The sequence below is a fragment of the Podarcis liolepis genome, assembly GCF_965112155.1.
Source record: "Podarcis liolepis genome assembly, chromosome: 17".
NCBI classification, from domain to species: domain Eukaryota; kingdom Metazoa; phylum Chordata; class Lepidosauria; order Squamata; family Lacertidae; genus Podarcis; species Podarcis liolepis.
The window spans coordinates 30,611,427-31,188,142 of NC_139571.1; the positions used below are offsets into that span (position 1 = coordinate 30,611,427).

General features: G+C 43.4%; 3 protein-coding genes and 4 long non-coding RNA genes across 25 annotated transcripts; 1 reads left to right on the forward strand and 6 right to left on the reverse strand.

The window, feature by feature from the left end:
* Positions 1 to 12,510: 12,510 nt before the first annotated feature.
* LOC310696295 lies at positions 12,511 to 39,164 on the reverse strand. Its single transcript, XR_014520534.1, has 3 exons — positions 39,040 to 39,164; positions 22,762 to 22,849; positions 12,511 to 12,672 (listed from the first exon to the last, which is right to left on the reverse strand). It is a non-coding gene; the product is annotated as an uncharacterized lncRNA (long non-coding RNA).
* A 56,105-nt stretch (positions 39,165 to 95,269) lies between these two features.
* On the reverse strand, positions 95,270 to 365,339 carry LOC310696297. Its single transcript, XR_014520536.1, has 3 exons — positions 365,169 to 365,339; positions 364,987 to 365,071; positions 95,270 to 95,503 (listed from the first exon to the last, which is right to left on the reverse strand). It is a non-coding gene; the product is annotated as an uncharacterized lncRNA (long non-coding RNA).
* Positions 208,799 to 305,678, reverse strand: LOC310696294. Its single transcript, XR_014520533.1, has 2 exons — positions 305,399 to 305,678; positions 208,799 to 209,051 (listed from the first exon to the last, which is right to left on the reverse strand). It is a non-coding gene; the product is annotated as an uncharacterized lncRNA (long non-coding RNA).
* On the reverse strand, positions 258,099 to 270,048 carry LOC310696281. Its single transcript, XR_014520514.1, has 4 exons — positions 263,364 to 270,048; positions 260,635 to 260,726; positions 259,128 to 259,226; positions 258,099 to 258,341 (listed from the first exon to the last, which is right to left on the reverse strand). It is a non-coding gene; the product is annotated as an uncharacterized lncRNA (long non-coding RNA).
* KLF4 (KLF transcription factor 4) lies at positions 270,616 to 279,165 on the forward strand. Of its 8 annotated transcripts, none has more exons than XM_083481514.1 (5): positions 270,616 to 271,147; positions 271,335 to 271,455; positions 273,398 to 274,349; positions 274,443 to 274,607; positions 277,517 to 279,165. In XM_083481514.1, the coding sequence occupies exons 1-5, from the start codon at positions 271,143 to 271,145 to the stop codon at positions 277,690 to 277,692; spliced, it is 1,419 nt and encodes a 472-aa protein (XP_083337640.1). In that variant the 5' UTR covers positions 270,616 to 271,142; the 3' UTR covers positions 277,693 to 279,165. The 8 variants fall into 8 exon arrangements, with proteins under 8 accessions (XP_083337640.1, XP_083337641.1, XP_083337638.1 ...); XM_083481515.1 differs by having other exon boundaries at positions 273,401 to 274,349; XM_083481519.1 differs by having other exon boundaries at positions 270,625 to 271,147; positions 273,450 to 274,349.
* RAD23B (RAD23 homolog B, nucleotide excision repair protein) lies at positions 323,580 to 347,299 on the reverse strand. 3 transcript variants are annotated; one of them, XM_083482384.1, is made up of 10 exons: positions 346,793 to 347,299; positions 339,437 to 339,518; positions 337,151 to 337,230; positions 334,505 to 334,782; positions 333,404 to 333,459; positions 332,108 to 332,235; positions 328,674 to 328,830; positions 327,333 to 327,460; positions 326,879 to 327,049; positions 323,580 to 324,914 (listed from the first exon to the last, which is right to left on the reverse strand). In XM_083482384.1, exons 1-10 carry the CDS (start codon positions 346,856 to 346,858, stop codon positions 324,801 to 324,803), a joined length of 1,260 nt encoding a protein of 419 aa, XP_083338510.1. In that variant the 5' UTR covers positions 346,859 to 347,299; the 3' UTR covers positions 323,580 to 324,800. The 3 variants fall into 3 exon arrangements, with proteins under 3 accessions (XP_083338510.1, XP_083338511.1, XP_083338509.1); XM_083482385.1 differs by having other exon boundaries at positions 332,108 to 332,229; positions 346,793 to 347,214; XM_083482383.1 differs by having other exon boundaries at positions 326,879 to 327,067; positions 346,793 to 347,214.
* Positions 365,340 to 389,089: 23,750 nt separating the features above from the next.
* On the reverse strand, positions 389,090 to 526,562 carry ZNF462 (zinc finger protein 462). 10 transcript variants are annotated; one of them, XM_083481350.1, is made up of 13 exons: positions 525,527 to 526,562; positions 467,565 to 467,817; positions 459,237 to 464,698; positions 457,613 to 457,777; positions 454,887 to 454,990; positions 445,626 to 445,744; positions 439,708 to 439,899; positions 412,681 to 412,936; positions 408,964 to 409,100; positions 401,871 to 402,094; positions 399,964 to 400,096; positions 395,450 to 395,564; positions 389,090 to 392,029 (listed from the first exon to the last, which is right to left on the reverse strand). In XM_083481350.1, exons 2-13 carry the CDS (start codon positions 467,782 to 467,784, stop codon positions 391,816 to 391,818), a joined length of 7,341 nt encoding a protein of 2,446 aa, XP_083337476.1. In that variant the 5' UTR covers positions 467,785 to 467,817; positions 525,527 to 526,562; the 3' UTR covers positions 389,090 to 391,815. The 10 variants fall into 10 exon arrangements, with proteins under 10 accessions (XP_083337476.1, XP_083337475.1, XP_083337470.1 ...); XM_083481349.1 differs by having other exon boundaries at positions 454,887 to 455,167; positions 525,527 to 526,400; XM_083481344.1 differs by having other exon boundaries at positions 454,887 to 455,170; positions 525,527 to 526,400.
* Positions 526,563 to 576,716: the final 50,154 nt, after the last annotated feature.

Sequence of the window (576,716 nt, forward strand, 5' to 3'; positions counted from 1 at the left end):
CAGTGCTGAAAATACCATATTTGTATTCTTTTTCACTCAGTTGTGGTCTGAGCTTCCTTTGCCCAATTAAATCAAACATTCAGCGATTCAAGAATTCTAGAACACATTGAAGCCTGACTTGTGGTGGCTTAGATTACACCGTTTTAATTATCCATATTGGTTCATCTAGCATGGAAAACAACAGTATTGGAGAAGAACAATCAAATGTGAAACCCAAGGTAGAATTGAAACCCAAGAGGTGAGAGGGGGTTGTACAGTCCTAAATTGGTAAAAGAAGAAGTTGTGTGTGCAATCTGTTTATGAAAAATATGGGCACAAGGGTTTTATTTCATTTGTCAAAGGAGGTTTCATTACCCAAAGGAGCGCTTCTCCTCTTTCTTCTTTGACTAAGGCTGTGTGCACACTAAAATACACGCTATGTAATTTTTCTCAGTCTGGAAACATTTTGGCTTGTCCTCAACATGCTGCTTTCGATCTAGATTGATTCTAGAACCTTCTGTCCACAAGAGAGGGGTTGGGTAATTAATTGGGTTAGCCATATCTTTTCCTCCCTGCAAACACTCCAGGTGAATGAAGAAGTAAGTTGCAATTGCCATATTGATGTACGCCCATGCACAACATCTCTGGACAAGAGTGGATACCCATTCCCTGGGCTGTGTACATCTGTCTAGAAAAGGAGACACTGCAAGGTAATGCAAAACCATTCGGGAATGAGCTTATATTTTCAGAATGAAAACAGCAGATGACACTTAATCCATATAACTGATGGTGTGGAGATCTGCTAGAGGGTCTGGATCCCCTTGCTACTCATCTGAGGAGACCTCAGGTTTGTGATCTGGGAAGAGTTGAACTCTGATACAGGCATAATCTGCTGGCTCACTGAAGTAATTAACGTAACTATTAATAATGATTTCCAAACATTCCATTTGCAGCCCTGAACTCAAGGCGAGTTATATCTTACCCTTTTCTATCCATCAAATTCCCTTTGTTGCATTGTCCATCCTGCGAGGTATTTATGTTTTTTCACCCTGGGGTTCAGAGATATAGCTTGGTGTTTGCAACTGTTAGGCTGTAAGGATATTGATTTCTTTAAAATAAGCAATAAGATGCTTTCAAACGGCCATGGCGAAGCACTTTCTCCTTAGGGTCAAATCCCTATGGCCACTTACAGAGCTCTAAAAGCTTTTAGACGGCTGAGAAATTGGCAGCTTTTTCCATGGACTATTCCACCATTTTCAACTAATGGCATACAAGGTTTTGGATTCCTCTCTCCTCTCAGTACTCACATAATGGCGCTTTTCTTTACCTCACTAGACCTTCTCTTTCTCGGCCTTCCATTAAAAACGAACAAATTTATAATTTTCATTTAGATATATCCCATAAATTTGACTTTAAAAGGTGGTGCAAAACAGATCTAAAAATGCTGGTCCATGCATTGGGGTGGGGGGTGAGGATATGTTGATTGCAATTCCAAATTTACTTACCTGGAAGAAGACTTCATTGGACACAGTCAGACCTAATTCAGAGTAAACATGCACAGAATTCTCTGCTAGCATTCAACTTTAACACACCCTCCATATGTCCCTATTTATATATATATTTTAATCATTTTTTAAAAATATAATGAATTTATATTAAATTCAGAAATTTTAAGAAAGCAACATTAATGCATATTTACCTTAACAGTTGGACTCCCCACCCTTACCTCTATGATGTTTTTATTCCCACCTTGTTTCTGCTGCATTATGTAGCATATTTATATCTCGTATTCATTTCCTCTATTACAATTGCTGTCATTTCCCTTCTGCTGCTGAAATTTTGATGCATATTCCTTTTTCATCTCTTCATTGGATAAACAAAACCCATTCAAAAGAAGAGAGGATAAATTCACCTGAAATTTTCAAGGAGGGCACACTATTTACTTTATGAATAACAAAAAAATAAACGTTGTGGCTGAGGGTTCACTATGTTTCACTCACTTTTATAGAAAATGTCCCATGCCAGTAGCTATGGCACACAGCTCTCTCCACAGTTTCCTGCTGGATTCATTTCCTGGAATGCCTTTGGCATGATGCCACATCACATCAGATCACTCCCAAGGCATTCTAGGAAGTATAGTCGTGTGGGAAGTGGCACAAGACTCTCACCACAGTTTCCCACTAGCTGCACTTCTCAAAAGGCCTTCAGAATGTCACATCCCATCTAAGGTGCTCCAGGAAGCACAGCCAGTGGGAAGCTGGGGAGAGAGACTTACAGCAAGTTAAGTACAGTCATACCTCGGGTTAAATTTGCTTCAAGTTGAGCACGTTCGAGTTGTGCTCTGTGGCAACCCGGAAGTACCGGAAAGGGTTACTTCCAGGTTTCGATGCTTGCGCATGCGCAGACGCACAAAATGACGTCACGCGCATGCGCAGAAGCGGCAAAAAGTGACGCGCACGTAGACGTGCCATCGCTAGATACATTTACCTCTAGATGTGAACGGGGCTCCGGAACGGATCCCGTTCGTATCTAGAGGCACCACTATACCGTATAAGATGAGGTATTTATACTATAGAAAAATGATAAAAATTGGGGGTCTTCTTATACACAGATAGTGCAGAGGGGGGAGGGGCGATTGGTGTCAGCAGGAGATTATCAGCAGTGATTGGGCTGGTGATTGGTGTCTGAGGCAAGGACTGCCGTGGATCGGCTCCTACGGTGACTATTGGGTGGGCAAATGGCGGCTGCTGGTGGTGAGAGGGCAGGCGATTGGTGTCATCGGCGAGGCATGTGATTGTCGGCGATCCCTCCCCCCCAAAGCTTTAGAATTCTGGGCAACCCCCCCCCCCCCAAGGCTGAACAACTCTGGGCAATCTCCCCCCATTTCCTTAATTTTGAGTCCCCCAAAATAGGGGTTGTCTTTATACATGGGGGTGTGTTATACACGGAAAACTATGGTAAGTGGCAATGCCTTGCTCAAAAATGCCAGAGAAATGTATTCCTCCTTTTAGGAAAGCAACATAAACTTGCCTCCCCTCTCCATTTTCACAGAAGTTCTTTCTTTTTTCTCCTGAAATCTGGGAGGGGTGAATTTCTGGCCCGGAATGGCTTAGCTGCTGAACAAATCGGCTCCTGCACGCCGCAAGCCTGGAAGTATGTGTTCCACTTTGCGAATGTTTTTCAGGAGCCGAACGTCCAACGTGGCTTCCGCTTGAGTGCAGGAAGCTCCTGCAGCCAATCAGAAGCCGCGCCTTGGTTTCCAAACGGTTTTGGGAGTCGAACGGACTAAGAACGGATTAAGTCTGAGAACCAAGGCACCGCTGTATCTCTCTCCATATTGTGTCACTGTGAGATATCATGGTCACAACCACACCACACATTCAAAGCAAATTTAAAGTACATAGCTTCCCCTAAAGAATGCTGGGAACTGTAGTTCGTTAAGGATGCTGTAAATCAAACCTCTGTGAGAGGAAAACTGTAGTTCTCAGGATTCTTTGTGAGGAAGCCATGTTTTCAATGTCTTTTAAATACCTGATGTGGCTGTGACTCATAAGGACATACAGAAGAATCCTACAGTTTTGTTATATCCCTTTAAACTGGCATTCTGTATAGATTTGGAGACGTTTAAATTCTGTTTCCTTCACCTCCCCTAGAAGTCATGAGCAAAATGTGTGCCTGAGTGGCACATAATTGTCTATTGCCTTGTTTTGTACATATCTTCTGAACTAGAAAGGAGATGCTTAGTATTGTGCAACTTTCTCTAACACTGGAGTACTCTTATGATACAAACATCCCATGCTGAAATCTCTCACCGTGTACCCAGGAAACATTTTGGTCCAGGAGATGCCAGGACTATTAGTTAGCTTGTTTGTCCTAGAAGGCAAGCGGCCACAGAGTAAGTTTGTCCACTGTGACCACAGGTTCAGTTCAGATTTTTACTTGTGAGTAACTCAGCTATGTGTCATATCCTTCTGTTTAATTTGAAACATAAGAATATGAACCAGCCACAGTTAAGCATTTTATGGACCATTTTACAGCATGGATAGCTTCAACTCTCCTATTTCTGGAGTTTACAGGGGACCTGTAAACATAGCTGGACCAACGAGGGAGCAAGCACTGAGGCATTGGAAACCAAGCTGGGAACAGTATATGAAAAGTGGGCATAGATGAGGGTTGTTGGAAAATTCAGGTGAAAAAGGAACTGGAAGCAGAACTGATATTCACATATTCATTCCATGTCTGGAAGGGAAATCAATCCAGTGAGTGCCATCAGTATTTTAGCCCACAAACAGTATGTAATTGGTAACATTCCCCTCCCTCGTTCGCAATGAAATGAATGCAATGGAATGACATGATGACATTTATATGATTTACACCAGTGCATTTTTCCCCCTTTAAAAATGTTTAGGGATACTCTCATTTTGACTCAAGAAAATCACTATTTTATCATTCAGATTGGGGAAAATAAATACAGTAAATGGACAAAAGTACAAAGATTTACAAAATGTTTAGGGATATGCATACCACTGCGTACCCCGGGGGGGGGGGGAGCACTGATTTACACAGTTAATGAGATAAATTATGAAAGTTACATAATTTCACCACAGCGGAACTAATAACATAGTTTTGGGTGGAAGATGAACTGCAGTGGAACAGAAACCACGCTGCTTGCAGTAAATGCAAGGCAGAATAGAAAGTGATACCTTCTTACATCTTTAGTCTACATCCCATTATTTTCCGTGGTAGTTTTAAGCACATAAGTCACTTTTCTACTGAAAACTGTTCTTAACTTTATTTTATTTTAACAATTTGTATACCACTCAATCATAGTGTCTCTAAGCAGGGTGAAGGAGACGAAATACAAGAAGGCTAAAAATTAGTCATTTTAGCTGGACTGTGCTGAGTGACCTGGGAAAACAAGCCTTTCAACTCACAATATACTTCCAATCATTCAAAGGATATATTGAGCACAAAAGGCATTGGACACTGTAGACATTACTTGCCACATTAATCTGTCTTTATGGATCAAATGCTACAGCTATGAGGACCAAGGCATACAAGAAGGGAAAATATAACACAGAGATATGGTTCACTGCCTTGTTTTATAAGCACAAGTTGGTAGAGGTTGGCGGGGAGCAGAGAAGGGAAGAGGAAGAACAAAAGGCAAATATGTACAGTGCCATATCTACACACACACAAAAATCAGCCAGCGGGATATAAAATTCCTCCATGGTATGTGACTAGGGTGAGGCCAGAATCAATATTGACATTAAAAAGGAACTGAATTAGCAGTCCACAGAAATGTATTTTAATCAGTTTTGGTACTGACAAATGGCACAGAGAGTCTACGAAACACATTGTTGGTACTATGTAAGTTCTCTCCTTCCTGCCTTAAAATTGCAGCCCCTTTCCTAGAAGGTTATACATGGCACACACAGAAACATTAGACGATTTCCCCTTCTCAGTCCTCCTTCTGCCCACAATGAGTGAAAGGCTTTATACAAATTTAATTAATAAGAATAATAAGCAAGCACAATTTGTGATTTGTGCTTGCACAACACAATTACTGATAACAGAGCATGTATGTTAAAACATCAGCCTTGGGTTCCATTGTCCCGGCTTTGTGGAGGCTGAGCCAACATGAACCTTAACTCTGGTCTTAAACCAGCAGAGTTCTTAAATCATTAAATATACCTATACATTCACTCCAGCAATAATTACCAGGTGGAGTTTATCCTACTGTATTTACCTGCTACTGTAAACACTATCCTGTCACTGTAATGCGCGATGTTGTCTCCTTGGAAATTCAAAGCAGACCTTCCCCATTCTGGCAGCTTATGACAGAATCTGCTCTTCTCTGTGTCGGCACTGCAGTTTATCCAAGTGAAGCAAACTGAACATAACTGGAATGTAAGGAAGAGTAGGGAACCTTTGGCCCTCCAGAAGTTGCTGAACTAAAACTCCCATCAGCCCTAGCAAGTATGCCCATTGGCCAGGGGTGATTGGAGTTCACCAACATCTGGAGAAACCAAGGTTCCCCACACCTGATGTAGAAGAAGAAGAGAAGAAGAGTTTGGATTTGATATCCCGCTTTATCACTACCCAAAGGAGTCTCAGAGAGGCTAACATTCTCCTTTCCCTTCCTCCCCCGCAACAAACACTCTGTGAGGTGAGTGGGGCTGAGAGACTTCAAAGAAGTGTGACTGGCCCAAGGTCACCCAGCAGCTGCATGTGGAGGAGCGGAGACGTGAACCTGGTTCACCAGATTAGGAGTCTACCACTCTTAACCACTACACCACACTGTAGGGTATAAGTTTTTACTCTAATACAGCCTTTGCCAACCTAGTGTCAAACTTCATTTGTTTCAGACTGCAACTCCCATCAGCCTGAGTTTGCATGGTTGTGCTGACATGGTCAAAGGGAATTTTCATCCAAAACCTCTAAAGGACACCAGGTTGGTGAAGATGGCTCTAATACAACCAGGGGGATATGTGAGAAAACTTTCTATGTGGAACACCTTTGCAGAAGCATTATGCCAGATTCCACTATGTCAAAAGTGTAGTGCCTATTTTTATTTTTACAGTTCCAAAGGGAGAGTTAAAGCTGAAAGCCACTATTTTTTCCCAGTTAAAAATTATTATGCATACATACATACATAAATTTATTTGTATGCTGCCTATCCATAGTTAAAGGGACGTGGGTGGCGCTGTGGGTTAAACCACAGAGCCTAGGACTTGCCGATCAGAAGGTCGGCGGTTTGAATCCCCGTGACAGGGTGAGCTCCCGTCGCTCGGTCCCTGCTCCTGCCAACCTAGCAGTTCAAAAGCACATCAAAGTGCAAGTACATAAATAGGTACTGCTCCGGTGGGAAGGTAAACAGCGTTTCCGTGCGCTGCTCTGGTTCGCCAGAAGTGGCTTAGTCATGCTGGCCACATGAGCCGGAAGCTGTATGCCGGCTCCCTCGGCCAATAAAGCGAGATGAGCGCTGCAACCCCAGAGTCGGCCATGACTGGACCTAATGGTCAGGGGTCCCTTTACCTTACATCCATAGTTGAAACCATGCTCAAGGCAGCTTACAACATTAAAAAAAATAACTAAAAACAAAGCAAAACTAGTCATTTACAATAAATAAAACATCAAAATGTACACAACCAAATTAAGCCATTTCCACATAAATAATAAGATCTAAAATAAAGATACAAAAAAATATCAAAAACAGCAACAATTCCCCTCTCAACGAAAACCCCTAAACAATGTCCCAACTGAAGAGTCTGTTCAGCAGCCTCATGCAGCCTTTTGTAGCTGGAGTCAGTCTGAGCCCTGCCTTTCCAGGCCACGTGGGAAAAGACCTGCAAGTCAGGGAGCAGGTCTTTCCGGACTCACAACCAAAATGACAAAAGTTATTTTCTCTGTTTTCATAAATTTCCCCAAGAGAATGTGTGTTGCCATTTAAACAAAACAGCTGAATGAAACAGGCGCAGTATACTGTGTGACTGAAGTGGGGAGGCCAGGCATAAAATATACAATCTGTAATTGGTTGATCTTATCACATGTCCAGGTCGCTTTCCAAATTCTCATGATCAAAGTAGGGGAAGCAAAGTAAGACGGACGACTTGAGCTCCTTGCCTAAATGGAAAGAAACAACATATACTCCTCAAAGCAATCCTACGCTCACTGAGCTCAACTTACTTAGGAGCTGTGCGTAAGATTGCACTGTCAATTTCAGCAATTCCACACAATTAAAATTGCAGCACTGTAAGCATGTGAAAAAGAAAACAATAAGCAAGAGGTTGTCAGTCGGTGTTTCTAAAATGTTACTTCCCTCAAGGCTTTGAACACCTTTCTTGAAGCTTTGATATTTTTTCTCTTCCATTGCTGCCTCTAAGCTCCTGTTAACATTGATTCATTCGCATGAATATTTCATAAGAAGCAATAAAGCTTTTCCAAGCCTCACCAGAAATGGATATTTGCTTTTTTCTATTTCTTAAAGAACATCCATTATTTCTGAACTTGGGTGATCTATTGAACAGCTTTTAAATTACATCTCTCACTCTCTCGCTTCATGTTTGTTCGATCTCCCGCGCCCTTCGTTCTTTGAGAAAGTTTAGAAGCCTTTAGTAACGGTTCGAGCAGAACAGGTTTGCTCACAAAACTTAATTCTATTCCTGTTTAAACTCTGAGTAACTCCTGTGATAGAGGTGGTGATAATCTGTCTAACTCTATTGTTTTGCTCATTGCCCGAGTTAAAAATGCCCCAGATGTTCAAACAAATATACATGCCAAGCTTCATAGCTCGGGGGGGGGGGGGAGATCTTATCACATATGCCACAAATGTTTAAGTAGTAAGTCAACATAAATACATTCCTTGTTTTCTCAAACTTGCTTTTCACAGCTTCTGGCCCCTTCTGTAGCAGAGTGCAAACAGAAAACCTATTTGCTTGCTGTAGCTTATCATAATATACTCATTCATGGGAGAAACCATTTATAACAACTGTTGAAAGTACATGAAATAGCCTTTTATTATTGAATGCATCCATGGGGATACATGCCTCTCGCTACCAAAAATATCCGTTGGGCAGAGCTATGTGTTGACGGCAGCGGTATAGGTGCCTTCGACTTACCAATGAACTCTTGGTAAGGAATCTTCTATCAACTTGAATGGGGAGGGAGGAGAGTAACCAAGGAAGGCAAACACAATTTCCTGCTCCTGTTTTTTTGGTAGGATGAAGAGGGGAACGGCAAAAAATGGAAATGTGCATGTCTCAAGGATCAGAGAAAGAGGACAAATAACTGCTTCATATATGGCAGTTAACCTTTATCGTACCTTTTTAGCCACGCTAACATGATAGTTTAAAACATGGCATTCACTTTATACAGAAATCCTATCATTGCCCCTGTATTTGAGATAGCATCTATATGTAAACATTGTGAATTATCTCAAGTTTATGACAGGCAGGGAAATTATCTTGTAGAATTATGGAACAATTCCCCAGCCTGTCACCTCCATGCCACGGCGTAATTAAACAGCCCGTGGCCACGCCCCTCCGGCAGCAGCTTGGTTGGGGTTGTCCCCAGGACCATTGATGCAGCCGGCAGTGATGTAAGAAGGAAGGCAAGTACCTCGCTTTACACTGGAAGGCTGTTGAGGCTCAGCTGATTGGCTGCAACTCTGTAACCAGGTAAAAGGTGAATGGTCTTCTTTCAATGGCAAACTCAGGCACTGAGTGCTGAGGGAATAGCCCCAATCAAGCCACTAGAAATTGAGAGGGAGATATTGGCATGACCAGTAAATCTGAAGTTTGCAAAAAGGCCAAACAAATCTTAAACAGAGAAAAAATAAAAATTGAAGGCGGCAAGTCTCCCAGAAAAAGAGAAAGAAAACACAGATCAATAAGAGGTGTAGCCACCGAATGTAGAACGACAGCTGAAAAAGAAAAGCATAACTTGGATATGACAGAGAAGACGACCCTGTCTGGAGTGAACAGTTGGATGGAATCCTGCAAAACAGCACTCCTTTTAGGAAGAAGGATACATTGCAATATTTTGGTCCAGGTTCCACTGTTACCTGCACATAAGGCCCATTTGTTTGTAGCTATCTTGCTTTTAACAGCTGCTTATAATATTAGAAACCCCTTTACTATTAATGCTTCAGCACTTTTTTCAAGCAAATAGCTGGGTGCAGCTTCCATCAGTAATTGTTCTTTCCACTGCGCTCTCTCTCTCTCTCTCTCTCTCTCTCTCTCTCGCTCTCTCTCTCTCTCTCTCTCACACACACACACACACACACACTTACTTTCTGCAGTGACCTTAGATTTATCCACAACCATGGTAAAAACCCATCCACTTTGCATCCTAACTTCTTATTTGACCATCCAAGTATGGGGTGGGGGCTAAAAATAAGACAATGGCAGCACCACAGCTGTAACATGCATGCTATATCAGGTCATAAGCTATTGTTTGAAGAAGACCAATGGTAAATAAAGAGATTCCATAGATCACAGTGTTGGGTCATTGTTAAACATTGAACTGTTTCCTGGGTAGCTTTAAGCAGGTTCTGGGCAGTGTCAAGAGGCCCTGTTTATTTTTTAAAACATTTGCTTTCGTGAACGTATGAAAAAGGTGAAGATGTTAGTGTTTCTCTCTTTTCATCCAAAATGGAAATGTATAGTACTTAGGGCCTTGAGTCAGTGTTGCTGATTTATACCAGGTATCTTTAAGACCAAAGGTTGACTGAGGTTGGTGTAGTTAAGGCCCACCGATTATCTAACTGGGGATTTGGCTCAATAAAACACATTGCACTCAATTTTTTCCTATCCAAGTGTGATTAAGGAATGAGTCAACCATGCCAGGACTTGGATTGTGGTTCTATGGAATCTCAGTATTTTGACTGTGATGGGAGACCACTAAGCTGGTCTTTCTTCCTAATGGCTTCTTAAATTTCATTTTATTAAAAATGTGGCTTATGCACTCTAGTAAACAATTCTGTGCTAGAAGGAAGAATTCTAGCACAGCCCATGTTGCTGTAGTTATCACTGATGACACTTTATAGCGAGTAGAGAGGGCAGGAGTGCGGTACAAACTGTAGCTCTTAAGCCCCAGAGAAAACACATAATCAGTAAATGTTCCCCTTCAAGCAACTTTATACTAGCATATAAGTCTCCAAAAATAGGGAGATGTATAAGACAGATGTTGATAGTAGGCTTCTGGGACCAACAATTCTGAACATAGGCTTCATTTTGCTAACATGTCAGCTTCGTTAAGAAGAGAGGAAATACTGATGCAATTTATATAGGGATAACAACTAGGATAGATGGGTACTGGGAATGAAGATTGGGAAATCTTGCACAATGCAAATTCTTGTTATTGAAAACAGTGATTTGCAGCCTAATAATTTACGATGCATAATAGGCACATGGTCTTACGCCTTCTGAGATATCGTTCTATTATTGTCAACTGTATTAATCGCAAGTGCTATGTTTTAATATTTAGGGCTGATGCAACAGTTCATAGAATCATCAAATTGTAGAGATGGAAGGGACCCCAAGGGTCATCGAGTCCAACCCCCTGCAATGCAGGAAACTCAGTTGAAGCATCCATGACAGATGGCCACCCAACCTCCAAGGAATAATAAATAATAAATAATTTTTTATTTATACCCCGCCCTTCCCAGTTCAGAAAACTGGGCTCAGGGTGGCTAACAACAAATTTAAAACACTTAATTGATGCAACAAAAAACAGCATAAAATACAGTATAAAACGTGAATAACAATAAATTCAGAATTCAAAAATCAATTTAGGGGGGAAATCCATCCAATAAACATTAGATGATCACCAGGGCTAGCTGGCTAAATTAGTCCTATTTGGGCCAGCGAGGAGACCAGGGGAGAGTTAGCTGTGGGATCCCAGAGTGGGTAATCTTCATAAAAAGGGGAGGGGAGGGGAGGGGAAGGAAGGGGAATAAAAGATCAGTTCAAATTGAAAGCCAGGCGGAATAGCTCTGTCTTACAGGGCCCTGCGGAAGGAAGTTAAATCCTGGAAGGAGAGTCCACAACCACCTGAGGGAGACCATTCCACTGTCAAACTGCTCTTACTGTCAGAAAGTTTTTCCTGATGTTTAGTCGGAATCTCCTTTCTTGTAACTTTTGTGAAGTACAAAATATGAAGTACAAAATAACAGCCTCAGTAAAACCAATTTTTTGTTAATGGTGACAGGCTAGAAATTAACAATAACAGTAAGTCTAGAGATGCTACAACATTCAGATATATTGCTGCCTTTACTAGACCCCCCAAAGGAAGACATTCAAAAGGATCTCTTGACCAAGAAACAGCCTCATAAGGAGATAAATTATCCATCCTCCAACCATTTGATAGACTGTACAGTAGAAAAACACATAAAATGCTGCTTCCAGCTCTAATTGGGATCATCTTAATAGATGGTCCTGGTTGTGGGCAGGCTCTCAACCTGGTTCCCCCCACACTGGCGTGGGTGGAGCTATCGCCCTCACACCGGGGTGGCACCACAATCACCCAGGGCTATTGCCCAATCATGTCAAAGGGTGAAAAAAGTGGGGGAAAGTATAAAAGTGGCAGCGCGATGTGTGCCTGGCTCCTGCTTTGCGCTGCCGAACACCCGCCCACCCTCCCTTTAATTTAGATCATTTGGCCTTGCTGTGGACCTTGGTTGGTTGCCCAGCTTGAGTCTGGGGCTGGGTAGGAATTTTTTCCATTTGGCAAATTGGCACGGGCCACTTGGTTTTTGCCTACCGCTTAGTAATCGTCACAACTTTGTACGGTTAGGCGGTTAGGCATTGGCTTATGGTGAATGGGGGAGGGGAGGTCGGCCATCGTCTACCCTTCCAGTTTCCAGTTTTCCCTTTTTGAGCACCTCTTCTTGAACGCCTACAACAATCTTATTTCTAAGAGTAGCCAGCCATATGTATCTAGGAAGCCCACAGTGAGGCATTAGACAAACATTTATTTCCTTCAGGACAATAGCTGCAGGCACTTAATGTCTCGTCGAGCGGCTTCTCTCGATGCTTTGCACAAATTTGCTTGAAATGTGCACAAAGCCACATACCCCTTTGGGGCCAGGTAGAAACTGGACACTTGACTAGATGTGGGTCCTGGATCTGACCCAGCAGGGCTCATCTTCTGCTTTCATTCCAGACTAAAATGCCCAGTGTAAAACTTCCCCTAAAAAAACAAAAAAACAAGAAGCATATGGTAGCTTTTTAACATAGCCAGAGACAGTCTTTGCTGTCATCACATCAATCTTTTCCATCATCGGTAAACACCAAGTCCCCCCCAAACACACATAAAATTCATCTCATATTGCAGATAGGCTTCCTGTGCACATATCCTTTTCCAAACCAAACATGCAATTATGGTTGCAGAACTTTAAATATTGCTGCTTTCATCTCCTCGCGCAAGCGATTGAGGGAGAGTGTTCTGACAGAAGCATGCAAAGGCTGGATGCTATTCAAAGAGGCCCTCTTATTGATTTTATCTCATCCCCATTAAGATAGAATAAGGGGGAGCAGGGAAACCTGAGGTAACCACTGGATTTTTTAGCAGCTCCCTTCCTTAGCCTCACGTCCAACAAGCAGCTGTGGCAAAGCAACCTTCCGTTAGCAAGTTATGGCTTAAAATTGACATACGTTCAGGCAATTTCTTGAGAATCCAGATGAAGAAGCTCTGAAAACCATCATAAGAAACTGATTGAGCCCTAGTCCTAAAGTAGGGTTGGAGAACCACTGGCCTTCTAGATCAGGGTTTCCCAAACTTGGGTCTCCCTAGCTGCTTTTGGACTGCAACTCCCATTATCCCTAGCTAGCAGGACCAGCGATCAGGGATGATGGGAACTGTAGTCCAAAAAGAGCTTGGGAAACCCTGCTCTAGATGGTGCTGAACTACAACTTCCATTATTTCCAGCAAGTATGGCCAATACTCACCATGAAGTTGTTACGGCAGGCATAGGCAAACTCGGCCCTCCAGATGTTTTGAGACTACAATTCCCATCATCTCTGACCACTGGTCCTTCTAGCTAGGGTTGATGGGAGTTGTAGTCCCAAAACATCTGGAGGACTGAGTTTGCCTATGCCTGTGTTACAGTAAGTGCCACACTCTGTAGCAACAAAAAAGAGGTGCCGGTACTGCATACATTTGAGTAGCCCCTGAAAAAGAAAAGGTTGTAGTTCAGCAAAATCTGGAGAGTCAAAAATTCCTCCCACCAGCCATAAAGGAAAGCTTTATTTAGGGTCCCCTGCAGCATCTCTATTCAACAACTTTCTCAAGACCACAATACCTCAAGGACCGCCTCTTTCCATATAAACCTCCCCAGACTCTGAGATCATCTTCTGAGGCCCTTCCTCATCTGCCTCCTCCTCGAGAGGTCTGGAGGGTGGCAATATGAGAACGGGGTCTTCTCTGCAGTGGCTCCCCATCTGTGGAATGCTCTCCCTACAGACGTTCACCTGGTGCCTTCATTATACCACCCCCATCATTCTGCCCAGACACTGAGGTCCAGCACTGAGAGCCTTCTGACAGTTCCCTCACTGCGAGAAGCAAAGCTACAGGGAACCAGGCAGAGGGCCTTCTCGGTAGTGGCGCCCACCCTGTGGAACACCCTCCCATCAGATGTCAAAGAGATAAACAACTACCTGACATTTAGAAGACATCTGAAGGCAGCCCTGTTCAGGGAAGTTTTTAATGTGTGACATTTTAATGTATTTTTAGTCTTTGTTGGAGGCCACCCAGAGTGGCTGGGGAGGCCCGGCCAGATGGGCGGGGTACAAATGGTAGATGATGATTATGATTATGATTATTATTATTATTCACCTTTAGGCACCAGGCAAAAATGTTCCTTTTTAACCAGGACTTTGGTTTATTTGATTGACCTCCTATGCCCTTTTAAAATGTGGGTTTTTTGGGGGGAGTGGGGGTGATCGAGTTGTATTTATGCTGATTGTGTATTTTGTGGTTTTGTGTTTTGATTTTGTTCTGTGAGCTGCCCTGAGACCTCCGGGTATAGGGCGGTATATTTATTAAATAAATTAAATAAATAAATAAATAAATAGGTATTAAAATATTCCAGAAGAAAGATCAACATCAGGAATGGGCAGATCAGCTTCTCTCTAGTCCCTGTAAGTTTCATGTATGCATTCATAAGTCCGTTCCACCCACTTTTGACATTAATTACATTGCACAATTAAGCCTGTAAATGTCTAGAGCCTCCTCTCAAGGACACTGCCTGCCCCTGCTCCCTGTGACCCTTTCCCTTCTCCAAAAGCATACCTTGCAAAAGGTAAAGAGTAAGAAAGCCCTCTCAGGGGTGTTGAGATTGAGATAGCTTCCAATAGGTGCTAGAATGCCAAAGCTATATAATCTGGAACGCCTGAGCTAATAACTGCAGAGATTTGTACTTTGAATTCCCCAGTCCCAAAATTCAGCAGAGTCTCTAGATAAAGAGCTGAAATGTTGGGAAGAACTCAAGCATCCACTTTCACCCCCTTCCCCCCGCCTTACAGGTATGGAACATGCATTTCTGTCAGGAACAGTTTATTCTGCCTGTTTGTGAGTCACCAGAGAGAGGGAGAGAAAATATGTGTGGAGTCATGGTTACTCTTAGTTCTTAGCATCAGATTTGTCATCAGTCAATCAGCCCCTCAACATTTTTTAAATAATAAGTTTTGTTTAGTCATGGATGAGGCTCAAAATGTTCAGTGATTCATTCTGAACAATTATCCCAAAGATCAAATGCATAAGATGGCCTAAAAACCACAGTGTTCCCTGGCACATTTCAGACTGTGTGGCATTAAGGACACATGTGTAAAGTGTGTTACACTTTAAGGTTTTTTTTGGGGGGGGGGTTATTTTTAAAATAGTTGTGTCAACTTTAACCTTTCTAACCAACACAAAATCTGTTCTTTCTCATAACTTTGCTCTCTTGGTGAATCAGACAGGGATGCTTCTATGGTGTGAGGGCGACCTTTGTTAGTGGTTCCCAAAAGGCCCAAATGTGTGGCTCTTACCCAGTGCTTTTTCTGGGGGTACTTGAGGGTATGCAGTCCCGGCACCATTTTTTTCTAGAAGAAAAGCATTGCTTCTGCCCACCAGAGGCCATGCATTCAATATTGTGGGCCTGACTTTGTGGAACTCCTTCCCGGCTGAGATTCACTCCCCACTGACTGAACTTCAAGCAGCTGACACAGACTGCAAGCATTTTAAGCAAGCTGCGCTATGCCTATTTATTGAGCTCAATATTTTTTTAACCTGTGTTTTTAGCTTGTTTGAAACACCATTTTTTTATTGATTATTTTACTGATAGCTGTGTAACCCACTTTGTGATACTCTACAGTGAACATCACTCTATAAAAATTGGCAATAAATATATACCACATTGGCCCGAATATTGGCTTTTGTACGATATCGCTGCTGAAACATGCATACAGTAAAACGGAACAGGTGTGAGTGCCTGTGGAATTTTAAGGGAGCAGCTCATATTTGGGTATTGTCTTTTTCTCTCTCTCCCCTCCCCCATAAATTGGGCCAATACGGTACTTTAAAAAGGGGGGGGTTGGCCCTCCATTGAGCTTTTTTCTTAAAACAAACAAACCTAAAATGAAGTTAACGCAAGTTTGGAGGGAAAAACAGATGAAAGGACTTAGAGGGAGACTGTAATGCTGTACACTTTCTGGCCAGACTGAGTACTGTTTCTTTCCAGACAACAGCTAGAGATCAAGGCTTGCGCTCCTGGTTTTCAGCAGAACTGAGGGGTTTGTGCTTCTGCCATTGCTACTGCTACTGATCTTACAGAAGTGTTGCAAAATTGCAGCAGTCAGATATCTGGCACAAAGACAGACCAACATCCTTTGATCGAATACTTTTCAGAAAGAGAGAATTATATTTCTGCTCTATGCTGGGGTGATGCAGCAGCAACAAAAATAAAAAATGGGAAGGGGTTGGGGGGAACCCATTGTTTTGGAGATTTCATTCCCCTCCCCAAAATGAAAGAAAAAGATTGTCCCCTGCTACGTCATATGCACTTCTTTTCAACACACAACACCAAGCCTTTCCCCCTTTCCATTTAACTTTGAGAGAGGAAACATCTTGGCAGAATATGTTCATACTGGATGCCGCAAGACATTCTTTATCATTCCTATGAAAAATGCTTCTCCATGGCAGCCACAGATTGTTTGATTTGGCCGTCGACTTTACCCACATAAACCAGCCCACAGGGGAATTTCAACATGCGCGCAACACTGCTCACAGTGAATATAATAAAAATCTGCAGCACAGAAGACTTTGCCAGATAGAGGATGATAAAGGAACATCTGTTTTGTTAGATGTTGCTGCATGGAGCACCTTGAAACTGGAATTTCAAATATACAGTGGTGCCCCGCAAGACGTATGCCTCGCAAGACGGAAAACTCGCTAGACGAAAGAGTTTTCCATTTTGGAGGTGCTTCGCAAAACGAATCTCCTATGGGCTTGCTTCGCAAGATGAAAATGTCTTGCGAGTTCCTGCGGGGTTTTTTCCCCTCCCCCCTTTTTCTAAGCCGCTAAGCCGCTTATCAGCTGATCCGATAAGCCGCTAAGCCGCTAAAAGCCCCTAATAGCGCTAATAGCGCTAATCCGCTAATCCATCAATGCGCTTGCTTCGCAAGACGAAAAAACCGCTAGACGAAGAGAATCACAGAACGGATTCTTTTTGTCTTGCGAGGCACCACTGTACTCCAGCCTTGATGAATGAGACAAAGAGGAAATGCTTTGCAATGAAGATACAGGGAGAAATGCTAGGGACTTGGGTAGCCAAGAGGAATGGCACCATTTAGCATTCACATATGCACGGTTGAAATGTGAGCTAACATTTGTACATGTTCATGTGGGATGGGTGGGAGGGGAAGGGGAAGACCCATCCGCCCCTTGATAAATCATGTGATGATGCACCAAAGATGTTGGCTGTTTACTCTCAGTGGTTGTACAGACATTCTTTTAATCTTCTGATAATGAGACGGTGGTTTGCCACCAAGGCTGTTTCCAACCACAGAAGTGTTCCTGGAGGTTATTTGAGAACGCAATTGGGCAGTCGCCCAAGGATACCCATGTGTTTTGGCAGGTCTCGCCATTTCTCCGTGATGACTTGGGAGGACGAGACATTAGAAGTGTGGCCAAAAAACAAGCACACAGAGACATGTGCTAGTGGTTCACCATGTAGCTGCAAAGTGAGATGCGTGCTTCTTTCAAATATTGATTTGTCAACCCATCTGCAAAGAAATTCCCCTGGTCTTACCAAAGCTTTCTCCTCCTCCTCTTTCTTCTCTCAGTTACATTGCATATTTTCCCAAAGTGTGACAGTGAATGCTATATTAGGTTCAATATTAAAGATCCACAAGTGGATCTCCTAATATCTTTTACTGGAAAACAGTTGGGGGGTGGGAGCTTTGATGTGGGACTGTGGTAGAGGGATCTATCTGTGTTCTCCATCCCCCGTGTGAATTCCCTGACCCAGTCCAATCCTGGCCTCTTTTAGCATGCAAAAATGTGGCCTGGAGATCAAATCTCCTGACCTTCTGTATCTCATAGTCTTGCCTTGAATTCCATGTTGTCAGAATAACTCCTTAATTTTGCCCTGAATTTACTGTTTCAGGATTACACTGAATTCCACGTGAGAAGAAGGGGACGACGACGACCTTCTCACCATTAATAACATTATAGCTTTCATCAGACCCCAGCTGTCTTTTTGTTATAACTTGTTCAGTTGCATATGCCCCAAGTCTTTTATTTCAGAACAGCTCTTCTTCATCTCAGTATCTCTTATTTTAATTTTTGAAACTCTATTGCCATTATTCCAAAGATTCCAGAGTGGACAGGTGAAATCAGGGTTCCTGTAGCTTTAATAGGTGTGGAGCAGCCTCTGAAAATCTATATTCTACCCAGATGTTAAAGATGCAGAAGGACTGTCCTCTTTTTCACCCAACTACCCTACTTATACGATATTGGGCTTGCTATGGTAGCAGCAGCAAGGAATTCTGCATTCCACTTGCAAGAGCATGAATAATATCATGTTGAAGAGTCAAAAGCTACCTGATACCAGAGCCACAGGTTAGGCGGTTACACTAAACTATTTTGAACAGATTGGCTTACTTGTTTTTAATGTTAATTAATTTATAGTTTAAGATTTTCAAGACTGGAGTACAATAATTGACAGCTCAAAAAACAACAACAACACACAACCAAATGCTTTTGGCAGAAAATGAACTTGAAACCAAGAAATTGTGCAGACTGTTTACAACCATGTCATGAAGACTTAACATTGGCACAAGGAGCAGTCTTAATTAAAATTTACTTACTAATTAGTGGTTTTGAGAAACAGCAGGTTGGAGCCAGAGGTTTGCTTCTGTATGTAAGAAGTGTCTTCTGCTTACAGAAAGAGTTTTTTAAAAAATAAAATAAAATATTTTGCACTACAAGAAAAGTGAAACTAAGTCCAGGGGTGTTCTTTTACTTGAACAAGAATTTATTTTGCCTCTGACTGAAGCATGAGAACTAACTTATTATAGCACTGCACAACTCCTGTTGTTGTCTCATCAACAAAGCAGCGTCTTCTGTTTCCTGCACTTTAAGCTCTAACTTTTCCAACTCCCAATTAAGCCACTTAGTTCAGTGATCTTGAACTGGAGACACACATGAACCAACCTAGATTAGGGTCCATCCATCTAGAGGCCCAGCTTGGCTCTGAGCAGTGAAAGGTCTTATAGTTTTCACATGCTGCAGATGACTAGACTTTTGACCTCTCCCCAGTATGGCTGTAGGAAATGCAGTGCATCCAAAACCCAGAGCAAATATTTTGATGAATGTGCTTATTCAGTGCTTCCAATGCAATATTTTCAGGAACTATCAGCTGGTACCCAATGTACATAAATCAGTAGGCCAGATTGTCACTGGAAGCTGGAATCCAATAAAAAACAATCACTGTAGTGTAGCCCTTCTCCATTGACAATTCATAGTCTTACTTCTACCTGACAAATCAGAGGTAGATGAGCTATTTTCTCTTGACGGTCAGTTGTTATATTAATACAGCAGGCACTCACGTGTAACAAAACATTTGCAGACAGATTGTATACATACAGTAATGGGAAAATCCATGAATCTTTGTACCTTACTTGTTTCATTGTTGAGGCCTCAGCCCTGCTCTTAATATCAGATTCCAATGTTAATACAGTGGTACCTCAGTTTTCGAACGTCTCAAAAGTCGAACGTTTTGGTTTCGGAATGCCAAAAACCTGGAAGTAACTGCTTTGGTTTTTGAATGGTTTTTGGAAGTGGAACATGCCATGCAGCTTCCGTTTTGAGTTTTCCATAAGTAAATGCTTCCGGAAATGCATGCTTCGGTTTTGAACGCTTTGGAAGTCGAACAGTCTTCCGGAACGGATTACGTTCGAAAACCGAGGTACCACTGTACCTAACTGAACACGCCACAAATTGAGCCATGGCTCTGCCTCATCACTAGTCCAGTGTAGAGATGAGGTGCAGAGTTCACTAGAAGTGAACGGCTGACAGAGTTCACTAGAAGAAGAGCGGCTGACAGAGTGGTGCAGAGCTAACAACTTGCTCATAAATACAAGGAAGACAAAGGAGCTTGTGGTGGACTTCAGGAGACAGAAGAGCAACGTCCAGCCACTTTTGATTGAGGGGGTCTGTGTGGAGAGGGTAACAACGTTCAGATTTTTGGGCATTGAATTACAAGAGGATCTGTCCTGGAGTGTCAACACAAGGGGGCTTGTGAAGAAGGCGCAGCAGAGACTGTACTTTTTGAGAATACTAAGGAAAAACCATCTTCCGCAGAAACTGTTGCTTGCCTTCTATCACTGTGCCATTGAGAGCGTGCTCACTTATGGCTTATGTGTGTGGTACGGAAGCTGTACTACCCAGGACAGGATGGGGTTGCGCAGGGTTGTTAAGGCAGCAGAGAGCATTGTTGGCTGCCCACTCTCCACCTTAGAGCAGATTTATGCCACAAGGTGCCATAGGAAGGCACTGGACATAGTAAAAGATCCATCGCATCCTGGTCACTGTCTCTTCGAGCTCTTGCCGTCGGGACGGAGATACAAGTCGATGAAGACAAGAATGAGCCGTCTTAAGAACAGCTTCTTCAACAGAGCGATCTCGGCCCTGAATGGGAAGCCCGGACTTTGAAAGTCATCTAATCTCCCTTGCTGTATTATACTGTATTGTTTAATTAGTGTTTTTATGGAGCAGTCAAGTAATTTCGTTGTCCCCAAAGGGGGCAATGACAATAAAGATATTATTATTATTATTATTATTATTATTATTATTATTATTATTATTATTAACTTATGTAGCAATGGGGGCAGAAGAAAAACTCAAATCAAATGTTATCCAACAAAACAGTTACAGAAGGTGAACATTTCACCAATTGTGAACATTACAGTAATTGCAGATCACCAAGACCTCAAAACACTTTATGTATGTTACTGTGTGTGCATGAATAACTGGAGTATGTACTTCATTTGTCATAGGTTGTGGCAACACAACATCAAATGGCTTTAGGAGTTCATAGCCTAAACAGAGGACTTCTCAGCGCCTTCATGGTCCTTGCTCCGTAATGCAAAAAAGAAAAGAAAAATGCAGGTCATTTGTGGGACACTGCAGTAAAAGGAGAGTTGAGCACTCATGCTAAACTCAATTCCTAAGTGCGGCCAAAGTTCTGCAGCTATGCTGAATATTTGTCCTGAGATCATCATTATAGTAAACAGAGTGTAAAAGCTGAACAAAGGGCATCATTCCTTTCCTATTCAATAGGCAATTAATCCTTGCCAGTGAATGTGTTCTATCTCTCATAACCATCACTGTTCACTACCCTGGAAATTTTATGTTTACTTTTTTCTTTTTTTTTTAAGCATGACAATTATAAATCAGCTACTTCCAAGAGCTGGGGCAAATTAGAGGGAATTCACAGCTTCATGGCTGAATGCAAAAAGGTCTTTGCGGCATCACCTTCTGAATCATTATTTCAGAGCTGGACTATGCAGACAGCAGGTCATGTGGCACCACTGTTTCTGTATTATACATCAGACAGTAGGGGGAGTCATGTATTCAAAGCCCATCTCCCCCTCCTCAATCCTTGCAAAGGGTAAATTAGGTGGGTTGTTTAGATATGCATAGGGAAATGGTTTGGAGGCTGAAATGACACAGTTCACAGACCGTGTGCAAACTGCAGTCATATGACCTGCTGTGTATATAGACTAGCTCCGAGAATTTCGAACCGGTGAGAATATTATGGGAATGCATTAGCTGGCACATGTTATATCCCTCCCACACCATAAGCCTTTTGCACAAATGAGATCAGATGCAATTATCAACACAACATCGCTGAGTGTTCAGTATTTCTCAGGTGGAAACAAGGTAATTTGTACTTGTTTATCTAAAAGCTGCTCCTCGTGATAGGGAAATATTTGGTAATGACAAGATGCTTGACAACTGAAGTGCCCTGCTAAAAGATCTGAATCGTTTGGTTGCATCCAGCACTGTTACTACTCAGAATATTTCCACTGACATTAATAGACGTGAATAACTTAGGTCCATTACTTTCAGTGGGTTTGCACTGAGTAAAACTTAGCTATAACTTATTATCTTCAAAACATGCATCTGCTACCTCCTAGAAAGATTTCATGTTTAGCTTCATAAAGATGTAGATGTTTGCTTTTATCACACTCGGTTATGGCTGTGATCCAAAGGCCTACCAGAGATAGCGAGAAATAGCAGGGCTTCTGATCCACCATTTCAATAGCAGCCAAGGAAGGTCATTTGGACCTCTGATGGGCTCAGCTGCTAACTGCCCTTAATCCTCTAGACTGGACTTGCAAGCTTCCAGATCAATTTGTCTTGGACCTCTCATCCTGGCATTCACCAGTCATGGCCAAACTTGGCCCTCCAGCTGTTTTGGGATTACAATTCCCATCATCCTTGACCACTGGTCCTGTTAGCTAGGGATGATGGGAGTTGTAGTCCAAAAACAGCTGGAGGGCCAGGTTTGGTCATCACTGATTGGTCCTTCGGTCTTCACAGATACATTGACCCCTATCCCTGTAGGCAGTTCTTGCAGCTAGTTTCCAACTTTGTGGTCTCTTGCCTAAGCTGAAAGCTAAGCAACCCCTGTTACTATTTAATCAAGCTTCTTATTTGATTGAAATAAAAAGCATACTTGTGATACGAGATGAGAGAGAGATGTGATTCAGTTTGAAATAAAGGTGAACCTACCTAATCCAAGCTTTCTGAAATATTAGCAATTCGAATCGGTGATCCTTTGAAATTCACGCTCCTCTGAATTTTTTCCAATGCAGTTCTCCTATACAGAAAAGGCAAATTTTGCATATAAATGCACATATTAATGAAAATAATATTTTAAATGCATTATATAAGGGGAAAATAAGCAAAAATGCATTAAATGGGCACATTTAGCAGCTGTTAAATAAATAAACAAAGAAATAAATGCTAACTAATGTGGAAACATGGAGAACTGAGAATAGGAAAAAAATGAGAAACCAAAATGGACATATTCAGCCATTCCCTATCTGTAATCCATTATTTGGAAACCCTGGTAATGGGAACCCCAGATAGAATCACCTGGCTATTTGTCTCTCAGAGGTTCCAAACTTGGGCAGTAGTAACCTGCAAGTCTCAGGTTTTTGCTTTTCTGTTATTATTAATATTAATAAATTGCTCCCTGTGGGTCATCTCAAAGTCATTCCACAATAAAACAGATAAGAAATAACTGCAAAAAAATAAAAAACAGGGTTTTTTTTAATAAAAAATACATATATAAAGCCAAGGCCAACTAAAACTCGGAGTTTTAATTGGTTTTCAATGACACCGTGTCTGTGTTAACCTTCGGTCCATTTCAGAATCTCTTGAGTTGTGCAGAAAATGAGAACTTGCCAGAAAAGAGTGAAATGCAGAAGTATTCTCAGTTGCCCTTCTTGACTAAAATAATCGGAAGATTCTGGAGAGAGAGAACTGGTCATGACAACTGAAACCTGCACAGAGCTCCTCCAATAATAAGGCACACTGATCAGTTTAATATGGCAAAACCTCTCTTTTATATGTCAAGGAGGAAGAAAACAGACACAGATAACTAGACGCAAATGCATAAGAAATCGTTCCCGTGGCAATGCAAAGGTTAGGCCACACACCACTTCCTTCTCTTTTGAAAGTACAATTAGAGAAATAAATTAAGAATACAGCAACCCACATCTGACTACGATTTGACTCACAAATTATTACCTTTGCTGACTTGTCATTATACTTGGAGAAATGTCAGGTGAAGAGGCCAAATGGGCCTAATGCTGTTTCAGTTCAGGGTTTAAAAGCAACATAAAATGTCAAAGTATGATGGGGAAATCCTGGGCTTTTTGCTACAAGTCCCTTGGTTTGAGGCTTAGTGGTATCAAGATATGCCAAGCACAAAAGGTCTTCACATATTTAGGCAGTGCTTCATCCATTCGAACTTGTGGTTACATAATTAATTTTTCTTATTATGCTTCTGTTTATTCTCAGTTTCTCTAATTTTCTCCAGAAACTTCAGTCCCTCTTCTTTCTCCTCCTCTATTTTAATGTGAATTGTCATCTTCTTGGGGCAGGGAATTCTCTTTTTTGACTTAAGGCATTGTGTAAAATGCCATGTAAGAAAAAGAAAATGACAAAAAATATTTCACCCTAAGCAGAAATAACTTGTGTTTGCATTTACGGCAAGAAATGTCCAGCCATCACTCATACAGGTGTATGAATAAGAATAAATACATAAATACATAACCATGGATTATAGTGGGCAAAGAAATGCCTGTACAATATATTTATATAACAATTTGTCACATGATTCAGCACAACAATTAGGGAGGGTGTAGAGTGGTACCTTGGGTTACAGACGCTTTAGGTTACAGACGCGTCAGGTTACAGACTCCACTAACTCAGAAATAGCACCTCTGGTTAAGAACTTTGCTTCAGGGTGAGAACAGAAATCGTGCTCCGGTGGTGGGACAGCAGTAGGAGGCCCCATTAGCTAAAGTGGTGCTTCAGGTTAAGAACAGTTTCAGGTTAAGAATGAACCTCCAGAATGAATTAAGTTCTTAACCTGAGGTACCACTGTAATATATTTATTTTTGAGTCATATCACATATCACATTTGTAGGTGTATACCCAAGCTGTTTTAAAAGGTGCATCTTAAAAAAGTGTGAGTGTCACACACAAACTTGCAATCACAGATCCTCCAAGTCTCGATATTTCCCAGGGACACCCCTGATTTAGAGAACATATCCTGGTTTCTGATTTGATCCTGGAATATCCCACTTTTCCTTAGGATGTCCCTATTTTCATTGGAGAGATGTTGGAGGGTATGGAGTTATTCAACCCCCAAGCCGTCTGAAGGTAATCCTGTATAGAGGAGTTGTTTAATGTTTAATGTTGGAAGCTGCCCAGAGTGGCTGGGGCAACCCAGTAAGATGTGTGGGGTATAAATAGTAAAATTATCATTATGTAATGGGACGTCCCTATTTTCACTGGAGAAATGTTAGAGGGCATGCAATCACTTTGATTGAACAAGTAATTATTTGTGATTGACTGCAGTTTCCTGTTGTCAGCGCACTCATTTGGCAGACCTGGGCTTCTGTTTAATGTGTGAAATTGTGCTTCAACTGGGTGCTGCATTGCTTCAACATGGAGAGAAGGAACACACAAAGAGAAAACCTTTGCAAAGCCCTCCCTCTCACTCACTCCATTCCCAATGGTCAGTGGCGTAGAGATTTTCCACTGTCCGACCTTGTCTAAGTCCCAATCTCTTTATTTATTTTGCATTCATCACAGCAGACAAGTCTTGGAAAGCTCTTATGATATGATCATTTTTCATTGTTTGCAATAATAAACGGCAAAATATTAATCTGGTCATAAGATAAATATTTTTGAAGGGTCTCAGCTGAGCTGCTAAAAGGACCTCCACGTGTAATGAAAATGTTCTTGAACAGCGCCATGTGTTCGGTTTTAACTGCCTTGTCTGCTCGACCCGAAACCTGGGACATTTTGTGTAAGCGGCCCCCTCCCCGTTTTTCCTGATGACAATCATCAGATGTAACCAAGGCCGCTAGGGAGGGACACGTGCTAACCTTCTCTAAACACAGGGAGTTTAATTCCATATTACATTTGTTTAACCTCTGGCATTCAATGACACACTCGTTTGGCTGAGCAAAGCATGGAATCTTCAAAGATAGCTTTATGACTTGGATCTTCTGCTCACGTGAATTGGCCCTTCTTTGGGCTAACAGTGACCTTCATGTGGCATGTCTGGATTTTGCCACACCAGAGCAAAATGTGGATTTGCACCGGCCTCCCTCCTCATTAATGCTGAGGAATACACATGACTTCCTCCCCATCCCAGTGTTGTCCAGGGCCATCCTGGGATAGTGTCTACTTTTTGCTCCAGTGAGGACAGGCCTAAAGACACCTGAAACTAGTGTTGTGCACAAACGGCCTCTCAAAATTTCCCACTTTTATTTTTTGGGCAGAGAAACTGAGGGTGGGGAGAAGGAATAATTTCATCCAACTTCTCCAGGGAGGTGATAAATTCTCCAGCAGTTTCTTAGGGGTGGGGTTTACCATTAGCAGTGGCAGTAGAACAGCTTCTTTCTTTTCCACAAAGGTCCCAACTGTGCTTGTAGTCTGGCCACCATTTTGCAACTTCCACAATGCCTCTGACCTAGAGTCATTCCAGGGCATTCAGGTGTGGTGTGGGGAGAGGAATGACCTGTAAAAATGGATTAGGAATATTTGGAGATACATCTGCGAAGTTGTCATCTTTTTCATGGAGGCTTGAGAAAAAGAAAAGCATGTTGGAATTTTATTTATATACAGCAGGACCTTGGGTTACAAACACTTCGGGTTACAGGCTCCGCTCAGATTAAGAACTTTACCTCAGGATGAGAACAGAAATCGCACGGCGGCAGCAGGAGGCCCCATTAGCTAAAGTGGTACCTCAGCTTAAGAATGGTTTCAGGTTAAGAACGGATCTCCAGAACAAATTAAGTTCTTAACTCGAGGTACAACTGTATTTTCAAGCATGATGCCTCTTAAGAGATTCTAGCTCAGCTTTACCTAGCATCTCATTGTGAGAAACCATTATTCTTTTCACTCTCCAGGAAATGTTCAAGAAGCCAAAGGAAGGCAACCTATTGCAACCAGATGCCACACCCACTGACTAGGCTCTTGCATCATTGATACATAAACTCACCAAACAGGCTTTTGACATTATTCACGATGCATTTCTGAAGGTATCATAATTTTATTTTATTTTATTTAAATAATAATAATCTAGAAGTATAAAATGGTTCCAGAAGCACTGCCAATGGCAGGAATGGCAGAAACCAGGAACCGGCAATCTCTGAGAGCTGCTCTCCTCCCCCACCCCCAATTATTTTTATTAAATTATTACAAATCAAACAAAATTAATTTAATACAATTTCTTAAAATCAGATTTCATGTTCCTGTTGCAAGCATATGTTGATCATTTCCTCCCATAGCCGCATCATCTCTTATTTAATATCCAGTTATCATTCTTCACTTGCTGTTAGTCCATCTGAGAGCTGCTCTCTTTTCCAGTGGGCAGGCAGTTCCATGATCACCAGTAGGGAAGCGGGGTTTATTGCTTCAATTCTAAAAACAGAAACTTCTTTTTCAAACCAAGACAAAACCTCTTGGCAGTTGTCACCTCAACACCGTTCACAAATCGAAGTTTTTCAGCGAGTGCCACGCTTGGCTCTGTGTGGATGCTCTGGCCCACCAAGAAAATCATCTTGCTGGCATACTGGCATGGTGCTGGCACTCTGATTAGGCCAGGCCAGTTGTAGTACAGGTGGCACATCTTATACGTAAGATACTGCATGTGGTCTGGCTTGAATCTATCATAAACCACATTGTAGTATGTGGGATTGACAGTGCCCTGGTGAGCAAGTTGGCTACCTAAGAAGAAGTCGTACCTGTCAGGGGTTCAGGAGCAGAGGCGAGGGCAAGGGAGGAAACAGAGAGCGAGGGGGAGGAGTCCGAAGAAAAGATGAGTGACGACGACGACCCGAGATCTCTGAGTCTGTCCAGTGAATCAGAAGATTCACAGAAAGGAGCGCCAGTGGCCAGAGCAAGGGGGGAGCTTAGGGGGACACCCCAGGAAGAAGGGTCCAGAGAGGGTTCAGAGGGCAGCAGTTGGAAATCGGGGCCAGCGTCACCAACAGAGCGCAGTGGGAAGGAAAGGCGCCAGGTATCGAGTTCTGGCAGCTCGCAGCAGGGGGGAGGGCATGAGTCAGGAGTGGCCACACCTCCATCGGAGAGCGAAGAAACGGTCAAGCGGAAAGTGGAAGGTTGGGCGCGCGCGCCAAGTTCAAATGCACAGGAAGGCGGCGCAGTAAGCAGCCCGGAAAGGGAGCCAGGTCCTAAAGCCCAACGCAAGGAGACAGGAGGGTCCGGGGGGTCAGCGTCAGAAGAGTCCAGGAAGGAAGAGACCACGGGGGGCAGAGGGACCCAGAGAAGAACGGTCAGGCGGAAAAGGTGGAGTAAGGCTAGGATATTAAGTTGGTGTACAAGGGGCGGAGACTCAGACGGAGCTTCGCCGGTCTAGCTTATAAGACGTAGAGCTGCACGCAGCAGCTTGGAAATGGAAACTGTAACTCAATAAAGACTTTTATAAAGTGAACGCTGGCTAGCGTGATCCTCTGTGAGCTAGGATCTGGGAGCAGCTCTGACAGTACCATTCAGGTCGAGTAGCCTCTGTGTCAATAACTGTCCCAATGGGAGGGTTTTGCAGGTTTCTGTTGGTCTTGAAGAAAGAATGAAGGGATTTCTTCCTGACCACAACCACCTATAGTTTGGCTCTTCTGCAGCCACCATTGTACTCATCGGGGGCACTTAGTATCTGTGGGACTTCAAAGTTCACCACCATCTTCAGCTGTCCATCTCCAGTGCTGTCACGGTACGCTATTATGTGTGGAGGGAGCTGCCCATTACATGCTTGCAATTTACTTACAGAATCTTTCATGCAGACCTTTAAACAAACTGTGATGTTTGATCCTGAATTTTGCAGTGTGCAACGAGAATACCACCTAGTCAGTTGGAAATTAGAGCTGGCCACAAACCCAATGGTCAAAGCATCTTTGTTGACACCAGTGCCGACCACCATGACAGATTTCAGTGGTATCTCAACTGCCCACAGTGCCCCTCCAAGCTTAAACTATTAAAGCCTGGCACCTGCTTCCCAACACTTCTGCCCACCTTATGGAGGCGGCACAATGCTCTGACAGGGTCCAAGAGCCCTCCTTCCCAAAGCCCACCTGGCTTTGGGAAGGAGGAAGCAGGCCTGGTGCTTCTTCGCCAAAGCCTGGGAAGCTTCTGCCCAGCTTAGGCAATGGAGAAGAAAGCAATAGGAAGGTAAAGGGAAATGACTGGTGTGCATCACTGAACACTTGCAGTGAAAAGAGCAACTCAGACTGCAAAACAAATGAGCAACAGAAAATATGAAATGCTGGGATAATGCAAAGTATTATCAAACAGCTCCTTCCAGAATTTATATGAAACACAGATGCATTCTGCATTTCCTCTGGGTATTTCCACTCCTGTGTTAAGCACTGGGCTTAATCCAACCTGCCTCCCCTTTGTACCTGTTGCAATCAAACCACAAAGCAGCAGGAAAAGCCTATTAGGCAGCTTCAAACAGTAGTCAGGGAGGACTTATCAGCTTCTGTGTAATGATAGTCTGGCAGTATCGTATTCCAAACTTCTCAATGAACCATGACACCAAAACATAAACAAGGTCGAACAATCGGTTTAAACTCTTTGCGCAGTGATGCAGCAATGCATCCTTGCCTGAAATGGCTGGTATCCATATTCTAGCTTAGGGATTGCCAACACGGTGCTCATGGGCTCCAGGTTGGTGGCTCCTGCAAATTTTGTGGAGAGGTGAAAGAATAGGATTTTTTTAAAAAAAAACACCACAGCAACTGTGCAAACTTCCTTCACCTAGAAGCTGCCCAGAGTGACTAGGGAAACCCAGCCAGATGAGAGGTGTATAAATTGTTGTTGTTGTTAAATAGGATGTCCCTATTTTCATTGGAGAAATGTGGGAGGGTGTGCCATCTTGATTTGAATCAAGTGTGCAGGAGCTTTCCCCAATTCCCCAAGTAACATGCATTGGCAATGGTTACATGTAACCCCAAGCAGGAGGTTCCCTTGTTGTTTCAAACACAAGGTAACAGGGGGCAGTAGACAGGCATATGCTACCCTGCAGCCTGATTCTTAATATGCAGTTAACTTTACATCTGCACAGGCCACAATCTCCCTGGAAGCAATGTAGGAAGTTTCTTCTTCCCTCGAGGCAGAACATTCTGCTAAGAGGAACCACCGAGTTAAAGCTACGGCTGTCAGGAGGCATGGCCACAATATTTTCCATCTGCCTCATCTGTAAGCAACTGTCCTTAAAACAAAAAAGGAAACAAACAGATTTATAGAGGACTAATAAAAACGATTGCATTATGCATTCTCTCACTCCATCTTGAATCAGCAGTTCCAGAAGGTCCTCTGGGAGGAGAGTAAATAACAGCATACTCACAATGTTCCTTTTTCTCTCTCCCTGAGCTTGGCAAAACCAATGCATATAAACACAAATTAGAAGAGAAGTAGAAAACAAATCTAATGCATGGTAGCCAGGCAAACTCTGGTGTGGAATGATAGCCTGAAGTGTGACAGCAACAGATGCACATTTAGACATCTGTGGTGAGGATCATCTGCATACTTATCACCCTGTTACGTGCTTGTGCAAATGTACAAATGCAGAGAACATGATACAAACGCCACTAAACACATCTACTTGAAATGCATTATTTTTCTGTTTGTTTTTGGTGCAGTGGGTGCTTTTGCTGATGAGACTGAATTAAGTATCTCATGATACATGGTGCCTGTGAACACGGAAGAAAAATGCACCCACTTTAAGCCTGTGAATCAATGTGAAGAGGCTGAATAATCTGCTTCAACAACAATTAGACTTGGAATCAACAGGTACCTCTCAGCAATACGTTGTTCAGTGTCTCCCAAGATATTATAACTCAGACCTGCACACCTTGTGGCGGACCAAACTGACCAAACAGGTTCCTAGAGTCCTCCTGCCTCCTTCCCAAAGCCTAATTAGTGCTTTCCCAGCTTTGGGAAGGAAATGGGATATAGACCCTGTCAGCAGGTGACTGTAATCTGTTGAGAACTACCTGGACAAGAGCTTTCCCCACAGTACTCAGAAGGGAAATTCCATGGTAGTTGTTACAGTAAGATCTTTAGATATCTAAAGAACATTATCACTTCCTTCCCTTTTGCAGACCAAATATGCTCAATACTTTAAACTGTCCCTGATTGCAGACGGGTGAATCTGTCCGTTCTGCTTTCCCCCAGTTTCTTATTTTTCCAAACTTAAGTTCAGTCTTCCACATGAATTTGAGATTTCCTTTTTTAAAGCCCTCATTAAAAACCACCAGCATCTTAAATTTCTCCTGATATACACATTTGTATGCCATTTTGTATAATATAGACTCCCCCCCAAAGCTGTTTTATTGAAAATAATGCACCTTGTATGTTATTTTCACTAGTATTGACATTTTTAATTGACATTTTACTCCAGAATATGAATTTTTGTACACATCACTTGACTTTAGAACTCTACTGCAAAATTCAGAAAAGTGTGAATTTCAATGGATGGCTGTGTTTCAGTTCTTGCATTGTTTTAAAAAGTTTGAGTTAGTTCAGTTCACCTTTAGATGTGAACTGAATTGAATTTCTCCTCTCTCCATATTTCTTATCAACGTAAATCATAACTGACAGTGTGCTGCCTTTGGATTCTCTGAAAATCTAAGACATAGACATCTTAAGATACCACAATTATGATCCTGGAAAACACCTACATAACTGTGACCTCAACAAACAACAACTACTTATTTATAATCCAAGACACAACAAGCCTGCAGTTAAATACCATCCTTCTCATTGTTAAGATGCTCAGAGCACTATTAAATTGAGATGCTAGCTAGAGGCTTGCATTAGTGTTTAGATTAGAAGGGGGGAATAATAAGCGTCAGGATAATTACTGCCTATAATAATAGAAGTGGAACCTGAATCTTAATCGCTATGGCATGACTTCACTGACAAAGCATCCACACAAGCCCACAATCAGCAAAATAAAGACATTAATTAGTTATTGGCCCACTACAGTTAATCTTGTGGTTCTTTTGAAAAATGATTGGATTTTAAAATTCCAGGAGTGTCTTGGCTGATGCAAGTCAGCAATGCTTCAGTGAGAGCCTTTTGTTTTATATTTACCAAAGATCTTGGCTCTGTTTAATTAAGAAAAGCAAAGAAGTGAGAAGGGAATCATACTGGGATTCAAGATGCCATCTGTTTGTAAAATAGCTGAGAGTAGAGTTGTTTTCCCGGTTTAGAACTGCATTTGTGAACTGTCAAATATATATACAGAGAGAGAGAGAGAGTTCTACTCATTCAACGCATTCTGTTTAAAGCTGGTTCATGCACACTGTAAATTAATTCATGTGGTTTTAAACCGATCAGAAGGATGGCATCCACTGTTAACCACTATTACGGAGTCTACAGTAAAGTGAAACAAACATTATTTTGGTGGTGAAGTTTTACAACTGGGATATTTGTCAATGGAAGGAAATGCTCAAAAATGAAAATATGATAGATTTTAGCATCTACCCTATCTGCCTGCGGACTGTCTTGCCAGAGTGGTGCATGCTCTGGTTATCTCCCTCTTGCAATGCGCTTTATGTGGGGCTACCTTTGAAGGTGACCTGGAAACTACAACTAATCCAGAATGCGGTAGCTAGACTGCTGACTGGGAGCGGCCGCTGCGACCACATAACACCGGTCTTGAAAGACCTACAGTGGCTCCCAGTATGTTTCTGAGCACAATTCAAAGTGTTGGTGCTGACCTTTAAAGCCCTAACGGCCTCAAAGGCCCGTAGACCTGAAGGAGCATATCTACCCCCATCGTTCTGCCTGGACACTGAGGTCCAGCGCCAAAGGCCTTCTGGCGGTTCCCTCAATGCGAGAAGCCAAGTTACAGGGAACCAGGCAGAGGGCCTTCGCGGTAGTGGCACCTGCCCTGTGGAATGCCCTCCCACCAGATGTCAAAGAGAAAAACAACTACCAGACTTTTAGAAGACATCTGAAGGCAGCCCTGTTTAGGGAAGCTTTCAATGTTTAACAGACTATTTTATTTTAATATTCTGTTGGAATCCGCCCAGAGTGGCTGAGGAAACCCAGCCAGATGGGTGGGGTATAAATAATAAATAATACATTATTATTATTATTATTATTATTATTATTATTATTATTATTAGGTATGCTAATCTGACTAGGAAGTGAATAAGCAGTCAAAAGGTTGAGTGGGAATAGACTGTCAGAAGGCCAAAAATACCTGTTATATCAGATAATCTGAATTATTATTATTATTATTATTAATCAATCACCTTCTACACAATCATCTCAAAGTAATGTATAATAAAATATGATAAATGTTAGACATGTTTATAACCGAATTAATACAAATACATAATAAATATTCATGGAAATACAAAATAAGCACCTATTTGTCCTGCTGGGAAAGTCTATCAGAACAAAACTGTCTTCAGTTGTTTATGGAAACTGCGGCTAATGGGTGCCTGTTGTGTATTGGCAGGAATGCTGTTCCAAAGAATAGGGGCAACCACATGAAAAGCCCTGCTCCAAGTGACTGCAGAGTGGGTTTCTCAGATCAGCTGTGGCCATAAATCCCTCATTGTGCATCAGCGCCAAACTAAACTGGATAGCTGAGGTTTGTGTGGTCTTAGGCCTAAGCAACGCATTCACTGCACAATCAGAAACTTTATTGGACTAAGGGAGCAATCCTAAGTATGGGAAGCCGGCATAATTTCCCCCAGTTTAAGTTAAGGAACCATAAGGTATGTCAGATCCAAATTCTGTTCAAGAGCAGAGCTAAAGCAGACTGAGATACCCTAAGCCAGCAGAGAGAAAACAATAGCGTTTGACACCACCCTAAGTTCCACAAGACGCGGGTGGCGCTGTGGGTTAAACCACAGAGCCTAGGACTTGCCGATCAGAAGGTTGGCGGTTCGAATCCCCACAACGGGGTGAGCTCCCATTGCCTGGTCCCTGCTCCTGCCAAACCAGCAGTTCGAAAGCACGTCAAAGTGCAAGTAGATAAATAGGTACCATTGTGACAGGAAGGTAAACTGCATTTCCGTGCACTGCTCTGGTTCGTCAGAAGCGGCTTAGTCATGCTGGCCACATGCCCCGGAAGCTGTATGCCGGCTCCCTCGGCCAATAAAGCGAGATGAGTGCCACAACCCCAGAGTCGGCCACGACTGGACCTAATGGTCAGGGGTCCCTTTACCTTAAGTTCCACAAGGCTGCCAGGTCAACATAATCAAGCTGAACTGAGTTAGGATCCAGCATAAGCCCACCCACCAGTCCTCCCCCCACAACATATTGAGCAATATTCATATTGAGCAACTCCGACAAGCTCTGTACTATCACACAAGTGGATGATAACAAAAGCAGCAGAGGGATCAGGTGTTTCAGCCCAATTTACAGCATCTCAGAACGTGACTGGAAGTATTTAAAGAGGCACATTAAAGTGTTGGTACAGACACAGAAGTATCATTAAAATTTCTCAAATGCCACAGGATCAAAGGCCTTGTGGATGACTGCAAGTGATTTATTAGGCAGCAGAGGTATTTTAATCAATGTACTCCATTGGGAAGCTAGAGAAACTGCAATCCTATCATGGGAGGAGAGAAGAGTTTCCTAACTTATCTGCAAACTTTGCTGGGGGCCTATCAGTGTCAAACTCTCTACCTCTTTTCTTCTGCTCTGTTTGCTGCTCCTTCTGGCCTGGAGAAAGAAGCCACAACCACCCACCTATGTTTAACAGATACTGTAGTCGTCCGAAGTCCACAGAACTGAGGCAATGGAAACTTCGCCATTGCAAAGGCACTGGGTTGCATCTGGCTGGTCATTCAACCATGGCAGTTCCATTCCCAATTGCAGTCCGATGGATCGGCACTTCAGCTTAATGTAGTCATTTAGGTAATGATGAGTGCAAGAGGAAAATAAGGTCTCCAAGTAGTTTGTTCCATAGAAAGGTGGCAGACATACTCTTGCCATTCAAAGTGCTGCTTTGAAATAGGGACTAGAAGTGAGCCATTTGCCTTTTATGTCTTTTCCTCTGTCTTTAAGTACTCAAAGGTCCCTTTCTGGTAAGTAGTTAGGGTGCCCCCCCCAAAAAAAGAGAGGAAACACACCATCAAAGCAGAGACCAAAAGTGGACACTGATCCACATAAAATGCATAGCTGCAAATTTAGAAAGAATGACTCTAATTGAAATAGGAATGCTCTACATATCATCACAGTGGGGAGGACTGCTGTGGTGGCTGCATTTACCTGTTCACTACTGGGAACAGGTGTGCAGCCAATGCAGGGTTTAACTCTATCCTCCCACTCATCAGCTGTCATCATGAGTGATATGAGTTGATGGACAGGTGGGTGTAGTTTAAGGAAAATTACCTGGCGAGCCAAATTGTACCCCCTGGCCCACCAGCCAGAAGTTTCCTGCTAAGTTATACTTAGGGTAGACACACTGAAATTAAAGGTTCTAAGTTAGTTATATCCATTGATTTCAATAGGTCAGTGCTGAGTAGAGCCAATAATAGATACAACCATGTTGTTGTTTCCATCTGTTTCAAGAGACAATGGAGTGCACCTCTTGGGTGAAGTCTAACTGCTGCACTAGCAGCACTAAAGTGGTCTCTCCAGGGTACAAGCCTAGGAAGCATGTATGGAGGTCCTAGGAGCACCAGGTGACAAGGCCCTTCTCTTGGCCTTGCTGATGTGGTCCAAAGGAAAGCAGAGCAATATGCTTGGCACCAGCTTGACTCCACTCTGGATTTGTTGAGGGTTTACTCCTTAGCCCTTTCTTCACCCAAAGATATGTTGCAAGGCAGCAGAGGTTTAGGATCAGAGTTTTCCTTCTAGTTGGGCTTCCTTCCCAGGTAGACAACCATCTGCCCCTCACTTGCCTTTATAGCATGTGCAGAAACAACTTTCTTGACCGTTGGATCCACTACTGGTCTCGTCTACTCAATCTACCTGTCTTCACATGCAGGGGAAGTTCCTAACTCACCAGGGGTTTGAGACCCATCAGCTACTTTCACCTGGTTTTGCCATCCAGTCAAAGTCATTCCTGGGGTGTGGCCTCTGTCACATGCTGACAGCTTCCAGGAACCACAAGTGAGAGCTGAGTGCAGGGTGGGGACCAAAGGTGGACAAATATGTCCCCCACCAGAGGTACTACCCCTTCCCTAACACTCCATGCAACCATAAGCTTATTGTTATCACAATAGCTGTGCGAAACATTTCCGGGATACAATTAACCGGTGAGATTTGTGCAAGCAATTTGCCAGGCATGTGTAGGCACAGTCAAAATCACCTGAGATGGCAAGCTATAGCTTGTAAAATGGAGTATTAGGTAGACCTCAGATTTTAATCAGTGCCTACACCACTACCAGCTTCAAACATCAAAAGAAACACAGCAAACTGAGAGGCCCACAAGCCCACAGGAGGCCAGCCTGTGCCACTGGAAGTACAGGCAATGGTAGTTTGTGGCATAGAAAAACAGGTGCGAAAGAGCCTTAAAGCTGGTTATAACAATGAGCCAGACCTACACTCCTGCCAGCCTGGTGTTGCTCCTACTCACTGGTTCAGTAAACTAGAAGAAAACCACACCAGAAATGTTCAACTTGAATTAGTGGAACATTGGGCAAAAGGGTTTGCCACCATTCAAACAACTCATTACATAGTCCAACAGCCATTGGCCTGAACATGCTCAGCCTTGTCTGATCTCAGAAGCTAAGCAAGTTTGGGCATGGTTGGTCTATGGTCAAACTGTTCCCATGCTTCAGGGATGAAGAACTTTTTTTGGCTTGAGGACCACACTCCCTTCTGTGTGGTCCACATGCCAGTGGAGGATGGGGCCAGAGTCAAAAGTGAGCAGAACAATAGGTGTATATTTTAGGTTAGTTTCTTCACACGCATCACTGTCTATCCTCCATCCAGAGAAACAAGAGTTTTAAGGCACATTTCAGCAAGGCAAAAACATTCAAGGAAGGTGAGAAACAAGATTGGTGAGGGGTATGCCTTGGGGAGACGGGCCATACTGTTGAATATAAGGATAGCAAAAACACAGCTAAGAAGCTCAAATCATATATATGACTGAAACCCTTCTTTGGAAATTAACCCAGCATCCAGACCTTAACATTTAAAAACTTTACTTGCAGAAACTTATAGTTATAGATGAATTAAAATATGATATTTACAGTCACATGCTTCTCTAAGCATAGGCCTACAGTCTCTTATTCTAACTTCCAAACAACTATATTTTTCTCTTTCCAGAGCTCAGTACTTTCAGTCTTCTGTATCTCAGTAAGGCCATGCCTTGCAGCTCCTTTAACCTTCTCCTGAAGCTTTGTTCTTTCTTTCAAGCAGAGAAGCACTCCAAACACTCTATTTAACTTAGCAGTGTTCACAGTGGATTCAAAAACACAGTCATCTTGCTTCATGTAAAAATGGAGCCTATCCTTCACTAGATATCCCCATGTGACCAAACGTTAGCCAATCACATGAGAACTACTAGAGAATTCTCTATAATTCCAGTTACCAACCAATCAAATTTCAACACATAGTAATGTATGCCAGCGTTTACAATTTCAGTGAATTAAATTACTATACTTAACAGTAGCTGGGTATGAGCCTGAGCTGTATCTCAAGGGATAGGTAGAGAGCTCTGGAGAGATATACTTGCCCCCAAATCTGAAGTCCGTCCCCCCCCCACCATATTGTATCAGTTCTGAAAGGTGTGAGACTGTATGCTTCAAAACACAAACATACACACATCAAATTAGTCCATGAGGAGAAGGCATGGTGGCATCTAGTTCTCTATAATCAGGGTGATGATTGAATGTTCCACCCCACACACAGATCTTGAAGATTCTCCCCCTCACGGTCTGGCACAACACCTTCTAGAAACAGCCTGAACAAATGATGAAACTATCTATCACTCCCGAAAAGCTCTTAGTGGAGGACTAATACTGAATAGAAGTTTTTTGAGTGCAGAAAAAGAATGAAAATATATCACTGCTTAACCAGTAAAATGTGTTCTGCAGAACACTCAGTTGCAATCCAATACCAATGGGACTGTAAATGCTTTGCCTTGAAGTGAAGCACTCTGGCATGAAATAAAATTGCTATTATGGAAGAGTTATTTCATTGCATGACAATTGAAACGCATGTTGTGGAAGCATTTACATATGTTCTTTTGGATGCTACAATTCGCTTCACTTTGATAGAACACAGATAACATTTTTTGCAATCTTAAAAATTGCTTTTCACTTATTTTTTAATACTCCCCAAGAAAATTGAAAGTACACTCTCCACCCGAGAACATTTTTCCTACCAATACGTTCCCCTCCAGAGACAGAGTGTCGCCATTTGAGAATCACGCATCGTCCTAGTTCTCCCAAACATGGGATGAAGTGGTAAATTTGCTTCTGTCTGGATTCCTAAGAGCCAGTGTTTCTGCCTCACAATTATATACCCTGAACAGAGGAATTAGCATGTCGGGGAGACAGCAAAATTAGACATGGTGGTAACTACTGACTTCAGTCATTTTAAAGGAGGATTAAACTAGTTCATGGTCAGTCAACAGGGGACAGGACAGGAAGTTCTGTTGTGACAGGGACACTAGAGCTTTGGATCTAGCCCATTACTTTTTATAAGTGTTAAAGGTACAGTATGAAAAGAAGAAGAAGAAGAAGAAGAAGAAGAAGAAGAAGAAGAAGAAGAAGAAGAAGAAGAAGAAGAAGAAGAAGAAGAAGAAGAAATGGCTATATCCATTCTGCTATTCACACTTTACTTCAGGTGGTCAGAGAAGAATACTCAACTCCTTCAGTCATGTCATTCACACACACACACACACACACACAAAAAAAAACACCATTTTGCTAGTGCCATCATAACTTGTTAACATTTGTATCATGCTCTTTTTACATTTAACCTGTGCTCAGTGCTCACTGATCCCCAGTGAGCTTATCAATCTAGCAAGACCAGGAACCTACAATTCTCAGGCTAAATACTCTAGCCAAAGCACTCCATTTCCAATCCTGGTACAGTACCATTGCACAAACATTCAAAGTTGCCTCCGCCTAGCTTCCAATTATGGTAATATATTTCAAAACTGAAACAGTCGTCTTCTCTAATTATTCATCTGGCCAGAATAAATTGTTCACAATAATGTTTGTGGAAAAACAGAAAAGGTCAGGATATCTTAAAAATCAAATCCCTGTCATTAAACAACTGTGCGCACATTGTTTTGCCGAGTAGCTGTTCTGTTCTGTTTACCTCGATCTGGGCGTAAGTTCTGGCCAATCCAAAGCACACGGGCCAATTTAAATCAATGGGGAGACCTCCATTGACTTCACTTGAATATTGAACCAGAGCCTTAGGCATCTGGAGCTGGAAGAAGCCATCCGTCTTGCTTGCCAGTTCTGACAAAATCCATTTGAGTAAAGCACTTTTCATCCAAAGGGATAGCACATATCTGATAGAGAGGGGCGGGGAAGTGGGTGGGGGGACTGTGTGTTTCCATTTAAACTGTATTGCTTAGGTCGTCTCTCTTGATTTACGTCGCAGAGCAGGATGCCAAGTTGGCATTCACATTATTGGAATGGAGAAAGCATTCAGTTGCAAGTTCCGAAAGAATTAGAAACAGACTGCTCTTCAAAAAAATATTTGGGAATTTGAAAAACCCAAAGACGTCACTGACCGAACATTTGATCTCCTTTTCTCTTACTTATTTAACACCAGTTTTAACATTTTGTTTGATGACAATAACTCTGGCATTATTATTTTTTGTCCTGCAGTGGCATGTGGGAACTTGAGACTGGCTCACAAGAAGAAACGGGTGGAATATTAAAATACATGTTCCAGGAGATCAATGCCATTTATTTTTATTTGCTGAGGGCCTTTAACGGAGAAATTCACCGTCCAGGGTTGGGACCTAGCTTAGTAAGCTGCTGAGGACTGTGTGTGCAGTCAGGCCTCAGAGACCTTTTCAGTGTGCAGAAAGAAATAGATGTGTTCAACAACAGTGCACCATATTGGCCATGCCTAATATGAATACCAGAAGTCCTGACTGGCTATACCAAAGAAGAATGCTAAGAGACTGAGCTTGTTTTATCAACTTCAGGTTTCAGCAACTGCCTTTGTGGATTCCAAGCTAACCATAGCTTCCAAGACCATATTGGGGTATGGCCATCCCCCACTCCAACAAGGCCTGGGCTTAGTTTTCCTTTAACAACAAATTATAATACTCACAAAAGAAAGGAATTGTGGTGCTATTTTGCTTTCAAGATTAAAGCAGGTGAGGAAAGTAGGTTTCATACAGTGCTGAGCTTAGTTTTAAGCAGAAAACAAACAACAAAAAATGGCATACTAATCCCAACCTATATTTGCTGCTTGGATTTCAAATGTAAAAACTGGAAAGAATGAACATGGAAAAATTTGCTCTCACGAGGATGCAAAAACTTCCTGCTTTAGCTCGAGCCAGAAATAGTCTGAGGACAGAGTCACTCACAACAACTTTTGCGTCTTCTGAGCAAAATTCACTGAAAATATCTGGTTCATGTTCTGGGCACCAATTCAGAGAGAAAGAAGAAAGTCATGGGCTTGTTTGGTTTGTTTTTTTTTAAAAAAAGGATCCAAACTGAATTCCTCACACACACCCTCCCGAAAAAAAATTCTACAGGAATGTATGCTATTTAGGATTGCTAGTTCAAATTTAAACCTCAAAACTATATAAAAAAAACTCATGGGTTGCCAGCCTTGAAGAACTATAAAAATCTCATGAATTGCCAGCCTTGAAATTTTCAGGACACAAAGCAGTATACCGCACTCTTGAAACATTCTGGCAACACAGCAATCCAACTTGGACACCTTTTCCTTTTCCAACATGTGACTGTAAATCAAACACAGTTCTTTTCAAACACTGAAACTGATCTTCCAATAAAACATGTAGTCAAATCTATCCTGGAGGTATTGAAAAGATCTAGGGCACACTGACACCTCTTGCCATTGCTGACCAACCAAGTCAAAGGCAGTCTACCAACCTTATATGGCAGCCCAAAGGAGACTAAACAGCCCTCTTCTTTTTTTGCTGGTGCATGAGATTTCTGAGGACTGCACTGGATAATATTGCAAAAGTTATATCTGTGCTGGTAGAAGTGTGGTGCTGGAACTTCCCCTAGTGGGAGCCATTGCTTGATGTTGCAGTCATCACGTAATGAACCAGCCCACTTTCTGGAATTACATTTTCTTGTCTAAAACAGTTTCAGTCCTCTGATCTGAGGGGAAAGAGGCAGATTTAACTTTGGGCAGGGAGAAAAGTTGGGCAAATACTTTTGAGTATTAGAACCGTCTGGCAAGCAGCAGCCTTCTGGGCCTTCAGACATGACCTGTGGCTTTGGGAAGGTTTCCTTCTACTTTGGGAGTTAAGTTGTTCCTGCATTGGGTTTTCCACCTGCTCTAACAGTATATTAGTGGACAAATACCAGAAGTCTTCGGCAATCTTTCTGCACAACAAAATGATCTTGAAAATTCATCCGGAGACTTCTAAATAGGGCTGAATGAAAATGGCCTCCGATGCTATTTGCACATAGCAAAATTGGGGAGGGGTTTCATGGGGGAGGGACATAAGAAGGAATTTCTCCAGCAGATTTCCTCAAAAATTATCTTTGGAGGAATTTCAGCTCAGTGTTGAGTGGAACTCTGTTGTTGATATTGGTGGATGGAGGAAGTGTTGGGGCTAAAAGAGATGGGCTGGAAGGCACAGTAGCCATGCCCATTTCTACTTCAATCATATTAAAATAATATTAAATGATATAACAACTAGATATCATTTAACTTCTGCCCAATGTTTAGGATTGCTGAAATTGGGAAGGCAATTCCACTGAACATGGAACAAAACATGGAACTCCAGGGAACAAAAGAAGTTCTCCAACACTTCAAGGGCAGCATGAAAGGCCATAAAATTACTTTTAGAAATTTCAGCACATATCTACTACCTACTTTGGGGTGAAGTGTACAAATCTAATTTCTATAGGTAAGTGAAGGAGAAGAAAAATTGGAGTTCAGAAAAGCTTTCCTTATGCCACTATCCTAGATTAGGGGTAGAGAACCTGTGGCCCTACAGATGTGTCTGGAATCAGAACTCAAATCATTGGCCACAACCATTGGCCATGCTGGCTGGGGCCAATGGGAGTTGGGGTCCAGGAATATCTGGAGACCCCCAGGTTCTCCACCCCAGTCCAAAGCAGATATGGGCTTGCAGGAGCTAAATCTGAACTCTCAAAATGCTGGAGGAACGGATACAGGTCCAAATGTTGTACTGCGTTAACCATCTTTGTGGAACTCTGCACTTGTGAAGTCCCAGCAGATGAACTGCCACTGACATAGGAATGATATCATAAAAACTCCTTTGCTAAGTGTGATTCAAATTCTAGATCACATTGGACAGCTGAACTTTGGCATCTGAGTGACAGCTGGCATGAGGTCTCTGCATAAATAGGGGTGGCTAATTCTAACCATAAACACATGCCGGCTGCATTGCATGAATGAACAAGCGTTAAACAAGAATTTTTCTTTTCCATCACAAAAGCCAAAGCTAGCTCCACCTTCTTACCAAAGAGGGGAGTTTATGTTTCCTTGGCTAAGATGCATTTGTGTGGTAGTAAAAAGACTACCATCGTCAGAAGGATGGTTGGCAGCCTTTCTCTCTCAGTTTGTACTCCGTTCAGCTATGTCTACTGCTAGGGAGAGTTTGATGGCTGAGAGTAACCCATGCTGGAAACGTATTCAGCAAATAGCAGGAATCTAATGAGCGTGATGGCATTAGCTGCTGTGAAACAGTGCGAGACAGCACGTTTCCTTCCATAGCATCAGCAGGAGAACTGCAAAATCTCCAAGGGTGAGCAGCAGCACAATTGATCTACCACGTCCCCATACTTTGAGCTTCTGCAGCCAATGAGGTTAAGCATTACCCAGCTTGATTACTATAATGTGCTAAGTATGGAGCAATCCTTGGATACAGGTTGAAGAATGCAGTGGGCCGGGGATGCAACTGTCTAGCTGTTGGCTAGGATTAATTGCAGAGAGCACATTATTGCTGTATCAAAGGTGCTCATCCGACAAGGTTCCTGCCAAACTGCATTGGCCTTTAGAACTCTGAAAGATCCAAGGCGCAAAGGAGCTCAGAGAATGCTCTCTTCCACGTGAAGATTCACTTGTGCTGCCATCATCCAAGAAGGAACAGAAATTATATGACATGAGATAAGCCTTTAATATCCCACATGGAGAAAAGTAAATTTAGATATTCCAGGTCCTCTATGGAACCTGTTGCCCGGACTTTCTGAAAAGAACACAGGAGTGATAAATTCATGCCTTTGGTGGTGAAAAAGAAATTGAGACTAAATTCAATTTGTACTAAATTGTGTAGTTTGATGGATGCATTCTGCGTCTTATTTATATGCTATCACGCTTTGGATACAATTATACTGATAGTTGGATAATTTTTAAAGTTGTTATTATTGTGAGATGCTTTGTCAAAGGAAGAATGGATACAAAAACATATGGAATACGCAGAAATAGTGAAACTTACTGGAAGAATAAAAAATCAAGATAACAAACTTTTTATAAAAGAATGGAAATGGTTTATTGAATATTTACAGATAAATTGCAAACAGATAGAAACATTGGGAGGATTATTGTGATAACTTGCAGTTTCATAAGAGTATGTAGTCAAAGTAGATAATTAAATGAGCAAATTTAATGAATTTGGATATACAGAAGATATTAAAAAATAAATTTAAGGAACCACAGAAAGAGGGGGAAGGAAGTCAAACCTTGAAATGTTAAAATGATTGTAAAATTAATGAAATGTATAAATTTGAAAAGTATAAATAAAAACTTTGCTTTGAGCTCAACAACAACCTAGAACCCAGACTGTGTTCTAGGAAATCCCTTAGCTGTTGTGTGGACATCCCATATTTGTTGCATGAGACTTTACCCTCTGTGATAGTAGCAATCTGTGGGGAACAAGCTACTGTTGGACTACAACTCCCATCATCATTAGCTAGCAGGATCAGTGGCCAGGGATGATGGGAACTGTAGTCTAAAAACAGCTGGAGACCCAAGTTTGGGAAATCATGGTCTACAGTGACTGACAGAGGCTCCTCGGGGTTTCAGGTTGGAGTCTCTCCCAGCTGTACCTGGAAATACTGGGGATTGAACCTGGAACATCTTGCATGCAAAGCAGATCCTTTACCACTAAGCTATGACCCTGCCCCCTGTTTTTTAAGTGAGAAATGCACACATGGAGGCAATAATAATAATAATAATTTATATCCCGCCTGCCCTGGCCAGAGCCAGGCTCAGGGCAGCTAACACCAGGAAAAATTACAATAAAAACATAATGGAGGGGGGACCAATTTAAAATACAGGTTAAAAATACAGTTTAAAATGCAGCCTCATTTTAATAGAAGCCCATAGATCAAACCCATAAGGGGAGGGAAACATAAGAGTCAGACTGAGTCCAAACCAAAGGCCAGGCGGAGCAGCTCTGTCTTACAGGCCCTGTGGAAAGATGTCAAGTCCCGCAGGGCCCTAGTCTCTTGTGACAGAGCGTTCCACCAAGTTGGGGCCAGTACTGAAAAGGCCCTGGCCCTAAGTGAGACCAATCTAACCACCTTGCGACTTGGGACTTCCAAAGTGTTGTCATTTGTGGACCTTAAGGTCCTCTGCGGGGCATACCAGGAGAAGCAGTCCTGTAGGTGCGTGGGTCCTAGGCCGCATTTAAAGGATAGGCCTCTAGGCCTAAGATCGAGTGAAAGTAGCCTTCAGACCCAGTATCTTCTGGGGGTCCACTGAGAGCTCTGAATTATTTGGAGATGGGTCCTGAAGATCATATGGAAGTTCCATGGAATCTAAAGCCATGTTGGGCTCAGTATGTGCTGGGCAGTTAGTGGCGGTGGCAGGCGATCAAATACCACCCATGCTTTCCAATGGCCCACCCTGCTGTCCCAAGTGCAATCGCACGAAAACAAAAAATGTGCACTGAACATCAAATAACAAGAATGTTGTAAAGCGTTTGAGCCAAAACTGCACTAGATATTATCAGGAAACGCTACAGCTACAGTCCCAGCTCCCATTTGGGTTGAATGTCACACACATCATTGCTTCTTTTCATGCCCTCATTCTTTCATCTGTTCTTCCTCACATACACATCAGTTCTCTATGGCATGTGTGCCACAGCACAGCAACACAATGAAGGCTTAGGTTGGCCATGTAAAAATGCAATTCATAGAGAAAGCAGAGGGCTGGTGGGGGCGGGTGGTGGACAAGAAAGCCCAACATTTCTTGGCAAGTCCTGCCTCGGGTTGCCTAGAAACTTGCTTTGAAAACAAACACTGTATTTGTTTCTTTTTAAGCCGACAATGTAAAGTGAACCATACAGAAATGGCTATGAGACACGTCCCTTGGCCACTCACCAGGGTGAAATATTCCTTCTTGTGAAGCTGGAAATATTAATGCCAGGTGTTCCAAGTGCTGAAATACGAGAAAGTTAGCAAAGCATTTCATTTTTCTGCAGAGATAATAAAGGATAGTTCCCCATATTTCCTTGAAGCACCTTGAAGCTCCTCTTTCACACTATACACATCCACACTGTATATTTAAAGCACTATTATACCACCATAACAGTCATGGCTTCCCTCAAAGAATGCTGGGATCTGTAGTTTGTTAATAATTTTTAGCTCTTTGGTTTACTAAGAGTTGCTAAGAACCTCCTTTTCCACTCCTAGTGATACAATTCTCAGAGGTGTTTAACTGTCAGTCCCTTTTCCCAGGGAACTCTGGGAATTGTAGCTCCGTGAGGTGAGCGGGGGTCTCCTTAACAACCCTCAGCAAACCAAATATCTTGTCATGTCAGGCTCTAATTTGGAAATACAAAAAAAGCCACAGCTAAAAGGTTATAGAGCGATACAGTTTACTAATACCGAATATTGCAATATCATAGTTAACAATCACCCACAAGGATTCATGATCAAAATTTCTACACATCCAAACATGGAAGGTTATTTATTTATTTTGCAAAACTTTCAGGCTAATTTCCCCCAGTGTTTAACAACAAATTAAAATGAGTCAGGTCACTTAAGATAAAGAATAGAAGGTATTCCCAATGAGAGAAACTTTGACTGGTTGCAGACATAGGATCCTCGCTGGTAACTTTTAGTAAATTCTTATTTTTGTTATTTTATTTCTTACCCTGTGTTTAAAATTTTATACTTGTATGCTTTTATCATTGCAAGTTGCTTTGAGACATTCAACAGGTGGAATGAACAATAAGTGTGATCCACTCATTTCAATAACCATTTTAAATAACCATGTTTGCCATTATACACAATGCATCTTGGCAATGATACTACAGAGCTGGAAAATATATCCAAAAAGAGGCAACTAAAATGACTAGGAGAAAGGTGAATTTGTTTGCATAATGACGTGTGTGTGTTATGGCGTATCCAGATTATTCGGCAAAATATATCACAAAAGGTTACGGTGCTCTCCCTGTTCTGGTTGAAGGTATTCTACTGAGTTTTCCATTGATGCAAAATAAACACATAAAAATTAAACTCTCAGCTATAGAATCATAGAATTGTTGAGTTGGAAGGAACCCGGACTTCATCTAGTCCAGCCCTCTGCACTGCACAGCCTAAATTGAGATTTATGACTTAATCCATGCGTGCACATAGAAATTACCCCAAAGATTTAGGGTTGCCATGTGTTGAAGAGCAAAAAAGAGGCTTCTGCTTTTAACTATGCATCGCTGTGACAACTCTACCCATGAAAAGGAGGACATGTCCTGGAAAAAGAGGACACATGGCAACCCATTCCTCCAGTGCAAATATCTGACCCCTGTACAGACACATAAATGCAGAGAGAATGTATTTGGAGGAGAGGGAAAGGGCTTTGGCAGTGGTTGCCTCTATTGCAGAAGTGAGGAAACTGACATTCTTTTGTGGGGAACCTTCCGGGGGGTGGGGCATTCAAATGGTAGGTGGAGTCAGAAGCAAGCATAGGTGCAGCAATAGATGTGGTTCTTCCTTTGTGCAGCAGGCAACTTTGAAGCCATGCAAAATCCCATGGTTTCTATGCAGACAGACATTTCTCTCTATCCAGGCAACCAGAAGGTATTGTCACAGTTCAAGGACCCATTCCAGCCAGGAAAAAGTACTTTGGGAAGACACAGATCAGGGCTGGTGACAGATGGTTGCTCTGGGACAGCCCAACATTCCCCACCTCTGCTCTACTCTAATCTAAGTGCATTAATGTCAGTATCTGAAATGATGCTACATAAGTCAGGGGCAGAGCATGCCTTTGCAACGTTGCTCTACCACCTGATACTCACTTTCCAAACAAATATAATATTTGTACAGAGTTCTGACAGTGCAATCCTATACACGTCTACTCAGAAGCCCAGCTGAGTTACAAGTATGTATAGGATTGCAGCCTAAATTACTTAGGTGCTTTGGATACCAAGAGCTCATATAAAAGATGGTTTCCTAGGAAATAGCAGGCCTTGTAAACAGCAGACCAAATTTACTCAACGGAGCTGTTATCCATTTCTTTTAGGAAAAGCTGACCCTGTGTTGGACGGATACCAGAAGTTGCATCCAGACTAATCAATAAACTCTAGCCTGTTGTTTGTTGCAACATCTTCCTTGGAAACTACTTGGCAAAATTAAGTCAGTATGTTCAATTAAAAAGGAAAAGAAGAAGCCAACCAGTGCTGCCAATATCCTGGATATCAACCACTTGTAATTTACTACACTTAAAATCTTAAAAAACTTAAAAAAACACACCATAACTTTTAACTTACTTGTGTTCCACAAAGGACTATGCAGTTTTCAGATCCAATCTTGCAACAGTTCAGAGCAGTAAGTGGATAACTTCTTTAATTTGACAGTTTTAATCTGAGAACTGCTATCAGTGTTACAAAGCAATAATTTTTCTACAAAAAGAAATGCTGTAACGAAGAAGTAATGGGACAGAGGTAGCCAACTTTTTTAACAATTATGGCATGAGACAAGTTCAAAAACATGAAGAGCTGTACTTCGCTGATAAAGGACAAGTTTTGCATGCAGAGGGACCCAGATTCAGTTACTGACATCACTAAATGAGGGGCTGATTTATTTCAGAGTGTGAGCTTGCAGACTGGACCTGTGGGGGTTTTTTTTCTGTTTAAAGCACAGTGTGTCTCTGTTGTTTTGTTTTTTTTAAAAAAAAATGTTTTATTCAATTTTCAAACATAGAATAGAAAGTCACATACCAAACACATAAAATCCCTTCACCAAAGAAATAACAAACAAGAAAACATACAATTACACCAACAAACAATATAAAAAAGGAAAAAAAACACAACTGTCTATAACACTTTTTTTGTGTAACTAACTGGACTTCCTCACATCTCCCTACCCTGCATTCTCTGTGATAAAAATAACAGCAATTTATTACCTTGTTTCATTTCTTATTTTATACCTCTCAAATGTTATATTTCTAAACTTCAAGTATTTTTTGTCGATTAGTTGTAACTTAGATTAAGGATAATATTACTTTAAGTTTCGATCTTTTCTTACATATCACTTAATGTTTTTAAACCCACTGTATTTCACACCATTTTTATTTCCTGGACAGCAGCTTATTTCTTGGAATTCAGAAGGAAACCTCCAATTCTCTCTCCCCAACCCAGAAGTGATAGTGTCCAAATGTGGACAATTACAATTAAATTTGCCTCTCCGTGAAACATGGGTCCCTTTTTTTAAAAAAATCCCAGAACGATAACTCCAATCCTCAATCCTCCATCACTGTCATGTTGGCTTGCCAAAAACCCTCAATCGACACCCAGCTACCAATCAGGTACATTAGACATTTTCAATCACTATTCTAGTGTAACTCTTGATTTTGTGGGAAATGTATTGTTATGATTTGTTTTAATATTAAATAAATGTGTTTATTTAAAAAAATAATCATAGAAATATTTTTTGGTTCAGTTTTAAACTGAATTTTAAAAAGAACTCAGTATTCTCAGATAAAGCCAACATAGTTGCAAAATCATTCAAACAGATCGTAGGAAAGGGAAAACAACAACACCACTATTACTAAATTCCAGTTTACAGACCCCCTGTTGGCTCTGGCCCCCTATGTGTGTTCCCTCCCTTTAGTTGGCCCTCCTTATTGCCAGAAAAGCTGGTGAAAAATCTTTTTCATCGAATAAAAGCTTCCAGCGCTGCCCCTGGAACATCCAGCTCTGTGATGGGTGCCCTAAGAATTCTCATCACCCTTAAAAAGGCCTGTAATTCCCAGGATTCTTTGGGGCAAGTCGTGATCATTAAAGGGGTATAAGAGTGTTTCTACATACAAGGTGTGGCTGTGACTACAGTCTCTCTCTCTTTCACCAGCAGCTGAGCTAGCACTCTAAGAATACATACTGGAATTCCTAAAACAACAACAACAACTCCTGAGATTTAGACAGTTTGAAAAACAGAGTCAAAGCCATCAGCCGAAACCATCCCTCCTCTGCATTGACATATATTGTGAAACCTTGATCCTTGACTTAAGATACCAAAAAAGAATCAGATTAAATTCAATGAGACCTTAGTGAAGCAATAAGCATTCTTAGATAGTTTCTCAACTACATTATTTATTCCACTTACCATGGACTGAACATGTTCAATGGGTACCGCTTCCGAGAAACTAATATGCTAAAGCTTCTTTTAGAAAACCACACAGTCATAAACAAATCGAAAAAGATGTAGGGCAAAAGACTCAGGTCTGAAGTGAAGCTATGCTGGGAAAAGAAAAAGAAGATCAAAACTTGCTGCAAGTGTTTATTCAAATCATTTTTTAAGCTGTTAGCATGGACGTGGGTTACTTCTGAGCATGACTAATTAAAGCGAGTTTTCTGATAAAGCAAGAACAGAGCCAGGGAGATAATGCTGGCTGTTAAGAGTACTGACTGAGGGACATGAAGTGTCAGAAGGAAACCCCTGAAGAGAAATCTGATTGGCAACTGTCACAACCAAATTCTGGACTAGATGGGCTTTTGGCCTGAACCGAAATGCTTTGCTCAGGTTCTTATACTCTGGTATCCTTAAAGCAGGGCTGAAGAACACGTGGACCTCCAGATATTGCTCCCATAATCCATGGCCATTGGCCAAGCTGGCTGGAGCTGATGGAAGTTGGAGTCCCACAACATCAGTAGGGCCACAGATTCCCCACCCCTGCCCTAAAGCAACATCAGGGGAAAACACTCTCCAAAGTACATGATGAGGAGCTTGGTTCCACAGCTCAAGTGAGTGGAAAGAGTGGAAATAAGACATCCTATGTCACCAGCCACTTACAATGTTTTTTTAAATAATGCTGGCCTGTTGAATAGGAAACCCTACATCTGTAAGGTTTCAACTCATCTTGCATGTCTTGTACCCAGTGGAGCAGCATAAGGATACTGGAACTGAAGTTTAAGGTTTATGGTCAGATGGAAACTCCAGTTAAAAGCGATTGGTTAGATGCTAATGGTTCCACTGACACATCTCCTAAAAAATGTAGGCGGGAGGAGGAAGGGAATGGATAGTCAAAACTAGATCAATGCCAGGCACACTTGGATGGCTATCTTCTGGAAACAATGAGAGCCCAATAAAAGCCAGCTGGACAGTTTATAAGGAATCCTCAAATCCCCTAACAGGAATCAAGTTTAGCTTAAACAAGTATCAATTTCCAAGCAATAATTCTCCGATTAGATAAATACATGGAAAATAGGCCTATAAGCACCTAGTAGCCATAGTAGCCAAGTGAAACACTCCCGTGGTCAAGGTTGTATGATATACCGCCAACTACAACACACCAGTGAGAGAAACTGCAAGGTGATTGTGTCATTTGCCCCACAAATGTTATCCAGTACAATAATTTGAAAATTGATCAGTCTTGTCATCAATATTCTTCTTGCCCCGAGCTCCAGTAGTAACATTTGCAGACTTTGCAATAATATGTGCTAGCTTGTCCAAGAAGCAGAATGGATTAATACTCAGTCCTTAGATGAGCTATTTGTTGTTTTCACTATAGGATTGTAGGCAGTGCTTTTTTTCTAGAGGTACCAGAACTTACCATGAGTGTCTCTCTTGTTCTCTTATAATGGCAATGGCACCCACCTGAGGTTCTGGAACTGAGTTCCGATGAGTTCCAGCTGAAAAAAGCCCTGCTTATATGTCACCTGAGGGATGGTCTCAACAGGAAAGGCTTGCCTTATCAGTTAAGAAAAAAAAATCAGCTGTGGCCTTCTTGTCTTTAACTCTCTCTCTACCACACTCCACAAAGTTTTTCTGCTGTCTGAAAAGATCCTAATTTCCTTTTGCTGACAGCAACCTTCCCCCAGTACCTGTGCAAATCTCCCAAATTTAATCCCTCTTCAAATTTCTCTTCTCAGCCTGTTGCTCCACAACCTTCTCCAGAAGGTTTAATATTTCAGATCCTCAGAGAGGCATTCCATTTATTTATTTATTTTTTTAAAAAACAACCTTTCACTCCAGGTTTCTTTTCATATAATTGATTTAAGAAGGAAGTGTCAGTTTCTAATTTGGGTTATTTGTAGGAACCTCAGCTTCCAGTCAGCTTGACTTCCACCCCCGCCCCACACTGCCCCAAAGTAACTCTAGTCATTAAATTTACGGAATAAATGGAGCTTGTCTGTGCAATTTGTAAACCCATCCCAACCATGAAAGTTAGCCTCTGTACTGCCCCTCCTGCTTTGTTAGCATTCATTTTATATCTTTTCATTACCAGAGGGAAAAAGCTAGATTTACTGTGGCATCATGAAGAAAACTGACCCTGGTCTGACTTCAGTGTTTACTTGGAGGCCTGCCACCTGTGATTTGGGTGGCTATTCCAAATTAATATGTCAACGTCAGCTGTCATCCCCTCTCCAGATTCTGGTTATGTTGTGTGCCTCTCCCTTCCCTGCCCATTCTTTTGCTCCCAGTTTCCCTTCCTTGGCTTCTTTTCTTCTCTGGATTCCTTCCTTCAGTTCATTCTTTCCCCCTTCCTTTCCTACATCCCTGTGCTTCTCTTGTCCTGATGCTTCTTGAAGACCTTTCCTCCATCTTATTCTCATCTGCCTGCTTAGCTCCTTTATTCAGGCAATGGTAACCGCGGCCACTGGCATGTTTTGGTCGTAGTCAGGGACCTGGGCAAAGAAATCCTCTCCCAGGATCTCTGCAATCACTGCAACAAAATCCTTTATGGACGATTGCCATGTAGGTTGTGAAAATATCTAAATGAGGTCTGGCACTTCTAGACGAAACGTGTGTGCAATCCTATCGTTGCCATGCAAATATTTGCATGCAATTAACCAGCCACTGCCTGGTCCTCCTCTTCCATTGATTTCAATGTGGCACTTGTGCAGGGACTGCCTGCAAGACCCATTGTAAACAAACAGAGTTTGCCCTTCAGCTGCGCCTGGCAGATTGTTCCAGTTGTTTCTCTCTTTCCTTCTCTCCCCCCTCCCTGCCTTACTCCATTTGGTCATTTCAGCAGCAGCTGCAAACATTAGCTGAGGTCAACAGTTAAGTACAGCATGCAATATTTTACATGACTTGCTCTTATAAATAACTGAAGAATTCACTCCCTCTGTCTAATACTAAGTGGAGCAGGGACAAAGAGAGAAAATCCACCAAAGAAGCCATAACATGGTATAACAATGCTTTGAAAATCCATTTGGAGAGAGTTCTAGTGGACTTTTCCTTCCTTTCTCAAAAGCGTTGCTATCACTCAAGAGTATTGGGCAGCAGCCCAGAGATTACCAAAGAGACACCAGCTTGTTCCAATCAAAAACACACACAAGCAGCGCAAAAGACAATCTCATACCTCTTGCACACTCTCGGGTTGGCTGGCGATCAAATGCTGTGATTAGGAGCTTTTTAGGTGCGAGCCTGTTGCCAACAGAGCGACACCCTCAACACAAATGGCAATTCTGACGCTTTAGGTGCATGCGGCCTGAAGTATGTGTATTGTTGACTACTCCCACAAACGATACTCACAAGACTGATAAAATTCAATCGCCTTGGCAAAAAGACAAAAAAAGGGGGAAGGGGGACACTTGGTCATGTGCCAAAAATAAACTGGCTCTCGTGTATTGAAATTATGCAGTTCACTGGGGGAGGGGGGAGGAATCTAGGATACACACCCAAAAGATATTTATCAGGGCCAAGCTGGATGTGTCAAAGGAGATACATGACTGTATCTCCATCTCTTTAACTTTTTAGTGGCATCCCAGTAGTGATGTATGGAAGTGAGAGCTGGACCATAAAGAAGGCTGATCGTCAAAGAATTGATGCTTTTGAATTATGGTGCTGGAGGAGACTCTTGAGCGTCCCATGGACTGCAAGAAGATCAAATGTATCCATTCTTAAGGAAATCAGCCCTGAGTGCTCACTGGAAGGACAGATCCTGAAGCTGAGGCTCCAATACTTTGGCCACCTCATGAGAAGAGAAGACTCTCTGGAAAAGACCCTGGTGTTGGGAAAGATGGAGGGCACAAGGAGAAGGGGATGACAGAGGACGAGATGGTTGGACAGTGTTCTCGAAGCAACCAACATGAGTTTGACTAAATTGCAGGAGGCAGTGGAAGACAGAAGTGCCTGGCGTGCTCTAGTCCATGGGGTCACGAAGAGTCAGACACGACTAAATAACTAAACAACAACAACAGTAGAGGTTGCTCCATTAGGGCATGTGGGATGCTGCCCCACCAGCAGAGGGCAGGGATGAGAGCCAGAAGCAGCCGGTGCCAAAGCCCAAAGAGGGTGGAGTTTGTGGCATTGCACAGCTCATTCATTCTCTCCTACCGTGTAGTAATTGTGTCTCATTTCTGCCGAGAAAGGTGGTTCAGAGACAGGGCCGGATTTAGGTTTGATGAGGCCCTAAGCTACTGAAGGTTATGGGGCCCTTTATATGTCCAGCTGTCCTTTGTCAACAACAAATTGTCACTGTTTTTTGTGTTGGATATATGGTAATTTATGGACCTAATAGGTATCTAAAGCCATTTGCACATGCATAATATAGGGACCCTATATATAGAAACGAGCAAACCAGTGATATTTTAGGGAGCAGGCTAGCAGGCGGGGCCCATTACTTACACCATAGGAGCCTACACAACACAAAACACTATTGCTGTATGTAGGTTTTATTTTATTTATCTTTTATTTTGTAAATGTACATACAGATTTTTTTCCTTTAAATTTTTTGGAGCCCCCCCAAGAGAGTGGGACCCTAAGCTGTAGCTTGTTTAGCTTATACATAAATCTGGCACTAGCCCTAGGCCACAGCTTCTCCCTCCCCACTGCTGCAATGTGTTCTATAATGCTTCTTTTGAATACAGTTGCTTCTGAAACAGCACAGTGTGTAGGGGCATAGCATTGGGAGGGCCAGGGGAGAAGTAGCCCCAGGCACATGATTTTGAGGAGATGCCAGGGATCCTCGCCCTGCCCACCGCCGGGGGTCTATGGGCCCTGGAGCCCAGCCCGGCCTTGCAGCTGTGGCCCCGGCTTCCTCGTTGAATGGCCCCCTGGCCAGCATTGGGGGTGGATGCACCCACCAAGGGCTGTGTTGGCTGGCTGGGCTCCTCCCTGCAAGGGCAGGCAGGCAGACAGGCAGACAGGCAGGCACAGCACAGTCCTGTGAATATCCTCTATGCCCTGTGGCCAACTGGCGATGGTGAGATTTTGGCTGGCATGGCAGGTTTCGTTCACCCTCCATGCAACATTTCCAGCATTATATCTTCATTATCAATCTGTATTAGAAAGAGTCTTCCTGTAAAATAAGCATATACCAGAAATGTGTCACAATGTTCCGAGGCAAGTTCTGCCACACCTCCAGAAAACACATGGGATTGTGGAAGTCTGTTGAAATATGCCTCGTGGCATAGTTGGTCACCTGGGGCAACCAATTCTACGAATAACAATTCTATGCATATGCAGAGGGCAGGACAACTTCCCGAACCCTCTGCATTCAATCTGATCTCTAGGTTTCGGAATTCCAAATTGTCTTGCTTCCAAGGTGGAAACTGACTCACTAAGAATTCTCTGTTGCTTTGTTTTATATTTCCTAGTTTTCTAGAGAGAGCTGTGCAGGTGCACTCAGGGCCGTCTTACCCACAGGCACTAGTGGTGCGGGGCACCTGGGCACCTGGCTCTCAGGGGTGCCAGGCTGAGAGTCCGGGGCCCAAGAGTTGGAGTCCGGGGAAGAGCCCACCCATCGGTCGGAGCACCATGGTGGGCTCTTCTACTGTGGCGTGAGTTTGGGGAGTGACCGAGCCAGTGAGACACTGAGGTGGCCGGCCAGCTCTGCCCTCCTGCATGCCTGGGACTGGGCAACCTGGGGGGGGGGGGGGCGCCAGGCGAATCTTTGCACCTCGGCGCCACATATGCTTAGGACAGCCCTGGGTGCACTGCTTAGTTCATACATGCATTTTCCTCATAGCTTTACATGTGTGCACAGATAAAACAATGGGGACAATCTGAATGGGATTGTATGTGTGACTGCATCGACACATTCTTTTGTACACTGTTTTACCATTTTGAAGAAGTGCATGTGTGGATCAATGAAACGCTTGCACACAAAAAAGAATCTTGCTGCTATTCCACATTCCACCTTCAGAGGTTACGATGTTTTAACAGGTTAAAAGACAGGGACATTGGTCACATAAATGGAAGCAGCAGGGAATGAAACAGAAGAGCCAATTCAGATGATTTCATGCTTCAGTTCAGTTCAGTTTTGAGCAATTAATTTCCTTGTGAAAATGGGAATTTAGTAGGCAAGGAACATAGGACAGGCAAGAGGGAATACCAAACTTGTCATAGTGTAAACAGGCTTCCTATACAACGTAGACACACCATATGTGTAAGGTCTATGTGCTTTGTCCTCAATGCAGACCACCGAGGTACACAAAAAATGTAAATCCATCTAGGTTTGCATGAAGTCATTTGCCTGTAAACAAAGCAGCGTTAGAGGCATCAACACAGTTAACTTGTAACCTATATTGAAAGAAGAGAGGGATGTTTGAGTTATTATCATTTAAACCAGGGGTCACCAACCTTTTGGGACATGTGGGCATATTCACAATCTGTAGAAACTGTTGTGGGCACCACACACAAAAACACACAACCTTCCCCGCTGTATCCTCCCTGAAGCCCTCTCTCTCACATACATACATACACTGTAATGGACTTCAAATAAGCTGTCCATTTACTGTAGCAGAAGGCTTTCTTTCAAGCCTAATTTCAGCTCAGAGAGGAACAGGGAATGAGGGTAGTTGCAGACACCAGGAATGGCCTTTGTATATGTGCCCACATATGACAATGCATGGTTTAAGCATAGCAAGGGAATAGGCTGATATGTTAATAGCTTATTCTTTAAAGATCAAAACTTTTCTTTGAAAGTCAATGGCTTTGCCTTACAAATAGCAGCAAACAAAGTTATGAACAAGTAGGGAAGGGAAGAAATTCGATTCAGTTTGCATTTAAAGGCAAATCTACCCAACTCACACTTTCTAAAACAATACATAGACCGAAACAGTCATCATCCGAAATTCGCTCTTCTCTAAATTTCACAATGAAGTTCTTCAGCCAAGTAATATGCATATTCTAGGGCAAAGTGTGCATATTGTGCATATTCTAGGGCAAAGTGAAAATATTGTGTGTGGCGGGGGAGAATGTGTTATATTTGGGGAAAGTGCTCGGCAAAACTGTATGCAAAAATGAGTATATGGGGAGAAATTTGCACTAAAACGCCAGTGAATTTTCATGATGCTCTTAAAAATAAATCACAAACTGTTGTGAAAATGTGGAGAACTTGAGATTGGAAAAATGAGAAACTGGAAGAAGATGAAACAAACATATTCCTTCCCTACCTGGTAGGACAAGTTTAATACTCTTTGGTTGCATTCATGTGTAGTGTTTTACAACATTCCACACAATCTTAGGGCCAAGTCCCATGCCAACCAATGTTAGCTCATTCATGCTGCTTTTTCCAACACCTGTTGAATTTCTCTACTCTGGCCTGTTGCTAGAAGCATAAGAACAGGGCTGGGGAATAGGTGGCAACCTCATCTTCCATTAAGAAGAGTAATCCTTTATTATTTTTAGCAAGGCACCAATGTATGAGAAGTATGCCCAGATTCTTGGGAGTTCTTGGCAGCTCTTCGCTATTGGGATGATGGATAAGTCTTAGATGCTGCAAGAGCATTTTACTTACTCAACTGGTTCGCCCTGCTGGAAAAGGATTTCTTCACTTTCTAGAAATAGCCAAAGCCTGCCCTTTTGTTGTGTAATAATAATTAACTAGCAAAATGGATCTGCAGCAAACCCTGACTCATTCAGCTAACTACACCGGAAGAACTCTCCCTCAAATGAAATGTGGCTTTGCACGCTTCACTGAAAGACCCACTTTGTAAAAGGTGACTGATGGCAGATAGAGATGACAACAAACAAATGATGGGGTAGTCACTCTAAAATGTAACTTGCTAACCAGGTCTGGCTCCAGAGGGTGGCAAGGTTGTGAATCTGCAACGACCCAAGGCCAGCAGAAGATTCATTACCCCAACAATGCTACTGTTCCCATGTTGCAGCAAATATTCAAGGAGATCAGATGCAGCCTCAGAAAAGCCTCGGTTTGCATGTCCCATCTCTTCCAGTTTAGGAGATCCCACTGAGGCTACTGTGCCCAAAGGCTCCCCAAATCCTGCACTGTATCCAACAATGTGGAGAAGTGGTCATTAAAAAATAATAATCAAGCTCCTGGGTAAGCTGAATTAACTGTTAACATTTGTGGAAGCAAGGGCACCAACTTGCCCCTGCAATTGAGGGGGCCAGGGCTGCACGACATCAGCATGGAACATGTGCGTGGCATGGGGCATGCTCAAAGGGCATCAGCACACCCTGGGGGCATGCTTGTGCCATATGTACACACCGCATGGTATGCTGACATTACATGCACATGTCCCATGGCTTGCACGCAGGATGCAAACACACCTTGTGGCATGTGTGCACAGCTGCCTGAGAATTTAGAGGGGGCTGGAACCTTCCTTGATTTTTTGGGAGGGGGACTGCGCCCCCCCCCCCGATGACACACCTTGTGGAAGACTGATGAGGTCCCAAGTAAAACAAATTCTGGACAAAGCAGTGCACCTTGCAGTCGGTGCCAAATTTAAATAGTGCTAATGCAAGCTGTGCTTGCAAATGAAGGATCAGGGGCACACTCTATGGCTCCTCTTTGTTCCTTTACAGATGGGGCTAAGCTGCAGTGTGCCCGACGTCACATGATGTCAAGTGAGAGACAAGTGGGCGTGGCCTAGGCAAAATGGCCAAACTAGGCCCATGGGCTGGAGGTAGCCATGCTTTGCAAAATGACTGAGCACCACAGAAGATAACGTCTTTGAACCCTTTGAAGTAGCCCACAATGTGCTTTGAACACTTCTATGTCATCCAATGTGTATGTCCAAAGGCATGTTCAAATGTGACTCAGAGACTATATGGCTTAGAGAATATTAATTTGCTGCTGGGAGAGAATCTTGGTGTTTTGCCTAAAAGAAAGCTGAAGTGCATACAATTTCATCCCCACACGCCCAAGGTTAAGATTTTCCAGAACTCAGGTGAAAGCCAAAAGATTTTTTGCCAGATTGTCAGAAACATGCAGGTAATTAAATTGCTGGATTATTACATGGGAAGAAGAAGAAGGAGAAATGTTGGATTGTAGCCTAATCATGAACCTAAGCAGGTTTCCTTAGATGTTAAGTTCTAATACTCTCAGTGGGGGTTACTGCCACATCAAAACACACAGGATTCCAGCCTCTGTTATAAGCCATGTGTTGTGTAACATTTTGAACTGCAAAGTCCTCCCTCGCAAGGATGCAGTGGGAAACCTCACAGCACTAAGGGTGTTTTCATTTAACATGAGAAGCTAAACCCTTTCACCATCCAAGATGAAAGTAAGTAGGTGGAAGATGCGAGTGAAAACAAAACAAAACGCAAGCCTTGCAGAAGTACGGAACATCTTGGAAAGCAAAACTCAAAGGGGGTGGGGCACCCTGAAAGCAGCCCACTAAGGACTGAGCATGCTCAGTAGGCATGGGATGCTGGCCTGTCTGTTGGGAGAGGAAATGGAATGTGCTCTTAGAATCATAGAAGAGTTGGAAGGGACACCAAATCTAGCCCAACCCCCTGTGATGCGATGCTGGTCCAAAATAACAACACTTTACATTGAAACTATTTTCACGAAAGGCGGTTAAGAAATATTTTAAACAAATTCATCCCTCTTAAAAAAAAAAATTGTGAAAATGTGATAAGTGGCTACTTTCCCCCTTCTTTGTTCCATGTGATTTCCTCAGTGACCTTGCCTTAAAACTAGAGCATTGCAAGTCCCTGGGGAGGCGTTCTCACAGCAGATGCCACAGTTTCACTGTTGCTGGTGTGAAGAGGTTTGTGGTGTCTACTTGGAAAAATGTGCGTGTCGAACACACAGCTGTGCGAGAAAGGTTGCCAAATGGCATTGCTACCTTTATCCACACAGGGAACAGCAAATATCCTCCTAAGGTAGTCTAAACGTGGCCTTTGTACTGCGTCTCAGAACACAAAGGTCACATGGGATTTACTTATTTCAATGATATGTCAAACTAATCTGGTTGACTGTAGCTAATGCTTTTTTTAATATTTAGTCAACCCTTGTTCTGTTTGAGCGTTGGCAAAAGGCAATTTCCCTGTGACAGAGGTGAGACCAAGAGGAGAGGGAAGGTGGATGTAACAAGCAAAATGTTATAGGGAACTGGTCACTCGCCAAAAATGTGTCAACTCTGCAAGCCTGAAGGGAAATTGCTTTTAGTTCTTGGCTGCCATGTTGCAGCCCACTGAACTTTTGGCGAGGTCTTACAGACAGGCATTCCTATGGAGTGGGAACTGGGGCGTAATTCAGTCAGGGATGTGAAGCAGTGACAAGTGTGGCCCAGGAAGCATTCCGGGAGCCAGATAAAAACCCCTGGAGGGCCAATTTTTCCTCCCAGGCCTAAGGTTCCCCACTCCTATTATAAAGCTCATTGGAGTCACGTATTATATAAGTTGGCAGTGGCGACATTTGCCAAGCCTGCCGTATGTCAAATCCAAAGTACAAGATTTAGTGATACTCCAGTGTGTGTACATAAGTACAGAAACAGCACCCTGGGACCTGGTGTGCTTGCCACTAGGAACTGAGCCGGTAAGCAGGCAGCATATGAGCGTGGGAGAAGTAGGTAAGAGAAGAAGAAGAAGAAGAAGAGTTTGGATTTGATATCCCGCCTTACACTCCCCTTCAGGAGTCTCAAAGCGGCTAACATTCTCCTTTCCCTTCCTCCCCCACAACAAACACTCTGTGAGGTGAGTGGGGCTGAGAGACTTCAGAGAAGTGTGACTGGCCCAAGGTCACCCAGCAGCTGCATGTGGAGGAGCGGAGACACGAACCCGGTTACCCAGATTACGTGACTACCGCTCTTAACCACTACACCACACTTGGTGCCACAAGCCAGGCACACAGCCCCTTGGGTTAGACACTTGGTGTACAACCAATTACGTGGCACAATTCGACCACACTATTAAACAAGTTGTTACTGGGCAGAGGAGTGCAAAACTTCAAATCAGCTTCAAAAAAGGCACAATTGAAGCAGGGGTTGCCATTTTTATTGTTATTTTGCTCTGATCCTATACTTTGCCTTATACATTACACAATAATTTATTACACAATAAAGTACTTCTACTTCTATTATTTCTATTATTTCTATTATTTCTATTTCTGTTCTCCAACATTTCTCCAATGAAAATAATGATTTCCATTATTATTATTATTATTATTATTATTATTATTACCCACCCAGCGTAGGTCTCTTGGATTGGATGGAAGTGTCCTTCATCCAGTTCTCCTGGCGAAACCAGCTGGCCATTGCCAAATGTATGATGTAAGCCTCATTCCATCATCCCGTCAGCTCCAGTGTTGGAAGTGTTGGTGCGCACCTCAAATCTGCTCAGGAGTGTTGCGGGGGAAACTCAGAACAGTCTTGGAGAGGAGAGAGGGAGAGAGAGGAAGTTCCACTGCACAGGCAGATGTCCTTGTACTTAACAGGACAGTAGCATGTACAATTGTGGAGGCACATCAAGGGGGTTAAAGGTGGGTTTTAAGGAGGGGTAGAGATGCGGGTGGCACTGTGGTCTAAATCATTGAGCCTTTTGGGCTTGCCAGTTGGAAGGTCGGTGGTTCAAATCCCCACAACGGAGTGAGATCCCTTGCTTTGTCCCAGCTCCTGCCAACCTAGCAGTTCGAAAGGACACCAGTGCAAGTAGATAAATAGGTACCGCTGCGGCTGGAATATAAACGCCGTTTCCGTGCACTGCTCTGGTTCGCCAGAAGCGGCTTAGTCATGCTGGCCACATGACCCAGAAAGCTGTCTGCAGACAAACACTGGCTCCCTTGGCCTGAAGCAAGATGTGCACCGCAACCCCATAGTTGCCTTTGACGGGACTTAATTGTCCAGGGGTCCTTTACCTTTAGTTTACCTTTACCTTAAGGAGGGGTGCTAAGGAAGAGGGAGTTTTTAATTGCAACTTGAAGAAGAAATTCAGCAGATGAAGCCCCTCTTGTCACTATGTCTCCATATTGGGTAAAGGTTCAGCTGCTGGATTTCTATATATCATATTGATGCTAAAGGCACAGAGACAGACCTTGTAAGGAAGAAGAAGAAGAAACACACACACACACATACCTACCTAAGGCTCAGTTGGCCTTCAGTTGGACCTCTTCTTGAACATCCTCTGCCTTGTGGAATTCTCTACCTGCAGAGTTTCGGCCCTGCCTTCTTTCAGACATCTCTTGAAAACTGCACCTTTTAGACAGGCCTTCACAATATGAATGTCTCTTTATAACCAGTGTCTACTGAAGTTTTAGATCACATTGTATAGATATTTATAGATCAATGGTATTGCATTTGTAAGCCACCTTGACATATTTTATGATAGTGCGTCTCATAAATATTCCAATAAAGAAATAAAATTACCAGCTAAGTGTTATAGCAGGTTATTAGTCAATGGTACTAGGTTTTGTCATTTGTCCCCGTCCCTCAGCTGGAATCTTCAGTGCGAGCTTTTCTCTGTCGGCTTCCTTGTGTGATGCTACGTGCCTGGCTAGGTGAGGTTAAATAAAGCCCACTGTGGCGATGACTCAAGAGCTTGCAAACCATCTCTGGAACTTTAATATTTTAATTACTCCTTTTGCTTTAAGCCAACTTCCATAAGCATGGCATGCTGACAGGCAAGGGGGATTGTTTTATGAGCCTCCACTTGTTACAGTAGGCTTCAGACTCAGGACATCAGCCATCAGCACAATTGTCACTGAAGTGAAATCCCCACTCCTGACGTACTGGAAGGTAGCTGAGTAAGTCATGACTGCACCCTTTTGATTCCTGCTATGCAAAAGGCATACAAGAAGAAGAAAAGACAACAACACACAAACCGCAAGGTTTAAAAGTAGTGGCGATTGGGAATGGCTCGAAAATCTGGCCTCTTGGCATTTCAAAACAAGCCTGCTTTGAAAGGACAATATGCACCAGATTAATTGCATAGGTGTCACAAACCATTTGTCATTTGCATAGCACAGTTGAAAGCCCATTACAATTAACGGCTTTATGATAAGATAGCAAATTAAAACCACACATTTTGAGCCAAGCGTTTGGTTGTACATCAGTACACCCAAAGTGACTGGGTCAACCCAGTCAGATGAGCAGTGAATGAATGAATGAATGAATGAATATCATCATCATCAGCATGCATTCCCCAGCATCCCTAAAAGTAAGCTCTCATTTTCTCAAGAAGCCCCTGCCTGATAGTTGAACTTCTCATACATTACATGACATATATGAGTCAGTTTCAGCATTAGAACAATATGTTATACCCTGAATAGACAGTCAATTAGCAGGGGTGATTTGTGTGTTCTTTAAGTTTGGGCCATTGCCATGCCATTCTGTCTGCTGCTAATAAATCATTTCCAGATCCTCATGCTGCAAATATCCAGACAGCGCTACTAAATTATCTAAGGGTATGCTATACCCTGTGATTTCCTCTACACACTGCAGAGCCAATACTACATAATATACGAGGACAGTTCCAAAACACAAGCAACACATTAGCTCTTGTGCCACTGCACTGCCAGCGCTCATCTCAGGAAAATCTATATACACCTCACCTACAGAGCAACCTTAACCTCCAGATCTGTGCCAGAGGTGCCTCTACTCCACAGACCACAGTTACATCCACAGAAAGCTCCATGAGGGTAGCACTAGTAGAGGATCCTGAAACGCCCCTAAAACAAACAACAGATGTGGTGATAAACTGTTTCTTTACACCACCGCTTTCTGAGTGGGCATGGAGTGGGGTGTCACCAGACTGAATTATCCATCTTCCTGAAAAAATGGCTTCTGTAAATCTGGGAATGTCCCTGGAAAATAGGGGCACTTGAAGGGTCTGGAAGCCATCTTAGTTTCTGATTTGAGCCCGGAATGTCCCGCTTTTCCTTAGGACGTCCCTATTTTGATCGCAGGAAAGTTGCAGGGTATGGAGTTATGCGTCCCACAGAGCCAAGGAGATAAGTAACTATACAACCTTTAGAAGACACCTGAAGGCAGCCTCGTACAGGGAAGTTTCTTAATGTTTAATGTTCTATTTTGTTTTATTATATGTTGGTAGCTGCCCTGTGGATGAGGCAACCCAGTCTGATGGATGGCGTATAAATGTTGTTGCTGTTGTTTTGTTGTTATATAAAGGTAAGGGACCCCTGACAGTTAAGTCCAGTTACAATGACTCTGGGGTTGTGGTGCTCATCTTGCTTTACAGGCTGAGGGAGCCGGCGTTTGTCCGCAGACAGTTTTTCCAGGTCATGTGGCCAGCATGACTAAGCCACTTCTGGTGAAACCAGAGCAGCGCATGGAAACGCCATTTACCTTCCCGCCGGAGCGGTACCTATTTATCTACTTGCATTTTTGGCAGGCTTTCAAACTGCTAGGTTGGCAGAAGCTGGGACCAAGCAATGGGAGCTCACCCCGTTGCGGGGATTCGAACCACTGACCTTTTGATCAGCAAGCCCAAGAGGCTCAGTGGTTTAGACCACAGCACCACCCGCGTCCCTTGTTGTTATATAGGAGGTCCCTATTTTCATTGGATAAATGTCTTCTGAAGTCTAACATCGGCTGGTGGGCCCCCCTGTTGGCATCTCTATTTTCCTGGATTGACTCAACGGGTCTACTTCCAGATGGCTGGACAGAGGCAATAGTTATTCCAATCTATAAAAAAGGACCTACGCCAGACCCGGCGAGCTATAGACCAATCAGCCTTCTGCCCATACCCAGCAAACTATATGCCAAACATCTTTATATTAAGCTAACCAGCTGGCTGGAAACTGAAGCTATTTTAGCGGAAGAGCAGGCGGGTTTTAGGCAAGGCAGATCCACCATAGACCATTGCTTCAGCCTAGCCCACCTAATTGACAAATATGCCAAAAAATCCCGTGGGGTGCTATACGCAGCCTTTATCGATCTAAAGGCTGCCTTCGATTCAATTCCACGTGCAAGACTCTGGGACAAATTGAGCGCATCAAGTATAGACAAAAGACTATTATTTTTGATCAGCTGTTTATATAAAGACACGGTGTTGTATGTAAGAACTTCGTTAAATGGCCATCTTATAGGACCAGTTCCTGTCAGCAAGGGGGTCAAGCAAGGTTGCATCCTGGCCCCAGTTCTATTCAACTTTTACATCAATGATATGGTTAACTGCTTGTCATCTCCGGACTTCCATGCCCCCAAACTGGCTGACAAATCAATATCCGTGCTTTTGTATGCTGATGATGCGATACTTCTATCTCGAACAAGAATAGGCTTAAATAGGCTCATAGGTGAATTTTCAGCATACTGTAGGAGAGAGCAACTGGTAATAAACTATCAGAAAACCAAAATCATGGTTTTTGGAAGGAAATGCAGACAGTATAGCTGGAGGATGGATAACCAGACAATCGAACAGGTTAAAGCCTTTAAATATCTGGGTATTGTCTTCCAGTCGACCGGGTCCTGGGATGTCCATCAAAAATATGCCAAAGAAAAAGCAGCTCAAAGCATTAAGATGCTGTCGAGCTTCTTTTACACGAAGGGGGGCAGATATATCCCAGCAGCCTTTGAAGTCTTTCAGGCAAAACCTCTGGCGCAGTTACTGTATGGGGCACAAATATGGACGGGGAACCACTGCTCAAGTCTTGAAACTGTTCAGTCTAAATTCCTAAGGCAAATATTCGGTGTCCCCTCCTGTGTCCCAAACGCAGCTTTACGACTCGAGGCCTGCCTTCCATCTGTAGAAACTCAGACCTGGCAAAGAACACTCAACTATTGGCTTCGCCTTAATCTAAATCCACCCGGTCTACTGCCTCTAGTAATGCAAGACCCCCATAAAAGCACGTGGTTCAAAACTGTGCATCAAAAACTCCTTACATGCGGTCTGCATTCGCAATCCCTACTATCAATGGGCCTTAGTAAAGCAAAGAGCCTAATAGGCCAGCGCCTGAAAGACATTGAACGGCAAAACAACCTGACTATTCTAAAGAAAATGTGTCCATGGTATACTTACTTTCCCCCTGCCCACTTTGACTTCCCAGCTTCATATCTGTCTAAATTAACCATCCCAAAATACAGACGCGCCTTTACATTGGCTAGATGGGATGTTCTTCCCTCTGCCGTACTCGAAGGTCGTTACCAAAAGACTCCATTTGAAAAACGACTCTGCCCATGCAGAGATGGCAACACGGAAACAGTGTCCCACGTCCTCCTATCCTGCCCCCTTTATAAAGACCTAAGGAATGAGATTATCACTCCACTCATTCTCTCCAACCCCGGCCGTCCACAAGACATTATACTGTTCTTTCTCTTATCTGATACGGACAGTCAGACAACAGAGAAGGTCGCAAGGTACATCGAGAGAGCTGTGAAATTGAGGGCCACCATCTGAGTGACAGACGTGTTCATCTGACGGACCTCCTTTTGTTTGTTTTTATCCCCTCTTTATGTTTATTTTATTTTATTTTTAATTCTTGTATAGCTGTGGCCTGTTGGCTTTGCTAATAAAGTTCTGATTGATTGGATAAATGTTGGAAGGTATGAGCTTTGCAGAGCCAGAAATACTATCAGGCAGAGTGAGGTGGCAGTCTCGGCTTGCCAGTGCTGGAGTGTGCAGAGCAGCAGCAAGGTTTTGGACAAAACACATTGTAGATGTTATACTATCAAAAAGAGTTATAGACAAATGCATTGAGACCAAGGCTATCAGTGGCTGCTAACCATGGTGGCTTGGCAGCATTCCAGTATCAGAGGTAGTACACCTCTGAATACTAGCGGCTGGTAATTGCAGGTGGGGAAAGTACTTTTGTGCTCAGGTTCTGCTTGAGAGTTTCCCATAGGCATCTGGTGGGCAACCAAGATGATCAAGGGTCTGGAAACCAAGCCTTATGAGGAACGGTTGAAGGAGCTGGGTATGTTTAGCCTGGAAAAGATGAGACTAGGAAATACGACAGCCATCTTCAAGTATCTCAAGGGTTGTTGCATGGCAAATGGAACAAGCTTGTTTTCTCTTGCTCTGGAGGGTATGACTTGAACCAATGGCTTCAAGTTACAAGAAATGAAATTCTGACTAAACATCAGGAAAATGTTTAGCCTGGAGGAGAAGAAGAGACTGAAAGGAGATATGATAGCCCTCTTCAAATACGTCAAGGGCTGTCACATGGAAGAGGGGACAAGCTTGTCTTCTCCTGCTCTGGAGGGTGGAACTCGGCCCAATGGCTTCAAGTTACAAGGAAGGAGATTCCAACTAAACACCAGGAAGAACTTTCTGACAGTAAGAGCTGTTTGACAGTAGAACGGTCTCCAACAGGAGGTTGTGGGCTCTGCTTCCTTGGAGGTTTTAAACAGAGGTTGGATGGCCATCAGTCATGGATGCTTTAGCTGAGATTCCTGCATTGCAGAGGCTGGCCTAAATGGCCATTGGGTCCCTTCCAACTCTATGGTTCTATAATCCTATGTGAGAACAGGATGCTGTTCTAGACGGACCATTGGTCAGATTCAGCAGGGCTTTGTGTTCTCATGTTATGCTAGTGTTGAAGCAACATTCAACTGTCTCATTGGCTTTTGTACATAGAATACATGCACTCAGATATTTACTTTCTGAATCACGCCCTAGATGAAAACTTTTGAGCTTACCATCAGGCATTTTACATTTCACAAACTGGACTTTACCCCTATAAAGCAAGTTATTTTGTACGATCATCTGACAAACGAGTAGCTTTTCACCTGGTGTGTATAGTAAAGTCACAAACCTACAGCCACTAAAGCAATAAAGAAAGAGGCCTTGCGGCTGTTTCCCCAACATTTAGATACACAGCAGCGCTCTACGATCATTCTATAACAGGCTAGAATTGGCTAGGAATCAGCCTGAATTGACCCAGGAAAATGTTTGCTGCTAAAGGAGTGCCACCAAGAATACGAGAAGTGAGGGACGGTCAATGCAACCCTTGCAAGGACACATTTGAAAGCAGAGATACAAATTTATTTGCCAGCAATCAAGAAGTCCTGCTTATTTGTCCCATTTTTATTACTTTAAGCTGACATTTTAATACTTTCTGTTTCTGGGAAATGTTCAGCGCAATAGATATAAATGTTTTTTCCAGGTAATGTTGCATTGCCGTTGCTCTCTATGGTGATAGGAAAGAACTGACATTTGGCACCAGTCCTAAATACCTACATGGCCAATCCTATGTGTGTTTAAAATCAGAAATAAATTCTGCTGAGTTCAATGGGGCAAGTGTGCCTAGGATCAGAGTCATCCCATTCTTTTGATTTCAGTGGACCATAAAACCTATTCATAGCATGCCCAAAGTCCATCTTGGGGGCCTAATCCGGGCCCCTGGCCAGTTTTATCTGGCCCCTGTAGCAGTTTATTTATTGGGGTCAAATCTGTAAAAAAGCTCAACAACTTTGGGGTAAAATCATAAAAAAGGTCAGCCCTCACACATGTTCACTTCATCAAATCTGGCCCTCTTTGAAGTCATGTGCATTAAAGCCACTCTCCTTCCAGCAGACTTCTCTTTACTGCTTCTTTGCAAGAACATCAGCTTCCATGCTTCTTTCTGTCACATACATTCACACAGAAACATTAGCACTCCTCTCACTGTGTTTAGAGAGAGTTACCCAGCACTGTCTCTTCTTCAGTGTTCATTGAGATGCAGCCATTACAGTCAAGTCGCTCATACACAAGACCAAAATGGAGAATGTAATAAGATACCTCCCATGTGACCAGAGTTAACCAATCACACGGCGGTTACTGGGGAACATTCCAGAATTAAACACACAGGAATGCATTTAAGCATTCCCGATTTCAGTAAATTAAATTACTGTACTTAGCATAGCACAACCAATCAGCTTCCTCCTTTGTCTCAGTGTTGCTCGTGCAGAACTCAGCAGAGAGGAGGATGGGGACAAATCTAGACTGAGTTGGCTCTCCTGTCATTGGCTCTGATTCCACCTAGTGTTGCTCTCCCTGCCATCTGCTCTACCAGACCCAGTGGGCACCAGCCGCCATTGAATATAAACATATAAAGCTGCCAAACATGAGGAGGAGGTTGCATTTCTTGAGAAAAAGTGGTGGAAATTAAGCTTTACCTCTCTCCCTTGCCAAAAAACCCAGTTCCTTCCACTACCAGCAGTAACTCAGATCCATCTGCTTTTTTTCTTTTCCTCTTGGTCCTTTCTGATGAGTCAGAGACTTGGCTGTTCTCAGAGAAAATAACTGCTCCATTGACACCAGAGGAGGGTCAACAAGGCTAATACAATCTGACCTGCTTGTTGACAATGTGCCTATAAACCACTTGTTTGTTTTGGAGCCGCTCTCGCATTTGGCAAGTTTGCTTTAAAAGTATACACGAAATCCAAATATTTAGCCCGGTGGGAAGGTAACATATGGGAGGAATATATTGGAGGGGACAGGCAGCTTGAGAGAGACAACTTCAAGACAGATTGCGAGTGTATGTGTGTGTTTTATTTCTCCTTCGGAGAAAATTTCAACTGAAGAGAGACAGAGACAGAGAGAGAGAGATGACAGACTGATTGCTCAGACTGCTTTCTGTGAGTTATGACTCCGTCCTTGGGCAAGGCATGAGATGCTAATGGATGTGCTGAGGTTTCCTTGCCTAGGAAGCAAGTGTGACTGTGATTGACTCCTCCCTATGTGGAAGCTCCATGATCCTTGTTGCAGATAAGTGTTTCGATCAAGCAGCAACCTTGAGAAGACCGCTGGCAAATCTGCAGGAAACAGCAGCGCGAGCAAACTGCTGCACGTTTAGGCCAATTGCACGAGGTCCACTGCAGCTGTGGGGAGGCCCTGTCCCAATATATATTTTTGAGTTGGCGCCTGTGCTTCTACCTATCAATGTATCTTGTAAAATATTAAGGGGTTTTGTGCAGTGGCAGCAAAATGTCTCTGCCTTGACTGACTCTACTGCCTAGTTGTCACAGTTGGGCTGGGCAGTCAATTTATTACCTAAAACCTTAATCAAAACTCAAGACATAACTGATAACAGAGGCAAGCAGTATCAGAATATAGTCACACAGAACATTAGGCCAAATACTTTCTTATTTAGAGGAAACGAAACTTTGCAAGGGCTCTTAGACCAATTGCATGCTTTGGCCCAGTGATTAGTATCTCAATAACCAGATTGCGCTAAATAAAGCTGGGTTTTTTGTTGTTTTTTAAAGTGTACTCCCAGAAAGCCTGCTGCACAAACAGTAGGGTTTCTAACAACTCAAACATGAGCAAAGCTGCCAAGCCAAAGAGGATCATGTGAGCTCATTCTGATTTTTGCCCGTCTTGGAGGAACAGAACTGAGAGGTATAATGACCTCCAAATATTAGATAGCTCCCATTATTAAATAAAGGCGGGTCTCACCGCTCTGCTGTGATTCTGTTGTGAGCTGTGCATACTCACACTTATGCACTGGTGGGGTGTGTGCAGAGGCACAGGGTCCTTGGGTTTATGCCAGCAGTTCGGTAATTCACATCACAGGTTCCAGTTTGATTGAAGAACAAGGGCCTGGTTCAAGAATGACATCTTTTAAAATGGCTCCAAATGGGAAGAAACAAAAATCAGTGTGTGTCCGCAACACACACAAAGAGAGAATTTTTGATATTGTAATTAAGTCTTAAAACAGTTTAAATCCAGGTTTAGTGGACCTGTCAGTCTCCAAATGTTGCTAAACTACAACTCCTATCATCCCATGCTGATGAGGCATGCAACCATATCTGGAGAGTGATAGGCCCCTTCCCTAATTGAAGGACTAGGCTGAAATGACAATGGACTATATTTAAATGCATTAAGTCACATTATTTGACTTTGCTACCCTTTCATCCCATGGGTAAGACACCGTCCATGCTCCTCCTCAGCGCAGCTACTTCACTGCAGCTGGCATTTGTGGGGTCCCTACTGGGGTGTGGGCACTCAGCAGATGTCCCCAAAGGCCAGCTCTTTGAAGTCAGACCCACCTACATTTCTCCCTTCCCTTTCTTTTAAATGGAATGTAAGCTCTTCATGGCAGGTACTTTCTCCCCTTGTCATTTCTGTAAAGCACCATGTAATGTGGTCCACACTCATATACTCAGAAATCCCACAAGGATCTCAAATGTGTCTGTGTATATAAAATCACTGCACTCTCCATGGCCTTCTTAAACATCCTGCTCCTCGTAAGGTGGGCAGGATATCAGAGGCGCCATCTTCTCAAGAGGATTGAGGGCCCCTGATGTGAGGTCCTGATGTCACGAGCAACGTCGTGAGAAACCAGGGGGTGGAGCCAGGCACTCTCTGAACATTGAAGGGGCCCAGCCCCTTAAAAAAACACATTGAGGGGCTGAAAGTGCCTCAGCCCCAGGAGCCGGTGCCTATGCAGGATATAAAGCCTCCTCAGAAACGAGCTACTTCACGTCACATTTGAGTTAAGAGCTGTCGTTTTCAACTTTCTCCCGCAGCCTTTGGCCTGAGTTTTGATTTTGCAATGTGAAATCTAAGCATTGTGAAATTCTTACAGTTCATTTAAGAAAAGGGGGAAAAAACACCTATTATCTTAGTTCTAGCCATTATAAAAATGGAACCAGGAAGGAATGCTCTAGTGCTTCTGCCAAGTGAAAGTAGAACCATGCTAACGAAAGCTGACCATTTAATACAGTGACTCATGGTGATTAAGCCTCCAGAATGTTCCATGGGAAGCGAATAAAGGAAGCATTGTGTTGTTTAGGATAAGCATCAAGAACATGAAACCAGGACAGGTCAGATGCAGCAGGAACTCAGGAATGGATGCATGTTTAGAGAGGTCTGTCTGCAGACTTCCTTGTAAAGCACGGGCTTAGCAAACAACAAATTGTTTTTAAAACTGGTTGGTCTTCATACAGAATCCTGTATGTGAAACAAAGAGGAAAAATCAGGGCGGGGCAGCAGAAGACATTTTCGTTCAGAAGCAGAGCCTGGTTGGATCACGGATGAAGGAAACATGAGCTCAATAGCCAACCATTCTTACTGGTCCAACTTTAAGGTATATTGGCTCTTCAGACCCCAGAACCTACTGGAACATGGTTTTATGAGTGAACTGAATCAATAAAATAATCGTCAGTTGATGCTTCTAGTGGCAGATGAGAATGCCTCATTCTTGACTACCCTCCTCTGCTGACCACAGAATAGATGGTTCTGAAACTGAGTCACTATACGCTCACTTTGACTTTTAATCTTATCTGTGGCTACCTGTAGTGATTCAGCTATCAATAACCCTACCTAAAGGCCAAATATGGTGTGACATTAAGTGCACCTTTGCATTTAACTTTCACTTTAAAAAAAGAAGAAGAATGCAAATGGCAACTGGTGGAGGGGAGGAATGATAATTAAGAGGATAAAAGCAAATGGAGAGAGAAGATTTAACTCCTTTTTACCCTGCATCTGGAACAGGGACCCCCATTCCTCCACACCAGGCTCTCAATCTGGATCAGGGCCCCCATGCTGGCTATTTCTACAAGAAAAATTACACATTGAAGGGTATGCAGCAGGATTAATGTGTAGTTTGTCCCTGATGTTTATACAATTGTCATTTTGCTTTGCTAGTCATTTTACACTGGTCTACAGCTGTGCACTTATTCCATTGGGCAGGACTTGAGATGGCGATTTTTACTATTTTGATTTATTACCCACCCTTAAAATAAGATATTTAAAACAGTTTAAAACAAGTTAATTAGGCACTATAATGGCCAGATGTCCATTTCTCAGCCAGGCAGAAGTGGCGAGTCACTCGCTGCAAGTGTGTCAGAGGTTTCTTCCTATACGGAGAGAGCACAACCATGATATGCTCATTACAGATTCTTCATCTATCTTACAAATAATACAAAAGACAAATCAGGCTTGTGTTTCCATTTGGCCTGTTTTGGACCTCCCTTGTCATTTAATAAATGACAGCAAGCAAACCAGACCCCCTTTTTGATAAGCAAAATGTGCCAAGATAACTTGCACTACAAATAAATGTTGTATATGATAAAGCATCTCAGCAGAAAAGGCCTCTTGCCTCTGTGGTCTAAGGCCTTCCTAGGCAGACATCCTCCTTATTTCCAGAGGGCTTTGGAAGAGACCGCTGCCAAGCAACAAAGCCCAAGGAGATCTTATGTGCAGACAGCTGAGCCACAATGTTTGGGCAAGCTGTGTTTCAGTAACACTTTCAATTTCCTAGTGAAGCAATCATTTAATAAAGGCAAGCTTTAAAAAGGAAAGCAGGCTGTTGCACAATAGGCAGAGGATGTTACACTAGCAGTTACACATGTGGAGACAAAAAGCAGTCCAAAAGGAATCAGCTGACCAAATTCTTTGGCCCACCGAGCAGGAGCAGAAACCAAAATAAACAGGCCCCGCTCTACTCGCAGCAGTAACAGCTTCCCATTAGTTTTGTAACAAACCCATTCCAGCCAATCCTGCAAACATCCGTCCCTCTAATCTTATTTTGCTAGTTCCACCAGGAAGCTTCTGGGATGTGGCTTCAGGGCAACACTTTCCCTTGTGGCAATAATTGGCCCTGATCCGATACTAACACATAGGTTTCCCATTGCTCTTAACATTTTTATATAAGTCTGGATCCCAACGTTCCACCTGCTGTCCCAACATTCTGTCACATTCTGGTGTGACTTAAGAAACAGAACCCATGACAGAGCTGTGCAGGTAAGATGAAAAGAAAAGGGGGGGAACCACTCCTGAATGATACCAAGGGTCCATTAACTAGTTACAGTGGTACCTTGGTTCTCAAACTTAATCCATTCCAGGAGTCTGTTCAACTCCTGAAACCGTTCAAAAACCAAGACACAGCTTCTGATTGGCTGCAGGAGCTTCCTGCAATCGATCAGAAGCTGTGGAAGCCGCATTAGGAGCTTGGCTTCCGAAAAACATTCACAAACCATGACACTCACTTCCGGGTTTGTGGCGTTCAGGAGCCAATTTGTTCAGGACCTAAGCCATTCATCTACCAATGTACCATTTTACTGGTAACTGATTACAGTAGAAAACATCAGCGGGAAAGCACTGAGGACTTGGAGCAGAAGTCCAATAGGTGAAAGCACAATTTCTGCAGATAAATAACAGTATATTGCCATTTTGGCATCTCAGTGCTTTCCAACTACGGCAGCTCCTGTAAATGAGAAAACGTTTCTATTTTTATCTTGCTTCGGTAAATTTAAGAAGCCTTTGACACCAACCCTGTAGTCCCCACACCCTAGCAGAAGCAAGCCTGGGTACAAATCCGGAAGAGAGAGCCATCCTGAAGCCTCCCTCTGCTACATAGCAATGAAGTGCTCATATCTAGAGCTGCAGGGACAGAGCCACATTTTGTAGTGGTCCTCCAATTGTAACAACAAGCAAACAACAACAGTCTCCACATCCCCCCAAATGTACTTGGCTGCTTCTACGATCATTCTGTATTCTAGAAACAGTAACCCTAGCATGATTCAATTCAAGATTATAAAATATGCCCAAATTTATAAAATCCAGCTCAAGAACAGCCTTACATCTTCCCAACTGGTGTCCAGAACACACCATGTCTGTGTAGTTTCTATATTCTCATAAATACATTGTTTTTGAGATTATTCTTTCCCCACTATCTGGAGTGGTCTCTTCCGCTACATTTGCCTCCTACCCTTAATCTTTGATTATGGTTGACAGCAGTACTTGATTGCTATTGGGATCACAATGTGTTGGGGAAAGAGGGTTGTGTTTCACCTCCATCTCTGCTGATATAAACAATATCTTTCTCCTCACTTTGTTTTTCCGTGTTGTCAATTCCTTGTCTGAAACAGAGGCCCAAATCCTCAGCTGGGGTTAACTGAGTGATTTCCGCTGCTTTCAGTGGAGTCCTGCCAATTTATACCAAGACTGCTGCAGTCCTAAAAACCACTCATTTCATAGTAGGCCGACTGACGTCAAAGAGATCACTCCAGGATAATTTGAGGGAAAGATGTTTCTCCCTTGATTTAAGGAGTTTAGCTAAAGCAAGGATCTGGTCCCTGGATATGGGCGCCTTTGGGAAAGGATATAGTTTTCTTAATCTGTTGATTCATTATCTTCCACACTGTGATCTCATTTTTAAAATAATAATAATAATAATAATTCCTTAATAACTGCTGTATCATTGCTAAAGGTGAAATGAAGATTAAAAGAGAGCGTTGCTGGATCTACTCAGCAGGATGACATCTGGAATAAGAGGAGAGACCCAAAAAAAAAGGCATTTTACCAAAACCTAGCTGTCATTCCCTTGCCAAAACCTGAATGATATTATCTCTTTATCTCTGCAGAATAAAGGGTGTGTTTGTTTTGTCTCAGGATGGAACTCATGTACAGCTTTCCTGACAATAACAAAGCATTATCATTCTGTGCAGTTGCTGAAGGCCAGGTCCATACACCCAAGCAAAACAAGAGCTCCTGATAGGTTGGCCAGAGGTAGGAGTAACAAGCTACATCTGCTGACATTCCCTCTTCTACACAACTCCCAAAGGTACAGGAGTCCTGACATCTTCTTCTCCTGGCCACCTAATGGCAACCCAACAGAAGGTCTTGCTGGATCAGACCAAAGGCCAAATTCTAGTCCAGAATTCTGTTCTCAGTGGCCAATCCAATGCCTATGGGAAGCTTGCAAGCAAGGCTTGAGTACAGCAGCACACTTCACAGTGATTCTCAGCCACTGGTGTTCGGTGCTGGGCCTGGGGGTTAACCCAAGCAACGCAGTCCAGGTCCGGTCCCAAATGCAAGGATTCCACAAGGAGTCAGTCCAACAGGGCCTAGGCAGGTCACAAAGGTAGGAAACCAGGCTAGGTCAGGCACAGGGTCTCAGGCAGGTTCCAGCAAGCTGCAATATTGCTCCTGCAATATTATCTTTGTTGGGGTAGCAGCTGGTCCTGATCCCCCGGTGACTCACTTCCCTGTTTTGCCTGAAGGCAAGCACTCGTCCTGCGAGTACTCAGGTCTCTCCTTCTCTCAGATCTGAGTCTCTGCAGCTCGGGAGATGTCGGTGGGTTACTAGACCCAGGGGCCGCCTCAGCCTCTCCTGACCCAACTGGTAGTGGAGCAGCTGTACTTGATTGCCCAGTTGAAGGCAATGAGGTAATCCCCGCATCTGGAGCCAGGGCAGACTCAGGCCCCTGACTCGGCCCAGCTGTTGCTTGTTGCAGGGGAACCTGTGCAGACTGGGACTACAAACTCAGTTCAGATACCACCTGAGGCAGACGATCCGGTGCAGACTGAGACTTCTCCAGTTCCAAGTCTGAGCATGCTGCCTCCACCAGTAGAGGTAGAACTCAGCCATTGCAGTTAATAACTGCTAACTGGAGCTCCTCCCCCCTCCCTGCCACTAGGGAAGTGAGGAGAGGAGGTGGCGGCAGGACCCTGGCCATAGAGGGGAGAGAGGTGGAAACTTCCTGTTTCACCTTTTAATAGGTAGGGAAGTGGTTAAACATTTAATTCCCTCCTCCCCCAGCCAGTGGCGTAGCGTGGGGGGTGCAGGGGGGGCCGGCCGCACCGGCCGCAACATCTGGGGGTTAGGGTTAGGGGGCGCAAATCCACGGGTTAGGGGGCGCAAATTACTTGCCTTGCCCCGGGTGCTCACAACCCATGCTACGCCACTGCCCCCAGCCTGAAACTGAAGAATCCAGCAATGGTTACATTGTGCTGGGAACTAGCATCATGCAGGAACTAGGAAGCAGGAGTATCCTGACTGATTGATTGGCAGCAGATACGTCTGTGTTTCCTGCTTAGTGCAGCCACCACCTGCTCAAAACAGATGTGGAGAAGACCCAGTAGATATGACTGGCTTGGAAATCTTGGGTCCAGTAGTCCCCTGTTTGAGTAAAGCCACTGGCTTGCAGATCAGAAATAATCTAGTGAAGGAATGTTATGAGTTCTCTGTCCCATCGTAGGATCCAACTGACTCTTGGAGAACGTGTAGCAATACACACATAAGTGTGCACTTCTGAAGATCAGATGTGTTCATGGAATTCAAAACATCTGGTTGACATTACTGTACTAGCCTTATTGGAATAATTATTTAATTAGTCTTCTTTTCACTTTCTCCCTCCTCTCTCCTGTTTTCTTCACGATCCTCTTCCCTGGCTGTGAAAATACACATGCAACAGTAGCCAGAAACCATCCTTCATCACATGAGCTCTGTATGTAAAAAAACAAAATCTCAATACTGTCGAAAGAAACGCAAGAGATCTTTATGGGTTTTATAGCTGAGATTCATCAGTATCATTCCTGTACCTTTCTCTGTCTTTAATTAGCCATCCTCGCTTTATAAACAAACCAACTGGGAATAAACCTTTGCTGCATTTTACAAGTGTTCATCAGCAAAACATCCTGACAGCTGTTGTGCAGGTTCCTACCTCTCAGATCAATTCTAGTTCTTGATTTGGGGTCAGCTCTTGTTTCATCAGCCAAGTTCAGAGTTCCAGCAAGAATCCTTGACTCCTGCCAATTTCTCCTTCATGTTCTACTCTAAAGACCTTTCAGAGAATGCAGCGATTCTCTTCTTTGGCTGATCTGTCATCAGACCAACTGGGACAAAGACTCAGCCTGAGTGCTTTTCTAAAATGGGGGGGGGGGGGGAGAGAGAGAGAGATAATCAAGTTTTGAAACCCTGCACCTAAGTCCTAATACATATACACCCAGTATGTGGGGTGGGGGGGGGGGTTAGTGACCCTTTCTCCAGACATGCTAGTTTCCCAAGGTTGTTGTTTTACACAGGAAAGGATTCAAATATGTAAAATTGAATATGCAGTCAGTCAGATGTGCCACTGCAGGAAAGCTGTGTGATTCCACTGCAGGTGTCTAACAACTCTGATTTTTGGTCTATTACCCAGAATGTTAAGCCCGTTGAAAACAACAACAACAACAACAACAACCTGACAGATGTTCAATTAAGGGAAGGACAATAGGTCTTCACAAAGAGTCCTTGGGAAACCTACCACTTATAGAGAGTAAATTATTTTTATTTATTTTTAATAACATTTTATTCAAAATTAAAACAAAACATATTATCGAGAAATATATCATCCTTATCCCCCCCCCATTTCTCCTCCCTCCCCTCCCTCCCCCCACAGAACCCACCCATCCCCACCCCCCGACTTCCCTCAGTTCCAGTCTTTGATTTCTCTAAAAATGCTGTTTTCTGCATGTTACACAGTTGTATAGATCCTCAAACTATTTAGCTGATTTTTATCAATAAAAAGTTTGTGAATGTTTATTCAAAACCAGCCAAGGAGTTCAGTTCGCTTTGTTGCATCTTCAAATACTTTGTAAAGGGTTCCCATTCATCTTTAAAGTCACAGTTATCCTTGTCCCGTAGCTTGTATGTCAGTTTTGCCAGTTCTGCATAGTCCATCAATTTTTCTTGCCATGATTCTTTAGTTGGGGTTTCTTCAGTCTTCCATCCTTGTACTATTAAAACTCTTGCAGCCATTGTCGCTTACATGAAGATGTTTTTCAGCTTTTTTGGCAGATCTTTCCCTACAATCCCTAATAAAAATGCTTCAGGTTTTTTAACAAATGTTAAATGGAACATTTTCTTCAATTCGTTGTATATCATTTCCCCAAAAAATTTAATTACCTTACAATCCCACCACATATGATAAAATGTCCCCTCCTTTTCCTTACACTTCCAACATATATTTGAACTAGTTTTGTACATTTTCCCTAACTGCACTGGTGTTGTGTACCATCTGTACATCATCTTCATGTAATATAGAGAGTAAATTAAAACACAAACAGATAATGTTATGCAAGCCAATCTTGCAAGTCTAAGTGTGAAACATCTCACTGCAATCCATCACTATAAAATGTACAAAATACAGCAGACACCAGTTGTATTTGTACACGAGTACTTTCCCTTATAGTTCAGTGTTGGTGCAGATCTCTTCAAGATTTTTAACAAAAGCCCTGCAGCTGGGAAATCAATGGTGGAATGAAATTCAAATCCAGGGATGAGACTCTGGAGAGGAGTCTTACTTCCAGCTAATAACTGGTGTCCATTCAAAGCATCTTAAGTAATTCATATGGACATCAGATAATTTGGACATCAACTAACTTTCACAGGGGTAACATCTGTCCTTACTGCATATCTCAGTTCCTCTGCTCTGTGAACAAAGTAATAATCAGATGCACAGTTCCCTCATAATTTAAGTCCCCAGCTGGGCATTCGCAAATGAAAAAAATGGAGGAAGGATCTTTAGAGGAAAAATTCAACAGTCATTATACCTCAATTCCTTTGTTATCACTTTTCCTTCTTTCCTCCCATCCTTACTTTCCTTCCCTTTTACCTCAACCGATCAACCACCAAACCTGCCTTATAAATATCCCTCAGGATTCTCTCCCTTACCAAATTAATGATTTATTGGCTAATAAAAAAATACATTATCCAGATTCTTCTCAGAGGCTATAACCATTTCCATTAGCAATCTGAGAACCCATCAAGGTGTATTGAGTGTTTTACCTTGAAAGGCACTCAAATCATTAAAAAAAAAAGAAATAGAAAAATTAATAAATGAAGAAGAGCTTTCATGGGCAAAATTCTCCTTCAACCTCTGTTTGATGCTTCTGATGAGTAAAGTCCATTCTTCTTGAGAGGCAAACTTCTTTGCACAATGAGATTAAATGATGAATAACACAGAGTGCTGTGTGATACAATATATATGGAGTGAGACAATTCCTGTAGATAGTGATAGGCAGATTAACCCTATCCTGGTCTCTAGAATGATTTGCCTGGCAATTCAACTACTGCACCTGCAGCTCTGCCAACGAGGGTAAAAGTTAGTGACTCTATTGGTGCAGCAGTTTTGGGAAAAACTGGACTTTCTGTGCACAGTCTTGGAACAAACAGTTTCAGAGAATCAGAATCTATGGGCATTATAAACATTGAGTTTAGTTAGTGCAGAAAACCACAATATTTAATTTGGATTGATCTGAATTAACCTTTGATATTAGCCTTCTGTATTACCTTAATTTGAAACCGTATTTTTCAAAAACTAGAAAGATGTGCAAGTCACATTGAACAAGTTTATTAAAAGGGGAGGGAAGTACAAATTATAAAAATAAAAATAAAATTATATTCAGTTTATTGAAGGGTAAGGAATGAGCTTTTCCTCTGCCTTCAGTGTTTCCATATTTCTTATTTTTCATTCATTTCATTCAGCCTTTATTGGTATAATTTAGGCAATAAAATCATAAAAGAGACAGAGAGAAAACCACCCATAAAACATTGGTAATCCAGACAACACATAAATGTATAAAAGGGCTCAGTAGCCACCATTAAGTAAAATCAAGTAGTTTTAAATTTGATCTTAAAAATCTTGGCTAAGTACCCTGAAACAATCTCAGTAGTTTTGGGTATATAATTATTGTACAGTTATCATGTCCAGATAAAAGGCACATTTGATGGGGAAGTTCTCTTGTGCAAGTCCCATTGAAATGAATGGGGGTTGCATAGCAGCACTGTATGCAGCTCCTGTTCATTTGAGTTGGGAGTGGATGCTGGTTTTTGCGTGTCAAGGCCCCCAAGAAGAAATAAATTCACACATACACAGATTTTGGTTTAAGGTTAATGGGCAAAATTTAGGCCACAACTTTATTGATTACAGGAAATGTGAGCAGTATTGGCTTAGGCCTTGGCAATAAACTCTGACTCCTGCCTACCTTGCAGGGAGATAGGAAGGGTAAATCACCAATGAGGGAGCCATGTCAGTGGAACCGACCTGCAGCTCTCCTCAGTGTTCCCAGAGGCCTGGCATAGCCCTAGAGCCTCAAGCGGACTTCGGACAGGATCCAGGCCCTGGATTCCTTTAACGGAATACCCTTGAACATAGAGGGGCAGGCAATGGCTGACCTCCCCTCCCCACCCCACATCAATAAGCCAATGCCTAACTGCCAAACCTTACAAGTTGTGACGATTGCTAAGAGGTAGGCGAAAACCAAGTGGCCAGTGCCAATCTGCCAAGTGGGGAAAAATCCTACCCATCCCCTGTCCCAAGACAGGCAACCAACCAAAGTCCAGAGGGACCTAAAATGAAAGGGAGGGTGGGCAGCTGTTCAGCAGCACAAAGCAGGTCCTCAGCACACATTGCACTGCCACTTTTATAACCCCCACAACCACCCCACTCAATCGTGATTGGCCAAAAGAGGCCTGGGGTGATCGTGGTACCACCCTGGCGTAAAGGGCATCACTCCCCCCATGCCAGGGAAGGAGGGACTGTGTTGTGGGCCCGCCCGCAACCAGGACCATCCTTTAAGATGATCCAATTTCAACAGGATTTGCATTTAAGAACTTCCTGTGGCTTTAAGACATAAAAAACCCCAGTCCCAACATCATACATATGTTACCTTATCAAAGGATTCATACTGCATCAGAAAGATTCTTGCATCATGGATAACAATAGTTAAAGCGAGGGGAAACAAGGCAAAACTCGTCTGGTTTCAGGTTTCCATACAAACTCTAAAAATTCAGAACGCTCAGTGATTTCATCGGGAGTAACTTGCAGGATAATTGGACCCTGACTTGCTCTGAGAGGTTTGCCAAAGTTCATGATCCTGAGCTTAAATTCTGAGCCACTCAGAGACAAATTGTGGTTTTAGGTGAAATTAAGCCAAACTCAGTGGTTTAGACCCCAAAACAGACAAGCTGGGTTTTGCTTTGATTTTCTTTTCTTTTGCTTTTGCATTTAGAAAGCGGAACTGAAACCACACAAATGCTTCATATGTAATCATAGCTTGAAATGAGACACAGAATGTTTTTAACCTTTAGTTTTCCTAACTTCAAGATCTTGCCCAAAACTGGATGCTTTAGTTGATTCTCTTGCATTACCAGGGTTTCGATGAGAAGACCCTCAAGAGTGGCTTTCAATTCTACAATGCTATGATTCCATGAACCCATGTCTGATGTCACCAGAACCATACTTAGACCCTTATTATTATAGCCCAGGCATCCCCAAACTCAGCCCTCCAGATGTTTTGGGACTACAATTCCCATCATCCCTGACCACCGGTCCTGTTAGCTAGGGATGATGGGAGTTGTAGTCCCAAAACACCTGGAGGGCCAAGTTTGGGGATGCCTGTTATAGCCTAAAGGATGATTTCCTAGGGGCATACAGCAAGATTCAGTTTGGACCCTAATTCAGAAATGGCCTACCTCAATCTGGGACAATTCAGCTTGGGTTCAGCCTGCCCAATTCAGCTTGGGTTCCATCAAAGCTTGCTTCATCTCCTCCCCTCAAAAAGTCCATTTATTATGAGGAAATCAAATAACAAATTGCTATAACTTCCCCCCTTTTCACAGAAGTGGATGAAATTTGAAGGCAGAGTAGCTAAATTCTGCCAATAGGTCCAGGGACATTTTTGCTGAGAACACACACACACTGCAGCTTTTTATGTTATGGGGCAATTGGATAAAATTCATGTGCAAGGTTGTCCCTTCAGAGGATCTTGTCAAATTTCAGGAATAAAGCTGTTGTGATTTTCCTGCAAAGGCAGCCATTACAGTTTTAAGGTGAGGTTTTTTTAAAAAAAGGAATCACTTAATCTTCACTAGGGTTTGTGAGCAATTTGCCTTAGAATCCCAGACCTGAGGGAGGTAGTCTTGGATATGAAACCTGACAAGTTGTCATCCTCCTTATCTCCATCTGAAACTAGGCTGAAGTGTGAGCTTGCACTTAATCCTCTATTCTTTCCTTTACTCCCTTCCCTTCTGCTGTTGTTTCTCCTCTATTAAAATTTAGATTGTAAAGAACCACATAAGCCCACTGATGATTAAATGGTGATGTTGATGGTTAGAATCAGCATGGTAACATTATCTTGTCAAATGGTCCTCAATGGGCTGATTCTGCCTGTAGATCAGTTGATCACTGTACATTTTATGACTGGCAACTGAACATGTGAGCCAACTCTGTTGAGAAGCGTGGTGTTTAAGATTATGAGTAAGACTGCATGTGTGTGTCATCTCGGCCATTATCTCTGTGGTGTCATATTCACAAATGCATGTCAATGTGATGCTGTAGCCATCAAGAATTCAGCATGCTTCAGACGCCCACCCTCTGTAATGTTTATGCCGAAAAAGGCCTACACAGTTTAAATTTTCTTAAGATTAGCCTGTCATTTTAATGATAATCTTATACGGTTGTTGAGGTGTTTAATGTTTTGTTGTATTTGTATATATGGTTGCACACTGCCTTGATATTTTGCATACCAGGGGTATTAAAATACTTAAATAAATAAAATGTGAGAACAAGGCTGAAAGTCTCATTAGATTGGAAAGAATGCACATAACCTATGGGATGTTGAAAGCCAAACAGCTGTGGAGCCAGAGGCAACAGATTCAGTTTCTAGGATAGGAATAAAAGCCTCCCTCATAATGTTGCTGTAATAAGGCAAGAGAATAAGCACAGATGGACAAGGCTGATGACCTACAATGTCTCCCCAAGGGAGGGAGGCCTCAATGTAAACAACAGCACAAATCAGCTGAATTGTTGCATGTGCAACCACCAAGAGGAAGGTCTCTGAAACATCAGGACTGTTTTGTTGTTGTGCATGCTCGCATTCTCACAGGATTATTCCTGCTTAAAAGGATTTTAATTCTTATTAGTAGATAGGTAGCCGTGTTGGTCTGCCATAGTCAAAATAAAAAAAAATTCCTTCCAGTAGCACCTTAAAGACCAACTAAGTTAGTTCTTGGTATGAGCTTTCGTGTGCATGCACACTTCTTCAGATACACTGGTATCTGAAGAAGTGTGCATGCACACGAAAGCTCATACCAAGAACTAACTTAGTTGGTCTTTAAGGTGCTACTGGAAGGAATTTTTTTTTATTTTAATTCTTATTATTACACAAAGAGACTCAGCCAAGAGTACAGCCTTCTCTAATGTCATATGCAAGATACAGTGGACAATTTCAAACATCTTAATACGAAGGACTGCTCCTAGAAACATCTTAAGAAGAATGCATTTATCAACAGTTGGCACATTAGGATCAAATGAGGAAATCAGTCTCCAGTCATACACTTACCTGGGAATAAGCCCCTTTGAATCCAGTGGGGCTAACTTATGAATATCCATGCACAGAATCGCACTGTATGTTGCTTGAGATCCCTCCCACAGCATTTTAATAAATCAATATAAAGGCATTTGTTTCTCTGGTTCTGTTTCGTTTTTTAAAAATTGGAATACACTCCTGGGCCATAGAAGCTTTTCATCTGATTCTCCTTTGCAAATTGCTTAATTTAGACAGTGTTGCTTCTGCAGCATGGGATTCAAATCAGAAAGCACTGAGGCAGCCCAGAAAAGAGCTCTTTGCCTGCTTTGTCCTCACAACTGCAAGTGTGCCGCAGGACAGCTATTCCACAGATTGTTTGGAAGAACAGGGCAGGGAAAGGTTCACCCCTTGAGAGATCTTCTGTATTTGGGCTTTCAGTGCCTTCATCTACCTGGTATGCAGTTGTGCTGCACACTACTCCTTTTGGCAAACAGCCTGATAACATTTTTGAAATTCAGCTGAAAGTCTAATGAGAACATGATGTAATGGAGAGAGTCACTGACGCTATTGTTTCCCAAAAGTCCATTTCTCTTTCTCTCTCCTTCCTTGTAGATTCCAACAACATAGCAAATTTTTGTCTTTCAAAAGAAATTCATGGGGAGGGGGATCCAGGAATAAGTAAACATGCTGGGTAGTCATCATTTCTCCTGAAATTTATAGGCACATCTTGGACCGCTATGCAGAAGAGATTCTTTCTTTGCTTTTTTCCAAGGGATTTATGGTTGCTTACAATCCCTTTATTCTGAACCAAATATTTCCTATCAGTTTCAATGCATCCTACTTTGCTATAAACAGTATGAGTCTGGAACTGGAACCAACCAAGTTTTGGGTTTGGTTCCACACCATCCCAAACTCTTGAGTCGTGAGAGACTTCGGGGTTCAGTTTCCTTGGAATGAAGGTCAGTGAAGGCCAGTGCTATCTTTCTAGAAAAAGAGGTGCTGGAACTCACCATGAACGCCTCCCTTGTTCTCTTATAATGGCAATGGAACCCACCTGAGAGGTGCTGGAACTGAGTTCCAGTGAGTTCTGGCTGAAGAAAAGCCCTGGTGAAGTGTCTTTAGGATATATGGTTTTATTTACACATATATGCAACCTGATGGAGGAGCTCACTGCATTAACACCTCATTAGTTTCAGCTTTGGATCCAGCACAGAGCAAGCATGACTCTGTGTCTTCAGCTTCCAGTCTGCTTCCAGCTCAGTCACAACTCTATTGCAATGGTGGGAGGTCCACCCATTTGTGGACAAGCCAACTTCTTCATTGGTGCTTAACTACCCAGCCAAAGTCCTTACCTTAATATAGGAACTGGGTTGGCAAGGTTACTCTTATGCATTCTACATACACCCCACAGATACAGGATCCCAAGAATTGGAAGGAACTCAGGGAACTTTTTAGACTCACCCCCCAAATTCATAACAGTATTTAATTCCACTTATAACTTACAGCACATCAACATTCGTTACAGTGTTATGTCAAAGAACTAGGATAAGCCCCCATGGTAACGCCAAAACATTATGCCTAACCAGAGCAGTTTAGTGGTTAGAATACTGGGACTTGGCTAAGGAGGTCTGGTTTCAAATTTCCTGCTGAGCCTTGGGGAAATCAGTCTCTCATTTACCTAATTTAACTAGAGTCGTTGCTGAGGCTCAGATGAGATATGCCATTTAGATGTGGGTTATGCCATTCACACCCAGATGGGCAGTATGTTGGATTCTTTGCAAGATAACAAAAGGACATCCAAATCTTATAAGATATGGTTGAGAAAGCTGGGTATGTTTCACTTGGAGAAGATTAAAGGGAGGCATGGTAGCTGCCTTCAGATATCTGCAAGGCTTCACAAAGAAGATGGAGCAGATCTGTGTTTTGTTGTTGTTGTTGTTGTTCCGAAAGGAAGTTCGAGACTCAGTGGGTGGAAATGGCACAGAAGCAAATTTCAGCTAAACAGAACAGAAACATCCTAAAGATAAGAACCGCTGGTAAGTGAAACAGACTGTCTTGGGAGATGATGGGCTCTTCTCCAGTGAAAGTATTTAAAAGCAGGGAGTGCTATAGTTGCCAGATTCCTGAACCGAACAGGGGTCTATGCTAAATGACCTCAAAGACCCCTCCCAACTCTGAAATTCTATGGATGCGCATGTCTGCATGTATGTTAATCTGGAGACAATCTAGGCATAGAGTTCCTTGTCCAGCAAAAGAGTCTGCACGTGGAACCATTTACATATGCAGATATTTCCTGCTGGATCAGGATGAAGAAGGAGAGGGTCCCCAAATGCTAATTCCGAATGGCTGATATTATGCAGCGTATGTGCCAAGGGATGTTGCATTGCAGTTCGTCAAGAAAAAATAAAATAAATCAAGGCTGGCAAGATAAATCAAATGAAAAAGAAGTGCTCAGTTGGTCCAAGTTTTAAATTCAAGACAGAAATTGTCAACATGGTTTGCTTTTTTAGTGAAATGCTGATACAGACATTATTGGTGATATGCATTGATAGGCACGAGAGCTGAAATGATTCGCTCTTCATATTATTATTTTGTCCTCTCTGCAGAATTTGGTGCTGTTTTTATCCCCCCAGATGTCTCCAGAGGCTTCACTCTGTATTTGTGAATCTGTGTGTTTGACATCCCATCATATTTCATTTCAGTATTTGTGTTTGATATTTGATGGTTAAGGTACAATGACATTTAGTGTTTTACCGCAATTGTTAGTTGAAACACAATGGTATTTAGAGGCTGACAACACTTTATAGCTAACATGCAATGGGTTCAAATCTTACTTCAGTCATGAAACTCACTAGATGACATTGGAACACCCTCCCTTAGCTTTACCTTCCTCACCAGATTGTTGTGAAGATAACATGGATGGGGAAAACCTTGAGGTCCTGGCTGAAAAGGTAGGATAGGAGTATATAGATAAACAAATAGCATGCATCCATTTGACAATGAACAGGTTATACCATTCCTTGTTTAACAAGAAAATCATTACTATAGGAAGTTGGCAAGCTAGATGATATAGATAGATAGATAGATAGATAGATAGATAGATAGATAGATAGATAGATGATAGATAGATGATAGATAGATGATAGATAGATAGATAGATAGATAGATAGATAGATAGATAGATAGATATAGATGATATAAATAGACAGATAAATAGATAGATGATAGATAGATGATAGATAGATAGATAGATAGATGATAGATAGATAGATAGATAGATAGATAGATAGATAGATAGATAGATAGATGAAGGACTCAATTTTTGAGAGAAAACATTCAAAATGCAAAGCTGAGTGTTAAATTCAAAATGCTCCATTCCAAATGTGAATGGCAAACATGGGCATTTTGCTCTGCTTCAAACAGTCACAAATATTTATTTCAATACTAGTAAGTAAAATTCTTGCCTAGCTTCCAGATAGACTGTTCCATTTCAAACGTTCAGTTTCAAAAGAAGAAGAAAGTTATTCTTTCTCAAAACATTGGGGATGTGATCCAGCAGCTGAGTTCCATAAGAACAGCTGGGGCTTCCCTATTTTTGACTAAGGAATGGTTAACACCACTGGCTCTTTTCCTTCCATAATTAGTGATGGGACCCAGCTGCACATGTGGCTCCCTGAGTATTAGCCAAGGCGTTTCCTCCTTCCAGTGAAGATATGTATTATAGAAAAAGATTTGATCATATCACTTGGCAGATCAGAGCCCATGTCAATTACATATGTACTATTTTGTAAACCAAAAGGAACAAAAGACCTATGGAGAAATGCTATGGAACTGGGGTCTGCCACAGTTCTGTTGATTTGTGACAGAAAGAAAAAGTTATGCATCTGCTGTTTTTTGTATTAATAAAGAACAACTGAATAATTGAACAAGAGCCACTAACTTTTAATTTCCCAAGGGAAATCTGCCACACTGTTATATAGGTTCCAAGCCCAGATGTATGGCAAAGAGTTCAGGAAATTAAAAAATATAATGTGAAATTGCTGGAAATATGGAGAATTATTAGAGGGGTTTTTTCACATTTGATGAAATTAAAAAGTACAAGATGCAAGCAGGGAGACATAATTCATCGTCCTTCATATTGAACACAAGGAAGAAAAGCTTTGCTGAGGTAGAAGTGTTGCTGTTGATTTACCCCAATTTATTTACAAAATTCAAAGTATCATACAACAAGCAAAAACCATGGAAACATTTTTAATGTAATTTTCAGATAAAAACATTTCAACTTTTAAACCAAGTAAACAAAACCATTTGCTCCAGTCCAACTAAGATCTAGGTGTATGTGGAAATAGTTATCTGCATCTGTGGTTGGATGAGGAACTGGGCATGAAAACAGACATATAGCCCCTTTCTCAATGGTTTGGGGTGCATGTACACCCCAATTTAGTGGGGATTTGATGCCACCAAAATGTGCGTATTTTCTCCGTTCTTCACATGACATCGTCCATGTAAGCTCTAACCTTTCCCCAATAATGAGTATTTTCTTGACCCACAAATTAAGAAAGCCAGCGTAGTGATTAGAGTGTCAGACTGGGACCTGGGAGAACAGGGTTGAAATCCCCACCCAACCACTGAAGTTCACTGAGCAACCTTGGGCCAGTCATTGCCTCTCAGCCTAACCTACATCATAGGGTTGCTGCGGGGATTAATTGAGAAGGGGAAGAAACATATACACAACCTTCATCCCCTGGGAGAAAAAGGTGGGTTATCAATGCAGCCAACCAACCAACCAATATCAAATAAGCCTTTAAAGGAAGGGACTCCAACATACCATCCCAAACTACCTGAATGAGCGCGCACTGAAGTACACAGGGAGGGGTTTCTTCCTGTGTGTGGTAGCATTCCCAGTAGGTGTTGTCATCTGCAGAGGATGTTTATATGATGCTATCTTTATGGGAAGGAAGGAAGGAAGGAAGGAAGGAAGGAAGGAAGGAAGGAAGGAAGGAAGGACTTTGGTTGAATGCTGCCATAACTTAAACCACTGTTAGTGCCCAGAGTTTTCCAGAGTTTTCTCTGCAAATACAAACGTTAGCGCTGTGTGGAAGAGTTACTGTGCTGAAGCTAATAACTTGGCAGAGGGCATTCTCGGTAGTGGCACCCGCCCTGTGGAATGCCCTCCCATCAGATGTCAAGGGAATAAACAACTATCTGACTTTAAGAAAACATCTGAAGGCAGCCCTGTTTAGGGAAGTTTTTAAAGTTTGATGTTTTATCGTGTTTTTAATATTCTGTTGGGGGGCACCCCCAGTGGCTGGGGAAACCCAGCCAGATGAGCAGAATATAAATACATTTATTATTATTATTATTATTATTATTATTATTATTATTTTAAGGTATGCAAGAGAGATCACTGGGAACCCCATGTACTTCACCTTAAGTTCAATGATGGAAGAAAGATTGGATAGTTCTGGTGTTCTGAAAAAACGCTGGTGCTTATCTGCCCAAAACGACACCATTCACACACAAAGGAGGAATCATCTGGCTCAGGGAAGTTCCAAGATTTGCAGAAATCCTAAATAAATAAATAAATAAATAAAATAAAATAAAATAAAATAACCACCCTTTAGACAAAAATAAAATAAAGCCCTAACTGAGGTGTGGACCCAAAGAGCCCAAGGAGATCTGAGCATGTTCCGTAGCCCCGTAATACTGACTGGTTGTTGGGAAGATGATAGGAAACCTGAGGGAAGGGTTATGAAATGAAGTTTTGTGGAGAACAGAATGGCTGGCTGGTTGAAATAGTGAGCAGGTACACTCTGCTCTGCATGGTTTTGGGCAGATCTTGCCTCTCAGATTCTCAAACCTTTATTGGCATATGTACAAGATTCCAGTAGGGTTCAATAGGTGGGAGGAACCAAGATCTTGCTTGTAAATGGATTAAAATAATTAAATAGATGGAAATGTACTCTTTGGAAAACACACACAAAGGATATGTTTGAACAACTGATACACTGAACTCCTTCTACAGATGAGGCTTTGCTATGCCCATGAGAGCACATGCTATTTTATTTTTATTTGATCAGGAAGAAAGGTTAAACAATTGTGGGGGTTTTTGCATTCTAAAACTGCCCAATGAGAGCTCCCCACCACCACTGCTTCTGACATTTCTATTCCATCTTAGTTATCCATGATGATAAATTTGGAAGGTTTGTTTTGCTTCAGATTCTAATCTAGGAAAACACAAAGCACACAAACGTTGGCTGGAAGACAAAAAAAAAAGTCATTTGGTTGACTTTTTCACAAGTCCTTCATTTTTTAACGCCCCTGCACTTCCTGGTCTTAAAGGAGTAGAAATGAGCTAAGTGTGGAAGACCACAAGAAAAGCCACTGTGAATATTTCTAGCCTGCTTGAATCAGGGCAGCCCTCTGCATCTCATTAAATGGCTTGGCTTGGGGATATTTCTAGCTCAAAGACTACTAGTTGCCGTTTAGACAAACATTCAAAGCAAAGAGCCCTTCAGAATGTTTTTGCTGTAACAGCGCTGAGAGCTAATTCACAGAAGCTCAAATATCACTTCACAATGAAGTGGCCATCTATGATCAAGAAACACAGTCACACTTTGAAATTCACACTTCTCCCAATTTTTGTAGTTCAGTTCCCCAGCCACATAACATGCACAAAGATGCATACACAAGGGTAAAGTGTGCATTAAATGTTGCCCCTTTCTAAACAAAATTCTTTAAAATTGTTTATTGATATGTGGTTTTTCTACCGAGGGCCTTCTCGGTAGTGACACCCTCCCTGTGGAACGCCCTCCCTTCGGATATCAAGGAGATAAAGAACTGCACAACTTTTAGAAGATATCTGAAGGCAGCCCTATATAGGGAAGTTTTCAATGTTCAATTTTTTTATGTTTTTATATATGCATGTAACCAAGCCAGATGAGCGGGGTATGAATGTTGTTGTGGCTGTTGTTGTTGTAAACCTACCAAAGAACAAAATTAAAATAAACAAAAATGGGATTAAAGGGTTTTCCTAGTATGGTGGCGAGCTTGTCTGCAGGGTCCCCTCGGTGTGATGGTGGTGGAAATGGTTTGTGGAGGCAGGGACAAAAAAATGGGGGGTTGAGGATGGTCAGTTGGGTGGGGGGAATGAGCAATGTCCCTATCTTCACCTGTTGAATGTTGGAGGGTATGAATTACGGGTGAAAGTGTAGGATATTAAGAAACCCCTATAACTTGGTTTTCCACTGGGGCATGCTCTCATTTCACACCCGTTGGAAGCAGTAGCTGGCAGGGACCCACTTCCTGTACAAATTGAGAGGATGCAAAAAAACCAAAGGAAGATTGCATCTCAATTTTATTCAAGGCCTGCCAAGCATGGAAAAATGGAATTAATGTATGGGATGCCAAAAATCAGGAGAGGGGCCAGACCTGGCCTCCATGTTGCCAGCTGGCCATCTCCGCTACAATGCAAGGTGCATAGGAAATGTATTATTTCAACAGATTACTCAAGAAATCCCAACACATTAAAGGCTGTACAACTGTTTTCCAAGGGTCTATTTGCTGCCAGATATAGCTACATGAATCAAAATAAGTGATTCTGCTACCTTCGATTCAGAAAGGCCTGCTCTGGACTCATCCTACATTTGAACGTGATAATTTAAGGCTCAGAAAATTGAAAGTATTTTTGCTGTAGCTAAATTGGCAGAAAACATTCTCCTGGAGAAAGGGTTATGCTTGGAACAAAGTGGAACTTTGATTGCCGAATGAACATATTTTCTGTTTGTCTTAAAGTTTCATTACCAACAGGTTAATAGTGGCCGGTGCCCATCGAGACTTGTGGGGTGGAATGCCAATGATGGACGAGACCAACTAATTCTGGTTTTTTTCCTTATTATCCTCCCTGCTGAGTTCTACATGGCCAACACTGCGGCTAAGGAGGAGGAAGATGTCAGGCAGTGACACTCCCTGGGCAGGTGGTAAGAAAAAAAGAAGGCAGGAAGGTGAGGGCAGGATGAAGTTGGTGGGGCATTGCTCCATTATCCCCCATGGACCAAACTCTGCTGCATGAGGTTCATCTTAACTGGCACCACCCTCTTGGCATCGCTACAATCCTGCATAATAAGGCCAACCTGAGTTTAAGATTTCGGTGACCCTACAACTCACATTTCACATAACCATTTAAAAAACACTTATTAGTAAAGCACAAGTTCATTCTCCTTATCCAAGCAGTTACCATTTCAGGGCAGTTTCCTGTCGCCCAGTGAGCCTGATGCTACATTTATATGTTTGGAAATAAACCCGACTATCTTCAGTGGCCTAGACAGGATTAGACAGATCTCAAATCGTTGGACCTGAATTTAGCAAAAGTAGTCAAAAGAACAGATACCCCCCACATGCCCCAAAACAATATTCTCATAATCATTTTACAATCCTGGTGAGAATATATGTAGGGCACTTCATCACCCCTGCTCGCTAAAGACAGATTGTTGTCTTCACGCAACTTCCCCTATCCAATGCTCCTATATACAATATAGTAAAGGTAAAGCTAAAGGGACCCCTGACCATTAGGTCCAGTCATCACCGACTCTGGGGTTGCGGCGCTCATCTCGCTTTATTGGCCGAGGGAGCCGGTGTCACAGCTTCTGGGTCATGTGGCCAGCATGACTAAGCTTCTTTTGGCGAACCAGAGCAGTGCACGGAAACGCCATTTACCTTCCTGCCAGAGCAGTACCTATTTATCTACTTGAACTTTGACATGCTTTTGAACTGCTAGGTTGGCAGGAGCAGAGACCAAGCAACGGGAGCTCACCCCATCATGGGGATTCGAACCACGACCTTCTGATCAGCAAGTCCTAGGCTCTGTGGTTTAACCCACAGGGCCACCCACATAACTGGCTTGCCAATGTGACACAGGGTGCATTGGTACACTTGAGGTCTCGCCCTTATGCTTTCAGAGCCACTGAAGCAAACCCTCCACTACCCATTTGGTCAAGGAAGGTGGTGAAACATTTCCCCCTTGAAAAGTACATAGGGCTGAAAGAGGAAGTTAATAGACTGGGGCTCTTTCCCATTTCCTCTTTCAGCTCGATGCGCTTTTCAAAGCTGAGGAAAATTCTACTGAGGCTTTTTTTTTTTTTACCCATATCCCTTGAAACCACCAAGTGTGCATGTATTTCCTCTCTCTCTCTCTCTCTCTCTCTCTCTCTCTCTCTCTCTCTCTCGGGGAGAGGCTGGCACAGAGAACAGGGGAGAGAAGTGAGCAGAAATGGAGGTGCCCATGGCATTTGCTCAAAAATCCAAACGAGCCAATCCAAATTTGGCAACCTCTCCAACATTTCTATTGAGACAGGGGACTCTGTTAAAAGGCTGGAGCCTGAACCTGTGGGCCAGATTGCCTTCCTGGGCCACTGGTTGCCTACCCCCCACCTTATGATTTTGCTGTCAAGTATTTGCTTTCTATAAGGGACGCAGGTGGCGCTGTGGGTTAAACCACAGAGCCTAGGACTTGCCGATCAGAAGGTCAGCAGTTCGAATCCCTGCGACGGGGTGAGCTCCCGTTGCTCGGTCCCAGCTCCTGCCAACCTAGCAGTTCAAAAGCACAAAGTGCAAGTAGATAAATAGGTACCACTCCGGTGGGAAGGTAAACGGTGTTTCCGTGTGCTGCTCTGGTTCGCCAGAAGCGGCTTAGTCATGCTGGCCACGTGACCCGGAAGCTGTACGCCAGCTCCCTTGGCCAATAAAGCGAGATGAGCACCGCAACCCCAGAGTCGGTCATGACTGGACCTAATGGTCAGGGGTCCCTTTACCTTTACCTATTTGCTTTCTATATAGTAATTGCTGTAAAGAGAAAAGAACCAGCCCATGGGATTGCCTTTTGAAACCACGCCATTTTGTGTGTGTAGGTTTTCATGTTGTAAACAAAGTGAACCTTTCTTGAATGTGCCACGCTGTTTATAGCACTCCTTTGTGCATGTTTGCCTTCATGTTCAGAGTTATTCTAGTTCCTTATCCCATACATCGCCATCAGGTATTTCCCATTGTGTGGGCGATTTAGGGAGGATTATAATGTTACTGCCAGTAATACACCATGAAGAAATCTATAGAAATTAGATTCCCTGCTATCTTTTGGGCATGGTTCAGAGTAATGAAATACCTGTTGTTCTCGTCCTTTAGCTTCTGTGGCAAAAGACAAGCAGGAAAGAGGAAAGAAAACGATAGGCTTTACCTCACCGGGAAGTCTTCCTGTTTGGGAAAGAAAAAGAATTTGTTCGAAAGCAAAAATAAAAGAAGCTTCATAGATTGGAATTTTTAAAGCTCCATCAATAATATCAGCTTGTGCACTTTCCATGAGTCTACAGCATGATTGTATGTTTTGTTTGGGCAGCCTGTGAACCTCAGTTTTCCTACATAGAGTTTGATGACAAAAGTGTGGTAATAAATGAGGAGAAAATGCCCAAAGGGATGTCTCATTGATCATGATCAGCACCTTGAAGGGGGGGCCCTCCACGGCATGGGGGGCCCCTTCTTCTTCTAGCAGGCAGGTGCAGCAGACAACTGGTCTAGCTTTCAAACACTGCTACTTGCAGCAGAGATTTTAGTTCACCCAAAATGCCTCTGGGGCCCTGGCATAGCACCACTATCTCCAGAGTGTGAGGGAATTGTTGTTGTTGTTGTTGTTGTTTATATAAATAATTTTTATTAACCGACCAATCAAATCAAATCACATCACATAAATTCCAAATTACAAAGCCGAATTTTAAATTTTTGTTGGGGGTACCCATATTTCAAGTTCCGAAGGGGATCCAATCATCTTCTTGCTGCTGTGTTAATGTCCACAAATCTGTCCAAATAATGTTCATAATTCTATCCAATCCTATCTTGCTGTTTCCCACATCTCATCTTGTTATTTTCATATATTTTCCTTACTCTTTGTGACCTCTTCTGATAATCTCCATAAGCAGGTAAAAACCAATTGTAATCCTGTGTGAATTTTTCCATTCGTCCAAGAACCATATCGAGATGGTTTCCATATATCATCGCTTCCATAAATAAAAGCACTCTTTCCATCATTAATCTTCACAAATCTGTCGCCTTCTTTAGTCCTCTGAGGAGGTTCGCCCACAGTATGAAAACAAGTCCATTCCTCCTCCCGAGTCGTAAATCTTTCAACAGAACTTGCCAAAATGGCGATGCTGTTTTTTACTGCGTCATCCCAAAATCTCTTGTAGTTTCCTCGATCTCCTTAAAACATGCATTTTTATTCATTTCACACAGTCTTAAATCATCCAGCTTAGGTCATTTAAGCGACATTTCTGACTTGTGGGGGGGGATTATTGGTTAATCACATAGAAGAAAGAAAGAAAAAGTTTTCCCCCCATCCAGTCCCACTGCTGACATACCGAGCCTTGATGTGTCTTCTCATGATATATTCCTGTTGATCCGACCCGCTGCTCTTCTTTCACAGAGGTCCCTTCAATTAGCAGTCTTTACTCCCCATTCTTCACTTGAAATATGTGCATTTGCTTCTTCCTAATTGTTTATTATCAAGTTGCTGCAGCTAGTGGCGCGATCAGAGACAGCTTCCAGGAGAGCCGAAATCCACACAAGGGCTTTCTGCCTAGTGCCCCCCTCACCCCCTGGAATTGTTGTTGTTGTTGTTGTTGTTGTTGTTATACCCCGCCCATCTGGCTTGGTTTCCCCAGCCACTCTGCACAGCTTACAGAAAATATAAAACATAATAAAACATCAAACATTAAAAACTTCAGATGTCTTCTAAAAGTTGTACAGTGGTACCTCGGGTTACATAAGCTTCAGGTTACATATGCTTCAGGTTACACACTCCGCTAACCCAGAAATAGTGCTTCAGGTTAAGAACTTTGCTTCAGGATAAGAATAGAAATTGGGCTCCGGCGGAGCAGCGGCAGCAGCAGGAGGCCCCATTAGCTAAAGTGGTGCTTCAGGTTAAGAACAGTTTCAGGTTAAGAACAGACCTCCAGAACGAATTAAGTACTTAACCCGAGGTACCACTGTATATAGTTCTTTATCTCCTTGACATCTGATGGGAGGGTGTTCTTACTGGGGTGGGGGGGCACCACTACCGAGAAGGCCCTCTGCCTGGTTCCCTGTAAGTTCACTTCTCGCAGTGAGGGAATCAGCAGAAGACCCTCAGAGGAGGACCTCAGTGTCTGGGCTAAGCGATGGGGGTGGGGACGTTCCTTCAGGTATACTGGGCAGAGGCAGTTTAGGGCTTTAAAGGCCAGCACCAACACTTTAAATTGTACTCAGAAATGCACTGGGAGCCAGTGAAGATCCTTTAAGACCAGTGTTATATGGTCTCGGCAGCCACTCCCAGTCACCAGTCTAACTGCTGAAGTTGTAGTTTCCAAGTCACCTTCAAAGGTAGCCCCACATAGACTGCATTGCAGTAGTCCAAGTGAGAGATAACCAGGGCACGTACCACTCTGGTGAGACAGTCTGCAGGCAAGTAGATGGTAGATGCCCTGTATAAAAGCCTCAAATATTTTCTTCTTCTGGGCAGTACCTTTGGGTCTTGATCTGGAGATGCTGACCAGAGGTGCAGCAGTAATAAAAAGTGCCTATCTCTCGGCTGCCTTGCTTCAATTATTCCTTTGGTGGTTTTGTTTTGTTCCTTGGTTGTGTTTTTATTTAACTTTCCTGCCTAGGTATGAACTGGTGTAGGCAATCTCCTTGAAACTAATAAAACAAAATGACCCAAAACATGAAAGCATCTGTGCTTAGGATTGTTGCGGCTGGTGCTGGCTTGAAGGTCTCTATATGCATCAGTAGTAGTGCACCAACCACTCTGTCCTTTGCCAAATTGGTGGGGATTGGAAGATTATCATGTTGTGGGACCACAATGCTAGACATTTTAGAGGGCCTCAGGCAGCCCTGGGACTGTTCCACTGAACACAGTGGGATTTGCTTCAGAATAAACATGGCACAGAATTGCCCTGCTAGTGTGGAAAGGACCAGAATCAGTATTTTCCTCTCCTTTGTGGATTAAAATAAAATCATTGTTGACTGTGAATGTTCACTCATACACAAACGGTCCAAACCCTGAAGAATCTTTCTGGGGCTAATTGTTTGAGAAGAGCAGATGGCCAGTTCAATTTGAGACGAGTCCAGAACACAGAATTTTGTAGAGAATATGAAGAAGCAAAAGGAAACACTATTTCCAAGCCACAAAAGGGCTTGTGTTTGGGGATAGATTTACACAAGAGTTGATTCACCGAAGGATAAAAGTTTAAAAATACCTCAGAACCAAAAGTGAGTCAGAAGAACATAATGTTCATGCAACTTTGATGCCCATTTAGGCGCATAATATTTCTGCCCAGATCGCTGTGCCATCTTGCCGTAATGAGAAAGAGCTGCTCTCCAGAAAGAAATCCTTGTGTAAACAGTGGGAAATCCAGCATTGCCTAAATGCCTAAATGCCTCCCAGTGTCTGGGAGCCAAACCATTTCTTGCCATGTATGTGTGTGTGTGTGTGTGTGCATACACACACGCACACACACACACACAACCTTAGAAGAAAGAATGACTTCTGAAATGGTACTTCAAGCAGAGATGTATGCAAATATAGAGGCAATATACAGGATGGAACCACACATTATTCTGTTTGCATCCCTCCTTTTGAAGCGCAATATGAGGTACCAGTGGCATAGCATGGGGGTGCAGGGGGGCGGCCGCACCGGGCGCAACATCTGGGGGTTAGGGTTAGGGGGCGCAAATCCACGGGTTAGGGGGCGCAAATCCACGGGTTAGGGGGCGCAAATTACTTGCCTTGCCCCAGGTGCTGACAACCCACGCTACGCCACTGTGAGGTACATAGCTCTCCCCATTTCCATTTTTTTTCTTTATGAAGCAAACATCCCAACAAAGGGTATTACAAAAGTGAATCAGATGCTTGACAGCTTTAATTCATTTTAACAGTAGGTTTTCTTTCCGCAGATCACATGTTTGCATTCCAGTGCCCGCTTTTGCAGATGATACGCTTAACTAGCAGATCAAAACTCAAGGCCTTGCGTAGCCGGCATTCCCACAGAGAATGTACTAGATTGTCAACAAGACAACCCTCTCACCACAAAGAAACTGACCTATAACGTGCCCCGGAAACTCCGTACTACTTGGGAAAGCGATGTGCAGTGAGCAGGAAACACCTGCTTCTGTTACAAAGAATTTCCCATTCTCCCTATTATGTTTGTTGGAAACCTTGGCTTATATAATCCCACTGTATTTTTTTCCCCACCTTTAACTCCCATCAAACACAACTCATTTCCTAGCCGTGTTCCTGGTTTATTAACACTGTCATTAAGTCACTTTGCACATCGTGCTCTGCAGCGAGAATAATGCTTTAAAAAATAACAATTCCTAGATTGTAAGGGTTTTTTTAATCTCATAGTTTCTTATACGGCACTTTTCTGGTGCACATTGCCTTGTGGAGAGTTTGCGCCCTAAAAAGTAGGCTATAAATATATTAAATAAATACAGGTAAGGATCTCCTTCCCACGACACAAATAAATTGTCTGATAAAACTATCCTTGGACCATAGAATCTCAGATTGCAGGGGCGCTCCCCTCGGGGTGGTAGCGGGGCAGGGGGGGAGTGGCCCATGGCGCACAATTTTGAGGGGGCACAAACCAGGCACACACACACCCCATGCAGGGATCCCCATTCCGCCCTGCCTGCTGCCAGGGGTCTCTGGGCTTGGTCTCACCACTGCGTTCCTTGGCTCCTTTGCTGAATGGCTCTCCAGAAAGCGCTTCCTTGCTCCTCCCTCAGATGCTTAGCAGGCACAGATGGAGGGAGGCAAGCAAGAGGCTACCCAAGCTTGGCCTGGCCCAGTGCTCCTCTTCACAGGCATTGGGGAGAGTCACCTACTGAGGGTTGTGTGGGTCGGCTGGGCTCCCCCCTGTGCAGACAGACAGGTGCTGCTTGCTTTGGATGACAAGGGCGCAGTGGGTTCCATTCACCCCTTGTGCTACCTAAATACCTAAATACAGATAGTCATTTACCCCTGCTAGATTCAAAGTGCTGCCATTTGCCTTTATTGCAGGGCAGATTTGAGGGTAAACCATACGCGGAACGGGTCTGCCTTGGCAGCTTAATGGAGGTAGGAACTGTCTCTCATGCCTTGTTATGCTGCCGTTTCTATGGGGATATACGCTCAGTATGTATTACCCCTGCAATGCAAAAATCTTCAAGTGAATCCAAACTTCAATGTCTAAAATCCCTGGTAGAGGACAAGGATCCCGAGATGACATGAAGGGTAGCCAAATTCTGTGTGATTTCCATAAAACTTAGGGAGCAAGCTGTGCTATCATAATGATTAAGGGTTTAAATGATAATTTTAGGTAATATGTTAGTGACTAAGTTTTAATTTATAATTTTTTAAACTGTTGCTATATCTGTATTGTCCCTATTATGTTGTTGTTTAGTCGTTTGGTCGTGTCCGACTCTTTGTGACCCCATGGACCAGAGCACGCCAGGCACTCCTGTCTTCCACTGCCTCCCACAGTTTGGTCAAACTCATGCTGGTAGCTTCGAGGACACTATCCAACCATCTCGTCCTCTGTCGTCCCCTTCTCCTTGTGCCCTCCATCTTTCCCAACATCAGGGTCTTTTCCAGGGAGTCTTCTCTTCTCACGAGGTGGCCGAAGTATTGGAGCCTCAGCTTCATGATCTGTCCTTCCAGTGAGCACTCAGGGCTGATTTCCTTCAGAATGGATAGGTTTGATCTTCTTGCAGTCCATGGGACTCTCAAGAGTCTCCTCTAGCACCATAATTCAAAAGCATCAATTCTTCGGTGATCAGCCTTCTTTATGGTCCAGCTCTCACTTCAATACATCACTACTGGGAAAACCATGGCTTTAACTATATGGACCTTTGTTGGCAAGGTGATGTCTCTGCTTTTTAAGATGCTGTCTAGGTTTGTCACTGCCTTTCTCCCAAGAAGCAGGCGTCTTTTAATTTCGTGACTGCTGTCACCATCTGCAGTGATCATGGAGCCCAAGAAAGTAAAATCTCTCACTGCTTCCATTTCTTCCCCTTCTATTTGCCAGGAGATGATGAGCCCAGTGGCCATGATCTTTGGGGTTTTTTGATGTTGAGCTTCAGACCATATTTTGCACTCTCCTCTTTCACCCTCATTAAAAGGTTCTGTCCCTATTCTACCTAATTGCAAATTCAAATGTATCCCTATCGTGTTTTATGACTTCCTTGATATTGTATGTGGGCTGGAACTGGTCTGTGACAGAAATAATAAAATTCATTCATTCACCCCTTGTGCCCCGGACCCACGTGGTGCATGCCTGTGCGCACCCCTGCCCCCCCAAACAACACTGCACCACTGGCTCCCCCACATATATGTGCTTTAATTGATATGTGGGTACCTAGGGAGGCTGCAAAGTACAGACAACAGATGAGATGATTGTAGAATGGAAGAAAGGGCACATATCCATGGCACCTGGCCACCTCAAAAGGAAGGTAAGGAAGGTAACAAAAACCCTGCAAAAAGCAAAAAATTCTCTGCCTGCCTTTGGCTAATTTTTGAATGTCATTTCTTTTCTCATTAATTGATAGGAAATGGTCAAGAAAAGAGCAGAGGTTTTCAGCGCATTATTCAGTCTACAGTGGAGTACAATCTACTTGGCTGTGACACAAAACAGGGCCTTTGTAGTGGGGTCACCTTGGATGGTGGTCCTGTCTTTGATGTGTGTGTTTTTTAAGGTGGGTAGCAAAGGCATTATTTTATTTTATTTTTTGTGGCTGATCTTAGCATGATTAAAAAAAACCCTTCTCATTTGATGCTTTTAAAAAGTCGTGGATTTAAAGATTTTGATTGTTTCCACTTTTTACACTATTAAGATGTATGTTTTAAGTTTGTGAACCTCCAAAAGGCAGGATCTAAACATTTCCATAAATAAATAAATGGGAAGAGATTTATTTTTGCCACCATCCATGAGAATGGTTTGTATATGGGATCTTTTCACACAAACAGATAACTATGTGTGCTTACATCATATGAACTTTTATTTCTACACTAAGGCAACGTTTGTATATTTTTGTGGGCAAGTGTGTTTTTCTCTTGGATTACCTGTGACAATATTTATTTTGACTGATTTGAGAAGGAGAAGTCGCTGAGGCCTTGTGAAATATTATTTTAGTCGCATCTGTGTGCTCATCATCTTGGACCATTTGGAGCTTAAGCTTCAAAACTATTTCAATGATGTTTTTACAAGAGAGAGCAAAAGATTAAAAAATCCCGAGGCAGTGTCTGAAAAGTGCCTTCAAAAGCCACATTGTGCAAACAAGTTTATTATTATTTTTTTCCATTCCAGATGTTTATGGGATTTCAGTTTTCAAAGCGTTTCTTTTTGCAGTTACAAATGGAAATGGCGAAGGTCTGCTGTGCTCTCATCGTAAGCAGTCCGAGACCAGATTCTGAAGAGGGATTAATACAGAAAGGGCAAGGTTTAATTTTAGCCAGTTTTACGGAGGCTAACGTGTGATTTCAAAAATTCTGCTAACTGGCTGGGGCCAAGGGACAGGGTAACAATTCTGCACATGGAACTTGATGGAGCAAAGCTAACTGAGGATGTCGCAAGTCTTGGAATAGCGGCACTGAAAAAGGAGGGTGCCCCACTCTACTTCAAAAGCTGCAAACAGAAAACCTCTTTCCAGCAAGCTATGTGGAGTGTCATGGCTGAACCCAGAGGAATAGTGGGAGGAACCAACTGGAGAATCACCAAGGGGAAAAGGAGGGATGATGATAAGTGGTTAGGGGGGAAGAGGTAACAAGGCTTAGTGAGCTGAGAGACTCGGTGGCAGAGAGAAGCCTAGAATCAGAGGCAGAAGCTGATTCCTAACTCCAGCCAGCATGACTAATGGTCAGGGATGGTGGAGACTGTAGTTCAGCAACACCTGTAGGGCCCTCAGAGGCGTAGGAATGGGGGCAGTGGGGGGTGGTCCGCCCAGGGTGTCATCACTGAGGGGGTGATATTTGGCGCGCTGCCCACCAGTGACTCCCAAGCCTACCCCAAGCCGTAGGGGAAAGAGGGAGCTGCATCGCTTTGCCGGCAGCCTTCCCCCCCTTCCCCCTTCATTTTGACAGCTCAGGGGAGGCTTGGGAGCCGCAGGCGGGCAGCGGGCTGTTGCCCCATGCTCCCAGTCTGCTGGAAGAGGCAGGCGAGCAAACAAGCAGAATGGGGAAGGAAGGAAGGAGAGAAACCAAAGCTCCCTCAACTCAGGGCTAAAACCCGGGAATACACAGGAGGAGACGTGGGGTATGAGAACAAAGTTGGGGGGGTTAAGTGCTTATGCTCCCAATGTTAAGTAAATAACACTTGCAACTTTAAGTATCGTATTTTGCCTTATTTTAATAATTTCATTGTGGGGGGGGGGTGACAAAAAGAATTTTGCACTGGGTACATGCTGACCTTGCTCTGTCTCTGAGGGCCCTGGTTATAATATTGTTCCTGTTAGTCAGTGTGGATCCTGACTTGAACAGCCAGAGGGTTAGGAAGTAGAAACACTCCACCGGGATATTACAATGTTTTAATTTATTTGCAGAATTTCTAATCCAATCAAAAACCTACAATACAACTAAGTCATGAATGCCTGTGTGTGGTTGCCAGGCCATGGGGTGCTGGGGGGGGGGTCTTCTTCTTTAAGTCAATGATGGAGACAAAAGAGGTTCCCAAACCCTGAGACAGGTCTGGATTAACAAGAGGATCACTGCCCCCCCCCCCCCGCTCCCAAAAATGCATTGTCTTTTGCTCTGTTAGTTTGCTGTGTTGGGTCTTGAGTGCAGGAAAATAGGCTGATTTACCTCAAGGTTACTTGTTATATAAGAATATACTTAACCCCCAGGACTCAACTGCAATTCAAGGTGAACTTCCTTATTTTGAGAACGGCATTCAGCTTGCCATCTAAATCAAGAACATTACAAGTGGGTTTTACTTTCCCCCCCCCCACCTCCCCAAAAAATTAACTTTTAAATTCTTCAAGTGTATAAAAGTGTACCTGGAGGGGGGCGGGACACCCCAGAATGCATTTAAAAGTTTTTGATGAAGTGAAAGTGTTTTCAAGAAACAGCTCTCCGTTATTGCACAAGAGATATGCTGCAGCTGAGAACTCCGGATAAAATATCAAAACTTCTTGTGAAGCATTCCCAGATGCTAGTTGTAACTGGAAATCCACCGGCAACTGATGACATGGGGAGTTTCTCCGTCACTAGTAATTTATTATTTTTACATTGACACCCCCCCCCCCCGCTCTTCGTATACACTAGCAGGGCAAATTACAATAAAATATTTTAAGCTCCATAAAATATCTGTTAAAACATGGGCTTAAAAAATCATAATGCAGTGCTGTAAAAGCAGCATCCAAATGTAACAGATCAACAAAGGTTTAACAAGTTTAAAACCTGAAAAGCCTGGGAAGATCAAAAGGCCTTTCTTTGGCACTAGAAAGACATTGGAATGGAGAACATTGGAAAGCTGCAGTAGCTACATCAGAGAGGGCATGGGAACAATGACTGTCGGAATGTGCTTAAAATCAACCGGGCAAAAGCTGGATGCCTTAGTTTTCGTTACAGGTGCAAGAACTCTTTCAGCATAAAGATGGCCCTTTGATTGTAGCTAACATGAAGCACTAAACCATAGAGCCTAGGGCTTGCCAATCAGAAGGGTTGGAGGTTCAAATCCCTGCGATGGGGTGAGCTCCTGTTGTTCGGTCCCAGCTTCTGCCAACCTAACAGTTTGAAAGCACATCAAGTGCAAGTAGATAAATAGGTACCACTCCAGCAGGAAGGTAAACGGTGTTTCTGTGTACTGCTCTGGTTTGCCAGAAGCGGCCTAGTTATGCTGGCCACATGACTCGGAAGCTGTCTGCGGACAGACCCCAGCTCCCTCGGACTATAGAGTGAGATGAGCACCGTAACCCGAGTCGTCTGCGATTGGACCTAATGGCCAGGGGTACCTTTACCTTACATGAAGCACACATTCCTAGCCCTCCCTTCTCTTGGATCTTTCTTCCACCACCTCACAAGACAACAGGGCCAATGTTGAGAAGATGAGCCACTGAACTGAGGGAAGCAACAACTGGCCTATGCCTCATGGGGGGAGGGAGAGAACGGAGGGAAGGAACAGACTGGTTGGGTCGCTTTGTTCCTCCTGCATACTCTCCAACATTTCTCCAATGAAAATAGGGACATCCTATTCCATTTTATTATTATTATTATTATTATTATTATTATTATTATTATTATTATATAGCCCACCACACTATTTTCCTGCAAAATAAGAAGCCATGGTGGTTTAAGCATTTTGGGGGCAGTTGGAGACGATGATGTGCAAAGTATGGATTGGGGAACATTTTCAGGGAAGAAGCTTAAGGGTCCTAAACTCCCTGCGTGAACACTGGTTTTCCTCTGTCATGTTGCCATTCCAGTGGTGTCATTTTCAAGCACCATATTGCAGTTGCTTCTTGGGAACTGTAATTCCAGGACTACTCACCCCTCGGTTGGCATCCGTACTGACTCTTTGCACATTAAAGAAAAGCCTGAGATTAGGGATCTTGCTGACAAATTGTCTGTTTCCACACCTCAACTGATGCACCGGAGGCTGGAAACAGACCAAGAAAAGAATTTTAGTTTAAAGGTTAATGGACAAAATGTAGGCCACAACTTCACTGATTACAGAAATGTGAGTGGCATTCCCTTCGGCTTTGGCAATAACTATATCTGACTCCTGCCCACCTTGCAGGAAGTCTAGAAGGGTAAACCACCAAAAGAGGGAGCTCCGTCGATGGTGACCAACTGAAGCTCACCCTGGGGTTCCCGTAGGTTCCTGGCATGGCCCTAGCCCCTCAAGCAGACTTCAGACGAGATCCAGACTCACAGATTCCTTTAACAGAATACCCTTGTACCTAGAGGGGCAGGTGATGGCCACACCTCACCTCCCCCACATCTCACTAAGCCAGTGCCTAGCCTTACAAAGCTGTGATGATTTATAAGAGGTAGGTGAAAACCAGAAGGCCAGTGCCAATCTGCCAAATGGAAAAAATTCCTACCCAGCCCCTGTTAAAAAATGTCACGGTCTGGTCTATGGGCAATCAAAATCCCGGCTGAGGATGTCAGGACCAGGGGCAAGATGGTGGGGTGGGAACTGGAGCGAGAGTCCAGAAGCCACGGGTCCGAGGGTCAGGAAGTCAAGGGTCCGAGGGTTGAGAAGCAAGGAGTCCCAAAGTCAAGGGTCTGAGGGTCGAGAAGCGAGGAGTGCTGAAATCAAGGGTCCGAGGGTTGAGAAGCAAGGAGTCAAGAAGCCGAGATCCGAGGATCAGGAAGCAAGAAGCCAAACCCAGCAAGGCAGGAAACGAGTTGCTGTGGCAAAGAACCGAAGGGAAATACAGACCTTATATCCCTTCCCAACTCTTGCCACCAAGTGCAGTGAGTTACCAAGTGGCCTCACCTGTGTGGCCGCGCCTTGCCTCTCCAGAACAAACTTAGGAAGGCCCCAATCTTGCGACGCTCTACTGGTCACAGGGCCTGGCTCCTGCACGCACTCCTGACACAAAACAGGTGACTAACTGAAGTCCAGAGCAAGGCCAAAGCAGAGACCTAAAGCACTGGGGCAGGTGGGTGGGTGTTTGGTGGTGGGAAGCCAGGTAAAGCCCCAGCGCCACGCCGTCGCATTTTAAAGGCCCACATAATCATGCCACCACTCTCTGATTGGCCAAATAGGCTGTGGCGTGACCATGGGGCCATCACAAGGCTTGGGCTCATCCCCCACTTGCCACCATGGATGGGGGGGGAGGCCCTGGGCCAGCGTGCAGCGCAGACTCTCGAATAGGAGGGTCTGATTTCTCTTGTCCCACTGCTGTCTCTGGTCAAATAGGATGCAAAACCTTAGTACCCATGCAAGCATTCCTTGGGGGACTATTAGTAGCTGTGTTGGGAAAGCTGTTGCTTTTGTTGTTGTTTTGTTGTTGTTCCCCTAGTGGATGAAGAAAAGATTAACTCTTGCTCTCCTGAACACTGAGGTTCCAACTGAACATTGAGGCCCCCTGTGCCTGCTATTAATTTCTTTGTTAAAAAACAAAACAAAAACCCCAAACCTTGACATGATTGCAAACGACACATTTAGCATCACATCTACTTTGGACCTCAGTAGAAAGGTAGGGGGTGAGGCAATAAGAAAGGGCTTTGTGGATTTAATGCAATGTGGGTTTAATACGAGGCAACTGTCCCCTGCACATAAACCAATATATGGAATTTATCTTCAAGAGCTATGGGCAGCCTTCCTTGTAAAGGAAGGCTTTTCATGATTCGCTGATCAGGCTATCCTTATGAAGCACAGATAAAATCCAGATCCTTGCCATCGTTATTATGCTGCCAGTTCTAATATAGATTGATAAATTCAATGCACAAGGTCTTTTGGCACAACCCTATATACAATATCTCACGCTCAAGATGTTACTGTATACATCCCAGTACGTTTATAACCCATTAAGAAGCACGTTCTGAATAATTGCAAGCTACAACCAGCTGTCAGGCTTCTTAAGGCTCTCTAAACATTTGGGTTCAGGTTTAACTAGAAGAAGAAGAAGAAATCTGCTAATGCACAGCGCTGCTGGCCCTCCAGAAACTTAGCAAATATACTAATTCTTCTTGCTAGACAGAAACATAAAAACCCCAAATGGCTTCCATATGTTCCATTGTCCTATTGCTTCTTTAATTCCATCTGAAAGTACAACACTTAGCAACCTTCATATTGATGCTAAACACATTACGTCAGTCCCAGCATTGATCTGTTTTCTACTAATACAATTAAACTCGCTTCGGCGTAATCCCCATAAGATAAACATCATTGTTATTATCATCAACATTCCTGCTGTGTGTCTAGAGAAATATTATAGGCATCTGAACACCCTTTGGAAGACCAGGATAAAACATTGCCACTTCCCTCACTGATGTCTTCCTGGGATTTGAACACTGATGCTACCAATGTAAACAACACTGCAAAAAGAAAGGGGAGGGGGACAACGTGTGCCGTGACACACTTCCATGACACATAAAATCCCTCAGTAAAATCAATATTGCATTCTCCTTTCCAAGCCTATGATTCCAGACCCTCCAAGTGTCCTCCCCCCCCCCCCCCCGGGAGCTCTGGATTTACAGAAACTGCCCCAGTCTCAGATTTGATCCTGTAATGTCCTGCTTTTCCTTGTTGTTGTTGTTTAGTCATTTAAGCCGTGTCCAACTTCTCATGACCCCATGGACCAGAGCACGCCAGGCACTCCTGTCTTCCACTACCTCCCGCAGTTTGGTCAAACTCATGTTAGTAGCTTCGAGAACACTGTCCAACCATCTCATCCTCTGTTGTCCCCTTCTCCTTGTGCTCTCCATCTTTCCCAACATCAGGGTCTTTTCCAGGGAGTCTTCTCATGAAGTGGCCAAAGTATTGGAGCCTCAGCTTCAGAATTTGTCCTTCCAGTGAACACTCAAGGCTGATTTCCTTAAGAATGGATAGGTTTGATCTTCTTCCTTCATAGATTGCTACCTTGCCGTGGTGAAGGGGCTTGAATAACTCAGAGAAGCTATGAGCTATGCCATGCAGGGCTACCCAAGATGGACAGGTCATAGTGGAGAGTTTTGACCAGACGTGATCCACCTGGAGCAGGAACTGGCAAGCTTCTCCAGTATCCCTGCTAAGAAAACTCCATGGAGTCTATGATTACATTCCATTTCTTGTTTAAGCTAAAATGTGGCACGGAGATGGCAGTAAGATGTCAAAATATATAAAGGAATGGTACCCTCCTGCTCTCCTTTATGATGGACTCCCCTCACCTAGCTTCACATCTCTCTGGAAAGACATTAAAGAGGCTACTACAGGTATTGTAGTACGTGAAATAAGGGCTTAGGCTATGCAGAGCTCTTAGTCTGCCCCCAGACTGTATATGTTGGAAACATTATGTCCATCTGTCTTTTCTTCCTGATCCCCAATCTCAACTGCAGAATAGCAACTAAAAGAAAAAAAGCCACAGAATTCCAGGCTATAAGTAGCATACAGTGGTTGTTTGTCCCAAAATACCACCACGCTGACTACAGCAAACACAAATTACAAGCTTTACCTAATCACAGATACACTACCAAGTCATTTCTGGTTTTCACAAATGACAGTGAGCGGGTGCAGTCTTGCCACTGCCTGAATTTGGTCAGGTTTCTGTTCTGAGCATGATAGATATTTGAAGGACTCTGATTCAGATTTAGAATACAGTGGTACCTCAGGTTACATACGCTTCAGGTTACATACGCTTCAGGTTACAGACTCCACTAACCCAGAAATAGTGCTTCAGGTTAAGAACTTTGCTTCAGGATGAGAACAGAAATCATGCTCCGGCGGCACGGTGGCACCAGCAGGAGGCCCCATTAGCTAAAGTGGTCTTCAGGTTAAGAACAGTTTCAGGTTAAGAACGGACCTCTGGAGTGAATTAAGTACTTAACCCGAGGTGTAATGTTGTCCTGAGGTAAGTTTGGAGGGGGGAGGGGCAGAACAGATTGGAAGCGTTACTTAGTAAGCTACTGAGAACTTCTCACTTTACTGCTGATCCTTAAATATAGTCCAGGCTACCCAAAGCCTTCTTAGTTAACACAGTAGCTACATATAAGGATGGGAGGAGATATTCTATTCATTGTGCATTCAAAGGTGAACCTGCATTATCATCACTTTTGGAAATAATACATGAACCGAAGGCATCATCCTTTGAAATTCACACTTCTTCAAATTTCATAATGCAGTTCTCCAGCCAAGAAATGTGTCCCAAAATGCAGACAGCTGGAACATGTGCAGGGGAGGGCAACCAAGGTGATCAAGGGTCCGGAAACCAAGCCTTAGGAGGAATGGTTGAAGGAGTTGGGTATAATATCTCAAGAGCTGTCACATGGAAGATGGAGCAAGCTTGTGTTCTCCTGCTCCAGAGGGTAGGACTTGAACCAATGGCTTCAAGTTACAAGAAAGGAGAATCCAACTAAACATCTGGAAGATCTTTCTGGACTCTCCTTCCTTGGAGGTTTTCAAGCAGAGGCTGGATGGCCATCTGTCATGGATCCTTTAGCTGAGATTCCTGCATTGCAGGCGGTTGGCCTAGATGACCCTTGGGGTTCTTTCCAATTCTACAATTCTACGACTATTGAAAATAACAGAGAAAAATGTTGAAGGAGAGATGGCTTTAGAGGAAAAAAATTATAACTGGCAAAATTGCATACAAAATGTGTATATTAAGATATATTTCCACACTAAAGCTGATGAAATCTCATGACAACTCTTTAAAAAAAACAAAAAACAAATAAACCTGGAAACCGATGTGGAGCCTGGAAAAAATAAAAAACTGAAATCTACCAGGTCTCCCATCACCATACGATTTACAATCTATAAACACACACACACACACACACCAGTAATAACAACAACAACAACAACAACAACAACAACAACAACAACAACAACAATAATAATAATAATAATAATAATAATAATAATAATAATTTATTATTTATACCCCGCCCATCTGGCTGGGTTTCCCCAGCCACTCTGGGCGGCTTCCAACAAAACACTAAAATACAATAATCTATTAAACATTAAAAGCTTCCCTAAATAGGGCTGCCTTTAGATGTCTTCTAAAAGTCTGGTAGTTGTTTTTCTCTTTGACATCTGGTGGAAGGGCGTTCCACAGGGCGGGCGCCACTACCAAGAAGGCCCTCTGCCTGGTTCCCTGTAGCTTTGCTTCTCACAGCAAGAGAACCACCAGAAGGCCCTCGGCGCTGGACCTCAGCATCCGGGCAGAACGATGGGGGTGGAGACACTCCTTCAGGTATACTGGGTCGAGGCTGTTTAGGGCTTTAAAGGTCAGCACCAACACTTTGAATTGTGCTCAGAAATGTACTGAGTACACTTAACCACTTAAAATTCTTTTTCATCCACCCCTCTCCCCGGGAAACTCTTTAGAAATATATATATTTCTAGGCCTTTCCCCAAAGCGTCATTTTATTGAGTTAAGAATAAATGGACTAAGTAAACTCCAGCCACCTTCCATATTGCCTGGAATGAAGCGGCAGCGCAGTTCACGCTGCCCAGAAAAGAAGCGTGTTTTGCTTGACACGTGTCGCTGAAACACACACGTGTGTGGTCTTACAATCTTGGTGTTGTCGGTTGTTGTTGTTTTTAGCTTTCCAGACTTTATTTATTAAATTCATATTACACGTTAGTTACCGTACAATTTTAGCACTGTATATAACATAAAAGGTAAAGGGACGCCTGACCATTAGGTCCAGTCATAGCTGACTCTGGGGTTGCAGCGCTCATCTCGCTTTATTAGCCAAGGGAGCCGGCATACAGCTTTCAGGTCATGTGGCCAGCATGACTAAGCCGCTTCTGGCAAACCAGAGCAGCGCACGGAAAGCCATCTACCTTCCCGCCGGAGCGGTACCTATTTATCTACTTGCACTTTGACGCGCTTTCAAACTGCTAGGTTGGCAGGAGCAGGGACCAAGCAATGGGAGCTCACTCCGTCATTGGGATTCAAACCGCCGACCTTCTGATTGGCAAGTCCTAGGCTCTGTGGTTAACCCACAGTGCCACCCACATCCCTGTACATAACATATATTATATTAAATATACGTCCATGTATTTAGTATAATATATGTTATGTACAGTGCTAAATTTATTATATTTAATATAATATATGTTATGTTATGTACAGCGGGGGGGTTAGTCCCCACATCTAACCCTATATCCTATTCACCATTTACCCAAATACCTCACCCATTTGCATGATGTCCTTTCACTACATTAAAACTCTATCATGGTGTTCGTATTTACTCATCACATTAATCAATCCTCTATTCTAGAATCATTGCATCTTAGCTTAGTGAACTCAATCAGTACTTATCCAAAGACTTCCATTGAAGTAATATTGTACAATATATTTTTCAACACTCTTCCCTTCCTTTCTTAATTCATGTTTTGATTGCATTCTAATTGACACTGTTTCCCCTTGGAAACTCTTGAGAACTGTAGCTCTGATAGGTTGAATGCCAGGGATCTCTAGCAGAGAATTCCCAGCATATTCGGTAAACCGTTGTTTCCCAGGATTCTTTGGGGGAAACCATGAGAGCGAAACAGTATTATGATTCACAGAATGTGTTTGCCAGGAAAGTTACTACCTCTTCTTACTTTCCTGGCAGAGCTCGTCCATGCCTATAAAAGCTGTGCAATTGACAGGAATGTGAGAGTGCAGGTGTTCCCAGCATAGAGGTGCAGTGATGGCGAAACCTTTGCTCGTTCCATTTCTCCCAGGCCTGCAGCTCTTTAAAAAGAACAGTAACTCTTCCAGGGGGGCGGGAATGGTAAACCCACCCATCTACGCTTCTTCCTGGAAGCTAAGTCAAACATCAGGACTAAATGCCAGCCCTATTTGATTCCCCGATCCCACTCCCCCTTGCATCTATCTTATCTCTTGCATATTTTTCTTCATTCTTGTTTTCTTTTCAGCAGCAATTAATTTTGACAACGAGAAGGAAGAATGGCTACGTTTTCATGGCATTCCAGTTGGACTAGTGAGAGGATGTGTTTTAAACCGATGTCACCAGTGTTTGCTTATTTATAGTGTTTCAAAGAGATAGCCGGGATTAAATAGGATAAGAGATGTCCAAGTTTCACAAAGGTCTTTTGAAAAGAGAAGGAAACAATATAGCAAAAATTCCACATGCAGAGGAAAGTAAAGCAATATTTTTGAATGCAAAATAGCCAACGGAGCTAACAAGACAGGAAGATTGCTAAGGAGTTGGGAGATTAGTTTGAATGATTCTGCTGCTTTTATTCAAGTACAGGCACTTGTCTGAAAAAACACAGTTTCTACCATAGCTGCTTGTTGCTGTTGTTGTTTCCTTACTCTAAAAGAAAACAGCAGGAATAGCTTATCTCTTTTTTTCCCTCTCTCTGACACTGGAGAGTGAATCAGCCAATGAAGTCTCCTACAACCAATGACTGTTTTAAATGCTGGTGGTTGGGAACCTGGTTTGCAAATACTACATGCTTCCGAGCATAAGAAAAATCTATCAAGACAATCAACGTCATAAAAGCCTACTGAGTCTTCTTATCAGAATTGCAACAGCAAGGGGTACAGACTTTCCCAAGCATTTGAAGCAATCTATGAACCAGGCCCTGGTTCAAACACACACACACACACACACACACACACAGCAGTAAATGGTAGAGGCATAATTGTGTCATCAATAGTTCTAGCAGTTGTATAAACCTGCTGTCAGCAAGCGTTTTCGATTTTCGGGTTTTTGCCAGGCTTGAGTGAGTAGATATTATGTCGTCACCTTTCGTTGATTATATACCATTTTGGAGGTCATCACTCTTTTGACATTTCATTCATTGTAATTAGCCTCTTGACAAAATGGGTCAAGGAGATGTGACAGATGAACACACCCTAAATGTAGACATAAATCAGAGACTCAAATTGAGTCCTCATTTATTCCAGTGATTGCATCTGAGAGTGACTATTTGTAGGGGTGGATTGCGCATGCATGTACATACCACCTTGATTTTTTATTATTATTTAGACTGCAGTCTAACTGATACTACATTTTACAGTTATCTTATATCTTCATACCCTCGAAAATTTCTCTGATGAAAATGGGGACATCCTATTCCATGATAATAATAATTTTATACAGTGGTACCTCGGTTTTCGAACATAATCTGTTCCAGAAGACCGTTCGAGTTCCAAAACATTCAAAAACTGAAAACTCAACTGGAAGCCTCAAAAGGGAAAACTCAATACAGAAAACTCAGAACGGAAGCTGCATTTCCTGTTCAACTTCTGCAGCGCGTTCAAAAACCGAGACACTTACTTCCAGGTTTACGGCATTCGAAAACCAAAATGTTCGGCAATGGTGACATTCAAAAACCAAGGTACCCCTGTACTTCATACCTGTAATGGCCTGGGACTCGGGCTCAGACCAGAGGAACCAGAGGAGACGCAGTCTGCACCGGATCCTTTGCCTCAGGCATCATCTGAACCAAGTCTGGGGCCTGATGCTGAAGAGGTCTGCACAGGTTCCCCTGCAACAAACACCAGCTGGGCCGAGTCAGGGGCCTGAGTCTGCCCTGGCTCCAGATGAGGGGATTACCTCGTTGCCTCCATCTGGGCCATCACTTACAGCTGCTCCACTACTGGTTTGGTCAGGGGAGGCTGAGGTGGCCTCTGGGTCTAGTAACCCACCAACATCTCCCAAGCTGCAGAGACTGAGGTCTGAGAGAAGGAGAGACCTGAGTACTTGCAGGAGGAGTGCTCACCTTCGGGCGAAACAGGGAGGTGAGTTGCCAGGGGATCAGGACCAGCTGCTACCCCAACAAAGATGAAAGGCTGTCGGACCTCGCCCCAGGTTGTGGGAGAAATATTGCTGTATGCTAGATCCTGCCTGAGATCCTGTACCTGTCCTTGCCTGGTTTCCTGCCTTGACCCTGTCAGACTGACTCCCAGTGGAACCTTCAGATTCTGGACTGTTCCTGGACCGCGTTTCACAGGTTACCCCCGGGCCCAGCACAATACCCCACCCATCTGACTGGGTTGCCCCAGACACTCTGGGTGGCTTCCAACATATAAAAACATAATGAAATTTGAAAAGGAACTGCCTTGAGATGTCTTCTAAAGGTTGTATAGTTCCTTATCTCATTGGCTTGGGGGTCACATAAACCCACCCCCTCCAAAAACAATTTTCAGTGAAAATAGGAAAGCCCTAAGGAAAAACGGGAGATTCCAGGATCAAATCAGAAATCATGGTGGCTTTTGTAAATCTAGGACTATCCCTGGAAAACAGGGACACTTGGAGGGTATGTATCTTAGACTGAACCATATTATTCAATGGCAGGGCAGAGGAGCAGTCTAACAATATTCTGTCCATTTTGTGGCTTTCTGTTTCCTTTTGTTTTTTACAACACCATTTCCCCTCCCATTAGGAACAATGAGAAGTAAATATGAGGAAGAGACTTAGATCAGCTCTTCAGGGTTCTAAATCTCTGCCCGGTTTGCGGCTTTAAAGACTTGCATCTGAATGTAGGCACAAATTCCACTGGAAAGGATGAAGTTAGAGGTGACTCGAAAAGTCTAATGGGGTATTGGACCACTGATTCCCCATTCACGTCTGCAAGCCATCATTGTAGTATAGGGAAGAATATGTACATCCAGGAACAGTGTAGTTTAATTGCTTCCAACGACAGCCACTCAGATATAGAGACGCAGCTTAGGAATTAGAAATGGTGATCTAAAACACAGGTATGAGATCCAGTTCCCACTCTGCTGCCGCTAAATGGTGGTTGATTACAAAAAAAAGTACTAGATACTTGCTGCCACTTCCAACACTTGCAGGTGCGTGTTCACTCAGCACCTTTGACACACCTGTGATCTGTTGTTTCTTAAGTCTGGCAGAGGTACAGTTCTCAATCATATACCTGCATTAACTGAGACAAAGCATGAACCGACATTCAAGCAGAGCTGCCTCTTTCAGATGATGGATAAAGTTTTCCACGAACTACATGTCTTGGTGTCCAAAAAAAACCACACCAAAAAAACCCCCAAAGAGCATAAAAATAGCATCTCTACCCTGGGGCAAAGTTAACAGGTTTTTCTCAAATGGTTCCCATCCCTGAACTGTCGGTGTTAGGTAATATGTTATCTAATGTAGGGCTGATTGTGCATTAAGAGCTCCTCACACCAGTGAAGTAAACTGTTTTAGGCTCTGACATTTTCAAAAGATGCCTTGGAGGCTCAAATGCAAATTCAGAGACAATAGGCTCATTTTTTTTCAGGAAGCCTGAATACCTTCAGAAAAGGGTTTGCATTAGTTGTGCCCTGCCAAGCTGAAAGCAAGTCACTGAGCCATATATTGCCATTGCCCTGCTTTTGTAGGCAGAGGCAGAAAACGAAATCAGGACATTCACTGAGTCCTGGATGGGCCACCGTACTTTGCTAGCAAGCTGAATTCAGCTATAGAGTGGTCATGAGTTCTATTTACTGAGGACAGTCCTCTGTTTGAAGCTATCCTCTGTCTGAAGGGCTGTCTGGGCCAAGTCTGTTTTAAAAGCGCCCATGACAGTTTCTTAGATTTCCCAATGCGGTGCTGGGCCCCAAATTTGGAGGAACCCCTGTCTTCCTCCATAAGTGATTCTACGTTATGAGCCTAGGAGTGCAATTCCCCTCCAAATCTGGTTGCGATCTAGTTCGTTAGGTGAAACGTGTTGTGCGAAGTCCCTTAATGAAACCCTTCCTTGTGCTTCCCCTTGCGACAAAAATAGAACAGCAATATTAATGCTGTTTAGTTTATTGGGACTTATATTTATAGAGTGTGACAGAGCAGAGATTATGATGATAATCAGGCTTGACACAGCATGAGCAGAAAATGTGCAAGCTGTGGGGGGGGGAGAGGGGTGGACCTCAGTGGAGCACTGTCTCAAGTTCAGCTGCAGCTAGCGAATTCAGAACATAAGGTCTCCTTCTGTCTCAGAAACAACGGGATTCATTAGGAGAGGTCAGAGAGCTCTAAGGGAGGAGGAAAAGATGCATATTTAAAAAAGGTTCACTGAGGTAGATTTTCAGAGGCATACAAGCAAGGGGACCCACAAAAATAAGAAGCAAGATTTTTTTTCTTGTCATTCCTCTGTATTCTATCTATCTATCTGTCTATCTATCTATCTATTTCATTTATGAATAGCTTCCTGGGGGTGGGGCGTGGGAAATAAGCAAAGAAAGCACACATAATTGCAATTTCTCCTTCAATGAATATAAAGATAGGGATAAAAATCTCCACTGAAGTGGCTTGTTGGAAGAAGTTAGTTCTTTCCTCCCAGGAATCCTGGGGAACTGCAGTTCTTTAACGGGGAGGGATAGAGAACCAAACCAGAGAATTTCTGAATAACCAACGCTGCATGCTTCCTGACTGAACTGTGTTTGCTTAAAGTCAAAGAGTTTCCAGGGATTTTTCTGTTTGCACACACTGGTGTGGTCTTTAATATAGGTCAGGGAAATCCCCAGCGAAAACAGAGGAGAAGTTTTTAAAACAGAAATCTAAATTTAGACTTTAGAATTAATATTTGGCATTTTTTAAGAAAATGTAGCAGGCTTGGCATCTAACTGTATGTTATTGTTGATAACTTTGGCAAATGATTGTAATTCTCTCTGGCATGTTAAGATTTCTATTTTTCACAAAAAAGGGGGGGGGGAGAAAGCACCTCAAGAAAAGTGATACAGCCCAACAATACTAACACATCACAAATGAATATTATAATTGGCCCTCTGAAATGGATTCTTGAAATTACTCTTTATCGTTGTCCCATTGAAGACAATGTGTCTGCAACATAAGTCTTGCCACTCACCCTTATTTGAGATTTGATACCTTCATCTCAAATGGCAAAGCCTGATCATCTTAAAGTCAGTTATAGGAATTCTGCATCCCTCCAGAACATCTCCATTGACTAACATTTTGGTTTTCCAACACCGTAAACCCAGAAGTAAATGCTTCAGTTTGTGAACACCCCTCAGAAGTCGAACGTGCTACACAGCTTCCATTGAGCGCAAGATCCTGAGGCCTAGCTGTCAGCTGTTCAGTTTTATTTTCAAACATTTCAAAACTCAAACGTTCTTCTGGAACGGATTACGTTCAAAAACCGAGGTACCACTGTATATTTAAAATCTAGAGGTGTAAGTGGGTAACAACAGGGCAGACTATGTGCACACCTAGAAAGAGTACATATTAACGAACAGTTAATGTGATTATTTCTTATTTTCTGTATTTGTAAAGAATGGGAAAATAATGGAAACAAAACCTGTAGAAACCTACATTATCTATATATAATATTAATTATTAACAGGATTTATCAGACCCTCCAAGTGTCCCTATTTTCCAGGGACGGGCCCGGATTTACAGAAGCCATCCCAGTTTCTGATTTGGTCCTGGAATATCCATCTTTTCCTAAAGACACCCCTATTTTCATCGGAGAAAAGTTGGAGGGTGTGGAGTTATGCACCCCTGAGCCAAGGATATAAAGAACTTATACAACCTTTAGTAGACATCTGAAGGCAGCCCTGTATAGGGAAGTTTTTAATGTTTCATATTTTCTTACGTTTTATCTGTGTTGGAAGCCACCCAGAGTTTCTAGGGCAAACCAATCAGATGGACAGGATATAAATAATAAAATTGTTGTGGTTGAATAGCACACCTCTATTTCCATCAAAGAAATGTTGGAGGGTATGATTTATACACCACTTTTTCATTAAAGAAAAAAGAAAAAAATATGTATCAAGGAATGGCCCAATGTCAGAAGTATTATATTATATTAGGGGAGTGTCAGGGACTGGACTGAGGAGGAATGGTGGGTGCCCCCCCTTTCCCCCTAAACCTTCCCAAAGGCAGGAGGACAGTATTGATTTAGAACAGTGGTTTACAGAGGGACATAGTCCAGAGGTGGAAAGCTGGGAAATCGTGGGAGAGGAACAGCTAGAAGAGGAAACACCAGGTGAGAGACAGCTGGCAGATTCAGTGTTCTTGGAAAGCATTCCTGATCCCCCTTCGCCTAAGACTAGACTTGCTCTGAGAGTGATAGAACAGAAAGCGCAGAGGCAACAAGCTCAGATTATCCTACGTAGGAGTGGTGTAGATTAATGGGGACTGAGGGGGTAAACCTTTACTGGGAGCAACACCATTTTTTAGAGAGATGTGCATTTTTTAGAGAGATGTGCATTCCTTTGTCTCTTGCTGTGATTATTAAAGAAACTATCTGGTAAGAATGCTCCTTTTGTATGATTTGCTTGTTTACTGCTCCCGGGGGAGGGATCAAATTCCCCGAAGCCTGACAGGTAGTGTCAGGGGTTCAGGAGCAGAGGCAAGGGCAAGGGAGGAAACAGAGAGCGAGGGGGAGGAGGCAGAAGAAAAGATGAGTGATGACGACGACCCGAGATCTCCGAGTCTTTCCAGTGAATCAGAAGATTCACAGAAAGGAGCACCAGTGGCCAGGGCAAGGGGGGAGCCTAGGGGGACACCCCAGGAAGATAGAGCCAGAGGGGACTCAGAGGGGAGCAGTTGGAAATCGGGACCAGCGTCACCGCCAGAGAGCAGGGAAGAGGAAGGGCGCCAGGGATCAAGCACTGGCAGCTCACAACAGGAGGGAGGGCACGAGTCAGGAGTGGCCACACCTCCATCGGGGAGCGAAGAAACGGTCAGACGGAAAGTGGAAGGTTGGGCGCGCGCGCCAAGTTCAAATGCACAGGAAAGTGACGCAGTAGGCAGCCCGGAGAGGGAGCCAGGTCCTAAAGCCCGGCGCAAGGAGACAGGAGGGTCCGGGGGGTCGGCGTCAGAGGAATCCCGGAGGGAAGAGACCCCGGGGGGCAGAGGGACCCAGAGGAGAACAGTCAGGCGGAAAAGGTGGAGCAGGGCTAGGATATTAAGTTGGTGCACAAGGGGCGGAGACTCAGACGGAGCTTCGCCGATCTAACCATAAGACGTAGAGTTGCACGCAGCAGCTTGAGAATGGAAACTGTAACTCAATAAAGACTTTTACTTAATGATCGCTGGCTAGCGTGATCCTCTGTGAGCTAGGATCGGGGAGCAGCTCTGACAGGTAGCCAAAGTTGTGTCTTCCCAGTGTTTTGAATTACCATGCTGGCTTGAGCTGATGCAAATTGTAGTCCACAACCTCCAGAGGACAGCATGTTGGCGATACATGTCTTACATGGCAGGTGAGATGCACATGCCTTCTTTGCCAACACACAAAGAGGATCCTTGGTCTGCTAAATGTAAATAAGGGATGGGGAACTTGTAAGCTAAAGGTAAAGGACCCCTGGATAACCATTCAAAGTCCAGTCAAAGGTGACAATGGGGTTGCAGCGCTCATCTTGCTTTCAGGCCGTGGGAGCCAGCATTTGTCCACAGACAGCTTTCTGGGTCATGTGGCCAGCATGACTAAACCACTTCTGGAGCACAGAGGACCATGACAAGTGCCAGAGCACACGGAAACACCATTTACCTTCCTGCCACAGTGGTACCTATTTATCTACTTGCACTGGCGTGCTTTCGAACTGCAAGTTGGCAGGAGGTGGGACAGAGCAACGGGAGCTCACCCCATTGTGGGGATTCAAACCGCCAACCTTCTAATCGGCAGGCCCAAGAGGCTCAGTGGTTCAGACCACAGCGCCACCCTCATCCCTACGGAGAACTTGTAACTCCCATCAGTCCCAGCTAACATACCCAAAGCTCAGAGATGATAAGAGTTGTAGGCCAACAACAACTGAAGAACCACAGGTTCCTTGTCTATGGTGCAAGGAATTTCTTCTGCAGATGAGGGACTGACCATTAGTCTTCTGTGCTGGTCCCGGGGGGTTACCATGCAGCGTGGTCTGAGTCCGGTGCTGGATCAAGGGGCTGGAGGCTGTCCGTCAAAGGCAAAGTGGGGTCCAAGGCAAGGAGCCAGGCGTGGTCAGGAACCCCAGAAGAGCAGGTCAGGGTGCTGGCAGGAACAGGTTTCCAACGATGTTGCTCCCGCAACCTGGGACTGGGCTGACTGGCCTTTATCTCCTCTGATGCCAGGGGCGGTCCCGGCCCATAGGTGACTTGCCTGCCCTGGCCTTAAGGTGAGCACTCCTCCTGAGAGAACTTAGTTCCCTCCGCCTCTCTGCCCTGAGCCTCTGCAGCTCCGGAGAGGCTGGAGGGTTACTGGACCCAGAGGCAACCTCACCTTCCCCTGACAGGGCTAGGAGAGGAGCACCTGCAGGCAATGGGTCCTCAATCACCTCTGGAGCCAGAGTGGATTCAGCTGGTGCCTGCACCTGAGGATCCAGCACAGGTGGGGGCCCTTCAGATTCAAGCCCCTGCCCCAGCTCAGCCGGCCCTGGAGGTGGGGACTCCTGTGCAGGCTGGGATTCCTCTGAATCAGATTCCCATTCCATCACATCTTCTCATTCCTCAGTACTGGGGGAAGATGGTAGCAAATAGCTAAAAATCCATGTTCAACCCCAATAATGCACGTCTGTGTGTTTTTTCTTCTTTACACATTCTCTCTATGTGTTCAACTGAAAGTAATCATTCAACATATATTTTGTACATATACCTAAAGAAGGCCTCATATTCAACATCGCAGCAAATAAAAAAAAAATCCCCAAAAGAGGAGCGGGGTGATAATGAAAGGCAGAAGCCCCACCCAAGGTAGCAGTCATGTTTCATCAGTCCATCTAACTCAAAGAGACAAGCCGAGTGTGGTGGGGATAATGAGCCGCAAACACAGCATGCTTCATGGAGAAAGAATGGAATACAAAGAGCAGATAAGAGCAAAACAAACTGTGGAAACAGCTCTTAGGAAAAAATTTTTGGAGAAAGCCAAAAAGGCAGATGGTCAACAGGCATAACAAAATGCCGGTTTGCCATTGAGTTGAGAGATGCATACAGATATTGTGAATGGGAACCCAGCCCAGAAAAGCAAGTGCAGAGAAGGAAACTAGACAACTGGTTCTATCCACCAGCTGCGAAAGGAGAAAATCCAGGGATATGCTCTCTCAGCTCCACGATTTATGCCTTATTAAGGTATCTTCAAAACACCACTAAACATGAAACGAGCTATTATTGCTATTCTGATGTTAAATGTGCTTGTGTCAAATACAGTGGTACCTCAGGTTACATACACTTCAGGTTACATACGCCTCAGGTTACAGACTCTGCTAACCCAGAAATAGTACCTCGGGTTAAGAACTTTGCTTCAAGATGAGAACAGAAATCGTGCTCCGGCAGCGCAGCAGCAGCAGGAGGCCCCATTAGCTCAAGTGGTGCTTCAGGTTAAGAACAGTTTCAGGTTAAGAACGGACCTCCGGAACGAATTAAGTACTTAACCCGAGGTACCACTGTATGAGCCTGGTGCGGAATCTATTTATGTAATCAGAAGCCATCTTGCGCAGACAAATACCTGTGAGAATTGAGCAATGTATGATGAGAGCCTCAAACTCACCATATACATTCTCATCATATTAGAGCCATATTATCAGAACACTGTTCATATCAACATATTGACTGATTAACTTGTAACTCAATGGCATACTCTCCAACATTTCTCCGATGGAAATAGGGATGTCTATTATTATTATTATTATTATTATTATTATTATTATTATTATTACCCCTTCCATCTGACTGGGTTGTCCCAGCCACTCTGGGAGGCTTCCAATGTATATAACAACATATTAAAACATTAAACATTAAAAAAACCCTTCCCCATTCTGGGCTGCCTTCATATGTCTTCTAAAGGTTGTATAGTTACTTATCTCCTTGTCTTGGGGTTCACGTAACTCCATACACTACAAGATTTCTGCAATAAAAATAAGGACCCTACCATACCCTCCAAAATTTCTCCAATGAAAATAGGGACAGCCTAAGGAAAAGCAGGGCATTCCGGGATTAAATCAGAAAACAGAACAGCTTTTGTATATCTGGGACCATGCCTGGAAAGTAGGGACACTTGGAGGGTCTGCAGTGAAGCTCTGAACTATACCCATTAACAGTTTGGGGCGTTCAAGCACCACAGTAGACTGTGGCCCAAACTAGATATAACATGAAATGTGTCTTTTCAGTTACAGATAGGTAGCCGTGTTGGTCTGCCATAGTCAAAAAAAAAATAAAAATCCTTCCAGTAGCAGCTTAAAGACTATTGCAGTCGTTAAGAGTCGTCAACAGGCTCATCTCAGCTATCTGCCAATCTCCCATTCCCACCACCCTTCTGAGTAATACCCCTCCCCACCTTCTCACTATATAGAAGGATCTGGCAACTTCTGTTTCAGTGTATCTGAAGAAGTGTGCATGCACACAAAAGCTCATACCAAGAACTAACTTAGTTGGTCTTTAAGGTGCTACTGGAAGGAATTTTTTTATTGTGTCTTTTCATTTAATGTACTTTTTTATGCTAATACTTTCCACCAGAGATGGGGCAGATTGGGATTGCAGCAAGTGGAGAAGAGAATTTGACCTTTTCCTTCTTCTGTGGTCATTCTGAAGAAAGCTCAACCTCTGAAGATAATAACATTTCAAACCAATGGCAAATATTCATGTTTTGCCAATGATCCTTCCCCTTGCTTCAATGTTCTCAGGGCAGCACACATGCAGCCGTTCCATTTTATCCCCCAAAACAACCTAATGAAGTTGATTAGTCTGAGGGGGCGCTAATGGCTCACCCATCTAAATCTGGCACACTAGTTTCATGCTTAAATTCAAGGATTCCTTGTGAATTTTCCATAGCTGTTTTCTCCACTTCTGAACACAAGCACACACACAATTTACCAGACAAGACTAGTTTGCTCCTATTTAAAAAATAAAAATAACATATCTTACGAAAGTGCAACTTCAAAGAATTTTCTTACCCCCTTTTCTTTTATCTGAAACTGGCCAGGCGCCAAACTTTGGCGGTTTCACTATATACCAGAAACTTGTATACATCGTTCTCATTTTATATAGGTCCTACCCTGGGGCTGTAAGAAAGACTGGAAATATGCCAAGATCCTTAGTATGGAGCTCCTGAAGTTCTTGGGCTGGTTTTTTTTTTTTTAAAAAAAAAAATCTTTTAAAGCTGGCTACCTCCCATGAAGGGATGTTAACACCATAATGATATGCATATCTGTTCAAAGGTTCAATGGGACTGAGGGTTTATGCACCCTTTCTCTTGTCCCACTGCTTTTTCCAAGGGAAAACCGCTCTTTAGTGCTCAATCAGAGCAAATGGCAATTCGGGTTTTCTCCAGGTTCCCATTTGCTCTGATTTAAAGCTAAAGAGTGGGTTTTTATGGGAAAGTGGAAAACTGCTCAGGCCCCTGCTTTCTCTGCACCAACCAGATAATATTTTGTTTAACATTTTAGTTCAGATTCTACCCTTATAGGACTGCACACACCTACCACCCTCCGTTGAAAGCTCAGAAATTGTAACCTCATTTTGACTAATTAGGGGAGGGGGTGATACCTCTGTTGGAGGACACATCCTTCTTCTTCTGGGGTAGTTTGTCCACCTTTGGTCCCCACCCTGCACTCAGCTATCACCTGTGGCTCCTAGCAGCTGTCAGCATGCGACAGTGGCCACACCCCGGGAAACAACTTTGATCGACCAGCTAAACCACGTGAGGGTAGCCAATAAGTCTCAAAACCTCAATGAGTTAAGGACTTCCCCTGCATGTGTAGGCATGCCCTAGTGCAGGGATGTCCAACAGGTCGATCGCGATCTACTGGTAGATCCCCTGGAGGTTTTGGTAGATTGCGGTCAATCGCTGGCACCCTCTCCTCAGCACCGGTAAATTAGAAGCCTACCCCACCCCCCTCGTCCCGGCCTCCATTGTTACATGATCTGCAGAACAAAAGATGGAGTTTACTCAGTGAGGCTGTTTGCTTCCCCAGTGATCTGTTGGTCTACTGGTGAGTGGCTGTTCCTCTTCCTCCCCAAACCCTGCCACCAAAACATGGCTACCCTCCTCCCTCAAAAAAACTCAACTACTTTGACCTGAACCTCCCAAGAAATGGGGGTAGATCACTGCCAGTTTTTAATTCTGTGAGTAGATCGCAGTCTCTTGGGAGTTGGCCACCCCTGCAGTGGATTGAATGGACAAGACCAACAGTGGGTCCAATGGTCAAGAAGGAGGTGGTTCCTACATGTGCTGTGAGGGGCAGATGGGGCTGGAGTGGCCCCTCTAGGAGAAGGAACCTAGACCTCTGCTGCCTTGTTGCTATATTCACTTGGGCTTTGGAAGCAAAACCCAAGAAAAAGTCCATTCCTACTGCCTTGCAAGATGTCTTCGGGAGAAGAAAAGGCTAAACCCTACAAAATCCAAAGTGGAGTCCCTAAGACGGTTGGACGGCATTATGTACACCTCCTTATGGCAACTCCTTCAACCAAGCTGGTCCCAAACATATTGCTTTGCTTTCCTTTGGACCACATCAGTGAGGCTGAGGGAGGGTAGGAAGGTACTTCTCACTATTTAAACTTTGGCTCGAGAATACTGGAAAGCTTCAGAATAATGCTGAACCTTTCGTTACACTGAAAGAAGATGTTTCATTTAGCGTTGGCTCAGGAGTGGCTTGGCTGAATCTTAGATATAACATGGTCACTGGTTGTTAATAATTTGCATAATAAATCCCCCCCCCAATTCTCTTCTGTATGAAATTGGGATTGTACCTGTTTTGATGGGTATCCATGTAAATATCTTCAACTACTAGGTGAAAATTCTCTGTGTGAAAAATGGCAGGTTGTGTATACTGTGTTTCCACATTTCTAAAGAGCCCTGCAGTGGGGATTACATGGTATCACTTTTATGCAGTCTCCCAGTTCTTTGTTTTCCTTTCATTGGCATTAAACATTAATAGCTAAAGTTCTTTCTAAAAATAAATTGGTAAAAGTAACGAAATACACAAAAGTGAAAACATATGGAAAGGTGGCTTTTCTATGAAGTGTAAGATAAAATACATTTACCATAGGCAGAATATTACCCTCCGTGTGGAGTTTAACCAGGGATCATAACCCAGTGAAAGTCCTTAGAAAAAATACTACTAGACTTCACATTTCATTCACAGTCCTAAATGCATTTGAAGATTTAGCAAATGCCATATATTCTGACTAATAATAGATGGGCAAACAGTACCCCACAATTTGCCCATCCATTATTGTCTTGGTGGCATCTCTTTACATTACCAGGAAAAGGCAGAAAAGTCTGCCAGGCAAGATGCAATTTAACGATTCCTGGCAGAAGGCCCAAGTATCCCCACTGGCTGGTTTTGCCCGCTGCCAGGGAAACGCCCATCCAAGGGCTGTCGGCATTGGCCAATAGCTGGCAACCAGGCAATCCAGCCTGCGATTTGCCAGATCACTTGTGCGGGCCGGGGCCTGGCCACAACACCACCCACCAGTGAGGGTGAGCGTACTTACCAGTACCAAATAAAGTCAGCTCTCATCTTACACAGGGTTTCTGTTTTGGGGCAAGCACATCAAGCCAACATTGTGTATAGTCAACACAGCCCTCCAGTCATGGATGGGAATGCCAAATTTGTTATCCTGGACACCCCCCTCCTTTCGGTGATGTGCATAAAGTTGAATTAGGGACACGGATGGCACTGTGGGTTAAACCACAGAGCCTAGGGCCTGCCGGTCGGAAGGTCGGCGGTTCGAATCCCCGCAATGGGGTGAGCTCCTGTTCCCCTGCTAACCTAGCAGTTCGAAAGCACATCAAAGTGCAAGTAGATAAATAGGTACCATTCCGGCGGGAAGGTAAACAGCGTTTCCGTGCGCTGCTCTGGTTCGCCAGAAGTGGCTTAGTCATGCCGGCCACATGACCCGGAGGCTGTACGCCGGCTACTTCGGCCAGTAAAGCGAGATGAACACCGCAACCCCAGAATCATCTGCGACTGGACCTAATGGTCAGCGGTCCCTTTACCTTTACCTTTAAATTCACACAAGTTGTGAATCGACAAAAGTAAAAAATAAGAATCAATTGGATAGTTAAGCTGATGTGAAGGAAGAATGGTTGGAAGTTTTCCTATATGAGCAATGACATCCTGTTCTAGCAGATGACTACTGCAATCAATATAGGAAAACTAATTTCAATTTAAGAAAGTGATGTTACATTTATGTTATTTTTTAAAAAAAAACCTCACTAGAATATGACAACAACAACAATAAAGGAAGAGGAGGAGGAGGAGGAGGAGGAGGAGGAGGAAGAAATGACAAAAGTGAAAGCTGATACTTTAGGGATTTAAATAGTATCTCTCAGGACTCCGGTAAGCCATATAGCCCATTCATCTGCTGTAGTGAGATAGGATTGAAAGCAAAACCCCCACTGTGTCATTTGTTCAGCATCCCCAGGCAAAGGACGGGGGGGGGGGAGCTTTCTTGCAGAGTGATGTGTGTGACACTGGGGGGGGGGGGGATCCACTGCAAAGCTTGACAGAATCAAGCCTAAGCATTATCTTGGTGTGTGCTTTTAAAACTATTTCCCTTATTTCATAGAATGGTACAGTGGTACCTCGGGTTACAGACGCTTCAGGTTACAGACGCTTCAGGTTACAGACTCCGCTAACCCAGAAATAATACCTTGGGTTAAGAACTTTGCTTCAGGATGAGAACAGAAATCGCACTGTGGTGGCGCGGTGGCAGTGCTAGGCCCCATTAGCTAAAGTGGTACCTCAGGTTAAGAACAGCTTCAGGTTAAGAACGGACCTCCAGAACGCATTAAGGTACCTGAGGTACCACTGTAGTAGAATTGCAGAGTTGGAAGGGACCCTGAGGTTCATGGCTTGGTCTCCAGACCCTTTATCATCTCGGTCAAACTCCTCTGCACACATTCCAGCTTCTCCATATCCTTCTTAAATTGTGGTGACCAGAACTGGACACAGTGTTCCAGGTGTTGTCTGACCAAGGCAGAATAAAGCAGAATGGTTACTTCCCTTAGTTGGGACACTATGCTTTTGTTGATGCAACCTAGAATAACATTATCTTTTTAAAAACTTTTGCTGCTGCTGCTTGCTTGAGGTCTACTAAGACCCCTAGACCCCTTTCCATGTACTACTGGCAAGCCGGGTGTCCCTCTTATTATATTGGTACAGCAACAACAAAACAGTAAAGGTTAATTAATGAGATCGTCTGCTGTTGCTGTTTTCTGTCAGCAAGGTCTCAAATCTCCAAGCTATCTCAAGCATGAAGTGACCTTCTGCATATGTTCAGCCTTTCATTGCTACATTTAAAGCAAGATCTGATATACTATTTCCCTTTCAAGCGGTAGCAATGTGCATTACTTTCTCCGTCATCACATGCCAGTTCACAATAGCGATTACATCCGCTAGTCCTCCAGCTTCTATTCCCATCGTATTGTTATAGATTTGGGAGGGAACCACCAAAACCCTAGAAATTAATAAATGGTAGGATTTTGATGATTTGGGGCATTGAGGAAGAAATACAAGCTGCAGAGGGATTCCTGGGCTTCCCTACGCAAGGCAACCTGGCTAAGCTAGGGCCATTAATAAACAATACAGGGCCATTGAGGGCCTTTCGCAACACAAGAGAACTGTCCTCCCCCCTTGGCCTGAGGTGTGAACAGAGACTAGGGTCCCAGGAGGTGGGGTTGCGGGCTTCATGCCCACCCCACGTGAGCGGGGGCTGGTTTCAGCCCCCGCGAGAGCAGGGGAATCCCAGACACGTCGTCCACCCAGCCAGCCAATCGGGTGGCTGGGGGGCGTGGCCTGCTCTATTTTGGGTCGGCGTGGCCGGGGCTCGCCCTCTTTCACTGGCTAGCCCCCACGTTTTCCCACCCTCCCTCCCTTTAGGTAGGCAGGTTTCTGACTTTGCTATGGACTTCGGTCTGTCACCGCAAAGGGCATCATAGGAATTTTTCCCAATTGGCAATTTGCAGCCATTTGGTTTTTCGCCTACCTCGTAGCAACTCGTCACAACTCCTCGGCATTGGCGGTTAGGCATTGGTAAGAAGGGGTTAAGAGGATGTGGGGGGGAGAGGAACACCATCACCTCCCCCCAGAGAATGAAGGGTGGTCCGGTAAAGGACTCCAGGGGGTGTGGCCCTGTCCAAAGCCTATGGAGGTGTGGGCCTAAGGCACACCCCCAAGCGGTGACCCAGGGGAGCTTCTAGTTGACGTGCCTCAGCAGGAGACTCCCCCACTATGGTGTTAACCCTTCCCGTGTCTCCAGCAAATGGGCTGGAGCCGGATAGTCGATAGGACCAATGCCTAAGCCAATGCCTCTCATTCCTGAATTCAATAAAGTTGTGGACTAATTCGCCCATTTAACCTTAAATTCTGGTGTCTGGTGTCTTTATTTATCCTTGGTGGGGGGCGGGAACTCGCCACGCAATGCAATTTCATTGTGGCAACAATGAAACAGTAAATAGACAATCAAACTGATCTGTACCTTAAAATGTTGAATAAAGATGACAAGAGTGGTAGGTAAATGGCTGGGGTGAGGGACATTTGAGATGCTACATAGGAAACGGTTAATCCATTAAGCTAATCAATGAATCAAGGATGCCTATGTAGACTTCATGAGGCATTATGAGAAGATTAACCCCTCTTTTACAATATAAACGTAAAGGGTAAAGGGACCCCTGACCATTATGTCCAGTCGTGGCCGACTCTGGGGTTGCGGCACTCATCTCACTTTATTGACCGAGGGAGCCGGCGTACAACCTCCGGGTCATGTGGCCAGCATGACTAAGCCACTTCTGGCAAACCAGAGCAGCGTATGGAAACACCGTTTACCTTCTCGCCAGAGCGGTACCTATTTATCTACTTGCACTTTGACGCGCTTTCGAACTGCTAGGTTGGCAGGAGCAGGGACCGAGCAACGGGAGCTCACCCCGTCGTGGGGATTCGAACCGTCAACCTTCTGATTGGCAAGTCCTAGGCTCTGTGGTTTAACCCACAGCGCCACCCACTTCCCTTAAAGATGACAAGAGTGGTAGGTAAATGGTTGGGGTGAGGGACCTTTGAGATGCTACATAGGAAACGGTTAATCCATTAAGCCAGTCAATAAATCAAGGATGTCTATGTAGACTTCATGAGGCATGATGAGAAGATTAACGCCTCTTTTACAATATACTGTCACATGAAAACCTACACAGATGTGGAGTGTGGATTTAGAATGGACTGTAAGGGCACCATGTTTGCTAGATATTTGAAGTATGCTGAGAGGCACATCTCATGAAAAACAGCTGGTGCTCACAAGCCTCAATGCTCGTGACTGCTCTTAGGTCCTTAAAAAAAAAATGTTCCACAAGTTCTGTTTAATTTATTGGATATTCCAGCATCTAATTGAAGGGCTCCTACAATCAGACCATGATTAGGCATTCATGTGGCATGATGGGAAGTGTAGTATAACCACCGCACACGAAGATAAATGTGGCCACCACAAGCGTTTGGCTGCAAACTGAAAGAGTTCTTTGTTGTTGGCATTCAGTTCAGTTATCAAGGCCAAACCTCCAGTCTGGGTCCAGACATCCCTGAGGAAATTTGGGCACGTATCTTGATGGTTCTTTATTTCTTGTTCCCGTTTTCCATTTTAAAACGGGCCATTGTTTCATTCGTATTATGGGAAAGAAACTTGCCTGTTTGGTGGCTGGAGTGAGCATACAACTGCAGTGAACCTTCCAGACCCTAAGGGTAGCATTTACAAATTAGCTACCCAAGTCTATCCAAATATTAATTTGCCATGCTCGCCCCTTGTGGTTTTGGACAGGCCTGGTTTCTTTTGTGGTTTGTTCTCCATTATTGCTTGTCTTTTAAGATTATCTTTACTTTTAAACACACACAAAAACTTATTATATTTTCCCACATTTACGGCGGTTAGTGGAAGCATAATCCAACTCCCCCCCCCCCCCGGAACATTCAGGAAGCTTGTTCAATGCAGTCAGAAAGCCAAGATGGAAAGCAAATCTCAACCAAATATAGAACGTCTGGACAGCGACTGGTCAACCCCCCACCCCCCGGCCACGAAACAAACCCTCCTGTCTGTGCTATATATTTGTCTACAGCTGCTAGAGCAACACAGAGGCTGAATGAGAAAGTAATTGCTTTTATTTTTTGATTGGGTTCTGAGGCAGCCTAACCACAATGACATTTTTTATGGTTTTCCAAAAAGCAGGAGGGGAAATCTTTGAAAAGCTACTTAGTCATCTAGTTAGTGACTATATACTTCTGAGGGTTCGCACTCCGCCACTCTGCCTTTGACGTTCCCCTGGTTTTAATGGAGGTTTATCTTCCGCCTCCTACAACACAGAATAAAGCAATGACCGCAGGAAATGTTGAATACACTTTTCCCTTGATGCAACCCCATTACTGACGTCCATAGGTAAGTAGAATTTGGAGAGGTAAGCATTGCCAGTTAGCAGTGGCAGGGGAGATAGGTGCCGACTCCTTAGGGCTGAGGTGTCTTCAGCCCCCTTGATGTTGTCTTGCTGTGAGCTCAGCACACATACAGTGGTGCCTCGCAAGACGAAATTAATCCGTTCCGCGAGTCTCTTCGTCTAGCGGTTTTTTCGTCTTGCGAAGCAACCCTATTAGCGGCTTAGCAGATTAGCACTATTAGCGGTTTAGCGGCTATTAAAGGCTTAGCGGCTATTAAAGGATTAGCGGATTAGCAGCTAAAAGGCTATTAGCGGCTTAGCGGCTTAGAAAAAGGGGGGGAGCGGAAAAGAATCGGAACACTTGCAAGACGTTTTCGTCTTGCAAAGCAAGCCCATAGGGGAAATCGTCTTGCGAAGCAGCTCAAAAACAGAAAACCCTTTCGTCTAGCGGGTTTTCTGTCTTGCAAGGCATTCGTCTTGCGGGGCACCACTGCACACCCCAATACTGAGGGGTTGGAGGAGGCTGAGCGTCAAACGGATCACAGTGCTGGGCTAGGTAGAGTTTCTCCAGCTTCTTGGCATGAAGAGCAGAGTGGAGCTGTGCTTTCTGCCCTATGATGTGAGCCAAACCAGGGCCACCCTGGCTGCCACTGCTTTCTCCTCTTGCCACCTGTGGGGCTCTCAAAAGTAGCAGCTGTGGCGGTGTGGGTGCCATCACTGCCACAGCTCCAAGATGGGCAAGTTTATGAAGACAGGGAAAGTCGTCCTTGTCCTCGCTGGGCGTTACTCCGGACGCAAAGCTGTTATTGTTAAGAATATTGATGATGGCACCTCTGACTGCCCCTACAGCCACACTTTGGTGGCTGGTATTGATCACTACCCACACAAAGTGACAGCAAGCATGGGCAAGAAGGAGATTGCCAAGTGTTCCAAGATCAAGTCCTTTGTGAAGGTCTACAATTACAACCACTTGATGCCTACCAGGTACTCCGTTGATATTCCCCTTGACAAGATTGTTGTCAACAAGGATGTCTTTAGGGACCCTGCACTGAAACGTAAAGCCCGGCGGGAGGCCAAAGTCAAATTTGAGGACAGATACAAGACAGGAAAGAACAAGTAGAAGAAGAAGAAGAGTTTGGATTTGATATCCCGCCTTTCACTCCCTTTAAGGAGTCTCAAAGCGGCTAACATTCTCCTTTCCCTTCCACCCCCACAACAAACACTCTGTGAGGTGAGTGGGGCTGAGAGACTTCACAGAAGTGTGACTGGCCCAAGCAGCTGCATGTGGAGGAGCGGAGACGCGAACCCGGTTCCCCAGATTACGAGACTACCGCTCTTAACCACTACACCACAGTGGTTTTTCCAGAAGCTCAGATTCTGAGTGGCATGCATTTGAACCAATAAATATTTTTGAAAAGCTTTAAAAAAAAAGTAGCAGCTGTAGTGACCACAGCTTGGGTGGGTCTGCAAATGGCCAGCCCTCCCATGGCCAGAGTGCCCTGCTGCAGCGTCGAGAGAGGACAATGCAGAATGGAAAGGGCACACTTTGGGCCATTCTTTGCTTCTTGACAGACCTCACTAGAGCAGGGCTTCTCAAACTTGGGTCTCCAGCTGTTTTTGGACTACAGTTCCCATTATCCCTGACCACTGGTCCTGATAGCTAGGGATGATGGGCATTGTAGCTCCAAAACAGCTGGAGATCCAAGTATGGGAAACCCTGCTCTAGAGTTATATATGGCATATGTTCTCCATATCATTCCTGGCCTGTTCAGAATGTGGGCTGGCTAGCAAATGCAGGCACTTAACCTAATTCTGGTTAAGTCTGTTGTTAATATTTCCATCTTGTTACATAAAGGAGCTCAGAAAATGCATTTATCGGAAATTTCAATGCCCCATGACAAAAAGGAAGTTAATTTATCCAGTTTTATGAATCTCTTTACCCTTCCTGCTGCAGCTATATCGAAAAAAAGTGGGCATAAATTCTGAGTGATGATGAACAGCCATCTGGTGAAAGCATTGCCAAGCCAAAATTCCATTGGTGGGTCTCCTAATAAAGTTTGGAAACAACTGCTTTAGAGATAGAATATGTACTGCCAATTGGGGGGGGGATCTACCAAAGAGGGGAGGGCTCCTCACCAAGGGAAAAGAAAGATTTATCCAATAGATATAACTACAACTAATCACTTAAAACCAATGGGTGTGCCATCTGCTCCTGTCTAGCTGCTTTAGATTCCTTAACTAGCTGCCCCAATATTGGCACTTTCTAAATAAAAGAAAAAAACCAGCTCTGGATCCGAGAAGTAATTGGATCAAAATGTAAATGGTAACTGTTGTGAAGCATGGGGTAAGAGTTAATATTGAGAAATATTCAAACATGTAATTCCCTGCCTACAGACTGAAGTTAGGAAATAGATATGGCCCAATAGTCTATCAAGAAATAAATATTATTCTAGCTGAAAAAGGGGGACCTTACAGAAGTGGGTGTGAGGGGAGCCAACTATGTATATTTAAAAACAGCACATTTGAAAAATTCAACATGTTCTAAGATTGTTTTTAAAATAAAGACATACCTGGACATACTTCTTGCCTTCTGCCTTTACTGTACACTGAAACACAACTTCTAGCTTGTTGCCACAACAAACAGAGATATAATTACATTTTTTGTGGGGGGGACTTGTAATACTTAGAGAGTTTCCATATAATTTGTAAGATTTGGGAAAGCCCAGAATTGCAAGACATGTGGTACATTGCAAAAGTTAGCAATGCACACATGATCTAATATTGGTTTCTCTGGGACAACTTGCCTCTCAACACCAGCCCTGATCAAGCATTGATAGTTCCATAATGAAAAAAGGTGAGGCAGTTAGGGTGACTTACTGTGGCAGAAAAGGGGAGCTTCTGTAGCCGCAATAGATTCTGGTCTACTCAATTTCTCTTCTCACAGAAAGCTGGGAACAACTACAGACCTCCTCCCTCTCTTCTCCTAAAGGGCTGCATGAGGAAATAACCTGTTATGTGAAGAGACGTCTGCAACAGTCGTTCTGAAAGTGCTCCAGGCATTGTACATGATGCAGGGAAAGTGTGTGTTACTTGTCATGTACACTACACAGTAGGCCTTTCCCCCTCCTCACTTTTCCATGGCAAAATGAGAAGCACTACAAACCCCTACAAAAATATTTTTATTGGAGACAATGGCAGGACACAATGAGCACACTAGACCATCACCTCTATGTCTCTGGCAAGTTGTTGTAAGTACACGAGCAATGGCTTCTATTGTTGCACTTATTTATTTACTTTTTCTGTGACTTTGGGCCATTATAATCCTGCGAACTTCTGGCCTAGATCGAATCCAGGTTTGCCATCATCTATATGTGCATTCAACAGAGAGCTGTTGCTGTCTCTGGGCTGTGTTGGGCTTTGCTGTGGTCAAGGGCAGGGCAAAGTCTCTGCTTTGGGGTTGGAAAGAAATTGGCTGTGTACCCCATACCTTCCAACATTTCTCCGCTGAAAATAGGAACATCCTAAGGAAAAGCGGGGCATTCCAAGGTCAAATCAGAAATTGGAATGGCTTCTGTAAATCTGGGACTGTCCCTGGAAAATAGGGACACTTGGAGGGTCTGGTATCCTCCAAAAATGTAGAAATAAACTCTAATATTCTTACTGGAATTGCACTATTGATATTGTCCAACTGTACCTTACAGGAGTAGCCAGCATGGCGTATTCCAGATGCTGACTGAGAAGACACCATGTTCAATACCCTCATCAGAGCCACCACCATTATGGGTCTGGACACTTTTTAAAGTTCCTGTGGACAAGAGGGTAAATTCCTGTACTAAACTAACCAAGTCATGTGTGCTGCTCAGCAACTTGAACGAGGTATCCCGGAATGTTCAAAAGGACTTGCTATGAGAATGCCAAATAATACTGCTAGTACAAAAATAAAACCAGGAATCTTCAACTCTCCATGACTTAATCTGTGATATGGTCTACTACATCCTGAATAGTTTTGTAAGCAATAATAGAACCATGGAGGCTAAATTGATACACCCATAATATTGTTGTACCTCCTCTCTTCCAAGCAACACTCATATTACTTAATGATCTGCAGATATTTTGGCTCCGATGTGCTTCTGAAACGCACGCATGACCATTCAGAACCATCCTCTAGGAGTAAGTGTTGTGTAAATTCCTTCCCACCTTATTATTATTATTCCTATTCAGCCTTATAGAATGACGAAGGGCAAAGAACTTTGAACATTCTTAGGTCAACCCGGGGGATTTGAAGCTATGCCTGGGTGGAATCTAACCTTTGTGAATCAGAGAAAAGGCATTTGCAATATGTTAAGAGCTCCGTGTTGGGTTTTAAAAAATGGCAACAGCATGGAGATCAATATCAAGGACAAATTAAGAGCAGGAAAATACATACATGTTCAGTTTACAAAACTCGGCGGAATAGGTTCCTGCTTCCCTAGTTTTAGAGAAAGGTTTGGATTTGGATATCTTCCTTCGGCAATTGTTTCTATCCAGCGAGAAGCCCTACATGGATCAGAACATCTGGATAAGAAGACAGATTCATGTGGGTAGGAAGAGAAAAGGTCTAAGTATACCAGGGCATAAGAAGAGTCCTGGTGGATCAAGTCAAAGACCCATAAAGACCACCACACAAGTCTCACAGTGGCCAACCAAGTCTGCAATTAAAGCTTGAGTACAACATCACACTCCTCACTTGTGGTCCTCACCCTACTTCCTCTGACACTGGAGAGACTGCACAGCCATCACAGGAAGTAGCCATTGATGGCCTCATCATCTACAGTGGTACCTCGGGTTAAGTACTTAATTCGTTCCAGAGGTCCGTACTTAACCTGAAACTGTTCTTAACCTGAAGCACCACTTTAGCTAATGGGGCCTCCCGCTGCTACCGCGCCACCGGAGAACAATTTCTGTTCTCATCCTGAAGCAAAGTTCTTAACCCGAGGTACTATTTCTGGGTTAGCGGAGTCTGTAACCTGAAGCGTATGTAACCTGAAGCATATGTAACCCGAGGTACCACTGTATTAATATGTCAATTCATGGGAGGAGGATAGCTAGAAACTTTATTTGCCTAGCTACTAGCCATAGCAATAAAATAATATACACAGAGGATAAAACTAAATGCTCCCTTAGCCACTACAAAATACATTCAAAAGGTTTACAACCAATACAAATGACAGAACTGATACATGGTCCTTTAGCCACAGATAAAACATGTGAACCTATAGGCTTTCTTTTGATTAAAACAACAACAGTGGAGCAATATTAGAAAGCTAATCAAACAATAGATCTTATTCTCATTGTCACTTCTAAAAGTTGTGTCGTTTTTGCTGTCACCTGGTTATCTTTATCTGCTAGAAGAAAAGACACGGTAGCACAAGACTGAGCAGGATCCCAGAAAAGCAATATGCATGGTAAGAGAGAGAGAAGCAAACGGGCCAATTCAGGGATGGAGGTACGAGAGCAAACACCACCAAGGAACAGTTGGCCAACCTGCCAGCAGCCTCCTCCTACATCCTTCATATAGAAGCTGCAGGAAGGTTGGTGCCAGAGAGTGAGAGAAATACATTTAAAGTGACCTCAAGGCAGCATACGTTCCAAAGCTGAGGAGCTGTTCCTAGAAAGAAGAGAAAGGAGAGACTTTCCCCTATTGCATTCCTTTGTGGTTCCTCTGATTTGCATCGCCCCATATTCCAGTCTTCCTGAATTCTGGTTCAACTAGGATCATTCCTACAATTAGTTCTGAACATGAAACATGTGCAGTTTGCTGAAGCTTTCCATTCCTTCATTTCATTTGAATCTTTGATTTTTGTCTCTGTTAACTATGTGTACATGTCCATGAATAAATCATTGCAAAAAAAACCCCACCCACCCTACCTTTAAATGTGAACATATGAGGAATTCTTTCTGTCCAGTGATTTACTGATGCACTCATGCACTCTTCAGCAACAGCAAGACACCACTATAGTCTTAGTGTCAAAACAATCATAGCTGCAGTTGCATCAAATTCTCCTTTTTAGCAATGTTTCATCTGTGCACAAAGGGCTCGTGTCGATTGGTAAAAATGCCACCAATATTCTTTTCCATACATGGTTCGGCTTGCTATGCACTGAAATCTAGTATGAGGCAAGCTTCATAGACTGAGTTGTCAGTATGTTTATTTCTAGTGATCTTTTAATTATTTTATTTATGATTTTCAATTGTATACATTGCAATAATTGTACAATCATTTTAACATTTCAAAACTTGACTTCCTTCCCCGCTTCCTGAGGTTCCTGAAATTTATTTTTAATATTTTTGCCATATCCAAATTAACTTAATTTGCTCATTTGTTCATCTACTTTAAATATATACTCTTTTAAAACTGCAAGTTATTACAATAACCCTGCCAATGCTGTTATCTGTTTACAGTTTCTTTGTAAATATTTATTAAACCATTTCCATTCTTTTATAAAAAGTTTATTCTCTTGATTTCTTATTTTTCCAGTAAGTTTCACCATTTCTGCAAATTCCACAAGTTCATAAGTTTTTGTGTCCATTCTTCTTTTGCTGGGACTTCTTCTTTCCATTTTTGGGCAAGTAACATTCTGGCCACTGTAGTTGCATACATGAATAAATTTCTAGACAGTTTGGGTAGTTCCTTCCCTATAATTCCCCAAAGGAATTCCCAAAAGGAATTATAGTGACCTTTTAAGCACTTAGTGAGATCACACACACCCCTTTCAAAACAGTGACATGTAAGATGCCCATGTTCAAACGTTCCTGGTCATTGCTATGTCCTGTGCTATAGGTGCATTGGCCAAGAAGTCAGAAGGGTTCTCCAGGGTTTCAGACCTCACGCCCAGATAGCTCAGTTGGTTGGAGTGAAGTGCTGATAACGCCAAGGTTGCAGGTTTGATCGCTGTATGTTCCTGCTTTGCAGAGGGCTGGAGTAGATGATTCCTCAGGTCCCTTCCAGCTCTACAGTTCTATGATTCCATACTCAGCCCCATCTGGAGATCCCAGGAATTGAACCTGGAAGCATGCAAAGCCTGCCACCGAGCTATGGTCCACAACACACACTGCCCTGAATGCAGGGCATTTTTTCAGCTGGGGAAAACTCTGTTCTGGCATGGCTCAGGTGGGCACCATTGCCATTACAGTGGAACCTCAGGTTAAGAACTTAATTCGTTCTGGAGGTCCGTTCTTAACCTGAAACTGTTCCACTGTAATGGCAATGGTGCCCACCTGAGTGATTCACCGCTTCCGTGCATGCGAGGGATGTCATTTTGAACGTCTGCACATGCGCAAGCAGCGAAACCCAGAAGTAACCTCTTCTGTTACTTCCGGGTTGCAGTGGAACGCAACCTGAAAAGATTTAACCTGAAGCAAACGTAACAGGGGGATGACTGTATAAGAGAACAAGGGAGGCATTCGTGGTGAGTTCCCACACCTCTTTTTCTAGAAAAATAGCACTGCCTGAATGCATGGCTTCTGAGGTAAATTTGAAATGTACAATTCTGTGATATCAGAACTGAACAGCAATTAGCTGAAATCCACCGGATTACTGAAAGCTGCTCAGGAGATGCTGTTCCATGGGCTTACGTTGTCTTTCTGAGTTATTGGCTGGGATCCTAAACTCACTTGAAGAGGCAGAGTTCTACTGCTGCCAAGGTGAAGTACGAGAACTCCATTACTCTAAATAATGAGCAGGATGAACAATAAACAAAATGGTGCTTGCCTGAGGGGAACAAACCAAAGACATGCTTGCTGACATGTAGGTGCCTGACACCAGCACAAAGTAATGACAAATGGGCATGGCTTGCGGCCCACATCATGCAAAAACAATGCCAGAACTCTCTGTCCTTTTCCCAGTGTAATGACATTTTAATATCTTGATGTGCTAAGAAAGCATCACTGGATCATATCCACGGCTGATGCCATGGAAGTATTAAAAATTGGGAGTTTTATTAACAAAATGGCCACCAGATGGTGAGGAGAATTGCAGGTTGCTGCTCCCTTTCCGTCTGCTACATGCATTCTGCTTATTGTTGTTCCATTTAAAAAAAAAAAATCTTAGAAAAAGACTTAAAAATGCATACAAAAATCACCCAAACCCACAACTGTTTATAAGCAACATTGCACCAAAATAATAATAATAAGGGGGTACAAAACTCTGCTCTTCCATGATACAACAATACCAGTAACACTTAATTGTACAATTATAAGATTAGAATAAAAATAAAATGAACCTAGCTTTATCATTGATTAGTTCTTCAGCAATGGAATGGGGGAAAATATCAAATGCCATTCCAATCTAAGTAAGTTTCATTCTACCCACTCTGATTCGTAATATATATGTCTGTTTCAAACAATTAGTTAACAACCTACACCCTTGTGCAAATTAATTGAAACAAACAATGTAGTTTATTGTACAAAACTCACATATACATGTACAAAACTTACATATACGTACACTGGTAACAGATATGACCTCCGCTGTTTTTAAGCAGCATTTGAACACAGTTTGGCATGGAGTCTACTAGTTTCGAACAGTCACTGTTGATTTTCGGATCCCTGGACCACGCTTGAATCAGCGCCTAAATGAGCTTCTCCATAGTCGTACAGTCTGTAGCACAGAGGCAACTTTTGCATGTAGCCCACAAATTGTCAATGGGATTTATGTCCAGGGAATTCCCTGGCCAATCAAGTACCTGTATTTGCCGCTCTGTCATGAATTTCTTCACCACTTTCGATGTGTGACAGGGGGCTATGTCCTGCTGCAATATCCCAGTACCGTCAGGACACCTCTTTTCCAGCTCTGGAATAACTCTCTTTCATAGAACCTCAATATATTGTGGCGAGCACATCATTCCTTCTATTGGCTGTAGGCTTCCGACACCATAATGATCAACTGACTTTTCGTGTTTGTTTTGAGTACAGGATTACGAGTAAGATAGAAGACATGATTTGTTTCAATTAATTTGCACAAGGATGAACATTTCCATCCTCATACTGGACTAGTTCCCTCCGTTCACTGTTAGAGTCAGAGTAGCATTTTAATGTCTTTTTTTCTCATTTGTATTTGCTATGAATATTAATGCCACACAAAGACATTTGTCCCCCTATTGCATTCCTTGACTTGTCATTAAGCCTTTGGAAGAAGAGAACTGTTTCCTTCAGAGCCCGCTAAAGTTTGGCATAAGAAGTGCTAAACTAGCTTGAAAATTCACTGTTTCCATCAATATTTCCTTCAGTTTGTTTTATATACAGTACATATAAACATTAAATAGGTTTTGTTACTGGATGCCAAAGAACCCATTGTAGGAATTGTCCCATGACTTTAACCAATGCATTGATTTGAGTGTCCAGTTGCAACAAAATTGACTTATTCACTCTGGATTTTGTTTGGTTCTGTACTGGACACACCATGGAGACCAGCTCTGAATGGGGACTTTCCGAATATTTTTAGTAGAGTCTGTAAACAAAGAGGATCAAATGTCTGGACTTGAGATTTCTCCTAGCGAAAGATTTGCCTTCCTTATAGTATCATTTTCAGTTTTAAGTACAGCGTGATCCCTTCTGCTTTGTTAACCAAACTGAGTAGGACATACATACCATAAACACACTAATGCCTTTCCCCATTTTCCAAAGAGAGAAGAGAGGGGATTCTTTTCTTCTGATGCTTGTGGATGGAGAGAGTTATCAAGGTTTATGTTTCATTGTTTCATTGTCTTGCTTAGCATAGCAATGAAATTAAACTGTATGATGCAACAAAAGTCAGATTATATCTTAGATTCTGTATTCTACATAGGAGCCAACTCCTAGGGGCTGCAGGATCTTTCCCCTCCCCCCATTAAATATTTGAGGGGGTGGGGTGGGGCAGAGTTGATGGGCACTGCCATTCAAATGCTGTGTGTGCACTGCATTATGTGATCAATTTTGCACGGCAGGGGATTCCTCCCCCACCCAATATTTCATTCAAGTTGGCACCTACATTCTGTTTTTTCCACTCACAATACCTTCAGATTATTTATTTCTTCAACTGTTGTCCAGTGTTAGATTTAGATTCACTATTTCAAGCTAAGCAAGGCTGCGGTGTTAGGAAGACAAACACTGGTCTTCCAGTCCAACACTCTAACCCAAGGTTTCCCAAACTTGTTTCTGGACTTCAGCTCCCATCATCCCTAGCTAGCAGAACCAGTGGGTACAATACAGATCTCCTCATTGATTTGTAAAAAGGAAGCATGGATCCATGTGGAAAACTAGCAGTTTTTAATTCATTCCCCAAATCACTGTGGCTGGGGAAATTATTTACTGTGATGGAAAGTTAGACCTGTCCATTAAAATTAAAGATTCTACCTATTACCCTTTTTCTCTTGAGTTCTGGGTCCTTTCCCAGTCAGCCTGGTTTTGTGTCTCAGCAGAGAGCAGGAGGGAAAGGTTTGCATTTCTTGGGCAGCCAACGCACAGAGTGACTCAATACATCTTTGATGTCAACAAAAGCTGCTCCTTTTCCCTTATGGGGTATCCAAGAGCCCCTATAGAGTCCTTAAGTGGGTTCCCTATTGGCAGGAGAAAATAACAGAGGCCAACCAGAGAATATTGAGAAGCAAGGCAGCTAGTAAGCCTGATCTTTTTTGAACTGTTGCAACAGGGTCCTCATTCACTACATGCAGGAGAGAGGCGGGACCCAGAACAATGGTGAGCAAGTCCTTATATAGACTTTTGAAACTGCCTACCCTGTAGCTCAAGACCACCCCAAAAAACACCATACATACATCACAGAAGGAGGCGGTCCACAGCAGAAATCCTGTCTGCCAGGATACCTGACAATGGCCAGTGATTGCTTACTTGGGCAGCCTGGCCATTCTTTTGTGATGGCAAATACTTTAATTCCTGAATCCTGGTCACAAGCTCACCCTATTCATACACAAAGATGCCCTAAAGACAGGTAAGCAAAAGACAATGGAGAGGCTTTCCCATTTCCTTCCTCCTTGTAGAGAAACATTTGAGGTCAATTTGGGAGAGTCAAAATGGTTTCAGGGTTGTTCTCCTGTACTATTTCAAAACACGTGGTTTGCATACTTATGTATGCGTTTGCCTTGTAAATTTATGAACATTTAATTTATATATTTGAGACCTTGAATTCTTATAACGCCTTGTTAACAGCACGATGCAACTCAGAAACATGCAGGCCATCCCCAAGTCACTTTAGGAGTCAGGAAACATACTGGAATGATGCACATCCCCTGTACACAGCTTGCCGAATACAACTTTTCTTGTCACAGAACATGGATAATCTAAGTGAATGTGCTGGTTGTTTGGTGCAGATGGCTTGCCAGTGTGGTGTAGTGGTTAAGAGCGGTAGTCTCGTAATCTGGGGAACCGGGTTTGCGTCTCTGCTCCTCTCATGCAGCTGCTGGGTGACCTTGGGCTAGTCACACTTCTCTGAAGTCTCTCAGCCCCACTCACCTCACAGAGTGTTTGTTGTGGGGGAAGAAGGGAAAGGAGAATGTTAGCCGCTTTGAGACTCCTTAAAGGGAGTGAAAGGCGGGATATCAAATCCAAACTGTTCTTCTTCTACTACTTGTAAAATACGTCAAGTGTGAAGAGGCAGCTACCTCCATATAGGATTAAAACAAGTCTTGTTCAACAGCAAGTCCAAATTAGTACATGGCGATCCTCTGTTATTTCCTACTGATATCCTGTTCTGCTATAGCTGTAAAGGTCACATTTGCCAATATTTACCTTGTTATCTCTTATGTACATCTCTTGCCTTTGGTATTTGAACTTCTGTTTGCGTATTTGTACAGTAACTACCACTTGAGCCTCATGCGCAGCACTACGGGAAACATCACAGTACAAAACGTATGGGTTGGAAAATAAAATATTTGGGTTTTTACACAGAAATTTTAAACCCTATTCTGACCACCACCACCCAAAAAATATGGGGTTTTCAGTGCAATTATGCCCAGCTGGAAATCATTTCATTTACTTTTTTCATTCAGAATAATTTAAAGTACAGTGAGAAATATATTCTGATCCCAGTTATACTTCTGGTTGCCGGTGCTGGTATGTTTTTCAGTTTGGGGAAATAAAAAACGTTTAAGTATCAAATAGTCTAGTGTTTGTTTATTTTTTTGTAATCATGTATAGGGGGACTTAAACAGATTTCCAAAACTTCTGTTCCTACTGAATTTTGTTCTGATAGCCCAGATTATATGGCACGTGGTTGTGGAATGTCCATAGATGATTCTAAGAATCCCAATAATTTCAGGGGGGGTTGTTTTTTCATTTGGCACGGTCTGCATGCATTCTAGCATTATGGTTGCAGCCAAGTCTAACCTTAGGATCACAAATAAGCTGAAAGACAGAAGGGTGGAATGGTAGCATTTCGTTGCACTGAGTCATGGTTTCTGTTATTCTTCAAGGTTGGCTCCAGCTGCCCTCAAGTTGCTTACAATTTGTGAAAAAGTGAAACTGCTTTCTGCATGCTAACAACAACAACAACAACAACAACAACAACAACAACAATTTATTATTTATACCCAGCCCATCTGGCTGGGTTTCCCCAGCCACTCTGGGTGGCTTCTAACAGAATACAGTGGTGCCCCGCAAGACGAAATTAATTCGTTCCGCAATTTTTGTTGTCTAGCGAATTTTTCGTCTTGCGAAGCACGAAATCCCATAGGAATGCATTGAAAATCAATTAATGCGTTCCTATGGTCAAAAAAAGTCCAAACAAAGCCAAATTTGGTACAACAACAGTTTATTAACTGCTCTTTAAAGTCACACATACTGTAAAGAGCAGTTCAAAAATTTAAGGGAAAATAAATTAACTTTATAAACAAAACATGTCTTTGTTTTTAGTCAAAGAAAAAAAAGTCGCGAGACGTTTTCGTCTTGCGAAGCAAGCCCATAGGGGAAATTCGTCTTGCGAGGCAAATCGCGAACGGAAAAACCTTTTGTCTAGCGAGTTTTTTGTCTTGCGAGGCATTCTTCTTGCGGGGCACCACTGTATTAAAATACAATAGTCTATTAAATATTAAAAGCTTCTGTTATGTACTGAGTTGAATAGGATCCAAAAGGCAGCAGTCTGGTTGGTCCTAGAACAATAGGATTCAGAATGCAGCAGTCTGATTGGTCCTAGAACAATAGGGTCCAGAATGCAGCAGTCTGATTGGTCCTAGAACAATGCAGCAGTATGATTGGTCTGCAGGAGCCACTCAATCCAGCTCCAGGTGGAAGTGAATCCGCAACCTGATTGGCCTACAGGAGAATCCCAGAATTAGCCAATCACGTGCGCTCCATTGTGTAAATAATGTATATAAAGCAGATATCTTGGGGGAACTTTCATTCCTCACTACTATGAGCTGAATAAAGAGCATGAAATCCACACTTGACTCTGAGTATATTTCAGCTTTCCTAAACAGGGCTGCCTTCAGATGTCTTCTAAAAGTCTGGTAGTTGTTTTTCTCTTTGACATCTCCATCTCCAACTCTTCCCCATCACATACCAAGGCAGCAGTTGTATGGCAGATCCACGACTGAATCTTCTTTTTTCATGGAAATAAAGCCATGGCAAGAGGCTGCCAATTTCTTTGGAGCACAGTTTTCCCATAGAGGAAAACCGCTGGAAGGAAATGTAACTGAGGGAAAGGGGTTAAGCACTCCTTCTGCCCACTACTCCAGAGAAGTTGGCAGCCCTCCACATCTGTGTTTCATTGGGTGGGAGGAAGGTTTCAGCATATCCAATTCATGGATTTTCTATTTAATATAGAGCCAGGGCTTTTTCGGCTGTGGCTCCGATCTGGTGGAACACTCTGTCACAAGAGACCAGGGCCCTGCGGTACTTAACATCTTTCCGCAGGGCCTGCAAGACAGAGCTGTTCCACCAGGCCTTTGGCCAGGGCACAGCCTGACTCCCTCCCTCGGCAATCTTCGCGAAGCTCTGGCCCAATGGTTGCCAGTGGCTTGAATTAATTAATTTCATAATGAATGATTTGAGAGTGTTGTTTATGCTGTACTTTTGTACTGTTTTATTGTTGTTAGCCACCCTGAGCCCGGCTTCGGCTGGGGAGGGCAGGATATAAATAAAATTTATTATTATTATTATTATTATTATTATTATTATTATTATTATTATTTAGTTTAGCTCTTTGATTCATCCTAAGCATTCCAAACACTGAATTTAATTTTGCAAAAAATTTAGGACCTGTCTGTATAAAAAGCTTGCCATTTCTATGTGGGTGAATTTGCAGATATTAGGTGTGTACATTGGCTTTATGTGGGGGCTGAATAACAAGGCAATTTGTGGCAGTTTGGGGTTCTCCCCTCTCCCCTAAATCAAGGTGTGTTATTCGTGCAAGGTTCAATGTCCTTCCATCGAACCTGCTGAGCCACAGATTTTCCAGGGGTTTGGTGTCTCTGCTATGCGTGTGTGACGGGAAAACTGTTGAATCTCTTCCACATATAATGTTCAACTGTCCCCTCCATAGCATAGCCAGGACTAAATTCCTGGGTCCTGTTTTATTGCACTTGGTTGGCAGGCCTGTTGAGTCACACGCCGCACTACTTTTGCAGGATACAGATCCTTCTGTAACTCTGCAGGTGGCGAGATTCCTGAACACGGTTATCTCACACACAAAAACCACTAAAAAACAACAACAACATCAAAAACTAATCGGACAGTTATGATGAGAGTGCATGTCGGATCTCGTTTTCAGTTTTCCTTTTTCTGCGATCCGTCCCTTGGAGCTCTCCGGGCCCCAAGCTGTTATTTGGCTCGGCTCAATGTCCCACCCTTGCATCGTGGTGTTCTCTTTCTGGTGCCGAATATATCGGTCTTTATGCCTCTGACCTTTTACGTTTGTACATATTTTATGGGCTAATAGCCGTAAATAAAATTAAGTAAGTAAGTAAGGTGTGATGTCAGTACCCCTCCAAAAAAAAACCTCACAAAGCCACAAAACACTGTTTTTCTATTTCTGCGCTCTCTGTTTTCCTATATAATACCTCTATATTTCCCTATGTCTGCCAGGCTGTCCCAAATCTTACCTGCAGAGCACTGAAGAACTTTGGATTGTTTTTCAAGGATTGCAGCAGATAATTTAAAAAACAACAACACTTAAATGCTTCATTTAAGGTTTTTAAAAAGTCCTACACTACTCTGCTTTTACAAAAACGAAACAAATCCTAGAACTTTTCAGTATACTAGAAAAGTGCACATTATAGGGTCTTGCAGACCTGTAAGCCTCACAGGAACAACAAGAAAGAAAAGCCAGCATGAAGCTGCAAAGTGCTAAAATTGTACACACCACTTACCTAATTATTTTAAGGTAAGAACGTAACAAATTCCAGTTCTCCTGCTCCTCAATAAAGGATTGGGAAAGAAAGTGAATCCCTTATTTTGTCCCACAAAAAAAGTCCTTGGACTAGTTTGTTTGCAATTTGGCAGGCTTAATCTACTCTGAAAGTGCTCTTGTGCCTGTAAATTTCATCCACTTTGGCCCAAAGGGGGGAAGTTATACCTGATTTTTGGTCTTCTATTATAGTGAATGGAGGGAACAGAGAGCTTTGTTTTAAAACAGGAGTCAATTACATATCAAAGTAAGAGTGAACAGTGCTACTTTAGAAACAGATCGGATTTTTAAAAAATAATGCACAGACACAAATGCAAGGTGACTCCTGGTGCCCATGCACACTAGTAGCAGATATTTTTGGACAGAGCATGGAGGAAAACCACACTGCTATCTATAACTGAGAGGCATTAAATGTTCTCCGAAATCTCCTGTGAAGAACCTGCTTCTTCACTCCATTAGCTGCAGATGTGCAACAAGTAAATACAAATATCAAGTCTCAAAATACTTTTCAAATCATTGTTGTGTCACCAGAAACAGGTTTTTGCACTGCTATTAGAAACTGGCATGGCTGGCACTGGTTAGAAGTTCTCTTACATATTCTAGATGGTAAGAAAATAAGTTGGGTTATGACAACCAAAATGAAGGCCTTCTTAATTCCCATTGATCTCAATGGGCTACTTAATTGCATGTTCAAATCTCTCTTGTTGAAATTAAGCATGCTTAATTTTGGCTGGATTACGCCTTTGCTTTTTTACGTATGTCTGTTAAGTTGTGCTTTTGGAGATCGTCGGCTCTGTCTTCAATAAAAAGGGGGGAAGAAAAGTGGAACTACTAATTTAGTTCCTTTAAAAGGCATCTATTTTCATACACATTAAATCCATCTGTCTCTGAAATGGAGGCCTTGCTTCAGTATGTAATTTGATAAAACACGAAAGAAAAGCCTTGGAGCCCTAAGCAGAAATAGGGAGAGAGAAGCTGAGTATGGTTTAAAAGAAAAAGAAAAAACAACTAACTGAATATTTGGAATATACAAACTTTATAGTTTAAAAAAATCATCCACAACTGAGCTTGACTCAATCTGTCCTTTAGTCCTTGCAGATACCAAAACCAAGAAGGAAAAAAATGTGCAAAATAAACTGGCATGGAGTTGGCTATGGCAAATAATTGTTTCCAAATCACAGTGATGGTACACTCTTTGGGCCATCACAATGTTTTGCACCCATAGGAAATACTGGAGCATGACTCCTTTCTACATCCCTTGTTAAATCGCATGGTGTGTTCCGACGTGGCAGAACCAGTTCACTGATCTCAGACTTTTGGTATTGCTGTGTGTGGCACAGAAAATAGCAAGGCTGCAGTGGCTTCAACGCTTCTAAATAATATCATTTAGGGGTTGCCAATGTTGTTCACTCCATAAAAGTGGAATCACCACTGTCACTCCTGCTCCCAATCTGCAGAGGATATCATGGGCAATAGTATAAAAAATGTCAAAATATCGAGGAGAATCAATAGGCTTGCACTCCTCCAGGTCTCATTCCTAATAAAAGTAATCAGTCAGAACAATCAAGATGGTTTCCAGCCTGAAGCCAGATTGAAATGGGTCTAGTTCACCTGTTTCTTCCAACCATGCTTGAATTTTCAGGTTCTTCGTTTTTTAAAAAATAGCATAAAACCACCACAATCATTATAAAGCAGAAGCAAAAGTGTGATCATTGCATACTGCACTTTAATGAATTGCATTCATCTCAGAACATTCACCCCAATGTATCACCTGCCTCTGGTTTATGTTACTCAAGCAATGTCTTGATTCAGCTTCAGAGTAGCCATATTCTTCACACTCATAAAACCAAATCAACTTTAACCTAGCAAGATACAAGTGCACGAGATGGGAAGTTCCTGGTACGAGAGCTCTTTATTTTATTTTTTAAATAGTAATGGAGCAACTTGTTATAATTTATAGGTCTTAGCAAGTAGAGCGAAATATATGTTGCTGAGTGACCAGATAACTTTTCTCCCACTTATCAGTCACTGGTTGCTCAGAGATGGTTTTTCAAGTGCAAACTATGTAAACAAAGAGGAGAAACCGACTTGGCCTTCTCTGTGCATTTCCCCCCAATGACAACCCTGGTCTCCTCCACCTCTTAGACACAGAGCGGTGCAAAATCTACACTATAAGATTTGGATGTAAGAACCCCAAAGTCAAGGTGCTGTGCAGCTGTAAATCTCATTGGGGGGGCCCTGCTTCTTCCACACTAGCCCATTTCTCTGGAATCAGTCGTATTAATTCATTCAGTAATTACGGAAAATTCAGACCGCTGCAGACAAGTGTTTTCCTGTTGTTCTCTCGACTTTAAAGCCTGTTTTGTGGCCATTGCTCTGGCTTGAAATGTAATACTGCATGCACTGGCTAAACATGATTGATGCACACTGTGGGAGAAGTGGACTGTGGGGCTGGGGATGCCTTGCCATTTCCTGGCTGCATTGCCATGGCATGCCCTGCAATTGGGACCCATTACTTTTTAACAGCCGGGGGGGCAACAAGTGAGTAATTTCCTCTGTAATTTTAATTCCCTTTGTGCGCTCCATCACAAACATGGTCATAAAAATAACTTCTGAACCTTGCTTTTCCTTTGGTGCACTGATGCACAATTGCAGCTTTCAGGAAAGTCCTTAAACCTGCAATGTGGAACAAATAGCAATTAAACAGGCATTAAAAGCAGCGTACCCTGCACTCAGTGGCTGTATTAAGTCCAGCAGAGATGGAGTCAGTAAAAGGGAATAAAAAGAAGGAAGCAGAAACTGCCACCGCCAAGGAGCAAAAGCTTGACGGCTGCTGAAATGCTTCTCAAACCAAGACAAGACCTTGAGCTCAGCACCTCCTCCTTCCTGCCCCCAAAAATTGGGAGGTGAAGGCACCTCAGGGCAGGTAGAGAAAAAGAGTGGCCACATGTATAACTCAGTTGACAGAGCATGAGACTCTTAATCCCAAGGTCATGGGTTCGAGCGCTGTGTTGGGCAAAAAGATTACTGCATTACTGGGGGCTGGACTTAATGAGGACTTGTGGTGTCCCTTCTAACTCTCCAATTCTAAAGATCTATGATTCTACATACTACTTTACAGAAAACAGTCCACTATTTAAAATGTGGCCCAATTAAGTCTGGTTTAAAGGTAAAGAACTCTGAGGGAAAGCAGGGGGACTGGAACTATCCATCAACATTTTAGCACCTGACAGGGATGGATAAATCTGTCCATGTCGGTTTCTCATTTTTTCTCCAAGTCTCGAGTTCAGTTCACCACATTTGTACAGCATTGATTCAATGGAGCTTATTCCCAGGTAAATGTGCCTAGAATGTGCAACCTTAAGGAAGGAAGGGCACACACACGCAAGCACAAATGTCCCCTTCTGCCACATCCACTGAAAGGGTATTATTAGGAACATAGGAAGCATAGGAAGAGAGCCAGCGTGGTGTAGAGCGGTGGACTCGTAATCTGGTGAACCGGGTTTGCGTCCCCGCTCCTCCTAAGTTTGTTCTTGGTATAAGCTTTCGTGTGCATGCACACTTCTTGAGATACCTGTCTGATGCAGTCAATATATATATCCCCGCGACAGGGTGAGCTTCCGTGGCTTGGTCCCAGCTCCTGCCAACCTAGCAGTTTGAAAGCACATCAAAGTGCAAGTAGATAAATAGGTACAGCTCTGGCGGGAAGGTAAACAGTGTTCCCATGTGCTGCTCTGGTTCGCCAGAAGCCGTATAGTCATGCTGGCCACATGACCCAGAAGCTGTCTGCAGACAAACGCTGGCTCCCTCAGCCTATAGAGCGACATGAGTGCCACAGAGTCGTCCGTGACTGGACCTGATGGTCAGAGGTACCTTTACATATATATATATATATATATATATATATATATATATATATACACACACACACACACACACACACACACACACACACACTAGCACCTTGGAGACCAACTAAGTTAATTCTTGGTATAAGCTTTCGTGTGCATGCACACTTCTTCAGATACCTACCTGAATCACGGCTACCTACCTGAATCTATCACCTCACAGAGTGTTTGTTGTGGGGGAGGAAGGGAAAGGAGATTGTTAATCACTTTGAGACTCCTTAAGGGGAGTGAAAGGCAGGATATCAAGTCCAAATTCTTCTTCTTCTTCCTTAGACTGCAGCAGATTGTTGGTCCATCTACCTCAGTACTGTCTGTTACACTGACTGGTGGTGGTTCCCTGGAACGCTCAAGGCAAATGCAGATTAAGGCTACAATATTTATTTTAGAGTATCAGATTGCTGTCTTAATAATTACAGTCTGAGGAGGAAAAAACAGCTCCACATGGCAAGAAATCAAGGGCGCAAAGTTTACTTCACTGATTGGAAAATCCTTCCATCATAGCAATCAGCTTCCTTCTCAAGGCACGAACATGACTTGCAATTATATTATATTATTTATTTGTACTTTTAGGCAGATTCACGACTGATGATTACAGTCAGAAAGCCATTTTTGCAGCTGGCCAGTTTTGGGTTTTGTTTTGCCCCAAGCAAAAATGACAATAGAAAATTTAGATTTTTAGAGATCGCCCAATAGTCTCCTGAACTAATTCTGACTCCATTTGGGCTCAGAGCTAATAGTCCCATTGCCTTGTGAAATATACTCAGAGTCCTGCAGTGATTTCATGCTCTTGATGGCAGCTTGTAAAACAGTGATTGACTTTCCCCTCCCCAACCTCAGGCTTTTATATACATTATTTACACAATGAGTCCCGTCTGATTGGCTGATTCTGCTTCCCTCTTGGAGCCTGATTGGTCTTCTCCTGCAGGCCAATCAGTTGTTGCATTCTATGATCCTACCTGCCTATTGTTCTAGGATCCAAGCTTAGTACATAACACCTTGATTGGTAGAAGGATCATATAATTGTAGAGTTGGAAGAGACCACGAAAGTCATCTAGTCTAACCCCCTGCAATGCAGGAATCATTTGCCCAACATGGGGCTCAAACCCACGACCCTAGGATCAGCAGTCTCATGCTTTACCAGCTGAGCTATCCCAGCTTCAAACACAGAATAATCATGCTCTTACCAAGCATATTTTATTTAAACACCCTCCAAAGCATTTTCTCAGCGATTTTTCCCCAGCCAGACAATGCAGCATTTGTACATAAATATTAGAAATGCAGACAAAAGGAACTATCACTCAGAATTTATATTGCAAGTCCTAAGGTTTTGTGTGCTTTGCTGAGTTTGTAAGCTACAGTGTAATTTTTAATTGTGTTTTACCATGAGGCGGAAGCTACTTTTATTCTTTTAACAGTGTATACACACGGAAAAGAATTTCCTGCTACTCCATTTATAGGCAGATTTACACTGGCAATAAATCAGTCGATGTTGATCTTGATTAGCAAAATGCTCTTTGCCTTCAATTATTCCCTGACATTTTGAAAAGCCAAACATTCTTGTTTGGTTCTAAATGAGAAAGTTAATCTGCTCAATTGGATTCAAGAATGTGATCCCATCACACTTTTTAACAGAAAAGTTATAATTAGGGAACATTCCCCTGAAGTGCATGATGACCACAGAATTCAGCCAAAGAATCTCTGAGTCTTCATATCTTTTTAACAGCAGGTTTCTAGCCCTCATTGTTGAGCAAATAAGCTTAGGGCACTTCCAGATGACCCATTTTTTTTAGCATTCTTCCTGATTTGTTTGCAGGGGAAATGAGACAGCCTTGGCTATTTAATGACCATTCAGTCTGATATGTTTGGGGGGAGGCTAGACATTGCACTGAAACAAGTATTATCTCACATTCTCCATTGCTTTTGCAAGTCACTTTCCTTCTTGCCAGAAGTATGCTGTTTTTGGCAAAGCTGATTTGTTGTGCCCAGCCTCCCAGTCAACTGCAGTTGCACAACCTGAATTTGCCGGTATGTGACAGAATCGCACATGAAAATAATGACAGTCTGGAAATGCCCTTAGAAGACTATGAGCAACGCTTGCAATAAAACATGCTTATAAAAATGGGCAACAATGAGTCTGTCCTAAATCCGCTTACTGAGTTGATGGCAGATGCAGGATTTTGAAGTAGAGAATTCCCATCCAGGACTCAGAGGCTAACCACACATGATGCTAAACAATTAACATTTTTGTCCAGGTCTTTTTAAAAACTAGCTGTTAATGCCCCAAATAGGATTGGGTCCACTGCAGATGAGAAGAAGTGGTTCACACTTTCGTGCCACACTGCAGACCTAATGAAAATTCACCCTGGCTGTGATTTGGCTCCCATTATCTATCAAATCTGGGACGTGGGTGGCACTGTGGGTTAAACCACAGAGCCTAGGACTTGCCGATCAGAAGGTCGGCTGTTCGAATCCCCATGACGGGGTGAGCTCCCGTTGCTCGGTCCCTGCTCCTGCCCACCTAGCAGTTTGAAAGCACGTCAAAGTGCAAGTAGATAAATCAGTACCACTCTGGCAGGAAGGTAAACGGTGTTTCCGTGCGCTGCTCTGGTTCACCAGAAGCGGCTTAGTCATGCTGGCCACATGTACGCCGGCTCCCTCGGCCAATAAAGCGAGATGAGCACTGCAACCGCAGTTGGCCACGACTGGACCTAATGGTCAGAGGTTCCTTTACCTTTACCTTTATCTATCAAATATTTTTATATTACCAACTTATTATTATTAATTGCCTCGTACGTAAGTGTCTCAAGGCAATACACAATTTAAAAAGCAGCAAACAGTTAAAAACACCAAAAAGCAGATATATTTTTAAAACAAAACAATACAAAATAGATACCCATGGCAGAGATTCAGCCACGCAGCTGGAAAGACCCAACAGAACATAAATGTCTTCAATTATTTCCAGAAAGTGCATATGGTGGGTGTTTGTCATATCACAACAGGAATGCTTGTTCCACAGAACAGGAGCATCGCTCTGCTCTGAGTTACCATGGAGTGGGCTTTTGAGATCTGAGATCTCTTACAGACCACAATGACCTCTCTCAAGTAGCCTGGTCCTGAGCAGCACAGGGCCTAATAAGTTTTTAGTACCAAGACCTTGAACTTGGCCTGGTAGCAGATTAGCAGCCAGTGGAAATCCCACAAGCAAGGTGTTATGTGTTGTTGGCAGTAGTTTGCCCCCACAAGCGACCTAGTCACCATGTTCTGCACCAACAGCAGCCTGCAGACAGACCACAAGGGTGGCCTCATATAGAGTGCATTTGCAGCAATCCAAACGTGGGGAAAGAAAACTCTGCATAAAACCACTGATACAATTGCATTAATGGAATGAATGCAGAGTACATCATCAATTAATAGATCTGATTGGTACATCAATGCAGCTAAATCACCCTGCAAGGAAATGCACCTCATTGCCTCAGGAAAGGTACAAGTGCATTTCACAACTGAAGCACTAGCCAAGTACAATACCACTTGGAAAACTCCCACGTGTATCGTCACAAAGCAAAACGACAACAGCCTAGCTCTTTTTTATTTAGTTATTTGATGTATGAAGCACTTCCCACGAGGCACACTAAACGATTTACAATACAGTGGTACCTTGGTTTTCAAATGCCTTGGTACTCAAACAACTTGGAACCCAAACACTGCAAACCCGGAAATAAATGTTTCGGTTTGCGAACTTTTTTTGGAAGCCGAACATGCTCTGTTTTGAGTGCCACGCTTCTGTTTTGAGTATTACGCTTCCGATTTGAGTGTCATGATTCCGTTTTGAGTGTTCCGCTGAGGTCTGTCTGCTTTTACTATTTATTTTGCGTTTTTGTTTCTGAAGCTCTCTTTCTTTTTGATTTTCTGACTGACCTGAAATAGCACTTTAACTAATGGGGCCTCCCGCTGCCGCCATGCGATTTCTGTTCTCCTCCTGAAGCAAAGTTCTTAACCCAGGGTACTATTTCTCGGTTAGCGGAGTCTGTAACCTGAAGCGTCTGTAACCTGAGGTACCACTGTACTTTCTATGGGAAAGTGCACCTTGGTTTTGGAATGCTTTGGTTTTGGAACGGACTTATAGAACGGATTAAGTTTGAGAACCAAGGTACCACTGTATAATAAAAAACTTCATCACATTTGTATCCCATACAGTGGTACCTCGGTTTACAGACACTTCAGGTTATGCGTTTTCGGGTTGCGTACCGTGCCAAACCTGGAAGTACCAGAACGGGTTACTTCTGGGTTTCAGTGCTCGCGCATGCGCAGACATGGCGCTGCAGGTTGCGAACATGCCTCCCGCACGGATCACATTCGCAACCCGAGGTTCCACTGTATTTCCATCAAGCAATTCATGCACGAGGCAATGCCCTTTTCCACCTTACAAACTATATGCAGAGACATTTGGCTGCCCTCTCACCCCTGTTATGTGACAGACTCCTGTGGCTGCAGTGAAAATTATCTCCAAACCACCTGAGATCCTGAAAAGAACACATCCACGAACAATTTATTTCAACATTAACAAGGAACAAAAGGAAAAGAGGGGAAAGGGGAAAGACCTAAACTGTTCATCATAATAAGAGAGATTCCTAACAAGCAAGAGCATTCTATATAATTAAGTTTTCATCTCACAAGTTAATTACAACGCTACACATCTCACAAGGGTTGGCAGTATTATGCTGCCCTCTAATTGAACATGTCTGGAAAATGTTCTTTATATATATATATTAAAAATGTAGCAAATGTGAAATAATAGTAATAACAAGCCACAGAACCCATTGTTGATTGCAGCAGGCAAAAGGTCCGGTCACCATTTTTAATACAATTGCCATGGCATGCTTTTCCTATCCGCATCCGCATTCTGTGGCCTAACACATCTTCTGCTTCCACATGCACACACACATGCACACGCCCTTTCCTTGTCTCTCTAATCCCCAGGTAAGCAACTCATTGTCAGGTGTGCGTGCAGGAGCCAGGCCCTGTGACCAGTAGGACTCTGCAGGACTGGGGCCTTCCTAAGTTTGTTCTGAAGAGGCAAGGCGCGGCTGCACAGGTGAGGCTGATTGGTAACTCACAGCACCTGGTGACAAGAGCCAAGAAGGGATATAAGGTCAGCATTTCCTTTCGGCTCTTTGCCACAGCAACACGTTCCCTGCCTTGCTGCGTTTGGTTCCTTGCTTCTTGATCATCGGACCCCTGACTTCATGACTCCTTGCTTCTTGATCCTCGGACCCTTGGCTTCCTGACTACTGGCTTCTGGAATCCCATTCCTGCTCTCACCCCGCCATCTTGCCCCCGGTCCTGATGTCCCCAGCCAGGACTTTGACTGCCCATGAACCGGACCCTGACACTCATTTCAGGAGAGAGTGGTGGGCAAAGAACATCTCAGAGGCTCTTCTACCACCAACTGACAGGTCAAGAGGGTTGCAGGAGGGTGAAAAAGGCAAGTGATGAAGACCTCAGAGCTATCTCCTCCTGCACTTCTTCAGGGCCTTCTGTCATCAACACTGTGGAAAGAATCCTGCTATTTTTTCATATGTGTACCCTGAGAGGCGGATATAAGCAACACATCACATTAATACAACCCCTATACTTTTGTTTTGTTTTGTCTTCTACTTCTAAGTTGGCAACTGAAGGCTCAGCTCATTCAGTCATCTCTGGCAACAAATGAGGATACCAGCAGTCTCATGACCTGAACTGGTGCCTCCGTCTGAGTTGCTATATAGTCTGCACAATTGCTCAAAAGTGGCTTGAAAAAGCACCACCATTGGCCAAACAATGGTGGCAATGGTTCCTGCAAATGGTGCATCAGTGGAACTCTGCACTGGTGAAAAATGTGTGCATGGCCCAATGGGTGACGGTATTCATGACACCCAGCTTTCAGGGTGCGGATCCTAAAACGAAGCCGAAGGAAGCTATCAGAAAACCAACCAAATTTGCAAGGAAGCTACACCAGAGATAATTCTTATTCTTTAAATTTGCATACCTCCCTATACCCATAGGTCTCAGGGCAGTTCAACAACACAAAGTTGTGGCACAAAATACATAATACAGTGGTACTTCTGGCTATGTACTTAGTTCGTTCCGGAGGTCTGTTCTTAACCTGAGGTACCACTTTAGTTAATGGGGCCTCCTGCTGCCACCGCATGATTTCTGTTCTCATCCTGAAGCAAAGTTCTTAACCCGAGGTACTATTTCTGGGTTAGCAGAGTCTGTAACCTGAAGCGTATGTAACCTGAGGTACCACTGTAAAAATAATTTTAAAAATTAACAGTACTTATGTATACATACTAATAAAAAATACACTCCCCAACAAAATCCCGCTGCCCACAAATTCAATAACCCAAATTAACATATAACATTTAAAAAACTATTTAAAACAACCCCCCAAAAAATAAAATAGCACCCACCCAAGTTAAAACCCCATCCCCCATTAAAGCAATTTTAGCACAAAGGGGCTGCCCCATGTATTCATCCCCATCATGCTCGTCCATTGGTCTGCATGAGCAAAGGGTTCAGCTGTTGCCTTACTAATGATACATTGCCCCCCCCCCAACTCTGCCTACCTTGTTCCCCAGCCCCCACAGCAAGAGCTGGGTTTGGCCTTTACAAAATGGGAGTGCTACAAAACCGGAATGTCAATAGACTTTGAAAAGATATCTAAGCATTAACAAGGCAGCATGAAAAGAGGATGGATCAGTCAGTAGCAGGCATAAAGAGGCTGAAGCTATAAAGGAATCACGATAACACAGGCAAGAGAAGAGGGAAGCAGCCCGTGAGAGATCAAGAGGCCTCTGGGGAACAGGAGAAAGTGAGAAGAAAGATCAGAAGATTACAGGAAAAACAGTAAGCGCAGACCTGTTGGCTCTAGCTCATGATTGTTTATTTTTCTAATAAACACACTAACTCAAGGAAGCCTGGGGTTCACCAAAGACGACTGGAAATAATTAACCAGAAACGCTATATGAAAGACTCCTCCAGCTCCTTTATAAAGCACAGAAGCACAGACAGGCATAGAAGCACATAATGGATGGGCAGTCGATAGCTTCTTGGTTTTCTCATTCCGTTTACACACTGTCTATCGGACAACTTTACATCTGGCAAATACTGCGGCCGTATCAGTACTTCAAGGAGCGGAGGCAAAAGGGGGGAAGGAAGGAGGAAACACCCCCCTGTCTCCCCCCCCCCTCTCCACTTCCAGTAGCAGTGTAAGCTTAAACCGATCTGAGCACTTTCACTGCAAACCGCGATAATGGCCCAAGGTCTGTAATCATGTCGAAATATCATCAGTCACATATGGGGGCAATGACTTAGCAGGCCACACAGCTATCTGACTCTGCTACCATTAAACCAACTTTAAATCATGGCGAAGCTCTGAAGAAATCCAGCCAGAGGCAAGAAATTAAACATTTAAAGATGATGGCTGAACTAGATCCTCAGCTGGCAATCAATGTGAATGGCCACTGCTAATTTGAATACGGTGGTGCAGATTTTTTTAATATTAATCTCACCTTTTAGTGCTCTCTCTCTCTCTTCAGAAAATCAACCTTGACTGAGTAAAAAAGAAGACTAATAAATCCTTTATTCTTCTGAGGTTGGCATGACTCCTCATTCTCCTTTCTTCATTTTATATTACATTTCAGTGTTACTGTTTGTGATGCAAGGGCATTTAAGGCAATATGTTTCCTTTTTTCTTAAATGGTTTAATGACTGGATTAGACATCAGAAGTTGGGTTCTATGGAAAATTAATGGTCATCATATTAACAGAGTTGTTTAATATTTCTTAGAACTCTGCTTTTTCATACCACAAATAATTTTCTGCCTGAAATCAGACTTTGGGAGATGTATTAGTCAGAAACTGGTTGCTGAACACTTTATGGCAAGCCCTCTTAGATGTTCTACATGACCAGTGAATTTGCTTATTTGGAATGCCTAAGAAATGGAAATTACAGGGTATCCTTGTGCTAATTCCTTTATGAACACTGATTGGGCACAGATTAGCTGGTGTCAAAAATATATTAAAGCAGGCAGCATGCATGCCTCTCTGTGGAGCAATCCCACAATCAAGAGAGCACTGCTGAAAAGCTCCTTTCTTTTGTAGGCACCTACCATACCTCATTTAATAGTAGCACATAGAAAATGATATTTGCTGATATGGGAAGAGGGAATCCTTCAGATACCCAAAGCATAGGTCCCAAACCATGAAGAAAGTTGCTGTCTTTTAAAACAAGCACTTTGAATTGGGTCCAGAAATAGACCAGGAACCAGTGAAGATGGCAAAGCAGCCTAATACGTTCAGGACATCAAGTCCTAGCTAGAAGCCTCAGAGCCATATTCTGCTCCAACTCAATTTTCCAGGCTGTGTGAAAAGCAAATCCATTGACAACAGATTTCAGTAATCCAAACGGGTGATTAGCAGGACATGGATGACTGAAGAAGCCAGGATCTTTCTAAACACTGCTAGTGAAGACACCTAAGCTGGGAAAAGGCTCTCCAAGCCACAGAGCCATTGAACAACCCCAAACTATGAATCTTTTGGGAGAGTACAGTCCCTCCAGAACAGGTTGAGAATCACTCTTCTTAGTAGATGAACCACTTATCACGTGTTATTGGAACCATGGATAGGCAGGGATGGCTGCACCCAATTCAGACAGTCTCTCCAGAAGGATACCATAGTTGATGGTATTGAAAGGTCCAGGATAATCATCTGTCTCTGTCCTGGCAAAAGTCATCACACTGAGTTACCACGGCACTTTCAGTGCCTAAACCCACCCTAAACCCCAATTAAAATGGATCAATGAGTGACTATTCTAATACAGAGGGAAACAGTCACCGCAAGTATAAATCTCAGCAGGAAGCGATCCAACCATGTCAAGTGAGAAGGTATTTCGTGACTCCCTGCTTCCTGACCCTTGGACCCCTGGCTTCTGGACTCTCATTCCTGCTCCCACCCTGCCATCTTGCCCCCGGTCCTGACGTCCTCAGCCGGGACTTTGATTGCCCATAGACCGGACCATGACACATTCTGCCTATTATCATCACGGTAGGCATGAAGTCCTGAGTTGCCCTGAATATTGCAGCCTTGGCAGGAATGCTGGTGGTTCCTAAATCAATCGCCCTGGGAACCCTGAACCCCAAATCCAGTGCTACGTCCATCAGCTCAGGCAGAAAGATTCGTGCGCAGCGTGGTGGGTGGTAGGCCAGATGAAACCTTAATCTGCTCCAGGAATGTAGTGCAAGATCCAAACACTCCAAGCTGGTCTTTCAACCGACATCTACTTCCCATCTGTTTGTGGATTTTGTTAATAGTGGCGCCTCGGCATTCTAGCTGCTTTTCTACAAAATGAGTTTCTCACCAGAATGGGCAATGGAATGTGGATTCTTTGGAGTTTTTGTGGCTTACTGTCTTGTGAGCATCTCATCCTATATGGCATGTGAATTTTGTTTATTGGATTGCATCCTATATACAGCATGTGAATCTGTGAATTCTGTTGATCAGACTGCTTCAAAACTGGATATTCCTAGTGGCTGTTTTGTCGTTGTTGTGGCTTGTTTGCATTTTGCTGAATGGCTCATTCTCTAACACAGACACTGGAACATGGATATATATATATATATATATTAAGGTTTATTAGCTCACTCTATCATTCCCAATTAGTCCTATGTGTGATGTGGATTTGGTTGATTGGATTGCCTCATAATCAGATATTCCAGCCTGTTTTTTCTATTAAAAAATCAAGGACAGGCAATAGAACACGGACGGTTTCAAAGTGTTGCTGCCTGTTGCATCATCCTCATCTGTGCAACTTGCAAATGTCTTTGACTGCACTGCCTTGGAATCAGTTGTTGTGGGCTGTTTCACCACAAAGCCACTTATTCTTTGGAATAGGTACCAGGGTGTAAGTTGCAGCTGGGAAGTTTTATGTTTTGCTGCATCATTCCCATCTAGCCCTGTGGGGCACATGCACTGGGTTGATTTGGCTCTCTTGAACTGTAAGCTCCCTGGGAGCAGAAAGCTGTTTCTTTGGGTAGCAAATAAATATATGAATGAATGTGCCAAGGAAGTGGATGATCTGAGCAGTTTTTTCCACAAGACCACTTACACCCTTGTGCAAATTAATTGAAACAAACAATGTACAAAACTCACATATACATGTACAAAACTCACATATACGTACATTAGTAACGGATATGACCTCTGCTATTTTTAAGCAGCATTTGAAGACGGTTTGGCATGGAGTCTACTAGTTTCAAACAGTCACTGCTGATTTTTGGAACCCTGTACCACAGTTGAATCAGCACCTAAATGAGCTTCTCCATAGTCGTACAGTCTACAGCACGGAGGCGACTTTTGCATATAGCCCACAAATTGTCAATGGGATTTACATCCGGGGAATTCCCTGGCCAATCAAGTACCTGTATTTACTGCTCTGCACCACTTTTGATGTGTCACAGGGGGCTTGGTCCTGCTGCAATATCCCAGTACCATCAGGATACCTCTTTTCCAGCTCTGGAATAACTCTTACTTAGAACCTCAATATATTGTGGTGAGCACATCATTCCTTCTATTGGCTGCAGGCTTCCGACACCACAATGACCAACTGACTTTTCGTGTTTGTTCTGAGTACAGGATTACAAGTAATATAGAAGACATGCTTTGTTTCAATTAATTTGCACAATGGTGTATTACCCACAGTAGGCTGGCACTAGGACCATGTGTACATTAAATGCAATGGCTCCCATTCACATACTGTATATCTCAGGACAGCATTCTCCAGATCCCATCAAGTTCCCCTTTAGTCATTTCAGCGTGGATAAATAACTGCAGCCAAAGATGCCATGTACATGATTGGTCATTGGCTAAATGATGCATTTAGCCTCAAATGCTTAACGCAAGTTGGCAAGCTCCGCTTCACCATTCACTGCAAAATTCCTTCCTGCCCTCCACAAGCAACCCATTTATCCCCTATAATTTCAGCCTTGAAAGGAAGACTGCCATGTACTGTAAAAATAGCCTAACCACTCTAATTATGGAGAGGGTTAAAACAAACAGCAAGCACACGGCATGCCACCATCTTCACAGGGCTCAAGCGACTGCTGTAATCTGAGACCACTTGAACCAAGTACGGGGCTTTTGAAATGCTTTTACATCCTGGTGGCCAAAGAATCTTCAGTGGCAGCAGGCAGTTTGGCTAGTGGACTGCAGTTTAGCACAGCAATATCTTCAGTGTCTCTTGCATTTGTGTGGATGCATTCAAATGTTACACATTCCGTGCACAAAAGAGGCTGTGGCAATAATCTGCTATTAATTCTGAAAAGCTGTGCATTTGGAAACCCCTTAAGGTATCATAACCAAATTGTACATGGTAGTTCCTGAGATTAAGTCAGGGGCGGAGGAAGGTGGGGGGCAGTCCGCCCTGGGTGTCATCACTGAGGGGGGTGGCATTCGGCATGCCACCCGCCCATGACTCCTAAGCCTACCCCGAGCCGTTGGGGGAAGGGGCGGAGCTGCACTGCCTTGCCAGCGGCCTTCCCCCCTTCTCCCTTCGTTCTGACAGCTCGGGGGAGGCTTGGGAGTCGTGGGCGGGTGGTGCGCCATTGCCCCCTGCTCCCGGGCTGCTTCCTGGGGGGGGGAGCCTCTCCCGAGCTGTGAAAAGGAAGAGGGACGGGAGGAAGGCTGCTGGCAAAGCGGCGTGGCTCCCCACCCCTGCCCAGGAAGCAGCACCCTGGGATGCTCGCTCTACCCCCCTGGGATGCTCATCCCAGGCCATAACCCCACCCCTGTGCACCCCTGGGTGCACAGCATGTGCACAGCTCCAGGTGCCGGAGCAGCTAGCTCCGCCTCTGGATTAAGGTGCAGTTTTTCATGATGTTTGGATAGAGTTGGATGCCATTTTGAATCAAGATGGCAGACCGAACTTTTCAACTGAACTGATTTTAGCAGACCAAACTTTTCGACTGCGCTGCTTTTAGCCACCAATTTCAAAGCTGCGCTGAGTTTTTGTTTCTTAGAATTCCTGAGCAACGCAGCGTACAAGGCTGCTGGTAGTAAAATCATGCACAGCTCTGCTAACTAAAACTGATGGACCCAAATGTAGCTGATTAATCCATTGGCTAAGCTGATTAAAGCAAACATTCTGGGTGTAAGAGCTGCACATACCTTCGATTTTAACTCAAGTGTGCCTCACCTATTAGAAGTCTGGGAATCACCAGCCTAGATTCTGGTGCACTGTAGCTGAAGCAATGATGCCAAGAGCTGTCCCTTTGAAAGCACAAGCAAGGTCCTCTCAACAGTGTTACATTCAGAGTGGCCTTGCCTTCCTAGGGACAGCTCGATCAACATAAGAGGAGCCCTTCATCAGATCAAGGGCCCATCTAGTTGATCGTTCTGTTTCCACACCTATGGAAAGCCAAAAAGCAGGATATCTGGGTAATAGCACTTTCCCACTCATGTTCCCAAGGACAGGAATAGCCTTATCTCCCCTTAAATTTGTCTAATCACCAGGGGGCAGACCCAAGCAAGTCCCATTGGCTTGTTGGAACCACCCCCTGGGGAATCCCTGGACCCAGGCCTGCCTGACAAAGGCCGATCTGTAGGCAGGTCTGCAGTCCTCCCCTGCCGACTGCCGGATCGCTGGCCAGGCCCGTGGCCGGGCCGCAACACTCCTGACCGTTTAAGGGAAGCGGACGTAAAGCCATCAAAATCAGCAGCCACAAGCACATCATATGGTACAAATTCCATCTGTCCTGCTCTCCTATCATAGGGAGAGAACATTAGGGAATATTAAGCAAACCTTTCCACCAGGAACATATATTACCATATAGCAGGGGTGGCCAACTCCCAAGAGACTGCTATCTACTTTCAGAATTGAAATCTGGCAGTGATCTACTTTTTTGGGGGGGAGGAAAGACCCATTTTTCGGGGGTTAAGGTAAAGGCTTCTTGGGGGAGGGGAGTTCTGCTTTGGGGGTGGGAGCAAGGAAGGGGAAGTTGGGGTTAAGTCACTCACAAAAACATCGCTATGGATGAAAACAGCCACACAGAGGGAGCTCCATCTTCCCTTCCTGAGTTCAAACAAGAATGGAGGGCGGGACGAGGGCAGGAGTCAGATTTAACGACGCAGACAAACAGGGCCAGAGATCAATTGCAATCTACCAAAATGTCGCGGGGATCTAACAGTAGATCGCGATTGACCTGTTGGACATCCCTGCCAAATAGGGATGCAAAATGTGTGCTTGAAGAAAAGGTCCTGCCAGTCGCAGCATGTGAGGTGGCGAAGTGCTCCTGCGCCATGCTCCCAGCTGCACTGGCGCTGCCGGTCACCAGGAATGGGTGCGGCATCAGGAAGGGTGGAGGAAGAACATGGCTGGCAGCAGGGGAAGACAGAGATTGTGCCCACTGTTGCCACGCCAGTGCTTCCCTGGAGAGCCAGTGTGGTGTAGTGGTTAAGAGCGGTGGACTCGTAATCTGGTGAACCGGGTTCGCGTCTCCGCTCCTCCACATGAAGCTGCTGGGTGACCTTGGGCTAGTCACACTTCTCTGAAGTCTCTCAGCCCCACTCACCTCACAGAGTGTTTGTTGTGGGGGAGGAAGGGAAAGGAGATTGTTAGCCGCTTTGAGACTCCTTCAGGTAGTGATAAAGTGGGATATCAAATCCAAACTCTTCTACTTTTTCTTCTTCCCCAGTCTTTATGGCTGCCATGTCCAGTCCGGTCCCAGCAGCTGCCAGCGCTTTGTGATCCACATACCTAGTGCAACAACAGCGCCCCACCTAGCACACCCATGGCTGTATCCTGCACTAGCACAGGGGCTCAGGGTGGATGAAGACATGTCCTTGGTGCACCCATGGCATCTGTAGTAATGGATCTCCTCCCCCGCTTTCCTCATTTCTTAATAGGAGTGCCTATAGTTGCACTTCAGACAACAATGCTTAATATCCAAAAGTTAAACAGAATGTTGTGTTTCTCACCAGCAACTCTTTCTGAAAGCCTTTACATTTCTCCTTCCGAATGGTGGTTGCTCCTCCTTTCGCAGCCGGCGGGTTGAGCGTGCGGACGTGTTAGCTGTTGATGCAGAAGAAAATTGGCTAAATGGGGTTTGTAAAACAAAATACGTCACTCGAATGGAGCCCAACACCACAAACATGCACACTCTTAAATGCTGAGACAAAGACCTTGGCCCAAATCCACTTCTATTTTTCTTTGGGGGTGTTTTGTCATACCAAAGATAAAGCCCTTTCTATGTCTATTTTAGTGTTTGGAAAGCAGAGATGAATTCATAATTCCCTGGCAATTTCCTGAGGTACAGAAGTGCATAATTAAACCTAAGCACATTAGCCTCTAGCCTAACATACGATCCTTCTGGAAACTCCCTGTATCAGACACGAAACCCGTCCAACGCACATCACGCCAATCCTTTCTGAAGTGCCAAGTTGCTTTGGCTTCCTTCCTCGGTTTTTACCATTCACTACCAGCAGGTTTTCCCTAAACGTTTCCTTGAGTGTAGTGTTGTGAGATCCAGCAGTTTTCTCCTTGGCTGGATTCCTGGGCTTTCTGGCATCTTTGGAAGGCAAGCCACAGAACCTGCCGAACTTATGTGTACAGAAGAGAGAGGGCATTCCACGCAAACACGTGAAAAGATGGGGAGTGGAATCTATTGAGGGGGTTCCAGCCCTGTGCAAGATACCGAGTGTGTGAACAGTACCGTTAAAGGCTCAGAAACAAGCATAAAAGCAAAAGACTCTTTTACGGGTCTGGAAACCAAGCATTAAGAACATGGGTAGGCAAACTAAGGCAAGGGGGCCGGATCCGGCCCAATTGCCTTCTCAATCCGGCCTGTGGACGGTCCGGGAATCAGCATGAGCAGAATGTGTCCTTTTATTTAAAATGCATCTCTGGGTTATTTGTGGGGCCTGCCTGGTGTTTTTACATGAGTAGAATGTATGCTTTTATTGGAAATGCATCTCTGGGTTATTTGTGGGGCATAGGAATTCATTCATTTATTTATTTTTATTAATATAGTCTGGCCCCCCACAAGGTCTGAGGGACAGTGGACCGGGCCACGGCTGGAAAAGGTTGCTGAACCCCTCTGCTAAAAGGAACACTTGAAGGAGCTAGGCATGTTTAGCCTGGAAAAGAGGAGACTGAGAGGAAATAGGATAGCCACCTTAAAATATCTCAAGGGTCGCCACATGGAAGTTGGAACAAGCTTGTTCTGGAGGGTAGGACTCGAAGCAATGGCTTCAAGTTACAAGAAAGGAGATTCTGAGTAGACAACAGGAAGAACTTTCGGACTGTAAGAGCCTTTCAACAGTGGAACGGTCTTCCTCAGAAGGTGGTGGACTCTCCTTCCTTGGAGGCTTTTAAGCAGAGGTTGGATGGCCATCTGTCATGTATGATTTAGTTGAGATTCCTGCATTGCAGGGGGTTGGACTAGAACAGATGACCCTTTGGGTCCCTTCCACCTCTACAGTTCTATGGTTCTACGATTCGGATATTCTTGTTGAGCATAAGCTCTATCCATGTGACCTTCTCAAATTGTCACAGGCATAGTTTCATCAGTTTATATAATGATATAACAATACTTGTGTGAAACAGCAAATATGCTCCTAACCTGCCAGGATTCTGCATGCAGTCCTGTTGACGGGATAAACGGACCCAGAGTTTTGGATATTGGAATAAAGGTTCACAATATACATACAGGTTTCTGAATACTATATAGCTTCTCCCAAAGCATAAAAGATGCAGACGAGAGTACAGTCAAATTCCAAAGGACTGAGAATGAATTCAGGGACTAAGCTTGTATTATTCTGTTTTTTTAATTTTTATTTTAGAATTTTAAATAATAAATCTAAACTGGTGGGGAAGATTTGAGGACATCTTCTCCATTCAGCATAGAAATACAGTGGTACCTCGGGTTACATATGCTTCAGGTTATATACGCTTCAGGTTACAGACTCCACTAACCCAGAAATAGTGCTTCAGGTTAAGAACTTTGCTTCAGGATGAGAACAGAAATCGTGCTCCAGCAGCGCAGCAGCAGTGGGAGGCCCCATTAGCTAAAGTGGTGCTTCAGGTTAAGAACAGTTTCAGGTTAAGTATGGACCTCCGGAACGAATTAAGTACTTAACCTGAGGTACCACTGTATCAGAGCAGCCATTCCACTAAGCTATGTTACTAGAACAGGAGAGAGGAAATAGCCAGTGCAATTCTGAGGCAACACATCACTTTCAAGCGCTGAATCACTTTGAGTAAGGCTTACTCATTCCAAGATACTTTCCACATATACACACACAGAGAGAGAGATGCATGCACCGTATTCTATTACTAAGTCAATGGCTCCGAGTTGTTCCGCTGTGCGTTAAAACAAAATATTGTTGTAACCTTTTGTGGGGGTGGGGGCGGGGGTAGAAAAATAATCACTTTGTCTTTTATGGAGAGCACCATTTGGCAGAAGCAATTTGCGAAGTTGTTCTTGGTTATGCAAGAGCTCAGCTATGTGTGAAGAAAGTGAGATTCAAGGAACATGGCAAGGCTCCAGTGCAAAAGTGTTTTAGCATATCATGAAGCAGAAACGATACCATTGTCTGGGTACAATTTGAAAAGATAAGAGTCCCTGATTCGACTTCCAATCACGCAGAACTTTGACACCAATAGGCATCAATCTCATTGTCTTGATTCAACAGGTCTTTCCTAATGGCATATCCACAACTGCCCCCCCCCCACCACCACAGCAGCTACTACTGCCCATCCCACCCCAAAACTGGACCCCCTAGCCTAGTCAATAAAAATAAATATATACATAAACAAAGGACCCGTTGACATGATGCTAACACAAACCCCTACACTAACACTATGCAACAGAACGAAAGAACAACACCCCCATTTCTCTCCCTCCCCTCTCTCCCCCCCATCGCAAACATGTCTCTCACTACATGTAAACAAACTGTGAAAAAGACTCTGTGAATTGAAAGTGGAGACAAAAGATGCACTTTCCCCCGTTTGTTTGTTTTCTAGCACAAGAAAATCGTTAATAAAAACAATTTTTTAAAAGGAAGGGAAAGTGACAGGGAAAGTTACATATGCTTCAGGTTACAGACTCTGCTAACCCAGAAATAGTGCTTCAGGTTAAGAACTTTGCTTCAGGATGAGAACAGAAATCCTGCTCCGGAGGCGCGGTGGCAGCAGGAGGCCCCTTTAGCTAAAGCGGTGCTTCAGGTTAAGAACAGTTTCAGGTTAAGAACGGACCTCCCTTAAGTACGTAACCAGAGGTACCACTGTAAGTCAATCCACATAGTGAGAATCACAGACTTGCAGAATTGAGAAGGAGCCAAGATTTATCTAGCCCAGGCTTCCTCAAACTTGGCCCTCCAGATGTTTTTGGCCTACAGCTCCCATGATCCCTAGCTAGCAGGACCAATGGTCAGGGATCATGGGAATTGTAGTCTCAAAACATCTGAAGGGCCAAGTTTGAGGAAGCCTGATCTAGCCCAATTCTCTTCAAGGCAGGAATGTGTGTGGCCTGTCAGCTGGCATACCGGTTGATGAAGACTGTGTAAGCAGCAACTACCACTTATGAGGACAAGCATTAGGAATAGCACTAAGGGATGAGCTACATGTGACTCATCAACAAAGCCCAGACAGTTGCCTTTTGGAGGAAGAATTACAAGGGGGGGGGTGGCCTTGCAAATATGGAAGCCCTCCTCCTCTCTGTCTGAACCTGTTCTGACCAATCTTCCCAAAACAGCATCAATCAGGAAATGGTGAGTTGCAGTTTGAACACATGCCAAGGAACTTACTTAAAAGACCATTCTTACACACAAAAATACGAACGAGCCAGTTCAGGTCAACTGTGCCTTTTGCCACAGACAAAACGGTATAACTCTGGCATAACGGCTTGCAAGTCAAGGTGATCTCGACTCCTTCTCCTTCCTCCACTTTGACATTCATTGCTTGTAATCTCGTTTGTGCTGTCATACCTTGAAAATGCTTCCATAAAATGCATTTTCTCAGAACAAAATGGTCACATGACTCATGGTGAATGTCATTTCTGAGCCCTTCTCCCCATCCTTTCAGAAAAGAATGGAAGGTTTCTTTCATAAAACCCACCCTTTGGAAACTTGGGTGTTGCCAGGGGGCGGGGGGGACAGTTGCCTTCCCTTAAATCAAGTAAATAAATATATTCAAGTAAATAAAAATAACTAAAAGTAGAAATCGTAGAAAGATTTTGACAGATTTTTCTGAGCACTTGGGGTCAAAAGAAAGTAATTTAAAACAACTGTTGTGGAGACATTTCATTCCAAATTTATATTAAATAATAATAATTTATTATTTATACCCCGCCCATCTGGCTGAGTTTCCCCAGCCACTCTGGGCGGCTCCCAATCAGTGTTAAAAACAGTACAGCGTTACATATTAAAAACTTCCCTGAACAGGGCTGCCTTAAGATGTCTTCTGAATGTCAGGTAATTATTTATCTCTTATATATGCCTCTATATTACTCCCACTTCTGATTGTCTCACCTGGTACATGACTTTCATTATCTTCCTGCTTTGGGCACTATATTCCTGCCTGTACCCTACCTGCTATCCAACACTGAACCCATATCTTAACTATAACATCAGCTCCAGGCCCTTTTGACCCCAGTCTGCCTTTATAAGAATCGGACCCTAGCTACAAATTGCCACAAGATTTAGCCATAGGCCTAACACCTAGTTTGGGACATCCCATTCCATAATGACAATCTTATTGGGTTGCCCCAACACTCTGGACAGCTTCCACAATATATAAAAACATAATAAAACAATAAACATTTTTTTAAAAAAAAAACAACTTCCCTATACAGGATTGCCTTCAGATGGCTCAGGGGTTGGATAACTCCATACCTTCCAACATTTCTCCAATGAAAATAGGGACATCCTAAGGAAAATAGGGACATTCTGGGATCAAATCAGATACTGGGACAGCTTCTCTAAATCAAGGATGTTCCTGGAAAATAGGGAGACTTGGAGGGTCTGGTAGACCCAGAATTCTGGAGAAATGTTTATATCTGGATGATTCCAGTTAAGTTGAGGGTTCATACCAGGGACTTCTGGGATGTGTGAATTATGACCTTCCATTAGATAAATTCTGTCTTATGACCTATGGGGTTTCGAAATGATACACACACACACACACACACACACACACACACAAAATCACACATATGGAGCAGCACTGAACAGAAACGTTTGGAGATGTAATATTATTTGAACTGACCCTCAGAACCTATATGGGGTATGAGCCAAGTACAAAGACTTTAATCTAATTAAAAATAAGAATAATCTGCCTCTCTCAGGCAATGTTCCGACTGCTGGCCACTCTCCTCGGACTCCCCACACTGTTCTGGCTCATTTCTGATGTCACTGCAAGCGTCAACGCTTCTCAGCTTGGCAGAGGATGAAGCCAACAAAGTAAGCAAGAGCTCATTTCAAACATGATCCTGTCCCTCTGCGACTGTAGTGCGAGGAAAACCGGGCAGCCAGCAATTCTGTGCGTGGGGAAATGGGAAGGCAGTTAACATTTACGTTTAACTGGCACCTAAAAGTTGGCTGCTCGGAGCATCCAGCTATTTGATTTGCTGTTTAATTTTTATATTAACAGAGAGGATTTAAGAGGGAATGGTTTTCACTTTGTCTGTTTCTAGTCAATCACAATGCATTCCTTCTTCCTTGCAGCTGTAAATCTGGCACTGAGATCATTGTTATAAATTGGTTTCTTTACACCCATTTTGCAAGGATCTATTGGCCTATCCTCCTCCTCCTTATTTGCGCCAATGGTTGCCCCTACCCAGCCTCAAAACAGGCCTCCTTTTTGTCTCTTAAAAACAAGAAGGACATCCATACCTTAAAATCATGGTCATGTGGTATCCTGGTGGGATCTCCCTGGCTGTAACAGAAAACTGCTACATCAATTGCCACTGAAGCTGTAAAGAAAACTGATATATGTCTAATCAGTTTTCTCTGGAACTGTAGATTTTTCTGACAGAGGCGCAGTCAAAAGTATGAGGCAAAACCTTGTTGAAAACAGTTACTCATTGCAGCCTCTCCCTACATTGGAAAGTTCGTCGCTAATAAATCAAAATAGCTTTCAATTAGACTTTCATTCATGGTAGGGCAAGATGTTTGCTTTTTTTGCCCTTTTCACAGTTTTATTCTCTCTTCACTTTCTTGTGAATTGGGGCAAGCCTTTCAAGGTGATTAAGAATGGATCCTAAAGCTGACCTCTTAGCCTTTCTGATGACTCCTGCTCATATGGATATAACCAAATGTTGGACCATGAGTGATGGGCTGAACATTGGTTCTTGGTATAACAGAGTATGGTCAATAGCATTGGCTGAGAAACTAACAGGCCAAGTGAGAGCGGCAAAGGGCAAACACCTTTCATAACATATGGCAAATGTTTATTGAATACATAAATTGTTCAGACTGTGGCAGGAATCCATGCAGCACTCATGGGAAAATGTGGCATGATCTCTTAGAGTAATCAAATGAAACTTCAACACATGGCATGATAAAACTCTGTGATGTTATCAGGATGAGTTACTTGTCGAAACAATTGTTTCCTCAAAATTCATCTTCTAAAAAAAGAATGTAGACAAAGTAGCTTTTGCGAGAAATTTCACTTCCTAGGGCAAAACCATGGATGAATTTTCGTGAAAGATTTTACCAGCTGAAAAAAAGCAGAAAGTCAACGGCCCCTCCTTGGCAGTTTTGGGGGGGAGCTGTTAAGGCTGAATGAAATTCCGACTCTCCTCCCTATCCCCTCCCCCCCCACAAAAAAAATTATTGACCCTTTTGAAGTAAGTGGATTTGGGAAAAGCAATTTTTCATGGGGAGGGGGCTTACCATTGATGGCGGGGCAGTGGTGTTCCACCACACTTTAGATTTTTTTAAAAAAAAACAGGGCTCATCTTGACATCCAATTTCTGGTGGTTTTTATTCTCCTTACCACCACCGAAACAAAGAGTGCTCCAGACACGGCAATTCCAGGACCAAAATTCTAACAAATTTAATTAATAATAACAACAACACCAAGATTCTGTGCTTGTAGCAAATCACAGAGTACAAAGCAACCACTTCTATAGCATTTGTATGTCCAGTGCAAAAGTATATTGTTCGACGCTGCTTCTCTTCTTATGGTTCAAAAAAAGCCCCATGTATTTCTGCAGCTCTTCGACAACATGTTTGTCCTTTTATTATGCCTCTTAAATGAAGGGCTTGCGCAGAGAGACAGTGCCTTTGCTCCTTGATTACCCTACACTTTCCTAGCCTCCCCTGGAGTCACAGGCCCAGTAATAATTCATGTAAATGACAGGTTTGTCCCTTGTGGTTTTATGCATCTCTCTGCATTTGTCTGGTTAGCATACACAAACTCTGACATTTCATTAGCTTTGTGGTGTCTTCCCCCTCCCTCTCCTCCCCTCCCCTGCTTGTTGCCTTTTATTACACTGCTGCGTTGAGCTGAATAAATAGCAAGCAGACCTGGAAATTCCCATCCTGCCTTCATTTCAGAAGGCGTTCCACATCTCAGCTGCCGCAGCGTATCCTGGCTGAGTGCATTTCTGACAATACTCTGGGACTCACCAGCACTTAAGGAAAAGCACCTGCTAAGAGAAGTAGCCTTTGGGAGCTATGAGTTCATGCATGATCATGGGTCCTGCTAGTTCCCTGTTTAATTATGACAGCCCTGTGTGAGAGAGGGAAGGAGGCAGGCAAGTGAAGACACTATCACATGTCTGCTCTCTCAAATCACACTAGCACTGCCTGTTCCACTGGTGTCTTCACCCATGTTCAGGAACAGAATGTTCTTCACACGTGGAAGATAGGGTTCTTCCACACCTCCACTTGTCCCATGCCTACAAAGCAAGGGTGCGAGTGGTTTTCCACTTGGCCTGCAGTGTGGTGTAGTGGTTAAGAGCGGTGGACTCGTAATCTGGGGAACCGGGTTCACTTCCCCGCTCCTCCACATGCAGCTGCTGGGTGACCTTAGGCTAGTCACACTTCTCTGAAGTCTCTCAGCCTCACTCACCTCACAGAGTGTTTGTTGTGGGGGAGGAAGGGAAAGGAGAATGTGAGCCGCTTTGAGACTCCTTTGGGTAGTGATAAAGCGGGATATCAAATCCAAACTCTTCTTCTTCTTCTTCTTCCTAGGCACAGGTTTGAGAAGTTCTCCCCTTGACTGAGGTCTTTTTCCCCCAGCTAGAACTCACCGGAACTCGGTTTCGGCACCTCTCAGATGGCCGCCATTGCCAGTCTAAGAGAACGAGGGAGGCGTTCATGGTGAGTTCCGGCACCTATTTTTCTAGAAAAATTGTACTGCCTTGACCCAGGGGCAGAGGAAGGGGGTGTGGGCCGCCCTGGGTGTCACCACTGAGGGGGGTGGCAAAATGCTGGGCGGAACTCACCGCGGGGCCTGCAACGCACCCGAGCCAAACGTCTCTCCTGGGAGTGACGCGGTGGCTTGCGCGCCTGCGGGCTCTGCGCTGCCCCAAATGGTCCACCCACCGCCTCCCCCTCAGTTGTAGGGTAGCAGAGTGGGAGGAGGCCCCACAGAGCATCCTGCCCCAGCTTGCCCCACCCCGCAGGCGGCTGGCCCCACCCCTGGGTGCAGGGCACGCGTACCGCCCCAGGCGCCCAATTGGCTTGCTCCGCCACTGCTTGACCCACCCCTTTTGCAGGGAAAACCCACTCTTTTGTGATAGATCGGAAAAAATGTCAATCTAGAAAACCCCCAGATTGCTGTTTGCTCTGATTTAGCACTAAAGAGTGCTTTTCCCCAAGGGGGACGAAAGGAAGTATAGATAAGCCCTTAATGTTGTTGTTGTTGTTGTTGTTTATTTTGGAGGGTTCTAATTTGTGTAAGTTATTAATTCGGCGTTTTAAAATAACCCTGCTTCTTAACACGCTCTCTCTTTCTGCCCCTCTCCTCAGTCACTCATTTTAGCAGTTTAATTTTTACATTTTACAAGGTTTTTAACGGAGCAGTTGCATTTCACAAATATGGTGAGCTGTTCTGGAGACTCCAATCAAAGAGCGATAAGGAAACTATGAAGTAAATAAATTCAGGAAGCACAGTTACAAAACAGCACTTACAATGGGGGTGGTAGCAGCAAATATATCAGATGCTGCAAACTGGGGAGAAGATTTCTGGCTCAATCAATTTTTAAGTGGTTTAAAAGAATGTTATAATTGGGTGGGGGGAGAAGGGAAGAGAAAGGTTTCTTCAGTGTCTCCCTCCCTAAGCCAGACCGAAGTTTCCTTGTACCTACGGGACCGCCTCTCCTGTTATGTCCCACAGAGGAACTTACGGTCTTCAACTAAAAACATCCTGAAGGTCCCAGGCCACAGAGAGGTTAGGCTGGCCTCAACTACAGCAAGGGCTTTTTCGGCTGTGGCTCCGATCTGGTGGAACGCTCTGTCACAAGAGACTAGGGCGCTGCGGGACTTGACATCAGAGCTGTTCCACCAGGCCTTTGGTCAGGGCGCAGCCTGACTCCCTCCTTTGGCAATCTCCACAGAACTTTAGCTTAATGGTTGCCATCAATTTGATTTTAATTAATTTTTATAATGAAATATTTTTATAATGTTGTACTATTTTATTGTTGTTAGCCAGCCACCCTAAGCCCGGCTTCGGCTGGGGAGGGCAGGATATAAATAAAATTTATTATTATTATTTGGGAAGGAGATGCTAGGGGAACATTTAGGGGACTAGCCTAGTCCCTTAGTCTACTGACCACACACTGCTGTCTACAAGTACGGTAAATATGACATTCAGGCTGAGAAAGGTCTTGAAATGAGGAGAAGCATATTCAGATGGAATTGGCAAGTGTGCAGTTTTAAAATGTTCTAAAGTTAAATACACAAAGAAACTTTGAAAGATCAATTGCATTTAAAAATCAAGGATCCTGCCACATTTACATAATTTACAGCACAATCCTATACATGTCTGCTCAGAAGTCCCTTTGAAGATAGTGAACTAATTGGAGCTCGCTTCTGAGTGGGCATGCAATTGGATTCCACCGCTAAAAATTGCATTAGTAATTATATTGTCGGGACAATCAAGGCTGTGCTAAAAATGTTTTTCATTGAAATCAATAGGATTTAAAAGTGGCTGGATTGTGTCCAATGGGAACAAATACTTGAGTAGGAAAACGGGACGTAAATGAGACAAAAAAAATGCTTTATTTTTCAGATCAAATGATCATCTCTAACACAATAAATTCATCTGTTTCAAAGGCTGTTTCAAGTTTTAATTTCAACACTGCATTTAATTAGGTGGTGTTCTTTTCATAAACATTGCCACAGAATCTGAATGACTGAACAACAGGAATCAATTCTGCTTCCCAGACCATTGCAGACGTGTGTGTGTGTGTGTGTGTGTGTGTGTGTGTGTGTGTGTGTTTTATGAGACAGCTGGGAAATACTTTAGGGAAACACTTGTTGGAGAACAAACAAAAACAAAGAAATAAAAGGGAGAGCTTCAACGGCAAAAACAAAAACTGATTATTAGCATAAAAAAAAAATACGGTGGATAAGGAAACCAGATGCAATGGAAGACAAAGTCCTGTATTTTAAATACTTGTGTGGAAAAGGGAACTTGAGCATGCACAACTTTTCTCATGCTAACGTTACAAGCTGCACCTGCCATTCTTCACAATTGTCAAAAATACAGGAACCCTGCCCTAATAATGTTCAACTGGGGATATATCAAGACTGCAAGCTTACATTGGTTGTATGCCAGTCTAACCGGCTTTCCGCAAAGAGATCCTGGGAAAACTGCAATTTTGGAAGTGTGCTGAAAGTTCTCTTCTTAAGAGATCAGCGCATCACAGAACTCCTGTTGCTTGTGAAGAGGGGAAAAGTATTAACCCTGTTTAAGTTGTGGTTGCTCAGAAGTGCCCAGATAAGGCTCCCAACCACAGTCCTAGCCATTCAGAAAGGAAAAGCGGCCTAATGATTTGTTCCCATGGAAATAACTGCCATACTATTAATACTCTCTTTTCAAGTCAGAGAGTTTGCCCAGGGATTGCCTCAGGGCAGCCTGCACCGATAGTCCTACTATCTCTGTTAGGAAACCCGTAACAATACAGAATGTTAAACTGACAGCAAGCATTGTTAGTGCAGGGAGTTGATTAATTCTCATCAGGGTTCTGTTCAATTCATTTCAGCGATGAAGATAAAAAATGGCTGAAGTCTCTCGGTGAAAGGAAGTTTAACTTATGGGAGTTCTGTCAGAAAAGTATTTATTGTCTGTTTAGCATAGCCAAATGCTGGGATTATTATAGGAATTAATCAAGGGAAGAAGCATGTTATTAAGTCATAATGCAATCGTTAACCCTTAGGGTAGCAACATGATATGACTGGCAAAAGGAGGCAGATTCTGGCTCTGGTTAGTGCATTTAATAAAAAAAACAAGACAAAAGGTAAATCACTTCATTCAAACATGCAGACAAAGATATAGAACATGGGCCTTCAAAGGAAGATTTATAAGAAATATCTCAGATATGGCAGAGGGAGGGAAGAAAGAAGATAAAGTGTATGCATTCTGAGATACCACTGATGCTGTTCCTTAGATTTTGAGTCTAACCTCGTAAGATCCAGTAACTCTTATCATTACCAGCAGTTTGATCTGGAAACAAAGATGACTCAGACTTTTTTTTCACTGGTCCTGCTAGCAATTTGGTAAAGTTCATAGGGCCGGTTTTAGGTCTGTTGAGGCCCTAAGCTACCGAAGGTAATGGTAATATATCCAGCTGTCCTTTGTCAACAACAAACTGTCGCTGTTCTTTGTGTTGAATATATGCTATGTGGTAATTTATGGACCTAATAGGTATCTAAAGCCATTGGCACATGTTGCCATGCAACTAGTCTATGCAGAATGTCGGCACCTTATATATAGAAATGAGCAAATCAGTGGTATTTTAGGGAACAGGCTAGCAGGTGGGGCCCATTGCTTACACCACAGGAGCCTACACAACACAAATCACTGTTACTGTATGTAGGTTTTATTTTATTTGTTTTTTATCTTATATTTTGGAAATGTACATCCAGTTATTTTTTCCCTTTAAATTTTTTTGGGGCCCCCAAGAGAGTGGGGCCCTAAGCTATAGCTTGTTTAGCTTATATGTAAATCCGTCACTGCTTCTCTCCATGCCTTACAAAGCATTACCGGCTGACTGAATACATATCAAGTTGCTGTTTGTGGCACAGGAGCAGGTCCAATTGCCAAGCCAAGCAGTGACTATGCGCTACAGAAGAAAAGGTACTCCACACCTGCTCATGAGTATGCTTGTCAGTGCTTCACATGCTCACGAAACATAGCATTAAAAAGAGGTTCTGAGGTTTTGCTCTGTCGCAGAGCAACTTGCTGCCCTTCCTTACCCGCTGAGCAGGTGAAATTCTTACTCCCTTCGCAAAGGAAATTTCTCTTGGCAGATCGTGACAACAAAAATCTCTGCCAAAGCCTCCACTATAAAATGAAGCTGGCATGTTTTGGCTGTCAACCCAATGGGATAGCCAATGGGGTGTCAGCGATGCTCTCTCACTGCACTGAGCACTTGAGCCCCATTGTCATCAGGGCATTAGTGCTTTTTGAATATGGTTCTATTCTTACAAGAGTGTTGAGCTATCAGGCTGATCTGATTAAGTCCCATTCACTTAGATTTAGGGATTCTGGATCACTCCCTCATTTAAAAGCATTTCTTAGAAATCCAGATCAGTGTTCAAAATCTACCCAGGCAGCATCCCATGACTGATTGATAATGAATTGTAAACTCTAAGGTAGATGCGTACAAAGCTCATTTTTCTTCTTGACTTTTCGAACCTTGTTGGAAAGGTTTAATTTAGGCTATGTTGCAAGTTTCCATAGCTTCATACAACTGTGTCTTCCATTGTATTATATGTGGGGGTTTTAATTGATGTGAATTGCTTTGATACAGTTGTCTGAAAAGGAGGGTGAAATATAATAAATGGATAAACGGTGAATAGTGAATAATGTGATCAATGGATTCTCATACAGAAGTCATGGCCACTATATTAACTAACATATTCAGCAAGTGAAACCTTTGTAATGACTTAATGCAATTTTTGAAACAGCCTCTAATTTCAAGAAATTTCAATGCTGAAGCTTAACTTTAAGCGGTTCTGAAATGTGAAGCTGGATCCTAATAATGTCGAGTAAGACACTAACACCATTGATTTCTTTTAAAGCGTTTATTAATTTTCCAATAAGAACATCTAATTAACATATCAAATCAAATCCAATAAAAATAAAAAACTAAAATAAAAAGTCCAATTGTCTTCCAAACTGTAATCTTAATTTTTTGACTTCCCACGGTCTGACTTCCAAAGCGTTTTCAACATCATAGTCCACTGATTTCAATAGGATTCAATAGGATTTACTCACAGCAAAGTACATTTTGGACTGCATCCTTATATCTCAGCTTTCAAAAACCACCACGATGGAACTGAATAGCTGATAAAACATTATTTCAAAATAGACTTAAAAGCGCCAGTGCTTTCCAGACTGTTTTCACTACGCAAGAGACATGGTGAATGTCATAGTGTAGCTGTGTTTTAAAATCTATTCAAGATGAATCAATGGCTCATCAAAGTGCACATTCTTGAGATCTACTCATATCTCTCTCTCTACCTTAGGCCATTTCCACATGCCAACCTGATTGATCTGAATTTCCCAATCTGTTCAATGAGAATGGCTACTTTGCAAAACTTGCTGAAGCATGGAAACTGCTTCCCCATGGGTGAGATCAAATAGGTTGCGTGGCAAGTTCCCGCCCCCCACCAGGATAAATAAAGACACGAGACACCATAGTTTAAGGTTAAATGGGTGAATTAGGCCACAACTTTATTGAATTCAGGAATGAGAGGCATTGGCTTAGGCATTGGTCCTAACGACTATCCGGCTCCAGCCCATTTGCTGGAGACACGGGGAAGGGTTAACACTATATTGGGGGAGTCTCCCACCGAGGCACGTCGACTAGGAGCTCCCCCGGGTCACCGCTCTGGGGCGTGCCTTTGGCCCTCACCTCCATAGGCTTCGGACAGGGCCACGCCCCCCGGAGTCCTTTAACGGACCACCCTTCGCTCACTGGGGGGAGGTGATGGCGTTCCTCCCCCCCACACACACACACATCCTCTTAACCCCTTCTTACCAATGCCTACCGCCAATGCCGAAGAGTTGTGACGAGTTGCTACGAGGTAGGCCGAAAACCAAATGGCTGTAAATTGCCAATTGGGAAAAATTCCTACCATGCCCCTTGCGGCGACAAACCGAAGTCCATAGCAAAGTCAGAGACCTACCTAAAGCCTACCTAAAGGGAGGGAGGGTGGGAAAACGTGGGGGCTACCCGGCGAAAAGAGGGCAAGCCCCCTCTGCGCCGGCCCTAAATAGGGCAGACACGGCCAGGATTCCCCTGCTCTCGCGGGGGCTGAAACCAGCCCCCACTCACGTGGGGGGTGGGCGTGAAGCCCGCAACACGACCCCCTGGACAGGCCGGAAGTGGCTATTTTACCAACTGATTGTGCTTTTTCCCTCTGCCCCAATTGATCAAGGGTACACCTTATTTTCTAATCAGTGTTCCTGGCAAATCATTGTCACCTTCTGCCTGTTTTGCCTTTTGAGTAGATTACATTAATTTATGTTAAATTACATTTCTCTGCGCTTCTTCAGATTTCAGCCTACTCCTCCTGAGCCTCTACACTTTAAATCTCACGAGTGAAGGGTGGCTACATCTTGACTCTAGTGCACATTAAGGGAAATGACTCCACAAGGATATAAAACACCAGACCACTGTTTTCCCCTTTTATCTCCTTCATAACTATCGGATAGTAAACATTTCGGAATGTGACTGTGTTGCAGTTCTTCTATAATACATGCAACCAGATGTATCCACTGTGAGTTGAAGCATTGTAGTAGACAGTTTTTATTAAAATAAAACAAAAAAAAGCAAAAACACTTGTGATTGGCTTACTTGCACACCCTGCTAAAAAAAAAATAAAACATAAACCCAGGCTAGGCCTGGTAAATGAATGCAGAGTAGCATGCAAGGAGGCAGAGAAAAGCTTTCAGCAATATATAATGGTCATATGAAGTGGGAAGAGGCAGAAAAAGTGTTAAATAGGCAGAAATATTCTCTCTTTTTTAAACTGTGAAATACTGGAACTTAAGTGGTCATCATTAATCTGGTAGGAGGAAGGTGTTCAGGTGATAAGGTACCACATTATTGTCCTACATCCTGGATGTGAATGTCATCGGATGGAAGGCATATATCTTCAGTGCTGCGCTCAGTAACATAGGACCAGCTTTAAAAGATGCTCATTTATGAAAAAATATTGTTTGATGTACTGCTTCCAGATGAGGAAGTTGGGAAAGGGCAGACTTTTAGCATGACACAATACCTTTTGGTCAGGATGGCTAGGCTGCCTGCAAGCTCTCATCTCATTCACCTACGCTAGAAGTCTGTCTTAGGTCTTTATCTTGTGTTTGAATGTCACCAACTGCAATCGTTTTCCCAGCTGTGTGTCGCTGGTGAGCTAAGGCTTCAGGTTTCCCATCTTTGTTTGATGCACCTGAGCAAATCCTTTAGAACGGCTTGGTACACGTTAGATGTGCCAACGTGGTCCGCCAGTTGTTTGTGTTTTTGCCCGCTTGCCTCCTTTCTAACCGGTTTCTCATTAGGGGGGAGCTCCACATTTATTTCATGATGTTCTTCTGTTCTATTCTTCTCTGCTCTTTGAAGTACTCTTCTGTTGGAGGGGGGGAATCCACAATATAAATAAAATGATGGCACTCGTTATTAGCATGACAAAAGACATTTTGTTCCAATTATGTTTGCCTTCTCTCTCTCTGTCACCCTGCCTCGGCTCCTCCACTTGGAACAATAAGAATCGCGGGTAAACAAAGAAAGGGACCATTTCGAAAACTTGAGAACATTACCGTGAAAAGTGGGGAGCTACATAGAAGTCATCTTCTATCTGATATTATTATGCAGGCGTGTTCTTGCCGGCAGCAAAAAGCAATTCCATTGAAGTTTACAGTCTACTCCAGTGTTAACTTTACATGTGCAGGTTGCTCAAAATACTCTGTTCTGCAGTGCTCCTTACAGGGCCCATAACGTTTGAAGTCTGCTCAGAGCAGCAGTTAAATCAATAGAGGCAAACCAAATGTAGAACATAAGCACAAGTGGAATCAGTTAACTGAAACAGAAGACATTGCTTTATGGTAGCAAATTCTCATAGCAGGGGAGGCGAACCTGTGGACCTCTGGATGTTGCCGAACTACAACCCTCAGCTCTTAGGACATGGGTGGCGCTGTGGTCTGAACCACTGAGCCACTTGGGCTTGCCGATCAGAAGGTCAGCAGTTCGAATCCCCGCGACGGAGTGAGCTCCCGTTTCTCTGTCCCGGCTCCTGCCAACCTAGCAGTTCGAAAGCACACCAGTGCAAGTAGATAAATAGGTATTGCTGTGGCAGTAAGGTTAAACAGTGTTTCCGTACACTCTGGTTTCCATCATGGTCTTCCGTTGCACCAGAAGCAGTTTAGTCATGCTGGCCACATGACCTGGAAAGCTGTCTGTGGACAAACGCCGGCTCCCTCGGCCTGAAAGTGAGACGAGTGCCAGAACCCCATAGTTGCCTTTGACTGGACTTAACCGCCCAGGGGTCCTTTACCTTTTTTATTTTTTATTTTTTTCCCTTTACAATCCTCATCAACACCAGCCAGCATGGCCAAAGATCAAGTTGGGGTTCAGAATATCTGGAGGGCCACAGGACAGCCACCCCAGTCTTATATATGGAATCTGATATAAGGCCCAATGAGAGGGCAGATTGGAAATCTCTGAAGACTGGAGATCTCTGAAGGATATCACCAGTTTAAATTCTTCAAAGTTCCCTGTGATCAAGCAACTTATTGGGTCACAGTACTTAGGAATATCACAGGTAGATTCTGATCTTATTAGTCAACATTAAGAGCTAACTTTCTTTCTACTAACAGCTGCATGCAGTGCTGTTTTTCTAGAACAGCCCCCTCATTCTCCTAGAATGGCAATGGCACTGAGTTCTGCCTGGAAAAAAAAACCCTGGCTACACATTTGGCGATAGCATATTTTTTTGGAATTCCAGCCTTGAGGTATGGTTCTACAATACCTTGGACGTGGCTATTTCAGAGTGAATAACTGGGCAAAGGATAGCAAAGGGTGTTATAAAGAGAGACACCTTTGATGAAACCTGCTCCCCCTTCTTTTCTTATGTAAGGGACGTAGATAGCAAATTTCTCCCACCAATTTCACAAACGTTTCTGCGGAGAGCCTATATTGACCATTCATGCCCTAAGATTATGTAAAATGGTGTTGCAATCTTCATGCTACGTTTATTTTTTCCACAGACTGTTTTAATAAAATAAAATAAAATAAAATAAAATAAAAGTTTCCTGCAATCAAGCAACGTGTTAGGTCACAGCACTTAATAATATCACAGGTAGAGTTTAACGTAGTCTTAAAGAGGCACAGCAACCAACTCTTCTTGCTCCGTTGTCATCTACGCTACTTTCTTCCGCGCTGCTCTGAGTGAGTGGCAGAGATGCAGTTTTAAAATGCAAAAACAGAGAAATAATGAGGTGAACTGTCATTCCTCATCTATCAAAGTCAAGGATTGCTTTAAAGTAGCAATGTGTTTGGAGGAGTTGAAAAAGAAATCTGACACTTAGTGTTATTGTCTTCAAATGTATCAGTAAGATTTATGGCCAGGATCCAAAATAGTGGGGAGGGGCATAGATCACAGAAAAGTGGTAAATCACATGTCTTGCATGCAGCCTGTGCCAAGTTTGATTCCCAGCATCCCATATCAAAAGGATCAGATAACAAGTGCGGGAAAGGTGCTTGTCCGAAATCCAGAAAAGCTGCCACCAATCAATATTGGGCTAGATTGCAAATTTTTTAATTTTTTTTATTTTACAATCTCACCAGAAGTTTTATTGAAAACTTTAAATACTTTGCAGACATGTTACACGACTTCCCAGTTGGGAACCTGCACAATATGAACCAATGGAGAGTTCGATGCAGAACAATTCCCCCCTCAGCCACAGACTCATTAGAGCACTTCAGCCAGCTTCTCAGCCTTTGCCACAGCTTCCTCAATAGGCCCCACCAAGTAGAAAGCCTGCTCAGGGAAGTGGTCTACTGTCCTGCCAGGATTGCTTGGAAGCCCTTGATGGTTTCCTTTAGGGGTACCAGCTTGCCTGCATGGCCAGTGAAAACTTCAGCAACCTGGAAAGGCTGGGACAGAAACCTCTGAATTTTACGGGCATGAGCCACGGTAAGCTTATCCTCTTCAGACAACTCATCCATACCCAAAATAGCAATGATGTCCTAGAGGGACTTGTTGTTGTTTAGTCGTTTAGTCGTGTCCAACTCTTCGTGACCCCATGGACCAGAGCACACCAGGCACTCCTGTCTTCCACTGCCTCCCGCAGTTTGGTCAGACTCATGTTTGTAGCTTCGAGAACACTGTCCAACCATCTCGTCCTCTGTCGTCCCCTTCTCCTTGTGCCCTCCATCTTTCCCAACATCAGGGTCTTTTCCAGGGAGTCTTCTCTTCTCATGAGGTGGCCAAAGTATTGGAGCCTCAGCTTCACGATCTGTCCTTCCAGTGAGCACTCAGGGCTGATTTCCTTAAGAATTGATACGTCTGATCTTCTTGCAGTCCATGGGACTCTCAAGAGCCTCCTCCAGCAACATAATTCAAAAGCATCAATTCTTCGGCGATCAGCCTTCTTTATGGTCCAGCTCTCACTTCCATACATCACTACTGGGGAAACCATGGCTTTAACTATACAGACCTTTGTTGGCAAGGTGATGTCCCTGCTTTTTAAGATGCTGTCTAGGTTTGCCATCGCCTTTCTCCCAAGGTATAATTATTTATTTTTATTTTTATTATTATTATTATTATTATTATTATTATTATATTATTATTATTATTATTATATTATTGTTATTATTATTATTATTATTATTATTATTATTATTATTATTATTATTAGTGTGTTGTCTGAAAAAACAGGGAGGTATGGGTATTTGTGAGCCAATTGCACAATCCTCTCTGTCTCTGTCTCTCTCTCTCTCTCTCTCTCTCACACACACACACACACACACACACACACATGGATCTGAGCAACCTGTTTGCAAAATAATGCCTTCCTGAGGACAAAATCTAGGACCAGCTCTTAAAGAAAGTCATATAAGAATTGTTCTCAAAATTATTTCATGACCTTGACAGCCACTGTCCTTGTAGTCAGAGTGGGAAATGGCCTAACATCACACACATAGACTGAAATTGTTCCTTGGATAAAATTGGTATCAGTCACCTTGACACTGATTTTTTATTTATTTGTTTATTTGCTATCTGCTAGTCTGTTTGCTGTTTTGTCTGGCGCTCAGATTAAATTAATGCCATTTATCTTCAAATAAATCTAGTCATTGTTTCTTTAATTCTATTGAGAATAAATCCCATGGTTTTAAGGCAAATCATTGTAATTTATGGTATTGGTTAGAACTTGCATTCTTAACAATAAGCCCACACAGAGAGGGAGTGTCTGACAAAAATAAAACAAGCAAAGATGCAACCCCTTAACCTTTTCTGATATATTTCCCTGTTTATAAATACGAAACCAATTTATTCGCTCTTTCTCTCTCTCTCCTGTCAAGGGCATTACTCAACAATTTAGATTGTTGAGAAAAGATACAGAGATGCAATAAATCACTGCTTTATTTGTCTACATGTTCATCCCTAAAAAGTACAATGAACACAGTACACATTGTTACATACTGCAAAGCCTTCCCAAAACATGTTGCACCAGGTTTTCATGAAGAAATATTGTTTTACCCTCACAGCTTACCACTTAATGTGCACAACAGATTTTTTCCCCCTTTATCCCTTAGTTTCTGTTTACACTTCCTGCTTTTCAGTTTCCCATGAAAGCAGTGTGACACAATAGCAGGAAGAAATGAGTGGTGGTCGAGATTTTCACTGCTACCAATAGGATTTCTGTTCAGTCATTTGCTTCTCTGGTGACGGAGGCTTAGGAAACATCCGTAAGTGTCAAGTAAGAGAAACATTCTCACTAAAGTAAAGTGTAGGTGAAATATTGGCCAGTGGATCTAATACTGAAGACAGACAGGATACATTTTGGGAGAGCTGAAAGGAGTGGGAGCATATTCTTTAAAATAGGCATGTTGTGCATACATTTTTCCAGTGAAAATGGTTAATCAGAAAATTCACATTTTAAAAATTCTGGCCTTTGATACCTGAGACATGTGTTTCAGGACTCAGCCATTCTTGTGAAGGCAATATGTCTTTAACTGTTTTTAATTCTGAACTTTAAATTGTTGTAACCTGTCCTGGCACCTGTTGATGAAGGATAAGTTATAGCAGCAGTAGTAATATTTGTTTGCGGTGTTTTCTAGCACTTCAAAAAAAAAAACTGTGCAAAACCTACTTGACCAAAGATGACAATAGAATGCAAGAAATAAAGTGTGTTTATCTTGGAAGTCCTGTACTCATTGGGATCAAATCTATATCACAGATCAACACTCCTATAGTACAATCCTATATATCAGGGACATCCAACTCCCAAGAGACTGCGATCTACTCACAGGGGGGGAACTGGCAGTGATCTGGGGGGTTCAGGTCAAAGTTGTTGAGCTTGCTGTAGGGGAGGGAAGTCAAAGCTGTTGACCTTTTCTTAGAGGGGTAGGTCCAAAATGCTGGGTTTTCTTTAGGGGAAATAGGTAAAAGTCGCTCACCCAAAAATTGATCATGGGGGAAAAAGCCTCATGGCGAAAACTCCCATCTTCCGTTTTTGTTAGCATGCACGAATGGAGGACGGGGTGAGGACGGATCCTCCCCCCCCCCCCCGCAAAGGAAAAAGAGCCCGCAATCGACCGTGATCAGTTCAAAGCTCCCGGAGATCGACCAGTTCATCGCTGTCAACCAGTTGGACATCCCTGCTATATATGTTTACAGTGGTACCTCGGGTTACATATGCTTCAGGTTACAGACTCCGCTAACCCAGAAATAGTGATTCAGGTTAAGAACTTTGCTTCAGGATGAGAACAGAAATCGTGCTCCAGCAGCAGGAGGCCCCATTAGCCAAAGTGGTGCTTCAGGTTAAGAACAGTTTCAGGTTAAGAACGGACCTCCGGAACAAATTAAGTACTTAACCCGAGGTGCCACTGTAATTAGAAGAACATTCCACTGAGTTCAATGGGGATTCCTGCCAGGTATAGGACTGTAGGCCTAAAAACTAATATCTGCCACCAGCCTACTTTGACTTAGCACTGCTGAAATTAAGCTGGACAGAGGAAGGGAAGTTCTCAAACACATTTGCCTTACATTACTTACATCTTGATTTTAAAATTTGTGCTTTCTCTTTATCAATGATAAATCCCGAGCTTGAACGTTTCAGGGGAAATACAGTTATAAAAAGTGAATTTAAGTACAGTTCTATGAATGTTTTCGATAGTTGGTAAAAATTCTCAATTATGAATGTTGACGGTACAAGGACACTTCTAGCCCAATATATGACATTCTGAGGGAAAGAATAAATGATTCAAGTTTCTGGGGAATTATAATCATCTAATGTTTATGATAGGGGCGCGGGTTGCGCTGTGGGTAAAACCTCAGTGCCTAGGACTTGCCGATCGTAAGGTCGGCGGTTCAAATCCCCGTGGCGGGGTGAGCTCCCATCGTTCAGTCCCGGCTCCTGCCAACCTAGAAGTTCAAAAGCAACCCTAAGTGCAAGTAGATAAATAGGGACCATTTTATAGCGGGAAGGTAACGGCGTTCCGTGTGCAGCACTGGTGCTGGCTCGCCAGACACAGCTTCATCACACTGGCCACGTGACCCGGAAGTGTCTTCGGACAGCGCCGGCTCCCAGCCTCTTGAGCGAGATGAGCATGCAACCCTAGAGTCGGTCACGACTGGCCTTCGGGCAGGGGTACCTTTACCTTTAATGTTTATGATGCCCTACGTCCCTCTGTCTGATGACTATAACTACAGTAATAACCTTGGGCAGAAATGTCTGCACTATGCCAGGTAAGATGAAGTGGAGCTTCTGGAGGGTTGAAGATTGAGTCTTTGAGCCAAACTATTGGGTTCATCTGGAACACAGTGATGTTCACTACACTATTTTTTATCATTAGGCATTATTCTATCTCCTGTTTCAAGCTGTTAATTTAGTTCAGCTTCTTTGTATTGCTTTGGATCATTTTCAAAGGAATTGGCCCAACAGTTGAAATGAAATAGAACCCTAAGGAACTTTGATAGCGGGGCAGGATTTTCTATGGAAATTTCAGCTGCAGTATAATTCTACAGGCAGGTTCCACACCTTCCTACTTTTCAGAAATACCAATGGGCACCACCCATCCAATGCCTGTGGAATGCTCTCCCCATAGCAGCTCACCTGGCACCGTCCTTACATACCTTACATACCTTACATAGGCACCAGGCAAAAAGCCTTTGGCTAATGAAACAATCTAATGAAACAATCTATGGCCTTTAAAACTCTGGGAGGGGTAATTGTTTCTGTCTGTTATCATGGTGTGCATTTTTGTGTTTTTATATTGTAAGCTGGCCTGTGATCATTGGATGAAGGGTGATACAGAAATGTAATAAACAAACAGACAGACAGACAAACAAAAATAATACAAAATAGTTTTTTTCTAGAAAAATAGGTCCCAGTACTCACCATGAAATTGTTACAGTAAGTGCCACACATTTTTAATAACAAAAAAAGAGAGGTGCCGGTACTGTGCACCCTTAAGTACCCCCTTTTAAAAAAGCACTGGTAATAATAATGGTTATTGTCATATGGTTGTTGCGGTTGCTCGAGAGTAACCAGGCAGGACTCCAAACCTGTGTTTTACAGGTTTTTATTTTGGTGCAAACTATTTACAGTGAAGAGCCCCAAAGCTCATGTCTGGCTCAATCACTAGCAGAATCTGGGAGTGGTCCTTTTTTGGACCTCCCCCAACATAAGAGTTTCGTTACCCCAACCTTTTCCTTCCCTCTTTGCACCTTAGGCTACTGCGCAGGATGGGCGATGGCAAGGGCGTGTTTCCCTCCTGTCCGCCTTGCCCAGGAGTGGTGTTAAGGCTCCCACAAACATCCTCTGGTCCTTGCACCTCTTCCCCACTAGAGGTGGGGCTTTCCTCCTCCCCAGAAGAGGAACTGCTTCACGAGATTTTCGGAGGCTCCCTGTAACACAACTCCCCTTCTATTCCTCGCCTCTGAACCAATGGCAGTTCCCCGACAATTATGTTAAGAAGTTTTAAGCCAACCTGCTCCAGCAGAGGGGAATTGTTGTTGTTGTTTAGCCGTTTAGTCGTGTCCGACTCTTCATGACCCCATGGACCAGAGCACGCCAGGCACTTCTGTTTTCCACTGCCTCCCGCAGTTTGGTCAGACTCATGTTTGTAGCTTCGAGAACACTGTCCAACCATTTCATCCTCTGTCGTCCCCTTCTCCTTGTGCCCTCCATCTTCCCCAACATCAGGGTCTTTTCCAGGGAGTCTTCTCTTCTCATGAGGTGGCCAAAGTATTGGAGCCTCAGCTTCAGGATCTGTCCTTCCAGTGAGCACTCAGGGCTGATTTCCTTCAGAATGGAGAGGTTTGATCTTCTTGCAGTCCATGGGACTCTCAAGAGTCTCCTCCAGCACCATAATTCAAAAGCATCAATTCTTCGGCGATCAGCCCTCTTTATGTCCAGCTCTCACTTCCATACATCACTACTGGGAAAACCATAGCTTTTACTATATGGACCTTAGTAAGTCTATTTTCCCCTGCCTCTTTTGCAGGAGCAGTAGAATCTTTGGTGAAATTTTAGGAGGTGAGAAGTGAGGGTGGTTATATGCTTACCTTAATCATTTACATCCAAGGGGTGTGGGTGCAATCACTTTCTATATATTTTAATTGTGCCACTCTCCAGCACTCCGTATCCTTCCCCAGCTCAAATTCCCGTCAGGGAACATTACATCAGGATGTTCTTTCACAAGCATGCCAGGAAGTATGGGTAAGCCAAGGGGTGGCACATAAATGATTGTGTGTGTTTGAAAAAAGAAAAAGAAAGCAAGAACACCCACACAGCTGTCCAGATTTCCTGGTATGTTCATGGGATGATGTCATGGCCTAAGGTCCTCCACTGGCCATTCCAGGAAGTGCCTTCCAGGAGCCTTGCCAACCAGGAAGGCTGAAGAGCTGCAGGGAGCCATGCAAAGGAGGAAAGACGAGGAGGAGGAGGAGGGGATGAAAAAGCAAAACATGAACACTCACACCCCTTGGTCGCCATGTAAGCACAGACAATACTGGATCTTCAAATTTTGCTGCAGGCTTGTGTCATTGTCCCCCCTGCTACTGCCGTCTCCACCACCGAGAGAAGCATTGCAGGGGTTTGGATTAGATGATTATAGGGGTCCCTTCCAGCTCTATATTAATAATAATAATAAATTTTATTTATACCCCGCCCTCTCCGGCCAGAGCCGGGCTCAGGGCAGCTAACACCAGTAAAATTACAATAAAAACATAATAGGGGGAAAAACACCAATTTAAAATACAGGTTAAAATGCAGTTTAAAATGCAGCCTCATTTTAATCTTAGCCCATAAATCAAAACCATAAGGGCAGGGAAACAGAAGCGTCAGACTGAGTCCAAACCAAAGGCCAGGTGGAACAGCTCTGTCTTGCAGGCCCTGCGGAAAGATCTCAAGTCCCGCAGGGCCCTAGTCTCTTGTGACAGAGCATTCCACCAAGTCGGGGCCAGTACTGAAAAGGCCTGGCCCTTGTTGAGACCAATCTAACCACCTTGAGACCTAGGACCTCCAAAGTGTTGTCATTTGTGGACCTTAAGGTCCTCCGCAGGGCATACCAGGAGAGGTGGTCTCATAAGGTACGTGGGTCCTAGGCCGCATTCATGATTCCATGATCACCTTAACCTGCCACCTCCCTTAACCTGCAACCCAGGGCACGTGCCCCTCTGCCCCCAACCTCTTCAAGTCAGGGCCTGGGCACCCATTCTCCCCCTACCCTCCAAGTTTTGCTGATCATGAATGCCTCCTTCATGGTGCTATGGTGATGGGGAGGAAGTTTATGAAGACAGAATCATGGACCATGATGGTTATGTTATACCTTTGCTGTCCAACGCAGCATACCTCTAAATGCCAAACTACTGAGAATAGGGAGAGTGCTCTCATGCGCAGGTCCTGCTTTCGGGCATCCCATAGTCATCTGCTGGACCACCATGAGAACAAGTTGCTAAGCTAGGCCTGGCCTGATCCATCAGCCTATCCCTATGTTCTCACAGATACAGGTGAAATGGCCCTCAAGAAGGATATCATCCATGTGTGAACTGGTCTCATCTTCCTTTCTTCTAGGGTTGCCACCTTTGTTCTGGCAAAATACAGAATAGGGAGGGGAGGGGCATTTTGGCGAAAATTCATTACAATCTATTGCAGCCTCACAGGATGGCCCCTCTGGAATTTGTCACGCACACACACATACAAAGACATGAATTTATAAATATTGCTGTGCTTGGCTACCAAGAGCTTAAACACATGATCTTTCACACATCCTCTCAAACATATACATTTGGAGAAGGTCCCTAACTTGGCAGAGAGAGAGAGAGAGAGAGAGGGAAGACCTGAAATACAGGACAAAACTGCATCAATACAGAATGTAACATTTTACATGGAAATAAGGGACAATCCTGTATTATAAAAAAGGTAAAGGTAAAGGACCCCTAGATGGTTAAGCTCAGTCAAAGGCAACTATGGGGTTGCGGCACTCATCTCACTTTCAGGCCGAGGGAGCCGGCGTTTGTCCACAGACAGCTTTCCGGGACATGTGGCCAGCAAAACTAAACTGCGTCTGGTGCAACGGAACACAGTGACAGAAGCCAGAGCACACGGAAACTCCATTTACCTTCCCGTCACAGAGGTACCTATTTATCTACTTGCACTGCTGTGCTTTTGAACTGCTAGGTTGACAGGAGCCACGGGAGCTCACCCTGTCGTGGAGATTCGAACCTCCGACCTTCTGATCGGCAAGCCCAAGTGGCTCAGGAGTTTAGACCACAATGCCACCCTTTTAATCCTGTATTATACGGGATAGGTGGCAACCCTACGTTCCTTCCCAACGTGCTTCTTTTTTTAGCTATGCATGTCATTAGCTCTCTTCTACTCCGACTGAAGGGACGTGGGTGGCGCTGTGGGTTAAACCACAGAGCCTAAGACTTGCTGATCAGAAGGTTGGCGGTTCGAATCCCCGCAACGGGGTGAGCTCCCATTGCTCAGTCCCAGCTCCTGCCAACCTAGCAGTTCGAAAGCACGTCAAAGTGCAAGTAGATAAATAGGTACCACTCTGGCAGAAAGGTAAACGGCATTTCCGTGCGCTGCTCTGGTTTGCCAGAAGCGGCTTAGTCATGCTGGCCACGTGACCAGCTGTACGCCGGCCAATAACGCGAGATGAGCCCCGCAACCCCAGAGTCGGCCATGACTGGACTTAATGGCCAGGGGTCCCTTTACCTTTACTTTTTACTCTGAATGAAAAGATATTTCATATCCCACTTTTCACACCTTCCTTTCAGCTTTCTGCTGCACCTGAACATTAGGCAGTCCACACACAGAGCTGAGATTGGAGCATGCACGAGGAGACTACTTTTTTGCTGTCAAGATTACTCAGCGGAGAGGGTTGTGTGTCCTCTGAGTATGTGAAGTGAGCAGGGCAACATCCTTTGCAGAAAGCAGGTGGCAAAGCCCTCTGGGGGTCACAACCCTGCCACCTTCTCAGTATGACTCACCCAACAAATGCTCACATTAAGAAATCTGCCTGCTGCTTTTATTTTTTATTTTTTTTTAATGGCAAGCAATTAGACTTAAAGACTGGAAAATCCCTCGCCCGGCTGGACAGAGCAGCTCAGTTACAAAGCTCCCTGGTAATCCTGCCAGAAAGTGATTATTGAAGGATCTTTTTGCCAAATGCCATTTCACACTCCTGCAATGATGATGACTCTCTTGCCTTCCCTTGCCAATCCAGCAAGTTGTTTCCCTTGAATATAAACATTTATTGCAGGCTTTTTAATTACAAAGCCATGTCAGAGGCCCGGGGAAAACTTGTTGATCTGTCTGAGAATCGCCAGTGGAGCAGAAAGATCTGTGCTGTTGGTACACAGAGCCTGCTAAAAGGCATGGCTTGTTGCTCCAAAGTGAGGATAATTCCACGTGAAATGAGATGGGAACTGAGCCTGGGCTATAAGTAGCACATGACAATAATAAACAGTATTTAACCCAGTGCCAGGTCATTTGATTTTTTTATTGCTTCGCACATAGCAGCACCTACAGAAAGAAATAATTTATAGCTGTTTAGTGCTGACAGCAAGAACATGGAGAGAAAATGCCTACGTGACAGTTCAACCAATAGGCAGTAAGGTGCTTCCCCTCCCACAATGAACTTGAGTAATTAAGGCTGCAGTTGTATACCCAGGTACGTAACCAAAAAAACCCCCTTGAACTCAGTTGAATTTACTTCAGAGTAGACTGTAATGCCATAATATCCTGCACATTTTACTATATAACCTGCCTCAGGTCCAAATGATAGAAAAAGGCAGGGCAGAAATGTTTATAATTATGTTATAGATATAGATAAACCCTCAAAATTAATAAAAGTCAGGGTTTTGATTAATTGAGATATGGAACTGGGCAGAGCTGTGCCAGACAGGGAATTGAGGGAATTTCTGGGCTGGCTTATGCAAACCAGCCTGGCCAAGCTAGGGCCATTAATAATAATAATAATAATAATAATAATAATAATAATAATAATACCCCGCCCATCTGGCTGGGCCTCCCCAGCCACTCTGGGTGGCTCCCAACAGCATTAAAAACACAATAAAACATTAAACATTAAACCTCCCCTAAATAAAATGTCTTCTAAAAGTCAGATGGTTGTTTATTTCCTTGACATCTGGTGGGAGGGCGTTCCACAGGGTGGGCACCACTCCCAAGAAGGCCCTGTGCCTGGTTCCCTGTAGCTTCACTTCTCGCAAGGAGGGAACTGCCAGAAGGTCCTCGGTGCTGGACCTCAGTGTCCGGGCTAAACAATGGGGGTGGAGACAAGGGAGGTACCATAATGGGGCATGGAGGAGAGGAATCTTTTAGCCTGGGGGGTGAGATGTTACCAAGGAGATGGGGTGTTTGTTTGAGGGGGCAGGAAAAAGGAGCTTTGGAAGCAGGCATTCCTGGGATGAAGGAGGAGGAAGAAAGGGCTGAGCTCCATCTTTGGTGAGAGGGAGGGAAGGTTAACCGCAATGCTGAGGGCCATTGAGTAAGAGCTAAACTTCCTCCATGCAGACTAAAAGTGTAAATAGGTGAATAAGCCCTATCTCTTAAAGCACAACCGTCTCCGCCGTGTCTTCTGTTCTCCAAAGGGGCACAGACCCTGTGTGGATACCTGTGGCCCCATGCGCTTGGGCCACTGCTTGGCGGGTAGAGGGGCAAGCACCGGGCTTCTGTAACAATTATAGTGGTACCTCGGGTTACAAACACCTCAGGTTACAAACACTTCGGGTTACAGACTCCACTAACCCAGAAGTAGTGCCTCAAGTTAAGAACTTTACCTCAGGATGAGAACAGAAATCGTGTGGTAGCGGCAGGAGGCCCCATTAGCTAAAGTGGTACCTCAGGCTAAGAACAGTTTCAGGTTAAGAACGGACCTCCAGAACAAATTAAGTTCGTAACCAGAGGTACCTCTGTATTATAACAGAGGTGTTGCAAGTGCGTCGGTTTTTAAGGCTTCATCAAAAGCAATTTAATAACACGCATTATCATTAGTAATAACAAACATTATTATAATGCTTTTCTGAAGACTAGATGATGCGCTTGCCACAGCTCTGTTCTTGCTTGTGCCTCTAATTTCTCTCCTGATGGCATTTGCTCCTAGGAAATGCTATGCAGAATTACATCGTCTGCCCAGGGTGAGGGATTCAGACAATCCATTTGCTAGCGACGCACAGAGAGAGCGGGAGAGATGTCATAATAATTGGTTCTAACAGGGGCACAAGTGAAGGGGAAAATGCACTTATCGAACGCTTCATGCACTGTGATCGTTCCGGAGTTTAGCATTTTTGCTCCATCATTGTGGATGAATGCATCTTTGTCAAACAGGTATTCAGATGCGTTTGGCTTGCGCCAGTATCTTTTACCCTCATTTCATATTCTCTAGCTCAGCTCCATGCTTATTTGATGCCTGACATCGCGTTTCTGCTGAGATGTTTCCTTCTTTCGGTTTATTCGGGTGGCGTGAAACATCAGCGTATCCTTCTCTGCGTTTCTGGAGGGCAGCAAGTTCTCTGCCTCAGCCAAGGAAATCATTTCTCCTCTTCCAGGGCGCCACCCAGGAATCTTCAGCAATTGGAAGCACCTCGCTGAAGGATTCCCATGCCAAGTTAGAGTGCCAGTCTTGTAACGCATTTGATTCCTCTCCACCCCCTGCCTGGTCTTTCTTGTTTGCTTTCATTCATGTCGATAGAAATCCGTCCTTCAGACAAAGCATTTGCATGTTTTATAATGAATGCCTCTGATGCAAATGCCAGGAAAAGTATTATGGTCTGCTATTTTTGCAACTTGTTATTTACCTTCCAGCCAGGCTCGCTGCACTCTTCTTTTGTTTGTTATAAAGCCCCACGTGGTTTTTGGACGGATAAGTGGGGGTTTTTTTTGGAGGAGTGCAGCACATTATATTGCTGGATTTTTTGTCTACGAAGTGATTGTGTTTCACACACACACACACACACACACACACACACACACACACACACAGCATGCCTTGCTTTCCCTTTCCTTAAGAGATGCCATGCAATTCCACTGCATTTTAGGAACACACGAAGTTCCTTAAACAGAGTCAGGCCATTGTTTACACGGAGTGGTAGTGATTCTCTGGGTTTTCAGAAGGGATTTGTCCCAGCCCTCCTTATAGATGCTGGGGATTGGGACCTTCTCCTTTCAAGGCAGGTGCATCATAGATAAAAAGCATAGACTCACACATGATGGCCAGCTTCTATTTTGACTTGAAATGTTCGTTTTGGGCTTCTCAGAAGTACATAAAGGCAAAAAGTGGGCAGGGGGATTGTTGGCCCACAATGGCACCCACCTGAGAGGTGCCAGAAGTGCGCTCCAGTGCACTCCAGCTGGAAAAAAGCACTGCTTGAGTTGTCTTGAGATGAGAGATTGGGGTGATTGGAAGTCATGGTGGAATTTGTTATGTATGCATCTAAATCTTTATTTGGTAATATGTATTGATTTTGGGTTGTTTTTGTTGACTGTTTCTTTTTAATAAAAAAATTAAAAAGCACTGCTTAGAAGGATATCCCAGTACCTTGGTTGGCGAACGCCTTGGAACTCGTACGTTTTGGCTCCCAAACAATCGAAAACTGGAAGTGAGTGTTCTGGTTAATGAACGATTTTTGAAGCCGAACGTCTGGCTTGGCTTCTGCGGCTTCCAATTGGCTGCAGGATGCTCCTGCAGGCAATCAGAAGCCGCGCCTTGGTTTTCAAACAGTTCCGGGAGTCGAACGGACTCCTGGAACAAATTCTGTTCAAGAACCAAGGTATGACTGTATGTTCAATGAGGTTTATTCATTGAACCTAAGATTCTGATCCTATGCACACTTACCTGGGGGTAAGCCCCACTGACCGCAGTGATGTTTTCTTCCAAGGAAACACTGGACAGTGATGTGGTGTTTTATTCCCTTCAGAGCCTGAACTTAATTTTACAGACTCTCTTCCAGATTCCACAATCCAGACTGCAAGTTTTGGCAGACCCAAATTGTTTTATTCTAGGTTCTGCCAAAAGTTACCGGAATGGAACCCAGAGGTGCTGCCTATCCCTCATTTAGCTGACCTGCTGATTCTGCCTTGGGACAAATCACATCACTTTGAATTTGTCTGTTTAAACTAGGCTATTAATTCTGAAGCTCACAGGCTGCAATTTGGACTGCATCCAAATGGATAGCTGCCCAGGAGGAATGCCACTGATTTAGATAATAAAGTTGAAAGGAAAAATAATGTTTTTGAACTCATGTATTTACCTCCTTGGAGAAACCTTTTTGAGCTCAGTTAAAGTATAATCTGAATAGTTAGGAAGGGCCCGCCTGCTAGTTATAATTTGTGGATGTGCAGTTTAGGATCTCAGGCCTTTGTAAATTCACCCACCCATGCAGAGTTTATTTTTTGCATTAAAAGTTTTAATTCTTTGATGTTTGCTATACATAGAACTAGAAGTTCAGACGAAACGTTCTGTGGCATAGCACAAGAAAAATACAGATAAAATGCAGAAAACAATAGATGTTCAATTCATGAATGGGAAAAATACCAAATGAAAATGAATAATTCTAATTGTTTATGCAATTACTATCAATGGAGATTACATATACAGAGCATTTTTAAGAATCCGTTAATCAGGAGAAGAGGAGAGAAAATGAGAAGCGCAAGGAATAGATCATAGAGCATGGTTTTAGCATTGCTTCAGTAAAATATTTGGAAGAAACCAGTTCCTCAAGGAGCATAACATGATTTCACCCAAGTCTGGTGGTATATTCTAGTTCACCCATAGCATACTTTTGCTTATGCAATGATGTGATAACTGAACAAATTAACTCTAGCCACAGCACAGAATTTGACCGTCAAAAAGCAGCTCGTGTTGAACTAAAGCATGGGAGAAGTTTTCAAAGATCAAATCTGGTTCCTTCTGTGAGGAAAGGTCTGTTCTCAGGATGAGAGTCAGTTACAGGCCAACAATAGAAAATTGTGCAACATACCCAGCTGCGGTCGCAGATGGGTCCCTATCTAACCAAGTCACAAGTTTCATTTCCATAGCCCAGAACTGAACTTTTCTTCTGAAACCGGGGTCTTTCCACATCAAATTGCCAAAGCCTTTCCACCATTAGCATTCTAGATACTACTTACTTACAATAGGCTGACAAAGTACCAGGGCAGACACCAAAGGAGTCTGCTGGGGGCAGACTCTTCCAAGCGTTTCCAATCATTGTACATACCAACAAGTTTAGGGAGAATTTCACTGCTATGGGCAGTGAAAATTCAGTTATAGGGTTAGTCTTCCACTCGTATTCCATTTAATGTAGTACAGGAGCAAGGTACTTCCTTACAGTCAAGAATATTTATGATCATGTGTGTATCGATGTCTAAGTTGTTTGGGGAGAGTTGCTGTAACAATGATGACCAGTCATTTTAAATGAATTTAATAGGGATGAGACATTCCATAAGCCCATCCTGCCATAACTGTTATTGGAGCCTCAAGACGCTCGAAGGTTGTCTGAAGAGGTGCAGGCTATATTTTATATGCTTGATCCTTGCCATCCTGACTAATAACATCTAGCTAGGGGAAAATCATAGAATTGTGGAGTTGTAAGGGACCCTGGTGGTGCTGTGGGTTAAACGACAGAGCCTAGGGTTTGCCAATCAGAATGCTGGCACTTCAAATCCCCTTGTTGGGGTGAGCTCCCGTTGCTCGGTCCCTGCTCCTGCCAACCTAGCAGTTTGAAAGCACATCAAATTGCAAGTAGATAAATAGGTACCACTCCAGCAGGAAGGTAAATAGTGTTTCCATGCGCTGCTGCTCTGGTTCGCCAGAAGCGGCTTAGTCATGCAGGCCACATGACCCAGAAGCTGTATGCTGGCTCCCTCGGCCAATAAAGCGAGATGAGCGCCGCAACCCCAGAGTTAGTCATGACTGGACCTAGTGGTCAGGGGTCGCTTTACCTTTACTAAGGGACCCTGAGGATCATCTAGTCCAACCCCCTGCAATTCAGGACTTTGCAGCTGTCCCATATGGGGATCAAACCTGCAAAAATGATCATTTGGGTCCAGAAAGTGATACATGGAGGCAACAGCTTGGAGCAGAGAGATTTTAGCAGGGAATTGGCATGGAAATCCAATCTGGATGGGGAATATATTAGAGTCTACACTAGCTTTCTCTTTAAAATAAAAATGGACAGTTTAAGCACACTTTTTTAAAAAAAGCATTAATGATGTGCCCCCGTAGCTAATTATTTAATTTGTGACATTGTCGCCCCATAGTAGACTGGTTATTTTTCCAATCATTTAGTATCTTCTGGGCCACAAGTTAATTCTTAAAGGGAAGTCAGTAATAGGGCCTAATCTGAGTCAGTATAGTGGTACCTCGGGTTAAGAACTTAATTTGTTCCGAGGTTTGTTCTTAACCTGAAACTGTTCTTAACCTGAGACACCACTTTAGCTAATGAGGCCTCCTGCTGTGGCTGTGCTGCCGCCACACAATTTCTGTTCTCATCCTGAAACAAGGTTCTTAACCCAAGGTATTATTTCTGGGTTAGCAGAGTCTATAACCTGAAGCATCTGTAACCTGAAGCGTCTGTAACCTGAGGTACCACTGTAAGTCTTTCTTGCTGAGTTATCACCCTTGACCCGACTATACGGCAAGCTATTGGTCTGCCTGGAAACATGGGAGAGAGAAGAGGGAAATAGCTCATGAGCTACGTGTTGAATAAATGTGTGGGTCAGATAAGAACAAGAGTCTCTCTACAGAAGTCAATGGCCCATTGCTCCTCATTCTGGAGTTCCATTTTCACTTACTACAGTGGTACCTCGCAAGACGAATGCCTCGCAAGACAAAAAACTCGCTAGACGAAAGGTTTTTCCATTTTCGATTTGCCTCGCAAGACGAATTTCCCCTATGGGCTTGCTTCGCAAGACGAAAACGTCTCGTGACTTTGTTTTCTTTGTCTAAAAACAAAGACATGTTTTGTTTATAAAGTTAATTTATTTTCCCTTCAGTTTTTGAACTGCTCTTTACAGTATGTGTGACTTTAAAGAGCAGTTAATAAACTGTTGTTGTACCAAATTTGGCTTTGTTTGGACTTTTTTTGACCATAGGAACGCATTAATTGATTTTCAATGCATTCCTATGGGATTTCGTGCTTCGCAAGACGAAAAATTCGCTAGACGACAAAAATTGCGGAACGAATTAATTTCGTCTTGCGGGGCACCACTGTATTGTTAGTTCCTTGGAACGAAAATGAAATGTGAGATATTCTGCCTCGTGGCTCCTATATTTAGTAGCTTTGGGTGACAAAGTGCTCAAAGTGACAAAGCCTGTCCCCTGGGGTTTGAGGGGGGAGAATGCAGGGAGGGAGACATGTGAATTCTTTACCTGGCTCTCTCTGCCTAGGCTTTTCTTTAATAATAATTTAAAAAGTGATTGAAGTGGCTTTAGGCTGCCCAACAGTGATGCACCATCTGTATAAGTCTGTCCTAAGATAATCACTTTTGCATTTAATGATTTCCACTTTTATTGTTGTAATACTGCAAACTGCTTCAACCTTCCTTTAGCATGCTGCTCACATGCCAATCTTACAAGAGTCCATCATTTATCAACACTATTGTTCAGTGACACATTTCTTACTGGTAGTTTCTTATGATGCCTTCCCAACATACGGAATCTGGTGACGCAGGCAACAGTTTGAAACATATATTCCGATTTTCATGTATGCGACAACGGCCGTGAGAGTTCTCGTAACACAAGGATGAAAGGCTGAAGAAACCCCAACTAAAGAATCATGGCAAGAAAAATTGATGGACCATGCAGAACTGGCAAAACTGACATACAAGCTACGGGACAAGGATAACTGTGACTTTAAAGATGAATGGGAATCCTTTACAAAGTATGTGAAGACACAACAAAGCGAACTGGACTCCTTGGCTGGTTTTGAATAAACATTCACAAACTTTTTATTGATAATAATCAGCTAAATAGTTGGAGGATTTATACAACTGTATAACATGCAGAAATCAGCATTTTTAGAGAAAGACTGGAACTGAGGGAAGTCGGGGGGTGGGAATGGGTGGGTTCTGTGGGGGGAAAGAGGGGGAGGGAGGAAAAATGGGGGGGAATAAGGATGATATGTTTCTGGATAATGTTTTGTTTCAATTTTGAATAAAAGTTATTTTAAATAATAAAAAATGAAACATATATTCCCCTCACATTTCCTCAGGAAGCTGACAGGTGCCAATGGTGGTTTCTTTTTGGTGCCAACTGAGTCAGCCAAGCCTCAGCTAAGAAAGGCTGTGATTCTGCAACGTGCGTTATGTAAATCACTCCTTTCCATGTTGATATCCACCCCCCTCCCCTTACTTCTTTAGGATATGTGAGCAACAAACAAGTCCTTATTTCAGGTAAAGTAGTCAGGTACAGTAGCAAAGGTGACTTCCAAGACCGTTATTTCTTCAGATCCATTTGAAAATTCCTGTAAGATTGCAAAATTCCCATTGCAAAACTTCACAGTGTCTAAATGCTTTCATAATCGGTCAACACAACGTTTTGAAATTGAAGCTTTTTAAAAAGAAAGAGCCAGGAAGTGCCGGTTTAAAGTTAGCTCTGATCAGCACTGGAGACAATGGTGTAATGTAATAGGAAGGGCTGGCCTATGATAAGTTAAGATTTATGCATCATGGAGCAAAAGGACAACCCGCGTGTTCAATAAGTCCCATTCCCTCTTCCTCTGGCAAGACTGGGGCATTTATTCTGGAAGCTAAAGGCAAAGAGGATCCATTCAAATGACTGAGGTAATTTCCTGATATGAACATGAGGCAGATAAATAAAGCAAAAAATTATAATAGTTCTGGACTTTACAGTGGAACCTTGGTTCCCAAACTTAATCCATTCCAGAAGTCTGTCCCAAAACCAAAGTGTTCTAAAACCAAGGCATGCTTTCCCATAGAAAGTAATGAAAAATGGATTAATCCGTTCCAGACTTTTAAAAACAACCCCTAAAACAGCAATTTAACATGAATTTTACTATCTAATGAGACCATTGATCCCTAAAAATGAAAGCAATAATCAATGTATTGTACTATAAAATAAATAAGACAGTATTGTAGATGATAAAAATTGTAATTTTTTTTCCTTATGTGCACTGATGATAGTCATTGTTTGGATGGAGGGCTTTTATCCATTTCTGCAGTCACACAATCAATCAACCAGTAGCTGAACTGGGTTCCACACAGTCACAAAACAACTCACAAAAATGAAGTCACAAGCCACATTCACAAGTCAGTCCCATAAAACGAAGAACGAGTCACAGTAAAAAAAATATATGAAAAAGCCACACAAACAAAAACGCAAAAAAAGGAAAAACAAAAGCTCCAAATATCACCTCTGTGTTGCGTGGGTGCTCGGGACTCCATAGCCGACAGACTCAACAGGAAGCCTCTGATTAGCAGCGGAGGACTAAATTTACAAACAGAACACATTCAACAGGCAGCGGAACATGTTCAGCTTCCAAGGCAAAGTTCACAAACCGGAACACCTACTTCTGGGTTTGCAGCGTTCCGTTTCCAAGTTGTTCATAAACTAAGCTGCTCTAAAACCAAGGTACCACTGTACTAGAAATGCTGTTCTATCAAATCAAATACCTTTATTGGCATCACAGTATAAAACATTTCAAGTCCCTGGGATAATTAAAAGGACAAGGGTGAAGCTGTCGAGGGTCATAAGGTCACACTGTGATCATGTGCACTTAGATATTCTGCTTCATAGAATCATAGAATCATAGAGTTGGAAGAGACCACAAGGGCCATCGAGTCCAACCCCCTGCCAAGCAGGAAACACCATCAGAGCACTCCTGACATATGGTTGTCAAGCCTCTGCTTAAAGACCTCCAAAGAAGGAGACTCCACCACACTCCTTGGCAGCAAATTCCACTGTCGAACAGCTCTTACTGTCAGGAAGTTCTTCCTAATGTTTAGGTGGAATCTTCCCTAATCTTCCCTAATCTCACCCTGTCATGTTTCCCAAAAGGATGATTCGTTGTTGAACCCTTTCAGGTAAAATTGTGGCTAAAAAGGAAGCTACTAAAGCAGTGATATCTTTGTCCCGATCTGTCAGGAGAAACCTCATTTGACTTCTTCTCGGAGTTATGGTCCAGAGGTCCAACATCTTGCTCAATGCTGTTCTGTCACAATCAATGAGAACTCAATGAGAATTAAACAAAATAATTTTGTGGGTTTTTTTAAAAAAATAAAAAATCCTACCACTCTGTAGCTTTATAAAGTTTCTATTTCTGTCATGTGTTTGACTCATGTCACATGGTAAATCTTGGCCAACTGCAAAACTCTGGCGAACTGGAGACAATATTAAATGTGGAACACCAAGCAGGTGAATTCAGAGACTTTTGCGAGATCCATAAACATGAATCTGAGCATTTAGTTACTATAGAGACAGAAAAGAAAGGGGAAGAAATACAGCATTTTTTGTTATTGGGGAGTATATAGACTTAGTATATGTTAGTAAATTAACAACTAGAAGCACATAAGAATTTGCTCCTTGAGCTCAGGTCAAGGTTAGTCCAGATTTCTATCTCCTCAAATGGATAGCCAGTTTACAAGCTGATCACCCTTAGCTGTGAAACATCTCCACACACCCAGCATCTCAGACAGATATATTATCTGATACCAAGCCAATTGGGAGCTTCTCAGGGCAATGTGAATGTATGATTATGGTTATTTACAGTAGTAGCATTGTTTGATTCTGAATGTTGAATTTGGGTTTTTGGGAGGGTTTATGATTCAGCAGTTGCTTCTGCTAATAGAAAGAGAGGAGATATGTTATCATTCACCATTCCCCCTGCATGCCCTCCCCCATGTCACTTTCCACTCCATTTTGGATGAGACAATGAGTGGGGCACTGGGAACGGCAAGGTAAGGGGGGAGATAATAAGAAATCATTGACATCCATTGACTTCCACCCATTAACAGACTGTATAAAAAGTGGAGATGGCTTGTCCCAAACTCAAATGCGTGTGATGTTCTGCATGTATGCTGAATATCACCTGCCGGTCATGCCATTCACAGATCAGCTGTTCGAGTCAAGTAGCCAATTGAGAATCTCAAGATTTCTGGTGGCTACAGATTTTGCAGTCTTTTGTGGGAGTCCTACAAGGGATCCAAGTAAAAGTAATAGAATTTGCATGGCACAGCCTCTTTGTTCCTGTCTCTTTGTCACACTCTGGCATGTCAAAGAAACTGAGTCCAGGACAGGGCTGTGCCCATAAAGCATGGAGCTAGGCAGGCAGAGACAGGCTTGGTTCTGCTGAGTTCTACTGGGCACGGGTGGCGCTGTGGTCTAAACCACTGAGCCTCTTAGGCTCAATGATCAGAAGGTCGGCGGTTTGAATTCATGCAACAGGGTGAGCTCCCGTTGCTCTGTCCCAGCTCCTGCCAACTTAGCAGTTCACACCAGTGCAAGTAGATAAATAGGTACCACTGTGGCGGGAAGGTAAACGGCGTTTCCATGTGCTCGTTTCTGTCACAGTGTTCCGTTGTGCCAGAAGTGGTTTAGTCCTGCTGGCCACATGACCCGGAAAGCTGTCCATGGACAAACGTCAGCTCCCTCAGCCTGAAGCGAGATGAGCACCACAACCTCATAGTCACCTTTGACTGGACGTAACCATCAAGGAGTCCTTTACCTGGCTTTTACTGGGCAAAAGAAACTGACTGCAATGTGGGTCAAAGCCAGCTGAGGCTAACCAGTGTCTGAGGAAGTGGACAGCTCTTCTACTTTCTCCAATCGACTTGCAAATGATCATATGAACAGACACCAAATATCAAGACTGCTGAAGGAAGGAGTGTCCCACAAACCAGACACAAGAGTCATGAAAGGCAGCAGGTATCGTATCTGCCCCAGTGGTGTTCCCAAATACACTCTTATTTTTTTCCTATATAAGGAAGGAGTTTATGCACTTGGGAAGGCAACAGGGGTGGAGGCGAGAGGGGGATAATCTTTACCCTGACCCTAATATTGCATTACCTTTCCTTCCTCCACCGCTCCAGTCCATCAAAACAAAAGAGAACTTCATTAGAACATGTACTAATTTGTTTTTCACTTCTGCCTTTTCCTTCTTTGACTCTCCCAAGCTGATTGACTCAGAAGGCAACGATCTGGATATAAGAAAATGTGCTATATTATCCTATATACGCTAGACTCTTGGATTAGGCTAGATCATAACAAAACAAGAAATGTGTTTAACTGTGAGCAAAAATGGCCACCCTGGCTGGAGCAATTTTTCATGCAAACAAGCCCACACATCACTTCCCTCACAGGCCAGAAAGCAGAGCTCGGCATCTAGTCACTCCAGATGCTTGGCAAAGATTGGACTTTCCCCCCATAAACTCCTCTCAGTGGGGGGTATGTGACACTCCTATGCACATAACAAAATACCCTTTGCTGTCCAACATCTGTCCAATGAACCCACTCATTCTGGCAGGGCAAGGCTCTTAAGCAGCTGTTGCTCTAGGCAGAAAGTCTGCTTGCCATCCCGGCACTCGTGAGAGGGCAAGCTGAAGCTCTGCCAGTGGGTTTATGCATCTTTAGTCCCTGAGCTTCAAAACAATCCCACCCTGAACAGGCTGGTGCCCAAGCTGCATGATCAGTTGTGCTTTCTTATGTTAAACTTCATGATAAAGGTAAAGGTGAAGGGACCCCTGACCATTAGGTCCAGTTGTGACCGACTCTGGGGTTGCGGCGCTCATCTCGCTTTACTGGCCGAGGGAGCCGGCGTACAGCTTCCAGGTCATGTGGCCAGCATGACTAAGCCGCTTCTGGCGAACCAGAGCAGTGCACGGAAATGCCGTTTACCTTCCCGCCGCAGCAGTGCCTATTTATCTACTTGCACTTTGACATGCTTTCGAACTGCTAGGTTGGCAGGAGCAGGGACTGAGCAACGGGAGCTCACCCCATCGCGGGGATTCGAACCGCCGACCTTCTGATTGGCAAGTCCTAGACTCTGTGGTTTAACCCACAGCGCCACCCGCGACCCTTCAAAACTCATGATACCTGGACCTATTTTTTAAAAAAACTATTCTACAGCTTGATGGACAGCGTAGGAGAGTAATACAGTGTGTCATGTTTGCTTGTTTTTTACCCATGGATAGGAGCGTGGACTAGTAATTGACTGAAAAGACTGCTGAATGGGCCACCAAATCTGTGGTTGGAGAGGTCACCAATACTGAGTAAAGGTGGCACTGTGGTCTAAACCACTGAGCCTCTTGGGCTTGCCGATCAGGTGGTCGGCGGTTCGAATCCCTGTGATGGGGTGAGCTCCCGTTGCTCTGTCCCAGCTCCTGCCAACCTTGCAGTTCGAAAGCACACCAGTGCAGGTAACTAAACAGGTACCGCTGTGGCGGGAAGGTAAACGGTGTTTCCATGCACTCTGGTTTCTGTTGTTCCGTTGCGCCAGAAGCGGTTTAGTCATGCCGGCTGCATGACCCAAAAAGCTGTCTGTGTGACAAACGCCGGCTCCCTCGGCCTGAAAGCAAGATGAGCGCCGCAACCCCATAGTTGCCTTTGACTGGACTTAACCATCCAGGGGTCCTTTACCTTTTTACCTTTTTTACTGAGACGCTTCTGAGGTTTCCAGCAACTTGGTATAAAGGAATTGCGTAAGATGCACACGCAACTTGGAACCAGTAAAATGGAAATACCAACGGGCATCTTAAATAATTTCTTTATATCTTTATACCAGTTGCCGGAAACTGCTGGAGGGATGACTTCTCTTGTGTTCGAATTCTGCTTGCAGGTTTGCCACAGGCACCTGTGAGAACTGAGTGCTGGACTAGGCGGGCCATTGGCCTGATCCTGCAGGCTCTTCTCACGTTCTTGTCTTCTCTCTCTCTCTCTCTCACCCACACCTCTCCCTCCTGACTCTCTAGGCACCTCAGTATCCCCCCACTTTCTCCCCCAATTGTCTCCATTTCCACGATGCTGACTGGTGCCTACGTGAGTCATGGTCCCAAATATCTGTGAGGGATACCAAACTGGCGAAAGCTGGTGTAAAGTAATAATACGCCGTTTCCAAAAATTACCATGCAGTATTATAATACAGTGGTACCTCGGGTTAAGAACTTAATTCGTTCTGGAGGTCCCTTCTTAGCCTGAAACTGTTCTTAACCTGAAGCACCACTTTAGCTAATGGGGCCTCCTGCTGCCACCGGGCCACTGCTGCGTGATTTCTGTTCTCATCCTGAAGCAAAGTTCTTAACCTGAAGCAATATTTCTGGGTTAGCGGAGTCTGTAACCTGAAGCGTATGTAACCCGAGGTACCACTGTAATGAATTGAAGCATCGTTGAAGTGAAGCCTGTTTTTCACCCAGGGGAGGTTGTGGACTCTCCTTCCTTGGAGGTTTTTAAGCAGAGGTTGGGTGGTCATTTGTCATGGATGCTTTAGCTGAGATTCATGCCTTGCATGGGGTTGGACTAGATGATCCTCGCGGTCCCTCACAACTTTACGGTTCTATGATTCTATGATAAGTGTGCACATGCAGATAGAAGCCGACCCACTGCCCCTGACATGGAACACCATAATCCGTTGGCTGACTACAACACTGCCAAATTATAGAAATATACCCTGTAGGAGCCACATCTAATACACATTGAGAGTAATAACTAATTGCCTTAACTAATAATAAAAAGTGACCTGGCTTTAGGGGTTCTTTTGCCATTCGATCTGTGGCAGCAGAGTTTAGGACAACAACAAACACCGCCGGGCATTTGGAGCTGCCCAAGTCCTTCTCGCTCGTCTCCCCGCGCGCTTTTGCGCAGGGGCAGCCCCGAGCTGCGGAGCTTTTAAGGGTTTCTAATCCTGGAAGGCCGTGTGACATCACCCCACTTCTTGTCGGCTGATGTTTCGTACAAGCCTCGCATTTCCTTCGCCTTTTCCAAGCCACCAATTACTGCAGCGAGCTCGTGTTTATAGAGAGCGCTGGTCTCTCTCCCTCCCTCCCTCCCTGCTCTTTTCCACTGATGCTTTTCTGGCCGCTATCCCGCCCAGGCCGCCTTCCCCAAGACGCGCTCGGTGCCAAGGGTTAAGCCGGACCAGGCTATTAGAAAGGAATCTGGGAGGTGGGGCGCGCGCAAAAGCCAAGCAACCGGCAGGAAAACTCTCTCCCTCTCTCTCTCCCCCCCCCCTCCTTTTTTTCATTGACTTCAGCGCCATGTGATCAGGAAGCCTGGCCTTTTTCCACTTCCCCTCCCGACTAAAGGGAAACATTGTGTAGCTTTCGCTGCCGTGCCGCTGGTGGGATGGGCTTGCGCGGCGTTACGTAGGCGGATAAAAATAACCAGCATATTTAAGGCCGGCTGTGGAATCCCAGCACACGCAGTGCGCGCCTGGTCAGCTCGGAGCGCAGCAGCGGGTCCTGCTCCAGCGGAAGCACACACACACACACAAAAACACAAACCCTGCAAAGAGCAGAGCTTATGATGCAATTGTGAAACCCTTCAGACGTGTTTGGCAGGCAGCACTCTTTCAACAGCCCCCTGGGAAGGAAATCGAGAATACTGTTTTTCATCTTCTTCTCCCCCTAAGAACGCAGCCGTGCGCTCCAAACGAGGGCTCGTGCAAAGGAGACTGTTTTGCAAAGATTTATAAACCTTGCCTGTAAAAAGAAAAAAAGATGTTCGGAAGGAATTGCTCAATATGCAGAGCTTTTGGCGGGGGTGGGGGGTGGGGGCGGGAATCAGAATCTCAGCTCCTCTCTCCATTATCATACATATAGATAGCTATATTGTTCTGGGTCGGCATCAATGAACAGGTGTCCCAAGGCGATGAGGATGGAGGGATGTGTTTCCAAGTGATTTTTTCCCCTCCTGCTCCAGCGGACGCACACACACACACGGACAGAATTGCAAGAAAGGGAGATGTAATGTTTTGCATTAGTGTTAAGCTTGGGATTGGGTGCCAATCGGAAAACATACAGAGGAAGTTTCTTCTGCCCTTTTGGAATGCCAGGGGGAGGCACCAGTTTCTTGACCCAGGCACCTGCAGCGAAACAAATGGTGCCACACTTCATAACTGATTGAAGGTTTTTTTTAATAGGGTAATTATACGGACCAGTCAGTGGCTCTGTCAATGAGTGCTTGCTGTTGACGATAAGCAAGAGTGGCTTGATTTGTGCGAAGATGGGCAATAACTGGGAGCCCCTTTGTGCTGTTCTGGGCATTCTAAGGAAACATACATACAATAAATCAATTGATAAATTATACAAGTGTGTGTATCTACGTGTGTGTGTGTGTGTATAACCACACACAAACTTTAAATTCATTTCCTTCGCTACTCTTTGGATGTGCAGAAAACTGGACCAATACAGGAAATATTTGCATGGGAGGAAGTACCCTACCATGCTGTTTCAATTGTCACATTAGGGGGCTTGTTCATAAATCCATCTGGCACAGAGGGCTCCCGTTGAGAGTCAACTTCTTTCTTACAAACAGAGAACAGTGAGCTTTAAGAAATGGTATTCTTCCCTGTCTGCAAGGAAGGATTCTAAGATTAAAACAGCAGACTTGAGCTATAATGCATATCAATTAATGCTTAGGTCTGCAAGGTTGCTGGGGGGTGGGCAAAGTCTTTCACTCACAAGGTTTATTCACACTTCTAGAGAAACACTTCAGGGATATATATCTTGGAAACACTAGTAAGAGCCAGTGGCTAGATGCTGCTTGTTTCTCCAGGAATGGGCTCATCCTGCAACCACAGGGCGTCACTTGTAGTTCTGTCTTCTAACTGTGCCAGCAGTGTGTAGAGATACGGAGTTGTGTGTAGGGTCTAATGTCAGTCTCTGCCCCTCTGCCGTGATATTTCTACAGCTGCTCTGGAAGCTCTTGATGGTGACCTGCCCTCTTGAGAAACACCACTGGTCAGATGGCTGTTACCTGAGTTCCCACCTGTAGCAAGATGGTTCTCTTGCAGTGCTGAATATGACAAGGGAACTGCTGGACCAGACGAAGGGCCTTGCTTTCTAATCTCACAGTGGTCAACCAGCTACTGGGAGCAGGGTTCAGTCTCTGCTCCATTCACTGGATGATCCAGTCATCTCACTGTAGCTGAAGTTGGTCACAGCCAAACACCATCTCTTTAAAGCACTTTCAAAGCACACAGCTGCTGACAAAAGAATCTTGGGAAATGTAGTTTGTTAAAGGTGCTGGTGGAAACGGCAGCTCTGTGAGGCGTGAACTACAATTCCCAGGGTTGCTGTTGTTTTTATTGAACTCTATTGGAAACTTGTACATATGCTTATAAAGGTGGCCAGCATGACTAAACCGCTTCCAGCACAACAGGACACCGTGACGGAAACCAGAGCTCACGGAAACGCCATTTACCTTCCTGCCACAGCGGTAGCTATTTTTCTACTTGCACTGGTGTGCTTTCAAACTGCTAGGTTAGCAGGAGCTGGGACAGAGCAACGGGAGCTCACCATGTCACAGGGATTTGAACTGCCAACCTTCTGATTGGCAAGCCCAAGAGGCCCAGTGGTTTAGACTACAGCGCCACCCGCGTCCCTTAGGTTTTTTTATATAAAACTCTGAAGCAGGAGAGTGAGGCAGAGCAAGGTGGGGAAAGCTCAATATCCTGATGATACACACAACCCTCCCCTAATGAATATATACATTTATATAAAGTGTAGATTATAGAAATGGTCAGAGAGAGAGAAAGCAAATTATAACTTGATATGAACTTGAGATAACTTGCCACAGGGCACTGAAACATAGATCAAAATATTTTGAGACACTTTTTAGTAGGGGACAGATACTGGGTGTTGATGTCACTGCATTTTTTGAAAACCAGTGAGGGGATATCTAGAGGGGAAGGATAAAATCCTTTCAAAAGACAGTGAACCCAAGTAGTGTAAGACTAGGAGACAGAAGACCAGGGTTTGAATTCCCACTCAGCCATGAAGCTCACCTTGGACCAGTCCTGCCTCTCAGCCTAGCCTACCTCACTGTGTTGTTGTGAGGATAAAATGGGGAGGGGAGAGCCATAATAACAACAATAACAATTTATATGCCGCCCTTCTGACTGAGTTGCTCCAACAACTCAGCTTCCAACAAATTAAAAACACTGAGCACAGTAAAACATCGATAATAAAAATTTCCCTACACCACCTTGAGCTCCTTGGAGGAAAAGTGCTATATAAATGTAATAAAGCAACGGGGAAGTGAACAGGTAAATAATTTTAGTGTCTGAATCCTTTGTTTCCACATATCCCATGTTCTTATAAAATCACATTTTCCTCCAACTGAGGAAGTTGTAGATGATCTGTTTCAACCGTCCTTGGTTTTGAAACAGGCCTCGTGGTCATAGGATTCCCCTAGATGAGGTGTCAGGCATGACCTTTTAAATCCCTCTTTGTCAAGGGCTTTACCCTTGTTGTGGTGAAATACTTCGTGCTTCACAAAACTGACTCCCCATGTAGAGAGACACCCACGTAGCCTGGCTTACTGGCAGCAGCAGCCCCTCCAGAATGAGGCATGTGCAGGCCTACACAGGAGTAGAAGCATGTTCAGCCCTTCTTCCACGGAAGCAAGCGTTTGCTTGAATCCTGTCAACAATGCACAATCTTGCAAACAACTTCCTGCCCGAAAACGGTGCATGTATTTTGGAAGACCTATGGCATATTGTGTTATGATTCAACGGGACATTCTTTGGCTATCCGAAAGGACAGCTTGTATTTGTTTGCGTCTAGGAATATCTGTGCTGTGATTTTTGGCCTACAATATTCTGGAGGAAATGGAGATGTGTAGCGACGAAGATGCATACTTGGGGCTCCTCGTTTTCAGCCATTCAGAGGCAGGAAGGAGGCGGCTTTAGAGCAAAGCTGTGTGGGAAACGCTTTCCTGCATACATTCTGGCAGCCATGGGCTGGATTCTGACCAGAGTTTTTATTAAAACAGCCTCATAAGTTGCGGCGGTGCTCAAGAAAAAAAAGAATACAATAACTGATCGAATGTTAATGACTTCAATCTGTTTCCACTGTGAGATTCCCACCCCCTTTTTATAAGAAAGAAGGGGGAAATGAGAGTTGAGTATTCTCAGCTGCCTCAGACAGAGCTGCTATAGATGTTGGGAGAGTTGGTACTTGAGAGTAAACAAGCCAGCAGCGTTTGTGCTTGTTCACACATTTTAATTCAGCCCATGCTACGTTCCTATGAACTAGATTGGGATGAAACAATACAGTCTCAACATTACTTAGAAGGGATTTGTGAAGGCACCTAGAAGTCCATATTCCGTAGAGCAATTTGTTGTTGTTTAGTTGTTTAGTCATGTCCGACTCTTCGCGACCCCATGGACCAGAGCATACCAGGCACTCCTGTCTTCCACTGCCTCCCGCAGTTTGGTCAAACTCATGCTGGTAGCTTCGAGAACACTGTCCAACCATCTCGTCCTCTGTCGTCCCCTTCTCCTTCTGCCCTCCATCTTTCCCAACATCAGGGTCTTTTCCAGGGAGTCTTCTCTTTTCATGAGGTGGCCAAAGTATTGGAGCCTCAGCTTCAGGATCTGTCCTTCCAGTGAGCACTCAGGGCTGAGTTCCTTAAGAATGGATCGGTTTGATCTTCTTGCAGTCCATGGGACTCTCAAGAGTCTACTCCAGAACCATAATTCAAAAGTATCAATTCTTCGGCGATCAGCCTTCTTTATGGTCCAAAGCAATAACCATCCATAAACCAGGGTGCCATGCCATAGCCATGTTTTTCTCTGTTCCTGAAAGGCAAAACACATCTGCATGTGTCCCACGCAGACAGCAGGTTTGCAAAGATAATCACAGGGTTTATAGGGGAGTGGGGGTAGATGGATACTTAATTGTGCCAGTTGTTTCATAATTAAAGCAGCTGGACATACGATAGGGGGGGGCAGGACATAAAGCATAATTGTAGATGACAAGCAAATTGAATCGATAGCAATGAACTGTGTCTATGTTGTAAAGTGCACATGCAGATCTAGTGTTGCGGATAAGTCTCCCCAACACAGAATGCCCACATCTGGAAGGCAGCAAAATCCACAAAAGATAAAGGGAACCATTTCACACATTCCCTAATGAATATACAACTTGCTCTCTGATTATATATTTATTGGATTTGACAGTCTAATCAAGCAAGCAAGCTTCAAAGTACTGCAACCTGCATTGGTAAAAGCTGATGTACTGTTTCGGCAATTTTTATAACTACGAAGGTACACAACAGTATACCAATAAAAAATTAAAAATCATATTATAAATCAGTATTATGCCTCCCTAATTGGCATTATTGGGAAGGGCTGCCCGGCATGACTTAAAAAAAATACCGGCAATACATCTTTTAATTGGCTTACATTAGATTGTGACATTGTACTACAGCTCTAAAAATTGGGTGTCAAAAAACCTTTCCTGTTGCTCTCATTCCTGAGTAGGAGTTCTGGTTTACTTTTATTTATTTTATCCTGTTTCTGTGCCGCCTGATAACCAGGTTTCCAGGGCAGCTTACAATTACAGAGCGGCATTGCTTGCTGTCTTGCTATATATATAAGCTCTGATCCTATGCATGCTTAAGGACTTGGTGAGACTTACATCTGAAGAAATATGTATGGAGTAGATGTATTTGTGAGGGGATCTCCCTTTCTGTTATTCAAAACCTGTACTTGCATTTTCTACTGCATTAATAAACTGGCTGAGACTGAGGTGACTTGTAGGTCAGCAACATCTGCAGGGCACCATGTTGGCTACTGCTGCTCTGTTGTGTGCCTTTGGTTACTACTACTACAAATAAGAATAAGAATAAGAATAATAAATTTATATGCCACCCATGTGAATGGGTTGCCCCAGCCACTCTGGGCAGCTTCTAGCAAATTTTTTGTTTTGTTTTGTTGTTGTCTTAACATCTTTATTGAAAGTTCAAAAAGTACATAATTATATGTGCCCTAAACATGGTGAGACGTAAATAAAAGAGAGAGAAAGAAAAAGAGAAACAGAACCAGTGTAGAAAGGAAAATAAAGGGGGGAGGGGGAAACCCCCAAATTGTATAATTTAGAAGGTTGTTATTGTACTTCACCAGATCTTAAGAATGTATTCCAAATATCACTGAGTTTGTCCATGGCAAGTGTGCATTTATATGCAAGTTGTTCATATGTTGCGAGCTCGTATAAGTCTTCAATCCAATTGTTGAAGCTTCCAGCAAATTATAAAACCACAGCAAGACGTCACACGTTAAAAGATTTCCCTATGCAGGGCTGCCTTCAGACGTCTTCTAAATGTCAGATAGTTGTTTATTTCTTTGACATCTGACAGGAGGGCGTTCCACAGGGCGGGTGCCACCACCAAGAAGGCCCTCTGTCTGGTTCTCTGTAGCATCACTTCTCACAGAGAGGGAACTACCAGAAGACCCTCAGAATTGGATCTCCATGTCCAGGCTGAATGATGGAGGTGGGTGCACTCCTTCAGGTATACGACCCCCAAGTAAGACTGCTAATGAAATCCACTGAGCAATTTACATATACTTATCAATTCCTCTCTGTGCTGCTTTGAATCTCTGCCTCTCCATATTAGTTTTCTGCTGTTGCCCTCTTTTTCTCCTGATGATTTATACCCCAGCTTCAAGGTGGTGTCAATGTTTCTCCCCCTCATTTAATCCCCACAATCCTGTGAGGCAGGGACTGGCCCAAAGTCACCCAGTGAGCTTCAGGGCTGAGTGGGGATTCAAACCCCAGTCTCCCAGGTCCTAGTCCAGTGCTCTAACCACTACACCACGGTAGCTCTCCAATGCACAGAATTAGTGCAGAATTTGGGTCACCTTAGCACAGAAGGTTTAGTTACTTTTTTTAGCCACAGCCATTCGTACAGCTGTCCCCTAACTTCACCAGTCAAACAATGAGTGCTTAGCATTTGTTTCTAACCCCCCTCCCTTTTATTTAGAAAAAATGTGTTCTGTGTCGTCAATGCAATTTAGTTTTACCCAAATGCAAACCATTACATGTCTGCGCAAGTTACTTTTTTATGCTTTGTAGTCAGCACATTGCAATAATAAAAGTCATGCCAGTGTTGAGTCTTTTGCGGACTGGATCCTTAAACGACAACAACAACAAAAATCAGCTTCTTAATTTTATGGAGTCGCAAAAAAATAAATAAAAAGACTCTAGATCTCAAAGGTTCCTTGAGACGTTGACAGCAATTAACCGTCTATAAACAGAACCATGTGGAAGAGTCTGATGAGGATGATGTCAGCGCTGGCAGTATCCTTCCAGAACTACAAAGTCATTGTGAGTGATGGTTGGATTTGGTAATTATGCAGATATGATCCTCATTGAAGTCAATGGGAAGGACTTTATTTCCTTGGGCTTCAGTTGGAATTGTGGGTGGCTGGGATCAAATTCTGGCAAGAATTGCATGCCATTCATAGGCCACACACAAGCCCAGAGACGGAGACAGTTCTGTGATTATTAGGGCATCTCGGCACCACACATTTACACACATTAACTGCTAAGGTGTGACTAATCCACACCTAAAATCCATCTGCTCCTCCTGCAATGCATGCTGTACTTCTTTTTCACCGGGGATAAGGACACTATGAGTCTTCATGTGTCTGCGGCTCTCTTCATCCCTGAACATTGGCCAAACTGGCTGGAACTTTTGCTTCGAACAAAGAACCAGCAGCAACATGTTGCAGTGTGGAACGATCTGATTCAGAGTTTAAAAAATTCAAAAAACATTTATCCAAACGTTACAATGCAGTTACAATACAATATACTTTCAATCAATATATCCCCTCCACAGACACCTCTGTGATGATGGTGGCATTAAAATATCCTGTTCTTCTTCAATAAAAGAGAAAGGGGGGGACCAGAGAAAAAGGGGGATTATTCAGAGTTGTTGTTTTTAGATTACTTTGTCCTTTTTCAGAAAAGTGAAATTCAAAGCAACCCACAGAAATCTTGTTGTTGTTCTTGACTTCCATCTGTCTCGAGACACAATGGAGTGCATCTCTGGTGGGGGGGGGTCAAACTGCTGCATTAGCAGCACCTAAATGACCTACTCAGGGCACAAGCCTGGGCAGAGTATATGGAGGACCTGGGTTGCCTAGGTCAGTGTTCCCCAACCTTGGGCCTCCAGCTGTTTTTGGACTACAACTCCCATCATCCCTCGCTAGCAAGATCAGTGGTCAAGGATGATGGGGATTGTAGTCCAAAAACAGCTGGAGGCCCAAGGTTGGGGAACACTGGCCTAGGTGACAAGACCCCCCCCCCTCGGTCTCATTGTTCTAGTCCAAAGGAACGCACAGCAATACATTGGGCACCAGCTTGGCTACAGAAGTTAGTATCCAAACAAACCCCTGTGTTGCAAAGAGAATGCCAACAATGTCTTGGCAACATGATGACCATATACATACATAATAGACAATCTTTATAGAATTCCTTCAAATCATAAAAAGGACAAAATGAAATCTTTAGTCTCAAAGTCTCTGAAAATCTTTAAATGAAGTGAGGTACCAAGCTTTGTACGGTGGAAGACAAGCTGTGACTACATTATTACATGAGCACTGTTCCACAGCATTTGATATTTTCATTTATATACATTCATTTGAAATAAGATGGGTTTGTGAAGCATTCTATATCCACCCACCACGCTGATGAAGAATTCTACGGAACAGTAGTCAATATCCGGAACTACTGTTCAGTGTTGGACATCATTGTTGAATACACAAAGCTTCACAGCTTGTCTTCAACCGTACAAAGTTTGGTACCTCACTTCCTTTAAAGATTTTCAGAGACGTTGTTGGCCACAGAAGTTGCCAGAAGGAGACACCACCCAACCGTCCTTTGGGACTCCACTCAGGTTTTGTGTAGGATTTACTCCTCATCCTTCTTCTGAAGATATCCCACAAGGCAGGAGGTTTAGGATCAGAGCTTCCCTTCTCCTAGATGGGCTACCTTCCCAGGTTGACAAGTCTCATCTGCCCTTCACTTCACTCTTCATCATGTGCAGAACCAGCCTTCTTGAGCGTTGGACCCACTATTGGTCTCGCCCGTTCACAGGAATTTAGGAAGGTACCTTAAATCCAGTCAAATTGTAATAGGTCAGTATACACAGGCTGGCAGCTGGCACTCCATAAGTCTTCCTCAGCCCTACTACAAGACCCCAGGAGTTGAAACTGGGATATTTTGCATGAAAAAGCATGGGCTCTGCCTCTGAGCTAAGAGTTATCCCCTAACAAACTGCATATGCTGGATCAAGTTACTAGTGTAAGAGAATTATACATATTTCCCTTGTAAAAACATGACTATAGCTTTGTGCTCCCAAAGTAACATGCATGCCAGGTAAAACTGAGACACCTGTCTGTCTATTTCTGCAGCAAAACCAGAGAAGCCCAGTAAAAATAATGAAGTTTTTCAATGCAGAAATAAGTGCATTGAAATAAGTGATCATTTGTCGATGGGGGGCATGGAGGGGGGGGGGAGAGAGAAGCCGTGAGCTTCCATATGAATAAATTTACATGCAGCAAAGATCTCCTTGAAACCAATAAGACTGAAATGTGACGGATTTGGACTTTTTCCATGCACCAGATTACTTGTGTGCATAATTGCTTGCAGGAATTGGTCTTCTGGAAGGACTTTAAAAATACACTTGGTAAATTAAAAGCACAACTCTAATTGGAAGTTAGTATATAGTTACTCCCAATACGGCATTCTTCTAAACGTTTGAAAATTCGTATTTATATTAAGATGGACACTGCATATAAAGGCTGCCAGACAGTAAATGGGAACCATCAAATGAGTGACTTGGTGCCTTCTCCCCAAAACACTATATCCAATAAGCATCAACCACATTAATAATCTGAAGCTTTTTTCGAGCTGCTTTCCTTTAGCTTGCAGAAACAGACCACTCTTTGGCACTAAAGTACATGTTTTTTCTCAACGATTTATCTTTAAAAACTACAGTATAGACCATCCACTTTCCAGTATATAGGATGATACATCAGGTTTGTGAAGAACCAAGTTAGATAATTAAAGCAGACAGGAAACCAACAAGTGCTTTTAGGAAGACCATCTAGTCAGGCTCTTTAAAGAAATAATTATGGTTGCGTTTTACTCGTCACCTTTAATGGTGAAAATAAAATAAAATAAACCATAGGAAAGACATATCCGCTGCACAAGTTGCAGAGTTTTCACTGAAAATGTCAAAACAATTACCAAGTATAGTCTTTCACATTTCAAATCCATGTGTTTGCTACTGTACTTTCAACAGCCTGTTCGATTGTTGGGAAAACACCCTTTTAGATAAGTAAGCAATGACAGACCACTTCTTTTTCTTTCTTTCTTTTTAGGAAAAGGCTTTATGGTGGATGCTTTAGATCATACTGAACAGCTGCAAAAAACCTGTTTGTTGTGTGCAACATTTCTTTCCCTTGCCTTCCTTGAGCAATGTCTTATTATTGTGTCTTTTCTGTCTTACCCATGGAACACCCAGGTAGTCACTACAGATGAGGCTGTGTGTCTGAGCTCTTTTGAATTATGGTGCTGGAGGAGACTCCTGAGAGTCCCATGGACTGCAAGAAGATCAAACCTATCCATTCTTAAGGAAATCATCCCTGAGTGCTCACTGGAAGGACAGGTCCTGAAGCTGAGGCTCCAATACTTTGGCCACCTCATGAGAAGAGAAGATTCCCTGGGAAAGACCCTGATGTTGGGAAAGATGGAGGGCACAAGGAGAAGGGGACGGCAGAGGACAAGATGGTTGGACAGTGTTCTCGAAGCTACCAGCATGAGTCTGACCAAACTGCAGGAGGCAGTGGAAGAGAGAAGTGCCTGGCGTGCTCTGGTCCATGGGGTCACAAAGAGTCGGACACGACTAAACAACTAAACAACAACAATCTGAGCTCACCGCTCGCAGTGTGTTACAATTCCCAGGAACACTTAACAAACTGCAGCACCCATAATCATTACAACCTCACATGTTGGTGTGATCATATTGTTTGCTGTTTGAATTTATCTTTTTTTTATTGTAAAGGAAGTCCATTGCAATCGACTGCAATGTAGTATTACATATATTTGATAAGATGCAGTCTTAATTTTCATTTTAATTTGGTTTTCGTTTATATTGTTGTTATTGCAAACTGCCTTAAGAGCCTGGTTGGTTAGAAGATGGTTTATATCCATTCAGAAATGAATGGAACAAAATGAAATCAGTGCCATTAATGTCTAGCATGGGTTTCTAGCCCTGTGTTCCTAGCACCACATGCCTCATGGCACAATCCTAACCACATCTACTCAGAAGTACCATAAATCATACTGAATTCAATGAGTCTTACGATCTGGTAAATGAGAATTAGCTGTGACTTGCTTGTCCAATGGACGTCAACAGAACAGACATTATTCGTTTAATACTCAGGCCTCTGTCAGGTTTTTAAGCTGCAGACTAAATATGGCCAGGACATCACGCTGCAGTTTTTGTAAGCAAGTGAGTATGGCTGCTAAACTTGAACCCTTTATGTCATGAGGAGGACCTAACAGTCCAACTATTGTTTTCTAGCATTAAGACCAAGTGGCGATCAGCCTTGGATAATATGGAAATACAGAGATGTTTGCTTTTTGTAAAAGAGCAAATGAAGAACTTGTTGAACATAGCTTGCTCATTGTAGAAAGCTGCCCTCGGTTAGGAGATGATCCTCCCCGTGGCTGCTTTGATAAGGTCCTGTTTATCAGATATTTGTGATTTCTGGCGGGTCTTAGGTGGAGTCTCACCTTAAGACCGCTACCAGAGGCAACTAGGCTAGAGTCTCATCAAAATTTGGGGAGAATCTCCCAGTCTTTCTTCAGTGGAGCAATCTATGGTTACCCATAGCAATAGTTATAAGCATTCTGGAGCAAGCGCACTGCAGTTTTCGTATGGTGAGTATGCTGTTCATGCACATAGTGTTATATACTGAAGTTCTCACCCTGGGCCAGCAGGGGGATACTGTAGATAGTTATGCAAATGAAGGATCGAAAAGTGACGTTCAGTGATTGGATAGTTTTAGAATGTTGCAACAGTTACAATTGTTCTGGAGCTCTATATAAGCAGGCTGACTGAGCTCCTCAGTTAGTTCTGTTCCAGCTTACAAAATAAAGAGCTGCTTTGGAGAAATCGCTGTGTCGTCTGCTATGTCAACCCACAACTTAACACATACCACGTTGCAGCATGTGGGGGGATGGGTGGGGAAAGGTGGGTCTTCAATTTCAAGAGATTTCATTCTAAAATGGCACCCATGTAGGTGCTCTGTGGTGGAACTGTGTGGGTAGAGTTCTCACCGTAAGGTTTGTGACATGGAAATTAATCTTTCCTGACATTTAAATTTGCCTCTTACTTTGGGTGAAATAACTTTGCATCAATGTGCCCAATGTAACAGAAAACACAGCATTTTCATGGTGACTTGATCTATCTATCTATTTTTAATTAACCCTAGAAGTGCCAGAGACAGTAGAATACATGTAAATCTCTCCAGGATTTGGTTCTGCACTATTGTAGTCATCCGGCAGTAACCAATGAGATTACTTACCTAATAATATCATAAGAAGAATTTGGCCCAAATGTCTCATTGAGTGGCAGCCAAAGGAAAAAATTCTTCTGATATCTTGGGACCGTATCTTGTTGCAATTATTGGCAGGTCTCACCATGACATTTTGGCAATATTTTTTTTCTATCTTGTTGAAGCAAAAGCAAAGATGTTTTTATGTAACCCAGTGGAGTTGTTCATGCCTCTTCTGTGAATTTTGAAACTTTTGTTATTTGAACTATTATTTCCTTTCTTCCCTTAGTTTTATACACAATAATATTCACATTAAGACTACCTTTAATTAAAACTCTCAAACATTTAATTCTGCTAAACATGAGTTTTGGATGATAAAATAAGGAATGATCAGAAGGTATACTGAAGGAAAACGAATGCTAAAACCCCAAAGTATACTGTCTTGTTCCATTTAGGCCCCAGGATTTTATTAGGCGTGCTTTTTGTCGTGCATTTCTCACAGGATATTCACTTTTGATAACTTTTTTCTGCTTCTAAATCTTAAGTTCCCTTTCCACAGTGTCCTTAGACTATTTACATAAAATTCCAGGTGTTTTCAGTGCAAACACTGCAGTCAGGTATATGTTCATGCTATTTTATCATAGATTAGAGCCAGTCGAAACATAAGACCATATAGAAGAATCTACCAAATTGTGGTTCTGTTGTGGTATTTAACACAGAATTCTGAATATACTCAGCATTCAGCCATGATGGCACAGATAGAGGAAAGCCAATTTAGGGAGGATATTGGAGGGTTTGAATATCCAGAATACCATGGGAATTATATTCTGCACCCCTTCAAAGAACTCTAAATGACTGTACCCTGGAACAATTGGTCACAGAACCAACCAGAGGGGCAGCAACCTCTTGACTTAACATCAAGTGGTGCCCAGGACTTGGGGCAAGTTGTAAGTGTTGTTGAACCAACTGGGAGCAATGGGAATAGTGCTATTAAATATAAAGACAAATGGCCAACTGCTAAGAAAATCCAGCAGCCACATTTGACCTCAAAAGAGGAAACTTCCCCAAAGTGAGAGAATTGGTAAAAAGGAACTTGAAAGGCAAAGTTGAGAGGGTCAAATCACTGCGCTCATTTTGAAACATGTCTTTTACACAAGAGCTCCTATGACAGAGAGGCAAGGATATTCTGTTTTCCAAGTTCATGTTTACTTCTGGATTTCACTATTTCCTGTGTTGTTGCAGCTTGCCACAGAAATAATGTATACTTTAGGAGTATAACTTTTTAATACACCAGCTCAGCCCAGACATTATATCAGTTCAGCTATACTCCTTAAATATTGTCCCTTATTAAGTAGCAAAACAAGAAAGAGGGTTTTCAGCAGTCCATAAAAGAGATATCAATAATTGTTCTGATAAACCATTTTAAAGTCTCTCCTTTTCCATTGTAAAAACAGAAGGACAATACAGAAGTATTAATAAGTAATCCATAAACTGAATTACCAGCATCAAACTAAATTAAGCCTCCACAACAGCATAGTAGTTTCTAGGCAACCCAGATTATGTAACGGGAATCTATCACACCGGAAATTCTAAGTAATATTTTAGAACAGCAAACTGCCCACTCAATCTGATTAAGAAATGCTTTGATCAGTCACATCAATGGTTCATCTAGTCCAGCATTTTGTTTGCAGCTATAGCTTCCCGTGGAAACTGACAATCAGGCCTTCGCCCTGCTGTTTGCTCCTACATTCTGGTACTCTGGTACCTATCGTGGCTAATAGGTGCTGATAGAAGCTGTCTTCCATGAGTGGGGTTGTTTTAGGATGTTAAACCACAGTGTGATTTGTACCGAAAAGCTCTCCTGAACGGCAGACAGCTATAAGGACATGTGAAGAGTTCACCATATGGATTGGTACCATGGAAATTCTCCATAAGCTGCGCCAACAACGCATAGAAAAGAATTGCACCGGGGCCAGCCCATCTATGAGGCAGACTGAGGCAGCTGCCTCAGGCGGTGAAATCCAAGGTCCCTCTGTTACTGAAGAAGCAAAGAAAAGTGGCCATTTCCAGGGTTTGGAGAGATCACGTGAGAATCCCGCAGGGTGATCTCATGAGGTTCTTGCCAGATCTTGCCAGGACCTGGAAGCCGCAGCAGCACAGTTTGGGAAAGGAAGGCTTCGGCAGGGGTGGCAAGGAGGGTTGGTGGCACATGGAAGCATGAACACCGGGCAGCACCTTCGCATTTCGCCACAGGTGGCGAAGTGGGCTGGGCCGCCCCTGGTTCGCGCTACTGTGAAGACTACTTTTGCAATTCTGCTGATTCATATGGTGAGCCTGTGTGCGCATTATGGCAGATGTGTGCATTCTCTGCCACATAGGAAGAGGTTTGGCACCAATCCTGTCTCTTCCTTAGCCTTTATACTCCTTGAATAAGAATGGAAGTCTCTCGTTTGAGGCAGAGACTGTCCCTGCTGTGTGTTTACTTAGCTAAACTGGAGTTGCTCATATATATTACCTCAGTGAACACATCTCTCCCCCCCCCCCCTTTTTGCTCCCGGAATCTTAATGTGACTTTCTCTTTTCTGTTCCTCTTTCACCTAGCCTTCCTATCGCCCGATCTTTTTTTAGCTCGTTCCATTTTACTGCTGTGGGGAAGCTAATTCAAACAAGCGAGTCTGCACTTACTTTGTTTAAAAGCAATGTGGTTTGTGGTCATTCTGATCTTTGTGAATGCCACATTTATAGGACAACTACTGAGAAATCTGCGTCCCCCACGCTTACAAGTTTAGCCCTGGCCTGACAGTTAATTTGTTCCAATTGAATGTCACCACGGTGCTCTGTCATTGTAAATTCCGTCAGAATGAAACCTCAGTGTACTTTGTTCAAAGTAGTCCTATCGACTTCCATGGGATGGATTTGAAGTAATGGGCTTGAGGCTCCCAGGACATAAACTGGCCCCATTCCATTGAGGTTTCGGAACATATGTTATTAATCTTGACTTTTATTTCACAGTAGTTTGTGAAGGCCACAAAATAAGATCCAAATTAGTCCATTTTAGCAGTCTAAAAATACATATTGTGATCATATATGTATTGTGACTATGCATTGTGACTATCCAAATAACAGCTTCAACAAGCCTTTGAAATACTGCAAAAATACAAAAAGAATACCCTCAAGGTCAATGGCAAAATCTTACCTTGTGGTATCAAAAGTTGCCTAACCATGTCCAAAAAATATAGTTCTTACTAGGAGAGCTAGATGTGCACAGCTTTGCTGCACTGTGTTATATCAAGGCAGAGTTAACACAAAACACACAGTTAATCTGAAGTTTCAGATAATGTAGTTCTGGCTACAGAGATTGCATTTAACTTCTAATCTTCAAATATCCACTTGCTGAACAATGTGGTTGTTTGGAGCTGTGCCACTGGGAGGGTCTCTGTTGGTTCAGCCTGACAGGAAGTGTGCATAGTCAAGCCAGAGTTAACACAGGCACACCTGGACTGGAGTGGCAATGACCCAGCCCAACCTCAACTGCTGAATAAGGGAGAGAAGAGAACAGCGAGAGGCTGGAGGAAGCAGCAGATCTGGGAGCAGAGAGCAGCCGAGCTATGAAGGATGTGGCCGTTGCATACTCAAAAGCTTTGGAGCTTGTCCTCAGCAGTGGCATCTCCTTAGAGAGCCCTGCCATCCCATTCAAAGGGATGATACAGTGGTACCTCAGGTTAAAAACTTAATTCGTTCCAGAGGTCTGTTCTTAAACTGAAACCATTCTTAACCTGAGGTACCACTTTAGCTAATGGGCCTCCCTCTGCTGCTGCCATTCCGCCACCACATGATTTCTGTTCTCATCCTGAGGTAAAGTTCTTAACTTGAGGTACTACTTCCGGGTTAGCGGAGTCTGTAACCCAAAGTGTCTGTAACCCGAGGTGTCTGTAACCCGAGGTACCACTGTACTGAAAAGGGCCACAGCCTGGGCTCTCAAAAAGGGAAAAGGGAATCCATTCCATTCTGACTCATTAACACTGTAGAAGCTGGACATTCTTTAAATACACACACACACACACACACACACACACACATATATATACTTTTCAAATTTATACATTTCACTAATTTTATACATTCCACTAATTTTACAATCATTTTAACATTTCAAAACTTGACTTCCTTCCCCCTCTTTCTGCGGTTCCTTAAATTTATTTTTAATGTCTTCTGAATATCCAAATTAACCTAATTCGCTCAATTATTCATCTTCTTTAAATATATACTCTTATGAAACTGCAGGTTATTACTATAATCTTGCCGGTGTTCTTATCTGTTTACAATTTGTTTGTAAATATTCATTAAACCATTTCCATTCTTTTACAAAAAGTTTGTTATCTTGATTTCTTGTTCTTCTGGTAAGTTTCGCCATTTCTGCATTTTCCATGAAATATGAAGCTGGACATCCCTGTAGTCTGGGAAAGCACCTTTTCTGAGACAATCCATTTCCGCATAGCAATGATATTGTAAGATCTCGGTGGTCATCACCAACTGAACAATATTTATTTACGGTAAATGTGAAGATGAACTTTAAGGTTCCGAATCCACCAGAGCATGTCTCCTGGACTGAGGTGCATGTATTGTAAAAATGCAAAGTTCATGGGCTTTACTCGAGAGTTAGGGAGTGACTGTTACAAAAGTCCCTTAATGCTTTAAATAAGGCTGGGCTCAGCACTCAGATCGTTGATGGAATTCCCTCAATTCATTGCTATCAGGTTCACTACACATGTGAAAAGCTGAACTCCCCTTTTATTTATCCCAGGTCTCATCCCCTACTCATTTGCCTACTCCATGCAGCAAAAAAGGTGATCGCTTGTCTAGCTCATGGACGGGAGAAACGTTGTTTGAGATTCTGCAGCACGGAAGTTGTATATCAGTTTACGCAAGAATGAAGATGTTAGACAATAAACATACTGGTCAGTGGAGCCGAGGAAGCAAAATGTTACCGACAAAAGCTGGCTTCTTTTCCTTCCTTTTCCGTTAATTTATTGTTTCTCAGTTACAGGTGAAATGAACTAACATTACACACAATCAAAGAACTAAACATCCAAAGATCTCCCTGCCACACTCCTCAGGTAAGTAAAGAAGGAACCACAAAATGAACTTATGCATTAAGAAAACAAGCCATAAAAATATCATTGCAGCCATATACTGCAGAATGTAGGAGGGACTAGCTTTTTTATTTGTAAACTGAATGAGGAGACACCATTCTGCAGGCATTGTATCTTGCTTCTTTTCTCCCCTCGCAGCATGTTGTTTTTGTGTCAGTTTCTCAGTGAGTGCTACCTCCCAGATCGTGTTGTAATCCGAGCCTGTATTGTAAGCAGTCAATGTCCCTTCAGTGCTAGGACTTGCAGTGTGGGCAAGAATTGACCATGCAGACTCCAGCATTTTTGCACAAGTTTTCAATGGTTTGTGATTAGTTCCATCCTTCTACATACCCTGAGATTGTTGCAGCTGAGATTCCATTAGGTAAAGGTAAAGGGATCCCTGACTGTTAGGTCCAGTCGCAGACGACTCTGGGTTTGCGGCGCTCATCTCGCTTTACTGGCCGAGGGAACCGGCGTACAGCTTCCAGGTCATGTGGCCAGCATGACTAAGCTGCTTCTGACGAACCAGAGCAGCGCACGGAAACGCTATTTACCTTCCTGCTGGAGCGGAACCTATTTATCTACTTGCACTGGCGTGCTTTCGAACTGCTAGGTTGGATGGAGCAGGGACCGCGCAAAGGGAGGAATCCCCATCGAGGGGATTGGAACCGCCGACCTTCTGATCAGCAAGCCCAAGAAGCTCTGTGGTTTAACCCACAGCGCCACCCGTGCTGAATTAATTAATTCCATTAATTCTTAGTTAAAATTTAAAATGCACACTCTCCCCTTCTAAGTGAGAGTTTTCCTTTAACGAGGAGAGGGGTTTTTTTGTTTTGTTTTTTAAATCCTTTTAAAACAACCTCAGGCACCTCTCCCGAGCATTAATTTCCTGGAGCCTACACAAGGAAAGACCACACTTTGGCAGTTTCTGAAAATGGGTCTCAAGGAAAGAATAACTATGATGTTTTATCCTTCTTTTTTGGTGGATTTCTGCCATGTTTGGATATAAGATCAGTCCTCCCTGTGTTATTTCCTTCCACAAGCCAGCCCAACACCTCATCCCACATTTGGAAAGCCTTTATCGAAAATCAGGAAGGGCAGATTTTTCAGATTCTTGTCATGTTGGGTGTGGCTGAACATGAAGATTTAGCAGCGGGGAGGAGCAATTTTGGGGAATATGAGCCTATTAGAAAAGGGGGGGATTCTTCCTGCTCTGTAGTCTAAAGTCATGTGGACAAAGACAAATAGACAAGGACTAAGCAGATATAAGAGTGTAAGCAGGCCTCCTATAGTGCAGAATCCCAAATAGTGGCTCCATTAGGTGCAAACTTTGGAGCCAAATTCCAGTGCGCTGCAGCCTGGGTGGGGCGATGGTGATGGAGCAAGGAGCAGTTTATAAAGGGCAACATCAATCCAGAAGCATTCTGGAGAAGTGAACCAGCCGGGCTGGAAATAGACACTCCTAGCCACTGAGGTCACGCAGCATCAGGTGTCAGAAGATCTCACCCACCACAGTAGGTAGCCAGAAATGGATAAGACAAGGAAAGTTCTTACCAATGCTTTTTATTCAGGATTCACAGAGAGAGGCTTAGAAATGCAGCCTCTTGGAGTAATGGTGTTGCTCCGAGTGAAACCCCACCCCCTCAGTCTCTCCCATTTTGTGTCATTACTACGGTGGCTGAGCTGTGACTCTGAGCTCTCTACTCTCCTACTTTCAATGCCTGCCAGGTTCTGGGAGGGGGGGTCTGGAGTGCTTTCTAAAGACACTGTGTCCATTAGCTGTCCCCCCTCTGGTGCTGCTTCTTCCTCCTCTCCCATTATTTCCCAGCTTTCCCCCACATCAGCCTCTGAGCTGTAACCTTCCTCAAACTCCTGTTGTAATCTGTCCTTGGTATGCCTCCCCCCCCCCTTCTCAGTTTGATTCCCTGGCACCATATTTGTATAAATTAACTACCCCAAAATACAGGGCAGATTGGATGTGATGCCATCTGCTGTACTTGAGGGCAGATACCAAAAGATTCCAACTGAGAAGCGACTCTGCCCATGTGGAGGTGGCAATCTGGAAACAGTGGCTCGTGTTCTCCTGTCTTGTCCCCTTTATAAAGATCTGAGGAATGAGCTCATCACCCCACTCTTACTTACCATCCCAGGCCGCCCATCTGTGGCCACATTGTTCTTTCTTTTATCAGATCAAAATGATCAGACGACAGCAAAGGTTGCTAGGTTTATCTAGGGTGCAATGAGATTAAGGGCCACTATCTGAATGATAATCTTGGTCATCTGATTGTCCTTTTTACCCTTTGTTGTCTTTTTAATTCTATATATTGCTTGCTTTATGTTGCTATGGCCGTTGGCTAATGCGAATAAAGTTTATCTATCCTGTTGTAATTCTGAACTGTCTCCTTCTTCTTTGGAAGGGTCAGGCTGGGGAAGCAGTCTCCACCATTCCTCCTCTGGCCAGTCCCTGACACCCGATCTTCCAGTGACAATGTACAAACCCCACACTGCCTCCCAAGCTATAAACCTGTCCCTCCCCAGGGAGTTCACCCCAATAAAGACCGGGCCATCTTCCCACTTCCCAGACTCAAGAACTGGGAATACAAAACTCCTTTGTCTTTTCAGGTTTCAATTTACAGGCCCATCTCCAAGCATTGTTCTGGTACCTCAACTGCTTCTCCCAATTCAGATGGAAGAGAGAGAAAGAGGTAAATGTCATTCATATTTCCGGCACATCATTCCCAATCTCCTGATGACAATTAATAAAGACACACTTTTTAAATGAAAGTGAATTGCTGTTTTGGGGTCAATGGCTTCACCATTTGTGGAACTGACTGTATGTTCCCTAAGTACAGTGGTGCCTCGCAAGACGAAATTAATCCGTTCCGCGAGTCTCTTCGTCTAGCGGTTTTTTCGTCTTGCGAAGCAACCCTATTAGCGGTTTAGCGGATTAGCGCTATCAGCGGTTTAGCGGCTATTAAAGGCTTAACGGCTATTAAAGGATTAGCGGCTAAAAGCCTATTAGCAGCTTAGCGGCTTAGAAAAAGGGGGGGAAGCGGGGGGAAATCGGAACACTTGCAAGACGTTTTCGTCTTGCAAAGCAAGCCCATAGGGAAAATCGTCTTGCGAAGCAGCTCAAAAACGGAAAACCCTTTCGTCTAGTGGGTTTTCTGTCTTGCGAGGCATTCGTATTGCGGGGCACCACTGTAGTTGAAGAACTACAACTGAAGTTGAAGAAAAAAATTCCCTAGTAAGTGGCCTTCGGGTTGCAGACCATGCAAGATGATTTCAAGTTTACATTTTGATTTTAGTTTTTTTCCACAGCTACACCTTAAGGCTGGCCAGTGTTCTCTGGACGTCTGCATCATGCTAAATAATCATCCCCCCCACCCCCGTTTTATTCACACTGAATTACATTTGATGTGCTAACTTCCTGCTCATCTAGATACCGCATAAGCATCTGCCCAATTTGATTAGCAGGATTATGTGAAAAGCAGATCGTGCTAGAAATTACTAGTACGCATAATATAATGCCAGAGAGATTATGCATGCTTATGTATACACAAGCACACATGTGTACGTTCATATCTGTGAGGCAGAAATGTGAATTATTCATTTATTTGAATTAGGGCAGCCCTGCTCAGTGTCTAACCCAGAAAGACAAATGCGGCTCACGAGCCAATTACCAAGGAAGATTTAGTTCTCCTGAACTGCAGCAGAATCTGTTTCACACAGTATGTGGAGTTGTTTATTTTACTGAGTTTTACTGGCAGGGCTCATGCCTGTTGCATTCTTCTCAAGCCACTGGCCACCTCGAGGGCAGCATGAGAAGGACACAACAGCTCACGGGCCCTGCCAGTCTTGTGGGCTGGCAAGGTGTCGTGAAGAATGCATCCTCCCCAAAAACTGTGCCCGAGGCAACCCCCCCAACCCCGCCCCACCCTCTGCCTGTTGGCCCTAAAGTGTGGAGAATAAGATTCCTCTTCCACAAACGAGACAAAGAACAGCTGTACTTCTGATATCTCTTTTCATCAGCAAGCCCCACCCTTGCGGTGTGCTCCCTAGAGATGTCTATGTGGTCTCTGACAGTGACCTTCAGCAGAAACATCTTGGCAGCAACGACAGAGGTGTCGACGGCCAGATTATTAAGGGAATAGAAAGGGAGCAATTTGGAGCATGAGGCGGCATTAATTGTCTGGCGCTGCGCAGAAAAGGGCAAACTGGACTTGACTCACCCAGAGGGTGTGTTTCGGATCGGGGACATCATGACTGAATCCCAAGGAAAGTGGCAGATGGATGGGGAAAGGACCCTGAATGAGAGGAGGGGAAGTGGAGTTTTTATTATTTCGCTATGTACTTATTATTAGTATTAAAATTATATTTATATAACTGTTCTGACCAGGGCCAGATTTAGTTTGATGAGGCCCTAAGGTACTAAAGGTAATGGGGCCCTTTATATGTCCAGCTGTCCTTTGTCAACAACAATTTGTCACTGTTTTTTGTGTTGAATATATGCTATATGGTAATTTATGGACCTAATAGGTATCTAAAGCCATTTGCACATAACAAAATATGTATTTTATCAAAGTAATTGTTGAACTGAAACACAATTAAGAAGAAGTATATTAATAGTGAAGTACAATTAAGAAGTATATTAATAGTGAAATAATTATTAAGTTCTAACTGTATGTAGGTTTTATTTTAATTGTTTTTTGTCTTATAATTTGGAAATGTACATCCAGGGGTTTTTTTCTTTACATTTTTTGGGGGCCCCCAAGAGAGTGGAGCCCTAAGCTATAGCTTGTTTAGCTTATACGTAAATCCGGCACCAGTTTTGACTTTTATGCGGCAGCTAGAGTGGTGACTGAGAGTGGCCACTGGGACCTAAAGGATCTTCACAGGATCTCAGTATGTTTCTGAGCACAATTCAAAGTGTTGGTACTGACCTTTAAAGCAGTGTTTCCCAACCTTTTTTGGGCAAAGGCACACTTGTTTCATGAAAAAAATCTCGAGGCACACCACCACTACAGCCCTGTGACGTCAGCGCGCAGCGTCATGCCGGGAGGGACATGAATTGCTAGCAAATTACATAATCACCTCCTTGAGGGCTGGCTCATCTTCTCTGAAGGCAGAACCCCATTAATTAACAGCACAGACTCACACCATAGCCAAGACGAGGGGGGAAAACCTCAGTCATGCACATGTGGGGACTAAATGAGGACGAAGACCGGGCAGAGAGCAGGGTTCAAATCACCCCACCTGGCCAGGACAATCCCTGGGTGCTCCCTTGGGCCACTCGCCTGACCCACCTCGCAGGGCTGTTGTTGCGAGGATAACACGGGGAGAACCACGCGCGCCCCCGGGAGCTCCTTGGAGGAGAAAGCGGGCGATGAATGCAATGCACGAAATATATGAGAGGCGACCAGGTTTTGCAGGTGAGGGGCCCCCGCCAGCCTCCGCTTCCAACACCCGGCGCAACGACGCCGAAGTTTCCCCCCGGGCTCGGCTCGGGGAGCAGCGCTGCTCCCTCCCGGCTCTCTCTGCCGCCCACTGGGGACCCCCCTCACCTGCCAAGTCCGGAGCGCCGGTGGAAGTTGCATGCATGCATGCATGGCGCCGCGTTGCCATTGCATTGCACTGCACTTCATGCAACGCCTGCACGCATGCATTGCCTTGCACGCCCGCCAAGGGGTCTCCCCGCGGTCCGATGCGTCCCCTCCAGCGCGGATGCAGCATTGCAAAAATAACACCCCCCCCCGACGCAGCCCTACCTGGGGGGCAGCCTCCGCCTCCGCCGCTCTGCCTCCGCGGGGATCCCCAGGCTCCATCCTGCGGGGGCGCAGGCAGGCTGCGCGGGGTCTGCGCGGAAGAGCCCCTGCCCGCCCGGCCGCCGCCGCGCTCATTCCATGGCCGGGAGAAGAGCGCTTCAAACAAAACGCCCGGCCCGCCAGGCCACGCTGGAAAACGTAGTTCGTGCACCCCGCGCGGGCGCGGAGCCCAAGGGCGAGGGGACTACGGATCCCGGCAGCCCCCGCGCCGTGGACGGAGGGGGAGAGGCCGGGTGCAGGGATGGAGGGACGGGTGGGCGAGCGAGTGAGTGAGTGGCAGCCGCCAAGCCTTGGCCGAGAGCCAGGAAGGGCCTCCCCGGAGGAGGAGGAGGGAGGTGCAGAGCGGGAGGGAGGGAGGGAACCCCAGGGGTCATCTAGTGACGGCGCCCCAATCGAAAATTTGACTTTAAAAAAAAAATCTTTCGAATTTTTTAATTTTTCCCGCGGCACACCAGGCAACATCTCGCGGCACACTAGTGTGCCGCGGAACAGTGGTTGGGAAACACTGCTTTAAAGCCCTAAACAGCCTCAGCTCTGTATACATGAAGGAGTGTTTCCACCCCCATCGCTCATCCTGAACACTGAGGCCCATCTCCAGCGGTTTCCTCGCTGCAGGAAGTGACATTACAGGGAACCAGACAAGGGGCCTTCTCGGCAGTGGCTCCCTCCCTGTGGAATGCCCTCCCATCAGATTTCAAGGAGATAAAGAACTACACAACTTTTAGAAGACATCTGAAGGCAGTCCTGTATTGGGAACTGTTTAATGTTTGACATTTTATTGTTTGTTATATTTTGCTGGAAGCCACTCAGAGTGGCTGGGGAAACCCAGCAAAATGGGTAGGGTATAAATAAAATGATGATGGTGGTGGTGGTGTTGATGATGATGATGTATAGATATCCATGCTATGTATTGCCATTTGTGTTCTATGTTGTAAATTGTCCTGTAGTGTTTTGACAAAGGGCAGTACATAAATTTAATTATTGTTGCAACACCAATAGCAACAATTGGCTCTGTGCTTGCAAACCCCCAAAAGAAGCTGATAAGCTGTGGCAACTTCAACTATGTCAAGCATTGATTGTTTCCACCCTCTATTCCACTTCCAGTTATTTTTTTTATTCTGCATGTCGCACTATAATTTCCTCACTGCAAACAGAGAAGACCTTTTCAAAGTAGCTTGGGTGCAGAGGAAATGTTCCCAGTAAATGCAATCAAAATGCAATAAATGTATTCAAAACACTTTCGCAAAAATGCTGCACATTGATACGAAACAACTAATTGAAAGGCACAGAAGACTCAGAGAAGCTCTAATTAATGTTGCCGAGCCTTTTCAAACAAAGCAGCTAAGAGCAGAGTTTCACAATTTCCCTCTATGCAATCAGGCTTTATTTTGAGTGCTAGTGACACAATCATACTTCTATGAGAGCTCTATTATTTTACTATGTAGTGAGAGGAAAGAGCTGGCTTTCAGAGGCTTAAAATATTCCACTTTAAAATGAATCAGAGGCTGAGGAAACAGAAAAGGGAAGTGAGAGCGCTTCAGAACAGAACAGAACATGATAAAGCTGCCCAGAGGAAGACCTGGCACAAAGAGCTTGCTATAACAATAACTATGCATATTTCATTTTGCCTTTGCCGAGGAAGGTTAGATAGAATTAAACAGGGCTATTTTGCTAGAAGAAGAGTTGCCGGAACTCACCATGAACACCTCCCTAGTTCTCTTCGAATGGCAATTGCGCCCACCTGAGAGGTGCTGGAACTGAGTTCCAGCAAGTTCCGGCTGAAAAAAAGCACTGGAATTAAATATTATGCAGTGAGTGGCAAAAAGCAGCCAAGGGGGGGAGGGAATCAAAACTGCAAGGCATTGATCCAGATCATGAGGATGGATAGGTTTGATCAAATGGATAGGTTTGATCTTCTTGCAGTCCATGGGACTCTCAAGAATCTCCTATGGTGCTGGAGGAGACTCCCATGGACTTCAAGAAGATCAAACCTATCCATTCTTAAGGAAATCAACCCTGAGTGTTCACTGGAAGGACAGATCCTGAAGCTGAGGCTCCAGTACTTTGGCCACCTCATGAGAAGAGAAGACTCCCTGGAAAAGACCCTGATGTTGGGAAAGATCGAGGGCACAAGGAGAAGGGGACGACAGAGGACGAGATGGTTGGACAGTGTTCTTGAAGCTACCAGCATGAGTTTGACCAAACTGCGGGAGGCAGCGAAAGACAGGAGTGCCTGGTGTGCTCTGGTCCATGGGGTCACGAAGAGTTGGACACAACTAAACGACTAAACAACAACAACAACAACCTTGCAGATCCGTGAGACAAAAAGGGGTTCATGGAGAAGATTCTGTGGCCTAAGGAGTCACAAAAACATATACAACAGGCGAGGAGCAATTGTCCGGAGGACACAGAGAACAAGCATCTAATGCTTGGAGGACCAACTTTTTTGTCAGAGATCACTATAGTGCTTTAAAGGACCCAGCAAGACAGACCTTCAGTATTCAAATAGTACATGTGACTGGAAGGAAAAATATATGATATCACATTATTTACCTTCAAATACAGATTGGGATTTTTTCCTCCTCTCTGTTACCTTTGATATGTTGCTGTCCTCCTCCTACCTAACCCTGCCCCCAATAGCAAAGAAAACCCAGTACATGAGAGAAAAACTAAATTGTGACAGACACTTTCCTTGACCAAGGTTGATTCAGCAACTTGTAAGTATGCAGCAACTTTCTGCTCCCAGTAATTCCCCCCTCCCCTCCTCCTGCCGCCTCAAGTTAAATACAAATAATGCTGGTGGCCTGTAATTATGTTTTTAGGAGCCTGCCAGGTTGCAAAGATATCATGAGCTCTAATTGCAGAAGAGCATTTAAGGGAGACTTGTAATTGTACAATCATTAATCCAGTTAAACACAACACCAGCTCTTTCAGCTGAGCTGTGTCAGTTGGCAGTGCCCCAGCTTTGACACAGCGGAAGGATTAAGCTGGCAATTAGCAATCAGCACATCCCAGACAATGTTCGCTGGTTCCCACAAGTGAGAATCTCTGGGTTTGCTTGATCCAGGGTCAGGGCTTCCTCATCTATTGGGATTCACTAGACCCCTGTGCCAATGCAGAATTAAATACATACACACACACACTCGTTTTAAATTCTAAGAGAACAATCTCTGTTTATGTTCTAGTGACCATTAGCTTGAAACTCACATGCTTCAATGTTGCAGATTTGAGCATTTGTTTGGACAAGTTTACTATATTGGAACCACACACAGCTTTCCGTGTGGGAGCGGATATTGAGCTAATAACGGAAGACACAGTGTTATGTACTGAGTTGAATAGGATCCAAAATGCAGCAGTCTGATTGGTCCTAGAACAATAGAATCCAAAATGCAGCAGTCTGATTGGTCCTAGAACAATAGGATTCAGAATGCAGCAGTCTGATTGGTCCTAGAACAATGCAGCAATATGATTGGTCTGCAGGAGCCAACCAATCCAGCTCCAGATAGAAGTGAATTCACAAACTGATTGGCCTACAGGAGAATTCTGGAATTAGCCAATCACGTGCAGCCCATTGTGTAAATAATGTATATAAAGCAGATACTTTGGGGAAACTTTCATTCCTCCTCACCACTATGAGCTGACTAAAGAGCATGAAATCCACTCTCGACTCTGAGTATATTTCACACAGATACAAGGTGGTATTAACTATTGGGTGCTCCAACATAGTACCTAAGACTGTGGTCCTAAAGAATTACCTGAGAAGAAGCCCCAGTGAACTGACTAGAGAAGCAGGAGGCCCCATGGTTAAATCTTGTCTCTGCCATGCGAGGAATTCATTAAGTGCAGACTCCACAAGTGTCCCTATTTTCCAGGGTCGTCCCTGATTTAGAGAAGCCATCCCAGTTTCTGATTTGATCCCAGAATGTCCCGCTTTTCCTTAGGACATCACTATTTTCACTGGAGAAATGTTGGAGGGTATGGAGTTATCTGACGCCCCGAGCCGTCTGAGGGCAATCCTGTATAGGGAAGAGTTTTTAAAAAATGTTTAATGTTTTCTTATGTTTTTATCTATGTTGGAAGCCGCCCAGAGTGCCTGGGGCAACCCAGTAAGATGTGTGGGGTATAAATAGTAAAATTATCATTACGGAATGGGACATCCCTATTTTCATCGGAGAAATGTTGGAGGGTATGTAAGAGGCAATGTGAGAATAATAATACAGACCTAGCTTTCCAGTCAGTTGCAAAGCTTGCTGATATGCAGAGCAACACAAAGCCCCAGTGAGAAGCAGTGGGGCAGAACTGAGTGGCAAATTTACCATTGCACCCAAAGTCCTACTGCTCATGCCAGCCAGGGCAGAGGGGGGAAAGTATTTCCACTTTTGTTGTTGTTGTTGTTGTTTTGCTAGCTTCAGACTGGCATAGTAAAGAGACCTGGATCAAGATGCTCTCCAAGAAATGGACCAACTTTGGACCAGCAGATGCAATGTCACCTCTGTTCAACTTCTCCCCTGTCCCATAATGCCCAGTTTCAGGTTCTTACAATGGCTAGCACTGGTGTGGATACTGCCAGAGATACCATACTAAATTCCCAAACATTTGGTGGGCAAAGTGGAGGGCTGTGCTGTAGTGGCGCTCCCGTACCGGAAGAGAGATCCCACCACATGTTCCTAATCTCTTCCAGAAACTTGGATTGGATGTTAGGATTGCACTTGTAACATACATAGAGTGCTTGGTTTTGCTTGCTACCTGCTTTCAGAGGTTAGTGAAATTATTGGGTTCGGCCATAATTTGCAATCAGATGAAACGCTTGGGAGTCCATTGTCTTCAACACAAGAGTTAAGCATTTAATTAAAAGTTTAGTTTGTGTATTTCCATTTCATAACGGTATATTTATGTCATAGCCCATGACCAATATGGAAACGCAACAGAAATATAACAGTGCTTTGTGTTTTGTTTTGTTTAATCTTGTATTTTTATGTTGTGAACCAGGCTGAGATCTATGGGTGAAAAGTCGTATACAAATATAATTAAATAAATAAATAAACTGGACAAAAACATGCAGATTTATTTTTTAAAAAAAGTTACTTCCCAATCTGTGTCTCGTTGTTTGGGAATAATGGGGCAACACAGAGAACCATTTATCCTTGTGGTTTGTGCAACCAAGTTTCATTCTTGGGTTAATGGCTTGTGAAAGAGACACACATGAATGAATGAATGAATGAATGGATATTGGTTTTGGATGCCATGCTAAGCCAAACTATAGCTCAGCTCACAGCAGCACAACTGCAGGAGGAGCAGGGAAGAGCCACCATGTCTTCTCCAGAAAGCCACACACCAGCAGTGGTCAATGCTAGGCCTTCCAAATCTTGTTGAATAGCAACTCCCAGCATCCCCAACCATAGGCCATGCTAGCTAGCTAAGGGAGTTTTGGTCCAGCAAAAATCACATTGGGTGTGCCTGCGACATGCTCACAGAATCTCACCAACTCATCACTTGGTTTAGTGTTATGTTTGAACCAGCCAGCCCTTTATGTTGGAATTCAATGACTGGAAGTGCCAGATCAATTTTAGGAATTGTTTCAAGAAACAAAATTTCACCATGCTATTTTTCACATTATTTAAGCATTCTCTTTATTAAAAATGCTTTATACTGGCCAGATTGAGTCCATAATGTGGAATCCCATGCAGGTTGGCATGAACATGCCATTTCTCACCTGAGTCTGTTGTCCATCTCATTTCAGCAGTTGTCATCCTATACCATGAGCTGATCGAGTTGAACTGAGTGCTTTCAAGCATTACTACTTGTCAGCATGTGAATAGGTTTCTTGTACATTCAGCTCTCCCAAACAATGAAGGAGCCAAGGAAAACCTTCTAGCCCAGCACATTTTGATTTATTAATTTATTACCTAGATTAAGGCCAACATCGTAACCGTTTACCTTTATGCTATATATTAGAAACAGACTCCAAAAAGCCATTCAAGACTGAGAGAGAGAATTCTGCTGCGGCTGAAGAAAAAACTAGGAGTATAAAAGCTTCATGTAAACAAATTGGAATTATTAGCAGCATACAAGGCCCTTTCCACGGGCAGGTTTACTCCAAGAAACTTAATGTCTTATGCTTTCAGATGATAAAAGCTGCGGCACTCACATAATCAAGAAAAGATGGGGAAAGATCAACTCAAATGTCAAACCTGGCCCCAAACATTTGGTTTCAAAATGTTGCAGGCGAATTGTTGGCAGTCCGCTTCACATCCTAGAGGAAGGGAATACCTTGGCAGAGCACATTGCTAAGGATTCGATTTATGAGAGCCAACCTCCCATACTTTTTTTTTTTAAGCGTTTGCCATTTGTCTCCCAAACTAAATAGTCAAACAGAATGTGCCAAGATGAGATGGCTGGCATGTGTTAGGCAGATGACTTTCTCACTCATGAGTTCAGAGGGCAACCAGGATTCCCACGTTAAATTCTTAACACAAAGGGAAGATTATCTTCAGATCTGGTCGGTTTTGAAAACAGACCACTACAATGTGCACTGACAGGAATGTTCAGAGAGTAAGGGAAGGTTCAGACTCTTCCAAGGATCTGAGGAACTGAGGACCAAGCTTTCTTCCATTTTTCCCTTTGTGTTCCCTATCCCACTGTCTCTGTGACCATGTTTTTCTCTTCCATTGATTGGTCTTCTGTTTTTCATGGTACAGTGGTATCTCAGTTTTCGAACGTCTCCATTGACGAACATTTTGATTTTCAAACGCCATAAACCTGGAAGTAAATGCTTCAGTTTTTGAACACGCCTCAGAAGTCAAACCTGCTACATGGCTTCCGCTGAGCACAAGATCCTGAGGCCTAGCTGTCGGCTGTTGAGTTTTTGGTTTTCGAACGTTTCAGAACTCAAACGGTCTTCCAGAACAGATTACGTTCGAAAACCGAGGTACCACTGTATATTCTGACTCTTCTTAGTGGCATACAAAATGGAAGTCACACAGGGGTCTGTAAACGGTTCAACCTGCTGGTACTAACCTTGTGTGGCAGTTTACTGTATAAACTATAGTGAAAATGACCATTCATCAGGATGTACAGAACATCTGTTCATCTCCTCTCCCTTAATGCATGCATGTGTGGTTGTCCTAATTTGTCTGCAGAGGTTGTGGTCATGGATACATCTGTCAATCTCTCATTCTCTGTGCCTCTGTGCTGCCAGCTATAAAACGGGAATAGCCCCATGTCCCAATGAGACATTACACTTGCCAATTCTTGAATCATGATGAGATTTTACAGGTGGTTTTAAAGGGTTAATTTTTCTTAGGATTCTATTTACTTATTCATTTGGGAATTTGTATCTCACTCTCCAGTGCCACCACTCCCATCAGCTTACAGGTCTTATTTTAAGGCAAATAATAAAAGCCAACATTTCAATGACAAATTAAAACAGAAAAACAGACAGAGACAGAAGCAGACTTGAAATCAGTTCAACCAACATTTTAAAAAGCCTGGGAAGATAAATGACTTTGACTGTCACTGAAAAGAAAAAGCGTCAGAGACACCAGACAAGCTGCCTGTCATCAGCTATCAAACCTACAGGCAGGCTCATAGGAGCCTACTTTCCAATACCCAGGTCCCAAATTATATAGTTTCAAGGTAAGCACCAGCTGGCAGGCATGTTTAACATGCTGGGAATATATGTTACTTATGATTTGTGCCAGTCAGCAATGTAACAGTAGTATTTCTGAGGAATAGGAGTTGCTGAGAAATCTTCAGGGTCAGCACCACACACAACTGCAGAGGTCCAGGCTGGATGCGACCAGAGCATGCACACTGTTTGGCCACCTCCATCTAGGGGGTCGTAACTGGTGGATGGAGCTTTGTGCCACAAACATGCCACCTGGTCATTCAAATACAAGGCTAGCTATAACTTCAAACTTGAACTTAATCCATCTCTACAAGAGCCTGAACATCATCTTCCCAAACCACTGAACTACCCACTATCAGTGCTCCATCTTGTATGGATCGAGCTTCAGATTCTGTCCTTGTGCTAGCTCTGATCCCATGCTAGAACCGCAATATCCCATTCTCACATGCAGTATTGAATGGGGAGATTGCTGAACTGATTTGTTCCTGCTTAAAAATAACCACTGTAGTTGTGTGTTTCTGCAGGGGCTGGAGAAGAGTCACAAAGCCTTCAGTGAAGGAACTAAATAGCTAGTTAAGGCCAGGATTCAAAGGACTACCCAAACATTATGCTGAAATTGGTCGTTGGTTCCCAGGTTCCGATTTAAACAAGACAAATGTTGATCAGTAAACTTCATTTCACAAAGTGTTATGTCTCTGAGGCCTTCGAACTACACTCTTCCAACGCACCTTGCCCCAAAGTTGCACACCTGAGTACAAATACAGGTATATTACATCAGTCATGTAGGGTAACAGTGTATATAATTCACATATCTTCCCTTCAAAAAGCACACAAGCAGCAAAAAGGCAAAAGGCTCTAGCTTGGGAGTATTCTTGAGGGGAAAGCCATGAATTATTCTTGCATGCACCTTTCATTCATACATGATGGAATGCATTTTGTACTGTGGCAGTCAAAACAGGAGTACTTAATGGGCCTTTTCTCAGAGAACTACAAATAAAATATGGAGTGATTCATAAACTAAGACGATATATGAGGAAGGAGCAGGAAGGAAATCCAGCCTGTGCCAACGCAAAGGCCATAGTTAACGAGGAATATGTATCAATACTGTGTCAGGCAAACCTTTATGCCATGTTGCACTGTGGGCATAGATAAACACTATCAGGGAGAGATATTAGAAAACAAATTAAGATAAAACGGCATCCCCCTCTCTGCTTAGTCACGTAACCCTGTCAGCACAGAGAAATGTATATGACTCAGAAGAAAACAATTACTTTATCAGTAGTTCTAGACAGTTGGTTGCCATAAAAAAAACCCCCACCAGATATCAGGCTATATATCTTGGCACCATTTCACCTCCTTCACAGCAATTTTCTTCAGGACGTTCAGCATAAGGAGAATTTGCAAACCCTGCATCACAGACAGACTTATATAATTTAGCACACTAATATGCCAAATTAGACAAAGCCTTGTTCTGTGATGCAGGGTTTTTAATCAGTGATGAGCACTCAAGGACATTAACCACACTACATCCTCACTTCAATTCAAGGTGCATATTTTTGTGACTCCTCTCTCATCCAATTATTCTCCTCTTGCATGCCAAATCATCCCATAAATCAGTATAAGACATTTAGGGAATGGATCCAATCGGGGCAGATTGGCTATGAAACTAATGAAGCTTAACCTTCAGAACCCCTAATCCCAGAAGGGTCCCAGAAGCAACTTTGGTCCACATTGTTTTTTAAAAATTAGATCTAGTAGACCCAATTTAAGGGATGTGGGTGGCACTGTGGTCTAAACCACAGAGCCTCTTGGGCTTATTGATCAGAAGGTTGGCAGTTCAAATCCCCGTGACAGGGTGAGCTCCCGTTGCTTGGTCGCTGCTCCTGCCAACCTAGCAGTTCAAAAGCACGTCAAAGTGCAAGTAGATAAATAGGTACCACTCTGGCGGGAAGGAAACGCCGTTTCCATGTGCTGCTCTGGCTCACCAGAAGCCCCTTAGTCATGACGCAGAAGCTGTTGGCTCCCTCAGCCTAGAAAGCGAGATGAGTGTGCAACCCCAGAGTCGTCCACTACCCCTAACAGTCAGGGGTACCTTTACCTTTACCTAGACCCAATTTGAGTCACACAACTCAAATGGATTGATTTTGTTGCTGTATATATTTCAACAACCCCAGAGTTTGAGAGTCAGTAGCCCAGATGTTGTAAAGGTTGTTTCACCAAAAAAAAAACCTCCACTGAGGAAGATAGTTTGCAGTGGTTCTCCAGACTTTGTTGCTGGTTGCGAAGGAACCCCCATAACAGTTCAAGCTTCAGGGCGCCCCAAATGTAGGTCTGGCACTGGATCCAATCCTTCACCAGCTGGTCAATTCAATGGGCAAATGGGTGATGCATGGAACTGGTGGAAGGGATAGGCTGGAGTGGGAACGTGTGTCCCTCCAGCTGTTCTTGGGCTCCAGTTACCAAGCGCCTTGTTTAGCAAGGCTAATGGTCAAGGACAAGGAGAGTTGTAGTCCAGCAATACCTGGAAGGCTTTGGGTTCCTCATCCCTGCCATAGATGAACCATGAATGCTGAGGACAGCTGATGGGTCAGCCTTTATGCCAGGGTTTATGGCATGAAATGATGGGGATTAAACAGGGGAGGTTGGCTTCTAGGACAAGCCTGTGAAACATTTGTGGCATAGCAGTGAACTCAAGGGAGGACTGGCATCGGAAGTCAATGGGCTCACACAGTGAAAGCCTCACACAAACCATCCAATATCTTCAAAATTATTGAATGTATTGAACTGTTTAAATTTTAACACACAAAAACAAACATAAATACAAGTTGTCTTGAGTGCTTATCACTGTGTTATTCGAGGTACATGGACCAGCACAGTTGTTGCCAGAACAGAGGTCTATTTCTTAGGGGGAAACATAAGGATACTGCCTACACATTTATCCTTGCATGTCTGCAAGTAAGAGGACTGGAAACTCACTTTTAGTTTTAACTGTAAGTGGAATACTTTGGGGAAAGGCCTGGGATATATTGGAGGGAGTAAGCTCACGCCCCCAAGTACCACTGCCCCAGATTATGCATGTGTCTGAAATAGTGAAAAATGCTTTTCGTACGGACTGTATTTGGTTGGCATGCTAGATTGTTACAGATGCACCAGGTACAATAGTTTTTCTGTAAACTGTATGCAACTATAAAATATGAACCTCATTTATTTTATTATCTATAGAAGTATTTCTGCATCGCCATATCATAAAATACCAAGGTTTGCTGTGCAATGCTAAAACATTACATGCCATTTAAAAAAATAAAAATACAAACAACGATAAGGTGGCTGGCTAATAGAAAAAAATAAAAAATTGAACCACTTGCAAAGGCCTGTCTGCAATATATATATATATATTCAAGGGATGCCTCAAATTCAAAAGCAAGGATGCCTGCCAAATCTCTGCTAGAGGAGTGTTTCATAGCCTGAGAGCAGCAACATGAAATGCCCCATTTCTGTAACATGGGGGACGACTCCTCGGGGTGATCTCAGCTGCTCCCCATCCTAAGTGACAGTCTATTGGACAACTGTATCATGTGCCATAAAAGGTCTTGAACTTAAAACGCCGGACTCTCAGTCTTGCAGGAGCCACAGTATCACATCAAGGTCTTGCAGGAGCCACGGTATCGCATCAAGGCCTTGTTTGCATTTCTTGATAAACTTAATCAGCTCGTTGTGCTGTTTCCCAAGAGTCTTGACTGTGTGGGCACGATGGAACGCCAGGTGGCAAGAGGTAATACTGTATCATATTTTGCCCATTAGCTAAAAACAGGTGATAAGGAAGATTTGATTCACCATGGCATAACTACAGTTTTTCAGGCAGCATGACTCCATCACAGTCATAAGAATGCAACAGCAGACCCTCCAAGTGTCCCTATTTTCCAGGGACTGTCCTGGATTTACAGAAGCCATCCCAGTTTCTGATTTGATCCCAGAATGTCCCGCTTTTCCTTAGGACGTCACTATTTTCATTGAAGAAATGTTGGAGGGTATGGAGTTAACTGACCACCGAGCCGTCTGAAGGGAATTCTGTATAGGGAAGAGTTTTTTTTAAATGGAGGGTATGGAGTTATCCGACCCCCAAGCCAATGAGATAAGTAAATATACAGCCTTTAGAAGACATCTGAAGACAGCCCTGTATAGAAAAGTTTTTTTTAATGCTTAATGCTTTATTATGTTTTTATATATGCTTGAAGCCACCCAGAGTGGCTGGGGCAACCCAGTCAGATGGGCGGGGTATAAATATTATTATTATTATTATTATTATTATTATTATTATTATTATTATTGAATTTGTTGTTGTTGTTGTTTAGTCATTTAGTCGTGTCCGACTCTTCGTGACCCCATGGACCAGAGCACGCCAGGCACTTCTGTCTTCCACTGCCTCCCGTAGTTTGGTCAGACTCATGTTTGTAGCTTCGAGAACACTGTCCAACCATCTCGTCCTCTGTCATCCCCTTCTCCTTATGCCCTCAATCTTTCCCAACATCAGGGTCTTTTCCAGGGAGTCTTCTCTACTCATGAGGTGGCCAAAGTATTGGAGCCTCAGCTTCACGATCTGTCCTTCCAGTGAGCACTCAGGGCTAATTTCCTTAAGAATGGATGCGTTTGATCTTCTTGCAGTCCATGGGACTCTCAAGAGTCTCCTCCAGCACCATAATTCAAAAGCATCAATTCTTCAGCGATCAGCCTTCTTTATGGTCCAGCTCTCACTTCCATACATCACTACTGGGAATACCATGGCTTTAACTATACAGACCTTTGTTGGCAAGGTGATGTCTCTGCTTATTATGGAATAGGGCCTCCCTATTTTCATCAGAGAAATGTTGGAGGGTATGTAAGAGTGTTTTAAATGAATGGTGTGAGTCTGTGATTCAGAGAAAACAATGTTATATTTGACCGTTCTAGTTTTTCCTCTCAGATGGAGCATGAACTTAACTTTTACCCTATTGGCTCCATTCATATCTTTTTTTACTGCACAGCTCACCCACACAGAAAAGTACATGTGTGTGTCACCCATAAAATAAGCACAGGTGAAGATAGGGAAGGACTAAGAAACAAAACACTCTGGAGAGGGAAGAAGGAAGCCGGCCACCTACTATTACAATACAAAAGCAGATTTTGCTGTTTTCAGCCATTCTTCAGATTACACTGAAAGTCAGGACTTTAGCCCAACGAAGCAGTAGGAAGTCAAAGGCAGTGAACTTGAGACCCTGATTCTCCCGATAAGGAGAGTCACCACTACCAGTAAGCAAGAGCCTCGAAGCTACCTTTTACACACAGCAAATAATCCCAGCTCCGTGCAGCTATTGACGAGATCTTTGCCCTTTAGTTTCAACAGGAAATCTTAAAATGGAAAATATGCAGTGCAAAGGAAGGGGCGAGGCTGGCTTCAGTCATAAGAATGTACAGAGGGAGGGGGGGAAGCAGGTTGTTTAAAATATGCAACCTTTTTTTTAAAAAAAATTAAGCGTTCTTCATGCACGCACGCACATTGCAAAAAAACATCCTTTCTCAACCTTAAATGGAGCAGCCACTTATTCCCCCATTCATTGATTTTACAAGCAAACACATTCTTAGCTCTTTACCACATCTTCATCCCTGTCCTCTGTCATTCCTCCATTTGGCACTGCGTCTAATTTCTCAATGGAAACTAGAAAGTATCTCAAAATAAGAAGGGGCAAAAACATTCCTGGCCATGATACTAATAGCGCAGGGACATCCAACTTCCAAGAGACTGAGATCTACTCACAAAATTAAAAACTGGCAGTGATCTACCCCTTTTAGGGGGGGAGGGGAGTTCAGGTTAAAGTTGTTGTGCTTTTTTAGGGAGGGGGAGGGGAGAGAAAAAAATAGAACTTTATTTAAGGGGAATGGGGAAAATTCACTCACCAAAATACAGTGGTGCCTCACAAGACGAAAAGAATCCGTTCCGCAAGTCTCTTCGTCTTGCGTTTTTTTTGCCTTGCGAAGCAAGCCCACTAGCGCCTTAGCGGATTAGCGCTATTAGCAGATTAGCGCTATTAGCGGCTTAGCAGGCTTAGCAGATCAGCTGTTAAGTGGCTTAGCAGCTTGGGGAAAAGGGGGGGAGGGGAAAAACCCCACAGGAACTCGCAAGACATTGTCGTCTTGCGAAGCAAGCCCATAGGAAATTTGTTTTGCGAAGCACCTCCAAAACGGAAAACCCTTTCGTCTAGCTGGTTTTCCGTCTTGCGAGGCATTCGTCTTGCGGGGCACCACTGTATCCGTTCAAGCGATCCTGCGCAAATGGAGGACAGGGCAAGGGGCCTGGGCAGGGTGCTCTTTTGCAACTGCAAAGGAAAAGCAGGCCGTGATCGGCAGTGATCTACCTAAACCTCCCAGTCGATCCCTGTAATAGCATATTAACAACATTCACATTCTACACAAATCGTATAAAGCTACAGACCTGAGGTCACTTACTGCTAAAGTGACTCAGAGGGATTCCATAGGGAGAGTGTGATAAGTCTACACTTTCTCCCTGGAAAAGACCCTGATGTTGGGAAAGATGGAGGGCAGAAGGAGAAGGGGACGACAGAGGACGAGATGGCTGGACAGTGTTCTCGAAGCTACGAACATGAGTTTGACCAAGCTGCAGGAGGCAGTGGAAGACAGGAGTGCCTGGTGTGCTCTGGTCCATGGGGTCACAACTAAACGACTGAACAGCAACAACAAATGTGGGTTGTATCCAACTAGGTTCTACTCAAAGTGAAACATTGGAAATAATGAACCTAAAATAATCATGTCTGAGTAGAACTGAATTGGATATAACTGTTTCACACAAGCTGGTTATATTGCTGCTATTGCACCCAACATCTCTATATTTCGTGAAATTCCTGAGGTTTCACTTATGGTATTTATTTGCTGAACTGGTGAACCTGGTAAATACTTTGTCTCTGTAAAGGCAGAGACGAAGATGAGGGAAATGACTCCAGCTCATTAATACTATTTAATTGGCATTAGAAGCTATAAAAGGAGGGGGGGAAAACCAGCTGCAGAACAGCAAAAGCCAAGATATACAAAATTTGGAGCCAATTTGGAGCCCTCCCATCTACTTGGCCACGAGCTGCCTCTTAATGTCCTGTAACTAGAAACTCTAATATCTACACTCAGGAATGACAACACAAACTTACATGTATATGTTACACTTTTTTGGCTACCAATAAAGGTAAAGAGACCCCTGACCATTAGGTCCAGCCGTGACCGACTCTGGGGTTGCGGCGCTCATCTCGCTTTATTGGCCGAGGGAGCCGGCATACAGCTTCCGGGTCATGTGGCCAGCATGACTAAGCCGCTTCTGGCAAACCAGAGCAGTGCACGGAAACGCCGTTTACCTTCCCACCGGAGCGGTACCTATTTATCTTCCTGCACTTTGACATGCTTTCGAACTGCTAGGTTGGCAGGAGCAGGCACCAAGTAATGGGAGCTCACCCCACCACGGGGATTCGAACCACCGACCTTCTGATCGGCAAGTCCTAGGCTCTGTGGTTTAAACCACAGTGCCACCTGCGTGACTACCAATAGTGGGGTGCAAAATGCCTAGTCTGAGTCTACATGCACCTTAAGTGAAAAATCAGTGAAAAGAAGACAGCAAGCAACCATCTCAGGGTTTAGGGATTTAGGTTTGATGAGGCCCTAAGCTACTGAAGGTGATGGGGCCCTTTTGTATGTCCAGCTGTCCTTTGTCAACAACGAGTTGCCGCTGTTTTTTGTGTTCAATATTTGCTATATGGTAATTTGTGTACCTACACTGTTGCTGTACATAGGTTTTGTTTTATTTGTTTTTCATCCTATATTTTGGAAATGTACATCCAGAGGTGTTTTTGGGGTTTTTTTTAGATTTTTGGGAGAGCCCCAAGAGAGTGGGGCCCTAAGCTATAGCTTGTTTAGCTTATACGTAAATCCAGCGCTGAGTCAGCCACTCTTTTTCTTGGGTTTTTGTTTGACTTGTCTCTCATCAAATGCTGGCAATAAACACGAAACGTGCAGTCTTTATTTATCACCTAACATTGCGCTACAGAAAAAATTGCTCTCGGATGGCAGGAACAGTCCACAGGCAGATTTTGCTACAAAAACGAAGAGCTGTTTGGGTTTGGGTTTTTTTAAGAACTCAGTCCCAGTGAGAGAAAGGTATAAGCGTTTTGACAGTAGTTCCAAATCGATTTCATTGTTCTACAAATTTTGCACCTGTCTTCAGAGGGGAAATTCTATGCAGTGAAAAATTCTTCACAATAAAAATCTCACTGGAGGCAGGAAAGAAGCATAAAGATGACTGGGGGGGGGGAGAGATTTTCAGCTTTACAATGAAGTTTGGGCACTAGGGTTGGTACACATGGCAGCTGAAATTGCCAGGCAAGAAAATATATCTCATTATTGTGAAGGATCCAATATGTTTTGTCCTCAACCTCTTGCCAGGGAAAAATGCCCACCCCAGGTGAGCAGCTCATGCAGACTGGATTTCACCAACCTGTGTCATCCAGATGTTTTGAATGACATCAGCCCCAACCAACACAGACTATTCAGCACTAAAGAACCCCTGACCATTAGGTCCAGTCGTGACCGACTCTGGGGTTGTGGCGCTCATCTCGCTTTATTGGCCGAGGGAGCCAGTGTACAGCTTCCGGGTCATGTGGCCAGCATGACTAAGCCTCTTCTGGCGAACCAGAGCAGCACACGGAAACACCGTTTACCTTCCCGCCAGAGCAGTACCTATTTATCTACTTGCACTTTGACGTGCTTTCGAACTGCTAGGTTGGCAGGAGCAGGGACCGAGCAACGGGAGCTCACCCCGTCACGGGGATTCGAACTGCCGACCTTCTGATCGGCAAGCCCTAGGCTCCGTGGTTTAACCCACAGCACCACCCGCATCCCTCTTATTCAGCAGTAGGGATGGATTAATCATCCTATTTCTGATCTATGTCGAATTCACAGGTGTTCATTCAGAAGACCATTCTATCTCATTTCCCCACTTAAAAACAAATAAATACACATTCAAAAGTCAGATGAGTAAGTCATTAATTAATTTTTTCAGCCCCACAATGATTGCTTGTTGCTATGTTTTTAGCGGTTCTCGTTTTTACATGTGAGCCTCCTTGGGTCCTGTCAGAGAAATAAGGTGGGGTATAAATAAACATACAATAATAAATGAGGTGACCTTCTCATAACAGGGGCATCGCAGCTGAAGGTGCACTCTCATTTGTTTCACTTTATGATGGAAGCAGTGTTAGAAACTGAGATATGAAATTTAGGAGCTAAATGGCACCTTAAACCTAGGTTATGGGCACCACGACGGAATGTCTAGATGCGCTTTTTAATAACAAGAATACAAAGCTGAAAATGAATGAACTGCAGCTAAAATATTATGTTCATTTTTCACATGGTCTAATCCTTCCCCTGTCCACCTCCCTAATATTCTTAAGAGGGTCTCTTCTCCAGTCTTCAGAGGGTAGCTTCTAGTGGGGTTGCAGAAAAAAGTCCTCTTTTCCTTCTACTCTGCAGTTTTAATCTGAAATCTTAGGTGCGGTACTGCACACAGAGCTCAGAAACTGCTCACCCTAATGAAATTCTCTGTCCCAAAATGTGCCTGGAACAATGGGAGTTTCGAACACTGGGTGGAAATACTCTGGGAGAAGAAGGGAATCCAGAAAAAAAAAAATGCTAATCGCATCTCTGTTTTCTCAAGCCATAAAAATCTGGTGTTTATTTTAAACTACAGTTCACAAAAACATTTTATGTGGAATACACACAAAGAGAGAGAGAGAGAGAGAGAGAGAGAGAGAGAGAGAGAGAGAGAGAATGTCTCACAGAAAAAAAGACACTTTTGAAACAATCTGGTTCCAAACTGCTTGCCTCATGCAACTTCTGCAAAAGGGTGACACAGTCAGATCGTGGGCCACAGTAACTTCCCAGACACTGCCATAAGTTCTGAGTCATCCCACCATTTTCAATAGTGTGATATGTCAACAGTAGTATCAGTAGCCGGGAAGGGGGGGAGAGAATACAGGCTCTGAAAGGAAACAACCATTTTTTAAAAAATTGTGAAAGCAATGTGTCTGCTTAAGCAAACACCAGAATTTTTTTTAAAAAGCAACTCCTCCAACATTTGTAGAAATCAGTTATTTAATGTTCATTTATTTGTATATCAAAATGTGCGCATTAGGCAAAATTGTGTTTTTAAAATTAGCGTATTAGGAAGACAAACATTAAAATACTGACAATTTTTCATGAGAACATTTAAAAAAACTCAATCACAAAGCTCTTTTTTAAAAAGGTGGCATGTTACACTCACTTAGGGATCATCCACACTTCTGCTTGTCCTGCCCCTTTTGCCCAGGAAAGCCTGGTCTTTACCACTGAACTGTAGTAAATGCCAATCAAGTTTTCTGCAGATTGATGTTTGCTCCAATTCAGCTGCAAAGAATGGGTTTTCCCAGGAGAAAGCAGTGGGATAAATGGAAAACCACTTGCACCCATGCTTAGATATCATGGGGTAAGCAGAAGTGTGGATTTATTTATTTTTTCATTTGCTTGCATTACAAGGATACCTAAGAAGTCTAGTAGCTGTCCTACAATGCCCCCCACCTCCAGCCCAGAAAAAATACTGTGGTCAGCGGTATCAAAAGGCACTGAGGGATCCACTCTGCCTCCTATCTACCAGCGTGATCAAAGGCATTTCAGGCCCTAAAGGGACCCCTGATTGTTAAGTCCAGTCGTAGACGACTCTGGGGTTGCAGCACTCATTTCTCTTTCAGGCCGAGGGAGCCAGCGTTTGTCCGCAGACAGCTTTCCGGGTCATGTGGACAGCATGACTAAGCCTCTTCTGGTGAACCAGAGCAATGCACGGAAATGTCATTTACCTTCCCGCCGGAGGTGCTAGGTTGGCAGGAGCAGGGACCGAGCAACGGGAGCTCACCCCGTCATGGGGATTCGAACTGCCGACCTTCTGATCGGCAAGCCCTAGGCTCTGTGGTTTAGAGCACAGTCACCCACATCCCATTTCAGGCCCTAGCTGTGGTCTAAAGTCAGACTGTGATATGTCTAGATAACCAGCCTCCTTTGAGAGATTCTGAAGCTGACCAGCTGCCACCCTTTTGAACATCTTGCTGAAAAAGGGGAGACTGGCAACAGGTCAGCAGTTATGAAGTATGGGGAGGATTTCTTGAGAAATAGCCTTATCTTTGCCACCTCTGTTTTTATACTTCTTCCCTACTCTGACATAATATTCCAGGATCCAGCAGGATCTCTCTCACTCTTATCAGTCAGGATGGACAAGAGTTGAGGCAAGAACTTGCCTTGCCAGTTTTTTCAGGCCTCAGAAATGGAAACTGGTGCAAACATCTGCACAGGGACAGATCCCCAGCAGCGGTGTCAAGCTCTGAGTGAATGTGTGGGGTTTTATCCTTGAAGTTATTTGCAAAATTGTCACAGCAAGCTGCTGAAGGTTCCAGCGACCTCCTGGCTGGGCTAGATTTCAAGAAGGCTGTCACCACTTAGAACAGCACTGCTGTGTGGCTCTCAGAGGATGAAATGGAAGAATCAAAGTAAAGCCCCCCCCCCCCTTATTTTTTTGCTTCTGTTACTGCCACATGGGTATGGTAATGAACTCTCACTTCCAGTTACACTGAGAGGTGGTGATTGGTCATTCAATGAGCTTTATGGCTGAGCAAAGCACTGAACCCAGATTTCCTTGCTTTAAATTCAGTGCAATATTCACCACATCACACTGGCTCTCATCACCTTTTCCTGCTAAAATGGAGCTGTGAATTTGTTAGATTTTAGCACATACCTTAGAAGCAAATTCTGCCCAAGGTCATCTGAAATGTGTTATAAAAGGTAAAAAGGTAAAGGAGCCCTGGACGGCTAAGTCCAGTCAAAGGCGACTATGGAGTTGTGGCCCTCATCTCACTTTTCAGGCTGAGGGAGCCGGCGTTTGTCCACAGACAGCTTTCCGGGTCATGTGGCCAGCCTGACTAAACCACTTCTGGCGCAGCGGAACACTGTGAGGGAAGCCAGAGCACATGGAAATGTTGTTTACCTTCCTGCCACAGCAGTACCTATTTATCTACTTGCACTGGTGTGCTTTCATCAGCAAGCCCAAGAGGCTCAGTGGTTTAGACCACAGCACCACCCACGTCTGATTCTGTCCATCACAGACCTTGCCACCATCAAGGAGACGTGGCTAAAAGCAGTGTTTCTCAAATGGATTGGAAGTGGGGAGAAACAAAAGAGCGATGTCGCATGTCACAAAGCTATGGATCAGTATTTCTAATTTATGCATCAAAACACCGCTGGGATCATTGAGAGAAGTGGGGTCATATGTTTCTATGCATCCCTTGTAGCCCGGGTTGCTGGCCTTTTTTTACCAGGTATCTAACAACATGTTATGATGGCAAACTCATGCCTGTGGTTTGTGCTACAGCAAAGTGGATAGACATGAAGCAACAACCATCATTGTTTTGGCCAGACTTGTCCTGACCCCAAAGATTGGACCCTGGGCTGTATTCAACTAAGTTTTACTCACAGTAGACCCATTGAAAGTAATGGCACTGAATGTGGTATTGCCAACCTAAGGATCAATTGATTAAAGACAAAGAGTATTCTACAGTAAGTGCTTTTCAGCTAATGAGAGTTGAGTTCTTTGCATGGTGTAGGGTTGGCACTGGAGCTGAAGAGGACTCATTCTTTTAACAGCTGTGTGCTAGGCAGAAATTACCGTATTTTTCGTCCCATAGGATGCACCGGCCCATAGGACGCACCCAGTTTTTTGGGGGGTGGAATAAAGGGGGGGGATTCCTTTATTTCCCCCCCCCAACCAGGTCGGGGAATCCAAACCAGGTCGAGGAACAGTGGGATGGCGGTGCTGCGCCTCCCCACTGTCCCCCAAGCTTGTGGGGCTGCCCGATGTCTGCCCGAAGCGTGGGGCGCTTTGCTTTAGCGCTCCCCATGATCCGTGCAGCAGGCTGCTATCCGCAACCTAGGGAGCCCTGCGGAAACTCCCGTGGGCTCCCCAGGCTTGCTGATAGCTTCCTGAAGCCTGGAGAGCGAGAGGGGTCGGTGTGCACCAACCCCTCTCGCTCTCCAAGCTTCAGCGGAAGCCTGCATTCACCCCATAGGACGCACACAGATTTCCCCTTCATTTTTGGAGGGGGGGGAAGTGCATCCTATAGGGCGAAAAATACGGTACTACAGTCAAACCTCGGTTCCCAAACACCTCCGTTTTGGAACATTTCAGCTCCCAAACGCCAAAACCCCAGAAGCAACTGCTCCAGTTTTTGAACGATTTTTGGAAGCCGAATGGCTTTTTCATTTTTTCCCATTGACTTTGCAGCCAGCCCACTGATTCTCAGTTTTTGAACTTTTCGGAAGCCAAATGGTCTTCCAGAACAGAATAAGTTTGAAAACCGAGGTTCCACTGTATGGGGAAAGCTTCACCTGTTTACATTCTGTCTGTCAGATATCTTATTACTTGCATATGGTCCCTGATTTATTTGGGGCCTCCATCCCACCTACCAGAGAAGATGCAAATTTGTATATGACACAGGGTACATGCAATCAAATAAAAAACTATACCCTATTTTGTGACTGAGGGCTGATGGTTTGATCCACATAGAGTGTCCTGGGCATGGATTATCCTGTCGGCACTCCTGCACCTTAGGATGAGTGTGGAATAATATAACTCCAATATTTGACATCATTACCATAATAATAGTTCCATGTTTTGCTTTTCAGTGTAAGGACATCATCGTTAGGCTCTATTTACACATTCTGTTCCCAAGGTTTTATTGCTTTTTTATTGTTTGGGGTGAAGTCAGTGCCCTCGCACTGTATATGCAATTGTCTCCTTCAATTTAAATGGGAAAAAAGCTATTCAAAGGACAGACAGCTGGGAGAATGCCCTTGCATGCATAGAAATGAACATGGCTGCATTCCCTTCCACAAGCCCCATTAATTGCTGTACAGAAACTCCTAACAAAAGAGAGGCACGTCCAGTCAGTGTTTCCTGTAACCATCTTCTTCTTTAAGGCAGTTTGTGATCTGATTTTTTTTATTAAAAAAATAATAATAATTACAGGGAGAAGTAGGATTACCTTTTGTACTGTCCTAAGCTTCTTTTTAAAAAATAAATGCACCTCTGCTTGTTTAACAGGCCCTATTGTTTAAGAAGAAACATTGTGGATCTGTTTTCACTGGGAATGTAGAGAAGTACCAGCCTATAGTTAACCAAGGGAATTAAACACAAAACTAAGCTAGATGGAAAGTAGGCGATGCAAATATTTTTATGAGGAAGTGGTGCATTATGAAAACATTCATTCACTTTAACAATCATTTTTTATTATTGATGTAGGTGTAGACATTTGCGTCCTCAGAACACAATGTAGGGATTGGTCCATTTCAGTGGCCATTTCTCAATCCCAGGTTAGATGTAATAACACGAGGGATGTTTGCTTAAAGCTCAAAAGAAGATTGCATTAATGCTGCAACAACGATATTGTAATCCCAAGAGAACATTAGACTTGAAGAAATGGAGAGTAAAACCCGGTTCAGGAACTGGGCAAGGAAATATGCAGTGCTCAGAGTATGTGCTGCAGGGACAATATGATTACTCATACCATTGTGTCTCTTGAACACATATTCTATTTTCTTTTCTGCTCAAACTTTCTATCAAGACGGCTTACTGCTGATTTGCAGAATGTGAATATGTGTTGCCACACAATACTCAGTTGCTGTGTGACACCCACTCAAAATCTAAGTACAGAATGACTCAACATTTCATCTCACCCTATATGAGTGGAGAGATATCCCAGAAGTCAAACAGCAGAGTCTATTATATCCTTATTCCTTTCCAAATGTCCACCCATTTCCTTGCCCGCTTTTCCATTCCAATATGCAAAGCGTACACTCTCTTTTCTGTAGTCAAAACTCTGAATATTCACAGGATTAATAGAAATTAATTTTATGAGTTTAGATATGCTCCATAATGGGAAATGACAAACATGGTGTGGTGGGGAGAGATTCACAGTATGAACATGGTATGAAGCATACACACAATTTGAGAGCCTTGTGAGAGGATGAAGAGTGGAACGAGCACAAGGAATCCATAAAAACAAGCAATTTGCTTCCCAGTGACCCAGACATGTTTTAAAGGAACATGTGTGACATACAAGCAGATGTGGACCAATCCTTTGTATTATAGATGAAGTTTTAATTCAATAATATGGCCAATATAAATATACATTGTAAGCAACATGAACAAACCGTACCCACAGAAAATCATAAATCAGAAAACCAACACTTCTATGGTATCTAGGTGAGAATCGAAGATTATGATTTGAAGTCACACAGGAGTGGACCAAGAGCTATCCTAAAACAGCAGACAGTACTGGAAAAATCCCAAGATCCTTTGTATCATTTCTTAGGCATTTCCAGACAATGTAGTTCTCTCTTGGGAAGACTTCAGAGCTAGGGCTGATTTAACACAGTAAATGGTTCCATGGAAAGGACATCACTGTTTCTTCGAATTAAGACAACACCATGGTTCTTCCTAAGGGAACAAAACTATTGCACCCCTTTTTTCTGTGGAGATAGCATGTGTGTTCGTGTCATGGGCAGGGCTGGATTTAGGTCTGATGAGGCCCTAAGCCACTGAAGGTAACGGGGCCCTTTATATGTCCAGCTGTCCACTGTCAACAACAAACGGTCTCTGTTTGTTGTGTTGACTATATGCTACATGGTAATTTATTGACCTAATAGGTATCTAAAGCCATTTGCACATACAAAATATGTAGTTTATTCAAGTAATTGTTGAACTGAAATACAATTAAGAAGAAGTTTATCTTATATTTTGGAAATGTACATCCAGGGTTTTTTCCTCCTTTAATTTTTTTGGGGTCCCCCAAGAGAGTGGGGCCCTAAGCTATAGCTTGTTTGGTTGAATATGTGCTTCAGCAATTTATCAATAAATAAAAACTGTTTTACAGAAGTACTTGAAATCATGTAAACATACACACACCAAATCCAGGGTCACTGATCTCCAACTCTGCCAGCCCAACTGCTCAGGGACATGACTGGCACAGGGAAATACAATTTCTGTACTGCCTTCACCGTCATGTGGTAAGCACAGCTATGTCTCCTAACACAGGTTCAATTAGCTTCAGCCATCGACCGCAGCTCCTCAGAGTACCAAGGAGCCATGTGATATCCACAGCACCAGAGAGGAACATTGGGAGTGATCCTGTTGATGTTCCACCATGAAACAACAAGAAGAAGAGTTTGGATTTGATATCCCGCCTTTCACTCCCCTTCAAGAGTCTCAAAGCGGCTAACAATCTCCTTTCCCTTCCTCCCCCACAACAAACACTCTGTGAGGTGAGTGGGGCTGAGAGACTTCAAAGAAGTGTGACTGGCCCAAGGTCACCCAGCAGCTGCATGTGGAGGAGCGGAGACGTGAACCCGGTTCCCCAGATTACGTGACTACCGCTCTTAACCACTACCCCACACAAGTGCCTTGACAGGATCACCTCCTCTATCCACTGAAAAAAAATCCCCCAAAGTCATCAGAAATCCATGAGAATCCATTAGCCACCAAGGGCAGACCATCTTTCTTCTCTGGCCCCCTGCCCCTGCAGGTGGGACTAACCATTACAAGACAACTTCACCAAGAAGTGGCCTAACTATGACAACAAGGCACTGCTTTTCTCCTTCCAGACTTGCTCCTTCCCCACTTAAAGCAATTCAAAGGTGCACCCTGTTTCATGTGTCAGACTGATCTGAGAGGATGCCTTGCTTGTCATGGAAGGCCAAAAAAGATTAGCCATCTATTTAAAATAGCAAACAAACAAACAAAACTGTTTCTTGTTTGTAAAGTGAATGATAAATCTTGATTGCCTAGAATACTCCATTTTCCATTAACTACATACAATAAGAGATTCATAGAGCAACAGAAGCTCAACATCTTCCTTGTGGAAATGGCAAGTGCCTTCTGTAAAGAGATTTCCCCCTTCATTTTCTCCCCTTTCAGTGTCAGTTGGATTTCTCTTTCTGCAGGTTGTGCAGGAGATGTTTCCAAAACGACAAAGCAACTTTCCGTTGGTGTCAAAGAGCACCAACAGCTATCTTGGCATACTCAAGTCTGCAAAAGAATGGCGAATCGCTTCAGCATACATTTTTGGTACAGTTATGTAGCCTTCCCTGGATGGCACAGGGAATTATGAATTAGACTGGCCAAGCCCTATTTTTAAGATTTTTACCTCACGCAAAAAAAACTCCCACCAAGTTCAGAAGGAGCATTGTGTGAGGAAACGCTGCAGGAACGGGCTTGTATTATTTTGCCACATTTTCCTTATGTTTAAAATGACATGCTGTACCTGGCAACGATTCACATTTTGACTTCAGCTCAGAGTCTCCTGAAATGCCCAGCAGCGATGAGGTGACTTGAGGACAAAGGAGCAGGCTGTGCTCTTAACATACAAACACATCCTGATCCCCATCTCACTCTGCTAGGCCTAATTATAAACCAAGTACTATTAAACTAGTTGGAGAGATGGATATAACTGAAAAGTTGTCTGTGCTTCCACCAGCAACAAAAACCTCATTCTTTTCTTGATGCTATTGTTTTGGTTTCACCGGGGAAAAGCATCCCCTAAAATTCCTGAGGGCCAGGCTCTCCTCATAATTTCTGAAATTACTAAATGTGGGTTTTGAGCAATGGATTCAGCAAGGCCTAAATAAAATAAGTCAAGCCAGCTTCCTCGTGAGCTTGGCTTATAGAGAGAACAAAGGCAGGTGATGATTTACCTGACAAAAGGTAAGACACTCGGCATCAGACAAGAAGGGGGCTGGGGTTCCTCCCCCAGCTGTGTATTAGTTTGCAAAAGACAATAGCAGAGTTGGGAGGGGGAGGTTGCCAGGGTAATGGGGTGTGATGTAATCACAGGAAAAATGTGTCCTTTTAAAAAACAGAGCTTTGCAGTAAGGGGGAGGGAGAACTCCATGCACTTCAGTTAGGAGAGGATGTACTGAGAGACACTCCTGGGGTGTAATGTCATATAAAAAATAATAATACAACATTTTTTTAAAAAAAAAAACTTCCCTATGCAGATGTCTTCTAAAGGTTGTATAGTTACTTATCTCCTTGGCTTGGGAATCTCATAACTCCATACCTTCCAACATTCCCCTGATGAGAATAGGGACATCCTAAGGATAAGCGGAACATTCTGGGATCACATCAGAAACTGCGATGGCTTCTGTAAATCTGGGACTGTCCCTGAAAAAAAGGGACACTTGGAGGGCTTGTAATGTTCTGCACTCCCTCCACCCAAACCCAGGTTGTAAATATGTGTAAAATAAACTAGTTTCTGCTGTGCCTCATTCCAAAGTAACATAAACCTTGGTTTATGTGCAAAGACCCCTGGAATCTTGCTACCAGTCAGCAGAGATTGGGGTAGCCTGTAACATTATAACAGCATTAGCCCGATTCTGTGGCAATTACATGTGGCAATTACATGTTGCCTAGTCCACAATTGCAAACAAAATAATGAAGGGGGTTGTTGTTGCTGTTGCTCTCGGAGGAAGATCTAGGTTGGAGTGCAATGAGGGAATCAATGGAGGGACACAGGAAGAGTTTTCAAATAAGACAACGGGAAGCCCTTTCTGTACAAATACAACTGTTCATTTCCATTTTCTTGCTGTTTACCTTTCTAGCTCTTTTAACAGTGGGCTTTATATCCACAGCATGGATTTTGTTTTGCTTTCCTGGCCTTAATATAGACATATTCCCTACTATGCTCACTCCTGGTTATATACGAGCGCGCAAGACTACATGCCTCTGTTAGATCCCATCCTTTTGTTTCAATTTGCACATCTATTTTAGTTTGCCAGGAAAATTATATTGCTCTCTATTGTATGATTAAAGCTAAGTATTAAGGGTCTTCCTGAGCAAAGAAAAATACTTTATAATGTCAACCATATGTCAAAGTGAAATGAAGACCCTTACTTGCACTGGGCATAGTACTGGCCAGCTGTTTTGTTAGAGAAAAATCTTGGTTTTTTATTCTCTCTGTGTGTGTGTCTCTCTGTGTGTGTACATACACACATACTAAAAATTTAAAAACTGCTGGCGGCACTACCCCAGGTGCTGTATATTGCCCGATCCACATTTTAAGAACTTGTTTAGTGAGGCAGCACCTGCACTTTGGGACTCCTTACCTATTGAGAACAAGCAGGCGCCTTCACTGTACATTCTTGTTTAGACAAGCCTAGCCAGATGCTTAGAATCTTTTTTTATTTTTAGTATTTTTAGTATTTTAACTTTTGTATGGTTGTGATTCTTCTTGATTCTTCTTGATTTTACTGTTTTATCTTTTTTGTAAACGTCTTTTAGGCTGGTTGTTTTTTTACAATCAAGGAGTGTACAGTATCCATTTATTTAGATAAATGCATACATAAATAGGAGTGTTAAGGGCCATTGTGTACATTCACTAGGCCCCGAGGAGAATGTGCACATACTACTTCCATAGGAAATGTGCATCTCTCTGCTGAATTCTGTACATTCTTGGCCGCATTTTGTACATTCGCTGGGCCATATGCACATTCTCCAGTCAGTATGTATAGTCTCCAAGAGACACGTCCTTTTTTCTAATTTTTGTTCAGAAGTGTGCAATTTGCACTCCCTAGGCCGCTTATGGGCCATAACTTCCCACTGGAGGAGCAGCTGCGGGGGGAAGAATTATTGATTTATTTAATCAATATCCCACCCTACCTATAAAGGAGCCTTTTTTCTGCATTTCAGCCCCCTTTTCACTACTCTCAGCTGCTTCCCAGTCATCTGAGGAAGAAACAAGCGGGACTGTAGGAAAAGGAAAATTTTACAACCTCCCTCGCCCTTCCACAATTCTGGTGGAACCCCCCCCCCCCACGCCCCTACTAATTTAGGAAAAGCTTAATGCAAGCATGGAGCCAATCACAGGGGAAGAGAAATTTAACCAACTGAGGAAGGGTTACCCAGCAGGGGAAAGAGGTCTGGGGGAGAAAAAGTGTGAAGTACATGCGATCCTGTATGTGATAAATGCCACTCTCTTGTTGAACAACCATTCATAACACAGATGGTTAAAAACATGACACAAACTTACATTAACAGTCTGCTCTGGAAGCAACCCATGAAGAAAGCTGAGGGACAGGAGGATATCAATACTGCAACAGTTTCTCACACCTAGAGTTGTCCCTTAAAATCATTCACAGAATATTTTATGGCTAGAGAATCCAGATACAAGTATTCCTGATCTATTTGAAATGAATTGTTCAAGAGGGAGTTTGATTTTTTTTAAAAAAAAAAAATTAATATGCACAGAGTGCCCAGCAGGATTGACACTAACCTTTTCGCTGCACAAGGTGAAAAGGCTAAGCTGCTCTTCTCCTCGTCTGATTTACAAGTAGTTGGTCCCTTTCTCATCTTTCAGAGGTGATAAACCATCTCTAAGGTGCATATAGGCCTTTTACAAGACATACCTGTACTCAATGTCATCTTAAAGGCACTTTCTCGTCAATATCACTTCCACCTGAGAGGGCTACCATTTTGGGCAAAGATGAGAACTCACCACATCCTTCATTTCCACATCTTTCCACATGCACACACAAGTCTCTTTAACTTTTAAAAGCGACATAAATTTGGGCTTCTTTCTCAAAACAAATATCTAAAATTGCAATGTCACCCAATTTGCAAGGAAAACGTGGCTATTAATCAATTACCATATAATAGTTGAGAATAACTTTTGTTGAACCAAGCTGCCTTTAAAATAATGTGAGCCAGCTTCGATAAATACCTCGTGTCCTGTACAAGTTCTATTTACAGTTGTCTGTCTCTTGATAACAAGGACTGAGTTAGATGTTCTAAATTTATTAGCATAACCAATCATGAAGGTGGGAAAGCAACCAAGATGTGGTCTGATCTAAAAGTCCTACTGGAAGAATGTCCTTGATTTACCGGACTTGATGAACTTTTTTAGCAAGCTTCTATAATTTTCAAATGTTGTTTTTCATCTATTGCAATGTCACTCAGCTGTGTTCTTGCTTCACTTAATACTTGCCTTGAATCATTAAGAATTGACAATCTGGCCTTCAGCATCTTAAATCCACATCCTTGGGGTTTTCTCTGAACAAAACTAGCAAACTACCTGTGACACTTGTCACCAACACATCCATGTGTCACACTTATGTGTAACCACTAGAATAAGCCAACAGTCAAGAAATCTCACTTCCATGTAATGTCAATGTACTGATGTGCTTTAAGAAGAAACAAGATATCAATGACAGTAATTTGGCAAAAATTGAAGCAGTGTGTGTGTATTTGTAAGGTCATACAATAAATGTAAATATGCCCCAAAGACATATTTAGTCCCCCAAAAATGAGCCAGTTCTAAGCAGTTGCCTAATAGAACTTCCTTACAGTATAGTGAATAAGCAAATCTTATTTACTTATCTGGGAAAACATCAGACTTTTACCTAATTTTTTACCGGATAGAGCAGTAGGAAGTATTATTCCCACAGAAACCCACTCCAGGCCCCATTGAATTTTAGAGTTTTATCAGTTACTACTATTTTTCCCTTTTCTCTTCAATCATGAAATATCTTGTTCCAAACTCCAGGCAGGTGCTGCTTTAATTACATTTTTGCTTTCTGACAAACTGCCATTTATGTCCATTCGCTATTTACAAAATCCAGTGTTTTGAAGTTTGCCCATCATTAAACATTACCTTCTAGCGTTGCTTTGCTTCTGTCATTAAGTACTGCTTAATCTTAAATGCCAACAGTCTATAACCTGCGTAGATGGTAATAATACGGCTTTGGCAGGTGCCCAATAAAAGGACTTAGGTGCACTTAGTAAAATGGGCTATCTCTGACAAATACAAAATGCTATATTCTCTGCCAGCATTCTCATATGTAATAGATTCACAAACAAAAAATCTGATATGACATCTACCTAGTTCTGTCTACCTTATTATTGTGATTGGTTCAGGAAAATGTTATGTATTGTTTATATTTTGGAAATTCTGTCCATAACCATTAGAAAATGTAAAACACAAAAGTAGAACTGAATTTGATTTTGTTTTGCTTTGCTTTGTCTTTTTTTTTTTTACTCTTAATGGTTATTTATTCGAAGAAATGAAACTGTATGAGAATACCACTTTGGCAGAACTGTTTGTCTGGAAAAGCTCACACAACCCTTCCTTCACTTTCAAACAACATGTGTTGAGAATCATAAAATCATAGAATTGTAGTCCAACCCCCCTGCAATGCAAGAATCACAATGAAACCATCCCCATGGCTTCTGCAGGTAACTAAAAACAGCACTGAGTTTCCCAGAAATAGTAAGGGTAAGTTGTTTAGTTATAATACAGCAACACTATAAGCTCTGCTCCGAGCTACTGCAGTGTGGACTTCTGAGATCTTTGGAACTTGCAGAAAGACTCTCCTACAGATTGCAGCAATCTACTGGGTGTATAAGGGATAAGGCGGTCTCTCAAGTAGCCTGGTCCTGAGCTGTATAGGGAGTTGGAGAGAAGGACAGCAAAGCAAACTCTTTCAATTGAGCCCAGGGAGTAAAAAGTTTGAAAATGTCTGCACTAATCTGAAATTTAATTTAAAATGTTGATTTTGCCAGAAAATAATCCATTTTCCAACAGCTTGTTAATCCTTAAAAAGCAGTCTATAGTATTTGTTCAGGTGGACCACAAGACCATGACTAAAATAGCAGAAGAACATGTTGCAGAGGCTTCTGTACAGAGTCCACTGCATCCTTTTGTACTGAAGTAACATGTCTATCTGGTAATGCATTTTGTCACAACAGAAACATCAGAATGCCCTTCCAGCTGCTTGCTTATTTCTTCAACCAAGAGGAACATGATAAGACAAGGAAAATTAAGAGAAATGGGAAGTCTGGATTGGCTTCACATGCTGTATGGCAAAAGACGCTGTGACTCTGGGTACTTTGGAAAATCTGGTGTTAAGATAGACTGATTCCAAGGTACTCTTCTGATAGAGTCAGATAATTCTAAAATGTGTGTCCAAGAAGTGAACTTCTTATGACTTTAATGAATCCTACACACCAACATTCTTAGCTGTTTATGAGTCTGTGAATTTTAAGCCAGGTTAGTCTATTAAATTAGGGAAGAGAAATTGAACTATGAACCTTTTTTTTAAAAAAAAAAAGTACCTGCAGGGAGGGGTGAATTGCAAAGGAAGCTAGCAGGCTAATTCAGAAAAAATGTATAATCAGTAGCTGGAAGCCATGCAGTTCCCTGTTTAAATTCAGGAAACCCAGATTACTTTTGTGCCTTTAATCAATAGATCTCCTACTGTCAAACTGAATGCGATGATCTGTGATGATGGTAGCCAAATCTGATTGATGAAATGTCATCTTTGCAGCTAAGATGGAAACATACAGGTTTTATATACTATAAGCAAAATTTGCCAGGCTGATGAACTTTATAACAGTATCTTTCCACAATAAGCAACATATTACTATGTGTTTACACAACACAGAGCACCAAGTTGTCAAACAATGATAAATCATTACTCTGGATACTTTCTGTAGGTTGCTGTGGGTTTTAAATGTCATTTATGAAGTCTACTAGCAGAAATCAGGATGTTGCCCTTGGAAGATGTGATTTTCATTGAAACCTCCCCTGAATTTCAACATATATAATTTACTCGTAACCATGTTGCTTATATTGGCAAGTCTATCCCTTTATGTTCTAGAGCTTTCAGCCTAATAATGTAACTTCGCTCTCAGAAAAATATCTTGATTTACATAGCCAGCAGGTTATTGACTCTGGAACCACAATGACAAAAGGGGCACCCTCAAAATTACTTAAGAGAGGAGCTTTTTAAGTTGAATACCTCGCTTCCCATCCCTTTCAGCTTCTCAGATGAGATATATTCACTGTAAGGTAGTATCCAAGTCTCCCAAAACCTGGAGCCAGCCCTGCGGAGTTGCTTTATTTGTTTAAACAAGTTTGCTTTGTCATATTAACAATTACAATAATATGGAAACCTCTACTATAATTTGATATGTCCTAGTTTTTCAACTGATCATTTATTTTTTGGTCACCATAGAATCTATTGTATATATATGGAAATTTGAGGCAGGAAGCAGTTTTCTAAAAGTTCCTCTATAGGCCTCCAAGCACATCACTGCAAACAGTATATTGAAATGAAATATTTCACAAACGGGAATTGGGCCATTTCACCACCTCAGTTTCTCATCTGTATTGATGAGGGGGTGGAGAGATAGATAGAGAACAAAAAGCAGTCACGTATACTAGCCATTGCTCAGACCTTGGCCAACAACATTTAACACACACTTTAACCACTGTTGTTGCTGAAGCCTGAAACTGCCAATTTCAAACACCCATACCCTGCAGAAAGAGTACTTGACCAGTACTTTCCAGACAAGCAGCTGTACAGATTTGTGTCTAAATGCATTTTAAAGCAAATGGAGAGAGAAAACACTGAATGCTGATCCCAGGAAGTTTAGAACCCACAGGGCAAAATTCATATAAAATTAAGCATATTTCAGCCCTATTGATTTTGACTGGGGGGAAATTAAGCATATACAGTACTTAATTAAAACATTAGGACTTAAAAGTGCATATTATGTTACATTCTTGAAACAGAATTACTTCTAGGACATTTTGTCCCACTAGATTTGTTATTTGGGTCTCTCCCCCTACCTTCATTCTTCCATACAATTTATCCAACAAGCTCCATACAATCTACTTAAATATTCCCCACACCTGTATGCAAAAATGTACTGTGAACACAGACTTTTTACCTTGACTGAATTGCTGTAATAGGAGCCCTGATGAAGGGACTGAAATATTGGTTCCGCTCACCAATTTGCTCCTGTACAAGCTGAGATTCAGACTAAGCAGAAACAAGTGTAAAGAAAAATAACTGTAGAGAAATGAAAAAGAAATGGCAGAAACTGAAATAATATTTCAAAGTAGGAAACAATAATAAATGCATTTGTAACATTATTTGATTCCTGTGTTTGAAACAAATGTAATTTAGTGATATTACACTAGTGAATGAGTAGCAGCAATTCTAAACACACAGACCTGGGAATATTTCTCTTTGAACTCAATAGGATTGACTTTAGAGTAGACATGCACTGAACTGCACTGTCAGTAAAATCAAAATAGAAAAATGCAACTTCTTATTGGCTGTATAACTCATGTTGAAGTCAGTTCACACCACATAACAGCAAGAGTCTGATACTGTTCAGTCATTTCTGTTGACCAAGCACTTCAACAGCCTTTAAAGGTCATAAGCATGAATATTAGTATAAGCAACAAATATAGAAATCATAATTTGAAAAATCCAATGTGTTCCTATAGTATCCAAAGATTTCATGCCTCCTCCCACAAGCCTTTAAAAAAAATTATCGCCTGACTTTGGAGTTTTAACATTATGGTTTTTCAAATTTTCTCTAAGCAAATCCACCTCACATTACTGAACATGTTCAAATTGGGTCAACTTAGAAGTGATCCCTCAAAACGCTACACCAGTAGAGGTTTCACTGAAGTGAAGATTTGCACTAGGGAAATACAGTTTTGAGGATGACAACATTAAACAAGAACTGAGTACCAACTTGCATCATTTTTAAGGTTTCTTGTACCAAAACAGCTATGGGGGGGATTAGCACCACTGATAATGAGATCAAAAAGAATCCTTCACCTTGTACCAGATCAACAAAGGATTAGTTCTTGTCACTAAATGTCAGCAGATAACACTTGGAATAAAACACAGAAAACAGATTTGTGGACAGAATAAAGTTGACATATTTGGATGATGGATTTACTTTGAAGTTTCCAGCCATTGCAAGTCTAACTCTTTTAGACAAACCTCTTGCCCAAAATACCAGTCTTAACAATTGTGTGACATATTGACAAGATGACATGTTGTGTAACACAATCAAGGGAGACTGTCAAATAAAATGGAAGAATTTATTTATGGATGAAAGCATTATTTGGCAATCAAAGTTGCTGTCTGAATGCAAAGTCACAGTTCCAGCTGATAATTGTTAGGTTGCTCATTAGAATCCTCCAATTTATTCCTGTGATAATTAATGAAAGCAAATGTTCTTTTATCTATTCTTCCTTTCCTTGTTATCCTTCAAGCATATGCTTGAATTGTACCCTGGAATACTGAGGGTGCTGGTTTATTTAAAAGAGCAATTTGGAGCTAACATTGTAACAGCATATCCACTTCCTATAGATTTATATCCAAAAACATACAGATTGAAAACATGGTTTTTGTTCACTATCCCTTTAAAATAATAAACTATGCTAGACATATTCATAGGTGACAATTTACCTGGCAGCCTTGGACTGCAATCCTAAACATACTTACTAGGAAAAAGAGACCATGGAAGCTGAGTGGATTTACTCCTGACTAAATAAACATTCTTTGTGACTTTCACATGTGCCTAGTGGACCTATCCTGAAAGTAGACAAACTGCAAAAGGGTGGAATACCATTCACCTATAGAACTCTTTATTACAGTTCTATAACATCAAAAAAGCTCATTCATTTTTTCACCAATTCATCCCTGAAGAAGTCATATTCAAGGCACAAGCACAGAATGCACATTTGCAGCATTTACTTAAAACATAAGAAGACTGTGCTTACCCTATCTCAACCCACACCAGTACATTCTCATATGCTTGGACTACTGCAATGTGTTCTACGTGGGGCTACCTTTGAAGGTGACCCGGAAACTGCAATTAATCCAGCTAGACTGGTGACTTGGAGTGGCCGCTGGGACCACATAACACCGGCTCCCCGTACGTTTCCGAGCACAATTCAAAGTGTTGGTGCTGACCTTTAAAGCCCTAAACGGCCTCGGTCCTGTATACCTGAAGGAGTGTCTCCACCCCCATTGTTCAGCCCAGACACTGAGATCCATTGCCAAGGACCTTCTGTCTGTTCCCTCATTGCGAGATTACAGGGAACCAGACAGAGGGCCTTCTCAGTAGTGGCCTGTGGAATGCCCTCCCTTCAGATGTGAAGGAAATAAGCAGCTATTTTATCTTTAAAAGACATCTGAAGGCAGCCCTGTTTAGGGAAGTTTTTAATATTTAATTCTGTATTGTTTTTAACACTTGATTGGAAGCTGCTCAGAGTGGCTGGGGAAACTCAGCCAGATGGGCAGGGTATAAATAAATTATTATTATTATTATTATTATTATTATTATTATTATTATTATTATTATGCTGCAAGTAAAGAAATACCCCTTACCGTTGCTTAGTGCCAGGCTGGCATCTACCAAAATGCAGTAACAACAATAATATGCTAGTAAAACAAATGGACACAATTAACCATTCTTTGTCAACCTACTGAAATAAATGAAACTTCCACAAGAGTACAGAACTCCTTTGCATGTTCTGTTTATTTCAGTGGTGCTGGCATAGAAGAAGTTTTGATGAATCATATCCACTCAGCATTACTGAATTAGAAGGACAAGCACCAACTAAGCACAAAGAGGTCATTTTTAAGTACCTTGGGGGAAATGCCAAGTTCCAGGAGTGTGGGAGTCCTCTGCAATGCACCTCCACTGAGCCTTAAACTAGGAAAGATGGGGCATACAAAGTGAGAATTCTATCACATTGCCTCCGACTTTTCTGAGCGTGCAATGCCAAGTGAGAATGATAATGTTACTTGGACATTCTTAGGGCCCTGGCAAATGCATGACCTTGCCACTCTGTGTAGCTGCCCCTGCCTGGAAGGCTGCCATTCAAGTGGAAGAGAATTTTATATTTCCAAATCTTTGTCCTACTGTACATTATGATGCCAAAAATCTGTCTTTAGTTATAGTATCAATGACTCACCATGTAGAGCCCATGTCAAAGATACTAAAGTTGTTTCCATATTGCTCTAATTAAACTATCATGTCTGTGCAAGAGAATGTTATCGTAGGATAATAGTATCCTGCTGCTACATAAATGCCAAAGCAAAGCTGGAGACATTTAAGGCAAACTCTTGAAGCAAAATATTTACTTTCAGAACAGGAAACATCAATTCACTCCTCCATCTTTTATTATGGAGACCAATGCCCCACTCCCAAACATACTTGCATGCACGAGAATTACATTTAAAAAGTCAGACTTGCCTGCATTTAAATATACCTTAAGACTGAGTTAATAATTCCTATTCAGTTTAATAAATAAATACAGTAAAATATGTGTAAGAGAATAAATATTTATCTCTTTGTGAGCTGGATATATACATGAAATATTGTAACAAATGTACACCAAACAGTTGCACCCTTACTGCCTAGCTTATGATCAGTTGAGAAAAAGCAGCATCGATTGCTGCTTGGGAGGAACTATTTTTGTTGGAAATGTTGTGCAGGAGAAAAGGGTTAAATCCCCACTTTCCATGTGCTATTGCCCCATTCTCTGTGGCTGCATTTTTAAGAATATATATATATAGGGACACGGGTGGCGCTGTGGTCTAAACCACTGAGCCTAGGGCTTGCCGATTGGAAGGCCGGCAGTTTGAATCCCCGTGACAGGGTGAGCTCCCATTACTTGGTCCCAGCTCCTGCCAAGCTTTGAAAGCACGTCAAAGTGCAAGAAGCTATTTACCGTTCCAGCGGGAAAGTAAACGGCGTTTCCGTGCGCTGCTCTGGTTTCGTCAGAAGCAGCTTAGTCATACTGACCCGGAAAAACTGTCTGCGGACAAATGTGGGCTCCCTTGGCCAGTAAAGCGAAATGAGCACCGCAACCCCAGAGTCATTCGTGACTGGACTTAACTGTCAGGGATCCTTTACCATATATATATATATATGGGATATATATATAGATATAGATAATATTATATTATATTTCTATACTGCCCATCATCTGGGGATCACAGGGCAGTATACAACATGAAAACACAAACATACATACCATAGTAACAAACTTTATATACTAATTGCAATCATTTAGTAACAAACAGCAAATATAATAAATGCAATCATAGATATATGCAGTTTGACCCTAAGAGTACATAAACCAAACATTGTAGTGACTTAATATGCAGTCATCCTTAAAAGCCATCCTCTGAACCCCTGTTTAGGTGGGTGGTGACTGAAGAGATGGCCAGCTTGATTCCTCTCCCCAGAGAGGCTTGTCGGATGGCAATTTTGACATAATTTTAGTGCCAATACTTTTTTCCCCCCTGACATTTTTGTCATTTGGTGTAAGCTGGCTGTAGTTTATTTATCTGTTCTGCTGAATTTAAACATTGCTTTTAGCTGTTGCTCTCTGTCATTTTATCTTTGATTGCTGTTAGTTTTATATTTATTGTTATTATGGTATTTTTTTGCTCCTATTAGCTTCGCTTTAAGATACCATGGAAGCTTTAGTGAGCAGCAGCATAAATATAAAATATAAAATAACGCACTGAGGTTGAATCTGGACAAAACAGAAGTACTGTTTCTGGGGGACAGGGGCTGCACAGGTATGGGAGATTTCCCTTGTCTTGAACAGGGCAATTGTGCCCCTGAAGGACCAGGTGCACATGGTCATGAGTATTTTATAGCGTAACTGCAATATAAATTATATACAGTTTTCCCTTTAGTTTACCGTGACCCAAAGTCAACTTCTTGTTGAGTCAAAGGTGCACAACAAGTTCTGACTTGAGCATATGAGTGGGTATTATAGGGAAAGGTTAGGGTGGCCCTGCGAGAGGACTGGAGAGAGGAGAGAAATGTCAACTTAAACCAACCCCCTGCAATGCAGAAATACTGCCCACAGCTGTCCCTGGGTGGCCTTGAACCATGAACCTTCTAACAGCCAACCACCAACAGCCAGACACACTGACCTAGTGGGCAACAGGTTCCATGTTTGGACCCATGCTCATCCCACCTGCTATTCCTTTTCATTGCATCCTGTTTTCACCATGTTGACCATGACACTCACTGTCAGCATCAAACCCAATCCACTTGTTGGTCCCAGCCGGGTGCAAACTACATTTACTTGCAAATGATATGAAGTTCTGTTCTGTCTTAAAGAAAAGCAGTCTCAGGAGGCTGTGGAGGAGAAACACCCTTAATTCTTTGCTTTCAGTCTTCTTGAACTATTTTCAGTAGCAGCTCCTGGAAAAATGTTGACCTGGATGCACCCTAAAACTAGAATATATAGTAAACAGTAAAAGCTATACATCTCAGACATGAAGGCAAACCCTTAATAAGGAGGAAAGCTTTTTTAAAAAATTATTTCTCATGTTTCCACATTAATCATTTACCTTCATGCTACTCATCATATCTTCTGTCAAGAAATGAACTTTCTACCGAAACATCTCCATTCTTGCGGACCAGAGATATTAACTATTAATATGGTGAAACATGAAATACCAGTTTGTAGAGAGAAAGGTGAGCATTTTATTCTTTCATGGTTTAATTTAGTCATCAAAGGTTACTCACTCTCATGTTTATAAATTATATAGAGCAGAACTTAACTCCCCCAGATTAACCTGTTTGGAAATAATAGATTATGAAAAGGGAGGTTCATAACCTTTAAATATCCAACCAGCCTCATTTATGAGGCCACCCCCCATTCTTTCCAGAATCTACAGCTCAGAAAAGAAAATATTTTTTTAGATGAAAGATGAAAAGCAAAAGAAGTTGGTACATTTACATTTTAGTTTGAAGCTACGTGTTTATACATCTAGTAATCTCATACTTCTTTTACGGGGTAGCCATATTCTGTAGGGATGTGGGAGGCGCTGTATTCTGTATTCTTTGGAGACTACCTTTTCCTCCACAAAATGGGGTAGAAGTGTATTTTTCAACTCAAACAGATCCTTCACGTGTATGGTGAAGAGTCACAATATTCACAAAGTTGATGTCATCCAGCAATAAAGGATGTAAGTTATGGAGCACATATACTCAGACATAGGTGAGACAAAATCAAAGAGATATTATTTCTGTATATAGGTGGGTGAAAAGGCAGCAAAATTCTACAGAAACAGGAAACTTCATTTCCATAAACAGAGTATAAAAGGGAAGCAATGGTTGAGAATCTCTCAGCCACCTTGTATTACTTTTATAATGTCAAGTATTTAGTTCCTCAGTGTAGTTAGTAATTCAAAATTATGACATTTCCAGGCACTCCAACATTTAACTAACAAAAAGAGCAGTTGCAATTTGGAGCAGCAAAAATATTAATATGGTTGTGTGAGGGAACCATTACTTCCTTCAGCATGATGCTGGTTATTGTACTTAATTTTGAGGAACCTGTAACATCCATTCCAACATTCTATGAAATTTACAATATCCAAAGATGTCTTACAAGTATTAATAAGGTCTAATGGTATAAACCTCAATGGAATTTACAGAGCACTGGCTGTTATACCAGTCTATTTGGAAGAAAGTCAGTTGTATGTATGTATAGAATTGCAACTTAGTTCCTTCTACATAAAAATTCTTAGATCATGCAAGAAGGCTACATAAACAAATATTATAATAATTCCTGTGACGTAAAGTGAAGCTAGTTATAAAGTAGTTAAATATTCTGGACAGTGTCACTCTTACAGTTCAGATCCTACTCAGTAATTATAGAATATAAAAATCATGTCAATCCAAGCTCTTAAGGACAGAAAAAGCACCACATTCCAGCACTACATATTACTGGAAGAACACATCAGTTTAGGAAGCAAAGAAGAATATTATTATTATTTTGTTTATTTATTGAATTTATATGCTGTCCTTCATCCAGAGATCACAGGGTGGTGTTCAACATAAAAACACAAAACATACTAATTTAAAAAAACTACAACCCCCTCTCCTCATGGAACAACTAAGTGGTTGTCTGCTGGAGACAAAACAAAATGTTCCTTATCCCTTTCAACAACTAAAGCAGGGGCAGGGCAATTAGTTGCAATTAAGTGACACATCCTAGCTTGTGACACAGATGAATGATCTGAAGCTTTTGTAACTTCACATAGGGAAAAAAATATTCTTCTTTCATCCCTCCTAACAGTGTTTTACTTCCTCTTCACTTTCAACCTCCTCTTACTTTTCTGCTCTGCTTTCCATCTTTTTCTCATGTCACCACTAGCAAAAATCTATACTGATCCTTACACAGGGAATTGTTGCTCTACTACACTATGTTGCCATAGTTAAATGTGCAAACATTAGGCAGACCCTTACCAATTTGTAGCTGGTGGTCAATGATTGAAAAATTCCAGATCCAGGGTATCTTATGTCCAAGATACAGCAATAACAGGGTTTCCAGAAGCCATCTAAAATTTTCTGAGCTGTGAAAAATTGTTTTGGAACTGCTATACTACTTGAAAAGCTAACTGAGCATAAGCTTTCATCAAGAACAGTTAGTCTGAAACAGTAATGGTGGACAAAGACTACTTAGCAGAACCACAATTTTTCCCTGTCACTAACTACATGTCCTGGGCCCACATTACTGGATTTCTCCAAGGCTGCATACACACAATACGTTAAAAGCACATTTTAAAAGTCCAGGAACCAGAAGTTCATTAAGAGTGTTGGGAATTGCAGTTCTGTGGGGATTCTTTGGGAAAGTGATGTGTTTTAAATGTATGGTGTGCATGCCACCCAATATGGCTCCTAAACCTAGCAGCACTTTATTCAAGGCAAATTATGGGGTCACTCACAATCTAGTATATTAAGATAAACATAATCTGAACCCTATTACTCGTGGTAATTACTGTTTGACCAAATCATGTGGGTATTGCTCAAACACAAGTTGGAAATGCATACAGAAGAGCAGTGAGGCGAGACCTGTTATACTTTAAGTATAGGCAGGTCCAAGCAGTACAAATGAAAAATGAAAAATCCTGCATTAACTGGGGCAGTATTGAACGGATTGGTTGGGCCTGAACACGGAAAGCCTGACTTCAAATCCTTGCATGGCTATGAACTGCCCTGGGCAAATGATTCAACTGAAACTCCCCTCGCCATTGTTGTCAGGGCAAAATGGGATACTTAGGAATTTGGGGGGGGGGAGAAGTGTAGGGAGGGGTTGCAATTCCAGAAAGCAGAGCAAGCAATATGTGACCCTCTCCCCCTCAGGCTAACGGCTGCCGGCTAATGTGACATTCGTTTGGTTCTTGTTCCTCTACACCAGGATGCAAAGGTGATGAATGAATGGCAAGGCATACTAGTGAATAGCCAGCCTGGCAATGGTGGAGAGGAAGGGCAGGTGCCAAGGCTTAAGCCTGCCTGCAAGCCCTGTCCTTTGGGCTGGAAGCATTTCCCTCTAATTCAAAATGAGCGGCGGGCAGCTCTGGCTGAGAGCATTACTCAGGGCCAAGCTAGACCCGAAACTGATTGTGGGACTAACAATTAAAAGCGTGTGTTTTATTTCTGTCCTGGAAATGGTAACCTGGGGACGGAGAGATGGGGGGGGGCAGGTGTTCTAAAATAAATGAACAAAATCCTTCTCTAAAGGTGCTATATGCATGTCAGATGACGACTCCAGACCTTCCAAGTGTCCCTTTTTCCAGTGACAGTCTGGGATTTACAGAAGCCGTCCCAGTTTCTGATTTTATCCTGGAATGTCCCGCTTTTCCTTAGGATGTACCTATTTTCGTCAGATAAATGTTGGCAGGTATGGAGTTATGTGACCCTGAAGCCAAGGAGATAAGTAACTATACAACCTTTAGAAGACTTCTGAAGGCAGCCCTGTATAGGGAAGTTTTTTTAATTTTCAATGTTTTTTTGTTTTTATATATGTTGGAAGCCACCCAGAATGGCTGGGGCAACCCAGTCAGATGGGTGAGGTGCTATTATTGTTGTTCTTGTTTTCATTATTTTTTAATGTTCAATGTTTTATTATGTTTATATATGCACTATACAGATGGCTGCAGTATAAATAATAAAATTATTATTATTATTATTATTATTATTATTATTTAGGATGTCCCTATTTTCATTAGAGAAATGTTGGAGGATATGGAGTTATGCAACTCCTGAGCCAAGGACATAAGTATATTTATATGTACAGGGAAGGAGATAAGTATATGGATACTATAGGGATGTTTCTTTTAAAAATGTTTAATGTTTTATTATGTTTTCATACATGTTGGCAGACTGGCTGGGGCGACCCAGTCAGCTGGGCAGAGTATAAAGAACGTTACTGTTTTGATTTTCATAATTGAATAAAACGTCCCTATTTTCATCGGAGAAATGTAATTTATTTATTGGGGGGGGGGGAATCACCACTTCCTTCCCTCTCCCCATATATATCTTTGTGTGTGTGTGTGTGTGTGTGTGTGTGTGTTTTATATACTATTCTCCCTTCACGCATAGCGACCCCCCCCCCTCTTTGAAGCCCTCAGGTGCGCGAGACGCTTGGGCGCTGCCCGCTGGCGCGCAACGGCTGAAACGATGCGCGCGCGGCGTGTGTGTGTGTGTGTGTGGCTGGAGGGGGGAGGGGGCAGCGCCTCTCTGAGGCGAGGGCGACGAGCAGAAACACAACGGGCGGCTCTCGGCTGCCTCGCGGGCTCCTCCTCGCTGGCGTCAGCGCCGGGCTCGAGCTGCCAACCAGCTGCTCTGCTGACGTCACGGCCCATCCCTTTGCTCTCTCTCTCCCTCCCTCCCTCCCTCCCGCCGCCCCCACGTGCTGGACGGGAGAGTAAAGTTTGTTGTTTTCTCCCGTCGCCCGTAGCGACGCGATGCCCCAGCCCCGCCTCTCGGGGGTGGAGGTGGTGGTGGGCGTGGCTCCCGCGGAGGTGGGCGGGGCGGGCGGGAGAGTTTATAAGTGAGCCTGAGGCGGGCGCGCGGCTTGACAGTTCGCAAAGGCCGCGGTCGGCAAAAGGAGCGGCGGCGGCGGGAGGAGCGGAGAAGCCTGAGCGCGTGACGGGGGGAAAGAGAGAGAGAGAGAGAGACCGAGGCAGCGCGCCGGCCCCGCCCGTCAGTTAGCCCAGCCAGCCAGCCAGGGACGTGCGGCGGTGGCTGCGGGAGACTCCCGGACTCCCCTCATGGCAGCGGCGCGAGCAGGGAATCCCCGGGAACCGTCTCGCGCCTTCTTCCAGCCGCTGCCCGCGCTGCAATCTGCTGGAGCAGCTCCGTGGCGGGGCTGCTCCTCATCGTAGGAGAAGCCACCAGCAAAAGCTCGCCCTTCGGCTTTTTAATTTTTATATATATATTATATTTTTTTAGTTTCTGGTTTGCTTTTTTTTTTGCAACCCAAAGGACAAAAGTTAAACAACATCCCGTTGCAGTATATATAAATACATATATCTATATATCTATATCACACTAATAATTCCATACTTCTGACCTCCGACCAAGCACCGGCCCTTGGCACGTTAATGAGGTGGGTGATGTTTCCCCTTTTTCCATTTTTTCTACCCCCCTTCTTCCCTTTGAGGATGCTTGGATCTGAACTTTGAGCATGCCAGAACCGAACTTGGATATTTTTTTCTTTGATTGCGTTCTGTCTGTGGATGAACCCAGGGCTTCGCCGGTTTATTTCACCCTTCTCCCTTCTGACGTTTCCGCAGGCAGCCGCCCCACGGCGAGTTTGACATGGCTCTCAGCGGCACCCTCCTCCCTTCCATCGCCACCTTCGCAGCGGGCACGGCCGGCAGGGAGAAAGCCTTGAGGCAAGCAGGTGCCAGTAACGTGAGTACACAACCGGGCAGGGCAGTTGCGTGTGAATGCTGACGATGGGGGGGGGGGGTTACTCAGGGGTCAAACTAGTCCTGGAGGAGCTCAGCTCCCCCCAGAACCTGCGTTTTTGCTTTCAATGGGACATGAGAATGACCTTCGGCACAGGTGTGGAGTGCATTTCTTCCACCAAAGGAACACTGAATCAAAGAATCCCTCAAGCTCCTGTACTGGTGGAATGGGATTCCACATTAGGGTGGTGCTTCTTGATGGGCTTAAGCCCCACTATCTTTTCTTTTTTTTTAAGCTAAAGCATTTGGTGCTGGGGTGGGATGTTAGAAGATAGAGGAGATTCCTATAATAGGATGGAACGTGGAAGTTGATCAGGTCTCAACAGAGTTTGAATGAGACATCTTTTTAAAAAAACAAAATCTCGGTGTTGTTCGACAAAACCACGGTGAGGGTTTATGAAAAGGGAGCTATTCCACCCTTTACAATTGTGAAAACATACACATGGGGGGGAGTGTTGCAATGTAAATGTATATTCTAACAGCTGCGGGGATATGACCCCCACCTTCTTCTTTTTTAAAAAAGCAGCACTTTCATCGGACTACGGTACTCTTTTGCTCTGTTGTTCCCTAGACCCTCAGAATGCGTGTAGGCACAATTTAGGAAAATGTTCTTACCTTCTGCAGGGGCGTAGCTGCTCCCTGAAGTTCAGTCTGTAATGTGGGATGGCAGGGGGAGACAGAAACTGGGATAGATAGATCTGCTTTACCAGATCTGTGCTGCAGTAAATAAGCTGAAATATGCAGTGTATCGCAACCCAGAATCATGGGTGTGGATACATATGTTTTAATACATGGGCAGCCTTGGGAAATATGCACACCTACTCATGTGCTTAGGTTAACTTTTTGTTCTCTTGTCTCAAGCTGATGGCTTGTACCTACAGCTGCTGTTGTATAATGCATGCTGCTTTAGAAAACGCCTACATGTGTTTAATATCAAATGCAGGCAATCTGATTAACACTGTGCGTGCAGTTTTTGTTGATTTGTATTAATTTTTGTGCTCCTTTACAACAGCAGAAAGCCACATGATACCTTCTCTTTTTTAAGTCATGTAAACTCATTGTTTCTCAGTAGTGTCTAAAACATTGCTTTATTAATAAGGTAAATGTAACTTGATTATGAGGGCATATATGTGACTATACATAAACTTAGGTATAGTCACATAAACACACATAAATTTGCTAACTGGTGCCTTTAATTTTATCACCACATGTAACTCTTTGCAGGCAAGTTTTTGAACAGAAAACTTGAAAGTTAAAGACTTTAAAAATTGTTCCATCTAAACCTTGCAACTTCAGGCTTTACAGTAAAAGTCCTGACAATCCTTTGAACCCGTAAATTAATATAACAGTGCCCCCCCCCAAAAAACCCCCACACACCATGTAGCACAGAATGGAGAGGGGAAATGAAAGTTATCTCCAACATGTCGTGACTTGACAATTGCCTAGTTTGCCTTAAAAGCACATATATCAGAAGTCAAGAGACTCCCAATTTATTTCCCCCTCCCGCAGTGTGTGTTATTTAAGTATTTTCAACACATGATAAAATAGGGGCTTGACTGACAATTTCCAGGGTTTCGTTTCACAGTCCTGCAATTCTGCAGCTGATTGCATTGGGCCATGCGACTACTGCTTTGAACAGACTGACAGGTTCACTTCAATCAGCAGAGGACTGTCCCTTGTTGTGTTGTGGCAACTCAGTTGTGTCCCAAAGAGTTGTCTGTGAAAGACTTCTCCCCCTGTTTTGGTGGTCGCCATGTTTTGCTCATGCCTAGGTTTTCCTATACCTTTCCTGCTTTGCAAAACTCGAAAGTTCAGTGTGCTTTCACCAGTACTGTTTTCTCCTTCTTTACCAACACCGGTTTTTTTTCTTCTTTTTCTGCCCACAGAAGTGGCGGGAGGAGCTCTCTCACCTCAAGCGGATTCCCTCTGTGTTCACAGGACGGCCTTACGACCTCTCTTCTGAGCTGGAAAGCAGCACCACAAACAGCAGCAGTGGGGCTATGTCAAGGCGGGAGACGGAGGAGTTGAACGAGCTTCTGGACTTTGACTTCATCCTCTCCAACTCCCTGATGCCCCAGGAGCAACCCACGGCTGCTGCCGCAGCAGTAGTAAGCACCGCTCCTGGCCCCTCACCCGCCGTCACGAGCAGCAACTGCCCAACAGTTACCACTTGCGACTTCACCTACCAACTGCAAAGGGGCGATCACACCGGAGGAGGAGGGGGAGCTATGCTGTACAACAGGGAGCAGGCCCCGGCTGCCCCGTTCAACCTGGCTGATATCAACGACGTCTCCCCTTCCGGTGGATTTGTAGCTGAGCTGATGAGGCCAGATCTGGACCCAGTTTATATGCAGCAGCAACAACAACAACAGCAGCAGCAGCAGCCATCCCCACTGGGCAGCCTGCATGGCAAATTTGTGGTGAAAGCCACCGTGAACCTGGGGGAATACAACAACCACATCAGTGTTAGCAGCAAGAACAACCCAGCTGCTGCAACCTCCCCTTGTTCAGATGGACCCGTGCAGCCTCCTATTTATAACCACGTGCCCAGGATGTGCCAAAAAATCAAGCAGGAGGCTGCCCCTTCTTGCACCATTGGCCAATCCCACGGGAATACTCAGAGGGCGCAGCAACACGATTTTCCCTTGGGGCGCCCACTGCCTAGCAGGACTAACCCTCCCTTGACTCCAGAGGAGCTGATGAACAGCAGAGACTGTCACCCCTCCCCGCAGGGCTTAAGTCACCCAGCTCTGCCGCTTCCTCCAGGCTACCACCCTGGCCCGGGATACCCTCCTTTTCTCCCAGAGCAGCTGCCACCAAGCGCGCTCCAGTATCAAGGTCAGTCTCACTATCTAAATGTTTTTGGAGAGCCTGTAAATATGCCTCGCTTGGTACAAGGGATGATGCTGACTCCGCCCTCTTCACCTCTAGAGCTGATGCCTTCTGGGAGCTGCCTCGCCGAAGAGACCAAGCCGAAGAGGGGGCGGCGGTCATGGCCCAGGAAAAGGACCGCCACACATACATGCGACTATGCGGGTTGCGGCAAAACGTACACAAAGAGCTCACACCTCAAAGCACACCTTCGGACCCATACAGGTAAGCCCTGCTCAACTGTGCTGCCAAGGTCCCAGGCATCCCTTATCTCATGCCCTTATCTCAAAAGCAAATCTCTATACCCCAACATCAGCTGTGTAAAGGGTTTTGTTTTGTTTTTGCACACCCCACCCCACCCAACCTAGTATGGTTGTTGTATGTGGCTGGAAAGAGGTTTTTCCAGAGAGTTGGCATTTGTATGAAAAAGGCATGTTTGCCTGTGGTGCCATATGCATTTGCCCCGCTGTAACTCTGTGCACCGGTTTTGCAAGTCTTCCAAAAGCTTGTGAAACTTGTTTGGTGATATGATGTTGGGACACACAAAAAAGGAGTCTGCATATTCTATATGCAGCGATGCCTTGTTCATTCCTCTTTTTAACTGCCTTGCTGTGCAATCCCATCCATGTTCGCTCAGAAGTATCCCACTGTGCCTTGTAAGTGAGCTGCTGTGCTAATTGCGCCCTTAAACTCCTGCATCTCCATCAGTCTGAGAGAATCATCATTCTCATGTACCCATGTATACATCTTTTCTCACACTCTAGTTAAATAGGTTTTGGTGGTTCTGGAAATACTAAAACCTGCCAGCCTGTCTAACAGAGGCAAAGGCAGGATGAGGATACACACCCTGAGCAACAACACCCCCCTCAACCATATTCTTTTTTTCCCCTTTTTTGGTGGGGTACCTTTGTGGTATCCATTTTAAATAGTTTCATTCCACCAGTGTATTAAAATATGCATATCTGTGGCTGCAACCAAGATAAGAATTTAAATAGCGGGAGCCATTAAATATATGGCTTTGCTTACAGATCGGAGGAGTTCGTTAAAATGTCTCTGAATGTTTCAGCCACAGCAAAGGAATTGTTTTGCAGACGTGCAAGATTTTCTTGCCTGACTCTGGCCATGTGGCTAGCTAATTACAAGGTAGCTAGAAGTCCAGAGTGAATTAAGCATGTTTATGCTGATAACGCCACTGAGGTGTTTCTTTTGGGGGAATGGAAATTGCAAATAGCCATAATTCATTTATTTTGTTGGACTTGTTGCTTCTGGTTAAAGAGCTTAGTCTCATTTCGATTTTCTTTAAATCAACAAATGTTAGCTGATTGGCTATGATCTTGGAGACCAATTTCTAATTTGAGACTGTTTTGACTTCAGGGGAAGCAGGGCAGCCCTCCCACAAACTGTTATATTTAATTTCTCCTCAATTCTGTTGTATAAAACGGCTGCCAGTTAGCAACAGACTTGGTTAATTAGCTTCGGAAAACATCCAGTTCTGGATTTTCCAGCCAGCCATATAAAGTGATAAAAATAACCAACAGACTTAGTTCTTGCTGCTGAAGTTTATACGTTCATCTTACTATGAAATAATTTTTTACTCACAATAATTTACCTTGCTGCTTAACACGTTCACTTGTTAATTGAGTCCCCCCAGTGGGACTCAATTAAGTCCCCCAATGGGACTTAATTGTGAGTAAATATTATTTGAATGACAGTATTTGTTTTTCAATTAAATTTGCCAGAACTTGAACATCTTTTCTAATTAATAATAATTACTCTCTTAAGAAAAAAAATGGGTGTTATGAGTAAAAGTATAGCAGGTAACCTGTTAGTTCATTGAAGACAGGCTTAGCTCTGAATAAGCAAGTTTAGGAGTGCCTTGTTACGTGTTAATAGTGCTAAAAGCCTAGTTTTTAACATGTATACCTGGAAACAGATTCACTGATTTAAGTGGCGCTTTCACTTGTGTACAAGTATTCTTATTATTATTAGCATCATTAACAACAATTATTAGTTGTACTACTCATAAAATTGACTCAAACTGACTTACAAACATGATTTAAAATACTAAAGCTAGGGCATAAAGAATAAAGTTAGGGCACTGTCAGCATGGTTAAAATACATTGAACAACACTGTTTCAGTATCTCCAAACTGCTTGAGAACATTGACTTTCAGAGAAACTTCTGATTGATGTCAATTTCCGCATAAGTTCTTGGTTTGATTATATATATAAAAAGGAGGGTGTTTGTTAAGTTTGACAGTGAAGGACTGCAAATAGCTTTCCGTCGTTTTCTTTAGTTCCCTGAAAAGTGTGGTTGTAACAACAGTTTGATTGCTAAGCTTACCTGAATGGGTGCAGGTTTTCTTTGTAGTCTGAATACTTACATGCAACATTAATTTTGGAAGCAGTCAAGGCTGAGATCGAGAAACAAAGTATTGTGATTTAACATAATGCCAAGCAATCATTGAAAAAAATGTCCCTTAGATGTTTATGCTTCTAGATATGTCCTCATTTTATGCAGGCTCGTGACAGATGTTAGTGTGCGAGAATTCGTGGTACAAGTGAGGCATTGTTACCTGTAGTGAACACCAGCTTTGCAAACTAGTTTAATAATACTAGTCCACAGATAATTTTGCTTGCCTAGTCATTTGTGATCAAAGGAAAAACAACAGCAAAGTTTTGCAAAGTTTTCCAGCTTCGTTACCCAGAGGCAATTCTTATTAGCCACAGGTGGCTAGGTATGTGGGCACATTATTTGCAAGCCTGTTTGTTTTATGCCACCGTTCATGGTCAAACGGGTTCTACAGGTTTTTAGAAAACCTGCAGAACTGTTGAAGAGGAATGATTGAGGGATAGGTGTACGCACACCACAGAAAATGCTTCTTATACCACCTTCAGCATTTTGAGAAGAAAACTATTGTCTCGCCAGCTGAATAAATATGCATAAGATTTTTCCCTTTTCTAATTTGTTCAGCTATAGCGGCTAATGTGAAGCTATAATGACAATAGTCTGATCCTAGGGAAAACTGTCTGTAACTGTGATTGCTGGAACAAACTTATATTTATTGAATCGTATGATGCACCTATATCTGTGAAGGATACAGAAGTAATTGATATGGTTCTTTATTTCTCAAGGTGAGAAGCCCTATCACTGTGACTGGGAAGGTTGTGGCTGGAAATTTGCCCGCTCTGATGAACTCACGCGTCACTACAGAAAACACACGGGGCACCGCCCATTCCAGTGCCAGAGGTGTGACAGAGCGTTTTCCAGGTCTGACCACCTTGCCTTGCATATGAAAAGACACTTTTAAACAGGACGTGGTGAACTTTTTCCTTTACTGCCATGAGAGATTCAGTATTTGACAGCACAAAAGACTGTCTTCCGCCAGAGGGGAGAACTCCACTTTAAAGCACTACAAAGAACCCCAGCGAGGTCTTTCCAAAAAGAAAGCGTGGAAATGAACGGACAATAAAGAAAAGACGAGACTATTGTGGAACTTTTATAGGGGGACAATGACTGGATCTTGTATCATTCCATTTTTTTTAATTGAAAAATCTGACTTGAATCTTTCTGGACTACAGATTGCCAAGGATTGACTGGAAGTCAAGGATATCAGGGTTAAAACGAAACTGTTGAGGGTGGGGAGAATGGGAGATTACGTAGGGAGATGATGGGTGAAGACAGGTGTAGCGTTGTAGAGCAGTGGGGGCTGTTCAGCTTTGGCAGTTCCTTCATCTCATTCAATCTAAATGACTCCCCCCCCCCCGCTACTTTGCCAAGGTTGAAGTCCAAAAAACATGTTTGTGCAAGGTTGCCACAAAAGCTAATGCTGTTCTGCTAATGCGCTTGTGACTTCAGAGACATCTCTCTCTCTCTCTCTTTTTTTTTTCCTTTGCCCACCACCACCCAAATTCCTCAAGCAATTTTGTAACAGTTCTAAAACTTTCATTTTTTTTTTTAAGAGAAGAGAGAATGTGTGAAGGTACAACTTGCACTTGCCTTTATTTTATTTTTAAAGCAAGGAATGTGGGGGGAAAGGGACAAAACTGACACCAAACCTCACCATTTAACTTCACAGAGGATGAATGTTGTGCAAAGTAGGGGGGAGAGGAGTTTTTTTTGGGGGGGAGGTTGGCTCACACCATGGCTGAAGAATCCACTGTGAGTTCTCTTTAAATGCTATGTCTGTCTTTGCCCTAAATTCCCTTAAGATTTATTTTCAATGCAATATTGTAAACATGTTGTAGTCTTGCAATTTCTTTTTCCTTAAAAAAAAAAAGAAAAAGCCATTACTAAACTATGTCAAACGAGGAAGAAGAAATTCAGGTACAGAGTTATGGTTAAAAGTCTATTTTCATGGTGCTGAATGACTTTTGGTTCTTAAGGTACCAAAAATGCCAAAGTTCTCAACTGCTGCATATTTGACAAGGAAATACGTTTGTCTTCCGATCTACAGTTAATGATGACCTAAGTCAGGTTGATAAACCTGGCTTATTTGTGTTTGTCTCTCTTTTAATCTTCTATGCAGACAGTCTGTAATGCACTGTGGTTTCAATGTGCAATAATTTGTACAATGGTTTATTCCCAAATATGCCTTAAGCAGAACAAATATTTTTTTTTCTATATGGTTCTTTACATAATAAATATGTAATATAAATTTAAGGAGACTTCTATTTTGTATATTTGTAAACTATGAAGTGAAAAATGAACATTTTGTCAGAGTTCGTATTTTGCATATTCTTTTTTGCTGAAAATAACTTTTAAATAAACCTATTTTATCTGAGTGCCTTTTCCTTCTTTCTGAATCACGTTGCATTTAAAGAGCTGCATTTAATCAGTGTTTTAAAGAACAGTAGTGCTTACTATCTAGCTCTATGCATGTTTATTCTTATACAACCCCTGTTGAGTTCAATGAAGCTTACTCCTAAAGGAAATTACTCTAGGTCGAAATTCAGTGGATAATTATTATGGATAATACTGGCTTCATTTTCCCCTATATTGTTGTTTCCTTAAAACAACCCTGACCATTAGTTTAACCCTGGAGAGCCAGAGATGCTTAACTGGGTATCTTTAATACTGATAATCCAACCAAATAATTAAAGCAGAGGCAGAAAATGAGCTCAATAGGCCTGTTGGCTGGTCAGTTCAATAGATCAAGTTGGCTAGTAGTTCCAAGGTAACAATATTGCTTAGCACTTTGAGTAAAGTGTTTGATTTGTGTACGCCATTCCTCAGCGATAACCCTGTAAAGCATATTGCTGATTGGGAGCTGAAGAAAATGCCTTGCTTGAGGCTACCGCCTATAATATGTGTTAGGGGAAAGATCTGAAGCAGGGATTTTCCTGCCTCCATTACTTGATCTCTTAGTCCCTATGTTGTACTACATCCTAAGCAAGATCTTGGCAAATTCAAGACTTATTTTCAGGATTCTAAGTGGGATCAGGCCCACACCATGTTGCCATTAAAAAGCCTTTTCTAACCTTTAAATCTGCTATAGGCTGCTGCCTTTCTACCTTACAAGTATATACAAGCGGCGATTCATTTCACTGCGAATTTCAGATCACATTTCCTAGTTGCTGATAAAGCAAGAATAAGTAGAAACTTAATATCAAGCATACCTCAGGAATGCCGTATTCACTGTTTGACATTTACATTTTATTTGAATATTATTCACTTGGCCGAATTTCACGGCACCTCCCTCCCCATAAGTAAATTTGGATTTGAAAATACTTCTTGTGTTCCCTTGTGCAGTGTCTTTTGCCTTGAATACATCTTTACATCAGAGGTTGGAGAAAAACTTTGGATATATATTTTTTTTTCTTAGAAATTGTTAGTCATCACAGTAAACAGGTAAGTGCATTAAAGTGAGCTTATTCAGGAAAACTCATTTCCCCCCCTAAGATTCATTTGAGTACTTGCTTCTGTGCCCTGCTCAGAAACTCGGGTTATCTCGTTTTATCCTTGTCTCACTAACTTGTGAAATAGGTTAGTATGAGAGAATGGTAGGCATAAGCTTTGTGGCTAAAGAAGGTGATTTGAAGCAGAGAGATTATTTGCAGAACAGTATGTCGGTTTGTAAGTATCTTAATATGTTTCATCCCAACCTATGTAGCTGGCTGTAGACTAAGGTGCATATTGGCTGGTGCCCATGGTGCAATCCTATGCATGTTTCCTTAGAAATGGGGCTTCCATCCTTATAAATGTGTTTGGAATTGGTGCCAGAGGTGGCAGCCCATCTGAAGCATGGTAACAGAAGGGGAAAGGGATTCCTCAACCTGTGCTACACCGCTATTGTCTATCAATAGGGACGCAGGTGGTGCTGTGGTCTAAACCACTGAGCCTCTTGGGCTTGCTGATCAGAAGGTCAGTGGTTCGAATCCCCATGACTAGGTGAGCTCCCGTTGCTGGAGCTCCGACGGGAAGGTAAATGGCGTTTCCATGCGCTCTGGGACTCGTCACGGTCCTCCGTTGTGCCAGAAGCAGTTTAGTCATGCTGGCCACATGATCCGGAAAGCTGTCTGCGGACAAATGCAGCTCCCTAGGCCTGAAAGGGAGATGAGCGCCGCAACCACATAGTCGCCTTTGACTGGACTTAACTGTCCAGGGGTCCTTTACTTTTTGTCTATCAGTCTGAAAGATTTGGGGTTCATACTGCAGTCGAAGGGTCCCAGTGGGCATGAGTTGTAAGTCTTTGCACCTTTTCTTCTTCCGATCCAATAAACACGCTCCTGCACCCCATTGGCTCTTGCAGTTATTGGTTACTTTGTGGGAAACCACTCAACTATCTACCTTAGCCCAAACTAAGGAGGACTCTCAGAGCTGCTTTCTCTTCCTGATAATTTGGACCCTGCCTTCTCCAGTTCAAAACATTTATACCTTCAGTTCCTCACCCGTTTCTGAACTTCTAGGGTTTCTATCTTCCCAAGAGTGAAAATTTGGACAGAGTTGTTGAGCTCCCCCCCGCAGTTGTTGTTGAGGATTGTTGCGCTCCCAAAAAGATTTGGGGCATTTTTTTATTTTAAAAAATATTTTTAAAAATAGCTCAACTTGCCAGACATCTGGGTTTTCGCAGGCATTTTGCTGATTTAGCAAAAATCTGCCTGGATGCCATTTTTCTGAGCAATTACCAGATGTGTCCAGAAAAAAAACCTGGATGTACGGCAGCCCTATCCATGGCCTTTTATCCTCGCAAAGGTTCTGTGGAATAGGTTGAACACAAAGAGTTACCCAAACACATTTAAATGAGCAGGGTTTTGAAGTCTGAACCCACTTTCTCCCTTGGTCAAGTTCGTGACAGGAAATGGAGCTTATGGTAGGTACCTTGCTGTCTCTCTGAAAACTTCATGCTGGGAGCTATCAAATCTGCAGACCCACTTCATTTACTGAAAGATAAACATGCCAGCATAGAATGCAGCAAGACATTTAAATAATTTCATGAAGCAAAGTAAGATGGAGGTCTCTTCAAATCCAGTTGGGTAGAGAAACTAGTTCGAATGCACTGTTAGGGAACAAGATACTTATCTCTGTGGCTGCTGTGAAGTGCTCATACATTGAAGTGGATTGTTTTCTTAGTCTTTTTTTAAAATAAATAAATAAATCTGAAGACAGATGTTTGTTAATGCAAACGATATGTGCATAATTTTCTGGCTGTTGTATTCTGCCGTAGCTTTGTATTTGACGAAAAGTATTTTTATTGCATTTCCCCCAATCTTAAAACAACGCTTCGCTGTGTTTTTGTTCCTCCCCCTCATGCCAAAAGCTACTTCCCACTTAAAGAGTGTGACTTTGTTAAAAATGAAACGCAAATCCAAGAAGTTCAATATTTTAATTATTTCATTGTGCCTTTAAACTTTGTTTTGTTGGGGTTTTTTAGGGGGGGAAAGCTGCAGCACATTGTTTTGGGCGAATGCCAGCTAACACTCCTTAATGCGTGTAAGACAACCCTTCGTAGGGAGAACTTGTTTTTTAGGAGGTCTTCAGGCACGGGAGAAGAATATCCACACAAGCAGTTGTAATTTGAAAAGGCAGGTGTAGCTAAAAATAACATACTGTGTTAGCCACCTGTTCTATTATGTGCTATGGCTCCTGGAGCTAAAAAGATCATCAATAGAACTAGGGGAACAAAACAGCTGCAGCAAATGCACCGTTTCAGAGCATGCTTTGGGAAAAGGGGTTTTTCTGCATGCAAATTTATAAAGCTAATTTAGAGCCCAGATGCAATAGGGGGCTCCTTTAATTAAGCAAGATCCTTAACTAAGGGCTGGTTCTCGCATGACCCCAACTGGAAGTATGAACAGACTTGATTTAAAAGCAACACACATTGTGTTGGGCGAGATAAACAACCTGCCTGCGGTGTTGGCTGGTCACTTGCAATTCCACTATTTTACAACCACAAGAAGGGGAAGGCAAAGCAGTGCCTGACCCCCACTAAGTAAGAAAAAGGGGCATGGCCTGTCTTCTCTCTCTTCGCCCTCATGCATCCCACAGCTGCAGCCTGTGAGTATTGCAAGTATGGCTCTCATGTAAATGCTGTACTAGATTCCTCAAAGAGTCTATGTAGACAGGTGTCGCAAGCAGTTGGATTGACTAATAAGCCAGAGCGATATATGGGAAATGAGCCATGTGCCACCCTTATAGTACTCCGGTGGCGCAATGGGCCGGTGCATCTGGTTCTTTGTGTGTGAAGACCCCCAACCCCCCAAATGAATCACACAGGAAACAGAATATTTGTTTAGGATTTCTGGCACTAATTTGGCCACAACTTTATTGTTTACAGCATGTGAGTGGTTGCTTAGGCATTGGTTCGGACTACCTGAACCTGCACCAGCAGGAACAGTCCTGACAGCTGGAACCTCCAGAGGTCAGTAAGGGAAAACATACTGGGGGGGAGCACAGAGGCTGATTTCCGCCTCTTAGTTCACTCCAGATGCTCCCAGGAGCTCTGTCATGGCCCTGCCCCTTAGAGGGGATCAGTGTTATGTACTGAAGTTCTCACCCTGGGCCAGCAGGGGGATAGTGTAGATAGTTATGCAAATAAGGGATCGAAAGTGACGTTCAGTGATTGGATAGTTTTAGAAAATTGTTACAGTTACGTTGTACTGGAGCTCTATATAAGCAGGCTGACTGAACCCTTCAGTCCAGTTCTGTTATGGCCTGTGAATAAACAAGAGGTGTTTGAAGAATCGCTGTGTTGTCTGATATGTTCACCCACAACTTAACAATCGGACAGAGCAAATCGAGCCCCTGGATTCCTTTAACGGAATTCCCTAGCAGCATCAACAAAATTGAGGGGCAGGCAGAGCCAACCCATAATCCCCTCCACCAAATGAATGAACCAATGCCTAACCGCCAACCTTACAAAGTTGTGACGATTTGCTACACGGGAGGCAAAAACCAAATGGCACCAGCCAATCAGCCAAGCGGCAAAATTCCTACCGGGCCCCTGCTCCAAAAACAGACGACCCCTAGACAGGCATAGCAAGGTCAAAAACACAACCTAAAATTATAGGGAGGGAGGGCGGGAGATCCGCTGCACGATGCGAAAGAGGAAGTACTTCACCACATGCAGCCCCTTAAATAGCCCCTCAGTTGCCAATCAAACCCCAACCAACAGAAATTTGCCCCAGTAACAAAGGGGAGACCAATGAGGCAAGGAGGTCATCCAAACGGGCCCGCCCCAGCAACAAGAAGGCAGTTTGGTGATCTCACCGCAACATGTGGCTCTCCATGATTTGGAGGACACGAGTAACCAGAAGGTTGATGGTTTGAGCCTACCCAGGGGTGGCTGTGAGGAGGATTCCTGTATTGCAGGCGATTGAACTAGAGAACCCTTGGGATCCCTCCCAAATCTATGATTTCATCTATCTGTTTTCTTGTTGCATTATTCCGCACCCTAGTAAAGGAAGTTTTGTAAGATTACAACTGGGAGGTAGGCAAACAAATTAGTCTCATTTGCATTACATGAGATTCCGTACTATCATTGTGGCTGCATGCAATTTGTCCCATTGAATCTAATAAGATTCATGGCTTGTCCTTAGGGATGGACAAATCTGTCAGTTTCATATTCTCAGTTAGTTCTCCGGTCTTTAATTTTCTGCAGCAGTTTTTTTGGGGGAGAATTAAAGTTCCCACAGAAATCCATCGGTATATTAGTGTGTTTTTCTCCTAATATACATGTTGTAGCTGATTTTACCCCCATGTGTCTTTTTTGGCAAGCAATTTATCCTAATGTGTGTGTAATAATATGTGTGTTTTTAATATGCATATTTCCCCCCTAATTTATGCATTTGTGTACATAGTGTTTGTTTTGGGAACTCCATCACAGAATTTGTCAAAGTGTGAATTTTGACAGATAGATGTAGTTTGATTTGTATAATGTTTTGGGAAGCTCAGATTTGGTAGGTTTGCACTAAAATGTAAAACAACCTGGATTTCTTCCCCATCACTGCTTGTCCTAGGACTTTTACAGACAAAACAGGTCCTTTGTTCTCTCTCATAACATTGAGGGGTGTCAACTACTACTGTATTTGGTTTATTAAAAAAAAAAGAATGGAACCAGGGCTGAAAGATGACTTTTTAAAAAGCGATAACTTTGTACTGTGTTTTTATTGTAATTAACTATGTTTTTAATAGTGCTTTTATATTATATATTGTTTTAATTCTATTAATGTTCATCTTTAATTTATTTCCCCCCTATGTTTTTAGCTGCTCCTGTTTCATCTGTAAATAATAATAATAATAATAATAATAATAATAATAATAATTGTACACAACCCATCTGATTGGGTTGCCCCAGCCACTCTGGGCCGCTTCCAACAAATATAAAAGCATAATAAAGCATCAAACATTGAAAACTTTCTCATATAGGACTGTCTTCAGATGTCATCTAAAAGTTGGGTAGTTCTCCTTGACATCTGGTGGGGGGGCATTCCACAGGATGGGTGCCACCACTGAGAAGGCCCTCTGCCTGGTTTCCCGTAACTTCACTTCTTGTAGTGAGGGAACTGCCAGAAGACCCTCAGAACCGGATTTCCATGTCTGGGCTGAACAGTAGAGGTGGAGATGCTCCTTCAGGTATACTGGGCTGAGACCATTTAGGGCTTTAAAGGTCAGCACCAACACTTTGAATTGTGCTCCGAAATCTACTGGGAGCCTTGAGTCCCTGTCAGGGAAAAAGACAGCAGGGAATAGATATAATGATGATGATATAAAATCAACCTGCATAGGCTGCAAAATTTTCAGATACCACCTGCTCTTCTTTGTTTATCACCCTGACTAGAGAAAGCACCTTCTCGATGGTACATATCTGAACAGTGAGAGCTTGCAGGAAGGGGCTCTCACTGACAGCCTTGCAGTTGTGAAAGTCCATTCATTGATGGCACAAATGAGGACATTGTGACCCTCTAGATGTTGCCGTGACTCACACCTTTTCTGATCACTGGCCATTCCAGCAGGGCTGGTGAGAGATGGGAGTCCACTATTTTCATTTATTTTCATTTATTAAATTTGGACACCACCCTTCATCCGTAGATCTCAGGGCAGTTCACAACATAACAATGCGAGATAAAAAACAAAAAAATGCATAGTAAAAACAAGAACAAGAAACCCCACAAACCAATAATTTCCCATCCCACAAACACATTTAAAAGGGTATTTGATACAGTATTAATCAGCCAAAGGGCTGTTTCTTTTCCACCTCTGCCTTAAAGGTCCAACAAAATTATTTATTGAAGTCTTCGAAACACGATCTCTGTGAATGGACTAGAATTATCAGCAAGCTGGGTTAAGCATGAACTAATTTTTACTTAGCTGGGTTTTGTTTCAACTGGATGTCTTCTGTTTTCAGCTGTTATTCCTTGATCAGGGGAGAGTTGGACCTGAAATTAAAGCTAAATAAAAGGAAGAGCTGTTCCTCAGTAAAATCAAATCTTAGCCACCAACCCTCTACCCTGGGTGTAAGCCCTAATGGAACTCAATAGGACTTACTTTTGAGTAGACGGATATAGGATCGTGTTAGTTAATACATGTATTAATTATCTGGCACATTAAAGTCAACTGATCTCAAGAGAAATTCATATTGTTTTATGTCTATGAGGGATTAGAGTAAGGTTACCAGATGTCCCCGTTTTCCGGGGACAGTCCCCGGATTTACAAATCAGTCCCCTGACAAAATCCATTAAAGTTGAAAAGTGTCCCCGGATTCAATGGGGAAAAAATCTGGTAACCTTAGATTAGAGCATGTTATCTTAGCAAACACTGAATCTGATGCAAAACAGAATGGGAAATGCCTCTTCTATAACATATCTTGTGCTTTTTATATATAGTTTATGCGTTTTTTGTTTTTTTTAAAAAAGAAAGTCACCAGGTTAATAAAATTAATAGAGATTAAGATACCAGATTATATTGATGGATATGTTTTTAATGGATTAACCAGCAAGGAATTGCAGTAATAAACTAAATAAATATCTGTTGGCGCCTCTTTTTAGTTTTAGTTTGCAATCCTGATTCATCTGCCCCATGCCTTAAATAACATCAAGGTTATAAAATGCTAACCTTATATACCAACCAGTCACTGGGAAGCCCAAAACACAGAGCACGTTTTTGCAAGGACAGATGAGCTGTTCCCTGCAGGATGACACATGCCTCTTTGGAAAGCGCCAACTTTTTAAATTCAAGGGGAAAGAAAGAAACCCAAGGCAATGAATAGCATTGTTCTTCATTAACCTTTCCTCTGTGTCTGCTACAAAGTCTGGAGAGGAACCCTGTGTGCATTAAAACAATTTAATTATTTGTAACTCAGCATAAATGCCTTTGGCACTCCCCCGCTAGGCAAAAACGCTCAGTCTTTTAATAAGATCAGCTTCTTTTCTAGTGGATCCATTACTCTTGTGAAGAGAGATTCCTGCTGCTATTGACGTGAACCGAAAAGACTCAATTAAGCCAGTGTGAATCACTCACTGTATCTCATTCTACTTCAATGAGTAAAGAACAAAGAAAAGCATCAGTACAAGACTCTGCTATGTAGGGAAACACTAGAGCTTGGGTGGATTAATTAGATAATAGGTCTAACTGACGGAAGAGTTTGTTTGTTTGCTTTAAACCCACAAAAGCTAGCTGTTGAAGAAGGGAGTCATTCAAGGGCGCCAAACCACCGGCCCACTCCCATTTCTCCAGCTCCACACAACTAGCACTTGTATTTGTTGCTAACACGCCAGTTCCAAACACCAAGTAACTGCTACCACAATCAAATGAGCCTATTTACAAGGGATAATGGCCAAAATACGGCAAGCACCTTTGGAACTCCCTGCCTATTGATATTAGGAAGGCACCGTCACTGCATGCTCACCAGAAACATTTGTTTCTGCAGGCCTGTGTGATTTGGTTCCTCCTGGATCAGTTTTCGATGTTTCCATTGGGTTTTGTTGCTTTAAGATATTTTTAAACATTTCAGGTATATATTTATTATATTATAATTATATATATATATATATATATATATATATATATATATATATATATATGGAAGAGCAGGAAATAAATCTAATGAATAAATGAAGTTCAGTAAAAAGGAACAGATCTCTTTGCTTTAAAAAAAGTGGGAGAAAGACGATGATGACCCTAGGCTGGTATCATTGCTGTAGTTGTAATTAGGTATAGATATATAAAAACCTAAAACAAAGGCTACTTAAATTGGCCACGTTCAGGAATCAGACTTTAAACTTAGCTGAGAATCACTCCCTTCCAAAAGAAACTCTCTATCCCATGCCCCCTCGTTGTCGTCCTCATTCCCAAAATCTGATGTGATGCCTCATTGAGTCATCTGCAGGCTTCCACTGCCACCATCAGGTCCTTACCACTTTCTTCACTCTCTGCAGCTGCATCCAACTACTACTACTACTACTACTACTACTAATAATAATAATAATAATAATAATAATAATAATAATTTTATTATTTATACCCCGCCCATCTGGCTGGGTTTCCCCAGCCACTCTGGGCAGCTCCCATCAGAGGACCAAAAACAGAATAAAACATCAGACATTAAAAAGGTGAAGACACCTTGGCCCCTTGGAGTTGGCTCCTACCTCTCTCACGCACACCTGCCAACCAAGCATTACAGCATGGGTCAGCAAACCTTTTCAGCAGGGGGCCAGTCCACTGTCCCTCAGACCTTGTGGGGTGCCAGACTATATTTTTTTTGGGGGGGATGAACAAATTCCTATGCCCCACAAATGACCCAGAGATGCATTTTAAATAAAAGCACACATTCTACTCATGTAAAAACATGCTGATTCCCGGACCATCCATGGGCCAGATTTAGAAGGCGATTGGGCCGGATCCGGCCCCTGGGACTTAGTTTGCCTACCCATGCATTACAGTTTACGTCCTGGTGACGAGAATTCTAGCCCTTAAAAGCTCATAGCATAATAAATTAATTAGTTTTAAAGGTGCCACAAGGTGATTATGTTATTATTCCTCAAAGTGTTTTTGTGAGGATGAAAGTTGGAGAATCACCTCCAACACTCGCTGTGCAGGTTTAGCAGCAAGTCCTGCCATATTGCCTTCATCGGCAAATGGCAGAAAACACCTTGGCCTGCCCATAACATATACCAGATTTCTAAAAACCTTTATAAAAGCCTCCCCCACCTCCCCACTCCCCCAATTTTTAACCAATGTCCTGTCACATGTTTTTTCAAAATGGCTGCCAATCCTCTAAACATATTCCTGTTATGAAAGGGTTCAAAGACATGTCAAGACAAGCTTCAGCAAGGTTAAAAAATAATATTTGGAGCACTCTGATGAAAATTAAGCATACTGACATCCCAGCAAATTTCATGGGACTTCAGAACAAACCCTGACCCATTTATTCCTGTGGTACTGAAGCATGCTTATCCAATGCTCATTTTTCTGCCGTCCACCGAGAATTATAAATCAGTGTGACATAAATACGCCATAAAATGCTCTCAAGTTGACCATGGTTATAAAACAAAAAGCGTCAAATTACAAACTGAATCTTGGCCACAGGCGACAGTCAACCAGGTCTTGAATTGCTGCATCAGCGATTTGTGTTTTCCATTTTCATGGGGTCTTTTCAGCAACAGACCCTTATAAACTTTCCCTTCCAAAGTAGTTGTTCCAAAGTTCAATGTTCAATGTTGTTGTTGTTACTTTTTAAGGTCCCAATCTTGGCATGCACACACACAGGACCAGCCCAAAACATACTGTTGCCTGAGGCGAAGGACAATATGGTGTCCCCCTCCTCATTCCACATGCAGGAACTGAGTGCATGAACTTCAACACTGGTAATGGGACAATATTTTCCACTTCCCCTGAGGAAGGAGTGATAGTTTAGGGAGGCCAGGGCAGGCTAGGCTGCGTAGCTTTATTTACATTTGCTTCCCAACAGAAGGGGGGATGCCCAGAAGGCTTAGGAAAAACAGCTATAGGGCTGTGGCTACTTCTCTCCAAAATCCACTGCCTGAGGTGGTCGCCACATTTTGCCCAATGACAGGGCCGGCCCTGTACATGTAAGAAACATATTTGGGGCAAGGGTGGGTGAATTGTGGCCGTAAAAGAAACCGTGACCAGATTCCTGAACAATAGGCCTAATGAAGCGATGAGCCTCTCTTTGTTGCAGAAACAGCAGTTTGCAGATGCATTTGTGTGGTTGTTAACAAGCAATTAAAGTTTAAGAAACCCCAAGCACATTTCACAGAAGAACTTATGTCAGATTGCGAGGCTGATAACGAGAAAATGTGCTGCATCGACTGAGCCATCGAGCTGCAGCTCAGAAACCTTTTTTGCATAATTTTGTTTTGGACTCGGCAGGCTTGATTTCGATGCATGCTAAGGCTTGCTAAATCCTGTTAGTCGGGTTCCGCGCTATTAAGGTTTCAGACATTCAATGAAAATGCAGTCTCTTTACATCGGCAGAGTCCCCTCCTCTCCTTGTGTTGTAAAAATGCAGTTACATGCATTGTGCGAGGTCACGGGCGACTCAGAAAACACACTTCCTTCTCATGAGATGGATTGCGACAGACTGGAAACTAGGGTATTAATATCTGAATTGATCACAAAACAAAATCACATTGCGTCCATGGATGAACAGAGGGCACCTTCCAGCTGATGTAATAAACAGTGTCAGCATTGCAGCCTGCTCACTTTACCTCCAGAGGAAGCAGAGAGGGGGAAAAAATATTTTTGTAGCTTGCAAAAAAAAAGTTATTCTGCGCATAGCTAAACTATGAAACTCCCTCCCACAAGACGCCACCAACTTGGAAGGATTGGACAAATTCGTGGAAGATAAAGCTATCAATGGCTACTAGCCAAGATGGCAATACTCTGCCATGGGTGTTTCACAGGATGGGTGCCACTGCCGACAAGGCCCTCTGCCTGGTTCCCTGTAACTTCACTTCTTGCAACAAGGGAACCACCAGAAGGCCCTCGGCGATGGACCTCAGTGTCCGGGGCTGAACGATAGGGTGGAGACACTCCTTCAGGTATACTGGGCTGAGGCCATTTAGGGCTTTAAAGGTCAGCACCAACACTTTGAATTGTGCTCGGAAACGTACTGGGAGCCAATGTAGGTCTTTCAGGACCAGAGTTATATGGCCCGGAGGCCGCTCCCAGTTGGCTGTCTAGCTACCACATTCTGGATTAGTGCAGTTTCTGAGTCACCTTCAAAGGCAGCCCCACATAGAGCACATTGCAGTAGTCCAAGCAGGAGATAACCAGAGCATGCACCACTCTGGCAAGACAGTCTGCAGGCAGGTAGGGTCTCAGCCTGCGTACCAGATGGAGCTGGTAGGCAGCTGCCCTGGACACAGAGTTGACCTGTGCCTCCATGGACAGTTTCTTATGCTTTAAGGTTCCCTTTGCTGTTAACTTCCTTGCTACTCTTTGGTGAAAGACATCAGTTACAGCTGGAGTGCAAGTCAGCCACCTATACAGTGGTACCTCGCAAGACGAATACCTCACAAGACGAAAAACTCGCAAGACGAAAGAGTTTTTCGTTTTTTGAATTGCTTCGCAGGACGAATTTCCCTATGGGCTTGCTTCGCAAGACGAAAACGTCTTGCAAGTTTTGTTTCCTTTTGGATTTTCAATGCATTCCTATGGGAAACTGTGCTTCGCAAGACGAAAAATTCGCAAGACGAAAAAACTCGCAGAACGAATTAATTTCGTCTTGCGAGGCACCACTGTATCACTAGATAGGAAAGCACCAAGAGCAGTTACAGGCACTTGAAGGCTTCTGAAGCCATGGAGAATTAATTACCTTGCACCATCTCACAGGCGAAAATGTGAACTCCCCCCCCCCATTTATGACACCTCTTCTCTCATATCATGAATCACTGAAGTAACTCTGTCCCCCTGCTATTGCAGATTTCTATTTCTAATGCCTGCTTGCTCTTCCATATTCTGTTTCTATTCAAAGTGTTTACATTTTGCTCTTCAGCTAGGAAAGTTCCTAGCAGTAGCACAGGGGTTGGCTGTCTAAAAGGTCAGGGCACAAAAGGAAAAAGAGATGAGGAGGAAAAAGGAAAACAAGCAAGCTCTTGACAAGCAAATTATTGGCGTTGCTTCTGATGACCAGCTTGGATATAAACAGAGGCTGAGGGGGTCATATTCACATTCATTAATGCTGCATTTATTTCCTCTACATTACAATAACCTATCCCTTGCTGATTTAAAAGTAACGAGGGTGTGTGTATTACTTTCATTAAAGATATACTACAAAAACATAACCATCCTAAAATGTATTATCAACAGTTTCAAAATAATCTTCCATCAGCTAAATTGTGTACCAACAATTGCTGAGCCCTGGCACAATTTAATCCCAAGTCAATATGCATTCTCTTTTACATACATTCAATTTAACTCGAAAATTGGAAGTACAACAAACAACGTTTCTAAGATTGCAGAGGTCCTCCCAAAATGGAGACATGGATTAACTTGTACCAGGAAATAGGGAATGTCCTGGATAAATAAGAGGACGCATGGGAGATTCGTTTGCAAAGCCACTGTCTCAACCAAGGTTCAACAACTGATGCCATTTGCCTGCTGTTTTAACTGTGAGCGCTATGCAACAGGATAATGGCCTAGAGCAGGGCCTTCTCCGTCGTTGCCCTTCAGTTTTGGAACTCCCAAGAAAAGCCTGAAACTTCAGACACTTAGGAGGAAGACAAAAACGTTCCTACACCAGCTAGGTTGAGTCAGGAGGCAATTATAATTAACAGAAGCTCTCGTTGCTGATGTTATGCCTATTATGTGGTTACTAGCGCTGCTTTCATGTAATCGCTTGTGCTAGCCTGTTTGGACCTTCATGGAGGAGGGAGAAAGAGGCAGATAAAATGTTATTAATAAGGAAATAAAATCGCAGTGTTGTAATTGGGAGTAAGAGATGCATCCTACAAGTCATTGGATGAGTTGAATGACTTCTGCTCAGCAAATCATTCTCCCTCTTTCCCTTTATCCCTCCCCTCATGCACCCCCCCATCTCCCAAATTCTTCTCAGAGGGAATGCTGCAACCATCCAGAACAGATTTGGGGTGTGGAGGTGGGAAGGTCAGGAGTTCTGTTATATGAGTGGAAACTGGAAGTTGGAGCCAACTCTGAGTAATAATAAAAACAGGGGAGAGAAAAAGAGGCTGTTTTCAGCTACTAGATTTTGATTGCACCTAGAATGGGCCTAAGGATGAAAAGGGAAATTCTAATGGGAGAAGGAGGCCATCTGAAAACACCCCTAGAAAACATTTTATCATGCTTGGTGGACATGTAAAAAAGCCAAGAAATATTGGATACAAATACATATACTGTTACGGAGAATTTTGAAAATTAACTTTTGACTGAAACCAGAACCCTTCCTACTGGGGCTTGTTGATATGCAATTAGAAAAGGACGATGGAACTTGGTTTCAATATACGATTACGGCGGTGGGACTTTTAGATGCACAAAGATGGAAAGACTCATCGTTACCAACAATGGAAGAATTGTTGTTAAAATTAACAGACTTAGTTGAGATGCAAAATTGGCATGTCTAATCAGAGAAAAGTCATTGTTAACGTTTACTAAAGATTGGGAACCTCTCGCAGAAGAAGAAAATGAAATAATGATAGTTGGATTTGAAGATTGAAGATGTTTGTTTATAAAAAGTGGTTTTGTTGGGTGTTATATTGGATTGGACAAAGTGAATACTGTTTCTATACAGCAGACAGATAAAGAATCGGAAGTTCTTTAGTTTCTGAACTTTATTCTTCTTTCTCATTTAAGCTCTTTTCTATCTCCTCTCCCTCTCTCCTTTTTTCTGCTTTTTTTTCTTATTTAGATTAATGTTGGATGAAAAATATATATTTGATAGTAAGTTTTGTATTTCTCCTTATAAACGCCAATAAAAATTATTTAAAAATAAAAAATAAGCAATGGGTATGGACACCAGCAAAAAAGAAATAAAAATAAAAATGGAAAGGCCTGTAGAAGAAAGTAGGAACTGTTTCCATGTTAGATCTACACAATCTGTACCTTGCTTCTTGAACGTTTTGGCTCCTGAACGCCACAAACCCAGAAGTGAGTGTTCCAGTTTGTGAACGTTTTTTGGAAGCTGAATGTCCGACGCAGCTTCTGCAGCTTCCGATTGAGCACAGGAAGCTCCTGCAGCCAATCAGGAGCTGCGCCTTGGTTTTCAAACATTTTTGGAAGTTGAACGGACTTCCAGAATGGATTACATTCAAGAACCAGAGTACGACTGTAATTGAGAAAGACACAGATGTTGTTCATTGCCCAAAACACATAATTAATCAGCAGTAGGAACCAGCATGCAGCTAGCAAGCCACACATTCTAGAAGCTGGAGCTTTAAGAATCTGGGAGCCTGTACCCAAATGTAATTGATCCTATTTGTACTGCAGATCAGAAAGCTCCTATGGGCCTCTGCATGGCTCACAGCATAATATGGCTTGTCGCAAGCAGCGCTAGGATGAATTTGGGCAAGTCAGTGGTAGGTCTATGGACAATCAAGATGGAATCTGGTGTATTAGATATGAAGTCCTTCACAACCTAGTGTTTATTGATTTTTCAGACTGTGGGTCGAACTGTGATTGTTTTCAAGACTGTTTCAGGGAGAACCTTAAAAAAGGAGGGATTTCCATGTTAAAGGTCACTCTTTAGTGGTATACTTAAAATAATATTTTAATTACTTTAATAGTGCACATGTCTCTTCTTTGACATTACATTTACTTAACAAAACAGTTTTACAGGTCAGACCAGTAAAATACTGTCTGGCTGGAAACCATAATTGACCTTGTGCTTAATATACTTTCTAATTAACATCTAGCTGTGCTAGTATAAGAACTGTATTATTATTATTTTTAAGTCTGCTCATGTGGCTTACAACTTTAAATCTGAGTTAAACACAGACTTGCCTGATTATGGGTAAATTGTTGTCCCTCTGTCCCAAGTTGGGACTCCCAACATCCCTTTGTGCAGTTGGGGACCTTAATATACAGCATTTTAAAAATCTAATTAAGCTGTAAGTTTAAAACAAACAAACCAACCTCCCTCCATTATTCTAAACTTAAAAGTAACACAAGTCTAAAACAGAGCTGGGAAACAATGTGGCCCTTAGAAGCTGTTGAGCAAGAGATGGTTAGAGTTGTCCACTGACTGTGTTGGTTGGAGCTGATAGGAACTCGAGTCCAGACCTCACCCATGAGGGGAACTGCACCCCCTCTATTTTCAAGGGACAGTCCTGGATTTACAGAAGCCATCTCAGTTTCTGATTTGATCCCAGAATGTCCTGCTTTTCCTTTGTTGTTGTTGTTGTTTAGTCGTTTAGTCGTGTTTGACTCTTCGTGACCCCATGGACCAGAGCACGCCAGGCACTCCTGTCTTCCACTGCCTCCCACAGTTTGGTCAAACTCATGCTGGTAGCTTCGAGAACACTGTCCAGTCATCTCGTCCTCTGTCGTCCCCTTCTCCTTGTGCCCTCCATCTTTCCCAACATCAGGGTCTTTTCCAGGGAGTCTTCTCTTCTCATGAGGTGGCCAAAGTTTTGGAGTCTCAGCTTCACAATCTGTCCTTCCAGTGAGCACTCAGGGCTGATTTCCTTAAGAATGGATAGGTTTGATCTTCTTGCAGTCCACTGGACTCAGGATGTCTCTATTTTCATTGGAGAAATGTTGGAGGGTATGGAGTGATGCAACCCCCCCTCCCAAGCTGAGGAGATGAGTAACTAGACAACCTTTAGAAAACATCTGAAGGCAGCACCATACAGGGAAGTTTTTTAATGTTTAATGTTTTATTACGTTTTTATTTAAACCCATTAAATTCCATGTATATCTATTACTAATACTAAAATTAATGAAGTTATAATAAATTTCAATTAAAATATAACTTGAGGTGTAAGGCAGTTTGAGCTAAAGTAATTAGCAGCAGATTCCCATCTCAACCTTCTGTGAGGATCTTTTCTTCCTACTCTACCACCCACAGCTCATCCCAACATCTCTCTTTCTCAAATGTCACTCACTTCTCTTTGGTATCTGCTTTGTCCTTCCTTCAACTTTGTCCTTCCTTCAACCAAGCCCAAGTGGCTGGGGCGGGTTTTATTATTGTTATTATTATTATTATTGAATAGGATGTCCCTATTTTCATCAGAGAAGCTCTGGAGGCTATGGAATTGAGGTAGCCATCTCAGGTGGCAGAATCCCAAGGTGCAGCAGTCTCATAGCTGATTTTCCCGCTCTGTTGCCCCTGCCATAGAAGCAAGGTGAACCAATGGCTTCCGCTGAGATCTCGTGAGATCTCACAGAACACTGACGTGATCTCGCCACTGCCGCCATGTCTCACTTCTCCCGTGGTAAGGCATGCCCTACCCATCCCCACTGGCGCCGCTAGAGAAGCAAGGAGAAGCAGCTGTGGCTTCTGGCAAGATCTCACAGACATCTTGAGGAATCTCACCGGAACCTGGAAGCCAGGTGGCACCTTCCAATTTTGCCTCACTGCCAACTGGAGGGCCACTGGTTCCTCAGCTGCAGCAGTAGAGCAAGCCAATCGGGTGGCTGGGGCGGTGCGTGCCCTGCGTCCAGGGGCAGGGCCTGTGGCCCATGGGGTGGGGCAAGCTGGGGCAGGACGCTCCGTGGGGCCTCTTAGGAGTCTGCCTGCCTCCTCCCACTCAGCCGCCCTACAGCTGAGGGGGAGGTGGTGGGTGGACCATTTGGGGCAGCATGGAGCCTGCAGGTGCCCAAGCCACCGCGTCACTCCCAGGAGAGAGGCGTGGCTCGGGCGTGCTGCAGGCATTTTGTCACCCCCCCAAGTGGTGACACCCAGGGTGGACCGCCCCCACCACACCCTCTTCCTCCACCCCTGCTCAGCTGGGGTCTAAAAGAATCAAATATCAACAACATTTCGAAACAGTTCACAGCAGACCCACTGATATAACTGAATTATAGAGTTGGAAAGGGACCTTGAGGGTGTTCAACGCCCTGCAGTGCAGGTATACACAGCTATCTCTTATAGGGATCAAACCTGCAATCTTGGCATTATCATTTTCCCCCTTGAACATTCGGCTGGATGTTGAGTCCTATGATGCTCAGCGGCTTGCACACTACACTGTGAACAAAGAGAGACTTTTCCCACCCCATAAGCCTTTTGCTAGAAAGCATACCGTGATTAGACCTGCAATGATTCAATTCAGTGGTTGCTTTGGAGAATAGGCCTGCAAATTTAGCACTAAAATAAAGTGTACATCAACAATGGCTTGCTTCTGTAACTGAGCAGATGTGCCTCATTTTCTTACCTTATTTATTCTGCATTTTTTAAAAACTGAGCAGAACTTACACCAATAAGTATAAGGAGAAGCATGGGGCTGCCCAAAGCATTGAAAACCCACCCCTCCCCTAACCACAGGAAATCTTATGTAGTAATCCTCCAATTTCTGAGGTTTCAGCAAGCATTATCAACATACTTGCATGTGTTTTGTTTCAATAAGGGTGAGAAACTTGCTTTTAAAAAAACAAAAATGAAGATTTCCAGGAATTCCAAGCACCATGCAACAGGCAATGCTTTTTCTGCACTCTCGCATAAATGTGGCATCAGTGCTTTTTTTCTAGAAAAATAGGTGCCGGTACTCATCATGAAGTACTTACAATAAGTGCCACATGTTGTAACAACAACATAAAGAGGTGCCTCTACTGCAGTGTTTCCCAACCACTGTTCCGCGGCACACTAGTGTGCCGCGAGATGTTGCCTGGTGTGCCGCGGGGAAAATTAAAAAATTCGAAAGATTTCTTTTTTTTTTAAGTCAAATTTTCGATTGGGGCGCCGTCACTAGATGACCCCTGGGGTTCCCTCCCTCCCTCCCGCTCTGCGCCTCCCTCCTCCTCCTCCTCCTCCGGGGAGGCCCTTCCTGGCTCTCGGCCAAGGCTTGGCGGCTGCCACTCACTCACTCGCTCGCCCACCCGTCCCTCCATCCCTGCACCCGGCCTCTCCCCCTCCGTCCCCGGCGCGGGGGCTGCCGGGATCCATAGTCCCCTCGCCCTTGGGCTCCGCGCCCGCGCGGGGTGCGCGAACTACGTTTCCCAGCGTGGCCTGGCGGGCCGGGCGTTTTGTTTGAAGCGCTCTTCCCCCGGCCATGGAATGAGCGCAGCGGCGGTGGCCGGGCGGGCAGGGGCTCTTCCGCGCAGACCCCGCACAGCCTGCCTGCGCCCCCGCAGAGATTGGGTGGCAGGATGGAGCCCGGGGATCCCCGCGGAGGCGGAGCGGCGAAGGCGGAGGCTGCCCCCCTGCGTCGGGGGGGGTTTTACTTTTGCAATGCTGCATCTGCGCCGCAGGGGACGCATCGGACCGCGGGGAGACCCCTTGGCGGGCGTGCAAGGCAATGCATGCGTGCAGGCGTTGCATGGAGTGCAGTGCAATGCAATGGCAACGCGGCGCCCTGCATGCATGCATGCAACTTCCACCGGCGCTCCGGACTTGGCAGGTGAGGGGGGTCCCCAGTGGGCGGCAGAGAGAGCCGGGAGGGCGAAGGGGAGCTGGGGGGGAGCAGCGCTGCTCCCCGAGCCAAGCCTGGGGGGAAACTTCAGCGTCGTTGCGCCGGGTGTTGGAAGCGGAGGCTGGCGGGGGCCCCTCACCTGCAAAACCTGGTCGCCTCTCATATATTTCGTGCATTGCATTCATCGCCCGCTTTCTCCTCCAAGGAGCTCCCGGGGGCGCGCGTGGTTCTCCCCGTGTTATCCTCGCAACAACAGCCCTGCGAGGTGGGTCAGGCGAGTGGCCCAAGGGAGCACCCAGGGATTGTCCTGGCCAGGTGGGGTGATTTGAACCCTGCTCTCTGCCCGGTCTTCGTCCTCATTTAGCCCCCACATGTGCATGACTGTGCATGACTGAGGTTTTCCCCCCTCGTCTTGGCTATGGTGTGAGTCTGTGCTGTTAATTAATGGGGTTCTGCCTTCGGAGAAGATGAGCCAGCCCTCAAGGAGGTGATTATGTAATTTGCTAGCAATTCATGTCCCTCCCGGCGTGACGCTGCGCGCTGACGTCACGGGGCTGTAATGGTGGTGTGCCTCGAGATTTTTTTCATGAAACAAGTGTGCCTTTGCCCAAAAAAGGTTGGGAAACACTGCTCTACTGCATAACCCAAGGGGAAAAAACGCTTTGTGTGACATGCATACAACTGCCTAACCCACAGTGTTGAAGTTAGGTCATTTTAAACTCTGGTCTTTATGATATTACGGCCTGCCCATTCCTCTTTAGATGCCCAGTCGTACCTTGGAAGTTGAACAGAATCTGTTTTGGAAGTCCGTTCGACTTCCAAAATGTTCGGAAACCAAAGCGCGGCTTCTGATTGGCTGCAGGAAGCTCCTGCAGCCAATCAGAAGCCGCGGAAGCCCTGTCGGATGTTTGGCTTCCAAAGAATGTTTGCAAACCGGAACAGTCACTTCCGCTTTTGCAGCGTTCAGGAGCCAAAACGTCTGAGTACCAAGGTGTTCGGGATCCAGGGTATGACTGTAATGTGTATTACTTTATTTATGTCAAAATATGACAAACCATCTCTACTGCATTTGAAAGCACTCCGAAGTGATGATCTGGGGTTCTGGCCCAAAGTCCTATTCTAACAGCACAATTGAACCTTAATATTGTTGTGGTACCATAAATTCACTGACAGGGAGAAAACCTTGCTTTTAGCTTTTTTTATGTATCGGAATGAATACAAGCAAATTTATTTCTTAATTTAGAAAAAAAACACACCTGTATCCCTCTGAACAGTTTAAATGAAGAAAATCTGTGTACAGTTATCTGCTGGTCAACTTCAACCCAATGTCAAGTTTTCCCCATTTCCTTTAAAGCTTGTTGGCAGAGGTCTGTCAGCTACCTCAATCCCTCTGTTCTCCTTTTCCTGTTTGACAAACATAGAATCATAGAGTTGGACTAGACCACAAGGGCCATCGAGTCCAACCCCCTGCCAAGCAGGAAACACCATCAGAGCACTCCTGACATATGGTTGTCAAGCCCCTGCTTAAAGACCTCCAAAAAAGGAGACTCCACCACACTCCTTGGCAGCAAATTCCACTGTCAAACAGCTCTTACTGTCAGGAAGTTCTTCCTAATGTTTAGGTGGAATCTTCTTTCTTGTCCTTTGGATCCATTGCTCCGTGTCCGCTTCTCTGGAGCAGCAGAAAACAACCTTTCTCCCTCCTCTATATGACATCCTTTTATATATTTGAACATGGCTATCATATCACCCCTTAACCTCCTCTTCTCCAGGCTAAACATGCCCAGCTCCCTTAGCCGTTCCTCATAAGGCATCGTTTCCAGGCCTTTGACCATTTTGGTTGCCCTCCTCTGGACACGTTCCAGTTTGTCAGTGTCCTTCTTGAACTGTGGTGCCCAGAACTGGACACAGTACTCCAGGTGAGGTCTGACCAGAGCAGAATACAGTGGCACTATTACTTCCCTTGATCTAGATGCTATACTCCTATTGATGCAGCCCAGAATTGCATTGGCTTTTTTAGCTGCCGCGTCACACTGTTGGCTCATGTCAAGTTTGTGGTCAACCAAGACTCCTAGTTCCTTGATTCCAGGAAACATAGTTCCAGCAAACATAGTTCCTTGATTCCAGGAGGGAACAGACAAATCTCCTGAATTAAAGCCTGTTCATTAAAAAACAAAAAAACCCTGTTGTAAGACCCTAATTGGTCTCGCAACAGTCTCACAATTACCAAGCCAATCGAGCTTTGGAAAATACTTGAAGAGGGGATTTTCTTCTCCCACTGGGAGTCTTTATAGCACAGATTTGTTAGCCAAAACTCCCTTGATGCGTAGAAAATCTGATTTGCCCTTTGGGACCTCTGTGAGTGGATTAGCCCACCCCTCCTCGTTTAATTTCTGGAGGTAAAAGGCATGACCTTGTCAGGATCATTTCCACCCCTGCCTGCGCCCTTAATGGAATATATCATAGAGCGTTAATGAATTGATTAACCACTTTACAGAAAGTTCGCTTTGATTAAGCGTGATTGTAAAATCCTCTCTGTCAGGAGTGAAAGCTTTCCTCCCCCCCCCCCCCGCCCAATGCGCAGAGTCATTCATCTTTCACTTATTTCCTGCACATTGCGGTAAACTGATCTTAACAGCTTTTTTCAATCTTAGCAGTCATTTTAATCACTTCCACTACTAGCTAGGTTTAATGAAAAGGGAAAAAAAACTACTGGGGAAAAACCAGGACTTCTAAAAATGGGAAATCATCAGAAGACAACTTGCATGAATGCTAACCCAAATGGTGACCTCTCTCAGGTGCTATTCATGTTTTGGTATTTACAGCTGCGCTGCCATCCATGTTCACCTCATTTTATTGATTTGGGATGACAATACAGCCTTCTGTGTATGATGTTTAACTACCTTTCCTTTGGTAAACAGCCTTTTTTTAACTAACATTTGCTTTGACAAAGTTCCCATGTTCGTAATGCAAAACCTACAGAAGAAGCTTTGTGCACTTGGAAACTGTCTCCTCGAAGGCCATTGTTCAGGCAATTTGTGCCCTTTTTATTTTAGTTTATTTCATTTATTTATTTTATTTTAAAAAAAACTTTTTTTTGTCGTCGTTTAAGAACAGAGATCAGAGAAGCAGCATCTTCATTTCATACAAATGTATAGTCAAAAAAGAAAGAAAATAGGAGGGAAGAGAGATCTCTTTGTTGTCTTATATTTACAGCGAAATATGTGTTCTTTTAAGCATGTGGCCTCACTGACCATCTGAAATTTCCAAATGGTTTTCATAGGCAGCCCCACATACAATGCATTATAGTAATCAAGCCTGGTTGGTATCAGATCATATTTGTTTGTGCCAGAAATGGAAACATTTGTCTTGGTCAATCAAAATTTGTTAAGAAGCTCCCTGGTGCCATAGGAGGACATGTTCCCACCACAGCAGTACCTATTTATCTACTTGCACTGGTGTGCTTACGAACTGCTAGGTTGGCAGGAGCTGGGACATAGCAACAGGAGCTCACCCCGTTGCAGGGATTCGAACCGCTGACCTTCTGATCAGCAAGCCCAAGAGGCTGAGTGGTTTAGACCACAGCGCCACCCGCTCCCTGGTAAACGGTGTTTCTGTGCTCTCTGTTTTCCGTCACAGTGTCCCGTTACACCAAAAGCAGTTTAGTCATGCTGGCCACATGACCTGGAAAGCTGTCTGTGGACAAACGCCAGCTCCCTTGGCCTGAAAGCAAGATGAGCACCACACCCCATAGTCGCCTTTGACTGGACTTAACCGTCCAGGAGTCTTTTACCTCTACCAGCCAATAGTACACCTTACTGAACCCAGCTTCATATAAATATGTTCAGAAAAGTGTAGTACCACACTTCTTTATCCAGACGGCTGATCTTTTTAAAAATCTTCATACAATTCAGTCATGGGTGGGGAACTTCATCCTTGCGTGTGTGTTTTCCTCTGAACCACATCCCTGGCCAAGTTGATTATTCCCCCGCAAAGGAAAAGCTTCAGATATTGCAAGACAAGTTGTAAAACCGGGTTTACTCCATCAGTCGAGAATCCACTGTGACCATTGTTTAATTGAGTAGTGGGACTTAAATCTAAGCCTTCTTAGATTAATTTATGAATTGTGTAGAGGGAGTGAATAGAAATGATTTTCTTGCTGCCCTCTTCTACAACATTGGAGGTAAAATAGGGGACGCGGGTGGCGCTGTGGTCTAAACCACCGAGCCTTTGGGGCTTGCCGATCGGAAGGTCAGCGGTTTGAATCACCGCAATGGGGTGAGCCCCCGTTGCTCTGTCCCAGCTCCTGCCAACCTAGCCGTTCGAAAGCACACCAGTGCAAGTAGATAAATAGGTACCGCTGCCGTGAGAAGATGAACAGCATTTCCATGCGCTCTGGTTTCCGTCACAGTGTCCCATTGCGCCAGAAGCGCAATGTTAAGTCCTGCTGACCACCTGACCCAGAAAGCTGTATGCGGACAAATGCTGGCTCCCTCGGCCTGAAAGTGAGATGAATGCCGCAACCCCATAGTCGCCTTTGACTGGACTTAACAGCCCAGGGGTTCTTTACCTACAACACTGGAAATTACAGGTGGAGTTGAAATTGACCAGTAATAGATTTAGGAGAGGCAAAAAAGAACTATTTCTTTACACAACATGTAATTAATTTATGTATTGCATTAATTCCTGGTAATATGAACTGCTCTGACAATGAAACAGATCCACTTGGAAGGTGGCGCACTCCCTTTGTGCTGGAGGCTTTTAAAGAGAAGCTGAGTCAGAGATCCTGTAGCAGAAATTTCCTGCATTGGCAAGGGGTTGGCCTCAGTGACCTCGGAGGTACCTTCTTGCTCTGTGATTTTATGACAGCTAAATGGACACCACCCCATGCTCAGAAGCAATGTAACTATCTATGCACTTAATCCCAAGTGCTGGGGACAAACAACAAGGGAGGGCTGTTTGTTGCCTTCATGCTGTGTTTATTAGTTCCCAGAGGTATCTAGCTGACCACTGCTGGAACCAGGATGCTTGGCTCAACAGATCCCTGATCTGATCTCCATCGAGGCTCTCCTGTTCTTAACTGGGTTTGTGGCTGTCAGCCTAGATCTAGATGACCAATTAACTTAAGAAGTGATGACTTTTTAACTCTCTTTGACTGTAGGCTATTTGAATAGTTCATTACCCAACTAAATTATGCTAGTCAGGTAAATCTGACATCTGAAATAAATTTAGAGATTAATGTTGATTTGCGCCTGGGAAAATGAAACTGCATGGAGCAAATCCAAATCATCCTAAATATAATTAGGCTGGGAATATTTTTTTTTCCTGAAGAAAAACAGTCTAAGGGCAAATCCCCTATCTCCATTAAAAGTTGTGGGAAAATTCTCCCCTGGCTTCGCTGCCATTAGGTTTTCTTTTTTGCTCTTCCCAATTTCAGATTGGAAAGTCAGCAAAGTGAGATGTGTCTCTCTCTCTCTCTCTCTGTGTGTGTGTGTGTGTGTGTGTGTGTGTGTGTGTGTGTGTCTGCATTATTGCGCGAAAGTGTGGAATTGTAAGTTCTCTCCTCCACTGCCACTGTGGAGGTTGTCCTTTTTTAAAAAAAGGGGGGGTGTTTACACTAAAAATGCAAGTGCTTAAGTTCTAAGCCAGTGTGAGAGCCAGTGTGGTGTAGTGGTTAAGAGCGGTAGTCTCGTAATCTGGGGAACGAGGTTCGCTTCCCCGCTCCTCCACATGCAGCTGCTGGGTGACCTTGGGCCAGTCACGCTTCTTTGAAGTCTTTCAGCCCCACTCACCTCACAGAGTGTTTGTTGTGGGGGAGGAAGGGAAAGGAGAATGTTAGCCGCTTTGAGACTCCTGAAGGGGAGTGATAAAGTGGGATATCAAATCCAGACTCTTCTTCTACTAGTTGTCCGTAAGAGACAACACACCAAGCTCAACAGCACAGAATCCAAAGGCCACTCTTGTGAACCCAACAGCCATTTTATAATTATTTTGGAGGCACTGGCATTAGAGCCAAACTAGATGCAAGGCTAAATGAAATGCATCATTAGAAACTACATCAGGTTTAAAATGGAACAAAATAACAAGTCTGGTTTTTAACTGGGACCATAGTGCATGGGGGGGGGAGTTTTAACAGCCATGAACCCCACCCTCACCCCAAATTCTAAGAGCACGGTGCTCTTAGCCTTAGGAGCATGGCAGGTGATCTTGTTTATGAGTGGAAAGGGACTTATTTGCCGTCCCATCTAGTTTGGACCCCAGCCAGCCCTATATTCTGCATATTAGGCCCTTAGGCAGGAAGCCTGTAAATGACTCTATAAAATGATGTTACAATCTTAATGCTATTTCTGTGGACACTGTATTAAATTTGATCTAATAATTTAAAAGGAAGGAAGGAAGGAAGGAAGGAAGGAAGGAAGGAAGGAAGGAAGGAAGGAGAAATGACCATGCTGTAAAATCTGGACTCCCTTCATCTGAATTCTGGTGTAAATATGTGAATAAATCACATTTCTTAAAGCTTATCACCGCTTCCACCAGGTCTCCAATTCTCCAAAGGAGCACAGACCTTGGTTGAGGGCCACAAATCGGCAGAGATTGGGGTAACCAGTAACAGTATGCATTCACATTAAGCGTATCTTGGCTTGGCAAAGACAAGCAGGCAGGAACTTGTGTTTACTACAGGAGAAGAAGATATCTGCCTATCTGAGATAGTTCCCCTGACCTACCACAAAATGCACCCAGCTGTTTGCTGATTGCAAAAGCCCAACTGCCCGATATTTCACTTCAACTTAAGTTGCAAGAGTTATCTGCTTGGATATATGAAACTCCAAGAACCCATGTCCCTTTAGACCTACATTTATAAACTACATTAGCCACAAAACTTATTTAGGTGCTGGATTGCAGCGATGGCAACCAGCTTGTTGTTGTTTAGTCATTTAGTCGTGTCTGACTCTTCATGACCCCATGGACCAGAGCACGCTAGGCACTCCTGTCTTCCACTGCCTCCTGCAGTTTGGTCAAACTCATGCTGGTAACTTCGAGAACACTGTCCAACCATCTTGTCCTCTGCCCTCCCCTTCTCCTTGTGCCCTCCGTCTTTCCCAACATCAGGGTCTTTTCCAGGGAGTCTTCTCTTCTCATGAGGTGGCCAAAGTATTGGAGCCTCAGCTTCACAATCTGTCCTTCCAGTGAGCACTCAGGGCTGATTTCCTTCAGAATGGATAGGTTTGATCTCCTTGCAGTCCATGGGACTCTCAAGAGTCTCCTCCAGCACCATAATTCAAAAGCATCAATTCTTCGGTGATCAGCCTTCTTTATGGTCCAGCTCTCACCTCCATACATCGGCAGCCAGCTTGGAAGTCTTTAAAGGGGGATTCGTGGAGAATAAGACTATCAATGGCAACTAGTAGCCACAATGGCTATGTTCCACGAGGGGCATTCATTAAAGATTTCCCCTGATGTACTTCCCGTGGACTGAGACAAACGAAACTGGGCACAGTTATTAGTCCTTCTCTACATAGCTCCCCGCAAGAGTCAAACACTTCTCCCATCGCTTTACGCAGCTGTGGAGACCTCATCTGTAGAAGTCGGCAGGTTGCGTCAGAAGCCATGATGAACTCAGAAATCAGCATTTCGTCGTCTGGAAAAAGCTTGCCTTTCAAAAATAACTTCATGGTTGGAAAGAGATGGAAGTCCGATGGTGCAAAGTTGGGAGACTAAGGAGGTTGAGGAAGGATTTCATAGCCACAGGAGCATGCTTCTGTCTGAGCAAATTGTGAGTTGTGAACCAGGGCATTATCCTGCAGGAGGCAGACACCTTTGGTCAGCATACCACGCTTTACGATTTTGATGGCCTTCCACAATTTCTGCAGCAGTGAAGCATAGTATGTCCCGGTAATTGTGGTACCCTTTGCCAGGGAATCCATCATCACTACTCCACACTGGTCCCTAAAGGCCATGAGCATGACCTTGCCCGCTGACTGTTGAACACGTGCCTACTTTGGAGGTGGTGAGGTAGAGTGCTTGCATTGTTTGGACTGGGATTTACGGTAGTCTCTGGGTCATAAAGATGGACCCATGTTTCGTCCTGAATTAGTCTGGCGAAGAAGTCATCATGGTTTTCGTGACACATGGCCAAAAGAGCCCGTGAGCATGTGACTCGTTCCTGCTTCTGGAAATGCATCAGCAGCCGGGGAACCCACCTTCCAGACACCTTTCCCATGTGCAAATGGTCATGGGTGATTTTTTCTACAGAGCCCACACTGATCTTGACATCTGCAGCTAGTTGGCGAACGGTTATGGGGCGATCCTCCGAAATGGCGGCCTCCACTTGGTGGATGGTGTCTTCTTCGGTGGTGGACTGGTTGCCCAGGAATGGGAGCCATTCCACTGAAGTCTGACCACTTAAACTGACAATGGCAGTGCTTGACTACGTCATACGGGGGTCCTCCTCCCCATAAGTCCCTTTCATCTCATCGAACGTCTCCCATGGTGTGCACCCCTTCAAGTACAGGAACCTGATGACCGCTCTGCATTCAACTGGTTCCAATATCAGACGTTACTCCATGTTAGCACACGTAACAGAGAAACTGTTAGGAGTTCAGAGCTACAAATTACCACGTTACCTATGGAGAGATGTGGAGAGATAAATGTGCAGTTTCATCCTCCTACAATAATTGGAAGTGGATCAGGGGAAATCTTTAATGAGCGACCCTCGTACCTCAGCAGCTGGAGGCAATGAACCTCTGTGCGCCAGTTGCTGTGTACACATGTGGAGAGAGAGGGGTGTTGGACTGAAGTCCTGCTTGCAAGTTTCCCACAATCCACTGTGACAGCAGGGTGCTGGTGTTGACCTATAAAGCTTCACACAGCTCAGGATCTCAATACCTTATTGACTGAACCAACCTGGACCCTGCTCCTGTCATCTAAGGCCCTTCTCTATGTCCCCCATCCCAGAGAGGTTCAGGGGTGGCAACAAGAGAACGGGCCTTTTCTGTGTTGGCTCCCCAATTGTGAAATGCAGACCCTCCAAGTGTCCCTATTTTCCAGGAACAATCCCAGATTTACAGAAACCATCCCAGTTTCTGATTTGATCCCAGAATGCCCCGCTTTTCCTTAGGATGTCCCTATTTTCATCAGAGAAATGTTGGAGGGTATGGAGTTATGCAACTCCTGAGCCAAGCAAATAAGTAACTATACTACCTTTAGAAGACTTCTGAATGCAGTCCTGTATAGGGAAGTTTTTTAATGTTTAACATTTTATTATGTTTTTATAGGTGTTGAAAGCCGCCCACAGTGCGAACCCAGTCAGATGGAGGTAGTATTACTATTATTATTATTATTATTATTATTATTATTATTATTATTATTATTATTGAATAGGACATCCCTATTTTCACCAGAGAGCATGGAAATGCTCCCCCAAGAGAGGCTAGCCTGGTGCCATCACTACATATCTTTAGGCAACAGGCGAAAACATTCCTCTTTACTCAGTCCTATGGCTATTAAATAATCTATGGCCTGTGAAAGTGAGGGAGAGGACAGTTATTATGATGACTATTTTATTATTAGGCTTATGCTTTGTATTATGTTTTTATCACTGATGTTCTGTAATGTGTTTTTAAATATATAAATTGAAATAATAATAATCATCATCAAAGATAGGCCTTGGGCCTGATCTAGAATGTCTCTTCTTATTAAGTGTTAGACAGAAGGTAGGAAAGGAACAAGACTTTCAGCTTTCCATGCATGTTCTTTGAACAAGACTTTCAGCTTTCCATGCATGTTCTTTGAATATCCATCTAAATCAGGTTTTAATAACTCCAATGAATGGGTGCAGTTCAGCCAAGAACATACTTTGCTATCTCCCCTTGGAAATCCATGGAACTTAAATTGCTTGACGAGATGCTACCTAATATTTACACCAATATTAACTGAGACATACTCCCCTCCTGGAGGGTCATTCTTTTGCAGGTGGGATCCAGCCACATACCAGCAAATTTAGTACAGCATTGTCGAGCTCCATTCAGTCACTTTTTGCAAGGCATTCACAATGCCACCATCCACTCTTTATCATCCTATATTTCTCTGTGGTTCTTTCAACTTTTCTCAGAAGAATTTTAAAGCACTGCAAGCTCCATAGGTATAGGTGCCTTTAGCACAGCACTTCTCTTAAAATAAAAAAGGTAGGTAAAAGGTTACATGAACAGTGATATACTGGAAAGAGAACCAGTGCACAGTCGTTCCATCATTTCATAGAACCATCGAATTGTAGAGTTGGAAGGGACCATGAAGAAGAAGAAGAAGAGTTTGGATTTGATATCCCACTTTATCTCTACCAGTAGGAGTCTCAAAGCAGCTAACATTCTCCTTTCCCTTCCTCCCCCACAACAAACACTCTGTGAGGTGAGTGGGGCTGAGACCATTCAGAGACGTGTGACTAGACCAAGGTGACCCAGCAGCTGCATGTGGAGGAGCGGAGACCCGAACTTGGTTTACCAGATTACGAGTCCACCGCTCTTAACCACTACACCACACTGGCTCTCGTGAGGGTCATCTAGTCCAACCCCCTACAACATAGGCATATTTAGCCCAACATGGGACTTGAATCCGCAACCCCGAGGTTAAGAGTCTCATGCTCTGCTGACTGAGCTGTCCCAGTGCTTTGATTCCTTTAAAAACAAAGACAGGGTCATAAAATGGTACCCCCTGCAAAGGTTTCAGAAAATGTGGAGACAGAACACAGAAAAAGCACAGTACCTCTAACAGTGTAGAAAGTGAATTGAAGCTTACATTGAAAGAACAATGACTAGGGATGGATCTACACAAAACACTATAAATAAGCCATAAATTAAATTGTTATAAGAAAAGCGGGGGAAACCCCTATGTAAAATCGCATAGAAAAGCGCTGTGCTCTACAGCGCTCTCTAGTGTTGCATGTTCATAACACATTTAAAAAACGCTGTTTTTTGACTAATGTAGCTGAGTCCTAGGAAACACTAGAGGTCACCCATCTGGAAGCCGTTGTCTTCCAATTGTTCCAAACAGAACCAGGCAATAATATTTAGAAGTGGGAATTGGCATAGCAGGTTGACAACAAATGGCAGTCCCTGGGAATTCTCTTGCTCAGATTTCACCTCATCCTTGAGAGTGGACTAAAGCGAGCCACTCTCTTTCCCTCCGTTGGAAGGATGGAAAATGAGAGCAATAAAGGATTGTGGTTTGTAATCCATGTTAGTCATATTCAGAGCAGGCCCAGTGGAATTAATGGACAGGACTGGTGTGTCAGAAACAGGGGAAGTAGGCAGGTAGGGACTGGCTGAAAGCAGGCTGAGGTAAAATGTACAAACCAAAGGACATCGTGTGAAAGAAGATGTTGAACACACAAAACAAGCATTTTTCCTACACAACACAGAACTAAACTCGTAAAACAAGACCAGAACGAGCGGTTGTCATGCTTTGCTCTCCACGCTCTTTATAGCATGGGGTAATTTAAAGCGATTGACATTTGCCTTCAGACGTATTCGATTCACGATAAAAATCTAGCGTCAAAACCTTCAGCGGTCACAATCAGATTGTTGCAACTTAAAAATAGAGCCAGGGTTGATTTGTATTAACTGTAAGGCCACTTAAGACTCTCATAGCCACTCTTAGGTGAAGCAATGGCGTCCGGCTCCTTTGCACGACGTGTGGTGGAAAGAAGCTTGGTAAAAATGAGTGGGTGGGTGTGATTTGGTTATCACCTCTTCTATATTATATTATACAGTGGTACCTCGGGTTAAGAATTTACCATATTTTTTGCTCTATAAGACTCACTTTTTCCCTCCTAAAAAGTAAGGGGAAATGTGTGTGCGTCTTATGGAGCGAATGCAGGCTGCGCAGCTATCCCAGAAGCCAGAACAGCAAGAGGAATTACTGCTTTCACTGCGCAGCGATCCCTCTTGATGTTCTGGCTTCTGAGATTAAGAATATTTTTTTTCTTGTTTTCCTCCTCCAAAAACTAGGTGTGTCTTGTGGTCTGGAGTGTCTTATAGAGCGAAAAATGCGATAATTCATTATGGAGGTCCATTCTTAACCTGAAACTGTTTTTAACCTGAGGTACCACTTTAGCTAATGGGGCCTCCCTCCTGCTGCCGCTGCGCGATTTCTGTTCTCATTCTGAGGTAAAGTTCTTAACCTGGGGTACTATTTCTGGGTTAGCGGAGTCTGTAACCTGAAATGTTTGTAAGCCGAGGTACCACTGTATATTTTTATATAAATACAGTGGTACCTTGGGTTACATACGCTTCAAGTTTCAGATGCTTCAGGTTACAGACTCCGCTAACCCAGAAATAGTACCTCGGGTTAAGAACTTTGCTTCAGGATGAGAACAGAAATTGTGCGGCAGTGGCATGGCGGCAGCAGGAGGCCCCATTAGCTAAAGTGGTGCTTCAAGTTAAGAACAGTTTCAGGTTAAGAATGGACCTCCAGAACGAATTAATTACGTAACCAGAGGTACCACTGTATATTATACCGTGTGTGTGTATTATTTTTTTAAAGGCATTAATCAGTGTACATAAAACACCATGAAACAATCTGCCCTACTGAAAGATTGGCTCCACACAGATGTGGAATGAATATTACATGGCAGTTTCACAAATTGAAGCCATTGAGTAGGCACCTATAGGGCAAGGTGACTCTCCAGGTTAACTGGTCTCAAGCTGTCAAGAGCTCTAAATAAAAAATAGTAAACAATGAACTTGACATAGTAAACCTCTGTCTTTTGTCATGAAACTGTATCTGATTGAGGACTATAGGCAAACAGGAGCTGAAGCACTTGCACAGGCCAGATGTTTAAATAACTCTGCACTGCCCTCTGGAGGGATGTCGCTGAGAATATTCCTGATGTCTTTAAATAGATGTGCATCTTCTGCATTGCTCTTCTGAAGTCAGGGCTTCTTCTTTCTTTCTTTCTTTTGGGCCAATTATTTTTATTGATTTTCCGTAATTTTTAACAAATTGTCACCCAATTAGTACCAATCAGCCAGGGCTCAGCTCTGTCACCTGTCAAGCGGGCGCCATTGTCATTTGTTCATGGTGAGATCCTGCACATCTTTTTCTAGAAAAATAACCCTCTAGAAATCAGTTCTGGCTGAAGCTTTAAAACAGCAGCAGCAGCAGCAATAGTAGTCGAATAATGATTTGTACAAAACCTTTGCCCTAAACCTAGTAACAGATTAATGCATGAATTTATTGATAATTTATTGATAAATAAATTCCCTTCGATAATTTTTATTGTTAATGGAAGCTTCTCAGATTATTATTTTTTACATAAGGGGACCCAGATTTTAAGTGACTTAAAATAATAATTTATTATTTATACCCTGCCCATCTGGCTGAGTTTCCCCAGCCACTCTGGGAAGCTTCCAATCAAGTGTTAAAAACAATACAGCATTAAATATTAAAAACTTCCCTAAACAGGTCTGCCTTTAAAAGACCAGATGTCTTTTAAAGAGAAGATTGCTGCTTATTTCCTTCACATCTGAAGGGAGGGCGTTCCACAGGGCAGGCGCCACTACCGAGAAGGCTCTCTGTCTAAAATCTCACTTTAGGTGAAATTGCAGAGGGAGAGAGGCAACTACAAAGCCATTGTGTCACTGCTTGTAACTACTGTCCCAAAGAAAGGGTGTGCAATATGACCACCTTAGAACCTAGGATTTGTTTCTAAAAAGCGAAAGTCCTTCTAGCCCGAGCCAGAAATCAGTGCCCTGAGTCTAGGTATGTTGTTTGTATTTGCACTTGCTCATGAAACGGGGGATGGGAACCAGTGGCGTAGCGTGGGTTGTCAGCACCCGGGGCAAAGCAAGTAATTTGCGCCCCTAACCCGTGGATTTGCGCCCCCTAACCCTAACCCCCAGATGTTGCACCCGGTGCGGCCGCCCCCCCCCTGCACCCCCACGCTACGCCACTGATGGGAACGACGACCCTGAATATGCACAGAGTCACTCTCAAACTGATCTTAAAGGTGACTGACAAATAAAAAGAAGCGTATAAAAAATCAAAGCAAACCACCATTTTTAAAAAAAGTCAGTAGATGGAAAATGTTGAGCATGAATGAATGAATGAATCTTTATTTGTGTCAGACATCGGCCTTAGCAATAAAACAACAATACTATATACAAAGAATAGAAATAAAAAGTCAATTATATAAAATACATTTTAGGGTTTTGAATCAATAGTCAAATAGTGGATCTTATTCTGATTGCCCCAGCTAAAAACCTTGCAACCTTTGCTGTCACCTGCTCATCTTGACCTGCCAAGAGAAAGGACACTGTGGCAGTGGTTGGGCGACCTGGAATGGACAATAAAAGAGGGGTGATAATCTCATTCCTCAAGTCTTTATAAAGAGTGCAAGCCAGAAGGGCATGCGCCACCGATTCGGTACTGCCATCTCCACAGGGACATAAGCGTTTTTCGTGTGGAATCTGTTGGAATCATCCCTCAAGTACAGCCAAGGGTAATACCACATGCTTTCTACTCATTCCACTCATCCTTGAGTAAGGACTATTGATATTCCCAAATATGCAGAATTAAGTGGCAAGAAGATTTCAAGAAGGGATGTCTCCAGTCCTGCCTATAGATGCTGAAGGTTCAATCTTGGGGTCTTTGTTGTGTGAACAGTCCTGAGATCTACAGATGAAGGGCAGTATACAAATTAATTAATTAATTAATTAATTAATTAAGAATATTGTATGCAAAACATATGCTGCACCAGCCGTTCAGGATGTTGATGGATTTCCTCCCATCCTCATTATTCCAAACAAATCGAAGAGCACTCTTGCCGGTTTGGTAGAGAGCATGTCTGAACCAAGTCCTAGAAATCCAGCTTCCATGGTAACAAACTACCAGATTATAAAGGCCAGCTGAGCCACTAATAATAATAATAATAATTTTTATTGAAGATTGGCTTGGTTTACAAAAGTATGTGCATTGCCTTTCTCTCTCTCTCTCTCTTTAGGTTGTACTTTCTGCAGATCAATTACATTTGTTGTGGAATGTTAGTCTTGTGTACCGTATAATTTTTTTAAAAAATTATTTTAAAAATGTAGTATAAACATCGACAACTGGGAAACACGGGCCTGCAAGCACTCCAATTGGAGAGCTGTCTTTACTAAAGGTATCATGGACTTTGAAGAAAGGGAGAAACATGCTAAGAGGAAGGCATGCTTGGCAAACCCTCACCATGATCAACTCCCACCCGAAAACCCATGTCCCCTCTGTGCAAGGACGTGTGGATCCAGAATTGGCCTCCACAGTCACTTACGGACTCACTGCTAAAACCCTGTTTTTGAAGACAATCTTACTCGTCTATGAGTGATCGCCAGGGTTGGGAGAGAAGGGGTGGGGAGAGGCGGTGGGGTGGTAAAATTTATGGTATATTCTTTTCCTTAGTGTATGTGTGAGGTTTTGTGTAGCTGAGCCACTTCTGAATGAATGGGTGACCTCACTGGAATATTGGTGGCTAGGTCAATATGCTTCTTAAAGAGCCAGGTGTCACATGATGTGGGGGGAAATTAGACTGTGCTTAAAAAAAATTGCATACACACTAAATTCAAATGTCTATAATCTGAGCCACTTGCAGTGTGGTCCACAAATGCATCAGAAAGTTATGCATGGCCTCTACATCAGCTTTGATTAATGGTCGATGCTGCCTTCTAACTGCTCTATTTGACTGAATGGGGGAGAGAGAGAGATAAAAGTGAAAAAGCAGTAGCGTATTCTGATGTGGCAATACACAAATGTTTTCATGCATCATGGCACCTTGGTAAAAGAAAGCTCTCCAAAACAGGATTTTCCTGTTGGCAAGGAGACACTATATTTGCTTAAAACAACAGTCGTATGTTTCTGCAGTATTCAACAGGTACAAACAAGGAAACATAGAAATAGAGGGGAGGGGGGGAGAGAACTATTGGGGAGGGTGGAATTATAGCCTGACATTTACAAAGATAGCTCAGAATGTTTCAGTGAGTGACAAATATAGTTGAAAGCTGCCCAGGTATTTTTACATAAACCTGATTGTTCCCATATGCTGATGTTTCCCAATACTGCAATAAGCCTGTAATTCTTGCTGGGTTTTATTTAGTAACATAATAAATTACTTTCCAACTGTCAGTAGCAGAAACTTTTACATCTTGGTTTTCTAGTGGGTTTTTTTCTCCTTCTTTTAAGTATCTTTGCGCTAAAGCCGCTTCATTCCATTTCTGACAGGAGTTGTAAGGTTGCCAATCCTTGTATTCGTATCGAAATCATCCAAGTGGCTTATGGGATGATTTTCTATGGTGGAAGTCAGTGTGGACAGTCAGAGGTGGGTGAGGTTACTAGCATGAGGTTTAGTTGGAGAACAAGAGGAATTGCTTATTGATGGGTGACTAGTCTCCCTTCTTCATTGGCTCTGAACTTGGGATTGCTTTTATTACCCCTCTTCTCCATGGGGAAGCAATGTATCTCTCCCCCTCATATTAATATTGAGGCTACAAGGCTTCTCCTAATGAGAACACTGGAGAACCCCTCCAGTGTCTCACTCTTCCTGTTTCCGTCTGTGCCCCATCCAGGAATCAACACAAGATTTAGCAGCTTCCTTCTCCCCACCTCTCTCGGCCTAGGTAGCAGCTGCCAGGACATTACACCCATTTGCTTCTACGTGGTTCCATGCTTATTTCAGACATCGTGGTATAACACAATGTTTAGCTGGTAATATATTGTGATGTTGACATCCAGATATTGCCCAGCCCTAGTCATTCATGGTGGCTGGAAGAGGCTGCACTAAGAGACCAGCAGCCATGGCTGACTGCTGCTTTGGAGCCAAGGTTCCTGAAGCTAAGAGAGAGGCAATGAGGTACAGTGGTACCTTGGAAGCCGAACGGAATCCATTCCAGAAGTCCGTTCAACTTCCAAAATGTTCAGAAACCAAATCACGGCTTCTGATTAGCTGCAGGAAGCTTCTGCAGCCAATCAGAAGCCGTGGAAGCCCCATCGGATGTTCTGCTTCCAAAAATAGTTCGCAAACCAGAACAGTCACTTCCGGGTTTGCAGCGTTCAGGAGCCAAAATGTTCGAGAACTAGCTATTCGAAAACCAAGGTACGACTGTACACACTTGGGTTATAATGTTCTGCAGTCCTTCCGTTGCAGACTTCCAGGTGTCAATGTGTGCTAATAAACCATATTACTTAATGACACCAGCTTCCACTTTGCCTCAATCCTCTCAACAGAAACACAACTCTGGGGAGGTGCCTGGACCCCTGGGAATTTTGCTACCACTCGGCAGAGATTGCAGTGGCGTGTAAGACCAGTAATAGACCCCAAGCTGGGAGAAGGCACTTTGGGCTGATAATGGCTCAGCAATAGAGTACAGGTCTTGTAGCATGCGTAAAATGTCTCATTTAATCCCAGGCATCCTGAAATAGTGAGTGGGGGCAAGAGGAACCCCCTCCAGACCCTGGAAAGCGATTGCTACCCTTGACTATTTTGAAGAAATATTGTATACACAACAGACAGATGGATAGCTGGAGGTCTATCAATCTATTTCTTTCACTCTTTTTCTCTCTTTACTTTTACTACGGTACCTCAGGTTAAGCACTTAATTCGTTCCGGAGGTCCATTCTTAACCTGAAACTGTTCTTAACCTGAAGCACCACTTTAGCTAATGGGGCCCCCTGCTGCTGCTGTGCCGCTGGAGCACAATTTCTGTTCTCATCCTGAAGCAAAGTTTTTAACCCGAGGTATTATTTCTGGGTTAGCAGAGTCTGTAACCTGAAGCGTATGTAACCTGAAGTGTACGTAACCCGAGGTACCACTGTATATTCCTCAATAGTTTATTTTTATTCCTGTATCATTACTCTCTCTCATTGTGCTTTGGTAAAAATTGTACACAGATGAAGGGGAAGGGGCGGGGAAGGGGAGATCTCACAGGGTGAGGGGCTGTGAGGAGAGAGGGGTGAGCCCAGGTGAGAGCTGGCAGGGCACATCTTCCTTTGTAGGGGATGGAAGTTTAGATATTGTGCTGAGGGAGGAACTTACAGGGTGTTTTTTCTGTTTCTTCTTTCTTTAGTTTCTTTCTTCTCTTTATTTCCTGTAGATTAATTTGTTTATTTTTATTGTATTGTGAAAACTTCAATAAAAAAAGTCAGAGAGAGAGAGAGAGAGAGAGAGAGAGAGAGAGAGAGAGAAAGAAAGAAAGAAAGAAAGAAAGAAAGAAAGAAAGAAAGAAAGAGGAATTGCTAGATGAACAAATAGATGAACAAATACTATTACTCAGTGATTTCTCCTGTAGCTTCCTATTTTTGCCCCACATGTCCCAATTAAAGTGCTTCCAAAACAAACTCATGCTTCAAAAGGGGGGGGGGGAATGGAGGGAAGGCTACATGCATTTTTTCATCCAGCTTATCCATAAAAAGGTTTCGGATTTCATTTCTAGCGAAGGACACTTTTGGGTGTGGTGGTTTCATGGGTTTTCTGATCCAGTTTAACTATCCCTAATTAAACCCTGTGTATTAAAATCTGTCCCTCATTAAAACAAATTCAGGAGACAGATAGTGCTGGAGATAACATATATGTCTCTGGCGATTATGTAATTTTAAAAAACCCCTTTGTATTGAAATACGATTGGGATCCTCTGAGCTGTCAGCTCCATCTCATACCTTGTTTCCTGGTACATGCCGGAATGTGTCACGTTCAAATAACTTGCACTCACTGTTCAATGTCTCATTGGTTCATACGGCTCTGGGTCATTCTTCTGCAGCACTGCTTTCCAAAGTTACCCGCACTCAATAATCTGGTTTAGCAATCCCCTGCGACCATTTCTATTACATTTGTTTGAAATATGAGAAGGGCCATTCATTTTTCGAATATTTCTGATGTTGTCAAAACACTGTTCGCTTGCAGTGTTCATTTTAGCAAGACAAGAAGTGTTCAGAACTTGACGACAAGTTCCCACTTTTCTTAAGTGCTATTCAATTTCAGTTTACTTGATCTACAGACCATCAACGTCAAATGCAATGCAGGATTAACAAAACAACTACAGCAGAGAGAGAAAGAAGTCACAACAGACATACATAGAAATTGTGCCTTTTAAAAGGTATAGCAAAATCCAAAAACAGTCAGAAATATTTTTAAAAATGCAAACGCGAAATGCATCTGACATTTTCATCATTGTGATCACAGCAATGAAACTGGTTATATTAATCTGTACCCTTAGGCTGGGAATGTGCCATCAAAACTGAAACACGGAATTTATCCAAGTTTCCTAAATGCAGAGGAAAATAAATCAGGATCTTATAACCTTTAAAAAAAATACATTGTAGAAGAACATGGGCTAATATGCTTTCCCAAGGATAAACTTTCGAATGCTGAGAGGCCGCCTCAAAAAACAACCTTCCCTGAATGCAGACACCAAAGTATTGAACTGAGCCATCGAAAACACTCTCCTATATCTAGGAATGTTCAATCGTTCTAGAGAGAAGATTGATAACTTTCTTAAGTTTACAAAAGAAGAGAAGAAGAGTTTGGATTTGATATCCCGCCTTTCACTCCCCTTCAGGAGTCTCAAAGCGGCTAACATTCTCCTTTCCCTTCCTCCCGCACAACAAACACTCTGTGAGGTGAGTGGGGCTGAGAGACTTCACAGAAGTGTGACTAGCCCAAGGTCACCCAGCAGCTGCATGTGGAGGAGCGGAGACACGAACCCGATTTCCCAGATTACGTGACTACCGCTCTTAACCACTACACCACACTGGCTTTTCCGACATCTACAGAATAGCCAAAAACTCAGGAGTGGGTTAACCATGGGCCAAGAACAGCCTTGAGGCATGTCACCCGAGTTCACCCAGTTGGCTTGCCCAAAAACATATGGAGCAAGTGGCAAGCCACTCTGAATGTGCCTGAATCAGTTTGTGCAGATCAGTTTGTGTTGGTAGAACATGCCCCCCCCCCAGCAGAACATTCTCCTAGCCTAGCATATGTCCATGACTGAGCTACTACTGCAGTTTCTTGACATTCATAGCTCTCTTCTTGACCTTTCAATTTAAGTAACAACCGAAAAGTGCAGGAAGAATAGGATGCATATAACATACCTTTGGCTGAATCCCTCTGGGAATTCGTCCTTCTCCCCCACCTCTCAACATAATTACATGCTTTTAAAGGAAAGAAGACTCCGACTTGGTTTTGAAGTCAACCAGTCCTCTATGCAAGGCTTTAAAATGTTGTGTTATAGTGCCCCCCAAAGGAATAGGACTATTGGTACAGCTGTCAACTCCCCGGCGTTTAAAAAGTATTCCAGAGGATAGTAATTGATCCATGTGTGAGAGATCATTTTATGTTTCAAGAAAGAGGGGCAAAGGGCAGGGCTGAGAGCCCTGGAAGTTAGCAGTGTGAGAGTGGCAAATAACATTTGGAGGATACCGGCTTAGAATCATAGAATCAAAGAATCATAGAGTTGGAATAGACCACAAGGGCCATCGAGTCCAACCCCCTGCCAAGCAGGAAACACCATCACAGCACTCCTGACATATGGTTGTCAAGCCTCTGCTTAAAGACCTCCAAAGTAGGAGACTCCACCACATTCCTTGGCAGCAAATTCCACTGTCGAACAGCTCTTGCTGTCAGGAAGTTCTTCCTAATGTTTAGGTGGAATCTTCTTTCTTGTAGTTTGGATCCATTGCTCCGTGTCCGCTTCTCTGGAGCAGCAGAAAACAACCTTTCTCCCTCCTCTATGTGACATCCTTTTATATATTTGAACATGGCTATCATATCACCCCTTAACCTCCTCTTCTCCAGGCTAAACATGCCCAGCTCCCTTAGCCCAGCTCCCTTAGGCTTGGGGAGGGCTGCCCCTTACCATACATTTCCAGAGCATCCCCTGGATAATAATCTGCGCCTGCCTCTCACTTTAAAGGACCCAATGTTTTCCTGCTGCAAATATGCAGAATGTGCCATTTAAAAGTTGAAAGGGAAGTCTCTCCCTCTCTAGACTGCAGCCAAACCAAGAACAAAGGGCAGCATAGCCACTATTACTAAAAGGTTATAATTAGCTCATTATTTAATTTTTTTAAAAAACTTCCCTCCAAATTTAATGTGATTTTCTTTTGTCGGGCCCTGCATGCAATGGATTTTTAGTGCCAAAAACCAACATTTAAAGGAAACACACACACAAATGCTGAACCTGCAAGGCAAGCTGATGAAAGCCGGCAAATGTACGTTTAATGGGCCATTGTTTCGCCATATGTCTTCTGATGCAAGGACAAATGCTCTGTATTAAATAACAGTTAAAATCAGGCAGGGAGCCACAGTGGGGGGCTGAATGGGACACAGCTGTTCTCTGTTTTAAGAGAGCAACCTAGACAGCAGGGCAGGGCAGGGCAGGGGGTGATGACAATGTGGGTCTCACAACTCATCCCTTTCCCATTTGGACTGGTGGCTTTTGCACCTGATAGCTAGAGCACAAGTTACTTCTGAACACCAGGTGCCAACAAGGGAAGCCTTCATGCCTTGCTTGGGATTCTCTATTCTCATGCTGTGTTTTTCCTGTTGTGAACCACCCTGGGGTCTTTGGATGAAGGGTGCTATACAAATTTATTAAATCAAAACAAAATAAAACCAAGTGCTGCTAGTTGTTGTTTCTTTTGGTTTTCCAGTGCATTTCTTATCAATAAAAAAATTGGAGAAGAGGCAGTGGAAGAGGATTGGAAAAAATTTAAGGACTATCTACAAAAACATTATAAGTTACATGAATGTTGAGAATTTGCTAAGTTTTGGGAAAAACATGCTTCAGTATTGAGATTTGAAAATGATGGAAATTAAGTTATGACCGTGAAAAGTTTAAATTTTAGAGTATATAATTAGATGAAAGTACAAAAACACATGAAACAAGGTATCAATTTGCTGTTTATTTTTTATTGTAAAGAATGCAGGGGATGGAAGATGTGGGGAAGTCCAGTTGATTATGAAAAAAGATCTGGAAAAGTAAATTTTCTTTTATTTAATTTCTTCTTTCTTTTTGTAAAATCGCTTTTGTTGTGTTATTGATGATGTATTCTGACCTTGGAAAAAAAGCAATAAAAATATTATTAAAAAAATTAAAAAAATAAAAATAAAAAAATTGGTGTGGCACAAGCAAATTTTAATTCTTAAAAGTGTTGCCCAGAAGAAGAAGAAGAAGAAGAAGAAGAGTTTGGATTTGATATCCCGCCTTTCACTCCCCTTAAGGAGTCTCAAAGCAGCTAAGAATCTCCTTTCCCTTCCTCCCCCACAACAAACACTCTGTGAGGTGAGTGGGGCTGAGAGACTTCAAAGAAGTGTGACTGGCCCAAGGTCACCCAGCAGCTGCCTGTGGAGGAGCGGAGACACGAACCTGGTTCCCCAGATTACGAGACTACCGCTCTTAACCACTACACCACACTGGCTCTTTTCTCCCAGAGAAAACGGTTTGAGAACGACTAGAATGTGGTACGCAATACTTGAAATCTTCCCCTGCTTTAGGAAGCAGGCCAGCCACCACCTTATGCCAAGCTGGGGTGTGTGTGTGGATTGAGCAGTAGTATCCTTCCACTCGCATCTGCAAGCACAGGCCTCCCCTTGCGATTGCTCCAACATTGCTCCGATGAAAATAGGGACATCCTTAATAATAATAATAATCTTTATACCCCACCCATTTGACTGGGTTGTCCCAGCCACTCTGGGCAGCTCCAACATATATAAAAATATAATTAAACATTAATCATTTATAAAAACTCCCCTATACAGGGCTGCCTTCAGATGTCTTCTAAAGGTTACTTATCTCCTTGGCTCAAAGGTCACATAACTCCATACCCTCCTTTTCTCTGAAAAGCGGGACATTCCAGGATCAAATCACAAATCGGGACGGCTTCTGTAAATCCGGGGCTGTGCCTGGAAAATAGGGACACGTAGAGGATCTGTAGTGCTTGCAGAGCCTGGTAAAGGTAAAGGGACCCCTGACCGTTAGGTCCAGTTGTGGCTGACTCTGGGGTTGCGGCGCTCATCTCGCTTTATTGGCCGAGGGAGCCGGTGTACAGCTTCCGGGTCAAGTGGCCAGCATGACTAAGCCGCTTCTGGCGAACCAGAGCAGCGCACGGAAATGCTGTTTACCTTCCCGCCAGAGCGGTACCTATTTATCTACTTGTACTTTGACATGCTTTCAAACTGCTAGGTTGGCATGAGAAGGGACCGAGCAAAGGGAGCTCACCCTGTCGCGGGGATTCGAACCGCCAACCTTCTGATCAGCAAGTCCTGTGTTCTGGTGGTGGGGCTGAGCCTGAAAATGTAGGGTGCCTGAAAATGCTTAGTCCCTTGGCAAGAGCATACAGTGTGCACGTTTAAAATATTAGCAGCACCTACAAGAAAACATTATTAAAGGCAAAAGTTCCCAATTTTTAAAAAATGGGATGCAGAAGGGGAGGAAAACCCCTGCCAAATATATAGCTGTAAGATCTTTAGCTGCATTCTTGGAACACATATCTAAAGGAAGTTCTTTTAAATTAAACGTACTTAGGATCACTGTGTTAAGTCTAGACAGAGAAAACTGAAACAAATGTGATGGGGGCGCTGTAGTCTCAACTATGCTTCTTGTGTCTCGCTGTTATCCCTGCTAAAACTGGTTTCTCGGGTGTCTTAGGGGGCCTGTGAACTGGGATCAAAGTCTTCATCTGTTCTGTGTGGCTGCAGGATGGAACCCAGCACCATCCATACAAGGACATGTTATCTATGGGGCCAGGGACATACCCCGCTCCCTCACCCCCAAAAAAGCACAGACTCATGGGAACTGAGCACACTCAACATTCGTGGAAAACTGGCTGCTTTTTTTTTCCCAAGCGGAAGGGGTTGGAATTGCTGGAAGAGAGCATAGCTGGCTAGAACTCTAAACAGGAACACGCAAACATTTCGTGGAGGCTCCACACATATCAAACAAGAGACGTTTTTTTTAACAAACAGGTATCTGAAAGCATGCAACGCAAGTAACACCTTACAGTGCAAGGAAACTGCCTTTTTTTGCTGTGCACCTGTGACTGAGAGGAGTGTGTTCTTGCGCAATGATAAGTGAAATAGACCTTAATTTATTTCTGCTTTACAGGTGGTGGGCAATCCAAATCTTTAAATCAGAGGCTGATTGCCCGCACAATATGCTCAAATATATCACGGAACTGGCCAGTAGAGGGCTCTCTTAGCTCTATAAAATATACAAAAAAGAGTTTTCTCAAGAGCATGAAGATATCAGTTGTTTTTTATTCCCTTAAGAGAAACTGCTACAGAAGTAACATTGTATTGTTTGATATAACAAGCTTTAAAAATAAAGCCAAATGCATTTTTGCAGAGCTTTCAGAAACAGTGGTACAGTCCAGAGCTTGAGCATGTCTACTGCTTGTAAATTAGGCTGGGGTTATGCAGAATAAATGTGGCAGAATGCATGCTTTTGAAAAATCCAGCTCATGGCGTTCCATGCACTTACTTCACATTGAAATAAGCCCTAATATGTGTACATGACCACCCTAATGTAATGCCTGCCACTCTTTTCTATAGACAGTGGACCCTTGGGTTACGTACTGCTCTGGATACGTAATATTCAGGTTGCGAAAGTGGCAAACCCAGAAGTGTATTCTTCCGGGTTTTGCCACTTGTGCATGCGCAGAAGCGCTCTGCGCATCACGCGCATGCACAGAAGCGCTCGATCACACTGAGCACATGCGCAGAAGCGATGCCTCTAGTTATGGATTTTTCGGCCCCCAAAATGAATTAAATTCATCACAAGAGGGTCCACTGTATCTGATTTTAGAACTGAGGAACCAGGCATCCTGATTTGGCCCAGGGACTGATCCTTATTGACATAATCAGTACAGTGGTACCTTGGGTTAAGTACTTAACTTGTTCCTGAGGTCCATTCTTAACCTGAAACTGCTCTTAACCTGAAGCACCACTTTAGTTAATGTGGCCTCTGGCTGCCGCCACGCTGCCGGAGCACGATTTCTGTTCTCATCCTGAAGCAAAGTTCTTAACCCGAGGTACTATTTCTGGGTTAGTGGCGTCTGTAACCTGAAGCGTATGTAACCCGAGGTACCACTGTATTTTCAAGCAGTAATTCGGGGGGGGGGGGGATGACTATACAAAACCACTTCAGGATAATCAAACATACAGAAAGTATCTTTTTGTCAGTAAGAAAAACACTCAAAATCATACAATTAGATGTTACTTTTAATAGGAAGTAAAGGGTGTGTGTGCATAATCTTTAGGGATCCAATAACTTGATTGTTCATCTATTTTCCCATGTTCTGAACATCTCTTCAAGAGCAAAATATTTTCACAATGCTTTTAAAACAGAAGAGAAGGCAAGTTACTGGAACATTACAGTCCTTTTTAAAGCAATACAATGACGATAGCCTTTAGAGTCCCAGAGATTGAAACTATAAGATTACAAGCATTTAAGACACCTAGTTTTGAAATACTTGCAGCTGTATTCATTGATCAATTTCACTTTGAACAAAATATAGGTAGGATGGAATCTGATTTCTTCATAAATACTTTCACAAGGATGGAGTGTTTACATTTTCTTCATTGGCAATAAAAAAGTGCTCAATTCACAAAAAGGGATACATCAAACCCAAAACATGCAATGGTTGTTCATTTTTTAAAAAACCAAACTTTACTGTAACCCAACATTGAAGTAAGCAGTAATTCAGTTAACTTGTAGTATTTGCCCAAAAGAAAAAAGGTCTAAGTTTAGCTTTGTGTATATAGCCTCTCCATTTATTATGAAAGGAAGGGGGCAGGGAAAAGAACATACCTCAAAAATCAATGATCAATAATCTAAAACAATGAGTGGTTTAATTTGAATTTTTAATCCAGCACTTCATGTGAAATAATGGGCCTCTTGCAGTAATTAGATACATCTGAAGCAGCAAAAAAACCCACCACCTACATTTTTGGCATATTTTAACGTTTATTCAAATATATTTTTTCCTTAAATTTATGAAGCCATTATCCAGTGTTATCATGAAATACAGACTGTTGATTCTAGGTAGCCTTTGCTATCTCCAAGACCAATGTTAATTAAAAAGAAATAAAGCAGGGCACCACACTAATTTTGGGAGCTAGTACACTAAAAGAGTGAAAACCTGGGGGAGGGGGCATGAACTTACAATTTATAGAAGAAAGGAACTAAGTATCTGCAAAAAAGCTGGTTTTTGGTTGTATAGTATTTTACACTTTGATCTGCTACACCTGCCAATTTAGAGCAGATGTGCTTGTCTTTCCTTGTGTCCTTTCAATATTTTCTCTGCCTCCCCCCCAACCTTACACAAAGTATCATGGATATGAGCCCAAGTATCCCAGACAATCCAGTGAACAGTAAGTGTAATGCACTGGTGTGATGTGTGAGATTTTAAAAGTCTCTCCCTTTCAATCTTCATCAAAGTTCTGTTGTAGAAGGAAGTTGGCTGCCAAATTTTCATTCTTCTCACATGCAAAATACGCTTGTATCACAAGTCCTTCAGGAAATCCTAGCGCCTTTAACTGTAGGATGGAAAAAGATATTAGAATTCACATTTCAGGCACAAAACTCCTTGTTGAGCATAAATTCCAGGTAGATAATTCTGCTGCCATTTGCTGGCACTTTGTCCAAATAACTTGCTCCTACTCTACCTAGCAACAGGTCCCCTTTCCCACTCCTCCCACAAAAAGCAGACAGCTTCAGTTACTACTATCACTATTATTACTAAAATAGGGATACACAGCAATTGTTGAAATAAATAAAAGAAAAATGTTCACATAGGTAAATTAAGCAATGTAAAACCAGAAAGGTTAACAAGTTCAAACTCCTTATAGCACAGCAATACAGCCCTGGAGAAGGAAAAAACCTCTGTGACCTTTCAATCACTAATCAATACTGCCCATAAGAAACGACTGCCTGCAATTTGCACCTCATGACTACAAGTTAATTAGTACCTTCTGTACAAACACCCAATTTGCAATCCACATGGTGCCATGAAGTCAAATGCTTTCACAATCCCCCCCCCCAAAGAACAATAACCAACTTGGTTTTGCCAACTTGGTCTTTGTACATACAGGCTATACAAATGCTTTTTTGAGGCAGGCTTGACAGACCCACAATAAAGATCCTGAGATCTTGCTTCCTGGGCTCTCAATTTTGGGGCACAACTGACAGGGTAAAGGATGGATCGATCAGTAGTGAAGACTCTGGATGGTCTGCCATTGTCTTTTAATATGGAATTACAGGATGTGCAATACATGGCACCCCTCAAATCTTCACTGACAGCATTCAAGAGTAAGAAGAGCAGAATTCAGGTGAGGAAGTTGCAGTTTTCATAGTTTTTTTTTTGATCTCACGACATCAGTACTGGATTCAGGCAAGAGTTTAGGAAAGATGCTATTTTCACCTGGCTGTCTGAGATATGTCAGTGAGGTTACTACCACTTCGCCATCTGGTGGCAGGGAGAAAATAAATGCCTTGAAGAAGTTCAACAAGAGCTCAGGAATAAAATCGAGGATGATGCCATATGGTAAGTTGGCAGCCTCCCTTTTAAGTAGAAGAAATGCAACTGCTGGCCTGACTGCAGTGGCATCAAGCTTATCAATCAATGCTAGCCGAACAGACCCAGACCAGCCACAGGCAAACGTTATCATTCTCACTAGGCACATCTGCCCAGTCAAGGAAGACTCCTTTTCCACCTTAGGGAATTTGGATCAGGCACAGTTCCAACCAAGGTCACTACTTTCCATAACTGCTGTATCCATAACTGCATTGTCCAGAGTTCTACTTGCAAGATGCTACATCTTCAGGAACAGTCTGCATCCATTCAGGCTGAGGCTGGGTCCCTGTAGCTTCAATGTGAGTCCACTGCATGTTCTGGCCGCTTCACAGCAATGTCAGGTGAGCAGAAGCAGCTGGGAATGACTACATGTAAGCTTCAGCCTGCAACTCACCTAATAATATCAAGATCCATCACCGACCCTGGTGAGATGCAGTTACCAATAAAAGACTAGCCCAGAGCTTTCCAAGCTTTTCATGTTGGTGGCACACTTTTTAGATATGCAGTATTTCAGTTTTACTAGCAAACTGGAGGTTAAACTAACCCCTTTCTAGCCCCAGAAGAGTGCGGACAGCGTTCACGACACCTACACACTGCTGCTGACACACTAATGTGTCGCGACACACAGTTTGGAAAGGTCTGGACTAGCCCTTAAGACACATCCACCTGTATACTAAATACCACCAGTGGTCTTCTAGAGTGAAGGATTCACTATACTTTTTCAACCAACAGGAAGACCATGTTGGCTTGATGTACGCTACCAGGATCTTCTACCAGACCTAGATAACAGAGTGTCAGATAAGTGCACAAAATGACGCCACTTTGGCTATATACTCCTGCTCTCAACTTTGGAAATGGAAGGTATGGTAACAGAGAACGGGAAGCTATTCTCTACTTCAAGAACAGAGACAAAAATGCTGCACTCACTCTTTCTATAGCTTCTTTTTCCTGAGGTGTTACTTGAATGTAATTCATGTGACGGCTTCCAGCTTCAGCTACGCTTCCTCCTCCGCCACCGCTGCCACCGCCCCCTTGACCAGACTCCTGAACAGGTTCATTTAACATCTGAATAAAATGTTCTTGGTGTTGGCTTATTTGCTGTGGTGCATGGGAGGACAAAAGCAAACAATACACTGAAATAAAGCATATTCATTCCTACCAATAGCCTTAAGCACAACCACTTCTGTTTGTACTAATAATGCAATCAAAAATGCCGACAAATAATAATCAGGAGTGCCTTACAATGATATATTTATACATGCTTTAAATTTAAAAAAGTTAACTGAAGTTAATGTGTCTCATCAACTTTACTGCCTCCCCCCATGCATATAAATAAACCACCTGAAAACACAGAGACAACCCAAAATGTTTTAAAAGTCACCTGCAATAATTGAGGATTTTCCCGCCCTATTTGCTGTAGCAATGCAGGCAGAAGAGATGGATTCTGCTGAATAATTTGCCTCATCTGCTGGAACTGAGGCTGGTTTCGTAAAAATTCAAGTGGGTGTCCTGAAAAGGAAAAAGGTATGGGTAGATATTTTATATATCTACACACGCATATAAAATAAATATTTATTAAATATTTTACCATGGAATATCATGAGAGTTGTTGTCCTTCCTCCCAAAAGCCTTTTTCAACAGGTATGATGCCCTGAATCATATAGGGTTGACATGTCTTTAACTCCCAAGGCTTAGAACTATCTTACTCAAAGTGACAAGAAAGAGATTAAAATAATTCCTCAGTTTCTGGCTTGAGGTGCATGACAGAGCAAATTGCTAATTTTTCTTGTGAACACCATGCTTACTGTCTGGTGTACAAGGGCGTTTTGTTTTGTTTTTTAAAAAAATGACTTATAAACAGAAATCAGACCAACGGTCAGGCATCAGGCCCTACAAAATCCAAAGTAGAGCAATGAATTTTATCAAAACTTTTAACACTTTGTCTTGAGGTAGAAAAACCACTATAAAGCTCACTCCAGAGCATAAAATGTATATTCTAAGTAATTGATATTTGTTTTAGAGAGGCTGAAAAGTGAGCAAGTGCCAAATCAAGTTTTTGCTATCACATATATTATTCATTTTTTACAGCCTACCTCAATCTCCCTTAATATAGGTGTTTATGTCTATTTATCGCTATCTTTTCGCTACAAAAATTAGTAAGTCATTTTTATGAGATGGCTAAGTTACTTGAGCTTTATTTTAACCTCAAAATCACAAATCCAAGAAAGCAGCAGCACACACACTGCTGGAATAGTTTTAGGAGCGAGGAGGCACCTAATTTTCAAGTGTGAAATTTTCAATGTACATTGAAAGCCTGCAAAGCAATGTATTAATAATGGCTGAACCTCTGCAGTTCAACCTCTAAGTTCATTTTAGCTCATTCTAAATGGCATCAAGTATTTGCTTTCCACACACCCACACCCAAAAAATTCAACGTTTCAGATACATGTTGGTGGTCAGTTGTATTTTACCAGTTATTACCAAGTGAAAAAAAGATTTATTAATCAGTCTGCATAGAACTGATTTCCAAGACAGACTGCAACAGAAACTACCTAGGGCAGTTAGTTGCTCGTACAGACATGTACTATGGAAAAAATACAAGTCAGAAAGTTCCAAGTCTTAAGGGAAGCAGTCACAGGGAAGGAATGTGCATACAACCACGTTATCCAAATTGAACCATCCAATGGATTTGTGCAGAACTTTTTGAGAATGGAAAGCTTACCTCCTGTAGAACTAGTAGTAGTTGTGGTTGTGGTAGTTGCTGCTGCAGCTGCTGCAGCTGCTGCTGCTGCTGCTGTTGCTGAAGATGGAGAAGCAACCGTGCTGGCTGCTTGAGGGGGGTCAGCCATTCCTTGACTCTCTCTGTCTCCTGGGATACCCTAAAATGAGCACAGTCATGTTAAAAGAAATCAGAATTAACAAGCCTTCCAAACTGGCATAGTGTGTAAAGTGCTGCTGGGCAATGGCAAAGTGTTTATGTTCCAGTGATATCCACAGTCATATTTTTTGTTAGTGGCTTAAAACAGGACATATATTTGGCCACTTCTTGGAAATACACAAGTGAATTAATGGAGTCACATTTAGACGACTGTAAACTATCACCAGTATATTCCCAAGTTGTCAGACACTCAATGTTTGTCAAAGATCATCAGCATTAGCTGTAACAGGTGACATACAAGGCGAGAAACAAGTCCAAATCAAGTGCTGGATAAAATTCCACTTCTCTGAAACTGTTCCCCCTCTACCTCCAACTTCTTGCATCATTTGAGACAGGCCATATTTTAAAACAACAAGCAGTTCTGCATGCAGAGAGCTTCAATTGAAGGTCAGAGGACTTGCTTCCAGAATCTTGGGGCTTTGAAAAATACTACGAATGCTACATCCAATTCCAACTAAAGGGATCTTGGTTTTAATAAAGGAAAACCTGGGGCCAAGATATGGAGAACTGTTCAACTAATACCCTGAACCAAAGAACGATTTGAGCCTGTTCTTCTCACAAAGCCTCACACTTCATGGCAACAGATTTTTGAAACTGAGGTTAACTAAGGCAGTCTCAGACTGAACATTGATGCTCTCCAATACCAAACCCTAGACTGCCTCAGCCAGCTGGGTGGGCAGGAAGAGGACACCAAGAAGAGCCATGTTCTGACTATGATCTGGTGTCAGGTACAAACCCTTGAAACTGTAGCCTAAGTATAAAGGCTTTTCTGATTAATACGAAGTTATGTAAGTGACAGCCACACTCTAATTCTTCCAATCTATGCTGGTGCTGCACTAAGTACCTGACGGAACACAGCTGGAAGAGGTCAGACCTGGGCTGCTAATACACCCAAGTCTTTGTGATGTATGCCAGGTCAGGCAACCTCATCCACAATCAAATTGTCAATTATACAGGTGGGAGGGCAGGTTGGCATAGCTATCTAGGTCCCAAAGGCTGGTGGATGGCCCAGCAGAGGCAAGGATTTGCAGCTTTCCTCTTTTATGCTAAAAACCTTCTGCCATGCAGAAACAATCAGTGTGAAGCTTGGCTGTTGCAGGGACTGTTTCGGCAACTGAGGTTGCTTTTCACATTTTAAGCCACACCAGCCTTTTCAGAAAAGTGTGCAAAGACAAACCAAGACCAAAATCACTGAAGTACGAACACAAAGCTAATCAATGCCACACCAAAGAAGTTCAGGTAAATAACAGCCAGCAGACATAAGCTAAATGTACAAATGTTTTATTGTGTGCAGAAATTAAGATGCAGCAATGATACACAATGCCTACGATACACAAATCTGAAAGTCTGATAGACCCAGGGTCCCAGCTGAAGTTTTTTTGTCCCCATAAGAGAACAAAAGGGCTGGAGTTGCTGAACACTCAAACTAGAACGGAAGCAACTAGCAAGCATATCTTCTGCAGTATTATTCATTTACACAATTAGCATTTTCATTCTAAAGAGTTTGTGCCTCCATTTCCCCGCTCCATGAAAGTACTTTGCACTTCATTATAATTAACTGAAAACTTAGCAAGCCTGTTCTCGAAGAGGCATGGCCACAGCTAAACAAGCAGCGACTTAGCTTTCCACCTAAGCAATTCTGCTCAGCTTGACATGACTAAAAAAAAAAGTAATCTATACAAAAATGGGTTATAACATTTTACTATCTAGAACTGACACAAAGGGGATGAAATGTATGAACGTTACTTAACCAGTGGTGAACTTAAGATTGAAACAACGGAATTAGTAGAAGCAGACAGCTTATAAGTAGTCTCCCATAAATGATTAGAAAACCTTGTCCAACCATTTTATGTACTAAATACTTAGATATTTTGCAATGCCAAGGTTACCAATATATTGCAGGTAGGGAACTTTACAAACGATTTTGCAGTAGATGGTTCAGGAGTGGGCAATGGCTTCTGGAGCCAACTTGTACACTTTATAGTAAAAGAAACACACCACCTTTCAGAAGTCACCTTTACATATTCTCAGGATAGGGAACCTGCAGCCCTTTGGGGGTTTTTTTGACTTCAAATGCCATCAGCATGGTCAATCAGGGAGTGTTGAATTTTTCAACTTTCAAATTCCAAAAAAGAGGGGTGTTAAAAAGCTGTAACATGACTTGGGGATTCAAAAGATATTTTGGTTAAATTAATATAATTTAGTTTTGCTAAAATATTTAAAATATTGAATATTTTAAATGTTTTGTATAATTTCCAATAATTTTAAACTTGCCCTATTAATTTTTTTGTAAAAAATGTGTGTAAAATCACATAAAAAGCATAAAAAATGATTGCCAAGTACTTGCAGTTATGTTATACATTAATATTATTTTAATATTTATAGATTATACATATTTTATATTAAACTGTATATTACAATCACACACATATATATAATTCACTAATTTGAGCAGCAGCTAAATTTTTTTCTTTCACAGGTTGAAGAATCTTCATCTGTGTTATAACAATTGCTTGTGCGTCTGTGTGTGCTGCTACCCTCCTAACCAGTGGGGATTGACCTACAATGGCTTCTAAACAGAGAACAAGACTAGGGACATTCGCACATATGAGCAACCTAATTGGAACTGGCAGAGAGTTGTTGCCCTCTGAACTCCCAACTCTGAGATGTTATGAGGTATGGGCTATTGCTAAGAGAACAAAGCACTGAGGATGTAAGGAACTGCCCTGCCCTGCCAATGTTGGTTGCAAAAAGGAAGCTCACATTAACTGTACATGCCCTAAGGAGATGAAGATCTCTGTGAAGGAACTTGCTTTCGTTAAAGGTCAGAGAGAGAAGACTGGTTTTATTGGACCATATCAAGATTGGCTTGCCAGCTCTACCTGAACATAAAAGACACACTTTTTTCACACACTTCTTTCTGGATCCAAACTCATTTCTCATGTATTTGCCATTTCCAAAGCATCCTTCTTTCTTGCATATCAAAAAGGTTACACATTTTTTAAAACAGCAAAGAGGAGAGCATTTGGATCATGGCTGAAAATTACATTTGTTTTAACAGCAGAATGAAAGATAATAGGTCAGCTATAATGTTTTATTTTCAGTTTTTATTCACCTCCCAACCTTTGGTTTTTCTTTCTGTTAATGACTGTGTCACACCCAAAGTCGGTGGCAGAAGGCATAACAAGAAATTATGAGTATCAAGAGAACATGCTCACCATCAGAAGATACTCCACTGCTCTATCAGGATTGTTGAAGCTGGCTCTCAGTGCAGCAATTACTTGCTCTCTCTCATAGCCCATCGACATGATCTCAGTCACCATATTTTCATAGGACTGACCTGTTACTAGGAAGAACAGAGGAGCAAAGATTAAGATGAAAGAAACATGCAGATTTAAAGAAGGTGGAGGGAAGGTGTCAAAAATATCCATTCCTTGCTGCAGTCATTAATTAATTATAATAACTTCTGGCTTAAGAAAGCCATTTGAAGTACAAGGCTACAAAGTGTTTTTCCTAGACAGATGCCGATCAGTTTGGGTTTTTTTTTACTTTTGAAATGTCAAGCTTAATGCAAAAGCTATTCAAGTGACCAACTGTAATTGAGCATTATTAGCCAATACTGTTAGAGAGGGGTGGGAAGAGAGAGGTGGAGGCAGATCCACAGTACAACAGGATTCTAAGCAGCAATCTTCAATACATAAAGCAGATATCAATACAAGGCCCTCATTTTTCCAGAAGTACTGCTTAACAACATAGATAACGAAGTTTTAGAAAAGTAGTAATAATTTATTAAGAATGTATTACTTAATACCCTCCACATCTGACTGGGCTGCCCCAGCCACTCTGGGTGGCTTTTAGTACCAACAATAATCAGATCCCCCTACTGATCCTACCCATTTCCCTACCCCTAGCAACCCTCAACACCTTACAATTAGAATTTCCCTGTAAGTAATTGCCTAAGCAAAGTAAGAACTTAATTAACAAAATTGATCAATTCGGCAATTCCCCATTGAACACATCGAAATGAAATTGGATACATATTATTCTACAATTCTAGAGTTGCCATCTTGGCAGCAGACAACTGGTATTTACCCCTTAAGTTTTACAAATGGTTGAAAACAACTCCAAATGTAGTTAATACTGGGGACATACTGTCTCCCTCCAACTCCCCCTCAGAAATCTACCCTCTTGTAAAACTACCAACGTTAATAGCTGTAAAATTTGACTGCTGAATTATATGGCTTGCAATTAATTTGGAGCATGTGCTTTTGACACAGATTTAAGAAAGGCAAGATAGTGAAACCAGGAGGTGCAAGTAAAGTTTGTTGTATAATAAGACTGGAGATTGTTCTCTGCAGATAAACTCACTTGCCATATTAAAATATTCACTAACGCTGACATTTCAAAGTGTCACATTTTTTGAATTACAACGCTAATGTCTGAAGCAGGGTGCAAGCGGTGCTTTTTGCGAGTCTTTCATAGAAGAGGCGCTCAAACTATCAGAAAATACTTACCAAGTGCACTTGTAGCATCCTCAAAGAGATTGGATCGCAAAGTATCACCTGTGGTACTGTAACAGAACAAAAACCACTCATTTCCTTTAAAAAGGCTCATGCGGCTTAAGAGTTCAAGGGGCTTATAATTTTGCTTATGAATAATAAAAAATGGTTTGTCTGCAATATATACATCTGTTTTTACCCAAACAAAATGCTGCTAGTAGAAGTTGTCCAAACTTCCTTTCCCACAGTAGTTGCAATCCATGGAGACACAAACTGGATTATGAAAAATACAGACTAGCACCCACCATTACAGGTATTGGCTTCATTGCTCACAACAGAAATTCAACCAGGGATATGAGGGTAAAGTACAAAATAATGCAAGTGGCACATTCAGTAGATGTAGTCTACTGACATCTGACCAAGGGTCAAGCTTCAAATGCACACAAATTTTACCAACTCTCAGACTGACTCATTGTTTGCTGAAACTGACTGAACAGATGTTCATGCCCAGTTTCCAAGTAGCTTCCTTTGGTGCATCATTTAATCACTTTTCGGGGAGGAAATGGAAATGTTTAACAACCTATCAACTTGCACTCTAGTGAAATACTTAATAAAACTAGAACATGGCTAAATCTACTGCTTTTGGTTCATCCTGTGGAAAAGCCATATTGTAATTATTGCAGAATCACCTTGAACAAGTATACCTGCAAGCTACTGTTGTATAAGTTCTATTAACAAACATATATAAAAGCTCAAAGTTAACACCATATTGACAACTTCACACAGTAACTCAACTGGAAACGCGGCCAGATGGACGGGGTATAAATAATATATTATTATTATTATTATTATTATTATTATTATACATGGCATATTAACCTTTTTCAGAAGTTAGTAAAAAGACTTGTACAAGATAAAAATGCATTGTTGCTCTATACTGAAGCATTGGTTTTTTAAAAAATAAAACAGGATTTTTGGAAGGAAGCATGTAGGAGGGTTGAAAATTAATATTTCTCTTTTTCAGCAATTTTGATGCCCTCCAAGAAGTCCTAGTGCCAAATTTAGTATAAGTGGTGATAATAAACAAGACTTTGGTTTCTAATAATCTGCTCATACCTGTCTGTAGATGTTGGGCTAGTGGCAGCTGGTGTCTCTACTGGTTTATCTGCTGGTTTCTCTTCTACAGGAGCACTTACAGGCACAGGTTCACAAGCCACTGCAGCTGGTGTCGGGGCAGCTGGTGCAGGTGCTGAAACTGGTGCAGGGGCAGAAGCTGGAACAGGTGTAGGTTTGGGGGCTGCAGCAGCTATCGTAGAAGAACTAACAGTAGTGGTGGTATCATTTGACTGCTGGGTTGTAGTTGGGGATGGAGCTGGAGCAGCAGCTGCTTTGGGCTATAAAACGAAGAAATCTAAATGAATCAAATTCACAAGCCATCCTTTTTCATTTTTAGCATGCACCAATGATTGGCCGTTTTCATACACCTTTCAGGGCTCATCTTGGAAGTTACATCCACCACACAACTACTGATTTATATCACTCCATATACCTGTTGCAGTGTTAGCTTCACATGAGCATATGTAAGAGTCCAAAAGAAATCTGATGGGTTTGCATTAGCATGGCAAAAGCAGCCATTGTACATGAAAGATATTACACGCAACAGTAGCCCCTTGGAATTACTAAAACTGCAATGATGTGATCAATGCAAAGCGATGAGACAACCTGTGATGTACTCAGATTAGACCAATTGAAATTAATGAGAATGAGTAAATTTAGATCCATTAACTTCAGTGGGTCTACACAGATTAAAACTTAGTCGGCTATAACCCTTTATGGCTAGAAAACCACCGTGCACATTTTGTGTCACTTGGTATTACCGCATGTATCATGCAATACCCTAAGTGTATTCTTTTCAACATTCTTAAAACAACTGTGCAGTTATTCTAGAAATATAATTTATACCCAATTGCATAAATATGGTTATGCTGTTTCTACCAGAGCAGTACTGTAGTTTTCAAACTGTGTTCCAAGAACTGTTTACTTTATTTCAAACTTTTTGGGCATTTCTACAATGTGAAGATCAGTGGTGGCAGGTATTTTTCCATGAAAGACAGACAGCTGGCCCTTCACTACCAAACTTCTACTGAATGGATAGTGAGTGTGTTTCAGAGCATCCACAAATAGTGATAGTGTGAGCCAACCAATCTGATCTGATTCTTCCAGCACCATACAGGTTTTACTGGACGTATTTGTGCAGTTTACAAAACAGGACACATCAATGCAGAAAGGGTTAACAATCAAACCATCCCTGAATAGATCTATACAGTAAGCTAAATGCCTGCCAGTAAAGAAAACCTTTTTGCAGCAGGAACACAATCAGGTCGTTTGAAAAGCAATTCAGCAAAATCCTGTTTAACCATTGTTGAAAACCATCAGTCATCAATATGTTCAAATAGACACAAATAATATGGCCACCAAGGTCTGGTTATGGGTTTAGTTCATTGCTATTTTTAGTGGCCTTGAGGAGGCCACATTCTCAGAAAGACAAACTGAAAAAGAAGGACTGTTGCCAATCAAGCCACAAAATGCACATTACAGCAAGCTGCAGAGTCGTTGCTCTATTTCATCATCATCAAGATTTGTAGGCCGCCTTACCATACTTAAAATTATGCTCCAGGCAGCTTACAACATAAGATGATTTACATAATTACAAAATAACAAAAGTACTCAAGCAATAAAACAAAACACATCAAAAAGTACACAACCAAATTGAGCAATTTCCAGATACACTGTAAGATCTAAAAATAGAGATGCCAAAAGATTAATATCAACAATGGCAACAAAAAAACCTAAACTATACCCTGACCCAGGGGTAGTCAACCTTTTTATACCTACCACCCACTAATGCATCTTTCTTGATGGTAAAATTTCCTTACCGCTCAATGGAAGGAGGATTCAGCTTGTACTGCCCACCTAGAATCCTGAAATGCCCACTAGTATGCGGTAGGGACCAGGTTGACAACCCCCGCCCTAACCCAAGGGTCTGTTCAGCAGCCTCAGCTTTTGTAGCTGGAGTCAGTCAAGGACCCATCCTCCAAAATCAGGTGGAAAAAGGCTAGCAAGGCAGATCATTTTTAACCTGACAATTTTCAACACATCCCACCATAACCTTAACATCAAAATATAGTTTCATCATGCAGTCAATTGTAATACATAGAGAATGTGTCTCAAAGATGGACAGTTTTCAGTTATGTCAGCTGCCCATCTACTATCTGCTCTAATTTAATCTGACAAACAGGGGAGGATCTGATCAGAACTGTCTAGGACACCAGTATTTGAGATAATGAAAAATCACACTTAACAGTAATTTAGATAAAGGTGTATGTTAAACCAAGTGTATTTTTCAACAGATATATAAATAGCCAGGATCCAATAAATTCCAAGAGATGTAAAAGAGAAGAGAATATAAACTCTTGAGTTAGTAAGTAAAATTTAGCTACTTCCATTTTTAAAAATATATTCACCACTGCTACATGCACTTCACAACAAATTCTCACAAACCTTTATAGTATACATTTCAAGATTCTTGTTTTTTCTGTTATTATAGCGCTGAATGTTCTCTTAATATATTACAAAACTAGAAAGCCTCAGGATAAACGTTACCAACAGCCTGTTTTCTTATGTTACAAGTCAATAAAGAACAATTTAAGAGCAACCCCCTGCCACCCATGCCAGAATATTACTGATTACACTGAGACTTACTTTTGTCACCATAACCACCACAAAGTTCTTTTCATCGATTTTGTATTCTTTAAGAGCAGTATCATCATTAAGAATTTTACCTAGAAAATTAAAGTCATTCATGTTAGTTTTTCTTCACATTTAATATGATCCCATAAATGCAATAGCAATGTGTTCACTCTGTGTAGAAATCTAAAGATGGAGTCAAATGGTGATAGTCATTTAGTTAAGCATACACCATATTTTTCCGTCTATAAGATGCCCCCATGTATAAGACGCCCCCTATTTTGGGGGACTCAGATTTAAGAAAATGGGGGGAGATGGCCCAGAGTATAAGATGCCCCCTAATTTTTGACATTATTTTTTAGGGGGGAAACCTAGTCTTATACACGGAAAAATACGGTAGCTAAGGTAGCAGCACATGAAGTCAGTTGTCTGCAACCTCCAGACAAATGATTCTATCCAATGTCTCCATGTGTGTCACTTTTCTTGGCTACTATGGGGTGATAAAACATTTAAGTTCTCCATGCTGCAAGTTAAGTAAACACTGTGTAGCTCCTAGTCATCCTTTTTCATGCTATGTTCATTCACTGACTTTCTTAGTTTCTGTATAAGCAGTCATTCAAAAAAATCCACCTTGTATTGAATTTCGCCTGAGTCCCATTGCTTGTTTACAATGTAACCTCCATTTGCTCTAACAATTTAACTAGTCTACAGCAGAACTTTTTTCAGCTTAATTGATTTTGAATATTGAAGAGGGAAAGCGATTTTTTTTACCTATTTTTTTTTTACCTAAGTCAGTCTAGTACACTAAGCTAGCCCAAATACAGACCAGGCATTTTTAGCCAGTGACTAACAAAAGGAGGGATTCTTTAAAGGACAGCTACTTCTCACTTTCTGGCAGTTGTCTGTACTGTAGCTACAATATTGCTAAATAATAAGTTAACAGCAAACAACTACTAATGTGATAGGCAGAAACATATCTCTACATTGACAAGTAGATACACAGGAATTAGGGCTGCTCCCTACACAGAAGCGAACCCCTCCCTATCTCAGGGCAGGATTCACCTTCGGAGTCCCATCAATGGAAGTCCTGCACAAGGACTTCCACTTGTGCAACAAGGCTTCCCCCTACTCCTAGAAACAGGCTCGGGGGGACACACAAGAGAACCTCCAGAATAGCATGCAGGAGTGGGGATGCTCTCTGGAGAGTTGAAATGCGTGTACTGATGGCAAAGCTTGCCTTAGTGCAGAGCTGAGTTCCTTCCAATCTGTTTCCACCTGAGAAAACACTATTGTTCCATTTTAGTAGCTATGACAGTAAGGAAAATGTGAGTCAGTTCTAAAAAACTTATTAAATTAATGGGCTTGTTCATTAAAAACTTCTATAACTCCCACCGCATCTGTTGGTATGTATCTATAATTTGGCATCCTCTCCAATATAACTAAGCTATTGGGCTTGATATAAGATACATCTTGGTGTTAAATATCCATGCAACAATTTAAAGTGAATCTTCTGTAGTAGCTGGTGGCATAGGTTTATATTGTGCTTTTGCCCATAAATTGTTCCATTTATCCCCTTCAGTGTTTGTATTCCACTATCAATTAGCAACAGCTTGTTGTAAGGGTAGGTAACTGAGATTATGTATGTTTAGTGCTTTGTTGGAACATGCTGTATAAATGCCGTAGATCAGGGGTCAGCAAACTTTTTCAGCAGGGGGCCGGTCCACTGTCCCTCAGACCTTGTGGGGGGCCAGACTTTTTTTTTGGGGGGTGAACAAATTCCTATGCCCCACAATTAACCCAGAGATGCATTTTAAATAAAAGGACACATTCTACTCATGTAAAAACATGCTGATTCCTGGACCGTCCTCAAGCCAGATTTAGAAGACGACTGGGCCGGATCTGGCCCCCGGGCCTTAGTTTGCCTACCCATGCTGTAGATTATTGTAATTTAGCTGAAGCATCAGATGTAAAATAAGTTAAGTCCAAAAGGAAGCTGAATTCCTAGCCATATACAAATTCTTTCTTCTGGGAAAACAATGATCAAGGAGACTTCTTCTATCAATTCCATATATTACCCAAGAGATTAACTCTTGGTTTCTTTGGGTGTGATCAAGCCCAAAATTAAGCATTTATTAAGCCCCACTGGTAGCAAGGAGAGAGTTAAGTATGTGCCTAAATCCCTCCCCAATAAGATTGAAAAGCTTCTCATGTCAGCTGGATGGAGCTCTTTGTGACCTGCCAACTTTTTTTGTTCCTCTTACAGTAACACCTAGAAATAATATCTATGTGCAAAAACATTACCTGCATATATTAATTTTTGGCCTGCTACTGGAAAAGCATCTTTCCCCTTTTCTGATTCAATCTTCTCTTTCAACGCTTTCACCTACAACAAACAGTTTAGTTAGAAAGTTTAGTTAGAACTCTTATGAACAGTGTTTTCAAATATATGCATACACACACACACACACACACACACTAGGATGCCTGTGATGGCAGCATTCTTTGCCTGTGATACCAAGTTTCCTCTACTGCGTATGGGGAACTTGTGGCTTTCTATATGCTGAGGAAATACAACTCCCATGAGCCCCAGTCAGCATGGCCAATGGCCAGGGATGACTGGAAACTAGAGACATCTTAGAGAGCCACAGGTGTCCATTCCTGCTCTGCTGGAAGCATTTTCTGTATTAATAATTCTTCAACAATTAGATAATTCTGTCAGTTGAAAAGATTACATGTAATCCAAACATTAAATACACACCTATGCTCAACACTTCAGTTTAAACTTTCAAAATGTTCAGCCCATAGGACACAGATTAAGTTAATCATATTTGTACCCTCATCCTTCTGCTCAGGGTCTCACTTTACCCTAAAAATTCTGCAAGGCAAATTAAGCTACTCAGCGAAGCTGAATAGGAATTTGTTTCCCACATGCAAACCTAAAACTCTAGTCTAGCGGTAGGGAACCTTTTTGGCTCCACAGACCATTCTGAATCATGAGCCAAATTTGACAGGTGGGCAGGTCATCAGATGTTTTTGGGCCACAACTCCCATAATCCCTAGCTCACAGGACCAGTGGTCAGGGATGATGGGAGTTGTAGCCCAAAAATATCTGGGGACCCAAGGTTGAGAAAGGCTGAGTTAGAGGGATGAAGCATGTGCTAAAAGAGTTTGCCCAGATATACTTTGCTATTAACACCCACCCCTTTTCATAGATTCATTTTATGAATCTATGTTGCAGTCCACAAGAGTGTGATGTGGCATGCTCTCCCAGTTTCAGTGTTCTTATCTTCCTTTTGCCAAGTGTCAGATCCTCAATGCTATTTTAGTGATCAAGGATGAAAATCTGAGAATTCAAGATGGCAATTATGTTTCAAGAACCACAAAACTCTGTGCATTAGTTTGGAGATCTTGACTGTGTACTGGTGACTAATAAAAGTGAATATATATACCCTGCCTCTTCACAAAAATGCCTGAAGTGGTCAATAACATTTGCAAGAGATCAACCCCCACAACTCAATTAAGAAGTTAACACAATAAAATCAGACAACAGGAGATAACGTATAAAAAATACCAGTGCATTTTTCGTGTGCATTTAAGCTTTTTGGTACAATTTTGTGTCTGAATTTACACCACATGAAGATCCAAAGATTCCACAGTATTAACCTAAAGAACTGAGCTTATGCAAGTCTATTTAATGCAGCATGTTGTCCTTCGGTCTCAGGAATGCATAGGCAGAAATAGGGCCAGAAGTACTCATCAGCATTGAGTAACTAGACAGCACTGTCTTTCTATAAGGAAGAGACTGCCTTTAATTTAAGTCCAGATCTTTATTAATAAGTCTGATGCAATTTCCCTTCCCATGACAAAAGCATATTCATTCAGTAGCATGTAGAACACGCCGACAATAGCAAAAATGCCATGACTAGGAAGTTTTAATTTGACTGTCAATCTGCCAAGGGAGTGGGGATATGAGAAGAGAAGATCTTTCAGGAATGCCATTGATGACTTTACACCTTTATACTTCATGGCAGCATGCCTGAGAATCTTGTATTGCCAGGCAATAGGAATTTTATCCCTTTCCTTCTGCCATCCAATTTACTTGCTGATCTCATATTTTAGATGGGTGGGGGTCCAGATTAGTGCATGCAGTAGGCTTAGTATCAAGGATGGATGAGTCCATCTCCAATCCTAGTAACTTTCACAGATTCTGTTCCAACCCACAGTTCTGTTCCAACATATTTCCACATTAATCTGCAATTCTTGTAATCCACATAAATATTAGTATTCAAATTTAATGGTTTAAACAAGTATTTTAAAACATTCTCTCAAAACTTAACAGAGAACTGCTTCAGGGCATTCAGAAATACTTAAAACTAAATTTCAATTGATGCATTAATCCAAGAGGCATGGATCAAATCAGAATTCACGAAGTCATCAAAGTAAAAGAAGGTACAATGTACCAGAGACTGACAAGCAATTAACAATATGGGATGAAAAATCTGAAAGTTCAACTTCACATTGAGCCAATTCAAATATATTTTCAATTCTACACAAGTTAAGAACTTTACTGCATAATCACTCATGGTTTTGCCAGAAAGAAAATTATGAACAACTACCAAGCATATACTTTTAGCTATCTTTGTTCCAGCATCATCCCTACCTTTGTTCAAAACCATAGTCACCTAACTACAATGCTGCATGTTTGTAACTTCTGTAATTTGGGTGCTAAATACTTAGAAGCTGCCTCTGGAAAGAACATGTCCTTGAAAGGACTGTAGAAGCACAAATGAAGAAAACAAAGACTTGTAAATGAACACTGCTGAAAGTGATCTGAATAGCATCTGAATTGCCATGCATTAAGTCTATTCCCTGAAAAAGTAAAATTGTGCCATAGTTTTGAGATAAAAATAACAGTCAGCAAAAGATTTTGCAGATCCATTCATTCTACAAAGATTTTCATTTACTAAGGCTGCAATCTTATGTTTACTAAGGAGCAGTGGTAGATTGTTTTATTTGATGTTCACCTGGGGGGGAGTTGACTAGACAGTACATTGTGGCGACCAAAACTTAGGTTCAATTCTAGGTGCCATTTGGCTATTAGCTTATATATCTAAGTTTCTAATACTGGTTGGTAACAAATAGAAAAGCTTAGATACAATGCAGAATACAACTGAAAAGAGCACCAACATCAGATTCCTTAACATTTACCCTGAACAATTTCATGAGTTGTCCAGTTTCCAGAAAATGTATTTGCTGGGTAAAAAGACTGCAAGCTATGATGGGAGGACATTGGCCAGTGAGCAGTGTTGCCTGTTTCCCTTTACTAACTCCTTATGGTCAGTAACACACCCGTTCTCTTGACATTTTGAAGTAGGTACTTCTCAACACTATTTTAGCACCTGTTTGCTGTGCTGCAGTGAAGGGGTAAATACATCTCTGAATAGGAGCAAGTGATGGCATAATCTACTGGAGTCGCAAGGAGGATCCTCCCCACAGTGAATGAGGTGATTCACTGAGGGACGTGGATGGTACCGTGGTCTAAACCACTGAGCCTCTGGGCTTGTTGATCAGAAGGTTTGACAATTCAAATCCATGTGATAGGGTGAGCTCCCATAGCTCTGTCCCAGCTTCTGCTAACCTAGCAGTTCGAAAGCACACCAGTGCAAGTAGATAAATAAGTGGCACAAAGGTAAATGGCATTTCCGTGTACTCTGGTTTCTGTCACAGTGTTCTGTTGCACCAGAAGCGGTTTAGTCATGACCCGGAAAACTGTGGACAAACGCCGGCTCCCTCGGCCTGAAAGCGAGATGAGCACTGCATCCCACAGTTACGTTTGATGGGACTTAACGATCCAGGGGTCCTTTACTTTTTTGCCTTTAATGTGGCTTTCAAGTCTGAGACAGATAAATTAGAGAATGAGGAAAATAATCAAGCAGAGGGCTGGACACTTCTTATTTACATGGGGTTCCTACTTCATGCTAGAAGTTTAAATAGTTAACATTGATTTGCACATCAAATTAGAAGATAAAGCTTGGTTTCAATGTGTTGAACGTCTTTTGTTATAATGTGTTTACTATTTGCATTTATTATATAAAACTCTATTTGATGGTTGTGAAGCAAGCATCAGAACCCCAGGAAATAGTGCCTGCTCTCTATCACCCTTTAAAACAAAAGAGCTCTTGAGAGTGCTCCTTGCCGTGAGGATTTTTATGAAATTATCTGAATGACAAATTTGCTCAACACAGACTACCAGGCAATTGGCTATCGCCAGCCTTGGCTTAAATATACAAAGTTACTAAGAAAAACTGTATCCACCTTGTGTTTTCCTTAGCTGAACACAGAACCACTGAACAACTCCAAAAAAGCCATGAAGTAGGCAATAAATTACTGGCGTATCTTTCATATTTACTGAAATCTACAGCTCATCAAAATGGCATTTTCCAAAGATACACTTCTAAATATGGAATGCAAAAGAGATCATAGAGGTGAGGCCTGCAGCAATCTACAGACCAGCAGAAAACATTCAAACAATCAACCTTTAAATGTCAGTGGTTCCAGTACTGCAGTGTGGTGAAACGTTTTTAGCCTTAGCACCATGTTGCTCAGTTGAACTGCTCCCCACCCCCCACCTGCCCAAACCAGGGGTTTGTATACTATTGTTATGATTTTTAGTCCACATCTTCAATGTACATTTGGCATTCCCAAGGCTTCAAATAAAATTTAAGCAATGCTAGAAGTGGTGAGTACCAACAATTCAAGGACACTGTTTATCCAAACAGTATTTACTTGTTTAGTGCCATGAGTACTTAACATATAACCATGTCATCCTTACAACAATTCTGTAATGTAGTTCAGCATTATCCTCATATTACAGAAGAATGAGACCTAGTGCACGGATGGGGAACCTGTGATCCTCCAGATTTTGCAAGAATCCTAACTCCCATCAGCACTTTTTCTTGGTGACTGAAATCAGTCCACACAATACAAACACATAATTTCTCCTCCATATAAACATCAATTTGAAAAAGTACAATAGAAACATTAACTGTTCAAAGTACTCTCCATTGATCCTAGTAATCTTAACAACTTCATACAATAGCACAATATGATCTCCAAAGTAGACAAATATTTTGAGGTTGAGATAGTAGCTTGCCTAAAGACAACCATGGAGTTCATGATGACTGAAGATCAAAAATACATCATTCCCCATACTCCAAAGCAATGTTTATACATTTACTACCTTCCAAGCACAAGGATTAGAACAGTTCTGAGATCTTACTGATTCATCCATTTGGCTTGCAAAGCCAAGAACAGAACTGCTACATCCAAAATCAACATTGTCTATGGAAAAAGCTTTCATAGCTACAGGTATGCCAGATTTGTCCCAACTTCCCACCAGTGCCGCCACCACCTTCCTTGGTAATAAATCTGCAAATGTAAGGCTATAGGGTGGCTTCAGGAAAGTGTAATTGTAACTATTATACAAGCACTTGGTTAGTTGGGGAAGCATTTTAGCAAATATGAAGCAGTATCAATGGAGCTGCACATAAACCTGATACGAAAAACTGGACAGAACCATCCTTCATGACAGACAGCCATATTCTATATTACTTCAGAAAGGGACATCTAATCATAATTTTTAAAATCTGGCATGAAGAAACATTTTAAAGCAGACCTACCAGTTGTTCTACAGTTTAGGTTATTTTATAAGCTCACTTAACCTATCTATAGATACATGGTTGTAGAGGAATACCAAGAAAGGTCTCAAGATAGTTTTGACACAAAATACACTACTAAAGCTGAAAACTGCACTCTCAGAGCAACACCCAGTTTTGTTAGTCTGCATGCGGAACAGACTTCCACCAGTGTCCATGAGACTTCCCTTTCCTATGGTTCTCTCTTTCCTATGCAGCCCCACCATCCACAAAATCTTCTCCAGAGGACTGAAAGACCCTCTGGAGCAAAGACGGTTGTTGTTTTGTTTGTGGGGATAGGAAAGGAAGGAAAGGTCTGGTACAGTCCAAGGAAAATACATCAAAACAATGTCTTCAAATTTATTTGTTTCCTGCACATTTTGCAATTTTAAGGAATGACTTGTAACATCTACCTTCTTGCCTAGATTCTCTGTAATTTATGGTATGCAAGGAAAACATTAAGCTTTTAAAGGGTCAAGTTTCTAATGGAATTCTATACAACTTCCTTTCTTACAAGTTTTCAGAAAGTGGTGCTTTCTGTGATGAAGTACCACAGTGAGAGACAAGAACTCTGGAAAGAGGAGTGGAAAGACACAGAGCGCAGCTCAGTGCAGAATATGAAGGGTGTTGTATCTACCCCTCACATACTAATGTGAAGGGAGCAACATTTTTTTAAAAAAAATGTGTGACAATATAGGTTCACTTTCATTGACCACTTATAGCTCAAATGTCACAAAGTGTAACATGTCTTTATACCTTTCCCCATTTTCTCCAAAAGGCTCAAGCATTCAGCTCACCGAGGCTGCAGAAAGTGCCACTATTAACCAACAACAGAACAACATTCCTGCTTCCTAATCACCTTTCTGAAGAGACAAATCAATACAGCTCACACCACGGAGAGGAAAAACACACATCCCAACACTTACATCACACTGCCTCAAGAAGTATTTTAATATGCGAGTGCAAAGATTGTAATGAGGGTTTGGCTTGGAATAACCATTTGGAGCAGTCTATGGAGGAGCCTGCATCGCCCTATTTTCTCCAGCACTAGCCACACCAGTTTAGCAACCGGGCACAAACTTTAAGAGACACAGATTATATATATATATAAGAAACAACTCCCTTGCAGTCTACACTTCGATGCGTAGCGCGTCCTTTTCTGATTCAACCCAAAACAGGAAAAGCACGGATCGGATTAACCTTCATGAAGAAACCCCCCCCCCAAAAAAAAAAACCCGCCTTAGCATACCCTCTCGCTGCCCACTTCTCACGGACACGGGCCTTTTTTCCGCTGCATACCCAGAGGGCGGGAGCGCGCGCGCGGGCAGCCAGGCAAGCAAGCCAGCCAGCCAGCAGGCACCCAACTCGCACACGCCCCTTCCTCATGCGAAGCGAAATAATGCACAGTCATGGCAAAGCCCCGCTCGAGGACGCCGCCAGAACCACCCACCAGCCCCCGCTCTGCCCCTCCAGCCACCGTTGGAGCCTCTTGCACGGCAGATATACAAGCTGGACGGGCATCGAGTATAGATTGCAACGGGAGACACCTCCTTCCCAGGCCTGGAGGGGGGGAGGCGGAGGAGGGGGGGAGGCACATCCCCTTCCCCGCCTTGCAACGGAGCCTGCGTCAAAGGCCTCGCCGGAGAACGGAACCTGCAGCCTGGCTCGGCTCAGTCCCGCCGGAGGGGCCCCGAGGCCTCCCGACCACCAGCCCGCGCCATGGATTCTTCCCTCCCTCCCCCCCAATAAAACACCCCGGTTTCCCGGCCTCCCTCCCTCTAACTTTCCCCTACCGCAACTTCTGAGGAAAACCGCCTCGAAGGAGGCCTCGAAACGGGGCTCTCGCTCGCCGCCACCCCACGACTCCTGTCAGCCGAACCTTCCCCTCAGACCCGCCGCGCCGCCCAATCCCAGGCCTGGGCCTAGCCCACAAGCTCGGCTCTCCCGCTCCCTCAGGCCGCACCGTCTCCTCAGGGTCGATGTCTATCTTGAAGGTTTGCTGCTGCAGCGTCTTCAGGGTGATCTGCATGGCGGCAGCTGAGCTGTAGGCCGCGGCGAAGCCGACCCCCGCAGGCTCCCTCAGGGAAGGTGGTGGTGGTAGTGCTACTGGTGGCGGCGGCGGGAGCTCCCCCTGGGTCCTCCAGTCACCGCTCCGGCCTAGGCTGGCTCGGGCTATGGTGGGTGAAAGTCGGGGGAGGGGGGGGAAAGGGAGGGAGGAGTTGTAGGCGGAGCTTAGGAGGAAAAGGAAACGTCCCCCTCCGTCGCTCTCTCGCGCTCAGACGGGCCATTGCGCACGCGCGGCCCAAGGAGGCGTTGACAGGGATCCTCGCGCTCGGCTCGCGGCCCAGCTGCTGCTGCGGCCGCCGACGCCGCCATGATGACAGCGATGACGAAAGGCACCTTCCGCCACGGAACCCCCTCCCCCTCCTTCGACAAGAGGAAAGGAAGGCGCGAGGGAGCGCGCATGTGTAAAGGGTGGGGGGAGGCGTGCGTGCGTGTTTGTGGATGGGTTGCGCATGCGTATGCGCGAGTGGCGAAGGCCGGGCGGAACCGAAGCAGAGGGAGGAACAGTTGCGAGGCGGGGATCGAGGGCCGAAGGCGGGAAGAGGCGGAATAAATGGACGCGGGGGGAGGGGAAGCGAGTTTTCGAGCACTGGGGGGGGGGGGCGTGTTACTTAGTGGTTTCGTTGGGGATTGAGGGTTTTTTCCCCCGTATCTTTATTGTAGATCTTATGGTGGTTTGTGTGGAAACAATTCGTTTTGGTCGTGTATTATTTAGGTTGGTTTATTTATCGGCATTATTATTCATTAAATTTGTAAATAACCCCTTCATCCCAAGATCCCAGGGCGGTTCACAAAAGAAAAATACAAATGGTTCATGACTACTTTTGTTTTGCTGTAAGCTGCCTTGAGCATGGTTTGACCTGTGGAAAGGGGGTAGAGAAATAAAATTATGTATCTCTTCCATTGTCTCCCAAGACAGACTTGTGCCAACAACAACAATGAATGTATGTATGCATGTATGTACCGTATTTTTCGCTCTATAAGTCGCACCAGACCACAAGACGCACCTTGTTTTTGGAGGAGGAAAACAAGAAAAAAAATATTCTGAATCTCAGAAGCCAGAACAGCGAGAGGGATCGCTGCGCAGTGAAAGCAGCAATCCCTCTTGCTGTTCTAGCTTCTGGGATAGCTGCACAGCCTGCATTCGCTCCATAAGACGCACACACATTTCCCCTTACTTTTTAGGAAGAAGAAGAAGAAGAGTTTGGATTTGATATCCCGCCTTTCACTCCCCTTCAGGAGTCTCCAAGCGGCTAACATTCTCCTTTCCCTTCCTCCCCCACAACAAACACTCTGTGAGGTGAGTGGGGCTGAGAGACTTCAGAGAAGTGTGACTGGCCCAAGGTCACCCAGCAGCTGCATGTGGAGGAGCGGAGACACGAACCCGGTTCCCCAAATTACGTGACTACCGCTCTTAACCACTACACCACACTGGCTCTTATATTTAATCCCAGGAGGGAAAAAGAGAGTCTTATAGAGCAAAAAATACGGTAAATAAATAGCCTTGTGCAAGAGAAATAAAAGATAAGAATTGTTTACAATTTTAAAACTAGCACACACACTCACATATATATATAATACTGTATACACACATACACACACTTTCTCTCTACCTGTGTGTATGTGTGTGTGTGTTTTGGGGGGAGTCCAATAGTGGGTCCAGTGGGGTCAAGAAGGTGGTTTCTGCACATGCTATAGAGGGAAATGAGGGGCAGATGAGGCTTGTCCCCCTGGGAAGGGAGCCCGTCCAGGAGAAGGGAAACACTGATCCTTGCCTTGGGGTTATAGTTCTACCTTGGTTGTCAAACACCTTGGTACTTGTACGTTTTAGCTCCCAAACGATCAAAACCCGGAAGTGAGTTTTCTGGTTTTCGAATGCATTTTTGGAAGTCAAATGTGGCTTCTTCTATTGTTTCCAGCATGCCTGCGCAATTGGGAGCCTATGGAAAGCCACGCCTTGGTTTCCAAACATTTTGGAAGTTGAATGGACTTCCGGAACGCATTCTGTTCAAAAACCAAGGTACGACTGTATATTCATCCATGAGAAATGCTTCAGGAGTAAGCCCTGAGGAAAAATCCATACCCATGACCTTATTGTAAGCCACCCTCATTGGAAGCCACCCTTGAGAATCGCTGCTTTGAAAGGCAGGCTGCAAATCTAAATAATGATATATGAACAGAAATTAAATTGGCTCACTTTGCATTTTGTTGCCACTCTCGGGTGCTACTTCAATCTCAAAGCTATGTTCATAAATGTTTCCTTCCCTTCCTCCAGCCACATGCATCTTAAAAAGTAAATTCTGACTTTTTAGTATTATAGTGAAGTTAAATTTACACCCCAATTATCTGTTCTAGTGGAATCTCGAAGATGTTTAGAAAGCAATTTATGCAACAGAAGGATTAACCCAAAACACAGTCCATCAACATACCGGATAAAAATAGGGAATACAGCTTTTAAGTATCTGTGGCTAACTAAAGTTAGAGCAGAAGATTGGGCTTCAGTATTGCTGAGGACTCCAGAACATAGACAACTTAGCAAATTAAACCTAGGGCAACTCTGCAGATTTACAAATGAGAATCTTGAATTAATGGATGATTTCCAGCTTTAGTCATACTCAGACTTAGGTCCATTAATTTAAATGGATATTACCAGTTCAGGGTACCTCGGCACTTTTGGTCATTTGGTATTACAGTCTATGGAGAGACAAGCAGTGAGGTTTCTCTCTCACAAGTTGTGATAGCAAAGGAGATAAAACAAACCCAAAGTATAGCGCTGGCTATCAGCCTAGATAAATAAAAACTGAATAAGGTATGTGCTAGGTGCAAGAACAGTTATCTTGTGGATTGAATATAAGAAATTCATATTCCATTCATTGGCCAAATGTGACAATCTGCTAGGCTTTCAATTAGAAATAATTGGAAGAACTTTCAATTACAAATAATTCTTCATGCAGGAAGAACAATACAATTGGCTTATCTTAGAACAGGCATGTCCAACTGGAAGTTGACTGTGATCCACGATCCAGTATGAAAACTGGCAGTGATCTACCACCCAGGGATGGGTGCAGGGTGGGTGGGCGCTGGCTGCTTCCCCCGAGGGGGCAGAGATGGGCGCAGGGAAGGAGGGCACACCGCCTGCTTCCCCTGACGCCACCTGCTTTCCCTGACATGGCAGGGGTGGGTGTAGGGTGGGTGCGCACCAGTGGGGCAGGGGTGGGCATGTGCAGGATCAAAACAGCCCCTCCCAGCGGAGGGCGGTTGACAATCGACCAGAATACATCGCAGGATCTACCTGCTGCAATCGACGCGTTGGACATGAAGGAGCATCTCCACCCCCATCGTTCTACCCGGACACTGAGGTCCTTCTGGCGGTTCCCTCACTGCAAGAAGCCAAGTTACAGGGAACCAGACAGAGGGCCTTCTCGGTAGTGGCACCTGCCCTGTGGAACGCCCTCCCACCAGATGTCAAAGAGAAAAACAACTACCAGACTTTTAGAAGACATCTGAAGGCAGCCCTGTTTAGGGAAGCTTTTAATGTTTGATTCATTAGTGTATTTTAATATTTTGTTGGAAACCGCCCAGAGTCGCTGGGGAAGCCATGCAGATGGGCAGGGTATAAATAAATTATTATTATTATTATTATTATTATTATTATTATTATTATTATTATGTCTTAGAACATCATACTATTTGTTTCCCAGCTATTGTAGGTACAAATCATGACATAGAATCATAGAATTGTAGAGCTGGAAGTGACCCAGAGGGCCATTTAGTTCAGCCCCTGCAATGCAGGAATAAATGATATAACTACGAAAGCTGGTGTGAACTGTATTTCACACTTCTCGGAGCCACTGAAAATTCCATGGGCGGTCTTTTAGGGTTAGGTGGGATATAAATGCATTCAATCAATCCACCAATCCATTTCAGGTGGCCAGTTTCCTTGAAGGACAGATTGCTGAATATTGCAATAGTGTCTTTGCAATAGTCTGTTTATTCATATGTGTGCTGAACAGGTAGCAAGCAACCAAGCACGGGCAGAGAGTGCTTAGATTACAGCATTCCAAACATTACCTATTCCAAACATGCCTGGAGGACAACTATTCGTCTTAGAAAAGCTATTTTTATGTGTTTCTGAGCAAATGCAGAGGTCGGCATTTCCTAATCAATGTGATTAAAGGTGGAGGGGAGATTTGTCTATATTTAGGCGCCTAATTATAGATTTGGTTACGTTGCCCTGGGCGCCCGTATTTCTACATCATGGGTGTAATGACTATAGAATACAGAACAAGGCAACATGCCTTGCGGCTGCTACCACATTATTAAACAAAAGCATACCATCTGCTATGGAATAAATGTAGTTTCTAAAATAAATGGTTCTCTTAGTATATGGGTGTTTTTCCAGCCGGACTGCCGGTTCCTTGAGTTCATTGGGGATAGAGCTGAAAAATTCAATTTCTTGATTGCTCTCTCTGTTACTAATAAGTAATGCCATCTCTTAGGTCAGAGTGGCTGCCAAGTATATTACAGCACAATGCATCTACAATATTCTGAACCACTTAATAGTCATTGACCAACATATACAAATCACAGATCCTATGGTAAATTAATTCTTCGACTGCACTAGTTCAGATAGGAAAGGGGTGGTCCCAGTTTTGAATACACCCAGGGAAGGAAGGAAGGAAGGAAGGAAGGAAGGAAGGAAGGAAGGAAGGAAGAACCATCTTGCACATTTAAAAGAAGAATAGAATCATAAAACACTAGTATTTTTCTAGAAAAAGAGGTGTCAGAACTCACCAGGAACTCACCTTGTTCTCTTATAATGGGCAGTGGAACCCACCTGAGAGTTGCCAGAACTCAGGTCCTGTGAGTTCCAGCTGGAAATACGGATTTTGAAAATGTGGGATTTTCTGCACTGGCAGGGAATTGGACTAGATCAGTTTGTGGGGAACCTTTGGTCCTCCAGTTGTTGCTATCTCCCCTCATTGCTGTCCATTGGCCATGCTTGCTGTCGCCGATAGGCATTGCAGTCCAGCAACGTCTGGAAGGCCAAAATCTCCCACATCTGGACTAGATTATCTTCAAAGTCCTTTCCAGTTCTCTCTCATTCTGGGGGTGGTGCACACATATACATAAAATTACATAAGAGGAGGAGGCAAACTATGTCAGAATCATTTTTATGATAGGACATTATAACTTTGGTGGTGTATTGAAGTACCATCGAACAGGAATGGGTGCAGGAGTTATGTCATTTTGCTGCCTTCCTTCCTGTAAAGATACATGTGCGGATTCTGCTGAAATCATAAAAACAAGTTTCCCCTGAGTCCGATCTGAGGAAGAAGAGCACATGTGTGTCTCAAAAAGAGTAAGCGCACATATACAGCTTGCAGTTGTGCCCATCAGGACATTCCCAGACTAGAAGCTTTAGCTAAATGGAGCAGATCTCAGCTGACTTGGTTCCAACTCAGGCCTGAAAGACTTGCGACTCATCTTCTGGTTGAATCCACCCCTGTTTTATAGTTATAGGCAGGCATGAAAAACAGCAGACAAGGGAGTCCCTCATCAAACACGGCTTGTGAGTTGTGATCAACTTTGGCTTGCTGAACTACATGCTTGGCAGACTTGCTCCTGCACCAACACCTGACTTCCTGTTGGTTTCTGGGTACAATGGTTGCCATAGGCCCCAAGGCGCTAATTTTGATTTATGCATCCATTTTCTTGCATGCATTCTAATCCGTTGCGCCGTTGTGCAGCAAACACAGAGCCATCACCCCCATCACACTTCCAAAATATAATTAGTGACGTCTGAGATTTAGGCCTGAAGGTGGCGGCAGCTGCCTCTGTACAGCAAGTCTCCTACTGAAGTCCTGTCCATTTGAGCTGTTGCCTTCACTAATGGTTTTGCAGCAGCCACAGCGGGAATCTATGCTGAAAACTTCTTTGAGGTGCAGAGCTGACTGACATATTCCCTCCCTAATGTCAGAATAAAGAAAGTTGCCTAAGAAGATATTTTTTTAAAAAAACAAAAAACTATGGGCAAAGAAGAACCCCTAACCTGCAACAGGGAGTTTGAGAGCCTGAGTAATCCATCACAATAGTTGTAGTGAGACGAGAAGAGAAATCAATATCTCCCCCTTCGGCCTGAATGTTACGAACAGGTAGGTGTGCAGAGAATATACAACAGCAGCATTTGTCCTATGCTTTCAAGAGAACAAAAACCAAAGTACTGCAGATGAGCTTATGCTTCAATAGCTAGGAACACAAAGAAACAAATGAATAAAACCGTTGTCAGAACAAGCAGCCATTACAGTGTGCCGTTTCACACATATATGTATTTGCAAGCTAGGGCCCACATTGCCTGGAGGTCTTCTGTGAGCAAATCAGAAAAACAAAATGTAATCAAAGGCGTCTGTGTGTGCTACAAATTCAAAGTGGCTCTGATCTGACATGATTCCCCGCCAGATCATCTGCAATCCGTCCTTATGACTAGCTAGAATATTCAGAAGCAACATATCACTGAGGGGACGTCAATGGAAGAAGGGTATTTCCTATGGGCCCTGTTTGTGAACATACTGTCAACATCTGGTTGGTCACTGGGAGGTGGTTGATGAATTAGATAGACCAGTTGGTCTGATCCAACAGGACACTTATAGCCTTAGTGTTGTGAAGGTGCTGACAGTTCTTCGCTTGTGTTCCCTACTTCATAGAACCCTGTTCCCAACATTCCTTGTTGTTGTTTAGTCATTTAGTGGTGTCCGACTCTTCGTGACCCCATGAACCAGAGCACACCAGGCACTCCTGTCTTCCACTGCCTCCCGGAGCTTGGTCAAACTCATGTAGGTAGCTTCAAGAACACTGTCCAACCACCTTGTCCTCTGTCACCCCTTTCGCCTTGTGCCCTCCATCTTTCCCAACATCAGGGTCTTTTCCAGGGAGTCTTCTCTTCTCATGAGGTGACCAAAGTATTGGAGCCTCAGCTTCAGGATCTGTCCTTCTAGTGAGCACTCAGGGCCGATTTCCTTCAACCCTTCAACATAATTAGCTCAGGGGAAAGCAGAAGGTAGAACTTGGTTCAATGGTAGACCACTCACTGTCCAGTTCTCGAGGACTACGTAACTGCTGAATTCTCACCAAGAATCCCAGGTAGATTTCTAAGTTCCTATTCCATGTTCTTAATCAAGAGGACATTCTTGGAAATACCGTATATGGTACAGTCTAGTTCTATCTTCTCCATTAAAAGACTTTGATATGCCCTCTCTTATTTTGTACATTTAGGACATAAGTATTTCACAGAGATAAAATTTAAAAAGTAGAACGTGCAAGACTAAAGTCAAAACACACACGCTTTAGAATGGAAGCCCCAACGTGCCTTCCTTAGATGGTAGACCTGATCCTACGTGCATCTTCTAAAAAGTAAGTTCCTCTGAATTTAATGGGACTTATTTCCAAATAAGCATACATTGGTTTGACAGTGGTTTAAAGATTTCGTGTAAGCCTGCTCTAGAGCTTTGTCTAAAGGTTGTACTATCAAATCTGGAAGCAAGGCATTTTCCTTTGCTAACAGGATGGAGTGGATAACTATGTGCCAGTTCTGATCCTGGCAGGCAGGATCACATTCCAAAGTCATGCCTGCAGTAACCTGTAGTGCAATATGAGTGCAAACCCAATTTACATAACATGAGCTTGCAGTCTGAATCTTCTTTCTCTTTTGATCATTGGTTCAGAGGCAATGCTCCGCTGTCCTGCATGACATCCTCAGTCCACAAAGTGTCAGCATTTTGCAAAATGCCGCCTGGTAACAGAAGAGATTCTCCTTTGGCCGCAACTACACAATTGAGTAGAAGAATCCCAATGTTGCTGAAATTGACTTCCCATGGAAACCCAGGCAGTGGCGTAGTGTGGTTTGCCAGCACCCAGGGCTGTGCAGGTGGGGGGGAGGGAGGGAAATGGCAAATGGCATCGCAGCTGCAGAGAAAAGAAAAGAAAAGAAAAGAAAAGAAAAGAAAAGAAAAGAAAAGAAAAGAAAAGAAAAGAAAAGAAAAGAAAAGTTAAGTTGTTACATTGTCTGGAGAGGTCACTTACTGGTTTGCATTGGAGAAGCTGTTTTCAATGGAGACCAGCAATGGAAGCACACAGCTGTACAGTGGTACCTCGGGTTAAGAACTTAATTCGTTCTGGAGGTCCGTTCTTAACCTGAAACCATTCTTAACCTGAGGTACCACTTTAGCTAATGGGGCCTCCTGCTGCTGCCACGCCTCACACAATTTCTTTTCTCATCCTGAGGTAAAGTTCTTAACCCAAGGTACTACTTCCGGGTTAGCGGAGTCTGTAACCCGAGGTGTTTGTAACCCAAAGTGTTTGTAACCCGAGGTTCCACTGTATTCAGACACCACATGTTGAAATTTTGTTTCCCTAGCAATTTGCACCCGGGGAAAGCACCCCTGTGTCCCCCCCCACACACTATGCCACTGAACCCTGATGTTAAATAGCTACATTTTTGTTCTTCATTGTCATTTTTCAATATACCATATTTTTTGCTCTATAAGACTCACTTTTTCCCTCCTAAAAAGTAAGCGGAAATGTCTTATGGAGCGAATGCAGGCTGCGCAGCTATCCCAGAAGCCAGAACAGCAAGAGGGATTGCTGCTTTCACTGCGCAGCGATCCCTCTTGCTGTTCTGGCTTCTGGGATTCACAATATTTTTTTTCTTGTTTTCCTCCTCCAAAAACTAGGTGCGTCTTGTGGTCTGGTGCGTCTTATAGAGCGAAAAATACGGTAACTATTCATGAGAATGGAGAGGGTGGTTGGTTGGTTTGTAAAGCATGATACATTAAAAGAATGTTTCAGCACAGGAAGAGATTACGTCTCCAAGCAGCACTGTCTGATCTCTTGTAGGTGATATCCAGATTAGGTTTCCACCAAGGTTCTTATTATCCTAGTCAGCCTGTTCTGATTAGTGCCAGAGCTTGTTAGCAAAAGTAATCAGTCATAATCAGAGCAGCTCCCCTCTCTGCATTTTTATAAGTTGCATAATCACGGTTTTCCCCATCACTTGAGTGATAATTACTGTAATGAACTCTTCGTGATCCCCCACCCCCAGCGGTGGAAATGTCAGAGGTAAAATAATCGTGCAATACTCTAGCATTAAGGAAAGAAACAGAGGGTGAAATCCACCAATGCCAGCTCCTTCCATTAATTTTGATAAGCCCTTGGTGGGCTGCATCTTACGACTGGACTGGAGAGAAGATGACTCAGACAAACACACCTCATAGTGTTGGGAGCAAGGGGCAGATGCTGCCTTCATTCAGATAGTCTCACCAAGCACAGTACTTTACCTGTCTCTTCTGTAGGAGTGAATGGCAGCAGCTTATCATTGATTATTCTTTTGAATGTTGTAAATAGTTGATCTATGGTCCATGTTCCTGTTGACTCCAGCCACTGAAAATCAAGACTGCTTCTATCTGCATAACCCCATTCCAAGTTCTTCTTGTAGACCAAGGTTTCCCAAACTTGGGTCTCCAGCTGTTTTTGGACTACAATTCCCATCGTCCGTGACCACTGGCCCTGCTAGCTAGGGATGATGGGAGTTGTAGTCCAAAAACAGCTGGAGACCCAAGTTTGGGAAACTAGACCACGGCAGAATGCTGAGAGCTGGCTATTTCACATAAGTTATAGTTAACAGTGAGGGAGTAGAGCAGGCATCCCCAACCTTCGGCCCTCCAGATGTTTTGGTTTACAATTCCCATCATCCCTGACCACTGGTCCTGTTAGCTAGGGATCATGGGAGTTGTAGGCCAAAACATCTGGAGGGCTGAAGGTTGGGGATGCCTGGAGTTAAGCAATTTCTGGCTGAGTCTACTGACCATACAATACGCAGATCAAGAGCCTCTCATTTTCAATACTATAAGCCTGCTTTGTTGCTTTTGTATGGCTAAACTCCTGGTGTCTACTGTAATCTTAACTCTCATAAAATACCCCATACTATTTTCCCCACTTCCTTCCTGCGATTGTATGCCTTGATTTTTATTTATTTATTGCATGTATTTATTGCTGTATACAAAAATACGTCTCAGAGTGATTTAACTGCATAAATGCAAAAACAGGTAAAATCAGTTCAAAACCAGACAACGAAAAGGGGGGGGGGGAGTGAAACAAAGTTATTAAAAGTGCTTGTCCAACAATACTATAAAAAGTACAAATCCTTTTTTTAAATAAAATAAAATTTTATTAGTTTAACATAAAAGTTATACATAAACATAACATTTTCACACATTAAAAAAGGGTTCTTTCAAACCCTGAGACCTCCTTCCTTCCTTCCATGGGTTCCAATTTAAATTTTATTCCTGCATCTTTTACTGTAATCTATCTGTTATATAATCATAGTATCCAAAATCCATGATACATTACAAGTGTCATTGTATTCCTGCCAATGATTTCCACTGTTTACAGCGATCTCTCCAAATATATTAGAAAATTATTCCAGTCTTTTAAAAATACTTGGTCTTCCTGATTTCTGATTGTAATGTGTATGGGTTGCTCGTGCGTAAGTTGCCGCCTCTCCAGGCTTTGTTGCCTTGCTAAACCTTTCAGTCTGGGCAGCCCTTCACTTCGTGGCTGCCTCAGTCGCTAGCAGAATCCGTCAGTGGGCGTTTCTTAAATCTTTTCCAACATAAAAGTTGTTTGACACCCAGTCTCCTCCTACTCTCTCTGTGCGGAAGTCTTCTGCACAGGGTGGCCATGGGTAGCGGAGGACCCGTGCTCTCCCCGCTGGTGTCCGGTGAAGAGTCCTGGAGCCCTCTCGCCGATTCCCCCATCAGCCCCTCTATATCCCTGGTGTTGCGCTGATTTGCTTCCCCATCTGCGGAGCTGCCTCTCTCCCTGCTGGGCCCTTCTCCAGCATCATTTGAGAGCCTTCCCTCCGCCTCTAGCTCCGATGTCAGTTCCCTGACATTGATCTTTCCTAAAAAGTACAAATCTTATCCCACTCCACTAAAAGATGAAGACCATGGCGAAGGTCAAAATTATCCCAAATTTAACTAACAGCTGCTTGGTGAACAGTAATGTCTTACTTGGGTGAAGAAAGCTTGCAACACTTAGCGCTTTTTAGTTTAAAGAAAAGGCAAGTAAGAAGGGACATAATGGGAAGTGTATAAAATTATTTCTCTCTCTCTCTCTCTCATCACATAATATTAGAACTTGTGGATGTTGAATGAAGCTGAATGCTGAAAGATTAAGAAAAAAGGTACTTCACCCAGCACATGGTTAAACTATGGAATTTGTTTCTGCAAGAAGTAATGATGGTTACTAGGGACGCAGGTGGCGCTGTGGGTTAAACCACAGAGCCTAGGACTTGCCGATCAGATGGTTGGCGGTTCGAATCCCCGCGAAGGGGTGAGCCCCCATTGCTCAGTCCCTACTCCTGCCAACCTAGCAGTTTGAAAGCACGTCAAAGTGCAAGTAGATAAATAGGTACCGCTCCGGCAGGAAGGTAAATGGCGTTTCCATGCACTGCTCTGGTTCATCAGAAGTGGCTTAGTCATGCTGGCCACATGACCCAGAAGCTGTACGCTGGCTCCCTCAGCTAATAAAGCGAGATGAGCTCCACAACCCCAGAGTCAGTCACAACTGGACCTAATGGCCAGGGGTCCCTTTACCCTTTACCTAATGATGGTCACTGGTTACTTAAAAAGAGAATTAGCCAAATTCATGGATGATAAAGTTATGTTCTACCTCCACAGTTCAACAGGACTGCTTAAGGTGCCCCGACTACAAAATTGTTGAAATCGAAAGATATATAGCTGCTCCAGCAGCATATCTCTTTTTTCTTGTATCCAAAAATGCAAGAAGGGCTTTTACACTTGCCAGAAGCTCGGCTCTGCCCTCGCAGACCAGAGAATTTGCGCCTGTCCATTGGGGGGATATAGGAAGCCCTGAACACATATTTTTTAGATGTCCCTTTTACGATGAGGCACGTAAAGAAAACAATGAACCCCTGCTGGTGAGGCTTGCTGACCTCCCAATAAAGCAAAAATTCGATCTTCTCCTGTTAGGCAAAGACCACAAGACGACCCGGATTGTCGCCAGATTCTGCGCACAGATCTGTAGGTGCAGACCATCTCCCGATTCAATCTAGTTTGTTAAGAAAATTCCCAAACTCGGATCCACGGGCGACTCTGGGTCCTTTCTCTAAGGTTGTCTATCTTAAAGTTCTTGTCTGTTTATACGCCTATCACACTTTTAAACTTAAAATCCATTGTTGTATATTGTTTTAAATGTTTGTTTTGCTATTGGGATTGTAGTTCCATTTGTGTTTCTCAAGCTGGTCTCTGACTGTAATACTACTACTACTACTACTACTACTAATAATAATAATAATAATAATTTATTATTTATACCCCGCCCATCTGGCTGGGTTTCCCCAGCCACTCTGGGCGGCTTCCAAAAGAATATTAAAATACTATGATACATCAAACATTAAAAGCTTCCCTAAACAGGACTGCCTTCAGATGTCTTCTATAAGTCTGGTAGTTGTTGTTCTCTTTGACATCTGGTGGGAGGGCGTTCCACAAGGAGGGCGCCACTACCGAGAAGGCCCTCTGCCTGGTTCCCTGTAACTTGGCTTCTCGCAGTGAGGGAACCGCCAGAAGGCCCTCGGTGCTGGACCTCAGTGTCCGGGTAGAACGATGGAGGTGGAGACGCTCCTTCAGGTATACTGGACCGAGGCCGTTTAGGGCTTTAAAGGTCAGCACCAACACATGTACCTCCAAAGTTGGAGGCAATATACCCCTGAATGCCAGTTGCTGGAAGCCCCAGGAGCGGGGAGAGTTGCTCTTGTGCTCTGGTCCTGCTTCCAGGTTTCCCATAGGCATCTGGTTGTCCAATGTGAGAAGTGGATGTTGGACCAGATGAGTCATTGGCCTGATCCAGGAGGCTCTTCTTATTTTCCTATGGTGTCAGACAAGTTTCCTTGGGGAAAGCAGTCCACAAATAGGAGATCCACCAATGGGGAAAAACCCATTCTTGTGTGGTCAACCTCTGCACCTTGCTTGGAGGAGACACACAGTGAAAAAAATACGTATCTGTATGCGTTTAGCAAGTAGCTTTATGTGTTCAAATCAAGTCATCAAAGCAAGTTGCAACACGGGCAAACTTCAAGAGATACTTCTTTCTTCTTCTTTGGTGATCACTCTTGGCCAAGTAAGATTGTCTTCCATAAACATGGTTTTAACAGTGAGTCCGTAAGTGACTGTGGAGACAGTTCTGGATCCACACATCCTTCCACAGTGGGGACATTGGTTTCCTGGTGGGAGTTGATCATGGTGAGGGTTTGGCATGCATGCCTTCCTCTTAGCACGTTTCTCCCTTTCGTCCTGCCTTCAAAGCCCATGACACCTTTGGTAAAGGAGATACACCAAGAACCAAATGAATGGTTATACCAAATGGCCTCTTTGGGTTACCTCCAGGCCAGAATGGTCACTTATGATGTATATTCAGCGTTTATACTGCTTTGCATGGCATCCATTCCGGTGGCAAAAAATCAAATATGTGGAACCATTCCCCAAGCACTCAGCAAATACCCTGTGTTTAGCAATGTGCACCACTCCATCAGAGTTAGGGCATTTATTGCACCAAGTCCAACTTAACCCAGCTGCCTCATAAGATTCTCCCAGCTTTTCCACAACACCCAATTTGAAACCAAGTGGGAAATTCTGTTTCATGTTAATGATGCATCAGAGTGACAATTGTTCTGCATTAATTAATGTTGAAGCAAACAAGTGTAATTTTGTGTGTATGCCAAAACCACAATAAGGGGCTTGTTAGCCAAATTTGTTCGTTAATGTGACAGTGTGAGACGAGACGGGGAACGGATCCATCCCACGTGTAACAGGGCTTCATTTTCCCTCTATGTCATTTGACCGAAGCCAGTGGTATTGCATCATGAAAAATGGGTTAGTAGAACACAGATGAAATTGCAGAGTGCTCTTTCCAGATTTCAACGCTTGCTAGCGTTGGCTGCTTCAGCCTCAGTTTACACCATGTGGCTGATTCATGGCCAAACAATCATGTTCCAACAGCTCCAAGATCGGGTGCCAGCAAAGCTGCTTAGGGAGACTGCAGCCTCTTTAATCAGATGCATATGCTAGTAGCTCACAGCAAACAGGAGCTTTTTTGTAACGGTTAAAGGTAGGGTTAATGGAGGCAGCCCAGCAGGAGAGACTGCTTACTTCTGCAGGTGGCTATGCACAAAGGGAGAAGTTAATAGGGAGAAGAGTGGGTGCTCCTGAGGAGTATTGATTATGGAATAAAGGGGAGGGGCAATGTCACGGACTTAGGACTTCACTGATGTCATCCAAAGGAAAGCAGAGCAGTACATTTGGCACCATCTTGGCTGCAGGAGTTGCTGGAAGGAGGCATACAAGCCACCATCCAACTATCTTAGGGACTCCACACTAGATTTGTGTAGGGTTTACTCCTTAGCATTTTCTACTCCAGACGATGTCCTTCAAAAAATGGATTGTTCCTCAGGGTTTACTCATGAAGTGTTTCTCACGGATGAGTATGGCCACAAGGTAGCAGAGGTTTAGGATAAGAGTTTTCCTTCTCCTAGATGGGCTACCTTCCTAGGTTGCCAAGCCCCATCTGCCCCTCATTTCCCTCTACAGCACGGGCAGAAACTGCCTTCGTGACCGTTGGACCCGCTATTGGTCTCATCCACTCAATCTACTGGCATTTATCTTCACATGCAGGGGAAGTCCCTAACTCACCAAGGATTTGGCACTCATTGGCTACCATCACCGGGTTTAGCCAGCGAGTCGAAGCCTTTCCCCAGGGTGTGGCCCCTGTCGTATGCTGACAACTTCCAGGAGCCACAAGTGAGAGCTGAGTGCAGGGTGGGGACCAAAGTTGAACAAACTACCCCAGAAGGAACATGACCTGTCCCCCAATAGAGGCCCCTCCCCTTACACCCATTTGAATGCCAGGTTAAAAGATATTTTAAAAGTTTTTTTAATAACAGGAAGTTTTAGAGTTATTGTTGCTTGCATCTGTCTGTCTCAGGAGACAATGGAGGAGTGCAACTTTGGGGTGAAGTCGAACAGTTGGAAGGTTGCAGTGCCTGTTGTGGCGGCAGAGACCGATACAGGAGAGACATGTTTTGTTGCAGGGTTATTGCGGTGCTTAGAATTCAGTGTGAGGTTTTTTAAGTTTGAGGGTTGCTTTTAATCAGATTGTGTTGTGCGTTAGTTACCTTGTGGATCGTATTTCAGAAAGGCAAAAGGTCAGCATTTTCAATAAATTAAAAAACAACAACAATTCCCTTCAATGCTATCCCCAAGCGCAGCACTTTTATGTTTCCTGTAGAAGTGAACAACAGTAACTCCCTTTTGTGGAAGGAAGTATAGGTCTGCAATCAGGAACACCACTGGAGTGGGTCTTGCCTTGGGTATTATCTCTTGGCCACACAAGAATGTGACAGAATGCTGAGAGAGCGGCTGTTGGTATGCATGCACCACCGCCATGCAACCACAACAATATTTATTTACTTCATTTGCTTGCACAAAACCCCAAACTGGTTTAAATACCACATTTATCATGATATGTAAGAATAATGCAGGGGCTCAACTTGATCTAGATTTGATTTGATTCACTTTATATTTCTGTGCGGTGTATATGCATAATGATACATGACTATATATTCCTTCTTTAAGACAAAGCAGCAGTGAAGTTTGTATTTTAAAATGAAGGGTTAAAAATATAAGACAGTTTTTTAGATTATAACGTTTTCTCTCTTACTGGCAACCAACTGCATGTTCAACAGCAATTCTTGACTCCCAATTCACAAACCGCTGATGGTTTTATCTAAGGCAAGGGAAGTCTTATTATCCTTTTCCTTCTTTTCCTCCATGGATTCTAATTAATCCTTTAAGGCTGCCGCTGCCGACTGCATGTTTACTTAGGAGGAGAGGATGGGGATATAAACCTGGTACCCCTAAAGAGTTAAAACTCCCCTTGATGCACCAGCTTGGCTTACCGCTTTTGTGAAACACACACACACACAGAGAGAGAAGAAAAAGAGCATGTTGTGAAGCAAATTTTCCCAAGCTCCACTAAACAAATCAGATGAAGGAAGCAGTTGGGAAGGGGAGGGAGAGAGGGAAGCAGATAACACTCTTAAGTTGTACTTCTGAAATCTGAAGAACCATCTTAGCAGATTTAAAACAGAAGTCGGGAATATATTATATTGGTGTAGAATTGGTGTCAGAATTTGTGGGATTGTTGAGAATCACGGGAGGAACGTTGGCGAACTCATTTTGGGAATGCTCAGCAACCTAACATTTTGCCATGTGATGGGAAAAAACCAGGCTGCGAAAGTTTGCAATTGCATGTATGTGACAGACTAGTTACTGTGTACAATCTACACTGTGGAAGACATCCAACCAGTGTTTTTTTTCCCCCCTGGGGGGACAAAGGGATACACATACCCTTAAACATTATGTGAATCTAAGTTTGGCCTCATTGAAGGGCAGTATTTCAATATGAGTAGGAAAATGAGAGTACCTCTTTAAAAAAGCACTGTATCCAAACATCATAATGCACCATTTGATATGGTCTAATTTGGAGATGGGGAACCCGCGGAGATGGGGAACCAGATGCTAATGGACTACAACCCCCATCTTCATTGACTATTGGCCATGCTGACTGGGACTGATGGGAGAAGCCCAGTAGCCCAGTGGTGGATGATGATATATTTATGATGATATATTTATATGCTTTGCATGCAGAGGTTCTAGGTTCAGTCCTTGGCAATTCCAGGTAGAGATGGGAGAGGACCTGATCAGGTACACTAGAGAGGTGCTGCCAATCAGTGTAGACAATACTGAGCTACATGGACCCAATGGCTTGGCTCAATATAAAGCAACTTCCTATGTTCCTATGAAAGCTGGAGTCCAGCAACATTTTGAAGGCCACATGTCTCCCATCCCCAGTCCGACTGATGGTTTTGTGGTTGCTATGAACTATGCAGTGTAGGAGCCAGTGTGGTGTAGTGGTTAAGAGCACTCAGCCTCACTCACATCACGGAGTGTTTGTTGTGGGGAGGAAAAGGAAAGGAGATTGTTAGCTGCTTTGAGACTCCTTAGGGTAGTGATAAAGCGGGATATCAAATCCAAACTTTTCTTCTGCAGCATATTTATTTTTAAAAAACTATATGGAACCTGCAATGAGATTCCATGGTGAAGAATGGGCTTCACGTGCATTCAGATAAATAAAATTATTATTATTATTAATAAGACTAGAAAAGGGCTGAATATTCAGAGTACCACTTTGATTTAGCAAAATATATAGATATGGCCTTATTGTTTTTCCTCACAGACTATACTACAGACTTAGGGTGCCATCCTTTTTCTTCTTTTTTTCAATGTAACAAGCTTTATTAATAGTCTTACAATACATTACATATATATAGTACATCTCGTAGAGTAAATTGAGATTTCAATCATACACACACACACACACACACACACACATACTTGTCTTTTCTTACATAGTTATAAACCTTAAACTTCAGCTGTGTTTATGCTACTAACCATCCTCACCATATCTACTCAGGGCTTCTTGCCTGATGAGTGGGGGTAGGACTGTATACCCTCTAACATTTGTCCAATGAAAATAGGCATGCTCTATTCCATAATAATAATTTTCTTATTTATACCCCACTCATCTGACTGGGTTGCTCCAGCCACTCTGGGCAGCTTCCAACATATATAAAAAAATAATAAAACATTAAACATTTCTTTAAAAACTTCCCTATACAGTTGTACCTTGGATCTCGAACTTAATCCATTCCAGGAGTCCAACTCCAAGAACCGTTCAAAAACCAAGGCACAGCTTCTGATTGGCTGCAGGAGCTTCCTGCACTCAATCGGAAGCCGTGGGAGCCGCGTTGGAAGTTCAGTTTCCATAAAACCTACTTCCTGGTTTGGGGTGTTTGAGAGCTGATTTGTTTGGCTACTAAGCCTTTTTGAGATCCCAGGTACAACTGTACAGGGCTGCCTTCAGATGTCTTCTAAAGGTTGTATAGTTACTTATCTCCTTGACTTGTGGGTCACATAACTCCATACCCGCCAACATTTATCCGATGAAAATAGGTTTCCTTTTCCTGGGAAACCTGGAGAAAACAGTGCTGGGAGAGAAGCAATAGGAATCTGTTTAGATCCTTTGTTTTCCATACACATCCATAGCAAAATGTTGGCAATCTGTAAGTAAAGCCCAATATTTACCTTGTCCCGTTAAATGGAATAAAGGAAAAGAAGAAGAAGCTGGTGATGCCATTGGAAGGCAAGTTCTCGTTTGGCATGAAATGTTAGCGGAGGAGTGTGTTGTTTCGGGAACACTTCCAAATTGAGCAGCGGGATTAGCTTAGAATGGAATTCATGCTCAGTTTGGGTTCAGCAAACGTTTGCTCTCTGCCAAGCGGAAAAGAAAGTGTTAGCAACTAAATCCAGAGAATTATATTATCATCAATAAAGGGGCAAGGGCCAAGCCACGCTTGCCCTGAAACCAAAGCAAAAAGAGTACCATTCTGGCATCTCCCAACAACCGTTGTGTGCTGTTCCACTTGGCAGTGCTTTGCTACATAATTATTTGGATTTTGATCTTGCGGGAATGTGCACATCGCTGTTTGTCAAGCTGTGAGCAGCCTTTGCGAGATCGGGATCTGAGACATATTGTTGAGGCAGGGTCAGGTTTACCCCTGAGCACATGCCAAAGTGTCAATAACTGAGCTCCGAGGGAAGAATGGAGAGTTAATTGGGATTCCAGGCACAAGGTCGAGTTATGAGAATCCATCTGAGGGCGGGAGGCCCTGGTATGATGGGAATTATCAAGAACCCAGGCATTGAGGAACATTCACTTAGCAGCATGGGACGAGGGTGGCGCTGGGGTCTAAACCACTGAACCTCTTGGGCTTGCCGATCAGAAGGTCGGCAGTTCAAATCCCTGCGACGGGGTGAGCTCCCGTTGCTCTGTCCCTGCTCCTGCCAACCTAGCAGTTCAAAAGCACACCAGTGCAAGTAGATAAATAGGTACCGCTGTGGCGGGAAGGTAAACGGCATTTCCGTGCACTCTGGCTTCCATCATGGTGTCCTATTGCACCAGAAGTGGTTTAGTCATGCTGGCCACATGACCCAGGAAAGCTGTCTGTGGACAAACACCGGCTCCCTTGGCCTGAAAGCGAGATGGGCGCCACAACCCCATAGTCGCCTCTGACTGGACTTAACCGTCCTTTACCCTTTTACCTTACATTTACACTTAGTAGAAATGTACTATGATAGGTCCTAAGGAAGTACTGGGACCAGTGGATCACAGTTTGAGATAACTGCATTGTTATTTAGAAGAGGCCTTAATGATTGGCCTGCAGTTGCTTCTGTCTAAAGCAACCAGCTTCAATAAATGATGTCACTGCTCCTACTTGCGATAAATGTCTTAGACAGTGCATACCCTCCAAGCGCCCCTATTTTCCAGGGACAGTCCCAGAATTACAAAAGCCACCCCGGGTTCTGATTTCCGATTACTCCACCAGTGCCACCACCACTGAGCTCAGAGAGGAGGAGGAGCTGGTGCTTGTCCCGGGTGGTGGCTGCGAGGGAGCATCCCATGGTCTCTCCATGGCCACTGCTGCTGGCTTCCTCCCTTGGGCAGCTTGTAGCGGCTGCTGGAGGAGGAGGAGAGGTCCATGTAAATGCGAAGCTGGAGAGCGGGTCAGAAGGATGAGAGGTCCATGCAAAGGGCAGGAAGAAAGGGGAAGAGGGGAACAAGGCGTCTTGATTTTTTATTTTTTAATGCTTTGCGTGTCTGCTTCTATTCTTGCCCCTTTCTAAAAAAAATATTTATTGGTGTATGGTTTTTTTTTTTGTTTTTTGTTCTCTACTAAAGAATAAAATAAAATCAGGATTAAGGGGTTTTCTCCAGATGTTAGAGTAGGGGCAGCAAACTTTTTCAGGTGCGGGCCGGTCCACTGTCCCTCAGACCTTGTGGGGGGCCGGACTATGTTTTTTTTTGGGGGGGGGGGGAAATGAACATTTTCCTATGTCCTACAAATACCCCAGAGATGCATTTTAAACAAAAGCACACATTCTACTCATGTAAAAACACGCTGATTCCCGGACCGTCCGTGGGCCGGATTTAGAAGGCAATTGGGCAGATATGGCCCCAGGTCTTAGTTTGCCTACCCATGTGTTAGAGAGTGTGTGTGTTGTGCCACCCTTCTTCTGATAAGAAATTCTCGGGGGGGGGGGACAAAAATGTTGGGTTGAGGAGGGTCAGTTGTGGAGGGGATGGAGAGAGAAGAGTCCCTATTTTCGTCTGAGGAATGTCGGAGGGTATGGACAGTGTTTCCATGTTACCAATAAGGTATAGTGGTACCTCGGTTTTCAAACATCTCTGTGGATGAACATGTTGGTTTTCAAAAGTCATAAACTCAGAAAAAAATGCATCGGTTTTCGAACATGCCTCCAAAGCTGAACATGCCACGTGGCTTCCGCTGAGCGCAAGATCTAGCTGTCGGCTATTGAGTTTTCAGTTTTTGAACGTTTCAGAACTCGAACGGTCTTCCAGAATGGATTAGGTTCAAAAACCGAGGTACCACTGTATACTGTTGCTTCTGTGACTGTTCCCTCTTCAGGTACCATCTTGTGTACATGTGGTTAGGGCAAATCATGTGGTATGAGCTCCATGTTAATGCCACACCATTGTGTGTGGGAGGATGTAAAGCATGGTACATATCCAACATGACCGAACATTGGCAATATTACCAGGAGCAGAGCAAAAGCAAGCACCTTGGTGGAATCTATTATATCTGCTCTAGGTAACAATATACAATGTTCATGGAAAGAGTGAAATGTGTTTGGCTCTGGTGGCCTTTATCCAAGGACAGATTTACTGAGTTGGGATCATGGCTCTGCATGACCAAGGTTCAGGGCCTCACACTTTATAATAATGCTTCATTTAATTTCTTCATTGGAGGGATGTGCCTGTAGTGGCTGTCGGGTTTTATGGCCTCTGCAGTCACACTGAGGCTTCTACAGAAATGAGACTACAATTGCACCACAGAGCAGAGAATGGATTGACAAGTTGGTAAAGGGTGGGCCGTAGCTTGTGAATGTTTTATAAGCTATATGAAATTTGAGAGTAGTTGCCAGCAGCCAGAAAGTAGCAGAAAACTATTTAAGCCAAGTCTCTCCCAGTCTTTCTTCTTGTGTCCCTAAAATCTATCGCTGTGTACTTTATCTGTGGCCAATTTCCCCTCTGAAATTCTAGGGGGGGATGTACAGATGAATATGCAAGGCTGGTTGAAATCAATGAGAGGTATTGCCCCATTCCTTTCAATGGGGTTTGGATTTGAGTCCTTTCAGGTGGATTTGGGTCTTCTTTTCAACAGAAAACTCAAGAGGGAAGTCGTATTCCAGAGCATCATTGGCTGTTGGTGTGGTTCATAAATCATTGGGGGGTGGGGCATGATTCTTGAAGAAATCCATATTTTGAAATGCAAAGAACACAGTATAAGGCCAGCATATGCAATTTCTTTTTGCAGTGTTGAACAGACCTCTAGTGGCCAAAGGAAGTACACGCTGTCATTCAGAAATAACTTGATAAGAAACAAATGCTTCTGTATGGAAGTTTACTCTAAGTTCCAATAAGCAATCAAGAAATGGAACTTGTTACTAACCACATCAGCCTCCCAAGGGTGGAACATTAGCAGGAAGCTCCCTCATCACAGCCACAGAATGTGAGGATACAGGGCTGGGCTGCTGAAATGCCACAAGCTGAAGACCTCATTAATTCACTTAGCAAGTGTCCTTCCTCTATAAATCTTAGAGAACAGGGTTTCATAAGTATATATACAGCAGCATGACAGAAGGATTCCACAAGTGGATCCTAATGTGTGCTTTTGCACCTGATCGATTTTTGCTTTTGATTGGCCAGTCACATTACAGTGGCACCTCGGGTTAAATACTTAATTCGTTCTGGAGGTCCGTTCTTAACCTGAAACTGATCTTAACCTGAAACACCACTTTAGCTAATGGGGCCTCCCGCTGCTGTCGCCGCGCAATTTCTCATCCTGAAGCAAAGTTCTCAACCCGAGGTACTATTTTTGGGTTAGCGGAGTCTATGTATGTAACCTGAAGCATATGTAACCCGAGGTACCACTGTAATTATCTGTTGTTTTTAAACGGTGATTTATGTGTTAACATTGTACACCGCCCTCATATTATACAACATGGTGGCCTAGAAATACATTAATTCTTGAGGACCCTGCGCCTGTAGCTATTAACTTTTATTCATGACCGGTATTGCTTGCATTGTATATAATCCTGGCATCAATATACTGAGAGTACATGACTTTATATTATGTTATAGTGTTTGACATATTCTTTGTTTTATTTATTTCACAAGATTTATATATCATTTGAAAGCAATTTTTTTTAAAAAAACTTCCAAGTGGTTTGCAAAAAGAATAAATCAATAAAAATTATCAGCAAAAAGCACTTAGCAACAACTATTTAAAATATTCAAAATTAACTAAAACCAACAATAAGCTAAAAACCAGATTAAAACACATGGCAGCATTCTAATCCCCCCAAATTATTTTTATTAGTTTTCCAAATTTTTACGAATCAAACCAAATTATTTAATTTAAAACAATTTCTTTTTTTTTAAAAAAAAATCAGGTTTCCCACTCCTGTTGCAAACATATGTCCATCTTTTCCTCTATAACCACATCCTCTCTTCATTAATATCCATTTCATCCTTCTTCTATATGCTCGCCTAAACAAAATGTTTTTGTCAGCTGTAGAGAGCATACAGTGAAGGCACCTGCCTGGCGTCAATAGGCAGGGAGTTCCGAGGTGCACGTTCTGCCATAAAACACCTTACAACTGCCAATAAAAGCCAACACTACCTGCGAACAAAATGTAAAAATACAAAACACAGTACAATAGACCATGGGTGTAGCCAATCAGGAGTAGGGGGGCAGCCCCCCCAACATCAAGTAAATGTCTCTCCCACATACACACAACCTGTCAACAACAACAACAACAACAACAACAACAACAACAACAACAACAACAATTTATTTATACACCGCACATCTGGCTGGGCTTCCCTAGCCACTCTGGGCGGCTTCCAATGGAATATTAAAATACAATAACCTATTAAACATTAAAAGCTACCCTAAACAGGGCTGCCTTCAGATGTCTTCTAAAAGTCTGGTAATTGTTGTTCTCTTTGACATCTGGTGGGAGGGTGTTCCACAGGGCGGGTGCCACTACCAAGAAGGCCCTCTGCCTGGTTCCCTGTAACTTGGCTTCTCGCAGTGAGGGAACTACCAGAAGGCCCTCAGCACTGGACCACAGTGTCCAGGCTGAACAATGGGGGTGGAGACGCTCCTTCAGAAGTCGTCCCCCTAACATGAAGTCAGCCCCCTAACATAAATCCTGGCTACTCCCATGCAACAAACCGAAAAACCCACCGATAATTTAAAATTGCAGAAATGAAAGAGGCTCATTTCCTAAGTTCTGGGTACAGCCTCTCTTGGGTACAGGGGAGAATGCTCGAGATTTCTGGGAGTTTGTAATACGGGTTTATTTACCATCTTCAAACTGAGCCACATCGGAAGAAGCAGGCACACAGGTGGTAGAATGAATCTTGAAAAACAGCCTTCATCGTTCAGAAGGAACGGTCCTCTCTTGCAGCTTGGGTCTGCTTCTCACCAGGCAGCTGCGAAAACTCAAAACTTCTTTTTCGTTCTACAGTCAGTCAAGGTTCAAAACAACAAAACCATTTCCTTCAGCCTCCCGCTCTGGTTGTGGTAAAAAAAATATTCCAGCTGCTTGGAGCGGCCAGGAGCTGTCCAAGATTAGGGGGAGTTGTCTACCAATAAATACCACAGCATACAGAAATATAGAGGGAGGGGAGCATTTTGCATGTTCAGAGAGTGTCCTTGCAGTGGGATGAAGAGGGTGCGATAACTGAAAACATGCACACATTCTGTATGTTCAGTTCCTGGCGTTTCCAGGAACTTTGTGGCCTTCCCCAAACTAGCACTGTCCAGATGTTGTTAGAAAACAGCTCCTATCATCCGTGGCAACTGTCTGTAGCTCATGGTCCTGTATACCTGAAGGAACGTCTCCAACCCCATCATCCAGCCCGGACACTGAGATGCAGCACCGAGGGCCTTCTGGCGGTTCCCTCGCTGTGAGAAGTGAGGTTACGGGGAACCAGGCAGAGGGCCTTCTCGGTAGTGGCACCTGCCCTGTGGAACACCCTCCCAGCAGATGTCAAAGAGATAAAACAACTACCGTATTTTTCGCTCTATAAGATGCACCAGACCACAAGACGCACCTAGTTTTTGGAGGAGTAGCAGCAATCCCTCTTGCTGTTCTGGCTTCTGGGATAGCTGCACAGCCTGAATTCGCTCCATAAGACGTGCACACACTTCCCCTTTTTAGGAAGGAAAAAGTGAGTCTTATAGAGCAAAAAATACAGTATTTTACTTTTAAAAGACACTTGAAGGCAGCCCTGTTTAGGGAAGTTTTAAATGTCTGATGCTGTAGTTTTTGATATTTGGTTGGAAGCTGCCCAGAGTGGCCAGTCAGATGGGAGGGGGGGTATAAATAATAAATTATTATTATTATTATTATTATTATTATTATTATTATTATTATTATTGAAGCTGTTTGAGAGGCTGCACTGTATAGCAGCCTCAGAAATGCCCCCTGGCTGAGTCCTTTGGAAACCCATGCGAGTCAGAGTAGAAGGGAAAAACCCAGCCCATTGGCCAAATTAAGCCAACAAGGAGGCCTGTGAGGCTCTCCCTTTCCCCAGCCATGCCCACCTGTCATTCACCTGATGCCGTGTGATATAGTATGGGCATCAGCTAAAGCCACAGCCACAAATATAAGTGTGGCTTCTTTGTGGCTCTCGCGTGTGGTGCCAATTAGATCAGACCTCAAACGGAAGCCCCTCTTGGCGCTCCCAGCTGGATCCGATGTCTGCTAAAAGCAGCACTGCTTAGCGCCAGTTGGGAGTTCCTGACAGCATTGGCAGTGCGACTTGCCCATTTATAAGTTGGCTGCCACGCTCGGATCTGCTTCGTGAGCTCCCGACTGGATGCAGTCCCTGTCAAAAGCAGACATCGGGTGCACTCAGGAGCTCGCGGTATAGGCCGCTCTCAAGCTGGTTGGCAAGCAGCGACTTGCATTTTGTCCCACGTTTAAAGAGCTCCGATTGCAAGCCATGCTTGCAAAGGAACACGGAGCAGTGCCGGATTTGCGTATAAGCTGAACAAGCTATAGCTTGTGGGGCCCCCACTCTTTTGGGGGGCCCACAAAAAATTTAAAGGAAAAAAACACCTGGATGTACATTACCAAAATACATATTTTGTTACTTGCAAATGGATTTAGATACCTATTAGGTCCATAAATTACCATATATTCAACACACAAAAACAGGAACAATTTGTTGTTGACAAAGGACGGCTGGACATATAAAGGGCCCCATTACCTTCAGTAGCTTAATAATAATAATAATAATAATAATAATAATAATAATAATAACAACAACAACATCGGGCTCAGGGCGGCTAACACTGAATATAAATAAAGTAAAAACATTAAAAACAACAAAAAACAAACAAACAGTTGATTAAAATATAAGTTAGAATACAGTTTAAAATGCAGCTTAAAATGCAGCCTTGTTTTAGTGGTAGCCTATAGATCAAAGCCATAAGGGGGAAAAACGTCAAATATTCACAGGGGCCAACTATCCATGCTGGTCCTACACAGGCCAGCAAAAAGAGCCGAGGGAAAATTTATATGCAAAATCCCATATAAGGGGTTCCATCGAAAAATAAATAAATGGGAGGGGGGTTAGAACGAGTCCAGCCCAAAGGCCAGGTGGAACAGCTTCATCTTGCAGGCCCTGCGGAAAGATGTTTGAATGATTAGGGCCTCATCAAACCTAAATCTGGCCCTGAGTAGGAGCATAGGCTCACAGAGTCATAGAACTCTAGAGTCGGAAGGGACCCCAAGGGTCATCTAGTCCAACCCCCATGCAATGCAGGAAGCATTTGCACAACCTGGGGCTTGAACCCACAACCCTGAGATTAAGAGTCTTAACACTCTACAAGCTGAGCTATCACTCTATTGTTTCTTTGCGAGTGTAGCCAATTCAGTGCCAATTTCAAACCATGCTGCTTCTGCCGGTAGTGTAGGAAGGCAGGGGTTGGGGGGCGTAGCATGGGGCAGCAGGGCGTCCCAGGCACTGCGTGACAGTGGGGACACTGCCCATCCCTCATAAAGTCAAGTTTGGGCTCAACAACTCTGGCCGTTCTCCTAAAAAAAGCTCACCAACTTTTGCTGATACAGTCATACCTTAGGATAAATGTGCTTCAAGTTATGGTAAGTATTTTTGGGTTGCACTCCATGGCGACCCAGAAGTAACAGAGCGTGTTACTTCCGGGTTTCGCCATGCGTGCATGTGCGCAGACGGTAAAAATGACACTGCGCGCATGCGCGGAAGCGGCAAAGCGCGAACCATGCACACACAGACGTGCAGACGCAGGTTGCGTTCGATTCAGGAACAGATCCCGTTCGCATCCCAAGGTACCACTGTATCTTAAAAAAAACCTCAACAACTTTTGGCAATTTCTTAAAATAAGCTCTACCCCGGGTGCCAGCAGGGGTTGCTATGCCACTGCTGCCAGGGGATATATGATATCAGGTGATGGAAAGGTGGGTGACCCTGCTCACCTCTGAAATGTGGCCCACAGGGTTGGCCACCATTAGATCTGGTCTGCTGGCCAGAAGGGATTAAATGGACCACTATAAGGTAACTTCACATCCTCAGCGGTGTAATTAATGGCAAGAATCATATCTGTTTTGGGCAGGCAGCATATGACAAGAAAGTGGGGGCAAAGAGTAACTAATACTAGGTAAACCAGCATTAGCTAAACCTCAGAAGAAGGGTAATTATTATTAAAAGTGTAATTACACTGCTTAAATAGAATTGATATCCCATTGGGCTAAGTTTGTCAAAAGACATTTACCAGCCTGCAGTCTCCCTTCTTTCCAGTGGCAACACCTATGCTCAATACTGCAATCCTCGTTAACAGAATCGAAATACTGCTGCCCGGCTTCCTGTAATTTGGACCTTGGGTCCATCCACTTTTTGCTCAAGGCTATGCTTCTCTTGCTGTAGCTAACGGAGGGATTAATGAAAAGCAAATTATAGTAAATCCAAGCTGAATTCTAGATAAAGTTCAGTCTTTGGCCTCGTGGGAATACTGCCTAAGAAAAGTGATAAAATGCAAAGGCCATTTGCTCAGGGCATCCATGATACCACACTGGCATTGTCGTTTTCCCTCATTGTTGTAGCTTCCTGGGAGGAGAATAGGAAAAAGATGAAGGGCCATAAGGGATATTTCCTTTTCGGGTAAAGTAAGAAACCCACACACAGGATGGCCACCCCTCCTACGTGGATAAGCTTGAATTTTCACAGTTTGGGGGAAGCAAAGGAAGTCCCACATGCGACCTGTCCAGACAATTGCAGGATAATTGGATGGATTTAACTAGAGCGCATTTAGGCATGTCCATTCAAAGATGAAACAATTGCCATTGCGAAGTTGTTTGCAAATGAATACTCAGGAGAAAATACTTCATCAGGCTGTTGTCAACCATTTAAAAGCCATTCTGATGGAAAGCTTAATCACAGGGATGGAGCTTAATTGCCTTGCACGCATTGCATTCGCACTCGGCCATGGTATCAGGTTCTTGCTCATGTTTCGAAAGAGCCATTGCTGATCTAACACCACAGACAGAATGTGCATCTTTTCCTGATGTCACAAGACTTTTCAATAGCGCCAGTCCAATTGCCAGTCACTAAGGGTTGATTTACACATGGCGGGGGCAGATGCTATGAATAAGTCATACATTAAATTTTTATAATGGAAGAAAGAGAAAACCCTATGTAAAATCACTTAGAAAAGTTTTCTGCTCTACAGCACCACCTGGTGTTGTTTGTTTATAACGTGTTTAAAATGCTGGCTTTTTTTTACTAATGTAGCTGAGTCCTAGGTGCTTAGGATGCTTCCAGGTGGTCTGTTTATGGAGCATTTGTTTGTTTCCAGGGCAGTTTCCCACCTCTTTCTTTATGGAGAAAAGTCTGATCTTTTGCGGAAGCCGATTTCTTGTGCCAGACCTCCCAGTCATCTGTAACCCACAAGGTGAATGTTCAGGCACGTGATTGACTCCCACCCCAAAAGGGCAACATCCCGATCCTTTCACCAAGGGATCGAAATCAAATGATGGGCATGCATGGGCAAACCACCTCTCCTCTGTGTTGGGTGCTCAAGAACAACATGTTTCTTTACATAGTAATCAAAAGTATGCTTTAGTCAGTGTTAGAGCATCCTCTGTTAAGCTTGACTGGCTTTGGAGATCCCCGTCTAGCCTTAATTCCCTGATTCTAAAGAGCATCACCAAAAACTGTTTAAACATGCAGCAGAATGAGATGAGAATTAGGTGCAAGAATACTGAGGTGGTAGAATGAGGCAAAATACTTCTGGCTATAGGGAAGGAGGCCAGTTTCCCTGCATTCTCCTCCTCCTTTTGTTGTTTAGTCGTTTAGTCGTGTCTGACTCTTCATGACCCCATGGACCAGAGCACGCCAGGCACTCCTGTCTTCCACTGCCTCTCGCAATTTGGTCAGACTCATGCTGGTAGCTTCGAGAACACTCTCCAACCATCTCGTCCTCTGTCGTCCCCTTCTCCTTGTGCCCTCCATCTTTCCCAACATCAGGGTCTTTTCCAGGGAGTCTTCTCTTCTCATGAGGTGGTCAAAGTATTGGAGTCTCAGCTTCAGGATCCAGTGAGCGCTCAGGGCTGATTTCCTTCAGAATGGAGAGGTTTGATCTTCTTGCAGTCCATGGGACTCTCAAGAGTCTCCTCCAGCACCATAATTCAAAAGTATCTTTTTAACTCCCTGCAAATAGAAAGCAGTATGCCAGAAAGTTCCCTGCAAACAGAAAAGCTATCCAATGTTATTTCCTTGGGTGAGAAGGAATTTCAGAATGCAAGAGAAGAGAACAAGAGGTCACTTCAGGGGCATTTTCAGATGAAAATGCTTAGAACGATAAAAGCATAGCTGTCATCCAGTTGTTGTGGAGGAACAAGGCATTTTCTCCCAAGGCCATTTTCTCCACATATTGCAATCGTATCCTGCCCCACAAGATAGCATGTGTTTTTATCCTGCCTTTAAGCCAAAGCAGAAACGGTTCCCAGGCTGGTTGCATTTAAAGCCATCTAGAATAGTAGCAGGTCATGTTTTGTGGATGCCTGATTATCGTCTTCCAAAGCAACGACTCCATTCCAAACTTAAAAATGGAAAGTGTAATGCTGGTAGTCAACAAAAGAGGTTTAAAGACTGTCTCAAGGCAAATCTTTAAAAATGTAGTATAAACACCGACAACTGAGAAAAACTGGTCTGCGAGCACTCCAATTGGAGAACAGCCTTTACCAAAGGTGTCGTGGACTTTGAAGATGCTTGAACTCAGGACGCAAGGGAGAAACGTGCTAAGAGGAAGGCATGTTTGGCAAATCCTCACCCTGATCAACTCCTGCCCAGAAACCAATGTCTCCACTGTGGAAGGACGTGTGGATCCAGAATTGGTCTCCACAGTCACTTATGGACTCACTGTTAAAACCGTGTTTATGGAAGACAATCTTACTCAGCTACGAGTGATCGCCAAAGAAAAAGAAGAGGGAATGGTAGCCATAAACCTAAGGCCTGGGGGCCGGATGCGGCCCAATTGCCTTCTCAATTCGGCCCACAGCTGGTCCAGGAATCAGCATGTTTTTACATGAGTAGAATGTGTCCTTTTATTTAAAATGCATCTCTGGGTTATTTGTGGGGCCTGCCTGGTGTTTTTACATGAGTAGAATGTGTGCTTTGTGTTATTTGTGGGGCATAGGAATTTGTTCATTTTTCCCCCAAAAAATATACTCCGGCCCACCACATGGTCTGAGGGATGGTGCCATAAATTAATTTTCCTTTATGTATTTTGCAGCTTCCAACATTCTGCTTCATGGAATGTCCATGAGTATGTTCAGCTGAACATTTTCTGCTTTTAAGGCTACAGATATCTGAACTCACCGTGAGAGAGTCAAGAACGCACTACACGATTTAGCAGCCTTTGGGGAAACACAAGGAAAGCCAACCTGGTTCCACCATTGGAGGTTATAAAATGGTATGTCCTACCCCCGACCTGTGCTACTGGAAGTAATCCGCAGTAAGCCATTCTTTCTCAGATCCATTGTGGCACGTTAGAAACGAGCAGTTGAAAGCTGCAAAGTCAAGAGCTTTGGAATGGAAGGAATTAGAAGCGCCACCAACACGCCATGTCTTTTCAGCCCATCTTGTTCTGGAAAGATAATTTTTAACATTTATCGTAAACAGGTTCAAGGCTTTGCTACAGGGGCTGCCATCAAGTGCCATATACTTCTTTGCAAAAAAGAAACATGAGAGAGATTTGCGTTGAATGAAAGGTTGCACGCCGGTTAGGCACATTGCAGTGTCGAGTGTTGGGGCACCCGTTGTTCTGAAATCCTGCGTTCAGGTTTATAATGCAAACATGTCCTTTGTGCGTGATGAATACCTGTGCGTTCAAGAAACACTCGACCCCAGAAGTCGGCACTCACCCTTGCTGCACGGCAGCGATTCCACTTCACAGGTAAGCTGTTTGTGGTGGAATGCTGCTGTCAGCTCACTAGACCTCAGGTGAAAATATTTGCTTGCAATAAATTTGCATGAGGCGGAGGCATCCCCGAATGCTGTTTTAAAGTGCGCTGGGTGATCGCACCTATGCAATGCCTCCAAGGAATTGTCCTACCATAAGGAGGGTGGCGCTGTGGATTAAACCACAGAGCCTAGGACTTGCCGATCAGAAGGTCGGCGGTTTGAATCCCCGCAATGGGGTGAGCTCCTGTTGCTCGGTCCTTGCTCCTGCCAACCTAGCAGTTCGAAAGCACGTCAAAGTGCAAGTAGATAAATAGGTACCGCTCTGGCGGGAAGGTAAACGGCGTTTCCATGCAGTGCTCTGGTTCGCCAGAAGTGGCTTAGTCATGCTGGCCACATGACCTGGAAGCTTTACACCGGCTTCCTTGGCCAATAAAGCGAGATGAGTGCCACAACCCCAGAGTGGGTCACGACTGGACCTAATGGTCAGGGGTCCATTGCTTACCAACAGCAAGAGCTTATTGGGCACCTCCATCATCAACACCACAACCAGAAGTTATTCTCTCCACCTTCAGGGAAGTTTTTAATGTGTGACATCTTAGTGTATTTTTGATCTTTGTTGGAAGCTGCCCAGAGTGGCTGGGGAAACCCAGCCAGATGGCGGGGTACAAATATATTATTATTATTATTATTATTATTATTATTATTATTATTATTATTAACATGCACAGCAGTGCTTTTGAGGCCTGGCAGGGCCTCCAACGTGATCTCTGAGGCCTCGCAATACCTCCAACGTGACTTCTGGTTTGTACCAGAAGTCATGGCCTCCGACTTTGTCTCAGAGGTCTTGTTGCGCCTACAAAGCGACTTTAAGTAGAAGTCACACCGGAGCCCGTGCAGTGGGTGCCGAACACCCACAAAAAAGAAAATTCTGAGTGCCCAGGCACCTAGGGGCCCTTAGTTGGTGCCTATGGTACGGATCCAGACACAGCTTTCTATGCCTTTGTGGCCTCGCAAGGGTACTAACATCACTAAGGAGAGAGACCTGCTGTACACATCACTTGAGAAGACAGGCAAACAAATATCAGTGTACTGGAAGAAGCAAAGATCACCAGTGTTGAAGCAATGATTCTTCAATATCAGCTTCGTTGGACTGGTTATATTGTGCAGATGCCTGATGATTGTCTTCCAAAGCAACTCCTCTATTCCAAACTTAAAAATGGAAAGCATAATGCTGGTGGTCAACAAAAGAGGTTTAAAGACTGTCTCAAGGCAAATCTTTAAAAATGTATTATAAACATTGACAACTGGGGAAACACTGGCCTGTGAGCGCTCCAGTTGGAGAACAGCCTTTACCAAAGGTGTCATGGACTTTGAAGACACTCGAACTCAGGACGCAAGGGAGAAACGTGCTAAGAGGAAGGCACGCTTGGCAAACCCTCACCATGATCAACTCCTGCCTGGAAACCAATGTCCCCACGGTGGAAGGACGTGTGGATCCAGAAGTGGCCTCCAGAGTCACTTATGGACTCATTGTTAAAACCGTGTTTATGGAAGACAATCTTACTTGGCTATGCGTGATCACCACAAGAAGATAGCCTCTGTAGACAAGATGTTTAGGGACTGATGAGATCAGTGCTCAGAATGCTTTGCCAACCCCTAAAGTGAAGTGCAGCGGTATTTGATATCCTACACTCCGATGACAGTACGGTGAGAACAAGAGGTTCGTTCGTTTTATTTGTGTTTTAGTGCCATGGAGTTTAATGCTAAATGAAGACATTCACAGTTTTGCTATTAATCATCAGGGTGTAACCACACAGGCTAAGAAATTTGGTAACATTCCAGATTTTCTCCACCCATCTGTAGCATATTACGTTTAAAATGGTATCATATTTTTCAAAAAATTAAATCGCAATAGATTTATTGCAGAGGGCAAGCTGTTCCATCAATCTGCTCTGGCCTCCTTAAAATTCGCTCTGTAAAAGTGGCTTTTATCGTGTGTGCTAAAGTTTCCCTCCTTGATCCATGCTCCATGGCAGGTGGTAGAAGGAAAATTGTTCTGGGCTGGCCCTGCATGTCCACTTACTGCCCACTGGCGCTCTTTGCCCTGGGCTGAAGGTCAAGACAAAACCAGCTCTTCTAAGCAATTCCATGTCTGCAGGGGGGACTCATGGTGGTCAACACCTTGAAGGTGTGAAGGGAAGAGTCGCATTTGTCAATCATTGCTGAATCATGGTGGTTCTCAGCTCATGTCTACTGTGTGTGCCGTTCTTGTGAAATCCCTGCATTTTGTGAAAAGGAAATACACCTGTATTTGTAAATACAAATAAACAAATATATGCTTGGATAGAGGTCCAGTCTCCACCACACAGGCTGCCAAAGCTCATTGGCTCCTAATTTGTACAGATATTATCAGTATATGACTGGGAAAAGCCTAGCAAGACCCTAGTTTTCCTGGGGGAGTTTTCTTGAGCCAAATATTTTGGAACACAGCCATGCGGCTTCGCTCTTCTCTGCTCACTCAGTGAGGGGATTCAAATAAGTGAGTATCTTATATTTCCATCTTTCTCCCCACCCCTGGCTTGCCTCTGCCTCCCTCCACTTCTTAAAATGTGCTTATCACACAGCTCCACTCTTCCCTAGACTAGCTTAATATCCAGATTCTCAGAAGCCTCCAGTTGTGTCCAAACATGCAGGTTCATTGTCCAGCCATCACACTGTGAAGCGATGGCTTGCTTGTCTGGAACAGCCTTCATGGGCAGATCTTTCCTGTCATCTCATGACAATTTTCAGTGAAGCCACTGCAAATCATCAGGTTAAAGAGTGATGTTCTGTCAATCCAGATTCTCAAAAGTTTGAGAACTCAAGTGGTGGTGGTGGGGGGGGGGACACCTTATTCCCTATCTCAAATTCTTTCTCCAAAGCTTAGAGGTCAATTATGATTGGTATCAGAGGCTAGCATACACAGTTAACTGGGAATAAATGCTGTTGAACTTAGTGGGACTTACTTCTGAGTATGTGTGTATCAGATCGCGCTATTAATTGTTGAACAACCAGAAGTCCTGACCTGCCTCCTCCCAATCAGTACGATGGAATTAAGTCACCATGGAGAGAGCTTCAAGAGCCCCATTACTACCTATCATATCCTGATATGAGTTTGCAGGAAACAGTCGAGAAGTATTGTTTCCTAAACTTAGAAAGTTTCCAGTATCATCCTGCCCCTTCAACAATATCGAGAAGGTTGACAAAAATGCAGAATGAGGGGCTTGGTGGTACTACTGCACTTTGAGTCAAGAAAAAAATTGAGCAGGCCTCTAGTCACTTGCGAACTTGGCAGACTATATGACAAATATGTGATCCTTGAATTTTTGCTAGAGAAATCTTCCGATAAAATCTTTGTCGAAGCAGGATCCCATTTTCAAGGGGGGCAATTTGAGAAAGAGTTATTAACCGTTAATGGCCTTTTAGGCTTCCTCCATGTGAATAAAGGTAAAGGACCCCTGATAATTAAGTCCAGTCATGAATGACTCTGGGGTTGCGGTGCTCATCTCACTTTACAGGCCGAGGGAGCCGATGTTTGTCCTCAGACAGTTTTTTCTGGGTCATGTGGCCAGCATGACTAAGCTGCTTCTGGTGAACCAGAGCAGCGCACGGAAACGCCGTTTACCTTCCCGCTGGAGCGGTACCTATTTATCTACTTGCACTGTGTGCTTTCGAACTGCTAGGTGGGCAGGAGCAGGGACTGAGGAACGGGAGCTCACCCCATCGTAGGGATTTGAACTGCTGACCTGCTGATCGGCAAACCCTAGGTTTAGACCACAGTGCCACCTGCGCCACTCCACGTGAATAGGAGCTCACTTTTTGAATACAGTGGTATCTCGGTTTTTGAGCATCTCGGAAGGTGAATGTTTTGGTTTCCGAACGCCGAAAACCGGGAAGTAAATGCTTCCGTTTTCAAACGCGCCTTTGAAGTCAAATGGCTTCCACTGCACATTTTTCAGTTCTCTCAATTGACCTTGCAGCCAGCCCTTTGTGCCTCAGTTTTTGAACGTTTTGGAAGTCGAACAATCTTCTGGAACAGATTACGTTCGAGAACCAAGGTACCACTGTAATAAGAATTATATGTCACAGGGTGGGGGAAAATCAGGCTTTTAGAGATGCTTAGGTGGGGCATGGCCAAAAAAAAAAAGTTTGGGAACCACTGGCCTATCCAGAGAAGGACACACAGCTGAATTCATCCAGGTGCAATTTCCTCCATGTCCGCTACAGAAACCATGTCGCAATGAAGACAGAGCTGTTTTGCCAACGGTGTTCCTAAAGACCACAAGGGATTTGACAGCGCCTTCATTATGCTGCGTGAGCCTGGTCCTGCCCCTCTCCTCATTTCCTTCCCTGTGAAACACCCCCCATATGTTCTCCTAACCAGCAGCAGGTGTGCTCCATTACTGCCTTCGCACGGTGGGAGGCTGGTTCCCCCACTGCGGCTCTCAGCTTGCAGAGACAGGGAGTCCCAGGGCCCTCACTCTTTGCTCGCAATGCAAGAGGGAAAAGCGATGCCAGCTCACTCCGGGAGAATTCCAGCGTGGAAGCTGCTTTGCTCAGACCTCTGAGGAATACTGCCGGGAAACCGCTAACACTGTAAATTGTCTCAAATACTCACTTAACGTATTTAAAGAGCAATTATGGTATGTTAAATGAACACCAATCAACTGTAAAAACAGCAGTTACAGGGGTTTAATAGGTATATAAAGGAGAAACCCTTGCTACCCTTCAATTAATTCTAAATCACACAAGAAGTGTAACTCGAATGCTTATTGCTTATTAATACATAAAACATGTGTGGCATGTTAAAACGTTTAATTAGCATTTTAATAGCAAGCCGAACATTAAATATCAAATTATTGCGAAAGCACTTGTTGATCTATTTAATCAGCGTGCTAATAGACCTATCGCATGCGGTGCAAAGGTCAGGCTGGAGGACTTGCTCCCCGCTGGTATTTAGATGCCCCCATTGTCGCTCTTCCCATCAGTGTTTACGTCAAAGCCTGGTTCGGGGCAACCTTATCTCTGGGATGAGTCCGATGGGCTACATGGCTGACTCACGCTAGAAAATGACTGTCAGGTGCCAGTGGCAGACCTGGCCTCTCAAATTTCGGCGGCTCCTTGGGCAATGCTAAAATTTGATGCCCCCCACCTCTCTCGCTCCATTCCACAGCATTGGTTGGTGCCCAGTATGACTGCAGCGGTTGTGCCCCTACGAAAAATGCCTCTGCAGATTCACTGTTAGCCAGGAGCTATGATTTCATGTGAGATCAAAGCTCTGCTTATACAAAAATTGTTTCTCAATTTGATCCTTTCACATGATTTTGTACGTATCATGGTATTTTATGCGTCATGACTTGCTGTTATTTTTATTGATCATAGCTTAGTAATTATTTATTATGATTGTTAAGAGTGAATTTCGGTTTAATTACTATTTGCCAGTGTTTTGAGAGTTAATTTTATTGTGTACTATTCTAACAGATTATTGAATATTAGTTTATTCGACATAAGTCATTCCATTTTAGAGTTATGCTTTATTACGACTTTTTTTATTGGCTCTGATTATTATATGGTGTGTGTTCTTTGTTTTGTATTTTGTTGCTGTAAACCAGTAATATACAAAGGTGGTATGCAAATTAAAAGTGAAATGAAGTGGAGCTCATCACAAAGGGTGTATCTACACACAGGAACCCCCCCCCCCCCCGCTATAAATAAATCAGTAATTAAATCATTAGATCTAAAGGAAAAAAACACTATGTAAAAATTGCTTAGAATTTTCCCCCTCTCTGGCGCCATCTGGTGTTGCATATTCAAATTCAAAATGTTTTTTGACAGCATTGTGCCACTTAAGCCAGCTTGCTGTCCTTAGGTGTGTTGAAGGAAGAGTTACCTGTCTTTCTGACTGGCTTCTATATGCGGAATTGGAGGAGGATGCAAAAAGCACTTTTGGTCACTCATGTCACCTACGTTTCCCTGAAAAGGGCTGAGTCCAGGAGTGTTAAAGGTAAAGGGACCCCTGACCATTAAATCCAGTCGTGACCGACTCTGGGGTTGCGGTGCTCATATCGCTCTATAGGCCGAGGGAGCCAGCGGTTGTCCACAGACAGTTTTTCCAGGAAGAAACTCTGCCAGTGAAGTTTCCTGTAGGAATGCACCTCCCCTCAAAGAGAGCTGCACCTGTCTAATTTCTGCCTGCCTTTAGTCTGCTGAAAGAGAAAGGAGCTCTGTCCGTCGTTGCTGTGAAGGACAACGAATGTAATTCCTGGCCAGAGCTTCCCAGACTGGATGAGGCAATCTTTCCCTTAAGGCCCTGCTCTGACGAATGGAAGCTGACAGCTTGGATGGGATCCACTTGATTTTATCCAAAAACTGATCAGAATTTCCCCTCCCCCTAATCCAATTACTCTGTGGTGTAAATTAAATTAAGCCGCACAGTTATCAACAGCAGCAGCAGCAACAACAAAAGTCACACTCCTGAGAGGAAGCATTAACTTAATTGCTAATCGGTGCTGCCAGGTTGCAACCCTGGAAAAACCATCCTGTCTGCTTAGTAATTTCTCAAGGCTTCCCCTTCCCCTCTGCTGCTGGGCGGGAGTCAAAAGGACAGCTTTTCACAGGATCTTGCCTTATGAAACAAGGCTGTGTTCTACATACAGCCAAAGACACTTTGCAACACCGGTAAAGCTGCAGCTACCCCAGACATTTAAAGCACATTCTTTGCACACACACACACACCGTCCAAAGAATCTTGGGAACTGTAGTTTGGGGTGCTGGGAATTGTAGTCCCCAGGATTCTTCAAGGAACATAATATATTCAAATGGGATTTAAATGAACGGTGTGGTTGCAAATCTATGTTGAGGAGCAGCAGGAGCAGGAGCTGAACAGCCCCCCCCCAAGCAGCCCCAGTGTTGTTCTTGGGGTTATTGCTGTAATCTGATGTGTGTGTTATTTAAAACCACAAAGTGTAGCTACCTGGGACTTTGCCAATATTTGACCAATGTAAAAAGGTAAAGGGACCCCTGACCGTTAGGTCCAGTCATGACCGACTCTGGGGTTGCGGCGCTCATCTCGCTTTATTGGCCGAGGGAGCCGGCATTCAGCTTCCAGGTCATGTGGCCAGCATGACTAAGCCGCTTCTGGTGAACCAGAGCAGCGCACGGAAACGCCGTTTACCTTCCCGCCAGAGCGGTACCTATTTATCTACTTGCACTTTGACGTGATTTTGAACTGCTAGGTTGGCAGGAGCAGGGACTGAGCAACGGGAGCTCACCCCGTCGCGGGGATTCGAACCGCCGACCTTCTGATCGGCAAGTCCTAGGCTCTGTGGTTAAACCCACAGCGCCACCCACACCCCACCTTTTACCAATGTAGTGCTGAGCATTAACGCTTTTGTCAGCTTAATGCTGGCTGTGTGAAACAAAAGGACTTCAATATAGAACTGAAGTAGCTCGATTGGTAGAGCATGGTCGAGCCCCATGTTGAGCAAAAGATTCCTGCATTGCAGAGGGTTAGACTAGATGACCCTCGTGGTCCCTTATCATTCTATGATTCTGCTTCACTGCAGTGATTTCCCCACACTTGTGCTAACTTGTCACAACTAGAGATGGGAAGGCCTGGGGGGAAAAAACCGGAAAAAGTGGGGGGACAGACAGGTTTTTTCCCAGGCCTTCCCATATCTAGTCACAACAATTGGTTTCTTTGGTAACCTACAGCTTTCTCCTCATCCCCTTTGCCAAGGACACACACACACACACACAAACCAATCAGCAGACCACAGTAAAAAGAAAGAGGTAATTTGGGTGTCAGAGAAGGACGCATTTGTATAAGCACCTTGCTCCTCTACACCCCCTCCTACCCCAATCAGATTTCTGCTAATGTTGTCCTCAGATCTGTGCTACTCATGTTTGTTCTATGGTTATTTAATTGAGAATCTCAAAGCCTCCTCTTTGCAAAATGTCGTTTGCATGAGAATCAAAACCATCACCTCTTCCCCAAGAACAAATTAGCCACTTGTACACAGAGTTCTGCCCCTGACTTGATTGATACCATATGTAATTATGGTTTGCTCCTTGAATTCCAAGCGTGTAATAGCCCAGATTATTTCCCTAGAATAACTGTGATGTACAAGTGTCTAACTTTCTTGTAATTAGCCGGCACACATCTAATTGGGCATTAAAGATCTTTTGTGGATGTCATTTGCAGCTAGCCAGTTAGGACAACGCAGCTTGGCATTTATAGAGCGACGGTGGGAGTACAAACTGCTTCGCACGCCTTATCTCAGCGACGCTTACAAACAAGCCTGCAAAATATTGTTTTATTATTATCTCTTCGTTGCAGATGCTCCTGCTTCAGAGAGACCGTGCCTTGCCATATTCAGACATCATGGCATAGCTGAGATTTGATTGAAGTATGGTATAGTGGTTAGAGCTCTGGGGGGTGGGGGAACCCAGCCATGACACTCGCTTGGGGAACCCAGCAAATCCCCTCTCCCTCTCAACCTAACCCATGTCACAGGTTTGCCTGCAAGTATAAAGCTGCAGGGAGAGACCATGGACTCATCTTCAATGGTAGGTTGAAACGTTAAAAACCCGTTATAAAAAGGTGACACCAGAGGGTGCCGTAGAGCAGCAATCAGTCATCAATGCAAAATTGCATTGAGAGCTATGTTACGGTTTTAAAAAGCGTTTTTGCAGACCAGTGTAGATCCAGCCTCCGTGCACCGCCACTTTGAGCCCTTTTGAGGAACTGTAGAGGTATAAAGACAAGAAATATTGTATTTTTTGCTCTATAAGACTCACTTTTTCCCTCCAAAAAAGTAAGGGGAAATGTGTGTGTGTGTTATGGAGCGAATGCAGGCTGCGCAGCTATCCCAGAAGCCAGAACAGCAAGAGGGATGGCTGCTTTCACTGCACAGCGATCCCTCTTGCTGTTCTGGCTTCTGAGATTCAGAATATTTTTTTTCTTGTTTTCCTCCTCCAAAAACTAGGTGCGTCTTGTGGTCTGGTGTGTATTATAGAGCGAAAAATATGGTAATTTGAATTGGGAGCTTCCTAGTTCACAACTCAATCTCTTAGCCTGCCATGTGTTGGGTTTCTTTTTAGCCTCTAGGTTCCAAAAGTTGGGTAGAAGGCGCTACTTCTAGCTATAGTACAGCCCATGTATGGAACGACATGTTATTTCATCAGCTGTAGGTTTCTTTTAAGCACTAAAGGTCCATGAATGAAATCCTTGAAAACCCAGGTTGCTGTCCATCAAGGGATCCTATTGACTTGTTGAATGTCAAGAATGCATCTGCTTCCTTTCGTTTTGAAAAATAAGACACCTCCATAACAAAAAATCAATTGCACCAACATGGCGATTCAAGGGGTTAAGGGAACTGGCAAATTGCAACTGCCTTTGAATTCTGTTGCCTGATTTTACCACAATGACCACAAGAGCTATTTCATTGGCTCGTGGGGCTAAATTGCACATTGCGTGCAACTCTGTAAAATAGTGCCAAGTTCTCCCGGGGGAATGTGGAGAATCCCCTGCAACAGATGACGTTGTGTTCCTGTGCGTTGCAGCCTCCCACCCCAGCAAAGACGATGAAGTAGAGAAGGGCTGGAACAAAACACAATGCGGTCATGCCAGAGCACACAGCAGATTAAATAATCTTGCACATTGCAGGAGGGGAAAGATCACAAGACAGGGCTGAAGTTGTTGTTTTTATTGAACTAGCCCATCGTCTCTGGTCACTGGCTGTGCTCTGGATGCTGCCAAGAGGGAGTTGTAGTACAGCAACATCTAGAGGACTCAGGGTTCCCCACACCTGCTCTCAAACTTGGGTCTCCAGCTGTTTTTGGACTACAGTTCCCATTACTCCTGACCACTGGTTCTGCTAGCTAGGGATGATGGGCCTTGTAGTCCAGAGACAGCTGGAGGGCCAAGTCTGGGAAACACAGCATTAGAGTGTGGGTGGAGAACCTGTGGCCCACTGGTGCTGCTTGGACTACAGCTCCCATCATGCCTGACCACTGGCTGTGGTGTCTGGGGATGATGGGAAATAAGAGCCAGAGAAGATCTGGAGGGTCACAGGTTCACCCACTCCTGTATTAGTGCTGAACTAGGACTTGGGACACCCACTTGGTGGAACGTGGGTGGCACTGTGGGTTAAACCACAGAGCCTAGGACTTGCCGATCAGAAGGTCGGCGGTTCGAATCCCCGCGACGGGGTGAGCTCCTGTTGCTCAGTCCCGGCTCCTGCCCACCTAGCAGTTCGAAAGCACGTCAAAGTGCAAGTAGATAAATAGGTACCACTCCGGCGGGAAGGTAAACGGCATTTCTGGTTCGCCAGAAGCGGCTTAGTCATGCTGGCCACATGACCCAGAAACTGTATGCCGGCTCCCTTGGCCAATAAAGCGAGATGAGCGCTACAACCCCAGTCAGTCATGACTGGACCTAATGGTCAGGGGTCCCTTTACCCTTTACCTAGGACTTGGGAGACCCAACTACAAATCTCCATTCAGCCCTGAGGATCACCAGTTGATCCTGGGCCACTCCCTATAGATCTCCCAGACTCAGGAGGTGGTTGTGAAGGAGAACCAGGTGATCCTTGGAGGAAAGATAGTATATAAATACATAAATATGTGATTCTGTAAATCAGGGTCACAGCAAAAAAAACTCTCCATTTCTGTTTGCAACTGTGGTCTCGGTCCTACACACTCCCACCCTGCCGTCTCCTGAATACTCCGATTCAGCTCAGTGGGAGAAAGCTCAATGGCCATTTTTTCACTGGTTTGTGCATTAGTTTAAGGAGTTTCCTAAACCTGGGTCTCCAGCTGTTTTTGGACTACAGTTTCCAACATGTCCAGCCTGCTGGCTAGGGATGAGATGGGAATTGTAGTCTAAGAACAGCTGGAGGCCCAAGTTGGGGGAAACCCTGGTTTAAGGGTCATTTTATCTATTGGCCTTAAACTGTTTCGAGGTCTTGCAAGGAGAATGGGGTTGTTTTTAAAAAGGAAACAACCCCCTTTTGGCCAAGAAGGTGGAAGCACGGCCCTACCGTTGGGCAAAGTGAGGCAACTACCTCAGGAAGATCGTGAAGTGCAGTATTCCCCTAGAATAACCTGTGACCCTGAGGCCCTAGGGATGAAGCAACATTCAACCATCAGCCTGGACACCTACAATATGTGAAATGGGCAGGGGGAGAGAGCACCCTGTTCCTTTGTCTCAGGCGGCAAAATGTCATGGGTTGGCCTTGGATCAAAACATTCCTTCCCATGCCCATCTTGTGACAGTTTCTTTTACTTTGGACAGGTTTTCAGCAATTAACTGTCAATAACTGCAACTTGAGTGTTAAAGTTAATTTAGATTGAACCATACATACACTCGCTTTTGAAAAGTCTTTATTTGTTTTCTTTTGCCTTAAAAAAAGTTATCAGTGCAACATTTCAGAACTTCCACTCCTTGTACCACCAAACACTGAGCAGTAGTTAATTGTAATTAGGAAATACTGAGTTCTGAAGCCAGTGGGTTATCATTTCACTATTTATTTCCTTCTGTCAAACTCTGAAAAAGTCCTCTGTATAAATTAAACAAATGGGGGAAAAATGTTATTCTCAATCCTAGGTCATCATTACAGCCAACAGAATTATAATAATGCATCTAAAATGTGTGTCCACAATATATCAAGGTATACATTTGGGAAGGGAGGGGGGGAACACAAGAAAAAAATATGACATTCTAGACTTGTTAAAAAGGATAATGGTCCCATATATTTATTAACAGGTTAGCAAAAAACAAAACAAAACAAATCCAATGGATTACAATATTTACATGTTATTTGAAAAATAAAGTAGTGATAAAAGCATGTCACAATCATTTTTTATTTTTTTTTTCATCTTTTTCATTTTTGGTAACCATTACAAAACACCCAATCCAGGTATGGAACTGTTTAAATACATTTGAAATGAGGCCAATTAAAAAGAAAACATTCAGACACAAAATGTGTATTTATACTTGTCCTTTCAATGTGTTTTCCACATGACTCTCCCTCCCTCCAAATAAAAAGTAGAAAATAAAAATAAAAATCCCACCCCACAAAATATGAATCCTCAAAATCAAAACACCATGCTTTTCGAGTAGCACTTATTCCACAAATGCAACAGTATTATTCTTTTCTTTTCTTTTTTCCACCATCAATTTGATGAGAAGTTCTGTTGGATACTGACTTCTCAGCAATTTCCTGTCTCCCAACCCCCCTAACCCCACCCAATACCCCCCCCCCCGGTTTAAAAAAGCGCCAAACAAAAAATGAAAAAGGAAAAGGAAACCAAAACAACCCAAAGAGACACATGCATTTCTAAAACTAGGTTTCAGTCAAGTACTTTCTACTTTTTGGATAGAAACCCATTTGTTCACAATCAGACCATCACCCGTGGGTCCCAAGCTTGTGTTCTCACGTTCACACAAGACTTTTTTTGCATGAATAAGGAACACAATCTCCATCTCCACGTGTGCAAATTCCTATTTACGCTACGCTGTTTTTTTCTCATGCGAAGAGCTAACGGGAGGTGATACCATTAAGTTTATAGACCCTCACCTTGAAATCCATCAAGAGATCTCCAGGTCCCCAACAGTACAGAAATTGGTCACCTCAAGCTTTCAAAATGACGTGTTTTTCAATCAGCTCCCCCCTCCACCCAAAAAAACGAGACACGCCACATACCAAAAAAAAAAAAAAGGAAAAAAGGAAAAAGGCAACCGTTCTTAATAACCAAAATAATAACCAGTGAGAGATGTTCAATTTGACAAGCAACAGAATGATTATGAGGACCCGTCTGATTGGTCCACAACCTGCATAGCTGTGCTGTAAGTTTGGTTTTTTAGTTTAACGGGGTTATTTTTTTGTTTGTTTCTGTCTTTTTTTTTAAAAAAAGAAAACGTTACTTCTCTGCTAATTCCACATGTTAAAAATTAAAAAAAGGGGGGGGGAGCAACACAATTCTATTCACAATAACTAATATTCCTTCCCAACGCCATCTCTTGGGTGGGTGGGTGGACCAGGGTGGGGGGGAATAACATTACTTTACATGGGGAAAGAAAAACCCTTAATTGTGCTGTATTTGCAATCCCTCAGGCTGAGCAGACATAGACATGGGGCAAAACAAGAACGGCACAGAGTCAAGTCACATGACTTTGAAATAATAGCTGAACGCTAACAGCTTACCTGGAATAAAAGATGACAAGCCACAGACAGGTATCTAGGAACTCTCTCTCTCTCTCTTTTGTATTTTTTTTATACTAAAATAATTAAAAAAATCACAGTATTTTAAGAAATAAAACCCCCACAGGGATTTTGAGCACAATTTTGTTTTCCATTCTTTTAAAACTTTGTGGTTGTGTTTTTTTCCCTTCCATTCACCATCTTGCCCATCAGTCTCTCTCTCTCTCGCTTTCTCTCTCTACATTTAACCACAATGACAACAGGTAGTACAGACAAATGCAGAGATTTGTATTTTTTTTTTTTTATTTCCCTTGGTTAATTCTGAGGTACTAGGAAACAGGTGACTGTTTTAAGCAGTCTTTCTTTCTTTCTTTCTTTCTTTCTTTCTTTCTTTCTTTCTTTCTTTCTTCTACAGCAAGTCAGTCAGTCTGGAAAAAGCATAATATGTTTATTAAAACTAGAAAAAAAGGCGCCCACATTTGTGCGCCGGAAAGTTGTCCTCTACATCTTCCATCCTCGTGACGCTTCTTCCGTCCTCGAAACAATCCGAAGTCTCCAGGGCAAAGCACGGCGGCATAACGCGAGGAATATTTGGGAGTTTGCTTCTCAAGTCCAAATGAACATAAACTTCCCATTGTCAAGATCCAGAAGAGTTGCAGAGATGGTACTGGAGCCACATAGTCCTCAATTAAATAAAATTAATATATGTACACACACACACACGCACGCACACACACACACACACACACACACACACAGGTACCAGTGCTTTGAAAATAGATCATTCAGTCCTAAAAGCAGCTTTGATTCTTCCTCGCCCCCCCTTCCCCACCCCACCCCGTCCCATCCATCACTGTTCAAGTAGGTTGTTTGAAATCACACCAGGTGCTCATTCGCTTTTGGCCTCTTCGTTCTCTTGGAGTGATTTATCAGCAGCAGCAGCAGCAACAATACAGACAGCAGTTTCGTTCTTGTGGGAAAAGTCCACCACGATTTCCGCGCTGCTTTCCATCTCTTCTGCCAGTGGTACCGTAACATTCTCCTCCGCCTCCTCTTTCGGCTGGCTATCTTCAACAATCGCCCGCTTGGTTTCATTCACAGCCCTAGAAATTCAGAAAACGGAAGGTGAGGCATTTTGGACATGCATTCAAGCGTCAGAACGACTTGGCCACGATAAGAAACTTTTGCCCATGGTATGACTATTTTCCACCTTCACATTTCGACTCTCTGGCACCCTATCTGCATACACTAGCAATTCTAAAATATAGGGGAGCTTTTACTCGCAAGATTGAATGTACTGCCCTCAGCTGTATTTGAGGGATGATTCCAACAGATTCCACACGAAAACCGCTTATGTCCCCGTGGAGATGGCAGTGCCGAATCAGTGGCACATGCCCTTCTGGCTTGCACTCTTTATAAAGACCTGAGGAATGAGATTATCACCCATCTTTTATTGTCCATTCCAGGTCGCCCAACCACTGCCACAGTGTCCTTTCTCTTGGCAGATCAAGATGAGCAGGTGACAGCAAAGGTTGCCAGGTTTTTAGCTGGGGAAATCAGAATAAGATCCACTATTTGACTATTGATTCAAAACCCTAAAATGTATTTTATATAATTGACTTTTTATTTCTATTTTTTGTATATAGTATTGTTGTTTTATTGCTATGGCTGACACAAAGAAAGATTCATTCATTCTACGTAAGCCATACCCCCAAGTGGCGGTGGCTAACGAAAGAAAGCCATTTTATCTGAAAATAAACCAATGGGTCTTTGCCATAGTTCCCTGGCCCTGCCTTGAGCCAACACAAACAGCCCATTACTCCTTCTGATGTTTTCCACGCGGTCTCTTAAAGTGGTGTGTTGGCAAAACTCCTCTCTTTCGGAACGGGACAGAATAGCGGTGGCAGCGTAATTGGCTACAAGTATCCTGAACGAATTCAGATTGCTCCAGGGGCATCCACTGGAGGAAAACGGAAGGGCAGTGGTATTTTGAAATGCTCGCAAGCTTGAACTTTATACGCACAGAAACGGAAAGACAAAGAGACTCCAACTATGGAAGGGTGGCTTCCAAAAACTGATGGGACTATGCAGAAATGGCGAAACGGACTGCTAAAATAAGAGGACAAAATGATAATATCTTCCTAGAAGAATGGAGGCCATTGGTGCATCACCTATTGAACTATCATTCTTATATGAAATCACACACAGGATTTGAGATGTGAGCGACGGAAGAATGTAGAGAAAGGACTTTGGAAGCTTAGACAATAAATATAAATGTGTTTTAATGCAGCTGCTATCGGGGGGATTAAAGGAGGGGGGGACCAGGGAAGAAGGGTTGGGAAGTCAAGAAGAAAATGTGTAACCAAAATAATAAATGATTGGAGTTATGTAGTAATTTGGAAAAATTCATAAAAATCATTATAAAAGAGAGAGAGAAATGCTTGCAGTTTATTGGTTGTGGGCATTGTTCCAGAATGAACCATTCTTATGCAAAACTGCAGCAAATTACTGTTCTGATTGGCTATTTATTTATTTAACTCCTATACTGCCCTTTATCTGTGGATCACAAGGCGGTTTACAACATAAAAACCCATTACACAGTAACAAACAAAAACCCTGTTTAAAAGGCCATAGATTATTTAATTGGCCAACCAAAGATGACTGCTTAATGTTTGACTGGATCATTGACATTGTATATCCATTGAATTTTTCCTTTGGGATTAGGCTATACAGTGGTGCCTCGCAAGACGAAATTAATTCGTTCCGCAAGTTTTTTCTTCTTGCGAGTTTTTCGTCTTGCGATGCACGGTTTCCCATAGGAATGCACTGAAAATCAATTAATGCGTTCCTATGGAAACCGCCTTCAGACCAGGTCCGGGGACAGTCTGTCCCCCGACCTCTTCTGAAGGCTGGGGGGGGGGGGACACAAGGGCTTTTCTTCCCACCCCCAGCATTTTTAAAAACCCCTGGACAGCGGAGGACTTCTCCGCTGTCCGGGGCGATCTTAAAATGCTGGCGGGCGGCATTTTAAAATCGCCCGGGACAGCGGAGGACTTCTCCGCTGTCCGGGGCGATGTAAAAGCCCCTGGGAAGGCAGGCAGGGGGGACAAAGACTTTTGCCCCCCGCCCGCCTTCAGAAGAGGTCCTGGACCTCTTCTGAAGGCGGGCGGGGGGCGAAAGTCTTTGCTCCCCACCGCCTGCCTTCCAAAGCCGTCCGGGACAGCGGAGAAACGTGCTGCCTTTCTCCGCTCTCCCGGGAAGGCAGGCAGGGGGGAGCAAAGACTTTCGCCCCCCGTCCGCCTTCAGAAGAGGTCCAGGACCTCTTCTGAAGGCGGGCGGGGGGGCGAAAGTCTTTGCTCCCCCCCGCCTGCCTCCAAAAGCCGTCCGCGATAGCGGGAAGCGCTTCCCTGCTATCCCGGACTGCTTTTAAAATGCTGGTGGTGGGGAGCAAAGCCTTTCGGCCCCCGCCGGCCTTCCTGGACCTCTTCTGAAGGCCGGAGGGGGGGAAAGGCTTTGCTCCCCACTACCAGCATTTAAAAGAGGTCACCGGAGATTTCCCTATGGGCTTTCTTCTTGCGAAGCAAGCCCATAGGGAAATTCGTCTTGCGAAGCGCCTCCAAAACAGAAAACCCTTTCGTCTTGCGGGTTTTCCGTCTTGCGAGGCATTCGTCTTGCGAGGTACCACTGTATGGGGATGGTTTGTTATTAAGTTTTAAAATAAGCTGAGGAGGAGGAGGAGGAGGAGAAGGAGGAGGCTACCTGGAGAATCAGAGGGCCTTGTCACCCTGACTAAACACTATTTTTCTATATTATTATTATTATTATTATTATTATTATTATTATTATTATTATTAAAATTTATCAACAATTTGCAACCAAACAGACAGACACTAAAATCAAGAGGAAAGAGAAATATATTAAAAACATCCTACCCCCTTCTAATGCTGATGCCAGGCAAGTCTCCCTGGGGAGACCATTCCACAGACAGGAAGCCACTGCAGAAAAGGCCCTGTTTTTGTGTTGCCGCCCTCCGGACCTCTCACAGAGGCGGCACATGAAACAGGGCCTCCAATGATGGTTGCAGGGTTCCATTTGGATGATGACATGGGGTGAAGTGCGTTCCAAATCATGGAAGGTTATGCCACAGCCAATTTTTTAGGCTTTAAGGGAAGGATGGGGAAACTTTAGCCCTTCTGTTGTTAAGACTCCAACTCCCAACGGCCACCAAGTTAGGCTGGGTGACAAACCCTTGTCAAAAACCCAGGAGAGGTTCCGTCAGTCAGTGTAGAAAACACTGAACTAGATGGACCAGCAGACCGGCTTAGAATCACAGAATTGTAGAGTTGGAAAGGACCTTGAGGATTGTCTAGTCAAACTCCTTGCAATGCAGGAATATGCAGTTGTCCCATAAAGGGATTGAACCCGCAACCTTGGCATTATCAGCACTGTGCTCTAATCGACTGAGCTATCCTTCCTATGTGCCAACCGATGTGTTCAAAGCAGAGAGACTTCGACCAACTTACATGCCGTGCCTCAGCACGTGCCGTTCCCACTCTGAGCCCTCTGCAAACGTCCGGCCACAAAATTCACAGGGGAAACGTTTTTCTGGTGGTCCATTCTCTGAGAACCTCATGGACCCTGGAAGAAAACAATACATATGTTAGGCTCATGTAAGAGTCCTCCCATTTCTCTCAAGGAAGCAGAAAACGAAGTTTCTCTTGAAGCCCAAGAGAATGTAAACAAGACCTCTTAAAAAAGGAATCTGAGATGAGAATGCCAGTATCCTAGACGTACCCTAAGGCATGTGCAAATTTGGATTGAGTAAGGAAGATGGGCACTCAACAGTGCTCATTTAGGCATATATGAAGTGGCCAAACTAAGAAATAATAACATTTGACTAAAAGATTTTGCTTCATGTGCAAACTTTCAGATTTAGTCCCCCTCCCGACACCCAATGTAACTGATTAGTTATTCATCTCTTATTTTCACCTTCATTGTAAATTCTTCGCTCTATAAGGCGCACCAGACCATAAGACGCACCTAGTTTTTGGAGAAGGAAAACATGGGGGGAAAAATATTCTGAATCCCAGAAGCCAGAACAGCAAGAGGGATCGCTGCGCAGCGAACCCTCTTGCTGTTCTGGCTTCTGGGATAGCTGCGCAGCCTGCATTCGCTCCATAAGACGCACACACATTTTCCCTTACTTTTTAGGAGGGAAAAAGTGAGTCTTATAGAGCAAAAAATATGGTACCTTTCTCTTTAACACCCTTTAAAACAATTATAGGTGCAAGGGCAAGATGTCAATTCCATAGCTGAACTGCTTTAACTGTTACATTCTTGTCCCCAAGAAGCCCTTTGGTTATGTAAGGAGACTAAAGATCTCTTAACACAGAATTCTCAGCACTCCAAGAATGGCGTTGGACGTAATATGAAGAGTACAGGAAAGGCACCCCTTGTTCCTTTGCCTCACTGTCTTGTACAGAACAGATCATCTTCCACCAGAAAGCTAATGCAGAGCTGAGAAAAAACTATTTCACCTCAAACGGAGAGCCAGAGAACATGAGATACAGGCATTTCCCAAAAAAATCTCTTCACGCTGTTATAATGTCTGAAGCAGCTCTCACAAAAGTTTTGGTTTTGCCATAGGTTCTTTGGGGGTTACAATTAGTAAAAAGTGTAGTCTTAGAACTGGGTTTAACCTTCTCTTCCCCACCCACCAAAGGTGTCTTGTGAAAATATAGGCAAGAGGCAATCTGAAAGGAAGGAGCAGCTTGGCAGCATTAGCTGCCTTGCTCACCAGACATTTACAATGCACTCCAGGCTCACTGAAACAAGCGTACGTTTTGCCACCGGCTCCAATCAGACATGGATTGCAGCCATTCCTCCTCTACAAAGGACGCCCCTTGTTCAGGGTAAGACCCAACAAAGTGTTTTATTTAGTCTGGGCATGCCCTGCCAATCACAACTGGAGGCCTGATCCAGCCAAAGTTTGAACACTCCAAGTCTCGTTGATTTTCCGCCAGAAAGAACAAATAATGTGCTCAGATCAATGCGACTGAGAAACGCTTAAGTTCTGGCTGGATCATGCCCCGCCAAATATAATTGAGAACTCCTGACACCTTGAAGGCACAGTAGACATTCCACACGGCTGAGACGCAGGCCCCCTGTGTGAACAAGAGCGACCAGGCCACCAAACAAAAGATGAAACGTTTTCTCACAAAATTAAGATGATCGCCACACAGGCCATTAAAAATAATTGCTTGGACTATCTCGCTTGATTCTTTTCACTGAAAATGAGATGGCGCCATCTGCTCCAAGCATTAATTCTTTAGTGGGGATTATCTTGAGCAAGAAAACAACAGAATGCCAATGCCTTTGCCTTCCCGGAGTCCTCTCAAAGTACATAATGAAAGAAATGGGGATTTTGCTTCATTTACTGCTGATCTCTGCTTGCCTCATTTCCACGTTTTATTATAATGTACACAGCTTATGAGCTAACTTAAGCTACTGAAAATCTCTCTCACACACATACACACAAGAGCCTGCCCTTATTTCTCTGGGCAGTTTCAGTGCAAAGAAGAGATATTGTCACTTTCTTCCCAAAAGCTTTTTCTCATGCATTGATTGTTAAAACCATCTATCAAGGAGTGTACATTACTTTAGTTGGGTTCTTTTTTTTTTTTGTCCTCTTGATGTTAAAAGCATCTTTCGCAGAACGCTGATCTTTATCCACATAAGTATCTCACAGTTTGGTCCTCAAACAGAATAAATTTGCCACAACATGAGGAAGGAAAAGGAGGGGAACTGTCTGCAGTTTTAATGAAAATCTGGTGCTGAAAATGAATTCATTCCGAGTGGGCATATTTGCATACATTTACTCTAATAAGCATGTATTAGACAATCGGCATAATTTGCTTTTCTTTGTCCTACTCTCTCCCTAATCCCGAATTTGGTTGTAGTGGGGGGTCAGGTGTGAAGGGGCAACTGAAAATGTTAGTGGACACAAATAATCATGGTTTAGAGGACTGGAATTCAACATTTTCCCCTCATCTGATGGTTTAAGACTTTTCTTGTTTAAAATGTTGGGATGCAACACAACTTGCACTGTAGGCTGACATATCTGCATGGGAAGGGTAGAAAGAGAGGAGCCAAGAGTTTTCCTAGACTGTCTTTCTTGTGCCAACTACTGATCTTCCTTCAGTGTTAGACTGATACTCTCAAGACTGCTGACCTCATTTCCTTCTTCCGCATCCTTAACCTTGGGAGAGGAGACCTCTCTCCTGCTGAGAACAAACAGGATGCACAACTCTTTGTATCTCCACCTTTGTTAGATGGAACCAGGATCTTCCGTATGAAGTATGCATTTCCTTTAATAAACTTAGCTTTCTTATTTTGCAAACTCAAGAGTCTTGATGTAATTATATCCAGTGTAAAGCATGCTTCTCCAACAGTGTTTCAGTGGTCAGCTAAACTTCCAAGCTATGTATTATTAACTCCAAACACCAACAGTTTGGATGCCTCTTGGGTCCCTCAAAGACTTCTGACAGGCCTTCTGCTGTCACCCTAGTCCAGCAACCCCACCGACTCTTAGATGCACAGCTCTCTCAAAGACACACACTCTTCCCAATACGATTTTTTAGCACCAGCCAGTGATTTTAGCTCTGGGCTTCTCATAGGCCTTCCAAACCATTAAGCTTCAATGTCCTCTGCCTGGCTCCAGCTTCCAGCTCTTCCTTCTTCTGCCCTCTTCTTCAACATACTCTCTGACACAGTAAAGCTCTACTTGACACATGACTGATGGAATCTCCTCTGACTTCTGGAGTTTGAGACCAGCCTTTTATTTCCAAACAGGGTCTCTCTCCAGCCAGTCACTTCAAATGTTGGTGGAATCCCCTCTACCCATTCCTCAGGCCATGTTGACTCTTGTCCAACGGGATGAGGCAAATGCCCATGGATTCACCGCTAGAACTCACCAGTTCCATTGTATCTGTATATAATACAGAAGCCTCACTGCTAGAACTACATTTTGACAGGACGCAACTGCCATTTAAACAGCCCAGCCACCTTTGTCCCGCTTCTCATACCCAGCCCAGTTGTCACAAACAGATAATCATTTTTGCAGTAACACCGAGGCAAGAAAACTGATAGCTGCCTGGCTGTGCTGGTGCTGAGATAGTTGGTGCTGGCACTGCAGTACAAATATACAATTATATATTGTATACAACTTTCTGGTTGTGCATTAGCCATAAGCTAACCATCTTCATATTAGTTGAAAATCTGAATTAGGTGAAGAGATTATAATGAACGTAAACTATAATAAAGGTGAATGATCGACTATTCATTTCATATGGACATTGCAAAAAAAAACAACAACCCCAAACCACTCAACAGCTATTATGAACTTTTTGCTTGTGCACCAATTGTTTCTCCATTATCTGGCAGCTGTTTGAATATTTCCGGGAGACACGGAGTGGCCATTCTAAAGCATCCAGGAAATACAATGGCCTGGTTCACACATAACACGAAGCCATGGCTTTCTTAAGTTACGGTTTAAGAAAAAAGGTAAACCTGAGTTGTCCCATGGGTAATCAAATAACCTATGATTTGTTTCTCCAAAGCTTTGTTTCTTTTCTAATTGGCACTGCCTTCTGCCTTTGTAAATTAGGGTGCTCCTGGAGCGTAGTGGCCAAACAAATCACGGTTAAAGAAGGGCATGCATGTCAAGTCAACATTGCAACAAATCAAGGTTCACAGGCCATCCACAGGTCATGCCTTCAGACCATGGTTTGCTAGATGTGAACAAACCATAGTTAAGCCCTTGGGCACAGTTTGCACATAACCCAAAGTAATGATCCAATAAGCTTATGCTTAGTGTTATATGTGAACCAGACCAATCTCTCTCCCCCTCTCTCTCCTTTAGCACTGGTGTGTCTTGGTTCATGGGGGGAGAATGCTGGTGAGATAAAAAATGTTGCTTTTTGAGGGTAGCCAGTCCCAGCAATGTGCTTGGTATCAGAGACAAGACAATTATACTAACCTCTCGCTTCACTCTTGGGGCTCATCTCCTCTTCCTTCTCTTCCTCATCGCTGCTGGAACTCTCCTCTTTTTCCTTCATTTGTTCCAACTGATCTAAGTTAACCCGTCCAACCAGCTCAAAATTGCGACTCACCTTTGGGGGGAAGAAAACAATGTCGCGTAATCTCATCTATTACGATTTCCCGGTCTACGCACTGTGCATGCCTCGGATTTCCCCATATACCAACATTCTTTCACACAACAGGGGCTCTCAAAACGTTCTGACAATAAATAATTCCCATGTGAGCAAAGCAATGGGTCGAGACATACCAAAGAGAGATGGCTTTTTGCTGTCAGGGCTCACTTTGGTCTCTGTCTTTGGAGATGGTGGCAAGCCCACAAGCACCCAAAAGAATACAAGGGCTGGAAGGGGCACTACCAAAAGCCACGTAAGGAGACGAGGTAGAAGGAGGAACCCATTGATTTGAGTTCTATAGGGCAGAGCAAGAATGGGGCATGTCATTTGGCATTCCTTCTCCAGCAGGGAAGAAGGGCTCAGTGACAGGCTTACATCTTCCCAGAAGTGATTTTTAAAATGCATCTATACTGCACATGATGAAGAGGTTTCCTGGGTACTGACTCCTATTGATGACTCCCATCCTGATATGACTGTAGCCTAGCATCGTGTTGGTGGCTAGCTGCTCCCGCACTCATAAAGGGTGAGATTTTGTAAGTTTCGGATTCTTTACACCTGTGGGATAATGCTAGCTCTCAAAAAAGGGCTGGAAGGCAGCAGGAGTTAGGAGAAAGAGAAGCAAGGGAGGGAATCCTTAAGCATGGCTAGCCATCCGAAAAGGATCAATTGATGGAGGGTGGGAGAAGGGGGTAGGTAAAAGTAAAGGACCCTTGGATGGTTAAGCCCAGTCAAAGGCGACTATGGGGTACGGTACTCATCTCTGCTTTCAGGCCGAGGGAGCCGGCGTTTCTCCGCAGTTTTTCAGGTCATGTGGCCAGCAGGACTAAACCGCTTCTGGCACAATGGGACACCATGACGAGTGCTGGAGCGCATGGAAATGCTGTTTCCTTTCCTACCAGAGTGGTACCTATTTATCTACTCGTGCTGGTATGCTTTTGAACTGCTAGGTTGCCAGGAGCTGGGACAGAGCAACGGGAGCTCGCCCCATCGTGGGGATTCGAACCGCCGACCTTCCAATCGGCAAGCCCAAGAGGCTCAGTGGTTTAGACCACAGCGCCACCTGCTCCCTGTCAATTGGTGGAGGGTGGAAGAAGAGGGAAAGCACAACTCCTTGCGACTCCCCAAAATTTTTAAATGAGCAGTATGCATGCTGCTAATTTGATATTGTATCATCACAGCAGAGCCACACATGAATAAGGTACATATTCAGCCAACTGCAAAATAGCTTCTGCATCAATTCATGTATGTATTTTCACATTAATAACTGCTGTATTGTCAGTGGAAACGCTTTGCCACAGACACGCAAGCTATATGTTTGCTCTCCAGCCAAATTGTTATGAATCCTTTGGGTTAGGTGCGTGCTGAGAGAACGCTATTAAAATAAGCTTGAGCTAGTGTGGTGAAAATGTAATGCCGTCCACAACAACGCATGCATTATTGAAGGTGCTGCGTGTCCACAAACCGGAATGGAAAACTGGAGGAGGAGGGGAATAGAAGAGAATGGCTGGAACCCTGAATGAGAGTATATTGCTACAGGTTCCACTTGCAGTGGCCGATAACTACGGACAGATTTGTCTTATCAAGAAGCTAGCGGTCAGCACTGTTTCCTACAGCAGTGAAGAGCACAATTGTGTTGCGGAAACATTTCTTTAAGAAGGTGTTGGACCACCTGTCGCTGTGTCTGCTGCATAGCATGTTCACCCATGGGCGCAGATGGCGCCCCAAAACTCACCTTATGCTCATCTCGAAGGTGAACATCCAGTTCGTCCGTGTGCTTGGTCTCATAGTAGCAGAGTTGGCATTTGTAAGGTCTCAGCTCATTGTGCTTCTCTATGTGCTGCTGTAGGCTTTCGTCGCTGGAGCACGTGAAGGTACACTTGTCACAGCGGAAAACGATTCCCTGCAAATATTTGGACAGCTTGGAACGGCACACTTCTATGGGAACCACTCGCTCTTCTAGTGGGGCGAAAAGAAATGGTAGAAGTTCTATTACTAAGTTTTCTCTCGTTCCCTGAAGGCAACTCACATACAGCCCCTTCATCGCCATTCTGCTATTTCCCCAAAATTTAATTTCAAACCCCTCAATTTGTTTCTCTGGTGCTTTCGATATGGACGTTACTTCTGCAAATGAATCAGAATCAGAAGAATCTTTATTTGCACCAGTCACTGGCCATAGCAATAAAATAAAATAAAAGGTAGATAGAGGTAAAAACTTAAAACTACACAAAATACATTTTGGAGCTCTACATCAATAGTTCTTCTCATTTCATTTTCATCATGAACCATGTCAAACAGGGACACTGTTCTTATCTGCAAGTGTACTTAAGTTATTTAACTTTAACTCGTTCCTAAGACTTACAGCTGATAGAACTGTGAATATCACATTAAAATAACAGCAACAGTCCCCTCCCTGCCCCCCCCCCAAAGCTGAACCTTAATCACCAAAAGCCAGGCCCAACTCGTTTGTTTGTTTTTTATTCCACAACATTTATATACCACTTGACTATAATAAAAGCTGAAAGCAGTTCTAAAATATGTAAAAAACCAACAACAACCTAAAACAATCAGTAAGAAACAGGAAAAAACTATTTGAAACATTCAAGAAAAACAACTAAACTAAACTAAAAAGTTTGGCAAGTTTGTGGAGGTTGGATGTGGTTCCATAATATTTTTTTTTTTGGGGGGGGGGGGGAGAGAAGGTGGTATAAGACAAAAAAAGGATTAACTGGTAAACGTAGCTTGACTTGAAAGTTGTTATAGAAGAATATTGAGGGCTGCCTGGACTTGAAAGCTGACATTCTCCAACACAGGAATTTTAAAGGGCGACTCTAGCATGAAATGGCTGAATGAATTAGTAATGAAATTTCATTCTATTCATTTGGGTTTGAATAGAGAGAATGGCTTTCTGTCCTGCTTACACATACCAATTTACTTAACCACCAGTTTCTGCTGTTGTGAACAATCTCTGGGCTTATTTTGAATAAATTTAAAGTCTAATTCAATTGTCACAGGCTGTAAACATTTTTTTTTCATTTTGTTGCTATTTGACCCCACTGTACTGTACGTCCCCCCCCCCTTTTCTGGGGGCAGCTAGGCATTCTTTTAAAAAATTACTTAAAAATGTGAAGTCACCGCTCCCAGAATGCCTTGCTCTGAGGAAGCACCTCCATGTAGAGGAAAAGTGGCAGGCATGGAGAATGAGGTAAACTGAGACCTCCCTGAGGGGCATCAATTTGCCACCCTCTTCCTCTGAGGAAATTGTCTCATTTTGCCTAACTGGTGGGCTGGCCCTGGCTACATTGGAGTCTAAAAACTTTATTTTGGAACAAGATTTTGCGGTCTAGAACCCACATAATCAGTCACATTAATCTGCAGCAGATCGTAGAGTTGGAAGAAACCCTGAGGATCATCTAGTCCAACCCCCTGGAAGGCAGGAATACGCAGTTGACCCATACGGGGATCGAACCTGCAACCTTGGTGTTATCAGCACCATGCTCTAACCCAGCCTTTCTCAACCTGTGGGTCCCCAGATGTTGTTGAACTACAACTCCCATCACCCCTAGCCAGCAAGGACAGAGCTCAGGGATGATGGGAGTTGTAGTCCAACAACATCTGGGGACCCACAGGTTGAGAACCGCTGCCATGGGTAGGCAAACTAAGGCCCAGGGGCCGGATCTGGCCCAATCGCCTTCTAAATCCAGACCATGGACTGTCCGGGAATCAGCTTGTTTTTACATGAGTAGAATGTGTCCTTTTATTTAAAATGCATCTCTGGGTTATTTGTGGGGCATAGGAATTCATTCATTCATTTATTTTTTCAAAATATAGTCCGCCCCCCCCCCCGCAATGTCTGAGGGACAGTGGACCGGCCCCCTGCTGAAAAAGTCTACTGACCCCTGATGTCTAACCAACTGAGCCAAGGCCAGAATGCATGCTGGCTCAATCCTTGACTTACCCACTCCCCCCTGGGCAAAGAACTAACTGTGTGATTCAGGGCACCACAGTTATGGGCCTTTGACATGCAGCATGCGCATAGCATGATGTGTTTTCTATGCAGGGCTACGGAGCGGCGCATGCACTTCCTCCTTCTCCACGCAAATTACAGAGCTACCGCAGTAAGAATTTGATTTGGGTAAAAATCATACAAGTTGCCCTTCATGGACAAACACAGTTTAAACAACAGAATTCTTTAGTGAGTTAAATATGCGGCCATCCCAAATTACAATTTCTGAATGTCTTGCCCTTGTGAATTTCGCTTGTGTGGGTGGGGGAAAATCAACCTAGATAAACAGGAATCCAGTAACAAAGCAATAGCTACATGCACATCTGATCAAGGTGGAAGTTATTATACTAACCCACCCCTTTGAAAAGTTGTTCTGCTCAGTGACTTATTTTTCCTGGAATGCAAATGTAGCTGGTTCTCACAACCCCACAATTTTCCTTCTGCTGAGTAGTGTAAAACAGTAACTGCACTTAGAGAGAAAAATTAAAGGCCCCGGGCATATTGTTCATGGTAAGACTGCATTCAGCACTGGGAAAAACTGTCAGGGCATCTCTTCAAAGGCAGCTTGGGAATGCCTTAATAGAAGATAGCGGCTGCAATTGCATTATCTGGAAAAGCTCTGGCTGGGCATAGATTTGCATTTCCACAGCTCAGAGAATAGGAGTGCCAAAAGGGTTCAGGAGGTTAGGCTGTTGGGGAACTCAAGTGCATTTTGTGAGCCAGAAAAAGCTATTCCTTGCTGCCAGGGTGCCCATGCGACAACCCGTTCCTGGTCTTTAAAAATCCCTCCTTAAAGCCTGACGAAGTACATAGAGAGTCCCAGCTCCCTCTGTTCCCATATAAGGTAAATTAAAACTGCACTTAGGATGGTGTTCAAGTAAGCGACAAAGCACTCTCCGCGGCAGATTGATAACATCCTGAAGCCTGTAACAGTTTAAGGAAAAACACATTCCTCCCTTTTTTCTTTTTTAAAAAGCCCTATTCCTTGCACCAAACAACCCAATACTCTGGTTGTAAATTGCCTCAGTTGCTTATTAGGCCTTAAAGGTAAAGAGACCCCTGACCATTAGGTTCAGTCGTGGCAGACTCTGGGGTTGTGGTGCTCACCTCGCTTATTGGCCGAGGGAGCCGGCATACCACTTCCAGGTCACAGAAACGCCGTTTACCTTCCCGCCGGAGTGGTACCTATTTATCTATTTGCACTTTGACGTGCTTTTGAACTGCTAGGTTGGCAGGAGCAGGGACCGAGCAATGGGAGCTCACCCCGTCGTGGGGATTCGAACCGCCGACCTTCTGATCGGCAAGCCCTAGGCTCTGCGGTTTAACCCACAGCGCCACCTGCGTGCCTTATCAGGCCTTATCTGTGGTTTAATGAAACCTGGCATGCATTCTACTTTTGAGTAGAACAAACTGCAGTCTATTTAAATGAAAGTTTCTCATTTCCTTTTGAGACTATAGGGTGTCTGGGTGAAGGCACAAGGGACATACCTACTGTGGGACCTCTACTTAACCACCATAATCTGTTCCAGCGGCCCGTCCTTTAGGCGAAACGGGTCGCTGGCAGAAACGCCATTGTACGCATGTGCAGATGGCAGAAGCCGCTTCTGTGTGTGTGTGAATCGCGTCAAACCCAGTATTTACTTCCGTATTTGCCGCGGTCGCAACTTGGATCGGGCCCAAGTAGAGGCGGTCGTAAGTAGAGGTTCTACTATATTTCCCAGACTTAAAACCGGTTAAATTACCATGTCATCTTCCTAACCCTAGCTTGCTATGGAATGGTGTCGTGTGAGGGAAGAAATGGCAGAGAGACGTTCCAGCATTATTCTAAAAGGAAACCTGACAGCTAAATGGTTTGGAATCAATTTATGGTTCAATATATGTGCAACAATATCCCAGAAAATGATGAAACAGACATGAAATAAACATTGGACACTACCTCTTTTTTTTGCTGTTAATAGTATCAGCCTGATCTCATGAAAAGAGAGAAAGCAAACAACAGGAGGAAGTTCTTCAGGAGAAAGACTGTACGACACAAGACTATATGGGACTGGCTGAAATGACCGGCAGAATCCGTGACCAGGGGAAAGAGACGGCGGAAGAAGATTGGAAGAAATTCAAAGTTTATCTAAAGAAGTATTGTAAAATTAATGAGTGCTAAAATGTCGAGGTTTTAAGGAAAAAAGGGGATTACAGCTGTAAAATATTAAAAGAAAAGAATGACAAAATTTGATAAAACCAAGTGTTAGGATTTGCTGAAATAATTTTGGAACATGGGATGTAGAAAGGGGAGGTATGGGGAAGTCGGCGAAGTAAGGTTTAAGAAAAAGGGATATGAAATTATACATGTTTGTTTGTGTGCTTGTCTGTTTGTACTGTGTATTGTTTGTGTTTATAAAAACTGTGAAAAGCCAATAAAAATTTTCATTATAAAGACTGTACGACACAAAAGGTCATAGTATACTAACCCCTAAACGTTAATATGGGGATATATGGCTATGACCCTGGCATAAAGACCATGTAATGCTAATGAAACATTACAGTCCACAGCACAAATGGAATCATTCACTGCATCACACAGTTGATTCCTTGAACAGCCCTTTGGATACTTGACGAAAGGCGATTAAGGAGCAAGAGAGAATAAATAAATAAGCTAGACTCTCATGACCACGTTAAAAGGCTAACTTATTTTTAATAGGGCTAAGCTGGTTTTCTGAGGGGGCAGGGAGGTTTTCCTCTGGGACTCACAGGCTTCCAACTAATTTGGATTTCTTTGTTGGAATGATAGCTTTGGTTCACTTTATTATTATTATTTTTTTTTTAAAAAAAGCACAAAATTGTGATTTTTGCCACCTGGGAAAGCCTTTCTTTCCTTCCCTTTTGAATGGAAGTCAGATAAAAGACTCTCAACACCTGCTTTCAGCTTCTGCTGAAGGGATCATGCAACCCATATACCGTTCCTCCAAAACGGGCAGGCCTGTGCGCTTCTCCCAGAGAGGCAAGTGGCTGCTTAAGGAGAGGGAAGCTTTTAATGTTTGATGTATCATAGTATTTTAATATTCTTTTGGAAGCCGCCCAGATGGGCTGGGGAAACCCAGCCAGATGGGCGGGGTATAAATAATAAATTATTATTATTATTATATTATTATAGGGTCACCTCGGGGAGGAGAAATCAGCACAGAGGTTCAGCGGGTTAAAATGTGACCTTGCCACTTCTTTCACGAAGGCTATGCAAAACGACTTAGCAGAATATGCACTGCTAGTTCACTTTTAACAACAACAACAACAAAAAAGGCAGCAAAGGTTCTAATTTCATTTAACAGCTTTAGTTTTCATCCATGTTTTTGGGGCTAAAAAAATAAATAAATAAAAAGCAACACATTCCAGAAACAGCTGAAACACCTCAAAAACAAAACAAAACGAAGAACTCAGAAAGAACCAGGAGCTCAGCTGAACCACTTAGGCACTCCAGAAAGTATGAAACAAAATTAAACACTAGGTCTAGAAGCCTCTCTAGACATGCCTCCCCCCAGTCAGCGGGGGAAAAAAAACACCTTTAAAAGTATTGTAAAACAGATAACCGTTCCAACATGCCCTAGAGGTCAACAGGCTCTGGCAGTCTGGCGCTGTAACTCCCTCAGAGGTTAAGCTCAACACTAGAAGCCATTGTTAGCATTCACTGAGGTGTCTCTGTTACACGCATCTCAAATCCCGGGGAGATTTTTGCTGTGGGTTTTTATGTTTTTGTTTTTTCGTTGGAGGGCCATCTGTGAAAGTCGTTGGCCTGCCTTTACTGCCCAGTCAGAAAATAACCGAGTTCGAGTCTTCTTGCCTACCCGGCTCAGAAGCAAAGAGAAGCAGCGACTTGCAAAGGAGTCGCCATGTGCGCACCAGCATGAAAAGAACCCTAAACAAAAGATTTCCTCCCGGAGAGATGGCACACACAGCTCTCATTATCTCACCACCAATATCCTGCTGGGAGATGCTGCTCAGACTGTGATCAGGCAGAATGCCACCCCAACACATGGGCATGGTTTTCGATAGCCAACAGACCATCTCTAAGCATCAAGTGTGATAACTATGGGCAGGAATCCCAGCCTGAAGAGTCCAAACAGCTGTCTCTTCCGAGCTTATAATTCAGCAGCCAACAGAATCTGAAATTCCTCTTTAGATTTCTTAAAAGCAAAAGCAGGGAGAGGAGAGAGAAAAACCACAGCAAGTTAAGTTTTGGGGTTTTTGCAGTTCTGTGTTGGAACACCAGGTGAAGCTTGATGCCAGGCACAGAAGAAGAGGAGTTTGGATTTGATATCCCGCTTTATCACTACCTGAAAGAGTCTCAAAGCGGCTAACATTCTCCTTTCCCTTCCTCCCCCACAACAAACACTCTGTGAGGTGAGTGGGGCTGAGAGACTTCAAAGAAATGTGACTAGCCCAAGGTCACCCAGCAGCTGCATGTGGAGGAGCGGAGACACGAACCCGGTTCCCCAGATTACGAGTCTACTGCTCTTAACCACTACACCACACTGGCAATTCCAGAGGTGGAATTGATGTATACATTACGGATGCGCACATGTTATCATGAACATTTAATCAGAAGCGCACATGTAGTAAACAAGAAAGTTCTAAGAGCAGCGAAACAACCCCTTGCGTCTTCCCTGTTCATTTTGTTTTGTTTCCCTTTAACTACCAGGATGCTGAAGACAAAACAACTGATGATGAATTATCACCATCCTCTTTCCGGGGTACTGGGCTTTCCAATGAGCAATAGGAGTGATGAGTACAGATCCACGTTGGCCACTGGTACATTCCTGCGGGGTGCCTTTACCTCTATGAAGGACGATATGGTCAATCATGTTCCGTTTATATTTGGTGTGGTACAGACAGAGAGGACAGCGGAGATCTTTGGGTCCTTCCTCAGGAACTGCTGAATGCCCAGCTTCCACGTGCATAGTAAAAGCAGATCTAGAAACACAGGAGTAGTGGAAAGGCTCAAAACAGAGTGCTGTTGGGTAATGTTGGGGTTGTTTTTTTCACCCACATTATTTCACTATTATTTCATAAAAGCAATAGTTATCAAAACTTGGCATGCCGTGCTTCCAAAAGCTAAGAAAGAAATGGTTTGTTGCATTCCCAAGGCTGGTGCTGATTTGACATTGGTTGACCTCTTAAATGCGGTTGTTCGAAGAATGGTTGTGGGCCACTAGATCACAAGTTCCCTCTCCCTCTTTTCCTCACGTGAGTCCCATGTAATTATGGTCAGCCGTTGCACCCATGTTAACTTTGATTAAGGATTCCTTTTAACCAGTATTTGAAGCCATGCTTAAGAGGTCAACCAAGGTTACGCCTGCACCAAAGCCGAACTGTAGCTACAATAATAATAAAAAGGAGCCAACAGGCTGATCAGGTTTACTTTGGTCCCAGATGTGAAACCCAGAGAAGCGCTGGAAAGGAAACAAGGTGGAGATGCCTGGCCCATGATAAGCATTCTAGGAAGCCAAAGAAATAACGCCCAAAGTGGGAAACTACTCAAGGAGCTCACAGTACCAATCCACCGATACAACTAGGGAGGGTATATCCAAGCCCCAGTACTTGGGATAGAAGTGGAAGTAGAGTCATACTCTGAATCATGGCCCGGTTCAGTTACACATTCAAACTGGGGGTCTCCTCTACGAACTGCTCATCATTCCACGGGGACTGCAGCTTCAGAAGTAGAGAACTCTGGTTCCAGTGCCAGAGCTTCATTGCAGAGCTTCCCCAAAAATATGGTAAAGGGACCCCTAACCATTACGTCCAGTCGTGACCGACTCTGGGATTGCAGCGCTCATCTCGCTTTATTAGCCGAGGAAGCTGGCGTACAGCTTCCGGGTCATGTGGCCAGCATGACTAAGCTGCTTCTGGCGAACCAGAGCAGCGCAAGGAAACACCGTTTACCTTCCCGCCGGAGCGGTACCTATTTATCTACTTGCACTTTGACGTGCTTTCAAACTGCTAGGTTGGCAGGAGCAGGGACCGAACGACAGGAGCTCACCCCGTTGCGGGGATTCGAACTGCCAACCTTCTGATCCTAGGCTCTGTGGCTTAACCCACAGCGCCACCCGCGTCCCCCAAAAATATGGTACCAACATGCAAAATAGTTGCACAATCGCATTCTTAAATTCTGAAGGACAAACCTATACAGTGGAGCCTTGGGTAACGTTGCCTCTGGCTTATGTCACCCTCGGCTTGCGACCGGTGCAAACCCGGAAGTACTGGAACAGGTTACTTCTGGGTTTGCGCAGAAGCACTAAACCGTGTCTGCGCGTGCGCAGAAGCACTAAATCGCGCCATGCACAGATGCGGCACTTTGGGTCGGGTTGTTTTTGGGTTGTGCCTTCTGGAATGGATCCCTGATGTAACCTGAGGTTCCGCTGTACTAATGCCCTGCTTCTCCTAGTTACAAGAAGCAAAACATTACAGATGGCAACCCCATTTCCAGTTTTGTGAGAAGCCTTCCGTGTAGTTTCTGTGAAAACTTTTGAGTAAAATCAACTTCAGTGATTCACAGTTAGGAGAATGAAGGTTTTGCTGACTGCAGAACACTACACAGTCAATAGGAATTCACTATTGCTTCCCCTAGGCTGGTTTCTAAATTCCTCTTGCTTCAGGGCAAATGTCAACCTCTAACTAAAGGAAATAAGGGGAAAGAGGCAGTGGGAAGATTCGTGTCAGGAGAGTTTGCCTTGCACCTTCACTCAAAGCAGAAAATACAGATGGCAGTGAAGGCTACTTCCCAGGTTATTTCTAAACGAGGCAGGTGCATTCTCTGGAGTCACCAACTTATGTTTTTAGAGTGCATAAAAATGTAATATGGTACAAATAGCCCATGCACCTGTTTTTAAGAATAGACACAAACAGGTTTTGGTGCATATGAATAAACATCCACACTTCTAGCACCCCTGAATTTTCATATTTTCTCCCCTGTGCATAAGAACTTTTATGACCGGTCTCAGAAGTAATTCCAGACAGAACATAGCATTGCAAATTATACTGTTTAAAGTTTGCAACCTGCAATGCATTAGGACTTTAATAAATCACAGTGTTGCTCGTGGTACTGTAATACTACAGATTGGACTAATCTCCAGTGAAATAATGGCCATTTAAAAAACATCGAGTGTTTACTGGCAAGCAGACCAGAAATGTCCAGTGAATGGCAAAACCTCAACTGACACAGGGGCTTTAGACATTTGAAAAAAAGGGGGGGGGAATGAAGGAATAACAAATGCTTTGTGTTTCCTATTTCCTACACCTCTGTTCATATATGAAACACAACTTTTCTGCTTCCCCCTGTGATAATAATACTAAGCCTACATATAGCATATTGTTTTAATTATTCAAATTAATAAATTTTCAGAACTTATTTATGTACACCACTCAAGACAATTATTTTTTATTCAAGAGGTTTATTGAATTTTAATTTTAATGAATTTGTTCATGATTATCGTGGATTTTGTTTTATGGTTAATGTTCGCCGCCCTGGGCTCCTCCAGCAGAAAGGGCAGGACAGAAAAACAATTAATAAAAACAACAGCATTGCACTCTAATTCCAAAATCTGTGTTTCAAGAGAAACTGCACATTTTTGATGGAAGGAAATGTGGCCTCTGGGAGAATAAGACTGGAAACAGATGTGAAGCAACAAGAGGCAAGAAACAACTTGGCCCAGCCCATTCCCCAAACTGAGGCTGCAATCCCATACTCCCTTACCTGGGAATAAGCCCCACCAAACTCAGTGAGACTAACTGCGGAGCAAAACATATATACCTACAGTAACTCCAACGCAGATTTAGGCATAAAAGTAAAGGGACCCCTGACCATTAGGTCCAGTCGTGGCCGACTCTGGGGTTGCGGTGCTCATCTCGCTTTATTGGCCGAGGGAGCCGGCGTACAGCTTCCGGGTCATGTGGCCAGCATGACTAAGCCGCTTCTGGCGAACCAGAGCAGCGCACGGAAACACCGTTTACCTTCCTGCCGGAGCGGTACCTATTTATCTACTTGCACTTTGATGTGCTTTCAAACTGCTAGGTTGGCAGGATCAGGGACCCAGCAACGAGAGCTCACCCTGTTGCGGGGATTTGAACCGCTGACCTTCTGTTCGGCAAGTCCTAGGCTCTGTGGTTTAACCCACAGTGCCACCCGCGTCCCTATAGATTTAGGCATTCTTGCCAGCTAAACAGAATGGGCCAAAATATGGCCAAATCTGTGCTGGAGTCAGGTCTCACACTGCTCCCATTTTGATTTCCCATCCTGTTGGGTACAAAGAGCTTACTACTTTTTAACATAACATAATTTGCAGGATTTTGCAGTGTGCGGTACACCTACAGCTGTATGCATGTCTAATCTGCAGAACAACTGAGGAGGAACAAAGAAGCTACTTGGGAACATGCGCATTCATGTGCTCACACTATGCCACGGTTTGGCTCAGCGTGACAAGTTGAACGAGGCCTATTCATTTCACCACAGAAGTCCACCAAAGTTGTAAGAAAACTCTTTCGTACAAATACTTACTTAAAGCCTGTGTAAAAGGAGCAATCTTTACACTTGAAGAGCTTCTTCCCTCCATGTTTGTCACGGTAATGACGGCGAATGCTCTGGATATAGCCCGAAGAGAATTCACAAAATTCACAGTTAAGGATGGCTTCAGTTTTCTGGTCTGCTCCGGAAAGCGGGACGGGGCTAATGTTGTTATTGTTCCTTGCCAGAGCTGCCGACTGGTAGTGGTTCAATTGCTGTTGGACATCTGGGGGTTCCGAGTAGGAAGAATCTGTTGGGGGGCAAATTGAAGAGATGGGTAACGCCAACCTGTTGAATAAGCACAATGGATCTAAGAGATCCTACCTGGGATGACCAGGAGCTGGATTCCTCTTGATGGAGATGGGGGCTCTGTGCCTGAAGGGGGAGGGTGTTCAGGGACAGTCCCCAAAAGTGCAACTACTGGAAGAATCTGTGGGGCCGGGGCCAGCCCCCTGGCCTAAGAATGTACCACTGTCACCCTCTCTCTCCAAGCACACTCCACTGTCAAATGCCTGAACCTCGCCTGCTCTGAACCATTGTGTCCAGGACCTCACCTTGTCTTACATCCCTGTTGAGCCTTGCTACACTGCAGAGAGGGAGAGATCTGAGCAAAGTCACCCAAGGATTGGGGAGTAGGGCACCATAAGGCAAAAGGGAAAGGCAAAGGACCCCTTGACGGTTAAGTCCAGTCAAAGGCGACTATGGGGTTGCGGCTCTCATCTCGCTTTAAGGCCGAGGGAGCCGGCGTTTGTCTACAGACAGCTTCCCGGGCCCTGTGGCCAGCATGACTAAACTGCTTCTGGAGCAACGGGACACCGTGACATAAACCAGAGCGCATGGAAACGCCATTTACCTTCTTGTAGCAGCGGTACCTATTTATCTACTTGCACTGGTGTGCTTTCAAACTGCTAGGTTGGCAGGAGCTGGGACAGAGAAACGGGAGCTCACCCCATTGCGGGGATTCAAACTGCCGGCCTTCTGATCAGTGAGCCCAAGAGCCTCAGTGGTTTAGACCACAGCACCACCCGCGTCCCTAGTAGGGCATCATAAACAGGTGGATGACACCCTCCTCTGCTTCCCTTTCTCATCAATGGTTTTATTTTTATCATATGGCTCTGTCAGTTGCCCAGAGGCTTATGGGGAAAGCACTATATGATTTTAGACACCTGCTGAAAACCTTTGGCAAGCCTACCCATTCATATAATTTAGTCACTTATATTTGTTTTAAAAGTTCTATTGATTTCATTTTAGTTTTAATTTGGATGGTTTCGCTTTTTAAAAATTGGCTTGTGGGTTTTAGCTGTGTTTTATCTACAACTTCATTTCTAGGCTGTCTGGAGACCTTTTTTGATCAGGGGGTTTATAAATATTCTAAATAAAACAATCACAATAAAACCAATCCTTTAAATGAATAAAAGCTTTGTATCTTGCTCAATTTCAATGAAACCAAAGTGAGACATGCAAGCATTTTGTGCTGCAAGTTTTTCCTCCCGGGCTGCCTGGTTCAACATGTGCACAAGTTGTCACTGACTTGCAGCACTGAGAAAGGACTTGCATTGGGGAATGAGATTCGTGTACAGTCGTACCTTGGAAATCGAACGGAAGTCCATTCCAAAATGTTCGGAAACCTCCTGCAGCCAATTGGAAGCCGCGGAAGACGTTTGGGTTCCAAAGAACACTCACTTCCAGGTTTGCAATGTTCGGGAGCAAAAACATCCGCATACCAAGGCATTCGGGATCCAAGGTACGACTGTATTTATTAAGCATCACAGATAGAACTTGCACGTCATGTCAACTCAAAACATTCCCCCCCCCCATACCCCAATGGATACAGTTCACACATTTGGGCGATGTTCATCAGGTTATGAGAGCTCAAGCATGCGAACACAAGCCCCTGAGAGCACCAGGTGTGTCTCAACCAACAATGGTTTGTCACAGCTATAAGTAAAAATGCACTTACGGCTAGGGCAACATGAAGAGAACTTTTGTTGTTATGCACAACCTAAAAGGACATAGCTGCAGAGTCTTTGCTCAATTTCTACCTAATGAATACTACCCCCTAACTCACTGGCCGCTTTCACACATAACAATAGACCCGACTTTTTGGCTTATCACAGTGTGAATGGGCAGCACACAATTGCATGCTGTCCAATCACTCTTCTCCTGGTATGAGTGGGTTAACCAAGCCAGCAAGCTTTGCCTGCCCATTGCATTCAAATCAAGCCAAGATATTTTGTTGGCTTTTTGACTGTGCGGCTTGTAAGGCGGTAGCAAACAACCCTTGGTTCATTCATAAGAATTTCTGGTTTGTTTATCCTGCTTACACAAGGAGAGAAGCAGAGGAAGCAACTGAACGCCATTCATGCTCAATCACAGTAAGTAAGAAAGTCTGCTTGCCATTAACGTGTTAACACAGCCAGTAAGTCTTTCAAACTTATTCTTGAAGGCGGGTAGAGGAGCAAAACGTGAAGTTACAAATTGCTCCAGCATCTACTCTTATTTAGCGTCTATAAATAAATTACTATTGTACAATTGGAATTGCTTAAATTTGATTGTGAAATATAGTTTGGGGGGGGGGGAATCCCAGAGACTATGAGCCTAATAAAAACTTTCAAGTTTGAAAGATGCAATACAGTGTGGAAGAGAAGCAGATTAAATTACCACAAATCTTCCTCCTTTTTATTATAACGCATAAAGTACACCAGAACAATACATTGGACATAAATATAGCCACATCCGTTTACATACTGTCTAAAGCTGTTGATTTGAATGAATGTAATTTTTAATGGAGAAAATAGATGGGAAACTTAATCCACCCTGAAATTTGATCATCAGATTACTTCGTGAAAGCTGAAAACAAGTCATGGAACAATATGAGGAAGGGGAGGGGAAGCTAACCTGTGTCTGAGGTCTATGGAAAGAAGGGATATTTGAAAGATTCCAGATCTCACTAAAGGGAATGTCCAATCGCGTAAATTGCTTTCTCAAGTTTGGTACAATGGGGGTGGGGAGCCCACACACAAAACTAAAGTTCAGCAGACACAAAATGCCATTAACATGAGAAGCCAGAGCTGTGTGACTGGCAGGAAAAGCAGAGGCACGGATGACAACTTCTGCATCAGGGGTCTTGAACTCCTGTTTCGAATGTGGAGATTAGAGATTCACAGGTTTTGGCCACAGAACTCCCCATCGTTTGTCAAAGGCAGATTAATATAATCCTGGTGATAAAAGGCTCTTAATTAAAAATGCTGGGGGGAGGAAGAAGAAAGGGGGGGGGGGAGGTTAAAACTCTACACCTGAGGCAATGGAGGACTAACTCCCCCAAAGCGATGCTAACAATTCAACCAATCAATAACGACAGCCAGAAGGCAGGAAACACTACATAGCCAATGAAAAAGTATTTTCATGATTATGATTTATTGTTTTGCTGGGGTGGGGTGGGGGTGAACAACAAAAGTCCCAAACAATAATAAAAGCAACAGCTGAACAGGAGACTTCCTGTCTTGAAGCCTTTATTCTTCAAGCCTTATATAATATATATGGTGAACACTATGTAGTCAAAGCTAAATGCCTGACTAGAATAGCCGAATTATGCAGATGTTTGCAAAGGCGTTTTGGTTAGATTCACCTAGATGTTCCCTTTCAAACACACAGTATCCAAAGCACATGTTTAAAAGACTTTTATACCACTTTAAACAATTAAGGAATCCTGGGAACTGCGGTTTGTTAAGGGTGCTGAGAATTGTAGCGCTGTGAGGGGTCTCCTCCTAACTCAAAGCATATTGCAGTTCTCAGGATTCATTGGGAGAACCAATGGTGATTTTCTGAAACAGGGCTGTGAAGAACACCCCCCCCCCTTTATATAGTAATATTTCTAAGACGATCCAAAGATAGATCTTTTAACCAGATCTCCTTTGGTAAAAGATTTTAATACATTACTTTTCTCCCTAGAGCTTGCTACTGGATATTCCTACTGTTTCCTTTACACGGAGATAGAGAGAGAGATAGATGTGAAGTTTAACCCTGGTCTTTTGCACATAACACACAGTCTGAAAGGTAAAGCTGCAACAAATAAATAAATGAAACACAGCTTAGAAGAAATTTTCGCTTCCAGCTGAAAAGGAAAAAGGGAGCAGTAGAAAGATCAATGTTTTTATCTGGAGAATTGGAAAGGAAGGAAATACAAAGCTAATTTGTATTTCTCATGTTCAGTGTGCATTTTTTGTCAGTTTATATTTTCAACTCCAATTCGGGGAATATATACGATCAGATGGCAACTGGATACTTGGAACAGTGAACCACCCCCAGATTTGCAAATACCATTTCCTCCCACAAGGCTGTCTGCATTCATGGCTAACTTTTTTTATAGTCCTCTCTGGCACCCTTAGTCACCTCTCACACTTTGTTTCTTTAATTTTGGAAATTCAGTACTACCTAAATGAATATTATTATTTTTTTGAAAGTAAGTAATCAGTACTGATATACAGATGTGAGTTTCCTACTTGTTAAATAATAAGACTTAAAACGACAAGATTTTTCACTAGTACCTTTCTGTGATAAAAGTTCATATGTTTATATAGAAGCAAAAAGCTTGTTTTTGAGGCCACATGCTAGAACAGTCTTTCAGTTATTTTCCGGGGGAGCTTTCAATATTATTAATTTTTAAGTGGAATTTATGTTTTAATCTATTTGCTTAGCTTTGTATTGTTTTTAATCGTATTCCCGATGGCTTTAGTTGTCTTCTGTGCAGCAGAGAATGTAGTATAAATGTGATGATAAATTAAAGCAAAGAAACAAACAAATAAACAAACAAACCGGGAGGGGGGGGGAGAAAGAGAAATACTACTACTTTGCTGATTCTTAAGAAAACATTTAATTAAAATATGCACTATTCTAATTCAAACTTTCTGTAAGCCTTGGCTCAATGGTCAGGGATGATGGAAGCTGTAGTCAGAAAGTACAGTGGTACCTCGGCTTAAGTACTTAATTCATTCCGGAGGTCCGTTCTTAACCTGAAACTGTTCTTAACCTGAAGCACCACTTTAGCGAATGGGGCCTCCTGCTGCTGCCGCATCGCCGGAGCACAATTTCTATTCTTATCCTGAAGCAAAGTTCTTAACCTGAAGCACTATTTCTGGGTTAGCGTATGTAATCTGAGGTACCACTGTATATAGAATAGGTCTAGGTCATATATTGATATGCCATCCAAAACTGGTTTGAAGTCCGTATCGTGATATTGGTTTCATAATTTTTGACTTGGCAATATACACAATGTGTGTTTGTGTGTCTGCTATGCAAAACTCAAAATGTGGGGGAAGCGGGGAAGCCGGCAATGCTTCTCTCGATTCCTGCAGCCCTTGTTAACTCTGCCAGTTCAGCTCTCCCCTTCTGCTCACAAGAGCAGGTGCTGGCAAAAACCACGATGCGGGGAAAACCACGAAGCCAGCCAGTGCCTCTACATAGCTCCATCCTTATTTTAGATATCGTGATTTGAAAACCTGATACAGTGGTACCTCTGGTTACGTACTTAATTCGTTCCGGAGGTCCGTTATTAACCTGAAACTATTCTTAACCTGAAGCACCACTTTAGCTAATGGGACCTCCCTCCACCGCCACGTGATTTCTGTTCTCATCCTGAAGCAAAGTTCTTAACCTGAGGTACTATTTCTGGGTTAGCGGAGTCTGTAACCTGAAGTACATGTAACCTGAGGTACCACTGTATTGCTCGGCCCTGCTGTTCGCCTCGACATAGTAGTTCCACCCTTATTTCAGACATCGTGATACATCAGTGTATTGTGCTCTTCAGTGCCAGATTTATGTATAAGCTAAACAAGCTATAGCTTAGGGCCACACTCTCTTGGGGACCCCCCCAAAATGTTTTTAAAGGAAACAAAAACTGGATGTACATTTCCAAAATATAAGATAAAAACCAAATAAAATAAAAGCTACATACAGCAACAATGTTTTGTGTCATGTAGGCTCCTATAATGTAAGTAATGAGGCCCACCTGCTAGCCTGCTCCCTAAAATATCACTGGTTTGCTCGTTTCTATATATATAGGGTGCCTACATTTGCATGTGCAAATGGTTTTAGATACCAATTAGGTCCATAAAATACCAAATAACATATATTCAACACAAAAACAGTGACAATTTGTTGTTGACAAAGGACAGCTGGACATATAAAGGGCCATATGATCTTTAGTAGCTTAGGGCCTCATCAAACCTAAATCTGGCCATGGTGATATAGGTTGTGATGCTGGAAACCAGATATTGCCCAGCCCTAATCTAGATGGCAGGGATGCGGGTGGCGCTGTGGGTTAAACCACAGAGCCTAGGACTCGCCGATCAGAAGGTCGGCAGTTTGAATCCCTGCAACAGGGTGAGCTCCCGTTGCTCGGTCCCTGCTCCTGCCAACCTAGAAGTTTGAAAGCACAAAGTGCAAGTAGATAAATAGGTACCGCTCCGGCAGGAAGGTAAACGGCATTTCCGTGCGCTGCTCTGGTTCGCCAGAAGCAGCTTAGTCATGCTGGCCACATGACCCAGAAGCTATACACGGGCTCCCTTGGCTAATAAAGAGAAAAGAGCGCCGCAACCCCAGAGTCGGCTAAGACTGGACCTAATTGTCAGGGGTCCCTTTACCTTTAATCTATATGGCACCAAATTGGGTACCTACCCCTGTGCTACACACCAATCTGGCTCTTCAATAACTAGCCATGTCCTTTTGGATCTTTGCCTTTGAAATCAGAACACATGCAATGGGAGAGGCCAAGCATGCATTACGAAAGACTTTCGTACAAACGTAACAAAACAATGCTGAACTAAAATGTAATCAATGAGAGATTTCAATCTTATTTTAAAGAAAGTTATTTCTCCGCTGGTGCCGACTATAATCAGCAGGCATCAACCTCTGCTCCAGTGGCTGTGCCAGCGTCTTTTCTGCTAAATGTGTCGCCAGCACTTCATAGCATGTGCCAATAGTCCTTGCAAGAGCGTGGCAAGGCACCTAAAATAATTAATGCAAGCCTGAGTTAACTTAATTATATGTTACTGGCAGCATGGCTTGGGATTTTTTTTGGGGGGGGGGGCAGCGGCGGGGAGGGAAAGGTTGGTATACGAGACCAGCAGGAACTGAGGAAGGCAAGGGCTAGGACAGCCAACAGCAACAACAACAACAACAGTGGCCAAACTAAACCTTGCTGGATGCAACTTAGTTTGTCTTTCTCCTGGCAGAGATTTCGCTGATCAGAAGTGGCAGCTCCTCGCCCCCTGCCCATCTCCCTCCCCAAACAAGCAGGACAAGAGGCACTTGGCAGGTGACTGCTGGGATGCCACAAACGCATGGCAAGCCTCTGAGGTGTCTTGGTACCTCCATCCCAGAGGAACCTTGGTTTACAGATTTCCAAAGAGGGCACTGGAAAACGCCGTCGCCTGCAATGCAGATTCCAAGATACTTGTAATTGTTGTTCTTTAGAGTCCAGTACCCAAGAGGTTTTGTGATCCACTGCGTCACCTTGAGTTGTGGCTTCTACAGGTTACCAAAAATATATTAAAGATCACCAAACCTCTGACCTAGCAAATGTATCGTCAAAAGAAGTAGTTATACAATGCAGTTTTCTTAAGAGTAGGGGGAAAGGGCGGCACAGCCCAAACGGTGAAGGAGGACTCAAAGAAGGATAAAAATCTCTAAATGCTGACAGCTAGCATAGGTGGCTACAGACCCTTAATGTCCAAACTAAGATGGGTAAGAAGTCAGGACCAGTGCTGGACATATAGCAGCGTCAGGACAGCATTGTTGTATGCTTACATTGTTGTCGCTTGTCCTCACTCACCCCACCCCACTGTCCTGCTCACAGTTGTGAAGAACATACTCACGTTATGAATGGCTCGTGTGACCATTAAGAAGAAGAGGTAGGAATAGACCACTATAGATGTGGGCTGTCCCATGATCAAGTGACTTTTCTTCTTTGAGTTCTCAAAATTCTTAAACTAGCTCAAGGTCGTCACCTGGAACGGGCCAGATGTTTCACAAAGAATCAATCACAGTCAGTGCATCGTTTGGAAAATAAAACTTTAGAGCCGTCTTGCCCAAAAATGTCAACTAGACATTCCGTTTTCCTGACTGTAACCTTGGTTTGGGACACGGGTGGCGCTGTGGTCTAAACCACAGAGCCTAGGGCTTGCCGATCGGAAGGTCGGCGGTTCGAATCCCCGTGACAGAGTGAGCTCCCATTGCTCGGTCCCAGCTCCTGCCAACCTAGCAGTTGGAAAGCACGTCAAAGTGCAAGTAGATAAATAGGTACCGCTCCGGCGGGAAGGTAAACAGCGTTTCCGTGCGCTGCTCTGGTTTCACCAGAAGCGGCTTAGTCATACTGGCCACATGACCCGGAAAAACTGTCTGCGGACAAACGCCGGCTCCCTCGGCCAGTAAAGTGAGATGAGCGCAGCAACCCCAGTCGTTTGCGACTGGACTTAACTGTCGGGGTCCATTACTTTTAACTTTGGTTTAAGAAGTCATTTGGCACCTAGCTTCTATATCTGAGTTTCTAACGCTGCCAAGTGAGCACAAACCCATCCACCATGCCCCAGTACTGTACATAACACAAAAGCAGCAACAGTTTGTGTTCTCGGAGTCCTAAGAGGGAGGGTAAATTAATAACGATTGCTTACTAAAGTTAAGTTCAAAAGTCAGCAGAACATGAGTGCATGAGAAAAGAGACAGAAAGAGAGAACTATTACCATTTCCCCAACTTCAGTCTACAGCCACAACTCCTGCTGTACTACCTGAGAAGCATCGTGGGCTGCAGGTGTCTGCTATGATCCTCACGTTTGTAAGCAGACCGGGATTAAGTTACATATATGGATCAAAGCAATCAAGACTTCCGACTGCAAATTTCACATGGTCAGATACACAAACACAGAGAACAGGGCTGGGTGTGATTATGGTTGCTGGGTTGTGGAAATAGCCGGGCTTAATTCATTGCGAAGAGATTAACCACGTGCAGATAAAAGGAAATGAAAAACAACGCAGCCCACACGCTTCAGCAAGCTGAGCAACATCGGTCACCTGCCTTGAACCCCACCCTTGTTTTCTTCCCCTACTCGCCCTCCCAAGTCTGAGAGCCCTCACCCTAAAGCGACACGTTAAATAGCAATGAGAAATGTGTGGCAGGAGTACAGGAAAGCAGGTGGATAGGGAAGCAAGAGTTCAAGAGCACTTCAGATTTGCTCATTCCATGCTGCACAGATAGAGGGGGAGGCACTTGAAAGGAGGCGACGAGCAAAACAAACGGAGAAATGGATAAAATAGTATAGGAAGGTATTATAATAGGCCACATAGCTATGCCTCTTGCCCTTGGATAGCGCCTTCATTTTCAGGTGAGGGTGACTGGGTAGATGTAAGCCCTTGAACTGACCAAGGCTGAAAAGCCAACAGCATTGGTTGTGCCTGCTCATTAACAGGTAAAAAAGGTCCAGTCTGTCAGCATCGCCCTTGAGCCAGTGCCACCGACTGGACTCATCCACTTCAGCCCAACTGGGCCAGGCAAGCTGGGGTAGCACTTCCAGAGACCACCTTCTGCACAGGAACAGGTCTAAGTGCTGTGGACTCACAACTCAGAGTTGTGAGCACCAGATTCACTCCCGAAGACAGTCGTTGCACAGCAGAGCATAAACCACTCGGAGAACAGCTCTGTAGAATAACTACTTTTATTCTATCTACAACTATCATACAAACTATATACAGAGCTAAATGGAGAAGTTGAAGTGCACTGAGTGTCTGCAGCTGCTCTTAGCAGCAACCTTATCTATACAGAGATAACACACTCTCTAACACTCAGTCTCTCTCTTTGATGTAAGGCTGGAGCGGAATAAGTAGTGAGCAGAAACCGCCCCCCTCCTCTCTGGAGAATCAGCAGAGAACATCAGCAGATTCTTGGAATGGGAGGGGTGAAATCTCCTCATCGTGGCCAACTCTGGGGTTACGGTGCTCATCTCACTTTATTGGCCGAGGGAGCTGGCGTACAGCTTCCGGGTCATATGGCCAGCATGACTAAGCCGCTTCTGGCGAACCAGAGCAGTGCACGGAAACGCTGTTTACCTTCCCGCCAGAGTGGTACCTATTTATCTGCTTGCACTTTGACGTGCTTTCAAACTGCTAGGTTGGCAGGAGCTGGGACTGTCGCAGGGATTCGAACCACCAACCTGATCGGCAAGTCCTAGGCTCTGTGGTTTAACCCACAGCGCCACCCGCGTCCCTTTTAACAGGTATATGGCTATTAACTGTCAGCGTAGCCAACTTCTTACTGCAGCTGAAAGGTAACCAAGACGTTGAGATGTAATTAAAGAGCAATGTTCACATGGTGGCTGGCAGGACTGGGGCTGTTGTAGCAGCCCCCTTCCACTAATATTCCAGCAACTGGCTTGCTGTTACCTTGCTTTGGCTGTTAAAGACAAGACAGTAGGAACCATTTTTGGTCCTGCCCCACACCAGTGACCCCCTCTTCCCAACAGCTGCATATTCATCCTTCAAAAGCATTGGTACCTTGTTTGGAGAAAACAAATGAACATTTGTGGAACGGTACTCCCCTGCTGCTTGCTGCATGTGCACAATCGTGATGATGAGAGACTAAAATACAATGGTACCTTGGGTTAAGTACTTAATTTGTTCCGGAGGTCCGTTCTTAACATGAAACTGTTCTTAACCTGAGACACCACTTTAGCTAATGGGGCCTCCTGCTGCCACCGCCACACGATTTCTGTTCTCATCCTGAAGCAAAGTTCTTAAGCCGAGGTACTATTTCTGGGTTAGCGGAGTCTGTAACCTGAAGCATCTGTAACCCGAGGTACCACTGTAGTGGGAAATGATATACAGTGGTACCTTGGTTTATGAACTTAATCCGTTCCAGAAGTCCATTCTTAAACCAAAACCATTCTTAAACCGAGGCGCGCTTTCCCTAATGAGGCCTCCCACCACCGGCGCCCTTCCACCCGTTCAGCTTCTGTTCTTAGACCAAGGTAAAGTTCTCAAACCAATACACTATTTCCGGTTTTGTGGAGTTTGTAAACCAAATAGTTCTTAAACCGGACTGTTCTTAAACCGAGGTACCACTGTATAATGAAATGAAAAGGGTGATTAAAATAACCTTTGTAAAAAACACCAACAACCCAGAAGCTTTTCTTTTGAGAATTATAGGGACAGAATTATCTAAAATGTATAGGAACTTATTTATTTATGCTACTACAGCAGCTAGAATGCTACTCGCCCCAAAATGGAAAGAAGCAGAAGTCCCAGCAAAGGAAGAATGGATGAAAAAATTTATGGGAACATGCAGAAATTGTAAACTTACTGGAAGTATAAAAAAAAAATCAAGGTAACAATCTTCTTTAAATAAAAGAATAGAAATGGTTTATTGAATATTTACAGATAAATTATAAAACAGATATGATCATTGGCAGGACTGTTGTAATCACCTGCAGTTTTGTAAGAGTATATATTTAAAGCAGATGAATAAATGAGCAAATTATGTTAATGCAGGGGATATTAAAAATAAATGTAAGGAAATGTAAGAAAGAGGGGGAAGGAAGTCAAGATTTGAAATGCAGAAATGATTGTAAAATTAATGAAATGTTTAAATTTGAAAAGTATAAATAAAATTTGAAAAATAACTAAATAAAATAGTGTAATTCTCTTAAGCTTTCTTTTTTTTTTTAAAAAAAAAGTCACACTCCCAGGCAGGTTGGACAACCAAAGCCTGTATCTCAAGGGGTAGCCTACCTGGTGTCACATATTGTGGTTTGTGTGTGTGTGTGTGTGTGTGTGTGTTTATGGGGGTGCATGCACGAGAAGAACATGGGAATGAATGGAATAGGCAAGGCAAACCTGCTGTGGGCAATATGAAGCTGAACGACAAACCCAATCTATCCATCTGGAAGGACACAGCCTCCAAGTTTTAAACACTTATAAAAGGAGCCTGGGGCAGACATCAAAAGACAGTGTAAATGAAGGTTTGTCATAAAAGCTCAGAGCACTGAAGGAAATGCAGCTATCATTCGGGAGTATATATATTCCGCTCTCTTTTTGTGGCCACCAAGAAATTATACAACAGCCTACCAAGGCAGGATTTGGAATCCTTTGATCAGCTCTGGCCACTTAAATAAAAAATATTGAAAGGATATACTATACAGAAGGGACCACAGAGTGCAAGAAGAAGATGTGGGCTGTGGGAATGTTAGCTGTTGAAAAAGGGTGACAGGTGTTATCCATGCTCCTTTGAAACTTTTTAATCTTTCTCCCCCTTTGAATTATAAACGTGTGCAGGTCTGAATGGATTACAGAGGACAAACGCTGTACAACTTCTTATACAAGTGTCAAACTCACTTAGAAGGGAAATGAACTTGATCTAAAAAAAAGTTAAAACGAATTCAAAAGGCACCTGACCCCATACTGCTCTGAAGTCTTTAAAAAGAAAATTTACCACTGATTATTATATTATATCATATATCTATATCTATATCTATATCTATATCTATATCTATATCTATATCTATATCATCTATATCTATATCTATATCTAATCTATATCTATATCTATATCTATATCTATATCTATCTATCTATGTAAAGGGACCCCTGACAAATAAGTCCAGTCACGAACAACTCTGGGGTTGCAGCGTTCATCTCACTTTAAAGGCCGAGGGAGCCGGCGTTTGTCCGCTTCTGCAGACCGTTTTTCTGGGTCATGTGGCCAGCATGACTAAGTTGCTTCTGGCGGAACCAGAGCAGCGCATAGAAACGCCGATTAGCTTCCCACCAGAGTGGTACCTATTTATCTACTTGCATTTTGACGTGCTTTCAAACTGCTAGGTTGCCAGGAGCTGGGACCGAGCAATGGGAGTTCACCCCATCGGGGGGTTTTGAACTGCTGACCTTTCGATCGGCAAGCCCAAGTGGCACAGTGGTTTAACCCACAGCGCCACCGGCATCCCATCCATATATATATATATATATATATGTTTTCGTAGATTTTCACGGGTATAGGAATGCAGGTTTTGGTGTCCTCGGGTGTCTTCCCGTGTAAAAGTTGGGGTGTCTAGGCGACGTTTCGACGAGGTCTCACTCGTCATCTTCAGGCTGGTGCTCAAGATATCCCTCAAGTAATTAAGGAACAAAAGAAGAAAAGAACACTAGCCTGGGAACTTCCCCTCTGCCCAGAACTTTTGAGGCAATACACCACACCCCTCTACAGTATTTATAGGAACTCAAACACTGAGATCCCGCTCTGTTCCATTAACAAGAAGCCGAAAGCACCAGCCTGAAGATGACGAGTGAGACCTCGTCGAAACGTCGCCTAGACACCCCAACTTTTACACGGGAAGACACCCGAGGACACCAAAACCTGCATATATATATATATATATATATATATATATACACAAATTTATTATTTATACCCCGCCCATCTGGCTGAGTTTCTCTAGCCACTCTGGGCAGCTATCCCTATAAAAGCTTACAGCGCAGTGGATCATATATTATAAATATAACTGACGTTATCAATATAAACCTACAGAAAGAGAGGGAAAGAATTGAAATTGGGGAGTTGATCAGGAAAGCACCTGACCATTTACTTTTTCTACCCTCGAAATCTGTGCACAACTGCGCACATGCTCCCAAATATTCAGAACAACCCCAAATATAGGAAGAAGACCTTACACTAGCGTGTGTGGAAAAACCTGCATTATGGTACTGGAAGCACTGGCCAGCCGAACTACTTTAAACATTCCACTGCTTTTGGTGTGTGCTTAAACTTCTCGCTCTGAAATTAATGGGAAATTAAAGCGCTCAACTTCAGCTGTGCCACAGCCAATATTTTCTTATCTTTCTTGGGTCCATGCTGAGAAAACACAACATCAATAAGCGAAGCAGAATGGAAGGGCATAATCCTCTCGATCTGACAGCTCGCCCTCTTGCTTCTTCATTTACTCCCACCTCAAATATGTTCTAACATGTGTGCACCCACTGCTCTTTTTGCCTATGAAAATATAGGAGTTTTGTCAGCGTATCACTGGGGATGCTGCGTGATCAGCTGAGACACCACAGGAAGTGAGGGATAAGCAGAAATGAAGGTTAAGAGGAAACAGCATCTCTTTTCTGCCAGGAAGAGTCAGAGATAACCTGGAACTTCCCCCCTAACTTATTTCACACATTCATTTGTTTGTACTGCAGCCGAGGTAATAGAGATGTTTACCACCATTCAATTTCCCAATTTCCCACAGCCAGTTTAGTCTCATTTGCATCGTCAAAAGATGGGGGGAATGACAGCCCCTCAATCTCATGCTGCTAAGGTGGTTTGTCACTTCCTAGAAACTCTTCTCTCATAGTTCTGTTCTACATTACAGTCGTACCTTGGAAGTTGAATGGAACCTGTTCCAGAAGTCCGTTCAACTTCCAAAACGTTTGAAAACCAAACCGCAGCTTCTGATTGGCTGCAGGAAGCTCCTGCAGCCAATCACAAGCCACGGAAGCCCCGTCAGACGTTCAGGTTACAAAAGAATGTTCGCAAACCGGAACAGTCACTTCCGGGTTTGCGGCGTTCGGGAGCCAAAACGTCCGAGTTCCAGGGCGTTCGGGATCCAAGGTACGACTGTATACTTTGGTAATTTCTAAAGCTCTGTTCAAGTAAGAGGAAGCTTTTACTTGTTATTTTTTGCTGGTGCTGCAGCTTCCTCTCCCGATCTCACTGCTAGAGTTCAAAAGACTAACACAATCAACATGGCCCTGTGAGCTTCAGAGCATCATTTAGATAGGGGCTGGCTTTGTGGGTTTACTTTGTGAGATCTAATCTGTTTATTATTATTATTATTATTATTATTATTATTATTATTATTATTATTTTGAAGTCAATCAAATGAAGCTGAATGCAAAATGGTGGCTCGAGTAGTGGAGGCAGTTGCCCATTGTACCTTATGTTTCATGCACTGGGATGGCCCTCTTATACAAGCACAAATCAACATTTGAGTCGCTGCAAACCAGAGATTCTAATAATCTAATTCTATTTGGCAGAGGGGAGCTTTTGCTCTTGTTGATCTTGAACAGGGAGTCAGAAATGTATTGCTGACTTCTGTACATCACCTAGTCATTTACGGATTCAGAATTGGGCTCCACGGTCACTGACAGACTCACTGTTAAAACCGTGTTTATGGAAGCCAACCTTACTCTGCTATGAGTCATAGCCAAAGAAGAAAGAAGGCATCAACTAGTCTTTAACCAGTAGATCTTATCTACCTTCTGCCCACCCCAAACCAAAAAAGGAGCAAGTTTTCAGCAACCACTCAGAAAACTGGACCTCAACAGAAAAGTTATATCCTGTGTCTCTTGATCTTTGGCACCACCACAGCAAAAGCCTCCTTATCTTCACAATGAGACAGAGGAAAAGGGATACGAAACCTATGAGATAACTAAGAACACATCCCCAATTAAGAGGTTGCTGTGACATCAATAGCAGGTTATGCAAGTGTCCTATTGCTTCTTTATCTGATAGTGTTTACATGGATTTTCTCTCCAAATAATTTATATATTAACCAATATCCAATTCTTAAACTCCATGGGGTGTTGCTAATTGTTTTCCTTTTAGCATAAAAGCATTTCAGCATTGCAGATAACATTATGCCTAAGAATTTCTGTTTGCTATCCCACTAAAAAAAGTATGCGCGAAGGAAGTTTATATACAAGGAAGTTTCCTTGTGTTTGCATGTGCAGCATTTATGCTTTTACCTAGTAGCTACTGTGAACTTTGAACTAAGACAGGTTTCTAGGAGTCTGCTGCCGCCTGGCAGTGGTACCTTGGTTTAAGAACAGCTTAGTTTATGAACAACTTGGATTAAGAACGCTGCAAACCCGGAAGTAGATGTTTTGGTTTGTGAACTTTGCCTTGGAAGCAGAACATGTTTCGCTTCCTGTTGAGCGTGTTCCATTTGTAAACTGAGTCCCCCGCTGCTATGGGAAAGCACACCTTGGTTTAAGAATGCTTTGGTTTAAGAACGGACTTCCGGAACAGATTAAGTTCGTAAACCAAGGTACCACTGTCTAGTATTCATTCAAGCAGAAACAATGAGGAATTTTACATGCAATATTTACCAATTCCAAATAATAGGTTCAGTTTTGGGGTACTGTGAAGCTACATGATGGAGATATGAGCACCTCCTTATATAGGAAACCTACTGACTTGCTCGCTCCCAGCTTTTTATTCCTAATGAAAATATTGTGTGGGGTTGGGGTGGGGATTGCTGCTCCTTGTGCTAGCTGAGAGGAACAAGGTGTGCTCACTTCAGTCAGCCAGAGGAGGAGGAGGCAGCAAATTTATTATTTCTACCCTGCTCATCTGGCTGGGTTTCCCCAGCCACTCTGGGTGGCTCCCAACAGAATAATAATAATAATAATTATAATAATAATAATAAAGGTAAAGGTACCCCTGCCCGTACGGGCCAGTCGTCTCCGACTCTGGGGTTGTGTGCCCATCTCACTTAAGAGGCCGGGGGCCAGCGCTGTCCGGAGACACTTCCGGGTCACGTGGCCAACGTGACGAAGCTGCTCTGGCAAGCCAGCACCAGCGCAGCACACGGAAACACCGTTTACCTTCCCGCTATAAAGCGGTACCTATTTATCTACTTGCACTTAAGGGTGCTTTCGAACTGCTAGGTGGGCAGGAGCTGGGACCGAACGACAGGAGCTCACCCCGTCGCAGGGATTCGAACCGGCGACCATACGATCGGCAAGTCCTAGGCGCTGAGGTTTTACCCACAGCGCCACCCGCGTCTCAATAATAATAATAATAACAACAACAACAACATCAAACATTAAAAAACTTCCCTAAACAGGGCTGCCTTTAGATGTCTTCTAAAAGTCAGATAGTTTTTTATTTCCTTGACATCTGATGGGAGGGCGTCCCACAGGGTGGGTGCCACCACCGAGAAGGCCCTCTGCCTGGTCCCCTGTAGCTTCACTTCTCGCAGGGAGGGAACTGCCAGAAGGCCCTGGACCTCAGTGTCTGGGCTGAACAATGGGGGTGGAGACGCTTCTTCAGGTACACTGGGCTGAGGCTGTTTAGGGCTTTAAAGGTCAGCACCAACACTTTGAATTGTGCTTGTTAAATCCACTGTCTCTAGTCAAGGTTAGTTGTTCTGGGCTGCTGCCTTCTGTTTCTCAGTATTCCCTGGAATTGCAGCTGCATCTACTCACAGCCAGAGCCATGTTTTGAGGTGAAGAACAGAAGACAGGGAGATGCACCCCAATATTTTCCTGCCCCAGTAGAGCTCCAAGCAGTTTCCCATAGTGGAGACCTTAAAAACCTCTAACAATGACCTTCCAAGTCTAGAGGGGATTTTAATGGCCAAGGTGTGCACAGTTCTTAGGCAGTTGTGTGGAGAAAACGGAGCTCCACGAAAAAAGCTTTCACCTCAGCCAAGTTCTGCTGAGTCACAGCACTTTTCATCTCAGCCTCCTCCTGATGCAGTGGTTCTTGATAAAGGAAAACCTCAAGTGTCTAAGGAGAGAAATAATAGATAGTCTCGGGTGTTGCAGTAAATTATCGAAGTGTGTTGCGAGGGCTTGGGATAGAGTCTATTTTTGTTGCCATCGGCTGGCTTTTCCCTTCCTTTTCTCGGGCACTCCGGAAAGAAAAATAACACTTTACTGTGAAGAAAACTTGCAGCAAACGCTCTGGGAAGGGGAGGGAAAAGATCAAATAGAAAGCTTCTGTTTTGCACATTACTGGCACCACAACTGCACTCCGAGTGGACAAATATTTTTCTTGGCAGGTACAGGGCACAAGTGCCTGATTCAGGAATAGCTGGGAAGGGTATTGTAATGCTTTCTATCCTTAAAAAAGAAAAGAAAAAAGGAGTATCTATGTCTCACTCTTCTAAAAAAAGACATTAACATAGCAGATTGGATGGCAAGGAACAAGAAACCTTCTGCGGAAACTTGATAGTGAGCACAGAGACTTCGAGATAGGAACAGAGAGGTCATTTCCTGCTGTCACAAAAAAAGGGTTGTTGTTTTATTTATTTTAAAATAACCTGATTGTCATAAAGTGATTACGCATTCCACTACACTGTGGATGGAAAGTGATGTACAGTGGTACCTCGGGTTAAGTACTTAATTCGTTCCGGAGGTCCGTACTTAACCTGAAACTGTTCTTAACCTGAAGCACCACTTTAGCTAATGGGGGCCTCCTGCTGCTGCCGGAGCACGATTTCTGTTCTCATCCTGAAGCAAAGTTCTTAACCTGAAGCACTATTTCTGGGTTAGTGGAGTCTGTAACCTGAAGCGTATGTAACCCAAGGTACCACTGTATAGACTCCAAGTAAATTAGTATAAATGTATAAATCAGAATCAGATACGTGTTGGAAATGTAAAGAGAATGAAGGCACCTTTTGCCAGATGTGGTGGTCATGCAAGGTAGCGAAAGCTTTCTGGGAAATGATTTAAAGATAGCCTTTTTGGGGGGAAACCCTGGAAGTTTTCATTTTAGGGGTAATAGGCGATGAGGTACCCAAAGCTCAGGGAAAAAATGTTTATGTCTGCCACAACGGCTGCCATGATGATTTGTGCTCCTAAATGGGAAAAAGATACAGTACAGTTTCAACCAAGGAGTAATGGCAGACTAAATTGATAGGCTATGCAGAGATGGAGACACTGACTGGAAGACTAAGAGACCAAGAAGAAAAGAAATTCAGGGAAGAATGGGGGAAATTTGTGGAAAACCTGAGAAATTAGAGTGGTACCTTGGTTTATGAACTTAATCCATTCCGGAAGTCCGTTCTTTTACCAAGGCGTGCTTTCCCTTAGCAGCAGGAGTCTCAATTTACAAATGAAACACACTTAACAGGAAGCAAAACATGTTTTTATTCCAAGGCAAAGTTCACAAACCAAAACACCTACTTCCGGGTTTGCAGTGTTCTTAATCCAAGCTGTTCAGAAACTAAGCTGTTCTTACACCAAGGTACCATTGTATTGTAAACTTAATACATTAGCAGGATTAACGCAGAATGAGTGATGAAGATATATATGAAAAGGATCTTTAAATGGAAAAAAATAAACAAATAAGGGAATAATCAGAATATGCAATACTAAAGATAAAACATAAGAAATCACAGAAGGGGTGGGAGGGAAGTAGATTTGATGGGTTGACTTTATTGAAATTGTTTAATCGTTGTAAAACTGAAAAACTGATAAAATTTAGAAATAAAATAAAATGTAGGTGCAATTAAAAGAATGTTTTCTCCCCCCCCCCCCCAAAAAAAGAAAAAATGTTGAGCACAATGGCTGAGAAAAAGTTTCTGACTTTACCTGCAGAACCACCACATGCACAAAGAAAGATGGAACAGGCAGGTGTCAGTGGGGATAGAGAAAGGCTATTCATCAGGAAATAAGGATTTGTTTTAAGTTTTTCGTGTGTGCTAAAACTCAGTCTAAGGTGCGTTTTTTTTAAAAAAAAATTGTTTAACCACATCAGTTAACAAACATGTATACATATGCTATAATGTTATTGTTTCAGTTAAATAAATTGTTTAAATTGTTATTAAGGAAATGATTGTTTTTCTCGTTCCAATAAAGCACAGCAGAAAAAGTTGTCCAAATATAAGCAGTTAACTTATTAAACCTCACAATAATTTCTTAATTATCGGTCTGTGTATTTCTAATAGTATAACCAAATCAGTAAATTTTTGATATAACTGTAAAAACCACTTTGAAAATTTATTATTCCAAAAATGAAACACCTTCATCTGGTTGTAAATATTAAGATTATACCAGCAAGAATGAGTCTTTCTGTAAAAAAAAAAAAATGATTTAAATCAAGTCTGTTTGGCCCTAGACTTCTGTATCTTTCTGGACCCTCCACCTTTTAAAATTCCATGGGAGGATCTGCTAGGATGTGTCTGCAGTTGCTGATATAGTTAGCTCAGGGGGCAAGAGTGGCTCTATCCACCCAGACCAGGCATGTCCAAAGTCCGTTTCGGGGCCTAATCCCGCCCACCGGTTGGTTTTAATCCAGCTCCTGTGGCAGTTTATTTCCTGGGGCAAAATCCTCAACAATTCCAACCCTAAAAAAAAAAACAACCCTCAACAACTTTGGTTGGCCCCCACGGTCCTTCACTTCATCAAATCTGCCCCTCTTTGGAAAAGGTTTGGACACCACTGACTTAGACTGACTACTGATCTTCCTCAAGCCCCCTGCGTCCTTGATTGTTTTTTTGGTTTTACCTACTGGCTTGCCTTTTGACCTTTGCCCATTGGTTTGTATTAGTTCAACCTTAAGAAATGAGTTCTTACTTGGTCTGACTTAGTCCTATTAACTTTTGTCCCATGCCTCCTGTCTCACCTCAGACAGCTGATGATGTCCCAGCCCTGACAGTGGGGCGGAAGACCGCTACTGCAGAGCAATCACTTGCAAGATTTGTAAATGCAGCCTGCAGTTCATGCTTTAGAAGGGAAACAATACACCCAGCCTTTGGAAAGTATTTCTGGCGAGTGTTTTCAACAGCCCTTGAAGATTAACGATACTTATATGGATCCACTGTAATTAAAACAATCTCTAACAACCCTGATTTCTGGCAGAACATTCCTCTTCCTGAATATTCTCATTTCTATTACTGCTTCAATCGACTGTACATTTGAAGTACGTAAGTACATTAACAGTGCAAACCTAACTCCATGACAGCATCAGCTATAAGAACAGGAGGTGTTCACTACAGCGGCAGGTGGAGAGAATACGGTAACTTCTGGTTGTGGTGGTGATGATGGAGGTGCCCAGTAAGCTCTTGCTGTTGGTAAGCAATAGGTAAAGGTAAAGGGACCCCTGACCATTAGGTCCAGTCGTGACTCACTCTGGGGTTGCGGCGCTCATCTCGCTTTATTGGCCGAGGGAGCTGGCGTACAGCTTCTGGGTCATGTGGCCAGCATGACTAAGCCGCTTCTGGCAAACCAGAGCAGTGCACAGAAACGCTGTTTACCTTCCCGCCAGAGTGGTACCTATTTATCTACTTGCACTTTGGCGTGCTTTCAAGCTGCTAGGTTGGCAGGAGCAGGGACCGAGCAACAAGAGCTCACCCCGTCGCGGGGATTCGAACCGCCAACCTTCTGATCGGCAAGTCCTAGGCTCTGTGGTTTAACCCATAGCGCCGCCCGTGTCCCATTGGTAAGCAATTCAAATCCCCCAAATGTGGTGACAACAGGCCACTGGTTGCTTTGCATCTCCTAAGGAGTCCAATTCTTGGACCCATCAGCAGCGGCGGAGCAAGCTGATTGGGTGCCTGGGGCGGCGTGCGTGCCCTGTGCCCAGGAAACTGGGGCAGGACGCTCCTTGGGGCCTCTGAGGAGTCTGCCTGCCTCCTCCTGCTCAGTCACCCTACAGCTGAGGGGGAAGCGGCAGGCGGATCATTTGGGGCAGCACGAAGTCTGTGGGCGTCCAAGGCACCGTGTCGCTCCCAGGAGGGACGTGTGGCTCGGGAGTGCTTCAGGCCCCGCGGTGAGTGCTGCCCGGCATTTTGTCCGTCCCCCCTCAGTGGTGACACCCGGGGCGGACCACCCCCACCGCACTCCCCTTCCTCTGCCCCTGCCCATCAGCAACAGCAGCCAAAAACATTTGCAGCAAAAAGTTCAAGGAACAGCCACTAACCACATCTCCTACTGTGGCTGGCATGAGCAAAAGGGCTTGGGGATGGTGCACTGCACAATCTGCTTTGTGTTTGTCACTCTGTTAGTGCACTTCTTGGTATCTCTGCAAAACTGACACGTTGTGCTGCAGTTTAATTGCTATGGGAGGAATTCAACATTGTGCAAAGTCAACGTCCCATCATTTTGGCTTGCCAGTGGAACGATTCCCATATTTCCTCCTCTCCCCAGTCCACTGTTTTGGAGATTCTTCTGACCTCCCCACCCTCCTGAGATAATTAGATAATTTGGGGGTGGGGGGTGGGAGGGGGAGGGGGAGTGGGGAAGTGAAACCACACTGTGCAAGTGGAAGGAATTGCACAGGGCTTATGCTAACGGGACTCATTAGTTGAATCCTGCCCTCTGCGGTTTTCATAGCAATAACTATGTAGTTTTAATTGCTAAGGGGTCTGCAAAAGCAAGCTGAAACAAACAAGGATTCTCAAAGTTAATACAAATTCAAGAATTCATCTCCCATTACAACCGTGCACTGTGTGCACTCCAAAGGTCCTGTGTGAATTTGCACTGGTATAAAATTATTCATGTAATTTGGAACTTTGCAAATAATAATCCGAATGCATAAAATTATGAACCGAAAAGCTACGCTCTTCACATTGTCAAATTGTAAAGCAAGTCATTCACGCTGAAAACAACTACTAAATTACAAAATAATAAATTAAAACATATGAGGATATCGCATTGGCCCTACATTTTAAAGCAAGCTGATATAATCTCGGCATACTATGCCTCCTAGGAATTATGTAGTCATAAATCAAAAAAGGAAACATTAATAACCTCTTTGACAACTTTTCCTGAAAAGCTCCCAAATGCATTAAGGTATGAACTTGAAGTGCGGAAGTTTGCAGAACAGAAACTTTAGCTTTAAATATTTGTTTCAGTATCAGTTCCCAAGGATGGCATTCAACTAAGTTTTACTCAGCACAGACCTATTAAACAGTCTGTTTATTCATTTCCAAAACTTAAGTTGAATAACACCCCTATTATCTTTTTAGAGCCCACACTGTTTCCTCTATGGGGGGAAAGTGCCATGTGGTGTAAACAATAGTTTTAGCTTGGATGTTCTTAATTGGTTCTAATATAAGCCACTTTAGGTCATTCTGAGAAAAATGGCTTAGCAAACATTTAGGTAGGTAGGTAGGTAGGTAGATAGACAGACAGATAGATATAGACATTACGACAGGTGTTGGCAACCTGCTGCCCATGGGCCACAAGCAGCCCACGGGGGTTGTTTAAATGGCCCCCGAACCGTGCTGCCCGCTCAGCGAGTCCCCGTGTGCTGTGCTAAACTGGTGCAATGCAGAGCAGGGACTTGCTTCCGCGGCGCTGGAAATCGTGTCTGCGCATGCGCAGTCGCGATCCGGTCCACAGAGTGATCTCCGCAGCAGTGAACCGGCCCAGGCGAGGTAAACCTTGCCGACCCCTGCCTTACGGTTACTGAAGGGAGACAAAGGGTTTTGCAGACCTTCCTCTGTGTAGAAGAGGGAGATTCATGGGCAGAGCAGGAGAGCTCATCCATAGGGGCCTCCTCATTGCGCCCAAGGAAACCTCTGCTGTCTCCCCTCTGCAATCGATGCTCTTGTGGCAGGGAGAACAAAATGCAGACATTCCAGAGGCATGTCAGGGCAAATCAAGAACACCTTTGGATCCTAAAGCCCCCTTGATCTCCCAGAATATGGTGGTGGGGAGAGCAGGGGAGGTTTGCCAGGCCCAGGGGTTTCCCTCTTTGCCACTTTTGGATGCTCCATTGTTCAGTGCTCAGGTCTGCACCATTTGAAAGTAAATATATGAAGCAGTGTCAACAGGTGGGTTGATTTAAATTAATGGCTTAAAACAGCCTCTCTCCCCCCCTCCCCTCTCGCTGATTGAAATCACCTCTATTTGAACCAATTCATCCATCCTGGCCTAATTGTATATGTTCCTTACGTTCTTTAGAAGTAGCCTATGACAGAAAGGAAGCCTAGACATCCTCGTAAATAAATAAAAACACATGCACACATATTACTCTTCCCAATTAATGTGCACATTGATTGGGATTACCTACGCTGCACATATAACACAACCTCCTTGATTAACACTGCTCATTAACTTTAATGGTCCTGAATTCCCGCCTCTTCAATTTGCCACACAAGAAAAAGACCCAGGGCTGTATCCAATCCTGCTGTTCTGCTCACGGAACTGACTTCCAACTTGTTGCGATGGATCTTGCCCTTCCTCACTCCCTCAAAATCTGCTCCAGAAAGCAAAGCCCCGAGCAGATTTTCGGGGTGGAATGGAGGAAAGAGAGGAAAGGGAAGTTACACAGTTCCATTGCATGAGACAAAGACTGAATGAATCCCCAAGGTTTTATTGTTAAGCATGTTCATGCTCACCACTGATCAAATTACGTACCATTGGCAAATTTAACTCGATTAGGAGCTTGTCCTCAAAGAGAGGTTGCTTATACACACAAGAACAGTGGCGATCCTCCTGTCGTGTCTGAACTCCACATTTTATACCCCTCTCGGCTGTACATGCAAACTCATCTCACGCACACCCTCTGCTTTTGGTGTACTTTCAATCAATGTCTTTATCTCGCCCTTATGCACCACCAGCAATGTACAAGTTTTCAGTTTTCAAAAAGCCAGGGACTTTCAGCTCTGCAATACCCTTCTAGAAATCCAAAAGCAAACTAAGTCACCACCACAATCCAAATCAATCAGTCTATGGCTAGTACCATAAAGCCTAGAAAATGGCGGAAGGGATTTCCTTCTTTATCAAGCAGTGCTGAGAATGCCAATTTGATTATTCCAACACCTGTAATCTGACAGTCTCCTTAGTAGGTAGCTTCCATAATTGTCAAAAATAATTTGATTAACAAGCCTATTAGTTAAGGGTGAACGGGCATTGTCTCTGTTCCTGAAGCTGGTCTGACTAACAGAGACATCCTGGCAATAGATGTGTTGGCAGCTTATTATTAGAAAGCTGTAACCAAGAGGGGAAAAACTTTATTTAAAAATAGAGGAAGCAACCCTCTCTCACTCTTAAGATTTTGAGAACATATGCACAACTTCTCTAACAACGCTTCACACATTTTGGTTCTAGGTGTACATTTCTAAAACATTTCAAAGGAACACTTAAAAAAAAAAGTGTGAATTTTACAAAACGTGTACCATATTGGTACACTCATCAATGAACTGTGACCAGCTTCTCCTTTTTGAATGTACACTCAACGGAAAATGCATTGCTGCCCAATGGGTGAAACCACTTTCAGCATTAGCAAATGGCAAGGGTTTGAAACTACCCAAAGTCCACATGAATTACTCTTTCTATCTCACAAATGTTCACAAACATAAAACCAACTACGCAAATTTACAATAAGGAACAGGATAAATCATCATCTTTGCCAATGTTAGGAAAAAAGCTTACTTGGTTTACCTCCCTGGTTTTAGTTCAGGGCTTAACTATGCTCTCAAGTTGTTCATTCACCACCTGATGAGTTCATTGCTAGACATCATTTCTTTGTGTAGGAAACTGAGCGGAGAATCAGGAAGTCCCTAGTCAAATGTCACAGCCGCCGCCAACTCGCTAAATGGCTTTAGGGAAGCCACTCTCTTGCTCAGCTGTCCTCCCACATGCCATATAGGGAAAAATAGAACTACCCTGTACTACAGGGGTGGGAAGCTGTGATTCTCCATACGTTGTTGGATGCCGACTCCTATGAGATGATGGGAGTTGTAGTCCAATATCTGGAGAACCATAGATACCCTCCAACCACTGTGAAGTTACAGCAAGATTGTGCACATTGTTAACTCTCAAATAAAAAACTATACCATTATTAAGTTTTGTAGCAGAGGGATCTTTTAACACTGAATTTGGATACTTAAACATTCACAGAGAACAAATGAGAGTTTTATGCATCCATTGGATTTTCCAGAAGGCTCCGCCTGGAAGCAAACTATCAGCGGCTTCTAAAACACAATTTTATATGATTTAGAAGGGTAGAATATGAGCTAATGCATGATTAGGGGGTCTATCTCTTACAGGAAGACCAGAATTCATATATTATTATGGTCAAGCAAAGATCAACAGGATTTCTCAAGATACAAACTGCAGCCCATTCTGCCTTAGATACACCATCTGGTTAATTCTGCAGAAATAAGTAACATGACTCCAGATTTCCTAGGGTTACTGGAACAGATAGCACCCCATTGCAGGCAAATAGTCTCAAACAGCATTGAATTAGTCTAACAACTCATAGTGTGCAGAATTCCCATAATGCTCTCCTTAGAGGTGTCATCGTTCCTACAGAATATTCCTGAGGGCCAGTATGGATGCAACACAGACTCTTCCTTAATATCTGCTAAAGACATGGACCCAGACCACGGGGTTTCATACTCCCTCTTCCACCCTTTGGAGGTCACTGTTATCTGGATGAGTACCAAACACATTTCCACTGAACCAGGACTTGCTAATCTGTTTCAAGGGTTGGTTTCACTCCCTAATTAACATGAGAAAGGATATGCAGGAATTTGGATGAGAGTGGGGAGAGGATGGAGGGAGCTATTCCATGGTCCATTCCATAACCATGGTTAAGGAAGGTCCTCATTACATCTGTACTGACTCCAAATGCGCTTATGTGAAAGTGAAGAAATCTGTTCGTCTCCTCAAACACCAGTCACTACGCTCGTGGTAACAGCCAAAAACAGACAATACTTTAGGCTTGTTTCGGCAACAAGAAAATCCGCCATGTGCCCCTTAGCTAGGGCACATACGCTTCCACTTTTTGTTCTAAAGTACAGTGGACGCTCGGGTTGCGAACGTGATCCGTGCGGGAGGCATGTTCACAACCTGCAGCATGGATAGCGATTTGGCGCTCCTGTGCATGCGCAAAGCACAATTTAGCGCTTCTGAGCATGCGCTGAAACCCGGAAGTAACCCGTTCCGGTACTTCTGGGTTTGGTGCAGTGCGCAACCCAAAAACGCGCAACCTGAAGCATCTGTAACCCGAGGTATGACTGTAGTGAAGTACTAACAACATGGAACCCTAAAACACTCAATGAGAAGGGCAGGCAAATCAGAATATTTTACATGCCAATTATAAGGGTTGGAGTGTGAATTAGCACAGCTCTCCAACAGCTTGTTAGCATCCATTTGGATCGTGATTTGCTCATTTGGAAACTGGTTTTTTGTTTTTTTCTAAATCAGAACTATGTCTTTGATCAAGCTGCTTTTTTTCCCCCAGTAAAGAGAAGAATTTGATTCCTCGCTCTAGGGTTGTTGTGCTTGTTTTTTAATGGAAGCGCCTCTTACCATTAGAGTCTTCCACTTCTTCAGCGGTAGTGTGGTTCATGGAGGCATGTTGAGCATGCGAGGTTACAAGGCTGACAATGCGTGGTCTTGGTAGTGTCAGTGCCTTCCCATGCACTTTCAGGGAGTGCTCTTTCAGCTGGCTGATTGTCATGGTGGAAAATGAGCAGCAGGAGCATTTGTAGGCATGTTCACCTGGGTGAGCGAAATAACAGGCAAGTCATCAGCTCACAAGACGAGAGGTCGGGTGGGGAATAGGAAGGGAGGAAAGGGGTAGGTGGAAGGGGGCAATCTCTTTCTCCTCCTATTCAACTCAGCAGTGAGAATCCCATGGGTTCCTCCTCTGGGTAGTCCTAAAAAGAGAGTAAAATCATTTTAACTGTCCTATTTCTATTGGTCTCGGGGCCAATAGGGCCATCACAGAGGATGCTTTTGTCTCCCTGGTTGTAGCTCCTAACTGTGCATGGCAACTGGACCAGCTGATTTTATTTGCCACAGGTAGAAGATGCCAACCCAAAGCTACTCTGAGGTACAGCTTTTGCCTGCAGCAAACAAGTCAACCTTCCAAGATTCAAGAAAGGAGACAGCAGGGGTGGAAGCTGAAACCACAAACACATTGTCCATGTGACATGGCTCTTAGTGGGTCATGCGGCCAATGATGTGACCATTGCCCAATCCTGATTTGGGTCACGAGGCCATGGATGAGGAATCATAGACACCCCATTGAATACCAGGGCTAGGCGTAAAGGCGGGTGGGTGTTGCCCATTAATGCTTTCTTTGGAAGTTAACTTGAAAATGGAGAAGAGCCCATTTATGTTTTCTTGCACACAAGGACAGCAGCGTATATATAAAACAAATCAGAAATTTGAAAGGTTATGGCATTAGAGGATAAGCCTGATGCAGGCTGCAAACAGCTCCTCAGAAATCCCTTGCTTTACTGTTCTCTGTAAATAATGCCATTGTATTTGGTATCACCCCTTTACCATCCGTCTTCCTAACCGTTCTCTAAGAACGAGCTCTTTTCCCCCCCAACGTGAAACCATCTGCCAGACTGATAATCCTTGAGCTATGCAAGCCTAACACAATGAAGCAGGGCCTGGGAATGAGATGCAGCATAAGCAGTGCTTGGGCCAGAGCAGGTTAACAATAAAGGACAGAACCTGAGAATGCCATTGTACAGTCAAGATTACAAAGCCAGATGGAAACTGTGCTACAGGAGCCAAAGCAAAGAAGAAAAGCCATGCAGTTAGGAACTGTGGTCCAAGCCGTAAAGAAGTTGCAAAGCAGCTTTTGGAGTGCATGTGGAAGCAGCCATGACCTGAGAAGCAAAAGTGGCCAAGACTTGGGTTGTGATGTGGCACACACATAGGAGATAGCATCCCACGTAGTGAAAATAATCTCACTTTGGAAACAGAAAGTCCTCTATCACATACTAAAGCTGGAACTGTGAAAAACCTAAACTGTATACCTTGCACCGACATGAAAGGGGACTGACCAGCATTTGTAACATTTTCTGGAGGATTGGTGAATAAATGGGAAATCATATTATTTCCTTTCTTCAGCCAGGATTGTATCCAGTGAGAGACGGCGCCCAGTTTCCATGATTCCTTGTTATTCACCTTTTCTGCTTCTCCCCATGTTCCCCTCTCCACTGTGGAGACAAGTGAATGACCTAACAGGAGATTTCTTGGGCCCTCTGGGTCCAATCCGAATGAAAGGTTGGGTCCCATAGGGCAGGGAGATCCTACATTCAAATAAATGGATCTCAGTCCTTCACTTCTCCATGAGAGGGGCATGAGAAGGTCAACGTGAGGCTGTGCACAGAAGGTGAGCCCTGCTTCTGGTCCTTCCTTGGACAGAAGGACCATGGACCAGAATATGTACATGGGCCACTGGCCACAACAAAGGAAGTGTGTTATCGAGTGTTATAAGCCAAATTAATACCTTTTAAAAACTCTGATTTAAGGGGACTGTATTTATCAAAATAATGTGATGATGATAATGGGACAGCACAGATCGCTTGATACGGAAAAGCCCATAGACGCCCAAGTCCACAGCAGTATATTTAGTGTGGTTCATACCACCCTCTGGGTTTGTGCACAAAAGAGAGGTACCAAAAAGAGATGCATGATTTGCTTATGAAGGAGAAAGCCAAAGGAGACTCTTAAAGCGAGCATCAAACCAATTAAACTTGGGGCGATGAAATGGCTCTAAAATATTTAACTAAGCATAACAAACATCACCGCTTCCTTTCCAGAAAACAGATGAGTTGGTCAGTGCAGGAATTCAAAAAAAAGAAGGGGGAAAAAGGATTGCAAGCAGCTGAGGCAGGATTGGGAAGATGCCATTTGGAATCAACAGAGAAAGCAGCAAAGAGGGAAGATCCAGCCCCACAAGGGTAGGCATATGATTCCTGTTTTCCAATAGCAATGCATACCCCAAAATACATTTAATTGGGTCACAGCAGGCCTCAAGCCCTGCTGCCTTTCCTCTCGTTTGTGTCACCCACAGGCAAGTGGCACCTATACACATAAAGCAGGGCCCACAAATCTTCCCTATTCACCACCCACCATACTTATTCCTGTTTCTGTTGGTGAAACATCCCACTTAGTTGGGCCTATGCATGTTACAGTCAAGCCCATTACAAAGGCAAACTGGGTTGCAGGGTGAATACAGGCAAACTGGGCAGTGGGTGAGTAAAATAACCCCCACTGGCCCCACTGGTTGTTGCACAAATGCCTTTTCATGCTCACATAAACTGGGTTTATGTTACTTCATCTACGGACTGCTGCCGTTAGCTGCCCGTGCCAAAGCCACTACGCTCAGAATTTTGTAAGATTCTCTCTACCATTTAAAGCAGCAACAACCTTGTCCAAACTTAACAAATCAGAAAAAAAACACAGTGAAGTATAATAATCAATCGTTATTGTGCAGATTGACGGAAATGACTGGGGAGAAAGCGGCAACACACTTTAAGTTATGAAACTGACGATGACAACAACAACAACAAAGAAAAGAAAAAAAGTAATGACAGCAGGTCAAATGAAGAAGCCAAAAAGTGCAGCTATACATTTCAACCCAAGAGATTTTAATCCAACTGATCCAAGTTGTTTGCATCAGAACAGAAATGGGAATGCTATGTCAACAGCAAAACTTTTGTGTTTTCCCCTCAAAGATTTCAAATGACAATTGCAGTATCTGGACATTTCCCAGTTCAGCCAAATGAAACTAACCCTGAGCTACATTATGCACATGCATGAGCTGAAATGAATAGTCCCGCTGGATCAGAAGAAGGGGCCATCCAGCCTAGCATTCCGTTGGCCAACCAATGTCCCATGAAGCTTTAGATGCAAGATGTGAAAGCATCTTGTCCTGAGCATCTGCTAATTCAGAGGCAGAAAGACTTGGCATATCAGGGATGGGGAACCTGTAGCTCTCCAGATATAGTGGGGCTGCAATTCCTATCAAGTCCAGTCACCAATACCAGGGATTATGGGAGATGTAGTCCAACAATACCTGGAAGACCACTGATTCCCTATCCCTGCTGTATATGAAAGGTCCATGTAGGCTTACTGCCATTGATGTATTCCCGCATTATTTTGTTTAACCTCCGGCTAGTGGCTTTTGTTAAAGGATTAATAAATCCATCCTGCACTGAGTAAAAATAGTACTTCTTGTTGATCTTGAACCTGCAGAAAGTTCTGTACATATGAGACAGAAAGGGGGGGGGTGTCACGCTTTATCCTTCCTCTCCATGCCTTTCATAACTTTATATTTAGTTGGAACAAAAAAATGCTGCCAACTGGTTTACAGTTGTGATTCGTTTCATGAATAGTTTGAAGAAAGAAACAGTTAAGGCAGAAGGACCCTGCTATGCAAACTTCTGTACTAACTACCAAACTACAACTTCAGAAGGACCAAGTGATACTGTGAAATCACACTGCCCCAATGTTTTGAAATGCATGCCTTCAAGAATGATTGTTACATGATTTAATAAAGCTAGTGGACTGTGTATGAGTGTTTATAGACCATAGGAGCCCCATCCATTATTTTTAAATGTTATTGTTGGAGTAACGTAATTTAAATAATTGACTTGTGGGTAGTTAAGGACAAGATGTGACACATTCAGTAAAGAAAATTCAGCATGTCCTGTTCTCTAACAATTTGGAAGAGTTATGGTCATTGGGAAGAGCCCAAGAAGACACAGCCTCCCAGGAAGCCATCCCCACTCCCCCTAAAATCTGGGCCCCCCTCCCGACAAAACCAAGAACGCTCCAGGAATACTTGACAGAATTGCTACATATGGGAGATGTACACAACATAAATGCCAATAAATAGCCAATAAGCTGAACCACAAGAACTGGACTTGGCACAGATACAGTTACGAATGATAACATGCTTGAACAACACGTTGGCATCAATATATAAAACAACAACAACAACCAACCAACCCACACTTTAAATGATAAATGGAACTGCATGAAGCTTCTCACCTTTATCTTTGAAATGGGCGCTGCTACAGAACTCAACCAAAATATGGCTGTCGTTTAGCTAAGAAGTTATGCCTCTTCAGCACAAAACTGATCAGAGCTCTTGGGTTTTGAAATGAGTACCAAAGTTCCCATGAACTAATGAATCAGGTACCAAACTGAACTACCTGTTGCTAATGAAGACCATGGCCAAAAATTACTACCCATTAATTTCCCACCAAACACACCCATCCATGAAGCTCTCGTGGCCTAAGATATGCTGCCGTAGGAAGTTTAGGTTCCAGGGAACACAAAACCTGCCTCTCTAGTTCTGATTCTTAGCAGAGCTGAGCCAAACCAGGATAGCCGAGTTACATAAATACTTTCAAAACCCATCAAAAAGTTCTCCTTCCTTTGTAGAGGTGGGGGAGAAGATGCTCAAAGAGGCACTTGTAGGGGGAGAAGGGGTGCATCCCAGTTGCCCTGGCCAACCAGGGTGACACTCCTTGTTTGGAAGCACTGCAGCAATGAAGGCACTGCAATGCAACAAAACAGGGAGACGCAGCCAAAATGTGCACCAGGAATGCATATCGGGATGAGCTAGAGTCTCTTGGAACACACATTCGGATGTGCATGAAAACACGCATTCAAGCACACATTCCACTGTTCTCCGTGACACGTGTGTCTGAATGTACATTCTGGGGTTCATCCTAATGTGAGCTCCACTGTGACTTCATTTGCTCTCACTGAAGTAGACATGACATCGTTACATTCACCCTGGGATCCCTGATTGGCAAGAAGCACATCGTGGAAGAAGCCCTTTGTGGTTCTTTGAAATAAATAAAATAGTGCAAAGCAGCGAGGTATTTTTGCAGGGGCATGGAGAATGGCTGCGCACGGGTTAAAATAGAGCATGGGGGAAAATGAAAGATAATCCCCTTTCAGGATGATTTCCCTCCTCTTTGAAAGCATGCATTTCATCTAAAAACGTTTGAAGGTGAAAATTTGACACAGCTCTCCCTTGCCACAGTGCTCAATGCATTTGCCTCACAAACATCTTCCAGAAAGCCTTACCCTTAAGACTTGAAAAGGAATCTCAAGAGTATTCCTTCTACTTCTTTCTCTGCTTCCCGCCTCAATGGCAGATTAATTTATGGGCCTGATTTCCAACCCGGCTTGCTGTTCTGACCTGCCAATTTGGGATCACCTCTTCACCTAATGTGATTGGCCCAATTCCAAGTTCAGTTCTGCTCAACGTAATGTTGCCTTAACTTCAACACTGCACCTACACCTTTCTCCTGATTGGGTTGAACGCACACTCCAAGGCAATAAAATGATTTAAAAAAAATGACAAGCTGGCTGATTAACAGCAGCAGTAGCTGCAAGGGTGGGGGGGAAGGAGAGATGCTTTAAAGACCTTCTTCACCATGAAATGGAGGAATAAGACTTACCAGCATGAGCTTTGAGTAGGTGAGTTTTCAGCCGGCTGTTATAGGAGGACTTGAAAGGGCAGAGTTTGCAGCGGAATGGTTTATGATGTCCATGGTGGGCTTGCATATGGCGATCCAAACTTTGTCAAGGGAGAAGCGGCAATGAGAAGCAAAAGGAAAGAAGGGGAAATTGTGAATCATTTTTTTCAGCTGAAAACTGGATGGCACTTGAATGTAAGACTTCTTTGACTTAACACTGGCAGAAAGAAGCGTGGCAGAGAAATCTGCGTAAGATACAAGCCAACAAAAGCCAAACTGGGTTGTATCTGGTTCATGTCTTGCACCCAATGATTATGGCAAGTAGGCGCAACAATTGATAAAGCCAAGGATATAAAATCATAAGGGGGGGGGAAGCTTGCTTTGAAGATGACTTAGCAGGCTAATGTCAGGATTAATAAAGGAGCAAAACCAAAATATAGCTACCAGATCCTCTTAGCTTGCTCTAAAAACTCAGAAACAACCTGAGTTTTCCCCCCCTAACGTTCAGTTGAAATTCACCCTCCTGTAAACAAACTCATTCTATCTATAAATACTTCTTTCCAAGCCTGCAACTCAAATAATATTAAAACAAATGTCAGTTTCAAACGTTCACTTGTGCTGCAAACCGAAAAGTTGAACATGTATCTGGGAAAACAAATAGGTAGAATTTTGAAATGTTGAAAAACAGCAACTTTCCCTATCCTTTTAGATCCAGTCCAAACGTGCCTGCAGTGTGTTCATATGAGGAAAAGAGGACGTTGAGTCTCCATAGCTAATCTCTATGCAAATACACAGTAACTTCAAGAGCTTTTCCCTTTTTATCTGACTGGCCATTGTTCATTCATTTTAATATTTATCAGTTGAAATAAGAATATTCAGCAGGTGGTTGAGAAGTTCCTGCTTTCTGCCATGAGAAAAAGGTCTGTGCCTATTTGTGCAAGGGAGCACAAATTTCTTAGCAGAGACACAGTCACAATGCTTACACTAAAGAGCACATTTCCTAATGCAAGCAAATAAAGATATCCATGGTGAAATTATTGCTATCAGGGCAGAACCAGCCTGCAAAAAATTGATAAATCTGCCTTTGCTGGACTAGATTACAATAAATTCAGTTGAGCGTCTTGCTTCCAACAGCAGCAAGTCAGACACGTTTCCTGCACGGCCACCCAGCCTTTCTGGCCCAATCCTTCCCCAGGCAACCCACATGACAGATTCCCCCTCTCCCTCCCCAGCCCTGCTATTTTGCCTAATAGGCTAGACTGGTTGGCCATTTCCCAGCAAACCACATCTTTCCTTTCCTCATCCCTCCCTCCCTCCCATTTGTTCACACTGTAAGGCCTGCCCCCAGGCAACCCAAGAAAAATCAGCTGCAGAGGGTTGGGGCCACTGCCCCTGATTTCACCGCGTTCCCTGCCCCTTCAGAGTGCCACCCCCCCAGGCCAAGAGAAGCCAGATCCTACTAGGGTGCGAGAAAGGGATTCCCATCTGTCAATCGGAAATAAAGAAACGACACACAGGCCAATTGCAAAACCTTTACTGAGCAGCTTTTAGGATGGTTGATCCCGGCAAGGAAAGACACATAGAGGGGGTGGGGTTGCCAACCAGTTGCCCCAGCAGGGCTCCTGTGCCTTGAGCAGTAGCTTGGTGGGCAGCAGGCACCAGTTTCAGGTGAGGGACACCTTCACCTGTTCCTTAACGGTTTGCCATGGAGCTACAGGTGTTTCCGTTCCTCCACAGCGGAACAGGTGGAAGCATCCTGGACACTGCTCCTGGTCACGTCCCCTTCTGAACAGAACGCTGTGTGGGATAAATCCTGCGCTTGCGGGAAGCAGCCTGTAGAAAAGCAGGAGACACAAGAGAATTCAGAGCAGTAGTCACACACTTACACAAATCTACTGGATGCATGGCAGATGTTTGTAAAGAAGTGATAGGGAAGGAGGAGCGGTGCCACAACCTGCTGTTGAGCCAGCGCTTCTTCCAAAGCCTCATCCCTTCACTGAAAGGGAGGTTGCAGAGACTTTATTACCCCCTTGGGGTTTGCAGTGAAACACGGCTGTTTCACTCTATGCACCGAAGGAAAAAATGCTGACGTATGTTTGGACGGCAGTAGCAAGGCTCAGAACAGGGTGCCCGGTCAAAAAAAGAAATACCTGCGTGTGGGGATGAGGGCCTCTCGTGCATGTGTGAGACACTTCTCACCACTGCACCATTGAGGCAATGGCAAATAGGTTGGGAGAAACATGGGAGACAGCAGGTATGTGTCCCTCACCCTTCCCTTGCTTACCTGGGTTGAGTGCTCTGTCCTGCCGCTCTCATTGTGTTGAGTGAGTCTTCTTGATGTGTCTGGAGTCCCAAGGTGAGGTACCTGCTAAAGAGTTCTAGGCACAGAAGCATTAGCAGTGTCAAGTCCCCATGTGTATTCTGAACAGTTTTGTGTGGAGGGTCCTTTCTTTATAATTTCCCATTGCCAGAACCTTGTGAGCTCTTAGGGTGCATGGCGAGTGCTAGAGAGTTATAGCCTCATGCCATGCATCTCATCATCTGAGTCTTGGTCTCCCTGAGTGGGGTTTTACATACTGGGTGTTGGTGTGCTGTAACTGGGTGCCGAGTCCCGCAATACACTATGCTCTGTTGTGGTGACCTAGAAGGGACAGTTTTCCAGAGTTGGAAAGAAGATAAAAGTCCCTACCAGAGAAGAATGGCTGATGAAGTTGATGGACTATGCCAAAATGGTTAAAATGACCGGAAGAATCAGAAAGCAGGAAGAGCAAAATTTTAATAAAGAATGGGCAAAAATTATAACTTCTATTAAAGACCACTGTAAACAGTTAAAATCATTAGTAGGATTGTAATATCACTTGTAGTTTAATGGTGAATTTTTGATATAATGGAGATTTGGATCATCATAAAAGATGCAGGAGGAAATGATTAATAAGGAATAAAGCCCCAAATGGCCTCGGTCCAGTATTCCTGAAGGAGTGTCTCCATCCCCATCGTTCTGCCCGAACACTGAGGTCCAGCACCGAGGGCCTTCTAGTGGTTCCCTCACTGCGAGAAGCCAAGTTACAGGGAGCCAGGCAGAGGGCCTTCTTGGTGGTGGCACCCGCCCTGTGGAACGCCCTCCTACCAGATGTCAAAGAGAAGAACAACTACCAGACTTTTAGAAGACATCTGAAGGCAGCCCTGTTTAGGGAAGCTTTTAATGTTTAACAGACCACTGTATTTTAATACTCTGTTGGAGGCCGCCCAGAGTGGCTGGGGAAGCCCAGCCAGATTGGCAGGGTATAAATAATAAATTCTAGTCTAGTCTAGTCTAGTCTAGTCTAGTCTAGTCTAGTCTAGTCTAATGAGACCCACAAAGGGGAGGATGGAAGTCCAGGAGATGCCTTAGAATCTTGTTTTTATAACAGATAGGTAGCCGTGTTGGTCTGCCATAGTCAAAATAAAAAAATTCCTTCCAGTAGCATTTAGTTGGTCTTCCAGTAGCACTTAGTTGGTCTTCCAGTAGCACTTAGTTGGTCTTTAAGGTGCTACTGGAAGGAATTTTTTTATCTTGTTTTTATAATTTATGTTCAATATACGATTGTGAAATTTGAATCTGAAAAACCAAATAAATAAATAAATAAAACTTTTTCTAAAAAAGAAGAACCAAATAAATAAAACTTTTTCTAAAAAAAGAAGGGGCAGTTGTCAATGCATTTTCCCCACCTCCTGTCCCATTGAAATTTTGTGCACCGTGTCTGGGAATGGTGTTGCATTGCCAACAGGACTGTGGCCATGAACTGAAGCAGTATAGATGTGGCCTAACCATGTGCTTCTTCCCTGTGCTCCCCACATCCCACCCGTGACTCCCATCTCCCAGTTCAGCCATTCCTTTGGCGTATCTTCACACTGGTGAAATGGCTCTGCCAGTGGAGTCTGCACCAGCTTATCCAAGGTGTTTTGCCAGCATAGCAGGGCTCCCACAGAATCCTATCGTTCCCCAGTTGCTATATCTTCAGTACAGGATTGCACCCTGCCCTATTTATTTGATATCGTGTAGATTATACTGGAATGTTTTAGTCTTGTAGCCTCTTAAATTCCTACTGCGAAAGTAACATGCAAGTTTCTCTTGGTGTGTGTGTTGCTGTTTTTATTCCAGGAATTGTCTGTTATTTGGTAAACCAATTTGAAACTTGGAAGAAATGATTTTCTCATCCCAGAATCGATCTAGACAGCAAGGATTACATCATAAGCTCTGCATTTCACATTTCTTGTTATTTAACAAGACGAGGGTGGGGGGAGCTGAAATTGATCAGAATTCAGAGTCCTAATTTGTAGTATCTCATCAACTGCTTGAAAACGATATAAAGAAAATATATAGCTTACAAAAACATAAAAAGGGTTAATGTACAGCTTGGGAAAGTGTATTAATTTAATCACTATAGGCTTCAATTTATTGCATCAAAATATTAAAGATTCAGTAAGTTCGCCATACTAAGAAGGTGAACTGTGAGTGATGTTCTGAGAGTGCTGTGAATGTAATTTCCAACATAGGAAGATGCTCTCTACATGCCAGTGTGAAGGCCATCCTAAAAAAATTTTTTACAAGACTTTTATAGAAAAATAATTTTAAAAATCCTTGTGTTCTGAAGGTTGGAAGGAGGGGGAAATGTTAAGGTTCAGTGTCTTAAAACACATTTGTGTGTGTGTGTGTGTGTGTGTGTGTGTGAGAGAGAGAGAGAGAGAGAGAGAGAGAGAGAGAGAGAGAGAGAGAGGACTAATACAATTTTATCCCTGTCCCTCTGTAAATGCCGCCCCTAGTGGTTCCATGTTTCTGTTCAGAAGAGAGATTCCTATCTTTCCACCCAGGAGAGAAGCCAGGATGGACTTGACAGAATTGTGAGGAAGTGTGAAGAGGTTCAGAGGAGAAAATCCATTAATAAATAAGCAGTGCAGAGAAGGACTATGGAAAGAGAGAGAGGAAAAACCCAGCCCTCCAGCATTTCACATATTAAAACGGGGTCGCTTGTATTCTTTTAAATTACCCACATTCTTGTATCAAAAGCCATTGACTGAGCACATACACGCAAGTAATGTAAACTGAACATAGCAATCTACTTTTATTTTAAAGAATGGCTCTGGTTTTCTCTGCTTTTGTTATCATTTGCAACTCACACACGTTTACCAGCGTTTAGTATTTGGGTCAGCGTTCGCAATGAATGAGTGGGAAGGAGGCAGTTCACTGGCACTTGGGGTCATTTAAATACTTTTTATAAATAAATATAACTGCTAAATCTATTCACCAGTCCATAACATTAGACTCAACAATTCAGCGCTTCTCCCCCCCCAGGGGATATTGAAGGATGCGTACTACCAGCACCTCTCTTTTTTGTTGTTAAAAAGTGTGGCACTTAATGTAACAACTTCATAATGAGTACCGGCACCTATTTTTCTAGAAAAAAATTAGCACTGCTCACATTATCTAGCATCTTGCATCTAGTTTATATCAGGAGCACAAACTGTAAAGGTAGATACAGTGGTACCTCGGGATGCGAATGGGATCCGTCCCAGAGCCCCATTTGCATCCAGAAGCAAACATAACTAGCGACGGCACGTCTGTGCGTGTTGCTTTTCACCGCTTCTGCGCATGGTCATTTTGAGCGCCTGCGCATGCACGAGCAGCGAAACCCGGAAGTCACGCGCTCCGTGGTTGCCGCGGAGTGCAACTCAAACGTGCTCAACATGAAGCATATTCCACTCGGGGTATGATTGTATCTCTCAAAGGTGTTCTATCTCAAATATGTAAATGTTGTACTTCCTAATTTTAAATAATACATTGTCAATTAAAAATATTAACTCCTTCCATTTCTCTACAAATGTATTCAAAAGTGAATTTATCCTGAATATTAAGTGATGCCTGATGATACTTTAGCAAACCTTCCTCTTCTGTCAGCAAGATGGGTAAGACTCTACTTAATATTTCCACCACAACCCCTTGGACACACGAGACCTCAGGGTTAATTTTAGACATATATTACAGATACCAAATGCTAGAAAAGCCTACATTTTCCTAATTCCACCCCTCAAAGGCAAGGGGGGAGGGGGGAGTTTCCCATACTTTTAGACTGTATTTTTATTCAAAGAAAATTATTTCCATATGCAGCGTTCTGTGACAAAAGTCCTAGGCTGGTTCAGAGCCACTGATTGAATACAGCAGGGGTGGGGAAACTTTGGGGGCCGGTTCCCACTGGGGAATGTGGTTAAGGGCTGCATACCAGTGGTGGGCTGGCACGCGGGTGGCACTGTGGGTTAAACCACAGAGCCTAGGACTTGCCAATCAGAAGGTCGGCGGTTAGAATCCCCGCGACGGAGTGAGCTCCCATTGCTCCATCCCTGCTCCTGCCAACCTAGCAGTTTGAAAGCATGTCAAAGTGCAAGTAGATAAATAGGTACCGCTCCGGCAGGAAGGTAAATGGCGTTTCTGTGCGCTGCTCTGGTTTCACCAGAAGCGGCTTAGTCACGCTGGCCACATGACCCGGAAGCTGTACGCCGGCTCCCTCAGCCAGTAAAGCGAGATGAGTGCCGCAGCCCCAGAGTCGTCTGGAGCTAATGGTCAGGGGTCCCTTTACCTTTACCAGTGGTGGGCAAAGCCAATGGCAAAGTGTGCAAGGACGCCCCCTTTGTCTTCTCTTCATCCATATTCATTCTCTCTCTCTCTCTCTCTCTCTCTCTCTCTCTCTCTCTCACACACACACACACACACACAGCCCCCCCCCCGCCAACGAACAGCATCTCCCTGGGATTTCCATACTCTGCTCACTCCCAGCCAACCTACTTTGCTTCTACATGCCTCAATCCTCTTTAGATGACACAGGCAGACAATTTCACAGAGGTGAATCTGTCAACTTGATCCAGAGCTGATTCAGCTCTTTATCCCAGTGATCGGGAAACTCCAGAAAGACAAAGGAAGAAGTGGGTAAAGAATTGCACCGCCCTACTTTCTTCCTCAACTTGATGGGACTTTTCAAGGCGACATCCAGGCTGCTATTCCTCAGTCTAGAAAAGTCCACACAGGTGAGGCAGGAAGTGGAGACTTTTGGGGGAACCATTGGGGACTTCCCAGTTGCTTGCGGGCTGTGGATTGGACTGCAAGTGGAATACCAGGAAAGGAGGAGGGAAACCAGTTCACCTGCTGTAAAACAAGTGTTGGTCTTTTTCACCAGAGTGGTTCCCACTCTGCTTTCAGGGAAAGGTGAAGATCATTCTGTTCTGGTTGCTACTAGCATCTAACATCCCCAGTCCCAAGCAAGCCTACTCAGACCTAACTCCTGCTCTGTTCAATGAGGTTTACTCCCTAGTACGTGTGTTTGGGACTGCAGCTTAAATATGGCTTCTTCTACTTCACTGGCCAGGCCTCTGCACCGGGCACACAATGAAATGATGGTAGTACAGTGGTACCTCGGGTTAAGAACTTAATTCATTCTGGAGGTCCGTTCTTAACCTGAAACTGTTCTTAACCTGAAGCACCACTTTAGCTAATTGGGCCTCCTGCTACCGCTGCATGATTTCTGTTCTCATCCTGAAGCAAAGTTCTTAACCCAAGGTACTATTTCTGGGTTAGCGGAGTCTATGTAACCTGAAGCGTATGTAACTCGAGGTACCACTGTATTCTGAGAGCAATAAGGCAGGCATGAATCCAGTTGCCTGCTTTTAAAGAAATCCAGCACCGACAACTCAATGGTGACACTGTGTGCAAACAGAGTAGAGCGGGGAAAGGCTCAGATTGGGGCGATGCGGTCAGGGGTGGGGGAAGGCAAAGGCATCTACCTCAAAGAGATAACTATCTGCCCCACATTCTCTCTTGTTCCCATCATGGACATTTTTGCAGTGAGTGGTTTATCCCGTAAAGAATGGCAAAAAGTTGTAGAGGCCCAAACATCTGTACTGTCAGTTCAATGCATGAATCTCTAGTTACAACGCGCCCCACTTCCCCGCCAAAGTACACATTTTCGTGTTAAGAACAGATAGATCGAGAGGGCAAAAAAGGGGGGAGGGAACTGTTCACAGATACAAAGTCTCATTCCCCAAATCATAGCAACAATAAGTTTGCAATGAAGCCAACACCTAACAGACCACAACCCAACATCATGGGTTTAAGTGTCCCTCAAACTCTGGGCTAGAGTTTGGGGGCACGACTTGTGTTGTCTTCAGTTTGTGTACCCTGGAACAGTGATTCATAGAGTCATAGAATTGTAGAGCTGGAAGGGACCAAGAAGGGTCATCGAATCCAACCCCCTGCAATTCAGGAATCTTTTTGCCCAGTGTGGGGCTCGAACTCACAGCCCTGAGATTAAGAGTCTTGTGCTTTACCAGCTGAGCAATCCCAGCAATTACTGTTAAATTTGCAGCGTATCCCAACTCAAAGGGCCAATTTGAAAATAATTCCTTTATTTATATACATTTGCCTACTGAAAGCAAACACAGCTCTTGGGTCACGTTCTCTCAGATATGATACACATTTGTGAGACAACCAATCATATTCTTTATTTATTATTCTTTGATGCAAGGTGTGCAGCACATTGATTCAGGCGTGTGACAGACTTGCTCCCTAGTAGGGATCCTCGGTGGGGCCACTTGGCGGCCAATCTTTGAAAACCATAAATGAATAGGGGGATGTTGGTTTTAACTGAGACTGAAATTTGCTTTGCAGGTTTGATATACCATTTATGTAATTATACAACTGGAAATTAAGATAAATAAGAGGGAAAACAAAGAATTTGGAGAAATAAAATGAGATGCAAAAAATTATGGGAGAGTAAATTGGAATTCAGGACAGGGGTGGGGGGAGTCTATATTGTATTCTTGGAAAAGTATTGAATATATGAATTATTGTGATTATAAAATTTGAAAAAGTGTGTGTGTCTGTGTGTATAAATATATAAATAGAGAGAGAGAGATTGAAATTAGCAATAGGATGTTGAGAGTCTGGTGTGCATCTGATTTCTGTCCTACATTTTGAACTATATATCTCTCTGCAGATGAAGTCTGGAGACTTAAAACAAATTGTCACGATTCCTACATACGTAACTGGCAGGCCACAGTGAAAAACTTGCTATTCCGAGTTGGCAATGCCCATCCAACATCAGTGCATCAAGAAAACAATACATGCTTCTGTGTGGATATAGAATCCCCCCTTTTAGCACGCAGGCAAGTGCTAACTGAACGGTGAGCAGAAGAAATGGTAAAACAATATAGACTTACTTGTGCCTGAAAGCAGAGACAAAGGAGCAATACTGGCAGCTGTACTTGTCTTCGCGAGTAAACATGGCCAATGCCAAGTGACTCCTCTCGTGCGATCGTAGACCCTGCATAGACATCAAAACCCGGTCACACTGGCTGCAGTGGTAGCCACCAGGCCTGGTTTCATCTTCCAGTGATGGTCCAGATTCAGCTTCTGCAAGTTCCACAGTGGAAACACTGCCAGGGTCTTTGGGTCCCTCAACACCCTCCAAGAAAGCTGTATTTGAAGGATCTTCAGCTTCCTGCTAAAAGACACACATCCCCCCCAAAGCCATCAATTCTCTCTCCCTTCTGCCCTATGGTTTACTATTAAATCTATGGAAGTCTATGGTTTTCCTCTAATAGCAGAACCTCTACAACCCCAGCTAGGAGCAGGCTCTCAAAAATAAAATAAAATAAAATAAAGAATAATAAAAATATCACTGAAATCACAAATGAAAAAGACGTCTCTAAAAGCAGTGTTTCCCAAACTTGAGTCTCCGGCTGTTTTTTTGGACTACAACTCCCATCATCCCTAGCTAGCAGAAGAAGTGTTCAGGGATGATGGGACTTGTAGTTCAAAAACAGCTGGGGACCCAAAGCTTGGGAAACACTGTTCTAAAGAAACAAGCATCCTGACTGCATTGGTAGCTGACAGTGCTGCTGGAGCACATCGTTTTCCAAGATTGCCAATAATTTTTTCCCCCGTAGCAGCTCCCTCTGTCAGATGGAAACAACACGAATTCTAAGGAAATGCCAACCTTCCTTATAAAATGCTTGCTCTCCTTCCTTCAGCTTACTGGTCTAACTCTGGCACAAAACTGTACAGCTCATGCTCCATTTTTTAAAAAATGAGAATGGCGTAATGCACTGTCAACTACTAGCCTATGAAGAGCTTTGCAAGATAAAGTAACGTAATCTCTTTCGTTGTGTGATATTTGAAAGGCCACCTTCTCCCTTACAGCAGACAGACCCTCTGCAGCAACAAAATGTATACACTGGTACCTTGGTACTCAAACTTAATCCATTCCGGGAGTCCGTTCGACTCCCAAAGCCGTTTGAAAAACAAGGCGCGGCTTCTGATTGGCTGCAGGAGCTTCCTGCACTCAAGCGGAAGCCGCGTCGGACGTTCGGCTTCCGAAAAACTTTCGCAAACCGGAAGACTTACTTCCAGGTTTGCAGCGTTCGGGAGCCAATTTGTTTGACAGCTAAGCCGTTTGGGAACCAAGGTACCCCTGTATTGTACATAAGCTATGCAAACTGAGCGAACCAGTATGGTTTCTTTTATTTGCTTAATAAATCTGCTTCAGCTCGCTGAAGAGTTATAGGAGGCACTGATGCTTTGCCCCAGAACACCAGAAACCTTATGCCATCAACCCCTCTGGCTCCTGAAAGTTCATCCGGCATTGCTATATGTGAAGATCCGCAGGTGATCGCCTCAGGCAAACGGCTAATAGGACCAGGCCTTTAAGAAGGCCCAAACCCACCTCTATAGGAGCCAGGGATACACTTCAGTTAAGCCATCCAAGAGAGCAGTGGGGCAGGGGACAGCTGCCTGTTACCTAACACTAATGAAGAGCGGTTTGGCACTCCTGAGCTTAAATAGCCTAGAGCAGTGGTGGCCAAACTCGGCGCGCCAGGTGTTTTGGGACTACAACTCCCATCATCCCTAGCTAACAGAACCAGTGGTCAGGGATGATGGGAATTGTAGTCCCAAAACACCTGGAGGGCCAAGTTTGGCCATGCCTGGCCTAGAGGCAACAGTCAAAGGCTTGGAGGTGCGGGGAGAGAGAGAGGAGATTGGCTAGCAAGCCAAGGCTGGTCTAAGGGGCAATTGGCTCTTAGCTGCCCCCCTGCCAGCATGTGGTCTGAGAAGGGGCTTCCCCTGTCACCCAGACCTTGGGGAAGCTGGGGGACTATGGTGGCTGCCGTGGGAGAAGACCCCAGAAAAGAGCATGGGAAGTGCTGAAGACCTTGAGAAGAAATTATTATTATTCTGGCATTGTGTAGGCAAGATGTATTGCCTGGGGAAAGGAGAGAAAGCCTGGAACAAGGGCTAAAGCCTCCGTAAAGCTAGAGATTCTACACTCTTGTCAATCCTACTGATAACTGGAGCTCACAATGGAGCCCATTTCCCCGTGGTTCAAGCGGGATTCCCCCGCATTAGGGTTAACCTGTGCATTTTCAAGCGTAGCTTCATTCCTAACAGGGACCAGAAAGCCGCTTTAAAAAAAGGGAAAGGGAAACTGATTTTCAAAAGGAAGCTGAATTCTGCAGCATACACCTGGACTTGCATACACAGCTTGTACACCACCACTTTAACTGTTAAGTACACTAACTTTTACAAACATGTTCCCTAATACTCTTTTTTTTTAAAAAAAAATTGTTCTGATTTGCTGTTGTACTTTTTTATTTTTAAAGCGATCTTTAGAAAAGTACAAGAGCAAATCGGAATTAAAAATACCCTTTTGCTCAAGAGTCTAGACCATCTGTTCTAAAAAAGAAAAAATATTCCCATGCATCGGGGGGAAAAGACTTGTGATCTAGGAAACAAGTTAACACTGAATCCAATAAAAAGAACAAGCAGCTTTTTTTAATAATAAAAAAATTAACTGTGGTAATGTGGTGCCAGCGCCAGAAAACACTGTCAATTGGCCCATTTTCCTCTTAATGCAATTATGCCTTCAGTCCCCAAACTATTCTCTCACCTTGACTGCAGCAGACACCGAGGAGCCATTCCCGTACTGAACGTGCTTACGAAGATGGTTGCAGATAGCGCGAAGGGTTGGATGAACTTCCACACAAAATTTACACTTGTAGCCCACCACTTTCCTCTCCTTCAGTTTTGAAACTTCTTCCACATTACCAAAAGGCTGTAAGGCAACAACAATTTGAAACTTAAAAAGCGGTTTCTTTCCTGAAACAAATTTAAATTGGTTTCTAAACAAGCAACGCAAATAAAATTTGGAATAGTATGCTTATTACACAATGAGGAAGCCACTGGGGCAGCACTGTTTCATCTAAAGGCTGGCGTTTGAAGGTTTCTTAAATGCATGCCGCACCAGTAAAATATTGCCCCAATTCCTTGGAAATGTAGGAAAACTCAGCTCAGATATTGTTTGTATTCACATGCGCGTGAAAGCACTAGATATCCTTTGCAGAGAGCACTCATTATCCTCACAAAGCTTCGCTTCCCAAGATTTCTTGGGCTTTTTAACATTACAGTATTTTAACATTTTTAGTGAATATATACTGTACTCATGAAAGTACCTGCAGTTTTGAACTGCTATGTAAACCCTGGTTTAAATGACTGCCATACAAGCCACTTTTAAACCATTATTTATGGACCTGATTTGCTTAACTGATCACTGTTTCTAACAATATGCCAAGATTCGCTGAAACTGAAAGTCAGCAGAAGTCCTCCTGGACATATGGGTCCCCATTAAGTAAGGATCCAGCTTGAGAACTAGGCTCCTGACAAACCAAAATCCAGTCTCCCTTCAATAGTAGTTGATCCAACTGGATGCGTTTATTGGTAACCCCCAAGCATGTACATAATAAGTTGGAGAACCTGTGGACTCCCAAATCTCATCAGCCCCAGATAACCTGGCCAATGACAGAGGATGATCCAAGAACATCTGTAGGCCCCCTGTAGGCTCTGCAGTTAAGCAACTGTAATAAGTTGCTTAAAACTCCTACCAAAGGAAGCGAGTTGCTCTAAATAAACTAAGGTAAGGTTTGATTAGCCGTACACAAGGAAAACGCTTTAACTCAGTGGGCTTCATGGTACTCTCCAGATGTTGCTAGATTACAACTCCCATCCTCCATGACCATTGGCCACATGCAGGTTGGGGCTGCTGGGAGTTGTAGTCCAACAACATCTGGAGGGTACCACATTGGCTACCCATCAGGCTTTCTTCTGAGTAATTTTTCACGCTGCAGCTGAGAAATGAGAATAAATGTTGGTCATATCATACCAAAGGGCAGAGGGGCAGGTAGAAAAAAACAGAGGTTTTGTCATACTGGAAAGCTGGCAGGAACTGGTGCCAAAGAGAAATTGGCTTTGCAATGAAGAAGGGGAGGTGGGAGGGGAGGAAAGGACACGCCAGGGCTTTGAGGAAGAGGTGGAAGAAATGAAAGAAGGGGGTGTAATCAAGTGGCAATGTTTAATTGACTTAGGGCTTATTGGCACACCAAGTCGCTGGTGCGCCTGTATCTCCTCAGCTGCCAAAGGGAATGTGCATCTGGACGCCACTAACGAGAAATCTCCTGGGGGTGGGGAAGGAGAGAGAACACCAAACATAAATCTAAAATGTGCAAACATATCCTTACCCTCTCTTGTTTGAAATCTACAAAAGCACCATCTGCATATTTTTGCTTGCTCAGAAGCTGCTTCCTCCTCTCTTGGCGTTTGGCACGCTTCTGGAATTCCTCGTTGTGGCTGTTCAAGTGCGAGGTCAGCTCCGCCATGCTATGCAGCTTGCTGTCGCAGTGCCGGCACTGGAAGATGGGGTTCTGGAAACGGGGGCCGCTCCCCAGTATGGCAAAGTCTCTCTTCAGGTCCTTGCTGTGGTGATCGGTGTAATGCAAGCACAACAGCTCGGCCGTGCTGAAGGAGAGCTTGAAGCACTTGACGCAGCGGAAAGGGAGCCACTCCATTTCGGGAGCCTCCACCTCCACTTCTGGCTTCTCCAAGTCATTCCTCTCCTCCGGCAGAGCCTGCGGCCTCTCGTACTCATCCGCGTACACGGCGGTGAAGTAGCCCCCCAGCTTGCTGGCATGCTGCTTCTTGGGGAACACGCCTGGGTGTCGCTTCATGTAGTGCGAGACGATTCCCTTTTTGCTGAAGGACTGAAAGGAGCAGAGAGAGCACTTCTTCTTCTCCACTGCCCTCCTCAGCTCCTCGCTTAGCTGGGGGGAATCTTCTTTCGGGGGCGACGGGATGATCACTTTGTTGGGCTTGTCGCTGACAGTCCTCGAAGCAGCTAAGCAGTGCGTATAGTAGGCGTCGATGTCGTGGCGCTTCTGGTAATGCGCAGCCAAGCCTTTACGGATAGGGTTCGTGTAGGAGCACAAGGCACATTTGAAGAGGTTGTTCTTCCCTTCTGGCTGGGCCCGGACGTTGTTGTGTTTTATCCGGTAGTGCCTAGCGATCCCTTTCCTGGTGGAGCAAAAATACTTACAGAGCTGGCACCGGAACACCGTGTGGGACACCAGATGGGAACTGGAGAAGTGCGAAGGAGGCACCGAATCGTCTCCAATGATCTCCTCCGGAGAGATTTCTGGAGAGGGCTTAATCTCAGCGACGACTTCAGGCTCCACAGAGGCCGGCAGCTTAGGAGGAGACTGTGCAAACACATCAAATTCAGGCTGGTTGTGGTATTTCTCGTAATGGATTTTGAGCTTCTCTAACGTGCCGTGCGTGTAAGGGCACAATTTACACCTGTAAGCGCCGTATCCTTGCTTGAAAATTCTGCTGGTCTCCTCCACCTCATTCTGGTTCATGTCATTTGGCTGCTCCACATCGTGCACAAAATCTTCCGCGGTGACCTTCACCAGGGGGTGCCTTTTCTGGTAGTGTGTGAGAACACCGTGAATGCGTGTATTAATGTACGGGCAATGCCTACATTTGTACACAGCTCCTGGGTTAATATCTATGTCTTGTGCAAAATCTGCAGCTTTAACTTTCATCCCAGGGTGCTTTTTGCCATAGTGGGTCAGAAGTCCATGCAAATTGTTGTACTCCGACTGGCACACTGTGCACTGGTATGGCGTTGATGAGATTGCAGGGTTTGCAGAGGTGAGCTGGATAGCTTTGTCCTGGACCAGGTTTGTATCCTCTGCATATTCTGCATCCTGGTCCACATGTGGACCGGCCATCTGGCCCTCCGAATTGACCCTGGCTCCAGCATCGTTGGATACTGGGATGGCTTTATCAGCTGCATCTTTCTCCTTGATAATATCTAGTAACACAGATTCATCTCCATTCATAGCCCAGGGATGAAAAGCTTGGTAGTGATTAGTAATGTCCCAAATGGAAGATGCTTCAAAAATGCAGTCTCTGCATTTATACGTCTTCATCTCTGATGGGATCAGTAAGGCTGGAGGCGAAGGATCTGGCCCTGCCCAGAGCTTTGTTGCCATATACGTATAGTCAACATAATGCTCAGGATGTCGCCTTTGGTAATGCACAAGCAAGCCGCTGGGTTCGGCGTGAGAATAGATGCACCACTCACAATGATACCCGGCTTCTATTAAGCCATCCAAAAATGCCCATCGCAAAATAGAGGTGACTGTGGCCTTCAAGCTCGGGTGGTCCTTTTTAATGTGCTTCCTAAGTGCGTAGAAATAAGGAGATGTGTAAGAACACTGCCTGCACTTGAGAGCTCTCAGCTTAGCCTTCTCTCGCTCGGCGTTGGAAGCGGGAGTCTGCATGCCGCCGGGGGAGTTTTTCTGGCCACGATCACAAAGGCTCCTGATTGTGGCTGTGTGCTGCCTAATTACATCTGCATTGGCTTTGAAATCGCGGTGCTTCTTTTGGTAATGTATGAGCACGCCTTTCACAGTCCGGTTTCCATAATCACAGTGCTGGCAGAAGAACATCTCATTCTCTGAGGCGGCACTCTCAGAGTTGCCCCGGTTAAGCTGTTGCATAGATGCTGGTGGCCTGGGAACACCAGGAGGGATCTCTCCAGATCTCATCATTGCTGCAGTGGGAGGTGCCTGCCTAATGTACTTTGCAGTCACTTTTATTTCTGGGTGCCTTTTCTGGTAATGCACAAGCACCCCAACCACTGAGCGGTTGCTGTAAGAGCAATGTTTGCAGTAGTAAAGCTCAGTCGTAAGTTCTGGAGGTGGTGGAGGTGGCAGTTGCGAAGCCATATTGGACATTTTGGGGGAGATGGGCGATCCCAATTCATAAGCCATTTGAGCCAGAGCAGAGCCCCTCTCAACAGACACAACACGCATCGTCTTCTGAATCCTGAAGTACGAAGCTTTCTCTTCAGGATGTTTCTTCTGGTAATGAACTAAGACAGAATGCATGTTAGGACTTGCAAATGAGCAGACGTCACAGTCATAAACCACAACGCTGTTTACTGACGACTCCTTCTGGCTTTCGGATTCTGGGCTATTACTCTTCGGAGAATTTTTGTTAAAAGCAGCAGGTACGCCAGTCCCACGGGCAACGGGAGATGGAGAGGCCAGGCTTTTTGGAGCGGAGTTCAAGATCTCTCTGAGAGTCTGCGACTCTGAACTTAAGCCCTCTTGCTGTTCAACCACATAGCTGGAGAATATCATTGCATTGTTAATTTTAACTGTTGGGTGCATTCTTTGGTAATGTGGCATCAGGCTCCTAACATTCGGGCTGGTGTAAGAGCAGAAACGGCAGCGGTAGATCAAATCGGAATGATCAAAATTTAGTACATTCATGGCTTCAGGGTGGTGCTCCCCATAGTGCTGCTGCAGGTCTTCAAAGTTTGTATAATCAATGTAACATTCGAGACACCTGTACACCGCACTGTGATCATTGGGATCCAGGATATACCTAAAGCTGAATTTAATGTATGGATGCATCCGTTGATAATGAGTGCTAACACTCCTGGCGGATTTGTTGCTGAAGTCACAGTGTTTACAATAGTAAAGCCTTCCGGAGTCACCATAATCAGAATTTTCATTGTTTTGGTCAGATCCATATATACTGGACTGGCTGCCCAAAGCAGATGAATTCAGACCTTGGTCTTTCAAGCCAATTGAAGAACAATAATAGTCCTCTTCATCCTCAGATATGGTTAGCTCAATTTCTGCCCCATTGGTGGAATTGTAATCATGGCCAATGCTCCTGTAGTTGGGCTCTTTCTGAGACTCGATGGCATCCCTTCCCCACATTTGCTGGGAAGCAAATGTTGCAATTTCCATCAGCGGCTCTCCTTGTTCTTCTTCCTTGTCCAGCTCAACTTCTATCTCCACTTCATTGTCGTCGTCTTCTTCCTCCTCCTCCTCTACGTTAATCACTGCATCTTCCTGTTGCTTGTTTTGACTGATTTTGCTTTGCAAATTGCTAGCTATCTCATCGATCCTAGTTCTCTTCTTCACTGGTGAAAGATCGAGCGGAAAGTCACTGGACATCTTCCGAGAGGCTTTAGCTACGAAGTTGTTTTTAGAAGACAGCCCAAGAATTGAGGTCTGACTTTTCTTCACGGTGCTGGGAGAGGCGTGAGCATCAGGCTCACTGTCTTGAGGAGTATTTGAGGACGGGCCGTCGTATTTTGGCAAGTTGTCGCAAAACGAGTGCTTGTGTTGCTGATGAACCCGGAGACCTTTCAAAGTAGTTGTGGAATAATTGCACATGGTACACTTATATGGATGCTGCGAGTTGGACTGCGGAGATTGTTGCTGCTGCTGCCCCATGGAATCCATTAACCCACCAGACTTCCTGCCATTTATATTGCCCCCTTCGTAGGATACTGTGCTTTCATTTAGCGAAGAAGCTATGCTTTCTGTTTGGGAATTCACTGCATCCCAGTCGGATGCTGCACCGGTGTGACACTGTTTATGAGCTCCGAGTTTGAACGAGCTCTTGCAAGTAAATGGACATTCATCACATTTGTATACTGCTGTCTTTCCAGACAGATGGATGTTTTCAATATGGCGGGAAATGCTCCGCCGATGCATGGTAAGGAAAGGGCAGAAGGGGCACTGGAATCTATTCATAAACCTCCTAAAGGGGATCCCCTTTGTTTCCAGTAACTTGTGGCCCTCAGACCCCATCAGTTGCTCTGCAGTTAGCCCTGAGGTTTGGTGATCCATGGAGTTCAACCCATTTTCACTGTCTAGTTCATTTAGCTCATCGTCAGAACTGGAGTCATTGAGCATACTGTTTGTATCCATATCGGCGGAAGAATTTGCCATGTCGGCCATCGCGTAGCGAGACCTGTCCGACAAATTAACAATGCCAGAGTTGTGAGGTGCTTTGTGTTTCATGTGAGGGTAAGAAACAGAAGAAAACTTTGAAGAAGTAGAAGTGTTGGACCTGACAAGAGAATTGTTCATAGAGCCTCTGTAGTTTGGGAGGTTTGCGTTCGGCATCTCCCGCCCAGAGGCATTCATAGGGATGTAGTTGGTGTTTGGAGTGGGGCTTGGTGGACCCTTGCTCGATACGTCTGGCATGTTGGTCCCGTCCTGTTGCTGCCTCAGGCTTGACAATATTTTCACCATGCTGCGATGCTTTTTCATCATATGGTCGCACCAGCGTTCCCTTCGGGGCGTCTGGTAGCTACACCATTCGCAGCAGAAGTTCCCTCTCGACTTGGTCAAAGGCTTGACCATAGACTCCAAAATACTGCGTTCTACAACTTCAGCTGGGAGTTCCTTGCAGGAGTCCTGTACTGGCACAGATGTCGATGCCGATTCAGATATAGCAGCTGAAGCGGCGGGAGGGGTGGAGCTCTCCTTCAGGCTGTTTTTGTGGTACATCTTCTGGTGCTTAATAATCCTCGCACGCCTCGGAGACTTGTAGGTGCAGAACTGGCAAGAAAAAACCTTACCAAAGCCCTCGTGCATCATAATGTTGTAATTTAAGGAGCTAGTACCGGGCGATCCAGCTGGAGATCCTCCCGCCTGAGCACCATGCACTTTCCGCGTATGCTCTATGAGTAGGTTTTTGGATCTGAAATAACGCACACAGAATTTGCACTGGAAAAACTTGCTCGCTGGCTTGGAGAGCATATGCTGGCCATAATAACTCTGGCTATGGCTGTAATAATTTCCAGTCCCCAGCTGAGCTGCATTTTGTCCTAAAAAAGAGAGAGAATAAAACATTGTTTTAGAAATCCTTGAATTTGATATTGAACTTTTTATCTGTGTTTTAAATAGTTCAGGTAGGTAAGTAGGTAGGTAGGTAGATGATAGATGATAGATAGATAGATAGATAGATAGATGATGGATACTATAGCTAGATAGTTTTAATTCTATTAATGTTTAACTGTTCTTTTAAAAATAATTTCCCCAACATGCTTTTAGCTATTCTTATTTTATCCGTAAACTGCCTTGAGTCTCTGTTAGGGAACAAAGGCAGGACAGAAATAAAACAACAACAACAACAATTGTTTAATTAAAAAATATGTGATCATGGTATCTCCCCTGCCAGGTAAGTGTGGAGAGGTAAAAGATTTGGATTATCATAAAGATGCAGGAGGAAATGATTAACAGCAGGACCCACAAAGGGGAGGAGGGAAGTCCAAGAGATTCCTTGGAATCTTGTTTTTATGTTGTATGCTGGATATTTGACTGTAAAATTTTAATCTGAAAAACCAAATACATAATTTCTTTATTTTTAAAATGTGAACCACAATTATTTACATGATTTACAAGCCCGATGACAATGGCAAAACAGCTGAACTAACGTTTTATTAAAAAAATAAAGTCTGCATTTATCCGTAAGTACAGTGGTACCTCGGGTTAAGTACTTAATTCGTTCCGGAGGTCCGTATTTAACCTGAAACTGTTCTTAACCTGAAGCACCACTTTAGCTAATGGGGCCTCCCGCTGCCACCGCACCATCAGAACCCAATTTCTGTTCTTATCCGGAAGCAAAGTTCTTAACCTGAAGCACTATTTCTAGGTTAGCGGAGTGTGTAACCTGAAGCGTATGTAACCTGAAGCGTATGTAACCCGAGGTACCACTGTACTGAGTTCATAGCATAGATACTTCCTATGATATGATGAAATGTCATTTTTGCTTACAAGTTCTCTCATAGGGAAGTGTCAGTAATTAAACACGTAAGTAGATGGGAGATGTGAACTGCAATGGTAGAAGAGGAGAAAGACTGGTGCCCTGTGGGCAGGACTAGATCCGAGAGGTTTAAGCTACAGCAGGGCAGGTTTCAGTTGAATGTCAGAAAAGCAGCTTGATAGCGGGAACAGCTCAACAATGGAACCAGTTACCCAGAGGGGTGAAGTAAGCTCTCACTCACTGGAGGTCTTCAAGACGGACAACCATATGTTAGGAAGGCTCTGGATTCACTGAGTAGAGAGTTTGACTAGATGTCCTCTAAGCACCCCTTCTAACTCTTATCATTCTGTTACTCTAATATTAAGCTTTTAAAAAAATATAGTTCACATAATTCCAAATGATTTTAAAGAATGCCTTAAAACAATGATGGGATGAAACGCCAGTCGAATTTCGATGTCACACATAACTATTTTAAAAACATGTATTTTTAATGTTGTATTTTAAATTGTTGCACTGCACCCTGGGACCTTAGGTTAAAAAGCAGGTTGTTATTAACTATTACCATTACATACAGCTAAGTAGACCTAGTGGCAAAAAAGTTGCTACAGAAGCAGTTCCGTCAATACTCCATCAATGCCACTCTTGGAATGTGTGTCCATTATTAGCTTCACTGGTATGCATGTGAATTAATACATGCAAATAAAATCACATTTCTTGGAATTCGTGTTGTAGTTCCTGAATGCATCTTCTGAGCGGAATATAAAACTAAAAGCAGTGTTTGCCAGGGGATAAATCCTGTACACAAGGCCCTAAGCAAAACGTGGCAACACCAGGCCTCCTCATTTTGCCTGTGAGGTCATTTTTCTGGAGCCATACCCACCTGCCCCACATGTGACATCAGGGAGAGATGTGACTGCAAAATGCAGAATTAAACCTGCATTTAATTCTGCATCAACTGATGCACAGGGAGTTCATTCCTGCATTGTACAGTACCTCTTCCCACCCAGCAGACAATCTTTTCAAAGTTAGGTGGGGCTACTCACCCATCAATCACCTGGCATCAGATAATGAACCAATGGGTGTCCACTTGTCCAAGTTGCCCCCCCCCAGAGCAGAGGGAGATAAAGATCTAGCTCACCAAGGCAGATCAAAAATTTCCCACACCTGACTTTTTTTTCTTTTTAACCTTTGATCAGGAGTTGGAACTAACCTGTGATGGGCCCAATTATGTCTACTTAATTAACGCTTGTGGTATAGGTAAAGGTAAAGGACCCCTGGACAGTTAAGTCCAGTCAAAGGCAACTACGGGGTTGTGGCGCTCATCTCGCTTTCAGGCAGAGGGAGCTGGTGTTTGTCCACAAACAGCTTTCCAGGTCATGTGGCCAGCATGACTAAGCTGCTTCTGGGGCACGGAGGACCGTGACAAGTGCCAGAGTGCACGGAAACGCCGTTTACCTTCCTGCCACAGCAGTACCTATTTATCTACTTGCACCGGTGTGCTTTCAAACTGCTAGCTTGGCAGGAGCTGGGACAGAGCAACGGGAGCTCACTCCATTGCAGGGATTCAAACCGCCGACCTTCCAATTGGCAAGCCCAAGAGGCTCGGTGGTTTAGACCACAGAACCACCCGCACCCCTGGTATCCCCTGTAGTAGCATGCAGTTGCTACAATTTTTATAGGCTATTGCAATAAAATCAACATAGGTTTGTGATGGAATCCCAACACTCAACTGCAAAACATGGCCGCTTCCCATTGAATATGAACACCATAGGTGCCAGTCCACTTATAAAGCAATTTCTGTTCTCATTTATAAGCTGTCACAACACACAAACGTGGACAACAGGACAACAACCTGAGGGTGCTCCAATGAAATAAAATCTTAAAATGGCATTTCAATAAAGGACTTTAGAAAGGTACTCTTTTTTTACCTGCTATCTCATCCGTAATACCAAATTCATCTTTTACAGAAGAATATTCCACCTCAGCCTGGTCATTGCTATTCATAGAGCTAAACCTTGACTGGCTAGGCGTTTCCTCAGCGACATCTGTGGGTTGCAAAAACGCTGTGTGAACATCCTGAATGTGAGCTTTAAGATCTTCGTAGGACGGCGCTCGAAAATCACAGCCATCACACTGCAGCACCTCCATAGTCCTTATTGGTAAGTTTTACATCAGGAAAGCCTGGAAAAAGAAGAAGTAGAAGAAGCAAATTGTCAGAGACATCTTTTGTCCATAAATAAGAAGCATACAGTTTACGGATTTATTTTATTTTTTTAAAGAAAGTTTCAGTAGCACAGTTTTAGTTATGAGCAAATATAAGGAAATGATACCCCCAAAAGATGCTTTTTTTACAAAAATGAACGAACAAAAACTAGCAGGAGATTATTTCCGGAATCTCAGAAGTGCTTCTAGAAACAATCAGATATGACTCAGATCTACTTTGTGCCCGGGGCTTGCCCAGTTGGCTTTTTCCCACCCACTTGATTCAACTCTTACCTGCTGCTAACATCTCTAACAATGAACAAGGAAGCATGTGGTGGAGAGTCATAAACAATAAAATGCAGTGCAACTGTAGTTAGGGGGCAAAGGAGTTTTCTGACACTGCCCTAAAAGCTGAACACTATTTACTTATTGCGTTTTAATCCCACACTTGAACCATTAAACTCAAGTCGCATATATGGTGTGCCTCATCCAGTACCACCTCCTTTTAATCCTTCTCAATAAGGATTAAAAGAAGGTTAGAGTCTAAGAGGACATGACTAGCCTAAGTAAGGCGAGTTGGGATCACCCAACACCGTAGCCTAGATATCTGTATTGGTGCCAAATACGTTTCTAACTAGTGGTCTCCCATTTTTTGCAACCTTTTTACTTTTAGTGCTACAGGCCTGTGGCCTAGCTTGCCTGTCACGCCAAGCCAAACTTTGGTTATAGGACGAACACAAGAGGCTGCCAGGAGATTGTGTCAACTTGGTCAGTTTTCTTTCTGCACAATGCTGAGCTAAGCAACGGCTTGGCTTAGCACACCGTCCAAACCTCTCTCCAGGTTAACTAGGACCCGTAACCAGAGTTTGCTCTTGGTGGTATGTTCATGATTTCGGGAGTAGACTTTGGTCTTTCAAATTTGGTCTTTCACATTTCAGTTGTACAGATTCTTTAAAAATCTCATTATTATTATTATTATTATTATTATTATTATTATTATTATTATTTTATTTTGCTGAGTCTGAGAGAATATAGCACCTAGTCCTTCTTCCGGGAAGAAAAATGAGTATCTCCACAGCATGAAAGGAAATAATTATTTTTTTTCCAGTGTCTGCATTTCACTATATGAAGCAGTAGACGAGTACTACTCAGAGGTAAGGATGTCACTTCAGTAGATGACCTGCTAAATCTATTGTTTCTATAATCTGGGGGGAGGCTACCAAACAGGTTGAAAATGAGCAGCTTCCTAAAAGGTAGGCTTTTTAAAAAGGAAAAGAATTTAAGAGGTAATTTCACCCCAGCATGGCATGTACCTAGCAGCAACTATTATCTTAATCAATGGATGGCTTTTTTGACAGTCTCCTCACATACTCCTACAGGTCACATTCAGGCGAGGAGCTCCAGAAGCCCAAGAGATCTAACAGCAGCCAAAAAATGCCCTGATGGAAATTCCATTCTCTTATGGCAGGGCGATATAAAGTTACTTCTGCAGAACATTCAAATCCGCTTTGGACACAAGAGAGCACAAAAGGCACATCTCCCCTGGCAGGGCTTTCAAACGCTGTGATGTGCTGGGCGCAACCCACCCCCCTTCTCCTTCCTTGAGCCGAAAGAATGAAGGTTGGTCGTTTCTCAGCTTCACAAAGTTAGCGGCGACGGAGATCCTCAACCTTTTATGTGCAAGCCCTGGACCCAAGACGGTTGTGGAAGAGGTTTGCTATCTGCTCTGGATCAAATTACAGCCGGGAGCAGCAGGGAGGCCCCACCCCACAAAGTCTCCCTCCTTCAGCACAGTCCAATAGACCTGAAAACAATTCCACCCCTCCTTTCTCTCTCCATGGTGCAAGCAGACAACTCTTGAATTCTGAATGCTCCAAAGGAAGGAGAAGATGGAAAGTTGCAGTAGACAAAAGCGGGGTGGGATTCACCCCCCAGTTTCCACTGCCCATGCTCCTGACCTCCTCCTCCCCACTCACCCCAGCCACCCAGTAAGAGCCCTTCCAGCCTGAGCCAAGCAAGCCACAGTTCTGCTGAATGTGTGTTTATCACACTTCCAAGAGATATGAGCTTCTGCGTCACTGAAGCTTTAAGACTCACTAAGCTGCCCTAGTCCTCTGAGCTTTAGGAGAGAGGGAGAGAGCGAATGTGTGTGTTTGTGTGCAGCCATTTTAGCTCAGACAAGTCATGTACTCAGAGAGAGAGAGAGAGAGAGATAGGCTCACAGCTTCTAGTCAGCCTGCAACATGGCTCCACACATCTCAACCTCTTCTCCAGCGTGCAAGATCTTTCCTCCACACCAACCAACCACCCTCCTTCCTCCCTCTCTTTCCACAAGATGCTTTTGTTTTTGATTTTTGGGAGGGGACCAGCCTCTTCAGAGACGAGGAAGGACTTCTCTTCTTTTGGACTGCACAGAGATGCCTGAAGACCACCGTGGCTTGTCATAGACACCAGCATCTCTCCCTGACACAGCCATGGGCAACAACAACAACAACAAAGATCTCCAAGGACTCCTTTTGTCTTCCACACACACACAAAAACGCACACACAAAATAATTTTAAAAACCCACATCCCAGCAACGACAACAGGAAGGAAAAAGGGGTTTGGCCAAATTGTCCCACAGGCTTGAATGAAGGCGCAGAAGGGTGACCTTTTCCTGAGAGCGAGAGAAACAAATAAGAAGGATGGAGAGAAAAGAGAGAGGGAGGGGACAGGAATGGAGAGGAAGAAAAAGGAGGGGAAGAGGCGGAGGGAGGGGAGAGCCCTTCAGAAAGCTTCGGCCTCTTGGGAGCCGTTCTCCTATGCACAGAAGACATACCATCTGACATGGGCTGCCAGATTCCAAAGTCTAATGACCTTTGTTAATCACCAGCCAAGCTGTCTGCCTCAGCAAGCCTTGCCAATAGGCACACCCTTCAACACAAAGGCTGGAGCTATTCCTTTTGGAGAGAGGTTCTCTGAAAGCTCCATTGTGCAGGAGAGGGGGAAACGGAGGGGAAAGAGAAAGGGCGGGGGCCAGCGGTTGGGATCTCTTCCTTTCAATACGGTTGAGGAACAACAGGGACATAAGTGGCCTTCCTCTACTGCTCCTCCTCAGTTTGGAAAGTTCTCAGATTGGGCTTAGGAAACAACACAAGGTGGAGGAATTTAAACATCTCCCTCCACAAGGTAAAAACTCGGGTCTTTTCATGCTCTCCCAACATTTCTCCGATGAAAATAGGGATGTGCTATTCCATCATCATCATCGTTTTCTTATTTATTCCCCGCCCACCTGACTTGGTTGCACCAGCCATCGTATTATTATTTTTATGACAAAGTAATAATCATAAATAAGTAAGAATAAAAATGTGCATCTCACCACTGAAACCATTCCATTGCAACTATCCAACCTCCCAAAATAGCCACCATATATAAAAACATAATAAAACAGTAAGCAGTCAAAACAAAACAAAAAAAAACCTTCCCTATATAGAGCTGCCTTCAGATGTCTTCGAGTGGTTGTATAGTTACTTATCTCCTTGGCTCAGGGGTCACTTAACTCCATAACCTCCAACATTTCTCTGATGAAAACAGGGACATCCTAAGGAAAAGTGGGACATTCCAGGATCAAATCAGAAACCGGGATGGCTTCTGTGAACGCAGGATTTGCACTGAGCAAGGAAAGCAAGCGAGCATTTTCATCCGTCAGCACCTTGACGTTACCTTTCAAGGCCTGCCCATTCATAGACCAAATATCCCACTGATTTCTAGCAGAGCAGATTTTTACAGGCTGATCACCTGGTGCCAAGGGGAGATATGCTTGGGAAACAGACCCTGGGGGAAATGAATGGAAGGTGCACAACAGCACATGTGGGATCTTGAAAGCTGTGCTCTCTCACCACTCCCATTCATCTCAATGGCGCTTGTGGAGGACAAGTTCCTGAAGGACTCGGCCCACTGATGCTTTTTGCTTTGTTAAAAAATCGGTTCAAACTTTAACAAAGAAAACAATTACAAAGGTGAGTAAACTCATGGAAACTGCGGCAACAACTGTTGTCAGGTCCATAGGAGTGACCTTCAGTTTCATATATTCACCCAAACCAGAAGAATCTAAGAAAGAAGTATTTTATTATTTGACGATTTCTCATCATGGCTCAAACATTTCAAGAGTGGGAGAAATCCCCCCCCCCACCCAAGACCTAACATGGTTTAAGCGATCAAGGAAATCCAACATACGATGTGTGTATTTCTTTGTCTATGGGAGATAAAGAGCCGAGGGACCCATCTGTCAGCCGAAGAATGGAGCTCATTTTCACTGCAGATGTTAATACGCTGTCAAGATGCACATGAAAGAGAGATATATGGAAACAATATCGGCATGTTTGTCCATAATGACAAAGGCAGCAGTTGCAACATTTTCATGAGGGCTATAGCCTGGACTATTCATACTCTGAAGAACAAAAAAACCCAAACCCAAACCCTCTACCAAGGTTACCCAATTTCTGACTTGCAATCAGAACAAAATAATGCAAATATAACTAAACTGCATGGGAAAGTTTGTTTTCTAAAATTTATTCTAAAATCTCAGGTTTGTAACCATTTACAACGGAGAAAATATTCTGGGAGAATATTTGGTGTAAGTGCAAGGGATACAGAAGCTACCACTTACGTCCAGCGCACTGAAACCTCCATAACCAAAAGTCAGACCCATCACATACCCTATTCTGAGCTTCCAAACCAGTTTTGTTGCAGCCTAAATCAAGAGAACCACAAAACTACTTCCAACTACTGGGGAGACGGGGGCGATGGGAAGAGTTAAACTTGTTTTTATTGAACAGAAGCCCTCCCTATGCCAGATGGCAAGCTTTCTTTAAAAACAACCACACACAAAGCAGTTTCAAAAGCACTGCTTTTGTGGTATAGCATTGGGTTGAGGGGTTCAAAGTGTGTCTGGGGAAAACTAAATTCCAATAGCCTAGCACAACCACAAAGGTAATTCTTTGCATCCTAGTCTTTTTTTAAAAAAAGTAGATTGTGCATGCTAGCTAGCTACCTAGGTAGTGTGTGTGTGTGTGTGTGTGTGTACACACACACACACAGAGAGAGAGAGAGAGAGAGAGAGAGAGAGAGAGAGAGAGAGAGAGACCCCTGAAGTCTTTCAAGCTTCAAAGCACATCTCCTTATTAATTTAAAACAGTCCATATGCACACATGATTGCCCACACAGGTTACAAGGCTCCAGGTTCTTTATGGTGGAATAATCACTTCTTTAAAAATATCTTTTTTAAAAAAAAAGATCAAAAGAGTTCTACATGCGCCTTGGACATTTCCAGAAGACTCAGGTCTCCAAATACATCGCAAAATCAACAGAAGAAGGTCAGAGTGGCGTCAGGGGGACAAATGTGATGCAGCGCGGGGATTGTGATCTCAATCAACCTAATACATACTTGAGAAAAACAACCTAATAGAATATCAGCTAAATCATACATGACAGATGGCCATCCAGCCTCCAAGGAAGGGGAGTCCGTCACCTTTCATGGAAGTCTTTTACACCACCAAACAGCTCTTACTGTCAGAAATTTCTTCCTGACGTTTAGTTGGAATCTCCTTCCTTGTCACTTGAATCTGTTGGGTTCGGGTCCTAGCTTCCAGAGCAGGAGGAAACAAGCTTGCTCCATTTGAAGATGGCTATCATACCTCCTTCTCAGTCTCCTCTTTACCAGGCTAAACATACCCAACTCCCTCAACTCTTCTTCATAGGGCTTGGTTTCCAGATGCTTTATCATCTTGGTCGCTCTCGTCTGCACGCACCAACTTGTCAACATCCTTCTTAAACTGTGGTGCCCAGAAATGGACACATCATTCCAGGTGTGGTTTAACCAAGGAAGAATAGAGCAGGACTATTACTTCCCTTAATCAAGACAGTATGCTTCTGTTGATGAAGCCTGTTAACATGACTCATGTTAAGCTAGTGGTCTACTAAAACCCCTAGGTCCTTTTCTAAATATAGAACCTTACATTTGTCCTACTGAAATTATTTTTATTAGTTTTGGCCCAATTCTCCAATCTGTTTAGGTCATCTTAGATCCTGATTCTGTCTTCTACGGCAGGCACGTCCAACAGGTATATCGCGATCTACCGGTAGATCACTGGATGTCTGTGGTTGATCACTGGCTCCCCTCAAAGAAGCTCAACTTTGACCTGAACCCCACAAAAGGGGTTAGATCACTGCCAGTTTTTAACTCTGTGGGTAGATCTCAGTCTCTTGGGAGTTGGTCACCCCTGTTCTACGGAATTGGCTACTCCTCCCAGTTTGGTGTCATCTGCAAATTTCTTCATCCAAGTCTTGTATAATGATATTGAACAACAACAGGCCCAGGACAGAACCCTGCAGTACCCCACTTACCACTTTTTTCCAGGATGGCGAGGAACTGTTAGTGAGCACTCTTCGGGTTCAGTAAGTCAACCAGCTACAAATCCACCTAACGGTTACCTTGTCCAGCCCACATTTTACCAGTTTCTCCACAAGAGTATCATGAGGGGCTTTGTGAAAAGCATTACTGAAATCCAGATATACTATGTCCACAACATTCCCCCGATCCACCCAGCTTGTAGCTCTATCAAAAAAGAAAAGAAAAAAGAAATGGGATTCATCTGGCATGACTGGGTCTTAGTAATCACAGCATCCTTTTCCAAGTGCTCACAGGCCAACTATTTAATTATCTGTTCAAGGACCTTTCCTGGTACAGAAGGCCTTAGCATTGCTCTAATCTGCTGTCTGTGCTGGAAAGAAGTTTGTCTACCAGAAATAAACCTTGAAACAGCAACGTGATTCAAGAGCCAACTAATTATAGACCCTACAAAACTTTCAAGAGATAGAATCGCAAGTACCAATAGCAACACCATAGGGCATGAATTTTTTTCCTGCCACAGAAAAATATTAGTTTAGAACCAAAGAATTCAAGAAACACCAGTATTCGCAACCAAAGAACCTTCTGCTCCTATTGTAAGTGGAGTGTTTTACTTAACCAGCTTCTGTGTCTCTAGGACAACTTTGCTGGAGTTTAAAATACCACTCCATTATTTTTAAAAACTGTCAAAATTTGTATCACTCATGTTAGGTCTAGCACAGATATAACAGTAGCTTGAAAGCCACCATTTGCCAATCAGAAGCCTGGCATGGAACACATGCTCTCTCCTTCTTCCTTATCTAGCCAACATTGTCACCCGGCACATACACCAACGTGACCAAGCTGTCTTACACTGATGCTCTGCAAACCTATGTCCAACCAAAAGCTTCAAATTCTGGTTCACAAGGGAGCAATGGTTAGCACCGATCATAAAGACAGGTGTGCATGCAATTCTAGACCAGCTAAGGCCAAGGAATGGGTTGCTTCCAATCTGTGGGTTTGCAGCAAAAGCGGCATTTGCAATTCCACTGAGTCTCCAGTGTAAATCTCATCGCATTTTTATAGCAGCAGTACTTCTTCTTCTTCCTTCCCTTTTGGCTCTTCTTAATCTGCTCGGGGTACACTTTCGGAAAGCGAGAAGATATTTAAGAGGAGATGGAACATATTCTGACTCCCAGCATATTTAGTACAAGAGGGATGGAAAATGGCCCTTTGTAGTATTGCTGAGGCGAGAGGGAGGAAGCTGGTGGCAGGATGTGGCTAGTGGAGATAGAAAAGCGGCAAGAGTTGGTGTGGTGACCCGAGAGCCTGAGAGAAGGCTTAGTGTGCCTGGGCCATCTGCCTCAGATAGTTCTGATGTGGTGATGGACCAGCAGCAAGGGAGGAAGTAGACAGATGCTGAGCCTGTTAAAAGCAGCTTATGAACACAGAAGAAAATACCAAGCTACAATTTGTGGCTTCACAGGACTGGGCTGAAGTTTCCAAATATATAAACAGGTTCTTACATTTTGCTACAACGAAAAAGAAGAAGATAGGCAGTAGATATATTTGCATACATCACACCCCAGTGACTTCTCTGGCGATACCAGATGCAAACTTAGCAATCGCCACATTAATACACTCTTAATTTGACTCTGTGAAGCCAAGTGATGTATTCAAGCAGGGAGGTCACTGCAATGTTAAGAAGAGATTTTGTGCAACTGGTCAGCTTGCAAAACCCGTCAGCCTTTAAAAGGAAATTCTAAACCGTGCTATCAGAGAACAAGATTTTTTTTTTTTATCGGGGGTAGTGAACAGAGGGAAGACCTTGGATTCTTAGAAAAGATGTCTTCCCCCTGAAATCCCCAAATCCAAGCACACACAAAATGGCAAATAAGACATGCCTGTCAACAGAACTGTTCCCAGCTGCAACCTTGCTGCAAACTTTATATAACGCAACATAAACAATCACTGCCAGTTTGTACGATGCCAGAACATGAAGTTTATTCATGTAGCATGGTGTAGAAATGGAGATCTACTCACTAGGGCTGGATGATAATTTGGTTTTCAACACTGTGGTACATCACCAGCTAAACATTCACCTATGCATCACAATGTCTGAAATGACGGTGGGGCTATGCAGAAGCTATAGCTGGCTTCACGGTTTTTCCCACATTGTGGTTTTTCCATAGCGCACACACAATGATTTGCGATATATTGCCAGGTCAATAATTATGAAACCGGTATCATGCCATAGACTTCAAACCGGTTTTGGGTGATATATTGCCCAGCCCTAGCAGTAGTATTGTTGCTGCCCTAGACTCCTTCATAAGGAAAGATGGGATGTAAACTAAATGAATAAATAAATACGTTCCATATTTTTCTGTGTATAAGACGCCCCCATGTATAAGACGAGCCCTATTTTTTGAGCCCAAAATTAAGAAATAAATTTATTCATATATTTAACTGCAGCATTCCATGTATAAGACGACCCCCAATTTTAAACTTTAAAAATTTGGGGGGAAATATACTCTTATACCCAGAAAAATACAGTACATGCATGGAAAAAAATAAGATGATTATTGTCAAAGCATTTCATAATCATCATCTCCATCTGAATTTCAGACATTTTGCAAGCTATTAGAATTAGGATCAGTTTATCTGTTTGACTAACTACGGCAACTGTCAGATTTGCTATGTGAACGTCGACAACAATAGTTACATACTGTGTTAAAGAATGCAATCTGTTCTGAGCAACTTATTACTGTAAAAAGAAAAAAGAAAGGAGCCGGCTAATATTCTTGGCAATTTGCCACACATCAAGTACAAAGTATGAGATAATGCTACCCAAATGCACATGGCAGAATATGCGCAGCCCCCAGTGCCCATTGGGAAAGTCTAGCTTGCTGAATCAGGAGCAGGAAGTAGCATGGGATGTGAGAGAGAGACGGGGTTTCAGACCCAGTTCTATGGCTTAACCAATCCTGTGGGTCCTCAACTCAGAAATGCCATCAAATCTCAATCCATTTGCCATTTGTGGAACCCTTGCTGCAAGCTGAATGTGCAAGCTCTCAACCTCATCTATTTACACAGCTGTTTATGGCAATTCTTTTGTATTAATGCCAAGCGAACAGGTGGAAATCATGCTTTATTGTAAGCCATATCCTATGAAGTTATGGCTGGTGCAAACATTTCCTTTATCACTTTTACATCTAGGCAGTTTGATGGTCAACTGCACCTTTAAACGCATTCTTCCACGAGAACTGCGCAATGTAAACATTCGTGTTTTGAAAACCAATTACAGTGGTACCTCAGGTTACATACGCTTCAGGTTACAGACTCCGCTAACCCAGAAATAGTGCTTCAGGTTAAGAACTTTGCTTCAGGATGAGAACAGAAATTGTGCTCCGGCGGCGCGGCGGTGGCAGGAGGCCCCATTAGCTAAAGTGGTGCTTCAGGTTAAGAACAGTTTCAGGTTAAGTACGGACCTCCGGAACGAATTAAGTACTTAACCTGAGGTACCACCGTATCATCTAATTTATTCTGATTACTATTCCAAATTATATTTGCTATATCTCTATCTCTATCTCTACACACACACACACACACACACACACACGGGCCCCTCTGGCCTATATGACAAGCAGACAAGTTTCTTATGCTGTGTTGTATTTGCTCTTGATAAAAGCATTATTTGGGCAAATAAGTAGAAAGGCTGGCGCACACACACACTGCCCTGTCTTTGAAATCAATTGAAACAAACCAGAAAGCCAGCATCAGAAAATTCAAACCCCAAAAGAAAGCCCATGTATATACAGTGAGCTTCTCTATTCTGCATGTCTGAATGACGGGGGGTGAATAGGAAACATGGAAAGCTGAAAGTCAGACCACTCTAACACTGACTGTGGCTCTCTCCCAGCCCCTACTTGGAGTTGCCAAGAACTGAACTTGTGGCCTTTGACATCCAAAGATGATGCTCTATCACTGAGCTACGGCCTTTCCTCCATAATTCAAAGGACTTGTGCAACTGTCTACCCAAAATGACATTTAAGGAGGATGGAAGGTGGGATACTGCTTCCTCTCTGCTGTTTTTTGGACCACTTCTTTTTATGGGTCGGCAGCACCCATATGTGCAGCTCCCACTTGGTGTCCTCCTGGTGGCACAGCAATAAAACTGCTAACACATTTGCAAAGATAAGCAGGGTCTGGTATGGTTTCAAATTGGATGAGGGAACCGCATGTTGAGATGGAGGGCTGGACTAGACTACTCTTGGGGCATCTTCCAATTCTTCAATTCTGTGATTCTTTGGAACATGTTTACTTGACTGATCTGCATCATTCATGCGAATGGCATTTTACCAATGAGCTATCAAGAAAGTAGGTCCCTGCCCGAAGTCGATAGAGATCTGCATTGCTACATGGTCTACAAAGGATGGTGAAGGTGACAAGGAGACAAAGTGAGGTCTCTTCCAATTGCACATGCTTAGCCTAGATCTGGGGTCAGCAACGTTTTTCAGCCATGGGCCAGTCCACATCCCTCAGACCATGTGGTGGGCTGAACTACTTTTTTTTGGGGGGGGGATGAACAGATTCCTATGCCCCACAAATAACCCAGAGATGCATTTTAAATACAGTGGTACCTCGGGTTACAGACGCTTCAGGTTAAAGACTCCGCTAACCCAGAAATAGTACCTCGGGTTAAGAACTTTGCTTCAGGATGAGAACAGAAATCGTGTGGCGGAGGCAGCAGGAGGCCTCATTAGCTAAAGTGGTACCTCAGCTTAAGAACAGTTTCAGGTTAAGAACGGACCTCCAGAACGAATTAAGTTCTTAACCTGAGGTACCACTGTAAAAAGACACATTATACTCATGTAAAAACACGCTGATTCCTGGACCATCCGCGGGCCGGACTGAGAAGGCGATTGGGCCACATCCAGCCCAAGGACCTTAGGTTGCCTACCCCTGGCCTAGATCAGCGAGAGAGAAACATTTTCAAAGAAAACTCTGTGTGGTGCCTGTGTTTAAAGATAGTTACACTTCTTGCGGTTCGGTGTTGGTGAGAAACACAATGCTGTACAATGACTAAAACTGCCTGCTATGGTTCTTCGCATCACTCCTTTGAAATAGTCATTAAGAAACTTAGCTGTGAACAGGAAATCCAGAGATCAAAGCCCAGTAGACTGACACAGATAAGCCACTCTCTCAGGCCTCAGTACCCCGGTCCCACCCAGCAGGTTTAATATATCTCAATATGAATTACTAAAATTTGAATTGTTTTAGACACGCTTATTTGCTCCTGCATCCAGCTTTGACAGATAAGGGTAAAGTAAGGGTCAGTAGCTGGGAGTTCCTATGGTTCATCAGCTATGGCCATTCCAGCATCACGATGGCCTTTCTATACTTCTGCATAGTCTAGTACCCTCCAGTTTCAGTAACTGTAATGCACTCTACAAACCTAGACAGCATCTTAAAAAGCAGAGACATCACCTTGCCAACAAAGGTCCGTATAGTTAAAGCTATGGTTTTCCCAGTAGTGATGTATGGAAGTGAGAGCTGGACCATAAAGAAGGCTGATCCCGGAAGAATTGATGCTTTTGAATTATGGTGCTGGAGGAGACTCTTGAGAGTCCCATGGACTGCAAGAAGATCAAACCTATCCATTCTTAAGGAAATCAGCCCTGAGTGCTCACTGGAAGGACAGATCCTGAAGCTGAGGCTCCAATACTTTGGCCACCTCATGAGAAGAGAAGACTCCCTGGAAAAGACCCTGATGTTGGGAAAGATGGAGAGCACAAGGAGAAGGAGACAACAGAGGACAAGATGGTTGGACAGTGTTCTCGAAGCTACCAGCATGAGTTTGGCCAAACTGCGGGAGGCAGTGGAAGATAGGAGTGCCTGGCGTGCTCTGGTCCATGGGGTCACGAAGAGTCGGACATGACTAAACAACTAAACAACAAGCAATGCACTCTACACCAGGATGCCCTTGACAGTCTAAAAACTGCAGCTAGTGCTGAAGGCCACTTCAGTGTGTGGTCATATAACCTGTAGCAGAATGTTTGGTGGGGCAGAGCTACCTTCCCAACACCAACATTGCAGCTACTTACTTGGGTCAATATGGGGCAGGAAGGTGGGTGGCTGTTCTGGTAAAAAGCAGCAGGGCCAGTGTGGTGGGACTGGCTTTGCCCCCATCCCATGCACTAGTTAAGGTAAAGGGACCCCTGACCATTAGGTCCAGTCGTGACCGACTCTGGGGTTGCGGCGCTCATCTCGCTTTATTGGCCGAGGGAGCCGGCGTACAGCTTCCGGGTCATGTGGCCAGCATGACTAAGCCGCTTCTGGAGAACCAGAGCAGCGCACGGAAATGCCATTTACCTTCCCACCGGAGTGGTACCTATTTATCTACTTGAACTTTGACGTGCTTTCAAACTGCTAGGTTGGCAGGAGCAGGGACCGAGCAACGGGAGCTCACCCCGTCGCGGGGATTCGAACCGCCGACCTTCTGATTGGCAAGTCCTAAGTTCTGTGGTTTAACCCACAGAGCCACACTACTGCTGCATAAAACAGCTACCTTGCAGAATCTGCACTGGCTGCTTATATGGGACCAGTTCAAGGTGCCAACTTTAAAATATAAAGCCCTTAATGATTTGGGACCTAGGTGTCTCATAAGAGCGTCTCTCCCCATATCAACGACCAGGGCCTTGAGATTTGGGGTAGAAGTGGGGAAGGCTGTTTCTGATTCCACTGATGGGTGTAGCTCATCACATGGGGAGCCAAAGCAGTGCCTTCTCTGTAGTGGTACCTCACCTGTGGAACTCTGTCCTCTTAAAGGCGTGGATGGATTCAACAGTTTTGGGAGGCCATGTTTAGATTATTTTCTGCCCTAGTCGCTTTCTGCATTGGTTTCGTTGCTGTCTGACTGTGTTCTATTCATTTTCTTGACATTGTCTTGCTTCTTATATGTGCACTACTCTGGAATAACTTGTAACAGAAAGTGGTGTGCAGAAGTCTTATATAAATAAACCTCTATATAAATAGACCTCTACAATGCTGCATATTGTATTCCGTGTCCCCAGTCATGGCCAGTGCCAGGGGGACAGGAAATCCCTCCCATCCCCCAGAACTACTTCCTTTCTGTTTTCATAGCTAAGTTTCTTCACAGCAAAACTACTGTAAGCTTCTACAGAGAAGTATATTTGTTCAACGGTGGGAAATCATCTCTTCGAATAAAGGTAAAGGTACCCCTGCCCGTATGGGCCAGTCTTGCCAGACTCTAGGGTTGTGCGCTCATCTCACTCTATAGGCCAGGAGCCAGCGCTCTCCGCAGACACTTCCGGGTCACGTGGCCAGCGTGACAAGCTGCATCTGGCAAGCCAGCGCAGCACACGGAACGCCGTTTACCTTCCCGCGGTCCCTATTTATCTATTTGCACCCGGGGGTGCTTTCGAACTGCTAGGTTGGCAGGCGCTGGGACCGAACGACGGGAGCGCACCCCGCCGCGGGGATTCGAACCGCCGACCATGCGATCGGCAAATCCTAGGCGCTGAGGTTTTACCCACAGCGCCACCCGCGTCCCACTAGGTATACATAGGATTGCACATTTTTAATATATCCAAAGAGCTGACCTAACTATATCTTGGCATCACTTTCCCAAATCAGAAATGGCATCCCTGCAGTCTATCATAGACCCCAGTGGACGACCAGGATACTCTCATTCGAAGACCATCATATCCATAATGTACATATTGTAATACAAACTTTAAAGGGGAGAGTTTGTTTCCATTTGACAGAAGGTGGGTAGGGGGATAAATATCATCTGGGAAGTTAAGTACCCCAGCCCAGTACTTAAAACTGCAGTCCTATGCACACATACCTGATAACAAACCCTGTTAAACATAGTAGAATTTGCTTCTGGGAATTTAAAAACTCGTATGCTGCATGTGTGCAATCCAACTCATGCTCAACTGAGAGTAAGATCCACTGAAGGCTTATTTCTGATTACCCTAAGTGTCCTTAGGACTGACCCAAAACGAATGTATTATGAGAGGTAGAAATCATGACTAGGCGAATGAAGTCTGAAGAAACCACTATATGCCAGCAGTTTCTAACTGTTCTGAAACAAGCTTTCCATTGGCCACATCCAATGCAGAATAGATGTCACCTGGATTTAGGCAACTTCTATTTTTAAAACTGTAGCACTGATAAAACTGGTTGGCAACAGTGGCTGAAATACTCCGAAAAAAACTCCTCAACCCGTTCTTTAAAGCCAGGCTTTAAAATACGTTGATTATTTTGGGAATGGTCCCTAGTTCAGATGTATTTTTGGTCTGGCAACTTAAGATGTTTTATTCCTTCCTTTCCCTCCAGCCTTTGGTACTATCTTTAAAATACTCTTGCACAAACATGATCGGATCCTGTATACAGAAAGAATATGCAGCCAGGGGGAGGGAGGACAAAGGAAGGCCTAGTGCTTGCATTCTGCAATTTGGGAAACCCAGTCACGGGCAGCAGAAATGCTTCTCAAATCAAATTACTCTGCTCTCTCTTCATATATAGACTTGCAGACAACTGCTTGCCTGTGCCGAGTTTCCAGGCAGAGTGCTTGTTGTTTGTCAAATAGTTTGGAATTCGCCTTGTTTGTTTGAAACAAATGCTCTGGCCTGAGATTCTAGAGTTGTAATGTTTGTCACAGACACTTCACGACGCCATATGAGAAAGGACTGGGACTACCTGCCTCTACAGGTAACCTTATGGCTTCAAGACTAACCAGGAAGTTGAGGTTGAATAACAATAATAGATCTATTGGGAGCTGGATTCCATGCCCAAGAAGGTAGATTGAAATCGGCTGCACTGGAAGGAATACAGACTTTTATCTGATTGAGCTGTATGACTTAATTAGATTTCTTTTCAACTCGATACAACCATCCTAGACTTCTACGCTCAGCAGTAATTAGGAACCGGTTTTTGCATTAAAGGCTCTTGGAAGTACCACGTCGCTTGGACGAGAAAGAGGAGTCTAGCCCAGCTAATATTTCTTTAAATATAGCTATGGTTATACTTACAAGCCCATTTATGATGCGCAAGTGTGACATGCAATACACGCAACCCAGGCTTCTAGAGAATATTGTGCTTGCAGAGTACAGTAATATATTCAAATATCGCAATCAGGTATGGCTTTCTCCCCTAAAGTTTTGGCAAAGGGCAGAAGCAGTCTAAATATATCCGACTTAAGGATCTGCCAGCGATATCTACTTTCTTGTAGGAGATAACCATTTGCCTTTAGGCAGTGGCGTTACACTCATTTCCCCAGAATTTAGTTCAAGATGGCCTTTGAGTGTTGTTCCCACGTGAACATTCACCACCGTATAAAGATAAAGGGACCCCTGACCGTTAGATCCAGTCGTGGCCGACTCTGGGGTTGTGGCGCTCATCTTGCTTTATTAGCCAAGGGAGCCGGCATACAGCTTCCGGGTCATGTGGCCAGCATAACTAAGCCGCTTCTGGCAAACCAGAGCAGCGCACGGAAACGCCGTTTACCTTCCCGCCGGAGCGGTACCTATTTATCTACTTGCACTTTGACGTGCTTTCGAACTGCTAGGTTGGCAGGAGCAGGGACCGAGCAACGGGAGCTCACCCCGTCATGGGGATTCGATCCGCCGACCTTCTGATCAGCAAGTCCTAGGTTCTGTGGTTTAGCCCACAGTGCCACCCACGTCCCATTCACCACCGTATAATGACACATAAATAACCGTTGTGACTGAATGAGCCATTGTAGCTATAGAGTCCCACTTGGCTTTCTCTGTGCTCTGAAACATCTACATGAAGCTACCGGGTTGAGGTCATTGGGTGATCTGGGCTGGGATGACATCAGTTTGCACAACAGCTTCCATGGATGCCAATTTGTTTCTGGTGCCAGGTTTCACTGCCACCTATATAGATTGGCCCAATAACTTTGCTCTTCTTCTGAGATCCTTCTCTCTATTCTCCCATGATACACAAGACAGAGCCTTTTTGGTTGTGTTGCCCAGAATGTAGAAAACAAACCCCCCTCCCTAGCCTGGTATTACCTGCGTTTAAGTGTGCTTTGAAAATTCTTTAAGTGGGGTATTTTTAAAAGATGGGATTTGCTGCAAAACATAGCAAATACAAATACATATGAAACTTAAATTGCAAGTTCAGACTTTGGGTCACTCTACAATGGAAAACAGTACCCCCACCAACATTCTGTCTGTCACCATGAAGGCTAGAAACATATTTCCCCCAAAATGACTAAAATAATAAAAATCTGAGAAGTAGCAACAGGATGTACAAAAATACCTTGAGACCTATATGTGGTGTATCATATGCCGAATGTTGCTCAATACTTAAGCGGGGAGGGAATCTCTAGATGGTGCCGTGTTGTCCCTGTCGCTGAACACTTCCAGTTTCTTCCCCCAGCCCACTCCCAGTTATTAATAGGCTCAGCCATACTAAGATACCATCAAGCAATCGAAGTAGCTATATCCTCAATTATCCAGTCATCCTTCTGCGGTTTATTATCCTAAAGGAAAATTCTGTGTCAACAACCAAGCCAGGACAAAACTGGAAAAGCATCTCCAATAGTTTCAGCAGTTGCCATCAGTGCCAACTTTTAAATACCTGCTGAATATTTTTTTTTCTGCCAGGCCTATTTTTTTTCCCCTGCCAGGCCCATTAAGTATACAACAGAGATAGCTGATCTCTGATTTTTTAAATAAATAAATGGCTTTCCATTGTTTGGCTTTATTTATGACTGTTGTAAGCGGCTCTGACATTTTTAATGAAAAGCTGTATGCAAATACTGTTATTAATGAATCAGTAAATGGTGCATAAACCCTAGAGGTGTACATTTCACATTTTCCCTGTCAATAGCCTGTTACCCCAAAATCTGATCTACACTGCAGGGTAATGATTATTTAGACCAGGCACGTCCAACTTCCAAGAGCCAAAATTGTTGAGCTTTTTGGGGGGAGGGAGCCAGGATTGGCCAGGATCAACCAAGGACACCCCGAGATCAACCAGTCGATTGTGATCAATCAGCTGGACATACCTGATTTAGACCATACATAGGCAGCCCCTGGCCTCTGGTAGCCTTTGACCAAGAGCCAAAGGCCCCTGCCGCCACTTAATTCTGAGTATTCCAAATTATGGTGTTGGTGTGTGATACGTATGTGGAATGAAGATGTTGGCAATGTCCATTGACGTGCAACCCTAACCATGAGTCAAAATTGAGCAAAGACACACACACACACACAAAAAAAAGGTTACCCCCAACTCATATGTGGATGTATTTTACAGCACTTTAAAGCACTATACAAATGCCAAATATTATTAGCTCATGCAAACTCCTTAACCAAAGTTAACCTTGGGATTTTTTTAAAAAAGGATGGGAGTATCAGAATGACAGATCAATTGAGGAGGACTATTCAATCTCCTCTGTAAGAAAAAAGTGCACACCAGGCCTGAGACAATAACTACACAAGTAAAATAGATTTTATATTTTTTAAAAATAACCAAGGCACTGTCTATAAGGAGGTAATGATGGTCGTCTGTGTGAATGGACAACAAGTGAAGGATGAAATGGATATTAACGAAGAGATGATGTGGCTACAGGAGGAAAATATGGACATACTGTATTATTTCCGTGTATAACACGCCCCCGTGCATAAGATGCCCCCTATTTTGGGGGACTCCAAATTAGGAAAATGGGGGGAGAGTACAGTGGTACCTCTGGTTAAGAATTTAATTTGTTCTGGAGGTCCGTTCTTAACCTGAAACTGTTCTTAACCTGAGGTACCACTTTAGCTAATGGGGCCTCCCGCTGCGCGATTTCTGTTCTCATCCTGAAGCAAAGTTTTTAACCCGAGGTACTATTTCTGGGTTAGCGGAGTCTGTAACCTGCAGCATCTGTAACCTGAAGCGTCTGTAACCTGAGGTACCACTGTAGTTGAGCTTTTTAGGGGAAGGATTGCCCATAGTTGTTTAGCGTTTGGGGGGGGGGCGTTGCCAAAAATCGCTCACCCACCTGACCTACACTGCCACTCACGTGCGCATCCCAAAAATCAAACTTGTGCCTTCCTCCTCGCTGGCAGAAGCCGCCAATAACCCGCCAAATTGCCACAGCAACAGCCAATCAACACCAGCCCTTGCCACAGCCACCAATAGCATGCCCAATAGCTGCTGACAATCTCCAGGTCGCGACAACAACCAATCAATCCCACGTCCCCCCAATACACTATCCATGTATAAGACGACCCCCCCCCCTTTTTGACATAATTTTCAAAGAAAAAAGCCTTGTCTTATACACCATAAAGTACGGTATGTTTGCAACAGGAGCAGGAAACCTGATTTTTAAAAAGAAATGGTATTAAATTAAGTAATTTGGTATAATTTGTAAAAAGAAATTGGAAAACTAATAGAAATAATTTGAAAAATAGCTTAAAGCTTTGACCAAAATGGCATCACATAGAAGGGTGGGAGGAAAGAACTGTCATATTCTGGCTTCATTTTTAAGATTATAGCTGTTGTTGTTGTTGTTTACAACGGTGTACAACTTCTCTCTGGCACGCATGAGAATAGGAATAAGCTCACTTTCGCCTGATCTATTTGGAATGTGGAATGCTACAGCAGGCAGCCTTGGCTAATTACAGTCCGTGTTAAATAGTTAAGATAAATGCAATTCTAAAGTAGTAATCCTATGCAAACTTTCGTCTGAACTCAGTGGCAGTAAGCCTACACAGGATCAGGCTTCAAACGAGTCTAGGTCTAAAGTGTAAAAAAGGGATGTGCTTGTTTGAGCCGTTTGATTCAATTAGGTTTTTTTAATCATTTAAAGTCGTACTGCGCTATGTATTTTTCATAGCCCGTCAACTGCTCAGTAATAAGGGTGGTATACAAATGTTAACAAATAAACACAATATTCCCTAATAATAATGTTTGTTGCCTTCATGTATTAAACCCAAACCTGCTGGGGAGCCAAATTATTACAACCGAAACTGAAGCCTTTAGCAAAGGGGTGGGGGAAGTAAATATGCAGTTGGATACCTTGCGCTTGAAAATTTCCAATCCACAGCTGTGCTTAATAGCAAATTAGAATAGCAGATGCTAATAAATTTCCAAACAGCTCATTAATTATTGTAGCCACCTTGGGCCATCACCAGATCCACAATTTGGCCATATGTTTTGCAGGGGGTGCGGGCTTTACACAGCGCAAACAGAAGAAGAAATCAAAGGAAAGGAAATCTAAGAGAATATGGTCTTTTCAGTGCGCCGTGTGGATGATAATATAACAGCGTGGAGGTTGGGATAAACCGCTTGTGTATACAAACTGGTAGGAGATGGAAAGACACTTGCGAGTGAGCAAGTCAGCTGAGGAACAGAGTTTTCCGTTTTCCTTTTGAAAAAAGGAATGCACACAGGGATGTATCTAGAATGTATTTTTGGAATGTTTATACACATATATACAACACACACAGGCACATAACGCTTCACGATCGGTTACCCTGAGAGTGGGAAATGCCAGAAGAAACCATCTGAAGACCAAATACAGAAAGAGAATGTGTATGATAAACTGCATGAATCAGTCGTTTCAAGCAGCCCAGGAAGCAAAGCCCACGGAAGAAAAAGTGGTGCTACATCAAAAACACAAACGAAAACCATTCAAAGAGTTGCTTTTATGGAACAGTTAAAAAGTTAACTGCTGGGACAATACTTTTTGCTCAATGGAAAGCTGCTTCCTGCACTTCTTGGAACTTTGGCTTTCACTGAACACAATGGGGTACCCTGTTTTCCCTTACAATGACCTCGTGAAGTGGGTTAGACTGGGGTCTTCAACTGGTGGGTCATGGTGCGATCAGGTGGGTCACACCAGAAGCAAAACCACCACTCAGATACATGGTAAAAGGTTAAGAAATGGGTCCCCAAATGCATGTTGGGGTTAAAAGTGGGTTGTGGGTCTGAAAAGGTTGAATATATTCGGGTTAGACATTGATAGCGATTACTCAGTAGAGCTGGTTTTCAACATCGTGATACATCACCAGTTAAACATAACAATATACTGATATATCACAGTGTCTGAAATAAGGATGGAGCCATGTAGAGGCATTGGCCCGGCTTCACGGTTTTCCCCACAACATAATTTTTGCCAGCGTCTGCTCTTGTGATTCGCTGCTCCCTGAGACAGACAGCTGAGATGACAGAGTTAACAGAGGTGGCAGGAATCGAGAGAAGCACTGGCTGGCTTCACAGTTTTACCTTGATTGTGATTTTTGCATAGTATGCATGCATGAAGACACATCATGATTCGCACTACACTACCAGGTCAAAAATTATGAAACCGATGTCACAATATGGACTTCAGACTGGTTTTGGACGATACAACGATATATTGCCAAGCCCTGTTACTCAGTGAGCTTCCAGACAAAGAGACAAGCCTGAATACTGGCTTGCTTCTACAGCAGCAGGACCTCTGGTTGTGTGTGCAGTTCTCTCTTGCACTTACAAGATATAGTGTTTCCTGAACAATAATCATTAAGGGGAGGGGTGAAGATGAGTGTGACCAAGGCATACTAAGCCAATAGGCAAGGTTCAGGGAATACCTTGGTGAAAAGAGATGGGAATGTGTGTGTCAGAAGGGTATCTTCTGTCCACACCTGTCAAATGTGAGGTTCGGCAATGCCAAAGAGCAGCAGGTTATTCCATCATCAACTATGGAAATCTGGGCAGTTATATGATGTTGGTTCACTTCATTTTCATATGGCTGGGGTGGGAGGAAAACTGCAATTGTCATAACTGTTATGGCTGATGAAACTTCCTTAAGCAATGAAGGATCTCAGCTGTCAAAATCATTAGTTACCTACTTTGTCCAGCCACAACCAAGATATAATTCTCTTCTCGCTGTGCCCATGTTAACACCCATGTGTTGCCAGTGGGAAAGTCAGTATCCCTTTCTCTCATAATCACATTCTACCCCCCCTCCATACTCTGCCTCCCCCCAAACTTGGTGTAGAATGCTGTCTCACATACACACAAATTGTGTTCCAAGATTAATTCACCCTGACGTTCCTCTTGCCAACATATTTTTCATTTGTAGTTGCATCTCCTACACTTTAGACGCTGAGTGCTTGGGGGGACGGGGATTCACCTCGTCTATGCGTATAATTGCTACAACCCATTCTGACACCTCTTGGGATAATGCAGAGCATCAATTAAAACTACTTATATCTCCGATGCTTCATCCTGTTGAAGGCATTTGTTCCTTTGAGATGTTTCCACACTGAGATTTTTGCTGATGGCAGGAAATCAGTCAGAAGCCCATCTCTGGTGAGTTTGATTATACTGAACCTGGAAGCAAACTTTACACGAGACCCTACAGCAGCCTTCGTCAACCTGGTGCCCTCCGGATGTTTGGAGCTACAACTCCCACCAGTCACAGCCAGCAAACATCTGGAGGGTTGGCGAAGGCTGCCCTAGAGAACTCTCTTCAGCCAGTCAGCAAAACCCATGGCTGAAGTCCAGAAACATCTAGAATGGATCATTAATCAGAGTTTATAGCAAGCCAGATTCTGACAACCCAAGGTTGTGTGTTCTCTATACTATAATTAAAGTTCTGTGGCCAGGTATTCCAAAAGAAGATGTTGTTTCGGCATGCCGTATACATTATGCAAATGAAGCAGATTTACATAATTGTCTTATTTTTGCACAACTGCCTTTTTCCAATTTTTACTATTTTGGGTAATTAATTGGGAGGGGCAAAAAGGAACCGGAGCCCCACTCTCAGCACCTAGAAATCAGCAACCTCTTTAGCTTCAGAGATTCCAGCAGGCATCGCACACAATGTTTTCAAGCATATCTTTGCAGTAATTAAAAACTTGCTGGGGGGGAAATATGAAACCTGAGATTCTTAGGAATCTGGATGCATCTGAACCATTGCAGATGCACTGCTCTGCTTGTATCACTCCTTTTCCATAAATATGCGGTTGCTTCTTTGAAAGAGGATATTGATTGAGGACCCGAATCTGGTCACAAGCTGGCTTCATTTCCTTGAATACTGTAACTCCATAAGTGCTAACATAGAAAAGGCCGGCAGCAAAACTGCCCAACAATTATTATTATTTATTATATACTGCTGTCCATCTGAAGATCTCAGGGCAGTTCACAAGATTAAACATCAATTGCTCATTGGCAGTCTTCATATACATGAACTGATAAAAGTCAGTGCTTTCCACTTTGCAGTCAGAAAGGATAGATACAGGAAAGCACAGGGAAAGTCATGCAAAACCCAAAGATGCTCAATTTAAAATGCCAACCAGCTCAGTGTAACTGCTCAGCAGGCTACTAAAGCAAAGCAAAGTATATCACTGCAAACACACACACACGCATATGCAAACCCCAAAGGCATATTTCAAGCATCACATTGCAGCAGAGCATCTTGTTCAATGCTATTGGGAACTCCTTGTTCTAAACCACCAAGGGGAAAAACCAACTGCCAAATTTCACCAGGGCAATGATGAAGAAATGTTGCAGCAGCTAAAGTCAACTCAGACACGACAAATGTGTATACATAGAGCAGAGCTTTCCAAACTGTGTGTTGCGCGACACGTCAGTGTCTTGGTGTGTCGTGTGAATGCTCTTTTAAGAGGTCAGCTTGCTGGGAAATTACTGCGTCACGAAATGACGCCTGTCTAAAAAGCGTGTCGCCAACATTAAAAGTACACACACACACGTGTGTGTTTCTGTCTCAGTAGATTTTGCCCCATAGTAGCAGGTGCTGGTTTCACTGAAATAAATCGAAGTGCTACTGTACTCTGGCTGTTTGGCAGCTCTCATACACTTCAGCAGAGCTGAGGATAACTTTCTGATGGATTGTGCCCAAAGTAAGCAAAAACTAAAAAAAGGAATGGGAGAAAAACCCAGGTCAAAAGACATCTGCATCAACATTAGCCCAACTCTTTTCAGCCGACGTTGCTGTCAATTACAAAAAAGGGGACAGGGGAAAGATGCTCTGTGAAATGGGGGGGGGGGGTTGTTTAACCCTGAACACCTTGTACTTCTTTTCCTTTTTAATTTTCCTGAGAGCTACACAAAGAAGGAGGAGGCCCCAAGACAAAATGGAGTACAGGAATTTAAAATAAAGAAATATGATTGGGGCCTCCGTTTGGACTTAGACTTGGAAGAGATAGACTTTGTGGAAATACTTCAGCAGCTACCTTTGAATCTTCTTGTCGAAAGAGGACATACTTTGATGGTGAAAGAACTTTTCCCAGATCTGACGACTGCTATAAAGGACTACCAACAGGACAGGCGGAGAGGAACGGAAATAGATTTGAAAGCCTCGGACGTGAGGAACCCAGGCTGAGAACTTCGAATTTGGATTTTTATTGGGAAGGGACAAAAACCGGGGATGGGAGGGAGGGAAGAAGAGACTCTTAAAAACTCTCAAGACTTTTAGGTTTGGTTAAGATGACTCTTAATTAAGATAAAATGAAAATCGATGGAAGAGAACTTAAGTCCAACTTATGAAAATTAATTTTTATTATAAAAAAGGAAACAAGATGAATAAGATTGTTAAGAGGAGAAATATCAACTTGCTGACATAATCTTGAAACTGGGATGCATGAGGGGGGGTGGGGGGAAGTCAGGGAACAAGGTTATGAAATGGGGATTTGCTGATTTTATACATGTTTTTGTCTTTTGTTTTTTGTGTGTATGTTTTGTCTTTATAAAAGCAGAAAACCAAATAAAAATTATATAATAAAAGAGAGCTACACAATGCATCACACCCTTGGCAGGTTTAGAGTGCTTCCAAGGCACTGTGGGATGCTCTCAGCCCCCAAACTGGCCAGCGGCGAAGGTGCGCTATAATGCAATCGCAGCTGCGATATACCCCACATCAGTGTATTATGAATGCGTCCTCCTGGGAATTTGTTCAAGTCGGGTTTGCATTACCACAAGCCTCGGTGCAGAAGAATGTGGGCAAAAGACCTAAGGAATCAAGGATGCCTACCTAACATGGGCCAAACAGTCCCAGATGGTGCTACCATGAGCTTTGCTGGGGCTATAATGAACTGCAGGGTTGAGTCACATGTCTGCAAAAGAGCAAGGAGGAAAAAGGAGGAATGGGTGATCCCATATGCAGCTACAATAGAGCTCTCTGTGTTGTTATCAAGGGCATCTCCTTCAATCCATTCTTAACTGATCTTACGGCCAGCGAGACAAGCACTATTTTCTACTGAAGGAAGAACTGTGGATAGTCTTTCATTGCAGAGGTTGCTCTGCAAACGATCCAGGTCCCAAAGTTAGATAGCATCATACAGGACATGGTGTGTGTGTGTGATGAACAATAAACAAAAAAAACAGGACCACCCATTACAACCAGAAGTGTTCTGAAGTACACTCCTATACACGTCTACTCAAAGTACAGTTCAACGGGGCTTACTCTGTAAGTAACTGTGCATCACATTGCAGCCTAACTCAGCCCATCAAATTTTGCTGATACTTTCTAATTTGGCAAGTGGAAAGTAGAAAGTAAGCCATGCAACCACTGGTTATTGGGTTGTTCTTATTTTTGTTTTGATGGTGTATCTTGCGGTTTTATACAGAATATCACTCAAGAAATCACTCAAGATATCCCTCAAGTAATTAAGGAACAAAAGAAGAAAAGGCACACTAACCTGGGAACTTCCTCTCTGCCCAGAACGTTGGAGGCTATACACCACACCCCCTCAACAGTATTTATAGGAACTCAAACACTGAGATCCTGCTCTGTTCCAGTAACAAGAAGCCGAAAGCACCAGCCTGAAGATGACGAGTGAGACCTCGTCGAAACGTCGCCTAGACACCCCAACTCTTACACGGGAAGACACCCGAAGACACCAAAACCTGCATATATATATATATATATATATGGAGAAGGATGTGCTATAATATGATTAGTGAACCAGCCACCCAGAGTGGATTCAGGCATTAATTTCATTAGTATGGTTCCTTGATGTGTCAGAGTATAGACGGGTCATTAGGTTTGTATGTTTTTCAAACAACCTTAGCCCTCCATATATTTTTAGTTCTTGCCAGTTTTACTGACCTGCTGATAACTGCAAATTAAAAAGTGTCTCCCCGATGTAATACCTGCAATGGTACCTTGAAAATAAACCCTGAAACATGTGCATTCGCCTGCTTGCTTATACATATCTGTCATTTGCTTGACAAAAAGGTGGGGTCGTTTTGTCTTTTATGCCACAAATATCTCTGCCAGATCACCTCAAGATTTATTTATTTTTTACTTACTATGGTGACCAGGCAAGTTATGATATCTGTATATTCAGATTGTTGTTGTAGTTGTTTAGTCATGTCCGACTCTTCGTGACCCCATCGACCAGAGCACGCCAGGCACTCGTGTCTTCAAAAATCCCTGTAGAAACCACCCTCCCCATTTTTGCATGGTTAGTCTGCCATGAGTAAAATTGGCACGGAAATGTGGGCATAATGCAGAGCTAACGTGAGATATCTAAATTGGCAAGGGGCATTGTTTTCACCTGAAACACATTTCATGAGGTAGTTTCATTGACTTGAAAGCAGAAAACGCATGTTGCCTTCTAGGGTAGGTGCAGACTATAATATTGCATAAGTGACCGAACCAATCAGGCTTCGGAAAAACCTCAGGGATTAAGACTGTGTGTTGCTTAAGTAAGATTCTATTAATCAGAAATCTAATAGGAGTCTTTTAATTAAGGCACACTTGCAAAATGTTCTAGTAGTTAGCTCCTTGTTGTTTTGGACTTTTACACACACACATACACACACACACACACACACACACACACAAAATAAATAAATCTATTTTAAATTTTATCTGCTGCTTGCTTCCAATGATCACCTCCAAGTTTTTACATCATGAACAAGTCCTTCTACATTTCTATATAGATCTGTTTACATCTGGTTCACAGTGCTAAATACCTCCTTCTTACAGCAACCCAGTAGGGTTGCCATATTTCAAAAAGTGAAAATCAGGACACAAACATTGTTGAGGGGGAGGAGGCAAAGTTGTGGAGCTTTCTTTGTTTTTAGTTTTTTGTTTAGTTTTTGAGTAATTTCAGGAAATTTGCCAAAATCTACATTTCCAACATGGGTTGCCATTTCCTGGACATTCCAGCGATTTCCACCCAGACGCAATTTGTGACGGCAAAGTCCAGGAAATTCTGGATGTATAACAACCCTACAGCCCAGTAAACACAAGTCTGTATTATCCCAATATAAGACGTATTTAGACTCACTGAAAGCATTAGTATGGCAATACTTTCATACAGTGGTGCCCCGCAAGACGAATGCCTCGCAAGACAGAAAACTCGCTAGACGAAAGAGTTTTCCGTTTTGGAGGTGCTTCGCAAAACGAATCTCCTATGGGCTTGCTTCGCAAGACGAAAATGTCTTGCGAGTTCCTGCTGGTTTCCCCCCCCCCTTTTTCTAAGCTGCTAAGCCGCTTATCAGCTGATCCGATAAGCCGCTAAAAGCCGCTAATAGCGCTAATCCGTCAATGGGCTTCCTTCACAAGATGAAAAAACCGCTAGACGAAGAGAATCACAGAACGGATTCTTTTCGTCTTGCGAGGCACCACTGTATGCGCCTTTCCCAATAAGGTCGTCTGTGGGGACCTCCAGAATTCATTCGTTTCCATAGAATCATAGAGTTGGAAGGTACCCCAAGGGTCATCTAGTCCAACCCTCTGCAATGCTGGAATCTCAACTCAAACATCCAAGGCAGATGGCCATCCAGCTGAGCCCCAGAGCACCTTCATGGGTTGGGCCCGGCTTTGGGGCTAAAACTAAAGAGAGGCTTCTGGACCGGGCCCCCTGCCCCCCCCCCCGGCAGAATTCCATCCATTATATTTTATCTACACAATCAAAATGAATTTCAGGAACCAAAAAGTCCTATTGAAAAAAATGGCTTTTGAGACGTCTGGGCCCCAAAATGGCAACTAGGCATTCCGTTTTGGCCACCGCAACCCTAGTTTAATATTTTCCTTTGGATTATAACCCAGATTTTCTCCAGAGCTTATAAAGCTGATAACTTGCTTCTGTTCTATATAAAACAGCTACTGATAAAAAGAGCCACATTTTCCCTTCTAAGAACAACAAACTTCTGCTTACGCCGCCTCCATCACTGCAAAACCTTGTTCCATATTTGCAACTATTTATACCACACCTCTCATCATCAGAAACTCCAGAGCCTTGACACTTTGGGTTAGGTTGGAAAAGAAATCTGATAATAAATGAGGGCAGAGTAAAATAGTCTTTGAAAAGAGCACAAAAGAAGATCTGAGAGATGTAAAAGTTAAAAAGTATAGAGAATAGAGAGCAATGCAGAGCTGCTGATTTGTAGGAAAATGCAAATCCTAGGAGACCATCACCGGAATCTACAGACTGTAAATTTGAAACCAAACACATGCATACTTTTTCACACAATTCACAAGACAATTAACCTGTGCAATATAATTGCAATGGGAAACTGTGAATGTGAACAGAAGAGATGGTAAAGAGGTTCCTAAGGTGACTATCAGCCAGAATGCTCAGGGACCACCATCTCATTATTTAGGTGTTCCCAGACATGTATTATCAACTAAATGAAGAAGAAGAAGAAGAAGAAGAAGAAGAAGAAGAAGAAGAAGAAGAAGAAGAAGACACTTCCATAATTGTCACCCATTTTTCTCAGATCATGATCAAGTTGCAAGAAGGGAGATACCAACCAAAGGTCAGGAAGAGCTTTCAGACAGTTAAGAGCCGGTTCAACAGTGGAAAGGTCTCCCTCGGGATGTGATGGGCTCTCCTTCAGTGGAGGTTTTTAAGTAGAGGTTAAATCCATGTCCATCTGTCATGGATACTTTAAGTTGAAATTCCTGGACTCAACCCTCAGGGTCCCTTCCAACTCTATAATTCTATGATAATGAGCAGGGGTCAGCAAACTTTTTCAGCAGGGGGCCAGTCCACTGTCCCTCAGACCTTGTGGGGGGGGCGGACTATATTTTTTGGGGGGGAAGAATTTCTATGCCCCACCAATAACCCAGAAATGCATTTTAAATAAAAACACGCATTCTACTCATGTAAAAACACCAGGCGGGCCCACCAATAACCCAGAGATGCATTTAAAATAAAAGGACACATTCTACTCATGTAAAAACACGCCGATTCCCGGACCATCCACGGGCTGGATTGAGAAGGCTATTGGGCCGGATCCGGCCCTCAGGCCTTAGTTTGCCTACCCATGATAATGAGGAATAGGATCACAGGCCAGATATCAGAGGGGAAGTTCCTCACCACCAAGCCCAGAACTGACAGTTACCACTCATGACCCATCAAATTAATGGGAGATCCTCCAATTGTGTTTTATGGTCTGTCCGATGATTGACAACACACCCACACCCACACACACACACACACACACACACCAGGCATTTCCTGGTTTCTTGAGCTTCTTTTGGGTCTCCATTTATGGTTGACAGGCTCTACTCAGCTTGGAAGATGCAAATTCTTCCTTGTAGGGGGGAAAAAACCCCTGCTGTCTGACACTATGAAGGAAAATACATCAACAGTGGTTAGGGCAATGGCTTCTCAGAACAGGACGAGTTGTTCTCGCTCTCGCACACACAGAGCAGCCAACAAGTCAGAAAAGCCTAAATTCTGTCCAGGCAAATGAAGCTATTAAGTATCTGAAACTTGACTTCCTATATAGTCAAACTTTTTTTTCCCTCCTGCTGAAGGCAGCAAACATACCATCTGGCCAAGACAGCAGACAAAAGGGCCAGCTATTATGCCTTGTTGCATGCTTCTCCTCTTCGTTTCAAACAAAGCATTTCCTGGACCCCCCCTCCCCCCCATCTCTAAAAGCCAAATCATTTGGGCCAGGAGCCAGATATTGCACTTTATAGTGTGTTAGTACTACTGAACTTTGTTCGCATGCCCTTTCCTCTTTGGGGAAAGCCTTCCAATTTGCTTTTCTGAAACTGAGCAGCTGTCCGTATGGGCGAGTATGGGGGGGGGGATTAAAGTGGAGATCGCCTTTCTAGAAGCACAAAGCAGGAACCCTGAAGGCCTGCAGTAATTCAAACCAGAAACCCACACCTCTGAGGCATTCTTAAATAATATTCGTGTAATCATTTTCACTTCATACTTTGGAGGTACAACGTGATGAACAGAGAGGTCTTCTTCAACAATCCCTTAAAGAAAATCCACCAAAAAAAACCCCAATTCTAGTTCCAAATGTAAGTAACTATAAAACCTTTAAAAGACATTTGAAGGCAGCCCTGTATAGGGAAGGTTTTAAAAATGTGTGATGTTTTATTATGTTTCTATATATGTTGGAAATCACCCAGAATGGCTGGGGCAACTCAGTCAGATAGATAGATAGATAGATAGATAGATAGATAGATAGATAGATAACAAATGATAATCGGAGAAATACTGGAGGGTATGTGAAAACAAATTCCTGCACAGAAAATGTGCTCAGAGTTCCCTAAATTCTATGAGCATGTCCCTCTGCCACCTCACTTGAGACACTATTCCACACCCCTTTCTGACTAGCAGATCTCGGGGTCATAGCAGAAAACGAAAGCAGGTCCCACAACACTGACGGCCATTCGCCTTCAAAAGCTGAAACCAGAAATGTCGCGAGTAAAATATCTTATAATAATTTCAAAACAGCCTCCAAGAATAATAATAAAAGAACCCTATTTTCTCTCCAGCAAGACTGACAACAATAAAGGAGAGTGCAGAGCTTCCCTTGCGAGCTTGATCCATAACAGAGGGGCCAGCACCAAGAGTACCCTGCCCTGTGCACTCACTACTCTAATTGAGGGCACACGGGTCAAGCTATCATCCCCCAGTCAGAGTGCTCAGGGAAGATTATGATGTTCTCCACCTCCTCTCAGCATAATGGATACTTCATATGAAAGCAATTGCTCTCACTTATGTGTAACCTCATGGCGGCCAGGATTAATCCCCTTATAAATCAAAGTTACTAGATTTGGTACAGGCTGAAGGATCTGTGGAAGACACATTCCCCAAGAGAATGAGGATGTTAGCATTGAGGGTGGGGTGGGTAGATGTGACTTGAAAATATCCAAAGTAAAAAGGTACACTTCCCAATTTGAATAACGTGAGAGCTCACGCATATAAAGGAAAGACTTGCCCTCCGCCATGCACACCTTAATTAAAAGCCAAATTAGATCAGTGCGATGTGCTGTACATGGATCCATCTTGGAAGTCTTGTCTGGAAACTCCAGTTGTCTCAAAATGCAGCAGTGAGGCTGCTGATTGGTACCAGAGAGCACAACTTGCCAACCTGCCAATTTGTTTCTGGGCACAATTCTAGGTGCTGGTTTGGATCCACAAAATCGTAAATGAGTTGGGTTGCCTGCTCCCATACAAACCTGTCTTAACTATCAAGATCTCTTCTGAGATTGCACTAGAGATCAGCCACAGCATCTCACCTCTGGAAACGCAACAGGAAAACGTTGTTTATTATTATTATCGTCATCATCATAACCGCTGGTTTTTAATGCACCTTGATTTGAATGACAAATTATTTTTATCTACTGTTTTAAAATTTGTTTTACATTGTAAATTTATTACTAGCCCACTAACCGTCCCCCCAACACACTTGTATTAGTCATTTGAGACCACATTTCTAAAAAAAATAAAAAAATGTTTAGGGTACTCTCATTTTGACTCAATAAAATCACCATTTTATAGTTCAAATTGGGGGGGAGGATATAGTAAATGGACAAAAGTACAGATTCATAAAATGTTTAGGGGTATGCATACCCCTGCACCCCCCCCCAAAAGCACTGTGGGTGTGTGGGTGGATATATATATATATATATGCGCGCTTATTTGACTGTGTGGGTAGGATTCTAACTTGCTATTCACTCACCTAACTGCGGAGTCCAAAGAGAATTTCAGCTTTGGGAGATAAAAGCTATCACCCAGAGAAACACTGGTACAAAACATTTTGTTGGATGGAAAGGAACCATGAATGCCTCTATATGGACTTACTGTAATAGTTTTCTTCCAAATAAAGCAACCCTGGTGTATAAAGTTCTTATCATTTCCAAAAAAAAACCTACAGTATCTTTCAAAATATTCCAGCAATGATGACTTCAGATCTATGACAGATTTGACTTTCCTTGTTGTTATCTCAATCGTGTTTAGAGCATACTCTATATTAGAGTGCATTCCAGGAAACGTAACAGCAGAAATAGGTCAACCATTAACCAAATGAAACGGGTTGCTGCTCTACAGATGATGCCCTTCGAAAAGTTGCTTCACAGGCTAGCTCTTTAGAATGCATCCCTCATCATGGCTGAAGTTCATGGCTTCCATGGATTTTCTTTAATGCTGCTTGGGTTCATCTGAAGTTACAAGACTTCCAGGACATCCCAGCTTAAAACAGCAAGGTCAGAAGATAGGAGAGACAAGACTCCTCCACATCAGAGCAATACAAAAGAACAGCCAGTTCATCAATCTCATCCCCACGGTTCCCTGTGGTTTAATATGCATGGGGAGATGGTGAACATGGTTTTCCCAATTTCATCTTTAAAATATTCAGTCGATTCTTTTTTTGTTATTTTTCAGACATCATTTGTGGGATGAAGCTTGTTAGTTTCCATTATCACCTCTCAAAAGTGTGGGGGACGGGACCCAAACTCCAATAATTATCTTTATCTTTGATAGGTTCCTATATTCAGGGTCTGGAGTGGGGAAAGTTGCCATCAAAAGCTCTACATTTATACCACACCTGGGTGTCTTTGGAATAATTTGTTATCCCTTCTCCTTCCCTTTGCATTCCAGGGATCACTGGTAAACTGTCTTATAATAAGAGGTGTTTATTTCTTACTCCTGTTTTACCACAAAGAATACATCTCAAGACTTCATTGCTCATTCTGAAACCAAACTTAACCCCCACCAGATTCCAAAATTTAATTTTAAACTGTCAGAAGAATTAAATATTTTTTAAAAGAGTGGGAAGACATTGGTCTACAAAGTTCAGAGCTGGCATGGCCTCTGAATGCCAGTCAGTGGAGAATAACATTTAGGGAACAACGCACAACATTGTTATTTTTTATTTGCACTTTTTTCCATCTCTCTTTTTCTACTTGATTTCCTATAACTGAAATTCTTTCAATGAAATATTATTCATAATAATATAACATCCAGGGAGATCCATTCTTCTGCTTTCAGACTTCTCTGAAGTATCTTGGTTGGCCACTTTGGGGAACAAGATAATGGACTAGATAGGCCTTTGGTCTTCTCCTGCAACAGGGCTCTTCTTTAGGGTATTAATATTTTCTATTTCAGGCTGAGTGTCCTGGGTCAGAACTGAAATGTATCTCAGGTGATACATTAGTCTCCTACTAAATAACTATTAAGCACGAACGCAGAAGTTATAGAACCACTGCCCAGACCAATGGGCAAAACACATGCATACCACGTCTAATATAAATCAAATATGAAAGACAGAAAGAGAGCTAGACTTGATGAAGAGAAGAGTGTAAAGGCTGAGAGCAAAAATCTATTGCTGAAGCTAAGCAAGTTTAGGTTTTTATGACTTATAATGTCAATGGTGCCCAGCAGAGAGGTGCTGGAACTGGGTTCCAGCGAGTTCCAGCTGGGGGGGAAGCCCTGGGGATAATAATATTTGTCTATTTTATAGTGTGAATGCATTGATTACTGAGATTTAGAAAATTTGTGTTATTTTTTGGTGCGATATAAATGTATATACCGAACAAACACAAGCAGAAAAACACAAACACAACTGGTAAAATGTCATGGGGGGGGGGGGGACACGACCCTAATATTAGCATAAAGAACAAGTAGGACTAGTAAAATATAGTCAAGAGTACTAAAAACCACCATATGCCTGGGAAAACATAAATAAATGGCTTAACTTGACGACCCCCCCAAAAAAAAAAATTGCAGTGCAGCCATCTCTGGGGAGGGGATTTCACAAACATGGCACCCCCTAGAAAAGCCCCTTTCCCCTGTTACCATCCACATCACCTCACCCAGCAGGGGAAACTGTAGCCATGACCCTTAATGGTCAGTTTGACTTTATCAACAGGTTGGCTACCACCTCCTTGGTCAGTTAAACCACCCATTCACAGCAGCTCCATCTATTCTTATCTGAGCTTCAGTTTATTAGCTCTCATCCAACCCATTGTTGACTCCACATACCCATTCACCACCACCATTGCAACATCCATATCAGTTAAAATTAAGAAATCAAGTTGGTGTCATCGGCACTATCAATGGCACCGCACTCCAAATGGCTCGCCCAAACATCCCCAGTGGTTTCATGTAGATGTTAAGTAACAAGTGGGAGCAGAACAGGATTCTGTGGCTCCAACAGCATGGGGTCCAGCGGTAGCAGAAGTCCCCGCGACCCATTTTCAGCATTCAGTCTGTCATGAAATGAAACCACAGCTGACTCCCACCTGAGAGATAGGGTCCAAGAGGTTATTAAAAGCTGCTGAAAGGTCCAAGGTGATCATTAGGGTCACATTCCCCTTGTCTCCTTTCCTCCAAGTCTATCATGGTTTCAGCACTAAACTCAGTTCATATCATCCACGTAATCCAAAAGTGTCTGGAGCTGATCCGCAACCACCCACTCAAGTACCGTGTTCAAAAAGGGAATGTTTACAAATGGCTGGTGCCTGAGACAATTCTCAAGTCCAACGAAGACATTTTAGGAGCAGCCTAACATTCCTCCAGATGGTTTGGGTCACACACTCTCTCAGTAACACATCTCCTGGATTCAACCAGTACAAGCCAAGAAAGGCAAGAATTGAACAATCAGATGGTCAATATCCAAGCAACAGCCAAAATAAGGTCTTCTGGTCCCATTTGTGCTGCATCTAAACACTTGTGACTCATTTTGAATACCCTAAAAGGTATAACTATGATGATATTTGTTTTTATTATGCTATTAATTATATATTGTTCTCCCTCTGTTGCTTCATATTTTGGGGGGGGTTGAAACAGGGCGACTAATAACATTATTAAGGAGACTGGTGACCTTAGAAAGATTTCCTAGCCTACCTCCCTCTTTATGCTGTTCATTAGCTCTCGAAAAAGAAGTGGCCATTCATCTGCTACATAAGGGGAGTTAATACAGAATAGAGTTGAAAGTCATAAGGGACCCATTAGTAGTATCACTTTGCTTAGGGACTGTGGGTATATTAGTCCTCAGCAAGAGGAAGGAGGAAAAGACCCAGAGAAGTTGTTATCTTCCTGAAAAACGGGAAAGCACAACGTTTTACTACATTTGTCCCTACTGGCATGATGCGCCCATAAATAGCTCAAGGTACAGAAGCTTCGGCAAGTGGAGAGAGAGAGAAACACGGTGATAATGTCTGCTGTTGTGCTGCCCTAAAGCCAAAGTGACTCGCAAGGCATGTGACTAAAATGGAATGTATGAGGATATTAATCTTAAGTCTTATGATGACTGCAAAACAATGGACACTGGGTCCTTATGTGAAGATTGTTACTTCCTTTTGGCCAACATGTCCTATTAGCTAATTGATATCTTCCCCAGCCACCCTTAGTCATTAATAATTAGCTAATTAGCTAAATTTACAAGCTCTTTGCAGTCATGGGAAGCATATCCACAGTAAAGCCACAACTCTTTATGTGTCTTCCCTCCATGAAGGGATGCACACATGGGACTTCTCTCATTCTGTCCTCCAGTAACCCTGTAAGGTACATTAGGCAGACAAAGTGAACGGCTATATGATGACCCAGTGAATTTCATGGCCAAGTAAGTGGCCAATGGGACCCATGTTCTTTATCTCTAAAACCCAACACTTGATCCACACCACATGTCAGTAGTTGAGCCTGCAGAAGATTCTGATCCTGGAACCTGAAGTATGCTAGGCAGCCTATATTACCACTACCCTTTAAGCTCAGCCCAGAGGAAACTACTTAGAAAACCAGTCAGACTTTTAAATAAGTCTCTTGAAAAACAATAGACCAGAACAGTTCACATGGCAAGGCCCAACACCTACAAAACTTTTCAAATCAAAACTTGCTATCTAGGCGAAATCAAAACTTGCTATCTATCTGGCGAAGGGGACAACTCAATTGCTATTGCTCCTTGTTCTTGCCCAGGATCTACCACACCACACCCAGCTTGGGTTCATTCCTAGTCAGTGTTCGAAATGAGCAAAGCACATTTTGCACCTAGCTATCGGCCAAGATGGTGCCTGACATCTCCTCCATCTGGAGAGACATGCCTGGGGATCATTAGATCTGGACTCTGTTTTTACACATTAATACCACGTCCTGTAGAATTCTATCCCATACACACACACACACACACACACACACACACACACACACTGTACTATCAGAATGAATTTCTGGAACCAAAATGCTTTTTCGGTGCAGCCTGAGCAGGAGCAGTCAACTTTAAGAAAAAGTGGTAGGAATAGACCACTATAGATATGGACTCTCCCTGGATCAAGTGACTTTTCTTCTTTAAGTTCCCAAAGCTCTTAACCTGGCTCAAGGGTATCATCTGAACTAGCCAGATGTTTAACTGAGAATCAATCACAGTCAGTTCACCATTTGAAAAATATGACTTCAGAGCCATCTTACCCAAAAATGGCAATTAGACATTCTGTTTGGCACCATTTGGCACCTTGCTTATATATCTGAGTTTCTAACACTGTTCCTACTCCCAGACATGTGCCAGGAACCATATTTACTAGCACTATGGTCAATGGGAAATCAAAGTGTTACTCAATTGGTCTTTGTCAAAGAAACTCTGCTTTGCATATTGCCATCATGGATAGAAAGATGAAACAACAGTCACATAAAGTGGACTGTCTTTCAATATTATCCTTTCAATTCCCCAGCAACCTGTTTCAGCCAGTTTCCAGCAGTTCTCCAGAATATCTGCAAGGCAAGAGTTGAGCCCCATCCATCAGAAGTTGGCCTCTACTACTAACTTCTCCTGCCAAGCCCTGCATCGATGAATGGAAGTAACCCAACTGGCCTTGAGCTACTCATTTCAATGGTTCCAGTTACAGATAGGTAGCCATGTTGGTCTGCCATAGTCAAAATAAAAAAATTCCTTCCAGTAGCACCTTAAAGACCAACTAAGTTAGTTCTTGGTATAAGCTTTCGTGTGCATGCACACTTGATATCTGAAGAAGTGTGCATGCACACGAAAGCTCATACCAAGAACTAACTTAGTTGGTCTTTAAGGTGCTACTGGAAGGAATTTTTTATTTTCATTTCAATGGGTCTCTGCACAGAAGATCCTGGTGATCTGCGCCCACAGACTGCAATTCCCAATCAGCCAATAACACAGAGAAGGGTAAACATGAGCAATGTATTTAGAAGCCTATCTGAATGGAGAATTAAAAGAAATCAACACTTATTAAAAGCATTTCTATGGTATAAAGAACTGGAGAGGAATGCAGGTAGAAAAAAAGAGGGACTGTGTTAGCTCTTCACTATGCAGTGAAGCTACCTTTTAATGAGAAAGCCTGAAACACAAGATTAGTGAGTTGCACCCATCCCCAACGGCTAACTTCAGCTTCATTCAGTGTGAGAATCTGGACGTGAATGTAAACGAAGGTGCCCACTCTTGCAATGTCATTGGCACCAATGTAGGAAGAGTTTGTGTGAGGTGACCAGCCACCAATCTCACTGTAACTAAATGTAAACCTTGAACAGTCAAGCATAGATTAGATAAAAGCGCACGTCCTAACTCACTTTAAAAAAAAACACCTTCTTGCAGAAACTAGTGGAAAGTGAACAAGATAAGGTTCCAGCTACACAACTCTTGTTTCATGTGTACCTTCCCATCGCATGTGCTTCAGGGAAATGCAGATTACACCTCACGACTAAGGCCTCATTTGAATCGAGTCACGCCATTAAAATAACATCTAAGAAAGGTTTCTATTTGCAGGCTACAAATCCTGCTGATTAGGCAACAGAAAATCAAGAAGGATGTTCTGTACTCATAACTGAGTAAAACACTGGAATGCTTCAAGCTGTAGCTGTATTTATTATTATTATTATTAGCCAATTTTCAAATGCACTTGACAGAGAAACCAACAGCCATACAGGTCACTAAATTCTGACCTTGCAGATCTCCCCATGAGCATTTGGGAATTTCCTTTATGAGAGGTCCTCTAACATGTGCCGCTTGTTGTTTTTTCTTCCAGGGTTTCTCTTAATTGCCAACACAAAACCTACCGGTGGCACTGCTAATTAAACGGCATGGTTTTATATAGAAGGAAGAAAAAGGCCACCTAATCTATAGGACCTTCCTGTTTAAGAGACAACCATGATAGCGTTCTACTGTTACGTAGCAATTACATAATTGCATGGTCTATCCCGTATCATTTGCAGTATTCTGTACCCTTCTCCACTTAACAGCTACAGCACAATGTTCTCAGATGATTGCGGCTACTGAACAAAACAGCCTCTGCGCTGGAGACAAAGGGATCTCTGCATGTGACAATGGAGCTTCATCAGAAGCTTAGGACTTTTCACATGACTGAATGCTTCCTTTTCTCCAGATCTGTGAAACCCTCCCCTTCCCAGCCCTCGTTATACAATGCTTTTGGAATATCCTTCAATCGCTTCAGGAGAAATTAAAAGGCAGGTTTGTGGGGGGAGAGGGGAGGGGGGGTTGAAGCCAAGAAATCCTGCTGGGTTGAACTTTTCAGATGACAACACACAAAGGTGCTGCTTTATTGCAGAATGGGAAGGCTGCAGTATAAAGGACAAGATGTGGAGCGTTGAGGGGCGGTGGGGGAGAGAGAGGGAAATCTATTTAGACTTCCTGCACTGGCATGAAATGGCTGCTTCTCTTCTTAGTGCCAGCTCCAATGCTTCATGTTGACATTACACATCCTGTGCTGTAGATCCACCCCCATGCTGCTGCTTGCCCAACAGAATTATCTCCTGCGTCACAGCAGTGGCAACAGATCTGCTGGCTCTGCAGATCCGAGAGGCACCATTTCAAAGCTCTCTTAATGCAAGCAGCAACTGGACACACATTTACCAGATACTCTAGTCTGGGTGAGTCTGTGGGCCACTCTTAGCAAAACATTACTCGGCCTAACCTTCTGCTATCCAGATGGTCTCGCTTCCCTCTTGGGATCAGACCCATTAAACTTTATTTCATTACAGCCAAAAAATAAAACTACACACCCAGCCACAACCTCTGGTCCTAACACAGGAGTCGTGTGCAGCAGTGCGCCTGGTGTGTCTCCAACAGGGCTGCTGAGATGACCATGATCTGAAGAATAATTGGAAACCATAATTCACACACACCAACAGAGAACAGAAATCTTCTGGAGAGAGGGAGGGGAACTGAAATGATCTGCCGGTTTAGGTACTCTGAAAACATAAACAGCATAGATGCCTACTTGTATTCTGAACAATCACATAGTTCTCCCTTCATAAGGTCCCGGTTGCATTTCCCCCTTCATTGATTCATTCAGTTATTTTAATTGCCGACTGCAGCAATAGTCCTTAAATTCAAAACGACGTGTTTACAAAGGACCTTTGTGGTATTCCCTTGCTAGTAGACTCATCAATATAAACAAGGGTGATGAAAGAAGAGAAGCTGGTTGAGTATGGATGAAGGAAGGAGAGAAAATGAGCCATCTTATGGTACCCTCACTGCTGTAATGAGCATCAACTCCCATCAGCTACATTAAGTTCAACCAAAAACTCATGCTCTCCAACCAATCACCTACATTAAAATGAAATCACCAAGCATAGTCCTCCATCCTCCCCCACTCAAAAAATTACAGTATCTGGATATACTTCTGCACAAAGATCAGAACATGAAACTCTAGGCGTTCATCTGTACTACATACTTATTTCAGGTTTATTTTTATTCCACAGCTTCCCCAATGAGTAGGGGATCGAAGATTTGAAGTTTGAATTATTTATTTATATTAGATGACTGGTATAAGTCAATGAAAGTACCATACCTGGAGGAGTTAGGCAAAAATCCAGAACTAAACTCATGTTCCATTAGATTCCAGTGATCTCCATACAGGCTCCCTCAAGATCTAGTCATTATTTTCTTCCTACTGCCACTATGCTAAGATAGCTGGACTTAACAAAAGTTTCGTAAATCTAGATTTATGCTCTTCCACGCTGATGCCAAAAGGAAACAGGAAGTAAATTACCAAATAAAACAAAGCGCTAAGCCACTGGAAACTGCAACCCACGCTAGCAACCGTAGATCCCATGTTTAATTTGAGGCGGGGCTTCTGTTGGGAATGGGAATTCACACTACTTCCAGTACAGGCCAGTTCACTAAGGAGACTCCATAACGCCTCTCTTTTGTCTCCCTTACTGTTGAAAAACGTGCTTCACAAGCTTCCTCGCGTCTGGGACTTTTCTTTCTCCCGCTTTTAATTTTGTTACTCTGCAAAGCACTATGCCCATTGGTGGAGCTACACAAATGACGAGGATGCCAAAATATGCAAACTGCCTTTCCCCATCATCAAATTACTTCACTGGAGACAATAAGCAGCCTGTTGCGCATTTTTTAAAACTGCCGTAAGGCATTGTAGACTTTACCTTTGTCTGTCTTTCTTTCCTGAAGAGTTGGAATTTGCCTTTACAAACCCTTGATCAAGATGTTATATCTCATCTTCAAAACCTGAAGCGTGTGCACACACATACACACACGCACACACCACACAGAGGCAACCCATGTCTGTATATGGTAACAGAACCTCCAAAGTACCATTGCATGATCTGAAACATCATCCACCATGCTAAAAATAGTCAACCCACCCCTTGAAGTCTCAAGAGACCATCTGATATTGCAGTATAGCATTAGCAAAGCTAAGTAGACATGAACGCTTAAAATAAACATCTCCACGGTGAAGACCAGAAGGCTGTCACACCCTTATTTTGCCCTCTGTGAAGTGGCTTGAGAGCTATACCTGAAGGAACATCCAGAAAGCTATTTTAGCTCGAGAACAGCAACGGCCCAACTTCTTTTTTTATAATATGCGGTAGAGATTAAGAACAACTAGGGTAGGGTTGTCATATTTTTCTTAAGACATGGGCTACTGGCTTCTGAGAGTTAAATGAGAGAAGGTTTACAGCCACTGTTGAAATGAGATACCACGGATGTTCCTACTGAGATTCCATTTGCTCAAGGGAATTTTTTTCTCCCGTTCTCAGAGTTACTATTAACACAGGGTCAACTTGACGAAGCTGGTTGGGCAGCCATATCCAGGGAAGAAGATATTTCTTTTTTAAAAAAAAATCAAAAGCTTCTTTTAAGTTTTGGAATTCAATTGTGAAGATGATGGGTGACTTTAGGGTGACTTTAAGGAGGGGTAGAAACATTCATGGAGGACAAGGTATCAGTGGCTAGTAAGCTATGACTGCTATATAGAATTTCCATATGCAGAGGAAGTATCTCTTTACATAGCTGATGGGACAAGCAGAGGCAGATGTAGTCCATCACCTCCATGCTCAGCTTATTAAGCTTCCCGAGGAATCTAGCTGTCTATGAGTATCATCCCTACTATTCTTATTAATTCTGCTCAAACTGTGCAGCTGTCTCTCTGTGTGTAGAATAAAGCCAGCTTCAAGCCATGGTTCAATATCCTGGCTTGTTCCGCCGCTGGCAAGTATAGTGTCCTTGCTTGGACTACATGGAAAACTATGCTTAATTAGGGACTTTTGGTTTGATTGCTCACACCACAAACAAAGGAGAAAAGGGACTGACTGTAAGAGTTGGAAAATGGTTCATTTTTGTCTTGGCTTAATAAACCTAGATGGGATCATCCAAAACCACGCCTCTGGTTAAGGAAAACAAACCGTGGTTAAAGGTTATGTCTGCACAAGGTCACTGAGTTAAAACATGTTTTTCTATTTAGGAGCAAAAAAAATCAGTTGGGGCGGGAGGAAATCACGCTTTTGAGATAAAACAATAAGTCATGTCATGTATTATTGCACAAAGCTACAAATATTATGACTGTCAACCGAACAGCATAGGCAACTAGCTACGGCAATTTTAAGTCTCGCTGGCTTCAAAGGGAGCAGTGCTGCACTTTATTCTCCCACAGAAATCAATGTGACTTAAAGACTATGAGACTATTGCTTTTCCCATCTCACTGAGAAGCAATGCCCTGCTTTTTCACTGCTGGGCTCTGCTTCTGAAAAAGTTCAGAGACACAAGTCGTCAAGTCAAGGATCTCTTCCTCGTCGTCATTCCCAAGTGTAAATAAGGACCCAAATAAAAAGTCATTAAATTGCTCAGCAATTTAAGATCCAGGGTTGATTCTAGCCAAGTCATCATCATAGCATGATGACTGACATTAACAGACGTACGTTGGCCATGTACACTGATGTCAGTGTGACTACTCCAAGTATTACTTAGTTGGGTGGCTACAATCCATTATTTGGTAGTACGCTGTATGTTCAAATGTTTTAGATCATGCTCTTAGATAGTATAAAGGCTCTATTTAGTTGCAAAGCAGTATGTTTTAATTCTTCAGAAGAGACTGGGATTATAAAATGAGTGGGAACTCTTTAGGAGTTTGTATACTGCTTGTTCATTAAAAACCTTTAAGTGGTTTCCAGAGAATAAAATGATAAGTTCCAGAGTTAATGATAAGTTAACCTAATAAATTTCAAAATCTAAATCAAATCAGTTGTTAAAATATACATTAAAATATAAAATTACGTATTAAAATACATATCAACTTTACATATCTGGGTAGGCTCCCTTAAAAAAAAAAAAAAAACCTTTTAGCAAGCACCGAATACAACCCAGTGAAGATAGACCAAACACTATGCAATACTTATAAAACTTAAATCGGTTATTTGACATTGACTTTAATCAATGTCTCCCCAAATCAACCTGCTACTCTAGTGTTCAAGCTCTGAATGGCATTCTTTACAAAATCCAAGCTTATTATTTCAGATATGGTCCCATTCTATACAAAAGTGTAAGAGGCAATAAAATCCTATTCATGTTTCGTCCTACTGTCCTCAGTGGGGTTGACTCCCCTGTCGGCATGCCTAGGATTTCTGCCTAAGAGATCTTAAAAACTCTCTTTCTAAACCATGGAGTCAATAAGCATCATCAAAATAAACAGCAAGTGGGAGAAAACCATTTTCAATAGTGGCTTTAAAAAGGAGGAAACCAGCAGCATGCTTTGCCATTAATCAAAATCGTGAAAATCTTGTTTGTCTGAATCCATTATGGCCCAATCCAATGGAACTGTGGAATATTTGGTTCAAATCAGTGTTCAGCGATGAATTCTGACCTAGTACCCCTGAATTAGGTATTACTTTCTGAACCTTGTTTTCCCTCCTATTAAATACAGAAATAACCAACACGAATGATTTTGCAAGAAAGATAGCATTTTCATTGCTGTAGAAACAAAACCTATCTTGCTCTGAACAGCCTGCCCACTGAGGAAGTCAACTGAGCACTCTTCCCTATACAGTGGTGCCTCGCAAAACGAAATTAATTCGTTCCGTGAGCTTTTTCGTCTAGCGAATTTCTTGTCTTGCAAAGCACGGTGTCGGAGAAGTTTTGGAAAAGCTTCAAAAATCACCAAAAACCTCAAAAAAGGCTACCACACCGCGTTCTATGAGTTGCTCCTCGAAGTCAAGTCGCAACTGTATTAACGGTGTTAATAAAAAGGAAACAAACTTGCAAAAAACGCAAGACGTTTTCGTCTTGCGAATCAAGCCCATAGGGAAATTCGTCTTGCGAAGCAGCTCAAAAACCGCAAAACCCTTTCGTCTAGCGAGTTTTTCGCCTTGTGAGGCATTCGTCTTGCGGGGCACCACTGTACTGAGCAAGCCCTCTTCCCTATACTGTACCTCCAAAAGAATACACAGCAATACAAGGAAAGAGAAATAAAAATCTGGAATGCCAATCTCTTGGGCATGTTAGTAGGCAGGTATATATTATTCCTGAAGTAACAAATCCATTATCTCCACAACCAAGAATATGTAACCACAAGACTACATGTTCTTCCAAGAAGAGGCACAAGACATTATTTCACAAATTACCACACAGTGGGAAAAGATAACCTGATTGATTGCACCAATTTTCACCAAACTGGTTATGAGTTTCTGTATTTAAAACACTTGGGATGGAAATCTCGATGGGAGGAGATCGAAGTATGGAGTGCTTTGTCTGCATGTCTACATTGGTTTTATGCATAGAGAAAAGACATTTAACCTACTGAGAGCAGCTATATGCTAAAGTACCAGGCTTGGATCCAGACTTGCTCTTCCACAAACAGAAGGGTTCCTTCTCTTCACAGAATCATAGAGTTGGAAGGGACCGTAAGGGTCACCCAATCCAACCCCCTCCAATGCAGGAATATGCAGCCGTCCCATACGGAGATTGAAACTGCCACCATGGCATTATCAACACCACGCTCTAACCAACTGAGCTATCCAGAAGAGTCAGAGATCCTGAGCATCATCATCATCACTGGAGGAAGTTGGTGGGGAGGCAAAATTCACCAATCCACCAGTGTAGATATTGCTGGGCCAGATGGACCAATGGTCTGACTCAAGAATAAGGCTGCTTCCTATTTTCCTATGTCCTCTGATCCTCCAGAGTAGCTCTTTGGGGACCACAGGGGCTGTAGGGAGGAGGGATGCAGAGCGAGTCAGCAAAAATCACCTCTCCCCTTCCTCCAATGGTACATCCTGTGGGTGGCATCTCATTCTATCATTGCAACTGAAACCTTTAGATCCGTGTGTGTGTGTGTGTGTGTGTGTGTGTGTGTGTGTGTGTGTGAATGCACACACTCCTCAGGGTCACTAGACAGAACCAGCCTTCTGAATGGCGGCCCCTCCAATGCCAAACTCAGAGGCAAATAGCTATAAATGAACAGCACCCATAGCCATGGAACTGAGCAGAAGGCCATTTTGCACTCTCCAGATCCTTGCAAAAGAGGTCCTCTGGAGGGGGGAGGGGGAGTTGCTAACCAGGGATCAATTGCATTAAAAGTTGAAAATCCTCTTTACCAACTAGTGTTTCCATTTTTGCCAACGCTTCTAGATAAGAGGGAATAGTAGTAGGAAGTTTTATTTTCAATTGAAAACATAACTAGTTATGACACAGTATAACAACGTGAGGCTTAAATTCACATTTTAGCTTCTCCCATAACCTTCAGCCCTCAGTTATAGTTTGAATCTCCCCCCTGCCCTTGCTGGTGGGGCTGTTTTTCTCTTCTTCAGCCACCTGTCCAAAATATCATGGAACCAGACAGTGTTCACAAATGACATCGCTTTCCATTTTTAGTACCTGTTGACCAAAAGAAAGCCAAAGCAGGAACCACAGCCCTTCCCTCACGCTTTGTCATCTGAAGTCTACTGAATGGTGTAGAAGGTGGGTGTTTCTTCTGAAGTCTACTGCCTTTGGGGCTGCGTGCGTCTTTCTACAGAAGAAAAGCTTCGTAAAAGACGGTCCTCTTTTTAGTGTGCCCCATCATTACCTACTCTGCTTCTCCTTCCTCAGCGCAGATACTTCTGTTAGCAGAGAATTTCCACTACACATTGCTTGTGGAATGTCTTAACCTACTTCTGTGCTTGCTCAACAGCTCTGCCTGCTTTCCGCTCCTGTGTGTCTCCTGTTTCCTTTTCCTGACAGTGATCCTTGCATCCTTTGAAAGCCAACCCTGCTGTGGTGACATCAGCTGAGCTTCCACTTTTTAGGCTCTTTCCAACGCATTCCATTAATATGAGCCAAGGGGTGGTTTTAACATCACATATCTTAATTTCCTAGACAGCTTTAGATGCTTCGGGTGTCAGAAGGCTTTACGAGATGTCAGATGGTTTCACAAGAATGTTGTGCCACAGGTCATTCCTTTCCCTTGATAATTACTAAGTAATTAACTGCAATGTAAAGTAGTAAGGAGAGAGGAATAGACAAAAGGCTCAACAGGGTGGAGTATATAGCAACCATCCCCCAAATATTCAAGTCAGGAGTCCTACAGGCCAGTGTAAACCATATTTAAAAAACAACGAAGCCCTCATAATCTGCAAAGAATGATTTGAAGCACATATAGGTTCATAGAATTTTAGAGTTTGAAGGAACCTTGAGGATCATCTAGTCCAGTGGTTTTCAACCAGTGTGCAAAAGGAAACAGTCCAAATTCCCTGACTTTGCCCTGACTATGTAGTGGACTGGTTTTCAACCAGTGTGCTGTGGCACCCTGGGGTGCCTTGAATGAAGGTCAACACTGGCCTCTTTCCCTCTTTCCTTCTCTCCCTCCTCTGATGCCCTCTGGCATCTCTGCCTCCCAAAGGCTTCCACAGCTGTTTATTGCAGCAGCCCTGGCTATAAGCTCTGCAGGTGAATTGTGCCTCTGAGAGGCACCTCTCTTTGGGGCAGGGGCAGCTCAGAGACCAGAGGTGGCAGCAGCGGCTGCCCAGAGGACTCCAAGAAGAGGAGAGGAGGCTGACAGAACACTCCACAAGTGAGGGTGTTCGAAAAAGGGTGAGAGGCTGCCAGCTCTGCAGGCAAGGGGTGACATAACTGGGCTCCTGAGCCCCACAGGGGTGCCAGAGAAAGAATGCAGTTGGTCAAGGGAGCCATGGACTCAACAAGGTTGAAAACCACTGATCTAGGCCAACCCCTCACAATGCTGGAATACACAGCTGTCCCATACGGGGATTGAGCCTGCAACCTTGACGTTATGATGCTCTAACCAACCGAGCTATCTAAAGGGACTTAGCATTATTTAAGGAAACAAGTCTTCTTTGGCCAGCCATGTCCAAAGTCCCTTTTGGGGGCCTAATCCGGTGTAATCCGGCCCTGTGGCAGTTTATTTCCTGGGGTAAAATCCTTAAAAAAAAGCTCAACTCCAATGCTTAGAAAAGCTCAAAAACTTCAGTCCTAAAAAAAGCTCACCAGCTTCAACCTAAAAAAAGGTCAACAACTTCAGCCCTTTACTTCATCAAATCTGGCCCTCTTTGAAAAAAGTTTGGACACCACTGTCTTTGGCTAATGCTGTCCATTTCACCTCCATACCTTGTGATGGCTGGTTCATGGGAGCTGTGAATTAGGAAATCTCTGGTTCAAATCTCATCTCAGCCATTAACTTAAATGGCAACTTGCCTCTCAGCCTGCCTTCCAAGCCCCATTACAATGTGGAGGTAATAATACTAAGGTACATTACAAGGCTGCTGTAGGAATTGTTGAGCTGGTGTATGTGAATCACTCTGAGTAACAGGGCAAAATACAAATGCAAACATCTTTATGATAGCTGTCAAGATATGCCAATGCTTCCAGTGCCTCCACAGTCATTACTCTCAGGAGGCAATTCTACCGAACACTCACTGGTGAAGCTGCATAGAATTAACTGAATGCTTAAAACAATTCACTGTTTACCCAGTCTGCACAAGTTTAACTCCCAGTAAAAATAAATAAATTACCTCACCATACCTTGTCAGTGAATATTGTATCAGCAGCAATGCATTTGACTTCCCCCTAATCAAAAACAATAGCTTTGTTCCTTTGCTAATCACTTGTACATGCCAGCACAAAACAATGTCGCTTTTCAGAACATTTATGACTTCCTCCAGAGGTTTTTCTGTTCTTTCCACCGATGACCAACTTGGGACATCAGAACTCACCAGATCATTTAATAAAAACTTTTCCTGCAACACAATCTGTGCTTTCAACTATTTCTTCAGTCACGTACCCACACACATCTCAAAGCAAGGTTGGGTTGGTTAACCAGAGGAAAAGCAAAGTCAGTAGAAGCAGAATGGTTCCTTTAAATACCAGATAAAAATTTGGCAGCACCTGGCAAAATGCAACTGCTGAAACTAAGGTGAAGTGATTTTGAGTAGTCCCTGGAAGGAAGACCACCTGGAGCCATATATACAGCATGTAGGCTTTAAACAGATAAGCCAGACATTTTTTGAAGACTATTTTTAGGATAGTTATAATACTGGCAATATACTAACACCTTTGGCATGTACATACACCCAGCCAAGCAACTCCAAAGTTACTGATAGTTGCTGTGATTACTGCAGTGAATGGAATTGCTGGAGGGAAAATTGAGAAGGTCTACAAGACCACTGAATGCAACTTGCTCTCAAAACCTCACCTCTCAGGTTGAGTGTCTATGCAATCCTACCCAAGCAGAGAGAAACCAAACCCTTTCACTATTTACTCTACTTAAGCAGGACTCATGCTAGCAAGGGCCAACTGTGTCCTTTCAAGAAAATCAGCATTCCCAACCAGCTCATTTCATGGTTGGCACCACATAGTCCTAAGCCAAGTGCTTGAGTTAATTCAACATTACTCTGGCCATGCAGAAGGAGTTCTTCATGGAAAAGTAGCTCCCTTATGGCTAAGCCAGCACTGAAAGGACCCAAAAATCATGCCAGCCACTCACTTTATGGGAAAGGCAATACTACACAACTGAAAGCAAAGCTGCTCACATCACCAGTGTGAAGGGGTACACACCCAATTTATCACTGGTATTACACCATGTATTTCCTGAGGTCATGCAATTCTTCCTCACCTGAATACCTTTTGTTACTGAGCAGCATTCCAACTGATTTTCTCCTCAAGAACAGTAGGTGGCTAATGAAAGAAAAAGATGAGTGCTGTTTTTGTATTTGGTCCTACATTCAGGCCACGATCAGGCTAAAATTAATTATTACTTTAAGTCCCATTAAGTATAGTAAGACTTGCTGGCCACTTTTGACTTGATTGTGTTGTAGATTCCAACAGGACTTGGTCACAAGTCACTTTCACCCGACTAGGGTCATGCAGTTCAGTTTTACTATCCAGTGATCATGATCTGGGGAGGGGAGTAAAGTATACACTTAATGCAACCTAAATAATCCTCAGGGCTAGCCAGGCTGAGATGAGAGGACTAACAAGTCAGAATTAACCACTGTTACCTATTATCTGTAGAATATTCTAGTGTTAAGAACTTCCTTGCGTAAGCGGTAACTGCATCATGGAGTCATCTGATAGCAATGGCAAGAATGAAAAGCCCCCTTGATTCCAAAGTGTTGCAGGACTCTTGACTATCTCTCTCTCTGCACTCAATGCAACTGTCCAACTACAACCCACCACCACCCACAAGAATGTTCTGCTCTCTCTTAAACTGGCTACACCATGTGGTCTACTTCTTCTTAAAGATAAAGGTAAAGGTAAAGGACCCCTGACAGTTAAGTCCAGTTGAGAACAACTCTGGGGTTGCGGTGCTCATCTCACTTTCCTGGCCAAGGGAGCCAGCATTTGTCCGCAGACAGTTTTTCCGGGTCATGTGGCCAGCATGACTAAGCCGCTTCTGGTGAAACCAGAGCAGCGCACGGAAATGCCGTTTACCTTCCTGCCAGAGCGGTACCTATTTATCTACTTGCACTTTGTGCTTTCAGACTGCTATGTTGGCAGGAGCAGGGACCGAGCAACGGGAGCTCACCCCGTCGCGGGGATTCAAACTGCCAACCTTCCGATCAACAAGCCCTAGGCTCAGTAGTTTAGACCACAGCGCCACCCGCATCCCTCTACTTCTTCTTAATGAGATAGCAAAAAGTGCTGAGCATGGTGGCTAATGACGACAAAGTTGCAAGTTTGATTCCCGTATGGGACAGCTGCATATTCCTGCCTTGCAGGGGGTTGGACTAGATGATCCTCAGGGTCCCTTCCAACTCTAAAATTCTATGATTCTAATTAAAAGAGGAACAACGAACAAGTGACCAAGAGTCACGTCTACCAGCCAGTCTACTCCGCTTGCTGTGGACTGGAGAGCCCTTGATGTGAACAGGCACGGTGCTCTATAAAACTACTAGTTTTTCAGTAGGGAGCCGTTATGTAATTAGCCAAATCCTGTCCTTTGCTATTATTTTAAAAAATAACAATGCTCTAACCACTTGACTAGCCTTTGACATAATGACTGGTCTACCAATCTATCAAGTTTATTACCAGCTCATCCTGCATAGATCCAACTGAAACTGTAAACATCCAGGCGCCTTGGCCCACCATTTTTCCATTTTCAGATTAGAGCACGCAATGCAATTTTTAAAGTCTATTTGTCATAGTGCTACATCAATTGTCACAAAGTTCTCTCATTTCCTAATTCCGTACTCTCTTGAAGGAAAAAAAGGAAGCAGAAGAATGCCACAAAGATGACACCAACAGATGAAGTCAAGAAATAATTCAGATGCATCTCTGAAATTCTGTTCCCTTCAACCAAGATAGTTTAACTTAAGATAATTATCTTCTCTGTGCCTTCCCCCTCCTCTTTCTTCTCTCAGCACTGGCATACAAACCATGCTATTTTAGCTTCTTTCCTGTTCTCCCAGTTCTTCTGGAACATTTTATTTTCAACAGTCAACTCATCTGGAATACTGCCATAGTGAAGTTCATCTATTACAATGTTAACTGTATCTCTCCCAGCAGCATCTATCACCTTTACATTCAAGAATTTATTATCACTGCTCTAAATTTTTATATATATATTTTTTTAAAAAGAAAAACATGGACAGAAAAGACATAAGCCTGCTCTACAGACACTTTCACCCCAACATCTTCACCCAGAATTGCATATTCTTTTCCTGGTTATAAAAAGAAGAGAGATGCTTAACACTTTTAAGATTTCCTAAACTTCAAAAGAAACATCAAATGGTTAGGGGAAGGCATATACAGAGATGATGATGATAGATGGAAGGACATATTTTAAAAAAACCAAAACGGTAGCATTGTGAACTCTTGTTATCAGAAAAGTGCAAGTCTGAAAGGAGGAAAGATCAAAAGTGTTAATGCAACAAACAAACAAAACCTAAGATTTGCCTTCCTCGATCAGATCATAGGCTCAAGGAGCACATCTGTCTGTTCCCAGTAGTATCCAGGCAGATACTGTACAATGGGAACCCATGGAGAAACTTTCTTCCCCATATCTTACCCTGCACCTGATAATCAGAGATGTCTCCCCTTCTGCTATGGATAAGGTTAACTTAGTTAATTAATTTCTTATCCACACTTTACTACAAGGTCCCAAGGCGGGTCACAACAATAAAATATGCCATTATGAAAATAGCCATTCATGGGTCTACGGTCTATAAACTTGCCTAAATCTTCAGTCACCTATGCTTGTGGCTCCTGTATTTCTCGTAGCCAAAGACTTCATGAGTGCTATCATGAGCTTCAACATTCAATGTAGCATTCTGTATTCCGCTTTACTGTATTTCTTAGGGAAGTGGGGATTATACATTTATAAATAAGTAATATCCAACCATGGTTCGGATATTTAAGTACTGGCTGTGCCGAATATTTTGGGGTTCAGTAAGTGACAAATACTTTTTTTTAAGTACCTGTTGCAACACTGGTGTGCCGCGTGAACTTTCTTTTACTCGTATTAAAAAATAGCCTCCATAAACTAGTCTATTCATCAACTAGTACACTGTTGCGATGACTCCATAATTACTCATTGCAAGAATAAAAGGGTTTCTTTAGTTCGCCTAAGCCAGTGGTGGCCAAACTTGGCCCTCCAGCTGTTTTTGGACTACAACTCCCAACACTGCTAGCTAACAGGACCAGTGGTCAGGGATGATGGGAACTGTAGTCCCAAAACAGCTGGAGGGCCAAGTTTGGCCACCACTGGTCTAAGCAATGCCCCAACTTAATGCAACCAGAGGGGCTGCCATGGGTGTTGAAACATTAAGCCACCCTGTTGCACGCATGCACTAACCTGTGCCTCTAGCAAGGCCCTTAAAAGCATTGATTCTCATGCACACAACATTCTGCCAATATAATGGCAGTGACATTTTTCCAGGGATGGAATAAGGATGCGCTGGGAAGCAACAGAAGACCTCCCCCAAAATACCATTCCCTAGAAAATATGGTAGCTGTGCTACCAAATGCCTACCCCTTGGTTAAGATGACATAGGTGTCTATTTTAGTACAAGAGTGAAACATGCCTCGAAGTTAAATACAAAAATACAACAACCCTCTTGGAATCATACAATTGTAGAGTTGTAAGGGACACTAACGGTCATCTAGTCCAGGCATCCCCAACCTTCGGCCCTCCAGATGTTTTGGACTACAATTCCCATCACCCCTGACCACTGGTCCTGTTAGCTAGGGATCATGGGAGTTGTAGGCCAAAACATCTGGAGGGCCACAGGTTGGGGATGCCTAATCTAGTCCAACCCCCTTTCAATGAAGGAATGAATGAACTCTGCTCCTAGTATCAAAAATCTGGCAAACATTTGGCCTGACCCAACCTTTTTTCCTTGTAGAAATCACCACCATAGGAGTTATCTAGTGCAATTCACTTCTGATACTTGAAATATGACACATCCCTATTAAAATAAAAGACAGCCATCCAATTTGGGGAAAGTGCTGCAAGCATCCAAATATAGCTTTCTAGCCATGGTCAAAACAAAAAAATTCCTTCCAGTAGCACCTTAAAGACCAACTAAGTTAGTTCTTGGTATGAGCTTTCGTGTGCGTGCACACTTCTTCAGATACCTTGTAGATCTGAAGAAGTGTGCATGCACACGAAAGCTCATACCAAGAACTAACTTAGTTGGTCTTTAAGGTGCTACTGGAAGGAATTTTTTTGTTTTGACTATGGCAGACCAACACGGCTACCTATCTGTTTCTAGCCATGGTTATTGTTATAATACTCACTGAGAAAGAAGCAGGCGGTCAAAAGACAAATTAGTGCTTCCTCAAGAACCTGATACAATCAGTACCTATTAAGCATGGTTTTCTTGATTTGTCAGCAGAAGATAAGGATCCTCTATTCCTTCAAGATTGCTCTTTGCAACGCCTTAAAGCCTGGTGAACTCTTGGTTACAGCTTAGCTAACTAGAGATAGACTTGTCCACCTACTTCCTCCCAGCCTCAACAATGAGTGTTAACCAGCATTGTGCTTGAACTTCTGTCTTTACATAGACATTCATCAATACCCACAAATTTCATTCGCTTTGTGTTTTCTCTCAGTTTTAATGACAGACCTATGTTCTTCAGCTTCATTGGAGAAATTAGCTACATTACAGGGAAGATTAGTAGAGTCTTAAATCTGGTGCAATTCTAAGTGTGTAATATTGAATATAATCCATAGAAACACTGCAGAAGTTGCTTTTAGCTTACCTCCACTATTCCCACACCCAAGAATATATATTTCAAGAATATTCTCTTTGACTAGCCTTTCTCAAAACTTAGATTTGGATTATTATAAGACTTCAGTACTTCCTTTCTAGCAATAAAATTATTTTCATGAAACGTGTATTTCTTTCTACCATTAATTGTCACCATAAAATTCCATCTGGCCAACTGATACTGGAACACAACTTGTCTCCATATATAATTGTGATAGTCATTTCATTTTCAACCCTCCTAAGTTCCTAAAAACCACCCCACTAATATATCAGGGTCACATACCCCATTAATATATCGGGGTCACATACACCACCATTTAGGGTATTTAATAAATAAATAAATGGTATTTGGCAATATAAAATATAAATATGAAATCATATTAAGGATTATGGATTACAGTACAGATAAAATGCAGGAAGCACAAAGAAGTATACATTTCCTACAAGAGATGGAAGATTCCTATCAAGGATGACATCTAGATTCAGCAGCGATAGTTCCTTTGAACTCTAATTGACACTCAAATATTTTTCCTGCAATTCAAAATCCACCCAAGGATCTGATCAAACAACAACAAATGTTTAACACCTCCTTAACAGCTACATCAACACCAAATTAGTGGGGGGTTTTGTATTTTTTTAAAATCACTTTAAGGGTCATTTAGACATCCCTTACCTTGAACTCACTTTTACTGACCTCCCATTTTAATGAAATGCTTAAATTACAAACAATCTCAGCTACAAGCCAGGTTTTGAGAAAACGTTGAGTGATACACCTGGTATTGTAGGAGAATACATGAAGTGTGAAATATCACAGGTTGTAGGAGAAAGTTCTCCATTTTTTACATCCCTTTGGGTCACCGAGGACCCCCAAAGCATAGAGAATTAAAAAGAAAAGCAAATCTGAGGAGCTTTTGACTACTGTTGACGTTGATCATTGAATATCAAGCTAAATCTTCAAAAGACCTACATTTTCTTCCACTAGTTTCTGTGTTCATCATCTCATTATGAACATGGCAAATTCTTCACCTTGTGGAACATTCATGCATAGGATAACAACTGAATGATATCTCCGATTTCCACGGGAAAGGGCGATAAACTTCTTCCCTCCCCCTCATCTCCTCAAGACAAACTCAACTACAAGCCCAAAAGAGAAAGGAATCCGAAAATAAAATTAACTCACTGAAGAAACAAGTAGATAAGCAGCCAGTATGTTATGGGTGCATCAGTAATTTTCTCAAAGAGTCTCAAAGCAAGCTCCAACACCAGATCAGCTGACACCATCTCAAGCACAATGGATTGCAGTTCACATATTCCATGCAAGTCAAGAGGGACCATCAAGTATCTGAAGAAGTGTGCATGCACACGAAAGCTCATACCAGTAACAAACTTAGTTGGTCTCTAAGGTGCTACTGGATTTTTTTTTATTTTGTTTCACCAAGTACTGAGACACACATGTGCAAAATAGCTCTTAAAAACTTTTTTCTATTATCTGAGCAAGAAGTATGATTGCGGTGTCAATGCAAAGTGAATACCACAGCTTTTGATGGTAGTTGTCCTAGTCAAAGTGGTTTTTATTAGCAAGAAGAGTCTTGGGCCTTTGTTTGTTTGTTTGTTTTGCAACACCCGTCACCAACCACTGATGATGAAACCATCTTCAAGCTGAGTTTAAAACAGGTCTCTTGCAAAAGACCATTTACCCTAACTCTACCAATTGCCCTGTATATTTAATTCTGCCTGTGCTATCTTTACCTTCATATATCAGAGAGAAACCATCCATAACTCTCAATCAGGTAAACCAAGTTCTTATGAACAGATATTGTGCATATGAACAGATTCATCACGGGAAGAAAACAATAGCCGTGTCTACTAAAACAAATGAAAAATGGAACTCGTTGGCATCAGCGAGCAATGGAATGGGCCTACCACAACATCATTAAAGAGTATGCAATGAATGTCTCGCACTGAAACATTGTGCTTTGTTCACCAGCTAGAAAGAACTCAGAAGTTTGAGGAAAGAAATGTACAACCACAATCAAAAGTTAAGTAGTAAAATCAAATATTCCCCATGATTATTTTTTTAATAGGGCTAGTGTTTTATCAGTAACGTAGATAACATAGATAAAACCACCAAGGTCTATCATCTAAAATTTAACATTTTCAGAAATTACAATTTTGTTGATTGCATATAATTCAAGGTGGGAGTTTCCTTATCTTATGGTGACTTGTAAGCTATCTGTGACTTACATACATATATCTACATTTCTATCACTTAAGTTTGCTTTTGCAGTTTTACTATGGAAACCCAAACTCCTCTCAGCATTTCAAACATTTTGGCTACCTCACTTTCATTATTTCACCCTCTGCTTACCAACTTCTCAAACAGAGAATTAATTACACTCTTAATATTCATGGTCATTGTTTTGAGGCACAGTAAAGTGTTAGGCTGGAGCTACTGTTGATGACTCTGCAGATTTAATTTTTCATCAACTTTAGATGACCCTAGAGTATTCCTAATTAGAAGCTGGAAACAAAGGTGAGAAGAAGAAAAATACCATCTTTTTCTGAATTGCCATCATATTGTTGAAATATTAGCATTCCATAATTACATCTAAAAATAGAATTCATGTTCCAGACAAATGTCAGCATTTAAAAATCTCGCTGATTTCAATGGAAAAGAGTCAAGTGCATGCTGGCTACAGTCCTACACACAACTTACCTGGGTGTAAGCTCCACTGAACTCAAGAGGGCTTACTTCTGTGTAGATATGTATAGGACCACACTGTAACTCTTCCATGGAAATCAATGGAACTTAAATGTACTTAGGTTTGGCTGAATCATGATGATAATTCTAATGAAACTCCAATATTTCTAAGCTCCATAATTGATGTTTAGGGTCAGGTTTAGGAAGGGGGGGCAATGAGAGAAATTCCTCCATGAATTACAGAGCCTTTAAGATGCCTTATGGAATTTCAGAGATACTCATAATTGCATGATTCATTTTTTTAAAATAAAAAATAAAAGTACATACGCAGCTCCAAATTATTTACCAAAATTGCAACACTTCCAGAAGATACCATCAATTGGAATGTCCACTGTGAGGCTAACACAAAATTTGCTTGATTGACATTGATTTCATGTCATTCTGCAGAAGAACACTGCCAGGCTCATCAGATATTTAGCTATTCCATTTTCTCCACACACAAAAAATAAAGCACGTCTTTGGTCAACTGAGGCAGCCTCTTGAAGGCCATGAAGTTCAACCCAAAAGTTACATCTAAAAGGGGTTGGTTTCAAAAATGAAACTATAAAAGAAGCAGGGGGGAAATATGTCCTTTTGAGCACAGGTCTCTCACTCTCTGTCTGTCTCTGGAGAATCTATGAAAAGAATCTATGAAACTTCCTCAAATCGTCCATTTCCTGGAGTCAGAAAGAGAAGAGACATCAAAAAACATTGCTCACTGGAGGGGAAAAAATGTCAAGCCAGGCTTTGCCAACAAAGCTTCAGAAAAAAATGGAGAAACATCCATAATTGCATGAGCACTTCCCATCTCAGCTTTGTCTACTGGAAAAGCCTGCCCTTGCTCTCCCTCTCCTCCATTTTCTGGTGGAGCTAGAGAACATGACATGGCTTACCTGACTCAGATCACAGCCCTCTGTCCAACTATTCACTTCCTCTTAGACATGCAAGTAGCTTCATGAGACAAGCAGGCATGCACACAAAAGCATCAGGAGAAAGCAACCCCGCATCTCGCCACCTTTCCCCCCTTCCTAGAAGGTCCTTCCCCAAAAACCAAGAGGAGCAAACTTTCTCTGGGTTGGAAAAAAGAAAGGCTGAGAATCTCATCACAACAGAGGATTGCAAGCTGAGATCTCTCCAGATCTCCAGAGCCAGGATCTCCCCTTTCCTTTCCACACACACACACCCTCATGCAGAAGTAGAAACTATAAAGCTCAGGGAAGAAAGAGGGTGACTCCAAGAGAGGAGAAGAGAAACGCCTGGAGATTGTGTGTGTGTGTCCCCGCGCGAAAGAGGAGTAGCTTTGTGTTTTGGAGTCTGGACTGGAACCAAAGCAGACAGCTTGCAAATGGAGGACAAGGAGATAAAGAAAGAGGGGGGAGGAGGGAAATGAAAGGGGGGAAAGCTCAGCTGCTTCTCATTCCCTGGAAAGCCATGGACACCAGGGAACCGAGCAAGAAGTGAGGCTCTCTGTTGAAACACCCCCCCCTCTCTTTTCTCTCTCTCTTTTCCCTTTCTTCCCTTCTCAAAGCAAAGAGCAAAAAACTGTGTTGTAATGGCTTCTCTCCAGCTTCCACCGCTGTCCTATTCCAAGGCAACCCTTTTCAGAAAGGACCCTCACCACTAAGCTCAACTTGAGGAAAGGCGGGAGAGAGAGACTTGGTTGTGTATGCCTGGGGTGTGTGTGTGTGTGTGTGTGTAATTGGGGGGGGGGGGGGGGGAGAGAAAGAAGAAGGTCCAGTCTACCTGCCTGAGAGAGAGGGACCAGATTTTGGAAGGAGGAGAGGAGAGGAGGCGCAGAAAGAGAGAGAGAAAGAGAAAGCAAAGAAAGAAAAAAGGAAGGAAGGAAGGAAAGAAAGAAAGAGGTCACCGGTCGAGGCAGCTCTACAGAGCTTTTTCCCTCTCCGCACCCCCCCCCGGCCGCCTCTCTCTCTCTCTTCTCCCAGCGCCTGGGAGATCCAGTCACTTCCCCCCACACAGCCAAACCCCCAAGTGCCCCCACAACACACTTCTCGGCGGCGCTCCTCGCACTTCTCTCTCTCGCCCCACAGCCGCCTCAAATGCAACAACAACACAAAATTAATTAACTGCCTTCCTTCCTCCTCCTCCTCCTCCTCCTCCTCCCACCAGCTCCACCACCACCACCACCTCCTCCCCCATTACAGGAGACACAGAGAGACCTCTCTCTCTCTCTCCTCGCTCAACAAAACCACCGGGTCCGCCGCCGCCGCCGCCACCACCTTGTGTTTTGTGTGCTCGAATTCCTCCAGCTCGCCCTGAATGAATGGATCTCCTCGCTTCTCCAAGCTTCCCCCCCAAGGTGGCTTTGGTGGGACAGCCAAAAAAGGAGAACCTCGCTTTGCTCTTTTCCCCTCCAAGACCCGAGATGGGCTTCAAAGGCCAGAACTTACAGGAAGGTCCCGGTTGCTGGTGGTGGCGGCGGCTGGGTCCTTTCCCCCTTCTGCTCCTGCCTCTGGCTCCTCTTCTTCTTCTTCTTGCAATTGTTGTGGAAGTTGCTCCTTTCTTTTTCTCTCTTTGCTGAGGTTCTCATGTGCTCCTTGCCAGGTCTCAGCAATGGAGGATCGCCATCTTTTTCCCTGCTTTTTTTCCCTCTCTCTCTCTCTCTCCTCTCCCTCCCCTCTCTCTCTCCCCCTCTCCCTCGCTCCTTCACTGGCTTGCTGCAGCTGCAGATGACCTGAGATATCCGTCTCTCTCTCTCTCTCTCTCTCTCTCACTCAACCCTTCTGTGTGTCTCTCTCTGAATAATGAGCAACCAAGAGGGAGCGAGAGAGGGAGAGAGAAGACAATCTCCTTGCCTACCACACACAAAACGCAAGAGCACCAGGGGGTGCAAGAAGGCTTTCTAACAACAACAACAAGAACGGGGGTGGTGGGGAGAGAGAGAAAGGGGGAAAGGCAGGAGGAGGAGAAGGGGCAGGAGAGGTGGGAAGATCTTCAGAGATGGAGGAGGAGGTGGTGAAGATGAAGGCAGCAGCAGCAGCAGAAGGTGGCTCCAAACTTAAAGTCCTCTTGGGAGATGATTTCTGAGGCGCTCCCAGGCTTCCTGAGCGGGGCGAGGAGAAAGGGAGACCTGGAAGAGTCCTTCCAACCTGGTTGGCTCCAGAAACCTCCAGCTCTCGCCAGCCTGGGGAGAAGCCCATCGCCCGCGGCTCTCCCTCTGCTGGGTCATCCTCGCCTTTTCCTACCAGCCATGGCAAGTCCTGCTAAATAAAAAGCCAAGCGCCACCCGGGTTTCCCCCCTGCACGCAAGATGCGCCTTCTTGTCACCTAAGCTGATCCCTGAGATACGTCCATCTAGGAGAGACTTAAAATCTTTCCCTCTTGGTGTTGTTGTTCTTTTTTTTTTTCTTCCCCTGAACAGGGTGAAGGAACATAAATGCAACTGGAGGTGGCAAAGTGTGGTGGGGTTTTTTGTATATATTTTTTAAAGGCATAGATCTACCACGTGGTTGATTTTAATTCTCTTTTTTTTCCCCCTCCTCTTTTAGCTTTGCATGTTGGAAGGGGGGCGGCGGAGAAAGAAAGGACTCAAATTGTCCATTTCTAGCACGTATTTTGAAGTCTTCTCCCGGAAATAAAGACTCTTTGTCGTTTGAGTTCTTCCCCAAGCATATATATATATATATATATAAATATATAAATACACACACAAAGAAAGGGAGCTTTGCAGCGCTGAAGAGCAAGCGCTCCTGCTACTTTAAAAAGCCTTGTGCAATGTTTGGGCTACCGCAGAACCCCACTTTAATTTTTAAAATAAAACTTTGGTGCCACCTTCTCCCCACCCCACCCCCTCCGTTGTCTGCCTCTTCTGTGGTTGCCTCTGTGCACAGCAGTCTATGGAAAGTAACAATCAAGATTCCCAAATGATAAGGTGTCATCATCACCTTGAAGGCAAGGAAGAAGGCAAATATGAAGTTATTATATCTCAGCATCTTCATTTCCCCAAGAAATCGTTCTGAACCTCTTCAGAGATTTTTTTTTTTAAGTGACTGGGGTGGGGGATGTCTCCCATTCCCAGCCTTATATTCCCCCTCCATGCCAAATCTAATACCTTCCAGACTTTAATCTGGTACTGAGAGGGAGGGAGATGAAGTTAGCATTGGAAAATCAATAAACACTGTAGTGGAGAGGAAAGCAATTTGAATGGGAATACGTGACAGTATTGAATCTTCTTGACTGTTTCTTTTAGACCTCAAACTGGATCAGAGAAGGAGGAGAACCTTAAAAGCTTCTTTTGAGCAGATTTTGGGATGGGGAACCCCTCTCCCTGGAATGAGAAACCAGAGAGAGAGAGCTGAGATCTTCTTTAAAGTGTTAGAATTTAATTAAGACATGGAAGGTGATTCAACTCAAGCTTTAGAAACCACTTGATGTCCAAAGTCAAGGAGTCAAAAACAAATGTGGAAATGGCAAAAGGATGAAGACTCTGATCAAATAAGTAACAAGGAGGCAGCAAATTTCACTGCATTTTTCCATAGCTATATCCCTGGTGTTATTCTCAATTTTTAAATTAACTGTGCACCCATTTAAAAGGTATTTATACAGAACACAGCTTCCCCCAAATAATCTGGGCAGCTGATGCTTGTTAAGGGAACTCTGTGATGGGTAAAAATGACAGTTCCATTTATTCTTTTAGAGAAGCCATATGCTAGTCTTGCTAGCTAGGGATGATGGGAGCTGTAGTTTAAAAACAGCTAGAGACATATGTTTGGGAAACACTGGATCAGGGTGGCCAGTGTGGTGCCTTCCAGTCATCCATGCACTCCGACTCCCATCAGCCCCAGCCAGCATAGCCAATAGTAAGGGATGATGGGAACTGGAGTTCAGCAATATCTGGAGAGGACCACGTTGACTACACATGGTGCAGATGATGGATAATAATGGGTGTGGCTCAAGTTGGTGTGGTATTTGTGTCATCTTAAAAGACAGTAAGGGTTATTACATTCTTCTCACATTCTATTATTTTGACTATTTACCTTTATTTCCTAGTGTAGATTGGATATTGCTCAGGCAGAGGTAGTATTTCTTAAAGCATTTCCCCCCTCCTGGTTTTGTTCTGGTCTGGAATTGCAGCTGGTACAGAATGGTGAGACCAGGTTATTGAGTGGAGCAACTGGACACAAGCATGTTACACCCGTAAGATGTTGAAGGAACTGCCAATCAGGTACCCAACAATGTTCAAGGTCCTCTTGTTAACATACTGAGCCCTAGATAACTTGGAACCAGGTTATCTGAAAGACCTTCTGCCCCTGTATAGACCTGTAAGATCACAGAGATTGTCTGGGGAAATTCTACTTCTGGCACTGCACTCCACAGAATATCATAGGGTGGGGAGTGGAAAATGGGCATTTTCTGGTGTTCCTATTCTGTGGATTGCCCTACATTGCTGTAGTTGCTTCAAACTTCTTATAAAAGGTTCATATTTTTGTCCAAGATTTCCCTGACCCATAAGAGTCTTGTGCATCAATCCCCTGAATTAGTTTTATTTGCTTTTATATTTTTTATCACTGTTTTATTGGTTTCAAGCTTTATATTTGTTTTAACAGACACTGTTTTTATATGGCACATAGTCTACACTGCTTATAGATTTAAAATATATTAAGGGGTTTATAAATGCTTTGAAATATTAATTAAATAGCTTTCTAATAAAGGTGCCATCTGTGCCACAAACGCCTTTTGCATTTAGGCAATATAATAATAATAACAATACAAAAGGAATACTGGGCACAATCCAACTAAAGTTAATAATAATGGATGGAATCCTGCAACTAATAATAATAATAATAATTTATTACTTATACCCCGGCCATCTGGCTGGGTTTCCCCAGCCACTCTGGGCGGCTCCCAACAGAACATTAGTAATAATAATAATAATAATAATAATAATAATAATAATAATGTGTTAAAACATCAAACATTAAAAACTTCCCTAAATAGGGCTGCCTTCAGACGTCTTCTAAAAGTCAGATAGTTGTTTATTTCCTTGACACCTGATGGGAGGTCATTCCACAGGGTGGGCACCACTACCGAAAAGGCCCTCTGCCTGGTTCCCTGTAGCTTCACTGCTTGGAGCTGGAGCTCAGTGTCCGGGCTGAACGATGGGGGTGGAGATGCTCCTTCAGGTACACAGGACCGAGGCCATTTAGGGCTTTAAGGGTCAGTGCCAACATTTTGAATTGTGCTCGGAAACGTACTGGGAGCCAATGTAGGTCTTTGAGGACCGGTGTTATATGGTCTCAGCAGCCACTCCCAGTCACCAAGTCTAGCTGCCACTTTACCTTCTGGATTAGTTGTAGTTTCCGGGTCACCTTCAAAGGTAGCCCCACGTAGAGCTCATTGCAGTAGTCCAAGCGGGAGATAACCAGAGCATGCACCACTCTGGCGAGGCAGTCTGCAGGCAGGTAGGATCTCAGCCTGCATACCAGATGGTGCTTTAAGACTCACTGGAGACCCCATGGAAAAGTTAGTCCGTGCTTAATTCTCTTCCACTGAAATAATCCATAAGCAAAAGTGCTTAAGATTGCAGTCCTACTCTGAATGATCTGGAGTAAGTATCATTGAATTTCCTGGGATATACTTCTGAACAGATATGAGTAGGATTGCGCAATTAGGCTGCAAACCTAAAGGTACATACTTAGCAGCAGATTCCAATAAATTCAGTGGGATGTTCTTCTCCGTAGACATTCTTCTTGTTGTTATTTATCTGATTTACTTGTTGTTGAATACAAAATGTCTCTAGGCAGCATACATATGCACCTTAAAAAAACCCAATCAAGTTTAACAATAAAATAACAACCCCCAAAAAAAAATCCCAATAGCAATAAGCATGACTATCATAATCCCTCAAAAGAATGGAATAAAAGGGATGACTTAGTGTGGTTCCGTAAGGATATTATTGTTGGCACCAGGTGGACGGCATCGGAGGCAGCATTCCACAAAGAGGGGGCCTTAACCCAAAAGCCCCCCCCCCTCCCCCTTGTCACTTCACTTACATCTGGAGAAGGCCCTCACACGATTAATGCTGAGTTTGGATATGTTCAATGTTATGATATGCTATAGGGTTTCCCAAGCTTGGGTCTCCAGTTTTTTTGGACTACAACTCCCATCATTCCTAGCTAGCAGGACCAGTGGTCAGGAATGATTGGAATTGTGGTCCAAAAACAACTGGAGACCCACGTTTGGGAAGCTCTGGTCTATTACATTCATGGGACAGTCTTGTAACTGCGATGGGACCTATATTATTCTTAGCATTATTCTTAGTATTATTAGCATCATCATCAACTGTTACGATATATTACATGCACAAAACTGTGGTTAGGATCTATATTGTTGTTGTTACACCTTGAGTGTGAAATTAAAATTCAAGCATTGTTGAAATGGGAAAAAGAAGACTTTTTGGGGAAAGCAATACTGCTGGGTTCAGAAAATAACTTTTGGGAGAGTGGTGGAGAATCCAGGAGAAATATCTATTGACTCTTGTGATTTCACACGGACAAATGATTTGGGCACCTCCTAAGATGCTGATAAAAGAGCCTTGGAGGTGGGAGGGAACTGCATTTTGCTGCTGCCAGAGCGTGCATGTGCTCTGGCAGCAATTTTCTATAAATCATCCCTTCTCGTGAAAGGAACGCCAGGACTTTACAAAAAGTCTGTGACGTACCTTCAGCACTCAAGCAGATAATGTGTCTCTTTGTCTTTTAATAATGAATCCTGGCTTTTCCTGTCAGCTACTGCTTCTTGGGAAACAAGAGCCGCAGCTCAGAAGAAGGAAGTCTGGAACGCCATGTCAGGCATGGAAAGCTTAAGCCTGATCAGTCCTGTAATCTTTAAAAAGGGTTGTGTGAGGTGGAACCACCCAAACTTCCTGGAGATGCTTTCTTAGCTGACCTCATTTCCATAGAAATGCCCACAGGGGTTTTGTCTTCCTGGTAACCCAGCTTGCATAATTACACACAGATTTTCTTAGGTAGCACAGTCATGACTGTTGTCCCTAAAAAATGCCACATAGCTGAAGGGCACTCCTTTATTTTAAAGTCTGATTAATCTCTCCAATACACCATAGCTCCACGCTCAGCATAATAATGGACGCATCTTAACTCCTCAGGCTGCCCAAGAACTCCATAGAATTTGGCAAGGGCACTCCATGGTGTGTCTTATTTGTGAAAAGTTGACCTGGCAACAATGCTATTACTGCTACTCGGCGTCAGGTGGTGAGAATGCCAGGGTAAATTCTTGGCACAGAGCTCTTTCTTTCAGCGTTGGTTGCAGAAACGCTGCACAGAAGGGACTTGCATTTAAGAACGAATGGAGTTTGCCTAGGTCAGTTAAGCAGGCAAGAACATCCCTTTCAATCCATCACAAACTTTTGTCTCAGTGCTCATTTTCCCATGCACCCCTTCCTTAGGAACTCAAGGACATCCAAGGCCCCTCTTGCAAGCCAGTGAGAGGGGAGATTGTGAATGCTGGCCATGCAACCTGCCCCTGACATACTCAGGGGTATGCCTCCCAGTGGCCATACTTCCCTTCACCAGTCTGGTGCCATCCAGATGTTTTGGACTACAACTCCTATTGGCTCCAGGCAAGTGCTGGCTGGAACTGATGGGAGCTGCAGTCGGAAACATCTGGAGGGCACCAGGTTGGTGAAGGCTGCCCTGTGCACAGATGGAAAACCAGGTGGCCCTCCAGATATTGCTGCACTACAAGCAGACCATGCCGTCTGGGGCTGAGTTGGGAGTCCAAAAGAACTGAGTGAGCCACAGGTTCCATATCAGCTAACACACAAACCACATGCATAGGTGTGTCTGTGCAGGGATGTTAAAACTGAGAGTATGGTCAGTGGGTGTGACCCTGCACCCAATAAACAAAACAGGACACCTTCACACAATTTGTCATTAACGTGGGATGAAGCAACACAAGGCTGCTGACAGCCATTAGATTTCACAGCTTCTTAAATGGATTAGGACAGACCAAAGGCATAGAGGTGGCTCCTCTAGGGTCTCCAGCACGGCCTGCGGTTGTCCTACCATACTCCACACACACTTCTGCACTGCCAGAGATGAAGCTGATGCCTTAGCAAGTGGAGGAAGCTGACTCAGCAACAGCTGATGCTGCATAAATCAGCACTAGGCTCTCCCAACATTATCCTTAAATCAGCAGCAGCACAAGTGTCAAGGAGCATGGAGAGTGCAGGAGAGCAGGCTGCAGCGTTCTAAGAGTGGAGCTGAATACGGAAGCTGCAATTTGCCCACGTTTTGGAGGGTGAAGTGGGAGGTGTAGGGGCTCCTGATGAAGAAATGATGAAAGGCAGAAGGCGAAGGGTTTTGTTAAAATTAACACCCCTTGAGGCAACCTAAGAAACACAACTGCAAACTGAATTTTATTTCTACAGCCCCATAGCATCTGCTGGGCAGGGAGTTTGGCTGCCTAATCCACTCGAGCTTCATGGCCATGGATTACACTGGTTCATGTAGGATAGGTCCATGAATGGCAATTAGGTGTGATAGCTGAATGCACCAAGGATAGAGAGAGCACCGGCCTCTGAAGACAAACTGTGAGGATCATAGGCGCCGACTCCATGGGGCTTGAGGGGGCCCGAGCCCCCTCAAAAATTCGTTTGGGGGGGCTCTGCCCCCCAATAATCTCCGGCGCCCCTCCAGCAGAGCGCCATCGCCGCCCCTCCCCCAGCCCAAAATGCACAGGGTCGGGCTGCATGCCTCCTGCCCTCCCTCCCGAGCAAAAGCTCCACCCAATTTCCTTCGGAGCTGATTAATAGGCGCAGCACGCTCTCCCCTATTCGCTCACGAGGAGGCGGCGCCACTTTATTTGCATATTCATGAGCTTATTTATTATTCATGAGCTTTCCCGGGGCCCCCCAATATTTTTTATAAGTCTGCGTCCCTGGTGAGGATCACCACACTTGCGTCCTGCTTGCGACCTTCCCAAAGCATCACAAAGAGAATGAGTGAGACCTGCAACAAAGGGCACTTCCAGGCAACCGGTTTGTTGAGCATTCATCCTGATTTGTTTGCCAGGAGATTAGATGATGTTGCCACCAAAGCAAGTCTCACTCCATACTTTCCAGTCCATTACCCCCCTTGGGCTGTGGGTTTATTGCAGAAGACCTCCCCATGTACTATAATGGTGCAACCCAAATTTTCCGCTATGTGATTGTACCCCACCTGAAAATAATGACGTTCTAAATGTTAGAGCTATTCATCCTTCCTTCCAGGGTTCCGGCCAGCCATTCCCTTCAAGGAGGTCATTCCACCCGTTTTCTTTTCCAGCTGGTAGTCAGCATTCTTTAGCATGTTGGGTTTTTCAAAAGATTTACTTGTGCTTCGGCAAACATGCTCATATTTTGTTTTTTTGTTTTTTATTAAATTTGTATAACGCCCTATACCGCAAGTCTCAGGGCGGTTCACAAGATAAATTCACAATATAAAAACATATAATATGTAATAATAATTTAAAAAAACCAAGAACAACCCAATAATTCCTCCCAACACATGTTAAAAGGTTTTTTTATTTGGGTGTCAATCAGCCAAAGGCCTGGTTAAAGAGGAATGTTTTTGCCTGGCACCTAAAGGTGTAAAATGAGGGTGCCAGCAGAACCACCCTGGGGAAAGCATTCAACAGACGGGGAGCCACTTCCTCTCACTTGTCAGTGATCCTCTTTCAGCTCTATTTCCGCCCATTATGGTCTTAAGACAAGAGCTTGTACATCTAGCATAGTAGCTATCCGATGGAATTATAATACTTGATTTGACTTTCTAAGGGGAAGAGCTGTAGCTCAGGAGCAGATTATCCCAGTTGAAATCCCTAGCATTTCTAGGAAGGAGTGGGAACGTCCCTTGTCTGAAACTCTGGAGGGCTGCTGCCAACCTTTGTAGATGAAGAATGAAGGACCTCGACAGTGGAATTTGCTGCCAAGGAGTGTGGTGGAGTCTCCTTCTTTGGAGGTCTTTAAGCAGAGGCTTGACAACCATATGTCAGGAGTGCCCTGATGGTGTTTCCTGCTTGGCAGGGGGTTGGACTCGATGGCCCTTGTGGTCTATTCCAACTCTATGATTCTATGATTCTATTCTATGATTCTATGACCTGTGTCCCTCCCAATGTGTTGAACTACAACTCCCATTGTTCCCAAGCAGGCCATGCTGGCCAGGGCTGATGGGAATTGGAGTCCAACAACATTGGAAGGGTGCTAGGTTCCCCATCCTTGGAGGAGACAATACTGATTCAGCAGAAGGTGGCTTCCTATGTTCCTGTGTCATAAACCTCACCAGGCACCTTAGGCAAGATACACCATTTCAGATTCAGCCCCCCACCTGCACTAGGAGGTTAGTAGTGTGTTATGGGGTTGTTGTAAGGATTGGAGCACTGTATTTCATATGAAGGGATTTTTAACATTTGAGCACCATGCAGATACTACTGGACATTACTCACAAAGTTTGATTATCCTGATGCATGCAGCACAGTAATTCCAATATGCTGGTTTTTTTCTACAAGTGGCTTGCAGGTGTGCTTTACAGCTTGGGTTACAGACGCTTCAGGTTACAGACTCTGCTAACCCAGAAATAGTGCTTCAGGATGAGAACAGAAATCGTGCTCCGGTGGTGCGGTGGCAGCAGGAGGCCCCATTAGCTAAAGTGGTGCTTCAGGTTAAGAACAGTTTCAGGTTAGGAACGGACCTCTGGAACGAATTAAGTTCTTAATCCGAGGTACCACTGTATATCGTTTAAAATACGGGAACGTCAGGCCTCAAGGGCAGAATATGACCTTCCAGGTATTCTATCAATTCGCCCAAGGTCACACACACTCCTCACCGGCCCTGCTTTGCAACCTACTTGACTGCTTTTGCCTGGATGGAATGTATCCTTGGGACTGTGATCATGTTCTGAACTTGCCTGGATGTAAGAGGGAAAGAGGGTTTGTATGTGTGTGAGTGAGTGTGTGAGAAACTGGGCTGGAATGTAGCCTATTGAACAAAGGTAAGAGTCATATCAGGGACACGGGTGGCACTGTGGGATAAACCACAGAACCTAGGACTTGCAGATCAGCAGGTCGGTGGTTCGAATTCCCGCGACGGGGTGAGCTCCCGTTGCTCGGTCCCTGCTCCTGCCAACCTAGCAGTTTGAAAGCACGTCAAAGTGCAAGTAGATAAATAGGTACCGCTCCGGCGGGAAGGTAAACAGTGTTTCCATGCGCTGCTCTGGTTCTCCAGAAGCGGCTTAGTCGTGCTGGCCATGTTATGTATTGAAGTTCTCACCCTGGCCAAAAGGAGCATCGTGTATGTAGTTTTCACTCAGGTCCACATCAGTTAATTCAGGCGGGAAACCCTGGGTTGTTGTTGCTACAATGTTGAAAGCCGGCTGCCTATAAAAGCAGGCTGGCTGAGCTATTTGCTGTTCAGTTCTGTTCCAGCTTACAAATAAAGAGCTGCTTTGGAGAAATCGCTGCGTTGTCTGCTATGTCTACCCACTATTTAACAGGCCACATGACCCGGAAGCTATACGCCGGCTCCCTCGGCCAATAAAGTGAGATGAGCGCCGCAACCCCAGAGTCGGTCATGACTGGACCTAATGGTCAGGGGTACCTTTACCTTTAAGAGCCATATCCACTGGCTCCTCCTATTTTTATCTCTGGCTCCACCCACCACTGGTAGGTTCCCTACAAGGCTATGGCAGCCCCTGATTTCCCCACTCCTCTGATTTTTTTTTACTGCTACATCATTCTATCACTATGTCTTTAACAGATGTTTTAAATTTTGTTTTATGGATATTTGTGGACTGATTCATTTTGTATGCTGAAAGTCGCCTTGATATACTTTATGAAATAACAATATCAACAACAACAACATCATCAACAACTATTATTATTATCAGTGCTTTTTTCCTAAAAAAATAATGTTTAGGGGTACTCTCATTTTGACTCCAAAAAAATTACAATTTTATAGTACAGATCGGGGAAAATAAATACAGTAAACGGACAAAAGTACAAAGATTCACAAGACGTTTAGGGGTATGCGTACCCCTGTGTCCTGTCCCCCCAGAAAAAAGCACTGGTGATGATGATGATCATCATCCTACCCCACCTTTTCCCCTAACAGGGGCTCAAGGTGATTTACAGATAAAAATCAGTACAGATAAAAAGGGTGGTTTATAAATATTTAAATAAATAAAGTGCTTTATAATCCAAAATAAAAAGAAAAGGTTAAAACCTCAATTTAATAAAACAATATAGGAACCCAGAAAAATAGAAAACATGCATTTTCTATGTGAAAGAGTCCAAAATCTATTCTTTCAGGGGACAGGGGGGTAGAAGGCAGGAAGGTCAGCTACAGAAGAAAAGGAAGCTGTCCTTGAATTTTTCTTTGGCATAATTTCATGATATTCATGCCATGAAGAGAAGAAATGAAACAGACCCGAAGCATGTACACTTGGAAGTACTGGAGATTACTCCCTCGTAAGGGTGTTTAGGATTACAGTCAAAGGTTGTCAAAACTTCTTGAGATGAAATTTTTGATCAAGATGCTTTAGGACAAGATAATCTCTCTAAAATGTCCATTATGTTTAGAGGCGGGAGATCTGGTGAGTAAAGCTTTTCCTACCATCCTAAAGGAAGCATTCTATATGTTCTGCCTAAACTGGCCAATTATGCAAACGAAAGAACGTTACACCTGTGGGCCATTGAAGTGATAGATTTATTTGGGAATGACTTTCTAATAGGGGGGGAAAGTACATTAAGGAATCTGTGAATGTGAAGGCAGTGTGCCTGCTTCCGTTAGTATTTATCAATTTATGCAGAAATCTCAGATAACATTAACTTCAGGGAGGCAGTATGTTCTTGACTATATACCCTGGGGAAACGATAACCCAAGTTGACCCCTTTTGAGTCACACTGATGTCACTGGAAGGCTGTGTACACACCAAACCATCTGTAGCACAATGTGGTTTTTCCCTCAGTCTTGAATCATTTCTGCTTCACCTAAACATGCTGCCTTCAGTCTAGATTGGTTCTAGATCCTGCTGTCTGCAAGCATGGGTGTGGTTACCTGCTGCACATGCAAAAATACTCCCTTAATTTGGCTATCCCTGCACATGCCCCAGGCGAATGAAGACTTAACGATTGCAAGCTTGATATATGCACACCCACATCTGTTTTCAAATGGACATACCAAGCTTTTATTTTTGGAACCAAACAAGTTTCTCAAGGAGCGCTTTTCAGGGGCAAAGAAACATGCATTGGATCTAGATGGGGTGCGGGCTATGTAGAAAAAAAGAACACTTGGTCTCCATTGAGACTAGAATAATATGTCATGTATACATAGCCAAAGGGCATGCTTGCATTTCCCCCCATTGAAATGAATGGCTGGACATTCTTAACTTTAGCTGCATTGCAGAATCCCTTAAGGAAATAATAGCTGACTGTTTTAAAGGGAGCTATTTCAGGATGATGATGTCAAGGGATGCCTTATTATTATTATTATTATTATTATTATTATTAAGCCTTCTACAGCCTTTTAAATGTGTATGTTTGAAGGAGGTGTTATTGTTTTGCTGTTTTTATCCAATTTTTTGCTTTTATCCTGTATTTTATTCTGTGAACTGCCCTGAGATCTCATGATGAAGGGTGGTATATAAATCTAAAATAAATCTAATAAATAATCAATAAACTTCCATGTTTAGGGAAGTTTTTAATGTTTGATGTTTCATTGCTTTTTTATTATTATATTCTGTTGGGAGCCACCCAGAGTGGCTGGGTATAAATATATTATTATTATTATTATTATTATTATTATTATTATTATTCCACCTTTTTCCTTGATAGGCATTCAAGGTGGTTTACAGATAAGCTTTGAAAAGCAAAATCTAATAATCCAAAAAGATAGCCTAGGGATTTCAGGTAAATAAGAGTATATATTAGAATGGAATGTTTTTATTGTGATCTGTGCTTTTCTGTGCAAATCCCTGGGTGGATGATGGGCAATGGGTGCAATGAAGCTGTTAATTGAAAAAGGCATTTTAAGAATGCAAGTTACACCCACCTGGCTGGGTGGGGACTTGGTTAAAAAAAATGAACCCTGGACGTTCTGGGTCTGAGGGAAGAAAACATGTACTAGGGGAGCTAAAGGTCTTAGAGATTGTTAAGAAAAAGAAAGTTGAATTGAACATTAAAGGGTAAAGATGCTGCTATTGATACTGAAATTGATGCTGCCTATTTGCTTCTACTGCTCCTCTACAAGATTGCTCAACCTGTCCATTGTAAATAAACACTGTATTAAAAAAAGGAAGGCTCTGGTCATCAGGAAGGGGGCTGCAGGATTAGTTTTAACTAAAAGTGACCGTCTAGGATGCGTTCTTCCTGAGCACTTACCTAGGGGACAATATGCAGGAAGTTTTCTAGCTATGTGCTCAGTAAGAACTAAGGCCATCACTCCCAGCTTTCATTGGGTCTGGTCATTGAGTGCAATAGCATGTTGTTGTTGTTTAGTCGTTTAGTCGTGTCCGACTCTTCGTGACCCCATGGACCAGAGCACGCCAGGCACTTCTGTCTTCCACTGCCTCCCGCAGTTTGGTCAAACTCATGCTGGTAGCTTCGAGAACACTGTCCAACTATCTCGTCCTCTGTCGTCCGCTTCTCCTTGTGCCCTCAATCTTTCCCAACATCAGGGTCTTTTCCAGGGAGTCTTCTCTTCTTATGAGGTGGCCAAAGTATTGGAGCCTCAGATTCAGGATCTGTCCTTCCAGTGAGCACTCAGGGCTGATTTCCTTAAGAATGGATAGGTTTGATCTTCTTGCAGTCCATGGGACTCTTAAGAGTCTCCTCCAGCACCGTAATTCAAAAGCATCAATTCTTCGGCGATCAGCCTTCTTTATGGTCCAGCTCTCACTTCCATACATCACTACTGGGATATGCATTAGCATAGGGATGACTAACAATGACATAGCGAACACGTTTCAGGTTTTAATAAATTTTAAACATATTTTAATACTTGTATTCAGGTTTTCGTTGTTTCCTGCCGGCTTACAAACCCACTTCCCAGTATAAAGGAAAGAACAACAGGTTGCATAAATCTCATATATATGGAGAAACGTGACTCAAAGAAGTAGGAGGCCCAGGGTTCACTCTGATTTGATCAAATTTGCAGATGACACCAAACTGGGAGGGGTGGCTAATACCCCAGAGGATAGGATCACACTTCAAAACGACCTTGACAGGGCCAAAACAAACAAGATGAACTTTAACAGGGAGAAATGTAAAGTATTGCACTTGGGCAAAAAAAATGAGAGGCACAAATACAAGATGGGGGACACCTGGCTTGAGAGCAGTACATGTGAAAAGGATCTAGGAGTCTTGGTTGACCACAAACTTGACATGAGCCAACAGTGTGACGCGGCAGCTAAAAAAGCCAATGCAATTCTGGGCTGCATCAATAGGAGTATAGCATCTAGATCAAGGGAAGTAATAGTGCCACTGTATTCTGCTCTGGTCAGACCTCACCTGGAGTACTGTGTCCAGTTCTGGGCACCACAGTTCAAGAAGGACACTGACAAATTGGAACGTGTCCAGAGGAGGGCAACCAAAATGGTCAAAGGCCTGGAAACGATGCCTTATGAGGAACGGCTAAGGGAGCTGGGCATGTTTAGCCTGGAGAAGAGGAGGTTAAGGGGTGATATGATAGCTATGTTCAAATATATAAAAGGATGTCATATAGAGGAGGGAGAAAGGTTGTTTTCTGCTGCTCCAGAGAAGCGGACACGGAGTAATGGATCCAAACTACAAGAAAGAAGATTCCACCTAAACATTTGGAAGAACTTCCTGACAGTAAGAGCTGTTCGACAGTGGAATTTGCTGCCAAGGAGTGTGGTGGAGTCTCCTTTTTTGGAGGTCTTTAAGCAGAGGCTTGACAACCATATGTCAGGAGTGCTCTGATGGTGCTTCCTGCTTGGCAGGGGGTTGGACTCGATGGCCCTTGTGGTCTATTCCAACTCTATGATTCTATGATTCTATGATTCAGTGCTTGTCTGTTTCTAACCCCTCCCCCCCCTACAAAAGGTATGAAACAAAAAGTTAAGCCCTTCTATGTCCCACGGATTTCAAGAGGAGGCTTAAAAAAAGTGTTTAAACTCCCTCTGTTGAAATTAATGGGACTCAAACAGCCCAACATTAGCTTGTTATGTGCATTGTTTTGTAATCACAATAGAATAGGCAAATCTAGCCATGCACATTAGAGGGTCATATTACTTCTTGTTTCCGCTAAGGCCAGTTGACACCCAAGCGTTTTTAATGAACATCTCCAATTAGCAGTCCATTAGGATGAATAAGCAAAGTTTGCACTTTGCTTAGTGGCACTTCAGCTTTCCTGGTGACATGACTCACTGAGCTAACTGAATTTGTTGACATTCTGGAGGTTAATATGAAGCCCTGGAACCTAGTTTGACAACATGGAGACATCAAATCTACAGGATCCTGGTGGTTGTGGGAGAGACAACCTTTCTATCCCTATATTAATTAATTACAATGTATTATTTTGAATTGTTGTTGCTGTTATTCATTTCATTTCCGTATTGCTATATATATATGTGTGTGTGTGTGTGTGTGTGTGTGTGTGTGTGTATACAATGGTACCTCGGGTTAAGTACTTAATCCGTTCCGGAGGTCCGTACTTAACCTGAAACTGTTCTTAACCTGAAGCACCACTTTAGCTAATGGGGCCTCCTGCTGCTGCCACGCTGCCGGAGCACAATTTCTGTTCTCATCCTGAAGCAAAGTTCTTAACCTGAAGCACTATTTCTGGGTTAGCGGAGTCTGTAACATGAAGCTTATGTAACCCGAGGTTCCACTGTATGTGTGTGTGTGTATATATATATATATATATATATATGTGTGTGTGTGTGTGTGTGTGTAGGGGGGGATCTCAAAGCGGTTTACAACCTACATTAAAAACTTCAAATAAAACAATCCAGAGCAAAACATTACAGAAGAAAGTCAAATGTAAAGTATACATTTGAAGCAACATAATTAACAGAAAGCTAAAATATTATCTTCTCCTGCCAACCTAGCAATTTGAAAGCACGTCAAAGTGCAAGTAGATAAATAGGTACCACTCCAGCGGGAAGGTAAACGGTGTTTCTGTGCGCTGCTCTGGTTTTGCCAGAAGCGGCTTAGTCATGCTGGCCACATGACCCGGAAAAATTGTCCGCAGACAAACACCGGCTCCCTCGGCCAGTAAAGCGAGATGAGCACCGCAACCCCAGAGTCATTCGTGACTGGACTTAACTGTCAGAGGTCTACCTTTAAAATATTATTTTAAAGATTTCAAAATAAAATATCACAAAGGAAGCCAACTGCAGAGTGCACACTTATGACAGCAAAGTTAACAAAAAATAGGCATCTCAAACAATTCAAAAGAAAACCTGACTAAAGGAATGTGTTTTCATGCTCTGTTTTTCTATGCAAGGGAACCATGAGGTCTGGGCAATATCTGATTTTCAACTTCATGATATATCACGAGCTAAACATCACAATATATTGATATATCATAATGTCTGAAATAAGGATGGAGCTATGTAGCTGCATTGGCTAGCTTCTTGGTTTTTCCCACATTGTGATTTTCGCAAAACACACGCACACACATAATGAATTGAAATATATTGCCAGGTCAAAAACTATGAAACCAGTACCACAATAGGGACCTCAAACTGGTTTTGTACGCTATATCGATATATTGCCATGCTCAAGGTGTGTAACTCTTTTCATATGATAAGTAGGATCATGGAGCTCTCACATCTCATTTACTTTAGCCCTGACTGTCGCTTCAGCATCAAAACTGTGAGGAGCTTGTGGAGATGTTTGTGGGAATTTCATTCTTAGTGCTCTAAGTTTGCCTTCAACCTCTCTCCTGTTTGCGCAACTGGCATATCCTAACGTCCCTGTGGCCAAGGGAAACATTTCAATAGTTTTATTAGTATAAATGATTGCTTTTATTTCAGTAATCACTCCCAACAACAAGTTTGCACAGTACCAAATAATAAGGGATTATGCACTTCCCGTAGTTTTTGAGCTATGTTTTCATCCAATAGATCAATACGTTTCTAAAAGAAGAGCAAATTCGACTATATGGGACTGGCAGAAATGACTGGCAGAATCCGAGACCAGGGAAAAGAGACGGTGGAAGAAGATGGAAGAAATTTAAGAACTATCTTAGGAAATATTGTAAAATTAATGAATGTTAGAATGATGTTGGTTTAGAAATTAAGTGGTTTTCAGCTGTAATGATTAAGTAAAAAGAAAAGAAAGGTTAAAAACTAACATGAAATTAAGGGAGAGGATTTGCTGAATTAATAATTTGAAATTGGAATACAGAAAGGGGAGGTATGAGGAGGTCGGGGAAGTAAGTTATAAGAAAATAAGGGATTGAAATTATACCTGTTTTTGTTTGTGTTCTGTTTGTATTACTGTGTTTTGTTTTGTTTTATATATAATTTTTGAAACTTTAATAAATATCTTTTTTAAAAAAAGAAAAAAGAAGAAGAAGAAGAGCAAATTCATAAATTAGGTAGGGAAAATTGGGGGCACGTGACTTGCTAATACAGGTATGTTAAAACTGAGAGCATGGTCAGTGGGTGCGACCCTGCACCCAATAAACAAAAGAGGGCACCTTCACACGATTTGTCATTAACGTGGGATGAAGCAACACAAGCTGCTGACAGCCATTAGATTTCACAGCTTCTTAAATGGATTAGGACAGACCAAAGGCATGGAGGTGGCTCCTCCAGGGTCTCCAGCACGGCCTGCGTTTGTCCTACCATACTCCAATTCAGCACCACAGAAAGCTTTTGTGTGCATGGAAGATATGGCCAAACCCCAAGCCAAGAACAATCAAAATATGTCAGTGCTTGGTAGAATATTTCAGACTGAGAATATATAGGACAATTGTCACAAGAGGATGGTCATCTTGTGCTTGACCTCTTACCCTTTGGAAGAAACAATATAAACACCTTGCATTGAAACACATGGGGCTGCAAGGACTGGCCCAGATCAGTGACTTAACACTCATATTCAATATTCCCATGAAGAATTATAGAATTGTAGAGTTGGAAGGGACCCTGAGGATCATCTAGTCCAATTCCCTGCAATACAGGAATATGCAGCTGTCCCGTATGGGGATTCAAACCTGTAACCTTGGTGTTATCAGCACCACACTTTAACCAACTGAGCCATGTCTCAATTGCAACCAAGGGATGAGTTTAGCTACATATTGAGGAAGGACACTATTGCCAGTATTATTTGGTGAGAGGATGTTGCACCCTCTCACGGCTTTCAGCAGATCACTTACGGAACTGAACTATAATGAATTATGCTGACTGCAGGATCATTCAATTACACGAAGTGTGGGCAACCCTTGGCCCACCAGATGCCGCTGAACTTTAACTCCCACCATCCCTGGCCATTGGCCATGCTTTCTGGGGCTGATGGGAGTTGTAGTTCAGCAACATTTGGAGGGGCAAAGGTTCTCCCCACCCCTCAGTTACATGGCCACCCCGCTACCTGCAGTTTGTGAGAATGAAGCATCGCAGAGGACTGCAGAAAGCCCTGCCTCTCCATTCACAACTTTTCACTGCTCGAAGATGGGATAAGCGAAAGCACCTTTCCAACACTCAACTGTGTTTTTCTTTAGTCAAAACTAGCTTGGTAAGAAGCTAAAAAACAGATCCTCCCAGTGTATACCACTTTCCATCCCCAAGGCCTGAAAGCACCCACCTCCAAAGGTCTCCTGCATATATGACCTGATTAATTCCATCCCAGGCACTCTACCCAATGCTTCCCCCATCTGCCTCTCTGCCAACCAATAGATTTTCTTTCCTAGCTGAAATATACTCGGAGTCGAGTGTGGATTTCATGCTCTTTATTCGGCTCATAGTAGTGAGGGTTGGAAGTTCCCCCGAAATGTCTGCTTTATATACATTATTTACACAATTGGCCCCACGTGATTGGCTAATTCCGGGATTCTCCTGTAGGCCAATCAGGTTGCGGTTTCACTTCCACCTGGAGTTGGATTGGGTGGCTCCTGCGGACCAATCAGACTACTGCATTCTGGATCCTATTGTTCTAGGACCAATCAGACTGCTGCATTCTGAATCCTATTGTTCTAGGACCAATCAGACTGCTGCAATTTGGATCCTATTCAACTCAGTACATAACACTAGCCCATACCTCCATCAGAACATCTTGAAGATCCATGCAAATACAGTCGTACTTTGCTTCTCGAATGCCTTGCGACTCGAACGTTTTGGCTCCCAAACGCCGCAAAGTGAGTGTTCTGGTTTGTGAACTTTTTTGGGAAGCCAAACATCTGACACGGCTTACACAGCTTCTGACTGAGTGCAGGAAGCTCCTGCAGCCAATCGGAAGCCACACCTTGGTTTTCAGAAGTCAAAACGACTTCCAGAATGGATTCCATTCAAGAACCAAGGTACAACTGTACTGGGCACATATGTTGAACCTTGGCGCTTGCTCGAAGCCTTAGGCTACCTAAATATTGAGTTCGTGATTTATTTGACCCTGTATTCTGCTTCTCTCTCTTTTCCTTCCTGAAACGTTATTTCAAAAAATACAAACCCTTTATCATTTGTGTACGCTTCAACATTTCTCGGATGAAAATAGGGATGTCATATTCCATCATCATCATCATCATCATCATACCCTGCCCATCTGACTGGGTTGCCCCAGCCATTCTGGGCAGCTGCCAACACATATAAAAACATAATAAAACATTAAACATTAAAAAATACCTTCCCTCTACAGGACGGTAGGTCACATAACTCCATACCCTCCAACATTTCTCCGATGAAAATAGGGACATCCTAAGGAAAAGCAGGACATTCTGGGATTAAATCAGAAACAGGAATGGCTTGTATAAATCTGGGACTGTCCCTGGAAAATAGGGACACTTGGAGGGTCTGCATTTGGAATACTGGAGGCTATCTAGCTGGTTTTGATCGCTATGGTTTTTCTCCCATGAGCCCAGAGGCACCAGGTCCCAAAGTTTCTGCAAACAGGGACTAAACAAGCAGGGGATAGGTGAATTCTTCCCTACTAGCTTAGCAGCACATAAACAGGGTGGTGGCAGTACCAGCTAAAGGTTAGAGTTTCAGGTGGTGCTGTATGCCCTCGCAGGGTGGATGTGGGACACAAGGACAATGAATATTTTGCGCACTGTTTGTGCAAGAAAGGAAGCAGCACCAAACAAACAAACTGCTGATATTTGCTGGAGGCTTGGGTGTTTTGTGCTTTCTGCAGAATGCTACAGAGGCCTTGTGAATGATTCATTGAGTCTTTCAAGGTCTGGAGGACCAAAAAGCTTATCTCTTGCCGAGGTGTCTTTCATGCCCTTGGATCTCTAAAACTTTCTGCATTTTCTAGCTCCCACACTATTTCACGTCGTGACAGACTCAGACATTTCTCTGGTAAATCCATCCTCTCATGCACCCAATTTACTATAATTTGCAATAGTCTCCGATATTTGACAAATGCAAAGGTCACAGTCTTTCAGGGTACATTAGCAGAAATGTGATTCTAATACATTTCTCACCACTGGTATGCAATAATTTCTTTTCTTTAACACAGTCTACGCTCTGTAGTATTCTTCTGGTGTATAATATAGAAATCCACTGAAATCCAAGAAGTTATGTCCTTACATGCCAGCAATGAATTAAGTCCATACCTTCAAAACTGAGGTACTGGATTGTTTATGATATCTTTATTTCTTTCCCACTAGACAATGGAAGTTCAGAAAAGCTTTGCACATTTCTATTAGTTAATAGTTATCGACAGACTGAGAAGTGTCACAATGGTAGCCTTTATATACCTAAAGGGGAGTCACTGTATATATTCTCATGAGGTGGCCAAAGTATTGGAGCCTCAGCTTCAGGATTTGTCCTTCTAGTGAGCACTCAGGGCTGATTTCCTTAAGAATGGATAGGTTTGATCTTCTTGCAGTCCATGGGACTCTCAAGAGTCTCCTCCAGCACCATAATTCAAAAGCATCAATTCTTTGGTGATAAGCCTTCCTTATGGTCCAGCTCTCGCTTCCATACATCACTACTGGGAAAACCATAGCTTTAACTATACGGACCTTTGTTGGTAAGGTGATGTCTCTGCTTTTTAAGATGCTGTCTAGGTCTGTCATCCCCTTTCTCCCAAGAAGAAGGTGTCTTAATCTCTCACTGCCCCCATTTCTTCCCCTTCTATTTGCCAGGAAGTAATGGGCCCAGTGGCTATGATCTTAGCTTTTTTGATATTGAGCTTCAGACCGTATTTTGTGCTCTCCTCTTTCACCTTCATTAAAAGGTTCTTTAATTCCTCCTCACTTTCTGCCATTAAAGTTGTGTCATCTGCATATCTGAGGTTGTTGATATTTCTTCCGGCAATCTTAATTCCGTCTTGGGTTTCATCCAGTCCAGCCTTTCGCATGATGAATTCTGCATGTAAGTTAAATAAGCAGGGAGACAATATACAGCCTTGTCATATTCCTTTCCCAATTTTGAACCAATCAGTTGTTCCATTTCCAATTCTAACTGTAGCTTCTTGTCCCACATAGAGATTTCTCAGGAGACAGATGAGGTACCTTCACAGACAGAGGAAAAAGCACCTGTGAAAAGCCACTTAACCAACCTGAATTGCTCTTGCTAATCAGTGCACCGCTCTGAGCAAGAGTCAGGCATGTCCTGGTTCCATTGCAATCAATGGGATAACACACAATTTACCTGGGAAAGCTACCTCCTTTCAGAGGCAGCATTTCAGATTCCCACCTTGGGAAGTTAGGCTCAGCAAGATGCAAAGGCAGAATGATAGCAGGAACCAAAATGTTCTGTGTGTTTGCATGGAGGGAAGCAGCTCCAGGGAACACTAGCAGAGAAATGAAACATTGCAGCTGATATTGTGAGATCAGTTGTAGTAAGAGTTCCACAGTGTGTAGAGTAATTCTTTTCCTACACTTCAAGTCTCCTGTGGCATCATTTTATAAAGTTTCCGGCAGGAAATCTTACATGGTGTCAGAAGAGAAACAGAAAGTAAAACAGTGAAACAAAAAAAGAAAAAGAAAATGAACCAGCTACCGCCTCCAGGAAAGTTGGTGTTTGAAGGAAATGCTGCAGAGCACTGGATAAAATGAAAACAAGGGTTGGAGTTGTATTATATTACATCTGGAGCAAGTAAGATTTCGGTTAGCAATTTTATTGAAGAGTTTTAAAGCCCATCATTCCACAAAAAAGGCAGGTTATAATAGATTCATAAAAGTAAAACAATAAACATACCAAAACAAGATTAAATCAGCAAGACAAAATAAAAGCAGAAAGACAGAAATGAGCATAATAGCTATATTGACATTTTCTTAATATTTTAATATTTGCTGGTTTTCTCTGTGTATTAATAATTGTTCTGTATTGTTTTATATACACTACTTAGTGGGTGGTGGTTATTATGTGGTTGATAAAATCTTCTAAATAAGTGAGTACAAACTCTGGGGGAAAGGATAATCTTGGGCGGTGAAAGAATGCAATACAGTGGTACCTTGGTTTACAACCATAATCCATTCTGGAGGTCCAGTTGTAATCCAAAGTGGTTGCAAACCAAGGTACCACTGTAATGATGAAGAATTCATTTAGGGAGGCTGTTCCAAATCTAGAATGTCCACACATAAAAGACCCTCTCTGGTAATTCAAGTGGAAAGGGAACTTGGAAAGGGGCCTCCATTGCTGTTCCTAACTGATGAGAACATGTCTCTCTGGTAGAAGAGGAAGATATATCTTGGTCCACACCATTTACTTCTCTAAAGGTAAGAACCCCTATATTGCATTGTGCCAGAAACAAATTCAGAGCCAACGAGACTATTCTGATACACCTGAAATATGATCACTATGGTGAGCTCACCATAAATTGGACCAGTTGCTTCTTCCAATCATGTTTCAGGGTCAATCCCACATACAACCCCCAACAGAAATCCAGGCTGGATGTTACTGAACACGGGACAATTATGACCAATCTCCTCTTTGCAACTGAACTTGATAACAGGTTCTTCGTGCTACAGAAGCTGTTTAATCTTTGAGATTCAAAGTTGAATCTAGAAGCACCCTCAAGCTGCAAGCTGTTTGGATCAAGCCACAAACTGGATGCTTGGGGAAGCTAAATAGGAGAAGCAGAGTTAGGTGTTGCCTTGATGAAACTTTACTCCAGATCCCTGTATGATCCAGCAATTTAATGTAGACATTAAATAGCATGCAGGAGCATGCGGAATTCAATTTTATGAAGCTCAGTAGTACGAAGACCACTGGGCAGAGCAACATTCCTCTCAAGCAGCGTCCTGAAAGTTAGCCACATCTATTCCATACATTTAACATGCATGACTTCCCCCCAAGGAATCCTGAGAACCATGGGCATAGCGGGGGACGGGGGGAGGCAGCTGCCCCCCTAAATCAAGTAAACACAGTCGTACCTTGGTTTTCAAACAGCTTAGTTCTCTAACGTTTTGGCTCCCGAACACCGCAAACCAAAAGCGAGCGTTCCGGTTTGCGAACTATTTTTGGAAGCCGAACATCCAACCGGGCTTCCGACTGGCTGCAGGAGCTTCCTGCAACCACTCGGAAACTGCGCTTTGGTTTCCGAACGTTTTGGAAGTCGAATGGACTTTCGGAACGGATTCCGTTCAACTTCCAAGGTACGTCTGTAAGTAAAAATATTTAACTAACTGACCAATTGTGTAGCAGATAGCTTGATTCTGTCATCCCCCCCCAATAAATCCTGGCTACGCCCATGCTGGGAACTGTAGTTTGTTAAGAGTGCTAGGAATTGTGAGGTCTGTGAGGGGTAAACTATAGCCCCCAGAGTCTTAGGGAGAAGCTATGCATTTTATTGGGACGCGGGTGGCGCTGTGGGTTAAACCACAGAGCCTAGGGCTTGCCGATCAGAAGGTCGGCGGTTCGAATCCCCGCGACGGGGTGAGCTCCCATTGCTCAGTCCCTGCTCCTGCCAACCTAGCAGCTTGAAAGCATGTCAAAGTGCAAGTAGATAAATAGGTACCGCTCTGGCGGGAAGGTAAACGGCGTTTCCGTGTGCTGCTCTGGTTTGCCAGAAGCGGCTTAGTCATGCTGGCCACATGACCCGGAAGCTGTACGCCTGATCCCTTGGCCAGTAAAGTGAGATGAGCGCCGCAACCCCAGAGTCGGCCACGACTGGACCTAATGGTCAGGGGTCCCCTTTACCCTTTCCCTTTACCCTTATGCATTTTATTGTATTTTAATATTCTGTTGGAAAGCCGCCCAGAGTGGTTGGGAAACCCAGCCAGATGGGCGGGGTATAAATAATAAATTATTATTATTATATGTACTAAATGTGCATTAAATGTATGATGATGTGATGGTGGTGGCTCCAGTTCTGTGCTCAACTGATCCAGAAGGGATCTCATGAAAGCCACTATGTGATCAGGCAGTCAGTCAGACTGAAATGGGTCTCAATAAACAGTGTCAGTACAAAATGTCTAGAACTGAGCAGCCACGCTTTTCTACAAAAGGCAGGCAAAGCACCATGTTTAATACAGTTTGATGACCATGCAGATAAGTGGCATTCAGATTTTGACTAATTGCATACTGTACTCTCCAGAAGAAACGTTGCAAAGGAAAGGCACAAATTCTTTCCTAGAACTCGGTGAAGATGAAAGCAGAGGCCCATAGGTGACTGAATTGGGGGAGATATATGAATCACTTATTAAATATCACATACTGTGGGGCATAAAGTCAGACGGATTCAAGGCCAGATTACCGAGCGAGACTATTTTAAGACTGGAATGTGCAGAGGAAGTGTCTACAAAGCAAGCGAGAGGCTCAGCAGAAAAACAAATGGATGTCCAACAGTGGGGGGGGGGGATATAAAAAAATGCTTAGACAACCGGTCTCAGAACATCTGAAGTTCTGGCATGAGCAAGAGCCCTAGACAGTAAGAAGTAGGACAGAGGTAGGCAGAAGTGACAAAGAGCCATTGCTTGATGGTAGAGCATCTGTTTTACATACGAAAGACTCCAAGTTCACCTCTGACATCTGGGCTGGGAAGATCTCCTTTCTGCAAAACATATTTCTGAAACCCTGCCAGTCAGTGCAGACCAGGGCTGGGGAAACTCTTTCATTCTGAGCACCTAGGCTCCGTTGATAATAAATAGGTAAGGTCTGTATAGTAAAAGCTATGGTTTTCCCAGTAGTGATGTATGGAAGTGAAAGCTGGACCATAAAGAAGGCTGATCACCGAAGAATTGATGCTTTTGAATTACGGTGCTGGAGGAGATTCTTGAGAGTCCCAGGGACTGCAAGAAGATCAAACCTATCCATTCTGAAGGAAATCAGCCCTGAGTGCTCACTGGAAGGACAGATCCTTAAGCTGAGGCTCCAATACTTTGGCCACCTCATGAGAAGAGAAGACTCCCTGGAAAAGACCCTGATGTTGGGAAAGATGGAGGGCACAAGGAGAAGCGGACGACAGAGGATGAGATGGTTGGATAGTGTTCTTGAAGCTACCAGCATGAGTTTGACCAAACTGCGGGAAGCAGTGGAAGACAGAAGTGCCTGGTGTGCTCTGGTCCATGGGGTCACGAAGAGTCGGACACGACTAAACAACAACAACAACAAGCCTGGTTCATCCATTAAAATATGTAGGTAGGTTAGGAGGGCCTTCTTGATAGTGGCGCACGCCCTGTGGAACGCCCTCCCATCAGATGTCAAGGAAATAAACAACTGTCTGACTTTTAGAAGACATCTGAAGGCAGCCCTGTATAGGGAAGTTGTTAATGTTTGATGCTTTATCACATTTTTAACATTCTGTTGGGAACCACCCAGAGTGTCTGGGGAAACACAGCCAGATGGGTGGAGTATAAATAATAAATTATTATATTGTTATTATTATTATATTATTATTATATATGATGGGTCTCTGGACCGAAATAAAGATTGATTTAGATTATATTACTATAGTAAATAAATCCAGTTACAGATAGGTAGCCGTGTTGGTCTGCCATAGTCATACACAGTATCTGAAGAAGTGTGCTTGCACACGAAAGCTCATACCAAGAACTAAATTAGTTGGTCTTTAAGGTGCTACTGGAAGGAATTTTTTTGTTTTGACTATAGTAAATAAAAAACAGAGGACCTGTGGCTTTCAGGTCTTCCGCACCAAGTCTTAAACCATGAACGCAGTACGCACAAAGTGACAATCGCCAACAACGCTTAATGCACTACAGTGCCCAGAATTCTTTGAGGGAAAGAATGCCTTTAAATGTGCTTTAAATGTGTGTACGCAGCCTGTCAAAACCAAAAGAGATATATATATTTTTATGTGGATAACTCTTCTCAGAATATATACAGAGATCCACTTACTTGTTCTGTTGCTTTAAATGTTTCTAGTTTTATTCTCATTTGAAATTCTATTGTTTTCCCCCTCCTGAATAGAGGCCACCCCCATGACTTATTCTTCTATATGGAAGTATTATATGAAAATATAATCTACATGACACTGAGCTCCTTGGCGTTACAAAGGGTTGACTTAGTGAACCGACCTTTCCATTAAAAAACACGCCACACAACAGCAGCAACAATAAACGACATCAATCTGAACTAGTAATAAATATAACATGGATATGAAGGCAACTGACTTTAGACTTCCCGAGCTTAAGGATTATGGTTTTAGATTAAGCAGACTTTCTGAATGGAAAGAAGGAAGGATTAAAGAGGGGGGAAACAAACTCAAGATCAACTGCTTCTCTTTATATGATAGTTGATAAGTAAATTGGAAAGCATTGTTAAAATAGTTCAGAGCTAGAACATCTGGCCAAATGGAAGGGACTGACTTAATGAGGCAGATCTCTTGCTTATTTTTTTTAATAAGGCTACAAACTGATGAGCTGCAAATCTTAAAATGTAAAAGTGGGGAAATTCTGCCTCACTTTCTCCTTCCTCTGCTTACTGAGTAAAAGGTTGTGTTGTTTTTTGAGGAGGGGTGGAGTGTAGAATTATAAAGATCTAACCAAAGAAATATGATTTGCAATAGCTTGATCATCTGCGCTGCCTTGTTCAAGTGCATCGTACATCAGGCCCATTTGCAAAAAAAACACGTTTAATTCCTGGGATCCGGAAGTTAAGGGCACTAAAAAAATAATAAGCTGCAGCACAGTCAAGCCATAGCTAAGCATATATTTCAATATGAGAGTTAAGAGCATGCTTACATCACTGCTATGAAAATAAATTTGAAGTGTTAGGCCCAACTAAATCATTGCAGGCACAGAACAATTTCCATGAGTGCAACGACTACCATGACCACAATGGAACCTCCCCCTTCCTCTCTTCCCCACTTTCCCAAATCTGCTCTGGAGGTTTGGGGGAACTCCCAGATGAGATGGGAAGGAGAGGAGAGGGAGGGGAAGTTCCTTTGTGCTCTCAGAAGTTGTTTCACACACACACAATGACTTAGCCGGACACAAACCAAAATGTTTATTAGATTGGAGTCACCTCTGACTTCCTGCATAATCTCAAAAAATGCATCTTTGTTGAATTCTGGCCAATGAAATGTCCAGCAGATGTTGAGGGCTTGAATCCCAGGTCAGCTTTGTAATCTGCGAAGGGGATTGTGTCAGAATATGGTACAATATATTATAAAATGGTCATTTTGCTCAGAAAAATAAAGGATTTTGCCACACATCAGGTGCAAACATTAGATAACATCTCTCTCTGTGTGAACACCCCCCCCCCCAACACCCCATGGTAAAATATGTGGTCTGTATTCTCCCAGGATCTTATATCAAAGGCAATTTATGGTCATTTTTCAGTTACATAAAGTCTCTAGAGTCAGGTGGAGGGACACTGACAACACGGCTTCCCATTTTCTTTCAGAACCATTTTCTTTCTATTTACAAAGTTTTAGACCTCCTCTTTCATCTTTCCCTTTGAGTTCCATAAAAAATAGACTCGTAATATCTATTATTGCTCCTTTGTTATTATGTTGATTACTTTGGTCTACCAAGATACTATCTGGCCTACTTCCATCAAATGTGATGAAAAGTCCATGTGATGACATTTTTTTTTATTTCAGCAAAGGACCCAAATTTTCCTTTTAAACTTGGATGGATTGTATGTGTTGTATGTGAGAATCTTCCACCAAAGACTAAATTGTGTTGTGGTTTAATTAAGCTACTGCCGCATAGTTCCTCTTTTCAGTTGGTTCAAAATACTTCCCATAAGGTCGCCTTTCTTCTGTTGCTCTTTGACCATATCGCAAAGGTCCTTAGCTCTGTGTTGTCTACCTGGTAAACACTGCGTTGATTTCAAACTTCTGATTGATTCTCCATGTCTGCCCTTGATTGTATTTCATTCTTTTTCTCTTCTTAGGTTGTGTCTGCCATTTAGAATCTTTTTGGAGCAAGTATAGACTACCCAAGGGGCAAGCAATGCTGTGGTCTGCAGATGTTGATGAGCTGCAAATCTCTCCAGCTAATGTTCAGGGGTGATGAAGGTCACTACGTTTAGCTATTTCTGGACTACCATTTACAGTATGACAGTCCACGCGTGCAAAGAGCAGATCTTGTGAATTGAAACTTCAGGACCTACTTCGCTGTGTGTAAATCTACTGGTAAGGAATACTCCATCCCGCCATAGTCCTTCTTTATGAGAAAAGTCCACTGACCTTCAATGGTAGGCTCTTTTGCTGCCTGACTACAGGACCTGCAGGGATCTGGCAGGGGGTCAGAGGTCGGCTGACCACCTGCCAGCAATTGGCCATGCTGGTGGGCTTTGGGGCGGGACTTCCCCAGGGAGTGCACTCGGCTGGCCAATCGTGGCCAGCAGGGGCATGCTCCTTGGGGGGATGAATCACAGTCTGGCCAGGCAGCCATCCTCTCTATCCAGGAGGGACACGGGTGGAGCTGTGGTCTAAACCACTGAGCCTCTTGGGCTTTCTAGTTGGAAGGTTGGTGGTTCGAATCCCTGCAACGGAGTGAGCTCGCGTTACTCTGTCCCAGCTCCTGCCAACCTAGCAGTTTGAAAGCATGCCAGTGCAAGTAGATACCGCAAATAGGTGGCATTTCCATGAGCTCCGGCACTTGTCACGGTCCTCCGTGCACCAGAAGCAGTTTAGTCATGCTGGCCACATGACCTGGAAAGCTGTCTGGACACAAACGCTGGCTCCCTCAGCCTGAAAGCGAGATGAGTGCCGCAACTCCATAGTCACCTTTGACTGGACTCAGCTGCCCAGGGGTCCTTTACCTTTTTACCTCTCTGTCCCCTTTTGAGGACCAAATCATCTTTGACTGTGCAACCTGAATTTGCAGGTACTTGAATGAATTCTACCCCAAAAGAGTGACAGTCTGGAAGCACCCTTACTCGTAAGGAAAGGGAACCAGCTTGTCACTTGATATGGTAGGCCTGAGTGCCCTTTTTTGTGTAGGAAATATTATGCATAATATTTAAGAGTTGCCTTTTTGTCTGAGGGTACCCGAGGGAACAAAAGTCATTATAAACACAATGCAACTAAATATTAAAACATATTTAAACCTACGTAAACCTAATAATATAATCAGAAAAACAGTGGCAGAACAAGCATAAAATAAATAGTTCAAATGATACAATGCTAAAGGCACTAGACTTTTCTTTTTCAATAGTATGAGGACCAGTTACCCAGGAAAGTAAAATTAGAATAAACATCAGCAGTAAAAATACTGCTTAGGGGTAAGTGTGCCAGCTTGAAACAGCAAGTTGAAATACTTACTCACATGTAAGTCTCCCCTCTACTTGCTTTTTAAAGTGGCATGTATTGGAGAAAACCTGCCTAATAGGATACCTAGTCAGGAATTGCAAGGAACATAGCAGGGGAAATTACAGAGGACTCATCGTTAAGATGTGACAGAGATTTTCCTCCACTCAGCTCTGCTGCCACCACCAAGGTTGCCACCCAAAATCGCAGGCAGCAGTTACCACCAATGGTAGCTAGCATAAACCCTGAAGTGGTGCATTTTGTGGACAATCCACAAAAGTGCAGCACAGACCAGAATCTGAAACCAAATCCTCGCCACTCCTGCTGCATCGTGATTTCCAAAAGCAGGAGCAGCATCTGGGTCCTAGATGTCAAACTTTCAACAAGCTGCTCAAGGCTGGGCCACGGGTAGCCATCAGGAGCAATCCTGGGAGGATTCAAGAGTCAGGAATCTGGAATGAGGATCAAAGAGCCTTCAGGATCAAAGGAGAAAGCAGGCTTGTAAAAGAAACCAGGAGCCAGGACAGAAGAGGCTCAGAAGGACAGACAGAAGGGAGGCCCATAGGGCAAGACCAACATAACAAGGCATGCCAGAGCTAAGGTAGAGCTTGTTACTCAAGCAAAATTCCACTAAAGCCCTTTTGTACTCTTTCCTGCCCAGGGCAGCTTGGGTGAAGTTAGTCTGGAAGGTACTTCACTGTGAAGTTGTAGTGACATTGCATAAAACATGGACCACTGATGGTTCCTGAGAGTACAGTGGAAGCTTGGGTTGCGAACGTGATCCATGCGGGAGGCACGTTCGCAACCTGCAGTGCCGTGTCTGCACACACGCGTAGAGCGGTTCGGCCCTTCTGCGCATGTGTGAGCGCCAAAACCCGGAATTAACCCATTCCGGTACTTCTGGGGTTTGGCGCATCCGTAACCTGAAAAGACGTAACCCAAAGCGTTTGTAACCCGAGGTACCACTGTACCTGATAGCTCTTCCCCATTATTCCTGACACACTGAGAGTTAGTTGTGCTTAGTCAGTGAAGGAAACGACACTCTGCTCTTTCCTTAGCAAATATCTTTTCTGAAGACTATTGTGTTTCATGACTTTGGAATTTCATCTCAAGGCATGTGGAAAGCTTGACGTCCAGCTTTTCCCTTCATTATTTTGGCTGGAGTTGGCCTCCTAAGTTTTGGACATCTTGCCACAGATAAAACGCTTACAGCTGTTATATAAATTCTTGAGTGCTTCTGAACTTATTTTATCAGCTGTTTCAGTTGGCCTTAGATTTCAGAGGATATTAACCTAAAATCAAGCATTCGCGATTTGGTTTCCAGACGGTAACAGATAGATGGTAATGGAAGAATGACAATCATCTCAATAGAGGTTGCAGCTCGGGGATTTCTAATCAACAATATTCTATCTCAGAATGCTGCATCCATTATGTTACAAAAAAAGGAACTAGTAATAGCAACATGGTAAAGGTGCCTAGCAGTAATCTAGAACACAAAATATCCTTACATCTCCGAAGCATTTGGAATCTGACAGGTTCTTCAAGGAATGTAGGACAACTCATTCCCTCTCTTCTCCCCAACTTTCTGAATGTTTTTCTAACAGCTGATTTAGGCTGCGTGGTTAGGTCATAGCTGTAAACTTTTCCCTTTTCTTGTGAGGAATCCTATTCGGAATAAGGGAATTTCCCTTTAAAAAAGGGAAATGTTGACAGCTGTGGGTTAGGTCAGCCACCAGGTACATTGCCAAACCGCTCCCCCCACCCCACAAGAAATGCCTCTCCAAACAAGAAGATCAAAGAGGACACAGATTTGCCTAACACTTGCAGATGCTCATATATAAGTATCACTATTGAGGAACAGTAACAAATATTTAAATGGAACCACAATACATCTCATCATAATGGTGGGTGGCTGTGACCAGGTGAGCTGTGTGTTTGCTTAGTCCGTTGTCTGATGGCCAAAAAGACTCTAGCCCTCTTTAACGTCCTTCAAATAGAGGAATGTCCTCTATAAAGTAGGGCACCTGGTGAACGGAAGCATGGTGGAGTGGTTAGATTGTTGAACTAGGATAGGGGAGACCAACATTCCAACCCCCCACATAGCTAAGAAATCTGTTGGGCCATGTGATGTCCCTGTCAGCCTCACCTACCCCACAGAAAATGAGGGGCAGGAGAGGGAGAACCACATCTGAGTTCCTTGGGGGTGAAGGGAAGGCAGGATAGAAATGTGACGAATAAGAAAAAGATTATGCCAAGGAAGACCCTGGGAGGCTCAAAATGCATTTGATGATATTTTGTGTTGAAGATTAATTTGAAGCACCTTCAGTCAAGCATGTTCCCTTTCGTTTTTCACATTCCATAGTGACATCCCACAAAGTTCTTTCTTATGTGACCAAAAATGGCCTATGAACTGTGGAACTCTGGGCCCAGTGTGTCCACCATGAAGCTGTTCCCTTGAAGCACTAGAAGCCTCATCTGTTGTGCCCTGCCCAGAGTACTTAAGCAGCTCCCTCCTCAAACATGTGAGTTGATCCTTCTGTAAGAATGTGTGGAATTTAAGCGCTTTGTGAGTGCCTGGAGACGGTTGGAGGATGGATGGCGGCTAACAGATTGAGGTTGAATCCTGACAAGACAGAAGTACTGTTTTTGGGAGACAGGGGGCGGGCGGGTGTGGGGGATTCCCTGGTCCTGAATGGGGTAACTGTGCCCCTGAAGGACCAGTTATGCAGCCTGGGAGTCATTTTGGATTCACAGCTGTCCATGGAGGCGCAGGTTAATTCTGTATCCAGGGCAGCTGTCTACCAACTCCACCTGGTACGCAGGCTGAGACCCTACCTGCCCGCAGACTGTCTCGCCAGAGTGGTGCATGCTCTAGTTATCTCCCGCTTGGACTACTGCAATGCGCTCTACATGCTCTAGTTATCTCCCGCTTGGACTACTGCAATGCGCTCTACATGGGACTACCTTTGAAGGTGACCCAGAAACTGCAATTAATCCAGAATGCGGCAGCTAGACTGATGACTGGGACTGGCCGCCGGGACCACATAACACCAGTCCTGAGAGATCTGCATTGGCTCCCAGTATGTTTCCGAGCACAATTCAAAGTGTTGGTGCTGACCTTTAAAGCCTTAAATGGCCTCGGTCCTGTATACCTGAAGGAGCGTCTCCACCCCCATCGTTCAGCCCGGACACTGAGATCCAGCGCCGAGGGCCTTCTGGCGGTTCCCTCATTGCGAGAAGTGAGGTTACAGGGAACTAGGCAGAGGGCCTTCTCGGTAGTGGCGCCCACCCTGTGGAACACCCTCCCTTCAGATGTGAAGGAAATAAGCAGCTATCCTATCTTTAAAAGACATCTGAAGGCAGCCCTGTTCACGGAAGTTTTTAATATTTAATGCTGTACTGTTTTTAACATTTGATTGGGAGCTGCCCAGAGTGGCTGGGGAAACTCAGCCAGATGGGTGGGGTATAAATAAATTATTATTATTATTATTATTATTATTACCCTTACAAAGTCACCACGGTGCAGTGTTTCCCAAATGTTTTTGGACTGCAACTCCCATCATCCCTAACTAGTGGGACCAGCGACCAGGGATGATGGGAACAGCCGGAGAGCCAAGCTTTAGTGTTTTGTGCCAGCCATGTGTGCGATCAGAAAGGTGCCTGCCTCCTTTTGCCTCAAATTGGGGCCCCTGGTGAGCTCTGTGGTGCCACCAAACGGTGAGTCTAACCAAGATGGAGAGTGGTTTCCCAGCCCTTACATCTGCTGTTCTCAGACGATCTAAGCAGCTGTTTCTGCTTTGAGGAACCAGCCATTTCCTTTCTTCCAGGAGCACAAGCCAGCACACAGCCAATATCTTGGGAGCCCGCTGTTGCACAGTAGGCCCAGAGTCTAAAACTGGTACTTTACTAGAAAATGGTAATAAAGCTGTTTGAATTGCTTTTCATCCTTCGTACTCTTAATGGCTTTCAGGTTCATAGGAGACCAATCAATTAATCCTACTTCAGACCTACAGGAGTACGATAGATGCTTCCTTCCTTCCTGGGCTGCTGAGGAGCCCAGAAAGGTCTCCCCAAACCCATTGCTGAGGTAGCTACAGCATTCCTTAAACTGCTTATTAAGCCGTATGTCAAATACTGCTGTGTGACAGAGCCTCCGGCTAAGGTTGAGACCGCATATTTTGCAATTTGGTATAGCCTTAATGCTGACTAACCCCTCTCTGCTAATTAATTGCCAAGTCACAAAAGGCACATGGTAATTACTGTTTTAAGAGTTAACAGTTCCCCTCTAACCCAATTGCACACTTGCTGTTTTAAGGGTTAAGGATTATCATTTACTCGAAAGGTAAATTGACTTCCCTCTATGACAACCTGTGTTCTCCCGTCTTTTGTTCTACCTTCAGGGAGCTCCTTATTACTTTAATCGCAGCGAGACGCCACCCTTATTCACAACAAGTACCCATTGAAATCACAAGAACTACTCATGGAGTCCGTAAGGCCGCTGTGGCTAGATGGGAGATTGAATACTACTATTTAGCATTTAAACGGAACTTCAGAGTTATATTATATTGGCGACTCTCACAAGAGCCACACAAGGTAGGCTTGTGTTACACATTTCAAACAATCAGATGACCCACATATGGCTTTTGAAGTTGCAGGTAGCCCATGAGACTTCAGTGAAACTAGGAGGGAAGTGATGAAAAGCCAGACACTTCGTGGAGTCCCTCCCTCAATGATATACAGCATTTCTTGGAGTTTCCTGTGAAGAGGGATTGTTAGTTAAATCACTCCAGGAACTGCAGCTCTGTGGGTGGAATAGTGGCCTCCTAACAATTCTCAGCACCTTTAACAAACCACAGTTCCCAGGATTCCTTGGGGGAAGCCATCGCTTTTGAAGTGGTATGATGCTGCGTTAAGTGTAGGTAGGGCTACGGTCAGAGGTCCTATGCTGAAAGCTTGAAGGAAAACGGAGGTGAGCCTATGAAAGAATAAGCATTCTCCAACCTGAAGGGCTATTGTAGAGAAGAGGGCAAAGACTTGCTCTCTTGCATTCCAGAGTGCAGGATTAGATCTGAGGGGCTTGAATTGCAGGAAGGCATATTTTGATTGAACATAGTTCTTGATGGTAAGAAGAACAGTTTGACAAACCAGGTGAGAGGGTGGCACATTCTCACTCTCACTAGAGGCCTGCAGATAGAAACTACCAATGGTTTTGATGCATTGGGCAGCCGGCTGGGAAGAAGTAGTCTACAAGGCCCCCTCCAACTCTATCTCACAGGCTTGTTCTGAGGAGAAATGGGTTTGGGGGATATGTCTATTTTCAGTGCCATAAGCTCTTTGAAGGAGGAGCGGGGTACATCTCAAATGCAAGAAAGAAATAATGGGATGCCATTGTCAAAGCAAATGACCAAGTGGAACGACTTCTGTTCACACAGGGGAACTTCCTCTCTCCCCCTCCACCCAATTCTGAGGGTTCCCCCAACCGTCTAGAGCAGGGTTTCCCAAACTTGGGTCTCTAGCTGTTTTTGGACTACAACTCCCATCATCCCTAGCTAGCAAGACCAGTGGTCAGGGATGATGGGAACTGTAGTCCAAAAACAGCTGGAGACTGAAGTTTGGGAAACACTGATCTAGAGCATATTATGGAGAGTGTGTGGGTAGTTTCGTTGCACAAGCGGAAGTCATTATGTTCATGCAGTGACTTTCTGGATTCAACCCAATACTGATCTGAAGAAGTGATCCTCTGGATTGAACTGGAGAAACTTTGAGATGTGAACATTTTATTTTATTTTTTAATGCAGTTTTTGGTCAGGACTGGTGTTGAATGAGTTTATCGAGACAACTGCAGCCAAGCGAAATGGCTCTTTACGGGTGCTTCATGGGTATTCATTTCTTAACACAGGGAATGAGCAGACGTTTACAGTTTTATCAGGGTGTCGAACGCTGGAGGAATGTTCTAGCAGCTCAAATAGCTCCTGCAAGCTAAGACATACTTGCTTTTCATTTCCTCCAGCCCTCCCCTTTAGCATTCTGTAACTCTAGCCCGCCTGTGAATTAACAGAGAAGACTTTCAGACTAGCTCAGTGCCACTAGACTCCAACCAAGCCTTTTTGCCAGATTTTTAGCACACCTGCTAAACAAATTCCTTTAATCCAGATTTCAGCTAGCTTTCAGTCATAGCCAGTGAGACATCTGGTGTACAGCCTCTCCAAAGCTGCTTAGATATGTACACTGCTTGCCTGTCATCCTCTTATGGGTTGGTCAAGCAAGTAGGGAGAATAGAAGCCTTCTGATGCACATCAACTTGTGAAGGGTCTTGTATAGACAAGGGAAGGGCCATAACTCAGAGGTCGAACATCTGCTTTGCATGAAGAAGGCTCCAGATCCAACTTCTGGCTTTTCCAAGTAGGACTAGGGGAGGACTTCTGTCTGAAATCCTGAAGAACCATTGCTAGCCAGTGTGGACAATATTGAGCTTGATGGCCCAATGGCCTGATTTGGTACACGACAGCTTCCTATGCATTAGGCAGGTATCACCACCATTTCAAAGGAAAACTGCCTATATATATGGAGGTTCTTGCCACCAACTCGTCTAACCTGCTTTTAAAAGCGAGTGGCCAACCCGTTGCTACATATTGTGCTCCTTAACTGCCTAACACATTCCAGCCAAATGCTCCACCTTTTGCCAGTCCTAAAGAAGACGCACACATGTCATCTCTCTCTGGTCTACACATCTACAGATTCAGCCGTCATGGCATGCTTCCTTCTCCCATCTCCCTACGTAAGACAGTGTAAAAAAAAAAAAAAATCTGTTTTCCATTTTAACAAATTATCCCAGTTTACCATCCTAAGGAATTAAAAGCATGCAACTTTAGACATGGGAATCTCCCTACTGCAGGATGGCTTGATAATAAATGGCAACATTTGCATGTCACAGTTTTTATCATGATCTTACTGCTGGTTTCTGCTCTGTTCCTTCCCTGGCAGAAGAAACAAACCATAATTCCTGGCCTGGGATTACCTCTGAATTGTGGGCTCGAAATCTGCTATGATGTGAAGCCAGGGTTTGTCACTGGCTTACTATTATTTCACCAGGCCTTCAGCTGATTGACATCCAATGCCCTTTTGTAAAATAAAATCCTAAACCAAGTCCTTCTCTTTTATAGTTTCACAAAAGTAAGTGACTTCTTGATGACTGAGAAAATCCTTAAGACTGGCTACTAAGAGCTGGTTCTGATTTACTTTGGCCCTTTTTTCTTATGTTTGCTATAGTAGTAGTAGTAGTAGTAGTAGTAGTAGTAGTAGTAGTAATAATAATAATAATAATAATAATTGTGCCCTGCCCATCTGACTGGGTTGCCTCGGCCACTCTAGGCGGCTTCCAACATACTGTATATAAAAACATAAAGAAATACAGATTAAAAGGCTTCCCTATACAAGGTTGTCCTCAGAGGTCTTCTAAAGATCATATAGTTACTCATCTCCTTGACATCTGATGGGAGGGCATTCCACAGAGTGGGTGCCACTCCCAGTAAGGCCCTCTGCCCCGTTCCCGAAAAGCAAAACACCCCACCTCTTCAAGGTCTGCTTCTCAGCCTGTGAAATATAACATTATTTTAGCAAATCAATATTTTTGTTATCACCTTGCATCCATGCATGCATGATGTTCTTTGATGACTCTTTGATCTCATATTTACCTCTCCCTAACTTAAATATTTCATATTCTTTTTGCTTTTTTACAGTTGTATTACTAGTGCTGTTAAAGTCATATCTTTTTTATTTAAAAAGTATAACTTTCATTCAAAAACTTACAAATAAAGGAAAAATGGCTCTAATTCTGATCTCTAAAGCACTTTGGCGCATCTGGAGACAGCATGATGTCAACCACATAAAAATATTGAGGAAGGTGCTAAAGACAGTATTATTTAATAGAAGTTTTTTTGTGGAAGCTTAAGGCTGCTGTGATTGCTGCAAATGATGTTTCTGATGGAGCTTCAGTTTTTGTCCATTTTAAAGGTTTTATCAGCATCGTTTTTCTGCACGCCACCTTTCCATAAGAAAACAATATTTTATGCCAGGGGTGGGAACTGTTCATATACTGATTCTTCCCTCTCCCCAGGTAGGTGGGGACATTCACCTGTCAATCACCATTATGATGTCGTGTGACAACCTGAAAGGGGCTTGGCTTTTAAGCCTGCTGGTTTCAACTGCTTGTAAATAGACTTAGGAGTTAATGTCTAAGTGCTGCTGGCTGCTGAGGGATACCTCCTTTGAAGTCCATTCCATTCTGTGCAAACCACTTGCAAAGGGACTTCAAAATGATGGCAGCTATTGCCTTTACCTGCCTCACATCTGATGTGGGATGTGGTAATATGGTAGCTATAGTTTGGGGGAAATGAGTCAGACTGGTACCCCTGCCAGGTCTATTCACACACATTGGCTAGAGGTTTTAGGCTACAAATTTTAAAAATAAGTAATAGCCCTAACACAGCCCCATTTCCAGTAGTTTCTATAGAAAATATAAATCACACGCAGTTGAGAAGAGAATATTTATACATAATTATAAATATATTTTCTGGAGTACAAGCAAATAAGTTTCTGGGTTGTTTTTATATAGAGCTATTTATACCTTCTGGTGGGATGTGGGTGGTGCTGTGGGTTAAACCACTGAGCCTAGGACTTGCTGATCAGAAGGTCAGTGGTTTGAATCCCCACAACGGGGTGAGCTCCCGTTGCTCGGTCCCTGCTCCTGCCCACCTAGCAGTTTGAAAGCACGTCAAAGTGCAAGTAGATAAATAGATACTGCTCTGGTGGGAAGGTAAATGGCATTTCCGTGTGCTGCTCTGGTTCGCCAGAAGCGGCTTAGTCATGCTGGCCACATGACCTGGAAGCTGTACGCCGGCTCCCTTGGCCAATAAAGCAAGATGAGCGCCGCAACCCCAGAGTCATCCGTGACTGGACCTAAGAGTCAGGGGTCCCTTTACCTTTACCTTTTTATTTATATTTTCGAAGATGGCTGCTCTGTTTTTGGTAACTGTTCTTTTTATACATAAATCACTAATATAATGAAACTCCTAATGATTGTGAAAACTATTTAAGCTTGATTCTGTGTACTATACCTGAAGGCAATAAATCACACTCTTGAAAAGACCTAAATCTGAAGGAAGTTGTCTCATGACGGAAGTCAGGGCCTTTTCAGGTGTGGCACCCTGTGTTTGGAGCTCTCCTCCCAGAGAGGTTTATTGGGGGCCATCTTTATTTTCTCTTTGGTGTCAGGTGGAAAGCTTTGCCCAGGCTTTCCAATTTGTGTGTTTTTCATTCTGGATTTTTACTACCTTTTCTCATTTTTGTTACTGCTCTCGGATGTTTCTTTTCATTTCCGTATTTTTACTTGCAAAGCACTCTATGATAGCCGTGGCTGAAGGGCTTCAAACAAATGATTTAAATCAATCAGTGGCCCTGAGACCCTTGGGAAGACTCCCCGAGAAAGGTCTGTTTTTGCAAATGTCCAATAAGGCTGGTGGAAAAAGAGCTGCATTACTCCAGCAAAGGTTGGATTAGCTCATAAAATACCCAGCTCGAATGCTGTTCCTGCATTCAAAGACCTTTAGTCTTTGAATGCCTCTGGCTACTGCTCACAATTGGTTAATAGCCTAACTTGGAATTTAGAGACATCCGTGGGCAAGGTGTGGGGGGAGAGGAGAGACAGCTCATAAGGGTTTCCATGTTGCTTAACAGAGGATTGATTCCTTTAGCAAAGCTTCGTATAAGATATTCACTCTTAGCATTGCTCAAGGGTGCCAGTAATTTAGTTTTATAACAATCTCTTTTAGACACATACGTTGGTAAGAGATGTAATTTATTCATGGGACCGTGAAGTTTTTTACATACCATGTCACATTGGCCTGCAGCAACAACTGGAAGCAGCTATTTCCCTAGCAAAGTGAGAAGAAAAAGCAGTAACACACAGCGATGGGTCAGAACAGCTTTATGTTATGAACAAGCTAAGAGGCCTAACCATTAGGAACTATGCTGGGATTTTTAAGAATTCCCCTTTTTGTTGACGACTTGTTCTCTCTCAGAGAACGAAACAAGATTAGACAGAAATACAGTGGTACCTCTGGTTGTGAACGGGATCCGTTCCGGAGGCCCGTTCGCAACATGGAAAGCCCGCAACCTGAAGTGCCGTATCTGCGCAGGTGCACGGCACAATTTGGCGCTTGTGCGCATGCGCGAAGCATGATTTAGCACATCTGTGCATGCACAAGCGGTGAAACCCAGAAATAACCATTTCTGGTACTTCCGGGTCGCCGCGGGACACAACCTGAAAGAGCGTAACATGAGGTATGACTGTATTGATTGGGGAACATTTCCCTCATGTAAGTGTACTAGAGCAAGTAGGTTGCCAACATGGTACCCGTGGGTTCAATGACACCCTTGAGATCTTCCCGTGGTGCCCACATGCCCACTTGGTCATGAAGTGTTGAGGGTGGTTGCCTTTTTCTCCCCTGAAAAGTACACAGAACTGGATCAGGAAGCTGGACAGAAGACACTCTTCCCTACTTCCTCTTTCAGCTCCATGTGCTTTTAAGGCTCCTACCATCTTTGTTATCAGTTAAATAACAGCCCAAGACATTTATGTTTACCAAGGCTTCTACCAGCGCAATCCTAAAACTAGGAAGCTGGCGGAATTTATGCTGCCTAAAGTTAAGCCGCTCCGTTTGTGCGCAGGGCTACTTCCCTATACAGGGATGCCTTCAGATGCCTTCTAAAGGTTGCATAGGCACTTATCTCCTTGGGTTTGCATAACTACATACCCTCTAACATTTCTCTGATGAAAATAGGGACGTCCTAAGAAAAGGCAGGACGTTCTGGTATCAAATCTGAAACTGGGACGGTTTCTTTAAAACTAGGACTGTCCCTGGAACATAGGGAGACTTGGAGGGTCTAGAATTTGACACTCAACATCCTTTATGTCAGTGCAGGTTGCACTGGGTTGCCAGGTCACATGACTGAGCTGACTTTGGAGTTAGAATCCAAAGTAAGTCCACCCTGCTTGCCGCTACCCCAAAACAGCCATTTTTCGAGACTGACGCTGACATAAGATCCATTAGTCTGGGCTCACCCACCTGCTGTATCTGTGGTTGAGCTGTGATGAGGTGCTTATGCTGGGATGCCCCAGTTGGACTGGGAATTGGCCCAGTGAACCAGACATCTGCTGGATCCTAACCTTAGTTTGGGTTGTCCCCTAAGAATCGCTAATATTCGTGTGTGTGTGTGTGTGTGTGTTTAAAAACATTAGAATGGTTTTTTATTTAGTGTATGTTTGAATGGGCTGTTATTGCTTTAGTTTTGTTGTGTTTGTTGGTGTGGTGTAGTGGTTAAGAGCGGTAGACTTGTAATGTGGTGAACCGGGTTCGCGTCTCTGCTCCTCCACATGCAGCTGCTGGGTGACCTTGGGCTAGTCACACTTCTTTGAAGTCTCTCAGCCCCACTCACCTCACAGAGTGTTTGTTGTGGGGGAGGAAGGGAAAGAAGATTGATAGCCGCTTTGAGACTCTTTCAGGTAGTGATAAAGCGGGATATCAAATCCAAACTCCTCCTCCTCCTCCTCCTCCTCCTCCTCCTCCTCCTCCTCTTCTTATTCTTTCTTCTTTCTTACTACTTTGTTAGCCATGGTAGGAACATAAATTTATTTTGAAGGTTTGGGATATAAATTATGCAAATAGATCCATTATTCTTTCTTGAGTCAATACGCCTAGTTCTACTGTTTGCTACTCTGTTTGGTGGGCCATTGTGATCACCATAGAATCATAGAATCATAGAGTTGGAAGAGACCACAAGGGCCATCGAGTCCAACCCCCTGCCAAGCAGTTTCCATGCATGTAGCCTCTTCTGAAGAAAGACTGCCAGAGAAATGTACTCTCTTCCCACCCACCTCTGTTCTTCTCAGGATGGGCAGGGTTTTGTTTTTTTTAAAAAAAGATGCTGATGATTCCCAAGCACTCTCAACCCCCAGAACATTGCCACAACAAATGAGTTTGAAATTTCTAGAAATATTGGAGCATCAATACATAACTCAAGAGATTATACCAATATGAAAGCTATTTATAGCCACTTTCAGCTTCCTGTCTGTCGGGAAGGGGAAAAACAGGGTATAATTATGAAATGAAATGAAATGTGCGGAAGACAAAGCTGAGGGGTGTGTGAGGCCATCTCGGGTCATTCTTCACATGCTTATAAAACTACCTGCACAGTGGGAGACTGCAGAATTGAATAAGGCTACTTTCAGAATATACCTTTAAAGCACATTCGAAGCACATTCCTCCCCTCAAAGACTTCTGGACAGTGGAGTTTGCTCAGGGTTGCTGAGAAGTGTAACTCCACGAGGGGGTAAACTACAGCGCCCAGAATTATTTGAGGGAAAGAAAGTCCTTCAAAGGTGCTTTAGAAGTACAGTGTGAACGCAGTTTAGGAGTCAAGAGTGGAAGATAGGAAAAGGCCACAGGGCCTTTTATATCTATTTGGCATATTTATCATAGAATCATAGAGTTGGAATAGACCACAAGGGCCATCGAGTCCAACCCCCTGCCAAGCAGGAAACACCATCAGAGCACTCCTGACATATGGTTGTCAAGCCTCTGCTTAAAGACCTCCAAAGAAGGAGACTCCACCACACTCCTTGGCAGCAAGTTCCACTGTCGAACAGCTCTTACTGTCAGGAAGTTCTTCCTAATGTTTAGGTGGAATCTTCTTTCTTGTAGTTTGGATCCATTGCTCCGTGTCCGCTTCTCTGGAGCAGAAGTACACCACTTCTGGAGTACATGCACTTCTCTTCCATCCTGGATGTACATAGTGGCCTACACAGACCTCCCTAGCACTCTCGCAACCAGGCACAGATCACAACCAGACCTGCTGAGCTTTAGATGAGTAGCTGCATCACATGCCTGACGCAGACCCTCCAAGTGTCTACTTTTCCTTAGGAAGTCCGCAATTTCAACAGAGAAATGTTGGAGGATATGGAATAGGACAGGCTTCCTCAACCTTGGCTCTGCAGATGTTTTTGGCCTACAACTCCCATATTCCCTAGCTAGCAGGACCAGTGGTCAGGGATGATGGGAATTGTAGTCTCAAAACATCTGGAGGGCCGAGGTTGAGGAAGCCTGGAATAGGACGTCCCTGGGCTTTTTTCAGCCTGAACCCATGGAAACCTAGTTCCGGCACCTCTTAGTGGGGTGCCATTGTCATTGTAAGAGAACAAGGGAGGCATTCATGGTGAGTTCCAGTACCTCTTTTTCTAGCAAAATTACACCTGATATCCTTATTTCCATCAGAGAAAAGTTGGAGAGTATCCTGGGGCATGCTCATGTTTTCTGTCGGCCCTTGAATACACATTATTGATTGGTTGGTTTTTGCCAGTTCAGCCCCATTTTAATTTGTACAAATGTATACGCTGACAAAAGTTTTAATGTTATGTCACTGCTACTTTAAAACCCCAGAAACTAATTAAGCTGAAAGGCCCCAAACTCTCCCTGACTAAACTTGGGAGAGAACCAGGCAGGAGGGCCTCTCTAAAGAAGACACCCCCCCCCAGATAATCTTTATTGGTTTTTTCGTTACATACTATACACACATATATTTCATTACATTTTACATTTATACTTGCTCCTAAGAGCTGGCTTCCCTCCTTCCTTCTTCTGGCTTCTTTACATCATCTCTAAATTTTCACATTTTCCCTATCCCATTTGTATATTGTTTTTCTTTTTCCACATTTGTCCATAAAATATCTATAAACAAATAAAACTTTCTTTACATGCCAATCTTATTGTCTGTCTATATTCATTTACAACTACTGTTTATTACATGGGTCACATTGTATATTTCACTTCTTATTGTTATTATTGTCCAGTAATTTTCTTAAAGAAGACATTCTATCATCATGAGGACACAACAGAGGTGTCCCTGGAATATACAGTTGACAATGACAGCTAGGAAGGTACATGGAGGACCTTCTTTGCGGTAGGCAAATGTTGAGCCAGCATGGTAAACGTAACCTCTGGTTGCCTGCATTTGCCTACAGGGACAGAGGTGGGAGGCAGCAGCAGGGTAGGTTGGTGTGGAAGCACTGGATTGGCTCTGCTGGTGTTTGGCACCACATATGGGATAAGGTGTTTTCTTCCAGCATGCATGTGGCAAACTAGTTATCAGAGCCTTTTTTCTACAAATCAAGTCACTACTGAGTATGCAGCATGCCATTCAAATACAGTGGATGCTTGGGTTGTGAACGTGATCCGTGCGGGATGCACATTCGCAACCCGCAGCATTCGCAACTCGTGTCTGCGTGTCTTTGCATGCACGGGTTGCAATCCGGCACATCTGCGCATGCGCAAAGCACGATTTAGTGCTTCTGTGCGACCACCGAAACCCGGAAGTAACCTGTTCCGGTACTTCCAGGTTTCGGTGGTCTGCAACCCAATAAAACGCAACCTGAAGCAGCTGTAACTCGAGGTATGACTGTACAGTGGTACCTCGGGTTACAAACACCTCGGGTTACAGACTCCACTAACCCGGAAGTAGTACCTCGGGTTAAGAACTTTACCTCAGGATGAGAACAGAAATCGCGGCGCGGTGGCAGCAGGAGGCCCCATTAGCTAAAGTGGTACCTCAGGTTAAGAACGGACCTCCGGAACGAATTAAGTTCTTAACCCGAGGTACCACTGTAACTGGTAGAATCTGTGGAGATTTGGTCCAGATAGATGGGATAAGAGCACAATCCTATATGTCTGCTCAGAACTAAGCCCCAGTCAGTTCATTGAAATTTACTCCCAGGTGTGTATGCATAGGATTGCAGCATTAGCGCGAAAGCATTCAACAAAATGGTTATGTGCACTGGGCTTTAAGAGTCAGATTTCAAAAGGGTAGGCTGTGTTAATCCAGATTTGGAGAAGAGGCTATTAAAAGCAAGGAGCTTCATTAAAAACAATCCCTTATTGTCGAAAATGGGCTTATTAAAACTGGCACTCAGGGTTGTTTCAGCTCCAGCATGAGTAAAGATCAAAAAGAATTAGCGTCTTGTGTCAACGATCGCACATGAAGAACAATTAAACTTACCCAAGAGATGAGGATGCCCTGAGCTGGAGAGGAGATGCAGGAATGCAAGAAGAGGTTGATCTATCATTTCCTCTCTTGTCAACAAAACGTAGGCAAAGAGCTGTTGTCAGCATGACCCCTGGTCTCTGTATATTCAGTGGACATGGGCCTAACTGCCAGCAAGAGAGGGAGGAAAAACAAGAGTCCATTAATGCCAAGTCAGAGTTCCCCGCTCGAGTTGCAGTTCACCCATGTGTGAAAATTCTCTCCTGGAGCTGACTCCAAGCAGGAGATGAAACTATCTGCTTTTGATGCTAATAAACAAAACCCTGTTAGCTGAAGGGCGGCCAGAAGGTGAGAAGAACTTATTTTTTCCACTCTGGTTATGTTCTAACATGATTCTCACATAGCAGCGGTAGAGGTGACAAGGGGTTGCCTTGGAGAGCAGCACTTTGAGTCGGAACTGTAAAAATCTAGACAGACTTTTTAATGATTAGGTTTGTCATCTTTCTGGAATTAGGCAAAAGGCACTGAAAGCAAAACAGCTCCCCCACTTTTCAGATAAAAGTCTTCCTGCAGTCTCTTACTTCAGAGAGCCTGTTCTCAAATAGTGAACTGATGTAGAGCTTGGAGACTGAGCTGCAAAAGGAAGACCCCAGTTTGAATCTTGCTGCTGCCACTAGGCTGCTTATGACAAGCTGTACGGACTCCACTCCAGCCTGCAGTGGCAATATGGAGATGATAATACAACAAAACTGGGTTGGCGTAAGGATTACATCGAAGCAATGGGTTTGAAGAGCTTTGAACTTTCTAAAGCTCCTCTTTTCTTACTGTTTCTAGCCCCTGATGCATTTCGTGTATATAACTGGATAATTGGTCCTACTCTGTTTTGAAATTAAATCTTAAAGTACCAAAGAAACTGCTTTGGGGGAGGTTAGTGATGACACCACTTTTAGCCAATCAGTACTGCGCACAGCTGCCTTTGGCTGTGAAGACACAGAACCAGTTTCCCCAGAGCTCAATCCAAGAAGGAGATTGCATAAACAAGCAAGATGTGGCAAATGTACTTCCACAGCAGCTCACAGCTCAAATTATGTCTGTCTGTACATACCCTCTATTTGTTCTAACAAAGGACTTGCCATTTCCCACCCAGAAGCCATTGATTTCCCACAAGGAAAAGTGTTATCTGCGTGTCTGCAAAAAGGGATAATTTCCTGGGCAACCTACGCTCCAACTCAGTGCATCCAGTGCCAGTTATACCTTAGAACAAGTGGATCAATCCAGAGTCCTACGAAACTCCCCTTTGATCATAACTGCCAATGGAGCAAGTTTAATCAGTAGATAATCAACTACAACTTTCAGTGGCATTTTTCATCAGCGTTAAGTGGATATTTTTGAGGTGGCTTTGGCTTTGATGTATGACTGTAACAGGGGCAGAAACTTTAGAGATAACCTCTCCATCTAAAAATGAATGGCAGCTCAAATTGGAAGTAATCTTACCCTTCCCTTCGAATCTAAAAATGAAGGCACTATGTTGTTGTTTTTTTTGAAAAATAAGTGGATTTAATTAATTGGCTAATCCATTAAAAATATGTGCTCTGATGATAGGCCTGCTAACAAGGTATATATAAAAAGAATGATGAATAAGTTTCCCCCTTTTGCTGCTCAGTACCTGACAACTGTCTAGTTATCAACTTGATAATACTGCATTGGGAACCATTTTCTGTCTAGCACAATAGTCTTCAAGGTTTTCATATCTGGAACCCCCTTTCATTTGAAGACTTGCTTCTTAATTTTTAAATATATATTTGTATGTGGTAGTGCTGCTGGAGCAACTACCTTAGGTCAGGCTGAGACTTAGTTGTGGGTCCAATTCTAACAGTTGCCCAATGGTCTACCACAGGGAGGGGGAACCTGCGGCTCTAGATGCTGATGAACTCCAGATGTTGGATGGTGTAAACTGTAGTTCAGCAACATCTGTAGGGCCACACAAGCTTCCTGTCCCTGGTCTAGCAGAATGGTAAGGTATTCAAGAGATCTATTTAATTAATATAGAGAATGAGCAAGTATGCTTGCTACAAGGAGAGGAAAGATGGGAAGAAGCAGAGCGTTCATTGGACAGTTCACGAAAACTTAAGATCCTAGCTTTGGGTGAAGATGAATGATGCTCTCCATTCTGTGGCTTACAGGCAAAGACAAGATGCAAGTTGTGGAGAATCAAATCATCTGAACAGACAAGAGTGGAGAGAGTTCATATTATGAGGACTACCCTGCACAAACATTATCTGTGGATACAGAGAAGTAAAATAATGTGTGAACTAGTTGGACATGAATATTCAGAGTTGGCAAAAAGACGGCAAAAATTTTGGAGACAGAGGGTTGTATCCAACAGTAGTCATACTCAGAGTAGACCCAATGAAAGAATGGGCATGAGTAACTTATGCTCTTCATTTTAATGGATCAACTCTTAGTAGAACTTAGTTGGCTACAGTTCATAATCAATATCCAGTTTTGGTGTCTCTCACCTTCACTGATATGTACAAATGTATCGGACTGTATACCATGAGTGGATCTATTATATGTTCAGCACCCACCAATTTAAGGCTATGTGAGCAAGGATACAGCGCTATCCTATCCAGACATAATCACAACCCAGCTGAGCCAAAGTTCTTACGGTATTAAGCTAGTACCATGCCAGTCTTAAGCATGGGCTAGAAGGAGGTAGGGATGCTTTATGGAATGCTTTAAAAAATATTAAATATGAACTAAATGTTTACAAAAAATATACATATAGAATGTGTTAAGTCTAATCACACCCCCCTACCCAATGCTCACTTTCTTACAGCTATAGAAAGACAATCAAATAAGTAAATCTTACTATGCTTCCAGAAGCCAGAAGCCAGGGTTGCAGTCCTGCATATCACTGGACCCATTAAATCCAACTGGAATCTGTGTTCAGCCTTTTGTCAAGCATGGCTAGGTGTTGGTTGGTGGTTCAATAGGCCTTAATTGAACAGAAGACTGTGGTTTGTCTTTCTTTGTTTCTGTCCCATACAATCACCAGCACTACTATTGCTGGCTTTCAGATACTAGACTTATGGGCATCCCAATCTCTGTGCAGTGACAGACTTCACTGGCACCAGCACATATCTCAAGCTTGGTTTCTATGGAAGGTCATTGGAGACAAGGGACACTTCCAGACAACCCGTTTATTGAGCATCTTGGTTTATTTGCAGGGAGACCAGCCAGCATTAGCTATGCAAGAAGCATTTGTTTGTGGGAAGGCTAGTTGATGTTGCATCAAAGCAAGTGTAACCTCATTGTTTCCACTGTAGTTCCCACTCATTTTCCTTATTGCAAAAGGCCTGGTGTTTGGGAGAAGCAGGTTTGTTAGACAAGAGCAACAAATCAGCTTTAACGGGCAAAACCAGGATTTGCCGGTATGGGATTGAATCCCACCTGAAAATAGAGATAGCTTGGAAGCGCCCAGTAGCATCTTTGTGACACGTGGATTTCTTTATGCAATTCTGGCCATGGGGGTGAGGGTGGGAGACCTGCCCGTGTCTTCTGGAAGAGTCACCAGCTAATTGTTGATATTGCAACACTCCTGTGCTTGGCCAACTCTTTTTAGTCATGCCAAAAGATGCTTTGCAGACTTGGCGAAGGCCATTTGCGACTGGTTCAACCGCTTCAGCAGTTCCTGGATTCCCTCTTACAGATATAAAACCACAGACTTGGAGGGGACCCAGATATGACAGCCGTACCAACCACCCCTCAATTCTGTACCAATATTATGTAGTGTAGCTGAGTTTTTCCACCCCCATGCTGCAGGCATGACGAACAGTGGCTGAGAGATAGCAACTGGCCCACGGCCATCTTACAGAGCACAGGGATTTTAAGCGAGGAACTCTGGTCTCCAAACTCGTAAGGTATCTTATCTGCTGGGGTCATGCGAGCCCTCACACTAAGCCACAGACAACGCCAATCTCTCTTCCCCCATCTAAGTCAGCCCAGAAACTCTCACAATGCTGAATCTGTCAGCTGGAGAACACATGCTGAAGCGTCCATTAAGGTTCAGTGGTGGCTTAATGTATGGTTGCTAGGTAATAATCTTTAGCATCCACACACTAAGCCTTATGGGGTGCTATTCACTCTGCTCACAGCCCAACAGCGTCTGCCACAGAAGCTGAAATGAAATTCCTGCTGCTATTGTGTGATGGGACACAACCCTGGATTTCAGCCAGGATATTTTTTTTGGTGGTGATTGGGAGAGAGTCTGCTCTTCTCTCCCCACGCACAAATACCTGACCTCATTGTACCTAAAGAGTAAACAACTGAAGCACTTTCATTTGGCACAAAATTAAATTAGTCCCCTTCAAAATGTTTGCAGATGACATGGCTGTGCTTATGTAAAAATTAGCCTTCAAAGCTGGTTCCCTCCACCCCTTTCCTCCACAGGAAAGAGAGAAATGAAATGAAATGAAAGGGAATTATTTTCACCTCAATCCAATTTTCTTTCATCTGCCAAAAAGAAACACTGAAGTCTTCAAAGGCTATGGAAGTTCTACCTCTTCCCCCCCCCTTTTCTGTTTCTTTTGAGGTAGTGTGTTTAACTGACCCCCTCCCTGTTTTCCTTCAAGATGAGGTTTCATAGCGTAAACCTCCCCGCCTCTCTAGATGGGAGTCATCATCCGTACCCACCAGATATCAGGAGAAAGAACCCAGTGCAGTCTCAAAAATGTTTGTGTCAAGTGGAATCTCATCAAGGACTGCTTCAAAGATTAGCTCCTCATGTTCATATTATCTCTTGTGGTGTTGCTGTTAGCAGTTGAATTTCTCTCTCTCTCTCTCTCTTTTTTACATTATGCATGATTTGGGTTTTCTCACACAGTGTTAATCAGACTACAGAGAGTGTTTCATTAATAATTCCCATTGGCAAAGATTTCAAGTTTGTTGGTATTATTTACAACAGAGTAGGTTAATGCTAAATTTATTCGATTGCATCATACAGTGTCATAGCAATATGCCAGATCTGAGGAACGATTTGAGGATTGCTTCAGGAGCTGTCGTGGAAAGCTCACTGAAGCCTATGGAAAAGGCCATCAAGAGTGGGCACTGCATCAGGTCTATACAGTGGTACCTCGGGTTACAGATGCTTCAGGTTACAGACGCTTCAGGTTACAGACTCCGCTAACCCAGAAATAGTACCTTGGGTTAAGAACTTTGCTTCAGAATGAGAACACAAATCAGGCGGTGGCAGCATGGCGGCAGCAGGAAGCCCCATTAGCTAAAGTGGTACCTCAGGTTAAAAACAGTTTCAGGTTAAGACCTCCAGAACAAATTAAGCTCTTAACCCAAGGTATTACTGTACTGAGGCTTCAAAAAGATCCATGTTTTACATTCTGGTAGAGAAAAACAGAACCTTTAAAAAAAAAGTTCATTTTATGAAACCAATCCTCCCAGAATCCCTATAATAACTTTGATGGACTTCAGTAGTCCTTCTTCTGGGCCTTTCCATTGCCCTTTGTAGGTGTAAAGGATCCCCATTCAACTATCAATTAAAATAAACAGCATGTGCTCTTTTATAAGCCCAACTACATTACACACAAAGTTGATGTAGACAGTGCATGTTGAAGTAACGGTAGCGAAAACACAACTAAGAAGCTCAAATCAGATATATGACTGGCACTCTTCCTTGGAAACTAAACCAATGTCCAGACTTTAACATTCAAAAACTTTACTTGCAGAAACTTATACAGTGGTACCTTGGTTCTCAAATTTAATCCATTCTGGGAGTCCATTCGACTCCCAAAATGGTTCGAAAACCAAGGCACAGCTTCTGATTGGCTGCGGGAGCTTCCCACACTCAATTGGAAGCCGCGTCGGACGTTCGGCTTCCGAAAAACATTCACAAACCGGAACACTCACTTCCAGGCTTGCGGTGTTCATGAGCCAATTTGTTCCACTGTAGATGAATTAAAAACCTAATGTTTACAGTCACACGCTTGTCCGAGCATGGGCTTACAGTCACTTCTTCTAACTTCCAAACAACTGTATTTTCCTCCCTTTCCAGAACTCAGCATTTCTGTATCTCAATTAGGCCATGCCTTGTAGCTCCTGGGAGATATTTCCACTTTCACCTTCCCTTGCCCCTTTGCCCTCTTTCTTTCAAGCTGAGAAGAAGCACTTCAACACTCCATCCAACTTAGCAGTGTTCACAGTGGATTCAAAAACACAGCCATCTTGCTTCACATAAAACGGAGTCTCTCCTTCACAAGATAACAATGCTGGCCAATCAGATGAAAACTAGAATTCCAGAATAACCAACCAATCAAATTTAAACACGTATTAATGCAAGCATTTGCAATCTCAGTGAATTAAATTACTATACTTTGCAGCGCAGTGAAGCCACACTGCAAGCTTTGGCTTGTATCAAAGTCAGTGCTGCTTAGATCCATTGGAAATAATGGACTTAGGTCAATCATATCCATGAATTTCAGCAGGTCTGCTCCAAGTACAGCTAGCATGGGAATGCAACCCTTTTTATCCGGCAGGGTTTGGGGCTCAAGTGTCAACGAAGAAAGCAAGGGCCCTCCCAGGAAGCAGCGCCTTATTTCATTTAAAATGACAAGTGAATCAAAATGCAGTTGCTATCCAACCACAGAGGCGGGCTTGTGTCTTTTAATATCCCTTGCTTTGGTTCTCAGCTTT

Bases quoted from the DNA above. Each gene is read 5' to 3' on its own strand.
- KLF4 (XM_083481512.1), top strand. The intron at 271,456-273,397 runs GTGAGTACACAA...TTCTGCCCACAG, and splicing joins GGCAAGCAGGTGCCAGTAAC to AAGTGGCGGGAGGAGCTCTC. The intron at 274,608-277,516 runs GTAAGCCCTGCT...TTATTTCTCAAG, and splicing joins ACACCTTCGGACCCATACAG to GTGAGAAGCCCTATCACTGT.
- RAD23B (XM_083482383.1), bottom strand. From the start codon at position 346,858: ATGCAGATCACCCTGAAGACGCTGCAGCAGCAAACCTTCAAGATAGAC. The intron at 337,231-339,436 runs GTAATGTTTTTG...TTAATTTTCTAG, and splicing joins CCAAAAATTAATATATGCAG to GTAAAATTCTTAATGATGAT. The intron at 324,915-326,878 runs GTGAGTGCAGCA...TCCATCCTACAG, and splicing joins AAAAAGAAGCTATAGAAAGA to TTAAAGGCGCTAGGATTTCC.
- ZNF462 (XM_083481344.1), bottom strand. From the start codon at position 467,784: ATGGAGGTGCTGCAGTGTGATGGCTGTGATTTTCGAGCGCCGTCCTAC. The intron at 455,171-457,612 runs GTGAGAGAATAG...TGTGTCTTTTAG, and splicing joins CGGTGTCTGCTGCAGTCAAG to CAGGAAGCTGAAGATCCTTC. The intron at 445,745-454,886 runs GTAAGTCTATAT...CCCTTGACAAAG, and splicing joins GTCTCTGCTTTCAGGCACAA to TTTGGATCGCCATATGCAAG.